Source organism: Delphinus delphis, chromosome 2, assembly GCF_949987515.2.
Source record: "Delphinus delphis chromosome 2, mDelDel1.2, whole genome shotgun sequence".
Lineage (NCBI taxonomy): Eukaryota > Metazoa > Chordata > Mammalia > Artiodactyla > Delphinidae > Delphinus > Delphinus delphis.
In genome coordinates, this window is record NC_082684.1 from 14,215,059 (window position 1) to 14,678,989 (window position 463,931).

Below are 463,931 nucleotides of genomic sequence, written 5' to 3' on the forward strand. Positions count from 1 at the left end.
TTAAGGGTGTGGGCCCCCACTTCAGGTCTCCTTTCTGGCCTTCTCACTAAGGAGCTGTGTGGTCTTAGTAAGCTGTTTAAGCCCTTTGTGCCTCAGTTTTGCCATCTGTGAAATAGGGGCCTTAAGAGTTCCTCCCACGATAAATTAGGAGCTTGGGATTAACATACACACACTGCTATATGTAAAATAGACAACAAACAAGGACCTACCGTATAGCGCAGGGAACTCTACTCAGTACTGTATAATAACCTATATGGGGAAAGAATCTGAAAAAGAATGAATATATGTATATGTATAACCGAATCACTATGCTTTACACCTGAAAGTAACACAACATTGTAAATCAACTATACTCCAATAAAATTAAAAAAAAAAAGTTCCTCCCACACAGAGTCCTTGTTTGAGGACTAAAGTGCCTAGAACTCTAAGCATCAGCTACAATTATTAGTAGTAGTATTTTTAATACACGAATTGCTCCTAGTTTCCTTGTTCTGTGCTGTATTAAATGGTCACATATCCTTCACAAAATTTATAACCTATCGGTACAGAGATCTTCAAACACGTTTGCCTACACGTGTCCTCAAAAATACTCTGCAGGGTTTCCCTGGTGGCGCAGTGGTTGACAGTCCGCCTGCCTAACACGGGTTCGTGCCCCGGTCTGGGAAGATCCCACATGCCGCACAGCGGCTGGGCCCTTGAGCCATGGCCGCTGAGTCTGCGCGTCCGGAGCCTGTGCTCCGCAGCGAGAGAGGCCACAACAGTGAGAGGCCCGCGTACCGCAAAACAAACAAACAAACAAACAAACAAAAACTCTGCACAACCACATATTGTGTGACACATTTCTAAGTTGGCATCTAAATTTCATCATAAGTTTTAAATAGCTGCAAGGAATCCATTCATCAGCACATTTGAAGTCTTGATATTTTCCTGTCTATCCAGTGGAATCTAACTAGCTTGATAGCTTGATATCTAACACCATCCATTTGAAAGTTATGTACACAGGTTCTTCTTTAGCACTGAAAAATTTTCTCCCCATGATATAGCCAAAAAGGGATTAATATTCAAAATATATAAAGAACTCATACAACTCAACGACAAAAAAATAAACAACCGATTAAACCGCAATGAGATATCACCTCACACCTGTCAGAATGGCTATTATCAGAAAGACAACTAAACACCAAGTGTTAGTGAGGATGGGGAGAAAAGGGAACCCTCATGCACTGTTGGTGGGAATGTAAATTGGTGCAGCCACCGGGGAAGACAGTATGGAGGTTCCTCAAAAAATTAAGACCAGAACTACCACGTGATCCAGCTTTCCCACCTCTCGGTATTTATCCAAAGAATATGAAAACACTAATCCAAAAAGATACCCCCATGTTCATGGCAGAATTATTTACAAAAGCCAAGATATGGAAACAATCTAAGTGCTCATCAACAGGTGAATGGATAAAGAAGATGTAATTGGTATACATGTGTATATGTATAACGGAATTCTACTCAGCCATAAAAAGAGATAAAAGCATGCGTTTGTGACAACGTGGACAGACCTTGAGGGTATTATGCTAAGTGAAATAAGTCAGATGGAGAAAGACAAATACCTTATGATTTCACTCATACGTGGAATATAAAAAGCTAATAAACAAAACAAAAGAAAGGAACAAACCAAACAAAACCAAACATATAAATACAGAGTAGTGGTTATGAGAGGGGAAGGGGCGGGGCAGGGGAAGGGTGAAATGGATAAAGGGGATCAACTGTATGGTGACAGATGGAAAATAAATTTTTGGTGGTGAGTATGTTGTAGGGTTAAAAATTTTTTTTCTCCTTGAATTCACATTTCCATCCCACATACTTTTATCCTAATGTCATGTATTTCTGTGCTTGAAAATATTTTATTGATCAATCTCCCAAACATCTCTGTAAACATTTTATACAAATTAGAATTTTACAATGTATTTTATTTTCTGTCTTTAAGGTGCCATGTGTTAAAAATGTTTTCTAGATTGAGTTATTACAAACTATAACTAGTACACACTTGATCAAAAGTATATATTATATTATAGTTTGTGATAAATTAATTTTTAGGAATTAAAAAGCAAAGGAAAGAATTTAGTAATTGAAATGTCACCCAATTCTTTAAATCCTTCTGTGTCGTATACCCCAAATCACATAGTGATCTATCAGCAAAATCTATTGTTAATGATAATTTGAATTGAGTCTTTCTTCCATGTGATGGCAAGGAACTAGAAAACATTGGGTGTACAAAAGAATTTACTACTCGGTCATCAAAGCCATTTACTCTCAGTTTCTGGGAAATGCACCCAAAAGGCTTTACCATGACACATCAAAAGATTAACTATTATCCTTATTACCTCTTCACTCAGAAACCCCTTATTTAAACTAATAGCCTCAAAGAAAGCTGGGAAACATTTTAACATCATTAATTTCATTACAGCTTTGGAAATATTGTAATATTTTTTATGAGATTTTTTTGTCACATAACTTCTTTAAATAGATCTTGTCAAAAACTGTGGTGCATCAGTGATTTGGAATATTCTATTTATGAAAAATGTCTAATTGGCAAATAATGGTCAACTTCAAGCTATTCAGCCACATCAGAGTCGGAAGGAAGTACTGCAGCCATGGTGCGGTGTTCTGAATTTATACATGGGGAAACAGGCAAAGTGGGAGTGATGACAAGTTTCGTTTGATGATCTGACCTCTATCATAAGATGCATCATTCTTTTATTTATTTCTTTTATTTATTTATTTTTGGCTGCACTGGGTCTTCTTTGCTGCACACGGGCTTTCTCTAGTTGCAGTGAGCGGGGGCTACTCTTCGTTGCGGTGCGCGGGCTTATCGCTGTGGCTTCTCTCGTTCCCGAGCACAGGTTCTAGGCGCACGGGCTTCAGTAGTTGTGGCACGCGGGCTCTAGGCGCGCAGGCTCAGTAGTTGTGGCGCACGGGCTTAGTTGCTCCGCGGCATGTGGGATCTTCCCGGACCAGGGCTTGAACCTGTGTCCCCTGCATTGGCAGGCGGATTCTTAACCACTGCACCACCGGGAAAGCCCTGATGCTTAACTTTTTTTTTTTTTTTTTTTTGCGGTACGCGGGCCTCTCACTCTTGTGGCCTCTCCTATTGCGGAGCACAGGCTCAGCGGCCATGGCTCATGGGCCCAGCCACTCCGCGGCACGTGGGATATTCCCGGACCGGGGCACGAACCTGTGTCCCCTGCATCGGCAAGCGGACTCTCAACCACTGCGCCACCAGGGAAGCCCAGGTGCCTTCCCTTCAGAGTTGCCTCCTCAGCTAAGTGGGCTGCTTGGAGTTGCCTGAGAACCCCTGTCTCAGTACCGGCTGCCTTTGTTCTTGCTGGTGTCAGTCTCCTTTAGGGGCTGTGGTGAAAGAATAGTCTGAAAATCCTAACCACTGGCTGTTTTGTGTCCCAGTTTCCAACATCGCCTTTTACCTTTTGCCCTCCCCCGTTCTGCCGGGCTCTCCTGGACCCATTGCTCCAGGTGAGGGATGGAGAGGTTGGCGCAGAGCAGAGAAAACGGAGCCCCTGCTTCCTAAGCCAGTGTCAGAAGCCAGCTTCAAGGGGGCAAGGAAAGATCTCAGGACCTAGAACATAGATTTGATAGAGTCCACGTGGATTAAGAATGAAGTTTCTCCAGGCTGGTGGGGAGGGTTGTAGGTGCAGCAGACAGGAAGGGAATCTGGGGGTAGGAGTGGGTGTTCAGAGCTGGGTTCCCAGGGACGGTGCCGCCTAATGGGACACTTGGGAAAGTTCTGGGGCAGCTTTTGGTCCTTGTGATGAGGAGGAATGTGACTGGTATTTGGCGGCAGGGTGGGCAGGGACACCCCACACAATGAAACATCCTGCATTCACCAGGACTCTCAATACCTTACCGCCAGGCATCTTTGTGGTTGAAAAACCTGTTTCTGAGGATCAGAGCCTGGAACCGGACCCTTTTTGCATCAACCATGAACTTTAACCATTAAAGTGACTAAGTTTTCTTCTCAAGGCTTGATTCCTGCTGTAAAGCAGAAGCCCTTGGGAAGGGTTTAAGCGTCATCTGGACCTTGGTGTGGAAGGAAGTTCTGCTATTTGGTGTAGAAGGTGAAGGGAAGCAGGCGGAGGAAGGGGTGGAATGTGGCAGTGCTGGCAGCTCAGCTGACCCAACGGGTGAGGCCACCGGCCCAAGGGACGGTATGGTGTAGCGGGAGGGGCACTGGCCAGGAGTCAGAGACTTGGGGTCAGGTTCTGGCCTTTTCTTTACCTTGTGTGTGAACTGGGGAGAGTCCCTTCCCTCCTTGGGCCTTACCTTAAAAAAAAGCACACATACATTTAAAAAAATAATAATGAGAACAGTCTGGAAGCTGCTCTGGAAGGTTAAACAGAGCTACCCTGTGACCCAGCAATTGCACTCCTGGGTGATGATGAGAGATGAACACATAATACATTCGCACAAAACCTGTGCATCAGCATTCATAGCAGCATTATTCTGAGGGAATAAAATTATTTTTAAGGCACGACAAGAAACTTTTTACCCATAAAATTCTCTCTGCCCGTCTGGGCCACTACCCCTCTTTGGTGTGCCCTGTGCATGTACATTATACATTAGCCAGATCCCCTTGGAAGACACAGGAATGCCTGCTCGACTGAAAAGAGCAGTTTTCTCCTGGTACCAGCAAGGTAACTCCTTAGGAGATAACATTCTTTTCCCAGTCCTGTCAAGGGTCATGATGACCCACTACCGGCCTTGTACGTGCAGATCTGGACCACGTGAACTGTCAGTATGTTACTTTGATGTATAACCCTTTGTCTCGAAATCAAGACTGTGCTTTGACCTCTAACGGGTGGAACAGTCCTCAGAGCTTTCTGAGAGACTGCCTCCAAAGTGATAATCCTCAAGTCGGCTGGAGTAAAATTCTCCATTTCTTTCTTCAATTGACTATTAATTAATTTCTCATCCACATTCATAATGACCAAAAAAGTGTAAACAACCCAAATGTCCACCAATGAATGGATAAACATGAGGTGGTGTATATCCACACAGTGGGATAGTACTCAGACATAAAAGAAATGAAGTCCTGATACACACGACATGAATGAACCTTGAAAAAATTATAAGGGAAAGAAGCCAGTCACAAAAGACCACATATACTTCCAATGTCCATAACAGGCAAATCAATAGAGACAGAAGGTATATAGATCCGTGGTTTCCTGGGAATGGATGAGGGGTATGGGGATTGACTGCTGGTGCGTAGTGGGTTTCTTTTGGGAGTGATGAAAAGGTTCCAAAATGTATCGCAGTGATGGTTGTACATATCTGTGAAGACATATAAAAACCACTGAATCGTACACTTTAAGTGGATAAGTTGTACGGTTGTGAATTATATCTCGATAAAGCTGTTTTATATATATATATTTTTATATATATGTATTTTATATATATATATAAAGGAGTGGGTGGTGTAGAGTAATGGTTAAGAGCAGAGACTCTAAAGCCAGGCTGCCTGGGTTTGACCCCCAGTGTGCCACTCACACAGCATGTCAGTGCGTGACCCCATGCATCAGTTTCCCTATCCGTAAAGTAGGTACACTAACCGACCCTACTCACAGAAGTACTTAAAATAACAAACTAGGTGACATTTGTAGTACATAAAACAGTGTGGTGAGCAGTTATGTTTGTTAAATTATCTTTTTTAATAAAGGGTTTGGGTTAAATGACTTGAAGTTTGATAACCTTCCAACAAGAAGAAACCCCAGAGTTAGCGCCCAGGCTTCTTGTTACTGTCGGTGTGTCTCCCAAGCCAGGGGACTGAAGGAGGAATGAACGGCGGCCAGTTTTCCGGGGGGGGTGGGGGTGGGCGCTGAGGGGTGCATGCAGTTCAGAGACTCACCAGCAGAGGGGGCCGCCCAACGAAATACTGCGCAGTGGTCGTGCTCGAAATGCCTCGTGGAGTGGGACTCTTGCTCCTCCAAGGCGCCCGAAAGGCGCCGGGCCGCTCTCCCTTGCTCTCCCACTCCTCCTCATTTCTGCTCCCCTTGGGCCCTTGACCCCACGGCATGAACTAACGCTAAAGACTTCGGAGTCCACATAACTCTCACCCAGTGCCCCCTGGCCACCTTCTTCGACCTGGGCTCACATGACTTCCCAACAGTGCTTTGAGTTTCATCTATTACCCCCAAATTGCAGATGAGAAACTGGAGCTCAGAGTCATTAAATGACCTGCTCTAGACCATATAGCTGATGGGCAGTCAGGTCTAACTTAGACATTCCGGCTCCCAACCTTTATTTTCATCGCCTTTTTTTTTTTTTTTTGCAGGAAAACCCAGAGGGTTTTAGGACTGGGATGCAGCCTCAAGTTCACATTCTACACTTCCCAGACAGTGGATCAGTGCCTCAGCCAGCCCTTGGGGGGCCCCGTGACCTCTGCTTGGGGACATCTCTGCCTGGCTTCCTCCTACTTAACTTGCAGATCTCAGCTTAGATACTTTGGGTAACCACTCAGAATCCCAGAGTTGGTAGGAAGATTATTATAAGCTGAAAACATTTGAGAGTCAACAGATGCGGAAAGAAGCCTAGGAGCTTCCCTTATCTGACTAAAAGCAGCAACTTTGGGGAAATGAGGCTGCCATGAATTTCCTCTTGGGGCAGTTTACTTCCAGGAGAGAGACCAAGAGTAAACCGGCCACAAATCCTCCCTCTGAGGGAGTTCTATGGCCCCGAAGAAGACAGAAAGCCAACTCAAACCTGCATAGACAAATATCATCACAACCTTTCTTATCTCCCATTTGTTCTCCTGAAATATGTTTGTCTTTCCTAAAGAAACCAATTTGTTCTTCCGTAGAAGCCTTTTCTCCCCCCTCCCTTTATGCTACTAAATTAGGTATATAAGCCTCTAACTTTAACCATTTATTGAGCTACTACTTCTTTTGTTACCTCTCATATGCATATGAATAAACCTTTTCTCCTGTTAATATGTCTCTTGTCAGTTTAATTTGCATGTACCCACTCACTTAACCTTAGAGGGTAGAGGAAGAGTTCTCCCATAACAGCATCCACCTCAGCACATTTCCCTGGCCGGCAGATCTGATCCCTACCCCAGCCATATCTTCTCATGCTTCTCTTCTCTGAGCACGAACCCCACAAGAGTTAGATGCTTGTCATTGGAAACAAAAGTTTACAATTCTCAGACACTGTCTTCTGGGTGCCACATCTACTGCTCACCCCTGCATCCCTGTATCACTGTATCCTGCCCCAGGCACTTGGTGGGGCCTCCTTAACCATTTACTGGTTGAAGGAAAGTACTGCTCAGCTGGGAGCAGTTCTGCTGCTCTGCAGTGGGTCTGACTAAATACAGAGGCATTTAAACGGAAACCACTTCTACTTTCCTCCAGGGTTTTCAAAGTTGGCTCCTTGGGCTTCTTCCCCACCTTGCCTTCAGACAGGTTCGGGATCATCATCACCTAGAAGACGCCTCAGCGGACTCGGCTGCCCTTCCTGTTTCTGTCTGATTTCTCTCCTTTTTTCAGCAGGACTGGTGGGACCGCTGCTCCATGCCCCTGCAGTTGATTTCTCCTCAACCTTCCATCTGCCGTGTGCTTTCCGTGACCTTCATTCTGCTCACCCTGCCCATAACATTTTTTTTTTCTAAATCTGGAAGTGCCGTATGTTCATTACAGAAAATGTTAAAAATAGAGAAAAAAGTTGAGAAAAACTGAGCGAATACAAGTCAGTTGCTGTTCTACCACTCAGATGTAACCCCATTAACATTTTGGTGTGTTTCCTTAAGCTGTTTTTTCTATGTATAATAAATAATTAAGCAAAATCGGGAACATACTATATATTTCATGTGACATATTTCCTTTTTACTTAAAATATTATCACAGTTGTTTATCATGAATATTTCCCTCATGTCATTAACTACTCTTTGAAAAATGATTTTTAATGACCTTTAATATTCTATTACATAGGCTTATTCCTTCACTTATTTTATGAATTTACCTTATGAACAAATATGAAATAAACTCATTTATTGAACATCTGCTATGTTCCAGGCACTGTTTCAGGCGTTGAGGAACAAGTCAGACAAACACCCCACACTCATGGAGCTGACCTTCTCACGGGAAAGAGATTTACGATAGAGTGATACTTTGGTTGTGGGATATACCATCATTTATACCAAGCTGGTATTTTTCAGCGTTTATGCTGCTTTCACATTTGAGAGTAGGGGCTCTGTGTCAGAAAGACCTGAGCTTTCCCTTGTATTATGTGCCTTTGTTAAGTTAATCTCTTTACGCCTCAGTATCCTCATCTATGAAATGGGTATAAAAATAGCATTTGCCTCATTGAGGTAAATAACACACGCAGAGCACTCAGCACCTGGTAATCACTTAACAAAAGTCCGCTGTCATTATTATTGCAATGAATATGCAGAAATCTGTGTGCCTCACTTAGTAATTTCTATAGGATAAATTCCTAGAAGTAGAGTGAGTGGGTCAAAGTTAGCATTTTTAAATATTTCGCCATTTTGCCATATTGCAAGTCTGCACCAGGCTGCCCTCCCAACAGTAGAGGATGAGGGTGTTGGCGGAATGTGCCCTGGAGATGTAAGGACCATACCCGGTTCTTAATTCTACGCTGCTCTGTGCACGCGACACCACTGACCTCCATGAGATTCTCTCCCCCTCACCTCCCTGACATGTACGTACACTGTCTAGGCTGGCCTCTCGCCCTTAACTCTCCCTCCTCCAGTTACAGCCATTCACTAGAGTCACCCTGGCCCATTGGCTGCTTTCCCTACAGCCTCCCCGAGGAGAGTCCAGGACTTCAGCCAGCCCCTCTGTGAAGACAGCTCCCACCTCCTTCCGTCTTCTCTCCTGCGTTGTTTATTTTACCTGGAGTTCATGGAAATTCTTGGATCTGTAAGTTGATCCTTTTCACCAACTTTGAGGTGTTATCAGCAATTTATTTTTCAAAAAATTTTTTCTGCCTTTTTTTTTTTTCCCCTTTCCTTCTGGGACTGCAATTACTTCTATGTTGTTACACTTGATATTGTCCTAAATCTCAGAGGCTCTGTTCAATTTTCTTCCCTTTTCTCCCTGTTTTCTGGAGGTTTAATTTCTATTCGTCTTTCTTTAAAGACACTCATTCTTTCTTCTGCCCATTGAACCCACCTAGTCAGCTTTTTGTTCAGACATTACACTTTTAAATTCTAGAAGTACTTTTTTTTTTACAGTTTGCATTTATCTGTCAATATTCTCTACTGTTGACTCATTATTAACACATTTCCCTTTAATTATTTGAATATATACTCGGGAATGCTCTGGAGTCTTGTTCTGCTAAATCCCATATTCCCACTCGGAAGTGATCGCTTTCCTCTGAGCATAGGTCACACCGTCCTGTTTCTTTGCAGGTCTAATAATTTTTTTATTGAAACTGAACATTGTGAACAATATGTGGTATCACTGTAACATTTCTGGCTTCTGTTTTGTTCTTCTGAGGGTTCTGGTGTTTTGTTTTTTTTCTTGTCTTTTTTTTTTTTTTAGGTAATTAACTCAAACTGCAAAATCTGTATCTCTTGGGATATGTAGCTGCTGATGTGTTTCCTCAAAGTTTTTGTTTTTTGTTTTTAGAGCCTCGCTCCCTAGGGGTCTCCCTTGCAGCTGCATATTTTAAGTGGTCAGTAGAGGTTCTGTTCAGACACTTCACTACCCTCTGCAGCCCAAGCTGTGTGGGGAACGGGAAAGGCATTCATAAGTGCAGAATTTCAGAAGTCTCTTCAGGCTTTGAATTTTCTCTGGGTTCTCTGGGGTCCCCCACCCGCATGTGTAGCTGGGCAGTCAGCCAGGGATTGTGGAGTTTGTTATTGTCTTCCTGGCTCTCTCACTTCACTATTGCTGTGTTAGCTTTATAGCTGCTCTGCCACCTGCCTGGTCCAGACACCTCCTCTGGCTGAGAAAACTGCAGGTTTTGCCACGTGAGCTGGGGAGGGGGTGGAACACCCCACTCAAGAATGCCTCAAACATGGAGAAAAGGGAACCCTCCCCTCCTTCACTGTTGTTGGGAATGTAATTTGGTGCAGTCACCATGGAAAACAGTATGGAGGTTCCTCAGAAAACTAAAATAGAACTACCATATGACCCAGAAATTCCACTCCTGGATATTTATCCAAAAAAACCAAAAACACTAATTGGAAAAGATATATGCACCCCTATGCTCATAGCAGCACTATTTACAATAGCCAAAACATGGAAGTAACCTGAGTGTCCATCAACACATAATGGATAAAGAAGATGTGGTGTATATATATACAATGGAATATTACTCCGTCAAATAAAAAAAGAATGAAATATCACCATTTGCAGCAACATGGATGTATTTAGAGGGTATTATGCTAAGGGAAATAAGTCAGACAGAGAAAGATAAATAGTGTATGATATCACTTACATGTGGAATCTAAAAAATAAACTGGTGAATATAACAAAAAAGAAGCAGATTCACAGATACAGAGAACAAACTAGGGGTTACCAATGGGGAGAGGGAAGCAGGGAGGGGCAATATAGGGATATGGGATTAAGAGGTACAAACTATTATGTATAAAATAAGCTACAAGGATATATTGTACAACATGGGGAATATAGCCAATATTTTACAATAACTATAAATGGAGTATAATCTTTAAAAATGGTGAATCACTATATTGTACACCTGTAACTAATATAATATTGTACAGCAACTAAACTTCAATTTAAAAAAAAAAAGAAAAAAAAAGAATGCCTTGAACTTGCCTTCCTTCTCCATGAAGGAGCTGTGCTTTCATGAGTAAGCACTTCTCAAGCTGTCTGCCTCTGATCATTTTCCAGGGCCCTGCGATGGTCGTTTTGATAACTTTGTCCAGTTTTTTGTTCGTTTGTTTGTTTTTTTGTTTTGTTTTTTTTGCGGTACGCGGGCCTCTCACTGCTGTGGCCTCTCCCGTTGCGAAGCACAGGCTCCGGACGCGCAGGCTCAGTGGCCATGGCTCACGGGCCCAGCCGCTCCGCGGCATGCAGGATCCTCCTGGATCGGGGCATGAACCCGTGTCCCCTGCATCGGCAGGCGGACTCTCAACCACTGTGCCACGAGGGAAGCCCACTTTGTCCAGTTTTATATGCGTTTCCTGAAGAAGGTACTCACCTCGTGCCACCACTTTCAGAAGGAGAATCTCTTTTGTCTCTTTTTCAGTTCTGAGATTTAGTCTTAAATCCCCAGCTGCCTCCTGGACATTTCGGTTTCTTCTGGACCTTCCCTCCCCACTTACTGCAGCATGTGCTTCTCAGCCCCTGGGCTTTTGAGTTATTCAGGCTTGGGTTCAAATCCTGATCCGTAACCCTTCCTAGCCACGTCCTCCTTAACCTCTCTGAACCTCCATTTCCTCCTAAAATAGGGATGATAATACCTCTTCCTCAGATCTTAGTGAGAATTAGATAAGACGTGCCACGTGCTTTCACACAGTAATTATTTAATCAATGGTAGCTACGTTTTTTAAAAAAATTAAACTCTAGGGCTTCCCCGGTGGCGCAGTGGTTGAGAGTCCGCCTGCCGATGCAGGAGACACGAGTTTGTGCCCCGGTCCGGGAAGATCCCACATACCGCGGAGGGGCTGGGCCCGTGAGCCATGGCTGCTGAGCCTGTGCGTCTGGAGCCTGTGCTCCGCAACGGGAGAGACCACAACAGTGAGAGGCCCATGTAGGGCAAAAAAAAAAAAGAAAAAAAAAATTAAACTCTAAATTTTTAGATAATTATGGATTCACATGTAATTATTAGGAATAATACAGAGAGACCCTGCATACCCTTTACCCAGATTCCTCCAGTGCTGACACCTTGCACTACTGTACTACAAGGTCACAGCCAGGATCTCGAGAGGGACACAGTTAGGATGCAGAACATCCCGGTTGGGATCCCTGTACAGCCACACCCATTTTGCTCTCACCCCCGCCCCCTCCTTAACACCTAGCAACCACCCATCTGTTCTCATTTCTGTAATTTTGCCATTTCAAGAATGTTAAATAAATGTAACCTTTGGGGATATTTTTACTCAGCATAGGTGTTAGTTTTCTAGTACTGCTCTGGCAACAAGGTATCACAAACTGGGTGGCTTAAAATAACAGAAATGTATTGTCTCCGAGTTCTGGAGGCTGAAAGTCCAAAATCCAGGTGTCGGAAGGGCCATGCTTTCCCGACGGCTCTAGGGGAGAACCTGTCCTAGGTCCCTCAGCATCTGGCGCTGTCACCAATCCTTGGTGTCCCTCGGCTTTCAGCTGCGTGACTTCTGCCTCCATTATCCCGTGGCTTGCCCTCTGTATCTGTGTCTTCACCTGGCCGTCTTTTTATAAGGACGGCAGTCCTAGTGGACTAGGGCCCCCCCTCCTCCAGCGTGACCTCATCTTAACTATTACATCTGCAATGATTCTATTTCCAAAGAAGGCCACATTCTGAGGTCATGGGGGTTAAGACTCAAATATATCTTTTTGGGAGGTGGACACAATTCAATCTATAAAAACACAATTTCCTAGAGATTCACTATTAGTGTTTATTAAAATCCCCTTATATAGTAATTATCTGTTCATGTATCTCTTTCTCCTAATAGATTGTGAGCTGTAAGGTCTTTTCCATCTCTGTGTCCCCAGCAGCACTTCTGGTATACAGTAGGCACTCAGGGAATATGTGTGGATAAAGGTATGGCCAAGGCCTCCCCAGACGCATGGTATCTGTGCCACACCCACCAAGCCCAGTAAGGCCCTCACCAGCTGCCATTCTCAACGTCACGGCTTCCGGTTCCTTTGTTCCTCTTCCAAGCCATCTCCTAAACTCTTTCCATTCCCCCTTTGAGTTCTCCCTAGCCTCAGTCTTTCTCTCTTTCCCCATCCTATCAGGCTCTTAAAGCAAGGATTGAAATGGAATAGAAAGTAGAGAGGAAAAAAAACATGGCTGAAACTCAGTTATGAAAAATAGAACTCATAATTAGGAAAATAATATATAAGGACATTTAGGGTGTAATGGCATCCCACATACATTCTAAAAGTGAACCAAGAATGAATCAGACGTTGCTTGCTTGGAGGTGGCTTCTTAGAGTGATTCCTGCAGCACAAGCGTAAATGACAGTGCGATACTAAATCCTTCCTGTCCCAGTTGACTTTCATGGCACAGTCAGAAAGGTCATTCTAGCAAAAGTGTTTGACGGCCTCCTGGACTCTCAAAATTCAATCACTCTCTTTCTACGTGTCACCACCCGCTTGTTGAAGCTCTTGTCCTGGGGTGTTAACTGGCCTGTCCTCACCACATCCTCCCTGGACCAGACCTTTGCTTGAGACACAAGCAGCTCTCCAGCATCACTGTCCCAAAGTCCAGCATCGTTGTCAAGATTCAAGGTTCTGCTCTTGCATCTGGATGGCAACATCTGACAATCAGACACGAGCAAGAGACTGAGGACAAAGCTGTGGACCCCGTGTGCTGGGAAGCGGGGGTGGTGACTGGGTGGCACTGGTTTTATAACGGCTGAACTCATTAGTAAAATGGCAGCGTTGCTTCCTGTAGCCTGGGACTGTTGCTTGCTGGGATAACAAACACCCCCATAATGAAGACCCCTCTGATCCCCTCCACAGGGTTTTGTGGTCCAAGCTGCCAGCAGGATGGACCCGCCCAGAGGTTAACCTTAATCACAGCAGGAGTTCAGAGCCTGGCTTTCCCCAGCCCACCTTGGTTCACAGCTTAGCTCCTCAACCTCCACCCAGCTGGGTGACCTTGGGCAAGTCACCTGACCTCTTTGCTCCTCAGTTTCCTTCTCTGTAAAATTAGGTTTTAAATGAGATAATGCACGGGAAGCCCATAGTGTGGAGCTTAGCACATAATAAACACTTATTGTACATATTCTGGGGTTCCAGCTGACTCATTTTTTCTCATCTGCTCTGTATACAATCTGGCTTCCAGGCTCAGAGACCTACCTACATTCCGCAAAGGACTGTGCTTATTCATTCATTTGTAAGGGGAGGTGGAAGGTGACAGAAGTTAGGAGAAACCCTAAAACTGAGAACAGCAGACAACGAGTCCTTCCACCTGCTAAGAGAGGTACCAGATACACCCTTGCAGGGCTTGGTCCTATCAACTCCCATCAGCCACCATGACGGCACCTATAAAGGAACTGGAGAGAGAAGGTCACACCTGGAAGCAGAAAGTACTTTGGATTTTCTCTTCCCCCTCCCAAACCAAGTGAGCAAACCCAAGCAGAATCACCCCTAGAGATGTGGGACTCCCCGTCAGGAAGGGGATGAGTGCAGGTTCCCTGGCTGCAGGTTTGCTAAGTTGCAGACATATGGGGGTACCAGGCTGCAGCACGTGAGAGTAATTTTGGTGGGAACTTGACATGTATGCCTGTAGTTGGGGGGCCCGTGTGGGAGGGTGCCTGGACCAGCTTGCTGTGGCCATTGGAAGAGGGGGCAGCCTGATTGTTGCTCATCATGGAACAAGAGGATGCCACAGAAAATAGCTGGCTTGAACCTTCAGTGGATCCCAACCAAGAGGCGTCTGCCAGCATGTAGGAACCCCAGCAGGGGGAGTCTGTGTGGCATACCCCCAGGGGCAGGAGGGGGGGTGTTCATGAGAGGTCAGCTGGAGAATTTGAAGCCAAAGTCAGGGAACAGAGCAGTGTGGAGGTCCTCATGGGGAGCCTCCACAGAATCCCAATGTGCTTCATGAAAGTATTGATATTTTGACCAGTCTGTGTCAGACAAAAGAGCATGGCAAATAGCCCCAGGTAAGACTCAGTTCTTAAAATAAGATAATATCACTTCCTTGGGGAGCATTTGTAAGCATGAGGAGGTATTTTTTGTTGGCATAGTGATTGGGGGGAGGGGTTGTCCTGGCATTTAGTGGGCCAGAAAGCTGGACATCTCATGATGCCTGAAACAGTCGATCACAATGAAATGGCCCTTCAGAAATGCAACACACTCCAGAATCACAAAAGACACTAAATAGCCAAAGCAATCTTGAAAAAGAACAAAACTGGAACTATCATGCTTCCTGATCACAAACTATATTACAAAGCCATAGTATTCAAAACAGCACAGTATTGGCATAAAAACAGACACACATATCAATGGAATAGAATAGACAGCCCAGAAATAAAGCCATACATATACGGTCAAATAATTTATGGCAAAGGAGCCAAGAATATATCGAGTTGGCCAAAAAGTTCATTCGGGTTTTCCCATAACAACTTACAAGACAATGGACAAAGGACATCTTCTTCAATAAATGTTGCTGGAATCCCTATCAAATTACCAATGGCATTTTTTATGGAACTAGAACAAAAAATCTTAAAATTTGTATGGAGACACAAAAGACGCTGAATAGCCAAAGCAGTCTTGAGGGAAAAAAACAGAGCTGGAGGAATCAGACTCCCTGACTTCAGACTATACCACAAAGCTACAGTAATCAAGACAATATGGTACTGGCACAAAAACAGAAACATAGATCAATGGAACAAGATAGAAAGCCAAGAGATAAACCCACGCACCTATGGTCAACTAATCTATGACAAAGGAGGCAAGGATATACAATGGAGAAAAGACAGCCTCTTCAATAAGTGGTGTTGGGAAAACTGGACAGCTACATGTAAAAGAATGAAATTAGAATACTCCCTAACACCATACGCAAAAATAAACTCAAAATGGATTTGAGACCTAAATGCAAGACTGGACAGTATAAAACTCTTAGAGGAAAACATAGGAAGAACACTCTTTGACATAAATCACAGCAAGATCTTTTTTGATCCACCACCTAGAGTAATGGAAATAAAAACAAAAATAAACAAATGGGACCTAATGACACTTCAAAGTTTTTGCACAGCAAAGGAAACCATAAACAAGATGAAAAGACAACCCTCAGAATGGGAGAAAATACTTGCAAACAAATCAACGGACAAAGGATTAATCTCAAAATATATAAATAGCTCATGCAGCTCAATATTAAAAAAACAAACAACTGGGCTTCCCTGGTGGCGCAGTGGTTGAGAGTCCGCCTGCCGATGCAGGGGACATGGGTTCGTGCCCCGGTCTGGGAAGATCCCACATGCCGTGGAGCGGCTGGGCCCATGAGCCATGGCCGCTGAGTCTGCGCGTCTGGAGCCTGTGCTCTGCAGCAGGAGAGGCCACAGCGGTGAGAGGCCCGCATACCGCAAAAACAAAACAAAAACAAACCAACCCAATCCAAAAATGGGCAGAAGACCTAAATAGACATTTCTCCAAAGAAGACATACAGATGGCCAAGAAGCACATGAAAAGCTGTTCAACATCACTAATTATTAGAGAAATGCAAATCAAAACTACAATGAGGTATCACTTCACACCAGTTAGAATGGGCATCATCAGAAAATCTACAAACAACAAATGCTGGAGAGGGTGTGGAGAAAAGGGAATCCTCTTGCACTGTTGGTGCGAATGTAAATTGATACAGCCACTATGGAGAACAGTATGGACGTTCCTTAAAAAACTAGAAATAGAATTACCATATGATCCAGCAATCCCACTACTGGGCATATACCTAGAGAAAACCATAATTCAAAAAGACACATGCACCCCAATGTTCACTGCAGCACTATTTACAATAGCCAGGTCATGGAAGCAACCTAAATGCCCATCGACAGACGAATGGATAAAGAAGCTGTGGTACATATATACAATGGAATATTACTCAGCCATAAAAAGGAACGAAATTGGGCCATTTGTTGAGATGTGGATGGATCTAGAGACTGTCATACAGAGTGAAGTAAGTCAGAAAGAGAAAAACAAATATCGTATGTTAACGCATATATGTGGAACCTAGAAAAATGGTACAGATGAACCAGTTTGCAGGGCAGAAATTGAGACACAGAAGTAGAGAACAAACGTATGGACACGAAGGGGGGAAAGCCACGGGGGGGTGGTGGTGGTGGTGTGATGAATTGGGCGACTGGGATTGACATGTATACACTGATGTGTATAAAACTGATGATAATGAGAACCTGCTGTGTAAAAAAATAAAATAAAATAAAATTGAAAAATTCAAAAATAAATAAATAAATGGTGCCGGGAAACCTGTACAGCTACAGGCAAATGAATGAACTTGACCACTGTCTTACACCATACACAAACATTAACTCAAAATGGATTAAAGATTTGAATGTAAGACCTGAGACCTAAAACTCCTAGAAGAAATCATAAGCAGTAAGCTCCTTGACATTGGTTCTGGTGATGATTTTTTGGATTTGACACCAAAAGCAAAGGCAACGGGCTTCCCTGGTGGCACAGTGGTTGAGAATCCACCTGCCGATGCAGGGGACGCGGGTTCGTGCCCCGGTCTGGGAGGATCCTGCATGCCGCGGAGCGGCTGGGCCCGTGGGCCATTGCCGCTGGGCCTGTGCGTCCGGAGCCTGTGCTCCGCAACGGGAGAGGCCACAACAGTGAGAGACCGGCATACAGCAAGAAAAAAAAAAAAAAAAAAGCAAAGGCAACAACAAAAAAATAAACAAGTAAAAGGACTACATTTTCTATGAGCAGGGCCAGCTCATCACCCGCTCTGTTCGTCCCCTTTTGTGTCTTCCTCACCCCTCACTGGTCCCCAGATGACGCCGTGATACATGCTGGGAATTATTCAGGGATGACGCCAGAGCGCAGTGCCTGACTTAAGGACTCACGATGAAGGGAAGGAAATGAGGTGCAAATGCAGAGCACAGGTGCTGCCCTGTGACTGAGCGCTTCCCAGCGCCAGGCCCTGGGCTAAGCAATTTGTCTGCTCCATCTCACTGAATCCTCCCACAGCCCTGAGAGATGTGGCTGCCACCATACCTGCTTTTACAGGCAAGGAAACTGAGGCTCTGTGCAAAGCTGCCCAGAGGAGTGGGGGGGGGCGGGGAGTCGCGAGGGGGTCACTTCCGGTTAAGGGTGATGGTGAGTGGGGCTGGGAGGACCTCAGGAGAGAGAACATCAAGGAAGAGAGAGTTAGGAGGAGAGAGAGAAATAGAGATAGAGAGAGACAGACAAAGAGACAGAGAGAGAGACCACGCCGGTGACCCAGGAGCTCCTGACAGCCAGGGAAAGCAGAATGACACACGGATGATTCTCAGAGGCCACAGCCCCAAACGAGCTTTGCATCTAGAGGGGGATTTTGTAACTGAGACAGGAAAAGCTGTCTTTATGCTGTTCAGCAAAAAAAGAGATTCCTTTGGCCTATAGTAATAATTGTAGCTGTTTATGAAGTGCATTTTATTATCAAAAATAATAATAACAGTAGTAACAACAGCTGCCACCTCTGTCCAGGGCGTCCTCTGTGTTGGGTCTAATGCTCACAACAATTTAGAAGGTAGGTCCTCTCCCCACTATTTACAAATGAGGAAACTGAGGCACAGATGGTTGTGTAACTGGCTTACGAGACACAGCCGTGAGTGGCAGAACCGGGACTTGAATTCGGGTCTCCTGATACTTAGGAAAGGGTAACAAAGGATGGTCAGAGTTTGAGCAGTGGAGAGGCCCCACTTCCACTCCCCCCACCATCCCTCCTTGGGGACCCAGGCCAGGCTCCCATCACTGCTGTCTGGGTGGGGTTCCAGGCTCCCTAGGGCCAGTGGCTGGGGGCTGGCAAGGATCCCCTTGAAGGTCCAGCTGACCTTGCACCTGTGTGCGGGGGCTGGGGTGCATTCCACCTACGCCCACCCACCTGCAATGGCACCCATCTGCCTTCTTCCTGCTTTATTCTCACAGGGCCACTGCTGGAAACGTTTCTGGAGCTTTAACTGCATGTGGAGCTGAGTCGCAGTCACTCTCCTGCTCTGAGTCCTCCCTGTAATAGGCTTTGTGCTCTTTCCAAACCAAGCAACCAATTATCCATCCAATCATCCAAACATCCAACCACCCACCCGTCCATGACCCAACTACCCATCCAACCATCCATGACCCAACTACCCATCCATCCATCCATCTGTGACCCAACTACCCATCTATCCATGACCCAACTACCTACCCATCCATCCATCCATCCATCCATCTGCCCACCCATCCATCCACCCACCCACCCACCTTACATATGTTTTTGGAGCACATACTACATGCCAGGCACGATGCTGGATACTGGGCTCTCAGCATTGAATAAGACCATGAGCTCACCCTCATGGGAGGGCATGTTCTAGTGGGGAGATACAACAAAGAGGTAAACCCATCAATAAATACTGTCAAGGGAGATGGAGGGCCAGATATAGGCTGTTGGTTCTTAGCTCCATTCTCTCACTTCCTTTTTCCCAATGATGACAAAAAGAACGATGATGACAACAGAAATAATAGGTGCCCTGTGCTGACTGGTCACTCTGTACTGGGCATTTTACCTGCATTAACTCATTGCATCGTCACAACAGCCCTTTGAGGTTGTGCTACTATTATCCACATCTTCTGGTTGCAGAGAAACTAATTAGCCCAGGATCACACAGCTTGTAAGTCAAGGACTGGAAGAAATGAAAACCCAGGCTCCCTGGGCTCCAACAGCCTTCCAACATACCCTCTCCCCAGCCTCTGTGTGACTCATCCCTCCGACACACCTTTATACACACCCTCATCATCTGATGCACCTTCTCCTTTTGGTAGCTCCTATTTACAAAAAAGCCTACTAAGTGCCAGGCAGCACCTAGATACTATATGTACATTATTGTTTTTAATCTTCCCAAGAACTCTTCTTAGTAGGTATACTATAGATAGGGGAACTGAGTCTCAGAGAGGCTAAATAACTTGTCTCTGGTCATATGAACAGTAAAGAATGGAGCTGGGATTGGAATCTTGGACTGCTTGATTCCAACGCCTGTGATTTTTATCATCTAACATTGATCCTTCGTCTGGTGAACTCTTACACATCTGTCAAGACCCAGTCTAAATTAACCTCTTCCTAAAGTCATCCTTGACGTTGAGGCATAGATTTTCCTCTTCTGCTCTCCCATTGTCCCTTCAATGTGTTATTACTTTGTGATTTTTTGTTTACTTCTTCGTCCTTCTCCTTAGGTAGTGAGCTCCCTGAAGCTGAGGCATGTCCGGCTTCCTGGTAATCTTGCCTCTTCCTCCAGAGACTGGGGCTCTGTGCCTTTAACTTCATTTCTGGTTGTAAACTAATTTAAATTGTTAGCCTATTTGTCCATTTATTTCTGCCATTTACCACTAATCAATTAGTGTGGAATGGGGACTCCGCCCAGTGGAGCTCAAGGAACTAGTGTTCTCAAGGACAAGTCCAGCCCTTAGCAATACTGTGGACTCTGCTTCAACCAATACTTCCCCCTCCACTGTGGGCACCAAAGGCTCTCTGGCTGTATCTTTCCCCTCTTACTGGGGACACTGGCTGATAAACATTCACCCCAAGTTAAGCTTCATGGAACCCTGTTCCTCAGGGACCTGCATTCAATTAAGAAATAAATAAGATTGCCAGCACTTGGAGCAAGGCTGTGGTGTAACTTTTGTGGTCCCTTTCCTCTTTAAAAAAACCTATTAAAATTATATTTGATGATTGCATTGGTTCAAAGACAAATACAATCCAGGGTGGATTATATTCAGGTTCTTTCTTTCTAGTACGTTTTCCTTCTTTCCTCTCTCCTTCCCTCCCTCCCACCCTTCCTTCTTTCCCTCTTTCCTTCCTTCTTAGACAGGAAATACAGCTTTATTGTGGAAAAGCAGACTTGGAAAAAATAAGAAACAGCAACAGGATGCTTAACCCATCTATTTACAACACACAGGGGTGAGGGTTTCCCATGCGCAGCTGTACTGTTCTCCCTCCTTCAGCCTCGGATGTATTTACCCCCTTCATCAACAACCGTTGCCTTTCTCTAGCTCTGACCTTCCAGTGACCACAAAATCCACACAGCTCTTCAGGGTGATGTCCCATCATGGAATTCCAAGGCAGTGTCTCCTAGTCACTCCGGCTCCCTTCCCAGCCTACAGCTCCCACAGAGCACTCTGGGGGCCCCTGCTCAGTGGAGGGGGCTTCAGTGGGCATTGTGGGGGGACTTCCAGCATTGACTCTCCCTCCAAACACATAACCCCAGTCTAATTGTGAGAAAGCACCAAACTAACCCAAACTGGGGGACATTCTGCAAAACACCTGACCAGTACTCCTCAAACCTGTCAAGGTCTTGAAAAGGAAAGCAAGCAATGGCTGAGAAGCTGTCATAGACCAGAGGAGACCGAGGAGACACGATGACTAATTTGCAGTGTGGGACCCTGGATGGGATTCTGGGGCAGAAAGAGCGCATCAGTGGGAAGACTAGTTTAGTTAATCATAATGTATCAGTACTACTCTCTAGTTTTGACAATTGTGCCATGGTTACGTAAGCTGTTAACGTTCAGGGAACCTGGGTGAGGGGTATATGGGAACTTTGTACTATATTTGCAACTTTTCTGTAAATCTAAAATAATCCTAAAATAGAAAATTTATTTTATTTTTTATTTTTTGCCCACGCCTCGTGGCATGTGGGATCTTAGTTCCCCGACCAAGGATTGAACCCTCGCCCCCTGCAGTGGAAGCTCCGAGTCCTAACTACTGGACTGCCAGGGAAGTCCTGTAAATTTATTTTAAAAATAAGGTATTAAATAAAAAACCTCCATTGGCAGGACATTTTTTATGACCTTAGATTTTATCCTTTCCAAATGGAGTGTTGTGAACCAAAAGTTCATCTTATAATCTGTTGAATGTCGGGTTCTTTTGACGACTCTGGGCAGCTTCTAGCGTTTGAAGGCAGAAAGGAGCTGTGCGCCCCTCTGCGCCCCCATGGCCACCACCAGGAGGTGAGTGACAGTGAGAGCAAGTCCCCTCCAGATTCTGCCAAACACACAGACATTTATTAGTAAACAGCCTGGATAGTCTCACTAGCGGTTGGAATTTCAGGAAAGGTGTCTCTCTCCATCTCAGGGACTCACATCTACCCCATGCATGAAAGCTTTGAGTGACAACATGGCTCACAGGTAAGGGCTGTGGTCAAACTAGACTTCCAGAGGTTTCCCCATCATAAGGGCTCACCAGTGTTCATACTTAATCACACGGTGGGTCCCGATACTTCACCTGTAATTCCACCAACCAAAGGATGCTCTGTCATCCCTTATGCTCATTAGGCACGTCTGCGGAGGTGTTACGGGTTTGGATTATCTTGCGGGCGCAGCCTTCCCCACTACACTTCTCATACTGAAGTATTGACAAATATAACAGGGAGAGAAACGTCTGCAAAGAGAGTATCCCTTACACAGGCTGAAACTTGCTTTGCCTTTTTCTCTACCACCAGCAGGACAAGTGAGTGACATCAGTAGAGCTCTAAGCAGTGTTCCACAGGGTGGGAGTAAAAGGCACGTGGGTGGGTGAGTGTAAACCCTGGAGGATGTTCACAGGATGCACAAGGAAGAAGAGCCCTGGAGGAGGGGTGCCCAGAGAAGTAGGACAAAACTGTCAGCCAGGCTAGCAAGGACACAATTTCAGGGAGGCCGTGGACCACAGAGCCAAATACGCCAGGAGACAGCGTAAGGTCTGCGCCCAGGTATCCATTGCCCCTGGCAACATGGATGCTGTTGGTGACCATATCTCGTGGGTGCTGGAGGCACAGCCTGTGCTGCAGCGGGACAGAGGCGGGTAGAGAAGAGGAAATGGCAACTTCAACTCTTGCTTGGGGAAGCGTGGCTCTGAAGGGAAGACGAGAGCCCAGGTGGCAGATCAAAGGAATTTTTTTGTTTCCTGTTTCTTGTTTACTTTATTTATTTGTTTCTCTGGGAGTGACTCAAGCACAGTGCAGTGGTTAAATGCAGTATGTGGTTAAGTGGTTAAAGTTTTGGCACCAGCCAGACCTCCCTCTTTATTCCTCTAACTTTGGGCACCTTTAATTCCTGTAACCTAGGACAAGTCACTTCTCCAAGCTCCACTTTCTTAGTTGTAAAACGGGGCTTCTAATACTTCCTAGGTCATGTGGTTATTATGGGGACTGCATAAAATAACATCTACAAGGCGCTCAGCACAGTGCCTGGCACACAGCGAGAACTCAGTAAGTGTTGGCTCTTCTGTTGGCGGAGGGAGCTAATAGAAGAGATCAGCTGTGCAGAAGGGAAGGGGTGATGACTGAACCCAGTCCCTCAGCCAAGTCTCCAAGTGTCCCTTGTCTAACGCAGAACTTAGAGATCTGTTTTGATGCTGGCTACTGGTCCTTCTGCCTTGATGAATGTTCTATGTGGAGTGTGGTCAGAGGGTGTAGAAGGACAGGGGCTGGGACTCCGTCAAGCTCACGGAACAGGCTGTAGGAACTGGTTTGGGACCGACATGCTGATAAATAATTATTTAATAAACGTCTATATGTAGGGTGGAATTTGGTCTAAGACTTCCTTTCATTATTTCCTGGCAGCAAGGTTTGGTGGGGTACTTAACTCTTTTTCCTCTCAGAGCTTTTGGTGGTCTCCAGCATCCAGCACAGAAAACATAAGAATTGTAAATGACCAAACTGGCCCAGGTCAGGCCATGGGGAGGCACCAGAAATGGGCTTTTGAAGTGAGGACCAGGAAATTAAGAGAATGGGAGAAGTGGGGGATCACAGGGGCTAAGTTGAGATAAGACAATGGCGAGTCCAGGGTGGAAAAGTTGTAACATCTGCAGGTCAATCTCTTCATCTAGTTAGAAGTGACAGCCAAAGATGGCTCAGTGGCTGAAATGCAACCAAGTGTCTGGACCAAAAGGGACCCCTGGAACTGCCCTGCGATAGGCCTGTCACTACAACGTAGACTCAGAAACTTATCAAGTAACTTAATTACGACTGTCTGGGAGTGGCATCCATTATACTGAAGGTTCTAATTAAGGATCCCTTTAGGTAAGCCTTTGAAAATGGAACTGATTGGAGGAATGTTTCTTAAATTTTTCTGAGAGCCTCTGAGTAAAGAGGCCATTTCTGGAGATGAAGAACAACTGTACTTGCACTCTCAGCCCAGTGAACAGATCCTTGAAACATTCAACAGGAAGCTATCTGTTGGCCTCACACATGGGGCTTCAAACCATGTTATGATTCAATCCTCCAGCCCCCATCACTAATCTGAGAAAAAAGTAAAACAAATGAAGCAGGAAATATTTTGGATCAAAAACAATTAGACGATTGTAACTGGTTATTCCCACCCCCAACCACTTCATATTAGAGAAAGATCTTTCCCTATAGTATATAATGGCATTCTTCTCAGCAATAATTTAAAATAATTCTTCTCCTTTGTGATGCTAATTAGAGATATTTATTAGATTCAACTATAGGCCCTTTTCACATTGAAGGGGCATAATTCAAAAGAGGAGGACAATGAAGAGAAGGAAATATTGTAATTCTTCATAAATGATGAGAAGAACCGGTAGTTCCCCAGAATAATCCAGGAGAAGATGAGAAGGTGAGGCAGGAAGGTGCATTAGTTGGGGTGTTCTAGAGAAACAGGACCAATAAGAGATAGATAGATGATAGATAGATAGATAGATAGTGATATGAGGATATAGAGATATAGATACAGATAAAGAGATTTATTATGAGATATTGCCTCATGGGATTATGGAGGCTGAGAAGTCCCACAATTTGCTGTCTGCAAGTTGGACACCCAGGAAAGCTGGTGGTGTAGTTCAAAGGCCTGATAACCAGGAGCTCTGAGGGCAGGAGAAGATCAATTCCCCAGTTCAAGCAGTTAGGCAGAGAGCAAATCCAACCTTCCTCAACCTTTCTGTGCTACTGGGGCTCTTGACAGATAGGATGGTGCCCCCCACATTGGAGAGGGCCATCTGCGTTGCTCAGTCTATGAATTCAAATGTTAATCTCTTCTAGAAACACCCTCACAGACAGACCCAGAAATAATGTTTGACCAGATATCTGGGCATCTGGCGGCCCAGTCAAGTTGACCCATGAATTTAATCATCACAAAGGAGAAGAGAGGGAGAGAAGCCAGAAGAATGGTGCCTGTGTGCTTGTGGGAGCACCCACAACAGGAACCACACATGTGTTCACCCAGGAAAGCATTTAAGGACCTATTTCAAAAAAACACCAGTTTAGACTGTTAAGAATCTCAGAGCCAGAAATGACCACAAAAGCAATGGCTCCCCTAGAATTCATAGCAGTCTTGGGAGTAGGGAGGGGAGGGCTTTGAACTTATCTTTTTTTTTTTAATGTGCTTTTTTTCAAACTTATTTTTATTTTTTTGCTGTGCTGCACGTCTTGTGGGATTTTAGTTCCTGAACCAGGGATCAAACCCGGGCCCTTGGCAGTGAGAGCACGGAGTCCTAACCACTGGACCGCCAGGGTATTCCCTGAACTGATCTAGCTCTTCGGGGACAGAAAAATCCACCTTAACACCCATCTAAGCACAGACACCAGTTTTTTGACAAGTTCCACATTATGGAATAAAGGCTGAAGTCTGTGGATCTCCTAAGTCTGGACTGTGCCTTATTCATCTTTCTACCTCTAATGCCCAGCATAGCAGATGCCCAGATGGCAGATGGTAGATGCTCAATCTATATTTGCTAAATGAATGGTTGATTGAATGAACATAGCAGCACACAGATTTGGCCCTAAAATGCCATAAACCCTACAGTAAAGCCAGTCACTCTTGCTTAGACTCTCTTTCAGCTTTAGTAACTCATATTTAATCAATAATTTAAAATTCATTTAAGGGTCTATTTTAGAAGCGTTAACTAGGAGAGACAGTGCAGAGTGGCTGGTCCAAAAGTCAGAGTGGTAGCTGAAAAAGAGACAGCTGCCAGGATGACCCTAAAAGAGGAGGGAGACAGTAACATGTCAAGAACAGAGTCAAAGTTAGTTCCTGTAAGAGCTTACTCTGAGCCAGGAACTTCTGGTCATTTTGCAGACATTAAATCTTTTCAGCTGTGCAACTCTGCTGTAAGGTGAGTATAATTATTCTGTTTCACTGATGGGGAAGCTGAAAGTCAGAGAAATTAACAAAGTTGCCAATACACAAATAGAAATCTGTCTGATTTTTCCCACTACATATTACTGAACTCATTTTATTTTGCATTTTTATTTTAATTCTTGAATATTTAAAAACAATAGATAACTACAAAGAAGCAATTAAGAGTCAGCCATACGAAAACTCAGAATTAATTATTGTTAGCATCTTAAGTATATTTATTTCCAGGTTTATGCCTGAACAAAATTTCAGACATCTTTTTAGGCATCAGAATATGGATAAATAAATAGATGGGTAAATGGATGAATAGACAGCTGTAGAAAGAAATGCTATTGCAAAAATGGGATGAATCTATATATGACATTTAGAAGACTAATTACGTTTAATCTTACTTGAACTTTATAGAAGTAACTGACAAGAAATAGAAGAAATCATTAAACTTCAAATAAATGTTTCTTCTTTTCAAGAGATATTTCTGAAACGATCCATGTAAAGTAATGAAAAATATTGAGGTTGAAATAATTGCCTTCCTTCCATCCCTCCCTCTCTCCCTCCCTTCCTTCCTCCCCTCCCCCCATCCCCTTCTCTTTCCTCTTTCTTTTTTAACTAGATGTTTCTCTCATAGATTCTTTGTCTTGTCTGATTGCTCTGGCTACTGCTTCCAATATTATGTTGAATAGAAGTGGCTGAAGTGGGCATTCTTGTCTTGTTCTTGATTTTAGAGGAAAAGCATTTAGTCTTTCATCATTGAGAATGATACTAGCTGTGGGTTTTTCATATTTGGTCTTTATTAGGTTGAGCTAGTTTCCTTCTATTCCTAGTTTGTTGAATGTTTTTATTATGAAAGGGTGTTGAATTTTGTCAAATACTTTTTCTGCATCAATTGAGATGATCATGTGTTTTTCATCCCTTCATTCTGTTGATGTGGTGTGTTACACTGATTGATTTTCATGTGTTGAATCATCCTTGCATTCCAGGAACAAATCCCACTTGGTCATGGTGTATAGCCCTTTCAATATGCTGTTGAATTCAGTTTGCTAGTATTTTTTTATTTTGAGGATTTTTGCATTAATGTTCATAAGGGATATCGTTCTATGGTTTTCTTGTCATGTTCTTGTTGGGCTTTGGTATCAGGGTAATGCAGCCTTGCAGAATGAATTAGAAAATGTTACCTCCCCTTCAACTTTTGGAATAGTTTGAGAAGAATTGGCATTATTTTAAAATGTTTAGTAGATTCCACCAGTGGAGTCATCTGGTCCAGGGCTTTTCTTTGTTGGGAGGTTTTTGATTATGGATTCAATCTCTATTCAGGTTTTTTATTTCTTTGTGATTCAGTCTTGGTAGAGTGTATGTTTATAGATATTTCTTCATTTCACCTAGGTTATCCAATTTGTTGCTATACAAGTGCTCACAGTATTCTCTTATAATCTTTTTATTTCTGTAAAATCAGTACTAATGTTCCCAATTTCATTTTTTTATTGTAGTCATTTGAGTCTTTGCTCATTTTTCCTTAGTCAATCTAGCTAAATGTCTGTCAATTTTGTTGATGTTTTTGAAGAACCAGTTCTTGGTTTTTTTTTTTTTTCTTTCTATTGTCGTATTGTCTATTTTATTTACCTCTACTTTCTTATTCCCTTCCTCTGCTAGCTTTGGGTTTACTTTGTTCATTTTCTAATTCCTTAAGGTGTAAAGTTTGGTCATGAATTTGAGATCTTGCTTCTTTTTAATGTAATCACTTATAGCTATAAATTTTCCTCTTAACTCTGCTTCTGCTGCATTCCATAAGTTTTGGTATGTTGTGTTTTCATTTTCGTTTGTCTCAAGATATTTTCTAATTTCCCTTGTGATTTCTTCTCTGACTTATTGGTTGCATAAGAGTTACTTAATTTACACATATTTGTGAATTCTTCTTCTGCTATTGATTTCTAGTTTCTGCTATTTCCTTCTGCTATTGATTTCTAGTTTCATTCTGTTGTGATTGGAAAAGATACTCTGTATGATTTTAATTTAAATAGTCTTTCTGTTAAGACTTGTTTTGTGGCCTGACATATGGGGTATCTTGGAGACTGTTCCATGTGCCCTTGAAACAAATGTGTGTTCTGCTGTTATTTGGTCGAGTGTTCTGTATAAATCTGTTAGCTTAACCCACGTTGTACCTAATTTAGCAATTTTATTCCAGCATCTTTTCTTTCACTGTGTGTGTGTACATACATATGAATTATGTATCTCCTATCATCCTTTGAATGATTTGTCATCTCTCATTTTTTCTTTCCTTTTTGTTCCCTCATTGAGTTAAAGATATCTTCTATTAAAAAAATCTTCTATTTTTGTTCACTGTATATTTGCATGAGAATTATGATTTTAATTTTTTGAAAATTATGTTTTGACACGTGGATCCAACAAAGAAGAGCATGTTTTGTGGCCTCCCTGCAGGAGGCAAGGCATGGATGTCGAATCTGACTTTCCTACTCATGCTCTTCTCCTGAGGCTGAGTGAGGACCAAACCACCTCTCTCCTGAGGCAGGATAAAAATTTCAAAACAAATCTTACAAAATATAGCTCAGGGAAAATTAAAAAATACATAGAAACACAGAATTTATATAGCAATTTATACAGCATAAATTGAGTCCTTCATGCAGTTCTCTCTTGTAACAACTATGGAAGCAACTAAATAATACTCATGATTGAGCATCGTCCCAGACCAACTGAGCCAGAATTCCTGGAGATGGGAATGGGGCATCATATATTTTTTAAAGCTCTCAAATGATTCAAGTGTACAGTGAGAGAAGAGGATGCCCTGTTGAAGGAAAAAGGCTAGAGGAGACACTACAGACAGCAGCTTTCACTTTCAGCAGAGGATAGAATTTTCTGTTCTCTCCCTTCTTCAGTCTCCCAGCTGAATTAGGGAAGGGAAGGATCACAGGTGCTCTCCTCAGGGCTCTCCCTCTGATTTAATCAGAGTCCATTTGGAGATGGAAACCACACCAACAATCTGAACAGGGAAAATTTAACAGAAGGAATGGTTACCTGGTGAAAGGTGTTAACCACTCAGAGGGGGAAGGAGGATCGTAAGATGCAGCAACTGCAAAAAGCAACTACCGCCCCTATAGCAGAGGGAGAGTAGCTGAGGGGGACCTTGGACACTTAGAGGAGTGCTCACCCCTCCCTCAGAGCTGAGGTCCAGACCCCTGAGGCGAGAGTGTGCCATTTTGGGCATTCTCTCTGAAGCTTAACTGGAGGGGATTTCAGGGCTTAGGATAGTTTCTAATTTTTTTCTGCTTTAGGCTCTGAGGTGTTTAATAGATGTGATGATGGTTGGTTTTATGACAACTTGGCTTGGGCAAGGTACCCAAATATTTGGTCCAACACCAGTCTGGATGTTGCTGTGGAGCTATTTTAAGAAGAGATGAACCTTTATATTGGTAGATTTGAGTAGAGCAGATGACTGTACAAAACGTGGGTGGGCCTCATCCAATCAGTTGAAGACCTCAAGAGAAAAAGACTGAGGTCCCCGGAGGAAGAGGGAGTTCTGCCTCTGTACTGTCTTTGATCTTGAGCTGCAACATCAACTCTTCCCTGGGTCTCCAGACTGTTGGCCGGCCCTGCAGATTTTGGACTTGCCGGCCCCCACATGTGCATGAGCCAATCCCTTAAAAGAAATGTCTATGCATCTACACAACCTATGGGTTCCGTGTCTCTGCAGAACGCTGGCTAATACAACAGGCTGTGGCCTGCCCATCTTCCCCAGGCGGTGCCTCTCAGCTCATCACTCTCCTCTGTCCCACGTCTCTTCTCCAGGAGCACGAGGTGGTGACGCTGGTACCTTCCATTCCCACTAGATCGAGCTTAAGCGACTCATGGAGAGTTTAAAGGGTCCTTGCGGTTAGTGTAAAATCCCGGAGGACCCAGGGTGACCAAGAAGGAGAGAGATTCTAGTAAAGGAAAGAGAAGAGTCAGGGCAGACTCTCCTTAGAGGAGGGAGAAAAAGAATTCCGGAAGAAGATGAGCAAGCAGCTGCCTTCAGCTCTAGACTTGTTCTCACCCCTGACTTCCCTTGCGCATGGGAGGTGCTCTTAAATACTCAATGTTGGCTGCAGGACACAGTCTCTTTCCTTGCAGTCATGATCTTCCTTCTCCCTTTCTCACCTACCTACGCCTTCAGCAGAGAGCTCTTTACTGCTCGTATCCATTCTCCCGGTCCTAGCTCCCAGCCCACCTCTTCCATGCGATCTCCCTGACTTGCTAAGTCCCCACGGACCCTCACCCCTTCCTGGTCACCCTGGAAATGTTTCAGAGACTTTGTCTTCAACCCTTAGTGATATAAAGTGTGTTGAGTGTGTCCCTAAAGTCAGGGACTGACTGCCTGAGATTCGCTCTGCACCTTCAAAGCAGCTCACACAGGGCAGGTCTTGATACTTACTAAATATGGAACTGACTTACAAGAGCCCGCGAGAAAGCAGAGATGAACATTTCCATTGTACATGGAGAAGCGGATGGGGTGGTGCCCAGGTTCCCACACGGGCCAGAGAAAGTCAGGAATAAATCATGGGAACAGGTGCACCACGCAGGTTTCTGATCGTCTCAGTGGCCATCAGCCCAACCAAGCTGAATGCACAAATCTCTGCTGCAATTTACAATCTCAGGTGTCCACGAATCTTTCTCAGCAAACCCGAGGCAGATCCTGCACCTTCTTTGAGACGATGTCCTTTCTTCCTCCCACCTAACCCCACAAAGCAGTGGTTCTCGAACGTTAATGTGCTGAAGGACTGATTTTTACGGGGATGGTGGGTGCATATTAAAATAAAAAATGCAGATTCCTTGGTCCCACCCATAGAGGTTCTGATGGAGAAGGTCTGGGTAAAGTCCTGAAAATCTGCATTAAAAACAATCTCCCCAGGGGATTATGGCGATTTTTGAGGAAGGTAGGACATACTGGACGCATGGCTCCCACTGACAGGGAATTCTGTAATAACTTAAATTCCAAGGCCAGCTGTTGGGAAGACTAAACAAAATTCACTCATCAAATGCCCTAGGAATACAAAGAAATCTACCCGAGGACAACTATGAGATGATATTTTTTTAAAAATCCCTTGCAAACAAAAAAGCACCATCTTCTGCCTAAATCCAGAATCATTACCTTCATCTAATAACCTGCAGGGAGCAGAGTTTCCAGAGTAGTTATTTTAGTGTCTGGGAAATTCAAAATGATTAGAAATGGCTCTGAGATACAGAAGAAATTAATTTCTGGGAGCCACTGGCATCTGGCAACAGTGGAACAGCCTGATGGGGATGCAGGCTGGGTCCCAGGGAGGGTCTCTTTCCCATCCTTTATAGCTCATGCTCAGGAAAGCACTCTTTACTGGAAAAGATTGCCTGAAAAACTGGTTAAAATACAGACTGCTGGGCCCTACCCTCAGAGTTTCTGATCCTTTAAGTCAGGTTTGGGGCCTCAGATAGTTGCACTTCAAACTTCCCAGGTGCTGCTGTTAAGGCTGCCGATCTGAGGACCACACTCTTAGAACCACAGCTTTACAGCGATGGCCAAGACCTGCTCAGGATGTGAGAACTGAACTGGAATCACGGGTGTATTACGCTCAAGTCACAGCCCACGCTGAGCTGTGACTGGCTGTGTGCAAACTCGAGAAATTCTTGGGTTTTTTTCTTCCTAACTTTCTGAGATAATTTTAGACTTACAGTCAAGTTGTAAAAATAGTGCAGAGAGTTTCTATATACCTTTTATCCAGCTTCTTATTTAACATCTTACATAACCATAGAACAATCATCAAAACGAAGACTGTAACCTTGGTATAATACTATTAAGTAGACTACAGAATTTATTGGCTGTCACCCCGGCTTGTCCACTGAAGTCTGTTTTCTATTTCAGAATTCAAGGCGGGATCCCACACGCATTTAGCTGTCATGCCTCTTTAGTCTTGCCTTTCACTGGCTTGAGATTGTTGAAGACTACTTGTCAGTTATTTTGTAGAATGTCCCTCAGTTTGGGTCTGATGCTTTCTCATGATTAGATTGAAGTTATTGCAAAGGATGCTTTAGTTGCTGCTCCCGTCTCGACGCATCATTTTAGGTGGCTCATGATATCTGTGACATCATGGTGTCACTGGTGACGTTAACTCCGCTCAATGGATTAATGTGGTGTCTGCCAGAACTGTCCACTGTTAAGTGACTAGTTTTCTTTTTGTAATGACTAAATATTTTGGTGGTGGGTGGAGATCCTTTGAGACCGTAAATATCCTGGTTCTTCTTCAAGTTTTACACCACTAATTTTAGCATCCATCTGTGGGTCTCCCCTGCAGCAATTATTACTTTGGTGTTCTAATGGTAATTCTCTATTTCCCTAATTTCCTCTCCATTTACTAATTAGAATTCTTCTGTTTGGAAAAGTTGTTCCTTCTCTCCCATTGTTTTAAAATGTTAAAGAACTTTAAAAAACATTTCTTGAAGGGTAGGTTTGCTGGCAATGAATTCTCTAAGTTTTAGTTTGAGAAAGTATTTATTTCTCCTCCCCTTTTGAAAGATTTTTGATGGATATAGAATTCTGGATTGACAGGGGTTCTTTAAAAAATTTCAGCATTTTAAAGATGTCATACTATTGTCTTATGACAGCCATGGTTTATGATGAGAGGTCTGTTGTAATTTTTATCTTGTTCTTGTGAATGTAATGTTCTTTTTTTTCCTAACTGCTTTCAAGATTTTTTGTTTTCTGCAATTTGAATATGATACGCCTAGGTGTATGTGGTGTGCGTTTGTGTATTATGTATGTGTGTGTGTGTGTTTATACCTAAAACTTGCTAGGTGTACTATGAGCTTCTTGGATCTTGGCTTCTGTCATTAATTTTGGAAAATTCTCAGCTATTATTTCTTCAAATATATCTTCTGCTCTGTTCTCATTGTTTTCTCCTGGGATTCCAATTATTCATGTGCTAGCCCATTTGATATTGTCCCAAAGCTCTTGGATGTCATTTTTTTTTTTTTTTCATTCTTTCATCTCTTTGTGGTTTAGTTTGAGCAATTTCTATTGGCCTGTCTTCAAGTTCGTGGATTCTCTTCTTGGCTGTGTCAGTCGACTGACGAGCCTGTCAAGGGCACTGTTTATCTCTGTTGCTATGTTTTTTATTTCTAGCATTTCTACTTGATTCTTATAGTTTCCATCTCCCTACTGAAATTATCCATCCTATGTTGCCTGATGTCCACTTTTTCCTCTTAATTCTTTAACATACTAATGATAGTTATTTTAAATTCCCTGCCAGATATTTTCTAACATCTGTTTCAAATCTGAGTCTGGTTCTTACGATTGCTTTGTCTCTGGGGGAAGTTTTCTTTTTTTGATGTTTCTGCCTGCCTTATAATTTTTTTCTTGAAAGCTGGGCATCTTGTGTATGTCAGCAGAGACTGAGGCAGAGTTTTTACGCCTAGACACGAGCATGCCTTTCCTATTGATAAATGCTTAGTGTGGATGTTTGATTTAATCCAGTTAGGAGTTGGCCTGGACTTGAGGTTGGTGGTTGCTATGGTTACCCTCAGCGCTCCTCAGGCCTCACATTCCTGTAGCAATGCCTTGTGTTTAGAATGAAACTTGATTTGCCAGAGCGAGGTTTGTTTGATCTTGAATGTTAGGTCTTCTCCCTGCACCCTTCTGAGAGGGGGTCTCTTTGCACGCTCTCATCTTCCTGCCACTGATACCTGTCATCTCTTTGCACACTCTCATCTTCCTAGCAGTATGCCACTGATACCTGTCATCGGAAGCTCCTGAGCTCGATGGGGAGGATGCTGGGAGTGTTTGTGTTGTTCACATTCAGCCTTTGTTTCCGAGAGGTGCCATGTCCTTGGGCATCAGGGACATGTTCGTCCCAGTCCTCCTGCTTGTCCCCTGCCTGTGCCTTTTGGTGCAGCACATATTCCTGCCTCTCTCCCCGAAGCAGAGATACTTTTTCTGTCCCCTTGCCCCACTGCAGTGAGTTTTCACTCTGCCCTAAGGAGAGCAGATTTTGTTGCCCCACCTCCACTCCACATTAAGGCTTTTGTCCCATAGGGGAGACAGGAGAGAGAGGGTCCTGGTGGAGTTTCTCTCCCCACGTGGCAGCCACTCCCCTCCCCTGGGTTTGCGCCACGATGGACACTTTCTTGGAGCTCTTTTTGGTCTCTTCTGTGAGTGCTCAGTGGGGTTCATGGAGAAAAGATCTGCAAGAGGCTGTGGGCTCCTCCAGTTTCTGTGGCCCTTGGGGCTTCACACATCCCGCGAGGCTAGAATCACCATTCACCAGTTCATCAATTATTCTGGCTAAATGCTTCTACCCCAGCTAAGTGAGCACTTGCGTTTCCTCTTCTTCGGCAGATTATCTGTTTCTCCTCCTATTTTGGGCCAGTTGCTCTACGACCTCAGCTCTCCAGTGATTTCCCACAAAGTGGAGAATTTGAAGCTCATCTGGCTCTTTTTCATTGTTTGGCTGGAGTGATGTTCCTTCCAGCTCTCCACATCTAGGGGTAGAGGCCGGAAATTTTATCAAGTCCTTACATTTTTCTGAGGCTCAGTTTCCTCATCAGAAAAGTGGGAACGGTTATGCCTTCTTCACAGGACTGTCATCAGGATCAAGTGGCACATGGAACACATGGAAGCTCTTCGAAAACTATAAAGATTACGCCAGGTAAGGTACTGTGCTTGTTAGATCATCCTTACTAATTAGATACAGTAATTTCCGGAACCCAAGATAACAAGCTCCTCCTCAACAGGGGCTCTCAACCTGACTGCACATCAGAAGCACCAATGAAAATTGTGCAAAATATATTTCTGAGGTTCCAGCATCAGAGAATATTTTGCAGTAGGTGAGGAATGGAACCCGATAATCTGTTATGTTAAAAAAAGTCCCTAAAGGATGCTGATGCACAGCAGGGATGAGGATTCCCATCTCATCTGGTACTTTCCATCCCACCTGATTAGCACACCACTGTATATCCAGGAAGCAGTAGCTAAATTTTTAAATGAGACGACAAGACAGTCTATCAAACCACTAGACTACCTTTTTTCCATACCAGAAGATTGAATCTTCTAGTACATTTTTTTGTTTAAATAAGGGGTGGGAATTTCCTCATTGCTCCCCATGTGGTACATGGCTATAGATAACCCCATTCCTCTGGAGGCACAGAGAGTATGACATTGAGAATTTTTTCACGTACCTGTTGGCCGTTTGTTTGTCTTCTTTGGAAAAATGTTTATTCAGGTCCTCTGCCCATTTTAAAATCAGATTGTTTGATTTTTTTGCTGTTGAGTTGCATGAATTCCTTATACATTTTAGATATTATCCTCTTATCAGATAGATGGTTTGCAAATAATTTCTCCCATTCTGTAAGGTGCCTTTTCATTTTGTTGATTATTTCTTTTGCTATGCAGAGCTTTTAAGTTTGATGTAGTCCCTCTTGTGTATTTGCACCTTTATTGCTTGTCCTTTTGGTGTCATATCTAAAAAAATCATTGCCAAGACCAATGTCAAGGAGCTTTCCCCCTATGTTTTCTTCTAGGAGTTTTATGGTTTCAGTATTTATGTATTTAATCCATTTTGAGTTAATTTTTGTGAGTGGTGTAAGATAAGGGTCTAGTTTTATTCTTTTGCTTGTGAATGTCCAATTTTCCCAGAACCATTTATTGAAGAGGCTGTCTTTTCTCTATTGAGTATTCTTGGCTCCCTAATCAAATATTAGTTGACTGCATATGCTTGGGTTTATTTCTGGGCTTTTGATTCTGTTCCATTGGTCCATGTGTTTGGTTTTATGCCAGTACCACACTGTTTTGATTACTATAGCCTTGTAATATAGTTTGAAGTCAGAAAGCGTGATGCCTCCAGCTTTGTTCTTCTAAGGACTGCTTTGGCTATTTGGAGTCTTTTGTGGTTTCATACAAATTGTAGGGTTGTTGTTCTATTTCTGTGAAAAATGCCATTGGAATTTTGATAGAGATTGCATTGAATTTATAGATGGTTTGGGGTAGTATGGCAATTTTTCCAATATTAATTTTTCTGACTCATTAACATGGGATATCTTTTGTCTTTAATTTCTTTAATCAAAGTCTTATAGTTTTCAGTGTACAGATCTTTCAACTTCTTGGTTAAATTTATTCCTAAATATTTTGTTGTTTTTGATGCTAATATAAATGGGGTTCTTTTCTTTATTTATTTTTCAGATATTTCATTGTTAGTGTATAGAAACACAGCTGATTTTGTATCCTGCAACTTTACTGATTTCACTGATTAATTCTAACAACATTTTTTGCGGAGTCTTTTGGATTTTCCATATGTAAGATCATATCATCTGCAGAGAGAATTTTTACTTCTTCCTTTCTGATTTAGATGCCTTTTATTTTTTTTCTTGCCTGATTTCTCTGGCTAGGATTTCCAGTACTATGTTGAATAGGAATGATGAGAGTGGGCATCCTTGTCTTGTTCCTGACCTTAAAAGATTTCAGCCTTTAACTGTTGAGTATGATGTTAGCTGTGGGCTTGTCATCTACTGCCTTTATTACGTTGTGGTACATTCCTTCTATACCCAATTTGTTGAGAGTTTTTGTTTTATCATGAAAGGATGTTGTATTTTGTCAAATTCTTTTTCTACATCTATTGAGATGACTCTATGATTTTTATCTTCAGCCTATTGGTTGTGTATCACATTTATTGATTTGTGAATGTTAAACTGTCCTTGCATCCTAGGGATAAATCCCACTTGGTCATAAAAGAATATATTACATTATGTCATATAGGAAGGAGGAAACTTCCTTTCTTTCCAAATCTTGGAATAAAATGGGCTCTTCTAGAAGCTGGTCTTGTTTTTCCTTTGGCTTCTGAAATGCTGTGACTTATCATCCTTCACTTCCAAGGGCTTAGGGACCATAGTCTTGATGATGAGAGCCTAGACCCAGATCACTTCATTTACCTGGTTCAGTGATGCCGCAATGTGGATACAACTGTTCCCACATTAACAATGAGGAAACTAGGCTTTAAAACATTAAGTAATTTTCCCATATTCATATAACCAGAATGTGACAAAGCCAAACTTCAAACCCAGTCTGTATATATATATATTTTTTGTGTGGTATGCGGGCCTCTCACTGTTGTGGCCTCTCCCATTGTGGAGCACAGGCTCTGGACGCGCAGGCCCAGTGGCCATGGCTCACAGGCCTAGCCACTCCGCGGCATCCCACCACTCCATGGGATCTTCCCGGACTGGGGCACGAACCCATGTCCCCTGCATCGGCAGGCGGACTCTCAACCACTGCACCACCAGGGAAGCCCTGTATAATTTTAACTTACTTATTCTCTAACCTACTTCAATCTGAACCCCAGTTAATTTTTATGTGAAGTGTGATTATTTCTCTCTCTTATTTCAGAAAAGCTTAAAGGCAGTTTGAAGATAAGTACCCTACCTACTTCGCAATGTGGTTATGAAAGTTAAAATATTACAACTGTGAATGGATAAGCCTTAAAAGCTATAAAATTCTAGGAAAATCCAAGATATTACAGCTCTCCCAGAACATTTTACTGTGTCAAATCATTCAATTGGCTCAGCTAATACTAAAATAAAAGGACTCAGTGGAACAGAAATAAAGACATTGTGGTCTTTTGGTTTAGTATAAAACCCTCACCAAGAGTGACACCATTTAATAAATGAGAACAGTTAATGAAGTGCAGTGTGGCAAGTGCTGGGTGGAAGGTGCGAGAACAAAATCCTTCCCTGTTGGATGTAACGTCCCCCCACCGCCACAGCACATGGACCACCAGCACCCACTGCATTTGCAGCTCCTCAGAGGCCACAAAGCCCTGCCCTGTGCATCTCCTCATTTGATCTGGTGTTGCTACTGTTTCCACATCACAGGTACAGAGGGAATGGGACACAGTGAGGTTGAGAGAGCTGCCCACTGTCTCTCACATTACAACTACCGGGCCTGGTGTTCAAATCTGAGAACTGTTCTTTACCATGTGGGGGGCATGACCTCAGAAACTGTGCTGTACTTTGTTACTTTTATGTAGCACCCCAATGTGGGATGTGCACCAATGATTTGGGTGGAACATAAGATGATTTTAGGGGCCCTCAGGCTTGGAATGAATTAACACTGAACCGTACGGTCAGAAAGTTACTCCCTTCCCAGTTCTCTTCCAGTCCTTTCATTACTTCATGAAGAGAGACTCTGTTCGGTGCTAATGAGTTTTTATAACAACTCCCCACATTTGCCAATCTCAGTTTTTAACCAAGAGAGAAAAGATCTTGGGATTAAAGCCTTTACTAGGATATGGGATCTTGTTAGAATTTAATAACATAGTTTTATCTTCATTATATTGATTTTTGTAATGACTCTATTTTCTGTTTATGGCAAGTGATATGAGTCTTCTGTTTAGGTAGTGAGACAAAGTTTCTTTTTAAACAAAACTAATTAAAACTGAGTTGATTAAAATGTTAAGAAGATACTATTTCAGGTAGGATGGAGATATAACAAAACTTGTGCAAGTGTGTGGGATGATGGTCACTTGAGAAACTTGATGGTCACTTGGGTCTTGCCTTTGAGGTCCCTGCATTCAAGGCCAGTTCACATTTATAGCGTCACAGAGAGCTCAAGATGGCCAGCTGTGAGCCCAGCCGTGGATGAAGCCTGACCACCTCATGATGCTGAGTCAATAGGTCCTTTATCACTCTGGGGAGTCTCTGGGTTCCTAAACAGAAGAACCTGGGCCAGCCTAAAGGTCACACAGGGACAGTTCAGAGAGAACAGAATAGAGAGAACTGGTCAGGAGGGCCAGAGACATGCTGAGTGGGGACAAAGGTAACAAGAGAAAATAGCAGTAAACGTTCTTACTCTAGTGAAGATGTGAGGACCCCTTTGGAAACATGATGAAAACCATGAAGGCTGTTACCTAGGAAATTGCACATGTGTGTTTCCGCTCACGTTCGTGTACACATACATAACAATATTAGGGGGTCTGTGGGCTTCAGGTTTTGAACTCCAGCTTTGATATTACTATCTAGAAATTCTCTTATTGACCAACTCACGCCTAAGGGTAAGTATAAAGAGGTTTATCTAAACAAAGATTCCTAGTTTTATAATTTTTTTGGCATGTTACTCCCATCCATCTATCCATCCATCCTAAATGCATTGCACTTTTCTCTCCTTACACTGGTTCTCAAATGTTTCCACCAGGGAACTCCCAACCTAGAGGAGAACAAACTCATCCTCTGAGACTCTGAGAAGACTTAGAAAGCTCATCATAAGATCACAAATGTTTTTCATGTTTAGCTTAAATGTTTACGCCAATTTCGGGACCTACTTAAATAGATGTGTTTTGACATAACATTTCTCTGCAAAAATCATTTCGTAAAACTGACCCTCCAGGAAGATGAGCCTTGCTTATACTGATGCTCCTTGGCCTCTTGGTACACCTGCGAGATCTCTAGGGACCCAGGTTAGAAAGCAAGGCCTTGCTTCGTGCCAGTCCCTGTACCAGGAATGTGGAGATCAAGAAATCCCCTACGGGCAGGGACCCAGATGCTCTCCCCATCCCCACAGTGCCTCGTGCAGGGCAGAGCCCCCAGGGAGCTCAGTTTATGATCAGAAGTTCCTAACAAGGGTTTTGCAGTAGCTCCAGGCTGCTGCCCTGTAAGAGTGATACAAGGTAATGGTTGAGGATCTCTGACTTTGGAGCTTCACAGCCCTAAGTTCAAAGCCCAGCGCTGCTGCTTATCGCACTTTGGTTCTAGGGCACTCCTGGTACCGTAAAGAAAGTATCTGGGTTTGCCAGCTGGAAGAAAAAGCAACTCAGCCTGGAGAGGGAGCTGTTGGGGGTGTTCCGAGGCTGGGTAGAGTATGGGTGGAGAGCCCAGACTTCAGCAGAGACCTGGGCGCTTCTCCTAGCGGCGTCCCATCAGCCCTGAGCATTCAGACAAGGAGCAATCCCCGCGTGCCTCTGTTTCCTTGTGTCAAACACAAGGGGGTTGAATGGGATGGTCCCTAAGGGTCCTCCCAGCCTGATGCTTTCTGCTCAACAGCTCAGTTTCATTGGGCAGAGCTTTTCTGCTTTGTCTTCTTTATGGCGCCCATCTTTCTTCCTCATTTCTGAAAGTGCCTTTTGGACACCATTCTTATCTTATAAAAAGTGCAGCTATCTCTTATGAACTCTGCTCTCATCCCCCCAAATCTTCTCTCCTGCGCAGACGTAGAAGATCAACAGCTCTTGTTCCTAGCATGGACCGCTTTAACAACATGGGAGGTTATGTAATTAGACTTGTTACGATACCACAAGGCAGAACTGAAACGGATTAGACAAGAGAAGCCAAGTTTCATTATCTGGTCTAGAATGTTTCTCCAGCCAAGAATCCAAGATGATGTCCGCATTCCTAGAAGTGAACTTCCTGTTTCCTTTTTCTCTGAGCGCAGTACGTGCCTGTTTAATTAGGCAGCCTCCCCGCAATGCCCTTAATGAGCACTCATGTAATCTTCGTTAATAAAAGGAGGATTTATTAAACTTTCGATTCTAATAAATAGTCAGCCATTATCTTTGCAATGGGCCCCAAACCCTGGTAAAAATGAAGCGGGCTCTGGGACCATTCAAAGGGTCCATTCAACAGAGCTTAACGTGTTAAGAATAGAGCTTAACGTGTTAAGAACAGAGCTTAACGTGTTAAGAATAGAGCTTAACACGTTAAGCTCTATTCTTTAGTGACGAGAGTGAGTCTTCCCACCACCATGCCTCAGTTTAAAGGCCTGAAGCTGAATTTCCTCTTCTTACCACACTGAGGTCCCACAGACACCTTAGTCAAGCGTTAAGAGCTTAAAAACAAAAGAAAAGAAAAACAAAAATTGAGAAGCAGGTATAAAGAGGAACAGAGGCTTTCCCTAGCCATGGCCCCATGGATGAATCTGCCCAGAAGGAAGCCCAGCAAAAAGAAAGCCCAGTCACATTCTCAAACGGTTCCCACCCTCCCTTTGTTGACGGGACTAAGAGAGGCAGTGAATTCAGCTGTTCAGAGTTCCAGGGGAAAGTCAGGATCTTCAGGATTTTTACTTCCAAATGAAGGATAGAGCAGCAGGAGATCAAGGCTGAAGGAAGCCCTCCCTCTCTTAGGCAGTTAAAGCCCTGGAGCAAGGTGGGTAAAGAAGACAATATGATGTCTTAGACTGCTTTTGTGGCTCATTTTTAAAAGACTGAATTCAGACTTAAAGAATAAAGATAAGGAGAAAGGCATCGAGGCTGCAGGTTCCCGCAGCCCTGGGAAGTGGCTGTTTGCTGGAGACAAGAAGATGAGATTTCTCAAGCTGGGCTCCAGGCTAGAAGGAACAGAATGAACCCAGCCAGGGCACAGAGCTGAGCTGGTTGACAGTACCCTCGTTGTCCATTCTCTCCTTGCCCCTACCTGTCCCCACTGGTCTCTGCCAGCCTGTTGTTCATTACTGCAAAGGCTCCTATCCCCCCTGAGAATTCATCGTCCAACGACAGAGTGCTGGTCTGGTGGGGGCAGCCATTGGCCGTTTCGGACAGCTGCTTCTGGAGGATGGCTAGTGAGACCTTGTTGGCCGCCAAGAAGTCCTTCATGGAGATCATCTCACCCGAGAGACGCCGCCCGTCCATGTCACTCTCTATGACTCCATCCGTTTCTATGGAGATGTCGCACCGGTTCTGGACAGTGCCTGGCATCACCACGTTCCTCCGGGACTGCAAGAGACTTCTCTGGCATTGTTGGCAGCACCCGCCATCCATCTTCCTCAGGATCCAGTTCACGGACTGTTTAATGAGGATGGAGATGACATTGAACAAGGAATAGATGCAGCAGACGCCCATGAGGATGAAGACGAAGTTGGCGAAGCGGTAGAGGCCCTGGCTAGCATACCGGGCATTCTGGCTGCTGACAAGGTCCCCAAAGCCGATGGTGCTGAAAGCCACAAAGCAGAAGTAGAGCGCGTCGAAGTAGCTCCAGCCTTCCACGGAGGTGTACATGGCAGACGCGCAGCAGGAGATGAGGAGGGAGGCCATGCACAGGATCAGCATGACGTAGTACACGGAGGGCTTCCAGCCAGCCGCGCTGTCCGCCTCACCCTTCCCCGGGTTCTTCAGGCTCTGCTGGGGCAAGGCCCCCCGCCTCTGGAGCTGCCGCTGGTGGCATGATTTCATGATGCAGGCGATGACGGTGATCAGGCGCTCCAGGAAGAGGTTGAAGAACAAGATGGTGCTGGAGCACCCGAGGAGGCCATAAAAGATCAGAAAGAGTTTTCCTTCTACTGTTGCCGGAGTCGTCATCCCAAACCCTGCAGGAGAGAAAAATCAGAGGAGAGTGAGGGAGATCTCGGCCGTGAACGGGGTCAGTCTTGGCTTTGATGGCTGGCAAAGGACCTGAATAAACAGTTTCGTAAAAGCACTCTGTCCTAGCCTTTCTAGGAAGGAGAGGGAGAATTCTGACTTGCTTTTGAAGACACTAAGTGTTGTTCAGAGCTGGGCTGCTCAAAGTCCATATGGTGCCACAGTGCAAATCAGAACAAGGTACCTCTTCCTCTGAGTGGATACCACCAGTGACAGTGGCTCGGTGATGAGAATGTGGGCTGGATTTCAGCCTCCCCTCCCGATTCTGCTGTAGATGTCCTCATACAGTAGATGACCTGAACGACCATACTCAACAGACATTGTTCAGAGAGATAAACAAAGGCTCATACAAAGTAAAGTCTTACAGAATTCACTTATTCTATAAACACTTATTGGCTGCCATTCCAGGAATGGGGGATAGAACTGTGGAGAAAGATAGATCTGGTCTCTGCCTTTATGGAGCTCTAATGTAGTGAAGTGATTACTATGTTGTGTGATCAGTGTTGTGATAAGCATGGTGCTGGAGAATGTTCAGGGTCTTATGGGAGCTATTAAGAGGGAAACCCATCTCAGACTTGGAGTCTAGGAAGACTAAACAGGGAGAACCTAAAGCTAAGGAGGAGTTAGGCAAGGCAAGGAGGGTGCATGCGTGTGTGTGTGTGTGTGCGTGTGTATGTGTGTGTGTGTGTGTGTATATGTGTGTGCGTGTGTATATGTGTGTGCGCACGTGTGCGTGTGTGTGTGTGCGTGTGTGTGTGTGTGGTGGTGGTGATGTTTCAGGCAGAGAAACAGCACATGCCAGCATATACGGAAATGAACAATTTGCTCAAGATTTTCCCATCTTTAAACAAAACTCTCATGCTTTGGGAGTGGTAACTGACGTGTCAGTTGTTATAGTTTGATAACATATAAAAAGTCTCTCTTGCCTTTGTCTCTTACTGTTCACAGTTTTGACTTTCTTGACCTTTCTACCCCTACACACAGATATGATAGTAAGGATACCAAGGATACCAACTGTAGGACAGTGGACATCACTAAGAAAAAGGAGAAACGGAAGAAAAATACACTCAGTATTTCTCACTCAGGGGCACTAATCTTCAGCTCACCGTGAGGGACACGAAATTCTTCCAAGCAAATGATTCAGTAAACATGAGGAGTCTGATTTGTTTGAGGGGATGGGCATCAAAGTCCTTCTGATAATAAACACCATCTGAAAAATAAGTATTCATCATGCCACCCTGGGTTCAGATTTTTTATTCAAGTCAAACCTCCTTCTTTGTATTTTTCCTTTATTATCAAGCTCAGTTTCCTAACCGAGGCCGCATCATTGGGATCTCTAGGTTTCACCCATTATCCTCTTTCCTGATAACACCCTGCTATCATCAAGCCAACACTTTTCTTTGCTGCCACAGCTCAGCCCGTGGCTGCCTCCCAGTGCATCCTGGGACGTGGTCAGATCAGACCTCACGATTTGTGAACTTCTGGGATTATGACTTCCTGCTTCCTCATGTGGAGCCAATGGGCCACCTTTCCCAAACACCTAGGTGTGCATACTGCGTTACCATTTAGTTTTCCAAGTAAATTCAATTTTCCTTTCTCAGCATACAAGGGTCTATCTAGGGTAGGAAATTAACAATATATAGCCAAGAGCCTGCAGGAAGATATTGATTGCTTTTTAGCTGGTTGGCGTGGAGTGGAATGGGTGATCAGGTAAGGAAGGAGCGAGGGGCAGGGAATAATTCCACTGGGAGTTACAGTCCTGGCCCTTTAATGGTAGAGAGAAAGTCAGACCATCATCTCTTCTCTGGGAACTCTTGTTTTGAAAATTAAAGGCCTTTAGTGACTCTTGACAGTGTAGGTTTCATTTGTTAGGTATCTTCATTATGATGTAAGGAAATTCTCTCTTTGCTGTCTTTTCTCTTGTTAGTAACTGTAATTCTTATCCCCAAGCTTGAGTTGCAATGAGGCGGTTGAAGTAGTAGAGAATTAAGAAAAAACTTACTGAGTTTAAGGACTGAGCTGAGAGCAGTGTCTTTTTCTACCCAGTCTGAAGAACATGGAGGAGTGACCAAGGTGTGGAGTGATTAGTTCCTGATCACTTAGGGCTGCGGGGGGGGACCTCCTCTGGCTCAGTGAATTCCTGAAACCAGTAAGCTTGTGAATGCTTCTGCACTAAGAAGATATAAAAATGAAAGCTGGAGCCCTTGCCCCAAAGCTGTAAGGCTAGCAGAGTATTGCGGCTGTCTTCATTGAAACAGAACCGAGGCAACACGCAGGAAAAAGAAGAAACGTTTATCTGCGGCCATTTATTGACCCAACAACATTCCAAAAAAAGGATAAAGTTATTGAAAATAGGGAAGGCCCAATATACCCTGAGAAAACCATAATTCAAAAAGACACATGCACCCCAATGTTCACTGCAGCACTATTTACAGTAGTCAGGACATGGAAGCAACCTAAATGTCCATCAACAGAGGAATGGATAAAGAAGATGTGGTACATATATACAATGGAATATTACTCGGCCATAAAAAGGAACGAAATTGGGTCATTTGTAGAGACGTGGATGGACTTGGAGTCTGTCATACAGAGTGAAGTAAGTCAGAAAGAGAAAAACAAATACTGTATATTAACGCATATATGTGGAATCTAGAAAAATGGTACATATGAACCTATTTGCAGGACAGAAATAGAGACACAGATGTAGAGAATGAACATGTGGATACGGTGGGGAAGAGGGGATGGGATGAATTCGGAGACTGAGATTGACATATATACACTACCATGAGTGAAACAGATAGCTAGTGGGAACCTGCTATATAGCACAGGGAGCTCAGCTGGGTGCTCTGCAGTGACCTAGTTGGGTGGCATGGGGGGTGGGGTGGGAGGGAGGTCCAAGAGGGAGGGGATATATGTATACATACAGCTGATTCACTTTGTTGTGCAGTGGAAACTAACACAACATTGTAAAGCAACTATATCCCAATAAAAAACAACAATAACAAAAAACAATTCAACAGGGCAACTCATTTTTTGAGCTGTATTTGTTAAATTAAAAAATATATTAAAAATAAGGGAAGGCCCAGAGGTAACAACAGGTGTATATGTGGAGGAGTGAGGGGAGGCATTTGCCAACAATCAGAGAGCTTTCTTGTGTAACGCAAGACGCAAGTGGGCAAATGTTTTCTTTTACAAAATCTTCCTCTGATCCCAGAAGGAACTTAATGATTTTCCTCTTGGAGAGCAGAGAAGCAGGAGTAATGAGTAGCTCTCAGTCAAAGGTAAGAACAATTATTTATTGAGCATCTGTTAAGGTCAGGGGCAGCACTAGGTGTCTGGGCCACACAATGATGGCCTGGACAAGGTCCTCGGCCTCCAGGAGCCCATCATCCAGGCTGCGACAGATAAACTGCTGTCTGCAAAACAAGGCAGAGTGAGTCAAGGGCCAAAGTAAAGTCACAGTGGTGCTATCCTGGCTTCAGGGTCCCAAATGCAGCCTCACTCGGGATGAATGACTGAGATCCATGTAGACGTGTTGCTGAAGCCAGCTGACAAGCTTGACAAGCTGATTTTTTTCCAATGACTGAGACGTCTAGTGACTTTGCAACACGTTCCAGGGATTTAAAATCTCTATATTCTATCTTGTTTGGTTGGTTTTAAAACATTCAATTTTATGAAAGAAAGGATAACCTGTGACTTTTTTTTAACATCTTTATTGAGGTATAATTGCTTTACAATGGTGTGTTAGTTTCTGCTTTATAACAAAGTGAATCAGTTATACATATACATATGTTCCCATATCTCTTCCCTCTTGCGACTCCCTCCCTCCCACCCTCCCTAAACCTGTGACTTTCGATTACCTGCACTATTTGCTTGATCACTACCATCTTTTCAATCAGCAAAAATGACAGAAGATGGCACAAGCGGTGTTATTCATAGAAGCAACGGGAGACAGCTTCCTAATATTTGCAGTTAGAGCTGTTGCCATGGCTTTACTACTCTCAGAGCTTAACAGTGTGTCAGCTAATAATGCAGGCTTTTTCATAGAAAGTCTCCCACTTTTTTGAGTCCCATAATACTGAGCATTACGGATCCCTTGAATTGGGAATAATAAGCCCCAGGGTCCTCCTTAGTGGAGGAAAAGGACACAGGTATTATCAAAGGCCTGCCCTCTGCCAGGTATCACTGACTCCTAATACCCAGGCCCGCTCCCGGGTGTACAGATGTAAAGTAAAGCCAGAGTTAGAACCTAGATTTATCTCGTCTCCCAGGCTTGTGATCTTTCTACCTGCCTACGCTAAGTGAGTGAAAGCACTGTCAGGTGTACACACTGTAAGCAGAACTGAGAGGGAAATTAACCAAGCGTCTAATGCTTTACATAGACACCCAGACTGCAGCAGCTGCCAGATCTGGTACCAAAATCAGGGGATCGGCTGAATCAGAAGCTGAAACCCTACAGTCTTCACTTACGTTTCTGAACGTACGTGTGCCTCTCCCAACGAGTGATGCCATTACATCGGTTTAAAAAACTTGTTACACCCCATGCATTCGGTCTCTTTGTATTTCATAGGCACACAAATGAATCTGACTGTCACAGGTGGTGCTTTCCAATATACAGTTTCTTTCCTGTGCTTCAAGCCTGCAGTCTCCTGATTTGTGTCCAGCCCCTGAGTCTGGGAGCAGATGAGGTAGCTGATTGGGGATCAAGGGCACCTAGGCTTGGTTTGGAGGCCAAGGGAGCTCGCCTGGCAGTCTACTTCGGCTGAGCTCCCTTGGCCATTTCAGATCTGTTTTAATGTGCTCCTGGGACCAAACCGGGCTCCCTGGTGTCCTTGGGGCCAGGAATGAAGCAATTAGGCACTGCCAGCGTCCCAGTCAACCCCAAAAGAGCCCTTCACTTAGACCATGAAGAGAGGAGAATAGGTCTGCCGTCTCCCACCCTTTTATGCGTATAGTGTCAACTACATATTCTTTCAAAATTAGTCAAGATGAAAAATCAAAAAGCTTTGCATTATATTTTTCAAATATACACAGAGGTAGAGAGACTGCTATAATAAGCCCTCATTTCCCAGTTTCAGCAATTGTTCAGATCTTGCCAATCATGTTTCTCCTATTCCACCCTACCCCCTTTATTTGCTGGAATTTTTTAAAGTAAATCCCAGACAGCATGCCATTTCATCCATTAATAATGATGCATCTGTAACTGACAAGGACTTTATTTTCCCAGTATAACCACTATGTCGTTATCACACCTAACAAAATTAACACTAACTCTTTTTTTTTATTTTTTTTTTTTGCGGTACGCGGGCCTCTCACTGTTGTGGTCTCTCCCGTTGCGGAGCACAGGCTCCGGACGTGCAGGCTCAGCGGCCATGGCTCACGGGCCCAGCCGCTCTGCGGCACGTGGGATCTTCCCGGACCGGGCATGAACCCGTGTCCCCTGCATCGGCATGCCGACTCTCAACCACTGCGCCGCCAGGGAAGCCCAACACTCACTCTTTAACACCAATACCCAGTCCATATTTCAGTCTCTCAAAAATATATTTTTACAGACCATCTGTATGAATCAGGATCCTAACAAGGTCCATGCATTATATCTTTTAAGTCACTTTCATTTGTTAACAGTCTCCATTTCCATTTTTTTTATGCCATTGACTTGTTGGGCAAATGTGTCCTGTAGACTTAAATCATAATTTTTTCCAGAAACATTTGGGGAAAAATGTATATTATGAGAGTGACTTCAGATGAAGTAGCAAATTTCAAACATTGCATGGGGACATACTAATTGGCATAAACTGTCTAGAAAGCAATTTGGGAATATGCATCAGACATCTTAAAAATATTTATATCTTTCTCTCTGTTTTTTTTATTTTTAGGAATATATCCCCCAAAGTATTAGAAATGTGACTAATTACATACAGTGATGTCACCCTGGCTTTACTTTTAATAATGAAAATCTTTAGCAACCTAAGTGTCAGATAACAGGGCAAGGACTAAATAAAAGTAGCCATTAAAATGAAGTCATTAAAATTACACATAGGGCTTCCCTGGTGGCTCAGTGGTTGAGAGTCCGCCTGCCGATGCAGGGGACACGGGTTCGTACCCCGGTCTGGGAAGATCCCACATGCCGCGGAGCGGCTGGGCCCGTGAGCCATGGCCACTGAGCCTGCGCGTCCAGAGCCCGTGCTCTGCAACGGGAGAGGCCACAACAGTGAGAGGCCCGCGTACCGCAAAAAACAGCAACAACAACAAAAAATTACACATACATAACAGAACTAAAACAAACAATCCTAGAATCTATATGGAATCATAAAAGACCCAGAATTGCCAAAGCAATCCTGAGGGAAAAAAGAACAAAGCAGGAGGCAAAACCCTCCCAGACTTCAGACAATACCACAAAGCTACAGTAATCAAACAGCGTGGTACTGGCACAAAAACAGACATAGGGATCAATGGAACAGAATAGAGAGCCCAGAAATAAACTCACATACCTACAGTCAATTAATCTTTGGCAAAGGAGGAAATAATATACAATGGGGAAAAGACAGTCTCTTCAGCAAGTGGTGTCGGGAAAGTTGGAAAGTCACATGTAAATCAATGAAGTTAGAACACACTCTCACACTCTACACAAAAATAAACTCAAAATGGCTTAAAGATTTAAATATAAGACATGACACCATAAAACTCCTAGAGGAGAACACAGGCAAAATATTCTCTGACATAAATCATACCAATGTTTTCTTAGGTCAGTCTCCCAAGGCAATAAAAATAAAAGCAAAAATAAACAAACGGGACCTAATCAAACTCATAAGCTTTTGCACAGCAATGGTAAACAAAATGAAAAGACAACCTACGGACTGGGAGAAAATATTGCAAATCATGCGACCAATAACGGCTTAATTTCCAAAATGTAACAGCTCATACTACTCAGGAATAAAAAAACAAACAACCCAGTCGAAAAAATGGGAAGGAGACCTAAATAGACATTTCTCCAAAGAAGACATACAGATCGCCAATAGACACGTGAAAAGATGCTCATCGTTGCTAATTATTAGAGAAATGCAAATCAAAACTACAATGAGGTACCACCTCACACCGGTCAGAATGGCCATCATTAAAAGTCTACAAATAACAAAGTGAGAGAGTGGCATGGACATATATACACTACGAAACATAAAATAGATAGCTAGTGGGAAGCAGCCGCATAGCACAGGGAGACCAGCTGGGTGCTTTGTGACCGCCTAGAGGGGTGGGATAGGGAGGGTGGGAGGGAGGGAGACGCAAGAGGGAAGAGATATGGGAACATATGTATATGTATAACTGATGCACTTTGTTATAAAGCAGAAACTAACACACCACTGTAAAGCAATTATACTCCAATAAAGATGTTAAAAAAAAAGTCTACAAATAATAAGTGCTGGAGAGGGCGTGAAGAAAAAGGAACCCTCCTACACTGTTGGTGGGAATGTAAACTGGTGCAACCACTACAGAAAACAATATGGAGGTTCCTCAGAAAACTACAAATAGAATTGCCGTATGATCCAGCAATCCCACTCCTGGGCATACATCTGGACAAAACTGTAATTCGAAAAGATACCTGCATCCCTATGTTCATAGCAGCACTATTTACAGTAGCCAAGACATGGAAACAACCTGTGTGCACTGACAGACGAATGGATAAAGAAGATGTGGTCCATATAAATAATGGAAAACTACTCAGCCATCAGAAAGAATGAAATAATGCCACTTGCAGCAACATGGATGGACCTAGAGATTATCAAACTAAGTGAAGTAAGTCAGAAAGAGAAAGACAAATACCATATGATATCATTTATATGTGAAACCTAAAATATGACACAAATGCATTTATCTGCAAAACAGAAACAGACTCACAGATAATAGAGAACAGACTTGTGGTTGCCAAGGGGGAGGGGGATGTGGGAGGGATGGAGTGGGAGTTTGGGATTAGCAGATGTAAGCTTTTATATATAAAATGTATAAACAACAATGACCTACTGTATAGCACAGGTAACTATATTCAATACCCTGTAATAAACCATAATGGAAAAGAATATGAAATAGAATATATACCTATACATATATATGCATAACTGAATCACTTTGCTGTACAGTGGAAATTAAAACATTGTAAATCAACTATACTTCAATAAAATAAATTTTTAAAAATTCTGTATACGTAAGATATATATATTATGTACAAAATAAGCTATAAGGACATATAAACAGGGAATATAGCTAATATTCTATAATAACTATAAATGGAGAACCTTTAAAAATTGTGAATCACTATATTATACACCTGTAACTTATATAATATTGTACATCAACTATGTTTCAATTTAAAAATTACATGTACAAATAATTTTTAATGACTAGAGAAAATGTTAAGTGGAAAAAAGCAGAGCCAAAGTGTGTCTGCGGAATGACTCAAGCCTGGGACATCCTCATTAAATATTTGTTGGATGAAAGAATAAACTTTACAAAATATATGTATACAGCTATATATATTGTAGCACTTAGGGTGTTTTTGGATGCCAGTAGCAGCAAATCATAAGTAGGGGTAGCTTAAACATGAAGGGGATATATTATCTCATAGAACATGAAATTTGGAGATAGGGCAGCTCCAGGAACGGTTCATTAGGTGGCTTTCTAACATTTCACCTTTCTGGCTCTGGCTCCATCAACATGCCGTCTAGTCCCCCCTCCACGCCAAAAGCTTCAGCAGTTACCTCCTCACACATCAGTGTCCAGAGTCAGAACATATTGTGTTCCTGCCTTGTTTACGTCTTTATCGGAGGAGAGGATCCTTTCCAGAAACCCCCTAGCAAAATTCCCATTGTATACCATTAAGCAGCACCAAGTCACACACCCACTTCTCAAACCAGTTATCTACAGGAGGAATGGATTTCCTCTTAGACTGGTCAGGGTTTACCAGCGCCCCTGAGGAAGAGAGGGACCTCAAAACAGGCAATGTCTGCCACAAACATACACAGAAAAAAACAAAATAAAGGGAAAGACACAAAAGTTTTAATCGGTTATCTCAGGGTGGTGATAATTCTTTCTTAATGATTTATATCATTTATTACCTTTAAACTGAGAAAAATATGTTATAATATTCTGGAATGTTTCCTCAGATTGCAGGTAAACACCTGCCCAGAAGAAGCATTCCTCTTGATTCATCTCGTTAATACACCGAGAAATCAAACTTTGACTTGAATAAATGTTTTCATAATCTTTTTAAAAATTTTTTATTAAAAATTTTTTAATAAAAAAATTTTATTTTTAGAATTTTTGGGGGGGTTCTTAAAATTATTATTTATTTATTTATTTTTGGCTGCATTGGGTCTCTTGCTGCGTGCGGGCTTTCTCTAGTTGCAGCGAGTGGGGGCTACTCTTCGTTGCGGTGCACGGGCTTCTCATCGCAATGGCTTCTCTTGTTGCGGAGCACGGACTCTAGGCGCTCAGGCTTCAGCAGTTGTGGCTCACGGGCTCTAGAGCGCAGGCTCAGTAGTTGTGATGCACAACTTAGCTGCTCCGCGGCATCTGGGATCTTCCTGGACCAGGGCTCGAACCCGTGTCCCCTGCATTGGCAGGCGGTTCTTAACCACTGCGCCACCAGTAAAGTTCTTTTTTTTGGTTTTTGATTCAGAAATGTTAAGCCTCTTTGTGTGGGATGAAAGAGGTTTCATAGGGGTTTGTGGGTGTTTTTTTCAAAAGACCCTCCAATTTCAACTGGGAAGGAAAAAGGGGGCAAGAGCAGACCCCGTGGATTATTCTTGGGGGGGAGGTTGGGGGGTGGGGAGTGGTTTCCAATGATGGAAGAGTCAAGGGTCTCACCAGGCACACTATCTCTATACAGGCTTCACGTCCAAGTTTTTGTGTTACAGGTGAGAAAACTGAGGCACCAGTAAGCCAGGTAACCTTCATGAGTGGTGGAGGCTTGGCTTGAACCCAGGTTCTCCATCCAGACTGCCCTCCTTTACTCTTGTTGCCTGTGGTCAACTGTTTCCAGAGATGATTTTGAGCTAACTGCTCCCATCCCTGTAAGCATTTATTGGTCCTCCCATCAACAGGTGAAGCCTACTTCGCTTCCCCTTGAATCCTGGGTGACCTTGAGACTTGCTCTGATCACCAGAATGTGGTAGAAGTGAGGCTGCACCAGTTCCAGGCTTAAATGGTAAGAAGCCCAGCAATTTTGTCTTTTTCTCTCTGGATCCATGAGTTGCCGTGTAAGAAGCGCGACCCCTCAGCTGCAGAAAGAGGCTCGGCTCTCCCCAGCCATTCCAGCCTCCCCAGATATTAAGTAAAGCCATCTTGGACATTCCAGCCCCAGTCAAGCTCCAAGTTAAATGCAGTTGTATGAGTTATACCAGATGATACCTGATGGAACCAAAGAACCACCAGCTGAGCCCAACAGATCCACAGAATTATGAGAAATGTCCAGGGTTGTTGTTTAAGCCACTACTTTGGAGCAGTTTGCTACATAGCAAGCGATGGATAATGAAATGACTTCTCTCTGGGACTTGCAGTTTGTTCACCAGGCATCTTCTCTATTTCCCTGCCCTTCCAGCTCCTCCCTCCATTTTTTATTTTGGCCCCACTGTGCGGCCTGGCTCCTAATAGGCCATGGACCGGTACCCCTCCTTGGCCCGGGGGTTGGGGACCCCAGCCCTATGGCATAGATTTTCATAACAATATTCATAGTGCTAAACAGCCACCTCTTTTTAAAAATTTATTTAATTAATTTATTTATCTAGTTTTTGGTCACGTCGCGTCTTAGTTGCAGCACGCAGGGTCTTCGTTGAGGCATATGGGATCTTTTGTTGCAGTGTGGGCTCTTCATTGTAGGGCTTCTCCCTAGTTACGGTGCACGGGCTTTTCTCTAGTTGTGGCGTATGGGTTTCCTCTCTCTAGTTGTGGCGCGCAGGCTCCAGGGTGCGTGGGCTCTGTAGTTTGCAGCACGCAGCGCGCGAGCTCAGTAGTTGTGGCGCTCAGGCTTAATTGCCCCGCAGCATGTGGGATCTAGTTCCCGGACCAGGGATTGAAGCCGTGTCCCCTGCATTGGCAGGCGGATTCTTTACCCCTGGACCACCAGGGAAGTCCCAACAGCCACATCTTGAGAATGGATTCCAGAAGAGATGCTTCCATTGATGGCTAACTGCTGCTAGGGTATAAACTGAAGTTAACGTACACAACACACACTTACCTGTTTATAGTGAAGTTTTTAATGGTAAATGACCCCTCAAACAACACAATAACACCAGAAACTGCTTGTGTTAACACCCTGTCAGGATTTTTCTATGACAAGCCAGGGTTTGAACGCTCTAATGGAAAGCTGTGGTTGTGTACCAATGCTGACACGCCCTACAGGAGAGAAACAACTTCCACTCACCTCACACTTGAGGCACCCCTGTACTAAGGCAAAGGAACAAGAGGATGACTCATCGTTCTTGAAGACCTTCTAAAACTTTTAAAAAGTCTCTCCTTTCCCATCCTGAACACTCTGTTAGTGCTGCCGATAAACAAAACATCCCTTTGGCTTGATGGGATTTCACATGACACCATGTTTGTGGTCACCCTAATCTTCCTTATACAAACTAAAAAGACAGTCCTTACTAATTAGTAACATCAGGCTAAGAATGTCTCGCCTTTGACACGGTTCTTTCTCCACAACCAAACACTGGAAAATTACCAAGAAGGAACGATGGGACGCGAAATTGGCTTTCTCTGGCCTCTTTCAGTTTTCCTTCCTGGTCCAGCATTGTGCCCTGTGGCTACGGTCACAAATTAAGCCCTTTCTTAATTTTTAAATAGTGAAACTACTCCTTAAAAACAAGCACCTAGGGACTTCCCTGGTGGCGCAGTGGTTAAGAATCTGCCTGCCAATTCAGGGGACACCGGTTTGAGCCCTGGTCGGGGAAGATCCCACATGCTGCAGACCAACTAAGCCCGTGTGCCACAACTACTGAGCCTGCACTCTAGAGCCCACGAGCCACAACTACTGAGCCCACGAGCCACAACTACTGAAGCCTGTGTGCCTAGAGCCCACGTTCCGCAACAAGAGAAGCCACTGCACTGAGAAGCCCGCGCACTGCAACAAAGAGTAGACCCCGCTCACTGCAACTAGAAAAAGCCCATGCACAGCAACGAAGACCCAACACAGCCAAAAATAAATGAATAAATAAATAAATTTATTTATTTAAAAAAAAGCACCTGTAATTATGTTCTCTCTTGAACAAAACTGCCCTCCCCAAGACTACAAAGAAATGGTTCAATTAAGTAGAATGTTAGCACAACACAGGTGGCAACTGATGAAAGGTGCCTTTTCTTCCACATGAGTGAGAGGATCTGGCTGCAAGACACTATGAAATTGATACCTTTATTTTAAAGGATATCCAGATACAGCACAAGCAAATGCACCTGCCTTTTTGAATTTCGTGCTGCTGCTGAGAGGGATGTAAGGTTCTCCTGGAGTGGTGGGAGCTGGTGTACACAACAGTGATGCCCACCTGTTCTGCTTGACCTGGGATGGCTCCCAGCCCACCTTCTCAACACCTCGCTTCTCCCACAGCAGCAGCCTTTTAGCTCCTTCGTGGGACCCTAGTGCTTCTAGAAATCTGGTGTGAAAGTCAAAGACCTACAGAATACTGATGTTTCTCTAGCTTTTAGGGTTTTACTTAGATGATCTAACAAGGATGAAAGAAGTATGGCCCAGGCAAGCTAAATGACAGAATCATATAAGACTGAAGAAATCAATGTGTTATTTATACTATCATAATGTATGTTCCTCCCCAGTCTGTACTGCTTCCCTAGAAACTCATGAAATTTCCTACATGTTACAGACTGAACGTTTGTGTCCTCCCCAAATTTATATGTTGAAACCCTACCCCCTCAACGTGATGCATTAGGAGGTGGAACCTTTGGGAAGTAAACAGGATTAGATGAGGTCATGAGGGTGGAGCTGTCATGATGGATTAGTGCCCTTATAAGATTCACCAGAGGGAGCTAGTTTCTTCTTCTCTGCTCTCGACCACGTGAGGATACAAGGCGAAGATAGCAGTCTGAAACACCTAAGGGAGCTGTCACCCAAGAACCTAACCAAGCTGGCACCCTGATCTTGGAATTCCAGCCTCCAGAACTGAGAGAAAGAAATCTCTGTGGTTTATTAGTCAGCCAGTCTACGGTATTCGTTATAGCAGCCTGAGCTAAGACAGTACGTTACTACTGGACCCATACCTACCCTGCATTACCTACAATTTCCTAGAAACATTTGGCAAACATCCTCATGTTTGCAAAGAAAACTAGGCTCTAGGAAATCAAAGCTCCCTGCAGCAAATCAAGTTTTTCTTTCCTTTTTTTCCCTTCCTTCCTTTGCTTCTAGTCTCCTACCCTCCATTTCTTTGAAAAAGTCTTTAGAAACTCAAACCTCATTCTTGGTAGAGGCACCTTCTGGGCTGTATCTAAATGAGTCACTGCTCTGTAATAAACTGTGCTTTGAGGGGCTCGGTTGGGGCCTTTTCTTAAAAACATTTAATTTTGATATTATTAGTTCCAGAAAGCAATTATAACTTTCTTTTGCCCAAAGCCAGTCGAGAACCCATTTCAGAAAGCACCATGACACCTGTGGCACAAATGGAATTGGTATAACAACTGCCGGCGGAGCTGTTTGAAAATAGTATAACAAAATGGTATTTTAGCTAGTCGTGGGGAAAGAAAGGGCTAGTTCATTAGGACTGATTTTTCCACTGAGGGAAAAAACACTGAAGACAAACACTTCCTGTGAACTTAGGCTATTAACCCAAATGCGAGGGTCTCTGCTAAGTTACTTCCGAAAAAGGAAATGTGAACTTAAAAGTTGGAGAACAAGTCTGAGGTGCCCAGTGCAAACCAGAATTCAGGTGCACCCTGAATCTGATGTGCATCTCGTCAGTCACACTGTTTATGTTGAGCGGCATCAGATTTGATGGCAAAATCATGGGGCTGGAAAAGGGCAAAGTCACTCATTACCCACTGGGGGATGGGAAGAAGCGTGAGCGGCTGCATATTCAGACAATAGGCCTTGAAAAGAATGGTTTAAACCCTAAACTTTATCTCAGGGACTCTCCTATCTGAGTGTACTTTCACTGGAGGCTTTCTGGAGTTGACACAAAGGGATTTTCTTCTGATGACATCATTTCTGATTTAACTGGCAAAACAGGCTCTATGATCAAAGTCCACCTAATTTGCCCATTTCTCCCTTAAAATTATGCTACACTTCTACCTTTCTCTTCTCTCCCATGTGCATCTGCAAGTATTCCTTCTCCTTGACAAGTAACCTGTGTTCTCTCTGCTTACTCATCCCTGCAACAAACATTTATTGAGCATGTGCTATGTTTCAGACGCTGAGCTAACTCAGGTATCAGTAATCAGGTATCAGTAAATAAGATATCACCTCTCAGCTTCCTTCAACTATATTTCTTCCATAATTTATACTTTCTTTCTCTACCAATTTCTGCTTCATTGCCTACATTTTTCATGTTCATTGGCCTTCTGTTTCTCTTCTTTTGTGAATTCCTATTCATGTCTAGTCCATTTTCCAATTAGGGTATCTACTGTTTTTCTTATTGATTTGTGAGAGCACTTCATAGATTTTTAAGAAATTAACTTGTCATCTTTTACATATGTTGAAATAGTTTTCCCAATTTATGTCTGTCGTTTATTTTTACATGTTTTGTTGCTATGCCGAACTTTAACTTTTTTTTTTTTTTTTTTTTTTGCGGTACGAGGGCCTCTCACTGTTGCGGCCTCTCCCGTTGCGGAGCACAGGCTCCAGACGCGCAGGCTCTGGACGCGCAGGCTCAGCGGCCATGGCTCACGGGCCCAGCCGCTCCGCGGCATGTGGGATCTTCCCGGACCGGGGCACAAACCCGTGTCTCCTGCATCGGCAGGCGGACTCTCAACCACTGCGCCACCAGGGAAGCCCTGAACTTTAACTTTTATGTAGGAAAATCTATCAGTTTCCATCAATCTTCTTTTGTGGCGTTTGGCTTTAGGAGTCATGGAGAGAAAAGTCCTTCCTTACCCCAAGAATATACTGGTATTCACTTACAGTTTGAATTTTAAAACTTGATAATCATTCCTGTTTAACTGTAGGGATCTAACATTTTGAAAATACTAGTTTGTTTTTCTCAGTACTATTTTTAGTTAAAATTTTTATTGAGATAATTGCAAACTGATAAGCAATCATAAGAAATAATAGTGTGTTTACACTTTACCCAGTTTTTTGCTAATACTTTGCAAAACTACAGTATAATATCATGACCAGGATATTAACATTGCTATAACCTACCATCTTATATTTACATGTTGCCTTTTTTACTCGTACTCATGTGTGTGTGTATTTAGTTCTACACAACTTTGTCACATGTGTAGGCTCTTCAGCATCATTTTTAAATAGTCCATTCTTTTTCCACTCTCTTGAAATGTCATTTTTATCAGAGGCACCTTTCTTTTTTTTTTTTTTGCGGTACACAGGCCTCTCACTGTTGTGGCCTTTCCCGGTGCGGAGCACTGGCTCCGGACGCGCAGGCCCGGCGGCCATGGCTCACGGGCCCAGCCGCTCCGCGGCATGTGGGATCCTCCCAGACCGGGGCACGAACCCGCGTCCCCTGCATTGGCAGGTGGACTCTCAACCACTGCGCCACCAGGGAAGCCCGGCACCTTTCTTAAATTTGTTTCTGGATTATGTATTTTGTTCCATTGATCTGTCTATGCTGGGACTGGTACCCAAAACCCAAGCAGTTCTCCTTTTTTAATATCCGTGAAGACTCTTCCCTCTTCCTTGTCCCCTCTTCTCTTCCTCCTTTTTCTTTTCAAAAATGTCCAGCTTATTTCATGTCCAATTTCCCTGATGAGCTAGAATTATTTGGTTAAGTTCCAGAAAAGGTATTTGGATTTCTGATTAGAGTTGCCTTATGTTTAGAGATTCATTTGTAGAGAAATGACGTCCTTACTAAATTGAGTTTTCCCACCAGGAAAACATTGTATCTCTATCCATTCACAGAAATCTTTAAAAAATAAGCCTTAGTAGAATTTTGTAATTTCCTCATATAAATCCATCACAAATCTTGTCGCACCGAATTCTGTTTCTTAGCTTTTGTAGGTGGTGTGAACAGAGTCTTTCCCTCTACCATATATATTTGTTTGGTTGTCTGTTTTCTTATTGGCTGTTTTATTGATGCATAGTTGATTTACAATATTATATTAGTTTCAGGTATACAACTTACTGATTCAATACTTATTATAAAAATTATACTCCATTTAAAGTTATTATAAAATATTGGCTGTATTCCCTGTGTTGTACAATATATCCCTGTAGCTTATTTATTTTATACATATTAGTTTGTACCTCTTAATCCCCTACTCCTATCTTCCCCCTCCCCCCCACCCTTCCGACTGGTAACCACTAGTCTGCTCTCTATATCTGTGAGTCTTTATTTTTGTGATATTCACTAGTTTGCTTTATTTTTTAGATTCCACATATAAGTGCTATTATACAGTATTTGTCTTTCTCTGACTTATGTCACTAACCATAAGACCCTCCAAGTCCATCCATGTCACTACAAATAACTCGATTTCGTTCCTTTTTATGGCTGAGTAATATTCCATTGTATACATGTGCCACATCTCCTTTATCCATTCATCTGTTGATGGACACTTTGGTTGCTTCCATATCTTGGCTATTGTAAATAGTGCTGCTATGAACAGTGGGATGTGTGCATCTTTTCAAATTAGCATTTTCATTTCTTTGGATATGTACCCAGGAGTGGAACTGCTGGATCATATGGTAGTTCTATTTCTAGATTTTTTTATGAGCCTCCCCCTCCCCTCCACAAGAAAAACCCCCAAACAAAACCAGAACATATGTCCTCATCCTTCGAGGCCCTTGGCAACTGCCTTTCCTGCTTCTCTCAGGCCCTGACCTCACCGCGCTAGTTATTGACGAACGCTTGCCCATTCCTAGACTGTGAGCTCAGCACATACCAGATACTCAAAGCTTTAAAGTTTAATTTGTAATAAAAAAGTCAGCTCTCTCTTTGTGCTTTTGAATCTTCTGGATGAGCTTCTCTACGAAGGCAAAAGAGAGTGGTTGGTGTAGGTTCAACAGAGAGATTCCTTCAACCTGGCCGAAGTGACTTGAGGCCCAAAAGGCAGCAGAATTTATCTGAAGGGGCAATTTGTCCCATCCATGTCCAGATATTTGTGGTTTCCTGACAGCTCCCTTGGAATATACTTCTCTTCTGCTCTCCGCACAAACAACTTCTCTCTTTCTTCTTTTTTTTTTTTTTTTTCTTTTGGCTGCACTGCACAGCTTGTGGGATCTTAGTTCCCGGCCCAGGGATCAAACCCAGGCCTTGGCAATGAAAGCACCGAGCCCTAACCACTGCACCTCCAGGGAACTCCCACAATTTCTCTTGCTCATCTGGGTGTTCTTATTTTGCTGTGGCCTGAAGGCCTGGACTGAGTTCCGGATCAGCACTTCTTTGTACTCTGTTAGACTTTAAGTTCCTTAAAAGCAGAGTCTTTTCCTTCAGCCTTCCCCCTCCCGGGGCCACCCCGCCACACACACACACACAATGGTTAAGAACACCAAGCCTGAAGTCGGTCTGTCTGGGCTCACATCTGAGCCCCATCACTTTCCCAAGGACACTCAGCTAGAAAGGGATGCAGAGAGGGTTTGATCATTATCTTAACCTTGAGCAAATTATTTAAACTATGCCTTGGTTCCTTCATCTGCAAAACCAGGTAGTAACACCTTCCTCATAGGGTTTTTGTGGGGATTAAATGACCTAATACAGGCAAAATGCTAGAGTGGTGCCTTCAAGTTTGAAGTCAGCCCTTTAAAGGGGCCGCTGTTACTGACATATGGGGCCAAGCATCGTGCCTTGCACAGCGTTTGCTAAGTGATGCTTTCTGTAAACTTGAGTGTTCATCGTGCGCCTTGGGAAAACTCCTTACATAATCACAATGGCCCAATCACACGGTACACTTGACACCCACCATCCTGCCCTCACCATGGCACCTGGAATAGCATTTCCATTCATATCTGACTGGAGCCAGCCATCAGTAACAGACAGCGTACAGTGGCCGCACTGTCCACTGACTGGCCGTGCACGTGGCCCTGAGAGCAGCGGGCACCTGGAAGGAGAGGAGGGCCAGATGCTGAGTCTGTGGGCCCCATTTCTGATTTCTAACCTGCGCAGAAAGGCTGTAGCTGTCTTCTCTGGATACTTACAGTAGCCTCTTGACTGGTCTCCCTGCTGCTGTCCTTGAAACATCCTACAGCAGCCAGAGGTACCCTTCTGAAATATGTCAGATCACACACTCCTTGGTCCCAAACCCTCCAGTGACCCCCATTCACCGAAGTCCTTACAAGAACCTACAAAGTGGACCCAATCTGCCCCCTCCCTAATTCACCTCCGACTTCTCCAGCCCCTCTACTCTTCCAGCCCCAATGGCCTCCTTGCTTCTTCTACATCCCAGGCCCACCCATGCACCTTTTACTCTCTCTGCTTTTCCCCTGGATAGCTGCAAGATTCGCCCCTTCACCTCTTTTCAGGTCTTTATTCAAATGGGTAGGGGAGCAGGCACTGTGGGTAGGAGAACACAGCACTGTGGTAGGAAAGCCCATTGCAGGGTTGGTAGAGATCACTCAGGATTGTTGGCAAGGGCAGAAAATTCCAGTGCTTTCAGGTCAAACCAAAGAGAACATGAGCTACCTAATTATAGCCAGGTAGAACAAAGTACAAGAATCCTGACAGAGGTCAAGGCATAGGGACATATCAGAGACGAGGGACCAGGTAGAGGTCAGAATCCAAATGGAACTAACCACATGAGGTGGCAGGTCCATGCCAGGACCCGCTCACCGTCACCTGCAGCCCCCAGGACAGAGGCTGTTTGCCCTTGCTCTAAGCACCTTTCTTGGTGGGTACATAAAGCCTGCCAGGTGTCACTGCTCTTGGGAGAAAAGCTGGGAGCACAGGGCACGTGGCTGCAGCTGCCGCACCTGAAGAGGGCTCCCTGCCTCGGGATCTTCTTCACAGCTCAGGGGCTGCAGGTTGCAGCCCGTGTTTCCTCCCAGGTCCCCTTCCAGTTCTCGTGACATCAGGTGGAGGACCTTGAGCAAACAGGAAATTTATTCATACCACAATATTCACTGACTACCCACTGCATGCCGGGCTATGGCTGTGCCCTGAGACCATGAAGAAAGAGTAAATCCAGTTCCCCCCTGCAAGTGCAGCGGTGAAGACAGAAACATACCAAGTATAAGTGAATGATAATAATCATAATAGCAACAGTTTACTGGGTGCCGGGCTCTGTGCTCTGAGCTTTACACGGATTACTTACTTTAGGAGCCCATGAGGTAGGTACTACTGGTATTATTATTCCCATTTTACACATGAGACTTATGGGGGGTACAATAAATTGCCCAGAGTCACATAGCCGAGAAGACGCAGAACCAGTAAGAGAAATACAGTCTTTTGGACTCCAAAGCTGTTTCCTAATCAGTAAACCCTGCTGACTTTTGGGGTGCTAGGTGATACTGTGGGGAGACCCCTAACTCTGACTGGGTTTAGGGAAAGGCCAGGGGAGGAGTGCCAGGGACATCAGAGAAGGCTTCCCCTGGGAGGTAGATGGAGGATGCCTGAGCTGAGCAGTCTAGGTAAAGAATGATGGGAACAATGTTCCAGGCTAGGGAACTTCCAGTGCCTAGGAAGGGGCTCGAAAAGAGCATGGTGTGCCCAGGACAGTGCCAGCAGGATGGGGATGGAGACAGAATGTCAAGGTCCAGATCAGGCCCTTACTATGATGTAGTCCAGCAAGGCCATGAGCTACAGATTTCTCAAGCCTCAGAAATCTCCAGAATGAAGCCCCCTGAACAGGAGTCCCCATGTCGGTTAAAATGGGTTACCTATGAGGTCTGTTAGCCATAGGCTTCCTTAAAGAAGTTTCCTTAGCATGTACACTTGAAAGTGGAAATCTGCTTCCTTGTACATGAGACAGACCTTCCCTGAAGTAGCTAGCTCCAAATACTTTTCTGGACTTTGTGGGTTGGAGTGTCTCGTTCATGAAGGCTTTTGAGGGCTGGATTGGGGATCCCACCTTTAACAGGAGATCAGAGTAGTTAAGCCTGTGGACTCTACGGCCAGACTCCCTGGGTTCAAAACCTGGTTCTGCTACGTGTTAGCTGTGGAAACTTGGGCAAGCTACTTAACCTCTGTTCCTCAACGTTCCCATGGAAGAGCCACAAAAGTTCCGTCTATCAACCTGCCTATTGTACCCAGAACAGCCGGTGACGAGTGCAGACTAGCCCCTGACAAGCCCCGCCCCCAACAAGCCGTGCCCCTGACAAGCTCCGCCTCCAGCCCGAGCTCCAAATCACACTAGATGAACGAACATCTGCTCCAAGGAGCCACACCACCTGCCTGGAGAGAATGGCAGGACCACAGGGGAAAAAAACCCTTACCCTGAACTGCCCTTAGATGAATTTCTTTTACCTCTTTCCATTTACCACTCAATCTTTTTAAAGTTTAGGAGTTGTCTACACTTGCTGTCTCCAGATGACTTTCCTAATAGTTCTGTCAATTTGACTCCTGCCTCACTGTTCTTGGGTTTGCCTAATCCAGCAGTTCATTGTAGTCCTCACTTGTTCTGCTATGTTGATCCGCTTCCTCCTTATTGAAACTCTCCCCTTGGCTTCAGGGAACCGCTTGGTTCTTCCCGTTTCTCCGGTCATCCCTTCAATGGTTTTTCCTTCTCCATCCACCCCATGGGATTGGTGCTCCCCAAGGAATGCCAACACTTCGCTCTTTTGTTTGTCTTCTCATCTTTGTGTGAATTCAACTACCCAGACACCTCCCAGAGAAAATAGAAGCCATTAGCACAGAACTTCTCAAGAAACCTACACACATCCCTGCTTCCCCACGCTTCTAGCTTTCTCTTCTGCACCGCGGATGAGGTGGCCCTTCCCCAACTAAGGTTAATCCTGCCATGTGTGCCTGTCTCCCACCTGTCTCCCAAGGGGTCCTGCTCCATCACTTACCTCCTCTTTCTCCTATATCTTTCATTCTCCTTCTCTAGACCCATCCTATCAGCATTTACACTTTTCAGGTCTCTCCCGTTTCCTCCTATGGTCACTACCTCTCTTCCTTCTCCTCTACTTCCCTGCCAAATGTCCTCAAACAGCTGAGAGAATCAGTTGTTTCCATTCCGTATCTCCAGTTCACTCCTCTGGAACCTTTGGAATATGGGCTTAATTTCCCATCTCCAGAAAACCGTTCTCAGACAAGTCACTGAAACTTCTTTTCAGGAAGGCCAATGGATATGTTTTACTCCTCTTCTTCCGTGGTCTCTCTGCAGCATTTGACACAACTGACCCCTCTTTTGTTGGAACTCCCTGTAGCTTTAGTTTCCATGACACCACACTCCTTTGCTTTTCCACAGGCCTCTGGTAGGTCCTTCTTGTTCTCCTGAGTGGTCTCTTGTTGCACTCCCCTTCAATGTCGGTTTTCCTCACCACTCTCTGTGTTCTGTCCTTTTCCCATTTTCAACACACTCTGACAGCGCTAACACATTCTCTGAGCTTTCACTACTATCTATATCCTGATGTCATTAAAGTTATATCTCAACCCAGATCTCTCCAGTGAGCCAGACATCTGCATTTACATGTCCCATAGACACTTCAAACTCAACCTGCTCCAAACTGAAGTCATCATCCTTAAGCCCCAAATCCTTCCCTCCCTTTTGGGTGAAGAGTATCACCATTACCCCAACGCAGAACCCTTGGGGTTAGCTTGACTGCCCTACATCTTTTATCTGGTTAAACTTCATGTCCCATTGATTCCAGCCCTGGAATAGTTATCTCATCCATCACTGCCATATCCCTGGTCCAGGCCATCATCTCTCTTGCCTGGGTACCACCAGTCTTGTCCCACTCCTACCCATTCTTCATTCTGCAACTAGAACTTCAGTTAAAATGCAAAATTGACATTCCTGCTTCAAACCCTGTAGTAGTCCTTGGAATAAAGTCCAAATTCCTCAGATACGCTGGCCTCTCTCTGCTTCTCCAATCTCATCTCTTGCTATACCCCTCTCATACTACACCACTGTCACGTTCTCCCCAACTTCTGGACCTAAGCCTAGAACTCTCTTTTATTATCCACTCACCTCTTTGGCTGGATAATTTCTACAGTGTATCTCAAGTTTTGGATTAGACATCCTGAGTCCACCAAATCTTTGAGGACTGACCAGGTTGTGTGTCCCTTCTGTGAGCTCCTATGTACACTCCTGTGAGCAACATTACATATCCCTATGGTAGGCCTAACTTAGTGCTGTAACTGCTGGTTGGTTTGTCTGTTTCATCTTCTAGATTCCAAGCAGTTGGAGGGCTGGGAATTACCTGATTGCTGTTACGTCACCAGTGCCTAGCACAAAGCCTGGCACACAGGAGCTGCTCTGTACGCATCTGTGAATACAGTTAGGAACCTCAATCATCCTTTGTCCTCTTCCATCTCCCTGAATCCAACATGTACCTAAGTTCTTTTTCAGAAAAGCCTCCTGAATCCCTTCCATCACCATGGTCCTCATGGTCTTAGTTTAGGCCTTCCTCTAGTCTCACCAGGCCTATTCTGATCTCCTTATTGCTTTTCCTCCTGCTGAGCAATAAACCCTGCAAAACCTTTCCTGACCTCGTCTCTCAGTGGGGCACAGCTGTAACACATCGCTATTACAGTTTTTACAGTGTATTCACAATTCAATGCAAAGCGTGGTCTTCTCCCAGAGAGCAAGGACTGTGTGTTGTTACTTGTTCATTCCTGCATCGCCAGCATCTTTCACTGAGTGATGGCAACTAAAGCAAGTATGATTTATGGATTGCTCCCTTCTGAAAAAACCTCTATGAGCTTCCTGTTGCTCACAGGAGAAAATATAAATTCCTTAGCAGGACCCCAGAATCTGGCCTCCTGAAGCTTCTCCTGCCACGTCCTGCTCCTCCGGCACATGGCACCAGGCCGCTCTGCACCTCTGGAATGCTACCTGTACGTGTCCTTGGCCTGCTGTGCCCCTTTTCTTGCCATTCAAGACCTAGTTCAAAGGCCCCCTTTTTGGGAAGATTTGCTCAGCTTCCCTGACAGAGTTTCTTTTCCTTTCTTGCCGTTGGCAGCATTTGTTATCTGTGTGAAATGATCTGTTTACAGGTTATTCCTCCCTCCCCGGACATGATGGGTCTTAAGGCCCTGGGATGAAGGGAGAGGATCTCATTCATGGCCTCATGGCTTGGGTAGTGCCTATGATGGATCAGGTGTCCTAGACTTATTTGTGTTTTATGGATTAGTAGCATGGTACTAGGGCAGGAATGGGTAGGCACACTAAACAGCCAACAGGTGATGAACTAGGAGACAGCCAATAACAGGATGTTGGTGAAGAGTTTTTCATTACTTAAGAAAATGTCTTTCTTCCCCTTAAATTGTAAGACTATATATAGGTTCAATTGTGTGAGAATGTAAAAACAAAAAAGGTAAGGGAAATATGGTAAAATATTAATAGAGGTTATTTCTAGGTGATAATCTTATGGGTAATATTTTCTTTTTAGTACAGTCTGACATTTTCTAAAATTTCTGTAATGAACAGAGATGAAAAACTTTTACTTAAAAATTAAAAAGATGTGGCTAAAAAACTCTTAGGATTTCTCTTCTGAATATGATGGAATAACGAGCTAAATCTACCCTCTTGCCTTAAATGACTAAAACTATTGGACAAAATACATGAAATGACAGTTTTCAGACACTGAACAGCAGGCAGCACATACGTTGAAGTAAAATGTATGACAACAATAGAACAAAGGCTGGGAGAGGAGAAATGGAAATACACTATTTTAAGGTACTTATACTATATGTGAAGAGGCATAATAATGCTCGAACATAGACTGGCTTAAATATGGATATTATAAACCTTTAGCAACCATTAAAATAACACATCAGAGAGTTTTAGCTAATGAGCCAGCAGGGAAGATAAAATGGAATAATAAAAAATACTTAGTTACTCCAAAAGAAGGCAGAAAATGAAAAAAAAAAAAAAGAGAGAGTGAGAACAAAAATAGATGGAACAAACAGAAAAAATAGTAAAATAGTAGATTTAAACCCAATCATACTCATCATCAAATCACATTAACTGTAAATGTTTAAACACCTAATTAGCCAGCACTGATTTTCAGATTGGGGGAAGAAAAAGCAAGGTCCAACTATATGCTGTCTACAGGAGACCCACTTTAAATATAAAAGCACAGAGAGCTTAGAAGTGAAGGGATGGGAAAGATATTCCACACTAACACTAAGCAAAAGAAGGTGGAGTGTTTATATTCATTAAAGATAAAGCATAGGTTAGAGCAAGGAACACTGCTGGAGGAAAGAGGATCATTTCTAAGGGGATCTCCTTAGATCTCCTTAGAAGGGACCAATTCATCCAGAGGACAAAAAAACCCTAAATGTTTAAGCAACTAATAACAGAGCTTTGAAATATATGAAGCAAAAACTGCTAGAACGGTAAGTAGAAATAAAACCATGATAACCACTGAAGAACCACTGAAGATTTCAACACGTGTCTCACAATAAATGACAGAACGAGCAGATAGAAAATCAGTAAGGATATGGAAGACTCGAACAAAAGTGTTGACCAACCAGACCTCATTAATACTTGTAGAAAACTCCACCCACCAAGAGCAGAACACACATTCTTCTCAAGTGCAGTGGAACCTTTACCAAAATAGATAATATTCTCGGCCATAAGACAAAACTCAATAAATCTCAAAGCATTCAAATAATAAGTACGTGGAGGACCACAATGGGCCTAAGTTAGAAAATAATAAGAAAAGGATTGGCACAAAATCCCCAATTACTTGAAAATTAAACAACACACTTAAATAACCCATGAGTCAAAGAAGAAATAAATAGAAACTGGAAAGTATTTTGAAAGGAATGAAAATCAAAATATGAAAGATTAAAGATGCATTTAAAACAGTTCTTAGAAGGAAAGAAAGAAGTCTTCATTTACAGGAGACATGATTGTCTATATAAAAAAATCCAACTGAATCTCAAAAAAATTAAGAACTAACATACATTTAGCAAAATTGCAGGACACAAATACAATTGTATTTCTACATACTAGCAGTATATACGACAATAAAAAATTGAACTAAAATATTTACAATAGCATCAAAACTGTAAAATACTTGGGAGAAAATATTTGCAAAAGAAGCAACTGACAAAGGATTAATCTCCAAAATAGACAAGCAGCTCATGAAGCTCAATATCAAAAAAAAACAAACAACCCAATCCAACAATGGGCAGAAGACCTAAATAGACATTTCTCCAAAGAAGGTATACAGATGGCCAACAAACACATGAAAGGATGCTCAACATCACTAATCATTAGAGAAATGCTAATCAAAACTACAATGAGCTATCACCTCACACATGTCAGAGTGGCCATCATCAAAAAATCTACAAACAATAAATGCTGGAGAGGGTGTAGAGAACAGGGAAGCCTCCTGCACTGTTGGTGGGAATGTAAATTGATAGAACTACTATGGAGAACAGTATGGAGGTTCCTTAAAAAACTAGAAATAGAACTACCATGTGACCCAGCAATCCCACTACTGGGCATATACCCTGAGAAAACCATAATTCAAAAAGAGTCACATACCACAATGTTCACTGCAGCACTATTTACAATAGACAGGACATGGAAGCAACCTAAGTGTCCATGGACAGATGAAAGGATAAAGAAGATGTGGCACATGTAAACAATGGAATATTACTCAGCCATAAAAAGAAACAAAATTGAGTTATTTGTAGTGAGGTGGATGGACCTAGAATCTGTCATACAGAGTGAAGTAAGTCAGAAAGAGAAAAACAAATACCGTATGCTAACATGTGTATATGGAATCAAAAAAAAAAAAGGTTCTGAAGAACCTAGGGGCAGGACAGGAATAAAGATGCAGATGTAGAGAATGGACCTAAGGACACGGAGAGGGGGAAGGGCAAGCTGGGACGAAGTGAGAGAGTGGCATTGACATATATACTCTACCAAATGTAAAATAGGTAGTGGGAAGCAGCCGCATAGCACAGGGAGCTCAGCTTGGTGCTTTGGGACCACGTAGAGGGGTGGGATAGGAGGGTGGGAGGGAGACACAAGAGGGAGATATGGGGATATATGTATACATATAGCTGATTCACTTTGTTATACAGCAGAAACTAACACACCATTGTAAAGCAATTATACTCCAATAAAGGTGTTTAGAAAAAAAAGGAAAATATTTAAGGAAAATTTGACAAAAGATGTGCAAGACCTGTACACTGAAAACTATAAAACATTACTGAGAAAAATGAAACACCTAAATAAATGGAGAGAGATGCCATGTTTATGGATCAGAAGACTTCATATTGGTTTTTTTGTTTGTTTGTTTTAAATTAATTTTTATTGGGGTATAGTTGCTTTACAGTGTTGTGTTGGTTTCTACTGTACAGCAAAATGAATAGAAGACTTCATATTGTTAAGATGTCAATTCTCCCCAAATTGGTCTATACACTCAAGGCAATCCTAATCAAAATCCCACAGCATTTTTTTTTGGTAGCAAACGACAAGTTAATTTTAAAATTTATACAGAAGTGCAAAGGACCTGAAATAGCCAAAGCAACTTGAAAAAGCAACTTGAAGTGCAAAGGACCTGAAATAGCCAAAGCAACTTGAAAAAGCACAATGCTAGAGACTTATACTACCTGATTTCAAGGCTATTATATAGTTAAAACAATCTAGACAATGAGGTATTAGTGTAAAGATAGACACACAGATCTATGAAACTCAATAGAGAGTCTAGAAATAGACCCACATCACACACACACAGTCAATTGATTTTTTAGAAAGGTACCTAGGCAATTCAACTGAGAATTGAAAATGTTTTTAACATCAAAACAAACGATGCTAGAAATAATGGACATCCAATAACAAGGAACGAATTATTGATACATGCAACAAGATGGATAAATCTCAGAATGATTACGCTAAGTGAAAGAAGCCAGTTTAAAACCTGTATAATCCCAATTACACACAAATTCTAGAAAATGCAAACAATTCATAGTGACAGAGTAGTAGTGGTTACCTGGCAATGGGGAAGGGAGGGATGGATTATAACAGGGCGCAAGGAAACTCTTGGAAATGATGGGGATGTTCATTATCTTAATTCTTTAGTTGGCTTCCTGGAGGCATGCATATGTCAAAACTCATCAAACTGTATACCTTAAATAGGTGCAGATTATTGTATGTCAATTATATTTCAATCAAGTTGTAAAAGACAAAATCTATGGTTTAAAGCAAACAGCTCTCTGGTTACGCTATTAAGCCTTGAAGTGGTGCCACATCCTTGTTTGTGTTTGCACTGGGGAAAATGCTCCTTGAAATGTGGTCAATTTTAGAGTCTCTTCCTGGAGAAGAGCCAAGAACTGGGAAGGAGGGTCCTGGCTGGGCTGCCAGCAGGGGGCCAGCTCTCTTGGTTTTGACCTGGAGAAGCTAAGATGTGCAGGAGGACCCCCATCTCTGGGGGAGGGGATGGTGGGTGGTGGAGAGAAGTCTTTCCTCTCATTCACTCTTGGTAAGAGCGTAAATTGGTCTGATGAGAAAAGTATGACTTCCCCTAACGGAAGAGGTAGGTGGCTGAGGCTCGAGCCCCCTCCACCACATGCTGCTTTTAAGTTGCCATTATTTACTCACTTATTCCCCAGGATATGTGAGAGCTCGGCCAGAAGTGGCTGGAGGAATGAGCATAATAAATTCACTGCCCCGGGGAGAGAATGAACCTTTGATTTATTTCTCACCACGGAACCTAAAACCTACAAAAGGCACTGACACATTTATCTTCAGCTCCTTTCCACTACCCTTAACCCTCAAACTCTACTGGACATAATTCACCTTCCTCAGATAATTCAGAGGGTACACTGGGATCTTACAGGGGATCCTGTGGGATTTTCAAAGCAGGAGCATTAACATGAAGTGGGTTTCAAATTATTTCTGTGCTTGTCCAGCTTTAGTACCAGATTTATTTCTTTGGAGAGAGGGCGCTGGGATGGAAGGGGCGATGACTCATGATCTCAGCCCTGCATCAATGTTTAACAATTAATAGCACCATTCCTCGTCTCCATTTCCCCAGATCGAAATGACTGCTTTGTCGTACGGTATGTTTAAAATGTTTAAGTTCATTGCTTCTTAATGGGCCTTCAAGAACCAGAATGTTCTTAATGAGGGGGAGGTCTTCGAGAACCAGAAGAAAGGAACACATTTCTCAAGTCTTTTATCCTGTAGTTGAGACCAGGCACTGGGAGAATCTAACCCTTATTCAGGAGCCTACATGATGGCTCAGAGGCTCTGGGGTGTGGTTTCCTACTGGTTATTATAACCACCCTCTAACCTCACACCCCAAAGTCAGGGGGCCTGTCTCAACCTTTACTATCCTAGTGGCTCTCATGATAGCCATCCTGGCTCCCCTGAGACCGTGGTTCCTGCATCCCTGACATCGCGAACCTGACCATTCCCCATCTGCATGGCCACCCACAGCCGAAGACCTCACTGCTCGCCTGGACCACTGCAGATGCTCCTAAAGGACGTTTCTGCTTCCTCTCCTGCTCACCTACAACACCGGTTCCTCCCAGCACGCAAAGTTCATCATTAAGTTAATTTTTCATTCTGAGAACGATTGTTTGAAAATATAACTCTGATCTTGTCACTCTCGTGCTTAAAATCCTTCAGTGGCCTCCCACTGCAGGAAAGTACACAGCGCCAGCTTCTCACCATGGCTTCCAGGGCCCCGCATGCTCTAAATCACACCTCGTCTCCAATCTCATTTAGTTATTTTGTCCCCCTAGCTCACCGTGCTTTGGCCATGCTGGCCTGCCACAGGGTCTTGGTACCTGCTATGCTGTCTGCCTGGAATGCTCCTCTCCAGCTCTTCATTCACACTGCTGACTTCACATCTCAGCTTCAGTATCCCCAGGCCCTTGGCCACCTAAAGAACAGCCTGGCCCTCTGCCCAGATGCACACTATAATCTCAGTCTGCTTTATTTTTCTTTACGGCACTTGCCCCTATCTCAAATCACCTCCTTATGTACTTGTTATAACAGAATGAAAGCTCCATGAGACGGTGGACCTCATCGTCTTACTCTGCTGTCTCTCCAGGGCCAAGCAGATGCCTGGACCACACTGGCTCCCATGTGGTTTTCTCCTTCCAGAGTCCCCTGAGCCACACTCTGTGTGATTAATGGAATCAATCCTTTTTACCTTGTTGGGCCTTGTCTGGAGCCCCACTATTGCCTTCTAAGCACCACTTGCGTGGATGTGCAGGGTAGGCCCTCCCTACCTCCTTCCCCTGCTTCTGGGGCATGTCTGGAATCCAGAAGCCTTGGTCCTCCAAGCATATCACCAGATGCCTGTGCAAGTCCATCTTGCAAATGTTGCCCGGTGCACTCTGGGAGGCCTGCTGGAGTTAGCAGCATCCCATTTAGGGGAGCTCAATATTCCAGACCAACCTCTTCAGGGTGATGCTGTGCTATGTCTTAGGATGTAATAGAAAATTACCCCATAAGAAGCAACCTCTTACTAGTAGTCAAGGGGGTGCCACTTAGCTGGTGTGGGAATTTGTGTGAAAATCAGAAAGAGGCTTCCCTCTGGGCAGATGTAGCCCCCTGGGTGCAGAGCGTGGAGTGCATGCAGGCTGGGTTTGAGCTCTCCGCTCGACTCCTCTTGTGCAGTGCACACATCACCCAGCTGTAGGCGCATCTTTGAGGGGTCACCTCAGAGATACCAGGTCAAGCCCCATAGGCTAGATTTTTAGCTTCCTCACTGTAAGCCTCAGTTCTCTGGTATTTTATATGAACTCTCAATTATCCATGGTAAATAGAGAATGAAGATCTGAAAGCCAAAGGGAACCCCCAAACCTTACTTTCGTAAATCTCACTACTTACCAAGTCCTAACTATGTGCCAGGTGCTGGGCTAGACACTTGAAGCACATTGTCACGTTTTATCAACCACATGACATTAGCACTTTTTAAAACGAAAAAATAAGTTACAGAATGCAGTAGATACATGATCGCATTAGAAAATCAAAATGAATTATTTAAGTATGGATAGACAGGACGGTAGATAGTAGTAGTTATTTGGGGGAGTAGGATTTACAATGGGACTTTATAGTTGATATATTTCTGAATGGTCTAATTTTTTTAAATGAGCTTATCATTACTTTTATAAACAGAAAATAATAATATTGCTGTTTTGGAAAAAATAGCATGAACTAAAAAACTGTAAATAAAAAGTAAAATTAATTGCTTTGAATTTCAGTTTCTTTCATAAATAAAAAAGTAAATATCAATAAAATTTAAAAATTTTCAGAAAGATACATGCACCCCAATGTTCACCGCAGCACTATTTACAATTGTCAAGACGTGCAAACAACCCAAGTGAATATCAACAGATTATTGGCTTAAGAATATGTGGTATATATATATATACAAACGAATATTAGTCATAAAAAAGAATGAAGGCTTCCCTGGTGGCGCAGTGGTTGAGAGTCCGCCTGCCGATGCAGGGGACACGGGTTCGTGCCCCGGTCGGGGAAGATCCCACATGCCGCGGAGCGGCTGGGCCCGTGAGCCATGGCCGCTGAGCCTGCGCGTCCGGAGCCTGTGCTCCGCAACGGGAGAGGCCACAAGAGTGAGAGGCCCGTGTACCGCAAAAATCAAACAAACAAACAAAAAGAATGAAATATGGCCATTTGCAGCCACATGGATGAACCTAGAGAATATCACACTTAATGAAGTAAGTCAGACAGAGAAAGACAAATATTATATATCACTCATATGTGGAATCTAAAAAATAATAATCTATATACAAAACAGAAACAGACTCACGGACATAGAAAACAAACTTATGGTTACCAAAGGGGAGAGGGAGGGCAGGAAGGATAAATTAGGAGTATGGGATTAACAGATACACACTCCTATACATAAAGTAGATAAGCAACAAGGATTTACTGTATAGCAAAGGGAACTATATTCAGTATCTTGTAATAACCTATAATGGAAAATAATATGAAAGAAATATACATGTGTATAACTATCACTTTACTGTACACCTGAAACTAACACAATATTGTAAATCAGCTACCCTTCAATTTAAAATTTTTTTATTTTATTTCCTGTTATGGGTGCTGGTAAGCAGGAAAATGACCCCAAATGACTCGGGTCAGAGGAGGAGATTCTGCCCAAGGGCTGACTAATCAGGCAGGGGACATCGCCCCACTCCACACGATGACAGCAATTCCTCAGAGGCGGAACAATCCTGCCTTCACACTAACAGTTAAACCGCCTGCCAGGCTAACAGTGAAATCAATTTCTAATTATAAGAAACTACAGGCTTTTTAAACACACAATCGTGTGTGCAAGCCACTCATTACCATTGTGTCAAGCCACTGGGTGGGAAAATGAATTCTGGTACTTGCAGTTGTAACACGGTAAACACTCAGCCGAGAGTCAATTACACGGCTCACATTTTTACAGCTCATTTACTTCCTCCATTTTTAGGAATAACTTCACAATTAATAGTCTTCTTTCATTTGTTCCTGATGTGTCCTTTTAAAACAAGAACAGGATCCCTGGCCACAAAGCAGCAAAGTGGGGGGTGGGGGATAGTCACACCGTTGAGTGTATACCTTATTACGGGCAGGAAAATGCAAGTGGAATTAAGTAGCCAGCAACCCCAGTGCAGCAAGGAGAAAGGAAACCAAAGGTCGAGAAGTCAGAAGGAGGTTGGCCACGTTTTTGTGTGTTTACTTTGGCTCTTTTTATTTATTTTTTTAAATCTGCACTCCCATGTTTATTGCAGCATTATTCACAGTAGTCAACATATGGAAACAACCTAAGTGTCCATGAATGGACGAATGGATAAAGAAGGTATGGTATAAATGTATACACACACACACAATGGACTATTACTCAGTCACGAGAAAGAAGAAAATCCTGCCATTGTGATAACCTGGATGGAATTTGAGAGTATTATGCTACATGAGAGAAGTCAGACAAGAGAAAGACAAATACTGTACGATATCACTTATATGTGGAATCTGAGAAAGCTGAACTCGGAGAAACAGAGCGTTGAATGGCGGCTACCAGGGGCTTGGTGTGAGGGAATTGGGAAGATGTTGTTCAAGGGGCACAAAGCTGAATAAATTCTGGAAATCTAATGCATAGTATTGTGATTACAGCTAATCATACTGTATTATGTACTTCAAAGTTGCTAAGAGATTAGATCTTAAATGTCCTCACCATAAAAAAGGAATGATAACTATACGACATGATGGAGGTGTTAGCTAACACTGTGATGGTGATCATATTGTAATATAAATGTATCAGATCAATGTCTTGTATACCGTAAACTTTCACAATGTTATACGTCAGTTATGTGTCAATTTAAAAATAAGATATACTTTTGGGTGATGCTGAAAGATGCTGAAGGAAGATGATAAATTTCACTCATGTGGATTAATCTTAGCGGTCTAAAAACAACGATGTCCACAGTGAATTTTCTGGACACGCCTCACAAGAGCTGATTCTACTCAAGAAAATAACAATAGCTTCAAAGGACATAAGCTCATGAGAAGGGAAATGTTTAACAGCCTGTGCTGGTTATTCTTCGTAATAATGAAAGCACATGGCGTCGGAACAGAGCTTGACACTTCTCAAACTGCTAGCACAGCCACTGACCCACTTGATCCTCACAACAGCCAAATGAGAGTGGTCAGGGAAGTGACATTATCACCTCCCTAAAAATGAGGAAACTGAGGCTCTAAAGATTTAAGAGATTTCCCCAAGTTCACAGCAGTATCTTCCTGGGAACTCCAAGTTCAGTGTTCTTCCTACTACTCCATACTTGCATACTTCCTCTGAACATGAAAGGGAATGGAACTATTTATGCTGAATTGTACAGACTAATTAACTTAAAAAAACGATGTAGAGGATGTACAGTGGCAGGAAATATCAGAACTGATTTCCGTGCCTGTTTAGAGGAGCCTGCTTTGTAGTATACAGGTTTAGCAAGCTCATGTGTAAACAAGTGTTTTAACCAACAGAATACAATCCAATAGTTAATAACTTGTCTGCATTCCCACACAGGGGATTTTGGTTGGAGAGGAGAGTGAGGTGACAGAGGGTGGGAATTCTATAGTTTTCTTTTTTTTTTTTTAACATCTTTATTGGAGTATAATTGCTTTACATTGTTGTGTTAGTTTCTGCTGTATAACACGGTGAATCAGCCATACATATACTTATATCTCCATATCCCCTCCCTCTTGTGTCTCACTCTCACCCTCCCTATCCCACCCCTCTAGGTGGTCACAAAGCACCGAGCTGATCTCCCTGTGCTATGCGGCTGCTTCCCACTACCTATTTTACATTTGGTAGTGTATATACGTCCATGCCACTCTCTCACTTCGTCCCAGCTACCCTTCCCCCTCTCCGTGTCCTTAGGTCCATTCTCTACATCTGCATCTTTATTCCTGTCCTGTCCCTAGGTTCTTCAGAACCGTTTTTTTTTTTTTTTTGATTCCATATATACATGTTAGCATATGGTATTTATTTTTCTCTTTCTGACTTACTTCACTCTGTATGACAGATTCTAGGTCCATCCACCCACTACAAATAACTCACTTTCGTTTCTTTTCATGGCTGAGTAATATGCCATTGTATATATGTGCCACATCTTCTTTATCCATTCACCTGTCGATAGACAGTTACGTTGCTTCCACGTCCTGTCTACTGTAAATAGTGCTGCAATGAACATTGTGGTACATGACTCTTTTTGAGTTACGGTTTTCCCAGGGTATATAGTCAGTAGTGGGATTGCTGGGTCATATGGTAGTTCTATTTTTAGTTTTTTAAGGAAACTGCATACTGTTCTCCATAGTGGCTGTATCAATTTACATTCCCAATAACAGTGTAGGAGGGTTCCCTTTTCTCCACACCCTCTCCAGAATTTATTGTTTGTACATTTTTTGATCATGGCCATTCTGACTGGTGTGAGGTGATAACTCACTGTAATTTTGATTTGCATTTCTCTGATGATTAATGATGTTGAGCATCCTTTCATGTGTTTGTTGGCAATCTGTGTATCTTCTTTGGAGAAATGTCTATTTAGGTCTTCTGCCCATTTTTGGATTGGGTTGTTTGTTTTTCTGATATTGAGCTGCTTGTAAATTTTGGAGATCAATCCTTTGTCAGTTGCTTCATTTGCAAATATTTTCTCCCATTCTGAGGGTTGTCTTTTCGTCTTGTTTATGGTTTCCTTTGCTGTGCAAAACCTTTTACGTTTCATTAGGTCCCATTTGTTTATTTTTGATTTATTTCCCTTTCTCTAGGAGGTGGGTCAAAAAGGATCTTGCTGTGATTTATCATAGAGTGTTCTGCCTATATTTTCCTCTAAGAGTTTGATAGTGTCTGACCTTACATTTAGGTCTTTAATCCATTTTGACTTTATTTTTGTGTATGGTGTTAGGGAATGTTCTAATTTCATTCTTTTACATACAGCTGTCCAGTTTTCCCAGCACCACTTACTGAAGAGGTTGTCTTTTCTCCATTGTATACTCTTGCCTCCTTTATCAAAGATAAGGTGACCATATGTGCATGGTTTTATCTCTGGCCTTTCTATCCTGTTCCATTGATCTATATTTCTGTTTTTGTGCCAGTACCATACTGTCTTGATTACTGTAGCTTTGCAGTATAATCTGAAGTCAGTGAGCCTGATTCCTCCAGCTCCATTTTTTTCTCAAGATTGCTGTAGCTATTTGGGGTCTTTTGTGTTTCCACACAAATTGTGAAATTTTTCGTTCTCGCTCTGTGAAAAATGCCATTGGTAGTTTGATTGGGATTGCATTGAATCTGTAGATTTCTTTGTGTAGTATAGTCATTTTCACAGTGTTGATTCTTCCAATCCAAGAACATGGTGTATCTCTCCATTTGTTTGTATCATCTTTAATTTCTTTCATCAGTGTCTTATAGTTTGCTGCACACAGATCTTTTGTCTCCTCAGGTAGGTTTATTCCTAGGTATTTTATTCTTTTTGTTGCAATGGTAAATGGGAGTGTTTCCTTAATTTCTCTTTCAGATTTTTTATCATTAGTGTATAGGAATGCAAGACATTTCTGTGCATTAATTTTGTATCCTGCTACTTTACCAAATTCATTGATTAGCTCTAGTAGTTTTCTGGTAGCATCTTTAGGATTCTCTATGTATAGTATCATGTCATCTGCAAACAGTGACAATTCTACTTCTTCTTTTCCAATTTGGAGTCCTTTTATTTCTTTTTCTTTTCTGATTGCTGTAGCTAAAACTTCCAAAACTATGTTGAGTAACAGTGGTGAGACTGGGCAACCTTGTCTTCTTCCTGATCTTAGTGAAAATGGTTTCAGTTTTTCACCATTAAGAATGATGTTGGCTGTGGGTTTGTCATATATGGCCTTTATTATGTTGAGGTAAGTTCCCTCTATGCCTACCTTCTGGAGCATTTTTATCATAAATTGGTGTTGAATTTTGTTGAAAGCTTCTTCTGCATCTATTGAGATGATCATATGGTTTTTATCCTTCAATTTGTTAATATGGTGTATCACACTGATTGATTTGCGTATATTGAAGAACCTTGCATTCCTTGGATAAACCCCACTGATCATGGTGTATGATCCTTTTAGTGTGCTGTTGGATTCTGTTTGCTAGTATTTTGTTGAGGGTTTTTGCATCTATGTTCATCAGTGATACTGGCCTGTAGTTTTCTTTTTCTGTGACATCTTTGTCTGGTTTTGGCATCAGGGTGAGGGTGGCCTCGTAGAATGAGTTTGGGAGTGTTCCTCTCTATGCTATATTTTGGGAGAGTTTGAGAAGGATAGGTGTTAGCTCTTCTGTAAATGTTTGATAGAATTCTTTGGCTCTTTTTAAATGAGCACAAACAGAAAAGGAAGAAATACGAATCAGAAAAACTCACTGAGCTGCCCTTTGACCTGTGGGTAATTAATTGGTCCTAGAAACTACTTTCCCTGCCCGGTTTGCTATTTTGTGACCATTTCTTTGTTTCTGTTCAATTCTCTTTCATTGTCTGTTTTAGCCAGAGTAATACATGTAGAGCTACTCATGAAAGTAGGCTTGTGATTTAAAAAATCTACCTGGTGGTAGACTTTCACCACCCCAAGTGGTATGTAAAAGAAGACCCGGTCTGTAGTCACCCTTGGTTCAGCCTGGAATGAGGGGCGGGGAGACTGGAGGACCTTCCCTCTCTCTCCAGTCTTTCCCCCCAGACCATCCTTGAGCCTTCATTCAACATCCATTCTGGCTAGACTCTGAGGATGGAGGTGGAAGACTCCCACCCTCAAATAGCTCAAAAAACTTAACTGGAGAGATGGAGAGTAAGGGGCCATTTCATTACAGAACGCTAGGTACTGTTTTTATTATAATGATGACTATTAGTATCAGCTATTTTATTTTCAGTAAAACCTGAGAGAATTCAGGTGTTACTAAAATTAAAAACAAACCCTATATTCAGTTAGTTAGCTTGTGTCCCTGCACTAAGGGAGAGGCTTACGTTATGCTTTCTGTGGGGTCCTTGTTAAAGAATACCCCCTTCTGGGTTCAGGACTTACTTGGTAAGAAGTCTCCGGATTCCTTGTCCCCAGATGCCCCACTTCAATCAGCAGCCACCTATGCCCAGCTTCCTGTTCCCACTTAGAAGTGACTCTTGCATGGGAACCACAAGAACAGAAGCAAAGCTCTGTGATGGGCAAACAGGAGGCCTGCAAAATAGATCAGGGACCATCGGTCCATCTACTTTGTTTTGCAGGAAAGGAGGAGCCGTTCAGACCAGAGATATAGAGAGTACACACCCAGCAGGCACCGACTTCCTTGACCTTCAGCCATCTGCCCCGTCCCATCGCATCAGCTCTCACTCACGTTCTGGTCACTGTTCATGACCCTCAGACCAGCCTCCCTCTTCAGTAACATGTTTCAATTTCCTGATACCATTTGGCCTGTCGGCCCATACCACCGCTGCCCTGGCCATGGCTTACTCAGGCCAGGTGTGCGTGTCCTGCAGGTGGCGTGGGTGGCAGTGGTGGGCCTGCAGCACCTGGGGAATGGTTCCCTTCCGGTCAGGTGAGTGGTGACAGCTGGAAGCCTCTCCTTATTTCTCCTGGGGGAAGAAAGTGGCTCATCCGCATCTCCCGCTGTCCCAGTGAATGTGGACCCTTCCTTCTGATAAGTCCTTTCAGGCAATTTGGGAAACTTCTTTAAAACTCTGTGAGCAGCTCATGCCCCTAAACTCAATTATAAGACCTCAACACTTGGCCATGGGGACAGGCGGTATCTTAGTTCCCCCACCACGGATAGAACCCACGCCCCCTGCAGTGGAAGCACGGAGTCTGAACCACTAGACCGCCAGGGAAGTCCCAAAGCTTCCTTTTCTTGAAGAGGCCATCTGCACGATCTAGAGCTGAAAGGCAAGCCAAGTGCCCTCCAACCTTCCTCACCAGGCCAGATGCTTCTCACGCCCACCCGTGACGCGGGAGCCACATCAGGCAGAAATCACCCCCCAACGGCAATGAAGGCAGGAAAGGTCTTCCCAGACCTGACACCAGGCACTGGTCACCAAACAGAAAACAATGGAACCTCAACATCTTTATGTTTTGACAATCTGAAAAATCACGTATCAGCCTGGAAACAGTGCGAGCCATCGGTGAACCTCAGCACCTCCCTTCCCTTGGCTCTCGGTGAGATAAATGTTGACCACACGCTGTGGCAGGCGAGACAGGCCCGGGGCGGCCAAGGAGATGCTGGCCGGCAGCACACTTCCCGTCCGCCTTTGCCAAGAAGTCATCAAGCACATGGTCGGTTTTCTTTCATGAAATCCACTTTATCCTTATCTTTGTTTTCTTTTTGAATGAGTCCCAGTTGAAGGATTACGCACAGATGTGTGTGTTTTTCTTAGAAGACCTGGGTCACCGGCAGCGTGGAGGTGAAAGTCCCTCAGATGAGCCACTGAGCACAATTCCTCTGCGACTTCACAATGCGAAATGTCAGGCATTCACACATGACTTTAAAAGTAAGCTGGCATGCTTTAGTAAGCCTTGCAGCCAGGACAGAAACTCTCGAGTCAGTCCTGTGCATGATTAATAGGCCAGCTTGACCCCCACCAGCCCCACGGCGGGGCAGCCCATCATCTGGGAAAGCGTTTTCTCCTCAGCGGTTGCTGCATTCTTTGTTTTTTTGTTGTTTTTTTTTTTTTTTTTGCGGTACGCGGGCCTCTCACTCTTGTGGCCTCTCCCATTGCGGAGCACAGGCTCCGGACGCGCAGGCTCAGCGGCCGTGGCTCACGGACCCAGCCGCTCCACGGCGTGTGGGATCTTCCCGGACCGGGGCACGAACCCGTGTCCCCTGCGTCGGCAGGTGGACTCTCAACTACTGCGCCACCAGGGAAGACCTGGTTTGTTTTTAACGACATTTTGTTTGTAATAACATTTCATATGTGTTATTCCTAATGACACATGTTCGCTGTAGAACATTCAGAACACGCAGAAAACCAGAGAAAAGCAATTAAAAACCCCTCACAATCCTGCTGTCCAGAAAAAGGCGGTTAACACAGCTCTCCGCAGTTCAGATTTCCCAACGGCCAAACAGGGACAAATAATAGTTCAAGAGTAGGAGGATTTAAGTGAGTTTATAGTGTAAAGAACTCAGCACAACACGAGATAATTAATGTGAGCTGCTTTACTGATAACATCTTAATGTATTTCCTTGCAGTCTGTGTGTGTGTGTGTGTGTGTGTGTGTGTGTGTATGTACAAACATCAACATTTCACACATCTTGGATCTTACGGAGGAATTTAATTTTTCTTAAAATCCCTTTCCATTTCAGCTGGGTTCTGACTAATCTTCCAAGGCTATGCTCTAAAAACTATCATTAGGAGGAAAGATGGAGGGTCAAAAACTAAGAAGTGTCAGCTCTGTGTATAAGGAATAGCGTTCATTCCCACCACTTGGACATGAACTTGCAAATATTTTTCCAGAGGCAATAGTGTATTTTTCCCCAATGATACGCAGTCATTTCTAGTATCCGATCTTATCAACTGCACGGGCTTTACAAGAAGGCTGTCTGGGGTGAGGGTCCAAATTGCAATCACAGAAAAGAAAGCAATGCTCAGTGACCTGCACGGAGATTAGACTGGCCACTTGGGCCTCATCAGTGTGAAGAAGGCATCAGTCGACCTTATCATACCCAACTGGGTCCATAAATGTATCTCACATGGGGTCGTTTCGCTCAGGAGTCTTCTTTGATGCTGGTGCCGAAGGACGCTTTGTGGAAGGGTCCCCATTATTTCAGCCACAGTGCCAGGACTGAACACATGAAATTGGTGCCGGACACTAGCTAGGCCCTGGATTTATATAGCCCTGGATTTACATGCTTTCTAGAAGCGTACATGGTTATACCGAGGAAGCAAACAAGCAGCTCACCTTACAGGACACTGTGGAAAGTGCTCTACAGAGGAGGTTTTCTTGGGACAATAAGGGCCCCGGAGAGGGAGCACGGAGGCTGCCTGGAAATGCAGGAAACCTTTCGGAAGAGGAAGAATTGAGCTGAATCTTGAAGGACCAGCTGGAGCTTGTCAGGCAGACAAATGGGGAGAGAGGAACCCAGAAGCCTCAAGTGTGGCCTCTGAACTCACTCTGCCTGCTACTTACTAGCGCTTATAATCTTGGTCAAGTTCCCTAACTGCTCAGAGCCTGTTTTGTTTTAAATAAGACTCTAAAAAAATCAGCTTTACTGAGATATAACTCACACCCCATAAAACTCCCCCATTTAAAGAGTACAATTCATTTACAATGTAGGATATTCACAGAGTTGTGCAACTACCTGCACATCAATTTTGGAACACTTTCATCATCCTATAAAGAAACGCCATACCCACTAACAGTCATTCCCCATTTCCCTCCGATCCCCCCCTTAGCTCCTGGCAACCACTGACCTACTCTCTGCCTTGATAGATCTGCCTTTTCTGGACATTTCAGGTAAATTAAATCACACAATATGTGGTCTTCTGTGACTGGCTTCTTTCACTTAGCAAAATATTTTTGCGGTCTGTGGCTAGTTAGTCATGTATCAAATGAAAGTAATAATTGAATCTACCTCAGATGTTTTATGAGGTTTAGATGAGAAGCCCGCCAAATGTCTGGTGCAGAGGAAGTACTCAGAGTTAGGTCTCCTCATGCTGATGTATCTTTGCAGAGCCAAGGAGGGGATCAGGTTAGACACCTGTCCAGTCCGTAATGATCTCGTCATCCATACGCTGAGAGTGAGGAACCATGGCGCATGCGCACCGCTCTTCAAAGTTCAAAACGGTGCGCGGAGAGCAAGGAGTGACGTTAATTACAGAGGTGACCGCCTCAGAGGTGAGGCAGGTGAGGTGAATGAGCACGTAATGAGGATGATGGAAATAGCATCCTCTTGGGCGCTATGAGAATTAGATATGGGAAAGGGCTTTGCAAACAGTGAGCTAATGTAAAAATGGCAATACTTACTGTACTTATAAACCTGTTCCAAAGGAAAAGAAGACATGGAATGCTTATTGGGTGTCCTACCATGTGCCAGGCGCTGTGTGTGTTATTTCATGTAAACCTCTGCAACACGGGACTGATTCCAATTCACAGAAGAGGAAACTGAGGCTCAGGACAGAGCAAGCAATTGGGACCAGTTCTCACACCAGAGCTTGGCTAGAGGAGCTAAAATTCAAGCTGAAGGCTGGCAGATGAAAGCTGATACTCTTTCTACCATGTTCTGTTTTGCCACCTTGTGGGCAAGTTAATCCTTCCATGTCCTGCACAGGGCAGTCTCCTCTCTCCTCTTATTTATTTTAAATACCCATCTCTTCTCTTCTTCCAGTTCTGGCATGTGATACATCAGTCCTAGATCATCTTATCTGTCACAATATCAAAAAAATTTCAAACACATCCCTCCTGAGTCTTCATCTTCTCAAAAAGAAGTGCCTTTTGATTAACCAGCATTGTACTCTGATGGGAGAACAGACAAAAATGTCTGTAATCGTTTCAGCTAGTGTGTGAGGACCTTCTCCAGTTTTGTTATTGCTACTTGGAAAGAACCTAAATGTCTAAACCATCCAGCTGCCCCGACACTGGTAAATGATGTCCTTTTAAAGTTATATCAATTGTTCACTATTTAATTCCCTTGGCAAACCTGTTAGAGTCCATTCTTTTGCTTGTTAAGCCCAAAGAAACACACTCAAATAGTGTAAAGATCTCTGTCTTTTTAAAAAGGGTAAAATGCAGTAGCCAAGACATGAAAGCAACCTAAGTGTCCATCAAAAGATGAATGGATAGGGCTTCCTTGGTGGCACAGTGCAGGGGACACGGGTTCGTGCCCCGGTCCAGGAATATCCCACATGCCGTGGAGCGGCTGGGCCCGTGAACCATGGTCGCTGAGTCTGTGCGTCCGGAGCCCGTGCTCCGCAACGGGAGAGGCCACAACAGTGAGAGGCCCTCGTACCGCAAAAAAAAAAAAAAAAAAAAAAAAGATGAATGTATAAAGAAGATGTGGTATATATACACAATGGAATATTACTCAGCCATAAAAAAGAATGAAATAATGCCATTTGCAGCAACATGGGTGGACCTAGAGAACATCAGACTTAGTGAAGTAAACCAGACAGAGAAAGACAAATATTGTATGATATCACTCACATGTGGAATCTAAAATATAATACAAATAAATTTATTTACAAAACAGAAACAGACTCACAGACAAAGAAAACAAACTTATGGTTACCAAAGAAGAAAAGTGAGGGGGAAGGGATAAATTAGGAGTATGGGATTAAGAGATACAGACTACTATGCGTAAAATAGATAAGCAACAAAGAACACAGGGAATAATATTCAATATCTTGTAATAGTCGATAATGGAAAATAATCTGAAAAAATATAAATATATAACTGAATCACTTTGCTATACACCTGAAACTAACACAATATTGTAAATCAATTATATTTCAATTTTAAAAAGTGTAAAACATACTTGTCTCAGTATATAAATCCTTTCCCTTCCTACAGTGTCAGTCACATTGAATGTAGAGAAAGAACACGAATAAAACCAAGGATTTGTGAAAATATGGCTCAATGGAAATTTTCTATACTGTCATGAGAAAATAAGATGATACAACAACTGGAAAACGACTGGGTATTACCTTATAACAGGTACATCCCCTGCAACCCAGCCATCCAACTCTGAGGTGTTTCCTCTAGGACAGCGGTCCCCAAAGTGCGGTCCCAGACTAGCAGCAAAAGCAGCATCACCTGCACACTTATTAGAAATGCAAAATCTCTGGGACCCACTGAATCAGAAACTCTGGGCATAGGATCCAGCAATCTGTGTTTCAACAAGTCCTCTGGAGACTTCTGATGCATGCTCACCTCTGAGAACTACTACACTAATGAATGCGCATATGAAAATGCACCAGGAGACGTCCACCAAGAATGTTCCCTGGGCCCTCAATCATAACGGCACAAAACCTGGAAAAAGCTCAGATGCCCCAAGTCAGGAGAATGGAGAAGTAAACTGGCATATTCATATTACAGCATACTATACAGACCCCAAAGTAAATGAACTACAGTTAAGAGCTCCACATAATATATATGAATCTTAGGAACATAATTTTGAGGCTGAGGAGAACATTGCAGTTGACTACATTCAGTGTGGTGCATCTTTTGTAAACCTCAAGCCAAAAATGAAACAGTATATTCCTTAGGGCTATATACTTATGTAATGAAAGTATAAATTTTTAAAAACTGGGGAAATGATAACCACATAGTTTGAGGTAATGGTCACTTCTGGGGGTGGGGAGGTGGGAACAGGTCGGGAGACGCAGCAGTGTAGGTAACACTCCCAGTTCTTAGAGCAGGTGGTGGGTTCCCCTTATTAGGAAGATTTGTAAGTTACATTTGTGTTCCACACATTCTTCTGTGTGTATCAAATATTAAGTTAAAAAAGGGGGGGAAGGGGATGAATTCTGACAAGTACCACACTATTCTTGTTTGATTAGGAGAACAATGCTCAGGAAAAGTACTCTGTAAGAGAAAGGATGAGAAAAGCCTCCAAAGGGGAACGAGACTGGAAGGACTGCCGCCCTCAGAGGAGCCTGCAGAGGATGAAGGAAGTAGACACACACAGAGAATCCCTCTCCCTCCTCCTTGTCAACCTCCATCTCTAGGACAGTAACAGTGCTGTGTGTTGGCTCTTTTTCTGCCACCAGCCTTGTCTGGGTTATTCATTCACTGAACACTTGAGCCGCCAGTGTGCCAAGCAGTGAGAAGTCAGTGGCAAGGGATGAGCTGTAAGGCAGTGAGGAGAGGAATCACGAGGAACAGCTGGCCGAGGAGGCCCAGGCCTCCTGAAATGTCAACAATACATACAGGCACTCTTACTACACACACACACACACACACACACACACACACACACACACACACACACACACACACACACACACACACACACACACACACACACACACACACACACACACACACACACACACACACACACACATTTTTTCCTACCACCGGTTGAATCTTCCCTGGGACTGGAAATAAAGTGCTGCTTGAAAAATTGTCAATCTTTTCCTGAATGAGTAAATTAGCTTCATTTGAAGATAGAGAACTTAACCACCTCTCAAAGTACTTAAATGTGTGCGCCATCAAGTCCACTGTTTAAGATGAGATACACGATTCCTATGCTCCCTCTGATGGACTAGAGGGTAATGCACCCATTTTTATTTCCATGTGCAGATGGATTGACAATTAGAGTGGAAAGCTCTCCTAAATGGCACGGGCTAGAGCTGGGCTCCCAGATGCCCAGGGTCAAACCAGGTTTGCCTTCAACTCAGGCAAGTACCAAAGCTCCGTCTGTTTTCCATGATGCATATTTTTTCCTTATTTCCCAAAAGTATACTCAAAATGGTCACGGATTATACTTTGTTAAATGAAACATACTCTTGGAACATCAAATAGCTTTAATGTAGGATGATGAGTGAGTCGTATGTGAGACAGAGAAAGTGGTGTACAAAAAAAATAATAAAGTATGGTGAGTGCTTCTACTTTTAAACTACTTGAAAAATAAATGCCCCTGCCTCTTAACCGCTCTGGGGGCCGTGTCCAAATCCACACACGCAGTGCTCCTTTCCCCCTTCAGAAAATATAGAAAGATTATTCTTACTCTACGGAACATATGTGGTCCATGGAAGAAACATTTGTAAGGTGCATATGCTTTTCTTTTTTACTTAAAAAATTACGTTTTATTTTAGAATAGTTTTAGAGTCACAGAAAAACAGTCAAAGAGTTCCCATATACCTTACACCCAGTGTCCCCTATAGTAACAGCTTTTATGAGTATGGTATATTTGTTACCATTAATGAACCAATATTGATGCATTATTATTAAAGTCCATTCTTTATTCAGATTCCCTTTGTTTTATCTAATGTATTTTTACTGTTGCAGGATTCCATCCAGGAGACCATGTTACATTGAGTCATCATGTCTCCGTAGATGGCACTAGTCTGTGACACTTTCTCAGACTTTCCGTGTTTTGGGTGACCTTGAGAGTTTTGAGGAGTACTGGTGAGGGATTTTGTAGACTGTCCCTCAACTGGGACTTGTCCGATGCTTTCTCCTGATTAGACTGGGTGATATGTCTAATATCACATCCTTGGGGAGGAAGACCACAGAGGGGAAGTGCTCTTCTCATCACATCATGTCAAGGAAACTTACTATCCACATGCCTTATCACAGATGATGCTAAAACCTTGATCACCTGGCTAAGGGAGAGTCCGACAGGTTTCTCCACTATACAGTTATCTGTGTCCCCACCTAGCCTTCTCTGCCCTGTGCTCTTCGAGGAGGTCACTGGGCACACACACGTAAGGGGTGGGGAGCTGTGCTCCATTCACCTCCTTGAGGGTGGAGCACCTACATAAATGATTTGGAATTCTTCTTCACGGGAGGTTTGTTTCTGCTTCCCCACTTATTTACTGAATCATTTACTTATATTAGCATGGGCTCATGGATATTTACTTTATATTTGGGTTATTATCCAATACTACTTTATTTTATTCCTCAAATTGTTTCAGCTTTGGCCACTTGGAGTTCTTTCAGTTGGCTCCTATGTTCCTTTGACATACGCCCATCGTTGTGGAATTTTCTTCTTTTTCTTTTTTAATTTTGAGCATTTCCTTACTAGATGCATACGATTTTTACCATAAGCTTTCATAATAAAATTAAGAAGATTTGGGGGCTGAGGGTAGGAGAGGATAGGTATTCCTCTGAAGTCTGAGAAGCTATTATTACTTAATTTTCTTTATATAAAGTCTACCCTTTCTGTATGATCAGTCCTTCCTATATTTAGCTACAAAAATTTCCTTTTTCCATCAATCTGCAGTAACAGGGTCCTCATTCTCCTTTTACCAGAAACCTCCCACAAAAGTGCAGAATTTGGGAGAGTGCCCGAGATGGCAGAGTAGGAAGACCCTGAGCTCACCTCCTCCCATGGGCACACCAAGATTACAACTATTTACACAGCAGCTGTCAATGAGGATGACCCAAAGACTAGAAGAAAAGATCTTCTAAAACTAATGATATAAAGAAGGAACCACAATGAGACAGGTAGGAGGGGTGGAGGCACAGTATAGTCAAGACCCATACTCCTGGGTGGGTGACCCACAAACAGGAGAATAATTATAATTGCAGATGTTCTCCCCAAGGAGCAAGGGGTACAAGCCCTACATTGGGTTCCCCAGCCTGGAGGTCCTGTCCCAGGAAGATGAGCCCCCAGAACGTTTGGCTTTGAAGGCCAGTGCAGCTTACTCCTGGGAGAGGCAGAGGGCTGTAGGAAATAGAGACTCCACACAAAATCTTACACACTATGAGACTCAGGCCAGAAGCAGTAACTTGAAAGGAGCCTGAGTCAGAGTCTCTTTCTGATCTTGGAGCGCCTTCTGGACAGGCAGAAGGCAACTGGGATTCATCCTAGGGTCACACATGATGGTGGCAGCCATTTTTAGGAGTTCATTATACCATGAGGACACTAGTGCTTGCAGGTGCCATTTTGTAATCCTCCCTCTAGCTTATTAGTGCTGGGACCTGCCCCACCCACCAGCCAATTGGTACCCGTCCTGGGATGCCCCAGGCCAAGCAGCTAGCTGGGTAGGGATACAGCCTCACTCACTAGCAGGCTAGCTGCCACAGGACCCTGAGCCCCTAGCTACCCCAGGATTCAGCCCCACCCAACAGATGGCCCAGGACATAGTCACACTCACCAGTGGGCTGACACCAGCCCCAGGACCCCCTGGACCTGAGCTCCACACACCAGCATGCCAACACTAGTACTCCAGGACCCCCAGTCCGGCAGCCAGCCACCCCAGGACTCAGCTCCTCCCATCAGTGGGCCAACACTAGCCCTGTGACCCACCCCAGGACTCCATAGCCAGTCACAGCATAATCCAACCCCACCCAGCAGTGAGCCAGCACCAGGACTGAAACTCCCCAGGCCTTGCAACCAGCTGTGACAGGACCCAGCCCCACCTACCAGCATCCAACAGCATCTGCACTAGGCAGGGCCTGGCAACTAACCAGACCGGGGCCAGCCACACCTGCTAGATGACCACAGTAGTCAGCAAACCACAACAGAAGGGCCCATGCAGTCCACATAGTGTGCAGGCTAGAGCATATGGCTCTGGTGAACAGAGGGGAGCATGCTGGTGGGCCCCGTAGGACGTCTCCTACACGAGGCCACTTCTCCAAGATTAGTAACTATAACCAACCTATCAAATACATGGAAATAAAAACAGAGAATAGGCAAAATGAGGCAACAGAGGAATACGTTCCAAAGGAAAGAACAAGATAAAATCCCAGAAGAACTAAGTAAAGTAGACATAAGCAACCTACCCAATAAATAGTTCAAGGTAATAGTCATAAAGATGCTCAGAGAACTTGGGAGAAGAATGATGAACACAGTAAGAAGATGAAAATTTCTAACAAAGAGTTAGAAAATATAAAGAAGAACTGAACAGAGCTGAAGAATACAATAACGGAAATAAAAAAATACACTCAGAAGAATCAATTGTAGATTAGATGATATAGAGGAATGCATCAGTGAACTAGAAGACAGAGAAGTGGAAATCACTCAAGCTGAACAGAAATAAAGAAAAAAGAATTTTAAAAAATTAGGACAGTTTAAGAGACATCTGGGACAACATCAAGCACAATAACACTCACATTATAGGGGTCCCAGAAGGATAGTAGAGAAAGGGGCAGAGAATATATTTGAAGACATAATAGCTAAAAACTTCCCCAATCTGGGAAGGGAAACAGACATCCAGATCCAGGAAGCACAGAGAGCTCCAAACAGGACCAACCCAAAGAAGATCACACCAAGACACACTGTAATTAACATGGCAAAAATTAAAGATAAAGAGAGAATATTAAAAGCAGCAAGGGAAAAGCAACAAGTTACATAAGGCTATCAGCTGACTTTTCACCAGAAACTCTGCAGGCCAGAAGGGAGTGGCAAAATATATTCAAAGTTCAAAGTGATGAAAGAGAAAAACCTGCAACCAAGAATACTCTACCCATAAAGGCTATCATTCAGATTTCAAGAAGAGATAAAGATTTTTACAGACAAGCAAAAGCTAAGAGTTAAGCACCATGAAACCAGCTTTACCAGAAATGCTAAAGGGAATTCTCTAAGTGGAAAAGGAAAGGCAACAACTGGAAGCATTAAAATTACAAAGGGAAAAATCTCATTGGTAAAGACAAATATACAGTAAAGGCACTAGTTCAACCACTTATAAAGCTAGGAGAAAAGTTAAACAATAAAAGTAGTAAAAATCATCTATAACCACAATGAGTAGTTAAGGGATACACAAAGCAAAAATGTTATATATGACTTAAGAAATGTTAAATGATGAGGGGCAGAGAGTAAAAGTGCAGGGTTGTTAAAAATGTGTTTAAACAGATACACACACAAAAAAGAGAAAGGAATCCAAACATAAGACTAAAGACAGTCAGCAAATCACAAGGAAAGAGAACAAAACAAGAAGGAACAGAAAAGAACTACAAAAACAATCCTAAAACAATTAACAAAATGGCAATAAGTACATAGCTATCAATAATTACTTTAAATGTAAATGGACTAAATGTTCCAATCAAAATACATAGAGTGGCTGAATGGATAAAAAAAAATTCCCATGTATATGATGCCAATAAGAGACTTGCTTCAGACAAGTCTTCTAAAGACACACAAGACCAAAAGAGAGGGGATGGGAAAAGGTATTTCATGCCAATGGAAATCAAAAGAAAACTGGGATAGCAATACTTATATTAGGCAAAATAGACTTTAAAGCAAAGACGGTAACAAGAGACAAAGAAGCACATTATGTAATGGTAAAGGGATCAATCCAAGAAGAAGACATAACAATTGTAAATACATATTCATGCAACATAGGACCACCTAAATACTTAAAACAAATATCAACAGACGTAAAGGGAGAAACTGACAGTAACACAATAAGAATAGGGGACTTTAACACCCCATTTACATCAATAAACAGATCATCCAGATGGAAAATCAATAAGAAAACACTGGGCTTAAATGACACATTACACCCAATGGACTTAATATGTATAGAACATTTCATCTGAAAGCAGAATACACATTCTTCTCAAGCTCATATGGAACATTCTCCAGGATAGATCACATACTAGGTCACAAAACAAGTCTCAGTAAATTTAAGAAGACTGAAATCATATCAACCATCTATTCCTACCACAACACTATGAGGCTAGAAATCAATTACAAGAAAAGAAATTTCAAAAACACAAACACATGGAGGCTAAACAACATGCTACTATACAGTCAATGTGTCACTGAAGAAATCAAAGAGGAAATCAAAAAATACCTGGAGACAAATGAAAATGAAAACACAATGATCCAAAATGTATGGGATGCAGCAAAAGCAGTTCTAAGAGGGAAGTTTACAGCGATACAAGCTTACCTCAGGAAACAAGAAAAATCTCAAATAAACAACTTAACCTTATACCCAAAGTGACTAGAGAAAGAAGAACAAACAAACCCAAAGTTAGTAGAAGGAAAGAAATCATAAAGATAAGAGTAGAAATAAACGAAATAGAGACTAAAGAAGCAATAGAAAATCAATGAAATTAAGAGCTTGTTTTTTGAAAAGATAAACAAAATTGATAAACATTTAGCCAGGCTCATCAAGAAAAAAACAGAGGGCCCAAATCAATAAAATCAGAAACGAAAAAGAAGTTACAACTGACACTACAGAAATACAAGGGACCACAGATTACTACAAACAATTATATGCCAATAAAATGAAAAACCTAGAAGAAATGGACAAATTCCTAGAAATGTACAATCTCCCAAGACTGGACCAGAAAGAAATAGAATATATGAACAGACCAATTACCAGTAATGAAATTGAATCAGTAATTAAAAGAAAAAAACTCTAAGCAAACAAAGTCCAGGACCAGACAGCTTCCCAGTGAATTCTACCAAATATTTAAAGAATTAAAAATATATTCTTTTCATGGTACTGATGAACCTAGTTGCAGGGCAGGAATAAAGAGACAGACATAGAAAATGGACTTGAGGACATGGGGTGGGAGGGTGAAGCTGGGGCGAAGTGAGAGTAGCAGCAACATACATACATTACCGAATTTAAAATAGTTGGCTGGTGGGAAGCAGCAGCAGAGCACAGGGAGATCAGCTTTGCGAAGACCTAGAGGGGTGGGATAGGGAGGATGGGAGGGAGGCTCAAGTGGGAGGAGATATGGGGACATGTGTATACATATGGCTGATTCGCTTTGTTGTGCAACAGAAACTAACAGAGTATTGTGAAGTAATTATACTCCAATAAAGATCTATTAAAAGTTTTTTTTAAAAAACCTATTCTTTTCAAACTATTCCAAAAATTCAGAGGAAGGAATACTTTCAAAACTCATTTTACAAGGCAAGCATTACCCTGATCCCAAAACCAGACAAAGATATCACACACAAAAAAGAAAATTACAGCCTGATATCACTGATGGACATGGTTGCAAAAACCCTCAACAAAATATTAGCAAACCAAATTCAATAATACATTAAAAGATCATACAACATGATCAAGTGGGACTTATCCCAGGGATGCAAGGATGGTTCAATATACACAAATCAATCAATGTGGTATACCACATCAACAAATTGAAGAATAAAAACCATATGATCATCTCAATAGATACAGAAAAAGCTTTTGACAAAATTCAACATCCCCTTATGATAAAAAAAAAACTCTCTACAAAGTAGGTATAGAGGGAGCATACCTCAACATAATAAAGGCCATCTATGACAAACCCACAGCTAACATCATACTCAATGGTGAAAAAAACTGAAAAATTTCCTCTAAAATCAGGAACAAGTCAAGGATGCCCGCTCTTGCCTCTTTTATTCAACATGGTATCGGAAGTCCTAGTCACAACAATCAGACAAGAAAAAGAAATAAAAGGCATTCTAAGTGGAAGAGAAAATGTAAAACTGTCACTCTTTGCAGATGACATTATGCTATATATAGAAGACCCTAAAGTCTCCACCAAAAACCTATTAGAACTAATAAATGAATTCAGTGTAGTTGTAAGATTAATATCCAGAAATATGTTGCTTTTCTATACACTAATAATGAACTATCAGAAAGAGAAAGCAAGAAAACAATCCTGTTTACAATCACATCAAAAAGAGAAAAATGCCTAGGAATAAAATTAACCAAGGAGGTGAAAGATCTATACTCTGAAAACAATAAAATATTGATGAAGGAAATTGAAAATGATACAAAAAAATGGAAAGACATATTGTGCTCATGGATTAGAAGAAGTAGTATTGTAAAAATGAACATACTATCTACAAGTATCTAAGGCAATCTATGGATTCAATGCAATCCCTATTAAAATACCAATGGCTTTTTTCACAAAATCAGAACAAATAATTCTAAAATTTGTATGGAAACATAAAAGATCCTGAACAGCCAAAAGAATCTTGAGAAACAGTACAATTGGAAGTATCACACTCCCTGATTTCAAACTACACTACAAAGCTACAGTAATCAAAACAGCATGGTACTTGTACAAAAACCAGACACATAGATCAATGGAACAGAATAGAGAGCCCAGAAGTGAACCCACACTTATACAGTCAACTAATCTATGACAAAGGAGGTAAGAATATACAACATTCTGAAAAAACAGCCTCATCAATAAATGGTGTTGGGAAAACTGGCAGCTAGATGCAAAAGAATCAAACTGGACTACTTTCTCACACTGCATACTAAAATCAACTCAAGATGGATTAAAAATTTAAATGTAAGACCTGAACCCATAAACCTTCTAGAAGAAAACACAGGCAGTATGCTCTTTGACATTAGTCTTAGCTATATATATATATATATTTTGTTGTTGTTGTTGTTATGTCTCCTCAGGCAAGGGAAACCAAAGCAAAAATAAACTAATGGGACAACATCAAACTAAAAAGCTTTTGCACAGTGAAGGAAACTATTAACAAAATGAAAAGGCCACCTACTGAATGAGAGAAGATATTTGCAAACAATATGTCTGATAAGGGGTTAATATCCAAATAGACAAAGAATTCCTACAACTCGATATCAAAAAAAAAAACCCAAACAACTGATTAAAAAATAGGTAGAGGACCTACTGAAATGAATAGACATTTTTCCATAGAAGAAATACAGATGGCCAATAGGCACATGAAAATGTGCTCAACATTCGTAATCATCAGGGAAATGAAAATCAAAAACATAATAAGATATCACCTCACACCTGTGAGAATGGCTATTATCAAAAAGACAAGAGATGACAAGTGCTGGCGAGGATGTGGAGAAAAGGGAACCCTTGTGCACTGTTGGTGGGAATACATATTGGTGTAGCCACTATGGAAAACAGTATGGAGGTTCCTCAAAAACCTAAAAATAGAACTACCATATGATCCAGCAATTCCTCTCCTGGGTATATATGCAAAGAAAATCAAAACATTAATTTGAAAAAATGTATGCACCCCTATGTTCACCACAGCATTATTTACAATGGCCAAGATGTGGAAGCAACCCAAGTGTCCACTGATGGATGAATGGATAAATAAAATGTATATGTATGTATATATATGGTTTCCCAGTGCATATAAGAGTTATGTTTACACTTTTAAAAAGTGCATAATTTGGGCCTCACACACCACCTAACACCCAGGGCCCTTGAATTCAAAAACTTCTTGAGCCTAAGACTTGAGTTGAAACTTGATTTGTTTCTCCTTTTATAAATTTTGCAAATTTAAGTTGCTAAGCTCCACGACAGCAGGGAGAATGTGTTATTATTTTATTTTTCACTTTTAAGCTGTATTAGTTTCCTATTGCTGCTGTAACGAGTTACCACAAATTTAGTGGCTTAGAACAACACAAATTTATAATCTCACAGTTTCAGAGGTCAGAAGTCTGACTTGGGTCTCACCATGCTAAAACCAAGCGTCTGCAGGGCCGCACTCCTTACATCCCTTTCTGGAGCTGTTAGGGGAGAATGCTTCCCTTGCTCGTTCAGGTTGTTGACAGATTCAATGACGTGAGGTTATAGAACTGAGGGCCCACTTCCTTGCTGGTTGAGAGCTGAAGGCCGTTCCCGGCTGCCCAGTTTCCTAGGTTACCGAGGCTGCCTGCATTCCCTGGCTACTGTCCCCTATTTTCCATCTTCAAAGGCAGCAGTGGTGGATGAAGTCCCTCTCATGCTTCAAAATTCTCCTGCTCTTCTTGGGTCATATTTCTCTGACATTTGCTAGGAAAGGTTCTCTGTTTTTAAGAGCAGTATGATTAAATTGAGCCCATGCAGATAATCCAGAATAATCTCCGTATTCAAGGTTCCAAGGATTAGGGCATGAACATCTGTGGGGGTCATTATTCAGCTTCTCACATCAGCATAGTGTCTGGTGTACCACAGGCCTTCAACGAACGGCTATCTCCTTTAATGACTGAGAGAGAAAGCTGAGTGTGCATGAAGTGGAGACTCAAAACTGAGCGGCTGCTCTGATACTTTGCTGATGCTGAGGTATTCTATGCATACAGCTAAGTGTTGGCCGGACAGAAAGCAGGACAGTTTCAGACAACAAAACCAGCTCAGGTGTCTCTTTGGTATTTCAATGCAACAAGGCTCCCAGTCCTGGGTACGCATTCAAATCACCAAGGAGCTTTTAAAAAACACCTTTGTCAGGTGCTCCACAGACCAGTCAAGTGTGACTCGGGGGGTCCACAGCTATTTGTTAAAAGAACTCCGTAGGTGATTCTTTTTTTTTTTTTTTTTGGCAGCACGCAGGCCTCTCACTGTTGTGTCCTCTCCCGTTACGGAACACAGGTTCCGGACATGCAGGCTCAGTGGCCATGGCTCACGGGCCCAGCCGCTCCGCGGCATGTGGGATCTTCCCGGACCGGGGCACGAACCTGTGTGCCCTGCATCGGCAGGCAGACTCTCAACCACTGCGCCACCAGGGAAGCCCATCCCCAGGTGATTCTAAAGTGCAGCTGAGGCTGAGAGGCACTGGCTTAGAATTAGCCAAATTTCATAACTGAGGACTCACAACGTTTTGGACACTATGACCTTTTGTTATGGGCTGAATTGTGTCCCCCAAATCCATATGTTGAAGTCCTAACCCCCAGGATCTCAGAAGGCGATTATATTTGGAGACAGAGTCTTTAAAAAGTTACCTTATTAATTACTTAAGCTAAAGTGAGGTCATTAGGATGGGGCCCTAATCTAGTATGACTGGTATCCTTTTAAGAAGAGATCAGGACACAGACACGCACAGAGAGATGACCATGTAAGGACACAGGGGGAACACAGCCATCCTCAAGCCAGGAAAAGAGGTCCCAGAAGAAACCAACCCTGCCAACACCTTGATCTTGGACTTCAAGCTTCCAGAACTATAAGAAAATAAAGTCCTGTTGTTTAAGCCTCCAGGTCTGTGGTACTTTGTTATGGCAGCCCGAGCAGACGAACATACCCTTTTAAGCATATCTGATCTCCCTTAATAAGTGCAAGCTCTTAGGTTGGGCCTGGCCTTCTCACCTGTTTCTCATTATGCTTATCATGCTGTTTTGAATATAGCGGTAGCTCAATAAATCCAATCAAAGCAGCCACAAGCCTGGGTTTATGTCCCACCACTAGTTGGCTATGTGATCTTGGTTGGCTAAGTCATTAATCTTCATATCTTCATCTGTAAAATGCCATTACCTCACGTTGACTGCTGAGATAACGCGTGATGGAAAAATCTGTGTGACGGGAAATCTACTAGGATCCTTCCTCAGCCTGTGTGATTTTGATTTTGATTTTGATGGGAGGGCTTACTGGGTATGTATTGAAAGAATGAACAGAGTGTCACAAAGCAAATCCATGCAAACTTTTTCTTCTATCAGCTCAGCTGCAATTTTAAAAATTAGTTCTAATGTTGGTCTCACCCAGTTGCAGCTTCTCCTTTATTCTGCTGTTTACTGAACGCCTTGGGCCAGTTGGTAAATATCACATTCTAAATAAGACCCAACATTTTCACATAGGATCCTTAAAATATAAATATTTTGCAAAAGTAATGTCAAATTATGAGTGAAAAGCCATTAAAATATTCATATCCTATTATCCAGAAATTTCACTTCTGTTACTTCTGAGGAACAGAGGCTAAATACAGAAATAACTCGGTTAGTACTGACAGCATTATAGGTAACTGAAAAATCAGAGACAATCTAAATGCCCAAATAAAATATAAAATAGTACATGCTCAACACAGACTATTGTAAAACTAGTGAATTTATGAAAAATACTTATATTATGGTGTTTACTTAAGAAAAAGATGCAGAATACGTAAGTTAAAAATGCAGAGCTTCCCTGGTGGCGCAGTGGTTGAGAGTCTGCCTGCCGATGCAGGGGACACGGGTTCGTGCCCTGGTCCGGGAAGATCCCACGTGCCGCGGAGCGGCTGGGCCCGTGAGCCACGGCCGCTGAGCCTGCGCGTCCGGAGCCTGTGCTCCGCAACGGGAGAGGCCACAGCAGGGAGAGGCCCGCATACCGCAAAAAAAAAGAAATAATAATGCATAGAGATAAGGTTGAAAGGAAATCCAACAAGGTGCTAATAAAGGGGGACCTTAGCTGGTGGGATTATGTGTCATCTTCCTCCTTCCTTCTACTTCTCTGAAGTTTCTGACTTTTATTTTTGTATAGATACATGCTTTATTTTCTATTGTGAAAATATCTAGAAGTGGAATACTGGATCATATGGTAGGTGTATACTTCACTATTTTTTCTTTAATGCCAAACTATTTCAAAGTGGCTGTATTATTTGAAATTTCCATCAAAAATGTGTGAGAATGCCAGTTTCTCTACATCCTCACCAATGATTAGGATCATGTCCTGTTTAATTTTAGCTACTCTACTAAAAATGTATTATTATTTTATTATGTTTTTTTAAAATTAATTTTTATTTGAGTATAGGTGCTTTACAATGTGGTGCTAGCTTCCACCGCACAGCAAAGTGAATCAGCCGTACAGACACATACATCCCCTCCCTCTTGGATTTCCCTCCCATTTAGGACACTACAGTGCATTAAGTAGAGTTCCCTGTGCTGTACAGTATGTTCCCCTCAGTTGTCCATTTTACACATAGTATCAATAGTGTATATGCCTCAACCCCCACCTCCCAATTCCTCCCACCCCACCCCTCTCCCCCTTGGTATCCATACATTTGTTCTCTACCTCTGACTTTCTTCTAAAAGGAGAGTAGACTACATTTATCATAAGGGAAAATAAAAATAGAGCTAATATAAGACAGCCAACAACAATCAACAGAAAACAGGACCCAGGTGATCCATTTTGTCGGGGATTCAGCTGTCTCATTACAATGCATACAAATGATGCAGTGCCATTTAGCTAATGACATGGCTCTGGCATGATGATGTCCCCGCCAGAACATTTTCCTGGTGTGGGTGTAAAACGTATCCTAAGGAAGTCACAGTGCTTAAAGAGAGGCGAGGGCAGGAAGTTGCCAAGTGCTGCTTCAGCAACTTCTCTTCTATCCCTTTAACAAAACATTCTCCTTAATTAAGTTAACAGAAACCTGTCGATGAGAGTCAATATTTACACAAACCTGCAGTTCTGATAAGGCACGTATATTATTCCTACACTTTGTAGCACGCTCTACACAGTGGTCCCAACCTCTGCTGCGCGCGACACAGCCAGCCACTCAGTTAAGGCAGAAATCCAGGCACTGAGTCACTGCCTCCCTACCCCTCTCGCTGCACCAACCCTTCAGGTCCTGTTGCGGAAGGACTCCAAATCCCTCATCATCCACTTCTCCATATGGCTAATGCCACCACCGTCTCTCCCTCAACAACTCTAAGCCAGACACTACTTTCCTTCTAAATTCATCCTCCCCTTCTTCTATAGTAATAGAACCTTCCTAAAAGAGCTGGCACGTGGCCACTTAGGAAAAAACTACAGTTCCCTGTTTCCTTTAATTAGGTGAGATCACGTGACTGATGGGGCAACTTCTGGATTATGTGCATCCTCTTCTTCCCCTGCCACTTCCCATGGGCTGGAATGAAGACACGGTGGTCACGGTTTCCAATTCTTTACTTACTAAGGGGATGTAACTGAACTGTCGGTTGATAACATATTAGATTCCTTCAGCTGCTATTACAACTCAGCACAAACATAGTGACTTAAAACAACACAAATTTATTCTCTTATGGTTCTGGAGGTCAGAAGTCTGAAAATGGTTTCACCGAGCTAACGTGAAGGTATGGGCAGGGCTGGTTCCTTCTGAAGGATCTGGAGGATCCAGGATCTGAGGGGAGAAAACGTTTCCTTGTCTTTTTCGGCCTCTAGCGCTGCATGCCTTACATTCCCTGGCTCGTGGCCCCTGCCTTCAGAGGCAGCAGCGCAGCATCTTTGAAACTCTTTCTCCTTCTGTCTTCGTATCACCACCTTCTCCTCACAGAACTCTGCCTGTGTCCCTCTTTTCCGGATGTTTGTGATTACATCAGCCCCACGTGGATAATCCAGGCTTATTCTCCCATTTCAAGATCCTTAACTTGATCATGTCTGCACAGCCTCGTTTGCCATACAAAGTAATATTCCTAGGTTCCAGAGATTAGGATGTGGAGATACTAGCAGGGCGGGCGGTGGCGGAGCGGGGCATCATTTAGCTTACCACAGTCATTAAATATAATTTTTGATGAAAATGCATGTATGATTTTGGGCATGTAACTCAGAAGACATTCAGAAAATTGAGTGGCATTGCTAAACAAAATTTCCTTCCATTCTTATTTGCCTGTTTATATAAACAAGGCAGCTTGCACGCTTACATTCAATTGAAAGATCGGAATAGAATTCCTAATTCTAAGCCAAATTCTTTCTAGCAATAAGTAACATTCATTCAATGATGTTAATTGGAAAAAATTATAAAGCTCCATTCATCTCATTTAGAAATGTATTTTCAGTAAAATTTTACTTTTTATGTGTTTCTTGTTTATCCAAATTTGTTACATATTCATGTGGTTTTGATCAATAATATACTTCTAATAATTGAAGGATAACTCAATCACGAAGAAATTTAAAAAAATTTTAAGTCTTATGATCACAGGAAATTCAAAAACTTAAATTTAAACTTATATGTACATATTTTTGTTGTAGGAGAAAGGTGATCAAAGAAAGATTTATGTGTAAAATGCATTAGTATAAATTTCTGTGGGGGAAGTGGAATGGATACACAGGTTCCAGAAGAAAATGAAACAATATGAAATTTCTGACAGGTAAAGAAAATCTTGTTTTTATGTTTTTTAAATGGGTGGTGGTTGGTGGGTATCAAATTGCTATGGCATTTAGATTCCATTGGGTACATTTAAAAGAAAGATAGGACAGTTTTGTTTTAAATATCAATATTTACAGTATATCTAAAAAGCCATCTTTACTATCTGCATTTATGATGAAATTCTAGATGCTGACTTAAAAATGTATGTTTTCCAAAATTCTTTTAGGAAGCATACGAACAAAAAGTTTGAAGACAACTACTGATGGGCCCGCTTGTCAGGAGAACAGCACCCCGTCCAGCCCCTGGCAAGGGGGTTTTGCTTGAACCACAGTGATGAGAAGTTTCCTTGGGCTCTTGGACTACTAAAGTATCTCTATGGCTCTTCCCAGCTCCGTCAAAATAACAACAAGGAAAACTACCCAGACGCTTCTATTCACCAGCTCACTCTTTCCCTTCCTACACTGCCCAGCCAGAGGTACTTCTCTGCAGTTCATCAGGCCAGAGAACCTCACACTCTGGTTGCCAACACAGAGTGCTTGGTGGCAAGAAGAGGCCTCTTAATGGATCCAAATGTAAAGTTCTGACTAGAAGGTGCCACCGGGCTAGATACAGATATTGCCAACTCCCCCATCAGAAAAACAAAAGCAAGACTCCAGGGACCCATATTCAGAGCTTGTTATGAGACTACTTTTTTTTTTTTTTTTGCGGTACGCGGGCCTCTCACTGTTGTGGCCTCTCTGGTTGCGGAGCACAGGCTCCGGACGCGCAGGCTCAGCGGCCATGGCTCACGGGCCCAGCCGCTCCGCGGCATGTGGGATCTTCCTGGACCGGGGCACAAACCCGTGTCCCCTGCGTTGCCAGGTGGACTCTCAACCACTGCGCCACCAGGGAAGCCCATGAGACTCCTTTTATGAGCGTATATATATATGGTGATTATTTTGGGTAAACGGGAGTAGATAAATAAAATTCAAAGTAAACTCTTGGAGGGGATTAGTTGGCTATCTTCACTGGAATGGCATGAGCACACATACAGCACACACACAGCATAGCACGACACAACACACACATCCACTTGAAGAGTAAGCAGAATGGAAACCAAGGATCAAAGTGTCCGCAGCAAGGGGCTCTGAGCACACAGTGGTAACACAATGAATACTTGGTTGACTCAAAAAACATATACCAACACTTAACTAAAGAAAACCAGAAGGAATAAAACGGAATGAAGCAAGAAGATGGGCCATTGCCAGGCAAAGGGAGACTTCATCACTTGTTTGGGCAGCTGTAAAAAGGGCATGGGCACTAAGCCATTCTGTTTAGGCCTGTATCTCAGCTCTATCATTTATGAGCTCTGTGACCTTGGACATGAAAACCTAATATCCTCATGCCTCAGTTTCTCCAAATGTAAAATAGGAACGCCATTGCATAAGGCTATTGTGAGGATTGAATGAACTAGTACTTAAGTCAGTGTTAATGGTTATTATTAGCTATTCTTAAAAATGAACATTTAGGGCTTCCCTGGTGGCACAGTGGTTGAGAGTCTGCCTGCCGATGCAGGGGACACGGGTTCGTGCCCCAGTCCGGGAAGATCCCACGTGCCGCGGAGTGGCTGGGTTCGTGAGCCATGGCCGCTGAGCCTGCGCGTGCGGAGCCTGTGCTCTGCAACGGGAGAGGCCACAACAGTGAGAGGCCCACGTACCGCAAAAAAAAAAAAAAAAAAAAAGAACATTTATTGAACACTTTACTCTCATCAATGTCTAGGCCTTGGGATATAGAAACAAAGGACTGTGCCACTTCCTAGTTCAAGGTTGACCACCCAGCCCAGATGGGCACGTTCCAAAGGGCTTTCCTGGAGAATCCTCAGATATCCCAGCCGTGGAAGCACAGCAGGGGTAGGGCCCCACTGCAGAGGGACACAGAAAACACTCATTAAGGGGTGTCTTGGGGTGACCAAACCCACCTCGCCAGGTCAGAAGGGCATCTGGGGTAGACAGTTCAGATGTCCTGTAAAGCATCTTGCCCAAAGACAGGAGTTCAAGTCTGGCATTGAGCTGGAAAGGGGAGTTTGTTGAGGGATTATTTTTGCTGCCTCTCCAACATCAGTTATGAGCCAGTTGCTGTTACTGATTTTATGAAAACTTAGGAGAACAGAAGACCACCACTGTACATCACCACATTGCTCAGGACTCAATCACTTGTAAGAAATAAACTCCCAGTTTATGCTAGTTTAAGCCGAAAAGGAAGATTGGATCATATAACCAGATTAAGAGAAAGCAGTCTTTCACTCTGGGACAGCTGGCTGCAGCCCCTAAACTGGTATGAAGATTCTTTTTTCAGCTCTGTCTCTCATCTCAGTCTTTGCATGTTGACCTATTTGGAGATAATTCTAGTGTTTCTGCATATATTCTGAGCAAAGCTGAGTATTAGCAGCTATGTTCAAGGATGTTTCCAAAACCGCTCTAAGGCACGGAGCAGACTTTTTAAAAATATATATTTATGTATGTATTTACTTATTTATTTTTGGGTGCATCGGGTCTTAGTTGCAGTGCATGGGCTCTTTGTTGCAGCATGAAGGCTTCTCTCTAGTTATGATGCGGGGGCTCCAGACTGCATGGGTTCAGTAGTTGCAGCACGTGGGTTTAGTTGCACTGCAGCATCTGGGATCTGCATGTTCCCTGACCAGGGATTGAACCCGTGTCCCCTGCATTGGAAGGTGGATTCTTAACCACTGGACCACCAGGGAAGTCCCCGCATGGAGTAGATTAGCTTACATTCTAGGATCTGGTAATGGTGTCTTAGGTATGACACAAGAATCATAAGAAAAAAATAGGTATATTGAACTCCATCAGAATTTGAAACTTTGGTGCGTCAGAGGACATTATCAAAGGACAATCTGCAAAGTGGGAGAAAATATTTGCAAATCATATATCTGATAAGGGTCTAGTGATAAGGGTCTTGTATCCAGAATACATGAAGAACCCTACAAGTCAATAACAAAAAGACAAACAACACAATTTAAAAAGTGAATAAAAGAGTTGAATAGATATTTCCACAAAGAAGATATACAAGAGGCCAATAAGTACATGAAAAGACATGCAACCTCATTAGTTATTAGGAAAACGCAAATTAAAACTGCAGTGAGATATCCACTAGGATGGCAATAATAAAATGGAAAATGACAAGTGTTGGTGAGGATATGGAGAAACTAGAACCCAGGTACTTTTCTGGTGGGATATAAAATGTTACAGCTGCTGTGGAAAACAGCATGGAGGTTCTTCAAAAAGTTCAACATAGAATTATCACATGACCCAGCAATTCCACTCCTCAATTTATACCCCAAAAATTGAAAACAAGTACTCAAATACTTATATATGAAAGTTTACAGCAGCACTATGTATAACAGCCAAAAGGTAGAAACAACCCAGAAGTCCATCAACTATGAAGCACTGATATATACCACAATATGGATGGACCTCAAAAACATTATGTTAAATGAAAGCAGCCATAGCCCGAAGGTCACAATATTGTATGACGGCCTTTACATGAACTACCCTAAACAGATTCATCCACAGAGGCAGCAAGCGGGTTGGTGGCTGCCAGGGGCTGAGGGGAGGGGCTGATTGGGGGTGACAATGGGATGGAGTTGTTTCTTAGGGTGATGAAAATGTTTCAGGACTAGGTACAGGTGCTGGTGGCACAACGCTGTGAGTGTATTAAAGGCCACTGAACTGTACGTTTGAAAAAGGCAAATTTTATGCTATGTGAATTTCATCACAATTAAAAAAAATAATAAAGCTAATGTCTCTCTGTGGGAAGAACGTTGAGCACATTTGTTTGCAGTCCCTGACAAGACCAGGGGATCCTGTGCTCAGGTTCCTCAGCTGGAACACAGGCCCATGGGGGGAGCAGCGTTCACCTGGGCCTGCTGTACACGGCTTCCCTGGGATGCCATGAGGGGCAAGGGGACCACGCGAAGATGAAGCTCATGCTGCCTGCTGTGCTGAAATGAGCTGTCTACTCGGGCTTGTTGTTACCTTCCCAGCAGAATCCATGGAAGCGTGGTGAGCTCACTAGCCCAGGCCTGCTTGAAAGCCCTCCCTGTTCCCTGAGGATCATGGGCCAATGGGGCCTGCAGAGCTTGCCTTCCAAGGGCGCCGTGTGCCACAGCAACGAAATGTATAGTGGAAGATGCCAGGCACACCCTATGCTTGCTTTCACCCCTGTAATGCCAAGATCTGTGGGCAAAGCAAGCGCCAAATACTCGGTGACTTAGTGACACCTATTCCGAGAGAACATGGATTTCAAGGCAGGCTTCAAAAAAGCATCCGGAGGCTACTGACTGGGAAGGGGAACAGGGCTTCTCTGAGTGTCTTATACTTTGATCTGAGTGGTGGTTACATGGCTATAATATATGTGAAGAAGGATACAATCAATAAATGTTTTTACATTCATCAAGCTGTACACTTAAGATCGGTACACTTGACGGCATATATGTCATATCTCATTAAAAAACTGTGGTCCAGGGAGAGGCAGGCATAGAACAGTATGCCTGGAATACTTCCATTTAAATAAATTTTAAAAATCAAGCAAACATACAAAGAAAGAAAAAATCTTCTGCAGCAGACTAACCATCGTGTCAGCGCAAGACTTTTAGAATGAGGTGTGCAATCATAGTATACTACAGCTGTGGGTCTTAATCCCGGCTGATTGAAAGCTCACCTGAAGAGGTTTTCATAAATACCCACGTCTGGGCACCCCCAATGGAGAATCTGATTTAATTGGCCCTGGGGGGACAAGATGATTTTGTAGCTCCCCAGGTGGTTCTATCAGGGGTGGACAAACTACGACCCGAGAGCTACATCAGCCTGCTGACTGTTTTTACAGATGAAGTGTTACTAGAACACAGCCACGCGCATGCGCATGCGTTTACATAACGTCCCTGGCTGCTTCCACACCACAATGGCAAAGTTGAGCAGTTGTACCAGAGACCATGTAGACTAAAATATTTATTCACTGGCCCTTTACAGAAAAAGTCTGCTGATGCCGGCATCAGATCAGGACTGCACATCTGAATCACCTGGGGAGTTTACAAACCACTCAGATGTTCACGACCACTTGTAACTTTCCACAGCCAACTCTTCGGGGCTAGGGCTTGGGCCTGACGTCTTTGTAAATTCCAGGAGGTTTTCACGAGGAACCCTGAGTTCCGAACCAGTCCCTTGATGCTTTGGTTTGATACAGTTCCCAGTGGAGCCCAAAACCAGCAGTAGTGGGCTGGCTCCCCCAGCATCATCTGAGGAACTTAGGAAGACTCAGATTCCCAGCTGTCACCCTTCAGACTCTGAATTCTGAATCAGAAGGTCTAGGGTAGAGTCCATCAACTGCTATTAAAAAATCAAGGGCTTCCCTGGTGGCGCAGTGGTTGAGAGTCTGCCTGCCGATGCAGGGGACACGGGTTCGGGCCCCAGTCCGGGAAGATCCCACATGCCGTAGAGCGGCTGGGCCCGTGAGCCATGGCCGCTAAGCCTGCGCGTCCGGAGCCTGTGCTCCGCAGCGGGAGAGGCCACAACAGTGAGAGGCCCGCGTACCGCAAAAAAAAAAAAAAAAAAAAATCAAGAAGCAAACAAAAAAATCCCCCAACTCCTCTCTGTGTTTGGGAATACTGACATTCAGAGGCTGAAACGAGACCAGATCCCAGCCCAGATCCAATATTTCAAAGGCATAATTCCACCTGGACACTGGAATTGATACTGACCAGGGTTCTTGGCCTTCCACAATCAATAGAAATTGACTAGAAGCCAGACAAGAAATTCAGGAAGGCTTTATTGGGGCCCCTGTGGCCGCAGGAGGGAGCGAAACAAGTAACATGTTCCCTTGCTCTCTCCCTGAGAGGGGGCTGCCGGGTTCCTTACAGGTGAGGGTAGGGCTGTGTCCAGGGGCTGGGCTGGAGCGGTAGCTTAGGTGTTTTGCCCACCCCTCTGGCGGTGTTGAGTGCAGGGGGCATGTGCACTACCCTGCTTTTGCTCTGGACACCCTGTTTTTGCTCCCAGCTCTTCAGAAGAGGCAGTTGGGAGTTTTTTTGGTCTTTTTGTATCTTTTGTCCAGAATTTGCCCACAAATTATTTTTAGTCCCTTATAACTTCTCTGTAATTTGTAGCTCTAGGAGATGTTTGTCCAGGTGCAAGCATTGCAGCACTGCAGCAAAGGGTCCCAGGTCCCAAACTCTCTCAGAATGTGCAATGAATCAGTGGGAGTCAAGTGATTTCGATCTGACTTTGGCTTTAAGTGCAAACAAGACAGTAGGTTCTGCCCAGGCCACGCTCGGAGGGCACCCGAGAGTCTCTGCTCTGCAAAGGAAGTGATCAGAGAAGGACCAGCAACTGCATCAGGGATAAGGGCCACCCGCAGAAGAGGAAACAGGCACTGTGGGCTGCTACACGGTGAGGCCGGTGCTTACCTAACAATGAAGTCCCTCAGGACAGTCAAGGTCATCTGCTTCCAGAAGAGAAACGAGCGATTTATTCCTCACTCCCGGGATGACTCACAAGAACATCCTGAGAATCAGGAGCACGAACCTCCTGGTGGTAGAGATGTAAAAAAATACGCAACAAAACTGCCCACAGGGTGCTAACTAACATATATGAAAGCAGAGTGGGCACAATGTACATATGCAACCATCTATGGTGGAAGGAGCATGTGTAACCTCCACGGTCCAGAGGACAGGGAAGGGCTGCTGTAATTAAGTCAGGGCTTCACTAGGCTTTTCAAGGATTTGGTGAGGTGATGCCAAGGGTTCTCAAACTTGGCTGCAATTAGAATCACCTGGGGAGGTTTTCTGTTTTTTAATAAATTTATTTATATTTTTATTTGTTTTGGGCTGCACTGGGTCTTTGTTGCTGCACACGGGCTTTCTCCAGTTGCCGCGAGCGGGAGCTACTCTTCATTGTGGTGCATGGGCTTCTCATTGCAGTGGCTTCTCTTGTTGCAGAGCATGGGCTCTAGCCTCCTGGGCTTCAGGTGCGCGGGCTTCAGTAGTTGTGTCACACTGGCTCAGTAGTTGTGGCTCGCGGGCTCTAGAGCACAGGCTCATTAGTTGTGGCACACGGCTTTGTTGCTCTGCAGCATGTGGGATCTTCCCCGACCAGGGCTTAAACCCATGTCCCCTGCATTGGCAGGTGGATTCTTAACTACTGTGCCACCAGGGAAGCCCCTGGGGAGGTTTTTTAAATCCAGAGGCCAAGGCCATTCTCCAGACCACTTAAATCAGAATATTTGGGTGTGGCAACCAGGCACCAGAAATTGTTAAACTTCTCAGATGATTGCAATATTTGGCCAAGTTGGAGCGCTAGGTCTACACACTAGGAGACCCAAGGGAGCTGGTTCCAGGATGAGCAGTAGAAGGCTGTCTGGAACCGGAGGAAAGCACTGTGGGGAGAGGCCAGAGGCTGGCCATGAGCTCACGGGTGCTGAGGGCAGGCGTGGCATTAGGTACAAGTCCCTAGAAAGAAATCAATGCAGCACAACCATAGGGCTCCACCGGGAAGTGAGCCGCGAGGCTCATGGGAGAGCTGCAGTGGGAAGCTTGGGTTGTTTTTTCCTCTGGTCCAGGCCATTTTGAGCCCACCATATTTGGGGAGCAATTTTAGACTTACAGAAAAGTTGCAGAGATAATACAGAAAGTTCCTGTATGCTCTTCACCTAGTTTTTCCTAATATAAATATCTGATATTACTATGATACATTTCCCATACCTAAAAAACCAACATTGGTACGTTACTATTCAGTGAACTCCAGACTTCATTTGGATTTCACCAATTTTTCCACCACCATCCTTTTTTTTTCTGTCCCAGGATCCAATCTAAAATGGCATTTAGTCATCTAGTCATCATGTCCCATTTGTCCCCACCCACCATTTTTGAAGACTCTATTTGACCCACTTGGTGCTTTGCCCTTAAAAACATTTTTTTTGTTCTGTCTTTAAGAATATGTAGATTTTAATCTGAATTTTACCAACACTGAAGAAATTTCATTGAGAAACTATACTTTCCTCAGTGAATTCCATCATAAACCACTTTAATCCCTCAACAATTTTTCCATTCTGTGCAGTTAAACTATTACCATGTTGTTCCGATTTAAAATTTTTTCAACAGGAGTTTTTCCCTGCTGAAATATTACTAAAAATACATGGTTCTTCAATTACTTTTGTCTATATGAATGCTGTCCATCATGGCTTCTGACAATCTGAGTTTGCTTTGATGACCGCATTTCAACCAACAGCAATTTCCTGGGTCAAAATCTGCATATCCAGATTGTGCCAAGATTGATTCCTCTGATTAAAAAACTCAATTTTTATTTTTTGAATTGAGGTATAATTGACATACATTGTATTACTTCCAGGTGTACAACATAATGGTTCAGTATTTGTATAATATTATATATAATTTTATATTATATATATTTTATATATATATATATATATATATATATATATATATATATATATATAAAATCAAGATTGCTTTGGCTATTCAGGGCCTTTTGTAGTTCCATATAGATTTTAGGATTGTTTGTTCTATTTCCGTGAAAAATGCCACTGAGGGGGAAACAATCAATTTTCAATGTGCATGCATGTTTCCTTCTGCTGCTTTTATTTTGTGTAGGTGTTTCCTATTATACCTGTTTTTTCCCACTTCAATTGTTTTGTACTTTTCAAACTTACCAACAAGTTTACAATCATGAGTTTCTCATTTGTAACATCTTGTTATGTTCAGTGTTAACTGTTGCCAGTTTCATTGTGCATTGGATATTTCTACTAATAACATTTACCGATAACTTGGATAAAAACAGATAATTTGTACTCTTTTGGGTAAGCCATGGAAGAACTGAGCAGCTCTTCTCAGATATTCCACGAATGCCCAACTGTCCAGAAGGAATCCATCGTGTTGTCCATCCAGTTTTTCTGGACGCTTGAGCTCACTTCACATGCATGGTCCGGCAGAGTAAGAACAAATGGGGTCAAATGAGTCAAATGACCTGCCTTATTTAAAAAAAAAAAAAAAGGCAGGGGGCTTTGATTTTTTGATGCCGGTACCCCAGCAGCGCTGCCTTGCCCACGGGGCACAGTGTAAATGGCACTCTTGGAGTTGTATGGGATGGCAGCCGGCTGTGCAGCCAGCCGTAGAAGATCGACGAAAGACAAGGCACAAGAGCGAAGCAGAACAAGCAGAATAGGATTTGGGGCAGAGACACGGGCACCAGAAATGGGCCGAGGCAGAGGCGTGGCCAAAGGGAAGAAGTCCTAGCTCTTGGAACCAGGGTACAAGGTCAGGGTGGGCCAGCCCCAAGCTGCTGAACTTTTGGCCTCCCCGCTTTAGACCCCTACCGGAGGAGTGGAGTCTATTGCAGCATCTGTAACATGACACAGCGACCCACCTACGAGGGCTGCACCAACGGGGTGCAACAGGAAATCACCAGAGAGGGTAATTCATCTGAGGAGATCAGAGGCCTTATTTAGGTAAACGTGTTCTCAGAAGGTTTAGCTGTAACACTCTCGTGGTAACCACCTGCCAGTACAGAGGGAAAGTGGCTTTATCGTGGCTGAGCCATGCAGGGCAGAGATGCTGCATTGAGGGAGAGGAGGGACGTTCTATATCCAGAAAGAGGAAGACTCGACCCCTTCTCCAGATGCCCCCAGATGCCTTTTCCAATAGAGCAGGTCAACAGCTCTCTGCTTGGTCTCAGGACAACAAAAGGAAGTATTTCACTGTGTCTCCCACGCTGCCCTCTCCCACCAGTAGCTTAGAATAAGTGAAACCAACAGAAAAAGAGCACAGCTGGGAAATAAAGGATAACTGGGCTTGAATAGTAAATACCAATTCCCCTCCTGCTTTCCCTGGGCTAAACGACCACATCTATTAAAGCCACCGAGGAGAGGTCTTCCCGGTATGTGAAATGTGGCATACATTCAGAAAAAAGTGAATAAGTGCACAAAAGCCTTGAGCATCTGTGTAACCACCACCCAGTCAAGAAATAGAAGATTTCTAGAACTTCAGAGGAGTGGTTGACTCTCCAACTGCTATCTGATGAACCAGAACAGTTTTGTTTTTTTTAAATTTTTATTTCATATTGGAGTATAGTTGATTTACAATGTTGTGTTAGTTTCAGGTGTACAGCAAAGTGATTTGAGTTATACATATATCTATTCTTTTTCAGATTCCTTTTCCATATAGGTTATTACAGAGTATTGAGAAAAGTTCCCTATGCTATACAGTAGGTCCTTGTTGATTATCCATTTTATACATAGTAGTGTGTATATGTTAATCCCAATCTCCTAACTAATTCCCCCCGACCATGTTTCCCCTTTGGTAACCGTAAGTTTGTTTTCTAAGCCTGTGAGTCTGTTTCTGTCAGTAAGTTCATCTGTATCATTTTTTACCTTCTGCATATAAGTGATATCATATGATATTTTAGGAGTTTTTTGATTTGCGCCACATCTGAGATTTTGTTGGAGAAGCAGGGCTTTTTCCACAAAGATCCTCACGATCCAGAGATGTCAAGATACGTACTTGGGGGTTTTCAACGTCAGCGATTTTAAGGCCACACTCGGGGAATTAATTATTAAGATGCAGAAGCAGGGAATTCCTGATTCAAGACGTCCAGGTGAGGCTCTGGAACGTACTTTTTTTTTTTTTTTTTTGCGGTACACGGGCCTCTCACTGTTGTGGCCTTTCCCGTTGCGGAGCACAGACTCCGGACGCACAGGCTCAGCGGCCATGGCTCACGGGCCCAGCCGCTCCGCGGCATGTGGGATCCTCCCGGACCGGGGCACGAACCCGTGTCCCCTGCATCGGCAGGCGGACCCTCAACCACCATGCCACCAGGGAAGCCCACGGATGTACATTTTTTAAAGCACCCCAGGAGATTTGATAGCAGTGGTTCTCAAAGACACCCCACTTTGGAGAGCCACGTACTGAATCTACAGAAGCTTAGTGCAAGAAGCTTAGTGCCGTGTGAGTCCCGTAGGTCCTTGTTACTCAAAGTGTGGCCCCAGTCCAGCAGCAGCAGTGGCACCTGGAAGCCTGATGGGAATGCAGAATCCTGGGCCCAACCCAGAGCAGATGAATCATATGTACGAAATGAGATCCTCCAGGTAACGTGTGCACATCCAAGTTTTAGCAGCATATCCTGGGTTCATGGAAGACAGAGTCTCAACAGGGCAGTGCTGCCCCCGCAGAGCATTTAGGAAATAGGTGGTTTGGCTGTGAACAGAAATGCTTGATATCCTGCAATGTACAGGACGGTCAACACATTAAAGAAGCATCCTGCATCCTGCAGACATTCAGACACCCTGCTGGATATTCAGAGGCCTCTTCCGTTGCGGAGCACAGGCTCCGGACGCGCAGGCTCAGCGGCCATGGCTCACGGGCCCAGCCGCTCCACGGCATGTGGGATCTTCCCGGACCGGGGCACGAACCCGCACCCCCTGCATCGGCAGGCAGATTCTCAACCACTGCGCCACCAGGGAAGCCCAGAACCTAATTCTTGTTTACCCTTTTGAGGGGAACCATTTTTACATACACTTTAATTTCCAGGAATGCAACCGCTGTATAAATTGAGGGAAGAGTCAACATTGATTTTAAGTATTACTATGAGTTGTTCACCATAAGTGATGGTTCATTTTATGTGCCAACTTGACTAGGGGAAGGGATGCCCAGAGAGCTGGTAAAACAGTATTTTTCAGTGTGTTTATGAACATGTGTCTGGAAGAGATTAGCACTTGAATCAGTAGACTGAGTAAAGATCACCCTCACCAAAGCAGTGGGCATCACCTAATCCGCTGAGGGCCTGAACAGAACAAAAAGGCTGACAAAGGAGAATCTGTTCCCTCTGCTGGAGCTGCGACACCCATTGTCTCCTGCCCTTGGACATCAGGGCTCCTGGTTCTCAGGCTTTGGACCAAGATCGGGACTTAACCCCTCAGCCCCCCCCCGCCGCCCCCCCATCTCAAGTCTTTGGACTCCGACTGAGTTAAACCACCAGCTTTCCTGGTTCTCCAGCTTGCAGACAGCAGAATGTGGGACTTCTTGGTCTCATAACCACATGAGCGATTCCTATAATAAATCTCCTCTTATTTCTGTCTCTCTCCCCCATTGGTTTCGTTTCCCTGGAGAACTCTAACACACCATCTCAGATATCCCACTGCGGAAGGTAGTGCAGTTGTGTGTAGTACAACACACCTGTTAGTCTACCTGTAGGTGTAGCACCAGACTATTTCATTAGAGTCAGACCCTAGAATGGATTTATTAATGCACATATTATTTTACTATATTTTCCTTTGTTTTCTTCTTCATGTTAAAATTAAGTCAATATACTGTCTTTTTTGAAATTATGTGTACAGACAGCTTATTTTGTTTATACAATCTCATTTCAGGATAGTAAAGGAATATCTTATTTGTTAAAATTTCATTTTAGTACCATAGGAAAACTTTTGACATAAAAAGGAAGTTATTGGGTATGACAGACCTAAGAAAAAATACCCTGATTGAACTGCCTCATTTTTTAGATAAAGGATTGAAACCCAGGGAGGTAGAGTGGCCAAGGTCATGGGGTAACTTGCATCAGTAGGACCAGATACCCAAGAATCCAGCCCCTACCAGGACTGGCTTTCTGCCCCCCAGCACCGCCCACTCAGCCTGCCCAGCCATCTGAAGATCTCGTCTCCACTGAAAACCTCCTTCTCTGCTCCTGCTCTTACCAAGGCCCTGGGTAATAATTTGTAACATCATGCAGCTTCACAAGGAAGCACAAAACCTTTGCTGGATTCTCAATTATGATTTTTTTTTACCCAGGGTCTTTTCCTTGGAGACAAAGAAATTACAAATGACAAAATAAATGGAGCCCTTTTTCCTGGCTCTCTCGGGACACAAATTACTGCCTGTCCTTGTCTGTTTGCGATTAGATTCAAGGGACTTCAAGAAAATTGACAAGAAAAGAACAATAACTTCCTTGATTCTGGAAGGCAATGGATTTTGTACCTAAAGACCTAATGCCTGAGATGCTAAGCCCATTAATACACTATCACCCTCAGCGACAACGATCCAGGACCACAGGGTGGGTGGTGCCTAATCTGTCCCCACAGGGTGTCCCCACAAAAGTATAGGGACTTGAGTTGCTCAAATGTTGGTTGTTCTGCCACTTGCTTTATCCTGCATGTGAAAATCAAGTGACAGCTTTGCCTCTAACATCCATCATTTCAGGTAAGGGCTAGAGAGGAGGTAAATGAGGGGAGGGCTACTTCCCAGAGCGGGTAATAGAAGGTAGCATGTCCTCAGGTGAGGCTGAAGGACGCTGACCCATTTCATATAGAGCTGAGAGAAGGAAAGGTGAGTCCAAAGGGGCCGGAAGCAGAAAGGAGCGTGGAAGACTGGAAAACCAGAAAGGAGACCCGCGTGGGTAAGGGACAGCATTACTGAAGGTCGTAGGAGTACGGCTGAACGCAACCCCACCACCCTACTATTTGTTAATAGCAAGATGGAGTTGGAAAGTAGTCAATCCCCAAGTTTAAGATGGCAATGCCTCATAAAGGAAGGGATTCCCTGGGACTCTCCCACCTTCCTGGCCAAACTTGAGTAGCGCAGAGTCTTCTTTTGGGCTTAACCTGGTCATCCCATGAGGACACACTGCCTGGGAGAGAAACAGAATGGATATCACCCTCACGAGACAATTCTGGCAGAATTCGTCAGATGATCACACAAAAGCTTCAAAGAAATTTTTTAAAAGATAAAGTTATCAAGCAAGTCACAGAGTCCCCAAACATGGGCACACATGTTGCAACGAGGGCAGTGTGACTTGTTGCCGGCGGGCTGCTTCTGCTGTGTCAAGAGAGAGAACAGGCTTCTGACAATCTGTGTTTTCAGAAACTCATCAAAGAAAGGCCTGTAGAATAATGGATTTGAGATAGTCTCTATAGAAAGTAAGGTTACTGCTTTCAGGGAGGAAAGGGTCCAGAGAGAAAGCCCCAAAATGACTCAGTTCCTGACACCCAAAGAGAAGGCGGGGAGGGGGCCAAACAGCATGAAAAGGAGCAGGGGCGGGGGGTTGAGCAAAGCTCTCATTCCTCCCGTCCTAGAGGAGAAGCGAGACTAGGAGGTTCTGACAGGAAGCGGAAAACTGATGTTGAAGGAAAACTGGGCACAGGAGCAAAGTAAGGGGGTTGTCAGAAGAAAGGCGAAAGATCAGCAGAGAAAGAATGGAGGATGACAAGCGGACAAAAGGGCTGACTCCTGGCTGCCAGAAATGTGCAGAGGTAAAGACGGGGTAGCTTTCAAGGAAGCTGAGAGGCTGATCTCAAGCATCTGGACAAGATCCATGCTTCATTTAGCCTAGGGAGAACGGAAGAAGAAAAGAGAAGTCTTCAGAGGGGCACGATGCGCTTACAGGTCTCTCTGGCCCAAGGGAGGGAAAAAGACACCTTTTTCTCCTTGGTGTGGAGAGGGTGCTCTAACTTCCCATGTATTTTTCAGTCTCCAAAAATACCTGCATTATTTTTCATGGGAAAAGCTCCTGGATAAAATCACCCAAGTTGCCATTAAAATTCCCAGAGTGTTAACGAACACAAAATTCCTCCAACTCTAATGTTCTAACACGGTAGATTAAAGCTTTCCAATTCGACTAGATATCCAGAAAACAGCAACCAGCAGAGAGATGGAAACTCAGTGTGAACATCTGAGAAAACACACCATACTGATTTAGAAGCGCCAAGAAAGGCTCCAGTTCCCAAGGGCTATATATAGACAAGGGAAGGAATTTCACAGGGGTTGGGGGAGGGACCCAGGAGAGAAGATACTGTTCATGTAATTGATTCTGATAACCAGGAACGGGGCAGGAGAGAAGACAGCGTCTGAGAGTGGCTGTGTGCAGCCAGGGTTGATTATGACTCCTGGAATCCGATCATCCAGAAGGAGTCCTGCCTTTGTCACGAGGCATTTGAGAACTTGCAGGATATTTACTTAACCCCTGGAAGCCTCGGTTTTCTCTCATCCACAGGTGAATGTATTCCAGTAAGTGCAAGAGCTATGTGCTGAGTCTGGTGTCCAATGAGCTTTCTCTGCGATGGTGGTTACAGTCACCTGTACCACCCCACAGGTGTACGTCTCCACCTTCAACCAGAATTAATGGAGCACCCCCATGGTTGCAGAGGAGTTCACTCCAATGGGCCATTCCTGAAGATGAGACCCCGCTCCCTTGTCTCAGTACTGGTTTTGCCATGCAAAGGACAAGACACCCTCACTGGGATCACTGATCCAGGACAAGCTATCAGAGTAGAGACAGGCTGGGACTTATGATGAAGATTTCAGCAAGAGTCCCCTGCCCATTTGGTACTGAGAGTGACTTCAGTGAAAAAGCATGGTTCTAAACGCCATGCCCATGTCATTCCTTCATTCCTCAGCACAGCTCCGTGAGCTGTGATTATTATCACCCCCTGTTACTGATGGAGAAACGAAGATACAGAGGAGCGAAGCATCTTGCAAGGGGTAAATCCACAGATAAGCTGCAGCCCACTTAGTTGTAAGCATGTAGGGCATCTGCAGGAGTCAGACAGCTACCCTAAGATGCAAATACAACTTTATAAGTAGCAGATCTTCAGAATAGTTTTCAAAATCATTCCACTGTTTCACGTGTACAAATCAAAGCTACAAAAATAACCACTACTAATTGGATAAAATTATTGTTTTCATTTGTTCAGTCCTCTGCCTCACACTTAAGATGCCTGCCTAATAACCTTGGGGCTGATTAGGCCTTGTCTTCTATGAGGTAGGCAGTTTTCTTGCCAGGAAACAGAAGAGCCTTATGTCCTGGAGGTCACAGGTACCAGCCAGAAAGCGTTTATTTACTTATTTTTAATTGTTTGGCCACGCTGCACGGCTTGCAGTGCCCTAGTTCCCCGACCAGGGATTGTACCTGGAGCCTCGGCAGTGAAAGCGCGGAGTCCTAACCATCGGACCACGAGGGAATTCCCCGGAAAGCGGTTTATTAAGTGTAATTTCATTACGCAGTATCTGCTTCGAGTTCAGACTCGATGAGGGTCAAACATCACTGAGCTTTGAGAATGGGCCAATGACAAAAAATTAAGCCACAGAAATGCACCCATGGCAACTATTCTGGAGTTTTAAGAATGTAAAGTGCATTCACACTTCCTTGCATCAGGGTTCCTAAATCAAGCGCTTTTTAGTTTTGCTTTTTTGACTGTGGCCAGTCCCTATTTATCCAGGTGTAGATTATCTACACTATTTACACCAAAGTGGGATTAATGCCCAAGAAACTTTATCTAAGCCCTTAGGTACTTCCTAACATAGAAAAAGCAAATTAATTTTAATATTGAGTTGCAAAGGGAAAGGCAGAAGAAAACCAAGACTTGGGGAATGTGCTAATAGAACAGGAGCTCGAGAAAATTCGAGAGCTGCATCATTAGTCAGGTGTATATATATCTAGCAGAGAAGGAAATTTGCTGGGGGGTGGGGGGGTGGGCAGGAAGAAACCATTCTGTATGTCAAAGCCAAATACATGCCATTTGGAAACTGTTTGCACTACTCGCTTCCCCTGGAAGGAAAAATTATGTTTGCTTGGTAGGAGAAAGAATGTGGTTCTGGGACTTTCTCCCTTAAGCAGATGTTCCAAACCCTTCTGAATAATTCTGTGAACATCATGCCCACCCCAATTTCCACTTTTCTGCTGTATGGTCAGGTTCTCACAGATGTTGACTTACTGCTCTGATCACACAGGGTTTCACTTTGCTCTGTGGTAGCAATGCCTTTCATCTAGAGCCCTCAAAACTTGCCTAAACAATCAGCACTTTTTCCCCACTTGCCTCAAACAGAAAACTTGATGAGACATTCAAAGCCAATTGTTGAGTCAGAAACAATCTAATAACTCATATAGATAAATCAACGATCAATTGCCTGAAACCCAACTAATGGACATTATATTTTTCTTGGGATTTCCCCTATACATAACTTTCAGGAAAAGGAGGCCATTAACAAGAAACAAGGTGTATCAGAGATTATTGAGGACGTTTACAAAGTCACCAAGGGAGTGACTTGAATAAGGGTGGAGAGAGGTCCATTTTTGATACTGCCTGTAATTGCAGTTGTTCATAGCAGTTCATAACAGTATTGGAAGCCATGCAGAATCCCAAACAAAAACTCTACCTACTGATACAACAGAGTGGGTTAACATATTTTAGAAATATTTCATCTCAACTCTGTGAAAACCATACACACAGTGTTTGGAAAGAAACACACCAAAGTGGAAGCCCTAACTCTGGTTAGTGAGATAATAGGTGATTTTCATTCTTTAGTTTCAAAGATGGATATAAAATTATTTTTTTAAAGATTCGGAATAGGATCCTAGTATTTCTTGATGACAAGAGAAGCCCATTAATGTGACGAGTTCCATTCCCAAGGAAATCTGGGTGAGGCTCTTAGGGTCTCCAGAAGCTCTCTCCATGATGTGGCCATGTCGACTTTTAGCTTGAGTGGTCATGGACCTGATACTGTTATATAAATTGCAGCACTTGGAAATGCTAACTAAACTTCCTCCTAAACAAAGAGAGCAAGAATCACAGAGGGTTTTTTGTGTGTGTGTGTGTGTGTGTGTGTGTGTGTGTGCGCGCGCGCGCGTGCGTGTGTGTGTGCGCGCGTTGTTTAAATAAATAAAAATTGGAGTAAATAAATGTCAATTAAATACCCATTTAAAAATATAGTGTTTTCCATGTACCACCTAAAATTATATGTAGCCCCAGTGGTACTTAAAGAACCCTGCAGTAGGAATTTCTAGTTCCTCTGAATTCATATTTTAGAGCCTATGAAGAGTGCCCAGGTTAGGGCCTGGGAGAGACAGAAGTAGAGAGAGAAACGTGACGCAGCTACAGGAGGCCCAGAGAGAGACTGAGAGTCATCCCCCCAGGTCTGCCCTGAGATTTTGAGAGTGAGCTGGATCCTTGTGATGGACTCTCTCTGTTTGCTTAAGTTAGTGTGTGTGGGTTTTGATACCTGTGTTTGAAGGAGCTGGGTTCACTTTTCTCTCTCCGGCCCTCGGGATGCTGTATACACTCTACACCAATGGGTGATAACTGGACATGATGCCATGGTGATTCCTATGCCCCATTCCTTTTTCTAAAGGGGAATTTATGTTGTAGGTGATGTAACCTGATTGCTTAGTCCACAAATGGCAGCTGGTAGGTGGTCACACCTGGGAACCAGGATCCTCTCTCCACTGCAGCTCACAGGACTCTGAATATTCTCCCATCAAGGATGCGGAACACAATTTGTGGCTGTTGATAACATGGCTGGTTATACTGGGCCATGTCTCAAGGTGTACAGGGGAGCTCATGTTAAGAGGTAAAATAAGATAAAATGAAGGAGGTTTGGGGTTTCCCTCCACCTATTTCCTCCCTGGGGATTTTGCCTTTGCAGTCATGTTTATCCTGCCTGATCCAACCCCCTAAGATTCAAGGGATTGATTGGACAAGGGATAAACACCTGACGTACATATGGACAAGGGATAAACACCTGACGTACATATGGACAATCAGATTCTCTAAGGAATGCAGAGGCGGGACTAAGAAACAGCAGGCAGTCATTGCTGGTTGTTTCAACTCAGGAGATAAAAACTCAGGGGATGAGGGGTGGCCATCAGCCTCCAAGAGTGGGGAGAGGCAGGAAGCAGAGGTCAAAAACAAGAGATTGAGAAAATGCCATTTCCTGCTGGTTTTCTACCTCATAGTTTAGGGCTCTTGGGAGGGCGGGCTGTGCTTCCTGCCCCACAGGTCCAGAAACTACCTCTCTATCCTTATAATACATTCTGCATTTTGCCTTGAGCTAATCCAAGTGAGTTCTAATACTTGTAAGAAAATGAGGCAGTACAGAAAACATGGTCATACTTACTGCTAACAAAATTGTCCGTAGTTTTTATAAGAGAATTAAATGTCACAATGTTTCACTGTAGTCTGCAAGGACGACTAAGACGATGAGGTATCTCATCATCTGAACAAGTTTGAGAATGACTGCTCTAATGTGTTGGCAGCAGGAAGAAGCCTTTCTTGGGTCCTCACACAAATAACCTGAAAAAAGTTAAGGCAGCTGATAGCAGCAGCAGAAGACATGTTGACTATAACACTGGCTCTCAAAGAAGATAAAAAGGAAGCTCTGGAGTTTGTTTTATATGGAGCTTCCAAGGTCCTACCTCAGACCTACTGAATCAAAAACTCCAGTCAAGCGGTCAAGGCAGTTACACATTTTTTACAGTGGAGAAAGGACAGTGTCTTCAATAAGTGGTGCTGGGAAAACTGGACAGGTACATGTAAAAGTATGAGATTACATCACTCCCTAACACCATACACAAAAATAAGCTCAAAATGGATTAAAGCCTTAAATGTAAGGCCAGAAACTATCAAACTCTTAGAGGAAAACATAGGCAGAACACTCTATGACATAAATCACAGCAAGATTCTTTCGGACCCACCTCCTAGAGAAATGGAAATAAAACCAAAAATAAACAAATGGGACCTAATGAAACCTCAAAGCTTTTGCACAGCAAAGGAAACCATAAACAAGACCAAAAGACAACTCTCAGCATGGGAGAAAATATTTGCAAATGAAGCAACTGACAAAGGATTAATCTCTAAAATTTACAAGCAGCTCATGCAGCTTAATAATAAAAAAACAAACAACCCAATCCAAAAATGGGCAGAAGACCTAAATAGACATTTCTCCAAAGAAGATATACAGACTGCCAACAAACACATGAAAGAATGCTGAACATCACTAATCATTAGAGAAATGCAAATCAAAACTACAATGAGATATCACCTCACACCAGTCAGAATAGCCATCATCAAAAAATCTACAAACAATAAATGCTGGAGAGGGTGTGGAGAAAAGGGAACCCTCTTGCACTGTTGGTGGGAATGTAAATTGATACAGCCACTGTGGAGAACAGTACGGAGGTTCCTTAAAAAACTACACATAGAACTACCATAAGACCCAGCAATCCCACTACTGGGCATATACCCAGAGAAAACCGTAATTCAAAAAGAGTCATGTACCAAAATGTTCATTGCAGCTCTATTTACAATAGCCCGGAGATGGAAACAACTTAAGTGTCCATCATCAGATGAATGGATAAAGAAGATGTGGTACATATATACAATGGAATATTACTCAGCCATAAGAAGAAACGAAATTGAGCTATTTGTAATGAGGTGGATAGACCTAGAGTCTGTCATACAGAGTGAAGTAAGTCAGAAAGAGACAAATACCGTATGCTAACACATATGTATGGAATTTAAGAAAAAAAAAATGTCATGAAGAACCTAGGGGTAAGACAGGAATAAAGACACAGACCTACTAGAGAATGGACTTGAGGATATGGGGAGGGGGAAGGGTAAGCTGTGACAAAGCGAGAGAGAGGCATGGACATATATACACTACCAAACGTAAAACAGATAGCTAGTGGGAAGCAGCCGCATAGCACAGGGAGATCAGCTCGGTGCTTTGTGATTGCCTGGAGGGGTGGGATAGGGAGGGAGGGAGACGCAAGAGGGAAGAGATATGGGAACATACGTATATATATAACTGATTCATTTTGTTGTAAAGCAGAAACTAACACACCATTGTAAAGCAATTATACTCCAATAAAGATGTAAAAAAAAAGTTTCCTAGGAGATTTTGATGTGCACTCCTATTAGGAAGAGCCACTTGATCCCAGGACAAAGGGACATCTGAGCAAAGGAAGGTTCTAGCGGTCACAGGTTATTGTAAAGACAAATAATGCTAACCACGGTGGTTCCTTGATGGCATTGGTAGAATTCCTTCCTAGCTCAGAAACACGGTGATTTTCTTGCCCATGATGATAAGCTTCAAACATCCAAAGTGGCTTAAATTATGTTCAATATATACTTCTTGAGGAGGTAGGATCACATGTAATCCATTTCTTAAAAAAAACCAGGGGTTGAGTTTGCAATGTCCATAAAATTTTAAAGTAACTTCTTCATTGTAGAAATTGGAAAATAAAGATAAGCATCAAAACAAATTATATCCTAGAATCACGTCACCCACTGTTTTGTGATTTATATCACACTGTTGGGTTTCTGTCTTTCTCTCTTTATGTTATCAGGTTATGTATATATTTTTTCCTTATATAAATAGGATATTGTTTTATGACATATTTTCTATTTTATATATTATGATCATGTTCTGTGTAAAAAATATACTTCTTATAGCTTCATTGCATTCCAGTTATGGATGAATTTGTGAGGGTGGGATGAGACAACCATGTGAGGTGCATAGTAGGTACTCAATAAATGGTAGCAGTTACTACTGTTACTATAATGTGCTTAATCATTTCCCTACTGATGGAATATTAGGTTGTTCCCAGGGGTGCGGGTATTCATGTTTTCTCTATTGTATATATAACAGACATTAACTCTTTTCATTAGCTAGAAACATTTTTTGTAGTTGATTGTTTTATCTTTTGTTTTAGGTGTTAAGTACACAGAAGTTTTGTGTTTTCACCCAAATCCGCTCAGTCTTATCCTTTGTGATTTCTAGGCTTAGAAAGCTAAATTCTCACTATGATACTGGGTTGGCTAAAAAGTTCGGGTTTTCCATAAGATGTTACGGGAAAACCCAAACGAACTTTTGGGCCAACCCAATACTATAATAAATCTTGATACATGATAAATATCAGTATACAAACATTTAATTCATTAAAATGCTTCTAACAAAATGATTAACTTAGAAACAAGTTTAGGACAAATGCATTTCTAGAGAAAACTTTAATTCTAGAGAAAAATCCTTGATAATGTAGCACATCATCCCGTAGGTGCCCAATAAACCTGATGATGCTGTGCTGCACGTGCAATGGGGACCAGTCCTCCTTCTAGGTGACCAGGGATAGGACTTGATCTCATTAGGACAGAGGAAAAGGAAGCAAGTAAAGCAAGAACTCCACACTCTGGTATTTCCTCTCACAGAATCAGTTATTTTTTTATCGTGTTAACTTTTTTTTTTTTTTTTGCGGTACACGGGCCTCTCACTGTTGTGGCCTCTCCCGTTGCGGAGCACAGGCTCCGGACACGCAGGCTCAGCGGCCATGGCTCACGGGCCCAGCCGCTCCGCGGCATGTGGGATCCTCCTGGACCGGGGCACGAACCCGTGTGCCCTGCATCGGCAGGCGGACTCTCAACCACTGCGCCACCAGGGAAGCCCCTATCGTGTTAACTTTTTTTTTACGCATTTTATTTTAAACATAACAGCATGTACATGTCAATCCCAAACGCCCAATCTATCCCCCCACCCACCCTTCCCCACTGGTAACCATAAGTTCATTCTGTAAGTCTGTGAGTCTGTTTCTGTTTTGCTTTATTATCATTATTATTATTTATTTATTTATTTTTTGAGGTACGCGGGCCTCTCACTGTTGTGGCCTCTTCCATTGCGGAGCACAGGCTCCGGACGCGCAGGCTCAGCGGCCATGGCTCACGGGCCCAGCCACTCCACAGCATGTGGGATCTTTCCGGACCGGGACACGAACCCGCGTCCCCTGCATCGGCAGACGGACTCTCAACCACTGCACCACCAGGGAAGCCCTGTTTTGCTTTATTAAACATTAAGATAAGTCACTTCACACTTGTCTCACCTCTGATAATTCTTTTGAGCAACCCCGGTTCGGGGCTTTGCGCTGGATCACTGTCTTCTCTGGCTATCAGAAGAAACAGTCATTTTGGGAGATCATATGAATGCCGGGTTCTCATCCAGTGGCGACAAAGGAAGGGCACAAGGACATCACAGTCAAAACGCACGGAAAGTAGTTCCATTTATTCATCCACTCAACAAACATTTACTGAGGGCCTGTGGTGTGCCAGGCACTGGGTGCTAGCTGCAGACACACAGAAGTAAATGAGACAGACAGGGGATTCATGGTTCCATGTGGACAGCAAGACCTAAAGGTACTGGGAGACTCCCCACCCTTCCCCATGGAGTGAATGCTGAAGCAGAAGCGATGAGATATGATGTAATGAGACAAAGGAGCCAGAGCGGGAAAGTGGCACCCACCAGGGACTTCCCTGGTGGCGCAGTGGTTAAGAATCTGCCTGCCAATGCAGCGGACATGGGTTCGATCCCTGGTCCGGGAAGATCCCACATGCCACGGAGCAACTAAGTCCGTGTGCCACAACTACTGAGCCTGCACTTAGAGCCCATGAGCCACAACTACTGAGCCTGTGTGCCATTACTACTGAAGCCCGTGCGCCTAGAGCCCGTGCTCTGCAACAATAGAAGCGACTGCAACACAATGAAGAGTAGCCCCCGCTTGCTGCAACTAAAGAAAGCCCGCACATGGCAACGAAGACCCAATGCAGCCAAAATAAATAAAAAGAAAAGAAAAGAAAGGAAAAGGAAAGAAGGGAGGGAAAGAGGGAAAGAGGGAGGGAGGGAGGGAGGGAGGGAGGGAGGAAGAGGCACCCACCAAACCCCATTAAACAAATCCCAATACAGCCAAGCCAATTATGTGATAAATCAGCATTTCCAAATGCCAGGCACTAATTCAGCTACAGAATAAGACCATTTAAGTTATCGAGAAAGATTTAGGACTGTATTCCAGAGTTCCATGAATGAGGATTTGATTTAAGTCTCCACCCATGCATGGTCAAGGAGAACTTCGTGTCTTCTGCGAGGGACTCACCCTAGAGAACTGAGACAGCTCATCATGTTCTCTGCAAGTGACTGGGATAGAGAATCCTCAGACAAGCCCAGTACTGTCTGCTCTCCTTGGGTCCTTCAGCCCTTTAGCAATATTCACACCACGTCTAATTGAGGCTGCGCACACTGGCAGGATTAGGATTCCTTGGAATACAGCATCAGAAGCAGCCACCATTCTCCCTGACTCACTCTGGATTTGTTGAAAATGCAGAGGTGGCAAAGAGTAATCAGGGCAATGGTAAGAGCTTTTATTAAAAAAAAATACTATCAAGGAAGAATAAAATCAGGTGGAAGTGGAGCTGACTCCATCTTCACTGATATTTTGAATTAATTTTTTTCGTCAGTGCTGGGAGAACAGCAGCAATTCTACATCATGTTTCTGGGGAGCATTATGCTCAACGAATTAATTAGTTCACAATACAATCTGATGCTTGTGAAGGTGACAGCAGTCTGGAAAAAGTGTGGGCTTTGAAGCCAGATGGACCTGCTCCTCCTTCTGCCAGCTGTGGGATGAGAAGCAAGTTTCCTAAGGCTCAGTTTGCTCATCTCTGAAATGGTGACATCATCACCTACCTCAGAGTGTTGTTCTGAGGATCAAACAGGATGATTATTACATAAATCATCACTTAGTACAGTGCCTGGCATACTGAAGGGCTCAACAATTTAATTATTATAATCTGGGCACCTACTGGGAGTGTCTGCCCAGTGCCCAGAGGAGATTTAGCATCTGGTGCAAAATGGGTACCAGTGGTGGCTGTTTGGTCTCCCTGCCCTTTCAGAGCATCATGATGCTTCTCTAAAGACAAAGAAATGAAGATGCTGATGTCTGAAAAGCTTGTTTTCTGTATCTTACATCCTACCCATCTTCTTTCCTCACTGGTGGGTTTTCCTTCTACTTCAAAATGCTCCCTCTCGGGCTTCCCTGGTGGTGCAGTGGTTGAGCGTCCGCCTGCCGATGCAGGGGACACGGGTTCGTGCCCCAGTCCGGGAAGATCCCACGTGCAGCGGAGCGGCTGGGCCCATGAGCCATGGCCGCTGAGCCTGCGTGTCCGGAGCCTGTGCTCCACAACGGGAGACACCACAACAGTGAGAGGCTGGCGTACCGCAAAAATAAATAAATAAATAAAAATTAAAAAAATAATAATAAAATGCTCCCTCTGACGTCTATCTTCCATGTTTCCTTACCTTCTGCCTGCAAACCTCAGTATTTTTCTTTGTTTTTAACTGTGGCTTTACTGCATCTGTGTTTAATAAACTCAGTCCATCAGTTAAAAACCCTTTCCTCTCTTGATTTTTCACAAATTGTTGGAAAGAAGAACCTGAAGGGAAGGATGACTTAGCACTGGGTCCTATCTCCTCTCAAACAAACATGAGATCATGAGAATGTAGAGGGTTTTTACAAAGGAGTCATGAAAAACGTCTCACTGGGTTAAGGTTCAAAAAGAAGTGTCTTTAAAAATGGAGCTCCGAGAGGAACCGAGATGGCGGAGCAGAAGGACGTGCTCTCACTCCCTCTTGCGAGAACACCAGAATCACAACTAGCTGCTGGACAATCATTGACAGGAAGACACTGGAACTCACCAAAAAAGATACCCCACATCCAAAGACAAAGGAGAAGCCGCAATGAGACGGTAGGAGGGGCACAATCACAGTAAAATCAAATCCCATAACTGCTGGGTGGGTGACTCATAGACTGGAGAACACTTATACCACAGAAGTCCACCCATTGGAGTGAAGGTTCTGAGCCCCACGTCAGGCTTCCCAACCTGGGGGTCCAGCAACGGGAGGAAGAATTCCTAGAGAATCAGACTTTGAAGTCTAGTGGGAATTGTTGCAGGACTTCGACAGGACTGGGGGAAACACAGACTCCATTCTTGGAGGGCACAGACAAAGTAGTGTGTGCATCGGAACCCAGGGGAAGGAGCAGTGACCCCAGGGGAGAATGAACCAGACCCACCTGCTAGTGTTGGAGGGTCTCCTGCAGAGGCTGGGGGGGGTGCTGTGGCTCACCGTGGGGACTAGGACGCTGATAGCAGAAGTTCTGGGAAGTACTCCTTGGTGTGAGCCCTCCCAGAGTCTGTCATTAGCCCCACCAAAGAGCCCAGGTAGTCTCCAGTGTTGGGTTGCCTCAGGCCAAACAACCGAAAGGGAGGGAACCCAGCCCCACCCAACAACAGTCAAGTGGATTAAAGTTTTACTGAGCTCTGCCCACCAGAGCAACAGTCAGCTCTACCCACCACCACTCCCTCCCATCAAGCCTCTTACACAGCCTCATCCACCAGAGGGCAGACAGCAGAAGCAAGAAGAACTACAATCCTGCAGCCTGCGGAACAAAAACCACATTCACAGAAAGACAGACAAGATGAAAAGGCAAAGAACTATGTACCAGATGAAGGAACAAGATAAAACCCCAGGAAAACAACTAAATGAAGTGGAGATAGGCAACCTTCCAGAAAAAGAATTCAGAATAATGATAGTGAAGATGATCCAGGACTTTGGAAAAAGAATGGAGGCAAAGATCGAGGAGATTCGAGAAATGTTTAACAAAGACCTAGAAGAAAGAACAAACAGAGATGAACGATATAATAACTGAAATGAAAACTACACTAGAAGTAATCAATAGCAGAATAACTGAGGCAGAAGAACGGATAAGTGACCTGGAAGACGGGTCATGGTGGAATTCACTGCTGCGCAACAGAATAAAGAAAAAAGAATGAAAAGAAATGAAGACAGCCTAAGAGACCTCTGGGACAACATTAAACGCAAGAACATTCGCATTATAGGGGTCCCAGAAGGAGAAGAGAGAGAGAAAGGACCAGAGAAAATATTTGAAGAGATTATAGTCGAAAACTTCCCTAACATGGGAAAGGAAATAGCCACCCAAGTCCAGGAAGTGCATCAAGCCCCACACAGGATAAACCCAAGGAGAAACACGCTGAGACACACACTAATCAAATTGACAAAAATTAAAGACAAAGAAAAATTATTGAAAGCAGCAAGGGAAAAATGAAAAATAACATACAAGGGAACTCCCATAAGGTTAACAGCTGATTTCTCAGCAGAAACTCTACAAGCCAGAAGGGAGCAGCATGATATACTTAAAGTGATGAAAGGGAAGAACCTACAACCAAGATTACTCTACCCTGCAAGGATCTCATTCAGATTCGATGGAGAGATCAAAAGCTTTACAGAGAAGCAAAGGCTAAGAGAATTCAGCACCACCAAAACAGTTCTACAACAAATGCTAAAGGAACTTCTCTAAGTGGGAAACACAAGAGAAAAAAAGAACCTACAAAAACAAACACAAAACAATTAAGAAAATGATAATAGGAAGATACATATTGATAATTACCTTAAATGTGAATGGATTAAATGCTCCAACCAAAAGACACAGGCTTGCTGAATGGATACAAAAACAAGATCCATACATATGCTGTCTACAAGAGACCCACTTCAGACCCAGGGACACATACAGACTGAAAGTGAGGGGATGGAAAAAGATATTCCATGCAAATGGAAATCAAAAGAAAGCTGGAGTAGCGATACTCATATCAGATAAAATAGACTTTAAAATAAAGAATGTTACAAGAGACAAGGAAGGACACTACATAATGATCAAGGGATCAATCCAAGAAGAAGATATAACAATTATAAATACATATGCACCCAACATAGGAGCACCTCAATACATAAGGCAACTGCTAACAGCTATAAAAGAGGAAATCAACAGTAACACAATAATAGTGGGGCACTTTAACACCTCACTTACACCAATGGACAGATCATCCAAAATGAAAATAAATAAGGAAACAGACGCTTTAAATGACACAATAGACCAGATGGATTTAATTGATATTTATAGGATATTCCATCCAAAAACAGCAGATTACACTCTCTTCTCAAGTGCGCACAGAACATTCTCCAGGATAGATCACATCCTGGGTCACAAATCAAGCCATGGTAAATTTAAGAAAATTGAAATCATATCAAGCATCTTTTCTGACCACAACGCTGTGAGATTAGAAATGAATTACAGGGAAAAAAACGTAAAAAACAAAAACACATGGAGGCTAAACAATACGTTACTAAATAAGCAAGAGATCACTGAAGAAATCAAAGAGGAAATAAAAAAAACCTAGAGACAAATGACAATGAAAACACGACGATCCAAAACCTGTGGGATGCAGCAAAAGCAGTTCTAAGAGGGAAGTATATAGCTATACAAGCCTACCTCAAGAAACAAGAAAAATCTCAAGTAAACAATCTAACCTTACACCTAAAGGAACTAGAGAAAGAAGAACAAACAAAACCCAGAGTTAGCAGAAGGAAAGAAATCATAAAGATCAGAGCAGAAAGAAATGAAATAGAAACAAAGAAAACAATAGCAAAGATCAATAAAACTAAAAGCTGGTTCTTTGAGAAGATAAACAAAATTGATAAACCATTAGCCAGATTCATCAAGAAAGAGAGGGAGAGGATTCAAATCAATAAAATTAGAAATGAAAAAGGAGAAGTTAAAACAGACACGCAGAAATACAAAGCATCCTAAGAGACTACTACAAGCAACTCTATGCCAATAAAATGGACAATCTGGAAGAAATGGACAAATTCTTAGAAAGGTATAACCTTCCAAGACTGAACCAGGAAGAAACAGAAAATATGAACAGACCAATCACAAGTAATGAAATTGAAACTGTGATTAAAAATCTTCCAACAAACAAAAGTCCAGGACCAGATGGCTTCACAGGTGAATTCTATCAAACATTTAGAGAACAGCTAACATCCATCCTTCTCAAACTCTTCCATAAAATTGCGGAAGAAGGAACACTCCCAAACTCTTTCTATGAGGCCACCATCACCCTGATAACAAAACCAGACAAAGATACTACAAAAAAAGAAAATTACAGACCAATATCACTGATTAATATAGATGCAAAAATCCTCAACAAAATACTAGCAAACAGAATCCAACAGCACATTAAAAGGATCATACACCATGATCAAGTGGGATTTATCCCAGGGATGCAAGGATTCTTCAGTATATGCAAATCAATCAATGTGATACACCATATTAACAAACTGAAGAATAAAAACCATATGATCATCTCAATAGATGCAGAAAACGCTTTTGACAAAATTCAACACCCATTTATGATAAAAACTCTCCAGAAAGTGGGCATATAGGAAAACTACCTCAACATAATAAAGGCCATATTTGACAAACCCACAGCAAACATCATTCTCAATGGTGAAAAACTGAAAGCATTTCCTCTAAGATCAGGAACAAGACAAGGATGTCCACTCTCACCACTATTATTCAACATAGTTTTGGAAGTCCTAGCCACGGCAATCAGAGAAGAAAAAAAATGAAAGGAATACAAATTGGAAAAGAAGAAGTAAAACTGTCACTGTTTGCAGATGACATGATACTATACATAGAGAATCCTAAAAGTGCCACCAGAAAACTACTAGAGCTAATCAATGAATTTGGTAAAGTTGCAGGATACAAAATTAATGCCCAGAAATCTCTTGCATTCCTATACACTAATGATGAAAAATCTGTAAGAGAAATTATGGAAACACTCCCATTTACCATTGCAACAAAAAGAATAAAATACCTAGGAATAAACCTACCTAGGGAAACAAAAGACCTGTAGGCAGAAAACTATAAGACACTGATGAAAGAAATTAAAGATGATACCAACAGATGGAGAGATATACCATGTTCTTGGATTGGAAGAATCAATATTGTGAAAATGACTATACTACCCAAAGCAATCTACAGATTCAATGCAATCCCTATCAAATTACCAATGGCATTTTTTATGGAACTAGAACAAATCACCTCAAAATCTGCATGGAGACACAAAAGACCCCGAACAGCCAAAGCAGTCTTGAGGGAAAAAAATGGAGCTGGAGGAATCAGACTCCCTGACTTCAGACTATACCACAAAGCTACAGTAATCAAGACAATATGGTACTGGCACAAAAACAGAAATACAGATCAATGGAACAAGATAGAAAGCCCACAGATAAACCCACGCACCTATGGTCAACTAATCTATGACAAAGGAGGCAAAGATATACAGTGGAGAAAAGACAATCTCTTCAATAACTGGTGCTGGGAAAACTGGACAGCTACATATAAAAGAATGAAATTAGAACACTCCCTAACACCATACACAAAAATAAACTCAAAATGGATTTGAGACCTAAATGTAAGACCGGACAGTATAAAACTCTTAGAGGAAAACATAGGAAGAACACTCTTTGACATAAATCACAGCAAGATCTTTTTTGATCCTCCTCCTAGAGTAGTGGAAATAAAACCAAAAATAAACAAATGGGACCTAATGAAACTTCAAAGCTTTTGCACAGCAAAGGAAAACATAAACAAGACGAAAAGACAATCCTCAGAATGGGAGAAAATATTCACAAATGAATCAAAGGATTAATCTCCAAAATATATAAACAGTTCATGCAGATCAATATTAAAGAAAAAAACAACCCAATCCAAAAATGGGCAGAAGATCTAAATAGACATGTCTCCAAAGAAGACATACAGATGGTCAAGAAGCACATGAAAAGCTGCTCAACATCACTAATTATTAGAGAAATGCGAATCAAAACTACAATGAGGTATCACTTCACACCAGTTAGAATGGGCATCATCAGAAAATCTACAAACAACAAATGCTGGAGAGGGTGTGGAGAAAAGGGAACCCTCTTGCACTGTTGGTGGGAATGTAAATTGATACAGCCACTTTGGAGAACAGTATGCAGGTTCCTTAAAAAACTAAAAATAGAATTACCATATGATCCAGCAATCACATTACTGGGCATATACCCAGAGAAAACCATAATTCAAAAAGACACATGCACCTCAATGTTCATTGCAGCACTATTTACAATAGCCAGGTCATGGAAGCAACCTAAATGTCCACCGACAGACGAATGGATAAAGAAGTTGTGGTACATATATACAATGGAATATTACTCAGCCATAAAAAGGAATGAAACTGAGTCATTTGTTGAGACATGGATGGATCTCGAGACTGTCATACAGAGTGAAGTAAGTCAGAAAGAGAAAAACAAATATCGTATATTAACGCATGTATGTGGGACCTAGAAAAATGGTACAGATGAACTGGTTTGCATGGTAGAAGTTGAGACACAGTTGTAGAGAACAAATGTATGGACACCAAGGGGGGAAATCCACGGTGGGGTGGGGATGGTGGTGTGCTGAATTGGGCAATTGGGATTGACATATATACACTGATGTGTATAAAATTGATGACTAATAAGAGCCTGCAGTATAAAAAAACAAAGAAAACAACTAATACTAAACTTTCTTTGGGTTATTTGTATGGAAATATGTTAATATAAATGTTTCAGACATTACATGAAATTTCTAAAAATCTTACATGTTCTGGTATAACGTTGTAAGTCATAATTCTAGTTATTACTTTAAAATGTATATCTCAGGACTTCCCTGGTGGCGCAGTGGTTGAGAGTCCGCCTGCCAATGCAGGGGACACAGGTTCGTGCCCCGGTCCGGGAAGATCCCACATGCCGCAGAGCGGCTGGTCCCGTGAGCCATGGCCGCTGAGCCTGCGCGTGCGGAGCCTGTGCTCCGCAACGGGAGAGGCCACGACAGTGAGAGGCCCGCGTACCGCCAAAAAAAAAAAAAATGTATATCTCAGAAAAAACTAAATTTTCTTGTCAATTGCATTATTATGAACTTTCATCAAGTCTTTAATCGTGGTCATTTTTAAGTGTTTTGTCATTTACAGACAGTTCTGGGTGTACTCTGACGCTTTTGCAAAAATGTTCCTATAAAAGCGTTTCATCTTCAAGGAATTCGTGGAAAAGACTCTGACAAGTACAGGTTTCTGATAACTGACTATACTGCTGAACTGAATGAATAAGCATTTTCAGAACTCTAATGGAAAACTGATGAATTCATAAAAGTGCTAACAAAAGATCAAGATAAAAAAAATTAATTACATGGGACTGAGTGAAATGTTGAGGATGATTATAATTTTTGTGACTTTCTGTTTGAATAAAAAAAATGGAGCTCCCTTTCCCACAATGAAATTGACTTTATTCTTAAATAACACTCTTGCCAATGTTTAAGTAAGTACATATATAATGCAATTCCTAACATCACTGCTTTTCTGACTGACTTTCCCTCATCCCTCAGCATTGGAAACTCCAAGACTCTCCCTTAGCCCTTTTCTAAACCTCGAATTCCTAAATCATCTGCAGAAGCACTCCACCTCACCCAAGAACACGGTATTAAAGTGTCTAATACCCTTTCTGGGTCCCTTAATACCCATAAATAATGAGGTATTTACAGTACAATCACTCTGGCGGGGTTGGCGTCCCAGGTTTAAGAATGATCCTTCCCCCAGACACTTGGGCATTATCCAAAATCAACATGGCCGGTATCCAAGGAGACCTCAGAGATGCTCTTTTCCTTTCACTGTGCTGTGTCTATTGCCTACTGTACAGGGCTTGATACATTTTTAATTACTCCACTGAGTTTCCTTTGAACTTGTTACTTTTTGTCATTTCCAGTTAGTGGGTCTTAATTTCCCATAGGAAAACCTTTAGCCTGTCATAAAGTTCATGCTTTTCTAGTTCAACCTCATTTATTACATAGCTTAAGAAGAAAAGCTCTTTTGCCTACTGATCTGGGATGATCAGAGAGAAATCAACAAGAGTGGAATAAAATCTCCATGCATCCCATCAGGGGAAAATTGACTGTCCCATGATCAAACTGGAAGCAATTTCTAAAAAGTATTTTCATACAGGACACAGCTCTGCAACTCCTTCTTGATTTTTTGATAAAGAGCCAGGTGACGAGATCACTCGGTTCTTATATCTCAAAGAGGTAGGAAGAACCTCAGTGCTTAAGCCAGGTGACAGGAAGGAAGTCAAACACACTGATGAATGGCAGGTAACACTCAACCTAGATGGGGTGGGACCAGGGAACCAGTGGGCTCCCCAAAGGGAGCACCCATAGCTCTTCTTCATCCAGTGGTTGGCATGCAGGAATGTGGGCCCAGCATAGCCAGGTTTCCCATTTTCCAAGAGAAATCAGAAATCTAGACTTTGACTGGAAATCTCATTTTTAAAAGTTAACAGCTGATTTGAATTTTCTCCAACACCCTGCAGCCCACAGTCATGTCCTGGAGCTGGCTGCTATAGGCTCACAAGAGGATATTTTCTCTACTCTTGCCTTCAGTGACTTCATGTTCATAGCTTGAAATCAGCCATTTGGGGAATATTTACATCACAGAAACAGGCAGATGCTACAAATAGGGTTGTTTGTTTTTTAAGCTGATTGTCAAACATTTACCAGCATCTGTGGGTCAAATAAAGCATGTCACCTTTGGCCAAAGTTGCATCTTCTAATTTAAATACTAAACTAGAAGTAATGTTAAATAACCACGAAGAAGTAGTATATATTCCCAAACCTGTATTTACAACAAAGAGTACATGTGACACTGTAACCACAGGAGAGGCGGTGGGCTAAGAGTCAGAGGGACACCATCGTCAGCTGAGAACACAAAGGTAAGGACACAGTGAGGCAGCTCTGAACCGAGCCTGTGACCCTAGGAAAAGTACACCCTATAAATACGACATTTCTAAACACTTACTGCTTCCGCACTGCTCCGAGGGAGTGTGGTGTTTTATGCTCCAACCATGACCCTCAAGACACTGCAATGGGGGTTTCTCTGGTGGCGCAGTGGTTAAGACTCCCCCTGCCAATGCAGGGGACATGGGTTCAAGTCCTGGTCCAGGAAGATCCCACATGCCGTGGAGCAACTAAGCCCATGCACCACAACTACTGAGCCTGTGCTCTAGAGCCCACGAACCACAACTACTGAGCCCACGTGCTGCAACTACTGAAGCCTGCGCACCTAGAGCCCGTGCTCCACAACAAGAGAAGCCACCACAGTGAGAAGTCCACATACTGGGACGAAGAGCAGCCCCTACTCGACACAACTAGAGAAAGCCCGCGCTCAGCAACGAAGACGCAACACAGCCAAAAATAAATAAATAAAATTACAAAAAAAAAAAAGACATTGCAACATCCTGAAATGTCTTCTGAATCATCAGGAAAAGATGAGATTATGCATAGTGATTGAGCAATAAGTCTTTCAAGTCAGTTTTCAAACAACTGCAAGTGGATTAAAGCTCTTTGCCAGCCATGCAAGGAGAAGCAATAACAACAGTTACAATTTCCCCTTCTGTCTTCATTCAGAATCAGCCTAACCTCAGTCTGGTTCTCACTTCCTGTTTTCTGTGACATAGAGCCTTTGGCAATCTCGGGAAGCCTGCGGGTTCCATCTATGAATGCTTTTTTTAAATGAATGAAATAAAATGCATAGAATTACAAAAGCAACTATATTAAAACAAAGTTATTAAACTAGGAAACAAATGTGTGATATAGTATATGAGCAACTTTATTATATCATTAAATAACAAGAACAGGCCTAACAACTACCATAATTTTGAAGTATGTTGAGGGGGGATGACCATGGTGGGATCTGCCACATTCTTAAATAAAAGGAACACATTTGTGATTTCTACTGGTGACAAAGCTACAGGTGCCACTCATTCTGCCTCTGAGTTGTTGCCTATACTCTCTATTGAAGGAAACGCTAGAGGCTGCTTAGTTCGAGGTTAGTAGACATAAAGACGGAATTCTTTTCCCATCCAAATTTCTACGCCTCCTGAATGCTATGCATGGACCCAGGTTATCAGGCTGGACACATAGTAGGGATTCAATAAATTCTGACTGAACCAAACTAAATTTTCTGCTTGATATAAGATGGGTGCTGAGTGTGGTTCTAAGACAATAAGAAGGGAGAAAAGACTGTTCAAACCCAGTGAGGGACATCTAGATGTCTTCCTTATTATACAGCCTGGGAGCCCAGGTTCTTCAAAACGATAACTTGCAAATAATATTCATCACTAACATCAAATCCATTGATGGCAAAAATAGAACTGGAGTCATAGGTTTTATTTCAGTTTTCACTAGAATACTATCTCAGAGACTTAACTTCCTCTCCAAAATTTAAATCATGGCTAAACAAAGTTTGAACTAAAGTTCCAACACTTACTACTTGTATCACTTTGGGAAAGCTATTTATCCCTCTGTGCTTCAGTTTTCTCACCAATAGAATGAGGAAAACAATAATCCTACATCACAGGATGAAAAATTGTGTATCTAGAGCATTTAGCATAATACCAAGGAAGAAGAAGAATACAATATGCTTTAGCTGTGAGGATAACAAAATTCTTACAAATTGGTTAAGAAAATTTTAAAATTTAAAATACTCAAAAATTTAGCAGTACCTACAAATACTTACAATTGAAAGTTTAAATATTAAAATTTAAAATATGCTTTATAGAGCTGATGTACTAGCAAATAATTAGAAACAAACCACATGTCCCACAATAGAAGGAACAAATTATTGAACATTCATACCACCGTTGTATACGCTGGGCAACCTCAGAAAGTTATATAAGAACCATAGGTGAATACTTCCCAACTTATTCCATAGGCCAGTATTATCCTGACACCAAAGCAAGACAGAGATATCACAAGAAAGGAAAAAAAAAAGACAAATATATCTTTTGAATATAGATGCAAAAATCCTCAACAAAATACTAGCAAACCAAATGCAGCAATATATGAAAAGGATTATAAACCATGACCAAGTGGAATTTATCCTAGGAATCCATGGTTGGTTTAATATCTAAAATTAATTAATGCAGTACCCTAGCATCAGTAGCAGAAAGGATGAAACCACATGATCGTCTCAGATGCAGAAAAATAATCTGACAAAAATCCAACACCTCTCTGTGATAAAAACACCCAACAAAGTAGGAATAGAAGGGAACTTTCTCAACCCAATAAAGGCCATCTACCAAAACAAACCAGAACTAACATCACACTTCATGGTGAAAGACCGAAACTTTCCCCCCAAGATCAGGAATAAAGCAAGAATGTCCACTCTCACCACTTCTATTCAACACTGTACTGGAGGCATGAAATAAAAGAAACAAAAGGCATCCAGATTGGAAGGAAAGAATGAAAACTATCTCTATTCATAGATGATATTATCACATAATATTTATATAGAAAATCCTAAGGAATCCACTAAAAAACTGTTAGAATATATGAGTGCAGCAAGATCACAGGATACAAGATCTATATATAAAAATCAATTGTACTCCCTATACTTGAATAAACAATTCAAAATAAAATTAAGAAGACAATTTAATTTACAATGGCACTAAAAAGAATAATATATTTAGGAATAAATTTAACAAAAGAAGTGCCAAACTTATATTCAATACCTTGAAAACTACAAAGCATTGGAAAGAAATGAAAGGATCCAAATAAATGAAAAGACATCCCATGTTCATGGATTATAACATTTAATACTTTTAAGATCACAACATTCCCCAAGATGATCTACAGATTCAACAGAAGTCTTCTTTGCAGAAACTGACAAGCTGATTTTAAAATTCACATGGAAGTTCAAGGGACCCATAATAGCCAAAACAATCTTGATAAAGAAGAACAATGTTGGAGGATCCACACTTCCTGATTTCAGAATTTACTACAAAGCTACAGTAATCAAGGCAGTGTGGTACTAGCATAAGGATACACATATACATCAGTGGAATAGAACTGAGAGTTCAGAAATCAACCCTCACATTTATGGTCAATTGATTTTTGACAAGGGTGTCAAAACTATTCAGTGGGCGAAAGAATAGTCTTTCCAACAAATGGTGCTGGAACTGGATACCACATAGAAAAATAAAGCTGCACCCACGTCTCATACCATATACAAAAATTGCCTCAAAATGGATCAACAGCCTAAATGTAAGAGCAGAGCTATAAAACTCTCAGAAGAAAACACAGGTACAAATCTTTGTGACTTTGGATTAGGCGATGGTTTCTTAGATATAGTACTGAAAACATAAGCAACAACAATGACAAAATAGGTAAATTAGACTTCACCAAAATTTAAAATGTTTGTGCTTCAAAGGATACCATGAAGAAAGTGAAATGACAACCCACAGAAGGGGAGAAAATGTTTGCAAATTATGTATCTGATAAGGGACTTGAATCTAAAATATATGAAGAACAATTATAACTCAATTACTAAAAAAACAATTTAAAAATGGGCAAAGGATTTGAATAGACATTTCTTTCAAGAGGATATATAAATGACTAAAAAAAAAAAAACACATGAGAATACGCTCAACATCATTTGTCATTACAGAAATGCAAATCAAAACCACAATAAGATACCACTTCACATCCACAGGATGGATGTAACCAAAGAGACAGGTTATTGAAAGTCTTGGCAAGGATGTGAAGAAATAGGAACCCTCACACACTGTTGGGAATATAAAATGATACACCTACTTGGAAAGAGTCTGACAATTCTTCCAAAGGTTGAGAATAGAGTTTCCATATGACCCGACAATTCCAAATCTACCCAAGATAAATAAAAACATATGTCTACACAAAAACTTGTACACTTATTCATCATTGTACATCATTATTCATAATAGCTAAAAAGTGAAAACAACTCAAATGTCCATCACCTGATTAACTGATAGATAAAATATGGTACATCCATATAATAGAATATTATTCAGTAATAAAATGGAGTGAAGTATTGATATGTATTACAAGATGGATGACTTGAAAACATTATGCTAAGTCAAAGAAGCCAGGCACAAAAGGCTGTGTACTATATGATTCCATTTATATGAAATGTCCAGAATAAGCAAATCTACAGAATCAGACAGTAGATTATTGGTTACCTAGGGCTGGAGGGGATGGGAGGGGATTGCTAAAGGGGATGGGGTTTCTTTGGGAGATGATGAAATGTCATCAAATTGATTGTGTTGATGGTTGCAAAACCCTGTGAATACACTAAAAACCACTGAATTGTACACTTCAAATATGTGAAATTTATGGTATATGAGTTATAGCTCAATAAAGCTATTACCAAAAAAAGAAAAGAGAACCCCAGTATGTGTAAAAAAACAATGGTTACCTCTGGGGAGTAGGATGAGAAAGTAAAGGGAGACTTTGATTTTTCACTTTAAACACTTTTGAATTATTTGAAAATCTATTCAAATGTGCATATATTAGTTTAGGAATTTTTTTAATGGAAAAAAATATTTTTTAAAAGAAAAGAACAAAGCCACTTTACAGTTAACAATTCAAGTTAAAGGTGAGGTGTCGGGGTGTGGGTGAGGCATGGACAGAGGCAAACACTCCAAACCCTGTGTTTCAAAATTTTCTCTTTAGTCCAGAGACACTGCTAGACGTCCTATAATGCACAGGACAACCCTACAACAAAGGATTACCCCGCCCTTTTTAATGTGATTTTTTCCCCCCAGAAACAGCAAAGTGCCTCGTTCTTCCCACCCCAGCCAGAGCCAGTGAGTGTCTGGTGTGGGCGTCTAAAAGCCCAGTTCCTCTGCCCCAAGGTGGGACAAACCGCAAGGTGTAATTTATGCTGCAGAGCTCCATAAGATAACCTCCTACTTGGCTTCTTCCCTTTTCCCATCCTCACACCCCTCACTCTCCTACTAGTCTCTTCCGGAGTACTTCCTTGATAAATCACTTCCACCCAAACATTTAGCCCAGAGTCTGCTTCTTAGAGAAAATGACCTCAGACCTTGAAAGACTCTCCCTTTCCTACTACTGCTACTTATGGTGTAGATATGATGGCCAGAGCTCCAGCAACCACACTGAGCCCTGAGGACGAGGGCAACATCCTAGGGATAGCAGAGCTGAAGACACCTGACTCCCTGTTGACATTATGCAGTCACCACACTTGCCCTGAATTGTCTATATGCAGTGCAGACCTCTTTTCTGGAATAGAGTAAAATTTTGTCTGCTTCAACCACTACTCTTTGGGTCTGGTAACTTGACGCTGATATACTCCCTTAACAGCTGTGTGTACTTGGGAAATTTACTGACTCTCTCTGAGCCTTACTTTCCAGAACTCAAAGAACTGTTGAAAGAATAAGCAGGTCATCAACTCTTCCCAAACAGCCCCTAGACTTCATATCCTCCAGGAAATTTGTCTTAATTAACTGAAGAGAGAGTGATAGTTGTTGTTTCAAGTTATAAGCTCCCAGATGGATGGTCTCCATCCATCATTCCATGAAACGGAACACCAGTAAATCCCTGTGTGGTCAGAGCATGCCTTCTACACATTTGTTTGTACAGATGTTGGTATTAAGTCACAGGCTGTTAAATAAAAGAAACTAAGTCTAAAAATACAGTAGGTCAAGAAATAGTATATATAGCAGGCCTCCACACCAAATACCAAAAATATAACATCTGAAGCAGAAAACATCAACAGCCAGAATTAATTTAAAAAGCCCTTAGTGGGGAAAATGCTAACTGTAGCATAAATTCAGGTTTCAAATTTTAAGTCCCAAAGAAAGATCTCAAGATTCTGGTGGGAATGGAAGTGGCTTATAGGAAGTAGCAGGAAACTAAGAAAGAAGGAAGCCCACAGATGAGTAAGATTGAATGAACATCTACTTTAAGAGAGAAAAGAGAGATAGAAACTATAAACCACCAAAAGCAAAGGCAACAAAAGCAAAAATAAACAAGAAGGACTACACCAAACCGAAAAGCTTCTGCACAGCAAAGGAAACCATCAACAAAATGAAAAGGCAACCTACTGAAAGGGAGAAAATATTTGCAGATCATATTTATCTGATAAGGGGTTAATATCCAAAATATATAGGGACTTTCCTGGTGGTCCAGTGGCTAAGACTCCACGCTTCCAATGCAGGGGGCCCAGGTTCGATCCCTGGTCGGGGAACTTGATCCCGCATGCCACAACTAAGAGTTCGAATGTCACAGCTAAAAGATCACGCAGGCCACAACGAAGATCGAAGATCCCGAGTGCCGCAACTAAGACTTGGTGCAGCCAAATAAATAAATAAATATTTTATTTATATATATATATATATATATATATATATATATATATATATATATATATATATAAATGTAAAACTCAGACAACTCAATAGCAAAACAACCCCAAACAATCCAATTTAAAAACGGGCAGAGCAATTATACTCCAATAACGATGTTAAAAAAAAATGGACAGAGGATTTTTTTTTTTTTGCGGTACGCGGGCCTCTCACTGTTGTGGCCTCTCCCGCTGCGGAGCACAGGCTCCGGACGCGCAGGCTCAACGGCCATGGCTCACGGGCCCAGCAGCTCCGCGGCATGTGGGATCTTCCCGGACCGGGGCACGAACCCGTGTCCCCTGCATCGGCAGGCGGACTCTCAACCACTGCGCCACCAGGGAAGCCCCTGGACAGAGGATTTGAATAGACATTTTTCCAAAGCAGAAATACAGTTGCTCAACATCACTAATCATCAAGGAAATGCAAATCAAGACCACAATGAGATATCACCTCACACCTGTTAGAATGGCTGTTATCAAAGAGGTAACAAGTGTTGGTGAGGGTGTGTGGAAAACAGAACCCTTGGGCACTGTTGGTGGGAATGTAAATTGGTACAGCTTCTGTGGAAAACAGTATGAAGTTCCCTCAAAGAATTAAAAATAGAACTACCATACGATCCAGCAATTCTACTTCTGGGTATTTACCCAAAGGAAATGAAAACACTAACTTGAAAAGATATCTGCAATCCCATGTTCATTGTAGCATTATTTACAGTAGCCAAGACTTGGAAATAACCTAAGTGTCCATCAATGGATGAATGGATAAAGAAGTCATGGTAGGGCCTTCCCTGGTGGCGCAGTGGTTAAGAATCCACCTGCCGGATAGACCTAGAGTCTGTCATACAGAGTGAAGTAAGTCAGAAAGAGAGAGACAAATACCATATGCTAACACATATATATGGAATTTAAGAAAAAAAAATGTCATGAAAAACCTAGGGGTGAAACAGGAATAAAGACACAGACTCACTAGAGAATGGACTTGACCTATGGGGAGGGGGAAGGGTAAACGGTGACAAAGCGATAAAGAGGCATGGACATATATACACTACCAAACGTAAGGTAGATAGCTAGTGGGAAGCAGCCGCATAGCACAGGGAGATCAGCTCGGTGCTTTGTGACCGCCTGGAGGGGTGGGATAGGGAGGGTGGGAGGGAGGGAGACGCAAGCGGGAAGAGATACGGGAACATATGTATATATATAACTGATTCATTTTGTTGTGAAGCTGAAACTAACATACCATTGTAAAACAATTATACTCCAATAAAGATGTTAAAAAAAAAAAAAAAAAAAAAAGAATCCACCTGCCAATGCAGGGCACACGGGTTCCAGCCCCGGTCCAGGAAGATCCCACATGCCACGGGGCAACTGAGCCTGTGCGCCACAACTACTGAGCCTGTGCTCTAGAGCCCGCGAGCCGCAACTACTGAGCCCATGTGCCACAACTACTGAAGCCCGCGCACCTAGAGCCCGTGCTCCGCGACAAGAGAAGCCACCTCAACGAGAAGCCTGCGCACTGCAACGAGAAGCCTGCGCACCACAACAAAGAGTAGCCCCCGATCGCCGCAATTAGAGAAAGCCTGTGCGCAACAACGAAGGCCCAATGCAGCCAAAAATAAAAAAATAAAAATTTTTAAACCGGGAAATTAAAAAAATTAGGTGGTTTACTTTAAAAATTAAAACTAGAGAGATGATCCAAAAGTCAGCAAGTCTCTGCTAATATAATGCAGGAATTTAATCAAATGTAAGTTTAAAAATAGTTAGCATAGAAAGCATAAAGAAGTAAACAAAAGTATTATTAATAAAATTTAAAGTTACACAAGTGATGAAATCAATAACACTGAATTTATATGTCCCCAAACACACAAATGTTATTTTGGGTGTGTTTACTAGGCTTGGAGTGTGGTTGGGGATTATGTTCCCTCCTGCTCCAAAATTCTGTAAGGTAAGAAAAAATCCAACTGAAATATATACAGATACCAGGATACACAGAAACACTCAAATAAAAAAGAGAACTCTGGAAAATGCACATTCTCAAACCATTATGTGATAATTTTAGAAATAAATCAAAGCATAATTATATAGCCAGCCATAAAAAAGCATTTATAAAACAGTCTTTTTGAAAAACATTGAGATGAGTTAGAACTAAACAGAGAATGGGTAAGAATATTTATCTCAACCACAGAGAGGACCTAAATTTATGAAAAAATATAGGAAAAAATGCCAGTGAAAATGAGTGTATTTGGGTATATAAAAATCTTTTCTACATTCCAAACAATAGTCAATAAAAAGGTAGCAAAATAGGATAACTATTTGGGACATATATAAATAAATACATACAACAAAGATAAGAACTTGATGTGTCCCCCTTGGCTCTCAAGACAGCACTTATATACCACAAAGAATCCCAGGGGTCCTTGGAGCATAGTTTGAAAACCACTTGCCTGGTTGGTCTCTAAGATCGATGTTGGTCTCTAAGATTGGTCTCTAAGGTCAATCTGATCTTCATCAGATGCTTAATACTAGGGAAGACCCAAGACACAGCTTTGGTGCCAGTATTCCAAGAGTTCATGGGCAGAGTCAGGAAGTGACTTCTGGGATCAAATATGTCCAAACTGGAGAGTAAAATTCTGGGGGCAGGCACATTAGTTGTCATGGTGATGGGAGGACGCTTGCAACTTTGAGAGGACATCAAATATTCCAATGGGAAGTACAGGCTCTGATTATGTGGACTCCTGGGAGGCAGGCAGAACACCACCCAAACCTTTTACCATCCTGACATTCTGCTACCCAGGCTATCTCTGTCTTCTTCTATTACCCCAGGTTGCCTAAGGACCATCACCACTGAAAAAAGAGGTTGTGATCTCTTTAACTGGCAATTCTACCCACAAGGACCCCAAAGGAAGAAATGGCAAAGAAGTGGTGGTTCACAGTATAAGCTCTAAAGGGATGCCCCACACTACTTCCACTGGGTAACTTCAGACACTGCCTGGAAGCTCTCTGGGCCTCGGATCCTGGTCTGTAATGTGAGAATATTAACAGTACCTACCCTTATGGAGTTGTTATAAGAATTAAACATATGTAAAGATTGCACTGGGTTTAACCTATGGTAAAGCACTCAATAAATTTCATAATTTTTAATTAAACACAAGAGTAAAAAAAAAAATCACATATAACCCCCAAATCCAATAATTTAAGGACCGTTAAATAAACTATTCTACATTAATTGAACACATGGAATTCTTGAGAAAGTGTATAGGAAATAACATAAAAGGAAAGGAACAAACCCAGAATAGTAGGTACTTATGGATTACAATACAATATGTTTAGTCATGAGTATCAGAAGAGTTAAGAGAATATATTGATAACTACCCCCAGCTCCTTTTAGAGATTAGTGGGTGTACAAGGTGACAGCGAATATGTTAGATTTCCCCTCTGTGATGATCAAGTGTCCTGCACAAACAGGTACTTAAGTGAACTGCAAAGATCAAGATGCTGCTACTGATGAAGAAGAGTTCAGAGCTTCTTATCCTTCTCGCTCCCAAAGGGAAAGCAGCCTGGAGCTCACGGATGATCAAAGCTTTAACTGAGGGACTCACACTCTGGAGTCGAGCTGTCCTCAGACCTGTCTGGCCAGGACAATGTTGTTTTGCAATTAGAATCTGAATGCCTGTGGTGGGGCTGCTCTTTCCAGGGCACATGCTCCACTGCTCCCTAATGTCCCACATCTCTAAGTCCCACTCAGTTGCATTCCTGGTCTGACCCCTGGGCTCACTGACCACAGGATTTCCCTTCCAAGAAGAGGTGATCAATAGCAGAGATGCTGGGGGGTTGATCAGAGAATGGGAACAATAAATCCTGAGCATTTCATGACGCTTCTATGACGGCTCTCCGGCCAAAGGAAGATGCGGTGGGTGTGCTAAACGTGCAGCCTTTCAGAAAAGTGCTATAATGTCCAGCAATCAGATAAGCTGAAGAGAAGGAGGCAGAAGGTTGGAGGGCGAAGGGAGAGCAGCACGACGATGGAGATGTGTCCTGATGAGGTGTGTCTCCCCACTGTCCTCAGCAGGACCGTGGGCTTCTGGATCCAAACACAGGAATGTGTTCCTCTACAGGGTGGGAGTGTCCCCGCGTATAAAGTCACTGATGGGCTGGTGATAGGAACCATCCCCTGTCCTCCTCTCTTTCCTCCTCAGGGGAAAGGACTGCTGCTTGTGGGGTCCGCTCTTGGGGCTATGCTTTACTATGAACACTAGGCTGAATGAGGGGAAGCTAAAAGAAGTCGGAGAGGTTAAGTCAACCATGATAATACAGAGCAGAGAGAGATGGGGGAGAAGAGACAAGGAAGGACAGAAAGACTGAGAGGGCTGCCCGTTGGGGAGGATTTGGGGAGGGGTTTCGGGATAAAAGGCTCCAGAATTCCTTTGAGGAATGAGAGACTGGGAGATGGGGAGAGAGGAAGCTTTCCTTTGTGTTATAAGTTGGAGACTAAGATTCTTTAGAGATACACAAGCAAAAATTGAATTTATTTTTCCATTACTTTGGGCTAATGGAACATGCTTGTTTGTAGGGAACACTATACCCTAAGAACCCTAAGGAGCCCCAGAATTATTTGGGTTACATTCATACCAAAGCCATCTCTCCTTCACAGAGAAAGGTATGAAGGGGAAGAGAGAACAGGAGGGAATTTAGGGTAAAAGAAGAGGAAATCGCTGTTTTATAACATAAACGAGAATTTCTAGTGAAACAAGCTGAAATTAACACGTGTGTGTATGAGAATGCTGGGCAGTGGCGAGTAAGAGCTATGGCCTGCAAAGTCTCTAATTCCAAGATAGGTACTGAAGTTTCCTAAGTAGGAAACAAATAATTAAACAAATCCAGCGTTCTCAGAATGGACAGTCTGAGAGCTTCCCCGTGAAAATTTGGTAGTAGATCCCAAGAGAGATGACCCTACCTGGAATGAATGCATGCAAATTCCTACCAGCCACGCTTTCTGCTCCCTCATTCCCCATGAGCAGCACTGCTCCTTGGCTACAGTCTTAAAATGTACCCATCATTGTTCACATGAAACAATAGGTTAAAGTGTTTTAACAACTATTGCTATGACTAAAAGTGCAGAGCAGCTGAAAAAATACTGAACAAAAACTGGCATCCTGGCTATTATCAAAAAGGCAAGAAATAACAAGTGTTGGCAAGGATGTGGAGAAAAGAGAACCCTCCAACACTGTTGGTGGGAATGTAAATTGGCGCAGCCACTGTGGAAAACAGTATGGAGGTTCCTCAAAAAGTTAAGAATACAACTACCATATGACCCAGCTATTCCACTTCTTTACCCAAAGAATATGAGAACATTAATTTGAAAAGATATATGTACCCTAATGTTCACTGCAGTATTATTTACAATAGCCAAGATATGGAAACAACCTAAGCGCACGTCAACAGATGAATGAAGAAAATGTGATACACACACACATATATACATGCAGTGGAACACTACTCAGCCATAAAAAGATGAAATCTTACCATTTGTGACAACATCGATGGGCCTTGAGGGTATTATGCTAAGTGAGATAAATCAGACTGAGAAAGACAACTACCATATGATTTAATTCATATGTGGAATATAAAAAACAAAAAATAAATGAACAGGGCTTCCCTGGTGGCGCAGTGGTTGAGAGTCCGCCTGTCGATGCAGGGGACACAGGTTCGTGCCCCGGTCCGGGAAGATCCCACATGCCGCGGAGTGGCTGGGCCCGTGAGCCATGGCCGCTGAGCCTGCGCGTCCGGAGCCTGTGCTCCGCAACGGGAGAGGCCACAACAGTGAGAGGCCCGCGTACCGCAAAAAAAAATTTTTTTTAATATAAATAAATAAATGAACAAACTAAATCAAACAAAAACAAACACGTAAATACAGAGAACAGAGTGGCGGTTCTCAGAAGGGAAGAGGCAGGGTGAGGGCAAAATGGGTAAAGGGGATCAACTGTATGGCTACAAATGAAAACTAAATTTCTGGTGGCGAGCACATTGCAGTGTATACAGAAGTAGAAATATAACGCTGTACACATGAAACTTACATAATATTGTAAACCAATGTTACCTCAATTAAAAAAAAAAAACCAATAGGGCTTCCCTGGTGGCGCAGCGGTTGAGAGTCTGCCTGCCGATGCAGGGGACACGGGTTTGTGCCCCGGTCCAGGAGGATCCCACATGCCGCGGAGCGGCTAGGCCCGTGAGCCATGGTCGCTGGGCCTGTGCGTCCGGAGCCTGTGCTCTGCAATGGGAGGGACCACAACAGTGAGAGGCCCGCGTACCACAAAAACAAAACAAAACAAAAAAAACCAATAAGCATTCTTACAGACGGGAAAAGATTTTCTAAGCACAAAAGCAATGGAAGAAATCAGAAGGAAAAACTAAAATATGAAATGGTACATAAATTAAAAATGTTTCTATATCTAAATAAACATTAAACAGGAAACGACAGATGGAAAGTAACAGATGGAAAGTAAGATACAAACATGGCAAACAGCTAAAATCCTCAAAATATAAAGCACAACCATACAATGATTAACACAATATCTCTTGCTCCCAAAAGAAAAATGGGGGAGTAGCTAGTTGATTCAGAGATGAACTGTATTTTTAATAAATATTTAAAATTAAGCAACTTTAATATAAATCAAAGAAATTCTAACTATAATGAGATTCATTTTTACCTAATTACATCCGTTGTTATACGCTCATTTTATACAAGAGTTGTTATAAGCTCATGTTACAATGGTTATATGGAAAACAGATACAAAATATATTTCAGTGATTTTAAGATATTTTTCCCAATATTTTAATATCTCGGAAATCAGGATAATCTCACAATTGCTAGCATGTCAAGATCTAACCGGCAGCATTATTTGCTCTCTTAATGGTACATAAGATAATGATGCATATTAGATTCAGTAAAATCTTTAGTACTTTAGGTCCAATATAATATGATAAACCAAAATATTAACAGTGGTTCTTGTTGGATGGTAGAATTATGGGTGATTTTTAGTTTCTTTTTTATACTTTCCCATATATTTCCACTCTTCTAAAAGGAATATGTATTTCTTTTATCAACAGACAACAAACAAAATGAAATCCGGTTCTAATCTTGACTTTGCTGGTTTATAGCCACGTGGTCATAAAATACTTATGTTATCTGTACCTCGGTTTCCTTATCTGCAAAATGGAATTGATAGTAACTTCTCTGCCCATCTCCTAAGATTTGTGTGCAAATGCTTTGTAAAATGTAAAGTGCCAATTCAATGTGTCAGTTAAATCTTGACACACGTATGACATCTGCTAACATGTGACATTTATTAATGTATTCAGGAGATGTTTTTACTCTTTCGCAATGCCTGTTCATCATCTTTGATGTTCGGTTATAGCTTTAGACTATAAGATGGTGATTCCCAGTATTTTATTTTTTGGATCTAATATAATTTGATTCAAAAGCTCTTTCCATGTAGGAAAAAAAAAAAAAACGATTCTGAAAACAACATCCAGTCCAGCACCCCATAGGTGTGCACACTGGCCAGGCCAAATCACACACCTGTCTGCCCGGCTCCTGAACCCCATGAGAGCCCTGTAGAATACCGCTGCACAGGTGCTAATCATGAACCACACCCAGGTCCAAAAAGGGGCGCCACTATGATCATCTCTGTTTAGTTAAAATAGATAAAACTGTGTTGAAGATCTGGTCGTCTACTTTGAGTGGTCCACCACTGAGGCGGGGCTGGTCATCTCTGAGTCTGAGCTTCCCAGACCCATAAAAGCCAGAGTCACTGTCTCAGCTCAGACGCAGCACATCCCTGCATCTGATAAGTGTTGTTCTAGATTTTTCTTTTTCAAGAGTTTTTCCTTATCTCATTTGTTTTCATTTGTGCCTTTTTTTCCCTTTTTTGTTTTTATTTGGCCTCGACACGCAGCATGTGGGATCTTAGTTCCCCGACCAGGGATCAAACCTGTGGCCCTCTGCAGTGGCAGCGTGGAATCCTAACCACTGGACCGCCAGGGAAGTCCCAGTGTTGTTCTAAATTAATGTTCCCCTCGCCTCCTTAACCACCAGCAGGTGAGGAGGTCCACCAAGGCAAAAGACAAGCACATCTCACCCCTCTCCATTCTAGCCCTGCCACCGGCTTGCCTAAGTTTCAAAGCTCAGGGAGGGGCCTTCCCTGGTCAGCAACATCACAACATCACATAACAGCCTCCTAGACTCGAGTTCTCAAACTTTAACGTGGCTACAATTCACCAGGTGGTTTGTTGAAGAGCAGCTTCTAATTCAGGTAGTCCGAGGTTGGCCTGAGACTCTGCATTTCTAACAAGGTCCAAGGTGATGCTGGTCCTGCTGATTCACGGATCACTGTTTGAGTAGCGAGAATCCTTGGGGGTGGTCTCAATTTTCAACCCTAGGCCAACTCCTATCACACATGCCTCAAGTGTGCTCCCTGTTCTGCCTCTATCAGAGCCATCTGGGGAAGTTTCTTAAAATGCATCAGGAGCTCTGAAAGGCGGATGCAGACACCTGCATTTTAAGAAGCACCACACTCCCCTCAGGTGAGTACTTATGGACAGTGAACCTTGGGAACCGCCAGTAGAGAATTCTAGACGTTCTTACTGGACCATACAATTGGAAGCTGGACACCGCCCTGCATGACCTTGGACTTAGGCAGAGGGGCTTTTATGGAACTGCACCTTGTACTGAGGGATGCTATGCCGTGCAGGAGCACAGGGGTTGTCTTTCACAGCTGAGATGCAGTGGAGAAGAATACTCATCACATTGTCTTGTCCCTTTCATGACAATCTATAGGAGAAATTTTTATTCACATCTAAAAAAGCTGGGTGTCTTCCAAGCAGCCAGCCTGGATAAAAAGAACCATTTAATGGTTGCCCTTGCCTCTTTCTTTCAACAACTGGAAAACTCACAGCCAAATCTGGCAATTACGTGGGTCCTTTTGACATATATCTCTGTGTATTAACAATGTGTGGCTTCACTGTCCTATCCTACTCATGTTTTCTCATCTCCCCAATGTCTTAAATCCATTAGTATCCATTTCTAGTGCATATATGTGCGGTAGGCATCCGTGCTGTTCACCGAGATCAACTCTTATCCACTTCTGGACTTACAGGAGGAGTGTGGTTCTTTACATCCTTGAAGTTGGGTGTAGCCATGGGACTTGATTTGGCCAACGAAACGCGTGTGGAGGTGACTTCTTGTCACCTCCAGGTGGTGGCCGTTTAATTGCAGGTGGCTGCACTCTTCAACCCTTTCTGTCCCTTCCTGGGCAGTACTGGAGGCATGAGCTGATGAAGAGCAGCCACAAGATAAAAGAATCCTGGAGGGCTCCCCTCATGGCGCAGTGGTTGAGAATCTGCCTGCCAATGCAGGGGACACGGGTTCGAGCCCTGGTCTGGGAAGATCCCACATGCCGCGGAGCGACTGGGCCCGTGAGCCACAGCTACTGAGCCTGCGCGTCTGGAGCCTGTGCTCCGCAACAAGAGAGGCCGCGACAGTGAGAGGCCCGCGCACTGCGATGAAGAGTAGCCCCCGCTCTCTGCATCTAGAGAAAGCCCTCGCACAGAAATGAAGACCCAACACAGTAAAAATAAATAAATTAATTAATTAAAAAAAAAAAAAGAATCCTGGAACACTGGGCCAACCCAGGAGACAACTGTCCTGGTAAAGCACCTCGCCCGCAATGGGCTTTGGGTGAGTAAGAAGTAAACTCTTGTTGTGTTAAGCTACTGAGATGACGGGGTAGCCCAAGGCTTAAGGCTACCCTGACCATATCAATATGCAAATGATCTCATATCCTTTGTGGACAGAAGCTGAGCTATAAATACACCGGCAAACACAAAAACAAATGCCTAACAAATGCCTATTTGAGAGAAAAAGATATTTACGGAAGATCACTTACAGAGTATAACGTCAATCTACTTCTCCAAGTGCTTCAAATTCATTCTTGTTTCAAGTCTGATCACCAGCCTCTTTGAGAATCAACTCCCTGAGTTGTGTTTTAACATTCTGCTCTTTCTATGCTGTGGTAAAATATACATAATATTTGTCGTGTCAACCATTCATAAGTGTACTATTTGATGGCATTAAATACCTTCACATTGTTGTATAACCATCGCCACTCTCTATATCCAAAACTTTTCTATCATCCCCAACAAAAATGCCATTAAAGAAGGCTTCCCTTCTTCCCTCAGTCCCTGGTACCCTCTATTCTACTCTCCATCCCTATGAAATCTGCCTATCCTAAACACCTCATCTAAGTCGAATTGTATCTGTCCTTCTGTGTCTGGCTTATTTCACCAAGTATCATATTTTCAAGGTCCATCTGCGTTGTCCATACATTCCGTTGTATGTATGCACATTTTGTTTATCCATTCATCTGCTGATAGACACTTGGGTTGCTTCCACCTTTTGGCTCCTGTGAATGATGCTGCAATGAACACTGGTGTACAAACACAGGCATACCTCTTTTTATTGTGCTTTGCTTTGCTGTGCTTCACGGCTATTGTGTTTTTTACAAACTGAAGGTTTGTGGCAACCCTGTGACGAGGAAGTCTATTGATGCCATTTTTCCAACAGCATTTGCTCACTTCGTGTCTCTGTGTTACATTTTGGTAAGTCCTGCAATATTTCAAACTTTTTCATTATTGTTATATTTGTTATGGTGGGCTGTGATCAGTGATCTTTGATGTTACTGTTGCAAAAAGATTATGACTCACTGAAGGCTCAGATGGTGGTTAGCATTTTTTAGCAATGAAGTATTTTTAAATTAAGGTATATACATTTTTTAGACATAATGCTATTGCACACTTAACAGATTACAGCACAGTGAAAACATAATTTTCATATGCACTGGGAAACCAAAAAAAATTCATGTGGCTCGCTTTACTGTGATATTCGCTTTATTGCAGTGGTCTGGAACCGGATTCACAGCATCTCTGAGGTGTTCCTGTATCTGTTTGAGTCTCTGCTTTCAATTCTTTTGGATATATATTCCCTAGGAGTGGAATTTCTGGGTTACATGTAGTTCTATGTTTAAACTGCTGAGAAACTGGCCACAGTGTTTTTTACTCTGCTCTGACTTTTAAATTAAACAACAGTTGCATGAAATCCTCAGTTGCATTTTCCAGGAAACTGTTGTTTATGAGCATCACCCACCGTCCTATGCAATGTTCCCCATATAAGATCCCAAGAGGAAAGTATTTTTGAGAATTGCATATTGGGAAAAGGTGTATGCTTCCTTTTGTCTACTAAGAATTCCAGTGTGGGGACATCCCTGGTGATGCAGTGGTTAAGAATCAGCCTGCCAATGCAGGGGACACGGGTTCAATCCCTGGTCCGGGAAGATCCCACATGTCACGGAGCAACTAAGCCCATGTGCCACAACTACTGAGCCTGCGCTCTAGAGCCCACGAGCCACAACTACTGAGCCTGCACACCACAACTACTCAAGCCCGCATTTCCTAGAGCCCGCATGCCACAATTACTGAAGCCCACATGCCCTAGAGCCCACGTGCCGCCAACTACTGAGCCCGCAGGTCACAGTTACTGAAGCCCGTGCTCTAGGGCCCGCGTGCCGCAACTACTGAGCCCATGTGCTGCAACTACTGAAGCCCGCATGCCTAGAGCCCGTGCTCCGCCACAAGAGAAGCCACAGTAATGAGAAGCCTGTGCACCACAACGAAGGGTAGCCCCCACTCGTTGCAACTAGAGAAAGCCCGCGTGCAGCAACGAAGACCCAACACAGCCAAAAAAAATAATTCCAGTGTGGGTCATGACTCCGCCATGGAGCCTGCAGCCAAATCTGAAGCTTGAATAGTCACTGGTGGTACTCAGTCCTCACCCCCTGGCATCTCCTTTATCATTTCTGGATACACTGGCCTGACTTCAAATGGCCAGTGCCTATATCTTATCAGAAGGCTACTCTTGGGCCGTCCATGAAAAATCAGGACAAAAGTACCTGGAAATTATATTTTTGTGCTTCCCCCACCCTCCAAGCAGCTTTTAACCACTTTCTGACTAGTGTGGGTGTATAACTACCCCAGCTCCCTTGCCTGGGGTAAGTCCGGTTAATGAGCTTTGCACTGTTCTCAAGCTTCCACTTGAGATTAAGGATCAGTTGCCCACTATGCTTTCTGCCTAATACCATACCCTATACTGACTGACTTCCCTCTCTTGTATCACTTCCTCCTTCACCTCCCTGTCTCCCTTGAATCTGCCAATAAACTGCTTGCACTCAAATTCTTGGCTCAGAAGCTGCTTCTGAGGGAACTTCAGCTAAGACAAAGCTCCTCTCTACCGATTTCCTAGATCCAACTGCTTTCCATATTTCTGTTCTTCTTTTTTTCCTAGTTCTGAGGTTTTATTTACATTTTATGATTATTCTACTGTATGCTTTCTTGTTATCTGTTACCTCAACACCTTTGCAGAATAAAACAGAGTGGAACTAATTTTTAGAAGAAAAAACCATCATGTAATACTACGATTCAAATACAAGATGTAAAGGGTTTATAGAATATGATCCAAATTTAGAAAAATACATATGTACATATGTGTGTCTATAGGGAAAAAGAATAGAAAGAAATGCACCAACCAACAAGGTCCTATTGTATAGTACAGGGAACTATACTCAGTATTTTGTAATAACCTATAAGGGAGAAGAATCTGAAAAAAACTGATATATATGTATGTATAACTGAATCACTCTGCTGTACACCTGAAATTAACACAACATTGTAAATCAACTAACCTTCAATTTAAAAAAATGACCAAAATGTCAACCATGGTCAACTTTAGGTGATGTCATTACAGATGGTTTTTTTTCTTCTTCTTCTTTATTTTACAAAGAACATGAAGCTTCAGTTTCCTCATCTATATACAGGGATAATCACACTTCACACATATGAATCACATATCACATATATGAATTGTGTTGATTGAAATTGTGGTTAATCGATGAAATTAGCTGCATCACATATTCACATAATAATCACAGTATGTGCCTAATTATGTACCCCAATAAAGGGTTGCAAGTGCTGTTATTACATCAGCGATTAATGAAACAATTTAAGGACATGTGAGAAATGAGAAAGTAAAAAAAGCCCATACTTACATAGTGCTTTGTCCTTTTTAAAGAACATTCACTTATATGAGCTCATTATCCCTGGCAAGAACCCTGCGAGAGGGGCAGGCTTAGGGGCAGGTGTGGGAAGGAGACAGGACTAATATTTACTCAACAGCTACAATGTGCCAGACACCAAGGTGGGCACTTGTAGGTATCTCAGAAGAGAAGGATGGGGCTCAGAATGTTAAGGAACCGGCCCAACGTACAGGCAGGGTCAGTAGCTCCAAGTCCAGACTCTCGGTCCAGGTTTCTTTCTGTTCCATTAGGCTTCATTATTCTATTTGTGCCCCCGGATGACTGTGTGCTTATATGCCCACCCATCCACGACATCCGCGGTTCCTCTGGCATTGGTGTTCACCAGTCTTTACACACACTCTGCTCCTTCCTACGTCCACGGCCATGGGAAGTACAAACGGGGGGGCCTGTGGAGGGCGTGGGGAGGACTTAGCTCCCCAATCTCCCACCAAAACCACCCCCAAATGAATAATCTAAATCAAAACCCTGTACCAGCTACACAGACATAGCAGATTCAAGGAAAGTTCCACAGCAACCCTTCCCAATCAGTTTGCTCACCCCAAGTCCTCCCTACATAGAAGTTCTGGAACTGTCTTTTGAGAAATGGGAGGACTTAGGCAATTCTGCTAGGAGAGTCCAGTGGAGAACGTGGGCTGGGGGAGAGAGCTGTGGAGGGTATTCCTCTGTCTCCATCCCCGTCAGGGCCCGTGTTCTGGTCATCGTGGAGAATGCTATGAAAGTCTTTCTTACCAGATACCCAGTTACTGTGGTGTCATAACGGCCCACGGATGGGCAGGGCCGCCTGAAATAAGACAGGGTTGCGGTGGCGAGCTGGGCAGTTCAGCACAAAGCACTTCAGACGCAGCCCGTGTATCTGGAATCAGGCCAGTCCTCTCCACCTTGCCTCCTACTCACCACCTGAAGCCCTGGGCTTCTAGACTAACCCTGGGAAGTCTTTCTTGACTAATCAGGCCTGAGGCTGATCCCTGTTGTACCTTGTGTTTCTTCTCCTGAAAGAACGTCTACCAAAGACAACCTTGTGTGGGAGCTTCAAAGAAGTCCTCCTTGTCACCGCCTCACTGACAGCTCTCCCGGCAGCACAGGGGCTACGGCAGCCAAGCCCCTGCACAGCCCCCTGCCGGCCCTGCTGCGGCTCCGGTGCTCCAGCAGCCAGCTGGGAGCCGCTCCCCTTCTGCGCAGCCTTTCAAAGCCCCCTCCTCCGCTCCAGCTCTCTGCTTTCTTCAGAATTTCTACAGCATCTTTCCCAACCCCCTTATCACTCAAGTATGCTTTACGCATGAACAGTCCTTAGGAGTGTGGTGCAAAGACTCCCAATCTTTTTCCTTCTGCTAGTAATAAAGGCATAACTGACGGCAGCCGTGAGACACGCTTGCTCAAAAACTCTCAATAGCTTCCAATTGCCTCTAGATAAGCTCTAGCTCCTGAGTCTGTCACTAGAGTTCCCCCCTCCATCCCATTAGCCAGGAGACTCCCCTAGCTTTCCTTCCACTATTCCCTACAGATCAGGGAGCTCACTGGACCCTGAACGCAATTCTCTCCTCCTCCGCAGTGTAAAGCACTTTTAGTTTCCAGAGCCCAATCAGGCCAACACTTAGCGGTTCAGCCCATAGGTCCCTTCTCCCCACCCCCACCTGCTTCCTCCTGGCAGAAAACAGTTTCCATCCTCATTAGCACTTTTGCCTCCTTACTTCCAATCTTGTTTTCGATCTATTTTTTCTCTCTATTAAGTTTTAAGTCATGGACAGTCTTTTTAAAATTTGTTTCTCCCCCTCAGACCAGTGCCTCACGCATCGTACTAACTCAATTCATGTTTATAGGCTTGTTTTCGATCTATTTTTTCTCTCTATTAAGTTCTTGTTTTCGATCTATTTTTTCCAATCTTGTTTTCGATCTATTTTTTCTCTCTATTAAGTTTTAAGTCATGGACAGTCTTTTTAAAATTTGTTTCTCCCCCTCAGACCAGTGCCTCACGCATCGTACTAACTCAATTCATGTTTATAGGCTCCTGTCCCGATCTGTAAGCTTTCTCCCTAATGTTCCATGAATTCAAGCTCAGTCTCCTTAACTAGGAACACTCCCAGAGCAGAACGTCTCCAATTTAAGGCTCACTCAAATTCGCTAGAGATTTTAACACGCAGATTCTGACTCAAGTGGTCTGGGGAGGCGCTGAGACTGCATTTATAACAAGCTCCCAAGTGATGCTGACGCAGCTGGTCCGTGGACCTCACTTAAAGAAGCAAGGAGGCAATACCACCTGTGGATCAGGCAACAGCTCACATCGGTGCCACCTGGCCGAGCGCGGAGGTGGATGAATGCAGGGCTGGGAAGCGCGGTCCCGCCCTTCGAAGCGCCGGGCCAGAAAAACGCCTGCGAGGATGGTCGCCCCTCCGCCCTACCGCAGGGCCCACTTACCTATGGTGGACACGACGGTGCCCACGAAGTAGAAGGCGCCGGTGAAGTCCCAGCGCAGGCGAACATTGTCCACGCGGATGCCGGCCTCGGTGGCCTCCTCGTAGTGGCGAAGGAAGCCGCGCAGCTCGTCGCGGCTCAGGTTGTGGCGGCGGCTGAAGTTGGCCAGGCGCTCCTCCCAGCGCTGCTTGGCCTGGCGTTCGTGCGCCAGCTCCAGCGCCGAGAAGACGGCGGCGCCGCCCAGCAGGTAGAGCACGATGAGCGCGGCGAGCAGCAGGAAGCGCGCGTTGTCCTCGTTCAGGTGGCCCGGGCCGCAGCTGCAGCCGCAACCCCGGCCGGCCATGGCCAAACCCCCGGGGCAGCCCCAAGCCGGGCGGCCGTGTCCGCCGGCTGACTTTGTCACCCGGGCGCCCCGGGAGGTGGGGTCTCGGCCCGACGCTCAGTCCGCCCCTGGCCGCGCGACAGCCAGCTCGCCCATGACCGCCGGACGCTCCTCCAGGCCACGCGGTTCCCGGGGCCGCCGCGTCGACCGCTCCTGCAGCGCCAGCCCCCCACGTCCGCCTCGACTCCCGGTTTCAAATCCGCATTTTCGCCGCCGTCCCCGCCCCCCTAGGAGTTCTCCTAAAAGCTGAAGAGCTGAGTGACCCGGCACGGAGTCCGCTTCTGCTTGGCACGAGGATGCAGCCGCTGCTTCCCCCTGGTGTCCTGCCCGGCTCAGATTGGGGAGGGGGCGTGGCGCATCTTCAAGGCAAACTCGGGTGGGCTTGACCTTCCCCCAAAGCAAGGGGCCTCGGGCGCTGACGGGTGAGCGGAGCCCCGCGGTCTCTGTCTCCTTGACCGTCGCTTCTCAAGCCGCTGACGTCTAGGACGCGGGCTCTCAGTCCGCTAGTGCTGTAAGTGCCTCCTCAGATACAGCCTCAGTGCTGTGTCCCAGGCTCGGCGTCGCGCGGAGCCTCGGGCCTCTCGGGTCACCGGCCCGGCTGCCGGCGCTTAGAGGCTGGAGCAGGTCCCGGGCGGGCGCACGGACAGAGGGATTGCGCAGAGCGCGGTTCACGGGTTCCGACCTCCCGCCCGCCCCCGACGCTGCGCGGCGTCCGGCGGGCCGACTTGCTGGAGGAGGAGACCAGAAAGGGAGGTTGGAGTGACGGAGCGAAGGAAGTTAGGGGCCTCTCCCCCAGGCAGCCTTCCTAGCCTTGCCCGACCAGACGCCCTTGGCTTCTGGATCCCGCGCGGGGGCGTTTTCCACCCCCACGTGTCGGATCCGCCCGCTCGAAGCGCGCGCCGCGAGCCAGCCCCAGCTCCTGGGGAGGCTGCCAAGGACCGGGGACTGGAGGAGCACGCAGGCAGGAGGCAGTGACCCCGGAGAATTCCATCTCCTGCACCCTGGCTTGGCTGCCTCGGTGGGCTCCAGAGATCCTGCGCCGACAGGGCTCCGCTGAGAGGGCTTTACCCCACCCTAGCCACAGGCTCGCTAGCAAACCGCCGGGGCCCCTCCCCGAGACCCCGCCTTTCAAGGGGCGCTGGCGCCGCGCTCGAGTCTCACTCACCGGGGAGTGCACCCTCCGCGCCGCTCTGTCAGCACTGTCCTCCGGGTCCCTCTGCGGGGGGAGCAGAGGTCCACGCCGCGGTCTGCCTTGCCTGGTCCGCGCGCTCCGACGCTGCAACAGGTGGAGCCGCTCGGCTGGCAGCAGCGGTGGCGACTCCACCCCGTCCTCCGCCTCCCGGCCGCGCGGAGCCGCCCCCAGCACTAGTCTCCGCCTGCTGATGCCCGGCTCCCTGCTGGGCCACCCGGGGGCTGCGGCGCTCCCATCCCGGACGCACAGATCCCGGGAGTGGGTGCTCAAGAGGAGGGTCAGGTCAGGTGCTTAGCGGGCCTGTGTGGGCCCCTCCAGGGCCAGAAGAGGGCGCTCCGTCCCCTTCAGACACATCTCGCCCCCACCTGCGTACCCAGCCACACACTGCCCCTTCGGAATCACCAGCCCCTAGCATTTGGGAGTGAATATGAATACAAGAAGGAAAGATGAATGGGCATCTTCGAACTAAGGAGAATTTCCTCGCCTCCCAAGAGAGCGACCCCAGGCTCAGAGGCCACCCACCTATACTCCCCAAGAGCAGAGAATAAAAAAAACACACTTCCGGGTTCCAATACATCTGCCATAAGAAGCCCTGATGCTGCTAGGATTCCTCTCCCACTCCTCCCCGTTATCCACCCCCAGATACCCCTCTTTTATCTAGCCTATCGAGGGCAAGAGTTTTAGGTGGCAGCACTTACAGGAGGAGCATGTGTATACACACTGGCTGAGTCCTGCAATTACTCCCCCATCCCATTTTATTGTGAAAAATTTCAAACATAAAGTTGAAAGAATTTTACAGTGAATAGCCTTATTCTCAACGAACATTTTACTATACTTGCTTTATTACGTATCTATCCATCCCTCTTTCCATCCATCAACCCATCTTGTTTGGATTCATTTCGAAGTAAGTTGTAGACATCACTACACGCCCCCTCCTCACCCCACCCGCCAAGTTCTCCCTGCATATTAGTACCTAGAGTTCAACACAACCCTATTTACTTCCAGATTTTTGGGGGGAGGATAAAATTTACATACTATGAAATGCACACATCTTAAGTGTACCATTAAATGAGGTCTCACAAATGCATACACTCTTGCAAATTAAACACCTACCTATGCAGCCTCTCAACCAAATATTGTATGTCCCTTCCCAGCAAATCCCTACCCACATTCCTACAGAGGAAATCACTGTTCTGGATTTTTCCACCATCAACTTGTTTTCACTTTGTAGAACTTAGTCTTGCTTAGTTCTAGATCTTCATATAAATGGAATCATACAGTTATGTATTCTTTTGTGTAAAGCACTGTATTTCTGAGATCTATCCATGTTATATGCCTTAGTAATCTGTTCTTTTATTGCTACTTTTTAATTGTTTGAATATTCATTCTCTTCTTATTGATAGAAACCAGGGCTGTTAAAAATGTTTGCCATCATAAATAATAAAACTGTTAGGAACATTCTCGCACAAGTATTTGCGGATATATGTTTTCATACCTCTTGGGTAAATACCTAGGTGTGGAATCGCTGGGTCATAGGGGTGGTGTGTATTTAATTTTATAAGAAACTGCCTAACATTTTTCCAAAGTAGCTGTACCAACCAACAAGATACAAGTCTTGGATGTCCCACATCCTTGTGAACATTTGGCAGTATCAGTCATTTTAATGTTAAACATACTGGTGGATGTGTTGTCGTATCTCATTGTAGTTTAATTTGCATTTCCCTGATGACTAATGTGCTTGTTGGCCATTCGTATATCTGCTTTTTTATCTTTTGAAATATTGTAAAATCTGTTGAATATCAATTAAAAGATTTGTTTCTCTTTTTTACTACTGAACTGTAGGGATTCTTTATATAGATCCAGGATACTAGTCCTTTCTCAGATATGTATCTTGGAAATATTTTCGACAAGTCTCTGGAGTGCCTAATTCTCAAAGATGTTTTCTGATGTTTATGTTTTTAATTTTGGTGAAGCCCAATTTATCAATCATTTCATTTATGTTTGGCTCTCTTTGTGTAATAAGAAATCATCACCTCCCTTAAGGTTGCTTAAGTTTTACAGGTTTTTTTCCTGTAGAAATCTTATAGTTTTAGCTTTTGTACATGGGTCAATGATTTATCTTAAGTCTGTTTCTGTATGGCGTGAGGTGAAAGAGTCGAGGTATATTTTGTCCGTGTGGCTATACAGTTATTTGAGTGTCATTTGCTGAAAAGAAAAAAGTGAATTTATTATAGGAATCTGTATCCTGCTCATTATTTGTCTATCCTTATAAGAATGCCACAGTATTTAGATTACTTGTAGCTTTATAATCGGTCTTGAATTCAGGAAGTGTGAGTCCTCCAACTTCGCTCTTCTTTATCAAGATTTTCTTTGGGTATTATAGCATCTTACCATTTCCATCAAAATTGTAGAATCAGCCTGTTAATTTCATCAGAAAAAACCTTGTGAGATCTTGATTAGGATTGTGTCAGATCTATTTTAGGGAGAATTGACATCTTAATTCATGAATGAGGTATAGCCCTCAGTTTATTTCAGACTTAGCAAATTTTCATGTAGAGATCTTGCACATCTTTGTAAATTCATTCTAAAGTATTTTGGTTTTTTGATGAAATTGTAAATGAAATATCAAGATCCTATTTTCCAAGTGTTTGCTGTAGTATGTAAAAATGCAAATGATTTTTACAAATTAACTTGGTTCCTGCAACCTTGCTAAATTCACTCACTAGCTGAAGTAGTTGATTCCTTTAGGATTTTCTTTTATTTATTTATTTATGGCTGTGTTGGGTCTTCATTGCTGTGCGTGGGCTTTCTCTGGTTGCGGTGAGCGGGGGCTGCTCTTATGTTGCGGTGCGTGGGCTTCTCATTGAGGTGGCTTCTCTCGTTGTGGAGCACCAGCTCTAGGCGCGCAGGCTTCAGTAGTTGCAGCACTTGGGCTCAGTAGTGGTGGCTCGTGGGCTCTGGAGCACAGGCTCAGCAGTTGTGGTGCATGGGCTTAGTTGCTCCCCAGCATATGGGATCTTCCTGGACCAGGGATTGAACCCGTGTCCTCTGCATTGGGAGGTGGATTGTTAAAAACTGTGCCACCCGGGAAGTCCCCCTTTAGGATTTTCTATGTAAATAACCATGGCATCTGAAATAGTGTTTTGCTTCTTCTTTTCTGATGTTTACCTTTTTTTTTCTTGTCATGCTGCAATGGTTAGGACCTCAGTATAATACTGACGAGAAGTGGTGGAAGCAGACATTCTTGTCTTGTTCATGATCCTACGGGAAAGCCTTTAGTTCTTCCACCATTAACTACAGTGTGGGTTTTTCATAGATACCCTTTATCAGGTTGAGGAAGTTTCCTTTTACTTTTGTTTCTGAGAGTTTTTTTTTAAACATGAATGAGTGCTGAATTTTATCAAATGCTTCTCCTGCATTTAGTGTAACGATCATATAATTTTCTCCTTTATTCTGTTAATATCTTGAATTTCATTTATTGTTTTCTAATGTCAAGCCAACCTTGCATTTCTGGGATAAATTCCACTTGGGATTTCTACTCATATTTCATTCTTCTAATTCCTTTTGGGTTTACTTCTTTTTACAACTTCTTACAGTGGATGGTAAGGTCACAAATTTTAGATCTTCTTTTCCAATGTTCACATTTTTCAGCTATAAATCTCTGTTAGCCCTGGGCTAGCTGCATCCTAGAAATTTTGGTATGCTGTATTTCTACATCATTTTGTTGAATATATTTTCCAATTTTTTCTTCTTTGACCCACAAATTATTTAGCTATGTTAATTTTTTAAGTCTGTTTTTAAAGACAAATTATAACATTTTCAATGTGGTCAAGTGAAAAAAAAGGCACATCCTGAAAGTTAAGAATTATGTTTTGTCGGACTTTCTGAGGATTTCAAGCCCAGGACACAGCTTCTCACGTAGTTCTGAGGGACTGCTCTGAAGAGGGAGGGGAGGATCCAGGGTATATAGGAGTTTTCCGACAAAAACCAGGTAGCTGGAACACCAAAAGAAAGAAAAGAAAGAAAACTGGGTATCTCAAATTAATGTATTTAGCACTTTCCGGGGTATGGGAAGATGCAACGTCTGGGCTCATTGAAATCATTCCTTTGATATGCACCTGAGCCATCCAGGGCCAGTATCCTGTGCTTTCCCATCCTGAGTGCCCTCAGGGTGCACCACTGGGAGTGGCTGCAGGGGCTTGATGGCTGCCACATCTTTTGTTTACTGATAAGGCAGGCAGTGTTTTTCATTCACAGGTCAGAGGACCATATTTGGTATGTTTCAGTATTCCTAAATGTATTGAGACTTGTTTTATGGTCCAGAATATGGTCTTAGTGAATGTACCATATGCATTTGAAAAGAATATGTATTCTGCAGTTGCTGGGCGTAGTGTTCTATAAATGCCAATTACGTCAAGGTTGTTGATAGTGTTTTTCAGATCTTCTGTCTTTCGTGACATTTGTTCTAGTTATTCTAACAGTTATTGAGAGTATTAAAATCACCAACTATGACTGTCAAATTGTCTATTTCTCCCTTTACTTATGTCAATTTGTGTTTCACATACTTTGAAGCTGTTCTTTAATATAAGCATTTATGATTATTATATCTTCTTGATGTAGTGACCCTTTTATTTTTATGAAGTGTCTGTCTTTATCTCTGGTAATACTCTTTGCCTTGAAGTTTATTTTGTCTGATATCAATCTGGTTACCACAGGCTTCATTTACTTAACACTTGCATGGTATCTTTTCCATTTACTTTTAACCTATCTCTGTCTTTATATATATCTAAGGTGGATTTGTTATGGACAGCATATAGCAGTTCAGTCTTCTTTCTTTCCATTTTTCTGGTCAGTTCTGACAATCTCCACATTTTAATTGATCAGATAAACACTGTCCATCACTTCCGTGATGAGGGAAATATCCCATATCTATGATGTTCTATAAAGTGGTCCATCGTGGTGCTACTGAGCACTTGAAATGTGACTAGTGCAAGTGAGGAACTGAATTTTTAACTTTATTTGATGTTAACATATTTAAATATCACATGTGGCTAGTGACTGCTGTATATAATTTATGATGGAGAAATTCTGGATTCTGTTCCTCTAAAAACAATACTTCTTAAACCTGCAGTAAACTTGGCTGAACTCAACTGCAATATTATCTCTACAGCGGGAAGTATCTCAAATTCTAGTTCAGTTCTTTTAGCCTTAGCCACGCACAGACGGTTCCGCGGTCAGCCAGAGATTTGAGGAGAGTTTACAAACACATTGGGAATCCCCTCTGGCTCTTTCTTCTGTCATTTCCCTCTTCACTCTCAGAGGCTGTGGATGCTCCAAACCCTGTACTCTGGATCTCCAAGCCAAGAAGACTGTAGCTTTCCCACTGGTGGTGGTTTACCTGCCATGCGTAAACCTGACCTCAGACTAAAACCTGACCTCAGGCCCAAAGTGGTGAAAAGACAGGAAACTCACCCAGTGGAGTGCTTTTCTTTCCGCCGTCGACTCTCTGCTTTTCTGCCTGCTTTTGGTCGCTTTCAGTGGCTGGTATAAGCTCCACCCCAGAGCGTATAACTTTTATTTGTGAAAGAATTGGTTCAATAGGAGCCATTTGGCGCTGCCAGAAACCGGAAGTTACGTGGTTTCCCCACAACGTTTGATAGTGAAATTTTCAAACACACACCAAAGTCGAAAGAATTTTAGAGTCGCAATCTAGATTGTACAATTAAATTTTTCTATACTTTATCATGTATCTACTCGTCCTTTAATACACCTTATTTTAAAGCATTTCAAAATAAACTGCAGACATCAATACACTTGCCCCTAAATACTTCAGTATATATATAACTAGAGTTCAGCTCCTGATCTTTTCTTATGTAGAATTTACATACAATGCACATATCTGAGCTTCACTCAACATTCTTTGAGTTTTTAAAAAGCAGCTTTATGGAGCTATAATTCACATTCAATAAAAATGACCAATTTGGTGTATAATGCAAGGGGTTTTGTAAAGTGTAACCAATGCCACCATCATGCTAGGAACATTTCCATCACCCCTAAAAGTTCCCTCATGCATTCAATCCCCTCTCCCCACAGCTGCACTTATTTTTAAGGCCACCCAGCTCTGCTTTGGGCAGGGGATGGGTGCCACACCAAGAGCAGGAACTAGAGACCCAGGGGAGACGTCATACACGGCCAAGTGTGTCCTGGAATGCCAGAGAAGAATGGAATGGAAGGGCAGAACCAGGGCTAGGCTGGGCTCTTCCTAAGTGCTTCCTCCCAGGTTGTTCCTATAGAGGTAAGTGGCTGAGATCACACAGTTCATTCCTCTCTCTTAGGGAAGATTCTGCCAATCCAAGCACAAGTAAAGATGCCCATTTCTTGAGGCTGTTGTGGTATCAGAGGCGTTCAGGAAGCAGGACCTCCCTCTGTCTTCAAGAAGGCAACTGTAGGCAGTTCACAGATCTCTTTGCATCTCAGTTTCTTCATTTGTAAAATGGACTTCCTCCCAGGGCCGAAGGGTCAACTCACACGTGGGGTTCACATGAACATGGACTCCCAACCCCACCCTCAGTCCCAACTCAGCCTCCACGAGGACCCCTCTTTCCCAGAGGCAGGAGGCAACATGGATCCGTGCTTTCAGGGCAGGAAGTATGTGGGTCAGCTCTGCAGTTGTTCAGGGCGCGTTTGAGAGCCTGGGCCCCCGGACAAAGACTCCCTTGAAAATAGAGCCCCCGCCTCTGGAATCCAGAGGCCTACTAGCCACCCTGCTGCATCCAGGACTCTTCAATCTACCCCCGTCTGTCAGAAAAACCTGCCTTTAGTAGTGGGTGAAGGAGCAATATTTGTGGCAAGTAGCTAATTTTTCAGAAGGCATGGGTTTTATTTTTTACACTTGAGTTAACCATTCTCTAAATGCCCCAGGGAGAGACTGCCAGTTTGGTACTTACCAAGAATCGTTCCAATTTACATTGAGGGAGTTCTTACCAGTGCTTAGGAGCTCCATTTCATTTGATTCTTACAACAATCCCACAAGGCAGGAAGGATAGCTATTAGCCCCACATAACAGATGAGAAAATGAAGACTCAGAGGCATCACATGACTTGCCTAAGGTCTCATGGCGGGAGGGAGCAGAGCTGGGGCTAGACAATTCTAATGAAGAGTGAGTCACTGCTCAGGCTTTGGTAAAACCTCAAGTCAGCACCCAGGTGACCATCTGTCTTCATTCAGAGTGGGTGAACTAGCAAACCTGGGAAAGAATGCGTTTTAGATTGTAACCCTGAACCCACTCACACAAATTGAAACAAAAATAACCTTACTTGGGGCTTCTCTGGTGGGGCAATGGTTGAGAGTCCGCCTGCCGATGCAGGGGACACGGGTTCGTGCACCGGTCCGGGAAGATCCCACATGCCGCGGAGCGGCCGGGCCCGTGAGCCATGGCCTCTGGGCCTGCGCGTCCGCAGCCTGTGCTCCGCAACGGGAGAGGCCACAACGGTGAGAGGCCCGCGTACCAAAAAGAAAAAGAAAGAAAGAAAAAAATAATAACCTTACTTTGTGCTACACACAGATAATTTCTACTATCTTTCATTTAAAAGTGCTGGTCATGACACCCTAAACTGATTCATGATTCACTAAAGGGTTGTGACCCGAAGTTTGAAAAATCACTGCTTTAGAACACTCAAGTTACAAGGGTTCACTTATATAACCAGCTTTTGAGAAACTTGGATTTTAAAATTTCCTTCTTGGTTTCCTTTTGCTTTTATTTATTTATTTATTTTAAGATTGAAGTATAGTTGATTTACAATGTTAATTACTGCTATACAGCAAAGTGATTCAGTTACACATATATATTTTTAAAATATTCTTTTCCATTATGGTTTATCATAGGATACTGAATATAGTTCTCTGTGCTATACAGTAGGACCTTGTTGTTTACCCATCCTATATATACTAGCTTACATCTGCTGACCCCAACCTCCCAATCCATTCCTCCCCCAACCCCCTCCCCCTTGGCAACCACTAGTCTGTTCTCTATGTCCGTGATTCTGTTTCTGTTTCACAGATAGGTTCATTTGTGTCATATTTTAGATTCCACATATAAGTGATATCATATGGTATTTGTCTTTCTCTTTCTGACTGATTTCACTTAGTATGATAATCTCTAGTTGCATCTTTTACTTTTAAACAAAATCTGCATGCTTGCACACATTATTTAAGAACAAGGTATAAAGAAGGTTCCTCTGGCACAATATTAATACTTCACCTAGAGATACTTCTTGTTCTGGATTGGCCCTCAGGCATCTTCCACTTGTCTTTGGTGAACTCTGCACCTGCCCCCTCCTCAGCAGGGGCAGGCTCTGATCTGGAGTGCTTGCATCATGGATGGACACATGACTCAACCTGACCAATCGGACGTGTCAGGGGACTTTGGCCAGCGCAGTTGGGAAAGAAGTATTTTGTTTTCTCTGAAATGACTAGCCGGATATAATATGGGATCCTGGAGCGTGCGGTGGTGGTGAGGGAGTGGGAATTTCAGCCTCCAGGTGGAGAGCGCTTGATTGAGAATGATGTCCAGATTCTGGAAAGCAGAGCTGAGACTTGAAGGTAGACTGGGTTACATTATGATCCTCTGACATTTGCTAGACTCGTGTTAGAAGTCTCTTTCATTGCTTAAGCCTAACTAATCTGGTTTCTGTAACTATAAAAGCATCCTGACTAATGTAGTCTTTCGTAAAAATATTAATAAAGTATTATTAAATAACAAATATTTACAGAGGCTTTTAAATTTTAGTAATGTCAATTATCTGAAGAAAACAAAATCAGCATTCAGCTGTCATAATGTTAATTTCTAAAGAACCTATGAACACAGAGCCACCCAGATCACGCACAGTGGCATCACCTGTGTCCTTGGGGCCACAAAGGGACACACACTAGTTCTGTGACCTTGAACCTTACTTTTTCCCTCTTATAAAATGAGGTATAACCTGCCCTACGTGTGATGATGTATATAAAGTTACCTACTATCATAACCCATAATAAGTTCCCTACGGATGCAATTTCTCTTTTGCCTTTCCCTTCTGAGAGTCTCTTTGTGCGTATTAAGAAAACTGGCCATTGCAATGGGGCTCTCTGAAAACCTTGCTACAAAGGGAACAGGAGAAACTGAGCCAAGTGCCTTCGACCGATTAACATTAATCAGACTGCAGTTTCAGTAGAGCTTCTGGTAGACCTAGAGAGAATAAAGTGTAACTTATACACAGCAGTTGGATTCTGCGCTGAGAGACCTGCTTGGAACTCTGTTGTAAAAACTGGGCTACTAATCGTACCCAGACTTGCAATGCTTTGGCTCTGTGACTACTCGTCACCCCTCCTTAAATATATGAGGTGCCCTCATTTCAACACATCCCTGCTCCCCACTTCCTGGGCTGCCTCTTGCCCTCCCCCCTCCGGCATCCTCTACGCCGCCAGTTTTCTGTGCTTTAGATCTACTGAGTCAGTGGAAACGCCAGGTTTCAGAGAACTGAAGAGAACACACTCAACAAGGCAAAGTTTTCAGCCATCGATGTTCTCTCTTGAAAGGAACCGGCTCCACTGCCGGGTTCTGGCTTTAACACTGCAGTGGCTCAGCCTTGCACGCTAAGGCGGCATTTAGTGGCTGATTTTGTGCACTGCCAGCGGGTTCTGTCCCACCAACCGTGCACTGTTACAGTGTCTGAAAGTGCACCTGTTTTTGTAGCTACAGCTACAAATCATGAATGGGAGCCCTGCTCCTTGACTGGAGCATTGGCCACACCTGCTGCCCGGCTCCTCCCAGCAGTCCTGCCTGGGTTCAAATCCCAGGTTTGCCCCTTGCCAGCTGTGTGACTCTCTCTGGACAAATCATCTTAGTTTCCCCATGTGTAACATGGGGATAATAATAATGCCTCCTTGATCAGGTTCTTATGAAGATTCAGTTAGTTAATATGCATAAGTCACAGAACAGCAGCCGGGACACAGCAAGTACTCAGTACTTGTGGGTCAGTGTTACTCCTCAGGGATCGGTGGACAGAGACGAGGCTCAGAGGTGGTCCCTGCCTCTACGCTGCTCTGTTGGCATCTCCCAGGAGCCCCTTTTCTGGCCTCATCTTTTGTTTCTGTCTGTGAATCCTACTATGTAAGCAACGGCCACTTAAGACATATAACTTACTAGTTGATAGAAATTCAGTAAGAAATTGTACAGTTTTGTTTGTAGTACTTTTGTCCTGCATATTGCTTGAAATAAGTGGGCTACTAAACTTAGCAAACTCGGCAAAGATTTAATCATAATGGGATGTGACCTGTGCATAACACGTGTTAGCACATAATCAAAAGAATTTTAGATTTAATTCCATACAATTGTTAAGCTAATTTATTTCTGCCAGTCACTGAGTTCCTGTACAGACTTCTGTCATTATACTTTATCATTAAAATTAGTATCATTCAGGCATCAACACAATTGCTACATTTTACGAATGTAAAAAAAGAATGCCTACCTAACCTTTTTCTTTGACATATTCAGTCAAAAGCAAGTATTCTCAAGGAATTCTCGAGGATGGGGTTAGTTAAAGCTCTAACTCTACAGTAAGGCGGGGGGGACTCAAAATGTCTTAAGATTTGAATCAAACACTTAGATCACCCAAAAGTGGTTTCACAATGGATCAAATGATGTTAGACATTGTTTCTTAGAAAGTGAATTTTTACTCTCAGGTGGGAAAAAAAGTCCCAACAAGGGCTTCCCTGGTGGCGCAGTGGTTGAGAGTCCGCCTGCCGATGCAGGGGACACGGGTTTGTGCCCCGGTCCGGGAGGATCCCACGTGCTGCGGAGCTGCTGGGCCCGTGAGCCATGGCCGCTGAGCCTGCACGTCCAGAGCCTGTGCTCCGCAACGGGAGAAGCCACAGCAGTGTGAGGCCCGTGTACCGCAAAAAAAAAAAAAAAAAGTTGCAACAAAATCAAATCTAAGATCCTCATTTTAAGCATACTGAATCTGATGCAGAAACCATGTTCATTTGAAAAGTCATGTGATATTAATAATTTCTATTAAGGACAACTGTATAACTTCCACACAAGAAAACTTCCATACCAGGAAAGTGAGGCTTGGTGCTGCTGCTCACTGTGGGATCTTATGGATGTTATTTAAGAGAAGATGGGGAGGAAGTGGAGAAAAGGGAACCCTCCTGCACTGCTGGTGGGAATGTAACTTGATACAGCCACTACAGAGAAGAGTATGGAGGGTCCTTAAAAAACTAAAAATAGAGCTACCATATGACCCAGCAATCCCACTACTGGGCATATACCCTGAGAAAACCGTAACTCAAAAAGAGTCTTGTACCACAATGTTCATTGCAGCTCTATTTACAATAGACAGGACATGGAAGCAACCTAAATGTTCATCAGCAGATGAATGGATAAAGAAGGTGTGGCACATATATACAATGCAATGTTACTCAGCCATAAAAAGGAATGAAATTGAGTGATTTGTAGTGAGGTGGATGGACCTAGAGTCTGTCATACAGAGTGAAGTAAGTCAGAAAGAGAAAAGTACCATATGCTAACGGACGTGTATGGAATCTAAAAAAGAGGTACTGATGAACCTAGTGGCAGGGCAGGAATAAAGACTCAGATGTAGAGAACGGACTTGAGGACACAGGGCAGGGGGAAGGGGAAGCTGGGACGAAGTGAGAGAGTGGCATGGACATATATACACTACCAAATGTAAAATGGTTGGCTAGTGGGAAGCAGCCGCATAGCACAGGGAGATCAACTCGATGCTTTGTGATGACCTAGAAGGGTGAGGCAGGGAGGGGATACAGGGATATATGTATACGTATAGCTGATTCACTTTGTTGCACAGCAGAAACTAACACAACATTGTAAAACAATTATATTCCAATAAAGATAAAAAAAAAGAGAGAAGGCTGATGTGAGGATTAAACAAGCACTTAAGTACAGGAGTTGAAACATAGGAAGAAGTCAGGGAACATCAGCTATTACATTATGTAGAAAAATAGTCTCCAAATCAGTGAACTTCTAAGGCTGATTTTTATCAACTATGGTTAAAACTAGGCCTCCTTTCCCAGGAGTATGAGGATAAAACATAATTTAAAAATCCCATCTCCCTCCCTCCCCCAAGAAAGAAGCTGGTGGCAGATCATTCCTCTCTTCACCAGAGAGTACCAGAGAAGTGAGGGGACATGGAATCCTCCTGCCTAAATGCCAAGTGACTTCCTTTAAGTCACCAAGTGTCAGGGATGACAATTTCCTGCCTCCAAAAGTTTGGGGAGGGTCTCTTAAATGCTTAAGCATTTAGAATACTGTTGAAATTCATTGTCCAATATGAAAATCTCATTTAGATTTTTGGCTACATGTCCATCTCTGTAAAAGGATGCTAGGTAAGATTTCAAAAGAACAAGATAAAACTTTTTAAGAAAAAGAGGCAGAGGTTCCTTTCGTCCACATGCAGAGAAACTCCTTACTCAGCAGATGAGTCTCCTGTATCGGGCAGCTTGCGAAGAAGAGGGTGGATTCTTTTATACGGAAGTTTGCCCTCAGCAGGTATAAAGTCACTGGATAAGTGATTCCATGAGATCTGAAAGGAAGGAAGGAGGTGGGGAAAAAGGATAAAAAGTGGCACGCAGCTACGGCAGACAGAGGGAGGCGAGGGTTTCCTGAGTTGGGGAGAAATAACTGTTGAACCCCAACCTGAGAATAACAGAAGTGGTTTCCTCAAACATTAACAAGTGTTTGGACTTCCCTGGTGGTCCAGTGGCTAAGACTCCGGGCTCCCAATGCAGGCGGCCCGGATTTGATCCCTGATCAGGGAACTAGATCCCTCATGCTGCAATGAAGATCCCCTGTGCCGCAACTAAGACCCAGCGCAGCCAAATAACTAAACAAATATTAAAAAAAAAATTAACAGGCGTTGATGATGCTTTTTTGTAGCACTTTGGGTAATTTAGCCAGTCACATTAATAAAAGGACCAGATGGGGTTGAACCTCTTGTTTTGCTGAACCTCATGGGATTTAATCAATCCCATGTTGATTACTCTTGAGGCATTACTTTATTTTCCACATGTGCTATCAACTGTGCCCAGAGAGCTCGTGGTACTGACCTGCTACTACGCTGGCCTGGCCTAGCCCTGCCTCGCTGAGCCCATGCTGACCAGGGCAAGGGCCACAGGAGGCAGCTCTCCGGGGTTGGGCCTGCACACCCACTGGGTACATGCCCCTTGACCTTGGACCTCCCCTAACTGTACCTTGATGTACCTAACCAGCCCATCCTACAGAGATTGTCTCAGCTTCCAGAAGGGCACTCTGGGTCCCTGCTGGGTCTAGGGTGCCGCTCCAAGTGTGGCTGTGGACCAGGCCAGCCTGTGATGAGTACAGAAAGTAAAAGTGAGCATTTAGAAACTTTCTGAGCAATCTGACAGTGCTGTGACATCCAAGCACCTGATCCTGTATCCTATAAAAGTATCTGTCCACAGTGGATTGGGGGAAAATGGTCCATCTCCTCGGCTACTGTCCACCACACTGCCCGGGAGCCTGGGCCCCCTGGAAGTACAGAACAGGCTCTGGATGCTGCCGGACCTGGGTTCAAACACTGGTGAGAGCACCTTCTAGAAGTGTGACCTTGGACAAGCACTTCACCTGTCTGAGTCCAGGTTTCCTTATCAGGAAAATGAGGATAAGCCTAATGACTCAAGGGTGTCCCCTGTACAGTCCCCACTCTGTGCAGGTACTTTCATGTCCTAACTCACTGGACAGTCTCAATGAGCCTCTGCAACGGGAATGATTATTACCCCACCCCTATCTTACAGGTGAGGGGACCAAGGCACAGAGAAGTGGTGGCAGAACTGGGATTCAAAGCCCAGCAGCCTGACTCCAGTTCTGGGCTCCGACCCACTTTGCAGTCATGTGGATCAGATGAGCCACATACCCGAGTCTGCTATCCTTTGACTGGCTGGGCCTGGGCCCCGAGCAGCCCAGGCTTCCTGGGTCCCACCCAGAGCTGGCCGAATACTTGCGGCGGTTGTGATGCTCCCCTGCTGCCTGGAGGCTGGCACTCCCCCCATGCCCACCCAGGACGGACCTCTGTGCTGGTGGGAATCACAGGTCTTTGATGGCAGTCCCCTGGACACCCAGCTCAGACTCCTGGGCTCCCGCTCTGGGCCGGCCCCACCGCTACTACCAGTCCAGGGCACCTTCCCTGTTGCCTTCCAAGGCAGCTGGGCTCATGTGATACAGGGTTTGAATGCCCCTGAAGTAGAAGGCAGGGTGTGAAAAGGATTAAGCCTAACTTTTCTTACCAGTGGAAGAAACTGGTTAAACGAATTCAGTGGCTTTTCAACTTTATGTTTTTTTTTTTTAAATATATGCACATGTATTTTATTTACTTATTATTATTTTTTTTTTGCGGTACGCGGACCTCTCACTGTTGTGGCATCTCCCGTTGCGGAGCACAGGCTCCGGACGCGCAGGCTCAGTGGCCATGGCTCACGGGCCCAGCCGCTCCGCGGCATGTGGGATCTTCCCAGACCAGGGCGCGAACCCATGTCCCCTGTATTGGCAGGCGGACTCTCAACCACTGCACCACCAGGGAAGCCCCAACTTTATGTTTTTAAGCAGAATGCAAAACAAAAAACCACCCAGATAGTATCCTTTAGAGAACCCAATATATAAAAGTGGTGAAGGAAGGCTCCTCTGATCAGGGAAGGAGAAGGGAGGAGCCCCCGTCCCTAACCCACCCCAGCAGCTTTCTGATGTGAACATCCTCGGCCTCTGAGGAACAGTCTGGAAAACTAGTATCTTAAAAAAATCTTTCAAAATTAACATTGGGGCTTCCCTGGTGGCGCAGTGGTTGAGAGTCCGCCTGCCGATGCAGCGGACATGGGTTCATGCCCCGGTCCGGGAAGATCCCACGTGCCGCGGAGCAGCTGGGCCCATGAGCCATGGCCGCTGGGCCTGCGCGTCCAGAGCCTGTGCTCCGCAACGGGAGAGGCCACAACAGTGAGAGGCCCGCGTACTGCAAAAAAAACAAAAGAAAAAAAAACCCCAAACAAAACAAAATTAACATTGAACTCTATTTTAAATTCTACGATGAAGGAGCTGATGACAACCTGGAAATGAGCCTCACGCAGAAGAAAAAACGAGAAGGCTCTAAGTCATCTGAGGAGAGCGCGATCCTGCGTGTGAAGGGCACAGACACAAAGCAGGAAGATGCTCGTTGCTCTGACCCAGGCAGCTGGGGTCTGGGGGACGTCCTGAACCTTTCTGGGCCTCAGTTCCCTCACTTGTGAATTAAAGGCACCCAATCAGTTCACCTTTCAGGGGCTCTTCTGAGTGAAATACTTGTGTGCTTTTTTATGATCCTGCGAGCTGTCTTTTGTGGACATTTCTGGGGATGGAGGAGACACCGTGCACTGTGGAGAATGGGTGAGGGGAGGGCAGGTGGTCCTTGAGTGGGAGGGAAGCCAGCACGGCCGGGGGCAGGGGGCATGAAACGTCGTCTAAAGCTGCAGGGTGACGACGGTCAACGGGGCCCATGGCGTCAGGGTAGCCGCACCAGCCGACACACCCCAGACTCCCTCCAGCAACCCCGAGACACACTAAGAAAGCTGAGAGAGGGCTGGGTGAGAGGTCACGTTCCTGCTCTGAGCAGTTCCAGCTGAATCCAGAGCACCTCTCCTGACAGAGCACAACTGACACAAGTCAACCTTCAATTCACAAGCGCCGACACCGCCGCGAAAAGTCCTCATCATTAGGAAGATCATTTTACACCTATATATTCTTTTAACGTGGTGAAGTTTAATAGCTTTCATTCCAAAGCATAGAAAAGGGAATTAAGAAAATATATAATTTTTTAAAGTGAGAATGTTAACAATGGCCATTAAAAGGGTAACCAACATCTGTGTCTGAAATCTCGACTTTTGCAAAGAGTTTTGTAGGGGGGCAGATAAAACATTAAGAAAAGTGAACACCCAGTGCAAACAAGAACATCCAATGATTGGGGTTCAATGCGTTACACGTCAACTTCACAGTACTTTACTGCTCTCAGGAGGGAACCCACATGTTCCCGTGTGTATCTGGTGCTTTGACATAAGGAATGTTCCAAATCCAAGGCCGATCTGGGGGAAAAAAAATTACATAAGTATAATACTGATTTAAATAGGATTACAGAAAATTCACCCACCTGGCAGGATAAAACTACTCATGGGCCGGAGTCTACAAATCATGAAGAGCCTTTTCTGAATCAAGCCCCGACGAGAGCCCTTACAGGTAAGAGCTTGTAGTAAAGGTTCATGTTAAGACACGGGTGAGTGAATATGGGAGCAGGCTGAAGCCCGGGGTGAGTGCTGGCTTGCCACTTACGTTGACAAGTCACTTCACCTCTCTGAGCCTCAGTTTCCTTATGTGTATCTAAGTCGTGGAGCTGTCAGGAGGATTAAATGAAATAAACCCGTGTAGTGCACAAGACGCAGTGTTGCACACAGAGAGAATGTAACAAATGAGGGCAGCTCATTTTCTTCTTTTAAGAACCTGGAGAAACCAACAGTGACAATGGGTACAGTCAAAGGCCATTTTTCTGCTCTGAGCAGCTGGTCACGGTCGCACTGAACCAAGTGGCCCAGCGTCACATCCCTGAAATGGTTTTGTTCTGTAACTTAAGGCTAGTGATTGATAAGGCAGAAAGGTCTCTGTATAATGACCGTAGACCCATGTTGAGAAAAGCAACAAGCCTTGGAATGGTACAACGGAAAGGTGACCTAGGCTCAAATCCTGCCTTCATCCTTCTCTGCAGCCTGAGGAAGGCATGTGGATTTTGGCCTCAGGTTCCCTGTCTCTGAAATGGGAAGTAATGACATTAGCAACCTCCCAGGATTATTGTGAAGCATGAATGAGAGAACATCTGTGAAAGTTCCTGGCATGTTGTAGGTGCTCAATGTGTGAACTTTTCTTCCTTTTAACTGATGTTTCACAAATTGAAAAACTTGGAACAAATCTCTTTTACCACACATGGCTGCCAGAGTCAAACCGTTTCAAAAAGAACCATCATAATATGGGTAGGGTGTAGGGACTTCCCTGGTGGCGCAGTGGTTAACAATCCACCTGTCAATGCAGGGGACACGGGTTCAAGCCCTGGTCCGGGAAGATCCCACATGCCGCGGAGCAACAAAGCCCGTGTGCCACAACTACTGAGCCTGCGCTCTAGAGCCCGTGAGCCACAACTACTGAGCCAGTGCACCACAACTACTGAAGCCCGAGCACCTAGAGCCCCTGCTCTGAGAAGCCACCGCAATGAGATGCCCAAGCACCACAACGAAGAGTAGCTCCTGCTCTCAACAACTAGAGAAAGCCCACGGGCAGCAACGGAGACCGAATGCAGCCAAAAATAAATTATTTAATTAAAAAAATATATGGGTAGGGTATAAATACACTGCAAGGATTAAAAATAACCCCCCATACTATTGTTCTGAGAAATACAGAAAGATGGAAGGGCTGCATGCTTATAGTAAGCTGGCCACTTGGCAGGTCAGCTGAGATGGACCATCCCACTGCAGCAGCTGCTCGCCGGCACCGCCCGAAGCCCTGGGGGAGGGTTTCTCCTTTTCTTGAACAGAGGCAGATGGTACCTTGGAGGCCGACCCGGCAAACAATGGTATCTGTTGCTCCTTCCACCCAGCCTCGCTGTTTGTTTTGAATAATCACAGGGCAAGTATGCAAATGGCAGCTCCCAGCAGGAAGTGCAGGAAAAGAATGCCAAAGATGGCAACAAGTTATCAGAACCCTGTTCTCTCCCCTTTGGCCTTGAGATGGTTTGAAAGCATGAAACCACACTTTCTGGTAATTAAGTTTCTTAAGAGGTAAGGGACTAGCAGGGCTGGCAACTTGACTCCGCGGCTACTCACTGGCCTTAAGAAAGCACCCACTCTCTTCCATTGGAAACACCATCTTCTGTGGCTGGACTTCCCCTTATTTACCTCTTTCCCTGCAAACTGCTCTGTTGGGCAATGTCTGCTCTGCTTCATCCCCCAGGCAGAAGACCCCCAATCCTTGCTATATGAATAGCCATTAGAGAGATTCTTCACCAGTGCAGATCTGTGACACAGACATTTGCCAGTGAGGCTGTAACTTAAAGACCACCACTGCATTTACAGTGGACCCTTGAACAACTTGGGTTTGAACAGTGAGGGTCCACTTATATGCGATTTTTTTCAATAAATACACACTAGACGATCAGTGGTTGGTTGAATCTGGGGATGTGGAACTGCAGATACGGATGGCTCACCATGGGGCTTGAGTATCTGTGGATTCTGGGATCCAAGGTGGGACCTTGACCAATCCCTGGCAGATACCAAGGGATGACTATTCCTTTCCCTCAAATTTAGCCAACGATGACCAAGCGAGGATCTGGAAACCACGCTCCTGGCAAATCCCCGAGGCTCTGCTTTATAAATGAGCAAATGTCTGCACCTCCCGGGCAGAGCCTCTCCACGCCAGCTGCAAGGCCTTCCACTACCGTGGGGGAAGGCCACAGAAAGGCCAAGAGGAAGGCGAAAAGAGGGGGGTTATGATTCTGTTGTGCCTTTTTACCCATTACTACTGGAAATCAGCCATTACCACTCACTGGCTCAGATGAAGGCCTGTTTTAGGCAATCCTCCTAAACTGTCCCGTGAGAGAACAACTTGCCTCACATGATACAGTCACATGTGTATGTGAAATACTTGGTAGTGCTGGTTAGATGCCTGGTACTCCGCTAGCCAAACATGAAGGCCTCTCAAGTTTACGGTCCAGGGGGCAGCAGACAAGCAGGCACGCCCTGCTGCTGGGACGCTGAACCCCACTGTGTCTGTGCAGCAGCTCCCTGACTGGGCTGATGTGGGAATTGCTGGCATGTTTTTCTGGGACCCACCCCTGGAGAGCTCGTTTCAGTAGGTCTGGGCTGGGGCCTGGCAATGTGCACCTTTGTCAAGTTCTAAAGGTGATTTTCACAGAATCTGTTTGGGATCTGAGGCCAAAGGGGATGAAAATCGCCTTTTTTTTTTCTTTTCTCTGGAATACGATGAAAGGATTTAAAACAGGAGAGGGAACGATCAGAGGAGTCTGGCAGCGGCGTGGAAGATGGCATCCAGGGGGAGGAGTGCAGAACCAGGGAAATAAAGAGCAGCACAGTCCGGGTGAGAGTCCGGGTGAGGCCTGTGTTAGGGCCACGGTGGGGGAGGACGAAGGACAACCTGGGGGGCATGGTTCCCTTTGTGTGTCCCTGTGGTCAGGGACTGCATGCTACAGTATGTGATTTACAATGTTAGTGATTTTGCTTTGTAAAAGTTTTCTTTTAAAAACACAGTTCCTGTTGTAAAATGGGTTTGAGTACGTGTAACTTTTCATGGGAGGAGTAATATAAACTCAAGGAGGGCAAGGATTTGTGTCTGTCTTGTTCACTGATCTATTCCAACCACCTCGCTGGTATCTGTGCACAGCAGGTTCTCAATGATACACCTGTGGGGAGAGAGGATAAGCAGCAAGCATAAAGCAGGTACCCCTGCAGCTGAGTCTTTGTTTTTGTTTAATTTGATCAGTTTCTTGGTGTCAGGATGTCTGGTGGTCTCTTGTATCCAACCGTGATTTGTTCACATTAGTATATTTCTCTGCTAAGCTTTTCTTATAGTCTCCTGACTTAAAAAATACTGAAAAAGATCTTATATATGTTGAAGTGGCTTGAAAATCACTTATTCAAATGCAGTGCTTTTTTTTTTTTTAATTTATTTATCTTCGGCTGCGTTGGGTCTTCGTTGCTGTGTGCGGGCTTTCTCTAGTTGCGCTGAGTGGGGGCTACTCTTCCTTGCGGTGCACGGGCTTCTCATTTTCTCTTGTTGCAGAGCACGGGCTCTAGGCGCCCTGGCTTCAGGAGTTGTGGCTCACAGGCTCTGGAGCGCAGGCTCAGTAGTTGTGGCGCACGGGCTTAGCTGCTCCGCAGCATGTGGGATCTTCCCGGACCAGGGCTTGAACCCGTGTCCTCTGCACTGGCAGGCGGATTCTTAACCACTGCACCAACAGGCAAGTCCCAAATACAGGGTTTTTGAAATGTTCTTAACCACTCAACTTTTCCAAGCACTGGTAAGATGCCCTTTTTTTTTTTTTTTTAACATTTATGTATTTTTGGCTGTGTTGGGTCTTTGTTGCTGTGCCCGGGCTTTCTCTAGTTGTAGTGAGTGGGGGCTACTCTTTGTTGCGGAGCGTGGGCTTCTCACTGCAGTTGCTTCTCTTGTTGCAGAGCACGGGCTCTAGGCATGCGTGCTTCAGTAGTTATGGCTTGCGGGCTCTAGAGCACAAGCTCAGTAGTTGTGGCGCACGGGCTTAGTTGCTCCGCGGCATGTGGGATCTTCCCGGACCAGGGATTGAACCTGTGTCCCCTTCATTGGCAGGCGGATTCTTAACCACTGCACCACCAGGGAAGCCCAAGATGCCTTTTTTAAGGTGCACATGACTCCCCCGAATGTTGGCTTTACAGGAAATGGTGATATCTGAATCCCTGGCATTATTCTACATGCTAGTAAAGCAGTGTGGAAGGTAAAATAGCACTGATAAAAAAAACTAAAATGTTCCAGTCTCTCTCGCATATGTCTTTCAAAGGAAATGCGTAAAAAATAGAAAACTCACTTAAACAATGGAAAACTTCTGCCTGCTGGTCAAATAAAAGGATTACCATTTTGATTACATGGTCTAAGACACTACCTAGTTGTAAACTTTTAAGTTCTTGGGAATGCTTTTTCTAGTGGAACTGAGGGAACCTCAGGATATTTTTAAGGCTCCTCTACCTCTTCCATTCTTGCTTTTACAGTCCTCTGGAGATTAGTATTAAAAGGAGGGGGTGAAATTCCAGCCAAGGTTCCTGGCTGCGGGTGGGAGGTACAATGCCTGAGGCCAGACTGCAGGAGGCTAAGCCTAAATAAGGCTGTCACAGTTAGTCCTTCCCACCTCCAACCTGTTTATTCAGGAGCACTCAGGTTGGGGGTAGGGGTGAGGGACATGAAGAGCAGAGAAAGGGAGAGAAGACAGAGGTGCAGCGCAAAGCCAGAAGGGGGGAAGGTCACTCACTGGGTCATGTCCTGGGTTAGGGACTGTCCTGCACAAGCCTCAGGCTCTTCTGAATGTCAGCTCTTCTGAATGTCAGCTCTTCAGGAGGAGGGGGAGGGATGGCCATCAATCCACTGTTATAACTGAACTGGACATTTTAAATAACAGAAACAATGGCTAACAGAAATCAGCTGCTAACTCTGAGCTGGACGCTGGGTTAGACGCTTTCTAGACCATATCTCGGTCACTCTTCAACAGTGAGCTATGCACTCTCATGTTCTCATTTTGCAAACAGAGACACTAAGCCCTAGAGAATACAAGCCACTGCCCAAGGTCACTTCATAAGTTGTCTGGCACATAAACACGGCCTGGATCTAAAGCATCTGTGGGTTGGAGGGTGGGGAGGAGTGGTCACGGATTTCTTGAAATTCTGGTAAAACCTCTTGCTAGTGAAAAGTGAACGTGTGTGAACTTACAACACACTTAGAGGACTCAGAAAACCGCACACGGCTTGGAAGGAAGGGAACAAGAATACCTTCCGAAACAGCATCCACACGACTGATCAGAGAGAGATGAAGTCACCTGGGCGAGGCAGGATGCACTCTGCCAGGTGTGCCAACACAATCTGAGAAATGGGTCCATCAGAAGGGCAGGTTTGGTTCACCACAAAAGCCAAAAGGGCGAGTGAGGGCGGGGGGGGGTAGCTAGAACCCAACCAGCATCGCTCAGGGAAGGAAGGGACCCACTGGGGCAAGGCTGACTCCGTTAGGGAATCCGAGAGTTTGGAATATTAATGGGGTGGCATCATCAAAACTTACCAAATCAAAAACCAAATCCCCTGTTCACATTCAGCCTTCTCTCAAAAACCACAGATTACAATCTGGCTACCTGTGTAGGCCTCTACCGTCCAGGGGAAAATACGCCAGCCACAGTGATATAAGAATCTGCCATTTTAAATTAATAAGCTTGTCCCGATTACGCATCTCCTCCGGGGTGAGCTTGGTGAAGTGTGAACTCACCCCAAAGACAGATTTTCTGGGGCTGAGCAGAGCAGCCCTGCGGCCGGCGGGGCTGGGTCAGAGCTGGGATGAGGTGGTGTCCGCATCCCAGCCAGCCTTCCTCCCAAAAGCGCTGGCGACCTGGACCAATACCCCACTGGCTTTCTCTTGTGAAAAATACCTGGTCGCTGCCCTTGAAGTCCTCACCTAGCGCAGCAGTTCTCAGAGTGTGTGGCCTGGGGACCTACTTTTTAAGGGGGTTGGGGAGGGGGAAATACCTGTAAAGTCAAAATTACTGTCAACATAGCATTAAGCCATTATTTGTCACTTTCACGTGAGTGTACAGACGCTACACAACCTGTGTGATAACACAACAGAGCAGCCGTGAGAATCCGGCTGTTAACCCAGATGATAAAGGGGTCTGCAAAAAAGGTAAACGATGCCATCTTCCAAACTAACTTGTTTTGGAGAATAGTCATTTTATGTATCTTTAAATATACAAATGGGTTTATTAGTATCTTTAAATAAGTTAATAAATATTTAAAAATTTATTGGTTTTAATTGCTGATACGATACATATCAATAGCTATAAAAGCCCACGTAAACAAAAGCCCTTTGTGGTCCTGAGTAATAAAATGTAGAGGGGTTCTGAGACCAACCAGTTTGAGAACTGCGGCTCCAGTGGCCACACACAGGGCAGCAAGGGAGACTCTGCAAAAACCTGCGCTTCCAGGGCCACCCACGAGCCGGGCTCCCAGGGAGAGCCCAACCCAATGGTTTTCCCTGGGCTCTGTCTGTTTCTGCTCTGGTACACACACCCAAGGTTTTCTTTCACCAGTGTCTCACCTTTACTTCCATACAGTTCTGGAGGCAGGTCATACGGCACAGGAAAGGAGGCTGTTGGCTCCTGGCTCCCTGAGAAGAATTTCTGTTTCACTCTGAAACTGTCCAGGCCCTGCAGACACAGAGAATCTATAATTGCATCTCATTTTCTGGAAAAAGATAGCAAGAAGCAATTATATTTTTATGATACAACAAAATTCAGAGCTATTTTTGTTATTTCAGTGCTATTTTTGATATTCAGTGGGTCAAATATATTTACAACACTCCCCCAAATATTCTTTCCTAAAAAATAAGAGGTCCAAATGTCAGAAAATAAATTATAGCAAAGTTTGCAAAAGTCTAATAAAGGATAAAAAGACATAAGAGAAAAACAATTTTGGATGTTACAGCCGATTTCTACTAACCTCTGTGTACAGCAGCAAGGAGTGTGTAGAAGACACTGTGTAAAAATACCTCTGAATACTTTCGATATTGCTATCTATAGAAATGGACTGCTCACTCTGGTGAAGAATGAAAGTTGCTTTCATGTATCATGAAAGTGTCCAATACGAAGGGATAGGAATATAAAAGTGAGAACTCTTCAAGACCCGTCAAAATGGAAGGTTTATCCCAGGAACTCGAGAATAGCCTACTATTAACTCTGGATCTGAATCAGGGTGCAACTATAGGTGCCACACCCAGGCTGACGTACACACTGCACTGCCTCCTCACACAGGGCCTGCCCGGTAGTGGGGGTGCCTACTACGTCGGCTTTGCCCTCCCCAGGCCTCCACGCATCGATCGTCTCCTGGCCCCCTTCCCGGATGATCCTGGCATTCTGTTTTTGCCTCATTCCTCTGGCCACCCATCCACGCACAGATCCACCCTTCTCACCCTAAATACCCACACATCAAACAGTGCTAACGTCTACGAACCCACATAAAGAGCTACAACTACAGTTCTTCGGAAGATGAGGTCAGTGTCAGGGCTGTGTGGGCCTGGGCTTTGGGCAACCTGAGTTGAGTCTCTATCCTGGTATTTACGGGCTGTGTGAATGGCTCACATTTGCATTCATTCATCCCACACGCTATTCCTTGAGTCCCTCTTTTGTGTCAGGCATGGGTGCTGGGCACTGAGTGCACAGGAGTCCGAACAATTATCACAATCCCTGTTCTCGTGGCACGTACAGTCTAGTAGTGAGACATTAAACAAATGCATTTATAGAAGTAAAATAAATAACTACAATTTTTTATAAGCGCTAGAGAAAAACAGAGGAGTCCTAGAAGACAGAATAGTAGGCCTGTTTTAGATATGGGGGCGAGGGGGTGCTCAGCGGAAGCCTCCCTAAAAAAGTGACATTTTAATTAAACTCTGAAAAGTTAATAGTGTTTGGTCAGTTGAGAGTGGAAACAACGTTCCAGGGACTTCCCTGGTGGTCCAGCGGGTAAGACTCCACACTCCCAATGCAGGGGGCCCGGGTTTGATCCCTGGTCTGGGAACTAGATCCCGCATGCCTCAAGTAAGAGTTTGCATGCTGCAACTAAGAAGTCCACATGCTGCAACGAAGATCCTGCATGCTGCAATGAAGACCTGGTGCAGTCAAATTAAAAAAAAAAAAAGTTCCAGGAGGAGGGAACAGCATCTGCAATGGCCCAGAGGTGGCAAAGAGCTTGCGTGTGCTAGGAACTAAAAAAGATGGTCAGTGGGACACTTGGCCACTTATTCACTAGGCCTCAATTTCCTCATTTGTAAAATTGGAATAATAACTTTCTGGATGTTACCATATTAACATTTCTTACTTCAACACCTAGCACAAGTCTTGGTGCATAGCTGGTCAAGCAATATTGAGCTGCAAAAATGGGATTAAAGTACCTTCCCTGCTTACTTTATAGGCGTCTGCATAGAAGCAAATGCAACAAGATGCACAAAAGTGCTTTGTGCCAGTGAAGACCTACAGGAAGGTAGGGGTGACAGCACCAACCAAGATGGTGGTTAGTAACTCCGTGAAAGGCAACACGTGACAGATGCCGGGCACAAACTCTAGGCAGAAAGGGAAGAAATGGCCTCCTGCCAGTGGCAGGTTAAGAAAAGGGTCTGTAGAAAATATTTTTGCTGGGCCTTGAAAAATTGATGTAATTTTGATAGACAGAGAGCTGGTAGGGAAGAGCATCAGAGGGAGACCGGCATGACCAAAGGCGGAGCTGGAAAAGCAAAGAGCTGGCATTTCAGGGGGACAGCGAGTGAAGCAATGCCCAGGAGGAGAGCCTGGGACACCAGAGAAGAAATGCAGAGACAGGCTGCAGAGGGTTTTGAAGGAAGACTCCACGCTTCCACTGCAGGGAGCATGGCTTCGATCTCTGCTTGGGGAACTAAGATGTTGTATGCTGCATGGAGTGGCCAAAAAAAAAAAAAAAAAAAGAATTCGTGCCTGGGCAGATGGGATCGGATGGGGATGGGCGAGTGGCAGCAGTGGAATGCCAGGACGTGGCTCTATTCGCTGAGTCAGAGAACATGAGAAGTTACAAAGAAACACCACCTGAAACAGTGTTGCCCAGCTGTGAGCCCTGGGAAACGCTGAGAGCCCTGAACCCATGTGCTGGACCCGAGGCAGGCTGTCAGAGGCGGTGCAGGGAGCACGAGGGGGGGTTAATGTGGCAGCTCTTGTCACTTGTATTAGTTCTTCCAGCCAGAGCCATCTTTGGCAACAGAGGGACAATAAAATAGTTTAACCAGAATGGAGAAAAGAGAAAGTAAAGCCTTGAAGACTGAAAGTTCTTGGGGATTTAGTGGCAGCATTTTTGACTCCGACTGTAGGAAAGAGAGCCCGCCATCTGGGGAGCAAATGAACCTGGGGCTGAGCAGGGCCTGAGCTGGCTCTCAGCCCTGGGACAAGGGCAGGGATGCTCAGGGTACCTTCCTCTGGAGGAAGGAGTTCAGGACATCGATCCATGATTCTGAGATGGTCTGTGCATTATTCCCAGAGGTAGGAGGCGTTCTAGACACAAAGTGCTGGGCAGCCTAGTCGGCGCCTGACAAAGTACGTACTCAGTAAACACCAAAATGCACCGAGTTCAAAGAGAGAAAATTTCTATCTCCCTGAAATACAGATGCCTGAGGGTTTGGAATACAGCTGCTGGTCTTTGAAATCATTAGATGATCTTTCCTATATTGAGATTTTTCTGAACCTAAATGCATTAGTCTAATCTAAAAGTTAAATACACTTAAAGGGACAACTCAAAAAGCATAATAAAACTGATAAATTGATGTTAGACATTAAAAGAATCAAGTCTTCAATTAAACATTTATTAAGCACCTACTATGTAGCAACAACAGCCAAGTGCTGGGTACACAGTCAAATGTACCTTGACATTAAGCCCCAAAGCCCTTGCAAGTGTTCCTAATCACAGGGAAAGCTACTGACTCCATGCTCTATGGCAAGTCAGGTTAATTTCGTAATGATGTGTTTATTGATTCATTCATTTAAAAGCAGCAGAAAAAAATGGGAAAAAATCAATACTCGGTTACCAGGGACTTATCAGCTTCCAGATCAATCCCAGAAGTTTCAAATGGCATCTTAATTATGAATGGGAAGTGCTGGCTCTCCGCCCACTGCAGTTTGTAGGCCACACAGCGTGTCCCTTCACACGGCCATTGGTTCCTGAGTGACAGGCCTGTATGACGGCTGCAGGAAAGGGGAGCTGCCGGGTTTCTTCTGGCCGACCACCTCTGCAGCGTTTGAGACTGTGCCGTTCTGGGCACAAAACCTGACCGTTTGCAACGCTGGCCTCAAGTCAGCGTTCAGGAGCACAGAGATCAGGATGGCCCACTGGTGAAGGACAGAAGTGGCAATTCTGGCTGCTGCTAACTCAGAAACGTGGGCCTTTCGGACATGCAGTTCTGCCTAAGGGCCACAAAGGTGGGCTGATCTCAAGAAACTGGATTTTGGATGCTGTCCAGTCAGAAGAACGACTACAAAACTGGGTGCTAAGTAACTCTTTGGCAAATGTGTAACTAAAGGTATGAAAAGACGTTATCTTGATAGTACTGAAGGGAGAAAAGAAAGGAATCACACTGGGCTTCATTTCACAACAAACTGCCTTACTGTCAGTAACTCTTTTAAGATTATGGCCAATACCGAAATTTTTAAGACATTAAATGAATATATAAGGATTGGCATTCGTAGTTAAGGCAATAGACTTCTGTGAGTGAGAGCGAACGTGAGCCTGTGTGTACGTTTTAGTTTGCACAGAACAGCTACAGGTGAGCTATCCCACGCTGCAAGTTGCTCACGATGAGATTCATGAGCACACTTAAGCACCTACTGCACCCGACGCCCCTCGGACTAAATCCACGTTGCCTCTGCAGCCACTGTTTTGCACACGTGTTCTCCTCACAGAAAGGCGAGAGGGTACTCCGGGAACCTCAAGGGAGCAACACCGACAGACTTCACTAAGAGCCTCCTGTGTGCCGGCCCTCCGTGAGAGCAGCTCCCAGCCCAGTCAAGGAGACACATGAGTCATTGATGACAACACAGGGGACATAGGAAAAGCCCCGGTTCTTGAGGGCTGTGGGGCACAAAGGAGGGACCCCTGGAGCAGATGTGAGGGGCTGGTGGGGTTAGGGGCCTCAGGGGGTCGTTCCTGCTATGGATTAAGGCTGCTGAGAAGGGTGGTATGGTGGCTCATTCTACATGTCAACGTGACTGGGCCATGGGATACCCAGGTAACCAGTAAACATCACTCTGGGCATCTCTGAGGGTGTTTCTGCATGGGGTTAATATTTGAATCAGTGGACTGAGTAAAGATGATCCCCACCAACGATGCACCATCCAGCCAGTAGGGGGACTGAGTGGAACAAAAAGGCCGAGGAAGGGCTGCTTGGCTGGGACATCTGTCTTCTCCTAAACTCAGACTGGGACGGAAAGCATGGGGTCCTGGTCCTCAGGCCTTCAGACTCGGGCTGGCCCACACCACCAGCCCTCCTGGTCTCCAGCTCACAGACGGCAGAGCTTGGGACTCCTTGCGCTCCAAAATCGTGTGGGCCGATTCCTCACAGTAAGTCTCTTTCTATGTGGATCTATATATCCTATTGGTTCTGTTTCTCCAGAGAAGGCTAAGGGGCCTGGTCCAGAATGAGACGCAGTCGCTCTGTGTGGCTGGAACACGAAAGGCCAGGATCGAGAGGGAAGAGGTCAGACCCGAGTAGTCAGGAGTCAGGCCACAAAGGGGAAAGCAGGCCATGCTAAGGGTCATAGGTTTTGAAGCAGGTGGGAGACATGACCAGATTCATGGTCTGGAGACGTTCTGGCAGCAGTGGGCTGAGCAAATTGGAGGTGGCCTAGGAAGTGGGCCGGGAGGCAGGTCTGGCCGCGGTGGCAGCAGGGATGGCCAGAAGTGACAGATTTAAGGGAGCATTAGGAGTGGGGATGACAAGCCTAGGTGATTAAACATGTGGGGGGAGAACGAGGAGTGGGGGATGACTTCCTACACCCTGAGGTGGGACAGTGGGTGAAGGCAAAGAGCGATTCATCCAGAATCAGAATTTTATAACAGTGTGGTGTAGGTGATTAAGATATGATTTTGACGGCATCTGCAAGGCCCTTCCCCTCAAGTACCTCGCATAATATAAATTACACTATAATCCTAAGGGGAGATAAACTTTACAGATTCAAATTCTCTGAAAACTGGCCTGATGAGACCACTAACCCTGCTTAAAAAACTGATGGCTTGGGCTTCCCTGGTGGCGCAATGGTTGAGAATCTGCCTGCTAATGCAGGAGACACGGGTTCGAGCCCTGGTCTGGGAGGATCCCACATGCCATGGAGCAACTGGGCCCGTGAGCCACAACTACTGAGCCTGCGCGTCTGGAGCCTGTGCTCCGCAACAAGAGAGGCCGCGACGGTGAGAGGCCCGCGCACTGCGATGAAGAGTGGCCCCCGCTTGCCACAACTAGAGAAAGCCCTCGCACAGAAACGAAGACCCAACACAGCAAAAATAAATAAATTAATAAACTCCTACCCCCAACATAAAAAAAAAAACCAAAACTGATGGCTTTCCACTATTCGCGTGGGACAAAGTCCACTCCAGCACGTCCTGCTTGCCACCTTCCTTCAGAACAGGACTCCAACCGCATAGCCCAGGCCACCCCCGGCCCCTTCCAGGCACGTGGAGCTGGTTGCTATTTCTCAAATATAACGTGCACTGTTCCCTCTGGCCGGGAGCCTCATCTCCCCTGATGGTGGGTTGAACCCACATTCATTTTTCAAGACCCAGGTCAAACGTCATCTAAATGAAGCCTTCCCCAAGCCCCGCAGGCAGACTGCTCACTCCCTCTTCTCAGTCCTTATATTCTGGACACCCCATAGCTCTCATCACCTACTGTGATAACTTGGGTCTGCTTCCTTTACTTATCCACAAGCTTCCTGAGAACAAAGAGTCCATCTCTTCCTCCCTGTGTTCCCAGGAGGAGCCAAAGAGGACACAGGAGGTGCTTATGGAGCTGACTGCACAAGAGGTCATCTCAGGCAGCCAGATGTCCGGTGACGAGCCTGGCGTGCACTCTGAGGACGGACAGCCACTCCTTCACAAGCTAAGTCTCATTCTGTGCTCCTATAGCCTCAGCAAGATGACTAATTACCTCCTGTCATAGACCTTTAGGTTGCCGTCAAAGTGAAAACCATAAATGTTAATTCTGTGAGGGCAAACAAAGGTCTACTACTTTCCCAGAAGCTCCACGTAACAGTAAATGAAGCAGATGAGTTAGAGTGGCTTAAGGACAAAGTCTCCTATGTTGCAAGATCCCCTTTAACTGCTTTCTGCAGATAAAACACACATCAACCCACTTACAGGTGAAACCCTCTGGCAGTAAGTTCCTACCTCTTGAGTGGCTTCCTAGCTCACAACAAACCCCCTTTTCTGGAAACAGGCCCCAACTGGGGGACGGGGTTGGGAAGGAGAGAGGCGTGCGGGGCAGACCCAAGCTTGCGCAGTGACTGTAAATGCAGAACCCCTGGTCACAGGGCTGAGAAGCCATGTGGTGGAGTCACAGCAGGGGCAGCAGCCCAGAGAGCCCGCCTGCTGCCTGGGCCCTAGAGCTGGCCGGCCCGTCCCCCCCACGTCTCGGCTGTTCCCCCTTTCCTTTGATTCCATGACACTCCCCCTTCTATGGGCCTATGTCAGCTCAAGTTCGTGTCTATAAAATGCACCTAAAAGAACTTGGACACCTACTTTGAGCCCTCTGGGTTCTGCATGCTCAGGCCAGGTGCCCTCCTCACATGTCTGAGCACCCAAGCTCACACCTGGGACGTCTCTCAAACAAGGCGTCTGCTTCACTTCTATGACCTTCTTGCTCAACTCGACCCTTAGCTCCTTAGGAGGCGAGGTCAAATACCTGTGTACTGTCCACACGTCTCATCTCAGCGCTTTGCTCAAGTCACTTATGATTTGCTAAAGGACACGACGATCCGCCCAGATGGGAAAAAGTCTGATAGCAGGACAGCGGCAGTGTGTGGGTCCTCGTTAATGCTGGAACCGCCTGCTGGAGAAGCCACTGTCTCAGTATGTCAACTACACGGGTCCCCCTGCTGGGGGCCTCGCTCTTGAATCTGCTGGCACAGGACAGGGTGGGGGTGGGGGAGTCCATTTTTTAATATTCTTGCCTGATGGTCTTTATAAATAACTAAATCTCTACTTTACCTAGAATGCACTCTAGTGGGACTCGCTCTTATTCCAAAAGTATAGGAATAATGGTCTAGTCTAGAGTCCATTTGGGGATTCTAAATGATTATGCCCATTCTTTCTCTAATGTACAAACAGAAACAATATTAGAGGTAAAAATTAGTAGCTTAGAAGGGTTGAGTGGTCCTGGAAGTGCAGTATACTTTCCTAGCATCATTTTTATGATGAGGGATAAGGTCAGAACAGGTAGAAATGACTAGAATTTTGCAAATGCTGACATGAAAAGCCAAACAAGAGCGACGCGGAATTTACTCCTTTACCTAGGTGATTACTGGGAGCTAATTCTAGCCTGAGTTCGAAGCTACAGCCACTGTAATCACACCACATGACTGTGTATTATTACCCTGGTGCTGAGAATCTCCTACCTCCCTGTAATACAGCTGAGAGATCACAGGAGGATCAGTTAGAGACGGAGGCTTGAGAGCTAGATCCACTCAGCGGTGGAACCTTAGGGAAGTCACCTCCTTGTCTATGGAAACCATCTACCGATGGGGCTGCAGAGGTGGTGATCTTTAGCTGAAAGCAGCATCAGGATCTGCTGTTTGACTCTATGGGAAAGAAACAAAAAGTGCTAGAATCTGCTGTCAGGAGAGGCCTGTGGGACAGTTCAGTAGTGAAACCCTCTGAGACAGAGAAAAGGATGGATAAAGAGTGGTGAGGGGAGAAGAAAGGGAGAGGGGAGCTCTTCCCCAGAGCATGCGTGAGAAAAGGAACAGTGGGGAGGCCTGTCAGGCTGGGCAGGAGGGCAATCTCAGCTCGCCTTGAGACGATACCCACACAGCACAGGGCCTGGATATAAGTCTCGGGACAAGCACACAGCACTCCCCTGGCTAAGTCTTCTGGTCCAGTCCAAGTGGTTTGCCATGGGGCCGCATCATGTGTGTGTTTAGCTCAACTAGAGCAAGTGGCAAAAAAAAGAAAAAAAAAAAGCATTACACATCACATGGTGTGGGCAGTTCCAACTGCATCCACCAATGAGTGTGTGCCCAGAGTGGAGTTGGGGGTGAGAGGGGGTACTGGGGACCCTGTGTGCCTCTTAAAGAGGGAACAGCTCTCTGAGCCAAGAGGAATTCTAGTGTTGAGAGAAACATACGGCTTGTAAAACCCAGTCCCTACACAAAAACTAGCTACTCTGCTGGGTGTTCAGCTGCAGAAACTGAGTGCTGTTCCAAAGTCAGGATGCAAGCTGGCTGTTCCGGTGCCCTTCTGGGGGGCTTTCCAGTGAGCCTGGTAACATGTCCTCTGTGACCCCCGGGACTCTGTCTCTAGCAGATGCTGTGAGCTTCCCTGCCTCCCTCCCGGCTTGTGCTCAGGCCATTCCTCCCACGACGCTGCCCTTCCCGCTCCTCTCCGCCGACCGAGAATCCTCAGCATCCTTCGTTGCCCCCAGGCCGACCAGCTTCTGAAGGCGGTCTCCAGTCACCTAGTACAAGCCACGCACTTGGCTGACTCATCCCTTTGGTGACTTGTCACTTACTACCTTACAGTAAATTTTCACATGCTGGTTCACAATCTTCATTTAAAGGTTGTTATTAACTTTACCCAAAGCAATGCCTTTGATCACTAATCTGGAACACACCTCGAGAGCAGCGATCCCCCCACACCCAGAACAGTGATCGGTGAATAAATTCATCGGCTCGAGCCTGCGGCTAGGAGCACAGGCTCCGGGTCAGTGCACAGGCTTGCGACCTCCTGACCTCGGGCAGGTCATCGAGACTCAAGAAGAGAACACAAACCCCATTCGCTTCACTCATGACCAATCATCTATCCAGTGTGCACTTACAAATGCTGATGGAAGGAAAAGGACGCCGAGCTCATAGGAGCGGATCATCAACTGGGCACCGTTCTTCTCTAACGCTCCCCAGGCGGCCTTGGACAGATTGGCGCTGCGGGGACAAGGACAGGGAGAGGATTGACTCAGTGAGGCGTTTTAGCGCGGGTCAAACTCCCACAGCTGCGAGAGTGACGGTCAACGCCCGAGAGCCGCAATCATGTCCATTCAGCTTCTAGCAGAGTCCTGCATTTTGGGAAATGGAATGTAAATCCTGCTGTGCTATAATTCTCAAGATTTGTCCAACTGATTGGTGAGAATGTAAATTGATACAGCCACTATGGAGAACAGTATGGAGGTTCCTTAAAAAACTAAAAATAGAACTACCATACGACCCAGCAATCCCACTACTGGGCATATACTCTGAGAAAGCCATAATTCAAAAAGAGTCATGTACCACAATGTTCACTGCAGCTCTATTTACAATAGCCAGGACATGGAAGCAACCTAAGTGTCCATCAACAGGTGAATGGATAAAGAAGATGTGGCACATATATACAATGGAATATTACTCAGCCGTAAAAGGGAACGAAACTGAGTTATTTGTAGTGAGGTGGATGGACCTAGAGACTGTCATACAGAGTGAAGTAAGTCAGAAAGAGAAAAACAAATACTGTATGCTAATACATATATATGGAAGCTAAAAAAAAAAATATATATATATATATATATATATATATATATATATATATATATATGGTTCTGAAGAACTTAAGGGCAGAACAGGAATAAAGATGCAGACATAGGGAATGGACTTGACACGGAGAGGGGGAAGGAAAAGCTGAGATGAAGTGAGATAGTGGCATGGACATATATACACTACCAAATGTAAAACAGATAGCTAGTGGGAAGCAGCTGTATAGCACAGGGAGATTAGCTTGGTACTTTGTGACCACCTAGAGGGGTGGGATAGGGAGGGTGGGAGGGAGACACAAGAGGGAGGGGATATGGGGATATATGTATACTTATAGCTGATTCACGTTGTTATACAGCAGCAACTAACACAATTATACTCCCATAAAGATGTTAAAAAAAAAAGATTTATCCAACTGCTAATTAGAGATAGCTTCACCCTGACCTGCGTTTTCCCCTGAGGGCAGCTATTAAAATAATTATCATTCCTTAGAAAGACCCCCACCCCAAAACCCCTTTCCTTTTCACGACCCTGATGTAGCCCTAGACAGGAGATCTCATTTTGTTGTATATAAAAGTAGCACTTAAGAAAAAAAACTATGTGAAGGAAATGCAAATCAAAACCACAATGAGCTACCACCTCACACCTGTCAATGGCTATCATTAAAAAGACCACAAACAAATGTAGGCGAGGATGTGGAGAAAAGGGAACCCTGGTGCAGAGTTAGTGGGAATGTAAACTGATGCAGGCACTATGGAAACAATATGGAGGTTCCTCAAATAACTAGAAATAGAACTACCATGTGATCCAGCAATCCCACTCTGGGGTATATATTCTAAGAAAACAAAAACACTAATTTGAAAAGATACATGCACTCCCATGTTCACAGTAGCATTATTTACAATAGTCAAGATATGGAAGCAACCTAAGTGCCCATCACAGATGAATGGATAAAGAAGATGTGGTATATATTAGCGGTCCCCAACCTTTTTGGCACCAGGGACCAGTTTCGTGGAAGACAATTTTTCCATGGACCAGGGGTGGGGTGTGGGGGGGTTGATTTCAGGATGATTCAAGTGCGTTACATTTATTGTGTGCTTTATTTCTATTATTATTACATTGTAATATCTAATGAAATAATTACACAACTCACTATAATGCTGACAGGAGGCAGAGCTCAGGCGGTAACGCGAGCAGTGCGGAGCGGCAACTGTGAATACAGATGAAGCTTCGCTCGCTTGCCCGCCACTCGCCTCCTGCTGTGCGGCCGGGTTCCTAACAGGCCACAGACTGGTACCAGTCCACGGCCCGGGGGTTGGGGACCCCTCATATAACACACACACACACACACACACACACACACACACACACACACACACAAGAATATTACTCAGTCATGAAAAATTGCCATCTGTAACAACATGGATGGACATGGAGGGTATTATGCTTATGAAGTCAGACAGAAAAATACTGTATGTTACCACTTATACATGGAAGCTAAAAGATAAACAACTATAAATATAACAAAACAGAAAGAGACTCACAGATACAGAGAACAAACTAGTGGTTACAGTGCGGAGAGGGAAGTGGGGGGCAAGACAGAAGTGGGGGATTAAGAGGTACCACCTACTGTGTACAAAATACCCAGGTCACAAGGATATATTGTATAACACAGGGAATAGAGTCAATATTTTATAAAAACTATAAATGGAGTATAATCTATAAAAATACTGAATCACTATATTGTATACCTGAAATTAATATTATAAATAAACTATACTTTAATTTAAAAAAACCTCTGTCAATATAATCTTACAGAGTAGTATCTTAAGCTTCACATTCCCTTTTCTGCCTTTGGTTTTGGCCAGGGAGTGCTAATTTCTACTTTCAATCAAAAGAAAACAGCTCCAAGGGCACTAGATTGGTATTTGTATCCAGAAAGAAACAGTGCCTTTAGATTCATGTTTTATGTGGACAAAGAGTTGTAGATACGGCTGAAAATCACACGATGCAGTGGGAGGAAGAGGCTTGGACCTGACCGGAGGCACCAAGATGCGAGCAGGATGCCCAGGAGCAGAGATGAAACAGCTCCGAGGCATCTTTAGAAACTCTCTCCTGCAGCAACTCAGGCCGAGAGCTCTCATCCATCCATTAATCAGCGTAAACTCACTGGGACCATTTGTTTCAATTAGGCTCACCCAAATTCTATCTCATTTTTAGAATGGAGAGTAAAACCTCAGCTATTTAGACCCTTAAAGCCTGACTCTGTGGATAACAGAAAGATTCATTAAAGATTCATTCACTGGGGCATCAACCACTCTCCTGAGCCAAGGGCTGGGACTGCTGTCCTGGGGATCGAAGTCAAGGAGAAACAGGCATCAGTGAGGTGAAAAGAACGATCTCTGCTCAGCATTCTATGGGAACAGACAAGGAGTATGCAAATCAGAGCTAAGGAAGCTCTTAAAGCAATTAAGCTACAACTTCAAAAAAAAAAAAAATAAGGGTATTCACAGACCTCCCTACCTTCTTAAATGGACCACACTGAGGACAGGGGACCTTTCTTTGATGCCCAAGAGCCACAATCATGAACATCACTATCAGTGATGTGTCACAAAGACATACAATGCAGAGGAAGTGGGAAGTTGACAATAAAGTGATATTACGACTCTAGAAAAACAGCCTGCTTTTATTTCTCTCGCCTGTTAGTAACATAAAGTGACTGCCTGGGCCGAGACACAGGTTTAATGGCAAAACCAATCAGTGAGCGTGAGGTGGAAGCCGTCTTCCTATGAATAATTTTTCCAGCTTTCTAGATTATCGCCTTCCCGGTAACTCCCTCAACTTGTCGGCAGAACATTATAGGCAAGAGGCACTTTCCGGAAGGCTTATTCTCACTCTTCCCTCACTAGTCACGTTTTCCTCAACATCCCAAGATCTGAGGGCTTATTCCAAGGTAAAGATCAATGAAGATCATGAGAACATCTCCTCAGACGGTTTCCTGCAACTCTCCTTTGTATTTGGCTTCTAAGAGAATTCTAAGCATCTGGAACCTTAAACTCTATCCTGAATAATGAGACTAAAAGTCTCTTGTAGGCTGTCTAGGTGATAAATTTTTATTCCTTGAAATAGCATCTTTGATACTTCTTTACACTCTGAATACACTTTGGATCACTGGTGCGCAGGGCGGCCAGCACGTGGGGTATATATTTGCAGGCTCTGACCCGCCTGCTGTGTGTGTGGATGGGCATCCGCCAGTGTCTGGCAGAGGCACGGTGGCACCACAGGGCTGTTTATGACAAGCTTGTTTACTCCTGAAACGCCAAAGGAGTTCCAGCTTCTCGTCTTCTCCATCCAGGAGCCACATCTACTGCCTGTCCTGGCTTCTTGCTGTGGCCACTACCACCCCTCAAGCTCAGTTCTCCATGACTTCTATCCCCTGCTGGCCTGAGCTGCTTCTCCCCCCAGTGCTGCACTTTCATTCTGGGTACTGGATGTGCTTCATCACCTAAGAGCGCTGGGGTCTGAACTGACTTTGCATTCTCTGGGGTATCGAACATTTGTAAGTTGGAGAACTTCAGAGGGTGATTCTGGATGTCCCGTGTTGTACTGTCCATCAGAAACTCTGCCCAAGCCTTTAAGAAAGTAATGGTGAATAAAACAGTGGCTTCTGGGGGATGGAGGTGTGTATTAGTCACGGTTCAACCAGAGAAGCAGAACCATTCTGCCTGTGTGTGAAATATACAATGTATGTAATTTACAAGAATTTGACATCAGGAAAGTAGCTGTGAGAGCCAGTAAAGCCAGTTGCTGTCTTTGCCCTAGAGCTGCAGCTTGAGGTCTGCAGGGTGGACAGAAGCCAGAGGATGCATACACAGTGGAGGACAAGCCAGAACCACAGGCAACGAGATGAAGCCACATATACAGGCTCAAACCGTGTCTTTTCGTGCTGCCTCTGGCATTGAGGGTAGGGTGTCCTGCAGAAGCCGGGCCCTCACCAGAGCTAAACGCACATACCTGGCGAGGTCCAGGGTTAGAGAAGTTGCAGCAGGACCAGGAGAAAACGCGGCAATGCAGGGCCAGCTGCCACCTCATGCCAAGAAGGTGAGCCAGCCCAAGGTGACAATGTGTGGGTTATCGACAGTGCCCTTCGCATCTGCCCTCTAATCCCCACAAGAATCTCCTTTGGGGCCCATCCTAACCAGAAACATACAAGAAAACTAACCGGAAACGTAGGAGAAAAGGGACTCTGCAAAATGTGGTTCAGCCCTGGTCCAGCCCAGAAAAGGGACTCTGCAAAATGTGTAAAACTGACACGTTACAAAGCCTCCACAGGGTGGGATGTTTTTTTCCTGAGCCCCTGCTAAGCTGACCAACGGTCAGTTATTCAACTGGGCAGTTTATGGGCCCCTTAATGACCAGGAGCTCGGCTGTGGTCAGTTCTCTGCCATGGCCTGCAGAGCATGGCTGTAACTAGAGATCTGACCTCAGCCCACACTATGGGAATTTTGTCCCACAGTTTAAAGTTTTAAGGGTAAATTCAAACTAATAATGTATAACAGAGAATTCCTGAAAGAAAGCTCAGTAAAGCACAGGAATGCCACATAAGGGACACGGTGAAGAAAGGAAGGCCAATGCTGAGAACAGCTCCCTGGACCCCAAATCAGGAAAGAGGGTATCGCCCATAAAGACACCCAAAGGCACTCCTCTTCCTCCCAGGCCTTAGCTTCTCGTCTCTAGAATGAGGGATTTCAGCCGATGAGGCCAAAATTCCCTTTCTAGACAACAGTCTACAATGACTAGAGATGTCCACACTCGCCTCTAACTAACTCAGTCCCTCCACCTACACACTCCAACCGTGAAGATAAAATCCACGATAACGTGTTGGGAAAACAGCCACGCAAGAAAGGAGAAGGGAGCAAGGAAGGTGATCTCTGGGCCGACCCTGCAACGGCATCTGAAAGCTTAACATGTCATAGCAGCAGCAGCAGGAGCCATTACCTCCAACCCCAGCCTGAGCACTGGAGCGGCTGACGGAGTTTACTTCTAAGATTCTGTTGCAAGATGTCTGAATCCCTGAGGATGACTGCTGCTTCGGGAAATGCGTCCTTTGATACAGCACTTCTTTCACGGTTGGTACCTGATGTTGGCAGTGGCTGCCCAGAGCGCAGAGATGCCTAACAGACCGAGCTTTTAGCCACGCATCCTGGAGGACGGGGGTGGAGGAGCAGATGCTCTCACAGACAGATGCAATAAACAGAACGTTGACAGTGGACGTGAGAGAGGATGGAGATGGAGCAGCTGGGGCGACGAGGAGGGAAAACGATCAACTCGAGCTCGTGCTGCTGTCACCCTGTCCTCAAACCCCACAGCTGCGTGCCTGTCTCACACACACACACACACACACACACACACACACACACACACACACACACACACACACACACACACACTGACACTGTGAGTCACCTTCCCCTTTGCATTTGCTGTAGGTTTTCCTGTATTGTGCTTGGGCTCTGTTGCTTTTTATGTACTGAAAAACTATTTTTGAGGAAGACAGAAGATGTTCTCACTGCAAAGGATGTGAGTTGTATCTAGGTACATGCAAGGAAAGAATCTTTAATTTTGATGGATTCTGCCAAATTTCTCTCTAAAACTATGTCTTAATTCTGCCAATTATCCACTTTTAAATTGTCACTTGTCTTTTTTATTGATATACAGTGCGCATTAGTTTCCCACTGCTCTTACAAATTGCCACAAATTTACTGGCTTGGAACAACACAAATCTTTGGTCTTACACTTCTGGAGGTCAGAGTCTGGAATGGGTCTTGCTGGGCTAAAACAAGGTGTTGGCAGCTTCCCTTTCTTCCCCTCCAAACCTGTTGTCTGCCTTCCGCTCAAATAATATTCTTCACTGCCAAACCTCATGGGCTTCTAGACCAGTGGTTCTCAACTGGGGGTGATTTTGCCCCTCGGGGACATTTAGCAATGTCTGGGGACATTTTCTAGAGGCCAGGGACGCAGCGAGATACCCAACAATGCACAGGACGGCCCCGTAACAAAGAACGACCCGGCCCCAGATGTTCAGGAGTGCCGCGGCTGAGCTACCGCTGTAGACCTCTCTGCTGTGCTGATGTGGCTGTCTCCTCCTCCCCTGCCTCTGGTTTCCTTGGCTTTCCCTCCACTTGACTATTCTGGTTCTCTCCCAGCTCTCTGACTCAGCTTCTCTCAGATGTGCTGCTCTTTCCACCCCGAACCGTACCCTCTAAATTTCTGCTCTGCCCTTGGTTCCTCTCTCTTCCCTCCCACAGGGACTTTCCCACTCACCAGCTGCAACCGTTACTTTAACAAGAGAACGCTCAGACTTGTCCAACTTTGATCATCAAATTTCCAAATGGGCATCTGCAACCACAAGCTGGATTTCTCCACTGGGATATCACATGGGTACCCCAAATCCAACACTCCAAAAACCGAAAACTATCAGCATGCCTTCCCCTCTGAAAACCAGCTTTCTTTTGAATTCGATTCTGTCCACAATCTCAGTCAGGCTCAGAAATCTCAGGGACTTTGGTCTTGCCGGCTCCACTGGCAGCTGTGTACAGTCAGATATCAAGCTTTTTTAACCTCTTGTAACATTCTCTTTCTCTTTCCAAGAAGATCTCCCTAGTTCAGTCCTTCCCACCCCAGACTTTAGATCCAAACAGATTTCCCTGTCTCTGGTTTCTCATTCTATGTCTTCCTCCAGTGGCTCTCCAAGTATCAATGCATCCTTTCTCCTGAAGCATATATAAAGCAAATGTATAGCCTGCCATTTAGGAAGCTCCACAGTCTGACCAAGTTTATGCCCTTCAATCTTCTTTCTTTCTTTTTTTTAAAATAAATTTATTTATTTATTTTTGGCTGCATTGGGTCTTCGTTGCTGTGCGCGGGCTTTCTCTAGTTGTGGCAAGCGGGGGCTACTCTTCGTCACGGTGCGCGGGCTTCTCATTGAGATGGCTTCTCTTGTTGCGGAGCACCAGCCCTAGGTGCGCGGGCTCAGTAGTCGTCGTGCACAGGCTCAGTTGCTCTGCGGCATGTGGGATCTTCCCAGACTAGGGCTCGAACCCGTGTCCCCTGCACTGGCAGGCGGATTCTCAACCACTGCGCCTCCAGGGAAGCCCCCCTTCAGCCTTATTCCGCAGCATGTCTTTTCTTGACTCCCCTAACCTTAACTAAATTGATTTACTGACTGCCTCCACATCTTCACAAACACCATTTCCTTGTCCATGATGCCTTCCACTACCCACTCCTGGGGATAACTGAGCCCTTTCTCCTCCAGCTCTTTCAAGAAGCTGTTGATGGCTATTCCAGCCCACAGATGTCTCCCAGGACTGAATCCTGCAGATGTTAGGTGGGCAGGAAATATCTAATTAATTTGAGAAAAGAGACTAATACACAAAGGCTTAGAAGATACAATTTATCAAGACTATTTTGTTCATTGTGGTTAGAGAATTAAAAACTTTTAAACTACAAAATCTAGGGAAAAAGTCTTAACTGACAAGTAAGCAGGAGAGGCACAGTAGGCCAGTGGGTGAGAGCAGAATCTGAGCTCACATACTTTTCAATCACAATTACAGCCAACACTGCTCATCTTCAAGTTCTGTACCTGTAAGGTCTGGTAATGCAGCTGCCTCATAAAAGTGATGTGTAGATTATATCAGAGAAGGTGTGTAAAGCCCCAGGCACATACATGTTGCTTAACAGATACTACCTATTACCATCATTGAATACTTGGCTAAATTTATGGGAGGCTGACTCTGGTCCTTCTCTCTGGTGTGACTCACCAAGCAATGGAATTCTCCAGAAGGCAGGTCCATTTGGGCCTCCTAATCCTAGGTTATAGTGGTAGATGGGTCCAAAAACCATTCATCAGATTGCTTCACTGATTCAATAACCCTATCACAGGGCTTTCCTGGTGGTGCAGTGGTTGAGAGTCTGCCTGCCGATGTAGGGGACATGGGTTCGTGCCCCGGTCCGGGAGGATCCCACATGCTGCGGAGCGGCTGGGCCCGTGAGCCATGGCCACTGAGCCTGCGCGTCCGGAGCCTGTGCTCCGCAACGGGAGAGGCCACAACAGTGTGAGGCCCGCGTACCGCAAAAAAAAAAAAAAATCCTATCACAAGTTCCCGAGGCAGAGATACAGTGAGCTTCTATTTTATTTTGTAAAGGATGTCCAAAGGATTTTGGTCTCCTTGATACAGACATATGCCCCCCAATTTTCAATACAGATATGAGTGATAATGTGCCAGGAACTTAAAAGCATGGTTAAAATTAAACCAATCATGCAGATGTCCAACAATCTTGTCAGATTAAGTGCCAAAAAGGACACATCACATCAGCTGTGTTTTGGGGGCTGGTATCTGATTTATAGATACAATGTATCAACAAAGAAATGCCAGCAGAAAAAGAAAAACAAAAATGATTATGACCCATGTTTTTCCAAAGATAAGCAAGAGCAGAGTCTAGAAGAGATAAGATACGTGGGTGTGTGCTTTTGCAAGTTACGATTCTGACAGATCACCAAACAGACTGAGAAATCCACTTGCAACCTCACTTTGTTTCTCAGTCACAGGCATGTTACGACCCCCTTTTGAATCTGGATTTGGAAGCCTAGCTTTCAATCCACGGCACAGTCCAGCCTAGCGGTCAACTTAGTCTGTAAAAGAATCCATCTCTCTTTGATCCCACAAATCGAATCACACGGGCTTAAAAAGTGCTTAGGAAATTGTAAAGCATGGCACAAAGGAAACATTTGTAAAGTATTAATACTTTGAACAGATCCATGAAATTTTGTTAGAATAGGCTCTGGGAGGCTATCTACCGTAATATATTTTTAACTTTGTTTTTTTTAACCTGGAGAGTCCTTTGTTCAAAGCAAACATTTAAAGCAGGACAGTGAGCTCTGAAAGTGGTTTCCAGGACCCTTAGGGGTCCAGGGACCACGGCCCCAAACCACTGATCTAGTCCGGCCCCTGGTTTCCCACGTGAGGAAACAGCTTAGAAAACGGAAGGAGCTGTGGAGAGCAAGGGTGTGGCTGCAGGCAGTGGACTGTTTATAATCCAGGTAGCACTGAAAGGTCTGATGAATAGCCAGTATTTGGTCAATTCCCTTAGAGACCTCGAAAGGTTTCTGAAGCAGATCCCTCCCTGAGCCCCCAAACAAAGTCTGTGACATTGCTCAAGCACCTCGCCTTTGCTTCCCTGGGTCCCGCAGGGGGTTAGCCTCTGGGAACCTCACAGCCAATAGCACCAAGTACTGATGCTGCAGAGCCAACAAGTGGTTTCCACAAAAACCTTCCGAGACGGCATGAGGGGCAGCCTCCTTGGGGTGAGCGACCAGCTCCACGAACTCTGCCTGCATCTGTAACTTTCCCAGAGAGTTCCGTTCACAACCTTGCAGGTAACCCAATTCTTCCAGCTTCCTCCCGCCCTGCTCTCATCAGCCTGTTCCTCTGGATTCTTCTGTAAGGTTTCTATTGCGAACGCCCCTCTGCTTTTCCCTTCTGTGGCCAACTTTATAGTCTGTGTCTGGAACTCTGCACCAGTCTCTCAGTAGTTATCTCTGCCCCCATGCTTTATTTCCTCTATTCTATCCCATAAACCAATTCCAGAAAGAGTCATGAATTATTAGAAAGAGCCGTTCAAGTGCTGGTTCGACCATGTCCTCGATGAGCAGCCTCAGCTCTGCACCTGTTTCTACATTCATAACATACCTGCTCCACTTAGATCTCAGAGGGCATGGGGATGGCCTTATCATGGGAACAGTACATCAGTTATAAAGCCTTGAACAAGGACAGACACTATCAGTAACATTAGCAAAACACTGTTGGCGATCTCACTCCCTTGTTCAAAGGCATTCAGTGCTCCCCACCTGCGAAGCCTCAAGTCCTCTGCCCGTCAGGCCAACGCCACAAGCCCTGACCCATCCACTGGTCAGGCTGCCCTCCCACTCCACAGCTCTCCGTGCCAGCCCAGACCACCGACCCCTCTGGCAGCGCCCCCTGCCTCAGGACTTCAAGTACATGATTTCTTCTACCTAATGTTCCACCTCGGCCTATCAAACACAAAACATGCCACGTCCCAAAGCTTCATCTAGTTATTTTATGCAGAAGTGATCTCTCTCTTCTCTGAACCACCACCCCTGCATTACTGCCACCCTGGATGCCCTGAACTGCCACAGGGTAAACTGTGAGTTCCCCTGAACACACACACGTGTGCACACCCACCTACATCCCGATCAACCTCTCGGTAGATGGGCAGATCTAGTGATCAATATCCCAAGCTCGGGGACGTCTGCAGGCCCATAGGCCCACCATGGTATCAAGAATAGGTACTGAATGTGCATCTGCAAAGGAAGAGCAGATGAGCAAAAGACTGAATGATAAGGGACTTCAAAGCAATGTGGGACGACAGGTACATCCAGAAGATCCAGGCTCTAGGCGGCATGAACCACTATGCGGGTGGTTGAGTTTGGTATGAACAGTGTAGATGGGCAGAAGCCAGAGGACTCAGGCGCTCGAGAAATCTGTCAGGTGCCCGGATGTTGACTAGCAAGTGGGAACTGATGACCAGGATGAAGAAGTGTTTTAGGAGAACCTGGAAGGTTTAAGCACTGGACCCTACCAAAGCCTGGCACAGACCGGATACTCAAAAGACTAACAGAGGCAGGACACACAAAGGCTAGGAAAAAGCAGCATCAGGCCTCTCACGGCCAGCCACACTGTCATCTGAGCTTGCGCAGCAGGGGCCACAAATGACAGCTATGGCAGAAACCACAACCTTCACTGACTTGGGGGTGGAGGGTGGGGAAGCTATGGCAAAGCGATGGGTAGGAAGTCAGAACATTTTCATCGAAGGGCCAGGAGAGAAGAGTCGGGGAAAGGCCTGGTTCCGCAGTGCTGGAGGCTGTTAGCGGGGAGGAAGCACGATCTGACAAGTTGCTCTTAGGAAAGGGGGCTGCGGTGAGTTTTTGAGCTGCGTGTTCTCGCCAGAGACTTAGCCAGCAGTGCTGATCCTGAAGCAGAAGGCAACAGGGCTACACCAGCTAGAACACAAGCTCCTTGTGGGCAGGGACCACGCCTGTCTTGTTCATCATCCATCACCAAAGCACAGAGCAGTGTCTGGCACACAGGCAAGAAATATTCACGCTAGACTCTCTGGGTGTGAATCCTAGCTCTACCACCTTGCCTACTGGGCCACGTTATTCAAGGTCTCTATGCTTTAGTTTTCGTATCTCTAAAATGAGGATTATAGTACCTAGATCTCAACTGGGAGGATTAGATGAGTCAGCATTAAATGAGTCAGCATATAGTAAGCACCACACAAGTATCTGTTATCATTTGTGAGGCGTCTTCTCTGGAGGCCAGTTCCTGGTGCAGAGCTCCCAGACCGTACCTCGTCATCTCTAGCCACAGGCACAACTTGTCACTAGCAATGCCAGCGTACGAAGGGTCTAGAGGCCCTAGGTTGGGGGTCTCAAGCTTTCTCCCATCAGGGATAGTGCTTCAGGAGACTTGCTCCCACGAGCATGAAAAGCGGCATGTACTGACCTTGGTCTACTTGTACCAGAATGCAAGAAAGTGAGGGACCTTGAATCATCTCTAACATATAAAGGAAGTCATTTGCAGACTTTCATATATAATAATAATAATAATAATAATAATAACCATTATTTGTAACCAAGTACTTGAGACATACCAACTTGGAGCTGTAGCCCCAGGCAACCAAGTCTACTCCAATGACATCCATGAATATTTTTCTGTGTGATCCAATCTGATTTTTACCAAAAAGCTCAGACAAAGGAGGAAAAAGACTATTTGTTTCAGAATCAAAGGAACAGACATAAGAGAAACATTGCACAGCTATGTGGAAAAGCAGAGGGGGGGAGAGTCTCCTTTATGTTTCCTCAAAAAGCCACAGTCGTTTTCTAGTCAAGCACTTGTCTTGTTTTCCCCTAAAGTGGCAGCACTAACATTTCTACTCATCCCGACCATCCTGCAATGCCTGTCGGTTGCTAGGCAACTGTAACAGGGATCACTGCTCTCTGCCCACCCACAATGCACAGCTTTCATAATTGTTCTCACTGGGTTTGCCAATTACTCCTAGCCACTATCTTCTCAGCCAAGGTTGCTTCTTCAAGCTCATCTTCTTGCCTGCTTGGTCCTGTGGTAAAATTTAAACACTGTATTTGTCATTATGTTCCAGTAGTTCCATAACAGGCTGCCCATCAAACATAGGATGATTTCACAGTAGCATGGAGAACTATAAATAGCTTTCCATAACAGCAACCAGACAAAAGCCAGCCAATAAAACATTCTAATAAGTTCAAGCTAAAGTGCTAGTTTTAAGTTTCTTTGAACATATTCTTCTGGCTGAATATACTTGCCTTGATTATATAGAATAATTATGACCAGTTTTTAACTTAACCACATTGAGTTGAGAAAAGCCTATACCTATGGAAAATCTTTAGGTCACATACTACACATCCATATGTCATATAAACAAAACAGATAAAGTTTTGATAAGCTTTCTTGACTCCCTAGAGGCCTAATGAACATGACCTTAATAATAACACGTGGTTGTCAGTAGCCAGTAAAAACCAAGTAGTTGACTAACATCGTCATACATCATACCGTTTAATGGGTAACCTTCACACTTACCTCCTATCTTCCTTCTCTGAGCATTCCATAAGTGAGAAAAGGCTCAGATTAGAAATGACTTTCCCGGGGGTGGTGGTGGTGCTGTGATGAACTGGGAGACTGGGATTGACATGTATACACTAATATGTATAAAATGGATAACTAATAAGAACGTGCTGTATAAAAAAATTAATTAAATAAAATTCAAAAAAAAAAAAGAAATGACTTCCCCAAAATTTGAGAGGCAAGGCTAGTAAGCGGCAATCCCGAATTAGGACATGGATCTTTGGACTCTACCTCAGGGCCATCTCCTCCACAGTATGATGGCTGATTGGATAAAATCATCATCTGAGGTACCTGAGTTTGAAAGGGCTGATGAGGTTGAAGCTAAGAAACTAGCAGTAGTGGTTTGGGGTTGAGCAGAACGGCTGGGGAACAGGAGTGGGATGACAAACCTGCTCTGCACACCCTTGTTCTATGATGTGTGGATATAATTTATTTGAACAGAAGTTCTGAAAAGGGCACTGATTCAAATACGTACTGGTCCCTAACCATACGCTGGGCACAGTGTTAGATGCTGAGGATAAAGGTGAGTAAGACCTGGCACCCACTCTCAAGCAGCTCATAATAAATTGAGGCCAATGGATGCCCAAAGACCAACAAGGGAGATGTAAAAGGACCAGGCAAGAGGTGCTTGAAAACACAAAGGAAAAACAATGAATCATGTCTGCTGAGCTAGAAGAAGTTGCAAAGGAGAAGATTTGAGACCAACCTCAAGAATAAGCTTAAGTTAAAAAAAAAAAAAAAGGATAAGCTTAAGTGTTCTGGACAGTACAGAAAGGAAAACATACTTAAACCTGAGAAGCGGTCAGAAAATGAACGGTACTGTAGTTAGATTAAGAGGGATACCACACATTCATTCAAAATTTCCTGAGCCACTGCAGACCAGGTACTGTACTAGGTGCTATACTTAGTGGTCTGAAAGAAAACAGACATTGCACAAAATTACCAAGTGTCAGGAAGAGCATTTTCGTAGGAAAAAAACTACGGGAATTATGAATTCAGTTTCTCTTAGAGTAGAACAAAAACTAACATATTCAAGTCCAATCACGCGGAAACGTCATTAAAAATGGTTTTAGTGCAGATTTGGGTGATGTGGCAGCTCTATACTAAAACACTACCCAGGATCTATAAAAAAGGTTTTCAGTCAGAATCCCAATCACAACACATCATGAAAGAGAGGAAATGAAAACTTTGTGATTTTTGTGTATTTAAAAGGATAAATAAAACAGAAGATGAAAACTATATTAAGGCTAGCATTTTTATAAGATTTCAGTCCCTGATCTTCAAGCCAGTTTCCACATTTGTGAAATGTCAACTGGGTAAAACCAAGTCCCTATGACCAGGAAGCCAACATCCTCTACTTACGATGGGTACAGAAATGACCAGTGATCATTATGCACACACTATAGGAAATATGAGAAGTACACTTCTAAAGTGATGAGGTTTTTTGTGTTTTTTTGGAAATGAGATCTTTTAGGATCCTACTTATCTTTTTTAAGACTTACTTTCATTATTTTTTAACAACTCTACACATCCTAGTGAATGTGGTTATCCAAAGCCATCATGCGGCAGGGTTATTACCTCACTCCAATAAAGCTGCCTTCTTTGGCTCCAAATAATGCTAGAACTTCACTTCTTAAACAGCCTCTAGAGCCTGAGGTTCAGTCTTTTGAGTATATTCAAGGGGCATTTCCCTTAACTATGGAAAATAAACCTCAAGTTTAAAAACAGTAAGAAATTATTTCAAGTCAAGACTGGAGAATAAGATGGATGAAGCAAGCTGGGTAATGAATATCAATGAGGCCGGTGGAGGGCAGAACTGGAAGACAGCCCCCAAGATTTCTGCCCCTGCCCCCCGGTGTACGTATCCAGTATAATCCCCTCCCCTGGAGTGTGAGCAAAAATTGTGAATATGATGGGATTTCATTCCCATGATTAGGTCACTAATCCCTTGACTTTTAAATTAATCAAAAGGTTTGGGATAATCCTGAGTTGGCCTGACCTAATCAGGTGAAACCTAAAAGGAGGGACTAGGTCCTTCCTGAGGAGAGATTCTCCTGTTGATTTTGAAGAAGCAAACAGCTATGCTTTGCCATAAGCAACTAAATTCTGCCAACAACCAGTGAGTTTGGAAGAAGACCCTGAGCCTCAGAGGAGATCACAGCCCTCCCTGGTCAACACTTTGATCCTGGGCAGCTAACCCATGTCCAGACTCCTGACCCACAGAAACTGCAGGATACTAAATCTGCATTGCTTTCAGTCACTCAGTTTGTGGTAACTTATTACAAAGCAACAATAACCTTATACAAGGCCTAGAACAGAAGCATGTCTATTAAGAAACAGTACTCGTTACTGTGCCATGTAAACTCATTTTGAAGGAAATTCCAAAGAGTGGCAAAAGGATTTGAGCAGTGGCAGTATTCTTCATAAAATATCTAGTTTCAAAATGTGACCACCTTGAAGGGCAACACTTCTTTGGACATGCAAATCTGGCTTATTAGAAAAAAGAAGTCTCATTTTTAGGTTAGAGTCAAAATTCACATTGCTTATCATCCAGCTTGCTTATTACTGTTATAATTTTTTTCTGGGAAATCTGTTTTAGTAAAAGGTATTTATTCATCCCAAACGTGAACACTAACATGGAGGGGTAATAGATCAAAGTAGTAAAGTGTCAAAAAAAAAAGGGAGTTAAATGCATGCAGCTTTTGATGCATTTATCTTTCACTAAAATCCCCATTCTTAAAACATAATACGTCTGCCACTCTGTAGATGGATTGCAAGGTTTGCTGGCATTATCGTTTCATTTAGACTAGAATCCATGGTTCTCTCTACAACCCCACCTCATCACTCTAAAGTAGGAAAATGCATTAAATGAAAGAACAGCAGCACTCATAAATCAGTTGTTCACAGAGTTCTGAATTTATTCTCAAAGACGACAATACCATTCACCAGGAGAGACAATCTAGGGGATATTTAGAAAGGCATGGGGCATCTGGATGGCTTTCAGCGTGACATGGCGGCTCGTATGTGAGGCCCAGGTTACTAAACACCCCATAACGCACAGGACAATCCTGCACAACGAAGGATTATCTTGACCAAAGTGCCAGTTACTGCTCTGACCTCCCCGGCCCTCCAATCCCACTCACTCCAGCAATACCCACTTGGTTTCTCCATCACAAACCAGAATATCCCCAACTCCGCCTCTCTGCCCAGAACGCTTTCCCCCAGCTCTCCACCCACACGGCTCCCTCGCTTCTTTCAGGTCTCTGCTTAAATGTCACCACGTCAGTGAGGTGTTCCCTGACCATCCTATTCGTGAGCAGCCTCCCTTCCTGACACAGGGATCGCATAGTGCCTGAGGATGTTACTGGGCTCCTGGGCGCTTGTTGACCCTCTCTGTGCTCCAGTTCTCCCATCTGTAAAGGGGACTAACAGCTCTGTCGTAGGGCTGTTATGAGGATTACATGAGCATATGTGTGTGTATGGACTATGCTTTTAGAAGAATGCCTGGAACTTAGCGTAAGCACTACGTTAGCTCTGAAAATCTAAAACAACCGAAACCAACTTGGAAATTAAGCTATTACCTAACTTATCATATTAATGGCAAAACTGAATTTTGTTAACTCATTAGGTGACAGAAGTTGACCTAAGCTAACATGAGGCTACTTGTAACACTACTAAGGATGTTAATAGATGGTATATGTACCATATTATGTTTCCATGCTCCAAATACATCTTGTCTCAAGGACTTTGAGTAAAGGACTGTGCACCTCAATTATTCTTCTACTTTATTTTTTCTCTAGAGCAATTGTCACCATTTGGATACATATAAACTTGGTTTTTGTGTAATTCTCACCATCATAAAGTCAAGGATCACATTTTATTATTGCACTCCCTGCACCTGGCAAAGTACCTGCTACATAGCAGGTGCTCAATAAATACGTGTTGAAATGAATGGTTAAATTTTATGATGCCCCAAATACAACACAGAACATTTCTTAGGTAGAAGGAAGATTATTTCATGGAAGATGGTGACCAGTTAGTTGTTCTTTAACTCAGGAGGGAAGGCTTGGATCCAATTCACCTGTGTGGCAGTGGAACCCTGGGTTAATGTGATGTTTAGTCCCTGTATGTTCCTCCCCTCCCAGGCACCAACCTCGTGCTCCACTCTTCCCTGACCATCCACAAAGGCTCAGGGTGTCCATGATCAGTTCCAAAGAGAACTCCAAAATATACCACGTGTACACCGGCCTTCTGAGTGCAACATCGCCAATAGACAATTCCACTTGACCGTCCCACTATAATAAATCAGTCTAATCGAGTTGACCATTCTCCCACTGAAACCAGTTTCATTTCCTGACTTCTCTATTGATGATGGTGACCATCCCCCATCTCCCTACCAGCCACACCCCAAGCCCAGGACTTGCCTTTGAAGCATCTCCCACAGTCAATTACGCACAAAGTCTAGGCAGTGCTTTCACTGGTACAGCCTCCATCCTGGCCTTCGTTCGATTCCTCGTTAACAAATCTGTGCTGAGCGCCCCTCCATGCCAGGCACCGGAGGGCACTGAACAAGACAGAAATGGACTTGGCTCAGAGGTGAGAGGGGAAGCCAGTGATCACACAAGCAACCACACTGAAAGGGAAACAACATAGGCCATGCAAGAAGCCCAGGGCATATGGACACCCTGCCTGCAACAGAGTAGTGTCTGGAAAGAGCAATGGCTAAAATAAGTAATATGTGTGCCATGAGTTGTTGGACAGATGGACACCAGGAGGCTGAGGAAGCAAGGAGAGTTTCAGTGACGTTTAAGCTGAGAGCTGAAAGTCAGTGTAGGCCTTGCTGGGTGAAAATCTACTTATGCAGAATGGTCAGAATTACACTGCAATTACATAACACATATACAACCAGCTGTTTGACAGAACCTCTTTGGTCCTAATGTAAATCCCATGAGAGCATGAACCTCTCATTCTAACGGTGGAGTAGGTACCACGGAGGGGCCACACGCATTGGACTATCACTAGTGACCCGTGTGTCAAGATTGTGCTCTTCCACTCCCAGTTCTTTCATTATACTTTATCAGTGAATTTACCGCTCTGAACTTAAAGTTGAACTCTTCTGCCTGTGGGTCAAATCACCAAGCGTGGCACCTCACACCCTCGTGGCTGCTGTGCAGATGAGGCGTCTGAGGCTCAGAGAGGTTAAGAAACTTGTTCATGGCAAAAGACTCGTTCAGGAGTAGACAGATCATCTCGTCCAGGACCGTCTGATGATGTAAAGCTCATACTCTCTCTTCTCTACAAGATGAGACAGAACAGTGAGCTCCCAAGCACACACACAAGTGCTCTTAAGGATGTGCAGGAGGCAGAGACCAGTAGCGGCTGGCAAAGCCTCCTTGAGAAGAGGCCAGCCCTGAGCACAATACTGACGAGATGAGCAGCAGCTGGAGAGGCAGAGGAAAAGGACCAAGGCATCTGGAAAGGGGACTCCATGGGCTGCTGGCAGGATGACTTCAGGGGCAAAGGAGGCCAGCCCGGCGGCTGCTGGCAGTTCCTGCCAGGAAGTACAGGAGAAGCAAGGTGGAAATGGGGTGGCCAGGGTCTGAATGCCAATGGAGGACTCCAGACTTCAGCTTACAGGAAACGGGCGAGGATTCTGAACATGGGACGGTGAGGAAGACCCGTGTCTCTGAAAGATGAATGGTCATGGACAACAAGGACAGGTGGCCTGGGAAGAGGACGACCTGTGTGATGGGACAGCAGACAGGCAATCATTTCAGAAGTCCAGGGATTAGAAAAGGAAACTTGTAGACATCTGAAGGACGAGTAAGCTTTGTTAGCTATTTCGAAAGCGTCCACGTGCCCACGTCAAGAATACAGTTGATCTCTTTCTATTGAAATCATTTCTGTGTCTGGCTTCTGACATCTCTGAGATTCTGAGCATCTCAAAGGCACTACGTACATCTTCTTATTGTTTTATCCCGAGTGCCCAGCATCCACAGGAGGAAGGACCTCGGTAAACACTCCAAGGAAGGAAGAGCACAAGAGGACAGCTGGGCTTCAAGCCTGATGAGAGCGGGCAGGTGCCTCTGGGGCAAAGAGGGATGACGAGAAAGGAACCTCCTTCTAGATAGATGAACTCGGTTTGGAAGATAAGGTTGGAAACAAAAACAAAAAAGAAAGGAGTTACTAGTAGATGTCACTTATACTTGGGATCTGTACCTTCCCTTGTTATGAAAGGGCTGGAGAGCGGGCTCTAAGTATGTTCTAAATTGTTATAGAAGTTACATTTCTCAGGTATCCTTTCATAAAACTGGAGTGCTATGGGGGCTTTTTCTCCTTTACATAACAAAGTAAAATGTGCTGCAGTTTCTTTTGATCTAACTGGTCTTCACAGAAAACAGGAGCACTAAAACCGTATCTTAATTAAGAGGCATTAGAAGGTAGAGCTGAAGAGTGCCAGTCGTGGAGCCAAAGGCCCGGGGTTCAAATCCTGCTTCTACCACTTACTACCGTGTGACCACGGGCAGCCTTTTCAACCACTCATTTCTCCAAGTCCTCATGGAGCTGTTGAGCATTAAATGAATAAACGTACATAAAGCATTTAGAACAGCGTCTGGCGTGTTGAAATCCCTGAATGAATGTTACTTGTTATCCTTTAAACATCTTGGCAAGTATAGTTTTTGGTCTAGGTGCTCCAGAATAAAATTAGAAGCCACAGATTCACAAAGACAAATTTCAAATTCTTCAATTAACTTGCAAGTTATAATTAAGCCAGTCAGTACTACAGCAGACATTCACAGTACAAAACCGCCACCAAATATTAAATGAATCAACTGACAGTAGATGCTTTCTGGACTTAAGTGCAAGAACACAGGTGCACTTGTCTGAGAAGATCTGTTCTGAAGGTATCTGGATCTGTTTTTATTCATCTAGCTGCATGGACTCACTCAGATTCTCCCTGAAAGCCCCATGGGCTTTCTCAGCTCTGTGCCCTTCGTCCCCTAGCTCCTCGGCTCAGATTCCCCTCCCAATCCACCTGGTTTACGTCCAGGCCTACCTTGAGACCTACATGAAATACCACTTTCTTATCTTTAGCTGGTGGTCTCTCACACAACCAGACCCTGCTCCCGCCAGAAAATGTTTCCAACACTGGTCCTTACACAGCGGAACGACGAGGGGCCAGCATCGTCTCTCCCGGCAGCCCCTGCACGGCAGGAGCACGCCTCACTCTTTTTCCCAGTCGTGCTCCCAGGGCTGAGCACACACTGTCGTTAAACTATGAAACTCAGCCCGTAGAAAAGGATTACTCACGGGGTTAACTTAATCTCAACCTCCCTTAGTGCCCTTAAATCATAATCAGTAAATCTCATGCAACTTCTGTGAAGCACATCTATCCTTTTCACTCCACTTTGAGGAAAAACAATCCCCAAATTGTCTTTTCCAGGGAAAGTAAAGAGAGGCTCAAGACTGCAACACAGGACCGGAGACTTGAGACTCCAGGCTGCGGGCTGGCCCTATGGATTCCGGACTTTGAAGCTCCCACAATCGCGAGTCAATTCCTTAAAATAAAAATACCTCTCTGTGTATCTCATCTACTGGTTCCGTTTCTCTGGAGAACCCTGACTAACACGGCAGCGTGAGAGGAATCCTCCCTCCCTTCCCAGGACCCAACGTTTCCATTTCTATCCTACAGGCCAGCCCTCCAAACAGCCTCTCCTCTCCTTTATCCCTGGGTCCCCGGCACCAGGATTTCCATCTCTAGTAACCCTCAAAGACCCACAGCAAGCACTCTTACATAGAAGACTTCGACACTAACATCTTGGAGGAAAAGTCTACCTAATGGCAGGAGGGGAGTAAAAGAGATCACTTCTGATCACTCTGTGGATAAAAGGTGAGCTGCACGCTTTTCAATGCTTAATTTCTTGGGGCACCTGTTTTCTCAGCCAAAAAACCCATGATGCTAGACGAGACCACTTTTCCCCAATGACTGATATGTTTCTTTATATTGCTCTGACCCTCTCACCCTATTTTGAGAAAAAACATTCTGCTAATAGTTAAGAGGATTTTAACCAAAGTTGGAAGAATAGCCTTCAGATTCAATTCAACACTGCTGCAAAGTGGTACGATTTCAGTAAGAGCCTTGATGAGTATAAGAACATAATATAATGGGTAGAGAATCAGATCTGATTGAGGGAAATGTCTGTCACATCATTTCAGGTACTCAACACAGAGCAAAACAACAAGCTTTGTAATAACGTAGCCCTTGGGATGTATGATGGCCTACCACTCCGTAATGCTTCCAACGGTAGCGTTGTAGAATCAGAAGCAAGTAGATAATTTCATTGAGTCCTACTGACTCATCAGCATATACAAGGAAGCAAAGGTCACACACAGCATCACGATGTGACAGAACCAGTATTAAAAGCCAGGTTTTTCTCCTTGCAACTTAGTAAGCTGGTTTAACAGACAGTTACTGAGCACATAGGTGAGCTGACACTGAAATGTGGTCTCTGAGTATCCAGGTCACTTGGGAGGCTGTTCAAGGATCCACGTTAGGCCCCAATTCATGTTTTTGTTGGTTAACTTCACAGAAGACTGGGTAGTAATATAACTTAATTTCTCATCACTTGAATTCAGGAATACTGGTAATAATCTAGCTTTCTCAAGTGTGTTTTATTTAAAATACACTTGGGGGAGGAAGTAACAATCTCCCACTCACCAAGGCCCAAACTCCTCGCCCACAGAGGGGCCACACGGCCTCCATGCCTCTGCTCTCCCTGGCATTTCCTATCTGTCTCAGGCAATGACTTCTCCACCCAGGGGATCTACAGTTCAGGTCTCATACTCAGGTAACCTACTCTTTACAGGCAGAAGTTTCTCTTTTTATAGGCACACAGCAAAGAGAAGGGCACTAATTCCCCTGGCCATCCTTCACAGCCTTGAGGGCAGAGCTTGAACAAGTGTAACGACAGCTCTCATGTCATGGGCTGATATGTCTCCAGCACTGGGCTCTGTCATTTAACTCTCACAATAACCCCCAAAGGCAGCCATCACCTTTCCCATTTTATACAACAGGAAAGAGCCTCAGGTTAAATAAATTTCCCAAGTTCACGGAGCTAGTAAATAACAGAAGAGTCCGATCTTCAGGACTCAGGAGTGTGCTTTCCCATTGTGCTATGGCTCCTCAGAAACGCCTGGGAAGCCCTCTCTCACATCTAACCTCCACCACTAACACTGTTTAGTCTCGGACCCGTATCCGGAGCCAGGGGCAAAGGTTAGTCACTAATTTCCATAAACTAGGAAAGTAACTTGGTTGCTTCTAAGTGGTTCTTTGGTTGAAAAGTGTGTTCATGAAAGCTTTTAAACTTCTGTTTAAAAGTTTGTTCATCATTAAAGAAATAATTTTACTCTGTGATACCTTAATTAGTTGCTATTGGCATCAACTGTGTTATTAAATTAAGAGATGCCTAACGGTCTCTGTAGATTAGAAGCCAGGAACTAAAGTTCTAGTCCAGCTCTATTTTATAGCTTGTTATAAAAACAGACACAAAAATGCTAATAGGTAGGGACTTTCTTATAGGGGGTGACAAAAATAATCTAAAATTGGATTACTGTGATGGTTTCATAATTCTGTGAATATACTAAATCATTAAATTGTAGACTTCAAATTGGTAAACTTTATAGTATGTTAATTATATCTTAATAAAGATGTTTAAAAAAAACACAAAGAGATTTGATTGCTCAAGTTTCACTTATCTAAGAAGAAAATAATTAAGGAATATTAATTTCACCAAGTTATTCTTCTTCTGTATTTACTCCAAATGTCAATTTGCTTAATTCCTATTTCTGGAGTATTAAATACAGAAGTAAACACAAACTTTATGCAAACCGTGTAAACATCTACACTTATAAGTAAAATCAGGCAATGATCCCTCTACCAAGGGATTCATGTCAAGGGCCTACTTTAAATAAGGCTCATATAAGACACACACATACACAAAGAAAACTAACAACAATCCACAAAGTCACTTTTTGGAACCCTATTCAGCACTCTTAGCAGGAGTTACAAATACACTTGTAACAACTCCTCCCATCAGGAATGTAAGAACTACGTACCTTGTGACAAGGAACCACGCAAGTTGACTGAAGTCTGGAGAGGGTCTCATATATGTCTTAATATGTGGCATGGCATTGCTGCGGCCTGACGTGTCAGCTGACCATTTGCTAGTGACGGGAAAGACACACATCACTAATTAGAAAATATAAATTGGTCATAGTCCTAGTATGAGGAAACTGTCTCAAAAGCAAACTCCTATCATCTAAAAAACAGTGAGTACATTGTTCTCTGTGATATGACCTGTGATATCTCCTTAAACTGTACTCAGCTAACAGCATAACACATGTTCATTTTAGAATGTAGGTACGCAGAAGAAAAATTTACCACCACCTACAAAAAGCACTGTAACCTTCCGTATGGCCTTCCCATCTTGTTAAGAATACACATACATATTATTTCTATTGTGCTTTTAACCGCATGTATGCACATCTGGTCTCCTTGAAAGCAGGAACTGTGCTCCCGGAGCATGTTACTGAGTACAAGAGGCTCACCAAATGCTTATTGAAAGAATAAAATACAAAATGGGAAAAATACAAACAGTATGAATATCAAAATGGAATGCTGAAAGGCAGGGGGACAATTCAGAAATATTCCAGTCAAATGCTGATATTCATATATCTGAGTTTGGTTTCTAAGTTTCCAACATTTTTAGGACTACAGTTCCATGGGAAAAAAAATGACCTATATTACGAGGCAACAATCCTTACTTATGAATATAAGAGGATGGTCCCTCAAGAAAACAGATTGTCTGCAAGACTTATGAATATAAGAGGATGGTCCCTCAAGAAAACAGATTGTCTGCAAGAGTAAAATCAGGATTAGGTAGATTCGTTATTAGATTGTATGAGGACAATACTGAAAGGAGTTCAATTTTTAAAAATGTCCTCTGCAAAACCAAACATCTCCAAAGAAAACATTAAAGAAAGGCTCCAGGATGAATGGCGTACTGAATTAGACTGAAAGCTTTTTTTTTTTTTTGGCCTTGCTGCACTGCACGTGGGATCTTAGTTCCCCGACCAGGGACTGAATCCGGGCCCTTGGCAGTGAAAGCGTGGAGTCCTAACCACTGGACCGCCAGGGAACTCCCAGACTGAAAGCTAGAGAAATGTAATCTGCCCTCGTTTCTGGCGTCCAGCATAATGAATGCTTGTTGAAGCAAGTATGAAACTAGAACTGGCCTAGAACACGCAGGACGTGCAGCCACTGCAGCCAGAAGAGGACGCAGGACACCCCGCTCACCTGAACACTCGGCCACTTGCTGACTGTTACAACAAGCCAAAGGCACCCCGTGCCCTGGAGAGAGTGGCGTGGATTCTTCCCTCGGTAAGCCTGTGGTTTCACAGCGTATGAATGTGTAGACGGAAGGATGACATATTTTGGAAATATGGACGAAAATGCTTCTTATGTAAATTCGAAACTTCCCAACATGTTCTTTTATTTACCTTTTTCTCTGTATGCCAATATTTGACTCTTTGGTATTAAAAAACATTTCCAAGAAATGTTCAGAACCTTGTTTTAAATGATTTCTATCACTAACATATGCAGATAAAAAATATAGCCATATTATATAAGGTCCTTTTTTTAAAAAAAAAAAAATCATACTGACAAATAACATTCTTATTTTACCCTAAAGAAGCAAAGGCAGCATTCTAAACCTATTACTTACTGAAAATAGGAATGGAGCCAATTCTGTTTCTCCGCCGTCTGGATGCTATAGGGAAGAGAGCCCCCGGCTTTTAAAATAAGAAAAATAAAAAAATGAAAATTACTGACTATAATTTGAGGATCCTTTGTTAAGAAGAAAATCTACAGCAAACAGTTGGAAGGTAAAAGAAAACCACTACTTACTTCATCTTATGGAATAGTTCTTTGAAAGAAAATGGCTAAACAAACCTGCTTTGGGTTTGCTCTCAATGGGGTTTCCTTTCTTAGATATGCATGTCAAATAGTAAATGTTTACTATCTGAATAGAAAAGGTATTTAATCACTGGGGTGGTAGTGGTGGTGGAAATTTAACATCTATAACAGCACAGATCTGAAATGTTAGGAAAGACCAGAGAATGAATCTCTGCCCATCCTGCTGTCCTCATGCAGGTGAGACACCCTTAGCCACATTTTGCAAGATGAGGTTTGGTGCACCTGTTTTTTGCCCAAGACCAGGACACTCGGGGGAAGGCACACTAGGATAAAAACTTGGTTCTCCTGCCTCCTTCACCTTCTACACTGATATCTCCAAATAGACTTTGTCCTAGCTACACAGATTCTTACAAATGAAATAAAAGGATCACTAAATTAAAATGTTCAGTAAACAGGTACATTTTTAAAAAGGAATTCTAAAAGCCATAGTCCTACAAAGAGAACGAAGATACAGTTCCAAGTGAAAACACAATTAGAAGCCATTTTTGTTCCTCTTTGAAAGGAAGAAAGTTCCCTGTAGATTCATCAGTGACTTTCCAAACACGTTAGAACTTCTCCATAGTAATCTATATCCAAAGAGGGCTTTAAATTCCTGACATATCGAATAAGGCATGTTGTATCTCCCACTACAAATTAACTAAGAACATAGCTGAGGTTTCAAGGACCAGTTACCCAATAGCTTTGTTGAAACTACCAAGTTCTTCCCTACTGAAAAACATGCTTTGCATGGACCTAGCCTATTAGAAGTACAGAAAGGAGGAGAAAAAAAAAAAAAAAGCAGCCAAACCAACCAGAAAATCACCATGTCCCTGAGTCTCAGTGAAGTAATTTTAGCTTGCCATTAAAAAGCAACAAATGGGGCTTCCCTGGTGGTGCAGTGGTTGAGAGTCCGCCTGCCGATGCAGGGCACACGGGTTCGTGCCCCGGTCCGGGAAGATCCCACATGCTGCAGAGCGGCTGGGCCTGTGAGCCATGGCCGCTGAGCTTGCGCGTCCGGAGCCTGTGCTCCGCAACGGGAGAGGCCACAACAGTGAGAGGCCCGCGTACCGCAAAAAAAAAAAAAAAAAAAAAAGCAACAAATGGGCTAATACACTCCAAACTCTACTGAGATTTTCCTGGCGGGGTCACATGTAGTTTGATAAGCAATGAATGGACTAAGCTGGTCTAATTCAGAGCACTCTGCTTCCAGCCATAAGCAAATGCCAATCAGACTTCCCCTTTTCCCAAGGCATTACCCTGTTTGGGTTTCTGGTTAATACCTCCTGAATGCACTATCTGGGGGGGGGCTGCTGAATTCTAAATAAGTTTAGTGCCCAGCACTGACATAAGGGAAATAGAGGACAAGACTGAAAGATGTCTACAAAACAGTCCTAGGATTTACAGATGAAGCTCTTGCAAGACAAGATGTATCAACTGGGTTATACCAAAGGTTTCATCTCAGTATTAAGCATAAGTTCCGGACCTTCAATATTATCTGTAACTGGAATTCAAATCTGGAAGAACCACACAGTACTTCAGGCAGGGGGGGATGTGGGGAGAGAGAGGTCAGAGAAAGGTATGACACACAGCTGTAGGGGAAGCTGGTTTTATCCGGACGTCTTGTCTGGACAACCAATATGCTGGTGGCAGAAGTGAGAACAATCTTATTGGTAAAAATATCAATCACTCAGAGCATTATTGTGAGGATTAAATAACACACAAATTGCCCAACTGCATGGCATCATCTTTGGAACACAGCACTGCTCAATATTACCTACTGTCATGATCCTTATCTAGTTAAGAGAGAATCATCTCTAAATTTCTAACCAACACTTTTCTGGTCTCAAGCAGGAAGGCATTTTTATTACTTGTTTTAAAAAGTTTACCAGGGCCATGTATAACTGAATCACTTTGCTGTACACCTGAAACTAACACAACATTGCAAATCAGCTATATCCCAATAAAATTTAAAAAGAAAATGTTTACCAGGGCATTTATGAAATATACACAAACACAAAATACAATCGGGACAGTTTCCCCAACAATTACCTGGATATCCTTCTAAGCTGGTCCGCACGTTTTCCACTGAAGGATAGATCTAAAAAAAAAAACAAAACACTTGGAATTTACCACATGGAAGAACTATTTGTTAAAAGGAATGAAGATTCGTTTTTAAGAAAATGAAAATCTCAATTAGAAATACCTAAAGACTTAGAAAACGTGCTTTAAATTTTAAACAAGTTCCCATCTCACTGAAAAAAATTAAACTTCTAGTAATTAAACTACAGAAAGCATTTATAGTCAATGAAAGAAAATTACATTTCCATTTGAGTATTTTTTTCCCTCTGAAATGACAAATTAACACTGAATTGAATGCAAAATTATTAATTCAAAGGTCTCTAAACTAATAATGCTTGTAATTCTGCTGGCAATGTTTTATCAAGTATTTTTTCCCTTGGCTTGACGACCTCAAGGAAGGAATGGAGAATTCGCAGGCTAGTCTGTGGCTGAGATGGAGCTCTGAGCAAACCAGCAAGCTCCCAGCACCAAATGATATTAGGGCCACTTGATTACAAACGACTATGCTGAGGGCCTGCTGCTTCCATCCCCAAACCACGGAATGAAACATCTCTCTATGACAACGAGGACTGATTTGATTCTTCCCCTGGACTAGAGGATAAGAACAGTGACCTCGAGGAGGGGGACACTCACCAGATGAAGAGGAACAGCCCTTCCTAGGGCCCTGCTTTCTTTGCCCAGTGTCACCAAGCTCTCTTTAAACTCAGAACACAACCATTTTGATTCATCGGCCCCCATGGAGCCAACGCTTGAGAACTGACCTACTACAGGCCAGGACTCCGCTTTAGGTGTGGACGAGGTGTGCTCTTTCAGAATCTGTGAGAGAATAAAAACGAATGCTACCGTTACTCCAAACACGTGAACAGAAATGCTGTGACAACTCAGAACATGGTTTTCTGCCCTTGGAATGCCTCGTTCACAAGGAAAGGCTGAAAATATTAGCAACCAAGTTCATACCCATGTGTAGTTTTTTTTCCTTCTTTGGGAAATATTTTTAAACACTGAAGATATTTTATTTTAATTGAGTAAGTGGACACAAGTATTCTTCTTCCAAAATTCTTTGATTTGTACTAAAAGCAAAAACAGATTAAAAAAAATAAAAAGAAGACCCATTTTAGTAGCAATGTCAGATAAAGCACCAACCTGGCATAGGAAATTAGATTTTTGCCTTCAAGTTGCGATGGTTTAACATACCTAAACAATACTAGGAAGTCAAGCTATTGTATATTTTGACTCGTATCATTTGAAAGAGGTTTAACCCTTGGGGCCTAGGCAGCTGTGATGCTCTGGAAATAAAAGGGAATATATTTACATATAGATACATACTACCATAAGCACTGCAGAAGACTGACCTGCATTTCCTGCTTTGTCTGATATTTATGCAAAGCTGCAGAAACAATTCAGAAAATACTGGGAAATTTTATCCATTTAAACACATACTGAGGGTCTTTCCTAGAGGCTGGAGATGGCAACAACAAAAAAAAGCCGCAGTTCCTGCCCCAGTGGAGATCATATTCTGACGGATGTATTGTTTAGTTTATATGTATTATTTTCCATTAATATTTATAAACACACTTCCCCAAAGAGCCCAAATAGTTCTCAACTTCCACCCTGGGTGCAGCATGGCAAAGGAAACAGGACTGAGCCAACAAGACTCAGCTTCTATTTGGGGCTATTCTGGGCTCGGTCCTTGATCAGGTACACGACCCTAGCCAAGTCCCTGGGCTTCTCTTTACACCTCAGTGGAACATACGTCTGATAACCCATCTTCCCTGGAGTGCAGCTATGATGCACCACGAGTTCCTGACAGTGGAAAGTGGTCGCAAACTCCAAGATGCTCCTCAGCTTTCAATAAGATTGGGATGCTGCACAGTACGTGCGATCACCTGGCCGTTCTGAAACACTGGCCCACAGGCTAGTACACACTAGTGCTTACCGAACACGCAACACATGTCTTGCATTCATTTCCTCATTTAATCCTTACGTAATTCTGTGAGGGAAGTACTATTATTATGCCCATTTTATGGATGTCAAGAGGGGTTAAGGAGCAAGGCAAGATCACATGGCTCGTAACCAGGTCAGGATTTGGCCCTGGGTGTGGGTATCCGCCCACAAAGTTGTGCACTTAGCCAGTACGTGGGACCTTCTCCGCCCCAGGTCAAGATAGAAAGATGGTGGCTTCAAGACCTTGCCCACTTTCAGCTGTGGTGTCACAAAAGGAAATTAAAGTGAAAAGTTGTCACTGGCTGGGCGGAATTCTCACACAACATAATTTATGGAAAAAGAGGGGCTTTTAAGAAAGCCCTTTGAGGAATTTACCAAGGTCGATAAACTGACTCTAGAGAGAGGTGGAGAAAACTTTAAGCTTTAACTTGCTGGTTGTTTTACTTTGTTAAAGATCTTTCTTGGCTTATTTTCATACCAGCATCAAATGTCATTGCCATAATTACAGTTCTCAGGGCAATGGTTTAGCAAACAAAACACATCATAGCTCAGCTGTAGTCTTCACTCAACACTATTTTCTGTTCTTTGTTGAATTTGTGTTAAAAATCCTTGATGTGCTGATGAAAAGCTATAATACTTATATGAATAAAAAATCTCTTTATTACAAGAAATAAAAAAAACTAAAAATCCTCCATATATTTTTGCCATTTAGAATTGTTACCTCTACACCTATAAATGAGGCAAAATGTTAAAATGCAAGTAATTACTGGAAACTATAATTAGACAATCAATTATCAAGTGCCTACTATTTGCCCAGAATTGTGCTAGAGATACTACGAAGCTGCCTTCAAAATATACCAATTATAAATGAAAAAGGACAGAACATACATTACTTTTAAAAAAAAATGGTAAAATAGTAAAAATTCTGTTACCTTCCTAAGCCTAAAATGTCCCCAATTATCTTTTTGATTTCCTTGAAAGCGTCCCGGGGTTGAGCCAATAAGGTAAACACTAAAAAGATATAAAGCACAAGTTATAGAACATAGTGATATGTGGACTCCCCAAATCACAAAATATTCATGAAAAGTAACATTAAGCAAGAAATATTCTACGAGCCAACCCACTTTCTTGAGATGCCTCTTCAGACTGACACTTAAAATCATTTTTGAGCACATCAAGTAATGGTGGGACACCCACGGAGTGTGAGGTACCAGGCACAGAGCTCAGCAATTTTAAGAGAAAGCTCTCCAGCTGGGATGGGAGGGGGTGGGGTGATGGCACTCAGGTGAGGGGCAAGATCTCCCAGCCTCCACTTCAGTGCCCGAGGACCAGGAGGTGCAGACAGGGACAGGCCTGCTCTCATCACGTCCCGAAGGACAGCTATCTCCTGCCAGGCCCCCGTGTCCCAGACCTCACATGACGCTCAAGGTAAGCACCCCGTTGCTAAGACGCCACGTACTTTGTTTCTGAGAGGTCGTGCTCCTGGATGGTATCTATCCACTCCTTGAGGGGAGAGGCGTTATAAGCCATCAGGTAGCTGATGAGGTCAGCTTTAAAGTGTGTGGTTGATTCTCCAGATCTGTGGGTCTCATGGACTATTCGTGGGTACAAGGGGCTCAACCACATTCTGGAATGGAAAAAAATATATATAACCTTTAACAGTCAGAAGCACAGCTGATCACAGTGGTACCTCTGTATTGATTAGGCACTCACCCTAAGGAAGAGGTGAATTCTCACTACCTCTCTCCATGGTAGGTAAGGTCATCCTTATAAACATGAAACAAATCTGATGTCACCACTCCAATGGTTCCCGTCACATTCACAATTATTTCTGAAAACCTCACTGTGAATTTAAGACCCAGTAAGACCTGGCCTCTGTCCGCCTCTCCCGACTCAGTCTCTCCATGCTCCCTCCTTCACTCACGTACCTTCCCCCTCGCACCTCTACATCATTTTAAAAGACTTGATGACAACAGTTAAGTGTTCTACTCCTAACTGCTATAGCAACTCCACCACCAGCAGTAACCCCAGCAAGGTTCTGCCCATGCCTACGTCAGTGTAGCTCTTTAGCCAAGTGGAAAATAAAAGTTATCTAAGAAAAAAATGTATGTGCAAATGTTTTCAATAAACAAACTCATTTTCATATACAACATATGGGATATATATATCCCACATCTGGTGTCTGGAATGAGTATAGACCACATTTAGTCATGTTACATTAACACTAACCTCAGACTTTCAAATAATTCAGTAAAAAAACTTTAAAGACATCTTTCATCAATTCTTTGTCAGCGTACTTTGCCAAAACTTCCATATCATACCCACAAATGGCAAACAAGCACAGCGAAACCCAGTCCTTCTGTGAAGTGGTCCCTCATAGATTACAAAGAAGTATGGCTTCAAACTTCTTGTGCTGTTTCTTCAACAGCAAAATCAGGTTAACAGCCCTGCCTCACCAAGGCGCCCACGAGGTAATGAACAGGTCTAACTTAAAGCAGCCTCAGCAAGTACGAGCTGTGTCTGCCTTTTTCCCCTTCTTGGGTTATTTCCACACTTCTACCCAACAAGCCAAAAGAGAAACTGCTCAATTCCTCTTTCATTCAGCGGCCCTCCAAGGAGACTAGTAAGAGGCAGCTGTCAGGGCAGGAAGGATCCAGGCCCACGAGGATCCCGGCTGTGCGTCTTGTGAACTCCGTACACGTTTCTAGCAGTGGCAAGTCACACCTTCCCTTCCCACCTCGAGGTGACCCCTCGCATGAGGGGTTATACTTGTGACCAGGACGGGAGTCCAGGCTCTGGACCTGGATCTGCTTCTACCTGGTTGTGTCATTCTGGGCAAGCTCGTTGACCTCTCTGGGCCTCCCTCTGACCCTGTGTGCGTAACGCGACCATGTCGGGCTGGCTGGCTGAGGTCTCTCCTCCCAGTAGCAACTCGGAGCCCACAGGGTGAGTGGGGCTCCTCCTGGATTAGAGGTTCACTCGTGAGAGTTCTGAATGAGGAACATGACAGATGACGACTTTCTGAACGAGGATACCAAGATGTGAGGCGTTTTTAACAGTTCACAAAATAAGAGAAATCACCCTGGGCCAAATAATTTTAAAATGGAGAAATTAACAGGTGGACCAAGAAGCAGGTGAAAAGGATGGCTGGAACACATGTGGAGAAGGCAAGAATCAGCAGAGCCATGATAGGATGACCAGGAAATGAGATTACACAAAAGAACTACTTTTAAATATTGGGCTGGCCAAGAAGTTCATTTGGGTTTTTCCATAAGGTCTTACGGAAAAATCCGAACGAACCTTTTGGCCAAGCCAATATTTTAAAAAGTTACAACCCACGACATGAAAGTATCAGAGAGAGTAGAATCTAGACTAACCGTGAGATAACAGCACCTCCTATTCTGGGGTGGCCGGCAGAGGAAAGTTGGAGGGAGATTTCATACCCTTGGTACTTTTGAGTTTTGAACCGCGTGAAGTTTTTTTAAATAAAGGAGAAAAATGAACACTGGGGCCATTTACCCTTAATCCCTTCCCCATAGTAGCCAACCCAGAGATGCCTAAGGAAACAGGCCTGGCTGCCTATAAACTCAAGCTCCAGAGGCGCTAGAGGCTGTGGGTGGGATTCTTTGAGCCACGGGAGAGCCAATTCGATAAATCCCTTTAGCTGTATTATTGTTCCCTTAAGAACAAGTTATGTTAATATCACTTCCTTTTTTTAGATGGTGCTACATATGAGTCATGAGTCCCAGAATGCAAGCTAGCCGCTAGAAGCTCCTGGGGCAGCAAAGACCTTGTTAACCGGAAACTCGGTGGATGAAGAGCACTGCGAATACTTTCTCCCATTCTGAGGGTTGTCTTTCGGTCTTGTTTATGGTTTCCTTTGCTGTGCAAAAGCTTTCAAGTTTCATTAGGTCCCATTTGTTTATTTTTGTTTTTATTTCCATTTCTCTAGAAGGTGGGTCAAAAAGGATCTTGCTGTGATTTATGTCATAGAGTGTTCTGCCTATGTTTTCCTCTAAGAGTTTGATAGTGTCTGGCCTTACATTTAGGTCTTTAATCCACTTTTTTTTTTTGCAGTACGCAGGCCTCTCACTGTTGTGGCCTCTCCCGTTACGGAGCACAGGTCTAACTTGGGCTCAGTCAGAGCCCCAGAATAGGGCTCTAGCCCAGGCTGGGCAATGGTATGAGCGAGGGAATGAGGAGGAAGATGCAGGGGAAGATACTCGAACCTTGAAAGGGTGAGTTCCTTCTAACACAGGAAAGCAGAGACGTGCAGACTAGCTTAAGTGAAAGAAAGCGAAATTAAGGCTGGTCATAATGAAGCCTTATTGGGAAGGAGAACAAAGGGTGAAACGATTTGAACAAGTCCCTAAAATCCCTAAAAATAAACCTAAACTTCTCTTAGGAGATCAAAACCTAGATCTGGCATATATGCACCAAGGACAAAGGGTTGGTAATTAAAAAAATAAAATAAAATAGAGCCATGAAAAACCTTCATGTTCAATTCTTTTGGAGATTCACAACCATGTTACAGGCTCTAAAAAGACAGCCGTTTAGATTTGCTTTATGGGAAACTAAACTGACTGGGGGTGAGGGGATATTTTTAGCGTACAATCAACCCCCAAGTTTTCTTTTGATACCTGTTGGGAAGTGGCAAGTACAAGTGGATGCAGGAATAAGTGAGGACCAAGAAAGTTATCAGGAGGGTCTTAATGGAAAAATAATAGGTTCAGGTCTTTCATTTTTCATCCTCTTTCCTGCCTCAGGAAAGAGGCAGCATCTACTTGGATCTACTTGGCTGTAGAGTGTATGTATGATGCCATTTTGTAAAAACTAGAAAAAAGCTACAGTGTATAAATATGTATGTTTACAGGTATAAAGGCAGTTATGGATGATTATGTGTTATGATTATGATTATGATTATGTGTTAAACGGTTAACACCGGCTACCTCAAGAGAGGAACTTGGGGGAGGTAGTAAAAGAATACTATCACTTTTTTTTGCATGTGTCTCTTTTCTATGCCATAATTCTGTTTTTTTTTCACAATTAAAAAACAGGAGAAAAAGAATAAATCGAATGTTCTCGCTTTTGACCTTTCTCAGCACACACAGTGACTACCAAGAAATGAACGGAACCTACAAACCCTTGTGTTTTCTGGTGCCAGTCGGCGTGGATGAGGTTGGAGGTGTGTATGACAACCCGGAGGCCCTCTTCGTATAGCAGTAGCATCATTTTCCTTTAAAAACAGAAAAAGGACCAAAAGGCATTAACAGTACTCTCATGATACCTTTCTAACGCAAATGCAATCGCTAAAGGAATTCTTTAAACTCTTATTACATTATCCCAACTTTGAACATTTAGTCTTCTTTTCTTCCATACATCATTGTTATCAAAGTCTGCTCAAGTGACAAGTGGAAAACCACCTTCCAAAATGCTGAGTATTTGGTGGTAAATGAACTTTTGCTCCATCCCGTCCACGTGGCCAGCCCTGGCACTTTAAACCCCTCCCCACACTGTAGTCTGGCTCCTTATTATCTATTCAGCATCACCCATTACTACCAGGGACAACAGGAATCTTCTTGTCCAGTGTTTTCAGAGTATGGTCACAACCTCTTGCTACGCTGTGGCTACCTCGCATTAAAAAAAAACTGCAACAGAATAAATTAGAAACTCAAGATTATATTGCATATATTCAAGTGTTGGTTCGTGAAACTCTGGTTTCAGCACTTATCAGTACAGACACTTGCAGCAGACTGAAATGACAAACGCATTTCCTACTGTGGGTTGCAGTTTAAGTTTGAAAGATGCTTCCCTTTCAAGAGACTGATCTTTCTTCATACTCTATAGACGCCAGACTTGTCACCAGCGTGTACCCGGGCTTGAGGTAAGTCTTCCCTTTTCTTCTCCCTTTACTCAAATCAGCCCTAGAGATTCCCTTCTTTCCCATGGGGCTTCCCCAGTCATCAGATTATTTCCCTTAGTTTAATTCCAGTGAGAGGGAGGGAACAGGACAGACAAGAGCTTTCCATCCGAAGCTGGAAGACCTAAGTACCAGTGTTCATCAGTTAGAAGCCCTAGGACCCTACATAAGTCATTTAATATCTCTGAGTCGTTCCATGTCCCCTGAGCCTCGGCTTCTCACTTGTGGCATAAAGGATCAACCCCGTGTTCACTTCATAGGTCTGATGTGAGAATGAAACGCAGTACATGTTTTGTTAAATGTAAAACACTCCAGGTGTACATTCCCTCTACTGCTTCCATGCCTTGCTTTACTTTGCCATCTACTTTCAGATGGTTCTTGGCCTCCCGATGGTTTTCTAATTATTTCAGGAACCTAAATTCTCTCTCCCCCAACTAGAGATTCACTCAAGGCAGTAACTCTACCTTATTTCTATGGAGGCCAAAATGCTACTTAACATTTACTGATGGAAGTCAGTTTACACGTGGGAAAAAAATGAACCACTGGTTCTCTCAAATAAGCAACATCCCAAATACTATCTCAACCGAATGGGGTTATTAGCATTAAAAAGTACAGAAAAGACTATACAGAGAATGAGATTTAGCTCTTGCCAGAACGAGAATTTAACCCAAGCTGGCAAATGGTAAATTAATGCAAAGCTGGAGAAATGACAGCTGTTGAGCCAATCTTCTCTCCATGTATGAGATGTGCTCCCTGAAATCTGGGCAAATTTACATACACAGTTGCCACATTAGTAGCTGACTGTAATTAAGAATAAGCCAGTTACGAATTCATGATTTAACTTTAACAAGTATTTCCATTAGTTATCAATTAACAGGAAAATCATGCACTAATGTCAGTGAATCCTATCAAATAGCATTGAGAACTAATCTAAGGGGAGTCATATTAATCTTTTCATAGACAAAATGGCATGTCCCAATAAGGTCAGAGTTAAAAATGGATCAAACATATAAAGAAATGAGGTCTTCCCTGAAGAATACTGACCTGCATATTATCTGTTAAGCTATGGGGGTGGCAGAAGGGACATTTCCCCTATTTGAAGCTGTCCCTGCACAGGGGGAGGCAAGCTAATGTCCGCGGAGCATTCATGCACCAGGCACTGCTTTAGAAGCCGCACAGAATGCTAGCACACTAAATGCCACCCAATCCAGAGGAGGCGCTATCATTCCCATTTTACAACTGCAGAATCCGTGGCTAGGAGAGCTCATGGGGACTACCCAGCTCCCCACGTGAACCGGAAGCAGCGCTTATTTGGATCACACGTGTTGGATCCTCCTCTCGCTGTGCACGGCTTCCCTTGGGCTGGACAGGGCCGCAGCTACTTCATGCTACTGGGGCAGGAGTGGGTCACACGGAGGGGAGCCCTGCTACAGCCCGAAGAGGAGAGAGACTCATCCTGCAGTCTGCTCCAGGCTGCACAGCCAGATCTGACGCTTCCCTCCCCCTGTGGATTCTCAGGGCCGTGGGAGGTGCCTTTGCTTCCGGCTCTGGAGGCCACCAAAGAGCTTCAGCATTCTAAAGCACTATGAGATAAGCCCCGGGACTGCACAGCATCCTGGAAGCAGGGATGGAGCACGTTCACTGTCTCTAAGAGGACCATGAGCTCCTGGGGGATGGGGCCGCAAGTAGTACGTGGTCAGCACCCGCCAGCTGACGCAAGTGTGACCCCGGAGACTCCTGCAGAGTTACTGTGGCAGCTCCACTCTGTTGGGGGAGGCGGGGGACGTGTTCACACCTGTCACCAGGAGCTGGAAGGCTTTCCTTCTTTCCTAGCTCATGTGTTTGTCTTGCCTCTCTCACCCAAAGACTAAAAGCTGGAAGGACAAAAGGACAAAAAGATATAGTGATATCTTAAAACACTTTACATTCCCTTGAGCTGTGCTTCAAGAATATAATAGATATTTAATGAATAACTCTTAAAATATTTTAAAATGAACAACTGAAAGTAATTTCAAGGCATGAGTTCAATCTCCTACAAAATACTGGCATTTTAACAAAATGTAAACTACACACATACTACAGAGTGGGGAAAGGGTCTATCAGTACTTCCCTAGGCACTTTCAACTCTGAATGAGGAACTCTGCTGGGTTTAACCTGCAAAATGCATGTGCTGGAGGCGAAGGAAGAATGGGCTTGCAAAGTGCGCGCGCGCGCCAAAGGAAACAGGTTTAATTTTAGCAGTGAGGAAACAACAAAAGTAAATTAAGAACTTAAGCAAAAATAAACAGTTCTAGTCCTGTCTCCCAACACTGGCTGGAGGAAAGTTGCCTACCTACTTGGGGCCTCTAGTCTATAAAATGAAGACAAAGGACCAAGTAATTTTTGGAATAGCATTAAAAAAAAAAAAAAAGGAGGATAGCTCCATCCCCCTCAAATGCCACTGTGTCAGATCTGGGCCAGCCCAGCACTCAGTCCCTCCCCTGACCCAGGCTCTCCTATGACTCGCTAGCATATTAAGTGCAGTGTGAAAGTGCCCAAGAAACGCTGGCTGCAGGCACAGAACATGTGCCCTGCACAGGAACCCCGCACTGCAGGTCTAGCAAATCATGTCCAGGATCCAAAACGGGGCTTGCTGAATGTACTCTGGAATCAGTAAGGTATTTAGGCTAGGGTTCCAGCTAAGGGCGGGGGACAAGGACGCTTTACTGGCAGAATCTCTCCCAGGACGGCTGACTACTACTACTGCCGCCCATCAGCGTCTCCCACTGTGGTGCAGCTATAGGAGCCTAAGATTCTGACTCAGCCTATTCAGTGCTATTTTGTATCCTTTGCTGAAATTAGCATTCTGTGAGCTCTGTGCCTGATATTCCAGCTAGGTAGGTGCTTGAGGTCACTCTCAACAACCCTCCATTACACTAAAGTTACCAATTAGGGGTGGTTGGTAAACGCAGCAACATTTACACAAGAGCACCTAAGACCAGATAATGTATGCTTGATAGGTATCCTTTCACAAAGTGGCTCAGTGCTTTCTGCTCTGGTTCCTTTCTGGAGACAGACTGGCAAAATATAGCTTTAAGCTTACAAAGGGAATGATGAACATATGCCCTCGTTTTTGGCGTAGTAGCAGGAAAACAGTGGTCACTGAAAGACTCGGGGCAAACACTTCCTCCCATGAGATTCCTTGTTGCCTTAGGGACAGACACCCAAAGGGACATGCCTGAAGCAGGAGGCTACCTGTTTCCACTGCTGGTCTAGAAGAAAGATAAGGCTTTATCACTCTTTTTTTTTTTTTGCCGTACGGCGGGCCTCTCACTGCTGTGGCCTCTCCCGTTGCGGAGCACAGGCTCCAGACACGCAGGTTCAGCGGCCATGGTTCATGGGCCCAGCCGCTCCGCGGCATGTGGGATCTTCCCCGACCGGGGCACGAACCCGTGTCCCCTGCATCGGCAGGCGGACTCTCAACCACTGCGCCACCAGGGAAGCCCTTTGTCACTCTTTTGAGTGTGACATATTTCTAGAGAAATATGGTTTACAAAAATACTGAAATCGAGGCAACCATGTCTTATTCTTTTCTCAGCTAGAGAACAATTATGTAAAACGGCTCTATTAAACAGTAAGACTCAAATAAAACGGGAGTCAAGCTGATATGTATCAAGTAGGAAGTAAGAGAAAAGTTTCTCCTGTCTGTTGTTTGCAATGTCTCAGAAATTATCCTAAGAGAATTTTCTGAGATGTCTTGAAGCAGGGACAGGTACCAGCCTCTCAAGATGACAATTTCTTGTAAAACAATTTTTCTTTCAATCACAGCACAGTTGACCCAACAATATTCTATTTGATGCAACTCAGAATCTTATGAAATTCACAAGACCCTCTTTAAAGTGGTGGAATCCATAGGCATGTGACTACCGCACGTACAGTCATGCGTAACCGCGGACCACAATCTATCCCCCTCAGTTGGCTATAATGAACGCCCTCAAGAGAAAGCAGAAACCACATCACAGATTCAGACTTTCATGTCCAGAGCCAGAATCCTGGTACTTGGTCTTAAGGCTGTTCAGAAACAACTCCTTTTCCTCTGCTTCCTAAGTGATAGCTTTTCCCCCAGCAAAATCATCACATGTGAGTCCCTCTAAGGGCGATTTCTGAAGAGCATCCTCTGATCTATTAAACTCATATCCTCCCCTCCCCATTTCATAAAAATTGCTTACGTGTGGTGTGTTCCAAATGCAATATCCAACTTTGCCTAGGATAAAAAAGAGGTCAAGTTACTTGTTTTTTTAAAAACTCAATAATATCCCTATCTATTGAAAATTAAATTAGAAAAGATTCAGGTCAACTTTTTTTTGTTTTTAAAGTTGTTACTGCCCTCTAGTGGACAAGCCCTTGATCGCCAAAGCAGCTTTTATTTTTTAATCTTTTTTTAACATTTTTATTGGAGTATAATTGCTTTACAGTGGTGTGTTAGTTTCTGCTTTATAACAAAGTGAATCAGTTATACATATACATATATCCCCATATCTCTTCCCTCTTGTGTCTCCCTCCCTCCCTATCCCACCCTTCTAGCTGGTCACAAACCACTGAGCTGATCTCCCTGTGCTATGCAGCTGCTTCCCACTAGCTATCTACTTTACATTTGGTAGTGTATATATGTCCATGCCACTCTCTCACTTTGTCCCAGCTTACCCTTCCCCCTCCCTGTGTCTTCAAGTCCATTCTCTAGTAGGTCTGCGTCTTTATTCCCATCTTGCCTCTAGGTTCTTCATGACTTTTTTTTTTTTAGATTCCATATATATGTGTTAGCATATGGATTTGTTTTTCTCTTTCTGACTTACTTCACTCTGTATAACAGACTCTGGGTACATCCACCTCACTACAAATAACTCAGTTTTGTTTCTTTTTAGGGCTGAGTAATATTCCATTGTATATATGTGCCACATCATCTTTATCCATTCATCTGTCGATGGACACTTAGGTTGCTTCCGTGTCCTGGCTATTGTAAATAGAGCCGCAATGAACATTTTGGTACATGACTCTTTTTGAATTATGGTTTTCTCAGGGTATATGCCCAGTAGTGGGATTGCTGGGTCGTATGGTAGTTCTATTTTTAGTTTTTTAAGGAACCTCCATACTGTTCTCCATAGTGGCTGTATCAATTTACATTCCCACCAACAGTGTATGAGGGTTCCCTTTCCTCTACACCCTCTCCAGCATTTATTGTTTGTAGATTCAAAACAGCTTTTAGAATAGCATCCAGTGAGGTTCATTTTTTAAAAAACTTCTTTTTCATTACCCAGAATGATTCAACACATATTGCATTTTTAATTACACTAATTAGAAGTGAGAAGCCTAATTTCCTTAGAAGCCAGAAAACTAGTAAAAACAAATGAGACTCTATGCAACGTTTTAAAATTAGATATTTGGCTTATACAGAAATACACACACAAAGTTTTCAAAGCACACTTAAAAGAAACATTGAAAGTGGTGGCAGTATTGAGACATTATGATATTAAAAGTTTTCTTACATTTATAACACAGAAGATGCTGAAAATAAATATATTAAATCCATTTTTCATGTTTTAAAATGATATCTTTACAAACAAATGGGGGGGTGTAGGTGGGGAAGTAAAACATTTTATCTAAAATCCGGTATAGCAAGACCTTGGTTAGGCCTCAAGATGAAAAAGTTAAAATAAATAGAGATGTCAAGAATAGTTTACCAGCTAGGAAGTCTGTGTATGGACACAAATCCTGTCTTCACAACTATGTAGGACTTTGGAAAATACTTGAATCTCTATGCCTCATCTTTCTACTCTTTGAAATGAGGGTACTGTTAGGAGATTCAGGGAGTTGTTAGGAATAAATGAGAGAAGTACACATAAAACGCTTAGGAAAAGGAGCTGCACGGGGTAAGCACTCTACAAATGGAAGCAAGTGCTATTAAAATCAAAGCGTCCCCCTGTCCACTCTCCACAGGTGGGCCTGTCTGCTGGGGGCAGCGACGGGCAACTGGAATACACAGGTGAGAATGACATAGCCCGTCTTGGGGATGCTCACGGACAGATGACCAGGTTCACTACTCTTGTAAACTCAGTGTTCGGGCTGCTCACAGACTGGCACACGTTTGTGTGGACTGGCCACAGAAGAGTGAGCAGGAAAGTACATTTCATGTCTTTCTTTTAAAAAAAAATTAACACAATGTTGTGTTAGTTTCAGGTGTACAGCAAAGTGATTCAGTTATATTGATACGTATATATCTCTATTCTTTTTCAGGTTCTTTTCCCTTATAGGTTACTACAAAATACTGAGTATAGTTCCCTGTGCCATACAGTAGCTCCTTGTTGGTTATCTATTTTATATATAGTAGTGTGTATATGCTAATCCCAGTATTTCACGTCTTTAAATTACAAAATTAGAACAAAGGCCGCCACTCTGTAAATTGATATTTAGCTCAGGAAAAGCAATGGTCAAAATACTTGGCTTCTGAGTTTAGTTTTGTGATTTGTTGTGGGCTTTTGGGCAAGTCTAAGCACAAAAGCAAGGATGATAATAATTTCAACAGATAATATTTAACGGGTGCTTCTTTTTGGCAAATGCATCAAATTCTTTGCCCAATAACCCTATGAGATACAGTATTAGTAATTCATTTTAAAGATGAAGAAATGAGGCTTTAAGTGGTTAAGTGATGGGCCCAGAATGACACAGCTAGCGGGCAGAGAGCTGGGACAGAACCCAGGAAGTCTGAACCTGGACCACCAGGTGTGCAAAATGGGAAAAGTGTCAGCATCCACTTATTCTTTGACTTAACGTGACCCAGCTTAGTCATGACACTACGTTGCTAAAAAAAATTCAAAAATTCATTTTATAGACAAGATATACAGGTATTTCAATAAGTCAGGATGGGGCAATCACCATGTCCCTCAGACTAGAGCTGGGAGCTTACGGAGGCTCTGCACACAAGGTTTGGAAGACAGGGCTCGTTACACCCTCTAGTGGCTGGCCTGGAGCACGCCACTAGGCATGCCACCTAAACTTTTCAGTACATTTGAAAAACACTTTGTATTTCCATTGATTTTATCTCTGTTTTTCAGGATTCCCGTGTTATTTTATTTTCTGCCCACTATTAGTCTGATAAGTACTATCCTACTGCAGTTTAACCTCTTCTGTTTTTGGAAACAAATGCAAAACAAGGGGATTTTAGGCAACTGCTAAGCAAAGGCATATCTTGTGTAGAAGGTAAGCTGCAAACAGGATGGATAAAGAGATGGAATAATTTAAAACTCTACATAAAGTACAGTGAGTTACATCACAGGAAAAATGTTGTGAGACAGGTTTAAAATTGATCAGGTTGAGATTTCTCACTGTTTTAATCTTTAAAAAAATACACATACACACATAGATAATATTCTATAGCTAGAAGAAGTGATAAAACGTGAGTTGGAATTCTTTTACCTTGTATGGATGGAGGAAAAAGGACGTTAGAAGGAAAATGGAAAAGAAAAATAATTAGGTTCTATGTAATTCACTCTTGCCTCTGTACTCCAAGAGCAGAAATCCTGAGCCAATTTCATCTAAGCTATTGGCCAGGAGAGAAAAGGGCCATGAAAGACTATTCATCAAGCTGCTCATGAATGGACTGACCAACTTGCTCAAACAGGAAAAGGTGAATATTACACCAGCCACTTCAGAACCACCACAGGAAGGAAATGATAAATGTTAACATTTTCTGAATTCCATGCTACCCCCTTGCCTCCCCTCCCCGCCCAGTGTGCCTGCTTCTTACACAAAATGTCACACATGAAAAGATCCTTTCAGACGTGGAGGCTAAAACAAGGAGTCCTAAGGAAACTCCAAGACTCACTGGTCACACTGTATTTCCATGAACTGACTGGAAAGTATCAGGACAAAATTATGGGAATATATAAAGAAACAGCCTTCTCGCCCCTTCTCTGCTTTGGTCCCAGCAAACCAAGCCTGTTCTGAGACCACTTAACGCCCCTCATCGGACTAGGATCACACGCAGCATACAACTCGCAAGGTAGTTTTCTAACAGGTCTGCTTCTGATCGATCTATGGGTCTCTCCAGTATTGAGTGATTCTTGGGAAAAAGAACTAAGGGCTATGGGTGAAATGTCAATGGCAGCTAATGTCACAATAAAAACTACCAGTTTTAAGCTGCCTTCAGAGAAAGAAACTGCCACTGAATTGAATCCAAAAAACCTGCTCAATAATGCTGAAACCTCCGTTTCCACAGGGACATGGACAAAATAGATATAACCAGAGGGCTGGCAGGTTGGGGAAAGACAGGGAACCCTTGATATACCAGTTACAACTGAAGAAAGTGAACGCTTGAACCTGAACGAGAAAACTAGGTGGACAAAATAGATGACTTCAAATACGAGAATCACTGACATGTGCAAGGAGATTTAGTCTATGTGGCTCCAGAGCGGGAAAATTAGGACCAATGTAGAAGGCAGAGGAAGAAGACTGTGTGTGTCAACCTGGCTAGGCCACAGCACCCAGATTTTGGTCAGATGTTGCCATGAAGGTATTTTTTGAGGAGATTAACGTTTCAATCAGTGGACTTTGTGTAAAGGAGATTACCCTCCAGAATGTTTGTGAGCCTCAGTCAGTCTGTTGAAAAGTGGAAAGGAAATTAAAAGAAGACTGATTTCCTGCAGGAAAAGGGAATGAGTCTCCAGTCGGTCTTTGGCCTCAAAATGCAACATCAGTGCTTCTTGGGGTCTCCAGCCTGCCCTGCAGATTTTGGACTTGCCACCCTCCACAATCACGTGAGCCAGTTCTTTGAAAATAAATCTCTCTCTACACACACACACACACACACACACACACACACACACACCACACACACACACCACACACACACACACACACACACACACACACACACACACACACACACACACACACACACACACACACACACACCCTTATTGGTTCTGTCTTTCAACCATGAGGGCTACCCACAAATGGGATGAGCTACCTCAGGAAGCGTTTAAGCCAAGGCTGGAGAGATGTCTGTTGGTGATGCTGGAGAGAGGATTCCTGCATTAGGTGGGTGGATAGACTCAAGGTCTCAATTTCCTTCCAACTCTCAGACTAAGCATGATCTCGAAGGGCAATGAGTACCTTACCTGGCAGAGGGCAATGTTTTCATAAGGCTTTGCCTGGGCATGTAGGTGAGCCTTTGCTTCGCGTTTGTCGCCATGCACGAGCAGGATTGGTTTCTTCCTGAAAAAGAGATCAGGCGTATTTAAAATCCATCATTCATGAAGCTGAACTGGCACCCAGTTAAGGGTCGTTGACCACCGACATCTGTTTCTGGCCTGTGTGGTGACTGAGTAGGGGGCCGGCACAGGACATTGACCAGCTAACCTTCGGTAACTGGTTATGTTTATAATGGAGCCCTGTGGCCTGAGCCTGAAGCTCTGCTGTGACCTGGAGGGGTTGTGACTCAAGAAAGTCCTCGAGTAATTATCTTCTTTCGTCCAAAAGGGCACATCATCAGCTCTGTGTTAATATATTTAAATTCAGATAGACTAAAAGATATACAATCATTGTTGTCTAGTATGATGCTCTTTTCTTTCCCTTCTCTTGGCCCAAACAATAGACCACTTCCTCACTAGCCATATGTTAAACCCCTACTGTGAGCAAGGTCCTGCACCAGATGCCAGAATACAAGTGAAGGGGCCCAGGCCCACAGCATGTAGTTTCACTAATAGCTGGTGATATTTCAATGCAACAGAGCCCAATGCACATTGAAAATGCCCTATTTTTAAATTCAAAAGGACAATATAAAAACATTCTGCAGGAATAGATTAAAAGGGCTTTTAAAGGAACCATGATCTACTCTGGTTAATTCAAAGCGAGATAAGCCTTAGAAATCAATATACCTTTATAAGCTCTCCCAACAAAACAAAAATTGGATTTTTCTCCAACAAGCAATCAAGCAAGATGAACAACTTCCACAATTATCAACCACATGCAGAACGATTCTCTGCCACACGGGAAGGGACAACACTCAACTAAAAAGAAACAGGACAGGGGCTTCCCTGGTGGCGCAGTGGTTGAGAGTCCGCTTGCCGATGCAGGGGACACGGGTTCGTGCCCCGGTCCGGGAAGATCCCACATGCCACGGAGCGGCTGGGCCCGTGAGCCATGGCCGCTGAGCCTGCGCATCCGGAGCCTGTGTTCCGCAACGGGAGAGGCCGCAACAGTGAGAGGCCCGTGTGCCGCAAAAAAAAAACCAAACCAAAAAAAAAAAAACAGGACAGAAAACGCACATCCAGGACTGATTCCTAACCCCTAAACCTGATAGCTTTATTCTAATATGTCAGGTAAAATAAAACTAAGAAACACACCTTCCCGGTCTGTTTCTATTTGGAAAAAATTTTCTATTTTACAACTAGAAACACAGTACAGAGAATAATGTAAGAGATAATCATGCATGTGTTACCTAGAAATGATTCCTGTTATCAGATTATCAGGTCTTTTTAAAAAATAAAAGATTAAACATTATTGACAGAAGCTGAAGTCCTCATTAATTACTTCAGATTTACTGGTGTTCTAAAAACTATCACAAAAAGGCAGTGTGATGGGTAATTTTGTGTGTCAACTTGATTGGGCCAAGGGTGTCCAGATAAAACATTATTTCTGGGGCTTCCCTGGTGGCACAGTGGTTGGAAGTCCACCTGCCGATGCAGGGGACACGGGTTCGTGCCCCGGTCCGGGAAGATCCCAAATGCCGCGGAGCGGCTGGGCCCGTGAGCCATGGCCGCTGAGCCTGCGCGTCCAGAGCCTGTGCTCCGCAACGGGAGAGGCCACAACAGTGAGAGGCCCGCGTACCGCCAAAAAAAAACCCAAAACACATTATTTCTGGGTGTGTCTGTGAGGGTGCTTGCGGAGGAGATGACCATTTGAATCGGTGGCTCAGCAAAGCAGATCGCCCTCCCTAATGTGGGTGGGCATCATCCAATACTTTGAATAGGTTGGTGAAATTATTTTCTCTCCTGTTTAAGCCACTGTTATTTCTACTTTTCTGTTACATGCAGCTGAAACTAATCTTACGTGTTACAGGTCAAATATGAGCCCTTGAGTGCCAAAGCTGCTTGGGAAATTTCAACAGTATTTTATCTATTAGTATTATTTTTGGCTGTGCCTCGTGGCTTGCAGGATCTTAGTTCCCCAACCAGGGAATGAACCTGGGCCACAGCAATGAAAGCACCGAGTACTAACCACTGGACTGCCAGGGAACGCCCAGCATTTTATCTATTAGTAATAATGAAGCTTCCCACAATCTGACGTGCTAAATGCACCATGGACTTTGAGGACCCTGACAACCATTCTCCTGCATGTGTATTCCTCCACCTTACCTGCTGTTATGGGATTCTGCCACGTCCATGTGTTAGACATGGGACAGATGGCATGTCACCATGGGATGCCATATTTATTTGGTTTGCACTGCCTAACATGAGGCAGACAGACTGAAAACCCATCACTTCCATAATCTGGGTAAGGGAAGGCCCTATGACCCCTGCATTAACTCCTAAGCTACGTGAAAAATCACTTGTGAAACAAGAGAGTCTCAAAAAAAGAACAGCACTGATGTGCCCAGTGAAGCATGGCATGCTTGTAGGTCGAGAACGCAGGTGGCAGTGACCTTTTCCTTCATATTAACATTGGACCTAAAATTCTTTTATTTGGGCTGAAATTTGTCCTAATCTACTTCTGGACAGAACAGAAGGACACGCTAAAATCTGTATTAGGAAGGCTTGTGATTAGTTAGAATATATCAAAAAATGCTGTTTTCCCAGTATAACTTAACGTTTTTATGATTTCAATAGTTCCAAAAGAAATATTCAAAGAAGATGCACGGCAGCTGCCTGAGAAACACAAATCTTGTGTTTTAAGGCTGCATTACAGTTATGACGTCATCCGTCACTCTGTGGAACTCACCTGAACTCTGGTGGATACTGTTTTATGAGCCAGTCCACATCAAAGCAGTAGTTAAACTGGATGGGGGGAAGAAAAGAAGTCACGGGCAATTCAGAAAAGCAGTCTATAAGGAGAAGTGTTTGGTTATTGAATTCAAAGAAACTCTAATGATGAACCACATATATTATGTATAAACATGGACAATTTGCTACAATACTCATAAACAAAGCTAAAATACATCTTGAAGGGAATACACCATTCAAAGGTTCTGAATCAGTGCGGGAGTGCCTGAGAAAACAGAAAATTACCTCTGCATGCTTTGGCAGCATTTATATTTGTAAACTGAGTCTTTTTACAATATTTCTAAGAGTCCTCTGATTAATGGGGCTTATAAATTTATCCCTTTTCCCCTAGATGACTATAAAAAGCACTTTTGGAAAAGAACATTTCCTTTCAGCCTAACTTATGAGCTAGCTTTGTAAACAGGCATCTGCGACTGGACATTCACTAGGCTTATGACGATTACACCTTGATTACAGGTTCTGGACTAGACTTACCCACGGGGGTCCTCCCCAGGCCTGGGTAATCCCTGGACCTCCTCCTGGACATACTGACTCAATCTAGCCAGGAGAACACACACAAATTCACCCCACGTTCCATCTGGAGACCAGGATTCCCATCGCCAAGCAGAACATGGAGCACACAGAAAGCTTTGCCTTCTTTAGGGACAAGACCTTGTTCTATTTGCTGGAGAGCCTGGCACGTGAAGGTGATTTATCAACGCAAAGGGACCAGCTCTGTCAGGCAGGAGAGCTGCCAATCAAACACGTCAATCAAACATGCAGACGTACCCACATCCATAACTTCTACTCACTTCTCTTTGGAGGGTGTAGGAAATTTCTCATTTACTTCTCTAAATCAAATCAAACTTGACATGGCCTTCACCTCTCTACCCACACTCCCAGGGAGTTGCACCAGAGTCCTGTGAGATTATTAGTGTCCCAGAGAGAAGTCCCTCAGGTTGGAATTTCCAGAGTGACTTCCCGGCCAGTCCTTAGGGCCCAATCGAGAGTCAGAAGCCCCAGTGATCGTGCATCCACGTTCTAGGCTGATGGATCCCACAACCGCGGCGTCTGGCGCCAGCCTCCAGGTAAGTGCGATCTCAGGGACCCTGCACAGGACTGGCCCACAGGTCCCGCCGCTCACTTTCTTACAGAGTTATTTGCCCCTTCCGTCCAAAGAAACAACTGTAAACTCACCTGAGCTGAAGAAACAAGTGTCCCAAATAGAGGAGATAAAATATCTGGGGAGACAAAACATTTATATCTAATTTCATATTTTTGATAAAGACTACCTAGTAATAATAATCACAACTGACTTATTAAACAGTCACCGACGAGAATTTGGCTTAGAAAATGATGCACTGAAAAGGTACTACAAGACTAGACTTTAATGTTCCATAAAATTCAAGAGAAAATTTCCCTGGGCTATTTAATAATATTTATTAATGTATCAGTATTATTTAACCACACATAATGGAAAATCAAGATCTACAACTTTAGTACTGGATGACTGGGCAATTTCACAAACTGCCAAGAAGGACAATAACGATGAGCGTCCTTCCTCTTTCCAGATCTCTTAATTTTTTACCTCCTTCAAGTACTCACTGAAGTCTCTCGCCAGGAAACCTCCCCAGTCTGGGACTAGCAAGACAGCTCTCTGGAGCCTGAGGGCTCTTGCTTCCCGTGGAGGTAGGACAGAGGCCCCCGCAGCTCCAAGCTCATATTTCTAGCACCCAGGTCATCTCTAAGGAGGGCCCACCTTGCACCCACTCAGGCTTTACTTCAGAGAAAACAGAAAGCCATGTCTACGCCCTGAGAGGAAGCACAAAACCCTCATCGCCACCACCGATTATAACAGCCTCACTTGGACAGGACCCATCGGGTGCCAGGTTCTGTTCCTGGTACTTTCCACGTGTTAACTCTCACTCCTCGCAGCCATTTTCTGTCCGTGGGGGTCTGTCGTTCCCATGTTGTAGATGGAGAGTCTCTCCTTAGGGGGCCGCCCGTGGCCACACAGCTGGGGTCAGGCAGGGTCGGGACTTGAACACAGACAGTCTGGCTCCAGCGCTTCCGCTCTAGCCACCAATCCAACCCTGAGGGTTCAGACTGGGCTCGTTCACTTATTTGTCCCATATTTATTGAGTGCCTCCAGACATGGAGATAAATGCCAGGGCACAAAGATTTTAAAAGAACGAAGAAGTCCTCTAAGGAAGCTTAAAGGGAGAGTTGCACAATCAAGAGAGAAACTGCAACGTGGGGGCCCCATTTTGCCCCCACTGCCACTCCTCTTTCTACCTTTCTAAATTTTATCCCTTTTTCAAGGCCCATCTGAGGTCCCTCTTCCTCCATGAGATCTTCTGAACAACCTACAATTATGGCCTTTGCTGGAGTGGTACACCAAACGCTTAAGAGCACGCACTGTGATGCTGGAACGCCTGGATTCAAATCCCAGTTCTGCCATCTGCCAGCTCTATGACCTTGGGCAGGTTATTTAACTTCTCTGCAGATCGGTCACCTATCCGAGGAGGACAACTGTAACATCTACTCATAAGGCTGTTTCGAGGATTAAAGGAGATAATCTATATAAAAGCTCCTATCATGTTACCTCTCCTTCTTCCGTATCTTGGTGCTAATAGCCAGTCTTTATCACTTTATTATATACAGCAAAACCTTGCATAGTTCTCTATTTCCTGTTTCAATCTCTCTCAAATAAAATGAAACACTGAGATCTATCTTATATATTTCTGCAAAGCACCTAGACATTTGCAAAAAGGAAAAATAAACACCTTGTAGAACCAAACTCTTTATAGTATGGAATTAAATATACCAACATTTATACATCACATAAGATGTAATTATACATTGGGTATATAATTAAAACACTATTAACAGTGAACACAATCTATTCTTGAATGCGGGCAAGAAAGGTAATGTGAAATACGGGTGACAACGTTTATTTTGTGTATCTGCCACGTGAATATACTGTGCCGGGCACTTCATGTGTTATCTCCCTTTTTTCTGAATCCCCAGTTTAAAGGTGAGTGAACTGAAATTGTGAAGAATGTTAGGTCCTTTGTTAATTACCAACACAGCAAGCAGGTGGTGAGGCCCTGTGTCTGGGATTCTAGGGGCCCTGCCGTTCTCTCAAAGGAAACCCTTGTTTCCTCTCTGCACGCAAAGCTTTTGACACCAAGTGTAGCAGGAGGGAGGGGGGCTTCCCACACAGACCAATCCTCCACGGACACCAGCTGCGCGTCCTACAACTGAATTCAATTCTGACACCATCCACCCGGAGGTGGCATCAGACCCCACAGGACTGCCCCCACCTCAGATGCCAGTCACAAGTCCGGACCCCCTGTGCTTCTGACCGACCGGCTATAAATTGGGGGTTGCCACCATCCCCTCCGCGGGCTCGATAATTTGCTGCAAGGCCTCACAGAACTCAGAAAAGCAATTTCCTCGCTAGATTACCAGCTTATTATAAAAGGACACAACTCAGGAACAGCCAGATGAAGAGATGCACAGGGCGAGGTATGGGGGATGGGGCGCGGCCATGCCCTCTGCAGGTGCGCCACGGCCCAGCACCTCCTCGTCGGCACCAACCTGGAGGCTCTGTGAACCCTTCCAGTGAGGGGTCTTTTACAGAGGCTTCATTACACAAGCAAGACTGACTAAATCAGTGGCCCTTAGCAGTGAACTCAATCTCCAGCCCCTCTGCCCTCCCCGGAGGTGGAGGTTAGGGCTGAAAGTTCCAGCTTTAATCACCAGGCTGGTTCCCCAGGCAACCAGCACCCCCCTTCCTAGGGGCTTTCCGAAAGTCATCGCATTAACATACACTCCACTCCGGTGTGGCTGAAAGGGGCTTGTTAGGAATAACAAAAGATGCTCCTTTCACCCTTCATCACCTTGGAGCTATTTCAGGAACCTGGGACAAAAACCAAAACCAAACCCCAACTATAACCAGAGTGAAGACCAAATATCTGTATACATCACAATATCACACAGATACTCCCTGGGGACTAACCACAGCAACCAAAAATCAGGGCACTTCTTGTTTTGCTTCTGCGCCAGGAACCAAAACCAGGCTTTCAAGCAACGGTTCTCAAACTTGATTGGGCTCGTTAAAGGAGATTGCAGGGCCAGGCTCCCAGAGTCTGGTGCTGGGAATCTGAAGAGGAGGCCGAGAATTTGCATTTTCAACAAGCTCCGGGTGGTGCTGACACTGCTGGTCCAGGGACCAGAGAGAACTATTGCTGTCAAGGGCTGACTACTTGGTTAATAAAGTGTCAGCGACCGAGTTTAACCTTTAAATTACAAGTTAAGTAATTCTAAGCACTGTGCAAGGGGTGCCAGCAGGGTGGCCTGCAGGGCTCTGGGAGACACCCGCTGGCTTCCCGTTTGCTGTCAGACGAATGCATCTGCTTGTCAAAAAGGGTTCTTTTCCCCCTGAGAGAAGTTCAGAGGGTTCTTAAGAGATCCCTTCTAGGCTTCCCTCTTGTTTTTCGAGGGGGAGCCCCACACGTGCAGCTCCCAGACCCCCGGCTTCACTCACCCCTGATGTGGAGGGCTCCCGAGTTATACTTTGGCTTAATTCCGGAGACTCTAGTGAGGTAAAATTGGAAGGGGTTCCCTTTACCCAGCATGTCCCAGATGTCCTGGCCTCCCCCTGACGTTTCAAGCCCGTGGCCAGCTGAGGGGCTGTGATGCTCAGCTCCCGGGACAGCACCATCTCTGGGAGAAGGGAGGCCTTTCTCCTCTTTGACCCCCGTGTCCTCAGCCTGCTTCTGCTGCGTCTCTGGTGGCAGCTCATCCTCACTGCTGGAGAGACACCAGCCCAGGTCTTCCTGGGAACCGCCCTTCTGCCTTTTGGGAGGTGAAGCTTCTGAAACGGAATCTGTGCTGCTGAATTTCACGGGTGCGACCTTCCTCCTGTGGGCAGCTTTCCGAGCCTCGGAACAGGTGTACTTTGGCTCACTGGCTGCTCCCTGCTCAGCGTGCGGGAGAAAAGAGGTAGATGGCTCGTCCGGTCTTGGCTTTTCCTCCTCACTTTCATCACTACTGGATATCGTCCACCTCCCATAATTGCCTTCCTGAGACATTACACTTCCTCTGGAAATGAAAGGTGGAAATTTCGTTATTTCCCATCCATCAGGCCACCGGCACACTCATGCTCTTGCTCTCAAATTCCGTGTCCTGAGCTTCTAGGACACATACAGCACACCTGACACTTACCAGATGCCAAGACGTGTCACTAACATCAGCGGCTCTGTAGGTGTTCACGGCACATCACCACAATCTGCCGTGAGAACTTGGCAAATAAAGTGATGGCGAAAATCCTGCTCACCTTCTGCTTCTCTCCCTTTGTCTTTCCACCTAGACCTTGTTCTTAAATGCCTGAGGAAATGGAGTTGAGCCAAAGTCCAAAACAAAAATGTCCACTCTTAGCCCTGAAGCTTCCAACAGGTGTTTGGGGTTAAGGTCAGTTTAAGGAATTTCAGGAGTAATTCTGACTATGCTCATATTTTTAAGGTCAAATTGGAATTTATCACCTATTCCTCACCCAGGTATGGGAGCCCAAAGGACTTCAGGGACTACTTCTTACTCCCCCAAGATAAGCTACTTACCATAGAGCTTAACGAAATCCTCCAGACAGTATCAAATGATCAATTCTATATATACATTATCTAGGGATGCTTCCATGAGGACCCAACTGACTCAATGATTATCTAATCCTAAATCAAACCATGAAAACCTGCAGAGAAAGAACTTGTACTAAAGCAAAACGTTACTTGTTTTCTAAACCACACAGTTTAACTTCTACTTTCTTGCTCTCAAAAGAGGAAAACACATGAAACTTTTGCTTTTCTTACCTACAAAATGTCACCAATTCAAGAGTAAAGGGCTATCTAAGTAGATTTCCCAAATAACTAAAGAAGAGCTCCTTAGTGTGATTTAAAAAAAAAAACACTTTAGTACAAGACCCAGAGGAAAATTACACAACTCAAGAGTCTGTGCTCAGATCGTGGACAGAGTGTCTACATGTTTGCTCTACAGCGTAAGCAGGACCTGCTATGAGTGCAGATATAGGACAGACTGCAGCATAACCCCCACTCCTTAAAAAAGGCTAAATTCTGCACTGAAAGACTTGCTAATGAATATACTTTCATATTTCAAGCTAAAAAGTATATATTTTTTAAGGTATCTATCACTTTGTACAACTTCTCACCTTTTTCAATTTATGACCAAGTCAGATAAGGTTTCTCCTGTAAATTACACATTTCAAGGAGCTTTTAAGCAGAGCGCATCTAGACAATAATTTGACTCGTTCTTCATGGCCCAGGGTCACTATTAAGCCCACCTGGCATGGACAGTGTTTTGCAGCCACAACTGTAGGGACCACAGATGGATGCAGACACTTGCTCCTGTAATAGGGGCCCTAGACTCTGTCTAGGTATTCTTTTCTAAAAGTTCTCTGTCCTTTCCCCCTGTGTTCAGTCCACTTCTAGGGGCTGTTTGAACTCTGAGTAGGTTTTTCCCCCTAAATTGTTTCTAATCTGATAAGGGTTAAGACACCAGATAATCAAGCTTGTTGGAACTGTATTGTTACAGTTAACAGGATCTGAGAACCAGGTTTTCCCATGAAAGGGGTTAAGACAGACTTACTATTTAACACCTACTTAAACAGCTCAGTTTTTTGTTTGTTTTGACTGTTTTTTTAAAACTTAAGTTCCCTTAGCGTTCTAGACTCTGGAGACTGCTATCACAATTCACTTTGAAGGAGCCATTTTGTCAGTTAGTTTGTAATTGAAAAATGATTTAAGAACAAAAGAACCATCTCTGGAAAAACTACTGTGCTGTAAGCTCTAGCTTCCATTGAATTCTAAACCAGCTCTAAAGCTAGGCAATGAGTAATAGAATCTTCAACTGAGATTCCTCAGCCTGTTCTCCCTAGATTCCTGCCCCATCCTAAAGCAAAGAGAGGCTCTCAGAGTTTTTAGGTGAAAAAAGGGTTCAGCTCCCAGCCTGAGAAAAGGAGCTGTATGCAGACCTTAGAGATCACCACCACCCCTCTTCCCAGATCAATTACGTATAAATAAAATGGAATTAAAAAATCCTGAGAACTCTAAAAGGAAAATATTTATTCGTCTTTAGTGACTGTGTGAGCTATTTAGGAGATTTCTAAATTTTTCAGTTTTATCATTATCTACACTTTCTAGAACCACATGTGGGGTGGGGGAGGGGAGGACAGAGAATTCCTTCCAAAAAAGGACAAGTGGGTAAAAAATAAAGCTTTGAAAAAGACATTTCCTAGAGAAAAAAAAAAAAAAGGTTTTTGTCTGCTCTATACATGGTTTAAATTTTGGATCTACTCACAATCCAAAATGTGCCTGAGATTATTTACCAATTAAAGGCAAAAAAACCTTTGCAATATGCTAATAAAACTGTAACAAATCATTAAGCCTAGCTGGTTACCAGCCTCTCTATGCAGTCAAGGCACTTAGGCTGTTGAAGAGGAGCTGTTGGTAAACACCAAGCTTAACCAGCAACTGATTCTACTTTGGAGGACTGGATCTGGTCTCAGGATCAGAATTTCATTTCTCTGTCACACAGGCCCAGATTCTCTGCATTCTCAGACAGCTTTTATACTCAAGTCATAGAGCTTTACAAGGATAGAACCTAAGTGTTTTCCTTCAATTGTTTGTTCACGGTTTGTCTTCCCTGGGCAGTGTCTCGCACAGCACAGGTCTAACACCACACTCTGGGTAAGTGGTGACACCAGGATCAGAATTACCACACAGGTGGGCTGACTCTGAGAGCTGACATTCAGTGGGTCAGCAAAGTGCAGTATTTCCCAAAGCAGAGGTGACTGGGACCTGACATTAACTAACATTACGTTATGAAAGTACCTCCCTTTCCTATTCCAATCCAATGTCTCAGTTTAATCAAGGAGAAAGCTGTTTGTAGAAATGTCTCTATTCCTGCTTTTGAACAAATAACGGATTTTGGGCTCTTCTGCAGGCAGTAACACTTTGGTTTAACATCAACAGAAGGGATCTTATGGCTCCATTACATTTACAATAACTGAAGTCTACTTCTAAAAGATAGTGTTTATGTAAAAGTGGGTTCAAATGAAAATATTACACAAATAGTAATACAGATGTTGATAGTGAGACAAAACTGGGGAGGAAGCAACCGACCACATTACTGAAATTTGGCAAACACTGTGTTAAGCTACAATGCCAAGGAGGGTAAAAATCTAAAGAAATTCTACCACCAGATGCCAACTCATAACATTAGAGTGTCTATTAGATACTAAAAAAAAATGTGTGGATGCAAATGGATACTCCTCTTAAAGCTGCTGGCTCCTCCTCTCCCCCTACCATCCCAGACCCAGCTGGGCTACTTCTTTTACACTTCCAGCTGACCCTACTTACAGAGCTTGCAGACCATCAGGAGGGCATGGGAGTCAATCTCAACTGAGGCCAGGTGTGGCCAGTAGTTGGCAAATATGACTCCAATTTCAAATCCAGTCATTACTAGGTGGTAAATGTGCACTTAGGCAAGTTACTTAACTGCTGAGCCTCAACTTCCTCCTCTGTAAAATGGGTGTCATACCTACCTCCCAGAGTATGTTCATTCGAAAAATATTTATTGAGCAGCTACTATGTGCCAAGCCCTGGGAATAAGAAATTAACAACATAGAAACAATTTGTCCTAGAAAAGCTTCTATTTCAAAGAGGAAGGAACAGACTGACACAAACAAAAATAACCAAAAAAAGCCAAGATATCTTTATAGATATTCATTATATTTTACAGGTATGAGAGAGTAACAGGGATGCCCTTACCTTCGACTATCCTGAATTTAACATCTAAGTGAGCTCTGAAGGGTGAAAAGGAATCAGCCAAATAAAAGTGTGGGAGGGAAAGAAGAGTATTCCAAGTGAGGGAACCCAACCTGCAACGACCAGAACAAGGGTGTAGTAACTCCAAAAACACACAAAAAGACTTGGGTAAGGAAGACAGGTAGGTGGTCCAGGATGAAGGGGGTGGGCAGGAGTAAGTTAAAGATCCTGGATTTTATTGTAAGAACCGTAGGCCCCACTGAAGGGGAGTACCTTGGTCCGATCTACTTTTTTAAAATATTACGTTCCCTGCAACTCTGTATGGAGAATGGTTTGGAGGGAGACAAAAGTCGAAGTGAGGCGGCTCCTGGAGGGACTCTGGTAGCTCATGAAGGCAGTCGGGATGGAGTGAAGTGGGCTGATTCCGGGGTACACTGTTTTCTGTGCGCTCACCTTTACGGAGCATACACTCATTTCACGCTCACAACTGTTTCCATTTATGGGGAGACTAAACACAGAGGTTAAGTGCCTGGCACAGAGTAAGCGCCCAACATGCTAGCTATCACTAACTCTCCAGACCATCTGCCTACTACGTGGAGGAGCCAGAATAAGAATCCGCGGAGAGGGGCCCTTCCAGCAGGACTCTGGTCTCCTCAAGCAGCAGCTGCTCGCGCCAAAGAGGTACTATTACTGGAGGAAGCCGAGGCCCAGAAGGGGACCCTACCTAGTGTCTTTACAAGATGCTACGCTTCCCTCCGCATCCACCTCCAGCCCCGCGGGACACTCAAGAATTCGCCGGACGCCGGCTGCCCGCGCTCCAGGCCGGAAGGAGCAAAAGCGCGGGCAGCTGCCGAACGCGTACCGGAGGCCCCGGAACCCGCGGCCTCCACTCACCTGAAGCCCCCAGAACGCGCAGCCACCTAGGATCCCGCCGCTCCGCCGCCACTCGCGCCTGCGCGCGCTTCAAATCCTCCAGCCGGCAGCGCGCGCAGAGTGACCCTGCCCCTTCCCCTTCCGGGACGCCCGCAGCTGGGTCCTAAAGCCCTCCGGCTCATGAGGGGCTGAGGGGGCGCTCCCGCAGGAAGGGGCGGAGAGAAGACCTGGCCGCCTCCAGCTCCCTTCTCATCTCCTGGGCGCGTCTCCTAAAAGGGGGAGAGAGGAAAAGAAATTTCCCTCACTTCTCCCGTAGTTAATTAGCAAAACTCATCCGCTTTGCAGAGGTTCTCATAGCTTCAGACTCCCGGAGCTCGAGGTGTGTGTGTGGCGGGGGTGGGGGGTGTGGGGAGGGTGGGAGGGGGTGGGTATTTTAAAGGCAGAGACAGGATCACCTGAGAGGTTCGAGGAAGCTGAGGGCTGAGACCGGTGTCCCGGGAGGAGTGGGTTCTCCGGGGGGAGCGGACTGTAAAACCTGCTGTAAAATAAAAGGTTAAACGAGCTCCCTTAGACTCAACCTCGAATGCCCGTTTCTTCGTTGAAACAGGCGCGTGTGCCTGTGTGTGTGTGTGTTGCCTTTTTAATCTTACTGATTTGTCAGAAGAGAGAGGTCTGAGATAAACTACTTTGCAAAGCGGAACCCTCGCCATATTCCTTGCCTTTAATAAGATGTTTGCTGTGGAATTTGGGTTCAGTGCTGTTGATATTATTCTCAGAGTTTCCTTCACACCAGGCACCTCTCCTAGAGGACTGAATGAAATAACTTGGGATAAACGTCCTAAGGGCTCACTTGGTTCGTTTATTGAAAGTCTGTTTTGTGCCAGGTACCGTGCTCAGTGCTAGGCTTATAGGGAGGACGGAACAGACACAGTAGCCACCCTGGAGGGCTCGATTCCAATGACTTGCTGATCTGCACGGGAGCCCCGGTCTTGTTTTGATTGGTTCCTTTTATGCTTTGTTCACACTCTTTTTGTGTCTCCTATAATGTTTAGCATAGTGCCATTGATCAAAATTATCAAAAGTAATTTACTACAAGGTGTGGGGGCAGAAAATGAGAAGAATCATGCAGGACACGTTGAAACAGCACCTGGATGTGCGGGATCCATAGCCGCGCGCCAGGAGTTTAAGGGGCGAGAGGGGCGGAGCCAAGGCTGGGGGCGGGCCTGGAAGCCCCTCCGCCATAGGCTGTTCCAAGGAAACGTTATTAAACAAAGTCTCTGGCCAATAGAGCTGCGGGGTCAACGCCAGTGGCTCGCAGGCCGTCCAATGGGAGAAGACGTTGGAGGTACCCGGCCAAGTTCAGCCTCCCGAACTGCGGGGAGCTTGGCGGGCTGTCGCTGCAAGCCGGGAGTAGGCCGCAGAGGTCGCGAGTTCAGGCGTCCCGACTGCCGTGTGGCTGTCGCGATGTTTTTCTCCCAGGCCGGGGCCCGGCCGCGGACGTGGGAAGCCAGCCAGTCGGAACACAAGAAGTGGGTGGAAGTAAGTGCCCGGAGGGCTGTCTCGGACTTAAACTTGACCCGGGACTTTCACTTCCGTCACCCCGCCTGGCTCTCACTCAGCTTTGTTGCACAGATAGGGGCTGGACTGTCCTTCCGAAGTGTCATGGTTAATGACCGAGGCTAGGGCTGCAAGGCTTCTGGATCCCTGTCCAGTGTTCTACTTCCAACTCCTTCTTTTCTCCGCGACATAGTCTGTGTATAACAAGCTGTAATCTCCATCTCTCCTCCCGCCTTTCAAAGCCAGCCTTTTGCCTCACCTTCCCAATTCTAGGATTGAATTTTCGGTAGAACTTATTCGAATGGTTTAAAGGAATTAACCCAGCGATTAAGTCGTTTGCACTTTTGGGGGGAGTAAATTTTAGCACATTAAGATTTCTTTTTCTTTTTGGCCCTGGGGGCATCATTCGGGATCTTAGTTCCCCGACCAGGGGTAGAACCCGTGCCCCCTGAAGTGGAAGCTAGGAGTCTTAACCACTGGTTCTCCAGGGAAGTCCCAGCAGATTAAGATTTCTTGAGGATTAAAATTAGGATAATGAAATTCCATTTCCCAGCCCTACTCTTGGCTAAGTTTTAGGTTTGGGAGGTCTAAACTTAATATAAGTTAGTAATAATAGAACAAACAGTTTCTGTCTTATTAACTAAAGATATTTGCTGTTCTTTAGGTATTTAAAGCATGCGATGAAGAAAACAAAGGCTATCTAAGCAGAGAGGACTTTAAAGTTGCTGTTGTAATGCTGTTTGGATACAAGCCCTCCAAGGTAGAACTTTCTTTTGTATTTGGGGACTGGGCTGACAATACAATAGTGGATGGATTCTAAATAAAGTGCAGAGGGCTAGCTTAGGATGTTTATGAAGCAAACCGCTGCCTTTTGAGCAATTTCAGAGATGTGTCCAGTGCTGAATTTTACTTTTGTCTTAAGAATCCAACTCAGGAATGAATTAGAATCCATCAAGACTAAGTCACCAGGCTGCTAATAATATTAAGTATGAGATGCTAGTGAGGTTCCAAGAGGGAAGCCTGGGAGTGGGATGTTGGTAACAGAAGGAATTCACAGAGGAAGTGACATGCAGGATTTTTTTTTCTTAAATTAAAAAAAAAATTTTGCTCCATTTAAATTATGAAAATAATGCATTTACATAGTCAAATAATTAAAATGGTCCAGAAAAGTATAAAGTTGGGTATAAAATCCCCTCCCTCCCTACCAAAGGGTCCCACTCCTCAGGAGTTACCATTAGTAACAGTTTATTGTGTATCATCCCAAAATTTCCTATGTATTGACAAACACGCCTAGCATTGTATTGAAAAGTGGGTGCATAGTATGCCTATTTTATTTTAACTTGCTTTTTTCACTTCACAATAGAAGAACATAAAAGCACACACCCCACATTAAAAAAATAGTTGCTTAGTATTCTCTTTAGCTAGTTTCCTTGTTTTGGTCATTTCAGTTGTTTCTATTATTTTTCATTCCTACAAATATTGCTGCCATGAGCATTCTCTTATAACTATATCTCTGCTTGTGGATATATCTCTGTGGAATAAATTCCTAGAGATACAAGTGCTAGGTACATTTGAAATTTTGTTGGGCATTGCTCTCCAGGAAAGGTTGCACTAATTAAGGAGAGTTGAGCTGAACTTCAGTGAATCTCCCATTTTAGTAGGACAGGTTTCCTATGCCTCCTGTCCTTGTGCTGCTCCTCTTGTCTGTTACATCCATTCTAGTGATGGATCCCTCTTGTTAAGCTGCTGAACTGGAATTAATCAGGGGCAAGATCTTGGCCAGGTTTAAGAAATTCAGTTGCAGGCATCAAACAGAGGGAGCACTCAGGGCTCTGCCTGGAATGTCATCCCTCCTGCTGTTGTTAGACAAAGTGGCTGGGCAACTACTTTGGCCCAATTGTTCCCTATGAGTGGGCTCTACCTGTCTGTCAGATTGCGGGCCCTGTAAAGCCAGGGATCACGTGATGTCCCACTTCTCTGTTCTTCATTATGCTTAAATGTATTACAACTTCACTGTTAATATGTTCTGTTGATATAAATATGTCCCATGAACCACCCAGGTAGGTTCAACTGCTAGGGGTTGCTTAGTTACTGAGATGTTGATTATGGAGCTTCAGGGCTGGCTCCCAGAAATTGCAGCTCTCCTGTTAACCTGCAGTCATTTCAGCTGGAATTCCAGAGCAGGTCAGCTAAGTGGACTCAGCTTTTGAAGCATTGAATTTAACCCAGGTCCAGCTGGAAAGATATCTGGTCTCATTCTACCTTTATCACCTTTGGATCTACTTACTTGATTTTAATTTTAGAACATGTAAGTGAGGAATTTAATGACAAGTACAGAGATATGGTAACATACATACATACACACCATCAAATTTAACAGATTTTTACTTTTGGTTGAGGTTTTGGATTTTATTTTTTAATCAAAGGAAATGCTTGTTTACTGCAGATCGCTAAACAGTGAAATACTGATATAGCAAATCACCTATACACTTAACGATCATTTGTAACAATCATGAAGTTTTATTAAGTGACACTTAATGTATTCCCTCTGAAATTTAACAGATTTTTCCTCTTATAATAGGTTGAGGTTTGGGGTTTTGTTTTGTTTTTTTTTGGTGTACATTGAACATTTATTACAACGAATTGGTGATGTGATAAGATGTGCTCACGTGGCCTGAATATTGGTCACAATCACAACAAAGCTTAATCCAGCCCAGCAGATACAAATGAAAGTGTAAACTGTGAAGATATGTTTACATACGTAGAAGTATGTATAAAAGTGACATTGAAACAACTGTATATCCTTAAAAAACGTAGAGCCCACTAGTGCCATTTTACCTCATTCAACTTGGGGTTTTATTTTTAAACATTGCTTTTCAGCAAACGAAATATTTACTGAATGCAGGTCATGAAGCAGTAAGGCACTAAAATAATAAATCACTTCTGCATTCATGAAAATGTTTACAGAATGAAATTTATTGTGTTCCCATTTAATAAAAGGAGCACTTGCTAGTTGCTAGAAATATAAAGGTGAATAAACATAGACCCTACTTTGAAATAGTTCACAGTTTAGTGTAGAGAGACTTATAAAACTCTGATAAATACTAAGATAGAGAAGAGATTAAGAACAGAAAGGGAGGAGGGCAACGAGAAGGGTCTAATTCTGTGGTAACTTTAATAGGAATCTGGGCATCATCTAGAGCAGCGGAGGTAGACTCTGATATGAAGTGTCTGGGAGCGCTTTGTGGCGGTGGGAGAAGTTATGCCTTGGTGATTCATGGTTGCATGTGGTGGCCGTATCAGAGTGATGTGACAACAGGACTAAATAAGAAAATAAGAAAATTCAGAAGGAGTAGGTTTGGGGGAAAGGCAGTGAGTTCAGATTGGGGCATATTAAGTTCGAGGAGTCTAGAAGCACCCCAAGTGCATTCCTTTTTTAGTGCTGTGCTGGGTGTTGAGGTGATGGTGGTAAAGATCTGCTCTCAGATTGTGCCACCTCCCTTAGATGTAGGAATCTGAAGTTGGGTGGAGAGGTGAGGGCTGGAGATAGATTTGGGATTCCTCACAGGTGGTAGCTCAAAGCATGAGACCGAGGTGGCATTGCCCAAAAGGAGTATGTGGAGTGTGAAGGGCAGTGTCCTGAGGGGAGAACATGGGGGGCGTACCCACATTTAAGGGTCGGTGGGGACTCCATGAAGAAGATGCACTGGGAACTGGTTGTCTGGGAGGGACGGGAGGAACCAGGGAAGTGCGGGGCATGGAATCCAAGGTGGAGAAGCTACATCAGATGTTGCCATGGTTCTAATTCCATGATGTTTATAAAGTTCTCTTAACAATGTGGGAAAACACTTATGTTTTAATATTCAGTGAAGGCAGGTCCCCGAACTTAATATATAGTGTATTCTCAAATATGTTTAAAAATGCATGGAGGGGGAAAAAAAAAAGCTGTACTAGGCCTAAATGTTAACAATGGTTTTCACTGGATGGCTGGTTTTTTAGATGTTTTTCTTCATAATTAAAAAATATTTTTCATGTTTTCTACATCATGTTACTATTACAGTCAGGAAAAAAATTTTAAACCCATAGAGCCCATTGTAACAATTGCTTGTATTTGTCTAAAACAGGAATGTTACCTTTTAGGTTATTCTGTATATGTGACAGTCAAGTTGATTTTATATGATAAACTGTTTTGGTCAATGCAGTAAAGTTTTGGGGGCCATCAGAGTCTGTAGTAGATCAGCATCTGGTATCTTATTAATAGAAGAGAAAAATGACTATTATAGCTGTCCTGTGATGTTACTTGTCTGCTGGATTCAACAAAGTTGGTTTCTCATAAAATACATTCCTTCCCCGCACCCCAGGAATTAAGAACTTGTACTGTGAAAACATTTGATGAAATTGTATATCCTATGCTTTTTTCTTTTCTAGATAGAAGCTGATTCTGTGATGTCCTCAGTAGATCCAAACACTTCCGGTAATGTGAAAGTTCATTTTTAGTACTCTTATTTAGACATTCATGAAACTACAACTAAGAACAAATATAGAGGCTATAAAGCATTATGTTTAAGCAAATCTTTGTTTTGTTTCTGATTACACAAAAAGAACGAGGCTTGGTTCTTTTAATTTTAGTTAATTAATGTATTCACAAGCGTATGTTTATTGTAGGAAAATTTTAAACCACTGAAAAGCATAAAGAAAAAATGTTGCTGATAATTTCAACATCCCGCAGATGATCTAGGTTTTCTGACTTGAGCAGCTGAGTGAGTGGAAGTGGCACTTCCTGAAATGGGAAGACTGGGGGAGAAGATTTAGGGTTTGGGGAGTGCAAGAGTTCAGTTTTGAATATGTTGAGTTTGAGAGGTTTTGGTCGATGATGTCAAGGCAATTGAGCTGTATGAGTATGGAATTCAGAGGAAAGATCTGGGCCACAGAAATAAGTTTGAGAGTCATCAGCGTTTGGATGGTTTTGAAGCCATGGGAGTGGATGAGACCCCTTGAGGGAGAGTGTAGACTGAGACCCGTAGGAACTATAAACATTAAAAGTCAGGTAGGGGATGAAGAGGTGGCAAAGGAGACTTAGGAGGAGCAGAGGGGCCAGAGGAAAATCAAGAGTATTTAATCAAAAGCCAAGAGGAGTGACTATTCCAGGGAAGAGGTATGGTCAACAGTGTCCAATGCTGTTGAAAGGTTAAGTAGCAAAAGAACTGAAGAGGATCCGTGGAGCTGGCAACCTGGGGGTGTTGGGTGATTTTAGGAAGAGCAGTGTCACCACGTCATGGGGGCAGAGGCCAGGCTGCAGTGGTTTGAAGATAAAGGGAAAGTGGCAAAGTGACAATGTGAGTAGATAAGTCTTTCAGTGGGTCCAGTAGCTGTGGATCAAGAGCTGTTTGCTTTGCTTTTGTTTGCCTTTTTTTGGAACATGAAGAAGATGTTTCTAAGCTTAGCAGAATGATCTAGTGAGGAGAGGAAAGGCAAATGAGACAGAGAGATAACTACCTATTGTTGGAGGAGATAGGATCCAGAGCATGCTGAATTGGCTTTTCAAAAATTCCTTTTTGGGGGAATGTAATTTGAGGCTTACGGAAAGTTGCAAGATAAAAATAGTACAGAGAATAGCTGTATACCCTTTAGCCAGATTCACTTACTGTTCATATTTTACCCCATCTACCTTCTCTTCTGCACTTTCTGCCTCTTCTCCATCCTTTCGCTGAGCTGTCCGTAACCACAGCACACCCATCATAAGTTTATATTGATACTTGTCTTTATCTGCTTTACCGTCTATATTGCAATGTTGTCACTTGATCTAATTATGTCCTTATTAGCATCTTTCCTCATTTAATACAGGAATTAGTCCTTGGTATCATGTCTCTTTAGGCTCCTTTAATCTGGGATATTTCTAGAGACTTTTTTTTTTTTTTAAAGAAGATGTTGGGGGTAGGAGTTTATTTATTTATTTATTTATTTTTGCTGTGTTGGGTCTTCATTTCTATGCGAGGGCTTTCTCTGGTTGTGGCAAGTGGGGGCCATTCTTCATCACGGTGCGCGGGCCTCTCACTATCGCGGCCTCTCTTGTTGGGGAGCACAGGCTCCAGATGCGCAGGCTCAGTAGTTGTGGCTCACGGGCCTAGTTGCTCCGCGGCATGTGGGATCCTCCCAGACCAGGGCTCGAACCCGTGTCCCCTGCATTAGGAGGCAGATTCTCAACCACTGCGCCACCAGGGGAGCCCTTTTTTTTTTTTTTTTGCCTTTTTACAACATTGATATTGTTGAGGAAATAGCTCACCCCTCACGGTTTCCTTTTTTTAGGAACAGCCCTCATCTTGTGTTTGCATGACGTTTCTCTGTAAGTAGGTTGAGGTTAAGCACCCTCAGCCAGAATCCTATTTGGGTGATATGTCCCTCTCAGGGCGCCACATCTGGAGGCACACAATGTCTGTCTGTCTCCTGTAGATACTAATTTTATCACCGGTCATGACGTTGTCGGATTTCTCCATTGTATTATTTCTCTTTATATTTTCTTCCCTTGCAACTAATCAGCAGCCTGTGGAGAGACACGTTCGATGTTGCAGATATTCTGCTTCTCATCAAAATTTCCGCCTGGATTTGGTATCCATTTATGATTCTTGTCTGATCCAGTTTTTGCCATATGATTGCAAAGTAATCATTTTATAATCCCAGTGCTTCTTTCAGTTAGCCCTTGGCATTTTTACTATAAGCAGGAGACTTCCCATCTTCTTGATTGATCAATCTATTTCTCTTTTATCAGTATGGACTCATAAATTTGTATGTTTTTAATGATTTATAATTCATTACTTTACTTAATTATTTTAGTGCTCCACTTACCACAGATTTGGCCATTGAGTGCCTCCTTGAGCTGGCTCCTGTGTCCTTTAGACTGGCTTGACTTTTTTCTTTTTAAAAATCTTTTTATTTATAAATTTTGGATTTACAGAAGAGTTTACTAGATTATTTTTTGGATACAGGCTTGGCATCACATATTAAACATGACTTTTCGAACAATATTATTGCTAGGAGAAGTTGTTTTTGACATACTCCCTAACTTGATAGAATTTCCCCAGGCTTTAAATTTCATGTTAAAAATTTTCACGCTTTCAAAGTATTCAAATGTTGTTTCTTTGCTGTTCAGTTTAGGTTGTAACTTCTTGGTGAAGCCTTCCTTACATATTTTCTCTGGGTTTCTATGTGAATATTCCAGTCTATAAAGATTTCTGTCTTCTGGCAGAAGGATTTCCTGCATTTTTTGCATTGTTAGGGTTTCTCTCCTTTAGGAGTCCCCTGAGAGTCAGTGAGTGATTCTGTCTGGATGCATGTCTTACGCTGCTCTTGCTTATGTAGTGTTTCTACATAAATACATGTAGTTTGCCAAAAGCACTCTCACATTCATTATTCCCGGAGATTTTCTCCCTTATGTGTGTTCTTTGGTTCTGAATTAGGGATTTGACTTCACACGGAAGGTTTTCTTTCCTTAATCAGTTCTTTGATGTACAGACAGGTGTTATTCTGGAAGAAAGGTTACCCATGTTCTTTACAGGTGTAGTGAGTTCTCTGATAAAGAGGTTGACTTCTGAAAAAACCTTCCACATTCAGTATCCTGAGTTTTCCCCCCATGTGTATTAGCTCACATTTAGTAAGATATGACTTATACGCTTGTGTTACATTCATATGGTTTCTCTGTGGGTAATTTGATGTACATTGAAGGGTAAATTCTGGCAGAAGGTTTTCTTTCCCACCTTCATTACATTCTAAAGGTTTCTCTTGAGTGTGAGTGCTCTGATATAAAATGAGGACTGGTCTGTGGCAAAAGAATCTTCCAAGTATGCGGTTGTTAGTTTCCTCCCCTGCCTTTTCTTTTTTTCTGATGTTTGAGAGAGGATTGACTTGAGGCTGGAGATATTTTGTAAATTTCATGAACCTTTCCTCTCCTTCCTGAGTTCTCTAATGCTTGGATTTGGACTTCCTGCAGAAACAGTTCTCACATTTTTGCAGTCATGGAGCTTCCTTTTAATATTAGTTCTGATGTACATTAAAGCTTTAAGTTTTGAATGAGGTTCTCTACATTCCCTTCATGTGGCCTATCCCACACCTGAGTTCTCTTATGTATAATGAAGACTGCCTTAGTATGGGACATTTCCTCAAATTCATAATAGTCTAAGGATTGCTTCAGAACTGGAGTTTTTGATGCTGAAAGTAGGCTTCCCTATGAGGGCTTTCCGACTTTGGTGATGTGCTCTGGGACCTGCTCCCGTATCACATCCCTTGCATTTAATATCAGGGATATTATAGGTACTCTCACATCCACTTCCCCATCAGATCATTAGGATGCTTCCTGTCACAGCATCTTTTCCTAATAATTAATTTTTAAGTATATTTCAAAAGGTTACAAAGTAAATTAGTCATCTGACAAATTCAAGGGAAGATTGGGTTGGAGGAACGAGGTCAAAGTGTAGGTGCTTAGTACCTTGCTCCAGAATTACTGTGGAAGGGGTTTCCTTAGTCTACAAGCTTCCAGGCTTTTCCCTTCCTCTTCTGGCCCTGATATCAACAGCAGATTAATTTTCTCAAAGCATCACTTTCTTCATGATTAAAGGAGTAGACTTACCTTCAGTTCATGTCCCCTTGAAAGGGGAGACTCAAGACCACAGACATCCCAGGGAAAGAGTAAAATAGCCATCTTAGCAGGAAGTCACTGCTGAACTCTGAATGCTGCTAACATAAAATTTTTTCATTAGGACTGTTAGTAGTGAACCAATTTCAGACCAGCTCCTTCTTTTCTCCCTTTCAGTGACATGAGTCACATTTACATGTTATTTTTCTTACAGGAAGAGAGTTTATATACAGATTATTTTACCAAATATATTATCGAAGAGAGTTTATACACAGATTATTCTACCAAATATATTATCTCTCTCCTTAATGTTTTGATCTTGAAGAACTGAAAGGTTGGCCTTGGCTTTCTGGGAGCTATTAATTCAGGTAATCAACTTCCCAGAGTTCTTCTGAGTAGCTGTGACTTGGGAATTCTCCCACTAGGTGTAGCTCTTCTTACATCCAGACAAGGTTGTACCATATCCCCAGCTTGCAACCCCAAAGGACCCTCCACACAGAGCCCATTTGCTGCCCAGCTTCCTGGGGGAAGGTCCAGACTCACATCCTGGATTGAGTCTGACTGGGCAGAGCCCTGACGATGCACACATTTCATACAGTACCTAAACCTGGATGCCCAGGCCCTGCTTCCCAAGGTCTCTCTAAAAGGTGGGTCGTTTCTGTAGAGGTTCCTTGTGAAAATTAAAAAGAGTGAAAAGTTAAGACAAAGCCATTAGAAGAGTAGGATGTCTCAAGGGAAGTCACACTGGGAGAATTTGAGGGCAGCCAGAATGAGTAGCAAAAAGGTGTTAATGACATTTTTAATGCCTATAACTTAACAAGCACGTGAGTATCAGCAAAAACTGTTTAGGCACCAGGAACAAGGACTTATATTAATAGGGGGAAAAAAAATCAAGCCACTTGTTTAAGGAAGCAGCAGATCAGTGTTGGGATTGGTTCCAATACACACTATTGCTACCTAATTTTAGAGGGTTTTATTTCTGTTCTCTAAGGGTATAGAACATTTCATATCTCCTCTAACTATAGAAAATGAAAGAAGTTTGCAACTAGAAGGGCCTAGAAAACAGTCATATATTTCCTTTTTTAAAATGAGGAAACTGAGCTCCAGAGAGGAATAAAAGATCTTAATCCTGGCATTTGATGGTTCTTTATTGGTTTATAAGATACGTTTACATGTGTTACAGTATTTATTATTATTATAGATAATAATTATAGCTTTGATTCCTTGAGTGTTTACCATGTGCAGACTCTGTGATGAGTATTATGCATGGATTGTTAAATTTAATACAACTCTATGTTAGGATTATCCCATTTTATAAGTTAAAACAATCCTGAAGCTTAGAGAGGTTAAGTAATCTGTGCAGGGTGGCAGACCACAGTAGTGTAATCTCCAAGCTTACCCTCTCAACCATTTGATAAACCCTTCCCTTGAGGTTAATAGTGTCATGGATCATATTGATGGAGCTGAGGCCAGTCTTCATTGTCCTGGGAACTTAATGAATGAATGAGTCGAAATCAGGAGTGGGTCAGTACACAAAACACAAATCACAAGGTTCTGTGCAGCCGCTAGAGGCTGATGTCAAATTTGGTTCCGAGCTACTGAGTGTCCAGATCAAACAGGGAATCACAACCAAGTGCAGAAGTCAGCATCCACACCACAGAAACTCCTTTTCTAGAGAGACATAGTTTTCCCTGATGTGGGATATTTCCCCCACGATGTCTCGTGGAGGAGAGACTAATAAGTGGACACTGATGTCCACAAACTGTTCAATAAACACAACAGTGAAGTCTGTAAGGCCGTTTCTTGAACTTTCTTCAGCATAGACCAGTGGTTTAATGCCAAACTTGTCTGGGCAGTTCTTTGAAGGGCAAGACCATGTGTCATCTCAGATGGTTTGACTTCATTGTGGGATAAATCGTAGAGCATTTTATATGAATAACAACAGCTAAGATGTATAAGACTTTTGCTTAATCTGCCCAATGCACATCGCCCCACTGCATTCTCACACAGCTCTCTGTGTGTTTTTATCCCAGGTCTATATAAAATATGCTTGAGGGAAAAAACCAGAACAAAATATCAGAATTTTGTTTCCACTGGGTGATTAGATCATGCTTTTTTCTCCCCTTTCTTTCTGTTTTTTTATATTGTTGCCCTTTCAATACAGTGAACATATTTTACTTTCATACTTAGAAATAAAAAAGCTTTCCAGGAGCTTACTTTTAACCTGCAACTTTAAAAAATGGAAAAATCAAAGAGATTGATTCATTACAATGGTGATGATGGACTGTTTGACTCAGTCATGCTATCCAGGGTCAGTTTAATTGAAAAATAATTTGTGGATGATGAGGTTAATGGCTTTTATTTATTGCTATCTTGGCTGAGTTGTTTTGAGCCAGATAGTTGACTATAAAAGTATTCTTTTCCTAAATTTAAATGTCTGTTTTCTAGTCTTCTAAGTTACATTGTAAACACATTTTTTTGTATTTGTTTTGTGTATATTTTGTTGTTTTGGGCCCCTATCTAAGGAACTGAGGCCACAGTATAGCAGGTGTAGCAGGCTGTTGTTTGACTTCAGATTTCAGTTGACTTCTTTGTTCATTTCTATCATCAGGAAACACATACACATTATACTTATCTTATCTTGAAATCATAGGACCATTTTGTGGTATCGCCCACAGATATTCCCCTCTCAATTAATGTATTTAATTCCCCATTTAAAGATGATGAGTAAGTTTCCTTGTAGGGGTAAAAAAGAATTAGGAGACACTGACCTAAAGACACTCTTTAAAAATATCATATTTGATAGGGAAGATTAAAGAAGTATTGTCACTTCTGTGATGGCCAGATGTCACACGAACACAATAGACAAGAAGACCTGTAAGGGTTTCGAAGGGAGTGGCACTCCCTTCCTGCCCGAGGTGTGGGCCAGAGCCGGATGTGGAAGGCTGGGTGGGGTTTGCAAAAGGTGGAGAAGCAAAGAGGAGAACAGGGAGAATGAATAAAGGCAGATGCCAGCTGCGAGCTTGTCCTCCAGCTCCTGGTGCTGCCTGTGCTCTGCTGGTGCCAGCGTGGATGAAGAACTCCGTGCAAATTTAGACTTCCCTGCACAGTCCACACCCATGCAAATGTTGCCTGTCATGTCCTGGAGACTTTGCCGAGGTGTCTGTTAATGGTCCAGAGGAGGGGCTTTATCACTCACCACTCGCCCTCCATCACAGGTCCCTCCATCACTTTCTTCTCCGCAGGGTCTCTTCCTGCATGCTCGCCCTGTGGGGTTTCTCCTACAGACCCCCTACCCCCAAGCGTCTCACCCTCTTCTCTCAGATCCCTGCCCCCCGTTTTACAGCGCACCCTTTTGCCGGTCCCCCCTCAAATTTGCAGGCCCAAAGTGCTCCTCAGCTGTCCCTGTGTTGGTATCAAGTCCTGCCGGAAACGGAAGCCCCCGCCCCCGTGGAGTCCTGCTTTCTTGTGCTGCCGCGGGGAGTGCGGTGCGAGCCGCAAGCCAGCTGCACCCCAGCGAGCAGCCCTGATGGAAGCTGAGAGCTGGAGAGGGGAAGATATAAGGACCAGTTTACCTAGAAGGAAGAGTGAAGCTTTAAATTCCAGAATAAGGGATCGGGGCTTTGCACTGATATCGCTGAGGAACCTTTGAAGGGTTATGAGCAGGAGATGTGCATAATAAAAAAAGATGACGATTCCTGTCCACGTTTGGTAGGAATAAGGTTTCGTTGGTTCAGAATGCTCTATTCCACTGTAACCTGTTTTTACTCTTCCTCATTTCCCTCCCAACGATAGAGTAAAACTTGCTTTCTTCCATTAAGGTGGATTCTTTTCTCTTCATGCCCCTACTCTTATGCGTGTAGCTGGAAGAAAATATTAGTCCTCTGAATTTACTTACCCATCTTACTGTGACAACTCACTGCTCTTGATGCCACGAAAGCCCTTCTGTCCTTACAATCTTTTTATGCAAACACATTCTATCCTTTTTTTTTTTTCCTGCATGACCTCCAAAAGTCATAATCTGAATTTTATTTCTCAAACTAGAAAAGGCTTGTATTATACCTTTTAAAAGGCCACTTAATCCTTTTAAGCCCTCATTTTTAGGCATTTTCAATCCCTGGAAAAATTAATAGATGGCCCAATGACTGTGAGCCCTCTCTTTTCTACTAAATCCAGGACCAGACTTACAGTCTAAAACACTTGGCATTTTTATTATTTTCTCTTTCATTCTCCCAGGTTTATTGCAGTTTCTAATTTAAGCTCGCTGTGATAGCCAGAAACTAGATGACTGCATTTTCAAGAGGATTTCTCTGTACACACTGACCCTGAAGCTTAGAACTGTGAGCCACAAAAAAAAGAAAAAAAACAACTTTCGAGGGAAAATTTATATAGTTTTATTGGACTTTTTGAATATATCCACCCCTGTGGTGAAAGATGATTACCTTCCTAGGAAATTGCTTAAAAACAAAAAAGGGGGAAAAGATAACACTTCTGTATATGATATATCTATATCACATGTATTAAGTAGATTGGAAAGTAAAAAATACATATATTCATTATAGAACACGAAGAGTCCATTTCGCCAAGAGTAGTTTATAAAATGGAAGGGAGTGCTTTCAGTGATACGGAAAATGCACAGACTTGCAGAGTCTGGAAGGATTCGTAAAGATCATTGGTCCCAGTGGCCTTTGAGGCATGATCCTCAGTCTTGTGTCCTGTGGGGGGCACTTGCAGAGGCACTGCTGGAGAGGGAACAGTGAGGAGCCCACCTCACTGCAAACCGAATAGCTTTGCCTTCATCTCTACATACTGGGCGTTCCTGTTTTAGAAAGAAGAACCTTTCCTACAGCTAAAACAAAGTCAGAGAACTACTGGTAGAGTCCAGCTACCCGGGCAACTTCTAAACACCTTCTGCAGATTAATAATGAACACAGATAAACATATAGGTCTACGTGGTTCCTGTTGTGATCCCAACGTCTAGCTACAGCAAAGTGTGTTTAGGTAACTTTTATTGCTGGGACAGTTTACAGAGAAGACCCAACCTCGTATTTGGAATTAGAATGTTCTGAACATACTTTCACTCCAGGGGTGGAAACAGGTAATGCATTTCTCATTGTGTATGAAATGTGGTGGCAGTAGAATTATGGAAAGTCTTTGTGAAGTGGTAATTTTAGGTTTGAATGTTGTGACAGCAGGTGGAGCTAGTAGTAGGAACTCTATTTCTAGGCCATTTAAACAGCAGTAAAACATATAAAACTTACATTAATGTGTTTGCATTACAGAGCTGTAGGAATAGCAAAACTTTTATGCCTTGGCTTTGGAAAGTGATCATACTACTACAACATGAGAGCTCAGCTGAATGGAAACTTCTCTATCCTTTTTAGAAAAGGGACTTGCATGGTACTGAATGCATTTGTATGTGTTGCCATCGAAGATTAAGACAAGGGGATGGGGATGGGGCAGTGAGATATGTTTACGTCGTTTAATATTGACTTTAAAAAATAAGGTATCCGAGCCTGTGGGAAAATAGTGTGAATGAACTTGATTATGTAAATAGAGTTATTTGCATTATTAGATGGTTTCTTCCTTTTAAATGGTAATAAACATATAGTTGAAATCCACATATATTTTCTCCTAGGGAACACTAAAGAACATGTGCTTTTTATCCCCCAAGATATGAAATAAAGACCTGACTACTGGGCTTCCCTGGTGGCGCAGTGGTTGAGAGTCCGCCTGCCGATGCAGGGGACGCGGGTTCGTGTCCTGGTCTGGGAGGATCCCACATGCCGCGGAGCGGCTGGGCCCGTGAGCCATGGCCGCTGAGCTTGCGCTCCGCAACGGGAGAGGCCACAACAGTGAGAGGCCTGCGTACCGCAAAAAAAAAAAAAAAAAAGACCTGACTACTTTATAGCCCCAAATACGGATGAGTTTTCTGAATATGTGGTTTAAAATATATCATTCACCACTCATGCACTTTTTTTTTTCTTGTGAATCTCAATCACACATTGAACCATGGAACTGTGCTGTTTTTCTTACCATTTCCCGAAATCAGATGCAATTAAACGAAGAACAAATATTATGTATTCATTTCCTTTTCCTCTGAATTTTGTTTTTTTACTGTGTCATAGGTATTAAGAAATTGGGGTTTCTAAAATGACGATTTTGCTGGATATGTGAATAAATAGAGACCTACTTTTTGGCATTAATTTACAGTTATAAGAGCATTTAAAACACATTTTAACGCTTTTTGCTGAAAACTAGAAATAACGTCTTCCTATGATTTTATTTACTTATTCAACAAACATGTGAGGAATGCCTCCTACAAGCAGGTATCTGCTTGGAATTAGAATGTTCTGAACATACTTTCACTCCAGGGGTGGACACAGGTAATGCATTTCTCATTGCGTATGAAATGTGGTGGCAGTAGAATTATGGAAAGTCTTTGTGAAGTGGTAATTTTAGGTTTGAATATTGTGTGGATAAATTTTGACAACAGGCAGTCCTTTCCCTCAGTGTGTCTCAGGCAGACGTGTGGCCAAATAGTTACCATGGGACCCAATGAGAATGGAGCTGCATCACTGCACATCCTCCACTGCCATGGGGGAAGAAACGCTAATTCCATACAATGTGTATTTATCAAGCACATGCCAAGCACTCTGGTAGGTGCCAGGAGATACGCCTGCTGCTGCTTTCTTGACTCTTGCTCTTGGTTTTCTCCGAAGCCTCAAACAGCTTACATCTCCAAATTGCAACTCCATCTCAGCACCACCCCCATCCTGCTTCCCCCCGTCTTTCTTATCTCTTTAAATGACTCCTCAAACCACCTAGTCCTCAAGCCAGAACCTAGGGCTTATTCTTGACATCTTCTTTCTCTTGCACTACGTCTGACCCTCCATCTTTTCTGCAGTATGTCTGGAACCTTCCACTGCCCTCCGTTCCCGCTGCCCGCACCCTCGTGACCACATCTCTTGCCAGTAGGATCCTAACGAGTCTCCTTTTTTATATTTTGCTATCTCCCCAGTCCTTTTTCAAAACAATAGCCAGAGAGATCTTTCCAAAATCTAAATCAGATCATGTCACTTCTCAGTTCAAACTTTATTGACTTCCTATCGCAACTGAAATAAAAATCAGATTATTTCCCGGGGCCCATGAGGGGCTATGCGTTCGGGCCCCTGCCCACCTCACCAGCGCCATCTTCACCGCATTCGAGCCACTGTGGCCTGTTTTCACTTCTCCCACTCCCCACCCCATGGCCTTGGCACGTGCTCTTTCCACGGCCTGGAATGCTCTTCTTCCCACCTTCTCATCATTTAGGTCTTAGCCTATCTATTACCTCCTCTGTGAGATCTCTCCTTCCTCAGAGTCTGCTCTACGGGAGGATTTCTGTGACGCGTTTTATACCCTCCTGTTTTCCCCTCGTTGCGCACGCCACAGTTTGTAATTATGTGTACGTTTGTCATTGAATCTGTATCATCACCGTCTGTGTCACTAGACCAGTGACCCTTGGCACTGGAATCGTGTGTGTTCTCTTTTCCCCTCTATTCCCAGAGCTTAATGCAGTGCCTGGCACCCAGTGGGTCCTAAAGAGTTGTAAGAGAATCATTTATAAACACATAAAGATAGATGGACTTTTTAAATTTCTGAATCTTTAACTACAAGTAAGAAAAATGTGGAAAATTAAGAAAACTATTTTCTACTTTTTAAAAAAACCATCGGAACTATTTCAGGAAATGTGTATAGTTCAGTATTCCTCACCAAAATATTCCCTTTTGGAAAGGGTGCAAGTTCTTAAAAATTAGCACGTGGTTATTGTGTGATTTGGGGCTATTTTTAAAACAGTGATACATTTTTAAATGGAAATTCTGACTTGTAAAAACGAACTGCTCTTTTTAGATATTTAGGACTCAGTTCACTAGAATGTTTAAATTCTTGGCTGCATTCTTTAAACCTACTACAAAGATCACATTAGAATTCTTTTTTTTTGCGGTACGCGGGCCTCTCACTGCTGTGGCCTCTCCCGTTGCGGAGCACAGGCTCCGGATGCTCAGGCTCAGCGGCCATGGCTCACGGGCCCAGCCGCTCCGCGGCATGTGGGATCTTCCCGGACCGGGGCATGAACCCATGTCCCCTGCATCGGCAGGCGGACTCTCAACCACTGCACCACCAGGGAAGCCCTAGAATTCATTTTAATAGACATTGTAAGCACAGTATCCAATCTCATATGATCATGCTGAGCTCTTTTATTATGAGAATCACAGGAAGCAGAGCCTGAGGCTACAGAACAGTCATGGGAGGTAGCTAAGGCTGGGGACAGTGCCAACGCTATTGTTTATGGAATGTTCTCTCCACCTTTATCTGCGGTATGCAGTTGGTATTGACTTTTGAGAAACTACTCCTTCGCCCCGATCTCCCAGCTGGAAAAAAACCTGTCGTAATGACATATGGCTAGGAAAAAAGGGATCAAAGATGCATAAGGAAAGAAAATTATGAGACCTTATTTTATAAGTAGTTTCGGGCCTGTCTGTTAGATCTGTCAGAGGGAAGAGTGTCATACTTTCTCGAGGTCATCATCTTTTATCTCCGGGAAGAGCTCAGTGAGCTCCGAAAGTGTCTATCCTTTTTGCCATCGATTGCTAATGTGGAGTCTACTTAGCTTTTAAGGAAATGTCTTTTCAACTTTAGAGATCTTTATGAATAAATACTACTCACCAAAAATTAAGATAACATTTGTTTGTGGTGGTATCACTTTCCGTTTATGTTTTGTTTCCTTCTTAAAGAGGAAGAAAGTAAATTGTTTTTTTCCAACTTTTAGGGATATTACTTAAGGAGTTTTTAGACATTGTAAGGAAAAAGAAGGAAGCTCAACTATATCGGAATGAAATAAGACACATCTTCACAGCTTTTGACAGGCACTGTAAGTATCTTTAAAGTGTTTTGATATAAAAAATGGCTGTTAAGGAACTGTGAATGGGAACATACTCAGTAACTAAAATAATATACTTGGAAGGTTATTTTACTGTATTCGTTAGCTATTACCTTAGATGTTGGTGTACATTTTTTTTTCTCCATCACAATCTTAAATTCTTGACATTTACGATGGGTGAAATAATATCTACAGTTATATAATTATACAATACTTATGATTTGCCTGCAGTGTAATGGGGGCAACAGAAGGGCTGGCCGTGCGGGGATATAGGTGAAGAGCTACTTATGGAAGTTTGTGAGAACATGAGGCCTTTTTTTCCGACTCCTCCTTTGACCCACACATAATTGGAGGAATTGTTTTCCCACGCTGGGGTGGCCCAGAGGGGTAGCTTCAGACCCCCTCCCCACAGAACACAGGGTTGAAAGACTTGTGGAGTCCAGGTTCAGTATTTTGGCTTCTGTAATGGTTTTCCTCTAAATAATAATATAGTTCTAATACCAAGCAAGAAAAAAATGTGAATTTTGAAGAATGAATTATTTTGGCAATTCACAAAGACTTGAAGCCTAATGCCATTGTTGCAGTGTCTGTCCCTTAGTCCTTTACCTGGGACTCAGGGAATCAGCAAATCATGGGGCTGGAAGAAACCTGCAGGAGCATCTGGGGCTGTACTGAGGGAGAGTATTACTAGATTCTCAAATTCTTCCAACAAGACAATCTCAGATTACCTTATATGTAAAATCAACTATAATTTACTGCTTTTCTCCTACTAATAGATTAAAGTCTCATGCATATGTTATGGCTGAAATAGCAGTTCATGGGGCTGATAGAAGTGTGTGAATATTATGTATTCTGTTTTCAAATAGATCATGGATATTTAACTCTGGAAGATTTCAAGAAAGCATTTAAGCAGGTGGCTCCCAAGTTATCGGAAAGGATTATTCTCGAGGTATTCAGGTAAGGTGCCAAAATCTTTATGTATAACCCACCCCTTGATTTACCATTTGCTTTTACAAGTTTTCAGTTTTATGGAGAACACTCATTTATGCTTATTTTTCGCTAGTAAACATTTTCATCTCACAGCATATTGTCATGATCCAGGAGAGAATTTTTTTTTTTTTTTTTTTTTGCGGTACGCGGGCCTCTCGCTGTTGTGGCCTCTCCCGTTGCGGAGCACAGGCTCCAGACGTGCAGGCTCAGCGGCCATGGCTCCCGGGCCCAGCTGCTCCGCGGCATGTGGGATCTTCCCGGACCGGGGCACGAACCCGTGTCCCCTGCATCGGCAGGCGGACTCTCAACCACTGTGCCACCAGGGAAGCCCCAGGAGAGAATTTTATAGTTAGCTATTAGTCTATCTACACCTTGACAGTGGGCTTTAAAGTGGGTGGAGTGCTTGTATACTAGGAAGGTGCAAAAATCATTTGTTAGTAGGGGTGGAGAGGAGCAGAAAGGAAGTAGAACTTCTTTGTATATTTATGTATTGACCAACCTCCCCCCCCGAAGCTTTATTAATATTTAATATGGATGCTGGTGTTCTCCCATGGTCTGTATTCCATCAGACATGGGTTACAAATGGTCCTTGAGTCGTCTGGAGAGTAGAGTTGGGTTGATCAGTGGTGGCCCCTCCTTCGTTTGTTTTCAAAGTTATAGACCTATGTTGCAGTTCACACACACCTGATAAAGTAGATTTAAAGACTATATTATGTTTTCTTTATAAACTAATTCTGACAAAATGGCAAGTGGCTTAAAAGCAGTTTCCGTTAGGAAACTGCAGATTGAAAGTAGTAAGAATAGTGTAAGCACATGCTTGCAGAGAAAATTGCAGAGTTGCCTCTTCTCTGACTGCTAACATGAGTTCCTCATCAACCCTGTTACCAGGTGTGTTAATTAGGGTTTCATACAGCAGTAAGAGCCAGAAAACCCAGAACAACAAAGCTCAAAAAAGAGAGCAGTAAACACAGGAGAGTCCAGGGCTGATTTGATGGCAGCACAGCTGTGAAGGACCCAGATTCCTCCCCTCTTGTTGTTCGGCTGCCTCAGCATCTGGCTTCTCCCTCTTGCTTCAAGATGGCTCCCGAGGTTTCAGCCATCACACCTGAATTCCAGCTAGGTAGGCCAAAAGGGAGCAGAAGATATGCCCCTCCTTTTAAGGCTATCCATTATTTCTTCCTACATCGCAGTGACCAAAACTTAGTTCCAAGGCCACGAATAGCTACAAGGGGGAGGTGGGTCTGGAAAATGTAGTCCCTGCTTTGGGCAGTCATGTGCACTCAAATGGAGTTTCTGATACTGAGGAAGAAGGAGAGAACAGATACTGGGGGACATCTGGCAGGTGTTCCCATGTGGATAAAGTAATTTCGTGAAATCTGACCGGAAGCCAGCCCTGCTCAGTAGGAATTATCAAGCAGGTTATTTGAAATAAAGATCTGCACTCACTGTCATTAACAGTGACATATATGAAATTCTTTTGCTGCATCATTTGCAAGCAGATTATTGAGCAAGCTATTGAAGAGCAAAGGAGTTCAAGCCAGGCACAGACAAAGTGCCTGAGGCCAGTATTACTTAGGTGTTTCCAGAACATCAAGACCTTTAAAATATAGTAGCATCTTTGTGCACATTTTGTGATGAGAAGAGTAATCAAAGTCAATGTATTTCTACCACATGCTGGTGGTTTTTTCACAAAAAGAATTACTTCATTTTACTTTTACAAAAAGACGTGTGTCGGTCTTCCCTGGTGGCGCAGTGGTTAAGAATCCTTCTGCCAATGTGGGGGACACGGGTTCGAGCCCTGATCCGGGAAGATCCCACATGCTGCGGAGCAACTAAGCCCGTGCACCACAACTACTGAGCCTGTGCTGTAGAGCCCACGAGCCACAACTACTGAGCCCGCGCACCACAACTACTGAAGCTGGCGTGCTTAGAGCCCGTGCTCCACAACAGGAGAAGCCACCGCAGTGAGAAGCCCGTGCACTGCAACGAAGAGTAGCCCCCGCTCGCCGCAACTAGAGAAAGCCCGTGCACAGCAATGAAGACCTAATGCAGCCAAAAATAAATAAATAAAATTTAAAAAGACAAGTGTCCAAATTTGCTGACCTTTTTGTGTTAAATGGTTTCAGGAGGTGCCCCCTTGTACCACATGTATAATTTTGAAAAATCCACTTAAATATAGCCATTCAAGATAGAACCAGTCTTTTAACAGTGAGTGGGAAGGTAACTGCTTCTCAAAAGAAATCTACGTTATTGGGAGAGCATTTTTGAAAATAGACATTTGGCAATGTGATTCTGTTTTAAAAAATGTGTACGCCTATTGAAACCTTCATACCTGCATGTTTAATAAGTTAAAAATGGAATGTTCTAATCTGGTGAAAAAAGTCGTACAAAGTTTCAGTGGTTTAAGAAAAAAAAAAGTCATGAAGAACCTAGGAGCAAGACGGGAATAAAGACACAGACCTACTAGAGAATGGACTTGAGGATATGGGGAGGGGGAAGGGTAAGCTGTGACAAAGTGAGAGAGTGGCATGGACATATATATACTACCAAACGTAAAATAGATAGCTAGTGGGAAGCAGCCGCATAGCACAGGGAGATCAGCTCAGGGGTTTGTGACCACCTAGAGGGGTGGGATAGGGAGGGTGGGAGGGAGGGAGACGCAAGAGGGAAGAGATATGGGAACATATGTATATGTATAACTGATTCACTTTGTTATAAAGTAGAAACTAACACACCATTGGAAAGCAATTATACTCCAATAAAGATGTTTAAAAAAATGTAAAATATTTAAAGTAAACTCATAAGAGCTTATTTTTATTATAAAGTAAATGAAACTCTTAGAACAGTTTCTGGTAAACAGTAGGAACTCAATAAATGTAAACTATTTTATTTTTAATCACATAACTGCCCAGATAATCCATAAAATTTATTAATCATCCTCTAAAAGTAATAATAATAATAATAAATAAATAAATAAAATAAAAATTCAAAAGAAAAGTTTCAGTGGTTTGAGAGCACAGTTTTTAAAAGTATAAAAATTCAGTAGCTTTGATAAGTTTTCAAGAGCAACTAATTGGTATCAGGAGTGATGGATATTTATTAGCTGAATTTCAATTAACAATACCAACAAACTAATTAAAAAAAAAAACCCTTAAGCTTTTTCATTATCAGAGGATGGAATTAAAAACAGGGATTCGGTGTCATGATACCCTTTTCCCATTTAGATCTACATACCTTTGTGAGGTCTCTCTGACAGCCGTTAAGACCAAATAGTAAAACAAACTGAACTTCAAATTGCTCAATCACAAAGGATTCAACCGAGATGTTCAGAAATAATAAAGTATGTGAAATCACATTGTTCTTGTTAGATGTTATTAATAATTTCAAGTGATGGCAAAAAGTCATTTGCCATTAATGAATAAAATGTTTTTACCTTTAATTACTTAGAAATTTCTGTATTACATTTTATAATGAACATAACATATTAATATTGTGGCACATGTCCGTATAATCTATACATAAATATATTCATATGCCCACAAATCTTGTACTTCCCAGGATTGCGATCAAAACCGTTTAGAGACTACTACAGTAAACAGCCAAACAAGGCATTTTAGCTAACTGAACATGCCCTACTTAAAGTCTCATTTGTATTATTATTTATAGCACCACAATCCCTAAGCCAGAATAAATGATGCATGGTAAGAATTAAATGAAGTTGTGACACCAAAAGAGAGAAAAATATTTCCTCTGAGTGTAAATTGAAGTTGGCCAGAGAAACAGAGATGTCTAACTTCCACATGTCTCTGTTTCAGTGGTACAAATAATTTTCAAGAATAAGGAAAAGAAGGATTTCCCTGGTGGTCTAGTGGTTAAGACTCTGCGTTTCCACTGCAGGGGGCATGGGTTCGATCCCTGGTCGGGGAACTAAGATCCTGCATGCTGTGCGGCGTGGCCAAAAAAAAAAAAAAGAAAGAATAAGGAAAAGAAGAGCAGCTGCTGGGGCCGTTAGTGATGATGCAAATTACATAATGTTTCTAAGGTTAGACACCGTGTGAGAAGCTTGAATAGCTTTGACTTAATTCACATTTAAGTGTGAATGGAGTTCATTCCCAGGTTCACAGTTACTCAGAAGAAAGCTGATATATGAAGACCACTATAAAAAGGCATCCAGAGAGGGAGACTTCCAATACGACCAGAGTCAGCTGTGGTTTGAATGATGAAAGAAGTTTTCACAATCTTCAATTCTTAGATTGCCGGATTCTTCCCAAAGAAACTTCTAGGACCAAGAGTAGTCTCTTTCCAGAAGGCTTGTGATACTTGCTCATATCACACCTTCATTTTATAAGACAAACCAACCAACCACAACAATAAAACCAACTAAACACCCAAAACAAACCTTCCAGAAAGACAGACTTGAAGCATAAGACATCAAAGAATCATTTCATCTTGTAACTTGATGGAAACACTGGAGTATCATTCATTAAATCTGAGGGCTTTACAAGAAGTAAATGAGATATGTTTATAAAGTTTGTGAATTGTTGGCTAACTACTCTGGTGGTGTTTACTTATAGCGATTATTTCATGAATAAAAGCAACGTGGTTTTTAAAAAATATGTATATTGTCAGTATTCGTAATATTCATAACCTGTTCTGCTATCATAACCTTTTAAAAAAAATCTTAGTTCTATAGTTAAATGGATTCAAAGCTCACCTCCAGGCTTTGTGCTATAGTTTCTGCTAAGCTGAAGTCTATCCTCTAGGTAGGGTTCATAAGAACTATATTCCCTGGTGTCTTCCATGTTCAACAATGTTTATCTGAGCCATTGTCCTTGAATAAAAACATATAATAGATTGAACATTAACATTTTTAAAAAATTAATTAATTTAGGGGCTAGCCTGGTGACGCAGTGGTTAGGAATCCGCCTGCCAATGGAGGGGACACGGGTTCGAGCCCTGGTCTGGGAAGATCCCACATGCCGCAAAGAAACTAAGCCCACGAGCCACGACTGCTGAACCCCACACGCCTAGAGCCCGTGCTCCGCAACAAGCGAAGCCACTGGAAGGAGAAGCCGGCGCACCACAACAAGGAGTAGCCCCTGCTCACCGCAACTACAGAAAGCCCGTGCCCGGCAACGAAGACCCAACGTAGCCAAAGATAAATTATTTTTTATTTGTGGTGTGTGGGCTCAGTAGTTGGGGCTCGCGGGCTTAGTTGCTCCGCGGCATGTGGGATCTTCCCAGACCAGGGCTCGAACTTGTGTCCCCTGCATTGGCAGTAGGTTTCTTAACCACTGCGCCACCAGGGAAGTCCAAACATTAACATTTTTGAATCACATTCTTTTTCTTTGAAAATGCTGCTGTGCTTATGTTGGAAGTCCTTTTAAATTGTTTAATTTCTATTTCTTTTGCTCAAATTGTTCACCATGTTTCTCAGTATATTTTCAGCAGTGTCTGTTCTCCTTTGTGCTGTGTCCAATGTGGCTTTTTTTTGTTGCTATGGGTTTTTTTTAATATCTTTTTTGGAGTATAATTGCTTTACAATGTTGTGTTAGTTTCTGCTGTATAACCAAGTGAATCAGCTATACGTATATATGTATTCCCATATCCCCTCCCTCTTGCGTCTCCCTCCCACCCTCCCTATCCCACCCCTCTAGGTGGTCACAAAGCACCGAGCTGATCTCCCTGTGCAATGCAGCTGCTTCCCACTAGCTATTTTACAGTTGGTAGTGTATATATGTCCATGCCACTCTCTCACTTCGTCCCAGCTTACCCTTCCCCCTCCCTGTGTCCTCAACCCATTCTGTACGTCTGCATCTTTATTTCTGTCCTGCCCCTATGTTCATCAGAACCATTTTTTTTTTTTTAGATTTCATATATATGTGTTTGCATACAATATTTGTTTTTCTCTTTCTGACTTACTTTACTCTGTATGACAGACTCTAGGTCCATCCACCTCACTACAAATAACTCAGTTTTGTTTCTTTTTATGGCTGAGTAATATTCCATTGTATATATATGCCACATCTTCTTTATCCATTCATCTGTCGATGGACACTTAGGTTGCTTCCGTGTCCTGGCTATTGTAAATAGTGCTACAGTGAACATTGTGGTACATGTCTCTTTTTGAATTATGGTTTTCTCATGGTATATGCCCAGTAGTAGGATTACTGGGCCCTACGGTAGTTCTATTTTTAGTTTTCTAAGGAACCTCCATACTATTCTCCATAGTGACTGTATCAATTTACATTCCCACCAACAGTGCAGGAGGGTTCCCTTTTCTCCACACCGTCTCCAGCATTTATTGTTTGTAGATTTTGTGATGATGGCCATTCTGACCGGTGTGAGGTGATACCTCATTGTAGTTTTGATTTGCATGTCTCTAATGATTAGTGATGTTGAGCATCCTTTCATGTGTTTGTTGGCAATCTGTATATCTCCTTTGGAGAAATGTCTATTTAGGTCTTCTGCCGATTTTTGGATTGGGTTGTTTGTTATTTTGATATTGAGCTGCATGAGTTGCTTATATGTTTTGGAGATGAATCCTTTGTCAGTTGCTTCATTTGCAAAAATTTTCTTCCATTCTGAGGGTTGTCTTTTGGTCTTGTTTCTGGTTTCCTTTGCTGTGCAAAAGCTTTTAAGTTTCATTATGTCCCATTTGTTTATTTTTGGTTTTGTTTCCGTTTTTCTAGGAGGTGGGTCAAAAAGGATCTTGCTGTGATTTATGTCTAAGAGTGTTCTTCCTATGTTTTCCTCTGAGAGTTTTATTGTGTCTGGTCTTATATATTTAGGTCTTTAATGCATTTTGAGCTTATTTTTGTGTATGGTGTTAGGAAGTGTTCTAATATCATTCTTTTACATGTAGCTGTCCAGTTTTCCCAGCACCACTTATTGAAGAGGCTGTCTTTTCTCCATTGTATATTTTTGCCTCCTTTATCAAAGATAAGGTGACCGTATGTGTGTGGGTTTATCTCTGGGCTTTCCATCCTGTTCCATTGATCTATATTTCTGTTTTTTTGCCAGTACCATATTGTCTTGATTACTGTAGATTTGTAGTATAGTGTGAAGTCAGGGAGCCTGATTCCTCCAGCTCCATTTTTCTTTCTCAAGATTGCTTTGGCTATTCGGGGTCTTTTGTGTTTCCATACAAATTGTGAAATTTTTTGTTCTAGTTCTGTGAAAAATGCCATTGGTAGTCTAATAGGGATTACATTGAATCTGTAGATTGCTTTGGGTAGTATAGTCATTTTCACAATGTTGATTCTCCCGATCCAAGACCATGGTATCTCTCTCCATTTGTTTGTATCATCTTTAATTTCTTTCGTCAGTGTCTTATAGTTTACTGCATCCAGGTCTTTTGTCTCCTTAGGTAGGTTTATTCCTAGGTATTTTATTCTTTTTGTTGAAATGGTAAATGGGAGTGTATCCTTAATTTCTCTTTCAGATATTTCATCATTGGTGTATAGGAATGCAAGACATTTCTGTGCATTAATTTTGTATCCTGCTACTTTACCAAATTCATTGATTAGCTCTAGTAGTTTTCTGGTGGCATCTTTAGGATTCTCTATGTATAATATCATGTCATCTACAGCTTACTTCTTCTTTTCCAATGTGGATTCCTTTTATTTCTTTTTCTTCTCTGATTCCTGTGGCTAAAACTTCCAAAACTATGTTGAGTGACAGTGGTGAGAGTGAGCAACCTTGTCTTCTTCCTGATCTTAGTGGAAATTGTTTCAGTTTTTCACCACTGAGAATGATGTTGGCTGTGGGTTTGTCATATATGGCCTTTATTATGTTGAGGTAAATTCCCTCTATGCCTACTTTCTGGAGCGTTTTTATCATAAATGGGTGTTGAATTTTGTTGAAAGCTTTTTCTGCATCTATTGAGATGATCATATGGTTTTTATCCTTCAGTTTGTTAATATGGTGTATCACATTATTGATTCGTGTATATTGAAGAATCCTTGCATTCCTTGGATAAACCCCACTTGATCATGGTGTATGATCCTTTTAATGTGCTGTTGGATTCTGTTCACTAGTATTTTGTTGAGGATTTTTGCATCTATGTTCATCAGTGATATTGGCCTGTAGTTTTCTTTCTTTGTGACATCTTTGTCTGGTTTTGGTATCAGGGTGATAGTGGCCTCATAGAATGAGTTTGGGTGTGTTCCTCCCTCTGCTATCTTTTGGAAGAGATTGAGAAGAATAGGTGTTAGCTCTTCTCTAAATGTTTGGTAGAGTTAGCCTGTGAGGCCATCTGGTCCTGGGCTTTTGTTTGTTGGAAGATTTCCCCCCCCCCCCCCCCCCCCCCCGGTATGCAGGCCTCTCACTGTTGTGGCCTCTCCCATTGCGGGATGCACAGGCTCAGCGGCCATGGCTCACAGGCCTAGCCGCTCTGTGGCGTGTGGGATCTTCCCGGACCGGGGCACGAACCCGTGTCCCCTGCATCGGCAGGCAGACTCTTAACCACTGCGCCACTAGGGAAGCCCCCTGTTGGAAGATTTTTAATCACAGTTTCAATTTCAGTGTTTGTGATTGATCTGTTTATATTTTCTATTTCTTTCTGGTTCAGTCTTGGAAGGTTGTGCTTTTCTAAGAATTTGTCCATTTCTTCCAGGTTGTCCATTTTATTGGCATATGGTTGCTTGTAGTAATCTCTCATGATCCTTTGTATTTCTGCAGTGTCAGTTGTTACTTCTCCCTTTTCATTTCTAATTCTGTTGATTTGAGTCTTCTCCCTTTTTTTCTTGATGAGTCTGGCTAATGGTTTATCAATTTTGTTTATCTTCTCAAAGAACCAGCTTTTAGTTTTATTGATCTTTGCTATCCTTTCCTTCATTTCTTTTTCATTTATTTCTGATCTGATCTTTATGATTTCTTTCCTTCTGCTAACTTTGGGGGTTTTTGGTTCTTCTCTCTCTAATTGCTTTAGGTGTAAGGTTAGGTTGTTTATTTGAGATGTTTCTTGTTTCTTGAGGTAGGATTGTATTGCTATAAACTTCCCTCTTAGAACTGCTTTTGCTGAATTCCATAGGTTTTGGGTCATCATGTTTTCATTGTCATTTGTTTCTAGGTATTTTTTGATTTCCTCTTTGATTTCTTCAGTAATCTCTTGGTTATTTAGTAGCGTATTGTTTAGCCTCCATGTGTTTGTAGTTTTTACAGATATTTTTCTGTAATTGATATCTAGTCTCATAGTGTTGTGGTTGGAAAAGATAGTTGATATGATTTCAGTTTTCTTAAATTTACCAAGGCTTGATTTGTGTCCCAAGTTATGATCTGTCCTGGAGCATGTTCCATGAGCACTTGAGAAGAAAGTGTATTCTGTTGTTTTTGGATGGAATGTTGTATAAATATCAATTAAGTCCATCTTGTTTAATGTGTCATTTAAAGCTTGTGTTTCATTATTGATTTTCATTTTGGATGATCTGTCCATTCGTGTAAGTGGGGTGATAAAGTCCCCAACCATTATTGTGTATCTGTCGAGTTCCCCTTTTATGGCTGTTAGCATTTGCCTTATGTTTTGAGGCAAATGCTCCTATGTTGGGTGTGTAAATATTTCCAATTGTTATATCTTCTTGGTTTGATCCCTTGATCATTATGTAGTGTCCTTCTTTGTCTCTTGTAATAGTCTTTATTTTAAAGTCTGTTTTGTCTGATATGAGAATTGCTACTCCAGCTTTCTTTTGATTTCCATTTGCATGGAATATCTTTTTCCATCCCGTCACTTTCAGTCTGTATGTGTCCCTAGGTCTGAGGTGGGTCTCTTGTAGACAGCATATTTATGGGTCTTGTTTTTGTTTGCATTCAGCCAGGCTATGTCCTTTGGTTGGAGCATTTAATCCATTTACATTTAAGGTAATTATCAATATATATGTTCCTATTACCATTTTCTTAATTGTTTTGGGTTTGTTATTGTAGGTCTTTTCCTTCTCCTGTGTTTCCTGCCTAGAGAAGTTCCTTTAGCATTTGTTGGAAAGCTGGTTTGGTGGTGCTGAATTCTCTTAGCTTTTGCTTGTCTATAAAGGGTTTAATTTCTCTGTTGAATCTCAGTGAGATCCTTGCTGAGCAGAGTAATCTTGGTTGTAGGTTTTTCCCTTTCATCACTTTAAACATGTCCTGCCACTCCCTTCTGGGTTGTAGAGTTTCTGCTGAAAGATCAGCTGTTAACTTTATGCAGTTCCATTGTATGTTATTTGTTGCTTTTCCCTTGATGCTTTTAATATTTTTCTTTGTATTTAATTTTTGATAGTTTGATTAATATGTGTCTTGGAGTGTTTCTCCTTGGATTTATCCTGTATGGGATTCTCTGTGCTTCCTGGAGTTGATTGACTATTTCCTTTCCCATGTTAGGGAAGTTTTCAACTATAATCTCTTCAAATATTTTCTCAGACCCTTTCTTTATCTCTTCTTCTTCCGGGACTCGTATAATTCGAATGTTGGTGCGTTTAATGTTGTCCCGGAGATCTCTGAGACTGTCTTTAATTGTTTTCATTCTTTTTTCTTTATTCTGCTCTGTGGTAGTTATTTTCAATATTTTATCTTCCAGGTCACTTATCTGTTCTTCTGCCTCATTTATTCTGCTATTGATTCCTTCTAGAGAATTTTTAATTTCATTTATTGTGTTGTTCATCATTGTTTGTTTGCTCTTTAGTTCTTCTGGGTCCTTGTTAAATGTTTCTTGTAGTTTCTCCATTCTGTTTCCAAGATTTTGGATCATCTTTACTGTCATTACTCTGGATTCTTTTTCAGCTGGCTGCCTGTTTGCACTTCATTTGTCTGGTCTGGTGGGTTTTTGCCTTGCTTCTTCATCTGCTGTGTGTTTCTCTGTGTTCTCATTTTGCTTAACTTACTGTGTTTGGGGTCTCCTTTTTGCAGGCTACAGGTTCGTAGTTCCCATTGTTTTTGGTGTCTGCCCCCAGTGGGTAAGGTTGGTTCAGGGGCTTGTGTAGGCTTCCTGGGGAAGGGGACTGGTGCCTGTGTTCTGGTGGGTGGGGCTGGATCTTTCTGGTGGGCACGGCTGCATCCGGTGGTGTGTTTTGGGGTCTCTGTGAACTTAGTATGACTTTAAGCAGCCTCTCTGCTAATGGGTGGGGTTGTGTTCCTGTCTTGCTAGTTGTTTGGCATGGGGTGTCCAGCACTGTAGCTTGCTGGCTGTTGAGTGGAGCTGGGTCTTAGCGTTGAGACAGAGATCTCTGGGCGAGCTCTCGCTGATTGATATTATGTGGGGCCTGGAGGTGTCTGGTGGTCCAGTGTCCTGAACTCGGCTCTCCCACCTCAGAGGCTCAGGCCTCACACCAGGCAGGAGCACCAAGACCTATTTTGGAAGTCTGAGGTCTTCTGCTAGCGTTCAATAGGTGTTCTGTAGGAGTTGTTCCACATGTAGATGTATTTTTGATGTATTTGTGGGGAGGAAGGTGATCTCCACGTCTTACTCCTCCGCCATCTTGAAGCACTCCCTCTGTTATGGTTTTATTTTCTCCTTATGTTTCTTTCTTGAGCTATATCTACTGATGTTTCATTTTGTTATTTTGCTGTATCTTGTTATTTTATAGTATCTCCCCTAAGCCTTTCTGTATCTACTTTCATCTCTCGTTTTATGGAGGTGTTTGCTTTATTGGGGAAAGTAGTTTTTGAGGTTTTATTTTTAATGGTTGATTGCTTGGGGGTTGCTAATTATAGCATTTTTCATGTAAATTAAGAAATCAAGTTTTTTAACGAGGGATGGGTTTTGAGGAATGTTTCTTTCTTAAAGCAAGAGGTGATATCTTATGTAAAAAACAAAAATTGGTGCTACTTTATATTACCTCTGAAAGTATTTTTAAAAAGGCTTAATGTTTTTAAATTTTGAGATTCCTTTCAGTGTTTAAAACTTACAACATTGCTTTCCACTTAGAGCTGATAATCATTACTTGTGTACCTGTGCACTGAAATAACTAAAGCTAATAAATATCTTGGATGACGTTTCATTATTATTAAGAAATTCTCAGGAAATTCTCTTGAAGAACTTTCTTTTCTTTTGTCTTACCCACTACAAATGGCAGAAGTTTAAGAGGTGCGAGAACTGAGTAGTGCTCTTTGTCCAGTGGAATGAATCTGAGCTAACAGGCTGTTTCTAGCACTGAAAGTTTAAAACAAAAAACATCTTTTCTTCTTTAAGACTAATAGAACATTATAAAAACTTTGTAGTACTTTTTTTTTTTCTTAAACATTCAAAAATCTTTAGTGAATCTAAAAAGTAGTTAAAACTATTTAACCTGGCTCTCCAACATCTGGTCCCCTTCCCAAACTCATCTTTCATTCATCATCCCAAATTCCTGTATTTCCCTTTGCCTAATGCTTGTTCCTTTGAATATGTGATGTGTATTTATCCTGCATTCTGTTGCTCTTGCCAGCAATGCCTTTCTCTACTTCTTACCTGTCCAAATTAGACCTATCTTCCAAGACCCTGCTCAACAAATACCCACAAAAAAGTCTTTTTTTCTTTACATTGAACAGCCTTTTCTCCTTTCTCTGAATTTTGATAGTACTGTGGTTGTGTAATTGTTTCAGTTGTCTACTCAATAAACAAAACTACAGTGTTTACGATTATCTCCATAAAATACTACAAGCTCTTTGAGTTTACAAGTTTATCTGTAACTTCCACTGTTCTCAGCATGTTGCCTTATGCATTCTAGTTACTTAATAATTGTTGGTCCATTGTCACTTACTCCAAATACCCAGTAACAGTAAAATCCTCACTTATAATTTTCTTATGGTTTTAATTTCTTATAATCTAAGCAAGAATCCTTTAAAATGCAATCAGGAGCTTTCTAACCACATGTGGCTTTGCCTTCTATTTTTCTCGTTCTACATGTGATTTTTATGAATTAATCTCTGATGGCCTCTCTGTTTTTTTTTTTTTTAGAGACATTTTCAGTTCATGATTTAGCCCCAGCTGTTGTCAGGGAGCTGGCTTAATGTGCTCTCTTGACTTTGCCCACCATCAGCACCCTGTGATATTTCTGGCCGGTGTTTTTCTCTGTGTGGGTATGTTTGCGTCTCCATGCCTAGGAGCCTTCTCCATCTCATTGTAAGTGCTGAGATTTGCACTTTCTTACCGCCTGTCAGTTGACAAAAAGCTCTGGGTAGCTTCTTCTGCTTTCCAGCCATATGAAATGAAACATGGGTGTGCAGAAGGCCCGCCAGTATCCAAGACTGTGAGTGCAGGTGGATTGCCAGATAGTAATGTAATGCAGAAATACTGACGTACCAAAATGCTCTCCAGTCACAACTGGAGACATTTAAAGTGATATATAATATTTTTGGTCTAAGAATCTCATTCTTCGTATTACATGGGGATGGTCAAAAACATAGAATATCTCACTCTTCTTTTGGGAGTATTAAAAATTGGTTGAGAATAAGAGCATCTTGACTTGTTGGATAGTATATTTTCATTGCCAGAGTGTTAGTGGGGTAGGGGCTTAAGAATGCAATTTTAAAAGGGAATGATGGGTACCCTCTTGATAGAAAGATCACATATGCCTTTTATCACAGCTCTTGTGGGGGAAAGGGGCCTCATGAGCTTGGGTCACGTGAATTAACATGTTAATGGAAGAGTCTTTTAGAACCAAGGAGCCCAAAGGAAAGTGATATAAGATAGAATGTATTTTTTCAAATCATTTGCATCTCTTTTGAAGTGTTATTCTTCACTGTGCTCTTTAGCTTCTTGTAATTCCTTTCTGCTGGCAACCAACTTGTTGCATATCATTTTCCTGGACAGTCTCTAACTGGAGAAAGTTTCCCAGTCATTATTCTGTGCGTCAGAATGGTCATCTTATAAATGCAGTCAGGTGACCTCACCAAGATCGCAGTTATTATAGTGAGTACCTACTTTGGGGAATATGATTGTTGATCTGTAAGTATCTACATGCTTCTGTGTATAGAAAAGTATAAAAGAGACTAGAAATTGTTTCTGATTCTTTGTAACTATAGGTAGATAGCTGTTACCAGCTGTACCTAGTGTGTGAGTGTAGTGACCAAATAGGTAGACTTCTTGAGTTTCCAATTTTTATTTCGTGAATTTTTGTATCTTCCCTGCAATGATAATGCCTTGGTTTTTATTTCAGTGTTTTGTTTCACAATTTTATTGTCAGAGATTCCCATTTCTGTTTATTTTCTTGCATGTGATCACTGAATGGGGAATATGAATATATGTAAGCTTTTCAAACTGACCTCAGAATTTCTCCTCTCTGGGGACTTTCACATGTAATATGTTAAATACAACTGTACTTTAAAAATCCACCTATAGAAATAATTATATGCTAATCATTTTAAGAAAATATCAGTTTTTCAGAGGGTTCTTGACTGATTTTGCTCCATGAACAAAAATTATATCCTTGCATTTGAGGATGGTCTTTTTTTACCGGTATAAATTTTAGAATTGGTGATGCAGGAATTGAAGCTCAGAAACTGGACCAGAAAACAAGTAGAGAAGAATAATGACTTCATTACAGAGATTTTCAAACAGAATGTGTTATTTTGGTTTCTTCAGTTAAGCTAATTAGTTCCCGTTAACAAGGATGTACTATTTGTTTGGAAGAAGTATTTAATCTCTTTCACATTCCAGATGTCCAGATTTTGTAGTCTTTTCTGAGGTTAAACCCATCCAGATGCAAATTCTACTCCTCCTTCAAGGCCCAGCTTTTAACAAAATATTTCTTATCTTGAAAGCTGGCCCTACCCTACACCCTACCCAACCCCTCTCTACCCCAAAAAGGAACTTGTCTCCTCCTTCAGCTTGAAACTCGTAATCTGTCATAAATATCTTTCTTCTGTATGCTCATACATAGGTATTTGCATGCATCAATTATTTCTAGTTTTAGAACGTGAGCTTAATATAAACAGGCACAAGTGGGATATTTATGGGAGTACAGAACTCCCGTAGCACAGTTTTATACGTGTCAAGTAAGTGACTGAATTTTATGTAAATGAATGGCTTACGTAGCGAACAGGCTTTCACCAAAACCTCTCAGGCCTGCACTCTCCTCATCTCAGACATGAGGGGGTTGTGCTTCTTCTTGTTCCAGAACCGACTGGTGGGGTTATCTATCATGGAGGGTGGCATGGCGTCTCCTTGATTTTCTCTGCGTATCCCACATAATATTTCAGAATCCACCACCATGTGAATACAGATGTGACAAAGACTGCTCTCAAGAGAAAATTACTGGGCTGACAGCTCTCCAACCCTGGGTTTAGTTTTTGAGATGTCACTATAACAAGTGTTATGGTCAACGTTTCCAATTCCTCATCTACATATATGGTAAAATACACTGTTCTTGCTGTAATAGCATGAGGACTATTTTTCTTTTAATCCAACTGTCACATAAGAAACTGCTGCCATGGTTTCTTTCTTATGGCCAAATGTTGCTAACGCTTTCAGTCATCCTTGAAGTTAGTGATAGGCACACATCACGCATGTATTCATGCCATTTTCCTTTATAGAAGGAGGAATCTTTCTTACGTTTTTCTTTTGTAGTAGATAGCTAACTTCTGAGTGAAAATTTTGATAATACTGTGTGTTGTATTTATAAAATAAGAAAAACTTGCATTTAATAAAAGAAATTTTTATTTTATAGGAGATAATTAAATTAACATTGTTTTAAGATGTCACCAAAAAAAAAAAAAATAGGCTCAGCATTAAGAGTTTCACTACAAAGTTTCAGTTGTCCCCCTTAGACATAGCTTAAAAAATCAAATCCAAAGGCTTCTAATGCTATGTTTTTATGTGTGGCATACCGACCTATGAGTTTGCCACCTCACGTCTAGCCATCTTGTCTACCATCCTCCTACCCATGCATTCTTTTCCATCAGGCTACCTTGAAGAGATACATCCTTGTCATTCAAAGCTCCAGAGACCAGCAGTATCAGCATTAGGGAACGTGTTAGCAATGATTAGCAATGCCTAATCTCAGGCCTCACTCCAAACATACTGAATCAGATGTGTTTTGTGTGATCCCTGGGTGATCCATATGCACTTATTACAGTTTGAAAATCACTGGTCCACCCTCCTCGTTCAATTTTGGATAATGAGAGTAAATTAGCATTACTTTTTAATGTTACCTCTTGACTTCAGTAACCTTTCATCCCCTGCCAGATGACACCCAGACTCCTTAGCCTGACATACAAGGCCCCTCCACACACAGACCTGGCCTGCCCAGATCAAAGATTCTAATCCACTATTCTGATTTACTTGCTGTGTTCTGATCCTATCTCATTTCTCTTCCACTGCCCTCTCTTCTCCTCTCCTGACTTCCCCATCCACATATCTACTGGTATCCATTCCTTTGAACTTAGCTGAACTCTCTCTTCTAGGGAGCCTTCCCTGATCACTCCAGCTCACAAAATTTCCTTTTTCTTCCTTAGAAATTCTGTAGCACTTGCGAGAGTACTGCATCTAATAATAGTAACCACAGTAACCCTGGCAACTGACATTTGCTGAATATTTACTATGTACCGGACCCTGGTCTGAAGGAATCTTCTTAGGAACCTCCTGGGTTAGGCTCTGTCTGTCCCCATTTTACAGATGAGGACAAAGCTTGGAGAGGTCAGAGGACTTGCTTGATGCTGCTGCCTGCTGAGTAACAGAACGAAGATTTGCTTGTGCTCTTAATCACTGTAATATTACCTTCTCACTTCTTCTAACAGTATGGACGTCCTGAGAGTAGGAACCAGGCATGCTTTTGCATCCCCACAATGCCTGCCATAAAGCTGGCTAAGTAAGGCATGTTCGCTCTGCCTGGAAGTGTTCTTGGTAAACCAGTTGCACAATTATATAGCTTTTCCCTCTTCATATGAATTGGTTTGGTTTAGATTGTTACATTTGAGATTTCATTTGATTTTCTGCACATAAATGAAAGGAACTATTTACAAAAATGTGCAAAAGGAAACTGATGCAGCGTTTTATTACATGAGACGGTAGCAGGAATTCCAGATCACGTCGCTTTGATAGGAACCCTTGTGTTTTGTGTGTTGCCTTTGGAATTATATCACAATAGCGAAAGATTTTGCCAAATCAGCTGGAAAAGCAAAAGACGTTTAAAATTGACAAATGAGGTTTCATCACTTTAGCCGGGGTGGGAGTGCTAGGCTGAATTTACGATTGTCTTCTTTACAAGGCGGGATTATACATTGATTCACTTGTAAGACACTTTTGATCAGTTGTTGTGAGTTTAGCATCATCTTTTACCATTTCCAGCTTGTCAGTATTGTCTGCTCATCTTCCCTCCTTGGTTGCAACCTGCTGCTGGAGAAGATCAGGGCAAAGTAGGAATTCAGTGCGCTACGGGCTTCGAGCGGCATCTCTTTCTTCCTACGCTTTCCCTCCCCCTGCCTTTCCCTGTTCCTAAGCTGACCCCAGGAGAGGCGGAACAGGCACTAATACTGTTAACCATAACTTTCCCGTCCCTCCCTCCTGCCTGTCACTCACCTTTCCCTTCCCTCCCCGCAAAAGGACCAAGAATGGTACAATCTCAGGACTGCTTCCTAGTGGCTAAACATGGCTGCTGGACCCTCATGTGGCCCCATCTTTCTTCTTCCTCCCCTGCTGTATCTTCCACATCTCCTACCTCTGTCCTCTTCAGCTGCGACTAAGCCCCAAGAATGCTGACACCGCTTTCCCCTCCTTACCTTCACTTCTAACCCAAGCCTTGGGCTGAGCCTCCATCCGAGGCCCCCGCCTTGGTGCTGACCTTCCCGCAGTCCTGTACTGCAGGCTCTTGAGCGTGCGCTAGTCCTTGGAGCTGCTCCTCGCCAATCTGAGGCCTGGAGCGAGCTTTCCCTTTGTCTTCTTTCTGTGGTGCATCTACCTTCTCCTCCAAACACACCACACTCAATACTCTCCCTCTCCGTCTCCCAGCAAGTGTCATGTCTGAAAGATCTCAGAGTTCTGTGTCCACCTTCCTGGATCCTTTTGCTTTGATCCCAGATGCCTGCCTTGATTCTCCCAGCTGCCTGTCCCGGAATGGAACCAAGTTCTCAGATCAGGCAGATGCTGTGCCTACTTGACCAAAGTGTTTAGACCACCCAAACCCATCTTCTGTACACAGTTCCCCAGCCCTGGTCCTATGTCATTCCAGAATGCTTTCCTTTTCGTGCTGAAATCATCCAGGAGAATTTAGCTCATCTGTTTTCAGTTCCCTTTTTCAGGGATGGCAGATCGTTGGCATGTGTGCTACCACCGTCACCTCCTTATACCTGTGGCCTACACTCTTCTGATGAGACTCAGAATTCTTCTTGGTATAACACCCCAAGCCAGTTCACTAGCATGTCACACACCATGAGACTGACTTGCTCTCTGTCACATTTGTACCAGACCTTTCCTACTGCTGTGCATTGCAGGTGACCTTGCCTTCTGCTTCACGGACAGGGTCATGGCCTCTGCCTGGGTTTCCTCTTCACCTCCAGAGTTCTGTTTTCCTTCAATTCTGTTTCTAGTTTTTTTCTTTTTTCTAGTTCCTCCCGTTTGTTCTTGTCTCATCCCCTTCCCTTCTTCTTAGACCTTTCTCCATCAGTCACTCCCTCTCCTGTTTATAACTAACCTCCCTGCCTGCAGATAAACTTCAGTCTCCGCAGCCTAGAAAGCTACTCCTCGTGCCTAAGTTCCTCTAGGCCGCCTCCCTGTCCTTTTTCTAAGTGTTTATTCTTGCCAGCTACTCAAGGCACTCAGCACTCTGCCTGGGACCCTGCCCTTGATGCTCGCTCCTTCCCAGCTTTTGTGACACCGTGCCAACCCAGTGCCAGTGACGGCAGTTCCCATTCATTAAACACCTGCTAGTATTACCTTGCTGAATTGATGCAGTGATCTACACATCAGCTGTTATGCATACCTATTCTACAGGTAAAGCTGAGCACCTTTATTGCTAATCTCAAGCCAAACTGGACTTAGACTTCTCAATCATTTTATCTTTTGGTTAAAGAAGAAAAGTCGTAGGAAATTGACAAGTAATCAACTTTTTTTTTTTTTTAATTTGATGGCAGTCACGTTGCTGGTACTTGTTAATGGACAGATGTTTCTGCTACATCTCAAAATTGTATTTTTTGATTTGAGAATACTGCTGTCTAATAATAATAGTAGAGTAGACAAAATTTACAGTTAAAATGTCTAAACACACTTAGCTTTAAGTATCATTCAAGAGTCATGTTAAAGAACATGTATAGCAACAACAATAAAAGTTATAAAATGCTTTTCTTAACCCAAGTCTTCTTACTGTTAAGGTTCCTGGTAATCCATTCATGATTTCAAATGGAAATCTTCTGTGCCTTGGAGACGGCATATCAAGGCTGGCCTCCAAGGAGAGGAGGGGACAGTAGAAGAGTCTTATTCTTGTTTCCCTTTTTGCAGAAATTTAACTGTCTTTGCTGGAGAGAGAATATTCAATGGATGTATGAGTGAAAGAATGAATGAGTAAATAAATGAGCAGAGGAATAGAATGAAGATCAAAGTACACATGTTGAAATTGTGTGTTAAATGGGGTAGGGCAGCCGCTGGTCCTTAAATTTTATCTGGGTCTGTTGCAAATTATCTTCTTTACTGGATTTTCAATTGCAGATTTAGAGTCAGGCTTTTAAAAATATGAACTTGACTACCCATTTGTGTAGAGATTTAAACTGCTATCATCGTGAAATTATTACAGCGGTTTTTAAACTGTGAGCAGAAAGCTTTTAACAGAACTCTGCTATCAGAGTCAAATTTAATAAATTGGATGGAAGCTTCTTTTTCTTTCCCTTTTGTACATTGTCTAGTAGAGAAGTTTCTGTTGGTGACCAAATTTGTTATAGTGTGGTGCTATTTATTCTGCCCGTTACAAACGTGTCATGACAACAAGTGGCTGGATGTACTTTTCAAAGACAACTTGTATCCACAAATTGGTTGTTTTGGGGGAAAAAATTGGACTTAGTTCTTCAGGAATACATAGTTTCACAAATTGATTCATTGTACAGAAATCAGATTTGAACCGCAATCTGTACACCATCCATTGCTAGGTGTGGTTCAATTAAACAGGAGGGAAAGATAAATGGCAGTAAATATTCATGTGTCACATGGCAGCATTCATCTCTAAGTCAGGAATCTTGATAGAAAAAGCTCAAATTTTTAAAAATGTGAAATTACCTCCTCAATCATTTTTATTTTCAATTAAATTAATGTCTTGTATAGACACTGTAGACTCACATAGTATTCAATACCATTTAGTTTGCTATCGCTCTCTTAGTTTCTAATTTTCATTGTAGTTCTTAGTCTTTGCTTTTTGAGTATGAGTTTATGGTAGAGTAAATCAGATTAGCTTTAGTGGGTAGATTTAGTTTTCTTTAATGACTTACTAAGCAAAATGTACCTTCTTTTTAAGTGAAAAAGCCAAAGTGGATTATTTTTTATTTGACTAACAAGGAAAGGCATTTCTAATTTTATTTAGTGACTGAAATAAATTACTTTAACATAAATTAAATGTGAAATATATGTATGATCCTCTTTTAATGAACAAAGCAGATTGAGAGCCAAGCAGATTTGTAGTTGATCTCTTTAACCAGTTGGTGGTGCTAAAAACTCTGATAAGAAACTAATTGGAAGGCGAGGAGGTTAACCTGGAGGCTTTCTTAATAAATGTTACTTTATTAATTTTTGAAAAATCAGTGCCAAAAATGTGTGCCCAAATTACTGCATCTTCTAAGCTTAGGAACCAAACCAAGTGTCTCTGACGGCAGAATACATTTCTAATAAACTTCTGTAAAGATGTCATTGGCTCCCATAAGGTTCACGTATCGGAAATTGCATGGTTGTATAACACTTGGCTCCATCCTGGAAATAGCCGTTAACCTGCTGACTGGGGAATGGAAGTGCGGGACATAACGTGGGCTAGCACAGTAGATTTAAGAAATATTGTTTTATATTATTACTACTTTTTTTTTTTTTTTAACTATTACTGGGCTTTTTAGGGGCTAGGTGTGTTTGTTTAACTTTGTTTTTTAGTGCCCAAGAAGTCCAGTAGAGCAACAGTCTGTTGCTTCAATGTGTCCTGAGTTGCAGTCAGAAGAGCACAGAGGTCTTGGAGTCAGGAACTCAAAGGTCTGAATCTATCAGTCAGATCTAACCAAAGTTGTTACTTGTTCTATTCTTGCTTGCGGGATCTTAATTCCCGACCAGGGATTGAGCCCGGGTTCCAGAGGTGAAAGCACCGAGTCCTAACCACTGGACCACCAGGGAAATCCCCTACTTGTGCTATTCTTAAAAATATATACTTTACACAATTATACTTCTAAATTCTGTACTGGCTAAAGCACCTCATTAATAGTGTTTTAGGGTTTTATCATCACACTGAAGCTTTCTTCTAATTTGTTTACATCTTCCAAACATAGAATATGCTGTGGAAAACTTAATGAAACTATCAGTCTTAAAAAGTAAAAAAAAAAAAGCAAAAACCCCAATAAAACGAACAAACAAACAAAAACCCATTTTAAACAAATGATCCTAGAACTGATTTTTATAACATAAAGAATATTTAAATTTAAATAATCTTCCTGTTACCTAGATAAGGGCTGCCTATCAATTCAGGAAGTCAGGTTTTGAATATCCCTACATTTTTCATAACTGTCACTTATATCAGTTCTCTATAGCTCAGTTTTCCCAACTTGTAAAGCGGGGATAATGACGTCTTTTCCCCAGAGGTGGTGTAAGCTTTAGATAAGGTACCGGGTGCTTTTGGGTGTTGTTTTCCCTCCCATGAGACAGGGACTGTGACTCCGTTACTTCTGAGCCCCCATGGTACTCCTGGACTCAGCCAGGGCCTTAGCACAGGAGGTCCTCTCTGTGTCTGATCACGCCTGGTGCTCCACTAATGAAGAGCTGTTTCTAGTTTATAAAGTTTCACAAGGGTTTTGTAGACTCACAGACTCACAAAACAGATACTCATCTAGTTATACCTGGTTTTCAGATATTTGCCTGTCTATCCTGGGGATATTTATGTGTTGGTCTGAATCTGCCTAAACATGTAAGATCGGGGAAGGGGATATAAGATTTCTGAAAGGTGTAGCAAAGGTGTTACTAAGAGTTTGTTCATCCATCCATTTATTTGTTCCACAAAATTTACTGAGCATGACTCTTCCAAAGATGAGGTCCAGGAAAGCTTCACCATGTCTCTGAGAGCTGCAAACTTCAAGGAGCAGGACGCAGGGCTTCCCTGGTGGCGCAGTGGTTAAGAATCCGCCTGCCAATGCAGGGGACACGGGTTCGAGCCTTGGTCCGGGAAGATCCCACATGCCGCGGAGCAACTAAGCCTGTGTGCCACGACTACTGAGCCTGTGCTCCAGAGCCTGCGAGCCACAACTACTGAGCCCGCACGCTACAACTGCTGAAGCCTGTGTGCCTAGAGCCTGTGCTCCGCAACAAGAGAAGCCACCTTAATGAGAAGCCCGTGCACCGCAACGAAGAGTAGCCCCCGCTCGCCGCAACTAGAGAAAGCCCGCGTGCAGCAATGAAGACCCAACACAGCCAAAAATAAATAAATAAATAATAAAAAATAAATTAATTATACGAAAAAAAGAAGCGGGACGCTTCCCATTTGGTAGGAATTGATAGGCAGCCCTTATCTAGGTAACAGGAAGATTATTTAAATTTAAATATTGTTTATATTATATCATAAAAATCAGTTCTAGGATCATCTGTAACAATTTTTTTTTTTTTTTTTGCATTTAAAACTCTGATGGTTGGGCTTCCCTGGTGGCGCAGTGGTTGAGAGTCCGCCTGCCAATGCAGGGGATGCAGGTTCGTGCCCCGGTCCGGGAAGATCCCACATGCCGCGGAGCAGCTGGGCCCGTGAGCCATGGCCGCAGAGCCTGCGCGTCCGGAGCCTGTGCTCCGCAACGGGAGAGGCCGCAACAGTGAGAGGCCTGCGTACCGCAAAAAAAAAAAAAACAAAAAACAAAAAAACTCTGATGGTTTCATTAAGTTTTCCAGAGCATATACTGTGTTTGAAAAATTGAAACAAATCAGAAGAAAGCTTCAATGCAATGGTAATCATAAAACACTATGACTTAGGCACTTTAGCCAGTATAGAATTTAAAAGTATAACTGTGTAAGGTATATCTATATATATATATATATATTTTTTTAGGGATAGCACAACTAATATCTTTGGTTAGATCTGATTGATTCAGACCTTTGGGTTTTCAAGATACAGAATCATGGAAGCAGATGGCGGCAGAGACTTTAAAAATCACATCCACCGTCTCTCGTAACATAGCTAAGAAAATGGAAGCTACCTGAACTTCATGGCTTACCCAAGGTTACATAGACCAGAGTCAAGACTTGGGCCTTCTGACTCCCAATTCAATGCCAAAGCATTAATTTTCCATCCTGACTTCTACAAGACGAGCCATTTGGGGTGTAAATAAAAACAAGTGCATGCTTGTTCAGCCTCAGTAAACTTTCATACGAAACATGGTGTATCATTTCTGCCCAGTTTATCAGAATGAAACCTTGCAGTTTCATTCGGGAGGCAGTTAACTAAGGTGCCCCTACATACGTTTCAGAGCAGAGCAGCGGGAGGGAGCCCACGCCAGGTACGCAACATGCAGTTCTCAGCCAGAGCAGATGAGTGCCAGGACCATACCTGACAGAGGCAGGCAGGGTTTCCATTCGCTGTCTGCTTTGCCTGCGTCTGGTTTCCTCCGAGACGAATGGCATTCTATGCCTCAGGTGTATTAGTAATTTCTGAGTTTGTTCCCCACTCAAGATGACCTCATTGTTCTGTGCTGCTTTTCCATAATTATACGGTAACAGGAAAATAAACCGGCTCTGCATACAGCCCACAGCAGAAATCTTGTGCTCTTTATGTAAGTTTGATTTATAGACGTGTACCGCAGAGCGGAGTGACTATGAAACATTCATCTTCCCATTGCTAGTTGCCATGGAAATCGAGTACACAGAGCAGTGTCATTCCAGTCCTGGTGATGCCTGCAGTAGTTTATTCCTTTGTTGTTCTCGTTTCTTAAGCAACTGCCCAGTATTCTTTCATCATGACAATTAATCATGCACACACGTTTTTATCTTTCATCTCAAAAAGAAAGTACTAAAAATGTATGATAAGATTTGGGAGAATTTAAATATTCTATGGGTTTAAATATGCATTTGTGATTTTTCCCCCTCAGTCCCATTGGAAAAATAGGTCATATTTTTTAAAAAGCACATATTAATGTACAGAGATCTCGATAAAGACAGCAATACAGAAATTTGAGGAGAAAGCATTACTATGCTAAGGAAATCTTAAGGAACTTCAGATTCGCAGGGCTCCCGGTATTTGGCGCTAAGTCTGCATTTTGGGTAATGCCAATCCCAAAAAAGCCACTGAGCTAGATGTTATCGACTCTCCTTTTGGTTTGTTTTGTTAGTTTCTGTAGGGGTTTGAGCAACCTACGTACTTATTGGAGCCTTGTGGTAGATATTAGAGTAGGGACCCTTTTTTCTTTGAAGGCTAATAAAGTTCAAGAATTTTTTTACAGATTAAGTAAAAGGAATTCTAGTTAGTCTTCCTCTTTTTTTTTTAAAAGAAACCATTTTACCCATTTTAACCTAGCAGAGTTCATAGTACACACCATGCCCACCATTAATAAGTGCTTGTTGATTATCCACCTTCTTTTACTGGGTTTTATTTTTATTGGTTAAGAGAGCTTGTCTGGGAATAACTGTGTGGATCTAAATCCCTGCTCCCTTGCTTGTTGGCTGTGAGACCTTTGAAAAGTATCAGTATTTTAACTTGCCTTGGTTTCCTTATCTGTAGAGTGAACAGCTATAAAATTAAGAAAATAAGGGCTGAGCGGGGGGCTTCACAGGGATAATCCATGCAAAGGGCCTAGTTCTGTGCCTGCCAAGGGATAAATACTCAGGCAGGGGGGACTGTTCTGGTGGTGGTGACGGTTATCACTGCGAGGGTTACAGTACTGCTCTTAGGACTCTTCCACACAGAGCCCGGGGCTCTGTCCCCAGCATCCAAGTTCACAGATAATTGCCAATGCCTCGTTTGACTTGGGCTGCAGGGACTGGGTTCATCTCAACCCTTTGGATACTAGCATGGTAGCCTAGGGGTGTTTACAGTGGTCTTTTGATCTGCAAATGGAGAAGAGAAGGCCGCTGCCCTTGTTGCCAATTTCTCATCTAAAACGTGGGCTTGTTTCTCATAACTGGGTGTGTGTGGGGTACATGGGAGGGCATGGAGAGGGAGTGAGCTGCCTGTTCATGGCTTGCTAGGGGAAGGTTCCAGCATTTGTCTACCGAGCCTGCCTCCCCGCCCCACACTCCCCAGTGTCATTCAGCAATGGCTGCAGCCTCCCTCCCACCTTCCTGGAACTGAAGTTTTCCAGACTGGTAGCAGAAGCATTCTTTGTTGAAATTCACTCTCCTTGGCAGTCCTCCAGGGCACACGGCAATGCCTATTTATATGATTCAGCTTTTGTTTGGTTAGCCTTGTATTTTGTCCGATTTGCTTTGTGCAGTTCTTTCTCCCCACCCCCCAAATTTTTCATCTTTAAATCCCTTGGACTTCATTTCTATTTATTTTACTAGCTGGCTTCATAATGTTGCTAAAAGTTGTTTGCGTTAAGCTATCACAAAATGAATAGCCTTAGATTAATTTGTCTTTCCCCCGCCGCCCCAAGCCTGATCCATAGCATGTGAACTAGGTGCACTTTTCTTAATGATTAAAACAAAATGGTCTTTATGGTTTCCCCTTTGCCACATTCAGATATTATACCACAGCGTTCCCGGTTCTCTTTATTTACCTCTTTGTTTTTCCCTGGCTGCTTATTAGCAGGCTCATGCCAGTTCCAAAGAGATAACAGTTTAACTTTTCTGAATATTGTGTTTTCCCCTTCACTGTCATTCTTCCTGCTTCTCCCCACGTGATAAAAACTCTGGAGTCAGACTCTCATGTCTTCTGTGAGAAGCTGTCAACACCCAAGGTGACCTAGGCACTCAAGGGACCCCTGTATTTCTATGACTGCATTGGACACACTGTGTATAGCTTTCAAATCAGTGACTGAAATTTAGACCCTCCCTACATATTTGATAACGTTTCCAAATCCTCCCTGGGCCCCTGCTTGGCTGCATGGTTCTCACCTCACACTTAATGAGCACCACACACTCTTGTGTTCTCTTTGCACCCTGATCTCTAGAGGAGGTGTCTCTGTCCTGTGCTCTTTCTTTGTTTTGGAAACAAATATTTGTTGGTATCTACTGCATTGCAGGCACTGGGAATATATAAAAGTAAACAAGACAGACACCGCCCTGCCTTCTAGGAGCTTATTGTCTAGCTGGGGAGATAGGTGGTCAGAATCCAAGATGGTCAATCCTGAAAGGTGACTACAGAGCACTGTGGGAATATACAGGAAGGCTGCTGACTGCAGGCTGGGGAAGGGGCACGGAGGCTGACTTCAGAGGGAGTGGTGGCTAATGGGAGACCTGAAGGGTGGAAATAGCCAGGCAGAGGAAGAGAGAGCATGTTCTAGGCAGAGTGTATCCGCAGAGGTCAGCAGGGGAGACTGGCCCTTTGAATAACTAAGGGTTGTTAACTAGAGCTAGTCTGCTGTTGAATATACTCATTTTTGTTTGCCTGGGTGGGTGGGGCCAGAAGGGTAAATGCAGACTGATGAGACTGGAAAGGCACACAGGGCCTGGGTCACGAATGGCCTTGGAAGTTGCTGAGAAGTTTGAACTTGATCCTAAGGACAGCAGGAAGCCATTGAAATGTTTTAAGTAGGGAAGCCACAGGATCGGATTTGTGGTTTACCTGGTGTCTCCTATTACAGTGTGAAGAATAACCTCTATCTGGGTTGATCCCAGCGACCCCCGGCTCAAACTCACCTTCTTAACCCCACAGTGTGAGTCCAGCTCAGCACATCCAGCTTCCTACATTTTCCTGATTAACACAAAGGCTTGTCCCAGACTCTCGCTTCCCTTTTCTAGCTTCCTGTCTTGATGATCAGGACTCCACCTTCTCCCAGCTCCTGGCTGATTCTTGCTCTGAAATGACTGTGTCACCTGGAATGTCTGCTGGTGTCCCTATATTACCATTGCCCAGAGAGTCCATTGCTTTGCCTACCAGTGTGGATTCCCCCAGGATTTGGGGATCTAGCCTGAGTTCATTGGGTTCCTTTGACCCCTGAAAGTCATTGCAGTTTGTAAGATTGGCACTTCCTGCCCGGCCCTTAGCAGACCAGACCTGACCTGCCCCTGAAGAATCCTTCTAGCCCTTTTTCCCACCAGCAATTGAATATTCCAGATATTCCACACTGATCCCCTTCCCACTCTCATATAGGACAATAAATGTGGGGAGATGGACTGAAGTAAGATGAGTTGAAGTAGCGAGTAAACTTTGGGAAAGTTATTTAATGTCTCTGTGCCTCAGTTTCCTGATATTAAGATATTAAGAGAACCAACACCATAGAGTTGTTTGAAGGATCAAATGAGCGGATGCATGAAAAACACTCTGCTTGTCCCATAGTAGGCACTCACTGTTTATTAATGATTTTATGAAGGTGTCTAGACTGTCGGGAGAGAAAGAAGCAGAGAACATAAAAGGATTTTGACTTCAGGGATAATTTGCCCCAGGCAGATGAGATTGATCTTGAAAGGGCCACGCCTCTTCACAGTGGGTAATCGAGAGATGATAGTAATAATACTACGCCCTTCCCAGTCCGGGTAGTGACCAATCTGGCTTCCTTTCAAACCTGAGGTTTTATTCTCCATTGATTTTGTTCCAGAAATTCTCTGAATTTTCATGAAATTAAATTAGCTTTGCATTTCATAAATTATGCTTTATTCCAAAAGACAGTCATGATGTTTGCCTCAGCTTTGCATCAGTAGTTTGGGCCTCCTAGGACCTGCCTTTCCTCCTTAATAATAGTGATAATAACAGCTACCAGTTGATAAGGCAGGAGAAGACTACTCTCCCTATATATTGGTTTATTCCACAAGTACTTGCTGAATGCCATGTGCAAGACACTGAGAAGGGTACTTTCAGGGCTACAGGAACAAATCAGACAGGGACAGTCTTTCACAGAGTGACTGTAAGTAGAAAATGGTACCTACTATAGAAGAACAGAGAGGCGAGAGGATTTAATTCCAGCCAGGGTAATCGAGGAACTTAGCAACTGAGTTAGGATTTGAAGAATCCCTGGAAGGAAAGCATCCAGGAGAGAGAAGAGCATAGACAAAGAGTGGGCGGAAGAGAGTAGGAGATGGAACAGGAAAGGTGAGTAGACCTGAGGGTGTGATCTAAAGAGCTAACACACAGAGTGCTTACTGTACACCAAGCCCCATTCTAAATGCTTTGCTTGTCTTAACTGTGACCCTCACAGCAACCCCACGAGGTGGCTACTGTTATTACCCCAGTTTTACAGATGAGGAAATTGAGGCACAGAGCGGCCAAGTAACTTGGCTAAGATCACAGTAACTGATAGAATTTGGTTTTGACCCAGACATTCTGACTCCAGATTGGAAACACAAATAGGCATACACATGGAGAATCTTTGCCTTTCTTTCCCTTTTACATCTCTCCCCATGTGCTTTTGAATCTCTTTCTCAGTCAGATCTACTACAATTTATAATTTTGAAGGAATTTCAGTTAAGGGCCTTTTCCAGTTCAATTTCAGTAGAATAAAGATCTGGACAGCATGTAAATTTTTGCAGTCAAAAATAGAGCTATATAATCTATGGCTATAAGCGGTTTCATGGACCTAAGACTGTGGATATATGAAAACACTTAAGCTAAATTGTAACACCCTTTTTATAAAATTCCCTGATTTCTGACAATTTGGTCATAAAATCTTTTGATAAAAATATCAAAAACCTCATGGGATTTCCCTGGAGGCGCAGTGGTCAAGAATCCACCTGCCAGTGCAAGGGACACGGGTTCAAGCCCTGGTCCGGGAAGATTCCACATGCTGCGGAGCAACTAAGCCCATCTGCCACAACTACTGAACCTGTGCTCTAGAGCCCGTGAGTCACAACTACTGAGTCCGCGTACCACAACTACTGAAGCCCGTGCGCCTAGAGCCCGTGCTCCGCAACAAGAGAAGCCACCGCAATGAGAAGCCTGCGCACCGCAACGAAGAGTAGCCCCTGCTCGCCACAGCTAGATAAAGCCCGTACACAGCAACGAAGACCCCAACGCAGCCAAAAATAAACAAATAACTAAATTTATTTTTTAAAAAATCAAAAACCTCCTACTTCAATACTATAAAATGTGGGTGCATTAATGGCAAAAAAAAAAAAATCTGTATTTTAGCCTGTCATGATCTGTTTAAACATCATAATGAGAAACATTTATGGCTTAAATAATTGAAGTCGCTGTTTCTCAGAATCCATATACTCATCTCACCCCTTTGTTAGATCTTCAAACCAATCACAGAACTGACTGGCTTGAGCTTCTCCGTAACTCTTTTCTTCTCCATCGTGGGGTGGCGGGATGTGCGCAGGGCTGTCGGTTAGTTGTTCAGGCTCGGATCTCATGTTATGGGGAATTGACTTAAGCAAGTCTGTTAACCTCCCTGGACCTCAGTGTCTTCTCCTAAAGGACTTCTAGCTTTAAATACCTTGATTCTCTGTTTCCATACCTTTTGTTTACTTACTCTTTAAAGAAAATTATGATTAATAGCACAGTGAACTAATCGCCAGAAATGAAGGAAAGGGCAAGCAAATCATTTGCTCATCAGTTTCACTGATATCATCAATCTCATCATCAGTTTCATCAATCACCATCATCACTTTCACTCAGCATTATTTAACAAATATTTATTAAGTACCTACCATGTACATGATAAATATTTGTGTTTCACTGCCCAGCATTACTAATAATTACAATGTTAAATTCTCAGATTTACTTGGAAGTTACCTTCTCTCAGTTTCCCCATTGCTAATGTACCCTTCATGGCTACATTATTACTCTAGAATCTTATTCTCTTTAATCTTATTTTCTTATACCCCAAACAAAGCAAAACAGAAAACTTTCATCTCAAAGGGATCCTTAATATGTTGCAAATTATTATTAAATCATGTACAGAATTTTTCTTTCCATGTTTTCAATGTAAAGAAGCCCCATAAACCTACTGCTTCATAGGGAGAACCGTAGCCATCAGATGTTCACATGTAATCCAGCTGGATCAGCTGACATACTAGGTTTAATGGTTTGCCGTGATGAGTTTGTCATAGACTTGGAGCCTTCTGCAGGTTGTAAATTGCTCAGTCTCTAATGCTGTGGAAAATTTACAAGGACTGCAATTAGAATAGTGTTTTGACTTATCTCAGTTGCGTTGGGGAAAAAAACAAAAAACAAAAAAACCCTAATAAGAGGTGTATCAGTCATAAGTTCATGTGACAAAAAAAGAGTTATTGGGCAATTTGTCAAATATAAGATGAATAATAATGATGGCCAAAATATCTGTCATTTTTCGAGTGCTTTAGTGAGTGCTGGGCATTGCCATTATTTCACTCAATCCTCACAGTCATCTATGATTATTCCTATTTTACAGATGAGAAAACTGAGCTTAGAGAGGTTAAATAATGTTCGCAAAGTCACACAGCGCATAGCTGAAAATGTTTCAAGTTGCTTGTTACCGCCTTCAGTTCATCATATTTAAATCAAAAGTCATTATCCTTGTCCTCAGGTCAGCTCTTTCTATTTCTGTCAGTGATACCACGATTTTCTCAGATTCATTCTCACAGCCATTGATTTTTCCTTTTCTGTCCTTGCTCTAAATCAAGTCACTTTGCTTGTTCAGTGTCTTTGTGCTGTCAGCCCTCTTCCCATTACCCTAGTCCAGGGGTCTAGGCCTTACATCTAAGTGTAGAGGCTAAAAGCCAGAATTTCTTTTTTTATTGAAGTATAGTTGATTTACAATATTATATAAGTTTCAGGTGTACAGCATAGTGATTCAGTATTTTTGCAGATCATACTCCATTGTAAATTATTACAAGATAATTGCTATAATTCCTTGTGCTATGCAACATATCCTTACTGCTTTCCTATTTTATACATAGTAGTTTGTATCTATTAATCCCATACCCCAAGGTACACCTCTCCTTTTCCCCCTCCCGTATGGTAACCACAAATTTATTTTCTATATCTGTAAGCCTGTTTCTGTTTTGCATATATATTCAGTTGTATTATTTTTTATATTCTACACATAAGTGATATCCTACAGGATTTGTCTTTCTCTTTCTGACTTATTTCACTAAGCATAATATTCCCTAGGTCCATCCATGTTACTACAAATGGCCAAATTTCATTCTTTTTTTTTTTTGTGACCGAGTAATATTCCATTGTATATATATACCACATCTTCTTTATCCATTCATCTGTTGATGGACACTTAGGTTGCTTCCATGTCTTGGCTGTTGTAAATAGCACTGCTATGAACATCAGGTTACGTGTATCTTTTTGAATTAGTTTTTTCATTTTATCCAGGTATATACCCAGGAGTGGAATTGTTGGATCTTACGGTAATTCTATTTTTAGTTTTTTGAGGCACCTCCATACTGTTTTCCACAGGGGCTACATAATTCACATTCCCACCAGCAGTGCACTAGGGTTCTCTTTTCTCCACACCCTCACCAGCATTTGTAAGAACAAACTCTTAACTCAGTATTCACATAGGCTGGCTACCCTCTGGCTCCTACTTTCTTCTGTTCTCACTTCCTTCGCGATGAACTAGTTACCTAAACACATCTTGCTGTTTTTCCGCGTGGCCCCCGTTGTGCATGATAGCTCCTTTCTGGGATGTCCCCTCCCGTGCTCCCTGCTCTGTGAGCCCTGCTCCTCCCTCAGGTTGAGGTCGGGTTCCTCCTCTATCGTGTTCTGGTCAGTCCATTCCTCAGTGAGTATCCCCCTCTTCCCAGCGCTTGTTACGGTAGCTTCCCAACCTCTCATTTTGCTCTGAGTGCATGCTACCTGCCTTATATTGCTCTTCCTGTGTGTGATCTGTCTCTCACAGGTGCTCAGGGGTGGAGGGAGATTAGACCCCTCACAATCTTCAGAACATTGCTGTACACCCCAAGGTGCAAGTTTCCATGTCCCTTATGCATGCATGAGGATAGCAATTTTTATGGTCATTATAGCACATCTCTCACATCGAACTCAGTAAGTTAACAGATCTCACATTAATCCACCAAAGCCGTATTATTCAGAGACACGGTTCACTGTAAAATGGCCACGTGCATTCACAGATTGCTGTGGTCGATTGTTTGCAAAAATGGCCACAACCAGTCCCCTCCCCGCCCACTGTTGGTGCTGGCCTTTGCAAAGCGGCTTGACTCTCCTGCCATCAAGAGGCATTTATTTCTCTTTCTCCAAATACTTTGACCCAAGGACAGAGGAAAAAATAGCAAATCATCAAACTTGAGGGTGATCTTGGGAGCCCCCGCCCCCGAAAGGACTCCATCGCAAGCCATACCTTTTGCCCTATTAGCCCCTGAGTTTTTGTCCTACTGTGTGCAAATAGGAGATGTGGTTTGAGATGCTTCTTTAACCACAGTCTTACTGCCTTTTAAAGTTCTGCACTTCAGTAGAAAGGGATCTTAAAAGTAGATAATAAATTGTGATTATTTACATGCTCTAATACCGTACTTCTGTTTTGTCTCTCCTAATTTCCTGAACATAATCTTGGAGTCTCCCCTCCCCTTCTCTCCTACCCATTATATGGAAACAAGCTCTGTATTTGCCAAATAGCAAACCAGCTTTTCTTTTTTTTTTTTTTTTTTTTGCGGTATGCGGGCCTTTCACTGTTGTGGCCTCTCCAGTTGCAGAGCACAGTCATCCAGACGCGCAGGCTCAGCGGCCATGGCTCACGGGCCCAGCCGCTCCGCGGCATATGGGATCTTCCCAGACCGGGGCACGAACCCGCGTCCCCTGCGTCGGCAGGCGGAATCCCAACCACTGCGCCACCAGGGAAGCCCCAGCTTTTCTTTGACAGTGTATATTTCACTTCTGTGCTGCTGCTGTGTCCCAGTAACATTTTCTTTCATGGAAAACGCCCATTGCTTCCAGGAGTATATGATTTTTTTTTCAAATGCATGATGTTTTAAAAGTGAAACTTCATTTCAGATAGAACGATCTTTGGTTTTATAAAATGGAATCTTTTTTATGGTTCTGTGGCTGTTCATCATTTTAAAACCTATTAGTTGTAACAGGCCAGCTTGAAAAATGAGGAGTTTTAAATTTCACTTGGAATACCTCACGATAGATTCCGAAACCGTGCCAGTAAAGTTATGTTTGAGTGAGTCTAGAATTTTTTTTCTAAGGGATGGCTTTCTCCTTTAAATGTGTATTCAGTAAAACACAATTATTCAGATTCTAGTAGACATGTAAGAGAGCCGGATTCATGCATAACACAGATGCATTCATTGTTCGTGGGCTTTTACTCTCCTAATGATTGACCTAATGTGTTGTATCTCCTTTTTCTGGCTGAGAGAAGGAATGACATTTTATAAGCATTTTATACAGTAATATGTTCATATTGTGTTTCACCTCTCACTGTTTCTCAGACTACAAGAATACCTGCGACATATTGAGATAGCTCATATCATTGCTAGAAAAGTACAATGCAATTTGGATAGAAAATGTAATAGCTGTAGTAACAGAATATAATTAAATATAAATTAAATATTAAATATAAATTAAATATAATTAAATTAGTGGAAGCATTTATTTTTGGTTTTTAATGGATCGGATCAGTGTGATTAAAAATATGTAAAATGATAGCATTCACTTTGCAGTGGGATCAGCTCTCTAATATTCATCCTATTCCATTTTTTTCTTCCCGCCCCCATTTTTAAGTAAACCCAATATTCAGGATTTTGAATTTGGTAAAATAGGGAATGCATTTGTTACATTCTTTGAAAAAGCCTTGAAATTGAGGGATTTTAAATTGAGCAGGCATATTTTTGTTAATTCATTAAATGGTTACTGAGGACCTACTGTGTGCCTGGTCCCTTTCTGGGTCCCAGGGCCAGAGCCATGAACAAAGCACACAAGGTCCCTGCGCTCAAGGAGTTCACAGGTTAGTAGTAAGAAGGTAGGCAATAACCACATAAGCAAACAAGTTAACTTCAGGTAGGGATAGTGTGCTATAGGGAAAGTAAAACAGAATAAATGAAAGAATGACTGACAAGGGGGTGGTTTTGATGGGGAGGTAAGGGAAGGCGTTTTGGGAGGGTCACCTTGGAATAAGACCTAAATGATGAAAAGCTGATTGCCGTTTGGGAGAAGAGCTGCCCAGAAAGAGGAAAAGCAGTTAAAAAGGCTCTGATGTGGGGATAAGCTTGGCAGGATTGAGAAACTGAAAGAAAACCAGAGTGGCTGGACTGCAGTGGGCAAGAGGCAAGATCTGCAGTGAAATTTGAAAGGTAGAGGGGGGCAAGATAATGGATTATTCATGGGTGCTGCCCCATATGGTGCTGTATTATTTTATTCTCTATGCTGTGTTGTATCATACCATATCTCAGCATATTGTATAAATATTATATATTTATGTTTCTATACCTTGTAAACAGGGAGATGAAGGGTTAAAGAAAGATGTTCGAGTCCTCAAGATGTGTAGGTTTTCTGAGCATTCCCAGTACACAAAGTCATGCTTGTGGGCTGTAGTATCCTCTCCTGGATCCTCACCGTCTTCCCATGTTTCTTTCTAATTATCAGTGAATCAGTTCAGTAGATATTTTCTGAGTCCATGCTGGGCACAAGAAACTGATGAGTCTACCGGGCAGTTATAGACTGATGCAGCAGAAAATGTGATAGGCTTTCGTTGGAAAGCAACTTTCCTGCACTCTATCTATTATTTCAGTCGGTGGTCAGCTACCTTTTCTAACATCTTATTTACCCCTAGGTTGCAAATCATAACGTGTACTAAGGACCGAATATCTAGTCTAAATGTCAGTGATTTGTAACGTTAACATAGTCTTCATTTGTTCCTCTTCATTGGAGATACAAGACAAGAAAAAAATATGGTATTTTGAGGCCTGCGTGTGCATCAGGCTAAAAAGAATTTATCATTTAAATACCTTTCTTCTGGAAGAAATAAGTTGTTAAAAATTAACAATTTAATAAAATATATATGAAAGTTTAAAATATATATGTTCTTTTAAATGAAGCAACACAGATTTGCAGACTTTGTTCTATTATTATGGTGATGATTCAGAGTGTCTGATTAGCCTAGGGAATCAGTAAATAATACAGATTATCTCCTTTCTGTGCATCTTCAGACCATATGTAGTCATAATATACTGACTGAAAATTTCCACTGAATTAAACTTTCTAGTGATTTATAAGACATTGAGATGCATTACTAAGAGCAGTTATTGAATCTTCCTTTAGAGATAATTAATAAAAAGATTTTTTTAAAAGGCAATAGTTTAGGTTTCATTCTAGCAAAAGTAAGTTCTAGAAGCCTTTCAATGGTTTGCTGCTAGTAATTCCACTCCTTGGATTCTTGTTTTGCTTTATCCTTTCTAACTGTCACTGATTCTGTGGTTTAATAGATTTTCCTCCTGTTTAGAATAACACTGTAGAAGCCAGGACTACATTTAGCATCCATCTCCAGGCATGGACAATCCCTCCTCCCACTGGCTTGGTTCCAGGGGGTCTGGAAAAGAGCTGGCCAGGCCTGACTAACAGGGCAGGCCACTTCAGGCAGTTCTTGTAGCTTCTCCAGCTCTGCTGCTTATTCTCTTGTAGATGTACATGTGGTATGTAAGTGTGTGCGTGCGTGTGTGTGTGTGTGTGTGTGTGTGTGTGTGTGTGTGTTTGTATTTGAAATATTTGAGGCTGAAAAAAATATGTATGTTCCTCCCAGATTGAGAAACAAAACATTCCATTCCAAACATGATGGAGAAGCCCACTGGGTAACCCTGCCTAGTTGCATTTCCCTTCCTCTGCCCCAGAGATAACCACTATCCTGAATTTTTAAAATCATTCATGTATGTCTTTATATTTTATGATACAGATTTATGTATTTTAAATAATACATAGTATTGTTTTATCTTTCAAGCTTACATAAATGCACATTGCCTTTTCTCTTACTATGGTTTAAAGACTTAGCCCCCTTGATACGGGTATCTTTCAATTATTTTCCCTGCTGTATAGTATTCTGTTGAAGCCTGAGGAGGTACAATAACTAGCACCCTCTCTTGCCATCTAGAATAAATTGAGAAATAGATGCAAGTGTTAGAGAGTGGTAGATAAAAATATCAGCTTTATTTGTGAGATAGCTCCATTGGAGGGACAGGCTTGCTAGTATGCAGCCAGGATTAAATAGAAGGTTTACCCTTCTAATCACAGGCTGTGCAGTGAGCCTGGGACTCCCCACCTGAGCTCTGCCCCCATAGCACTGGGGAGCAGAGCACTGTGTATGCCCCACACGGTCAGGTGCCTCTTACAGAGAAAAGAAGAAGTGGACACCAATTATTTCTCTAGGAGGAATGAGTGGGGAGGTGGAGAGAGGCTGGGAATGTTACTCCAAAAGAGGTCCCTCTGCATGGAAATAGACAGGGAGAAGGAAGTTTTCCCCAGAACATTTTTTACTATTATATAAGTGTCCCATAATTTATATATCCATTCTCTTGTTGATAGACTCATTTGTTATTATCGCAGATGTGCTACAGTGTCTCCTTGTCCACATGTGGGAGCTATCCTGTAGAGCACATATACATAGGAGTGGAATGGCAGGGTCAGAGCCATGCTGATCTGTAACCCGACTTGCTCCCTAAGTGGTCTTTCACGTTCTCTCTTATCAGTGCATCAGAATTCCTTTCTATCCATATCCTCATCAACACTTGTTATCAAACTCTGTAGTTTTTGCCAAGCTGATGAGTGTGAAATGGCATTTTATTATCATTTTAATTTCCCTGATTACTAGTAAAGTTCAGCATCATGTCTGCTAGCCATTTGAGTTTCCTGTTCTGTCAATTGCCTATTTATATTATTGGCCCACATATTAATATTGAGTTGTCTCTTTTATGTTAATCTATAGGGGTTCTTTATATATTCTCAGTACTAATCCTTTTTCATTTATGAGTCATAAAAAATTTTACCTGTTTGTGGCTTATATTTTCATTTTTTTATGAGGGTATCTTTTGACATATACCTGGGATATCAGAGGACTTTCTCTTTTATAGACTTTGACATGTCCAAAGTCTAAAATTATATAGAAAATGTGGGTAGTATCACTTGAGCATACTAATAGGATCTTATGTTTTCTGCCTGTTGAAAGTATTTAGATTGTCTTTGAACAACTGCTAATCTTTCCTATTTTATATTAAGCTCTTTGAACACTGTTTCTGCAAGATTTATGTTACTCTTCAGATTCTTTGACATTATAGAATTTAATGCTTCATGTTTAAATCTTAATACTTAAATTATGATTTTTTTTCCCTCAGTGTAGTTAATAGGCTATACCATAAAACACCTCTGATCTACCAAAAAGCAAATTCATCTACCACTTGGAAACTCTATGTGTGGAAAACAACTTTTTCTTTTAACTAATCCTATAGTAATGCTGTATTAATGCTTCATTCTCTCCTCAGAGCTTGTGGACATTGTTATTATCCAAAGGCACTTGAGTCTGGATTAAATATCATGCTACTTATATAAGGAAATTACATCACGATTTTACTAATTCTTGATAAAAAGTTTCTTATAGGGTTATAGACACCAATAAAAAGATTCTTAAAGAACACTTGGTACAGTCTCTTATTTTACACATCCGAGTTTAAATAATCCACCCAAGGTTGCACACCGAGATGGGCGTAAAATCAAGGTTAAGAACAAGGTCTCTCAGCCACAGCGTAATGTGCTCTCCATTGCAGTGGTGTCTTGGTCCATTTGGGCTACTGTAGTAGAAGACCATAGACTGGGTGGCTTAAACAACAGAAATTTATTTCTCATAGTTCAGGAGGCTGGGCAGTCCAAGCTCTAGGTGCTGGCAGATTCGTGTCCGGTGAGGGCCTGCTTCCTAGTTCACAGACAGCTGTCTTCTCATTGTGTCCTGACATGGTGGAAGAGGCAAGGGAGCTCTCTGGGGTCCCATTTATAAGGACACTAATCCCAATCATGAGGGTTCCACCCTCATGACCTAATCATCTCCCAAAGTCCCCACCTCCTAATACCACCACCTTGCAGGTTAGGTTTCAACATAAGAATTTTGGGAGAATACAAACATTCTGTCTGTAGTATATATGTTATAGAATCATGGCTTTACTGTCTATTTTTATATGAAGTTGGTGTGTATTTTTACAGCTTGATTTCCTTGACTGATAGGTTTCCATGCATTTGGCTTTTTTGTTGCTGGCATATTTTTAGTTACTTAGCATCAAAAGAACTGTTTATCATACTTCCTTAAATTAGTTTTATGGAAGTAATGTACACTGTTTTCCTTCCTTATTTATCTAGTGTTTACATGCTAGTCTTTCCAGCAGGTTGTATAAATAAGCTAAGTGTTACGGTAAATTATTCCAAAGTGGCATATTTACTTAGTGCCAAAATATTATAATACCAAATGATATTTCCAAATCATTTGTATTAATTTACACTCCAGTCATCAGTATGTGAGAGAGTCTGTTGACCTGTATCTTCTTCAAGACTTGGTATTGTCAGACTTCTTAATCTTTTTTAGTGGAGTGGGCATAATAACTCATCATGGGCCTGATTTGTATTCCCTGATTAATAATGATTCATCTATCATATCTCTTCATGTTTGTTATATATCTGTATATTGTCTGTCTGTAAATTGTAAATATGTCTGTCATTTTTACCCATTTTTTTGCTGCTGCATTTTCTGTTGATTTGAACCTGTTCTTTATATATGTTCTTGGGGCAAATATTTTGTCAGTTAACAAATGTCTTCTCCCAGTTTGTTGCTCATCTTTTCACTTTCTTCAGGTATCTTTTTTGAAATATAAATCAAATTTAATTTGTTTGAATTTATAAATTTTTTTGTAGTAGAGTGATTGTATCTTATTTAAGAAACCCCTTCTTATCTCAAGGTCAGAGAAATACTCATATTTTCTTCATAATTTTTAAAGTTTTGCTCTTGTAAATTAAGTCCTTAATTCTTCTGGAGTTGATTTATTAGTATGGCATAGTGTGTGTGTGTGGGAACCTAATTTCACTTTTTTTCCATATGGATAACCAATATTTGCAGCTCTTTTTATTGACTGCCCTCTTTTCTCTACAGCTCTGCCATTCTGCCTTTGTTTATGAATTTTCTATTCTGTTCCTTTGGTCACTTAACCTATCCCTGCACCAATGCCACATTGTTCTCATAAAATCTTAATATCTGTAGGGCTACTCTCCCTCTTTACTTCTCTTCTGCAGCAGTGTATTGGTTGTATGGAGTCTTTTGTTTTAAATTCCAAAACTGGCTTATTGAGAGGCAAAAACCCTGTTCACATTTTAATTAACATTGCATTGAGTCTGCAGATTTTCTGGAGAATTGACATCTTAATGATATTGCCTACCTATCCATGATTATGGTATATTTTCCATTTAATTAAGTATTCTTTAAAGCCTTTCAGAAAAATTTTATAATATTCTACACCATCACACTACCAGTATCATCATCATAATGATTACGGTTGTCACTTTCTAAAGCACTCTTAAGGGTTTCCTGTGTGCCAGGCCTCATTCTGTTACTTTGTATTCAGTCTTCCTAACAACCTTATGAGGTAATCCTAGTAATATGGGATATTTCACACAGGAAACTGAGGCACCTAGAGGTTAATTGACTTGCCCAAGATCCTACAACTAGTAAATGTCAGAGGCAGGTTTCTAAACCAAGGTGCCTGTGTATAGAGTTTGTGCTTTTAATCACTACTCTATATTGCAAATAGGTTTTTCTCTTTTTGTGTTGGATTTATTCCTACATATTTTATAGTTTTTTATTAAGATGTAATTGACATATAATGTTGTATAAGTTGTACAACGTGTTGATTTGATGCATTTATATCTTGCAATATGATCACTGCCTTAGTGTTAGCTAACACCTCTCTCAGGTAACATAATGATCATTTCTTTTTTGTGGTGAAAACAATTAAGATTTAATCTCTTAGCAATTTTGGAGTTTATAATATGGTATTTTATAGTTTTGTTGGTATTAAAATGGTAGCTTTTAAAATTGTTTTTTAATTACTTACAGAAACAAATAGAAATGTAATTTATTTTTGTATATCAATCTTATATCTAGTAACCTTGTTAAATTTATCTGTAGATTTTTAAAGGTGTTTCTAAGAAGATTATGATACCAGTAGAAAATAGTAACATCTTCTTTCTTCTTTTCCAATCCTATGCCTTTAATTTCTTTTTCTGGACTTAACTACACTGGCTAGTACTTCCAGTGTTGATAATATCTTGTTCCCAGACTCAGGGAGAAAGACTTCAACATTTTATCACTTACTTTGATCATAGCTATAGATGTTTTATAATTAGATACTGTGTCAGATTAAAGAAGTTCCTCCCTAGTCTAGCACAAAAGTTTCTGTCAAGAATGGGCATTAAATTTTATTACATGCTTTTTCTCTATCGAGGAGATGATATTGTTTTTTTACTTTAATCTGTTAATGTGCTGAATGGCTTATACATATGTGTGTGTATATGTAATTTGGTCATGCTATTTTTTTTTTATACACGGTTGGATTCAGTTTGCTAATATTTTACTTAAGATATTTGTGTGTGTGTGTGTGTGTGTGTGTGTGTGTGTGTGTGTGTGTGTACTATCAGTACAAGACCATGTTAAAACAAGTTCACAGGTTGAAATTGTTGTACCCACTCAAGGTTTGCTCAGATTCAGGGTACCAGTCTACATGAGGGCAATCAATTAGCCATAACCTTTCAGAGATAGCTTATCATTTTTTCTTTTATTTTTCGTTTACTTCTTTGCTCAAGGCAACTTCCATCTTACCCTTTGGGTATCAGCTTAACGTGGGAAAGTTATCCTATGAGATGATCCATGTTGGGCAAGCCCTGGATCTTGACTCCTGGCCTCTTCTCCCATGAAGCCATGAAACCAAAGCTCAAGTTCAGATATGGGCCGACACCCCAAGGCAAAAGTGGCCTTGGGATGCCGAGTTTCCACTAACCTCTTTGGATTCAAGCTGCCTCAAGAATATGGCCTGGCCCCACTATCTTTTTAACTCAGTGCCTTTAAGGTAGTTTTGTTTTAGTATCTTATTTACCATTTTCATTTTTTTCAGTGGGGGAATTGGTCTGATTATCCAAAAATAGAAACTCACATGAATTATTAAATACTTTTTCTCTCAGGCTTTTCTTTCTAAATTCTCTTTTCCAGATATTGATTTTTTAGACAGAACATTTAGATTTATTGGGCAGAACATTGGATTTATTAAGTTTTGGGGAAGACTAACCACTTACTTGTAAGAGATGATGAAAATATATAAAATTAGTGGTGCATTCCTACAGTTTAGTGATGCTGGCATTTTAGTTATGCTGTATCTTCTATTGTTATTTGAAGGATGTACCCAAGTATTTTTGACCACTTATTGTTCTTGTCTTGAATGTCATTTAGAAAGGTGTAACAGCTAAATATTTATTTTCATGTTACATAAAAGCATATTATCAGGAAATAGCGGTATAAATGAATGAACATGCCATTGAATCTCAACTTGTTTTTTTCATCCATTATTTATGAAAAGAAACAATACAATGTTTTCTATTTTCATCAAGATGTTATATCTAAAAGTCTCTTTTCTTGAACTTGACTTCCAGATTTATTAAAATGCCTTTTTTACTATACTTATACCTAGTGTAAAATAATTGCTAATAATAATCTATGTCTGAGTGTGTTGATGGGGCCCCAGGACCACCACCAGCTTTGATGATTCGCTGGAAGGACTCAGCATGTAACTGTACTTTTGGCTATGATTTGTTACAGTGAAAGGATATGAAGCAAAATTAGCAAAGGGAAAGGCACACGGGGCTCAGTCTTGGGGAAACCAGGGGCAAGCTTCCGAGGGTCTGCTCTCGGTGAAGTCACACGGGATGTGCTTAATTCCTCCAACAAGTTGTGACATCATGTGTGAAATGTTGCCAACCAAGGAAGCTCATTAGAGACTCAGCACCCAGAATTTTTATTGTGGGATGATCACGTAGGCATTCTCTGCCTGGCATGTACCAAAATTCCAGACTCCCAGAAGGAAAGCAGGGGTTCAGCACAAACCATATTGTTGCACAAAGAGTTTTCAGCACAGTGATCCGCTCTTATGACTTAATGTTGGTGGGAGGCCAGCCAAGGGCCATCCTTGTAAGCAGTATGGCCATCAGGACAGCTATGTTAACTCTTTTCTGCACATGGAGTCATGACTAAAGTTTTTAAAGCATTTGCTATGTGTCAAACACTGTTCTTTATTCATTTCATCCTCACAACAACCATTTCTTAGATGAGGAACTGAGACACAGAGAGGTTAAGAAACTTGTCCAATGTTGCACAGCTAATAAGTAGAAAGTCAGGATTCAAACGCAGGCTTCAGAATCCATGATTTATCAAACACTTTATTGATTTTTAAAAATTATTTTCATTTTGTTCCACCTCATGGATAAGATGTTTTATACATTTCCATACAGCTATGATTCAAAGAAATTGTCCCCATATGACCTCTTTTAATCTTCAGTGTTGTTTCATGGCTCTTAATTTTCAGATTTGGAAAATCATTCTAATTATCATATGCAAACCTTTCCTGATCTCATAGGCTTTCCTCAGCCTTTCTGTTTCTGGATTAGAGGATCTGAATTCTTCTTGTTTTTCCATCTTCCTACAGAAGGCTTGTCTGGTTCTTGACCACTAATTTTAGTTCCACTGTTCTTTCTATACCTCCTTTTGGCATCTTCTGAGATGTAGCAATTAGAACTGCAAACAGGGAAGGTATCACTGCATCATGGTTTATGAACAAAGACAGGACAGCATTTTCTGTTTTATTTCCTTCCTTGTAATTCTCATTGTATTAACCACATTGTCTACCTCAGTATATTAGACAATGACTTAGGTAGTGGTCTTTAAATACCCCTAGATGGCCATCTGGGATATAGCTGATAACTAATATAGCTGATAGAGCTTGCCTGTCTGTAAGTCTACTTTAGATTATTTTTTTCTGATTGAAGTGAAGAGATCCACTGTTCACTATATCCATTCCCAAGAAAATACATTATAGCTTCAAGAAAAGTTTGAGTGTTAACACATGTGCTGAAATATGATACAGATGTTTAATGTCTTACTGTAATATTATTTTACTGTTCATTGTCACCTGCTTTTTTGATCCCTGCCTTAGCTTGCTTGCTTTATTCCATAACATCTGTTCCCAAGAATATATTTACAGTCTGTTATCTTTTCTAAATGGTCGGTACATATGTTAGAAAAAGGTTGATTTTTACTGGTGTCATTCAGAAAGTACCTTGAGGATTCCTTGTTATTTTATTCTGTGTTATTTTATTTCAGTATAATACCAAAGTACTATTTTTACTGAAATACCAGATAAGAAGTCAAGCTAGATGACTGAGGTGTGATACTTAAAGTGCTCCTGGATAGGAAACAAGGTATTTCTAGTTTTAACTGCTTTAAAAAAATTGTAAAACTTTTAAACTACTACCTGAGGATAAATATCCTTGTATTTCTATAGGCTTGGTAAAGCTTACGTCTATTTTGTTATGCTTATGCGGTCCCACGCATCTGGTTGTTCAAGACATTTGCTACCTTCTATTCTGGGTCTTTGCACTATGGTTCCCTGTTTAAACATTGCATCATCAGAGAGGCCTGTTGTATCCGAAGTGGCTTCACCTTATCCCTCCTTCCCCCCAACAATAAATCTCTACTACCCAGTTTTATATCATTTATGGCACTTAAACAATCTCTGAGACGATCTTCTTTCTTTGTTTGATCACTGTCTGTTTCTTACACTTGGCTATAAAGTTCCATGACAGCAGCGATGCGTCTGTTTTGTCTTGATTCCTCTGGATATTCAAGTTAGCACAGAGCACATGGTCATTCAGTTCTTGTCAGATGAATCAGTGAATTCATTTATTAAAGACTACAGAAAAGTAAGTTATTTATGTTAGATATAATTTTCGATCTTTACCAATTCAAGTGCATCAGATTTTCTTTAAGTTTCTTAGAACTTGAGGAGGATGTCCAGACTGGCCTTGGGTCTAGTTTCCTCTAATTAGCTAACTAGAAAATTAATAACGTGTATATTTAATCTCTAGGCTTGATCAAGTTTTCTGATTCTTCAGACTCTGAAGATTTTGTATGTGTTATAAATCACGACATCTACAATAAACCAGAACTCCTGCCAAATTTTAGGATACCAAATACATACTTCATTTTTGTGTGTGTCCATTGGAAATATTTTAAACACAGAACAGCATAGATAGTAATATAATGTAACACTTGCATTTCAGCTACTTAACTTTCTTCAGTATTAACATTTGCCATATTTATTTCAGATTTTTTAAGAAATAAAATGTTACACAAAGAGTTGAAAACCCCTATGCATCCTTCCCTGATTTCTTACCCTTTCTCTCTGGAGAGAACCATATGATCTATATTTTGGTATTTATCAATCTTGTGCATGTTTTAGTATGACTGCGTAGATATTTATTCACAAACAATCCATTATCTTGTTTTGCATGTTTTCAAATGTTTTGTACATGGTGTCATACTGTATGTAATCATGACCTTGATGTTTTTCATTCAACATTAAATTTTTGAGATTCATCATAATGATACATAGAGCTCTTGTAGCTCATTCATTGTCACTGCTACGTAAAATCTCACTGAAAGGTAATTCTGCATTTTATTTATCCATTTGCTTGTGGATGGACATTTAAGTTGTTCAGTTATTCAGTATTTCAGTTAACTGTGCAGTAGGTTTTCTTGTATCTTTCCATCTGTACTCATGTGCAAGAATTTCTCTAGGACAGTGTCTTACAATCTCTTTCACCTTATTGCATTCAGAGACAATGAGAGTATTAATAAAAGCACATTAGGTAAACAGACAAGTTGCTTTTAGCTCAAGGCAAACAGCCTGCCTGCCCAAGAGACTTTGGAGCTCAGTATCCCACCACACCTGCAAACCATCTGTGGCAGAGTTTGGGGGAAGGCTATCTTCTAGAGCAGGAGTCTTTGTATTTCTCTAAAAGGATTCTTAAAAACTATGCATTTCCTTGTGCATTTTTAGAATGATAGCTAAAACTTTTCAAAGTAAGTTTAATGGTTGCAAAGCATATAATTTCCAGTGTATTATAAACACTGACATTTAAAAATAAAGCTGTTATGTCACTGTTAAGTGTATCAGGTGGAACTTACATACCACAGTGATTTGACAGTCGTTATTTTTCTTTCAAAAATGAGTGAACAGGGCTTCCCTGGTGGCTCAGTGGTTGAGAGTCCGCCTGCCGATGCAGGGGACATGGGTTCGTGCCCCGGTCCGGGAAGATCCCACATGCCGCGGAGCGGCTGGGCCCGTGAGCCATGGCCGCTGAGCCTGCGCGTCCGGAGCCTCTGCATCCGGAGCCTGCGCGTCCGGAGCCTGTGCTCCGCAACGGGAGAGGCCACAACAGTGAGAGGTCCGCGTACCGCAAAAAAAAAAAAAAAGTGTGAACAAGCATTTAAAATTATGTGCAAAAGTTCTTTACCAATTTGAAATTTTACATCCTTTCTTTTAGAACTCGTATTTCAATTTTTCTTCCCCCACTAAGTTTCATCCTAATGTGATTTTTTTTCATCTTTTTGGCTTTCACTGCCAATATTGTAAAGTCAGGTTTATTAAGGTATAGTTTACAGACTGTAGAATTGTCCATTAATAGTTGTATCATAGTCATGTGGGTTTTGACACATGTATACAGTTGTGTAACCAGCACCATAATCGACATATAAAATATTTATTTCCCTCTCAGTTCCCTCCCTATACTCCCAGTCTCTGGCACTACTGACGATGACGATGATGATGATGATGATAATTTGCCCCTATGTTATTGCCTTTTCCAGAATGCCATGTAAATGGAATCATACAGTTTGTAATTTTTTGTCTCAGGCTTCTTTCCCTTTACATAATGCATATGAAATTCATCCATGCCATTGCACATATCAGGGGTTAATTCCTTTTAAATGCTGAGTCACATTCTGTTGTACAGATGTACCAGTTTATCTGTTCACCAGCTAATGGACACTGGGTTGTTTCCAGTTGGAGTGATTATGCATGACACTGCTATATAAACATTTGTGTTCAGGTTTTTGTTTGGATATTTATCCTCATTTCTTTTGAGTTAATAAGTGTGATTTCTGAGCCACATGGTAGGTATATGTTTTAATTTTATAAAGAAACTGGGAAACTTTTTCTGAATCGACTTTACTGTTTTGCATTCCCGCTAGCAGAATATGAGACTGCCATTTGCTGTCCATTGTTACTAGCACTGGGTATTATTAATTTTTTGTTTTGTTTTTACCCATTTCTAATAGGTGTATAGTGGTATCTCATTGTGATTTTAATCTGTACTTCCCTAATGACTAATGACTTAAACAATTGTTTTGTGTTCTGTTCGCCATCCACACCTTTGTAATGAAGGGTATGTTAAAATCTTTTGCTTATATTTAAATTTTTTTTTTTAAACTACTGAGTTGTAAGAGAATTCTGTATATTCCAGATACAGGTCCCAGTCTGTGACTTTCATTTTCATTTTCTTAACATTTGCTTTTAAAGACAGAAGTTCTTTATTTTGATGAAGTCCAATTTATCAGTTTTTTTATGATTCATGCTTTTTTTGGTCTTATCTTATTCTTTGCCTATGCAAGTGTGATGGTTAGTTTTATGTGTGGCCCTGGCTAGTCTGTGGTATCCAGTTTTTCATCAGACACCAGTCTAGATGTTGCTGTGAAGATGTTTTTAAGATGTGATTAACATTTAAATCAGTAGACTTTGAGTAAAGCAGAGGACCCTTCCTAATGTGGGTGGGCCTCATCTAATCAGTTAAAGGCCATTAAAAAAAAAGAGAGAGACTGAGATTCCCTGAGGAGGAAGGAATTCTGCCTCTAGACTGACTTCAGACTTGAGAGACTGTAGTATCAACTCTATGTTATTTTGCCGTGATCTATTTGTCTATCCTTGTGCCAATACCACACTCTCTTAATTATATGGCTTTATAATAAGTCTTGATATCTAGTAGTATAAGTCCTAGAGCTTTGTAATTTCTTCAGAATTACCTTGACTGTCCTTAACTCGGTGCATTTCCTTCTAAATTTTCAAGCTTACCTTCTTAGCCACTATGTTCTGCTGCTCCATAAGTTTTATTCGCTTTCATTTTAATGAAATAGTCCAGAGAACCAAGCTGATTGACTCCAAAACCTATACTCTTAACAACTACACTAGCTGCCTCTCAATAAGCCATAGAGTTTATAGACAGACATAGCTGGCATGTTTTTATCATTTAAGTGATTAACATTTTTTTCCGGTTTATTATTTAGTTTCCACTGTTATTTTTCAGCTTATTATAAACCACCTTCAACAGAAAATAAAGTGGAAGCCAATTCTCAGTTTAGGATCGATTTGAAATATGGTAAGAACCTTTGACTATGAGGTCAATTAATTTGAGCCCTCTCATCTGACTGTGCAGTCCAGTATTCAAGAGACAGGAGTCATACAAATAAATATTAAGAAGGGTATACTTGCAAAGTTTAGATTAAATAGAACTCGAAAAGTATTAATAGGCCAGATGTGAAAGAGGATATACTAATATTAACATGTGTACCCATACACATCTCTGACATTTCTGATAGAACAGCTTTGTTCCAGAGAGTTTATCCATACTGAATCTTGCTTAAACTTATTCTGTAACTCTGTAACATCCCTGTGTTACAGTAGGCGAAGAATCATCACTTTTTTCTTTTTACAATTAGAAAAGCAAGACCTTATAAGGTTATGACCAGAGTAAGTCAAGCTGAATATCAGGTAGCCCGTGTCATAAACCCGTCCACACTCTACTTAGAAATCATTGTTTTCAAGAATAATAATAGGAACGAGAATCTATATGAGCCCAGCAGTACAAGTTAGGCTACAAGTTAGCTTGGTTTGGTAAAGGTAAAGTGTGCTCGTTGTGTTCTTCAAAAATATTTATTCAGACACATATGTAAAAGAAAATTATGGTATATGTAAGTAATTGACGTGCTTGGTGTTTTGTTTTGTTTCTTGGTTTTCTGGGGGAACTTTTTGTTTTGGGCAGCTTCCCATAGCTAAATAAATTAAATGCATCGTAGGTCATTGAAAAATAGAACAAATTTAAGTTGGGTAAGTGAAGTGGCTTCATAGGATTATACCATAGTCAGTATTATAATCACTACAGTAAGATGAGGAAGAGAGCAGAACAGGTGCTGTGGTCCTGAAAAAACCAACATCTGGAAGAGCAAAAGTCATAAAAGGAAAATAATAGGAAGTGACCTAAATTTCATAAGAGATGTCTTTCTAATGTCTTTAAATACAAAAGAAAGAAGTAAGGCAGAGTAGACTAAGAAGAAAAATAGCCATATGCTATGAGCCTGTCCACCAGAGCCTAACAAAAACAATGGAGAACAGAAAAACATGGGGCTAAATATTGAATACAATAGCTATTGAGTAGTGATCAAAGGACAGGAAGATGGGGGAACATGTTTTGACAGAAAGAAATGTCAAAAGAAAGCAGAAAGTACAGTTTAGGTCAATTCAAATGAGGTAAAGGAATAGAGGAAAATAATACCAAGTAGACAGTGTTCTAGAATAATGAATGTGTATCCTAATGTTATGCACATTGCTTAACAACAAGCAATTTTGTAAAGAATGAAAAAGGAGGTACAAAAAGCAATTAAAGGAAGAAAGAGACATATGCCTTGTAAAGTAATCAGGGACAAGGTGAAAATGAGAAAAGCCAAGATGAAAAGTGAATTTAGATCTTAAAGAAGGTTAAGGTAAATATTCACATTTTTAGATTGTCTCTTAGGTCAATTTTAAAACACAGACACTGGGTTGTAATAATCATTAAATAAAATAACTGCCCAAAGTAGACCTATTGATTGCTCTAAAAATTGTTCTCCATACTCTTTGTATAAAACATTGAAAATAGATTTAGATATTCACATGGTTTAATATTTTAAGAAAGTATATTTTAATTCAGTATGATAAAAACAAATCTGTGAAAATGATTCTTTTAAAATATGATTTAGGAAGGCGTTTGGCAATGATTTCCATCTTTCATTTTCTTATTTTGGATATAGGTTGTTGCTTTGTACATATCTAACCTTATTTAAAATATGTAGACAGTAGGTAGCATCCAACATGTTTGTAAAGTTCAGAACTACCTTTATGTAAATAATAGCTTCTAAAGGCCAGAAGACGCATTTAAAAATAAGCAAATAAATTGAGGCAGCCCGTATTCAGCAGTGAAAATAGAACACATTTCCAGTATATGAATTTAGATTTGACCTTGTAAACACTGAAAGCATTACCAACCCCCAGTAATACCACAGTTACCACAGGGTTCATCTGGTGAAAGACGACTGTCTCAAAATATTCTTCAGAGTTTTTCCCGACTGCAAGCTAGAATTTTCCTCCTATCTTTTGAAATAGAGTCTCAAGTCTTTTTCCTCTGACCCATGTAGTAAGTCATCAACATTCCACAGTGTTGGAGAGAAGGCACAGACTTAATTACAAATATAGAACCAATTGAACAGAAAATGGTCATAATCAGCCTCTTTTTATTCCTGAGATTTGGGTCCTGAATGTTGTTACTCACGATGCAGCGTAACAGAGCTTTCTGTGAGTTAGAGTTCTTCCTGCTCACTGTTTTGGGAGTGATCAACTAAAGTGCACAGTTGGGCTCTCAAAATAGTTACTCAGTGACTTAATATGTGAAGAGGTGCCTTTTGAGATACTCTTTTGTTGAGGTAGAACTTAGAGTTTACCCATCGCTAAAGCTGAGTACTTTTATTTATTTATTTATTTATTTTACGTCTTTATTGGAGTATAATTGCTTTACAATGGTGTGTTAGTTTCTGCTTTATAACAAAGTGAATCAGTTATACATATACATATGTCCCCATATGTCTTCCCTTTTGCGTCTCCCTCCCTCTCACCCTCCCTATCCCACCCCTCTAGGTGTTCACAAAGCACCGAGCTGATCTCCCTGTGCTATGCGGCTGTTTCCCACTAGCTATCTGTTTTATGTTTGGTAGTGTATATATGTCCGTGCCACTCTCTCACTTTGTCACATAAGCTGAGTACTTTAACGCAGCAGATCAAAACAACTGCCGTAGCCTTTCATAGAGTAAAATACCACATCATGAAGTTTAAGACACCATTGATTCTCGGGCACCCTCATATCATGTACCACTAATGAAAAAACATTCTGCCCATTAAGCTATGACAGTGCTAAGATACCAGTTATTGTAAGATGCACCACAATTTTAAAGATTCTAAATTGTGGGGAAAGGTGTCCTGATTATAAATGAAATAAGATAATGTGCACCTTAAACCCTTAACAAACATTTCATAGCCACCTGGTTCTGAATTGTTTTCAGACTTCCTATGTTAAATGTTATCCCCATCCAGTTTGCTTTATTCTGCCTTTTAAAACCCTCTTCTTGGCCTCATTCCCCTATTTCCCTAGATGTAACCTTGATTTCACTCAGAAAGAATTTGGGATCTACCCGGAGAGGTGGTCTCTCACCGTCTCAGTTACACATCCCTCCCTGACCTATCCTAGTCTTGTGAGAGGATGTAGACATCCAGGTGTGGATACTCACTGGGCTCATTTCTTGCCTTGTGGGCAGGACTGGGCATCAGGGCATGAAGACCTAGCTCTAGGGCCATGATCTCTACATGGTAGGGCCATGGTAGAGCTCTCATTCTGAATTGATTGGGCTCCTTCTAGGTGCCTGGCACTGTGTGGGTGCTCTAGGTAACTTACTGCTGCAGGCAGGGAACTTGCAGTCCGGTGGGAGAGTAAATGCATAGCAAGGGACTCGAATTCACCTAGCTTCAGCCATGACAGGTGTTGCCAGGGGATAAAGTTCCTCTTCACCTGCTTCTTGATTTCCTGTCCCCCTCTTATTTTTCCCCTGACCCAACTTACCCCTTCATGATATCAAATGAATATAATCTATCTCACCTTGCAGAGAAATCTATGAGGGATTCTCCACCAATGGGCTGCCTGCACCCATGACCATATTTTGAACAGCAAATTACTCTAATCCAAATCAGCCACCCCAAATGGGAGTTAGAACAACTCATTGTAAAGATGATGTTTGATTTCATCTTGAAGAAATAACATGTCAGAGAGGCAGGCCCAGCACCCTCTGACCTTAGGATGTGACCACCTACCTGCTCAGTAGTACTATTCCCCCCGCCCCTCCTCCTCCACCACTGCCAGTACCACCGCTACTGATGATGATGATGATGATGATGAGAAAACCCACCCTGAGCCCTGCATCACCTCCAGCTCCAACTTAGCCAAGCTTCTTGCAAGAGTGATCTGTGCTTGCCGTTTTCATTTACCCCCAATCTCTTTACTTGCCAACTCAGTGCAGCATGGCTTTCACCTCTGACAGCTCTACTGAATAATTTTGCTGAGGTCACCAATAAGCTCCTAATTGACAGATTCAATGGATAATCTTAAGTCTCTGACCTCTTTTCAACATTCAACCCTGATGACCACTCCCTCTTTGAACACCCTTTTCCACTGATGTCTGTGACAGTCGTCATTCCTGGGTCCGGTCCTACCTATGCATCCCTTTCTATCTCCTTCACTGGATGCATCCTCCTTCCAATATTCTCCTTTACACCAGTGTACTTCCTCTGGCAGATTTCATTCACAGCCTCCACTTCCACGTGGAGGACTTCCAGTTCCCTGCCTTGATCTCAGTCCTGTTTTCTGAATTCCAGACCCATGTCTTCACATCCTACTGAACTCCACATGTTGTGAATGCTTGAGGTTGTCTTTTACCTCAGAACTGCCGATCTTTCTCTTTTCTTGTATTACTTTTCTTGGTCCATGATATGGCCATCTACCCAGTTACCCATACCAGGATCCTCTAAATCAACTTCTTTCTTGACCACTTATACCAGCTGGTCACCAGAGTTTGGGTATTCTACCACCCGAGTCTGTCTCAGGTTTCTTCCTGCTCACCATCCTTGATCCAGGCTGTCATAGTCTGGCGTAACAAATGCCACAGATGGGATGGCTTCAACAACAGAAATTTATTGTCCCACAATTCTGGGGCTAGAAGTCTGAGATCAAGGTGTCAGCAGGGTTGGTTTCTTCTGAGACCAGTGGCTGTCTCTTAAGACCCTGTCTCCAAATAGAATCACATTCTGAAGTACTAGGAGCTAGGACATCAGCATAGGAATTTTAGGGGGATGCAATTCAGCCCATAACACATGCCCTTGTCACCTCCTTACTAGCTAATTGTGTACTCTCCTGATCTGTTTTCCTGCCTCCGGTGTCATCTCCATTCTAACGTGGCCTCCATTCCACCATCCGAGAGATTATTCTGATTTCAAATATGAGCACGTTACTCTCGCTTAAAACTCTTCGGTGGCTCCCGATTCTATAGATTGTCTAGATTCCTTCAGATGGCACATCCTCATTATCTGCGCCAGGCACCTTCCTACTCAGTCTGTGCTCCAGCCACTCTGAAATAGCTGAAGTTCCCGAAAGGTTGTGGGCCTGCACCTCTGTGCCTTTGCGCATGCGGTGTCCTGTATCTGGAATTTTCTTTCTCTTAACCCTACCTCCCTTTGTTTTACCGACTCTAATTCATTTCAGACTCCACATAGGTAGCACATTCTGCAGGAAGTCTCACTTCAGAGTGACCGGGAGGAAATATGGCAAATAGCAAGAGTACAAACTGAGGGAAACTTGTTAACATGTCAAAAAGCCTCTCTTTTATTTGAACTCAATGAAAAAGCATGTGTTAAATGTAAGTTAAGTTAGTTGTGATAGACTTTTCTCGTCCTATGGAGCCCCTGAAATTTTCTTAAAGGACAGATGATAAAATGTATATCTTCCTGGGCTTCCCTGGTGGCGCAGTGGTTAAGAATCCACCTGCCAATGCAGTGGACACGGGTTCGAACCCTGGTGCGGGAGGATCCCACGTGCCACAGAGCAACTAAGTCCATGTGCCACAACTACTGAGCCCGTGCACCACAACTACTAAAGCCCACATGCCTAGAGCCCGTGCTCTGCAACAAGAGAAGCCACCGCAATGAGACGCCCGCACACCGCAATGAAGAGTAGCCCCCGCTCGCCGCAACTAGAGAAAGCCCGCGCGCAGCAACGAAGACCCAACGCAACCAAAAATAAATAAATAAAATAAATAAATTTAAAAATATAAAATAAAATAAAATAAAATGTACATCTTCCTTTTCATCATCTATTGATACTTAGTCAACAACTTAGGATCCAGCTCATCATCTTTCATCACTTCGTAACATCGCCGTCCTAAGTCAGGAGCCCTGTCCACAGGCCTGTAGTGAAGCACGCATGCTCAGCAGTCTCTGGTCTTCAGCCCTAGACACACAGTAACAAGGCAGCTTTCCTCCAGCTTTTCTGAAAAATGAGTACAAATTGCAAGAAATGCAGTACAAATTGTGAGCTGTCAGTACATTAGTAGTGACATTAGGAAATCTGATGGAGTCAGAAGGAAAAGGTGTAAATTGCAGGATAATATAAAGGGGAGGTCAGTCTGTTAGTAATGCAGGGAATGTGATGGACTTAAAGAAAAGGCATAAATTACAGGGTAATATAAAGAAGAGGTCAGTACATCAGTAGCATGAGAAAACTGGCAGATTTGGGAAGAAAAGGTGCAAATTGTAGGATAATGTAAAGTAGGGGCTTCACTGTAAAGATGAGCTTACATCATATCAAGGAAGCTTGCTGGCCATGCAGACCGTGGCTAGAACTTTCAGTATTCTTATAGTTCTATCTCACAGCAGATCTTTATGTCTTTTAGAATTATTAATTAAATTCTAAGCTAATATTACAGAGGAAAATTACTGTTCTTGCTTAGTTGAGAAAAAAAAAAAAAAAACAGGAGTCAGAAAGGTGCCCTCAAAGCCTCTGAAGTCCTGAACCTGTAAAGTACATATTTGTCAGCTGTAATGAACAAGTATCTTTTGGGGGACCCTTTCCTGCACATCGTCACACATTCCTCCACGAGGCTCTGTAAATATGATTGTCACTTCTAGATTCAAGATAGAATTTAAAACAATCATACCATTAAAAACGTTTTAAATAAAAATTTTAATTGACGTATAACAGATATGGTTGACTATGGGAACTCTATGGACCTCTCTTGTTTCTACACATCTTATGAGTAAGGCACTGACTGCTTTTTGTTCCACAGTCTCTTTTCAAGGATATTTGTATAGTGAACATCCTTGGAAGATGGAGTTAGTGTCTCCTTCCGGAACAAAAGGCAGGCATGCTGGGCACCATAAGCTCAAGGTCCCTCTTCTGTGATGCAGCCCTCTGTGTGCACAGGCATCTATCTGAGCCCATCCACACTACACCGTAGAATCTGGGGGTACAGGAAACTGATGCAAATGTGTGATGCTCGTGCCGCTCTCTGTGCCGTGAGTAGTGAAGTCCTTTGTCTCTGAACCAATAGACCTGGATCTTCTGCCAGCATCCGTGAAACTGTGGCAAGCTACCTTGGTAGCTTGCAAGGAGGCTGAATTCTCAGGCCCTTCGCAGTTCTTAACAGTTTTATCAACAAGGATGTGATGCTGACAGTGACGTGCCCCCGCCCCTCATATTGGGTGGGTAGAAAGTTCTACCCATTTCAGACAGCAGCTGTGTAGACAGACACCTATTCTGAGAATGCAGGAAATTTTGTGACTGCTGTGGGCACAAACCGAGAGAATCCTTAGAACTTCTGTTGACTCTCTTGGGAGATGAGGGGCCGGGCACATAATGCCTATTAAGGAAGAATGGCAACAGCTGAGACATCCTAGGCTCTGTGGCGCCAACTTCAGATCCATTTGGAGATAAAGGTCTCCAAGTTTTTGCAGTGTTAGCCAAAGTCAGTAATACACACTTGAAGATCCATCTTTGCAAAAAAATATTTTGAAGAGCAAGGGAATGATAAATTCAAAGTTTAAGAAAGCGATTACTTCTGCAGGCCAGCCACGGGGCTGAGATCGGGAAGGAGCGCGCAGGTAGGTACACTAATATTGGAAATTTTCTAGTTCTTAAGCTGGGGTTGGGCTCACAGGTTTTGGTTTTATTACCAAGCTTCATAATGTAGCTATTTGTTAACATATATTCATTCTTTTGTGTGTATCAACTATTACATAATAAATTTTTATGACCAGCTTAGGGAAATTTAGTTTATAATTAAAATTATTGGATTGCTATGAATGGCATAGCATGTTAGATTTCTATATGGATTTTGGTAGAGGATAATGTCTTCCCTTGAGAGCCCTACCACATGCAACCGGAAAATGGTCCATCTCTATACCTTTGTGCAAGAAATACTGGAGAGGTTCAGTGTTTAACCTTTCTTGGAGAGAGGCTACATCATGAAATTTTTGCAAATTAAGGCTCTCATATTTGCCTAAACTAAGACCAATTAAGAGTATTTTTAGCTTGATGTCTAATTCTAGATACTGTTCTTTTTAATTATTCCTAAAAACAGACTGTAAACACTTTGTATATTTATAGTACTAAGAGGGCATTACCCATGCATTTGGGAAATTTGGGGAAATATTATATGTACTCTACCAACTTCTCTGTCCAAGGGGAATGGAGAAGTCTTATTTCCTTTCCTAACTCTATCTTCTATCTAGTCGAGAGAGAGAGAGAGGGAGAGGGAGAGGGAGAGGGAGAGGGAGGGCAAGAGAAAAGCAAGGGCCCTTCAAGCCTTTCTCAGGTGGCAAAACTCTAAGGAGAATTTTGTCCTTCTGTGTCCCTCAAGAATGACTGCAGCTCCTTGCTGACAACCCCACACAAGACCTCTGGGAGCTCTCCAACCCTTCTCTAGCTGACCTTGAGAGTTAAGACAGTAGATTCTTTGTGAGGTCACCCTTAGGTTGTCATCATACTACCGCTAAATATTTTTATCACCTACTGGAGACTAAACGCTTTTCATACTTTGTTTCATTTACTCTTTTCAGCAGCCCCAGGGTGGCTGTTATCATCACCCCCATTTTGTTTATTGAAGCAGGGCTTAGAGAGAAGTGCAGTAACTTCATGTTCTCCCAGCCAGAATGCAGTCTGTTTGTGGATACTACAGCCCATGCTTTTAGCAATGTGACAGCCTTGTCATCTCATCCATTAATTCTAACACTGTCATGTGAGCATACAGAATGTTTTTATCTGATGGATATCAGAATGCCACAGGGTTGTGGCGATAGGAAGTTACGTAGTAGGGACAAGTGGGCAAGCTCTGTGGCCTGCAGGCAGGAGGGAGACTACGTTGCCGAGATCCCGTTACCCCTCTTTTTTAGTGAATCTTATACTTTTTCTTCTTATCAAAACCCTGTTGTTGGTATCTGGGTGGTTGATATTTTTGGAAAAGCTGGAGGTAACATTCCTAAAGTATGAGGAGGAGGGACAAGCACCTTAGAGAGATTTTTATTTTGCTAAACATGGTGATAGTTCTTTCACGTGAGGGAAGGAGACCGGGCATGCACACCTTTGTTTCTAGGAGAAAGTAAGCTGGGTGCGAATCGTGTTGCAGTCTCTGGTATTCTGGTGAAAGCTCTGAATGCTGTTTTCCCCCTGATCTATAACTGGTCCCTAGGAGGGAAGTCAATTACTTGCCATGCAGTGGGCTTCAAAGGCAGAGTTTGAAGTGTCCTTTTTTATCCTTAGCTTGCAGGTTTATTTTTAGTCGGCTACTGAAAAAATTAACAAATACTTTAATCTGACTTACAGAGTACTTAAAACAAGGAACTGCAGCAGAAAGATAGCAGGAGGACCCTGCGCCGGAGGGTGCCTCAGGCTGGCAGCGCCTGGAAGGCGAGTGCTGGGTGTTTATGACTCAGGGAGAGAACCCCCAGCTGTAGTGTTTCCAGGAAAGCATTTGACAGGAGAGGTTCACTCCTTAGCTCTGTGGGGTACTTTTATCTCGATATGTACTTACACGTGCCTTCTTTTGGTGGAGCTTGATGCAAAATCAGAATCCTTGTAGTAGGAATATCTCATATCATAAACTTCCTGAGGACCACACAATCTCATGCGCAGAGATGGTTGAAATATAATGCATAATTCGAAACGCAGGCCACTCTCACAAACTACGTGCAGGTCTCGGAAGATGATCAAAAAGAAACCTTTCCTTTTGTTTAGTCCTGAGTTTCTCCCCAGGGATCAGGTTCTTTGAGGCAGTGATCAGATCGTACACTGTTGATCCATCAGTTAAATGGGTGTTTATTGCACACTTACTATGGGCTTAGTACACAGTTTTCCCTTTTGGAAGTGACAGAGTATAGTCCCCAGCTAAGAACCGATTGGTTTCTAAAGTTTGGGAAAGTTGAATCTGGAGCTTGGAGTGTAGTGCCCCAACAATGTAGTAAACTGCTGCTTAGTTTCCCAGGCTAGCCCACCAGCATCTTTAATCCCTAGAGCAGGTGACCCCCGCCCTAATGCCTGTGGGCCTGTTAGTGTTAAAATGCCGAGAGTGAAGGAGGGGGAGCTTTTCCTCTGCCTTTCTGGGCTCTGGGCTCACCCTTTCTTTCGTGTCCTCCTCCCTCAGGGGTCCCCAGAGCCCTCTGATCGCACTGCTCCAGAATCACCTGCTGCTTCCTCTCCCTTCACCCACCCCACCCCAACTCTCATTTCCTCAGTGTAGCTGATCTCAGTCGGCTCTCAGATTACACAGTGAGTTTTGTCTCTGACACGCCTTTGCTGTTGGCATTTGAACCTGGGAGTCTGAAGTTTACATAGGCTAAGTGTAGGGGGTGTGGTAGGTGGAATTCAAAAAAGGGGTGGCTTCTTTTTGGTTAGGACAATTATGCTTTTTTTTTTTTTTTTTTTTTTTTGCGGTACGCAGGCCTCTCACTGTTGTGGCCTCTCCCGTTGCGGAGCGCAGGCTCAGGGGCCATGTCTCACGGGCCCAGCTGCTCCGTGGCACGTGGAATCTTCCCGGACCAGGGCACGAACCCGTGTCCCCTGCATTGGCAGGCGGACTCTCAACCACTGCGCCACCAGGGAAGCCGTGCATTATTTTTTTTTTAACATCTTTATTGGAGTATAATTGCTTTACAATGGTGTGTTAGTTTCTGCTTTATAACAAAGTGAATCAGCTATACATCTACATATATCCCCATATAATTATGCATTATTTAAAACTGTTATTAAAATTTTTTTAAACAGTGTTCCTCACTGATATATTAGAATGACTTTATAAACTGGAGTTTGGCAGAGGGGAAGGACAAATAAGGGTTACTGGTTAGGGAAAGGTTTGATAACCTTTTGTTCTCTGTATATTTTATCGAAGTTTAGAGATTTCAAAATTCAGAATAAATGAATTTTCACTTTTTTAATGAGAATTGTTTTATTACCATTTTTACTTGGCTAAATAATACAAAGCTCTACTGACTGCTTCAGAAATCTTGCCAAATAAGGCAAAATATATAATATTAGAAGATTTTAACCCCAGGTCCTTTCTTCAAAATAGTAACCAACTAGATTTTGTTAATATTCACATGAGCATTAAAAATGAGCATATGCATCCTCATCAACAAACATTTATCCTGTGCAGGGTGCTTCCCAGTTGCTGGGGATACGGAGAAATAGAAGGCATACTTCCTGTCCTCAGGAAACAGCATATGATCTATTTGGGGGGAAAAGGCGAAAACATGGAAAATAAATAGTAGCAGGTTATTCACTGTCTGGTTCCACTGGGTAAGATGAAATAAGCAGTTTAGAAGAGGGAGCAGTTTCTGGGGTGACGGGTGGTCCTGCAGAGGATGGGAGAGGCTCAGATACAGCAGGGAAGGGGAGAGCTCCCCAGGCCACCAGGTAACTTTGCTTTTGCAGTTGCCTTTTATTCCAGTTTCCCTAAAATTATTATTGAGCATATTGTTTGATTCCAAGATTTTCTTTGTTGTATCACAGTTTCCTGTAGAATTGTTAGGATTTGGTTATATGGATCACTTCCGACCGTTTGTTATTTTCCAAAATTTCTGTAATGATTCCCTGTTGTTCTTTTAGAATTGTTTTATGATGATATATAATTCTAAATTTCTTTTATAGTGATAAACTATTGCCAGAAGCAAGCTAGAAGATAAAAGTATCAACAGTTATATTTCTTGTGAAATAAATGTAGGAACCATTTCTTATCTGTAGGTGCTAAAGCCTGTTCTACCTACACAGTCACTATTTTTCAGCATCTTTAAGTGTTCCAGACTGTTCCTCACTGCTGTCTTGGCTTGACACATTCACATATGAGAATTTCAGAAAACTGAATCTGACTGTGATCAAGTTGGCAGAGTTCTTCACTGGCTTTATTTGACATTGATTTGTTGGATTATTCTTTAATTAGTAAATTAGGAGTAAACATAAAATTTTCCATTTAAGTGTTACTTCTTCCGTTTTAGTTATTTCCTGTTCTTTACTCTCCATTTCTTTCCACTGAGCCTGTGAGTGCCCCTCTTTGGCCTGTGAGTTCATTTTGGGTAGGAATCATTGAATCCCTGGAGCTTTGGACAGTGCTCAATAAATGTTCAGTGAATGAATGAAAACAACATTTCACATATGATTAGAAAGAAATAATAGAGAAGAGAGTAGGTATAAATACATGTGTATGATTTTAATTTTCACATTTTTTTTTAAACAATCTATCATATTAAAGCAGCTTCCTGCTAGTTTTACCTAGTCAGGAGCTAATCTTGATTTGCAGGAGGTAAGATTTATGGGCCTCACAAAGAACTTTCGAACATAGGTTGTTTTGTGAGACAGACCTGTTATCTGTGAACGTATCAATGTGTTTGACGATGTGGATGATCACATTTTAAAAGATCTTTGGCTTCCTCTTCTGCATAATTAAGTTCTTTTCAGAACAACTTCTACATGGTAGATTCCACATGTGTATTTCTGACCAGTCAACACAACTACAATTTGATCATGATTACTAGCTTTTCAAAGCCTTCCTTCATTTCCCAGCAGGCAGCTTCCTGTCAGAATTCATTTCCCATTTGGAAAATCTCTCTCTGACCCACAGCCTTCTGGATACAATTCATCCTTCACGTACTTGAGTCTACCGATTCATTGTCATCCATCCTTAGCTCTTCAGATGCCAAAAGACCGTCTTGTAATTGGAGTGATAAGATCACCTAAAATGTCAGGGGAGAGAAAACTAAGAAAAATATATAAAGATTTTTGTTCCATTGATTTTCCTAATTAAAAAAATGCTTTTAGTGTGTATCTAATTATCTAATTCTGTTATTATACTTTAAGAAATTGAAGTAATAACTGTTATGGTTGAAGCAAGATCTGCTTTCTACATTCCTTCAATCTTTATATAGTTTAAATTGAATTTTGGCAGAGCTGCAGTAAATTCAGTTCAATTTAGCAAACATGCAGATGCTTTTGCTGCCCACCCCCCATTATGGTGGTCTCTACAAGAACTGCCCTTTAGTTGCAGTAAAGCGAGTGTGAGAGAGAGTGATCCAGATATGATTGCTGAGGAAATTAAAATTCACCGTGGAAGAGGATTAGGTTGGTATCATCCGAGAAGGAATTTCATGTTGGATCTTGCAGAAAGCAGAATATTTGGCTTACAAAGGGGAAAGTCATTCCAGGTATGGGGCACTGAGGTTGGATTCAGCAAGGCATGTACTGATCCTTGGACAGGGAAGGGGCATGATGAAAAGGATCTTCATGTGGCCTCAGGCTGCAGGATGTACAGAGAATGACTGAGCTGGCCCACAGGAAGCCATGGTAACTGACTAGGGCTTAATCGATGAGGTTCCAGAGTAAAGGAAATGGACATATGAAGGGAAGGTCAAGTCTTAGGGATGTTACACAGAAAGAATCTGATAGCCTCAAAAGCTGATTGGATATTGGGAAGCAATGCCAAAGCAATGCCAGTTAGCTCCTGGGGCTGGGGAGCCTGTGTGAGTGGGAGAATCATGGTCGCATGTTAGCATAAATGCAGGATTAGAAAGAGAAGCAGACCAGACAAAACCTTGAGAGGATGCCCATGATTAGGAGGGAAGCCAGGCAAGGAGAGGTCAGAGGAGAGCCAGGAACCTACAGTTTCATGGGAACAAAGGGAAGACAATGTTTCAGGAAGACAGGGTGAGCAGAGAAATCAAAAAATAAGAGGTCTGAGTTTGATTTTGTACCAGAGAAGGACAAAATGTTGACCCTTGAGTAACCTCAGGAAAGTGGCAGGAGTAGATGCCAGATGGCAAAGACCCAGAATAGGGAGAAGATTTTTTTATTATTGGTGAGATTGTAAGACAAGATCCTTCCTTCAGTTATTTCCAGTGATAAACCCCTTTGAAGGAAATCTACTCCTTAGCTGACTAGTGTTATGTCACAAAATTCCAGTATATCATTAATACCTGTAGCTCTAAAATGTACCTATTTCCAACTGTAACCCCAAAACATTATTTTTACAAACCATTTAGAGATAACAGTTTTATTTTCTTTGATTCTACTCTTTCAAAATTTTCTTATCCCTCTTAGAGATTTATTTCTAGGTCATTGATTCAGATTCCAAAACCAGTGTTTTCTGTAAGCTTATTTTATGCCTACTAGAGTTGAAAGTCAAACATTTTCCGGCAGTAGCTACTGAAATAGCTTCAAAGACATTTTTCACATCCACCTTGTTTTTTTCTTCACTGATTGCATCTTTTCAAAAACGCCCCAGATTGATAGCTCCTAAGATATAGTATGCCTATAGTAACAACACAAGCTTTTTAGAATTGAGAAATATTCTTTGTTCTTGTTCTGGTCCTTGAAGATGTGCTTTACTCCTGAGAGGAACCCATCAAGAAAACAGTACGTAAGAACCGGAGTCACAGGACCTAGATTCAGTTCCCTTCTTTGCTGCGTGATGTTGGGTCAATTAGGTCTCTTTCGAATAAAAAAAATCTCAGAATCCGTGAATATACTTTATCATTTAACTTAGTCACCAAGCCTACCGTACGGTGTGATTCCACATTTGGAGGTGCTCTGCTAATGGTGGAACATCATCTGTTCCTTCATTTGACTGACTGTCTTATCCTAACTTCATGTTGTGTATTTTCTGGTATACAGCCTCACCCACCCCCCACCCCCCAGCAGCCAGCACCCACGGTATAGATCAGGTGCTCAGTAAATATTTGATGATCGAGTAAATGGGCTGTACTGTATTATCATCCATCCTGGTGGTGGGGAACCATCGGACCAAGCATCAGAAGCAATTATGAGTGTAAAACCATGGAGATCTCCAGGTCCCACTCCCCTGCCTTCAATATTTGAGTTTCTAGAAATCGGCCTTTGCATCCATATTTAAAAATAGGTCAGGCTCATATGAGAAGCAGTGGTCTACCCTCTGTGAGTTCCTGGAGGTCACAGATTATAGTTTCTATCAGTTCATTCCCAAACCGTAGGGGAATTTCTGGAAGAAATTAGGTGTACAGTAAATGTGTGTGAATAAATGAATCTTAATTTTGAGATCAATAATAAGTGAGAATAAAATGCCCTTTCTTTTGGCTACAGATATAACACCTCGAAACTTTAAATACTAATTTATACTACCCATAATAAATTATATTTTTAAAGAAATGAAATAGATTGAGGGCCCAAATCATCAGTTCTGATAAATTCAAAACTCATAGTTTGTTACCTAATAATTGTGGCTAGAACTATGGTGCTTTATTTGCTTAATTCTTACAATCTAGTGATAAGTCATTTGCTTTCATTATTACTTGCCTTGCCATATACCTTGTTTTAAATTGTCTTTAAGAAGTCACAACACATCATTCTCTTTTAGTTATATAATTCTGGTATTTTAAACTATAGTTTCCTTTGGAGGGTGGTGATGTGAGGCAAGGAAAGAAGTAGAACCAGCATTAACTCCTCATTGCCTCACAACGTACCATCGTGTGTATCATATTTCTGTGCTCCAGAGAAAAGAAATGGAATTGGTTTTTAACTAAGAAAATTATGCTGTCCTGAATCCAAAAACCTTATCACTGATACCCTATTGACCTGTGTCTTAGTTATGAATTTTTGAGTAACAAATTACCCTGATACTTAGCAGATTAGAGGAATAAATATTAATATTTAGTGCCTCACATAATACCTGTGGGTCAGGAATCTGGGAATGGCTTAGCAGGTGGTTCTGACTCCTGTCCTCCCATGAGGTTACACTCAAGATGTTGACCAGGACCGCAGTCATCTGAAGGTTTGACTGGGGCTGGAGGATTCACTTCCCAGGTAGCTCCTTCAGGCACCTGGCAATTTATTGTCTTTTGTTTGCATGAGGCCCTCTTGTCAGGGCTCTTTGAGTGTCTTCACAATAGAGTGACCATCAGGTGTTTTGTGTGTGGGTGGTTTTTCTTGTGTGTGTGTGGTACGCGGGCCTCTCACTGTCGCGGCCTCTCCCACCGTGGAGCACAGGCTCCGGACGCGCAGGCTCAGTGGCCATGGCTCACGGGCCCAGCCGCTCCGTGGCATGTGGGATCCTCCCGGTCTGGGGCACGAACCCGTGTCCCTTGCATCGACAGGCAGACTCCCAACTACTGCCCCACCAGGGAAGCCCGACCATCAGGTGTTTTGTTGGTGACGTTATATATGAACTTCCAGGAAGACAAGAAAAAGGTTACATCAGTAACAGTTGTAAGCTTAAATGTGGGTTTAAAAAAAAAAATCTCCCTCTTGTGTCTCCCTCCCACCCTCCCTATCCCACCCCTCTAGGTGGGAGATGCAAGAGGGAGGAGATATGGGGGTATATGTATAGCTGATTCACTTTGTTATACAGCAGAAACTAACACACCATTGTAAAACACTTGTACTCCAATAAGGATGTTAAAAAAAACCCTGATATTAAAAAATAATAATAATAATTTAAAAATTAATTAATTAACTTTAAAAACAACCAAGAAGCATTTTTTAAGTGAGCCAGGTATCAGGTGTTTACATAATTATCCCCTTTCAAATAAGTTCTCTTTCAGTTCTCCTCCATCATCCCCAGCCTTCCCTCTTCATGGAACTTGCTCACATCTTGATTCCAGCACTCACATATGTTGTCACACTTGTTGGTCCCTATCTGTCTGTCCCACTAGACTGGAAGTGCAAGGGGCAGAGCTGTGACTTTCATCTTTGAATCTCAGGTGCTCAAGGCAATGCCTGGCCCTTAGCTGATCTTCTGTTTGTTGTTAAACTTAACAAGCCTTATATACAGCTAAGTACCATTGTCTTCTTTTTCTCTGTAAGATTGTGTAACTTGATTGAAGCCCTGCAGTTAGTAAGTGGCAGAGTTTGTGTTTCAAAGTCAGGTCTATGTTTTGTTCATCAGCATAGATGGTGTTGGGAAGACTCTAGGAGGTACCTGTGTTGGGAGGCCCAAGTAGCACCCTTACAGATTTCACCTGGGAGAAATTCCTTAGGCGGTATCTCTGTGTTTACCCAGAATGAATCACTGTGATTTAAGAGAGATTGCTAGAAGGAGACAGTTTGTTGATTGAATAAAAGGCTATTGAAAATAAACTGGCCTATTATATTTGGGCTACAAATGAATTTTTGGTGTTAACCTGATGTTCTTTCATCTCTAAGTGGGATGCAAAAAGTTTCTCACACCTAAAGTGCTAAGGGAAAATCTCCTTTCTCTTTTCCCATTTTTTCCAGGGATTCTACCCTGGTTGATTCAAAGGAATCAAACGTGGTATTTAGATATGAAGTTGGAGCTCAGTAAATGAGGAGATTGTCTATCTGACCCCCTGACCAAACTGATCACTACTAAGAAGGCTTCTTGCAAGAGTCTAGGTCCTAAACTAAGGGAGTAGTGGAAGAGCACATGCATTCAAGTGATGTTTTACATGTAAATCACCATGGCGACAGGATATAGAAGGTGGAGGAGTTGAGGATGGGCCCGAGGCCCTGTCCTGGGAATCTGAGCGAATGGTGGCTCCATTCAGTGTGACAGGGGACACAGGAGGAGGAGCAGGTGTGGGGTTTATGATGATGTCAACTTGGGATGTTTCTGTGGGACAACCAGGGAAGATGTTCTGTCTAGAAATGGGCATCAATGTCAGATGACCCCATGAGAGAGGAGTTGTCAGGGTAGCTGGGAGAGAGCCTAGGTCTTAGAGGCGTGTCTCTTGATGGTTCATGGATTGTTGGTGTAGAAAAGAGCCCAGTGGCACAGGCAGCCTTTCTTGGCTGTGCTGTTCTGTTGGGAATCTCTATAGCTGTCATTATATCTCAGCATCCTGGATGGACTGGGGAGTAATGAGTGACCTCTTGCTTGTAGACGTAGAAGGGAGCTGCCACATTGTCCTGGCCGACGAGGGCTCATCTCTCTGCCAGGTCTCCCAGAGGCTGCTAAGTGGAGCTTGCTTGTGCTCATGATTTGGCAATCTTAAATACCTCCCTTTTTTTTTTTTTTTTTTTTTTTTGGTTAGCTTTCAGTGTTGTCTGTATCTGTTTTGAATTGTCATTCATTTTTCTTTTTAAAAGACAACCACAAATTCATGCTTTATTTTCTTGGGAAAATGCTTCTAATAAAACTGTAGCTTGGGAAAAAAAAAAAAAGGGAATGACCTGTGGTCCAGTGGTTAGGGCTCCACGCTTCCACTGCAGGGAGCATGGGTTCAATCCCTGGTCGGGGAACTAAGATCCTGCATGCCGTGCAGTGTGGCCAAAAAAACTATAGCTTGGTTTTTCCATGTGGGTGTTGATATAGATGGTTGTAATGAGAGCTCTTTGATTAGTCACTTATTATCTGATTCTATGAATTATTTTAGATGTGCTCTCTCTCTCTTGATCCAAAGAGTTATCTTGAGACATAACATACTTAGCTTTTATTATATTCTATAAACTTTTCAGCTTATTCTCTTTTTTGTGCTAATCTGATAGCATAATTAAAATGTCTGACTTCAGCTCTTTCCTTGCAAATACTGCCTAACTCTTCTGTCTCTGATTAACTGAAATCATTCCTATATAAACAAATAACAATTGCAGATTGTGTTACCTACAGTCCTGTCTTACGAGAATTTAAGTGCATCCCGTTTGTTAAATTATAGTCTTAAAAAAACTACCTGTGACATATTTCGTCATTTTGTGTGATGCCAATAGAAAACAAAGGCTCGCTTTTGTGGTTTTATTCTTGTTACACCTTTTATTTAATATTCATTTGAAGAGCCAGTGTGGCAGGTAGAGTGGGGACAGGTTTTGGATTCACACCAACTTGAAAATCTCAGCTCTGCCACTTCTTAGTGGTGCAACTCTGGATAAATTGCTTGAGTACTTCTCTGTGCCTCAGTTTCCTATAGGTATTATAAAATGAAGATGATAATATTTGCCTCACGGATTATGGACATTAAGTGACACAATGCAAGTTACATGCTTAGCACAGTGCCTGGAACATAATAGGTGCTCAATAAATGCTATCAATATCTATTTTTATACAGTAGAAGCAGCTCTCTTAACCAGTTCAGCAGCTTAAAGGAAGCTTCCAGTCCCTATGCAGAGCCCTCTAGTGGATGCCCACAGCATGTTGAACACTTGTAATCGGAGCCTTCTCTCTAGCGCCCTCATGTACTTCTCCAACTGTCTGAGTTGTGTTTGTCCCCAGACCTGTTCTATGTTGTTTGTTCTCAAACCTATTTATGCCAGTTGAACTTATAATTGTAATTAGGTGATTTAATTAAACATTAAGCAAACAGGATGTAAGTGCAATCCAAAAAGACAGTGCTTTTTTTTATTAACTTGTATGCATGTACATTTGTATACATGTATTTAGTTTTTTGGCCGTGTGGCACGTGGGATCTTAGTTCCTTGACCAGGGATTGAACCCGTGCTCCCTGCAGTGTAAGCGCAGAGGCCTAACCGCTGGACTGCCAGGGAAGACCCACAGCTGCATTTTCTATACAGAATAAATTTTGGAAAGACTTAATAAAGGTAACTCAATAAATTAAAGAAAAACTTCCAAGGTACCTCAAATAGTTATTTTCATGGAGACATAAAGTAGAATAGTGGTTGCCAGGGACTGAGGAGAAAGGGGGAATGGAGAGTTATTACTTAATGGGGACAGAGTTTCAGGTTTGCAAGATGAAATGAGTTCTGGAGCTGGATGGTGGTGATGGCTGTGAAACAATACGAATGTACCACTTAATACGACTGAATGAAGATGGTAAATTTTATATGTAGTTTATTAAATTAAAAAGTTGTTTTAATCTGTCACATTAACTGTGGATGAGATACCTGTTAAGGATTGGTGGAATTTAAAAAGCTAGAGGAATTCCACATCTAGGTTGTTTTCTACTGGTCTTTAAGTTTTTTTACTTTCAGGAAACCAAAATCGGAAATAATAGGTAATTCTAAAATTTTAGGTGTAGTTTATGCAAGACAGAGAACAAAGCATGCTGATCCATGGACCGGTTCTCGAAGATGAAGGCTTTGGCAGAGATCAAAATATCAGAGAATGAATGCATGTTTTGTGTGTGTGTGTGTGTGTGTGTGTGTTTGCGGTACGCGGGCCTCTCACTGCTGTGGCCTCTCCCACCGTGGAGCACAGGCTCCAGATGCGCAGGCCCAGCGGCCATGGCTCACGGGCCCAGCCGCTCCGCGGCACGTGGGATCCTCCTGGACCGGGGCACGAACCGGTGTCCCCTGCATCGGCAGGCGGACGCTCAACTACTGCGTCGCCAGGGAAGCCCTGAAAGCATGTTTATATTTAAAATTTAAAATTAACCATTTAAGTTATGTGTGTGTCTTAGATTGGGCTCCGGGGAAACAGGCTCTGAGATGGAGATTGCATGCAGGAAGCTTGCTGGGGAGTGCGCGCTCTTGGAACCAGGCCTGGATGGGAGTGAGAGAGGCAGGACTAATAGAAGGAGAATTGAAGCTCAGGCCTCAGCCAATGGCGTGGGGATGCTAGTGCCGACCGCTCTTCAGAGATGTGGCAGAGTGAGGCAGTTCGTACTGTCCTCCTGCATTGACCAGACATCAGGTGTGGGCTACCCCCCAGTGGAGGTGGGCATCACCTTGAGCAAGGCGACTTCCTTTGGCTGGAAGTGAAGCTCAAGAGGTTCTCACCTGTCTCCTCTCAGCAGGTGACACTTCCAGTTGGGGGATGTGATGATCCTCAGCATCCACAACTGGCTGTGTCCATTTTTTGCATGTTTCCCCTTTTCAACAGATTTTTTTAAATTGGCTGATTGACTTTTGGTCCAGATGGCTTCAGATAAGAGCGTCTTCACTGCTTACGCATGATCTTCTGAAGGTCTCACTGTGTTTGATCTTTACATACGCCAGTTGTACCATTTGTGATATATTTGGGCTGGCCAAAAAGTGCGTTCGGGTTTTTGTGCGATGTGGGAAAAACCCGAACGCACTTTTTGGCCAACCCAATAGCAAGCCTGCGAGGCTTAATCACAGTGGATACGTGTGTGATGTGTTTGAAGCTCAAATGATGTTTGAGACTCCATCGACTTCTAAATACTTTCCAGTATATATTGGGTTGGCCAAAAAGTCCGTTTGGTTTCTTCTGTTAAAAACTCAAATGGTCTTTTTGGCCAACCCAATTTTGCAATTCATGAAACCTCCAATTTTTGCTTCTTAAATTTTCCAGACTTTTTTTTTTTTGGCATTTGATGATTTTTTTTCCTCCTTTGGTCCAACTCTCCATGTTTGTGCCAAAGGTCGCCTTCCTCTCACGTCCTATGACCTGTAGTTCTTTATCTGCAGATTCTTCAGTTACTCTTCCATCTGCCACAAGTAACCGTGGACTCCTGCTCCCCTTACTTTATATTTTCCATTTAGACCTGCCTGTTTACCCTGATCCTCAGGCTCTTGACATAAATGATGGCCAATCTCCAGGATACCTCACTTCATTTTTAAATATACTCTTCCAATCCTTAAAACAGAAGTCCTGTATATGTGGTTGTATTTATTTATTTATTTTATTTTTACCATTTTTAAGTGTATAGTACCATAACATTAGCTATATTCATATTGTTGTACAACCAGTTTCTATAACTTTCTCATTTTGCAAAACAAACTCCCATTTCCCCTCCCTCCAGTCCCTGGCAACCACCGTTCTCCTTTCTGTTTCTGTGAGTTAGACTACTCGAGGTACTTCATATCAGTAATATCATACAGTATTTCTCATTTTTGACTGGCTTATTTCACTTAGCATCGTGTCCTCAAGGGCCATCCACACTTAAAAGGGATTTCCTTTCTTTAAAAGGCTGAATACTATTCCATCGTATGTATATAACACATTATCTATTCATCTGTTGATGGACACTTGGGTTGTTTCCACCTTTTGGTTATTGTGAATAATACTGCTATGAATGTGGGTGTGCAAGTTTTTATTTTTAAGTACACGTATACATATATATATTTTTTAACATCTTTATTGGAGTATAATTGCTTAAATACAGGTGTATATTTTTGTTTCTATCAGCTTGCTGTGCCCCAAATTGTAAATGTTAAAGAGGAAGTCTGAGTCCCTTTGCAAGTGTGGCCATAAATATAGCACAAGGATACTATGATTACCCCATGGTGTCTCATTTTCCTTTCGAGTTTTGGCACGTGCTAACCTTTTAGTAAGAATACTATTCAGTCTCGTTTCTACTTAGCCCTTCATTTAGCCATGTTTTGTTGTTTCCTTGGTTTCAAATTTTATCTCTTTTATGCGAACTGGGAACTGAAGCCTTTCATTTGACTTGTGATCTTGTACATTCTGGAAGCTCATACATGTAATTGTGCAACAAATAAAGCAGCTGGAAGAAATCTTTCCTGAACAAAACCCAAGTGGGGCATTTGGGTGCCAGCCAAGATTTCAGCAGCTACAGAGGGAGATGTAAAAAGGCTGCCTATATTACAACAACAACAAATCACTTCTGGCCCCATAGGAATGTCCTTTAGGTAATGATCAAATAGAGGGTAGGGACCTTTACACATTTAATTACCTGACCACAAAACAAAGTATTTACTGTAACCTGAGGTCTCTATACCAAGTTAATTACCGTGATATACCTGAAGGTAGAACAACATTGTGACTCAGTACACTCAGCCATAGGGGGAAATTCCACGGCTGCTCAGTCTGAACCTGGCCTCCCATTAAATTACTGTGTGGTCCTAGGCAAGACACTGTGAGTTTACCTTCCTGGGGTTCTATTCCTGCAACCAAAATTCAGAACTGTAATGCAAATGTAGCTACTGAACAACTAACAAATAATAAATGAAGCCCTGTGTTAACTGCCTGTTTATAGAGAAGAAAGTTTAATGTCCTACAGTGATCCAATGAGTCAGATTTCACTGGACATCTTGGAAAGATTGGTTATTTATTTTATTTATGTATATACATATACCTCGGTCCAGGTTGACACATATAAAAGCAAAAGCTTGGACTGGAGGTATGTTTTTAAAAATGTAAAGGAGCATCACAGGTTTTTAACCATTTATCAGTTCATTCAACAAGCATTAAGGAGGACCTGGGTCAGTGCTTCTGAAACTTTCGGTGCATGAGAATCACCGGGAGGACTTTTTAAACACGCCTCCTGGACCCCATCCTCAGAGTTGCCCATTCAGTAGGTATTGTGGCAGGGCCTGAAAATGTGCATATCTAGTAGCCACAGTCCCAAGTAATACCGATACTGCTGGTATACAGAGCACGCTTTGGGTACCTGAGTCCCAGAGACACTCAGAATGCCAAGGTGAGGAAGGCACAATCATGTCCATAGGGCAGATAGGATTATTACTGATAGTCTATGATGTGATCATGTTAATCACATTGTGTCACACTGTGTGTGCACGTATGTGTTTTAAAGGCATTTCAGAGCACATAGCACATGCAGAGGCATGGAGAACTGAAGCCACATGACATGTTCAGGGACATGGAGTTTGTGTTACTGGGGCAAAGGGCACATGGCTGGCCGGGGGGATTACAGTTGCGGCTGGGAAATAGGGCTGCTAATCAGCTAACAAGATAAAATTAGTCTGGCTGATCCAGGTGAACCCAGTGTAATCCCAAGGGTTCTTAAATGGGGAAGATGGAGGCAGGAGAGTCAGAATTAGGGAGACTGCAGTGTGAGAAGGACTCACGCCAACATTGCTGGCTCGGAAGTTAGAGGAAGGGGGCCATGGGCCAAGGAATGCAGGCAGCTTCTAGAACCTGAAACAGGCAAGTGAATGGATTCTCCTGTAGAGCCACAGAAAGGAATGCAGCCCTGCTGACACCTTGATTATATCCCAGTGAGACTCATTTCGGACTTCTGACCTCCAGAACTGTAACATAATAAATGTGTCATTTTAAACCACATGCACACACAATTACCTGTTTTCCATTATTTTCCAGGTTCTTTTTCTATTGAGTGAATAGTCAGCCACTCATCCTTGTCCAAAATGGTCTATCATTGTGAAAAATTGGAATACAAAGACATTAACAATAAAAGGGCTTTATAGAAATAGGTTTTCTTATTACAAAAACAGTGCATGCTTATTACGGAAACTATAGCCAATAAAAAAAATGCACGGAATCCCACCCATTATTTAGAAAAATCACTGCTAAAACCCCTAGAGACTAGCTTCTCAGATCCTTCTCTGTGTCTATGTGCATTTTTCCCTACTGAAATAGGGTCATGCCATGTGTGTTTGAAAACTAGCATAATTTGTTTAAGCAGTCTTCCAGTTGTCTCACATTTGCACTATTCCAACTTAACTCCCATTGTTTGACATTTACTCTGTTCCCGGTAATCCCCTGTGGCTGATGCCTAAACTGAAAGGTGAGAACAGGAGGCAGCCAGGGAAAGATGGCAGGCCGGAGGGATAGACGTTCCAGGCCAAGGGCACTGCAGGTGCGGAGACCACGGTGCCTGGCAGGAGTGGAGAGCTGTCCAGTCAGGCTGGAGTGTGGAGGGGGAAGGCTGAGGGGTGTGGAGGCTGGAGAGATTAGCAAATAAAAAGAGAAAAAGTCTGCAGCCTGTCACCAAACGGTATACTTTGTTGTTTTCAGCAACCTGATTTTGACTAAGTTGTTTTTGGAAAATTGCTGTCAGTCAAGTTATCTAGATCTGAATTAACAGGATTTGGGGCCTTGCGGATCCGGTAGTCTGCTGGAGCCGCTGGTGCAGGCCCTCAAGCCAGCTCTGCCCTGATGTCACCTTGGTAGCTTGAAATCAGCAAACGCTGCAAATCAGGAAATTTTTCTTTTTTGCATGAGAGCCAGTTCCCCAGCACATTGCTAGATGTGGCTAAGACGGAAGAAGTGCAGAATAAATGCCCTGGGTTTTGGTGTGGGACTCGAACACTGAAGTCAGATACCAGGGCCAGGAAGCATTCACTTTGGAGTCAGAAGGACCAGGGTCTGAATCCTAACCATCACTTTCCTGCCACCTCCAGCAGAGTAATTAACTTCTCTAAGCCTCAGTTTCCTTATATGTGAAATGGGGTCGCTAATATTTAACTTGCAGATTAGTGATAAAAATTAAAACTTGAAAGACAGAAGCTATTATGATTATTACTACAATGAAGGAGGAGCATGAGGGCATTAAGTTCATGGGGGTTTTTTTGTTTGTTTTTTTTGCTGCACCTTGTGTCATACGGGATCTTTGTTCCCCGACCAGGGATCGAACCCATGCCCCCTGCAGAGGGGTTGCAGAGTCTTAACCACTGGACCGCCAGGGAAGTCCCAAGTTAATTTTTTTTATTACATGAAGTTTGAGTTGCTTTGGAGGCTTTTAGATTAAAAAAATCCTTTAATAACAACAACGGTAGCTAACATTGTTGAGCATTATTAAGTATGTGCTTTTACATGTATTATTTCAAAAGAAACAATTTACATGTGCTAATGCTCAAAAGAACTCTAGCATAGATACCAGTGATATGATTACTCCCATTCTGTAGCTGAGGAGACTGAGGTTTAAGTAAGATAACTTTCTGATGGCCAGAGAGCTGCTAAGTGCAGAGACAGGACTTGGATGCGAGTTTGTCTGAATTCAGAGTCTACATTTTTAAACTGCATATGGGGTCTCCATTCATCAGCGACATCTCAGCTAGATGGTACCTGTTTATTAGTCTTGGGAGTAGTTGCCGTCCTGGGTTTGAGTGGGTTACACCCGAAGGGTCTATAGAGTGAGAAGAGGAGAGGGCAAGGATGCAGCCCCAGGCAACACTGGTTTTTAAAAGGCAAGCTGAGAGTTTAGAGCAGGAAGGAAGGATCAACCATTTCAGATGCCACAGGGCAGAGTCATAAAAGGTAAGAATTAGAAAGGATTCCTTGGACTGGGCAAGATGAACAACATTGATAATCTTAACAAACGCAGTTTGGATAAGGTAGTGGCAGCAGAAGCCAGGTTGCTTTGGTTGAGGAGTGAATTGATGGCGAGCGAGTAGAGAGAAGTGGTGGAAACGACTTTTGAAGAATCAGCTGCTAGAGAAGTAACTGGGAATCTAGGGAGATATTTAACAACATATATGTGTTGGGAAGAAATAGTAAGTATTGATAGAAGTGAAGGTGTAGGAACACGATTGAAGGAGCCAAGTGCCTTAGGAGGTGGTTGGTGGGATCCAAAGCCTGGCCGAAGGGCTTCCCTGGTGGCTCAGTGGTTGAGAGTCCGCCTGCCGATGCAGGGGACATGGGTTCGTGCCCCGGTCCGGGAAGATCCCACATGCCGCGGAGCGGCTGGGCCCGTGAGCCATAGCCACTGAGCCTGCGCGTCCGGAGCCCGTGCTCCACAATGGGAGAGGCCGCAACAGTGAGAGACCTGCGTACCGCAAAAAAAAAACAAAAACAAAAACAAAGCCTGGCCGGAGAATTATAACTGGACCGATCTTGAGTTTAGGTCATGTGGGCTGGGTGTGTTAGGAGGAATGAGGAGGCAGAGAATTGAGGATACTGGTCAGTATAAGTACAGGCTGGCCTGTGGGCTCTAGGCTAGGGAGAGGACAAGTAAACCTGGATGGCCATTCACAGACCGAGAGAACGTTAAGCGGTCAGGGTCCTAGGAGTCTCAGAAGATGTTGAAAGGAAGTTGGGAATAAATGAGCAGTAGAGTCGTAAGAATGGCGAGTTATCCACAGTGAATGGGATCTTGACACTCAACAGTTCATATGCAGAGAAGTTCTGGATAGTTGGCAAGGCCCCTGGTCTTGCCATTAAGTTCAGTTTTTGAAACAGAGTAGAGGTGAAGGTCATCAGAATTGAGGAGATCAAGGGACTCAAGGCCTAGAATTGTGGTTGAGACCTCACACTGGTATCCTTCATCTGATAAGAGTGCATCTTTTTATAATTCTTTGTTATTAACCCAAATGTTTATGTCTAGAGAGGTCCCCCCCTTTGGGATTAGCAGATGCAAACTTTTTTTTTTTGGCTGTGTTGGGTCTTTGTTGCTGCTCGCGGGCTCTCTCTAGTTGCAATGAGTGGGAGCTTTGTTGCGGCGCGTGGGCTTCTCATTGCGGTGGCTTCTCTTGTTGCAGAGCATGGGCTCTAGGTGCGCGGGCTTCAGTAGTTGTGGCGTGCGGGCTCGGTTGTTGTGGCTCGGGGGCTCTAGAGCACAGGCTCAGTAGTTGTGGCGTGGGGGCTTAGTTGCTCCGCGGCATGTGGGATCTTCCCAGACCAGGGCTCAAACCCGTGTCCCCTGCATTGGCAGGCAGATTCTTAACCACTGAGCCACCAGGGAAGCCCGATGCAAACTATTATGTATAGAATGGATAAACAACAAGGACCTACTGTATAACACAGAGTGTATAACACAGAGAACTGTATTCAATATCCTGAGATAAACCATAATGGAAAAGAATATGAAAAAGAACGTATATATGTGTATAACTGAATCACTTTGCTGTACAGTAGAAATTAACACAACATTGTAAATCAACTATACTTCAGTAAAATAAATAAATAATAAAAAATAAAGATGTCCCTCCCAGTTAGGGTATAAACACTCCTCTTGGGGAGTGACATATTCTTTACCTGGTGGCCGGGAGATCTGATAGAATCTTCAACTTTTTCTTAGGAACCTCTTCCTGGGATTGGTAGGGGAACAATATAAAAGTCCTAGATTCATTTTTTCTCCTTTTGGGAAATGTACAGCTTACACTTTCTGAAGAAGAGTGTTAATAATAATAATAATAGCAGCTGTCATTTGTTAAGCATTTGCCACATGCCAGCTGCTGGGCCAGGCACTTTACGTAGATGATTCTTTACAGCCTTATAACAAGATGGGTACACGTTCTCTAGCTGTTTCACAGTTAAGCGCTCTGAAGATTAGAGAAGTCCCTTGCCCAAGGTCAGTCAGCTTGTAAGTGACGGAGCCGGCACTCAAACCCAGGCCTTCTCCCTTCAGAACTCAAGATCCTAGCTTCTCAATGGCGGAGGATACCTAGGCCAGCCTCGTGTTGGACTTCAGCATATTCCTGTTTGTGAAGGAAGAGGAAGGTAGTCACGCTCAAGATCCCTTGTCCCAGAGATGCACCACTGGAACTAGGCCTCCTGGGTGGCCTCCATCTCCCCAGTGCCCACCCACCTTCAGCCTGCTTCTCCTCAGAGCACAGACTCTATGCCTTTGAGCATCCATCACCCCATGCAGCGCTGCTTTCTCACCACAGTGCCCCTCACTGCCAGGGCAGCATGAGAAGGCTTCCCAAATTCCCCCCAGAAGTTAAACCTCTGGCCTCTTCTTGCAAGAGAGCTGAGGAATGGCAGGAAAAGCATTTCATTCTATCACCAACTCTTGGAAAATAGTAAAGGGTTGTTTCATACAGACACATTACTATGATGGGAGCTTGACTGTTCAAAACACAAGGAGGGGGCTTCCCTGCTGGCGCAGTGGTTGAGAGTCCGCCTGCCGATGCAGGGGACACGGGTTCGTGCCCCGGTCCGGGAAGATCCCACATGCCGCGGAGCGGCTGGGCCCGTGAGCCATGGCCGCTGAGCCTGCGCGTCTGGAGCCTGTGCTCCGCAACGGGAGAGGCCACAGCAGTGAGAGGCCCGCGTACCACAAAAACAAAACAAAGCAGAACAAAACACAAGGAGGTAGTTATGCTGATATGGAAACTTTAGTTCAAGAATTACTCAGCAAAGTATAACCACTGTGGAGAACAATATGGAAGGTTCCTTAAAAAACTAAATATAGGGCTTCCCTGGTGGCGCAGTGGTTGAGAATCCGCCTGCCGATGCGGGGGACACGGGTTCGTGCCCTGGACCAGGAAGATCCCACGTGCCACGGAGCAGCTGGGCCCGTGAGCCATGCCCGCTGGGCCTGAGCGTCCGGAGCCTGTGCTCCTTAAAAGAAGAGGCCACAGCAGTGAGAGGCCCGTGTACCACAAAAAAAAAAAAAAACTAAATATAGAACTACCATATGATCCAGCAATACCACTCCTGGGCATATATCCAGAGAAAACCATAATTCGAAAAGATATATGGGGCTTCCCTGGCGGCACAGTGGTTAAGAATCTGCCTGCCGATGCAGGGGACACGGGTTTGAGCCCTGGTCTGGGAAGATCCCACATGCTGCGGAGCAACTAAGCCCGTGCGCCACAGCTGCTGAGCCTGTGCTCCACAACTGCTGAGACTGTGCTCTAGAGCCCGTGAGCCACAACTACTGAGGCTGCGTGCCACAACTACTGAAGCCCACGTGCCTAGAGCCTGTGATCTGCAACAAAGAGAAGCCACTGCAATGAGAAGCCTGCGCACCACAACGAAGAGTTGCCCCCGCTCGCTGCAACTAGAGGAAGCCCCCGTGCATCAACAAAGACCCAATGCAGCCAAAAATAAATTTAAAAAATAAATAAATTTCTTTAAAAAAAAAAAAGAAAGGATACATGCATCCCAGTGTTCGTTGCAGCACTACTTACAATAGCCGAGATAGGGGAGCATCCACTGACAGAGAAATGGATAAAGAAGATGTGTACATATATACAATGGAATATTCATTACTCAGCCATAAAAGAGAACAAAATAATGCCATTTGCAGCAACATGGATGGACCTAGAGATTATCATACTAAGTGAAGAAAATCAGACAGTGAAAGACAAACATCATATGATATCACGTATATGTGGGATCTCATAAAGAAAACAATACAAATGAACTTATTTACAAAACAGAAACAGACTCACAGATCTCAAAATCAAACTTACGGTGACCAAAGGGGAAACGTAAGGGGAAGTGATAAATTAGGAGATTGGGGTTAACATCTACACACTACTATATATAAAATAGATAACTAACAAGGACATACTGTATAACACAGGGAACTCTACTCAATATTCTGTAATAACCTATATGGGAAAGAATCTGAAAAAGAATGGAGATATATATATATATAAAACCGATTCACTTTGCTGTACACCGGAAACTAACACAACATTGTAAATCAAATATACTCCAATAAAAATTTAGAAAAAAAAAGAATTACTCAGAAAAGTAATATAAGAAGTATGTAAGGAGAAGAAAGCACTCCTTGTGTAACGATAAAAATGAGTTACTCAATAGGAAGGACCACCTTGAAAATTATACTAATTTGCTACTAAATTAATTTGCTATTTGCTGAAAGCTATTTTCAGGAAATGATACCTTGTTCTGTGCAGGCCCAACTCCAACTTTCACATTTAAAAGATGCATTTACCAAGGTCTCATACTTGGATGAACTCCTGATACGTATTCAGAAGGTACTGATGGGAGAGAAATGGATGAGCACACATCTTTAAAACTGTAATATGTTGGTCATTTCTTTCAACTTATATTCACTGACCAGATGAAGGTTTTTATTTGACCCCTATCTGCAAGAGTATAAGAATAGTTCACCTTGTCTTACAAGAAGTAAAACAGCAAAACAGTTTTGTTTTACGTTCAAAGTTAGGTACATCCCTAAACAATATCAATTTGTACCAAATCCCTAACCCTGTACTTCCCCTCCCCCACTGCCTTCTCCAACACACACAGTGCAATACACAGAGCTAGCAAGAGGTAAACCCGGCCAGTACCCCCCAGAATGGTCCAGAAAATACTCCTCATCATGGGGCCTAAGGCCAGAGGGCTGATACCCAAAGCCGTGTCCCAGAAATAAGAAAAATGAAACCAGGAGATCAGGTTCCAACCAGAACTTCCTTAAGGCGCAGGTGTCAACACCTAAGGGTTGGATGGGAGGAAGCAACCAGAAGCCCAAGAGTAAAGAGCAGAGGGGTGAGCCATGCAGGAGGTGCTCAGGCTGGATTTCCAGTTGGGAGGGCCAGTGCTGGGCAGTAGTGTCACCAGCACCCAAGCTGGCTTGCGGTCTCCTTCCTTGTATTCATTCATCTGGCCCAGCAGTTCTGTAGTATGATCCCCGGCCCCAAGGGGTCTGTGAGGTCCAAACTATTTTCATAATGCTAAGGCACTGTGTGCCTTGTCTCACTCTCTTGACATTTGCATTGATGATGCAAAATCTGTGGTAGGTAGCACTGCATGAATCGTTTCACCTGTTTTTAGCATAAATCAAGGCAGTAACACTAAATTGTACTGATAGTCATTGTATTCTTCGCCACTTTGCCCTCACAGCTAAAAAAAAAGTCAGTTTCACTTGAGTATCCTTGATGAAGCAATAAAAACTTGTTTTATTAGATCTCAGTTCTCAAGTGCACATCTTTTTAACATTCTGGGAAGTACCCATACTGCATTTCTGTCACACGTGGAGGCATGATGATTGTCTCCAGGAAAAGCTCTTGCCCAGTTGTTTAAGTTGAGATGTAGACTGGCCATTGGTTTAATGGAACACTATTTTTATTTGAAAGAATGACTGACAGACAAACTACGGTTATTTAGACTTGAGTACTTGGTCGACATTTTCTTAAAAATGAACGAAGTGAGCCTGTCATTTCGAGGAAAACAACTGTGACAGTATTTGTTGCCAAGGCTAAAATTCAAGCTTCCAAGTGAAAATTAAAATTTGGGAAACTTATATCTGCCACTGTGAGCTTGACAGTTTCTCAATACTTAAAGACTTTTATGATAAATTCAGTGGTGATATTAACAAATGTAGTTTTTAAAATATTGTATAATGAAATGTGTTAACATTTAGAAGATAACCAATGCATGATGTTACAAAATCATGGTTGGGTAAAAGATCCATTGAAAATACAAAATACACCAAAGGATTTTAATGTAGCAAAGTATGAAAAGTTAATTGATATGATTTCAAATTATACATTGCAGCTAGCCTGTAAGAAATTACCACTTACTGAGTTATGGTATAATATCAAAAGGAATATCTACAGTTATATGAAAAGACTATTAAAATACTCCTCCCTTTTCAACTACATATCTGTGTGAGGCTGTATTTTTCTTTATGTACCACAATCAGAATGCCACAGAGGGATTTCAGAAGCAGATAGGAGAATCCAGCTATAATGTATAAGAATTTTAAAGACGTGCAAAAGTGTAAAATAATTCTCTTACCACAATTTTTTAGTTTGTTTTGGAAAGTTTACTTAGTTTTCATTTTAAAAATTTATGTTAAAACGTAATTAACTTATTTTTAAATGAGTTAATCTTTTAAATTTTTCTCAGTTTTAATTTCTAGTATGGTAACAATTGATAGATTTAACGCACATAAACAGAAGCCTTTGGAGTTCTCAGTTTTTAAGAGTTTAAAGGAATCCTGAAGGCAAAAAGTTTGAGAACCACTGGTTTAGTACATATAGAATACTTACCATGTACTGGGCCTGCGCTGGTACAGGGATAGTATGGTGCACTGGACAGACACGGGCCCTGCCCTCAGAGCTAGCGGTCACCTACAATTAAACAGATAGTTCCCATAGAGTGGGAAGTGTCATGATAGGAGAAGCACAAAGTGATATGGTAGCACCTGGCCCTTTTTAGGGAAGACTTCCAGGAGGAATTAATGTCTCTGGTGATGCTTGAAGGATGAGTAGGAGTTAGCCAGGCAAAGAGAGCTTGATTGCTTTGGGTATATGGAAAAGCATGTGCAGAGGTCCCCACGTGAGAGATCATGACTTCTCTGCAGAAGTAAAAGAAGTCGCGTGTAACAGGAGCACAGAGTGGAGGGATGGTGAGATGTGAAGCTGGACTAGAAGACAGTAGCCAGGTCGTGAAGGGCTTTGTGAGTGTGTGAGGTGTGAGGACCTCCCCCTAGGGGAATGGAGGATCCCGGGGGAGGGGGTTAAGTCAGGAGAGTGACTTCAGATTGCATTTTAGACAGATCTCTCTGGTTGTAGAGAATGGAGGTCTAGAGGCAGGGAGACCGGTTAGGGGTCACCATGGCAACCAAATCGAGATGATGGAACCTGGGCTAGGGTACGGCCCAGGTGTTGGAGAGATGTGGACAGATTTAAGGGAGATTTGTGTGAAGTTTACAGATCTAGGTAAATAGATTGGGTGTGGTTAAGGAGGGAAGGGTAGGCATCAGGACTGAATTTAGTTCATTTGTATCATTTTTTTAGATTGCACATATAAGAGATGAATAAATGAACTTATTTACAAAACAGAAATAGACTCACAGACATAGAAAGCAAACTTGGGGTTACCAAAGGGGAAAGTGGGGGAGAGGGTTAAATTAGGAGTTTGGAATTAACAGATACACAGATACATGCTACTATTTATAAAATAGATAAACAGCAAGGACCTACTGTATAACACAGGGGACTATATTCAATATCTTGTTATAACCTATAATGGAAAAGAATCTGAAAAAAGATTATATATATATATATCTGATTCAAGTATATATATATCTATATCTGAATCTGTTTGTTGTACGCTTGAAAACAACACAACATTGTAAATCAACTATACTTCAATTAAAAATTTTTTTTTTACAAGACTGAATTTAGGTTCCAGGTTTAGCACCTGGGAGTAATGCTAATGCTCACTGACAGAGGGAAAACAGAAGGTACAGGTTGTAAAAGAGGGAGGATGTATTCCATTTGAGCCATCTCCAAGCTATCCAAGAGGAGATGCCCAGGTCAGCATTTGGATATGTGGTTCTGAAGCTGAGGAGGAAGAACTGGACAAGAGACATAGATTTGAAGAGTGTGCAAAGTTGGCTGGGAAAAGTGCCCAGAGAATTAAGAGAATCCAGAGACTATGTGGTCACTGAGACCAAGGAGAGAGAGGAAGAAGGAGGGGTCAGTGATGACCAGTGTTGTCAAGAAGTCAGTGAAATGATTAAGAGAGTCTTCCAGACTGAGCAACAAGAAAGTAGTTGTTGAGTCATTGACTGTATCCAGAACAATGTCAATGGAGCGGTAGGCTCCAAGAGCTGGAAGAGTGAGGAAGAGGAGAGAGGAGGGGGTTGGTGGAGGACAGGAGGGGAAAGATAGAAAAAGGTGTGGTGGGTGAGTGGGAAGAGAGAGAGAGAGATGTTGAGATTTGAGTTATTATAATTCTATGGGAAGGAGCCCATAGAGAGAAGGTTGAAGATACAAGAGGCAAGGGGAAATCAATGGTGAGGTTCCAGAAGACTAAGGAGGGAAGGGGATTTAGAGAACAGGTGGAGGGAAGCTATGTCTCCAACAGAGAACCAAGTTTCAATTAAGGCATAGGGTACAGTGAGCATTAGCTGAAGAAGATGTAGGATAGTTTAATTTGAAACAGAAGTTCCGTGGTGCCCATTGGAAAGGTTTAGGAGGAGAGTAGTGGGAGTTTGGATCAAAGGAGAAAAAAGGCAGAGCAGCGTGAGGAAGAAGACAGGGGAGACAAAGGCTGGAGGGGCTCACCAGCGTGGCCAGGTAGAACAGTTATGTGAGGAGACAGGCAGGATACACAGCTGGATCTTATTTTAGATATTGGTAATTTAATTACAGATGTTGGTAATTTAATCTTTTCTTTTTGCACAATGATGCATTTGTATCACAACCTAAAAATTACCCTCTATAATAGTGACTCTTTTTTTTTTTTTTTAACCAAAACATTTTCTGGCCAATTCAAATTATTCCTGTGTGTTCTGTTGTTTAATTTTATGTGCACCGGGTTAAATCTTCAGCTACGCTCCTGACATTGAGTTCCCCATGTAGAAAAATCTATTCATTATGAACACATTTATTGCTCTATTGAGTTGTCTATTTAAAACGCAGAGAACCGAAAATTCAATGTAGTGCGTTTCTACTTTGGAAAAAAAGTGGATGAATGGGTACTATTTTCTTGAATACACCGTGTTTGTCTTAGATAATTAACAGTCCAGATTCATAGGCTAACAGATGCCAATCCTTGCTTGTTTTGATACTTGTTCCTTATTGAAAGGGATGCTTCCTAAGACTTGTACATGCCATGTCTGCATCAGGGGAACTGATATGACAGATGTAATGGAGACAGTTGCTTTTGGGGCACAGCTAAGCTAAGTGATCAACAGAGACGTTGATCTCCAAAATCTATTTCTCTGAGGTTAATTATGCAAAGTATGAAACAGTTTCTTTGTTGAAATTGTAAAATAAAATATCTCAAGTAGCTTCAGTATAAGATTAAGCCATTAAATACTTATAGATTCCAAGTTTACAGCCCTCTACTAAATATTTATCGTATTTAAGACTGGTGTTTGTCCCAGATACATTCTTTGATGACATATCCTAATTTCTCTAGATTTCTAATATTAGTAAATGAGAATATCCCTGTGTTGTGTACATGTAAGTGTGGACTACAGTACAGTACAAGGGCACTGTCAAATGAGAAATCTGCAGTTAATACTTAGTGGATCTGACCAGGAGGTCAGAGTTTATTTTTTTATTTCTTCCCAGTGTAACCCCCAAGAGGCCATCTGTTCCATTTCTTAACATGTATAGTGGATTCTCCTGTCAACATCCAGGCTGGGGCAGACTAATGGAGAGAGCTTTGTCTTCCATGCCACCTAATCCCATCCGGCTCCCAGCCCCACCATCTCTGTTATAAACAGAAGCCCCTCCACTCTCTCTGGGTGTCTCATGCCTATTCTACTTGTATCTTCATTTGTTCTGACTTGGCCTCCACTCTTCCCCTCACTCAGGCTTTCCAAGGACATCCTTGGAATCTTTCTTTCACTGTAAGTGAACTTTCCTGCATCCTTAACTGAGTGGTAGAACATTGCATCTTCCTTCTTGCCTTAGCTGACATTCAGCTCTTCTTCAAGAGCTTTGCCCAGTTGGTCTTTTGAGGGAACACTACTTCAGAAGCACAATGCTCTTTGGAGACCAACATTTCCCACCCTACGGTGGACCCTCCCTTTTTGATCATCCCGAATCTGATTGATTTGCTTTCTGTGTCCATGGCACTGTCATCCATCAAGCTCCAGATCACCTGCATCACATACAGCCTCTTTGCAAACTCAAAGCCCTGACATCATCCTGGGTGCTACCCAGTACTTTAGATTTTCAGTTCCTTCGCCCTCTCAGTTCCAGTGACCTTCATCTCCATTACTTCAACTGACTGCTCACTTAGCAGGACCCTTGTTTGGTCCTGGTAATGTCTGGACCATTACCAGGAAGTGCACCATTTCTAAAGTCTCACATTCAAATAACTCTTTTCTGTGAGTCAGGACCTCTGATACAGTATTGAGTGGTAGGGTTGGTAGTGGGCATCCATGTTGTATTTCTGGCGTTTTATGCAAATGCTTCTAAGTCTTCATATCACTATTTAGTATGATATTGCTATAGGGTTTTGGTGGAAGGAAAAAAATCCTTTATATTCCAAATCTGCTCAGTGTTTTCATTTGTCAGTAGATGTTGGGCTTCTGTGAATTTTTTTTTCCTACACATGTGAAGTTCTCATATTGTTTTTCTCCCTTAATCTGATATTTACAGCATTAAATTTTTTTTCTCCTCCATTTTTCCTCTCCTTTTGAAATTCTTTAATGTCAGAGCTTTCCCTTACATCTTCTCCTTAATTTTTCCCCCTTACATCTGTCTCTTTAATTTTCCTTTCAGTTTTTTCCCCCTATCTTTTTTTCTCTCTCTCTACTGCATCCTGGGAGATTTTCTTAGTTTTGCCTTCCAGTTCATTAAATCTCTCTTAAGCTGTATGAAACTTGCTACTTATATTTTTTCATTACAAGATCTTCTGTTGGTTTCTTTTCATTTCTACCTCTTTTTCTTTCACACCCTTCTGATTTCACAGTCTTGTTTGATAGCTGTTAGTCCCTCCATTATGATGGCTTTGAGGATTTTAAAAGTCTTTTTCAGAGTGTTCTATTATAGCTACTTCCTCAGATGTGAATTGTCTCTTTTGTCAGAGTGCATTTAATCATGCTGCATATCCTTGCATATTTTGTAGTTTTCTTTTCTTTTCTTGAGAGCTTACCTCCCCTGTGGATCTGCTCTACAAGGGTTCTCTCTGAAGGGTGGTTTTGAGATTTCCTCAATCGCAGACCCATGGATTTCTTAGCTCTGAAACAAGTCATAAATTAAGCATGGCTTGGGAATCCTACTACAGGGACGTAAAAATTTCTGTGCCCACGTGTGATTCAGACTCAGTTGCTAGTGAGATACATGCATCTTATCTTCATTTCTAGTCACAGGTAATGTGGGGTCTTGATCCTAACCGAAAATAAATGGAACTCTTCTCACCCCACCGCACCCCTGATACCTGTGAGGCATATTCAGCCCCTTCCCCTTTGCAGATGTAGAAGCCTCAGACCCCTCTAGTCTTTCTGGCACCTGCCCCCACCCCATCCTCACAATGGCCGCAGAGTCTTAGTCATCACTTAGCACCGCGGGCTTATGATCCTTTTCTATTCAGAAACTTTCCTGCCTTGTTTTTGAAAATGGTTTCAATCGGTAAAAGTCCCAGCAGAAAATAGAGCATCACTCAGATACTTAAATTCAAGAGATTTTAATGAAGAAACTATTTTCAGAAGTATGCACAGGAGTAAAGAATCCAACAAGGTCATTTGAGGTGCCAGGGACTAGGAAGCTGTCACCACTCCCAGTCTGAAGGGACAAGGGAGAGAATGTTATTATTGGAGGCCAGGGACAGCTGGAGCTATGGAGGAGGGTAGAAGCTGGGTTTGGAGGGACGTCGCCACTACCAGAAGGAAGACCTGAGGCAGGGAGGGAGCAGGAAAGAAATACCCCATCCTCTCTCCCTCTCTTCTCCTACCTCTTGCTGGTAACTTCTGTTGGCCAAACCCAGATGGAAGGTACCAGCAAGGAAGCCCAGGTAATAGGGCCCAGAGGGGCCCAGAGCAAGGCAGGGAATGGATTGGAGGGATATGAAAGTAGAGAATAAATAAATAATACAAGGCTTATGTGATTTTTTGGTTAAAAAATTTCATTTGTTATTTCTATATGTTGCAGCAGACTGAGAATTTTCAGCAAGCATTTACCCTGCCATGTTGACTCAGAAGTCTAATAATCCCTACTCCAACCTCTTACTCAGCTGAATCTCTCATTTGGGCACACCCCTAACGTTTGCAGGGCCTGGGGCAAGGTACAAACAGAAGCCCACATGCTATATGTCTATAGATATGAAAATTATAAATCAAGGTAAACTATTAGGCAAAATATGTTTTATCTTCCTACCTTGACAAATATACTTTAATAATGACTCGAAGGCAAAGCTGTGTTTTGGAACTCATCGGTTCCTGGGAGATCCACGTGGGGCACTCATGGCATGGGGGAGAGCTGGCCTCTGTCCCTGGCTCTGCTCCAGGTGGTCAGGAGCCTCACATGCGCTTGTGTGGACACTCAGCCCTCACATCCCACCTTAATCCACATGACCTACAAACAGCCACCCTTTGGGTGGACCCTCAGGAAGAGGCCTGCACAGGCACTGAAAGCGTGCTTAGGGCTGCTTGGGTAGGGAATCCTAGGGTCCCAGGTACCTGGAATGGGGTCTGAAAGGTGGAGGATGGAGGATGTAGGGGTGGGCACATCTTGTTCGTCTTGCAGACTCCTTTTGTGGAGAGGGGTGCAGCCAGAGAAGGGCCAGAGCAGAGCCCTCTACAGTTCAGGGCAGGGTCCCCTCTGGCCTGGGTTTAGTGCTGGTCCCATTGCACCTGATCTTCATCTTCATCAAAACCTCCAGTCCCTTCTCTTCTCTATGTTTTTCTCAGACTGTGAGCCTCCCTGCCTGGTCTGGGTCCTCTGGTCCATCACGCTCTCAGCAAGGCCCTCAACTTCCTAGCCCCCTTGTCCTTCCATCGTTCGTACCCGGCAGCCCGAGTCTCCATCTGCCTGCTTCACGCTCGGCTTGGTGAGGGCCTGCCTTGTGAACAGTATAAGCAGTATACACATCCCAGTTGGACCTCTGGACCACCAGCTTTTTCCTGGTTCCCCCAAAACATTTTCAAAACGTCACCACCCTTCTCAGGCTCCTGCCCCCCCTCTTCTCTGTCACTCTCATCAAATGGCCTCGCTTCCCATTTCTCTAAGAAAAAAGAAGTCACCAAAGCCACAGTGTCTTTTACTTCCTGCCCCCTCTGCAGTTTTACTGGACACTGCTGACAATGATGGTGAGGATAAAGATGGAAGATAATGGCTAACTTTGTCCACCCCTAAGCCCCACCTGCCGCCATGGCGCCTTCCTCCTGTCACAGAGGTGAAGGGGCTGCTTCCCCGCCCCCCAGCCTCTGGCAGATCCTTCCACCATGACTTTGGATTCTGCCCCTTCCTGCTTACTGGGGACCTAACTGCATCAGTGATCTCCTCTGTCTAACACTCTGCCTTTAAGCTGCAGTCACTCCTCTGCCTCTCATTTCCAAATCCCCTCCAGTCCACGGTGGTCTCATTTCTGCCCCAGTAACTCCACTGAAACCTCTCCGATCAGGTCCAACAGTCACCTCTACTGGCTAAAGCCAATGGGTACTTTAGTGCTTCTGCACAGTATTTGACACAAGTGAGCTGGCCTTCTAAACATGCTCTTTGCCCTTGACATCCATGTTCTTCCTGCTTTAACGGGCAGCTTTCTGAGTCTCCTTCCCTTCATTGTTGTCTTTTTCAGAGCTCTGCCCTCAGCTGCTTCTCTTCTGATTCATTAAACTCTCAGCACTGACCTGTGGGTATTCAATCAATCTCAGATTATGTATGCAAATCAGGCAGTGGTTTCAAATTCAAGCAGGGAACTCAAGTCTTTAAAAGTTTAAGCAAGAAGGAGCAAACTTTTTTTTGGAGGGATACACATTTCCAGTCATGAATGATGTATTACTTATTGGAACTGGAGTCCACTGAGGGGGAAAAAATCATAATAGCTTATTTCAGAACTAACACAGCTATACGTTAGCAACCGAAATGATGTCGCTATCTTATTAGAAATACAACAAAGAGATAACTTAGCAGCTGTCTCCTGCACTGTCATTTCATTTTGCTCTGTAGTTCTTGGCAGAGAATCTAGAAAAGAAAAAAAAATAATTAAGCCACACTGTGTTCTCCTAGACTAAATGAGTTCTGCTGTTCTGAGAAACAAATCTTAAAAGGCAATGTATGTTCCATGATTATTAGAAATAGAACATTTTCAAAATTGTTTTTTTTTCCCTAGAGACATGTGATTAAACATTATGGCCTTTTCCCTTCCAGCTAAGAGAAACGTCGTAAAGTTTCTCTTAGCTCCACATTCCAAACCCAAAACTCCAGGGCCAAACATCAGCCTAGGGGCCATAATTAGATCTTGGAACACACTTTGAAAAAAGAATTCCACAGAGAACTATTTAGGGCTCTCTTTTCATTGAGATAAAGAGATGCCACATGTAGAGCATTTATTTGTTTATTCATTCATCATTCATTCCACAAATAATTATGTTAATAGCCACTTAAAGTCATCTTAGAATGGATATTGTTTAATGTGCAGAAAGATGCTTGGCAAAAAGAGACGCTGAGTTTATTTTTACTTTATTTGGCCTTTACCTGCCAAGGTTTCTTTTCCCCACCTTCAGAATGTGTTTGCCAGCAGGACCTACTTTGCGTGTGCGTCATATTATTATATTCCATCTTTCCCTGTTGCAGTCATTTTAATAGTGATTTGGGTTGTGGTATCTTTGTGCTACTCTATACTTAAGCAGAGGGAAACTCTTACCAGTCCAGGGAAAGAAGGAATTGTCAAAATTAAATCAGAAGTCAGGGTTCCATTGCCTGCTGATTTGTACAGTTCACGTTTTTACAACGTAAGTATGAACTGAAACAGTAATACTATGGCCACTTTAATTTTTATCGACATGTCTAAGAAAATGAACATGGCTAAAAGGGAGATAGATGAGACGTGCAGATTTCGTGGGAAACATTATTAATGCTATTAATCTTCTGGCATTACCTAGGGGCCCAAGAGAACACAAGGCAGAATTGAATACAGTCCCAGCCCAGAATAAGAGCCCAATGCATGTTAGCCTAGGAGTGGAAAAGCCATTGCCTGCAGTGGTAACATAAATGTATGACTTAGGCTGGGTGGGAGATTACAGGCAGTGGTGGGGCTTTGGCAACCTGGAGAGCTCCTAAGTTGCCTAAAGGCATCCATGTTTAACAAATTGAAAAACACTGTGCTCGCCAAACAAAAACATGTCTAGAGATTGAGTACTGTCCCAGCCAAAGTGTTAGATCTCTGAAGTATGCCTATCCCTTACTTTATGTCCTCCATTCCCCTTTCCACATACCCTCTTTCACTCTTTTACTTCCCACCACCATCCACCCTGTATCTCGGACTGCTCGCCACTTCAGCCGAGAGCTGCAATCACAAAGTTTCTACCTCATTTCAAAGAATATCTAATGTCCATCGACAGATGAATGGATAAAGAAGATGTGGTGTGTATACGTACATGCACAATGGAATATTACCCAGCCATCAAAAAGAATGAAATAGTGCCATTTGCAGCAACAGGGATAGACCTAGAGATTATCATACTAAGCAAAGTAAGTCAGAAAGAGAAAGACAAATACCATATGATATCACTTGGAATCTAAAATTTGACACAGATCAACATATCTACGAAATAAAAACAGACTCACAGATATAGAGAACAGACTTGTGGTTGCCAAGGGAGGGGGGTGTGGGAGTAGAGGAGGGAAGGAACGGGAGTTTGAGATTAGCTGAGGCAAACGATTATATATAGAATGGATAAACAACAAGGTCCTACTGCATAGCACGGGGAACTATATTTAATATCCTATGATAAACCATAATGGAAAAGAATATATAACTGAGTCACTTTGCTGTACAGAGGAAATTAACACAACATTGTAAATCAACTATACTTCAATAAAATCTAAAAAAGTAATAATAACTAATGAAATGTGCCTGGGTTTGCGAGTGTTTGTGTACACATTAACCAAGCATCATTTAAAACACTTTAAAACTTCTCAATCTTTGTTAGCTTTTATATTATATATATAATACATGTTCTTCATTTGAAAAGTTCCAACAGTATAGAAACTAAAGTAAAATGAGTTTCTTCCTTTTTCCCCTCTGCCAATCCTATTCCCTGGATAAATATTATTAGCTGTTTGGTGTATATTCATCCACATTTTTTCTGAACATATAAACTAACATATATATGCACATACCTACACACATAGATTATACATAAATATAATATTAAAATACTGCATACCATTCTTCAACTTGCTTTTTCATATAATACATCACAAATTTTCATAATAGTATGATTATATCACATTCTTTGTAACAGCTATTTATCAATATATAATAGTTTACTTAATCAGTCCCTATTAGTGACGTTTAAATTGCTTCTAGCTTTTCTATTTTTCTGCATCCAACTCTCTACAAGGATGTGTGATAGCCATCTCCACGTTCAAAGCCAAACTCCTGATCTTCTCCCCCATACCTGCTTCTCTTAAAGTTTTCCATCTTTCTTTTTTTTTTTTGCGGTATGCAGGCCTCTCACTGTTGTGGCCTCTCCCACTGCGAAGCACAGGCTACGGACACGCAGGCCCAGCGGCCATGGCCCACAGGCCCAGCCGCTCTGCGGCATGTGGGACCCTCCCGGACCGGGGCACGAACCCGCGTCCCCTGCATCGGCAGGCGGACTCCCAACCACTGCGCCACCAGGGAAGCCCAAAGTTTTCCATCATAATTCACGGAACTCCATCCTTTGCGTTGCTTATGCCAAAACCCTTGGAATCATCTCAGGCTCCTTTCTCTTTCTCCACATCCATTATATCAGCACCGGCTCAGCCTCCCAAGTCAGCTCCATGCTTCTGCCTTTACCCGACAGTCTGTTCTCAACCTGAGGGATCCTTTTCAAATGTGCGGCAGGTCAGGCCATGCTTCTGTGGATTCTTGTCTCACTTGCATAAAAGCCAAGGTCCTTATACTGGTGGACAAGGCCTTAAATGATCACCCCCACCACCGCCACCCCCTCCACCATTGTCTCCCCCGCCCATACTCACCTATAGCTCTCCCGCTTTGCTCATGCTTCCCCAGCTATACTCGCCTTCTCACTTTTCTTCAAACGTGCCAGGTATGCTCCTGTCTCGGGGCCTTTGCACATGCTCTGCCTTCTGTCAGCAGTGCTCTTCCCCCAGATATACACCAACCTTCTTCCTAACACTTTCAAGTGTTCAGTAGTCTCCTTCTCAGTGAGGTCTTCCTTGCCCAGGGTATTTATAAAGAACATTTCCCAGCCTTCTCTAGCCCTCTTCTCTGTAGTACTTATCACCATCTAAGGTACTTTACAATAGGGGTTACTTTTTTGTTTTCTTTATTGTCATTCTCTACCCCTGGAAGATAAGGAGGGCAGGAAATGTGTCTGTTTGGTTTTCTGTGGAATCCTCAGCATCTGGAAGACTGCCTGCCCCACAGGAGGCTGACAGTAGCTACTTGTTGAATGAACAGATGCTATGAACATGTCAGCTGTGAACGTCCACATACATATTTATTTGCTCGCATGTGGGGCTATCTCTTCAAGGTGAATTATTAGAAGTGGAATTGCTGAGCCAATGGGCATGCTTATTATTATTTTTTTTTTTTAAGGAGAAAAGCTGTGGTTTTCTTTTTTGTTTTTTGAAGATGTTGGGGGTAGGAGTTTATTAATTTATTTATTTTTGCTGTGTTGGGTCTTCGTTTCTGTGCAAGGGCTTTCTCTAGTTGTGGCAAGCGGGGGCCACTCTTCATCGCAGTGCGCGGGCCTATCACTATCGCGGCCTCTCTTGTTGGGGAGCACAGGCTCCAGACGCGCAGGCTCAGTAGTTGTGGCGCACGGGCCTAGTTGCTCCGCGGCATGTGGGATCCTCCCAGACCAGGGCTCGAACCCATGTCCCCTGCATTAGCAGGCAGATTCTCAGCCACTGCACCACCAGGGAAGCCCAAGGCATGCTTATTTTAAATGTAATATGTATTGTAAATTGCTTTCCATAAAGGTTGTACATTTGGTATACTATATGATTCTTCCTGTAAAAAAAAAAAAAGATGTATTTTAAAATAGAACTTAACCTGGATGTAGTGGTGAGGTTACAAGTGAAAGGGACCTTTTAATTCAGGGATCCTTCATCTGGAGTCCATGAACGTAAACTTTATTCAGCATCTTTTTAAAGATATTCAGCATCTTTTTAAACTGGAAATGTTGCCAGAAAAGCACAGTCATTTTAACAGTATCTGTGACTTTGTCACTAACAGAAGACACAGATATTTTTGTATCATAGTATAAATGTTGTGGCTGTCTTGAATATGTTCACCCTCTTCACTGCTTTGGAATCCAGTGAGTCCTCCTTCCCTTGAATCCTCCCTTTCCTTTACCCACCACTAGTTATTTGTCTTGCCACTAGATCTTGTTATTTAATGTGTTAATAAAGAAGCACCTATAATACCTTATTGCTAATTTGTTTTTTTAATACTCATATCTATTTCAGTATAATTGGTTTCATTTTATGCATTTAAAATTAGAGTCTTTATCAAACTGCCACAAGGGTTCATGGTACAAAAACAGTTAAGAGCTCTGTTCGTTGAAGGGGCTGCTGTTCATTTGAAGGAGTAAGTTAGTCATACAGTTAATCATTAGGCATTTTATAAAATTAAAGTGCCACAGAATTTCAGTACCAGAATAGAAGATACACTAATATTCATGGCTATCATGTCTTTCATTCATTCATCCAGTGCTTATTTATTAAGTGCTTCTATAGGCAGTGCTCTGTGTCAAGAGTTCTGCAAATCAAAGGTGAAGATCTGCTCCTTGCCTGTGCTCACTGGGGAACTTTGAAAAGACTAATCGGTGATGCACATCAGAACCGTCTACCCAGAGCCTTTCCATCCTTGACTCACTCCCCTCCTCTACCTACCTCTGCATGTTGGAGAGCTCGGGCCTTGTTCCTGGTTTTCTTCTCTATCCACGTTTTTCCCCTACGTGATCTTATGCAGAGTTACAACACCTAAATGCTGGTGCTTTCCAAAGTTACACCTTCGGACCAGATCTTGCCCTAAGATCCAGGCTCATCCATACTTACCGTCTCTACTTGGGTGACTCATGGCATCCCAGACTTCACATAAGCAAACATATTTCTCCCTCCTATTTCAGTAAGTGGCATCACTATCCGTCCATTGACTCAAGCTAAAAATTGCCCAAGGGTCTTCCTTGAATCCTACCTTCCGTTTACTTGCCTCCCCTTATCCCACATCCCTAATGCAATTCATCAGCAAATAATATTGGTTCTCTATTCATAATACCTTCTTACAGTGCTATTCAAAGTGTGGTCAGCAGATCAGTGCTGGTCCATGATGAGTTAGGTATAGACATTGAGAGTAAGCATTAAAAGCTTTTACAGCAGTTTGAAATTGTCATGATGCCACATTCACAATGGCAGACTCATCTCATTGAACAGGGTATAGACAGCTTTAGTTCTGGCAAGCTCAAATGGTGAGTCATATGTGGCGCAAGTTGTGTAATAAATAATCCCGTGCAATAGGACCATATTACAGTGTGTGATACTTTATGATTGGTTTATCAGCTGTATTCTCAAAGTGTATAAAAACCTGTGAAGATGAAAGCATTTCTTTTTATAACTTATATTTACAAGTTTTCATTTTTAATCAAAAATTTTCATTTTATTATTTAACATTATTAGTTAATTAAGGAAATAAAATTTATGTTGATTATTTTCACCCTCAAGTTGCAGAAGGTAAAGCAAGCCTCACTGGAGTTTTTTGTTAGCTTGTTGGCAAGGAAACACGTGTCTTTTCTGAATGTGGCAAGAGTATAAACCAAATGGTGAAGGTGGAAGTGATTCTGAAGAAACAAAGGCCCAAGAGTACATATTTGTTTTCCTCAAAACTGTGATCCCTCACATACTGAGTTCAGTTTATAGCTGTCATTGATGTTGACATCCTAAAAGCATAATGTTTAGTGATTTGTAGAGACATACTGGCTATGAAGCAATGGAACCATCAAAACACATAGGGTAGGGCTTCCCTGGTGGCACAGTGGTTGAGAATCTGCCTGCCGATGCAAGGGACATGGGTTCGTGCCCCGGTCCGGGAGGATCCCACATGCCGCGGAGCAGCTGGGTCCTTGAGCCATGGCCGCTGAGCCTGCGCGTCCGGAGCCTGTGCTCCGCAACGGGAGAGGCCGCGGCTGTGAGAGGCCCGCGTACCGCAAAAAAATAAAAAATAAAAAAATAAACATATAGGGTAGTAGAATCCACAATGACACACAAAAAAAGTATTCTTTAATGGCATCCAAAAAAAAAAATTAAGTTCAAAGCCACGAGAATTTTTTGAAAGGAAGAATAGAGGATTAAAAAGCTGATTCAAACAGATGTTCAGTATTTCACTTATAAACATGAGGGTTCTACAGGCTTCTTAGTAAGTAATGGTTCAGCTCGCCAAGACTGAAATCCGTATACAGTTGGTGAGACATTGGTGAAGGATTGTATCAAAGGTATTTGCTCAGAAATGTTGGGTGAATCCGCGCACAGAAGGTAGCTCAAGTATACTTCCCCCCGCAGCTCAGCCTGTTCTGGAACCGGCTGATGGTGTGGAGGACTAATGCATAGAGCAGCTGAAGCCAGCAACATGTTTTTTCATTGTAGTGTGATAATTTCACTCATATTCCTATTTATGTGCAATTTGAACATGTTGGTGATACGAAGGAAGAATTTCTTTTTTCAGTTTCGTCGCTGACAAACAACTAAGTCTGAACTGTGTAGATGAAGGATTCGTTGTCAACAAACATGGACTGGAGTTTACATTTTGTGTAGGAGCGTGTTCCGATGGTGCAGAAAACATCCTGAAGACATCGCCCTGATTTAGGGGCTGCACCAGAATGTAAATCAGTGGGCTGTCTCTCTCATGAGGAAGTCCTGCTATGAAAAGAAATGTTGGTGGAACTAAACTGTGGGCTTAGTGCCGTCCTAAAAATCATGAATTAGATAAAGGCTGGTGTGTTCAATTCTGGATTATTCTCTTGTGTTGCATGATACTGTGTAGGCAGATCATGAACAGCTATTACTACATGCTGAGGTGTGATGATAATCAAGAGGACAAGTGTTTGAGAATGTTCAATTTATAGAACAACTCTAAACGTTTCTGTAAAATCAGAAGACAGTTTGGTCCCGGCTTGTTGAAGATATGAATTGGACAAGCAGGACTGCGTATGTATCTAACACCTTCAGCATTTTTAATGATCTCAATATTTCCATGCAAGGAAGAAATGCAACATGTTTTTCAGTGGCTGATAAAAAAAGGAAAGGAGCTTGGAAGAACAGAATTTCTACAGCTTATTACGACACACGTTGCATAAATTAACAATTATCAATGATGCAGGTGATGATCTTTATACTGCATATCTGTGAAAAGCTATCACAAAACACCTTAAAATTTGATAAGGCATTTTGAATTTTATTTTCCATCAAAAGAAGATCTACGCCTAAAAAATTCATGGATCCAGAATCCATTTCTTTCATCAAAAGATAAATTTAACCATAACTTACAAGATACATTACTGGAACTGACTTCTTTTGAAGGATTTAAAGGACTCTGAAAACGTAGTAGCACTTTTTCCATTTTAGATAAAATTTTAAAATGAACAAAACGAGCTTGCTGAAATTGCTCTAAAACCTCTTCTATTCCATTCTGCGAGACTGGTTTCTTTCCTCTTATTATTATTAACATAAAACATAGAAATAGATTAGATGTACCTTATCAACTACAAGTAGCCTTGTTGGCGAAAGCACCTAGATTAGATAAATTATCAATCAAGAAGCAAGTCAGTTTGTCACATTAAAATTTTTAAACATTTATATACACTGTGTTCATTCAAAGTGTGCCTATAGACATTTAATATGGGGATTCATTTTTTTTCCCTCAAAATGAAAAAAAAAGTTGCAAGTGTAATAGTGAGCCTATACTGCATATTAGTTGCCTACATACATACTTTCAGTGAACAAACAACATGTACAATTTTCATACTTTTTTCCTTATGCATACTTTGGTAATATTTATTGCAATATAATTTCCTGTTGGTTGAACTAGTAATACAGAATTGCAGCTTTTAACTTCTAAGTCTTTTTATTTCATTTTTCTAGCAATTTGTATTAAGTTTTACAAAGTAGCAGTTTGCAACAGACTGGAAAAATTTTTCAAGTGGTCCTTTACCAAAGAGAATTTAAGCAGCACTGCCTTAGGGGACTTAATAGAAAATGAGGCTTTTCTTCAAAACATACCCTCTGAAAAGAATTAGTTCTCTTACGAAGTCTTTCAAACTATCAGACATGTTCTCAGTTACTTTATTTTGAACAAGAAAAGAGTGTTGAGCCTGAAGCAGCCTCAGTCAGTGTGGGTTTTTGATGCTTACAGAGGTTACCTGATGAAATTGGCAAATAAAGGAGGAAGGAAATGTCACACAGATCCAGTTCTTCTGCCTGATGTTATAAACTCATAACTGCAAATATTGGCTGTCATTGTAAACAAGCCTTTAAAGATACTTTAAAAGCAATCCAGTAAGTGGTTACATATTAGAGATCACAAATATACATCTCAGATTGAATGAAAAAGAAACCCAAAACATACATTTTATAATGTTACGCAAATAGCTACCAAGTGGCTTTAGGTAAAAATTTCTAGTGTCAGTACCAAGCATGGAATTTACAAAGTCCTGTATTCCAGACAGCTTTAACAGATGTGAAAGTGACATGCCCTGGAAAATAGAGTTAATGTCTGTAAAAGTGGCTCTGGTGATGATGAAAACATTGATATGAAGCCGCATGTCAAGAATGAATAAAATTGTTTCATGAAACATGATCATGGAAAAAGCAGCGTGTGTTGGTTATTAGGCTCTTGTCTCTCAGCCCCAAACCCACCCTTCTCTACTCTGCATGGTGAGGCTGGGACTAAGACTCTGAAAGCCGCATTTCTCCTTTACCAGCTGCCTCTCAGCAGGTTCCATCTTCCCAACGTGCAGAGGATGCCTGACGGCTGGAGAAGGGAGCAGCAGTGGCTCTTTCCTCCCTGTCTCCTCTCGGTTCCCAGAAGGGTCACTTCATTCCAGCACCTGCTGTTGGTTCTAGTTTCCTGCTGTTGGTTCCAGTTTCCCACTGTTTCTCACCCTGGACCCCTCAGAGACATCAACCACAGCTCCCAGAGGGTGGGCTCCAGCTTCCCAGGACGCTCCACCAGCCTTCTAGGTCTACCTCAGCCTCTTCCCTCTGTTTCTTCAGCCCTGACGATGGTAGAGGCTTCATATACTCATAGTTACAACTTTTTTTTTTCTTTTTAATAACTGCTGTGTTTCCCTTTTGCCTTGTAGTCCTCCAATACCTGTCTAACTATTTCTTAGGTTAAAATCTCCCTTTTAAAATAACTGTCGTATTTCTGGACTGGATTTCCTGACTTGGATCCCAGCTGATGTACTAGCAGTGGCCCCAGCTGGTCTGGCAGTGGTTTGGTTGTGTCCGGCCCTGAATGCAGTGCCGAGCAGCTTGCCAGTGGGAAGTGGTAGTAATCCATGTCATGCAGTGGCATCGTGATTAATCAGATCACCCCCAGGGGTTGATGGTAATGGAGTGCCCACTGAAGAAAGAAACTTGAGGCTGCTGCGTGTACCCATCATTGCAGTAATGATGACGACTAAGAGTGGGGAATGCGGTGGCTATTTCTGCCTGGATGTGTATTCGTAGAAAAAAAAAAAGACAAGCTCACGTCTTTAAACACTGAGGTCGTCATAGATGGCAAATCTCAAATGATCCCACCTCTCTCCATCTGCACTGCACCATCCTACCTCACACCATCCTCATTTCTCCCCTGAAGTTTGCAATAGCTTCCGGCTTCCAGTCCTTCTTTCTGACAACCCATTTTCTATATGATGACCCAAGTGCCTTAAAACCAGCTCCTCTGCTTAAAACCTCCAGTGACATCCTATTGCACTTAAAATCTAACCTCTTCAACCTCATCTCAAACCGCTTTCTTCTTCTCAGTTGTTCTAGTCTTTCTAGCTCTTTCCAGCTGTGGTACTCCCACCTTTACAGTTCTCTGTCATTGGAATTCACTTCCCCAAGCTCTCGTATGTGACTGCTTCCCTTCAACCCTTTCCCCTTGTAAATATGTCATCACGGGTTCATTTCTTTCATAGCACTTACCGCAATCTTTGTAGATCTTTTTTACTTCCTTGTTCATCTCCCCCCTACCAAACTGCACTCCATTAGGGCAGAGACCTGTCTGTCTGATTGGCTACTGTATTCCCAGGACGCTGCTCCAATGCCTACCACATAGTAGGTGATCAATACATATTTGTTGATTGAATGATTCTGAGAAATAATTTTTCCTCAGTTAATTTATAATTTTAGTTATGAAGCATTTCAAGCATGCAGAAGATATCGTAACAAACACCCAGGTACCTACCAACCAAATTTAACAGATTTTGACATTTTGCCATATTTGCTTCTGATTGTGTTTTCTTCTCTCTCGTTCTCTTTTTTAAAAGAAATGTTAAATGTAAAAGAAATGTGTCCATTTCATCTAAGTTCAAAATTATTAGCACAAATTTTGCATGGTATTCTCTTAACAATATTTTTAATGGCTGTAAAATCTGCCTCACCTTCAATCCAGATATAGGTAATTTGTGGGGTTTTTTTCCTTTCATCAGTCTAGCTAGAGGTTTATTAATTTTACTGATCTTTTTAAAGAACCGTCTTTGGTGTCATTTATTTTCTGTATTATTCTTCCATTTTCTAGTTCATTGATTTTTGCTGCTGTTATATTATTATTCCCTTCTACTTATTTTGGTTTACTTGATCTTTTTATGGCTTCTTCAAGTAGATGTTTCCATCGTTGATTTTAGTCTTTTTTTCTTTTCCAACGTAAACATTTAAAACTTTATGTTTCCATCTAAGCACTGCGTTAACTGCATTCCACAAATTTTGTGTTTTCATTATCATCCAGTTCAAAATAGTTTCTAATTCTCTTTGTGTTTTCTTCTGTGAACCATGGGTTATTAAGAAATATGTTGCTTAATTTCCAAATATTTAGATATTTTCCAGATTTTTTGGTTACTGACTTTTTATTTAATTCTGTTCCCTTCAACTCCTTTAAATTTATTGTAAGTTTTTTTATGGCTCAGCATCTGTCTTGGTGAATGTTCCATTAGAGATGGAGTGGAATGAATATCTTTTAGATGTTGATATTTACTACCAGAGGAGTATTAAAATAACCAGCTATAATAATAGATTTGTCTGTTTCTTCTTTGAGTTCTCTCAGTTTTTTGCTTCATGTGTTTTTAAGCTCTTTTATTAGGTATATATACATTTAGGATTATGTCTTCTTGATTAATTGATTGACTCTTATTATTATGAAACACCTCTTTTTCTCTGATAGTATTCTTTGTTCTGAAGTGATATTGGTATAGCCATTCCTCTTTTGTTATCTTTTTTTATTCTTTTACTATTAATTTATCTATGTCTTTATGATTAAAGTGGATTTCCTAAGGATGGCATACAGTTGAGTTGCTTTTTTATTCATTCTGATAATCTCTTCCTTTTAATTAGAGTGTTTATCCTATTTACAGTTAATGTAATTATCCATAGGATGGGGTTTAAGCCTGCCATCTTCATATTTATTTTCTGTTTCTTCTATTTGTCCTTTTTTTCCCCTTCCTTTCTTACCTTTATTTCCAGGACTCTTCTTTCCTTTGCATAGATCCAATTTTCCATTCTTTATAATTTTTTTATAAGCCTAAAGAACTTCCTTAAAATTTCTAGTCTACTGGTGACAAATTTTCTCAGTTTCTGTTTGTCTGAAAACGTTCTATTTTACTTTCATTTTTGAAGGATATTTTCTTTCAGCACTTTAAAGTTGTCATTCTAACTGGTTTCCATTATTTCTGATGACAAGTCAGTGGTAATTTTTATATATTTTTTTCTCTGAACATATGTGTCGTTTTCTCTGGCAGCTTTTAAGATTTTGTTTTGTTTGTTTTCAGCAATTTGATTATGATGTTCCTTTTTATAGTGTTCTTTATTTATCCTGCTTAGAGTTTGTTGAGTTTGGATCAGGGGTATTCTAATGTTGACCAAATTTGGACAGTGTTTGGCCATCATTCCTTCAAATGTCTCTTCTTCTTCCCTGATATTCTGGTACTCCAATTACATGTAACTTAGACCACTTTGTATTACCGCACAAGTCACTGATGTTCTTTCCATTTCACTCTCAGCCTTTTTTTTCTCAGATTCAATTTGGGAAGTTTCTATTTCCATTTCTTTAAATTCACAATTTTTTTCTGTAATGTCTAATATGATGTTGATCTCATCCCATGAATTATTTGCTTCAGATATTATACTTTTAGTCTCTAGAAGTTCCACTTGGTTCTCTTTTATATTTTCCATTTCTCTCTTCATTAGTTTATCTTTTCTTTAATCCTGGAGCATACTTATAATTAAAAGTCCTTGTCTACCAATTCTGTCATCTTTGTTGTTTTTGATTCTCTTTCTTTTGACTGCTTTTTCTCCTGTTTATGGGTCACATTTTCTTACTTCTTAGCATGTATAATAATGTTTTTATTGGATCCTAGACTTTATTTTATTAATCTTCTATTGCTCTGTGACAGATTATCAGAAACTTAACAGCTTACAGCAGCCTCTGTTTTCATCTCACAGTTCTGCAGGTTATAAGTCAGATGTGCTCACTTGAGTTCTATGCCTAGGGTCAAGGTATTGGCTGGGCTGAGTTTTTTTTTTTTTTTTAATTTATTTGGTTGCACCAGGTCTTAGTTGTGGCTGGCAGGCTCCTTAGTTGTGGCTCACTGGCTCCTTAGTTGCGGCGCACCAGCTCCTTGATTGTGGCATGCAAACTCTGGGCTGAGCTCTTATGTGGAAGTTCATGGGAAGAATCTGCTTTCAAGCCCATCTGGGTTTTTGGAAGCTTCCTTGTGGCTGTGGGTCAGAGGCCCTCGTTTTCTTGCCGGCTGTCAGCCAGTCTACTCTGCGCTCTTAGAAGATGCCTGCGTTCCTTCTCATGTGGTCCTCTCCGTCTTCAAAGCAGCAGTGGTGTGTCACATCCTTCTTAACTCTTTGAGTCTCTCTGATCTCTTTCGCTTCCAACTGGAGAAAGTTTTCTGCTTTTAAGGGCTCATGGGATTGGATTACGCCCGCCTGGATTATTTTACCTGGTTTATTTAACAATCGTGGAAATGATCTCTCGTAACATTCACAGGTTCTGAGGACTCGGGTATGGAATCTTGGGAGCCATTCCTAGAACTTCTGCCTACCACAATTATGAATGTTACAATGTTGAGAGTTGAGATTTTGATGTCTTCTTTTGGGTATTGAGATTAGTTCTGCCAGGTTTTAAATTTACTTGGAAATAGGCTTGATTTTTAAGGCTTGTTTATAAGCTTTGTTTGTACAGTTGACTCTTGAACAATGCAGAGGTTAAGGGCACCGATCCCCTTGTAGTCAAAAATCCATGTACTGCTATCTCTGCCTCGAAAAACAAAGGAATTGAAAGATGACTCACCCAAGGTCAGGAAGCTAAAACTGTTTGGATGGAATCAGGTCTCACACCCTAGTTCTTTTGATGCCACATATTGTGATCTCTAAGCAAACACAAACTTTTCCCCACACTTGATTAAAGATCTGTGAAATGAAAATACAGGTATTATATTTATTGAAAACAATCCATGTATAAGCGGACCCATGCAGTTCAAACCCGTGTTGTTCAAGGGTGAGCTGTGTAGTTTTAGAGTACCCTTTACAGCTAATTTAGCCCCACTCCGGAGGTTTGGCCTTCCCGGTGTCTACTCAATAGCCAAGGTGTGCAGTGCTGTCTCTCCAGTCTCACTAGTGGGAACCTCAACAGGTACAAGCCCTGTGTGAGGTCAGCGGTTGTTCAGCTGGCTCATCCCTGGCAGTTCCTTCCCCAGGTTTTTGATTCTCACCCCTGCGTGTCCCCAGGGAATCCCATGCAGATTTCTGGAGCTCTTTCTCTGCATGGCTCCTTCCCCATGGCACTCCACACTGCAAATTCCAGACCCTCAGCCACTCCCAACCCAGGTACCGCAAAGGTTAGGGTGAGGGAGCAGTCCAACGCAGGTGCTGGGAATTTGGAGGTATGTAGTTGGAAGAGAATTTTAAAATAATTATAAAAATGACTAAAAGTCTGTCTTGTATTTATCATCATGTCTCTACAACTCTGACTAATCAGGTGATAAAATACTTGGGATGGGGTGGGAAACGGGACTTTTGTTGGCCTACATTCTAAACAATTGCTGAGGTTACTTTTGAGTTTTAATAATACATGTATAAACTTTAAATTGCACCTTATTATGTATTTCTTTTATTAAACAGCTAAATGTGCTTATTTTGAGAGTACATTTCTAGCAGTAGCAGTTCAGAATCATTTGGACTGGCTTCAAATATAGTTTGTGTTTCCATCTCCTGTAGTATAAGAAACTCCCATGTTTAAAGAATAGATTTGGTATAAACAGTGATAGCACAGTTGTTGTGAAGATAAAGAAATAATGTGAGTTATTGAAGTCTGTCATTGTATGTGACCACTTAAGAGTTTTACTTTGTGTTTACAATGTAAAATAGTGAAACCAAGTGGGAAATGTGGGGCATCATATTTATGTTTGTTAAGTGTAAGGTTTAGTTTACACCTCAACTATTTTACAGATTTCAATATAATTTTGTAAAATGATGTTTATTCTCCTTTTTGCATCGTTAATGGTTTGTTTTAAAACCAGAGAATAACTCAAGAACGTAATGATTATTGCTGATTATTACATGATTATTGCTGAAAATAATTTTGTCATACAGAGAAGAGAGGTGTTTAAGAAATGATAGGCTCCTGGTGTCAAATATGTTAGGTGCTCTGTGCCCCAGACTCTGACCTCTGTCTCCTCAGCTCAGTAAGACCGCCATCCCCTGCTTGAGTTTCCCTTCCCTTTACCTCAGTTCGGATGGTGCCTCTAGGCAGAAAGCCAGGATAATTATAGGGCTCTCTTCACTTGTTTTTCTTCTCAGGAATCATAAGCCCTGCTCTCTGCTGTCCAATCTCTGAAAGCCACTTTAAAAAATATATCTTTCGGGATTTCCCTGGCAGTCCAGCGGTTAAGACTTTGCCTTCCATTGCAGGGAGTGCAGGTTTGATCCCTGGTCGAGGAGCTAAGATCCCACATGCCTCTTGGCCAAAAAGCCAAAACATAAAACAGAAGCAATATTGTAACAAATTCATTAAAGACTTAAAAAATGGTCCACATCAAAAAACAAATTTTAAAAAAAATATCTATATATATCTTTCATTGTTTATGGCAGAAGGGCTACTCTGGTACTCTCCAAGTTTGATTGAATTATTTGTGTATATTTCTATTTCCTGGGTTAGCCTACGAGTTCCATAAGTGTAGGAGCCATATGGTATTAGAGTTCTCCAGAGAAACAGAAACAATAGGACATATCTGGAGAGAGATTTATTTTAAGGAATTTGGCTTACACAGTTGTGAGCCGGCAAGTCTGAAGTCCACAGGTAAGGCTGCAGACGGCAGACTCAGCCGAGGTTTCTTTTCTTTTTCTTTTTAATTTTATTTATTTATTTATTTTGGGGGCCACACCACACGGCATGTGGGATCGCAGTTCCTTGACCAGGGATAGACCCCACACCCGCTGCAGTGGAAGCTCAGAGTCTTAACCACTGGAGCGCCAGGGAAGTCCCTCAGCCAAGGCTTCTATACTGCATTCTGGAGACAGAATCACTTCTTCTTTGGGAAGCATCACTCTTTGCTTGTAAGACCTTGAACGGATTGGATGAGGCCCACCCATGTGGAGGGTTATCTGCCAGACTCAAAAGTCTACTGATTTAAAGGTTAATCACATCTAAAAAATTAACCTTCCCAGCAACATCTAGACTGGTGTTTGACCAAACAAGTAGGCGCCATAGCCTACCCAAGGTGACACAAAAAATTAACCACCACACAAATACTGTTCATTTTTATACCCCCAGAGCCTAGGGTGGTACCTAGGAATTAAGGACTAACAAATAAGAGTCTGGGAATAAGGAACTAATTTTGGAAATAAGGCTGGAAGTACAGGTTGCAGTAGCTCATGAGAGACTTATGTTAAGGAGCTAACCATAGTACGTGGGCAGAGTGGGAGTCTTCTGTTTTTATGAGGGAAATTGGTGATGTAGTCTGTCTTGATGGCAGCATAGAAACTGAGGTTTAATGTGCAGAATCGTGATGATAGCTGGGGGAGGAATGGCAAGGACTTGAGGAAAGCAGTGTCCTGGCGATGGAAAGATCATGGCAGTAGTGGGACCAGTGGGAATGGAGCAGAGTGCCTGTAAAGAGCGAGGAAAGAGGCAAATAATTATTTTGTTGGAGAATCAGCATTGAAATTTCACTTAGTTTCTCTGTCTCCTTAGCACAGAACTTCCTGAATACTTTAGAGGGAGCTTTAGAAAGATGTTAACAAAACTCTAAAATACAAACATACTATTCTTTTTTAAAAAAGAAAGAAACTTATTTCAACAACTCTACATTTATACGTATAATGTATTACTCTGCAATAACAGCTGTTAGGTTTCTCTATGGCCTCTTTTAGTCTTCAGCCATATGTAATCACAGGGTTTTGTATAGTTGTAGTAATGTGTATATCATTTCATATTCTACTATGAGAAAATATTAGTTTATATCTACATGGCATCACATATATTATTTAATAACAGAAAAGCTTTATGGTACATTGATGAGCTGTACTTTACTGAGCTATATTCCTTTTGTAGGACACTTGGATTTCCTACTGGGTTTTTGCCATTGTAAAAGATGATGGTATAGATGATTTTCTACCTAAAGCATTTTTCAACATCTGTACTGCAATATAATTGACATGCAATAAACCGCACATATTTAAAGTATACAGTGTAATAGTTTTTGAGATGTATATACTCTTGAATTATCACCACAGTCAAGATAATGAAGATATTTATCACCATCTAAAGTTTCCTTGTGGGCTTCCCTGGTGGCGCAGTGGTTGAGAGTCCGCCTGCCGATGCAGGGGACACGGGTTTGTGCCCTGGTCTGGGAAGATCCCATGTGCCGCGGAGCGGCTGGGCCCGTGAGCCATGGCCGCTGAGCCTGCGCGTCCGGAGCCTGTGCTCCACAACGGGAGAGGCCGCAACAGTGAGAGGCCCGCTTACCGCAAAAAAAAAAAAAAAAAAAAAAGAATGTATTTCTTTTTGGTTACCTTCCATTTTGCTTCACAAATTTTTCATCTTTTGCCCTGAATTTTGAGAGGCTTTAGCATTCATTCATCTTGTCGCTCAGCCTCCTGTAGACTTCACATTCTCTCTGGTCTCAGCTCTGTCTCTAACCTGTTCATTCAACTTTCCCCTTGATTTTTATTTTTCCAGTTAGATGCTCTATCAAATCAGTCAAAACTCTAATTTCATGATGCTCCAGGAGCACTCACTGTCCTCTAATAGTTTATCTCCTCACCATTGCCCAAAACTCAAGTTTACAGCTCTCTATGTAGCATTAATTAAAAAGTATTTTATAATGAAATTCCTCTAATCTTGATGCCAGTGCTTCTCTTAAACTCAAAGTTTGCTAAGGGCTCTTAAGTACAACCCAGCATCTGTGGGAGAAAAACCTAATTAAGAACTTTAATGGAAAATTTTCAAATGTACACTCACTGCATAATTCTGAAGCACTAACATTTTGAAATGTTTTTGTGCTTTCTTTTCCCAGCCCTGAATTAGTGGAATGTTCTCTGTGCTGTTCTGTGGCGCTCTGGGGAGGACACTCAATGTGATGTCATGGTCTAGGGCATTCCAGGTCCAGGTCTTATTCAGCCCGTAACTCTGCATGGCTGTGAAAAGCTTGGCTGATTGTACAACAGAGTCATCCTAATCCCAGAGTTTATCCCATATTCCCACATACAGTGAGAACAGTCTAGGAGTTGGAAATGAGTCCCAGAGTCTTGCTTCTAGTACTACATGCAGTGTGTATGTAGCTTTGAGCTGTTTGTATTCTACAACTTGGCTTTTCTTTCTGTGTAAAATAGGATCCACGTGGATTTCTGACAAAGGTCTTTATGATCTCAGAAAGCACAGAATTATTATTAGCTGGGCATGGGACTGTGCTATGAATCAAGAGACCTGGTTTTCTGGCCTAATTTTGTTGCTAGCTGGATAGGTAACTTTAGCAAAGTTGCTTTATGCTTCTGAGCCTCAATTTCCTCATCCATAAAATGGCAAGAGTGGGTTGGGGAAAAAAAAAAAAAAAGAATGGGTTGGGTGATTTCTAAAGTCTCTAAAAGGAAAAAATGCCTGCATGCTCTTATTCTGGGGAGGGGGTGGGAATTTGGAAGCATGATGGGCAGGTTAGACCCCGCCTCCATCCCAGGGTCCCAGAGCCCGTGGGGCTGACAGGCGGCAGATCTGAAGCCCTCATCGCAGCAGCCCACTTCACTGGGCGGGGCGGGGGGCAGGGGTAGGGGTGCAGAGAAGCGACAGGGAAGAAAAGAAGACATGAAGCGTTCCCACCTCAGGGTGTTTGTTCTGTACGGTCCTCCAGAGATGAGAATACCAAGCGCGAAGTTCAGACTCGTTTTATCCCTGCGGTTTGATTCAAACTAAGAAAAGGGTTCTGTTTGTTTTCTCTCCCCGCTGGTAGCTGTTTTCAGTAAAACTTCCATACGCGGGATGTATTTATTGCTAAAGAGTGTCAAGTGTGCCGAATAGTCAGACCATGCAGTCACAGAAAGAAAACTGCCGCGGAGGAATGTGCGCCCAGACGGCGGCACCCGGGACCCTCCTTCGAACACACTTGTTTAACGGTTCTGTCCATAACATCTTTCCTTTCATTCCTTTCTTATAAACTCAAATAAGCCCTCGAAGTGCTAAATGTTTTTCCTTTGTTGGCCATCACTCGCAGCATGATTTTATCAAACATGAATTTTCCCTTAGCTCTCAGTTGCATACAGGGGGAAGCTGGCAAAATAGTGAAGAGGTGGTTGTGGGGTGGGGGGGCGGGGGGGTGGCGCTTGTGCATGTGTGTGGCGGGGAAGAGATCTGGCTACAAAAGTAACAAATGCTCCTTGTACAATATTTTGGAAATAGAGAAAGGTAAGAAAAAGAGAATAAAAACCAACCACATCCCTAGCAAATCAAAGGTAACTGTTGTTAATATTTTGGTATTTAGTCTTTCTTGTTTCTCTCCATGTTTTTGTTAAGTGAATTTTAGATCCCATGCTTTTCAATCATTTTGCCGTTTTCACTTTATAAATAACCCTACAATCAACGTATCTGTTCACACTTTTAAGTTTTTTCCTTAGGAGAGGTTCCTAGATGTGGGAAGACCATACTGGGTAGTATGAACTTATTTTTTCATTTTTAGGGCTCCTGATTCTTCTTACCAAATTGCCTAATTAACAAATGTGACTGCCTCTTGCAGCATCTGCCCCTCTGTGCTCTCACTGATGACTGAATGTTATTTATTTTTCAAATCTTTGATAATCTAATAGGTGGAAAACAGTATATCTCATGTTTGGTTCTGTTTCCCTGCTTGCTAGTAATATTGAACATTTTCACATTTGATTAGCTCTTCCTGTTCCCTCTTCTGTGAATTATCTATCCATGTCATTTACCTCTTTTCTATGATGAGAATATTGACCTGTTTCTATTTTTATCACAACTATTATTCCCAGTGTGCTGTTTTCCTTTTATTTTATGATGATTTTTTGATCTGCAAAGTTTTAAGTTTTCATATATTCAAACCTGTGATCTTTTCCTTTGCAATTTTTTCCCACTGCTTTTATACTGAGAAAGTTTTCCTCATCTAGAGGCCAGGTTAATATCCACTTCCATTTTCTTGGTTGCTTTGAGTTTTAAGATTGTTTAGTGCTTTGGAATTTAGTTGGGTATTTAGCATGGGGTGATGATCTAAACATTTTTGTTTCCAAATTGCAAGCCAGTTTTCCCCATATCATTTGCTAGATAACCCGTATTTATATATAATGTCTTTTTTTTTTTTTTTTTTTTTTTTTTTGCGGTATGCAGGCCTCTCACTGTTGCGGCCTCTCCTGTTGTGGAGCACAGGCTCCGGACGCGCAGGCTCAGCGGCCATGGCTCACGAGCCCAGCCGCTCCGCGGCATGTGGGATCTTCCCGGACCGGGGCACGAACCCATGTCCCCTGCATCGGCAGGCGGACTCTCAACCATTGCACCACCAGGGATGCCCTATATATAATGTCTTGATTATTATATTCTGTATTGAGTTCTTTTACATCCTAGGGGACCTTTCCAGGCTGTGATCTACTCTCTTCCCTTATTCTTACACCAAGGACACACTTTTTCCCCCAGTTCTTATAATATGTTCTAAAACCTGGTATTTCTTGTTTTCAAATTGTTCTCAGCTCTTCCTGCCTGTTTATTTTCCAGATGGATGGTAGAATCATTTTTGCGGAGTTCCAAAAACCTCCCTGTGGGGTTCCGATGAAAATTGCGTTCAACTTATAAATTAATTGGGAAGAATTTGGCATGTTTACAACGTTCAGTCTTCCCATCCAGGAACACACATATGGACATTTTAAAATATCCTTTTGTAGGTCTCCATGGAATTTTGTAGTTTTCTTTATGTAAATTCAACACATTTCTTATTAAGGTATTTAAAGATAATTTTATATATGGGGTGCGTTTTTTAATGGAATCTTTTCCCCCTTTAGTTTAGATCCACTATTTTTAATATCACTTTTTCCCGAATGACTGCCAAGTACTGACAGGAATCTAAGGGAAAAGCATATTTGTTTCTTTTCAAGCTTATAAACTCAGAGATTTAGAAGTAGAACCGACCTTAAATAAAACTTGTTTTTATATATGATAAAACTGGGGTCGTGAAAAGTCAAATTTCTTTACAGATCATGTAACTTATTAGAAAAGTAGCTAAATAGATGAATACTTCCAAATGTCCCTATTCTTTGTGTTGAGGACATGTGAAACTCAACTATCCAAAACAGAACCCACGATCTGTCCCCTTGTATTAATTTCCTACGGCTGCTGTAACGAATTACCCCAGACTTAGTGACTTAACACACATTTGTTAGCTTTCCATACTAGAGGTTAGGGATCCAAAACGGGCCTCCCTGGGCCAAAATCAAGATGTCAGCTGGGCTGCATTACAGCTAGAGGCTCTAGGGGAAAATCCACTTCCTCTCCTTTTCCAGCTTCTGGAGGCCACCTGCATTCCTTGGCTCAGGGCACCTTCCTCCGTTTTCAAAGCCAGCAGCTTAGCATCTTCCAATCTCTCTCTGACTCATTCCTGAGTCTTCTACTTACTTCCCTCTTCCTCCTTTAAAGATCATTGAGATTACATTGGGCCCACCTGGATCATCTAGGATACTCTTCCGTTTTAAGGTCAGCGGCCTTAATTCCATCTACAACTCTATCCCCCTTTTCCCATGGAACACAACCATACGCTCCAGGGATTAGAACATGGACATCTTTGGAGGGCCATCATTCTGCCTACCTCAGCAAGGATGAACTTTCAAAATGTACATTTAAGCACATTAGCCCTCTCCTTGAAGCACTTTGGCAGCTTCCCATAGCTCTTTGGATTATAACCAGAATCCTTAAGTGGCCCACCAGGTCCTGAGCAGTTTCATTCCATTCATCCTCAGCCTCATTGGGCTCCATGCTCATCCCCGCTCTGTACTCTGGCCACATTGCTTCTTCCAGTTCCTTGAATGTACTTGCTGTCTCTTGCCGTGAGGCCCTTGTGCATGCTGTCCCCTCTGCCGGGCAATTCGTCCCTGCCCTGTACTTCACCACCTTCTGTTTCTCCTGCAGGGCACTTAGCACACTGGTGCTTCTACTTTCTTGTAGAATTATTTAATTCTCTCGCTGGCTGAACTAAAAGCTGCAAGGGGCTCTATTTCTTTTCTGCTCACCCCTACATCTTCAGAACCTAATGCACTTGGTCCATAGTGGCTTTTAGTGTGTGTCTGATGAATAAGTAAATGAACTCAAGAATCTGTTTCTCAGAAAAAGCATTTTTAGTGAATGTGTTCATTGACACAGCTATAAAAGCAAAAAGACTGGGGCATCTCAAAAGTCCAACAAATAGGGGCCTCCCTGGTGGCGCAGTGGTTGAGAGTCCGCCTGCCGATGCAGGAGACACGGGTTCGTGCCCCGATACAGAAGAATCCCACATGCCGCGGAGCGGCTGGACCCGTGAGCCATGGCTGCTGAGCCTGCGCATCCGGAGCCTGTGCTCCGCGGCAGGAGAGGCCACAACAGTGAGAGGCCCGCATACCGAAAAAAAAACAAATCCAACAAATAAGTAAATTATTATAATTCCATTTGATAAAATCATATACAGCCATTAAAAATGGAAATAATAAAGACTATAACAATGGGGGAAATGTTTATAGCACATTTAAAAGAGCAGAATACAGAAGTTCTTACCCTAATCAGAAAGAAAAGTGCCACAATGATCATAGCAACTGGTTTAAGATCATGGGATGGTAAGTGACATTTCTTTTCTCCCATTTCCAAACTTTCCTATTCACATGTTCATATATACAGCACATGTTTCTTGAATGCCAGTGTGGGTGTCAGGCACTGCATCAAGTCTCAGAACAGCACAGTGAACTTGTATGTGGTCTCTGCCTACTGCAAGTTTACAGTCAAGTGAGGAAGAAAACTAGTAATAATATCACACAGGTGGTCCAGCATTCACGGACTATCACTGTATTTGAGAAAACATGGACTCCTTTACCACATGTGCGCCGTAGGCTAAAGAAAGTATTTGTAGTTTGGGTTCATCATCATCATGGCACTAAGAATTTTAATTGAGGGGGAAAACTGTAGGAATAGACCCATTTCGTTTAGGCTTTGAAGATTTCCTAAATTGTCTTTCCAGCCCTTAATCACCACTTTCCAAGATGTAGACTGTACACCCCACAAGGAAGACATCTGGGGAGGTGATGAACTTTTCCTGGTTACCTTAGTTCAACCACAGCAAAAAGATGTGTGCAGGTGATCACGAGGTCACCACTGATGCCTGCTCAACGCAAACTCGTTCCCAAACAGTCAGTGCGTCCTCTGCACCCAATTCGAGGAAACCGGAAAAACAGTTTTCCCAACGTGAATTTTCTTGTTTTCATCTTCTCATATTTATGTACTCTATGACTGTGCCTCTTTGCTTGAGCATAATGTAAATACTTAATTGGTTTAATAAATATCCTGAAATAGCCTCGTTGAGTTCTAACTAGAAGGGCACAAACATTTTACCTCACTTAGCCAGCATAGATCAACACTTTGTATCTTTAATGATGATCGGGATCTTTTTTAGCGGCTGAAATACTCCGTAATCAGTGATGTGGCCCTGCCTGTGGGCAGGAGAGACTAGATAATGGATAGAAAACGTCACGCTGGTTGGGACCAGTAATTTGAACCCCTGAAATCAGTATTGCTGTGGCCGTTTATGGGAGAGTCCATTTTCTTCCCAAGGCTAAGAAGGGCCCCACCCCTACCCCCCAACACACTCCTAATGTCCCTTGGTGATTTACGCAGTACTGAAACCCTCCTTGAGCCAGCTTCTGTTCTCAGCCTGAGACCTCCGGAGACTCTCTCCAGCCCTCCCACCCGCTCAGAAGGCAAATGTCATGCCAGCTTCTGGCACTGTGGTCACCCCGCTGGAGAGTGATTCTCAGTGCTGAACGGGAGGGGAGAGGCCCGTGAGGATCGGAACAGGGGGGTGTCGTGTACTTTGTGAGACCTCATTAAGCGGGGTACATCCCCTCTTCTTCCCCCATCCCCATACCAACCTTGGGAATTATTAGTTCAGGGATAGAAAAGGAGTCCTGTTTTCTAGGTGTTGTGTGAAGAAGCCCTTCCAGGTTCTAGTCCTAAAATATCCCCTCTGCAGTTGCACTTGGAGTCCCTTGGTCTTAGCCTAGGATTTGATTAATTTGGCCATGTTCATTCTCTTTGCATTTCATGATTTTCTAAACACTTGCCATATGCCCTCTGAACTTTCATCTCCTTCCACTGGAGTTCGATTTCGACTGCAATTCTAAAAAAGCCCTTGTGGTTATTCCACTTGGTGTGACTTTGTGATTATAGGTGGGCTTTATTAATAGGCTACTTCTGATCATCTGAGGGAATTGTTTCATTATGAAGTGTTATTCATTTTTTATATTGCTTATTATTGTCCACAGACCCAGAGGTTTTAAATGCTGAGAGTATGCTGTAAACAAAAACATAAATAATTTATTGCAATTATGAAGTAAGGCCAGATTTTCTATTGGCTCAGTGATGCATATCATTGAGAACTGGCCTGAGATATAAAATCTTATTTTCCCTAGTGGATTATTTAAAACTACAGTGTAAGCAGTTAAAAATCTTAATTTTTATAAATTCCTGTACTCTCATTTAATGAAAAAAAAAAAAAAAACACCCTGACTTGATAGAATTTTAAAATATTGTTCCTCTACCAAGCTATATAGAGTTAATCCCTTGGATTACTATGAGTCTCTGCTAACACAGTATGAGAATATCTTTCAGGATCTGGCTGTGCCAGAGTCCCTGGGGTGACTGTCAGGTCCTGTACACTCCTTTGAAATGTGAATGCTTTTAATTAGATGGAGCAATGGATATTCTTTGTTTCTATATTATTATATTATTATCCTTCTGTTGCCAGAACTCCCAGTCCCGTCTAATTGCAAGGGAGGCTGGAAAATGTGGTTTAGCTACGTTCTCAGGAAGAGAAGGAAATAAGTTTTGTTGAACACATAGCAGGCTCTGCCATGGAAACAGACTCCAGCCGTTCCCAAATGGATAAATGGATAGGCAGTGATCCCAGCTCCTTTTCCTACCAACCTGTTTATCCCCACCAATTTGAAATAAGCAAACAAAAAATTCCACAGTCCCCCACCATATATTATTAAAAGTATATTCTTCTCGAAAACCTAATACTACTAGGGAAAATAAGCATTATCTGACAATTGGTGTTTCTGACTCCGAGGAAGTGTGCTTTTTAAAAAAGCACGCTTCCTATCTGACAGTGGCTAACAGCATGATTAGCAGGGCATTTATACATGGCTCAATGTTTATAGTTCAGATTTCAACTTCAACTCTATTTGTTGCATTAGCAAAATGAAGCTTATTAAGCTTTATTCTTTTAGTCCGTCTCTCCAAGCATCTGAACCCCCTAACACTCAGCTTTCTTGTCTGGAAGTATGTAATCTTTCCTACATTACACTTGAAAGTTCAGCTCATTCCTAGACCTCCAATCAAGGATATGAACTTGTTGCTTTCAGAGAGGCCCCATCTGTTCATGGAGCCATTATGCCATCAGTTAAAGTGGTCAGAGTTCATTTTATTGCCTCCTTTGTGGAAGAACTTGTAGTGTAAAAGCCTGTGTTATTGAAAACATAATTTTCCTCATCATTATGCTTTCTTTCTAGCCAGATCATAACCTGCTAGAAATCTATTGAGCATAGAGTGAAAAGCTCTTCAAAATAGCTGTTCTTAAGAGATTAAATGATTGCCATCTCTGTCCCATTTCTGTTATCTCATAATCAAGTTCAAGATGATACTAGATATCTCAGCTGAGGTGATTATATATTTGAAATAGAAATGGCTTTATCTCCATTCATATTTCATACTATTGAAGGCAGGATCATTTTTTTCCCATTTACATGTATATATGTTTATGGTTCCTTACAACTGTCTGTGGGTTAAAGACTCAAACTACTTTTTTTTTTTTTTTTTTTTTTTTCCGGTACGCGGGCCTCTCACTGTCGTGGCCTCTCCCGTTGCGGAGCACAGGCTCCGGACGCGCAGGCTCAGCGGCATGTGGGCTCTTCCCAGACTGGGGCACGAACCCGTGTCCCCTGCATCGGCAGGCGGACTCTCAACCACTGCGCCACCAGGGAAGCCCTCAAACTACTTTTTAAAGGCTAAAAATGGCTAACGGGGGTCGGCTTGCCTTTTTGGACTTTCGGTACAAAGACACTAGTTGTAGATTAAGATCCAGCATAGATTCATCAAAATGTACGGCTGTATCAAATCTTAGCAACCATAGTCGAGCAGCTTGACCAGTGAGAAGCTTGAGATTCACAGCTGCTGAGACACTTGCCCAGGGTCACCTAGCCTCACTAAGATGAAAGGTCACTCCTAGGCCTTTTCTGGTGGATCACACTGCCTCCCTGCTGCATTCAGAGTAAGCCTCTTACACAGATATGGCCTGGAGAGAGAACGGAGGACCTAGTGACCCAAAAGTACAGGAACCAGATTTTTTATGCTTAGTCCAAAGAGGCTCACTTTTGTTTTTGTTCTTTATCCTTAAAGCTGTCTGATCCATGCTATTTTCTTCCATCACAATTTCTCTTCCAGAGATTCAAACTGAGAAAAAAAGATCATCTCACTATTTATTAGCAGTTCTGCTAAAACACTTGATAGAGAAGGAATATGAAACTCTTTGCCAGAAATGAGACTTTGGGCTGTATGTTGATTGCATTTATCCACATGCACACAAGTAGTCAATAATCAGGCATACTGAAAGTACATTCTTTTCTCCTTTTAAAATATCTCTAGCTTTACATAAGACTCCTTGTTTTAAAAACCTAGTAAATAGGAAAAAGTGAGTCATTATTTATGGTTAATCACTTTTGCCAGCTGTGACTGCATTTCACATCCATTTTCCTTTCTTCTTTCTTTTTCTTGGACTGGAGAATCTATCCTGTCACTCTTTAGGGAAAAACCATATCGGTCCCATCAATACCTTCTTTCAGCACATAATCACAGTTAAGCCACTGTAAACAAAGATTTTTGTTGGATTACAGCAAGGAAGTAACTTCTTTAGAAGGCAGAACTGCGGAGAATAATCCAGAATCTTGAGATGGCACCTAAAGAGAAAAATCTGAGTTATCTTAGGGTTTCTTTCAAAATGGAATAATTATTTCAAAAATATTGAATTTATGAGTGTCTACTCTATGTATACCAAGTTCCAGATATTATAAGGTTTAGAAAAGATTTCAGATGGGATACCTGGCATGTCAGGACACTTTTATTTGCAAGTACCAGGAAATCCATTTCATACTTCCTTTAACAACCCAGGGAATTTATTGGATCAGGTGACTAAGAGTTTTGAAATTGGGCATGCTTCAGGCCTGGTTGATTAGGCTCCAGTTCACTCTAATTTTTCTGATTCTTCCCTTCACTGTGTATAGCTCCATTTGCAGGCTGATAATTGACAATGAAAAGCAGGTGCAAAAATTTTTGGATCAATGGCTCATAGAACTGTTGTGGACTTCGTACTCTTGTGGTAGGAAAAGGACCATTGTAATATCGTGTCACCTCTGCATCCCAGCTGAAAGAGCTTCTCCTTTCTCAGCTCGCAAACAAAATTTCCAGGCTTCATTATGGTTGACCCAACTCTTTGCCCATCGGCAGTGGTCAGGGGAGGAATGCCACGTACTAATCAACCAGCGAATCCTTAAACCAGTCACCACACTAAGGAGAGTGGGATTAAATTGGTTGGCTTATTAGGCCAGAGGGATCCCGCTTCTGGAGTTTGGAGTGGGAACCCATCCACCCAAATCACACAGCTGCTGAGTAGCACAGGGGATGGGGGCATAGATGCTGGGGAAGTAGCTGACAGCATCCACTGTGTCTTTCATCTAGTAGGCTGAGCCTGATCCTAATGAGGCCAAAGTTTTGCCTGGCTTGTGTCATTCTTTGTTCCTGGCCATCCTTTTATCCTCCACAGTTCATCCTCAATGGCCAATTCCACCACCTGGCCACAGCCAGTCCATAGCTGTACCTCTGCATCCAAGTGGCAGAAGAAGTCTCTTATACTGAGGAATATATTGTCCTCACCTAAAGTCTAATAATACCATTTATTGTTGGCAGGCTAGATAGTAAGTAAGACATGCATATGATACAACGAAGAGAATGCTGCTCTCTTTTTCTGGTTGACTTTGGCATTTCAACTGCCTGGAACTTCAACCTTCAGAGCTCTTCTTAAAGGGAATATTTAATTTGCTCTAAAAATCATTTTGCACATAGAAGAAACTGATCTGTTTCAATAGTGAGTCCCCTTTTACTTGAATGAGAATCTGATGTGACATATGCTGTTGATGACGGCAATTTAAATGCCCCGTGAGAACTTCATCTCTCAAAATAAACTTTTCACTGTGTCAGCCTGGGATCTCTCTGAAAGCAGAGCTTCGGATGAGGGCTTGCATTGCAGGTTGCTTGCTTGGGGCACAACCTTGGTGTGCAAGAGCAGAACAGGTAATGAAAGCAAACTGGCGCAAGGACCTCTTACCGCGGTTGTTACATCTGTGAGCGACTCAGTCCCACCAGAACCTCCCATGAGCCGAGAGAACCTCAGAGGGACCGAGGGAAAGTGGTTATCCGTTGACGCCTGTCCCCTCATTGGTCAAGGGTCACCTATGGGGCGTTAACTCCTTTTTTCATACTTCAGGGCTGTAAGGGTTAGGCCCCGCCCAGGTGATTCCAGGCAATCCCAGGTGAACAGGGGGAGGTACCTGGTAACGCGAGGCACCCCCAGCAAAGGCTGGAGCAAAAGATGGGTGGCGAGTGTGAGGCGGGGCACGAAGGGGGTGCAACACACACTAAAGGGAAGGCATCTGCCAGAGCCATGTAGGAACCTGCAAAGGACCGGAAACCATCTACGTGGCTCTTCTGTCTTTCCTGGGTGTCTGAATGGCTTTTCTTTCTTTCTTTCTTTCTTTCTTTTTAACATCTTTATTGGAGTATAATTTCTTTACAATGGTGTGTTCGTTTCTGCTTTATAACAACACGTCTCTAAAAAGGTAAAATTAATAAACACATCACCGACTGAATTGCTGTCGAGCCCTGCAGGACTCTCATCAACAAAGAGGCAAGCACGCCAGTGAGGAGAACCGGCAGGGTCCTCAGAAGAGAAGGCTGCTTGCGGGAGGAGCTGTCAGCATCGCATCTTCAATTGGCGGGTCCTCTCATGCCCAGCAGGGGCTCCTTGCTTGGAGGGTAATTTTTACTCTCACTGTTCAGTCAGTATGATGGCTTTGTCCTTAATATAATGGTAGTTCTGACTTTCCTTTAAATTATTCCATAAAGAATCAGAAAGAAGGCCTCTCTCCCTTTTCCCTGCCCCAAAAATTCCACTCAGAAAACTTTTCTCATTTACATCTTTGCCTCCACATTAAATTTCTCATTCATGTTTCAGGTGAATCAAATGCAGCGTCAACTTTCAACACCCCGTGTAACTATCACAGTGACTCAAAATAATTGCCGACTGTCAGTGTATGTGCTGCGAACACAGATATGCCCGCCACTGGCTCTGTTATCACCAGAAGAAGGCAAAGCTTGCGTTCTTCTCTGGGCTCCATTCAAAACCTTAGTGTCGGCGAGGCAGAGTGTTGAGGCAATTATCTGCTTAATCTGTCCAAGAAACATATGCCTCCTCTGCCCTGAAATCACTTGTTTAGAAGAAAAAGTCTTTAAAGCAATTTTCTAGTAAGTATAGATTTAGCTGGAATGTTCCAGAGAATTGCCTCCGACTTTGGCTCCTCTAGCTCAGTGGTTTTCAATCAGGGATGGTTTTGTCCCCCCAGAAGACACTTGGCAATAAGGGGAGACATTTTATTTTTCTCCCGTTGCGGAGCACAGGCTCCGGACGCGCAGGCTCAGCGGCCATGGCTCACGGGCCCAGCCGCTCCGCAGCATGTGGGATCTTCCCAGACTGGGGCACGAACCCGTGTCCCCTGAATCGGCAGGCAGATTCAAAACCACTGCTCCACCAGGGAAGCCCGGGGAGACATTTTTGACCGTTATAGCCTGGGAGGGCTGGGGGAGAGTCCTACTGGCATCTAGTGGGTAGAGACCAAGGATGCTGCTAAACATCCTACAGTGTGCAGGACAGCTCCCACAGCAAAGAATGATCCAGCCCAAAATGTCAGCAGCACCGACACAGAAATCCTGCTCTAGCTGTTGAGGATTTATACATAAATAAGGTCACTTGTTTAGAAAATTCAGACCAAAAAGAAAAAAAATTCCTTCCTTCAATTGAAAAAGAGATGAATATTAAAGACTATTTTAAGCCAAAATAACCCATAAGACAAGTTTGTGTTTAGCCTATAATCTTCAACTTCTGCCCAAATGAATATACGTGTTTATAAGATTGCAGTTATATATAGTTTGTATTCTTGTTTCTACTTAAAAATGTCACTTCTATAGTCTTTACATCATTTTAATAGAGAATATTCCATTGTTTCAATTCCTTTCTCTTCGTTCCTTTCTTTCCTTCCTTCCTTCCTTCTTCTTTTTTTTTTTAAAAGTAACTTGAGCAAAAGCACGCACTCCAATTTGAAATCTGGCTTTGGAGACCTGGCCATGGGGCACTCTTGAATGATTATTTTATTTTTAAAAATTTTATTTATTTATGTTTGGCTGCTTTGGGTCTTCGTTGCTGCACACGGGCTTTCTCTAGTGTGCAGTGAGTGGGAGCTACTCTTTGTTGCGGTGCACGGGCTACTCCTTGTGGTGGCTTCTCTTGTTGCAGAGCACGGGCTCTAGGCACTCAGGCTTCAGTAGTTGTGGCTCACGGGGTCCACAGTGCAGGCTCAGTAGTTGTGGTGCACAGGCTTAGTTACTCTGCAGCACGTGGGATCTTCCCAGACCAGGGCTTGAACCCGTTTCCCCTGCATTGGCAGGAGGATTCTTAGCGACTGTGACACCAGGGAAGCCCATCTTGAATTATTTACAACAAAAATTATTTTCAAAACATTATAAGAAATTGGTATGATGTAAATTTACTACTTGTGAGAAACATTTGCTATTTATGTATTTTTAAAATTTAAAAACAACCTATGTTTTTCTTTAGAATGTAATATTAGAGCAGCACTGGTGCTGAGCTTAATAAAAAAATTCACAGCGTGAAACCCTGGCTCCTTCAAGGTGGGGGCCACTTAGCCTCTAGTTCACAGGAACATATCTAGTCTGGGCTAAGTCCACACTGCATCACAAAAGGAAAGAGTATCTCTGGGCTTTCTATCCTGTTCCATTGATCTATATTTCTGTTTTTGTGCCAGTACCATATTGTCTTGATTACTGTAGCTTTGTAGTGTAGTCTGAAGTCAGGGAGCCTGATTCCTCCAGCTCCGTTTTTCGTTCTCAAGATTGCTTTGGCTTTTCGGAGTCTTGTGTGTTTCCATACAAACTGTGAATTTTTTTGGCCTAGTACTGTGAAAAATGCCAGTGGTAGTTTGATACGGATTGCATTGAATCTGTAGATTGCTTTGGGTACTATAGTCATTTTCACAATGTTGATTCTTCCAATCCAAGAACATAGTATATCTCTCCATCTATTTGTATCATCTTTAATTTCTTTCATCAGTGTCTTATAATTTTCTGCATACAGGTCTTTTGTCTCCTTAGGTTTATTCCTAGATATTTTATTCTTTTTGTTGCAATGGTAAATGGGAGTGTTCTTAATTTCACTTTCAGATTTTTCATCATTAGTTTATAGGAATGCAAGAGATTTCTGTGCATTAATTTTCTATCCTGCTACTTTACCAAATTCGTTGATAAGCTCTAGTAGTTTTCTGGTAGCATCTTTAGGATTCTCTATGTATAGAATCATGTCATCTGCAAACAGTGACAGCTTTACTTCTTTTCCGATTTGGATTCCTTTTATTTCCTTTGCTTCTCTGATTGCTATGGCTAAAACTTCCAAAACTATGTTGAATAAGAGTGGTGAGAGTGGGCAACCTTGTTTTGTTCCTGATCTTAGTGGAAATTGTTTCAGTTCTTCACCATTGAGGACGATGTTGGCTGTGGGTTTGTCATATATGGCCTTTATGATGTTGAGCAAAGTTCCCTCTATGCCTACTTTCTGGAGGGTTTTTATCAAAAATTGGTGTTGAATTTTGTCGAAAGCTTTCTCTGCATCTATTGAGATGATCATATGGTTTTTCTCCTTCAGTTTGTTAATGTGATGTATCACATTGATTGATTTGTGTATATTGAAGAATCCTTGCATTCCTGGGATAAACCCCACTTGATCATAGTGTATGATCCTTTTAATGTTCTGTTGGATTCTGTTTGCTAGTATTTTGTTGAGGATTTTTGCATCTGTGTTCATCGGTGATATTGGCGTGTAGTTTTCTTTCTTTGTAACACCTTTGTCTGATTTTGGTATCAGGGTGACCGTGGCCTTGTAGAATGAGTTTGGGAGTGGTCCTCCCTCTGTTATATTTTGGAAAAGTTTGAGAAGGATAGGTGTTAGTCCTTCTCTAAATGTTTGATAGAATTCGCCTGTGAAGCCATCTGGTCCTGGGCTCTTGTTTGTTGGAAGATTTTTAATCACAGTTTCAATTTCAGTGCTTGTGATCTTTGATAAAGGAGGCAAAAATATACAATGGAGAAAAGACAGCCTCTTCAATAAGTGGTGCTGGGAAAACTGGACAGGTACACGTAAAAGAATGAAATTAGAACACTCCCAACACCATACACAAAAATAAACTCAAAATGGATTAAAGACCTAAATGTAAGGCCAGACACTATCAAACTCTTAGAGGAAAACATAGGCAGAACACTCTATGACATAAATCACAGCAAGATCCTTTTTGACCCACCTCCTAGGGAAATGGAAATAAAAACAAAAATAAACAAATGGGACCTAATGAAACTTCAAAGCTTTTGCACAGCAAAGGAAACCATAAACAAGACGAAAAGACAACTCTCAGAATGGGAGAAAATATTTGCAAATGAAGCAACTGACAAAAGATTAATCTCCAAAATTTACAAGCAGCTCATGCAGCTCAATATCAAAAAAACAACCCAATCCAAAAATAGGCAGAAGACCTAAATAGACATTTCTCCAAAGAAGATGTACAGGTTGCCAACAAACACATGAAAGAATGCTCAACATCACTAATCATTAGAGAAATGCAAATCAAAACTACAATGCGACATCATCTCACACCGGTCAGAATGGCCATCATCAAAAAATCTACAAACAATAAATGCTGGAGACGGTGTGGAGAAAAGGGAACCCTCTTGCACAGTTGGTGGGAATGTAAATTGATACAGCCACTATGGAGAACAGTACGGAGGTTCCTTAAAAAATTAAAATTAGAACTACCATACGACCCCACAATCCCACTAGTGGGCATATACCCTGAGAAAACCATAATTCAAAAAGAGTCATGTACCAAAATGTTCATTGAAGCTCTATTTCCAGTAGCCAGGACATGGAAGCAACCTAAGTGTCCATCAACAGATGAATGGGTAAAGAAGGGATGGCACATGTATACAATGGAATTTTACTCAGCCATAAAAAGAAATGAAATTGAGTTATTTATAGTGAGGTGGATGGACCTAGATTCTGTCATACAGAGTGAAGTAAGTCAGAAAGAGAAAAACAAATACCGTATGCTAACACATATATATGGAATCTAAAAAGAAAAAAAATGGCCATGAAGAACCTAGGGACAAGACAGGAATAAAGACACAGACCTACTCGAGAATGGACTTGAGGATATAGGGAGGGGGAAGGGTAAGCTGTGACAAAGTGAGAGAGTAGCATGGACATATATACACTACCAAACGTAAGGCAGATAGCTAGTGGGAAGCAGCCGCATAGCACAGGAAGATCAGCTCGGTGCTTTGTGACCACCTAGAGGGGTGAAATAGGGAGGGTGGGAGGGAGGGAGACGCAAGAGGGAAGAGATATGGGGACATACGTATATGTATAACTGATTCACTTTGTTATAAAGCAGAAACTAACACACCATTTTAAAGCAATTATACTCCAATAACGATGTTTAAAAAAAAAAAAAGGAAAGAGCAGAATCTTGCTTAACAAATCAGGATGTAAAGAGACAAATGCTAAAGCTCATGGTGATAAAAGTAATTATAACCACTTATCTGATGAGTCAAAAATGTTTGTATTTTAACAGATATGAAAACTATTGGGATTCAGCTGAATGGACAGAGTCTAGTCCTGCCTGAAATTCTCAATGTATCCCATTGTCACCCTGGGTCTTCTGCCCTTCGAAGTCCAGATAGTATTGCCTGGGACTCCCATTAAATATCCTATGGAATTTTAAAGCACTTCCTAGGTTTTTGCAAATTTCTGGAAGGCCTGTGGCTCTGAGTTCTCGTCTCTCTGAGTTAATTCAGTTGATGGTCATCTTACCATACCCCCCTTTTGTTGCTCCCTACTGCACCTGCTCAGACAGAACTCATCTCCAGTGCCGAACTCAGCACACACTCCCCAAACACACCATCCCCCCTTAGACTGTGTGCCTGTCAAGCCCTTGGTGAAGATAAAGGAGAGGTTATAACATGCAACACGAACAACTTCGGTGCACACAGTAAACGTAGCAGTTAATTAAAGGACCCTTTGATCACTGGGGCCTTTTTCTTGGGCCAATTCCCATCGTATAGCATCCCAGCCTCCTCCCTACCCCTCAGTAGCCCTTCTCCCTGCATCCTGTCTTATCTTGCTCATCATCTCCTTCCTCCCAGATGGTCCTATATTGTTCATACTAAGTTACACAGAGCAGTTCAGCTCTCTTGAGTCTGTACTCCCCACATCAATTCCAGCTCTCCCTTTGCATCTCAAAACCAAGCAAACCAAAAAGCCTTTAATTTAACAGGATTTACATGTCTAGAAAGCAGTTATTGTTGTTCATAGCAATTTATTTTCCTCTCATCCATCTGTATAAACTTTGTTCATTCCTTTAAAAAGACAGTTGTGAAATATAAGCCTGTATGTATGTGTGTATATATGCATGTATCTATATCTATGTCTATAGCCACATGTCCAGTAAAAGAGAAGTTAGTTAAGTGGCTTCAAGTGCTTGGACTTCAGCTACAGGGCAGGTTAGACGCGGATGTGTCCAGTGCTCTGCCTTGGTTTCCAGTTTCCAGCTCTTTATCTCTAAATTGTTCAGCCTGACACTCAAGGGGTTCCTTCCATCCATTGCTCTACTGAGCAACCTCATCTTTCAGAGTCCATGTCTTACTTGGTCTCTCTCTACCTGGTCTGTATTTACAAAATGTGGTGGGGCATGGAGACCACAATTGACCGTTCCTTATTGGTCCCTGAGTGATGGCTCCTAGGTGCCTTCTTCGGTGTGTTATTATTTCTCTGGCTAGTATTTCAGACTCTACAAAAACAGTGATGATATACTTTCTTTACTCCCCCCAAACCTCCTGGGAGGCAGTAGATATTCCAAAGTGTTGTCCACTGTTTCCCCAGATTCATTTACTCCACAAATTCATTCACTCTGCAAACATTCATTACCCGCTATGGGCTAAGAGGTGGGGACACAGCAGCAAACAAGAGAAAGTTCTTGCCTTCCCAGAGTTTATTTCTAGTTGGAGTGACGGTGGTGGAATATCTCAGTGCTGAATGTATGTTGGTGACACCAAGACAGCCCACTCTAGTTTCATAAGGAGAGTATACTCCTTTTAGGGTTAAACACTGTAAACAGAAACAATGAAACGTTTTACCTAATGACGTTTTCTTCATCTCCTCAGCATACCACTAATTCTACCCACCTGCCACATCTGCTCGTCCATCACATGGTGACTTGAGTGTGGGTGCTGTGAAACTTTCCTTCTTGGGAATAATTCCGTCTGCAATGAAAAACAGTATTTTAGCTTTTAAAATTATAGCTCTGAAATGTGAATTTCCTTTTCATTCTCCTTGAGACGACCATATATATATGTGATGAGGAAGAAAATTTGAAGACAGTATTTTACCATGTCTCATTCTAAATATAAACATGATGTTCCTCCATTCATTATAAAAACGCCACTCCAAGCCTTATGAATAAACTTTTCCATTTTAATACCTCTTGGTTATACTGTGCCCATTTTATGATGGGAAGCTTTGGCAAAGGCAGCAAGAAAAATAAGTTAATGGAATTACAATAAAGTTATTTACTGAGAAAATCAGGCAAAAGGATTTCCTTTTCTACAAGCATTCAGCATCTCAATAAGTGAATGAACACACACACACACACACACACACACACACACACACACACACACATACATATATATATCAGAAACAGTTTACTCTAAATATTACTTTTCTAGGTTATCCACTTAACTCACCCTATGAGATTTATAGTTCAATCATATCAGTTCAGAGTGGGAAGAAAAAAGGCCATTTATCTAATCCAATTCCTTGAGAAAAAATACATAGGCAATATTAAGAATCTTCAATTATCTAATTTAATAGGAGGGATGATTTATACTCTGTAATCAGTAACATGTGATACTGATTATTTCTAATCCCTTAGAAGAGATCCGACATTCTGCTTTTGGTCCTGTATAGCATGAAATCATCATGTATATTTTACCGAAAGAAGTAACAAGAATAATGGCCCCTACAGTCTGCAATCATTTTATACTAACATACTGCAACATGGTTTTGCCCTGGGGCAGAGAAGTAGGGATTTTCTCTACTTCAAAAGAATGAAAAATTATTATCACTCTATCCAGTACCATTATAGACTTCAGAGACTTTGGCATGAAATATTCAGAAAGTTTATTTTAGAATTCAATATTTTAAAAGCCTGCTTTAAAACTATTACAGTGATTAGTGGCTTTGTTACTCGGGCCAGTCCTTGCTTGAAAAAGCCCTATGTCATGGTTAATACCATTTGCCGTTTCAACAAAATATAATTTGCACCAACCCAATAAGGCAAATAAGGCACGTAATGCATTGTTTTAGAGTGCCCCCCAAAGAGGAATTGGGACCACAACTCATCAGTTAGCTTTCAAACACACTCTTGAACACTGCTTCCACTGGTAGCAGCTGAACGTATTGCTTATGCCATGATTTTGTCCGTCTGCCATGTGTTATCTTAACCAGGTGGAATGGGTGCCATTCCTCTGCTCCCTGTTCAAGGAGCAATGCCCCTGTCTCAGTGTCTGTAGCGACACACACGGACAACCCAGCTGAGGCCGCCCACACCCTCCGCTGACCAGCCAGAGGCTCACATCTTCACCTCTCTCCATAGGAGTCAGAAAAGCTTATCAGGTGTTTGTGAGGAATTAACCAAGCTTCCGAGGCCATGAATGAAGCCAGTGAAAACTTCCGGAGCTTGAGTTAGCTGCATGGGAATTGCAACACAACCGCTTCTCTCTGGACCATCCTATTTACATAGGGAGACATGTGGAATAGAGTATAGAGCCCTGGTTTGGGAATTTAACAATCATGATTTGAATTTCAAATCTGGTTACTTAACCAGCACCATGATCCTTCAGAAACCACTGAACCCGTTTAGGCTCCATGTCTGTAGAATGGACCCGTCCTGGCATCTGTGCACAGATTTGATGAGACAGGTGATATAAAGACAGTGCGAGGCAGGGTGTCAGTCACTGTTCCCATCGTTATTATTTACTCCCCAAATGTTTTTCTTATCTCTTAATTCTTTATTCCACATTTCTGTTGTGTAATGTGTGAAAGGAAAATCAAAATGGAGTTGGTGTTGCTAAGAGAGTTCTCTAAAATGGAGCCAGGAGACCATTAAGGAAGTGTGACTTCTGCACATCAAAATCTTTTGTCCTGGTGACGTCATCCAGAACACCTTCCAGAAACGCAAAATATTTACTGGACCCTTACCTTAAAACAACGTGTGACTCCTCAAGGGCAAATCTTTTCTAACTTGAGTCAGAGTCAGTCACAAATTTCACCAAGCAGCTTTTAACAACCCCGTGGCTTTTCGTCTCTTCCTTTGAACACTCTTTCGGGGTTACCCAAATTTGTATCTCCCAAACTGCAATTCTTCAGACCCTAAATAAACTCTTTTCTTCTTTGCAGCCTCCTGCATTGTGTTTTTGGTTGACAAATGCATGTATATTTATTGACATATCACAGAAAGAATTTGCAGGATGACTAGAAAAATCATCACTCCTGCCTTTTTTAATATAACCTGTGCACTTGATGACATTCCTTTAAATTTATTGAATGTATTATTTCTGTAGGTTTTAATAAATAACTTTTCCTTTCCTTCACACCTTAGGTATTATCAAGGAAAAAAAACGAAAGATAAACATCAACCTCAGCATTCAAGTAGATAAAATACGTGCCTCTCACGTAGACATGAAAAGAAATGAAGGTTCTGATGTGCTCTTGATGCATAAGGTGAGACGAAACTAACCTGTGAATAACTTTCTGTTTCATTTTCCAGGGAAGTAGATCAAGACTCAGATGGTCACGTCAGCTTTAAAGACTTCGAATATGCCATGAACTACGGACAAAAGTAAGCCTAACTATTGTGTGCTGCTTTGGGCAACCTGTGGGGAGACCGAAATAGATTGTGATATATTTAGATGTCGAATCCCACTCTACCAATGATGTCATGCTGCATACCTTCCGTTAAACTCTTCATCATGGTTCTCAGATGCTCACAGTTGCTTGCACTGCCACTGGGATGGCCCCCAACCCCCCTCCTCTTTACTCTCAACCCCCGACTCCCCCCCCACCAATGCTGCCAGCCAGGATGCTCCACTCAGTTACTGGTCCTTGCCACCCTACCCACAGCCTCCCTGATCCTCAGCAGTTCCTAGTGTCAGGAACTGCCAGTGGTACCAGTTTCCTTCCTGCATTCAGCTTTGGTTGAACAAATAATAGCATGTACATGCAACTGAGTGTTGACTGTGTTCCAAGCAATGAGCAAGGCTTTTGGAAAACAAAGTTAAGACTTCTCTAAGACAATGTGTCCTTAGTAGTCATCAAAAATCATCATCGCAAAAATGGCCCTAGGGCGCTGGTTGTGCAAGATGGAAAAACCAGATTGAGCTGACATTAGTATAAGTCTTCTCCAGCTGCATACAGAGGAAGGACAGGGTGCAGTAAGGATATCGGAGGCAAAAGACTTACCTGCAGAACCCATTAGAATGGCCTGGGCCTGCGGTTCCTGCAGCAGAACAACAAGCCCTGGGCTGCCTGGCTGCCCTGTGCTGTACCCTCCCTGGTTCTGGGCGGCTCTGCCCTGCCACAAGAGCCTTAGCCATCTGTGTTCCCATCCTCTGTTTTCTGCCCATCCATACCTGGGATCCGGGGACTGCTGTCCTAGAACAAAAACTGTGACCCTGGACATTCAGCACTTATTTTAAATAAATACTCATATCAGTACTAATATTTTGTCTGTAAATGTTCAGAATGCTAAACATTAACAACACTGTGAAAACATCTAATATAATTCAAATTTTAAAAGTATTAAAGGCCAAGGAAATACGTACATTTGTCAAAGAGAAACATTAAATAAGCATCCTTCTGACACAAAGTATTAGCAGATAAACTTAATAAACTGTCATAAATCAGAGGAGCCTACAGAGACATAACAGCTAAATGTAATTTGGTGTTCTGGAGGGGATCCTGGAATAGAAGAAAGGACGTTAGGGAAACACTAGTAAGGTATGCACTTTAGTTCATAATGCTATATCAATATTGGTTCATTAATTGTGACAAATGTACCATACTCATAGAAAATATTCATCATAGGGGAAAGTGAGTGAGTACATGGGAACTCTCTATTCTATCTTCACAATCTTTCTATAAACCTAAAACTATTCCAAAATTAAAAGGTTGTTAAAAAATAAAGTCTTATTCCAAAATTAGCATACTAAGCACTATCTAAAATGAAGAAAACTTTGAAAATCATTAAGAAGTACACATGAAATATTATTTCAAGAACAAAGTGGATCCATGGTATCCTTGAGCATCACGTGCATTTTAGGACAGATTGTTCTGGCTGATGAAAAGCCCTTTCTGACTTCGGGTAGAGTTTTATTCAGCAAGTATTTTCATCATAAATTGAATAGTTGAGTCATTGGTCCTCATCTCAGTACATAAGTGGTACTGCTTTTAGATTTTTAAAATATAAAAATTAGAGTAATCTACCAACAAAATGCTTGTATTTCAGTAATTGCCAGAATACCAAAACCTTGTATTGCAATCACTAGTTGGACCTTATTTCTTCCTGTAATCATGACAAGAGAGAGGGAGAGGTCATGTCCTCCCGTTGAGTGGCAGGCAGGAGGCCAGGGTGGGAAGAGCTATTGGGCAACTGCCTTGATCCGGGATTAGTCCAGGCTCTCTTCGGTCTCAGTGAGGTCTCAATGACAGAAACCTACCCAGACTAGCTTAGACAGAAAAGGAATTTACTAGAAAATACTGGGCTAGCTTATATAATCCAACATAGGAAGGGCAGTGGTGCAGCTGGGTTTCCAGGAAAATGAGAACGAGTAACACAAGCACCTCCGGACTCTGCCCGTGTCCCCTGGTCACTGCAGCCTCACACCATTCTAAAAAGGAATTGGCCCGTCATCTGTGCAAGTGCAAAGACCCTAGAAAGAGGCTTCAGTTGGCCCCTGGATCAGTCAACTCTGATTCATCTTGGTCTAGGCTTGGTCCCTAGACACTCAGCCAGGTGTGCTCAGGGCTGGTCACAGGAGGGGAAGTTGATAAGAGCTGGGCGGCCATCCCCTGTTCTTTTTTTAGAAGAAAGCAATATGACCTGGACCTTCTCTAGGAGGGAGAGCGCCTCGAGGATTTGATGCTTAGGAGGGCCCAGGCTCTCAGGGCAGAGCACAGACCAAAAGAAGGGGCCATGAGAAGCTGCTCATGTCACCTTCCCTCCTTACCACTCCCTCTACACTCCATCCAAATCCTTGTCTTGTAAGCTTTGCCCCAGCTTCTCACTTCCAGGCCCCTGCCCCACCCTCGTCCCCAAACCACATGATGCTGTCTGCAGTGTGACCCTGTTGGTCTCCCTTCAGTTGCATGGCCCAAGGATGGGCGTTTATGCAAGCTGATCAGCTCGGTCTCTCCCCGTGGAAGACCTCAGGAGTGAGAGTGAGGGAGGCGGAACAGCGCTCCTCCGGCCGAATGAGTGGTTATGACTCAGGGGCGAGGGGCAGACGTGTTTGCCACCATGTGGCCTGGAAAACCAAGGCAGCTGGTTTGCAGTGAGAGCAGAAAATGAAACAGACACGAAGAGGGGAACAAGAGAGGAACTAGAGAAACCCATGATACTGGATTTCTGATTAAAGCTTATACACAAGGCCCAGTCATAACCCTTTGGGTCCTATGAGGTAACTCTGTATCCTTCCAATAAATCTTTCTGCTCAAGCCAGCTGGAGTTGCTTTCTGTTATCTGAAACCAAGAGAACCCTAACTGTTACAAGCATAGAGCCAAGGACAGATACTAGGTAACATCAACATTTACTGGGGCAGCAGAGAAAAGAGTCTTCTAAATAGACTAAGAAGAAGCAGCCAAGATGGAAGAGGATGCTGTCGCCAGATCTCTCTCGCTGATACCTCTGCCTCCAGCGGATCTTTCACTATGACCAGCTCCAGTCTTCCCCTGTGGCAACAGCTGTCTCTCAGAGATCACCAGTGATTTCCAGTGGCCAAACGCACGAGCCCCTCTCGGACCCCATCACACTTGTCCTTTCTCTTGGGTCCTTCCCTCTTTAGCCTCCTTAGCACTGCTCTCTCGTGGTATTTCTGTGCCCATTCTTCCCATTCTACTCTCTTTTCCTGTATCTTCAACTATCTTGTAAGTGTTAGTATTCTCCAGGGTACTCTAATTGGCCGCTCTTTTTTTTTTTTTTTTTTTTACTAAATTTATTTATTTATTTTTGGTTGCGTTGGGTCTTCGTTGCTGCGTGTGGGCTTTCTCTAGGAGCGGCGAGCGAGGGCTACTCTTCATTGCGATGTGCAGGCTTCTCGTTGCGGTGGCTTCTCTTGTTGCAGAGCACGGGCTCTAGGTGCGCAAGCTTCAGTAGTTGTGGCATGCGGGCTTCAGTAGTTGTGGCACATGGGCTTAGTTGCTCCGCAGCATGTGGGATCTTCCTGGACGAGGGCTTGAACCCATGCCCCCTACATTGGAAGGCAGATTCTTAACCACTGTGCCACCAGGGGAGTCCTTGGCCACTCTTCTTGATCAACACATTCTCCAAGGATGATTTCATTCTCTCCCAAGACTTCAGCTATCATTACGGGTGTGACTCCACCAACCAAACTTTATCTTTCGTCTTGATCTCTGCTGCACCCAGACCTGTGTTTTCATTTGCCGGTTGGACGTTTTCACCTCAACCCAAGCTCACTGAACTAAAATCAGACTCATTGTTTTCTCTGATTTCCAAAATTGGCTTCTCATTCTGTGTTTTCTATTTCTGTTAATGGCATCCATCCCATCCCCCACCCCAAGCTCTCATCTGAACCAGACACCTAGGAGTTTCTTTCAAATCTCCCCCATCTTCCTTCACTGTGATATCCAGTCAGTCACTGCATCCTTTGAGTCTGCATCTGCAAAAACTTTCATGACATTTCCTTCCATGCATCATGATCTCTCGGCCCATGTTCTTATTCCCACTCCCATCCGTCCATTGGGGCATATGTTCTTCTATTCATTGCTATAAAGATGAGTAAAGGGTGTGGTGACAAGTCAAGAACTAGACCCCACTATCATGAAATTTAGTCCAGCATGTCAGTTATCTTCTCAAAGCACAAATAGAATTGTTTTTGTTTTTTTTTTCTTCTCTGCTCAGAAGCTTTAATAGCCATCTTTTCATTTGGGTCATGTCTAACCCTTAACGTGCCATTCAAAGCCCTCTACAGTCTTGTCTCCACTTGTCTGTTCAGCTTCATCTTTCACAACTACCTCTACCATACCATCCCACAACCAGGCAACTCACACACACACATACAAGTCCCTTAGCCTAAAAACACCAAAATAACAACTAGATCTTTGCCCCAAATAGAAAATTAACAAATAACCTTGGAATTCATATCTGATGAGGTAATAGGAAAATACACCATAAGATAAAATTCCATTTAAAAAACACTGGGCCACCTTCATCCTAGTGGATTTGTTTTTTAATTTTTATTGGAGTGTAGTTGCTTTACAATGTTGTGTTAGTTTCTGCTGTACAGCAAAGTGAATCAGGCTATACGTATACATATATCCCCTCTTTTCTGGATTTCCTTCCCATTTAGGTCACCACAGAGGATTGAGTAGAGTTCCCTGTGCTATACAGTAGGTTCTCATTAGTTATCTATTTTAGGTATATCAGTGTCCTAATGAATATTTTTCCTTCCCCATTGTCACCTTCAGGGGGGGAAAGGGGGGGCTAATTTTGCTGGGTATTTTGTATTATTTTATTTTATTCTTGAAAATTGATGAGACAGACATTAGCATCCTCTCTTATAAATGAGGAAACCACCTCAGAGAGCCTAAGTAACGCGGCTCGGGCCAGGTGGTGGCGATGGGTGGAGTGTCAGGGTGGAGAGCCAAACCTGCCAGCCTGATTAAGCATAAATAACTGCTATTCTGCTACATCACCTCCAGTGGGAAAATCATCTATGACACTGGTCCGTATTCTTTGGTCTCACTTTGGTTTTGATCCAGAATGAGTTTATCCAGATTCATTGGCCATCCCAGGTCAAGCTTCTATCACATGGTAGGTATTAAATACTAATTCCCATCTTACACATCACCAAGCTTAATCCAAATTACATTGGGTTATTAATCAAATCCACTTTCAAGAGACAAAGATTTGCCACCAGAGACAATATCTTTTAAAATGTGCTGCCAGCTCTAAAGGTGGTTTTCAAAGGGGATTTCTAGAAATGCTCTGAACAATGGAAGCATTTTTGAAATAGATGTGCATCCTCATTGGGCAACACTCATGTGTATAAACGTAGTTTTCAACAGTCACGGTACTTGGGGTTCACGCTTCACTTACAGAATTGTAATTTAGGGTTAATAAAAACGGTTGCTTTCCTTTTTCTTGTAACTTTTGAGAAATCTGTTTAGAACTGTGGAATTAGACAGTTAAAACCCACACAAATGGAAATGTAATGGCATTAGGGATAGCAGCTCACAGAGTGACCTTTCTTACAAAACAAATTTAAATTGGCTTGGCCACGTGGATTCAAAAGTGGCTGAAAACAATTTAACATAATAAAATATGGAGTGTTCAATCTAAATTTCTCTTCGATTGCTAAATCGGTAAAATGCTCAGAAGTGTGAATCAAAAAGAGCATCACTCTAACTTCACAGAAAATGCAGATTAATTTATATGAAAACATAAACTGAAATCCAAATATACTCCTTATTTTATGTTTTACTGATCCTTGGCGGGGGAAAAAACTTCAAAGGAGAACAAAGCAGTTAGGTTTGCTGTAGTATATTCATTAGGAAGAACAATTTCAATAATACTAAATTTTTACAAAAAAATTGACCAAGGGTCTGGAAGTACATCGCAAGTATTATAATAATAGTCACTGTAAAGTAGAAGCCAGGTTGGTCATCTTCTTTGGTTTAAAGAAGGAAGCCAACCTTGACTTTAAATGATGTTTCTAAGGTTAAACATGGCAGAAATAGTGCTGAGTCAACTTCTCTACCAAGCATTCTCTACTGCTACTTATATTGGACTGCTTGTGGGATGAGGTTTATTCATTGTCTTTCTTTTTTTTTTTTTTTTTTTTGCGGTACGCGGGCCTCTCACTGTTGTGGCCTCTCCCATTGCCGAGCACAGGCTCTGGACGCGCAGTCTCAGTGGCCATGGCTCACGGGCCCAGCTGCTCTGCGGCATGTGGGATCTTCCCAGAACAGGGCATGAACCCGCGTCCCCTGCATCCGCAGGTGGACTCTCAACCACTGCGCCACCAGGGAAACCCATTGTCTTTCTTTTCTCCCCCTTTTTCCCTACCCTCCCTTCCTCCCTCCTTCCTTCCTTACTTTCTTCCTTCCTTTCCTCCCTCCCTCCCGCCCTTCCTGCCTTTGTTTCTGCTATTCCTATCACATCCATAGATAGAATTACATACACTGAGCCATCCAGGGTTCTATCTGACCTGCTTTTTAACTGATGTCCTTGTGTCAACAGATTCCACCCCCCCACTACAAATAGAAACCAAAATTCCAACATACTTCATGTATTTTATCAAATATGAAAACCTCTTGGCCATTATCTCTTCAAACACTTCTTTTCTGACATCCTTGAAGAGAATGTCCTCTCAGAATCCAGTTACACGTATGTTATGCCGCCGATGTGACCTGACGTCTCTCATTCTCTGTTCTCCTCCTCCCCCTCTCTTCCTCCCTCAGTTTAACTTTCAGTTCAGTAATTTCTACTCACTCACTGCTGGTGGGAATGCAAAATGGCACAGCCACTTCCGAAGACAGTGTGACAGTTTCTTACAAAGCTAAGCATAGTCTTACCAAACGAGCCAGCAGTCATGAACCTACATATTTACTCAACTGATTTGAAAACTTCTCTCCACAAAAAAATTTGCCCAAGATTATTAATAGCAGCTTTATTCATCATCACCCAAAGCTGGAAGCAGCCAAGATGTCCTTCAGGAGATGACTGTATAAACAAAATGTGATACAACCGTACAATGGAATTATTATCCAGTGATTAAAAGAAATGAGCTGTTGACCCACAAAAACACATGGGTGAATCTTAAATGCATATTTCTAAGTGAAAGAAGCCAGTGTGAAAAGGCTACATTCTGTATGGTACCAATATGACGTTCTGGAAAAGGCAAAACTATAGTGATGACTAAAAGACCAGTGATTATCAAGGGTTTTTTGTGGTGGAGGAGGGTTGAATAGGTAAAGCACAGGGAATTTTTTTTTTTTTTTAGTGTGGTAAAATATGCAAGATGAGCCAGAAAGTGAGGAAGTGCTCAAAAAGCAAAACAAAACAAAATTAAAAAAAAAACAACTTACATTGGTAGGGGTGTATCAAAGGGACACAAGAACCAATAGAAAGAGCTCCAAGTGGCCAAAGCTGGAACAGTTTGAGTAACAAAGTAAAGTGGTATTGGATTGTAACTCAAAGTATAAAATAAATATCCATGAGTCCACACTGATTCAAATAAACGATTGAATAAATAAATGGCAGAGTCGAGACACATCTCCTTTGCAGAAGAATTCCAAATGATTTACGTAGGTACTCTGCCTTCAAAGAGGTGTAGCATAACTCTCCATTCCGTAAGTGTGGACTGCATAGAGTGACCTTCCTCCAACGAGTACTGTATGGAAGGGAGACATAGAGTAACAGTGGTGAAACCTGACAAACACTACTTGAGCCAGGTGATCAAGGTCAGTATCAACAGTGATAAATCTTGTTGATACTATGTACCCTTATGTATGTGATGAAAATGACCCTTAACCTCTCTGGCTTTCCTCCTCAAACCCCACAATCTCAGTCCCATCATGAGAAAAACAACAGACAAATCCTAATTCAGAGACATTCTACAAAATACCTGACCAGCACTTCTCAAAACTGTCAAGGTCAAAAACAAGGAATGCCTGAGAAATGTCACAGCCAAGAGGAGCCTAAGGAGACATGACAGCTAAATGTAATGTCATAGCTGGGATGGGATCCTGGAAAAGGAAAAATACGTTAGATAAAAACCCTGGACAACTGAATAAAGCATGGGCTTTGGTTAATAGTAATGTCAAAATTGTTTCATTAATTATAAGAAATATATGATACTAATGTAAAATGTTAATAATAGGTGAAACTGGGTGTGAGGTGTAGGGGAAATCTGTACTATCTTCACGATTTTTTTTTTGTAAATCTAAAACTGTTCTATTTTGGGTTTTGGTGGGTTTTTTTGTGGTACTTGGGCCTCTCACTGTTGTGGCCTCTCCCGTTGCAGAGCACAGGCTCCGGACGTGCAGGCTCAGCGGCCATGGCTCACGGGCCCAGCCGCTCCACAGCATGTGGGATCTTCCCGGACCGGGCACGAACCCGTGTCCCCTGCATCGGCAGGCGGACTCTCAACCACTGCGCCACCAGGGAAGCCCCTAAAACTGTTCTAAAATAAAAGTTTATTTTAAAATTTTCAGGTATTACTGTATGATGGAAATTATATCCCTTGCCACTTTAAATGTGTAATACAAGTCTAGATGTCAATTAAAAATATATAAAGGGGTTATATATAGCCTTTCAAAATAATGTTATAGGAAACATAAGCAAAAAATGGAAAACCACCACTTAATGGCAACTTTATAGGACTCTGAACTCTCAACAGTGTCCCAGTGGAGTCAGGCTTTTGCCATAGGGAAGTACGCTCACAACCTGTTATATGGGTTGGTTTCTGACAAAGAAGAGACCTCATATATCTGCTTTTGAATTGCATTTGGAGAACCTCAAAAAAACAAACAAACGAAATATATATAGCTTTCCTATAATACTGCTTGCAATATACGTTTCAAAGGAGGAAATCCCTTGGCCTTGGACCTATCGAAATGAAAGCACTTTGCATGTCTTTTGAACTTCATAATTCCTACAGCACTGAGAAAACCCACAGGTATGGTTCCTAGATTCTCCCTGTGGCCAGTCTCAGAAGGCCTGTAAATATGTTAATATAGCCAAACATGGAAACAACCTAAGTGTCCATCGATGGATGAGTGGATAAAGAAAATATGAAATATATCTGTATCTGTACCCATACAATGGAATATTATTCAGCCATAAAAAAAGAAGAAAAGCTGCCACTTGTGACGATATAGATGGATCTTGAGGGCACTATGCTAAGTGAAATAAATCTTACAGAGAAAGACAAATACTGTACTGATTTTCAGCCTTTTTTCTTTTCTAATACTTATATTTAAGACTGTAAGTGTCATCTAAGCCCTGCTTTAGCTGCATCTCACAAGTTTTGGTATGTCTTGTCTTCATTAATATTTTGTTCAAAATATTTTCTAATTTCTGTTGTACTTTCTTCTTTGACACATGGGCTGTACAGAAATCCGTTGTTAAATTTTCAAAGGATGTGGCATTTCTAGTTTTCGTTATTGATTTCTAGCTAATTCCACTGGTCAGAGGACTTATTTTTAATGTTTTCAAATCCTTGAATCAATTCTCTTTTAAGCCCTTCAGTTCTCCAGTGAACAAATACATCTTCCCATGTATTTAAATAAATTTTAAGTATAATTAAGTAGACTCTATAATCTGATGTCTTAAGTCTCTTGAATGTTTCAATAGTATTTGTAAACTCGAATTTCAACTCAAAATCGTAAGTCTAAACCAACTTGTATTTTAAAAAAAAATATTTATTTATTAATTTTGGCTGTGTTGGGTCTTAGTTGCTGCATGTGGGATCTTTCGTTGCGGTGTGCGGGCTCTTTGTTGAGGCACACAGGCTTCTCTCCAGTTGTGGCGTGCAGGCTCTGGAGTGTGCGGGCTCAGTATTTGCGGTGCTCAGGCTCTCTAGTTGTGGCATGCGGGCTTAGTTGCCCCGCAGCATGTGGTATCTTAGTTCCCTGACCAGGGCTCGAACCCGTGTTCCCTGCATTGGAAGGCAGATTCTTAACCACTGGACCACCAGGGAAGTCCCCCAACTTGTATTTTAAATTGGAATCACAAAGTGAATCTGTTAATCAGTCTAAAGCTGTGCTATCTAAAGTCACCAGCACATGTGACTACTTAAATTTAATTTTAACTAATCAAAATTAAATAAAGTTAAAAATTCAGGGCTTCTCTGGTGGTGCAGTGGTTGAGAGTCCGCCTGCCGATGCAGGGGACACAGGTTCGTGCCCTGGTCCGGGAAGATCCCACATGCCGCAGAGCGGCTGGGCCCGTGAGCCATGGCCGCTGGGCCTGCGCGTCCGGAGCCTGTGCTCTGCAACAGGAGAGGCCACAACAGTGAGAGGCCCGCGTACTGCAAAAAATTTTTTAAAAAATTCAGTTCCTCACTGGATAGCCATATCCAGTAGCCATATTTCAAGTGTTCGATAACTACCTATGATTGGTGGCCGCCACGTTGAACCACGCCAAAGAGAACATTTCCATCATTGCACAGGGTTCTGTTGGACAGCACTCCCTAGACACTCCTTTTGGCTGCCCTGGGGCCCTGATCCTGGTCCAGTCAGGTGACAGAATCCTGTGGTGATTTATGCGAACATCATCCCACACAAGGGAGCTACTATGGGGACTCCTTAGAAAGGGATTAAGGGAGATAAAAACATTCTGAGGCAAACTCCTGCTCACCCTTCAAGGCCCCGTGCCAACCTCACGTCCTGTGTGACAACTAACTCCTAACCCCTTAGGAGATGAGTCATACTTTCTTCTGGACCCACTCCCACAGCAGTCACTTCTGAGCTCTCCTCACATGGTAGTGTGGTCGGTACACTTCCAGTTCCGCCTCCAGCTTTGGACTGTGAGCTTCCTGAAGCCAGGACCTTTTCTTTTTTTTAAGAAGATGTTGGGGGTAGGAGTCTATTAATTAATTAATTTATTTTTGCTGTGTTGGGTCTTCGTTTCTGTGCGAGGGCTTTCTCTAGTTGTGGCAAGTGGGGGCCACTCTTCATCGCGGTGCGCGGGCCTCTCACCATCGCGGCCTCTCGTTGCGGAGAAGAGGCTCCAGACACGCAGGCTCAGTAGTTGTGGCTCACGGGCCTAGTTGCTCCGCAGCATGTGGGATCCTCCCAGACCAGGGCTTGAACCCGTGTCCCCTGCATTGGCAGGCAGATTCTCAACCACTGCGCCACCAGGGAAGCCCCCAGGACCATTTTTTATCTTTGCGTCTTTAGTGTCTGGCACCGTGCCTGCGCATGACAGGTTTGCATACGTTGATGAATGAGAGGGAAGTTTCTCTGAGAGGCAGAGCTAAGAATCCGAAGGTGTGAATTCCCCTCTCCACTCAGTGTTTGAATTATGCTCCTTGGCAAGTCAAACACTTTCCTTGGGCCTCAGTTTCCTCTTCCTCATCAATTTCAAGGAGGAGGTTGACTTAGATAAGATTGCTCATTGCCTGTTAGACGTAAATAAGTGTTATATGAACAAAGGGTGCCGTGCCCAGGGAAGCTGGGGAAATACTTGGTCAAAGATGACAAATGGGTGTTTTCTTACTGTAGGAGTTCACAGAAACTTTAAAATGCGGAAGTCCGTTATGGCACTCCAAGGAATGGGTACAATGCAGAGATTCTCAGACTTATTTGATGGACCATGTAATTCTGTGTTTGTGTATGTGTGTGTGTGTGTGTGTGTGTGTGTGTGTTTATGTGCATGTGAGGATATAGAGAGAGCCGTCTTAAAGAACTAATGTTCCATGGATTATACTTTGGGAAATGATTGATTAGCTGTCTCTAAGCGATCTTCCAGTTCGATGTTTTTATGTCTTATGAACCTGCTGCCATCTTACCGTCCCTGGTACCTAACTTGACTAGTGGTGTGACTGTAAACTCATAAGCCACACACTTAACCTTCCACTCCCTCTGCCCCTGCTTCCTCATCTCCCCTTGCATCCCTGCCCCACCCAAGTGAAGACACTGAGCAAGTCGACTTGGAACACCCGGAAGGAAAGGCCTGGGTGCACCCACTTAACTTCAGACCTCAGATAGTGAGGTCACGTCAGAGCTGATCTAAGAGCAGCTGCCTTGAAAACTGAAGCATAAGACAGAATGATTTTATTTTAATTTAAATTGATTTTCTCAGCTCTATCATGTTTCTTTCATGGTATCATGGAGGTAACTTTAATATATCTAATCTTAGCCATAACTTAATATACCAGGCTTTCATGCCCAGGAATTGTGAAAGCAGCTACAGATTATTAATGTTATGTTAATAAGAAAGCAATAATGAAATATTATACAGAGTTCCTATTCCATATATTAGTAATGAAGACCTTTTGTGTTTTTATGGACCTGATACTTTACACTGTGGTTGCCAAAAAGATTAGAAAATGTTTTTGCCTTCTCAGCAAAAAGGCCCCAGATTAGGCTACGTGACTAGAAAATATTTGCAACAGGTAACAAAAATGGCCATGGGCATTGTGAGACAGGAGGCAATGAATTTATTTTAATCTGAGGTGCCAGGAATAGGAGTGCTTGTTGCTCAGGAGTGAAACAAACAGTTTATCAGCTGCCTTGGAAATACAAAGTAGAAAACAACAGTGTTACCACAAAGCTCAGCCCTGTGATAAATTGCCACACGGACTGGAATTTACCAGCATCGATGGTAGAAACCAGTGTTTAGTATGTGCCTGCCATTGGCTGACACTGCTGTCAGCACTTCACACGCACTATCACAGATAATTCTTGTGGCAACTCTAAGACAGAGGCATTATCCTTATTGTCAAGATGGGGAATAAGCACAGAGGAGTGAAGGTCAGTGGCAGACCTGGGATTTGAACCTGCACAGCCTGTCTTCTGAGCCCGCCCTTATAACCACAACGCTGAGAATGGAGACCCCTGGCCTTTCAGGTCTGAGCTCCGGGTTAGGGGAGGCACTGCAGGCCTCTGGCCTATCCAGAAGAGCTTCACGTATTTCCACTAACGCACTCATTTGCCTGCACCTCCAAGGTTACCTCGGGTCTCACAGTGACCCCCTGGGCAGACTGTGATTTGGTATGGGCGTAGCAGGCCAGACAGATCTCCTATCACTCTGCGACTCTCCAATGGAGGTGACCACAGTCACACGCTCATCAGAAAGTCCACCTGGTTCTTCGTGGAGCCAGTATCACCTGAGGATTGGTGACTTGTAAACACGTACACACACACACCCCCGACCTCTCCTTCTTCCCCACACCCACACACGTCCTCCAGCCCAGCGGTCAGCCCTGCACTGCCCTCAGTCGTGTGGTTCTCTCTGCACTCCCAACAATTTCTTGAAGGAGACAGGCCTCCTCTGTGCTCTGTTGGCCTTTGTTCCAAGAACATGGGCTGCGTGTTCATCCCCTCCTGTGCCCAGTCTTATACTCAGGTGGGTGAGATGCACCTGGGTGTGAGGCCCCCTCACATCATGAGGAGGAAGAGGTTGTGTAACCTGTGGATTCCAAGACCCCAAACTTCATGTCGCCATCTTGGCTTCTTCCTCCACCATCGTTGGGCTTTGGCCAGACACATAGAAATTCTGAAAAGCAAAATGCCGTTTTCTTCAATCACGTGATTTTTGAAAATGGGAGAAATAATACGACGTTGACTTAGTCAATGCCCTTTCTGTGCAGATACGAGGTTCATTGTAACTGTGATTTAAATACTAATTATATGCCAGTTTTAGTTTAAAGTTTTTTGTGTTTGTTCTTTTGCAGAAGCAGTCAGGGGAGTGACTAAAAGCTTATTCATTCCCAGGGTTTTTATTTTGGAAATGAACATGCTGGCACAATTTTAATTGGGTTTTAGTTGTTGTTGTTTTAATTCTCACAGTGATGGCTTGGCTATGTCTTTTGGGACTGCAGAGGGAAACTGGCATCTGGTGTTTGAGGATTCCAGGGATTTGCACCATATTTATGTGTAATAACTCTACAGTAAATAAACAGAATGAATAATTAAGTGAATAATGAGTTTCTCAGAAAAGAAGACTCCTCTTAAAACTGCAGCAGAAATTCTCACATGTGTCCCACCCTCCCTCCTGTGTGGTGATTCCACGGTGCTCTCACTGTGTCATTGTCCCGTGGAAACCATCAAGGACATTTTCCAAGCGGAAATCAAGCATGCCGTTTGTATCATGGTTTGATACAAACAAGATATTTTCTTCCAATTGCAAGGATGCTGGATTTATGTCTCTTAGAATTATCTTTTTTTTTACCCTAGAGTTATTTGCCTCTTTAAAAATAAAATCCATGAGATTAAATTTCACTGAACAGTGTTGCTCTGAGGGAGTAAAAACTTGAAATTCCAGGAATTTGCTGTATCTAGTGAAATTACATAAATTCATGTTAATACTCATATTAGCCAGGACAAGGTGCCCTTGCTTCCAGACACAGCCCAGGCCCAAAGTGAATCTTTCCAAAGGTAAAACCACTGTGTAATAACTGTTTCTTCTCCATGTGTGTTCATCCACTCACTCATATGTTTTTACTTGTCTGTTCATTCATTCATGCCCCAAGTATTTACTGAGCACCTACTATATGCCAGGCACTGTGCCAGGCTCTGGCGATACCATGGTGGGCAAAACCAGACCCAGTTCCTGTCCTTACAGAGCTTGCATTCTTATCAGAGAGATAGCAATCAAATAATGAAATGAAAGTTAAGTTGCAACTAATTTTGACAACTAACTTTAACTATGACAGTTTCTATGAAAGAAAGGGTTAGTCTGCTCAGGCTGCCATAACAAAATACTGCAAACCGGGTGGCTTAAAAAGCAGGGATTTATTGCCTCACAATTCCGGAGACTAGAAGTCCAAGATCAAGGTTTTAGCAGATTTAGTTTCATCTGAGGCCTCTGTCCTTGGCTTGCAGATGGCAGACTTCTCATCATGTCCTCACATGGTCTTTCCTCTGTGTGCGTGCATGTCTGTGTCCAAATCTCCTCTTCTTACAAGGACAGCAGTCAGATTGGATTAGGGTCTACCGTAACAGCCTCATTTTAACTTAATCACCTCTTTAAAGGCCCTATCTCCAAACAGTCACATTCTGAGTACTGGGAGTTAGAGCTTCAACATATGAATTTTGGGGGACACGATTCAGCCATAACAGAGAGTAATCTGGTTCAGATGGAGATGTTAATGGGGAAGGGTCAGATATTAATGGGTACCCAAGCAGGGACATAGGGTGGGCTTGCTGAGGATTAAATGGGAATCTAAAGGATGATTAAGAGCTAACTAAACACAGTGGAGGGGAAGGGCATTCCAGGAAGAGGGAAGGGCACTGCCAAGCCTCCCGGTGGGAGGGGCGTGGCAGGAAGCAGAGACCAAGGGGGAGGCAACCATGGTGGCTGAGGAGCTGTGAGACACGGCATGGGGCTAGGATGACACTGACATTGTCAGTGGGGACAGCCAGGCCATGCAGGGCCCTCTAAACCAGGGCAGGGAATTTTGTCTTTTTCTCGAGAGCAATGGGAGACCATCGGAGGTTTCTAGTGAGGGCAGAGGAGGAATGACCAGATTTGCCTTTGGAAATTATCAGTCTGGCTGCAGGTGGACAACGGATGTGAGGGGTTCTGGAGTGCTTTCTGGAAGAGTGTTGGATACAGGAGAATGCTGCAGACATCCAAGTAATAAATGAAAGTGGCTTGTATTCAGGAGGTGGGGTGGGATCAGAAAGAAACAAGTGGATCTGATAGATCCATGGGGACAGTGGGTTAAATTTGGTGGCACTGGATGGCAAGAGTGGATATGCTGGGCACTGGGTGAGGGAGAAGGTGACAAGGCTGTCTCCTTAACTAGAGATGTCTGCCTTCTATAACTGGGTTACTTAGGTTGCAAGTCAGTGGGATGGAGAGCATCAGAAGAGGCTCATGTTAGAATTGACCTTTGATCATATTGACATCAGTAGACACCAAAGGCCCCATGGGTCCCCAGCACAGACACCTCTTTCCCCTGCACATGCTGTTCTGCCTTGAACACTCTTTCCTGCTTATGCCTCACCACCTACCCACCCTTCATGGCTCAACCCAAGGGTCAACTTCCTCAGCAGCAAGGCCTTCCTGAATTCCTCAGACTGGGCTACATGTCCCTTTTATATACTCTTGTAACGCCTGTACTTTTTCTTCGAAGCAGTTGTTAATGGTTAAAATTACATAATTATGTGTTTAAATTCTGTTTCTCCCACTAGAACATAAAGCTTGTGAAGGTCAAGAGCATTTCTGCCTGATTAGTGCAGCAAAGTGGTAGCTCTAGAGCCAGACCCTCTGGGTTCACATCTCGTCTCCCCTACTTCCTAGTGACGTGATCTTGGACAGGGTGTTTCATCTCGCTGCACCTGAGTTGCTTTGAATGTTAAGTGTGGAATATGATGGTACATCCTTCATAGAAGCGGATGATGGATGATTAAATGAGTTAATTAGCATAAAGTGTTAATAACAGTGTTTGACATAGAGTAAGTACTCAGTAAATGTTAGCTCTTATTATTGTTCATCACTGTATCCCTAAGTATTTGATGGACAGATGATCAGATAGATGGCTATAGACTGATGCATGGATGGATTGAAGAATGGAAGGATAGGTAAGGTGGAAAAGCAAGGAAGCTCAAATGGGTATTGTGGAAAGAGGGACTGGCCCATACTTCAAGACATAGTTAAATTCCAAGATATTGGGTCCCACTAAGTTAAACTTCTCCTATATGGTTACTTTCAGGCAGGGCCTTAAAGAATCTCCATCAATATCTAAATAGACATTTCTCCAAAGAAGACATACAAATGGTCAATAGGCACATGAAAAGATGCTCAACATCGCTAATTATTAGAAAAATGCAAATCAAATCTACAAGGTACCACCTCACACTGGTCAGAATAGCCATCATTTAGAAGTCTACAGGGGCGCTTCCCTGGTGGTGCAGTGGTTGAGAGTCTGCCTGCCGATGCAGGGGACACGGGTTCATGCCCTGGTCCGGGAAGATCCCACATGCCGCGGAGCGGCTGGGCCTGTGAGCCATGGCCGCTGAGCCTGCGCGTCCGGAGCCTGTGCTCTGCAGCGGGAGAGGCCACAACAGTGAGCGGCCTGCGTACCGCAAAAAAAAAAAAGTCTACAAATAACAAATGCTGGAGAGGGTGTGGAGGAAAGGGAACCCTCCTACACTATTGGTGGGAATGTAAACTGGTGCAGCCACTATGGAAAACAGTATGGAGATTCCTCAAAAAACTAAAAATAGAGTTGCCATATGATCCAGCAATTTCACTCCTGGGCATATATCCAGACCAAACTACATCTCAAAAAGATACATGCACCCCAATGTTCATAGCAGCACTATTCACAATAGCCAAGACATGGAAACAACCCAAGTGCCCATCAACAGATGAATGGATAAAGAAGATGTGGTACATATATACAATGGAATACTACTCAGCCATAAAAAAGAATGGAATAATGCCATTTGCAGCAACATGGATGGACGTAGAGATTATCATACTAAGTGAAGTAAGTCAGAAAAAGAACAAATACCATATGATATCACATATGTGGAGTCTAAAATATGAAATTATCTACAAAACAGAAAGAGACTCACAGACGTAGAGAACAGACTTGTGGTTGCCAAGGAAGGGTGAGGGGGGGATGGAGTGGGAGTTTGGGATTAGCAGATGTAAACTATTATATATATGTATAACTGAATCACTTTGCTGTATACCAGAAACTAACACAACACTGTAAATCAACTATCCTTTAATAAAATACATTAAAAAATTAAATTAAAAAAAAGAATCTCCATCAAGCCTTATTCAGTGACAAACCTAAGTATTTGTTTCTTGGTTTCAACAGAGGAAAAAAAAAATCACCACAACCCAACTGTCCCCTCCTTAATTAACCTAACAGTACATTTCCTAACTTAACTGTAAAATTTTTTTAAGGTGTAATAACTAAGTTTAATGTGATTTTAATGCTAAATTGATTCATTGATTTATTCATTCTTATGTTCCTCCCTCAGACACATATGGGATTCCTACCACGTGTCAGATGCTGTGATAGGTACGGGTGGTTACCAAGTCACATAAGCTATTGTCCCTATTCTCAAGGAGCCTAAGACTCCTAATAAACTTTATAAAGAGATTTCAAATAAATATTTATACTCAATATACCTGATCAAAACAAAGCAAATACAGCAGCAGAAGCTGTTTTATAAACTGGGGGCCACAGATGATGAAGGATCATCTTCAGTATATTGTTCACCCCAGCTCAGCTCTGGCTTCAGTAATGAAGCCTCCAGCAGAGGCTGCTCAGTCCCAGCTGGAAGGTATTTGCATTGCTGTCACTCTATTTATGACAGCAACTCATGTCTGGTATTTTTCTTTTTGCCCAGAGGATTCTCTTTCTGTAATTTATTACAGAATTCAAGGCCATTTCATTAGGAGGAAATGTGCCATATCATTATTATAACAACTCTCCCTATTTTTGTTCAATTTTGAAACTGACAATCTAAAGACTATTTTTAGCTCAGTCATGTGTGATTATTTGTTTCCTTATTATGAGAACTTTTTTCCGTCAGACTAGTTAACATGAATTTTATGCTCACATATTATGTCACATGCTCCAATTCAATTTATTTTAAAGCAGATTCTTTGGGGGAAAACTGTAAAACTAATTTGAATTGATTCTTTAGAGATTCCATTTTAAATGAAGTGCTATAAAATTGGCAGACAAAGTGAAAAATGGAATTGAATTCTCTTCTTCAGCTACTTATTGGATTCAGAAATCTTTTTGACAGTGCCAAGGGTTTTGATATAATGTTTTACGCAATTTTCCTAACATTTATCTCAAACTCCACTGCCTTTATTTTGGTTGTTCGACTCAAAATGATTTCCTGATATTTCCATAGATAAAAGCAGAGTTCTTGCTAAAGGAAATATTTGGTGCTCTGATACAAACTTCTTACCATCTACAGTGGTGCCCGTCTATAAAACATCTGCTGTAAAGCGGGTATTTTAATTCCAGAGTGAATACTGAACATTTGTGGACAAACTTTCTGAGAGACGTGTGGAATAAAACTGCATCTCCAACTTCCTCCAATTTGGCCCCAATTTATATTTCTGCCTTTCATATTTGATGGATTTACAGCTTGAGGATAGCGTGAGAATAATGGGCAAGATGCCTGATGGCTTAATTTCCTGTCCTCCACGGCCCGAGAGGAGACCATTGTTCGTCAGGGCAGGGGGCTCTGTGCTAATCAGAAACAGCCGTCACTGGTGGGGGAAAGGGACCCCAGGATTGGTCCATCTGATTGCACTAGATGATTTATATCCGATTATTAACAATCTAATGGAAAATACATAGCAAACACATGTCTACAATTTCACCTTGAGACACACGTGTTTTCCTTGATGTGCTTTTAAAAGGGAGTTCTATTTCACACTCATCTTTTGCCCCGAATTCCCTAAATCGCATCCGTCACTTCTATTGGTCCAGTTAGTGGGCTAAGAGGCAGACTCATGGAGGGCCCTCGCCCAATTTTGCTCTGCTCCCATTGACTGCAGCCTCAAGTACTTGGAGTTCCTCCCCTAAAGTCAGGCTGGTCTTGAAAGAAGCAAATCACTGCTGCATGTGTTTTTGTTCTGATTACAAAGAAGATAATTGTGGGAAGTGAGAGCACCTGTTAGGCTCCAGGGGAAGAAGCAGGCCCAGGGCCAACTCCTCTATCAAAGACACAATGCTTAGGGCTCCCCCTTCCTTGCAGGGGCCCACAAAAGCTCTAATTTTAGTTAAAATGAGTATAAAAATGAATATCTAATAATAAATCCAGCCTACATAGTATTTGTTTTTATACCAAAATAGCCTTTGCATATCATCTTTTATTTTTTTATAGAGGAAGGGGCACATGAACGTCATAATGCAGCCCTGAGCGGAACAGCCCTGAGGAACACAAGATAAGGGACTGACTGTGGGGTTAGACTGTGACCGTGGGAGCTGGCGGCGAGGTCTCAAGGAGTCTCTGAGTCATACGCCTCTGCGTGTGAAAGTGGGCCTGAAGTTGCTGTAGGTCACAAGGCCGGAAATTGGGAAGGAAACATGGATATGACGACAGTGGTCTCAACCCGGGGTGATCTGCCCCCCAGGAGACATTCAGCAAAGCCTAGAGACAGTTTGGGTTCCCACAACTGCCATGAGTGTCGCTACCAGCATCTAGCGGGCAGAGGCCAGGGATGCTGCTGAACACCCCACAATGCACAGGACAGCCCCACACAACAAAGAATCATCTGGCTTAAAACAGCATCAGTGCTGAGGCTGAGAAACCTCAAGGTTAAGGTAAAGAAAGGCTGGGACCTGCGAGGCCGGCTGGAGCCCATGTTTGTCTCCCACAGTGTCCAAGCTCCATGCAGGGTGACCCACGGAAGCTGCTGGCGTCCTGTGCTGTGCAGCAACGCTTGTACTTGGCCGAGGACTTGGAAAATCTGAAAGAGGAGGTTGGGCATTGGCTGAGAGGCTGCAGGCCGCTGCCCCCTGCAACAGGTGAGCAGCAGAAGAGCTGCGGCCCGCGAGCTGCGGCAATGCGGGGTGCCCTGCACCGACCTTCAGAGTGTAACGGCTGCTGCTTCACCGCCACCTTCTGGACCTCATGCTCACTTCTCTCGTGGCCAAGCCCGGCGCGGAGCCACATGGGGAGCGGCACGCTAGGAAATGTGGTTCCCGCTTAGCGCAGTTGCCCTGGTAACACACCTCCGCGGTGGACCACGTGGAGCTCCGCTCACCAGCACTTTTTACTTAGGATGTGGCTTTTCCCCACCTCACTCCCAACCTTGAATGCACTTCAAGGAGACTTGGCATTTCAACTGTTTTAATCTGCAAGCAGCTGGTGTGCTTTAGACGGAGAGTTGTGCATCCACATCTGTTCTTTCCTTCAGGAATAGAGTCATGGCTGGACACACAGCTGCCTGGATGGACTACACGTCCCAGAGGCCCCTGCAGGTGTAGCTGTGACATTAAGTACTGACCATAGGGCTCTGAGGGAGGCAGTTGTGCCAGCTCCCGAGCCGGGCCTTCAGACACTGGCTGTGCACTCCTCCGTGTGCTCTACCCATTTCCAGCTGGAACCCAGAGGTGGGGGCAGTCAGCTTCAGCCGCGTAAGGACAAGAGCAGAGCAGCAAGACGGAAAGATTCTGGAGGCTTTGTGGTCCAGAGAATCTTTAAGCATCCTTTTTCTTGAGTTCTGAGTGAACAGATTAGTCACTTAGCTTGCAGATGATAAGAGTCAACTCAAATCCACTGAAGCAGCAAAACGAGTATATTTGCTCACGTAATTGGGAAGTCTGGGGTAAGAATTGCAGGCATAGCTGGATCTAGGGGTTCAAACGATGTCATTAGGGCTCTCCATCTCTCAGTCTGGGCTTTCTGCAGAAGTCCAGGGAAGATGGCCTTCAGAAATTCCAGGCTTAAAATCTCCTTATAGCTCATGACCCAGCACAAGACAGGAGCTTCTGTCTTCCAACATATATTTTTAATTACGCAGAACAAGTGCTGGATGGTCCTGCTGGGATCACAGGCTCACCCCTGAACTCATTGCTCTGAAACCCAGAAGGAGATTGGAATGAATCTGTAAAATCACTACCTGCAACAGTCTACTTGAGAAGTTAACCACCATTACCAGGAGCGAAGACAGTGCCGAAGAGGGGGTAAAGTCAGGAAATATAAGTTGGGGTTCAGAAGATGGAAAATCATGCTCACTGGGGGGAATTTGGAAAGGCTTCACAGCAGAGGTGGGATTTGAACTGGGCCTTGAAAGACTTAGAGCTTAAAAATGCATAAAGAAGAAAATACTGTACTTTCTTTTCTGGCCATTTTCAAAGGCTCAGGCAAGCTCAGTAGCACTGTGGGATGGAAAGGACCCTGTTGTTTTTCTCTCCTCTGCCATTGGTTCGGGATGAGAAGTGCTTCCCTCTGAGCACTGAATCCTTCCAGAGGCTGACAAACATGGGGAAGAGTTTGGTTGCCAGGACACACATCTCCAGCCCAGGCACTCTCATGTAAAGCAAGAAGAAACGTCGTGCTTCTCTGTAACCTGAAGAAAGGATGGTGAGTGTAATTGGCAGTTCCCTTAATCAGTCCAGAAAGACTTGTTATATAAATAAATGATTCAGATATGAAGTGACTTACCATAGGAAACAGGCATTTCTCCTTTTCATTTCTCATATTTCTGGAACGCCGCCTTTTGCGTTTGCAGTGGAACAGGCTTGTGATTTTACTGCACACTTATTATTTCCGAAACCATCTAGTGTTAGGATTTTACAGATACATTTTTATGCAGTTTCAAATAGCTTAGTGATTTTCCAATTAATCAGGCAACCAGAGCCTGTGGCTCATTTCTTTAGGACAGGGGTCAGTTATCTGGGATGGAGATGCCCCTTTGGCCAACTGGGGTGCTATTGGCTGGCTTCAGGAGTGTGGCAGCTGACTGGACCTTAAAAGGTGGTGATTGTGGCAGTGATGATGGTGATGATGATGATGATAGAACCATTGATCATACAGGTGATGCAGCCAGGATACGAATACCACTCTCCCCTGTTCTGAGGAGACTGCCAGACTGTCTTTCCTAGAGAATCGAGGTACCTTTAGTTTGTTTGATGGCTGCAAGGGCATCCAGGGATTTCTCATTTCCTAGTTGTTTGATGATGAAATGATTTCTTTAGGTACAAAGCTCTTTTCATTGATTGTACCTTCATGCAGGGAGTGGAGATGTAGCCATATTTGCTTTAAGCTTAGCCCCTCTGGATCAGTTTGTCCTTAGAGCACCTTGGAAGCAGTTCAGAAGCTCAGCGTCTGTTATCTGTCCCCTTAGGGGGCAGGGGCCACAGCACTCCTGTGGGACTTCAATGAGTCCTAATGGATTCCTGACTTCAGGTGGGTGGAGCCACATAACCAGTTTAACTTAACTGGATTGATTTGACTGGTGGGGTGGATCGTATTAGTCCTCAATCATTTGCTCACCCTTTCAATCCCCGCCCATTGCCATGTGACTTGCAGTGTCTCTTATGGTTGGAGCATACTTCTCCACCCCCTTGATATTGGGCTTGGTGCCATGACTTGCTTTGTCATGGGCAAAATGAAATGCGAGCAGGAGAGATTGAGTGACAGGTAAGGGTAGAGGTTATAGCAGACTTCACTCTTACTCTTGATCATTTATTCCTCTCTGTCTGCCATTAGACAGGCATAACCCCAATAGGCACTGCTCTTTCAGCCCAAGTTCTCACATGGAATGAGAGTGAGAAATACATATTTGTTGTTGTAAGCCCCTGAAATGTTAGGGTTGTTTGTTACAACAACATAACCAAATGAAAACTGACTGATACAAATGGTCATTTATTGTCCTACACAGTTCAATGAAAAATTGTCCAACTAGATATATGTGTATCTATATAGTTGAACTATTTTATATAGTATCGGTAGATACATGGATATAGACTGAGGTTGTGACAGGCCTATCCAAGAAAAATTAAGTCTAAGAAAACTAATGAACTACAGTCAGATTAAACCAACTATAATAAGAAGCATATGAAACTTGTAAGAGCTATAAATATAATGGTATTGGAGAGAGAGCACTGCAATCAGGCGTTCGTGGACATTGTTAACTGGGGTATAAATTAGTATAACAGTGCTGGAGACGCATTCAGACGTAGTACTGGTCATAATAATAGAGGACATTTATAGAAGGCTTTTATGTGCGAGGCACTACTATTTGAAGTCTTACTAACCTTACTTTAATTAATGAAATTGGTTTACATGTACTAGCTCGCTTAATCCTCATAACAACCTTGTCAGGAGAGGTATTATTATTAAACAATATATTTTAAAAGGCTTAAAAATTTGAGCACAGATGTGTGCTCTTTGACCCACATGTGGGAATTTATCCTAAGGAAATAATTAAAGATGGGGTATAACGTTTTAATGTAAGAATGTTGATGGCAGCATGGTTTATAATTATGAAACTAGGAAGCAATATAAATATCCAAAAGATGGGGATCTTTTAAATAAATTGAGCCATTTAAAAGTGATATAAAAATGTAGCGTGGACAAGAAAGGACCTTTATATTAAGTAAACGCTGTAGCTTGTAATAGTGCAGTCCTGTGTTGTCTGGTACAGTCGCCGAGAGCCACATAAGCACTTGAAATGTGACTAGTCTGAATTGAGATGTGCTGTAAGTAAAGGCTTAGTATGGAAAAAAAGGATATAGAATATCTCATTAACAATTTTTACATTGACTGCAATGTTGAAATGATAATATTTTGGACATGCTATTCAAATTTATTTCACCTGCCTCTTCGTACATTTTAAATATTTATTTACTTTTATTTTTAAAAAGAACAATTGTATATGTTTAAGGTATACAACATAATGTTTTGACACATAAACAGAGTGAAACGATTACTACAGTCAAGCTAATTAACGTATCCATCTCCTCACATAATTTCTTTGTGTGATGAAAATACAAATCTATTCTCTTGACAAATTTCCAGTACACAGTACAGCATTATTAACTATAGTCATCATACTGTACATTAGATCTCTAACTTCATTCATCCTACACAACTGCAACTTTGTACCCGCTCACCGACATCTCCCCATTTCCCCCATCTCCCCACCCTTGGTAACTACCGTTGTACTCCCTGCATCTATGTATTCGACTTCTTTTAGATTCTGCATATAAATAAGTTTGTGCAGTATTTTTCTTTTGGGGTCTGGATTATTTCACTTAGCAAAATGTCTTCCAGGTTCATCCATGTTGTTGTAAATGGCAAGGTCTCATTTTTTTAAGGCTGGATAATAGTCCATTACCTATATATACTACAATTTCTTTATCCATTCATCTGTCAATGGACATTTGGATTGCTTCCATATTTTAGCTATCGTGAATAATGCTGCAATGAATGTGAGAGCACAGATATCTCCTTGAAGTACCAATGGTTTCATTTCCTATTATATAAGTTTAGAAGAGGGATTGCTGGATCATATGGTAGTTCTATTTTTAACTTTTTGAGGAACCTCCGTACTGTTTTCCATAGTGGCTGCATCAATTTCATGCCCACTAACAGGGCACAAGTTTCCCTTTTCTCCATACCCTCACCAACACTTACGTTTTCTTTTTCATTATAGTTATCCTAACAGGTGTGAGGTGATACCTCATTGTGGTTTTGATTTGCATTTCCCTGGTGGTTAACGTTGAGCACATTTTCATGTCCCTGTTGGTCATTTTTATGTCTTCTTTGGAAAACTGTCTATTCAGATCCTTGGTCCATTTTTTAGTCGGGTTGTTTCTTTTGCTATTGAGTTGTCTTTGTACTTTAAAAAACTCTGGATACCAGAAAAACTTAAAATTTCATGTGTGGTTCACATCTATTTTAGGCTTTGCAGTCCACACAGTCCCTGTAACAACTACGCAGCTGCTGTTTAAGGCAAAAGCCTCCAGAGAAAACATGTAAATGGATGGACGTCTTGTGTTCCAATAAAAGTTTATTTATAAAATCAGGCAGCTAACCAGCAGGGGCTTTAATCTGCCAAACCCTGGTCCAGACCAGTGTCCCTTAACCTTGGCCCTCTTGACCTTTGGGGCTAGACAGTCAGTTGCTGTGGGGCTGTCCTGTGCGTTGTAGGATGTGTAGCGGCATCCTTGGCCTCTACCCTAGATGCCAGTAGCACCACTTGCCTCAGTTTTGACAACGGAAATGTCTCCAGACGTTGCCAAATGTCCTCTGAGAGGAGGACAAAAATCTCCCTGATGGAGAACAATTGGTCTAGCCTATATGATTTTATTTTCATGGAAACAAAAATTGTATGCATGTCTGGGTGTTCTGGAAGGATACACACCCAAGGTGGTGGGATTACACTTTGCCCCATCTCTTTGCTTTTCTGTGTTTTCTAAATTAAGCATATGTTACTTATTTAATATGTAAACACACACACATGCACACGCGCGCGCACACACACACACACACACACACACACTTGTGTAGAAAAAGAAAACAAAGATGACAAAGAGAAAATAAGATGACAGAAAGAAATCCACGTGTAGGAAAGAAAGAGCAGGTAGAGGGAGAATGAAAACTTGTCCCCAAAGGACAAGTTCTCCACCTGGTCAGGCCTTCGAGTACCACCCAAGATGTGACATCCACGCCACGGATGTGTGTGGGCTGATAGACCAATCTCCGAGTTGACGGTTTGGAAAGATGAATCTGCCACATGGAGTAGGCAGGCATTTGCGTGGGGCAGTGTAAGTATTTACCAAAGAGAAACAGACTTGATTTTGATTTACACGTGACACCTCCTCGGATTTAAGGCATACTGGGACCTCCACAGCTGGAACCTCGAAGGGGAAGGAGAAACAAGGGATTAGACAACATATCAGAACAAAACAGAAAGCTGACTCTGTACAGCTACTTCTCGCAAAGGCCCGGGTAGTAGCATTTTAGCAACTAAAAATCAGTGCCAATCTACTGATATTTAAAATTCAGTAATCATAATCACAATCATAGGTAATATTTACTTTGTGCTTACCATGTGCTAGGCAGTGTGCCAGCAGATCTGCGTGGTTGTCTCATTTAATTTTCCATAAAATCTTTCCAAGCTCCGCGCGGTACCTGCTGTTCTTATGACAGTTTTACAGATGTGGAAACTGAGGGTCAGAGACAGTAAGTTATTGGCCCAAGTCACCCAGCTGGCAAGAGGCGGGACAGAGACTGTGGTGCGTGTTCTCTGAGCTGAGAGGCCCCTCCCCTCTCAAAGCTGGTGATCTAAGCTCCAAGGCTGCACGTTTTCCCTTGGGATTCAAGTTCTCATTTTGAATGAAAAAAATATGGATTCCCTCAGAATTTCGTTTTTACCAGATCAGTCTTTGTGGGGAGGAGAAGATTTTGTTCACCCTCATCATTGGTGGGAAGCTGAGAAGCAGGTCAAGTTCAAGTACAATTTGAACAATTTAATGGGGAGGTGGGGGGAGGTGAGGCAATGGTCCAGGCAGGAAGTGATACTGAAAATCCCATCCATGGCCTGGTACTGGGATGTGCGTATATCTTTTCCATCCAAAGAGGACCCTGATGGGATCTAATGGGGGATCTCTTTCATCCAAAGAGGGCCCTGGCCTATGTCTGGAGAGATGGAGGGCACGGCAGAGAGAGGGACCAGACTCCTGAGGGAGGGCATTGGCAGTATCTAGACAGGGCACCATCATGGGGGAGGAGTTCAGGTCCACGCCCATCCCATATCCCCACCCCCACTCCGCCTCCGGTCAGGGTCTCTAGGTACAGGTATAATAGGAGGAAGAACTGAAGTTAGAGATAGAGTGCTCTTCTCCTCAAGCAAATTCAGAGTCACAACCATCATTACCACGTCCTCAACTTGCTCCCCCATTCCAATCCCTTTAAACATCTTCAGCACCTGACTGTCCTCCCTTCCTGTCTCTGATGAAGCTTAGTTCCTGTTCCCATCCCTTGATGTCCTGGATCCCAGCCCCTCCTGGCTCTCCTGAAACTGAATCCCACCCCTCATCCCATCTCCTGCCTAGAAAACAACCCCCTCCCACAATAACCCAATATCCCCATAAGAAATTAACCTTCTTGTTTGTTTGTTTATATTTGTTGTTTATTATATTATTGTTTGTTTATGTATGAGAGAAAAGTAGGATTGTAGGTTCAGTTCCTCAGAAAACAGACTTTGAGACAGATATTTATTGGGGAGCACTTGTGGGAACAACACCTGTAGGAGAGTGAAGGAAGGATTGGACAGTAAAAGAAGTTGAAGTTCAAAGCAGTTGCAAAAGAGGCCTCAGCCCATCCCATGGGGAACTCTGAACGTGGGACGGCCCTTCAGAGATGTCTTGAATTGAGGCAAGGGGCGGAGTGCCTTAGTCCTTTGGACGTCTTGGCAACACATCACAGCATCCACTACAAGTGCACTGAAGGATTTTGGCTGATTGTGGTGTGACTCTTGGGGTGGCTGAGTGACTACCTTCAGATACTTAATCTCTGAGACCCAGAACCTGAATTTTCTTTATGTGTCCATAGATAATTGGCATCTCCGTGACAAGGTCACACTAACTAAATTCAGACAAGACTAATGAATACACAGCAAATTGATTTGTTTACAATGAGACCATCCTTTTGCAGTGATCAAAATATTTGTGTTCTTTATCTCTAACACCCCTTTTCCCAGGTTCAAGTTGAAGCAGGAAGTAATTGGGCTCCAAGAAATCTCTCTGTAAGAAGAAAAATTGAAGGCATTCAATTATTCTTCTTCCAGAGATGGGATGAGTAAGATGCCAGAAATGTTTGTGACATGACGAAGACAGAATATGTTTCTTTTCTCAACAAGAAAAAAGAGAAGTCTAGGAAAAGAGATACAAGAAAAGCATGATCCAAAAAGAGGCAAACTAAAATGAACCATGATTTTGAGTCATTGATGGAGTGTAATAAAAGAGAATCAGAACAAGCAACTGGGAACACTCTCCCTAAGTCACCCAAGAGTTGTGGCATTGGACCCAAAAAGAAGAAATGTGGTGCTGACACAGTCCTTGGCTCTCCAGGGAACAGCATCTACCTACTCAAAATAATTTTGTTTTTTAATTTATTTTTGGCTGCATTGGGTCTTTGTTGCTGCACGCGGGCTTTCTCTAGTTGCGGCGAGCGGGGGCTACTCTTCGTTGCGCTGCGTGGGCTTCTCATTGCGGTGGCTTCTCTTGTTGTGGAGCATGGGCTCTAGGCACGCGGGCTTCAGTAGTTGTGCAACGTGGGCTCAGTAGCTGTGGCTCGCGGGCTCTAGAGTGCAGGCTCAGTAGTTGTGGCACATGGGCTTAGTTGCTCCATGGCACGTGGGATCTTCCCAAACCAGGGCTTGAACCCGTGTCCCCTGCAGGCGGATTCTTAACCACTGCGCCACCAGGGAAGCCCTACTCAAAATAATTCAAATGCAGTTTTTTGGTTTTCAACTCAGAATTAACCGGCAGACCAAGCAGAGAGGACTTATGGTTACAGAACAGAATGTAATGCTGTCAATCAGAACAATGGAAATGCATAGATCAAACTGACAGAAGTTGAAAGAGGAAAGCGGGGGAGCTGATATCTTCATCTCACACTGTGTGGAGTTAAGAAATACTGTGTCAAGTTCATGGAATGAGAAATAGAATTTTAAATACACTAAAGTATACTTTTATGAAAGTAACCCAAAGAAGAATTAAAAATAATACTGAGACTACCAAACTTTGGAAGGGAGAAGGGGCAGTAAAAGCAGAGTAAGTAAACTCTCATCTTCTGTTATTGATAGGTAAGGTAGAGTGTTGATAAATTAGGAAAGAGAGAGGTAAGCATGTTATTTACAGTTATGGGGTAGCCACCAGACACATAGACAGAAATGGCCCAGTGGTTGGCTTTGGGCTGTAGCTGTGGATAGAGATGATCTGAGGGGAAAGAATGTTACTGCTGTAGTATCTTTTTATCCTTATATACGCATTCCTTTCAAATTTTGAAAAATACGTGTAATCTTTAAATTACCAGGTAAAGCTTAATTATTAACCAGAAAGACGTTTGGTGGGTATAAACTGGGCCTGATTTGGGGACAGATCTCTTACATTCTGGGAAAGCCAGCAAAATTCCCTTCACCAGCAATGGAGGATTCATCTATGGTATTCCCCCAATTTCAGGACCTGTCCCTACCAAAAAGACATGGGTCCACACAGATGCATTGTAATTGGCTGGACTCCATTTCCTGTGCATCCCAACAACACAGATCAACGTGCAGGTCACCTGACCTCTCCCAGAGGAGCCCGTTTCAATCCTCCGTGGCTCAAATAGGGCGTAACTGGAACAGTGGTTCCCAACTGTGGCCACACACTAGGCTCTCTTGCGGAGCTTTAAAAATGTATTCTGGCCCAGGCTCCACCTCAGACCAATGAAATCTATGACCCAGGATTTATTATTTAAAAAAAAGTCCCCAGGTGTTCCTACTGTGTGGTTAGAGTCGCTAATCCTCCACCCGGTCGTTCTGTGTGTGGCTCCCCAGAATCATAGAGCACGTTCACCTCAAGGCAGCTCACGCTTCTCTCATCATCACAATTCTTTCATTTCTTCTTCTCAACACAGCATTTGAACCTCCTCATAAATCCTCCTTATCTCAAAACTTTCTCCCTTGTTTCTTTGAACCCCACTCTCCCTGATTCTCTTCCTCTGTGCTGAGCCATCTCAGTCTACTTCCTAGGGTCCTCTTCCCTTGCCTTCTTGGGACTCTACTCTCTGTACTCTTTCCAGTCTCGCAAGGATTTTAACCACCTTCTTGACCTACCATTATCGTCGTGCTCAGGGTGGCTCCCAAGTTGTCCCCTCCATCCCAGATGTCTCCTCTGAACTTCAGGACTGGATATCTGGTTGCCTACTGGGCATCTCCACTTTGATATCTCACAGGTACTTCAAACAAGACCCGCCCCCATTGGAACTCATCATCCTTTCTCCCATCTCTCTTGCTGTGTTGAATGGCACTGGTTGTCCAACCCATTTCGGTTATACAAACACAAACTCCAGGAATCCTCTAGGCACTTCTGTTTTCCTCCTCTGTACAACATCCAACTCATCTTTTCTTAGTCAGCCCCCTTCTGTTTCATCTCTGTAACTCGGCTTCAGGTCAGTCCAACAGCATCTCTTCACTGGATATCTGCAACGATCTCCTACCCAGTCTCCCTGCCTTAATCACGTGCCCTTTCAATGCTCACTTGGGCCAGAGTGATCCTTCCAAAGCACAAATATGACTGTGTCAATCTCCTGCTTAAAACCCTTCAATCGCTTCCTCGTGGCCTTCCAAGTCCAAACTTAGAAAGGTCCGCCAGGCACATAGTAACTCAGTCCTCCCTGCCTCTCCAGTTTCAGCACCTGCCACCACCAACAAATGCCCTGTGCATCTCCCCACGCTGTGCCGCCCCGCCACGCCTCTAATCTGCCAGCCTGCTTCCTTGCTGCTTTCCCCTGCAGTCTCCTGGGGCTGGCATGCCCTCCCTGGCTTTCAGCTGTCTCCTCCTCACACTTCAAATTTTTTCTCAGGCCTCACCATCTCCATGCCACCTCCTCTTCCTGGGTGCCTATCCCAGGGCCTGGAAAACAGTAGATGTACTCAAGAAATGTTTACAGAATTACGAACACATAACACTGTGAATTTTAGAGACGAAATAGAATTACTACACGAAGAAAGTGAAAAAGAGAATTATATAACTTATCTCTAATTCTCAAATGCCTTGACTTTAAAGGAGGCTTTTCAGTGTACTCTAAAGAGCCCTGGTGGGGGGGGCCCACAGAGCCCCCTCAAAGACCCTCAGTGGGGATCCTCATTTTAAACAAGACTGCTTTATTTTCATCAATTTTATATATTGGTCTTCTGAGAAAGGTCTAGTTGGCTTTTTTTTGTTTTTGTTTGTTTTTGGCTGCGTTGGGTCTTCGTTGTGGCACGCGAGCTTCTCTCTAGCTGTGGTGCGTGGGCTCTCTAAAGAGCCCTGGGGGGGGGGCGGCCCACAGAGCCCCCTCAAAGACCCTCAGTGGGGATCCTCATTTTAAACAAGACTGCTTTATTTTCATCAATTTTATATATTGGTCTTCTGAGAAAGGTCTAGTTGGCTTTTTTTTGTTTTTGTTTGTTTTTGGCTGCGTTGGGTCTTCGTTGTGGCACGCGAGCTTCTCTCTAGCTGTGGTGCGTGGGCTCTGTAGTTGTGGCACACGGGCTCTCTAGTTGTGGCACACAGGCTTAGTTGCCCCGCGGCATGTGGGATCTTAGTTCCCCAACCAGGGATCGAACCCGCATCCCCTGCACTGGAAGGCAGACTCTTAACCACTGGACCACCAAGGAAGTCCCGAGAAAGGTCTAGTTTGAACAAAGGTTTTTGTGGCTAAGAAATATCTGAAAACCAATGGTCTAAATTATTCAAATAATTAAGGTGAAGTGTAATTTCTATTTGAATTACTTCTCTCCAAAATTCTCATCAATCTATGTTTCTTTTTTTTAGACAGAATAGCACAGGGATGTTTTCTCTTGGTTTTACTTAGTGTCTTAGTGACATATTGCCTTTTTTTCTTTTTTAGCTTTAAAAAGAAATTCTTATTTTGAGTGGGTAATACATGCATATGGTCCAAAAGAAAAAGGCGGGAATTCAGTCAAAAAATCAGCCTCCCCACAAACACGCATCCCCCATCTCCAGAGACAATACTGTAGCTGGCTTCAGCATGTCCTTCCAGAGATTTCCATGCAGGGGTCACTGTTCTGGTGGGCAGGAGGCACATCCCCTTGCCAGGGACAATGGAAGGACAAGCCTTCTAAATGCCACTGATGGTTTAATCATTGCACACTCGGAATGGCCTCGGAGAGACACCTGGTCCCACTATCCAGTGACTGTCAGGAAGAAGGGCTTGACATCAACCCTTCCAACATCAAAACCATTTTTGGCAGACAACTTCTAGCATTTGCTTGGCTCATATCCAAATACCCATTTAGGTCAGCTTATTTACTTACCTAGGGGCACGTTTTCCTCCTAATACATTTTGGAGGAGTTATCAGAAAATTACGCTACTTAAAATGAGACGGTCTGTGGGTGCTTTACTGAGATTTTTTTTTTTAGAGTAAGTATCTGCTGTTTCAGTAGATGGTGTTGGGACAGTTGACTCTCAAAGGGGAAATAATTAGAAAGTCCTACCTATCCCAATCACAGAAATAAAGATGTACTGAAGATCTAAACATGGTGAAAATGCTCTAGAACTATTAGAAGAAAACATAAGAAAAAACCAGAATTGTGAGAAAATAAATTATGAATTTTGGAGAGGAAAGGTTTGTTTGTTTTTTTTAGATGACACAGAAAAGACAAAGTATAAATAGGTACACCTGATTACACCTAATTAGAAAACTTTTGCCAAAATAACACCATGGGGGGCTTCCCTGGTGGTGCAGTGGTTGACTGTCCGCCTGCCGATGCAGGGGACACGGGTTCGTGCCCCGGTCCGGGAAGATCCCACATGCCACGGAGCAGCTAGGCCCGTGAGCCATGGCCGCTGAGCCTGCGCGTCCGGAGCCTGTGCTCCGCAACGGGAGAGGCCGCAACAGTGAGAGGCCCGCGTACCGCAAAATATAAATAAATAAATAATAACACCATGAACAAGATTAAAAGACAAGTGGTAGCCTGGGAGAAGGATTTATAAAACAGCTAGCAGACAGAGGATTATTATCTAAAATGTATATAATTCCCACAAGTCAGGTAGAAAAAGACATAGAACCCAAAGTGAAAACATGCAAAGGATATGAGCTGAGAATTTATAGAAGAAGAAATAAGAATGGGCAATGCATGTATGAAAAGATAGTCAACTTCATATATAATTAGGGAAGTGCAATTAAGAAAACACTTTTTTTGCCAATCACATTGGCACAAAATTTTTAAGTCTGAGGATACTAAATGTTGGCTAAGATGTGAGGGAATTAACTGGTCCTCTCATTCACTGTCAGTGCGAGTGTAAATTGACACATGCTTCAGAGAGCAATTTGACAGCATCTTGAAAGTTTGCAAATGTGCCTCCTGTATAACCCAGCAATTTCCTTTCTAGGTATTACTCTAGAGATACTCCTGCACAAGGAGCCATGTTCAAGGATGCATACTTATGCTTTTCCATCTAAATGTCCACCAGCGGGGGAATGGCTAAAAACACTGTAGGCTGTGTATTCTGTGCAATACTTCGCTGCCTGTATTAGTTTGCTCGGGCTGCCATGACAAAGTACCACAGATCAGGTGGCTTAAGCAGAAAGCAGAAATCTATTTTCTCACAACTCTGGAGCCTAGAAGTCTGAGACCCAGGTGTCAGCAGGGTTGGTTTCTTCTGAGACCTCTCTTCTTGGCTTACAAATGGCTGTATTCACTGTGTTCTCACATGGTCTTCTTTCTGTGTGTCTGTGTCCTAATCTCCTCTTCCATAAGGGCTAATCATATTAGATCAGGGCCCACCCTAATGGCCCCATTTTAACCTAATTACCTCTTTAAAGACCCTATGTCCAAATAGTCACATTCTGAGGCACTGAGGGTTAGGACTTTAACATACGAGTTTTGGGGGCACACAATACATCCCATAAAACAGCCCCCATGAGGAATGGGTGAGATACACATCTAACACTGCAGCTGCAACTCAGAAAACAATGTGGAGTTGAAAAATAGTTGCAAAATCTTTGTTGATTAGCAAAATAGTATGTACCATGCTACCACTCACCACTACGGGCATGAAACACACACACAGACCTACACAAATAACTTTTGTATATGTATAAACATTTCAGTGTTCTGGAAGGATCAATTCAAAGGCACTGGAGGTTGCCTCCATATCAGTTGGTTAAACGTGACTTTAGCCATATCAGTTGGTTAAACATGACTTCTTTAAAAAATATTGGAAGTGGACATAGAGAGCAAATGTATGGACACCAAGGGGGGAAAAGGGGGTGGGATGAACTGGGAGATAGGGATTGCCATATGTACACTAATATGTATAAAATAGATAGCTAATGAGAACCTGCTGTATAGCACAGGGAACTGTATTCCGTGCTCTGTGGGGACCTAAATGGGAAGGAAATCCAAAAAGGAGGGGATATATATATACATGTAGCTGATTCACTTTGCTGTACAGCACAAACTAACACAACATTGTAAAGCAACTCTATCCCGATTAAAAAAAAATTAAAAATATTGGAAGCAAATATGGTGAGATGTGAATGGTTTCTAATTCTAGGTAGTATAATATGGGAGTTTGGTTGTTATAGTCTTTGTAGTTTTTATATATTTAAATTTTAAAGAGGTTAAAAAAGCAAAAGGGAAGACCAACTCATCCATTCCTAAAGATACTTTACATTTATTTTGGGGTGAAGTCCAACCATAAAGGAGCTGCAAAGCAAGACTTCATTTCACCTCTACCTTCCTAGCAAAGCATTACTCCTTCCCACTGCATTTTGAGGTCATGCAACTACAGGATGCTTTAAGGATCAGCCCTCTGAACTTCCTTCTGAGTTCATTATAAAAATGTGGTCCATGGCCTTGTCTACCACCCCATACTATTTTTCCCTTATGAAGGCTAATTTATCCTGGAGATATTTTCCTGAAGTGATAAATTCCTTTTAGAGTGAAGAGGGGCATAAATAAATAAAACAAGTATAATATCAATGAAATGCAATAAACGTTTCTCTGCTGGTAGATAACAGGCTCATGCTTTTTTTTTGCGGTACACGGGCCTCTTACTGTTGTGGCCTCTCCCGTTGCGGAGCACAGGCTCTAGACGCGCAGGCTCAGCGGCCATGGCTCACGGGCCCAGCCACTCCACGGCATGTGGGATCTTCCCGGACCGCAGCACGAACCTGTGTCCCCTGCATCGGCAGGTGGACCCTCAACCACTGCGCCACCAGGGAAGCTGGGCTCATGCTTTTAGAAGGAGGAAAGCAACCTTCACGGAACTCATACCATGTACCAGGAACTCTGCTAAGAAGCCTTAAATAATTGTCACTTGAATTTTTATTTTCATAACTTTGTGAAGCAGGTTATGAGGATCAGTAAGTTTCAGTACTTATCCAAAGTCACATAGTGAGTGATTAAACCAGACTAAATTCAAACCTTAATAGGATATTTTGACGAAAAAAATATTTGGGAAGCCATAGTATTTTATGACTGTATAGGGAATGGAAGAGGGGAAAGAGACAAGTTCGTGTTAATTTGTTGAAAATCTAGGAGACTTCCCTGGTGGCACAGTGGTTAAGAATCCACCTGCCAATGCAGGGGACATGGGTTCGAGCCCTGGTCCGGGAAGATCCCACATGCCGTGGAGCAACTGAGCCTGTGAGCCACAACTACTGAGCCTACACGCCACAACTACTGAAGCCCGCATGCCTAGAACCCATGCTCTGCAACAAGAGAAGCCACCACAATGAGAAACCCACGCACTGCAACGAAGGGTAGCCCCCGCTCACTGCAACTAGAGAATACCTGCACACAGCAACAAAGCCCCAATGCAGCCAAAAATAAATAAATAAATGTATAAAGAAAAAAAAAAAAGAAAATCTACTTCCAGAGCAATAATTTGAGACTTTCCCTCCCAGTTTTGAAATGAGGGGACTCAACCTCAGAGAAGTAAAATAAATTTTGTTTTTGTTGTTGCTCATGATGACAGAACAAACAAGTCTATGAGGTAGGTCTATTAGAATGAGAGAAAAGGTTCAGGGTAAGGCTCTTCCATGGAAAATACATCGTATCCTTGGCCCTACTTCTTTTGTCCCATTGTACTGGTCAGCTCAGGCTGCCATAACAAAGTACCACGGTCTGGGGAGGCTTAAACAACAGAAATGTATTTTCTCACAACTCTGGAGACTAGAAGTCTGAAGTCAGGGTGTCGGCAGGGTTGGTTTCCTCTGAGGCCTCTCTCCTTGGCTTGTAGATGGCCACCTTCTCCCTGTGTCTTCACATGGTCATCCCTATGTGTGTGTCTGTGTCCAAATTTCCTCTTCTTATAAGGAAACCAGTCATATATTGGATTACAGCCCACCCTGATGACCTCATTTTAGTTAATTACCTCTTTAAAGACCCTGTCTTCAGGTACAGTCCTGTTCTGAGGTACTGGGAGTTAGGACTTTAACATAGGAATTGTGGGAGGATGAAATTCAGCCCATAACACCCGTTACTCAGGGTGAGGGTCACTCCACACTCAGCCCATACTACTGAGGAACAGATTGTTTGGAAGATACGATGACCTGGAGAGCTGGTAGTCCAAAAAAAAAAAAAGAAAGAAAAAGAAGAGAGAGAGAGAAAACAAGAGAGCCCTAAGTCATAGATCTCTAGAGGGATGATTAGGGCAAAAGCTGCCATTTTCGTAATGAATAATTCCTTATGAACTAGTCTCCATTCCATTTGACTCATGTTTCATTTCCTTTAGTTATGCTACTGTTACAGTGTTCAGACAGAGCTAGGAAAAGAGAAACTATTTCTTCATTGCATGAATGAAATCACCTAACACCCAGATAAAGCAACTTGTGTTTCCTGCCCAAATATAATACTGAACTTGAAAAGGACAAGCAAATGTCAGCTTGAATTGGTGATTCTCATTGTTATTATTTACCAAAATGATCTATTTGGGGGGAGAGAGTGGTCTTCCTTAAACTAAATGAAGTAACTTATTTCCTTGGAATGTAAATCTTACAGGAAAACTCCTCTACTTTATCAAGTGATTGAGTGACTCTCTGCAAGTAGATGAGCGTCTTTCTCACGAGTGACCTGCATTTGTCTTGAGATCATTCAAGAGGAAAGAAAATCTTGTCCCCACTACCTTATTTTTTAAAAAGTCTCCATTTCAGAAGTACCACGTAGCTTGGGACACTGTTTTCCTCATTTGTATTAACTTTCTCTGTTGGCGCACATCGCGCCTCACAGCTTTAATTATCACTTATATACAGATGATATTCAAATTTGCACTTCATTTCCAGCCCTTTCAGATGATGTCACCCTTCGCCTCGCCCCAAATTTGGCTCATATCTTGTCTTGGATGAGCCACAATTTTCTCTGATTGAATATGGATGAGATGGCGGCTTTGCAGTTTAGTTGTAAATAAACTCTAAATGCCCTGGAGTTAATTTACCTCATTGATATCCTGCCCCTCCAGTTAAGAGCAAGAGTGTTCTGTGACTGACTCTGAATTATTCTCCTTCGTTCATCAGAGACGACCCAGCCAAGGGATTAATCTCCACAAAATATCCAAAGATATGTGACGGTTTCCATCACTCCCAATTTTGGCCAGAATTCTGGTTATCGCACAGCTGAAATTCTGCCATGATCTTTGGAAAGGCTTCCGATCAATCCCCTGTTTACGATCTACTTGGAATATGGCTGCCCTTTGGCCTTGCTCTGTGTACACTATCCCAGGACACATTTTCCTTCAGGCAGCTGTGCTAGTTTCTTGTGCACTGAATAAAATGTAATTTGTCAAGATCTTGGCCAGATTCTCTGCCTTCATATAAACTAGCTTTTGAAATGTCTTAAAATTATGGTCTCTCCTTTTCAAGAGTTGCTTGCTGTTTTGTTTCATCATGTGGTTGGAGAGGTACCCTGAGTAGCACCTTGATACTCACAGAACGTGCTGTCTTAAACAAAAATGTGTATTTGAAAACACCAGGAATATTTCATCATAAGCGTTAACCTATGAGAGCCTGACACATAATAAGCAGTATGCACTCAATATGTACTTGTTGGAAGAAAGACTTGAGTAAATGAATTTGTGATCCTTTGACCCATTTGTGGGTTTTGCTGCTGTAGTTATTTATAACATTTTTATCTACCTGTTAGGTTATTATGTAACTGTGCTGTGTAATTATTATTTCAACTAGAACATATTAGAACTCTCCATTAACATAACTGAAGGGTATAAAATAGAATGTTTGGAGTTGTCAATTAGCCGATTTGTCTTGTGTTGCTTTTCTTCATTATTTCAGTGTAGCTAACGGTTCATTCAGCACATTTTAATTAAAAACAAACATATGTGGGTCTGCTAAGAACTCTAGTATCTGGTAGTGCAGTTAGACAAAGATGGCAAATATTTCTAGCAGTGACCATATGATATCTTCCATTCATCTCAGCATAATCCTCCGAATCTAATTATTGGGAGGATGGCAGCTGCACTCAGTTAGGCTTTTCTTTATTTTTACAGAGATGTGTTTTTTTCAGCCCGTTGTATGGTAGAGAATCAGCTGCTGCTGGAGTCCTTCCCAAGGCTGAAGGCCCAGCATCTACAGGACTTTCCCCCAGTTGCTTCCATTGCAACATTAGCTGTTTGTTCCTGCCCACGTGCCATCTGGCCTGAAGATGTTCCAAGGAAATGTATGGTCTTCTGACAAGCTATCTTCCTCTGTTTATACAAATATATTAGGTATATAGTTATGACCTGAAGGTATCAGCAAGGAAGCCTCATTGATGGGTGTGGCATTACCTGCATGAAGTTACCATGTCCTGTCCTGGGGGCTGGTCTTCAACTTTGCAGACTCAGAAGCATGATTCTGTCAGCTTAGTTTCTGACTAACTGAGGATGCACAGGAGAATGTATTCATTTAAAAAGAGGATTATGACAGCTGAAAATATGCACTCACACCACATGTCCCTCTAGTATGATAATTGAGAATGGGGACTCTGGAATCAGACCACCGGGGGTCAAATCCTATGTGTGGGGCTTACTAGCTATGTGATTTGGAACACACTGCTTAATTTCATTACATGTGGCAGACAGCCTTTAGGGGGACCCCATGATCCCTCCCTCCTGGTATTCATACCTTTGTGTCACTCCCCTCCCCACAAGTGTGGGCGGAGCTTGTGACAAGCTCCTAATCAATGGAAGGTGGCAAAGGCAATAAGACGTACATGATTATGTGCATGGGATTCTGTAAGAGCATAGCACCCATCTTGCTACAGTTTCTCTCTGTTTCTGTCTCTGTCTCTCTCTCCTTGAACCCATGCTTTTGGAGTGCTGAGCTGCCATGTAAAAGTCCAGCTACACTGAGGCCACCATACTAGAATGACCACGTGGAGAAACCAAATAGAAATAGAGATGCCCAAGGAGCTGCCTATCTTCCAGCCCTAACTCCCAGATCTTTTGGGTTTTCCCAGTCCAAGCCCCAGATATGTGTGTGAAGAGGTCTTTGAGATGATTTCAGCTCCACTCACAGGCTAATTGCAGCTGTGGAGCCACCCCAAGTGAGAATCACCCAGCTGAGCTCAGTCAGTCCCAGAACTGAGTGGGTGAAGAAATGATGGTTATTGTTTCAAGCCACTGTTTGAGGTAGCTTGTTATGTAGCAATGAAGAACTTGAAAATACACACATGCCCACACTCACGTTTGTATGCAAATGTATTCATACAGACACATATCCAGTTTGACACACACACAGTCACATAGCTTGGTAACTAGTGGTATCAATGCTATTGTCACATTTGCTATTATATCCTAGATACTTACCATCTCTAGAGTCAGCACACGTGGTTTTGATTATTTGTAAATCCCAGATCCATGAGGTACGGTCACGTATAATTTTGCTGAGCCATGAATTTGAGTCCCAGGCTCGTGGGTGGGAGTGAGTTTCTCAGCTAGTGAGTGATCCTAGCTGACTACCAGCACAAATAGGATTTTGTTCTCTACTGGTCATTCCTTATGCAATAAATTTTTGATGTAATTTTTTTTTAAATGCTTTGCTCCCCCAAAAAAGTGCTAAAAAAATATCAGCTGACTGCTAGTCTTAGTGATAGAAGTGAAAGGAAAATAAAGAGGCCTGAGAAATAGAGATTCCCCACCTAACAATAGACATTTCAAAGAAGAGAATGCCAAATGTGACGGCAGCTTGGCTTTATGATGTGAAAACAGTTAAAGGATGCAATCCCCGAGCCAGGGAGCATAATTGGGTAAGTCATTTTGGTGAGAGCCCCAACCGGAACGTGGTAGTTTATAAAGTCATCAGAAGCCTCAAGACATCATTCATATTTTTCAGTTAGAATATATTGCATTTTGGGAGAAAATTAGATGCATAGTTACATTCACCAATTTGTGGGATATTTGAAGGTGCAGGGACATCTCTTGAATTTCAACAGAATGTAGTCCTTAACTTCACATATGAGATGCTCTGCTAGGCTTGTGCAGCATTAATAAGAGTGTAAGTCACGGTCCTGCCCTTGAGATGCATACAGTTTATCCAGGCAATGGGTGTGGAGGGAGGAGAGGCAATGAGAAACAAACAAATGATGAGGTAAATATTATCACACTCAAGTGTGGTGGTGAACCTCACCTATGATTAGTTAGTGTAGAGAATAAGGGCTGTTAGTTCAGAGGAGAAAGAGCAAGAATTTGAGATCTCTCAAAGGAAAAGGTCCAAGCCGCCTAGCCTGGCATTCAAGGCCCTCCATAATCTTGTCCCAACTTTACCTCCAACCTTCTCTCATAATATCCTCTATATAAACAACCCTTCTAGTCAATTTGGTTGATTCATTAAGAAATGCGCCTACCTCTCATTTTACACCCTGTTAACTTAAGGAGTTTGAAATAAAATGAGCAACTTTAAAATGTGCTTTTAAATGTCATCTTAAAGAATTACATTCTTTAAAATGAACAATAAAAAAAAAAAAGAAAAAAAGAAAATGGGGCTTCCCTGGTGGCACAGTGGTTGAGGGTCCGCCTGCCGATGCAGGGGACATGGGTTCATGTCCCGGTCCGGGAAGATCCCACATGCCGCGGAGTGGCTGGGCCCGTGAGCCATGGCCACTAAGCCTGCGCGTCCGGAGCCTATGCTCCGCAACGGGAGAGGCCACAACAGTGAGAGGCCCGCGTACCGCAAAAAAAAAAAAAAAAAAAGAAAAAGAACAATGAATGAGCAACACACATGCACATAAAATAATTTCAGAATAACACAATTTAAACTGCTTGCCAAATTGTTTTAACAAAAAATTCCTTAGCGATAGTGATTATAAAAATTCTCATGCATGATCTACCATGTTCCTTTCCCCTTCTGGCTAGCTGGAGTGGAGTCAAGCCCCAGGGTGACCTTGGACCCTACCTGCTGAAGATGGCAGAGCCTCAAGCCGCTGGGTCCCTTGAATGAGTGTGTGAAGGAAGGTCACCTAGCAACCAGGATGGCCCCTGTCAAATGGCTACAGGTAGATGTAAGAAGCAAATGTATATTGTGGTTGGCCTCTGAAATTTGGAGTTTGTTTATTATGGCAGCTAGCTTCTTAGGCAATTTGCATTATCTTAACCAATATGGTCATTTAATTTGAAGAAGTGGGGAAAAAGCAACTAACATAAGAATAGAGGTTACCAGGTGCACTGACAAGGGCTAACAGGACAGTTCCCATCAAGACTATGGATTTCGGCACCAGACTGCAGGATTGAAAGCCAGTTCTGCCATTTACTGGGTATATAACTTTAGGCAAGTGTATTAGTTGGGGTTCTCCAGAGAAACAGAACCAGTAGGATGTGATACATATGTAGAAAGAGATTTATTTTAAGCAATTGACTTATGTGATTGTGGAGGGTTGGCAAGTCCAGAATCTGATGGGGGAGGCCAACAGGCTGGAGACACAGGAAAGAGTTGCACTTCAAATCCAAAGGCAGTCTGTTAGTGAACCAGGAAGGGCCAGTGCTGCAGATGGAGTCCACAGGCAGTCTGCTGGTAGAATTTCTTCTTGCTTAGAGAGAGGTTAGCTTTTCGTTCTTTTCAGGCCTTCAGCTGATTGGATGAGGCCCGCCCAGCATTATTGAGGGCAATCTGCTTGGCTCAAAGTCCACTGCTTTAAATGTAAATCTCATCCAAAAACACTCTCATAGAAACATCCAGAATAATGTTTGACCAAATATCTGGGCACCATGGCCCAGCCAAGTTGACACATAAAAGCAACCATCATAGGAAGTTAATCTCCCAGTGCCTCAGTGTTCTCATCTGTAAAATGGAGATAATAAAAGAACCTATCCTAGTGGGTGAACATGAAGGCTAAATGAATCAATGCATGTGTTTAGAATAGTGTCTGCACATAGTGCTCAGTGAGTGTTTGCTCTTGACTATTATTATTATTAATTAGTATTGTCATAGGCTTTGGCTGTATGCTTCTCTCTGATGAAAACGCTAAGAAAAAATGTAAGCAGGGCCACCAAGAGTAACAGCATTGTTTGGCTGGGAACGCCAGTAATGTGATGAGAGACTTCACACATTAAAATTCTCATAATGTAGAAAATGGAGACTTGCATACTCACATTTGCAGGCTATATTGGCCAGTTCTTCATTAGTCAGTGGCTATTTTTTTCTTGTTATTCCATGAATAAATTTTAATATATTCAACTTTCCCCATAAACTGCTTATTTACTGTTCATATTAATGCAATATAGCAAAAACATTTACATGACTGGAATCTTTTGCAGTCTACTAGAGCATTTCTCTTGCATTTCTTTCCCTTCATTTCTGGTGAGAAAATTCATTTTTGCTCTACATGTTTTTGAATTAACTGTCACTCCTCAGGAATGCAATATCAGCATAAATCAAGAAGCTGATGTAGAGTGGAATGATTAAGAATCTGGCTTGTGGTTGGGCAAAATTGGGCGTGAGCCTTTCCAAGCCCTGGCTTCTTCACAGAGTGTTGTTGTGAGGACGGAATGGTGAGTCTCAGCACAGTGCCTGGCCCTCAGGAAGCACTCGATGAATGGGAACTGTGATGATTCCTTTCATTAGGAATTCTCTGTATTGTTGTTACAATGTTCCGCCTTGCACTGGGGAGACCTAGCATCCTGGGTCCCTGAATGACTGTGTGGAGGAAGCAACCAGGATCACCACTGTCAAACTGTTACACATGCAAGGAGTAAACTATTGTGGTTAAACTTTTAAATTTGAGGTTTGCTTAGAATTCCAAAGGATGCATGCACCTATTTACAATAGCCAGGACATGGAAGCAGCCTAAATGTCCATTGACAGAGGAATGGATAAAGAAGATGTGGTAATATATACAGTGGAATATTACTCAGCTATAAAAAGGGACAAAATAGTGCTATTTGCAGAGATGTGGATGGACCTAGAGATTGTCATACAGGGTGAAGTAAGTCAGAAAGAGAAAAACAAATATCATATAACATCGCTTATATGTGGAATCTAGAAAAATGGTACAGATGAACTTATTTGCAAAGCAGAAATAGAGTCACAGATGTAGAGAAAAAACTTACAGTTACAAAGGGGGGAAGGGGAGGTGGGATGAATTGGGAGATTGGGATTGACATATATACACTACTATGTATAAAATAGATAACTAAGGAGAACATACTGTATAGCACAGGGAACTCTACTCAGTGCTCTGTGGTGACCTAAATGGGAAGGAAATGTAAAAAAGAGTGGATATATGTATAGGTATAACTGATTCACTTTGCTGCACAGAAGAAACTAACACAACATTTTAAAGCAACTATACTCCAATAAAAATTAATGAAAAATAAATAAATTTGGGGTTTGCTTATTATAGTACCCAGCTTGTTAGGCACAGTGCCTCACCTTAACCCAGTGGTCCCCAACCTTTTTGGCACCAGGGACCGGTTTTGTGGAAAACAGTTTTTCCACAGATGGGGAGTGGATGGTTCAGGCAGTAATGTGATAGATGGGGAGCAATGGGGAGCAGCAGCTGCCACTCATTTCCTGCTGTGCGGCCTGATTCCTAACAGGCCGAGGACCACTATGGGTCCACAGCCCGGGGATTGGGGACCCCTGCCTTAACCAGAATGGTCAGTTAATATTCAAGAAGGTCACTGGCCATTCGTGATATCCTCTCCACCTCCACAGGCTTCAAAGGCCTTGAGCTGCTATAGAAAGTGTCTGCTACACAGCTTGTTTACTCTCTGTATCTACTAGCCAGTGTCAATGCTTCTCTTCTTATGGAAATGTCTTCCTTTCCCAAATAGACAATATCATAGGTATTGATTTCAGGTACAAGAAATGTGACTTTCTTTATTCAATTCCTTTCTTGAGTTTCCATGCTTCTGACTTAGCAGAAAAGGAATTCTAGTTCATTGGGGGTTTTCCTAATTTCTTTTGGAGTTGCATCTAAGTTTTAGGTTGTGGGGATGGGCATCTGGTCTTCAATATCATCATTGGATGCAGGCATTCTCGTTTCTGTTTGGAATTTCATTGTCAGTTAACTGGGGATTTTTCACTCATTCTTGACTGTAGGGCTTCCCTCCATTGGTCCAAGACTCAGCATTTTCATGCTGCTTATAGGTATGTGAGGATAAAGAAGCTTATGTGAGAGTCCAGGGTGTATACAAATTTGTTTGTGGGTCAGTCGGTAGAAGAAAGTACTAAGGACAAAAAAAAAAAAATCAGTTAATATTTTAATATTTCCAAAGTATAATTCCACCACAAGCAGAGAGCCCCTTGAGGGAAGGAATTGTATCTTGACCATATTCTGGTACCCTGTCCAGCAAATCAAGTTGACCTCATTAAATATTCCCGCTGCCATTAACTAATAAAGAACAGTCAATGGGCCATAGAAACAGAGGAAGAAAAGATTTCCAGTCTTTTTGGAAACAGTAACTTTAAGCATGGGAAAGCACTGTTACGTGTTGGACGTGGCCACCTCCTCCCAAATTCATATGTGGAAGCCCCAACCCCCAGGACCTCAAAATGTGACTATATTTGGAGATAGGGTCTTTAAAGAGGTGACTAAAAGTTAAAATGAGGTTACTAAGGTGGACACCAATCCAATATAACTCGTGTTCTTAAAGAAGAGGTTAGATTACAGGCACACACAAAGGGAAGACCATGTGAAGACATACAAAGTTCATCTTGTCATCAGCAGTGGCTGCCAAGACCAAAAGAAGGCCGTGCTTTAATTTGACCATAAGACTGAGCTGGGTCTTCAGTTCTACACTTAAGGAGGTTTTTTTTAAAAAAGTCATGTTATGGAAGCAACCTAAGTGTCCATCGACAGATGAATGGATAAAGAAGATATAGCACATATATACAATGGAATATTACTCAGCCATAAAATGAAACGATGCTGAGTTATCTGTAGTCAGCTGGCTGGACCTAGAATCTGTCATATAGAGTGAAGTAAGTCAGAAAGAGAAAAACAAATACTGTATGCTAACACATATATATGGAATCCAAAAACAAAAAAAGGTTCTGAAGAACCTAGGGTCAGGACAGGAATAAAGACGCAGAGCTAGAGAATGGACTTGAGGACACGGGAAGGGGGAAGGGTAAGCTGGGATGAAGTAAGAGAGTGACATGGACATATATACACTAGAGGGGTGGAATAGGGAGGGTGGGAGGGAGGGAGACGCAAGAGGGAAGAGATATGGGAACATATGTATATGTATAGCTGATTCACTTTGTTATAAAGCAGGAACTAACATACCATTGTAAAGCAATTATACTCCAATAAAGATGTTAAAAAAAAAAGTCATGCTATATAATTTTGTTTCTCAATATGCAAAGTTGCACACATTATATTCTGCCTCTAGCCATGTTGGAATAACCAGTACTATTTGTTCCCTTCCTGCCATAAACAACTAGACAACTGGATAAAATATATGATACAATTATTTTCAGATGTTGGACAGCAGGACTATAATCCCTGAGGGAAGGGAAACAAAACAAGGTGAAAGAAGCACGAGGGAGCCATAAACAGAAACGTTCTCAGCATTCACAGTTATCTGGAAGACAGTTGAGTTCCACCCAGTCAGCGTGGAGAAATCTCACTGACCACTGCCTTGGTTTTCTGCGGCTGCTGTAACAAATTACTCTCAGTGTAGTGGTTTAAAACAACACAAATGTATTAACTTACAGTTCTGTAGACCAGAAGTCTGACACGGATCTCACTGGGGTAAGACCCAAATGCGGGTATAATGCATTCCTTTCTGGAGGATCTGGGGAAGAATCGGTTTCTTTGCATTTTTTCCCTCCTAGGAACCACCCACTGTTTTTTGACTCATGGCCTCTTTCCTCTGTCTTCAAAGTCAACAACATTGAACTGCGTCCTTCTCACACTCTGTCTCTCTGGTTCTCTCTTCTGCCTCCCTCTTCAGCTTTTAAAGACCCTTGAGCCCACCTAGATAACCCAGGATAATCTCCCTAATTTAAAGTCAGCTGATTAGCAAAACTTAATTCTTAAACCCTATTTCCCCTTTGTCATTTAACTTAATTATTCCCAGGTTCCAGGAATTAGGATGTGGACATTTGGGGAGGCCATTATTTTGCTTATTACAACCACTGAGGCATTTACTAGAGACCTCAGAACAGTTAGGCCATAGTAGTAGAGATAAATTAGCCCTAAAACAATGGATGTTCTAGATTCGACCTAACAAAGCTTGAAAATAAAAAAAATTAAGCTAGTCCATAAGTAAATTAATGCTTGTCAAAATGAACATCAATACTCTAAAGAAAGACAACAAAAGCCAGACACAAAACAATGTGAAATTTAAAATCACATCAAGGGGCTTCCCTGGTGGTGCAGTGGTTAAGAATCTACCTGCCAATGCAGGGGACACGGGTTCAAGCCCTGGTCCAGGAAGATCCCACATGCCGCGAAGCAACGAAGCCCCTGAGCCACAACTACTGAGCCTGCACTCTAGACCCCTCGAGCCACAACTACTGAAGCCTGTGCCTAGAGCCCATGCTCCCCAACAAGAGAAGCCACTGCAATGAGGAGCCCGTGGACTGCAACAAAGAGTAGCCCCTGCTCGCTGCAACTAGAGAAAGCCTGTGTGCTGTAGTGAAGACCCAACGCAGCCAAAAATAAATAAATTAATTAATTAATTAAAAAAATTTTAAATCACAGTCAAAAGTTACTAAACATTCAAAGAAGCAAGATGGTATGATTCATAATCAGGAGAAAAATTAATCATAAGAAACAGACCCAGAAATGATAGCAATAATGGAATCATCAAACAAAAACTTTAAAATAGCTCATATTAATATGTTTAAGAAATCAAAGGAAAACATGATCATACTGAGGAAAGAAATACAAACTATAAAAAAAGAAATGAATGGAATTTCAATGGAACCAAATGAAGTGAAGAATTCACTGGACAAGTTTTACAAGAGATTGGACACTATAGAAAAAAAAAGATCAGTGAACTTGAAGAAATCACAAAGGAAACTATCTAGGCTGAAACACAGAGAAGAAAAAGAGTCTGAAAAAAATGAAAAGAGCTTTAGTGACCTGTGGAACAAGATTAAGTGGTCTAACATATATAAAATGGGAGTACCAGAAAAGGGGGGACAGAAATGCTATTTGAAGAAATAATGGCCAAAATTTTCCCAAGTTTAAGGAAAACTATAAATGTATAGATTCAAGAGGCTCAATGAATCCCAAGCAGAAAATATACAAATAAAAACACATCACAAGTTACTGAAAACCAGTGATAAAAGAGTTACTAAAAGGAGCCAGAAAGAGAGACATATTACATATACGGAGCAAAGACGAGAATGCTCACAGACTTCTTGTCAGGAACAATGCAAGCTAGAAGACAAGGAAAATGTGTTCTTATAGAGATAGAAGGGGAAAAAAAAAGGTTAAAGTAGAATTCTATATCTAGAAAAAATAATCTTCAAAATGGAAGCAAAACAAGGCTTTTTATCCGGGAGACCTACACCATAAGAAATGTTAAAGGAAACGTTTCAGGCTGAAGGAAAAATGATACCAGTTGGAAGCTTGGCTCTACAGGAAGGGAAGAACACTGAAGTGGTGAATGTGTGTATAAATACAAAATAAGTGTCTCCCTAATTTAAAATTTTCTTTTAAAAAGAATTGACCATTTAAGGAAAAAAATAATAGCAATGTATTGTGGGGGTTATTATATATGTAGAAGTAAAATGAATGACAACAATTGTTTAAATGACCCCAAGGGAGAAATGGAAGTACAGCTATTGTGTGGTTCTTAGGGTACATATTAGTGGTATATTACGATTTGAGAGTAGACCGTGATGTTAAAGGTGCTTATTGTGAACTCTATACTCCATCAAAAAAATAAGGCAAGTAGATACTGATAATAAGCCAATAGAGAGAAAATAGAATCTAAAAATAATCTAAAAGATAGCATGAAAAGAGGAAAAAAATACAAATAACCAAGTAGAAAATAAAATAGTAAGGTTGGACTTACCTCCAACCATATTACAAACTACATTAAATAAAAATACTTTAATTAAAAGTCAAACTGGATAAGAGAGTAAAACCCAATGGAACATTGCCTACAAGAGATCTAATTTAAATATAAAGGAATGGAAAAAGATATACTATACAAACATTAATAATAAGAAAGCTGAGTGTCTATATTAATATCAGACAAGGTGAACTTCAGGATAAAGAATATAACCAGAGAAAAAGAGGAACAATTCACAATGATAAAGGATCATTCATTAAAAAACATAACAGTTCTACATGAGTATACACCTATTCACAGAGCTTCACATACACAAAGCAAACACTAAAAGAACTGAGAAAAGATTTTACACCTCACAGTTAGGAGTGTTTTCAAAACTAAACATTGTGGGTTGTTTTTTTTTTCCACAAATGGTGACAGGAAAACTGGATATTCACATGCCAAAAAATGAAGTTGGACCTTACACCATATACAAAAATTAACTCAAAATGGATCAGAAACCTAAACATGAGTCAAAGGTATAAAACTCTTCAAAGAAAACATAAAGAAAAAAGTTCATGACGTTGGATTTGGTGATGATTTTGTGGATATGACACCTAAAGCATAGGTAACAAAAGAAAAAACAGATAAATTGGTCTACGTCAAAATTTAAAACTTCTGTGCATGAAAGGACATTATCAACAGAGTGAAAAGCCAACCCAGGAAACAGGATAAAATATTTGTGAATCGTATATCTAATAAGGGATTCATATTCAAAATATATAAAGAACTCTTACAACTCAACAATACCAAATAACTCAATTAAAAAATGAGCAAAGGACTTGAATATATAGACATTCCATCAAAGAAGATATACAAAAAGTCACTAAACACATGAAAAGATGCTCAACATCACTGATCACTAGGGAAATTCAAATCAAAACCATAATGAGATACCACTTCACACCCATTAATACGGCCATTATTTTTTTAAAAAAGAAAAACAGAAAATAACAAATACTGGTGAAGAAGTGGAGAAATTGAACCATGGTGCATAGCTAGTGGGAATAGAAAACAGTATAACTGCTAAGGAAAACAGTATGATGGTTCCTCAAATAATTAAACGTAGATTTACCCCATGATCTAGCAATTCCACTTCTGGGCATATAGCCAAAGGAATTGAAATCAGGTACTGGAACATGTATATTTGTACACCCATGTTCATAGGAGCATTATTCACAAGAGTCAAAAGGTGCAAGCAACGTAAGTGTCCGTAAACAGATAAATAGATAAACAAAATGTGGTACATACAATGGAACATTATCCAGTCTTAAAAAAAGAAGGAAATTCAGGCTCATGCCACAACATGAACATTGAAAACATTAAGCTAGGTGAAATAATCCAGTTACAAAACTACAGATACAGTGTGATTCCACTCATATCAGAGACCTAGAGCAGTCAAATTCATAGAAACAGAAAGTAGAATAGTGGATACCAGAGGCTAGGGGGAGGGGAAATGGAGAGCTGGTGTTTAATGTCGACAGAGTTTCAGGGTGGGATGATGAGAAAGTTCTGGAGATGCATGATGCGGACGGTTGCACAATGTGAAAGTACTCAGTGCCACTGAACGGCACACTTTAACATTATGGATATGGTATATGTTACCACAGTTTTTAACATATATGTATACATATATGTATAACATATATGTATATGTTACCACAGTTTTTCTTAAAAAGAGGAGGCGGAGGAGAAGGAGGAAAAAGAGACTGAGAAGAAAGATAAAGGATTTGGGAAGAAAACCTCAGTACATTTTTTTTTTAATTTATTTTTTGCGGTACGCGGGCCTGTCACTGTCGTGGCCTCTCCCGTTGCAGAGCACAGGCTCCGGACGCGCAGGCTCAGCGGCCATGGCTCACGGGCCCAGCCACTTCACGGCATGTGGAATCTTCCCGCACCGGGGCACGAACCCGTGTCCCCTGCATCGGCAGGCGGACTCTCAAACACTGCGTCACCAGGGAAGCCCAACCTCAGTACATTTTTGACTGAGATGACTGAAGTTCATTTTCTTTTTTCTTTTTTTCCCGCAGTGGAGGGAAGTTCTGCTATTGCAGTCTGGCCCAGTTCCCCAGTTCTCCTCTAAGACAACTCCCGTGTGCTAGAAATCTGTAGCCAAGTGGGCCTGTGGGTCTGTATGCTGGCATGTGAACTAGTCTTTTCTTACTTCCCAGTTTAATTTAGGGGAAGGCACTTCACCAAAGTGCTTAAACAGGAAGGAGAAATTACCAACACTGTTATTCTCTCTTACAGCAGCCTCAGATTCAAGCTAAAGCTACCATTATCCTTTTCCCTCCGTTCCCTTAAAAATACTTGTTTCCCTCCTGGATTCCACAGAGAAGGGAAGTTTGCCTGATTCCACAGGCGCAGATGGAGCCACAGGCTCTTGTAGTGATAAGGACCCTGTCCTCCAGGGGTCTCCTATTTGTCCACGGGTGCTCCCTGTGGATTCAGGAGTCAGGCCAGATCCCAGACTTGGATGTGGATTTCCTTTTTTGGGGAGCCCAGCAGCATGTGGGATCTTAGTTCCCCGACCAGGAATTGAACTCCCTCCGCCTACACTGGAAGTGCATCTTAACCACTGGACTGCCAGGGAAGTTCCTTTGTAATTCTTTCTTTCTTTTTTGTTTTTGGCTGGGATTTCCTTTCTGAATGATTGAATAAATGCCCAATGTATCCAATAATAGACCCTATGGGTAGTTAATTCAACTTGGTAACAATTCAAATATGACTCCAGAGTAGAGCCTTCACATAGGGCAATAGAACTCTAGCATTGATATAATCATTTTTACAACGGAAATAACAATAATAGTAGCAATAACTAATAATAACTAATAATCGTACCAACATTTGGGATACTTTCATATAACACTTTTCTTATTGACTTATTTAATCACAATAATGCCACGAGGGAGGTTTCATTATCATCCCCATTTCACAGATGCAGAAACTTGGGCACAGAGGGGGGAGGTAACTTTCCCAGTTCCATGCTTGTCCATAAATTTGTAGTCCTTTTTCTTTTGTCTTTTTTCAAGTTTCAGACTATTTATTAATCAGTGTAAACCCCAGCACAATACACCAACATGATTTCGTGCATTTAGAGGGGAAATATTTCCTGGTTAAGTGGAAAATTGTGCAGGTGGCTTCTGGAAGAACTTCATTCTAAGCAGTTTTATAGTGAAACATTTCATTTAGAAGTCTGGACCTTCTCTCTTCAGTTTGCTGTAATCTACATTCACTGAATAGAACTTGTACTGATCATTGGGACCCAGTTTGTTCCAGGGTTCTGGGTTATCCTTTCTGTTCCAACTGACATCTGGATTGAACAACACCAGGTGCGAGACATACAGCGCTGCTCCAGTACCTCCCACTCCAGTAAATATGAAGATAGGGATCAAGCTAGGATGCCTCTTGGCCTGAATGATGATCTGGAGAAACATGGTTGCGACAGAAGCCTCGAGTCCAGATGGAGAGAACAACAAACTTTCAAGGCCTGGGACTAAACAGTCTACTGTATTCCTTTTTCTTGACAACTGCTTTCACCGTGGGATGTTCCACTGAGAAGCAGACTAGTTTGAGGCTTGCTCTGTGTTGTTGTATTATTCAAGTTATTTTGCTAGCGAGCCCGGGAAACCAACTCAAATTTGCTGAAGCACTATGGGAATTTATCGGTGGTGTGTATCCAGTTTCAGGCACAGCTGTATCCAAGTGACTAAATGGTGGCTTGCGTGCTCTCTCACGCGCTCTCTCTCTCTTTCTCCTCTCCCCCCACCATGCCCAAGCATGTGAACACCCAGGCATGAGCGCGCGCGTGCGTGTACACACACACACACACACACACACACACACACACACACACACATTTTCTCCACCTCTAGAGTTGCCTACCTCTCTGCTAACATGGTTAAACTGACTAGCATCAGACCTACATCTAAAAGTCTAGAATTTGGGACTTCCCTGGTGGCGCAGTGGTTAAGAATCCGCCTGCCAGTGCAGGGGACACGGGTTCGAGTCCTGGTCCGGGAAGATCTCACATGCCGCAGAGCAACTAAGCCTGTGCGCCACAGCTACTGAAGCCCGCGTGCCTAGAGCCCACGCTCCGCAGCAAGAGAAGCCACAGCATTGAGAAGCCCGCACACCACAATGAAGAGTAGCCCCCTCTCGCCGCAACTTGAGAAAGTGGCGCACAGAAACGAAGATAAATAAATAAAGTCTAGAGTTTGGTAAAAAGACAAGGCTTTTCCCTCTGAAGTCCCAGCATGAATCTGGCCTTGAGTCTTGTGGACCTGTCTTGAGTCACCTAATATCCCTAAACCCATCACTGTGGTCAAGTGGAAGGCAACCTTGGCTTGGCCTGACCTGAGCCAATTGCCCATCTTCGCTGGGTGGGGAGAGGGTTTCGCTCCACCTAAACTGTGTGAATCAAGGCTGAGAAAGGCAGATTGAGATGTCGGTATTCAAAGAAGGAGGGAGTCCATGCAGGACAGACCAAAATAACAGACATTCGTTGCCGCTGCCAGCAAAGCAGTCAGTGGTAGACACTGGATGATATTTGACCACGAGGTTGAGTGTAGGGAATCTTTGTCTTTGGATTGGATGTCCAGTAGCCTGCTTTTTCCCTACAAAGCTTGCTGACCAAAGTCCTTTTAAAGATTCTAACAGTTTTGAATTCATGACTCATGGGTCACTCAAGAAACTGAGCCACTGCCGTAGTTTTACTTCTATTTTGATATTCATTTATTCATTCAACAAATATTATTGCAGCCCTAGCTAGGTGTAAGGATCTTGAAATACAGAGGTGAATCGGTGTCATGGCCTTGGCTTACATTCCAGCAAGGGACTTAATATCCATTTAATGTAGGTTTGCTTGACTACATAAATCACGTGAAGCTTTTGAATATAATGTTGGATTTTCCTATGACACCATGGATAGAATTTCAAATAGTAGCAGGTAGTCAATACATGTTTGCTGATTGATTATATGATGGTAAAGATTCATCCTTGTGGATCATTATTTTTTCTCTATTGTTTATCTGTTCCTAGACCAATCAGATCATGAGTGATGGAGACCAGCTATGTTTCTGAGAACATTGATGGAATGCTATTTCTTACAGGTGGTGGAAATGGAAATTATTTGCTATGGGAACCCCACGTCTACTAATTATTAGCGTGGTGGTAAACGTGTGTGGGAATGGGAGGTCTTACAACTGTCTTTCTTCCCTTTCTGTATTTTTGCTACCTTTGCTCTGGAATTTTAATCTTATTGGGTTAAATTATTTCTGGTGAGGTGTTCAAAGACTTTCAAGTATCTCTGCCTTTTAGAACATTAGCTTCTTTGTTGTGTGTTTTTTCCTAACTATTCCAAATATAGTATAATGACCAGAAAGCAGAAAGAAAAACCGTTTATGTTCTTGACTTTGATATCATATTCACAGCTACCACTTAGTAACTTTCTAGTTCTTAGTTTCATTTCAGTGTCATTTCCGAGGTGCCTGCCAGGATTATAATCATTTCAATCCAAGTTTCTATACATTTAGGGAATAAGTTGCTTCATTTGATTTAAACATAAGACCTTAATATCTGTATTCATACACGGCTCAGAGCTCCTAGTAGAGTTATTGTAGAGCTAGACTACTGTGCATTATTTAATATATTTATTAATTCATTAAGCAAATATTTACTGAACACCTACCACGTGTGAAGGTGGTCAAAAGGTACAAACTTCCAGTTATAAAAATAATTAAGTCCTGGGGATGTAACATACTGCACGGTGACTGTAGTTAGTAATACTGTATTGTACATCTGAAAGTTGCTAAGAAAGTAAATAGACCTTAAAAGTTCTCAGCACAAGAAAAAAATTGTAACTATGTGCAATGGTGAATGTTAACTAGACTTGTTGTGGTGGCCATTTCACAGTATATATATATATATATATATATATATACATATATATATATATATATCAAATCATTACATTGTACACCTGAAACTGATATAATGTTATCTGTCAATTAAATCTCAATTTTAAAAAGTATCAACAACAAGGTCCTACTGTATAGCACAGGGAACTATATTCAATACCTTGTGATAAACCATAATGGAAAAGAAAAAAATGAAATGAAATAAATAAATAAGTTCGTACTCTCAAGGGCTAGGAAGAGATGTAAACCACAGAATGGGGGAGAGTAGTCAGGGAAGGGCCCTTAGATTGGGGGAGTGTATTACCTTGGTGGCCGTAACACAATATCACAGATAGAGCGGCTTAAACAACAGAAATGTGTTTTCTCACAGTTCTAGAGGTTAGAAGTCCAAGGTCAAGGTGCCAGCAGTTTTGGTTTCTTCTGAGGCCTCTCTCCTTGGCTTACAGATGGCCATCTTCTCACTGTGTGTTCACTTGGTCATCTCTGTGTGTCTTTGTCTGTGCTAATCTCTTATTCTTATTAGGACACCAGTCATATCGAATTAGGGCTACCCTTACAAACCCTTTTTAACTTAATCACCTCTTTAAAGGCCTTATTGATGAATATAGTCACATTCTGAGATGCTGAGGGCTAGGGCTTCAATATGAATTCTGGGAGGACACAATTCAGCCCATAACGGGGGTTCAGGGAGGTCCTCTCTGAGGAGGGGAGACATCTGAGCAGAGACCAAATGAGGGAACGAGTCACAGGTGTAGGGTGAGTCATCTGGGGGAAGAGCACTTCTGGCAGGGGGACAGTGGGTGCACAGGCTCGAGGCTGGAGGCTGGAATATCAAGGAGGCCATGGTGAACAGAACCCATGAGGGAGGGCAAGGATGCCAGAGATTCAAGCAGAGGCCAGCCATGAGGAAACCTGGAGGCATGGTGAAGACTGAATTTTCTTCCGAATGTCATGGGAAGTCAGGGGAGTGTTTTTTGTTTTTGTTTTTGTTTTTGTTTTTTTTTTTTGCGGTACGCAGGCCTCTCACAGCCGCGGCCTCTCCCGTTGCAGAGCACAGGCTCCGGACGCGCAGGCTCAGCGGCCATGGCTCACGGGCCCAGCCGCTCCGCGGCATGTGGGATCTTCCCGGACCGGGGCACGAACCCGTGTCCCCTGCATCGGCAGGCGGACTCTCAACCACTGTGCCACCAGGGAAGCCCTCAGGGGAGTGTTTTGAGCAAGGCAGGGACATAATTTCACATATGTTTGTAAAGGATTATTTTTAAATTTGCAAAGATTTTTCTGTAGACTCCCAAGAATTCACTTGGAAAGATCATACTGATCATGAAACCCAGAAAAGTTGAGATGCAGACCTCAGCGGTTACTCTCCACTCATTTCCTAGGAATTCCTTCCCTCAAAGATGAAGGTATCAGCTAAGAATTCTTTGGAATACTGGATTACTACTGATGTTTCTCCTGCCACATACAATGATGCTGAGTTTCTGACAAGAGAAATATCTGGCTCAATTTGCATATATGGAAAAATACCCTTTTCTTGAAGAGAAACTTTGGTTCTGATGATTGGGTCTGTAGTAATTTATTTATAAGGAGTGATGTTGAATTGACATCACTTGGGACAACTTGAGTCAGGGCAAAACTCTGAGGTGTCTTTTCCATCTTTGACAAATGTCATCTCTAGAATAGATGAAGTAACAAGAGAGAATACCAATTACTTTGGAAGTCTTGAGCAACCTGTTGCCAAAAAATAAGGGATCTCCACAAAGCAAGTCACATACCTAGACCCTGTTCTGAAATAACCAGAGACTGGGCATTCTAAAGCCCCATGTACGGGAAGCCTGCACGACACTGGATTATAACCCCAACCATCAACACATTTTAAGTCCCTTAAAACGGCCATATCAAAAAAAAAAAAAAAAAAAAAAAAAAAAACGGCCATATCCATCTGTACAGGGTATTCGTGTTGCACTCAGATTCAGGCACTATACTCAGTAGAAACATATTTGTTGGATAGATTGGTAGTCGTCTTCGTGGGAACTTGTGAACATGAGCCGTCAACTTTTCCCTCTTGTATCTCCATTAAGCTTTGTTACTGAAGGCTGTCTTCTGGAATCTGTAAAAAACTTCCTCATATAGAAGAGTATAACGATTTTGGACACACACACACACACACACACACACACACACAGAGAAACTTTCAACTGTAATCTCCTGGTTAGAGACAGTAGAATTTTAGGTGAGATCAGTTAGATTTCAAAAATAACAATAGGTCACTTTTTCAGTCTCTCTTCTTTTGGAAACACACTCTCTGTTTTATGAATGGCAAGAAGGTAAATAGAAAACAAATTTATCTAGTATACGCCATGGAAATCGTTTAGATAACTGGAAACAACTTCAATATGAATATGAAAGCTTCCCTCACCCCCAAAGGGAGAGAAAATGTACTAAGCTACTCTGGCCAAATAATTAGAATTATATATGTGTGAATTTCCATATCTAAATCCAAACATTCCTTGTTTAGAACATTCCTCTAAAGATTGTCTTCTGGCACCTGAAGACACGAAATGGCCCAGGATCACAATACATTTTCACAGAGTCTTGGTACTGAAGGATAGAATTCAAGGCATTAGGCAGAATATCTCAGTCAAGTTCTCCAGCATTTTGAAGCTATCCTTGAAGGCTGCATTAAAAGGATAGCACAGCGGTAAAGTAATGTCTCATTTGCTTCAATAAGCAAAGTTGGAGATTATTTATGATAACACAGTCATCAGAAGAATGTGTTCCTGTGCATTCTGAAGACATGAAGCCTCACTTTGAGTCTTACTATTAAGTCCTTGCTGTGAAGGGGTGGTAAGTGTGATTAAGCTGTTAGATTAGCAAGGTTCTACTGCATTTTCGCTTTAAGCCAGAGTGCTTTCACAGCTGAGCTGTAATGCTCTGAAAATGCCTGCATAACAAGATCCAGACGTGGAGTTGAATCCCAAATGGTAAACGGCAACGGCATTTATCCACTATTACATTGCCGAAGCCATAAAGAGTCAGCACGTCTGAAAAGACACTGTGTCTAAGTCCCAAAGCGTAGAGGAAGCCAGCGCAGGAAATAGGTGGCTCTTTCAATAATAACATACCGCTACAGGGTGGGAAGGGAGCTGCATTTTCTAGAGACTACCAGCGTGAACTCCAATCCCTTCTTAGAAGTCAAGTAGAAAGAATGAACCTAAATTATCCTGTTGATGACTAAATGTTACATTTAGCTCCCTGGAGTCCATGCTTGGAAGAAAATTTCAAGGAATCACATTTAGCTTGCTGGCCAAGTGGGACTTGCCACATACTTGAGTAAACACAGGTTTCCTAATAAACTGCCTTCCTTAGAAATCTGAAGTACTGAAATCCTTGAGTTCAGGAGGACGTAAATATCTCAGGGAGGCAGGAAAATGGATCAAGTTGTAGAACGATAGAGCTAGAAAGAAAACCAAGTGCACCTTACAGCAGATAGCTAAAGGAGTGTGAGAAATTACACTGTAGAAAAGTACATTGCCGCTGCCAAGTTGAGGCTCTAACTTGCAAAGTCGCCTGGACCCATGAATAGGTTGAATCTTGTACAGACCCTATTTGCCTGGCTTGATAGACTTTCATTTCCCATGAGACTGATACGTTTGGCAGGTGTGACTCTGGACCCGTGCCGAGCAAAACAGGGGAAGACAGAACTACAAGGCTTGGCCTTGGGCTTGGAGAGGTAGGAAGTGAACATGCACACCTGCAACAAAGGTGACAGCATGCTGGTGGGGTTTTAGCGATAGATTTTAATGAAGTTAGGAAGAGTTTAGTGATTGTGACCAAGAACAGAAAGGTAAATGTTTCCTTTGCTTCATTGGTAGCTTATCAGAAGAGTTTAGGGCAGGGCCAGGGGTGCTGAAACACAATGTGCTGAGTCACAGTATCAGGACCACTGGATCTAGAAAAGTGAATGAAATCTATCAGTGACTCCATTGACAGCGTCCAAAGCCACAGAGGGCGAAGGTATTACTGTTTTCTAGGAGGATGAAAGATGACAGTTAATTGGTTATCTTTGCAAACTTTGGGATATAAATATGAAACGAAACCTTTACCCAGGATCGAAAGTAACCGTCATTGTCTTAATTATATATACAAGCTCCTTGACTCCTTTTGGTCCTAATGGTTCCTCTCTTTCACAGACAAAACATTTTAGTACATTGATGTCCTTAAATGTATTCCATAGAAATTATTTTGAATGGGGAAAGTCCAAGAAGAAAAAATAAGATACATTTTATCTTCTAAATGGAATAAGTAAAAATAGGTTTCTGACTGCGTATCTGCTATCACATCACTTAGGAGTGACTGGGTGGATTTTTACTGGGTTGGAGGGCACGTTTGCAATGATGTAAGGTGAAATATGGACTCTGTGGTGAACCTTACTCGGAGTTGGGTCCTGCAGGGCTACTTCAAAGAGAATGACAATCATCACTCAAAGACGTGGACCTGGCAGGGTGGGGTGAGGCGTATGACTGCCAGTGACCAAAGGAAAAACACACCATATGTATTATCTTAGGTCAGGTTCTCCCAGAAACAGACAAGGAATTTTTAAAGGAGTTGCTCCCTGGGGAAAATCAGAGGGGATGGGGTGGGAGTAGGAGGCCAGACAGGCAGGACAGAGAACACAAAGAAGCCAAGCCAGGGAGCCATTGCAGGCAAGTCCGAGCCTCAGCCTGACCCTGGGAGGGCCGTGGAGTGTAAGTTACACCTCAGACTTGATCCCCACTCTGGGCAGAGAGCTGAGCTTTCATGTTGGGTACCAGCCAGTCATCGACCAACGGCCCCCCAGGAGAATCTAAATTCCAGTCTTCTGAAGAGAGTCACTGGTGCTGGCCATGGGATGCAAACATAGAAGCCAAGGGTAAGGCATCCAGAAATGGAAAAAGAATTTTGAGGGGATCACAGAGACACGCAGTAGTTCATCACATGTATTAAAACCTGTGTACAGGACAAGGAATAGGTATTTCAGATGAGTCCAAAATTCTAAAGGCAGACACTTCAAATTGCAGAAGCTGGTTTTCAGTTGAGCTGCTTCCCTCACGGGTGGGCACCCCGTTGCAGCTGGCAGCAGCGGAGGTGTGTATACTTGGTCATACTTTTGAACAATGGCTGGTGATTCCCCTTCGTAGCTGCTGTATAATCTTAGGTGCCTGCTGAGCTCTTCTCCTGCTGCCCTCGTTGCAGTGGCTGCAGGACTGCTCTGGGGGTACGTCTGACCCAAAACACCTGACAAGCCTCTTTCTTATTCAACCTGTGTCTGGAGGAACCCTTTTTTTCTTTCTCTCCAGACTGAGGGAAGGAGAGGCTGAGACAGTTCTCTTTAAGAAGACTACATAGTCAAGGGCTAGATTCTGTGATACAAATACTGTAAGAGTGTCATGAAAATGCAAGTTAATTAGGATTGGAGGAATCATGGAAGGATTCTTGGAGGAGATGGGGCTTCATCTTGGCCTTGTAAATCAGTGGAATTCAGAGAGGTGGAAGACAGAAGGAAGGGCATCCTGGCCGAGGGAAACAAACTGGGTGGAGGCACAGAAGCGAGACCCAATATGAGCTTTAATGGCACAAGCTGAAGACTGGCTTAGCCCAAGTAAAGAATCACGGCACAAAAGGCTAACTGTTGGGACTTCTCTGGTGGCACAGCGGTTAAGAATCTGCCTGCCAGGGCTTCCCTGGTGGCGCAGTGGTTGAGAGTCCGCCTGACGGTGCAGGGGACATGGGTTCGTGCCCCGGTCCGGGAAGATCCCACATGCCGCGGAGCAACGAAGCCCGTGCGCCACAACTACTGAGCCCGCGTGCCACAACTACTGAAGCCCGTGTTCCTAGAGCCTGTGCGCCACAACAAGAGAAACCACAGTGAGAAGCCTGAGCACCGCAATGAAGAGTAGCCCCCGCTCACCGCAACTAGAGAAAGCCCGTGCGCAGCCACGAAGACCCAACGCAGCCAAAAATAAATTTATTTTAAAAAAGGGGAAAAAAAGGCCGACCGTTGGTCGCCCTGGGCCTGAAAATTGGGTCATGGTCTTAAGCCGTCTCCCACTCCTGCTTGCTTCCGCTTATTTCTGATTCTCTGCCTAGTTCCCCACTCAGGCTTGCTTTCCATCAAGCTGCGACGTGCGCTGGACCATCCTCCTAATTAATACGTGCCAGGTTCCATGAGCTGACAAGCTTTCAATACAGAGGAACAAATGATACAAGCCAGGACGAAAAGCAGAACAAATAAAGACAGCAGGGGGGGCTTCGAGTGAACAGCATCAGGGAACAGGCAAATTTCTGAGACTTTTTGGAAAAGGGGAAACCTGATGTGTTAATTAGGTGTCTGTGTCAGTAATAAGCCTGCTCAGAGGAAGGTAATGAAAGAAACAAAAGGGGCAGCGGAGGGGGCTGTTCAGGCAGAATGGAAGTTATAGTGTAAGGAGAGGGGGGAGAGTTTATTATTCTTCTCTGTTATTTTATGTACGTCTGTGGTCTGTTGGCTCCGTGAGACAGGACTCGGCCTTCTGTGTTTTATAAAGCCCCACGAATAAAGAGCTTTGGGTATAAATGACATTGCAGTTTCTGCCCCCAGGACCCATTTCAACAGGAAGTACTGCAGCCTAACCAGCTCCAACTGGTGGCGGATTTGGGCTTTTCTGAGCATATCTGACTCAGAGGAACTGTCTGCTGCTGAGATGGGCCAATAGAAGGGTTCAAAGCAAGAGGAAGCACAGCAGGGCCATGAGGCACCAGAACACCCACAATGAGGGAAGAGGGCTGTGGAGCCTAAGCCTTCATCCAGCTTCAGTCCACTTGGCCGAGGGGATATGAACTCAGGCACTGGAATCAGATAGATGTGGTTCTAACCCCAGCTCTGCCCCTTGCTGGCTCTGTGGTCAGATCTTCCAGCTGGTACTACTGAGCCGAGAAAAGACAGTCTCTCTTCTACGCTGCTGCCAGATTCATTTTCCAGAAGTGCAGCTTCAGATATATCTTTCTGCTGTTCAGCACCGGCTCCCAACTACTTAGCGGGGTGGGTCCCTGCAGGCTTTGGGGACTGAGCGAGTTACTTACTCCTCCTACACCTCACTCTCTTCTTCTGTGAAGTAAGGATAATAGTCACTGCATTGTTGCACTGCTGTAGAAATTAAAGATAATCCTTCTAAAGCACTTGGGACATACCAAGTGCTCAGTTAACATTCATTTTCATTATCTGTTAAGGGACTGCTTGAGTACAAAGCCCAGCTCTCCACTTGCTAGCTCTGTGATCTTGGGCAAATTTCTTAATTTCTCTATGCCTCAGTTTCTTACCTGTAAAACAGAGTTGTTGCGGGGATTAGATGAGTTAATGCCTCTTAAGCATCTTGAGCAGTACTTGGGTGTTCAGTGAGCTTTAGTTTTCTGTCACTGTCATTAGCAGCGCCATCACCATCATCATTTAGATATGGGAGAAAAAAGAAGGACATTGGGAATATGTGTATTGAAAACTGTCCCTGAGATTGCCTGGGTAGGGGAAACAGTGGAAGGAGCGACTGGACACTCTCCACACTCCTCACCAGGGATTCAGGCAGGTCCCTGGGTCACTGGGACATTTATGATGAGGGAGGGGCTTCCGGATACGGTGGCCTGTGGCCTCTGGCTCTTCTCTCCTGGCCTGTCTGGCTCTAATGCTGGGCCTCCTCCCATCCCAAGCCAGCTGGAAATGGGGGGTAAATCTTCCCAGATAAGCCTGTGGTGATCATGGGGGTTAAGTGGAGAACTCGTGTTCTCTCTGCTGTCATGAGTGTTCCTCAGGGAAAGTTTGTTATGTGGACCAAGGTGGATAGTCATCACTTCCCTTTCTAAAGGTAATGGGTAACATTACACCAATTTTGTGTCATGTCCCTGAGGCTGTCAAACATGTCCCCACCTCTTTGCCAAAGGGATGGCTATGCAACCCAAACAGGGTAAATCAAAATCATTATGGGGGTTTGTGTGAGAGCTGGGGGTGAGGGTGGGGTAGGGGTGAGTTTCTTTCTCTTGCCCTGAGATCAAGAGAGGTAGGATAGGAACCTAGATATGCCAAGGCATTCTTGCTGCCACATTGGAGAGATTCTATCTGAGAGAAGTCAAACCAAGTCAAAAGATAAACAGACAAACTCTTCATGTCATTGCTTGAGCCACTTGATACAGCCATGCCTGGAGGCAGCATCCCCAGACATCCCAGGTACCTGAGCCAATTCATTCCCTAAAACTGATTGAATTGGGGTTCAGTCGCTTGTGCTGACTAATACGGTGCCTTTTTTTGCAACCATGAAAATTTTGCTTCATATACGTGAAACTCATTTCTGTTAAGAATAATCAGGTGAAAAAAATAGTTGTTGGGAGTCAGCTAAGAGTGAGGAATAGAAAACTGAGGTACAGCAGAAGGCAGAGAAGAAGCACTGAAGCCTTGGGAAAGATCAAGGAAGCTGAGGGGAAGTAAACAAAGGCTGGAGACCAACCAGCTGGCTGAGTTTGAGAGGAGGCAGAGAACAGGGTCACATCTAAGAGGAACAGACAGCACAGGCCAGGCCGTGAGGTTATCATGGACACGGACAAGGTGTTGAATGACCTTACGTGTGGTGGCACAAACTCGGCAAGTCACTGCTCAGCTAGGCTGAGCTAATTAAATAAAAATTATCCGAATCATCTAAATCACAGAAGTCAGTGTGGGCTTAGATCCACATAGCCTTGGGTTCAGGGCCAGCTTTGGGACATTCAAGTTGAAGGATATTAGGGAAGTTATCGGACATCTCTGAACCTCAGTTTCCATTTCCGTACCATAGGGATAATAACACCTTTCTCACGTAATACGTAATGAGGCTACTATTTTATTCAAGTTATTCCATACCCCTGGGACCACAATAGGACATGAGAGAGAAGCCCCACAAGTCCATGCCAAAAAGTGCCAAACACACTGAATATGTGGATGAAGGATCCAACATAGAAGAAAAAACTTTTTAGCATGCCTATTATCTGCAAAAAAGTGTTGATTTACAAGCAAATCATTGTGAAGCCATAGGGAAGGCAAATCTGAAAAGTGTCCAGACAGTAAAATATGGAAAATGGAAAAGTATGCAAGAGTCTTTATGAGTACTTTTAAATCTATAAATTATTATTAATGCTATTTTTATTTATTTTCCTATTTTCATAGTTTTATTTTAGTAAAAGAAAATGTTTTAAGAAGTTTTAGAAGTCTTTCTTGCATTAGGCATTACATCCCTTTGTCATATTAGTTGATTCAAGCAAGCTTGACACAGAGTCGAGGAGGGTGGCATCCATCCTCCCATTTCTGTCCCAGGACAAAGAGGCAGGGTCTGGGGGTGGCTGTGAAGTAGCAGCACAGTTAGTCACTAGAGTAGCAAGGAGATAGGGTTCTCTGGGCTTGTGCTAGCGTTGGTTCTCCTCCTGTGTGAGTTAGAGAGAACAGAATCAATAGGAACGATCTAGATATCTATCTATCTATCTATAATGATAAAAGGAGGTTATCTATCTATCTATCCACAGAGTAGGGGGAAGAGAGAGAGAGATTGAGAGGTTGAGAGAAAGAGAGAGACAGAGCAAAAACAGAGAGACAGACACAGAGAATTTGAAGGTATTGGCTTACATGATTACAAAGACTGGTAAGTCCAAAACCTGCAGGGTAGGCCAACAGGCTGGAGACCCAGGGAAGAGTTGTAGTTTGAGTCCAAAGTCCAAGCCTGCCGGCAGAATTCCCTCACCTTCCAGGAGGTCAGTCTTTTTCTTTTTCTATTAAGGCCTTCAACTGAGTGACTATGGAGGGTAATCTGCTTTATTTAAAATGTTAATCTTATTTAAAAATATCTTCACAGAAACATCTAGAATAGTATTTGACCGAATATCTGACCTAACCAAATTGACACATGAAATTAACCATCATATCTCCTCAAATGGTTTTTGGACCATTGACTTCCCAAATGAGGTCCTGGGGGTGGGTGGGGAACATGTCTGTGAGAGACTACCAGCAAAACCCTAACCCTCATGTCCCCGTCTTGAGACTCCCTAAAATAACCGAGGTGAGGGCGATAAATGCCCAGGAGAGCAACTTGGGACTCAGTCATGGAGAGTTGGGCCTTTCTATTAAAAGGTCTTTAAATTTAAATGTCTAGCTAGGCCTGGGGACATTTAGTAAGTAGATCCTGAAGACTTCCATCTTTATACCCAGTGACCAGAATATGTTGGGACAGGGTACAGGTATTCAGTGATTGTTCGATGGATAAGGCTTCACAAATGTTGGCATAGACAAGTGGCTTATTCATTGGAAGCTGAACCGGAAATAAATGCTATGACTTGTGTTAGTCCAGTGGTCCATGTACAAGACCTTGATAGCAGTCTCCTGCAGTAATAGAAGAAGCCCCGCCTCCGGGTCTCAGCTCTCCCTCTGTCCATGAGCCTTAGGAGATTGTGCCACCCTCTCTAGGGTTCTCTTTTTTCTCATGATGATCTGTATGGCTTCTTCCAGTTTTCATGTCTACAATTCAGTAAGATTATCCAGATAGTGACCAAACAGCAGGATATGCTATGTGGAATTCATACCAATGAAAGGAGATTCAGAGAAAGATGCCAACTGACCCCTGTTCCACCTTCTCTACTTGATTTCAGAGCAATTGCTTCTTTGAACAACCAGACCAAGTGAATGATTCTTTACCATCCTGGGATCTCATTCTCTTTTAATAAACTATTGGTTCAAATGTTTAAGGAGACATTTTAAAATTACCTAAAATTATAAAATATAAATACACATAAAGAAGAAATTTAAGATCCCATAATCACTGAACCCAGTGATTACCTCTGTCAACTTTTTGGTATCCATCCTTCCAGACATTTTCTATGAACATATATGCAATTTTATGTGTCAAAAATAGGGGCCAGAGAAGCAAGAAGAACTACAATCCTGCAGCCTGTGGAACAAAAACCACATTCACAGAAAGATAGACAAGATGAAAAGGCAGAGGCTATGTACCACATGAAGGAACAAGATAAAACCCCAGAAAAACAACTAAATGAAGCGGAGATAGGCAACCTTCCAGAAAAAGAATTCAGAATAATGATAGTGAAGATGATCCAGGACCTCAGAAAAAGAATGGAGGCACAGATCGAGAAGATGCAAGAAATGTTTAACAAAGACCTAGAAGAATTAAAGAACAAACAAACAGAGATGAACAATACAATAACTGAAATGAAAGGAATCAATAGCAGAATAACTGAGGCAGAAGAACGGGTAAGTGACCTGGAAGACAGAATGGTGGAATTCACTGCTGCGGAACAGAATGAAGAAAAAAGAATGAAAAGAAATGAAGACAGCCTAAGAGACCTCTGGGACAACATTAAACGCAACAACATTCGCATTATAGGGGTCCCAGAAGGAGAAGAGAGAGAGAAAGGACCAGAGAAAATATTTGAAAAGATTATAGTCGAAAACTTCCCTAATATGGGAAAGGAAATAGCCACCCAAGTCCAGGAAGCACAGAGAGTCCCATACAGGATAAACCCAAGGTGAAACACGCCGAGACACAGAGTAATCAAATTGGCAAAAATTAAAGACAAAGAAAAATTATTGAAAGCAGCAAGGGAAAAACGAAAAATAACATACAAGGGAACTCCCATAAGGTTAACAGCTGATTTCTCAGCAGAAATTCTACAAGCCAGAAGGGAGTGGCATGAAATACTTAAAGTGAAGAAAGGGAAGAACCTACAACCAAGATTACTCTACCCGGCAAGGATCTCATTCAGATTTGATGGAGAAATCAAAAGCTTTACAGACAAGCAAAAGCTAAGAGAATTCAGCACCACCAAACCAGCTCTACAACAAATGCTAAAGGAACTTCTCTAAGTGGGAAACACAAGAGAAAAAAAGGACCTACAAAAACAAACCCAAAACAATTAAGAAAATGGTCATAGGGACATACATATCAATAATTACCTTAAACGCGAATGGATTAAATGCTCCAACCAAAAGACACAGGCTTGCTGAATGGATACAAAAACAAGACCCATATATATGCTGTCTACAAGAGACCCACTTCAGACCTAGGGACACATAGAGACTGAAAGTGAGCAAATGGAAAAAGGTATTCCATGCAAATGGAAATCAAAAGAAAGCTGGAGTAGCAGCTATACTCATATCAGATAAAATAGACTTTAAAATAAAGAATGTTACAAGAGACAAGGAAAGACACTGCATAATGATCAAGGGATCAATCCAAGAAGAAGATATAACAATTATAAATATATATGCACCCAACATAGGAGCACCTCAATACATAAGGCAACTGCTAACAGCTATAAAAGAGGAAATCGACAGATTTAAATTTAAACAGATTTATGGTTTACAGATTTTATGGTTTACACATAATATGGTTTACAGATTTTATGGTTTACAAATAATAGTGGGGCACAATAATAGTGGGGCACTTTAATACCTCACTTACACCAATGGACAGATCATCCAAAATGAAAATAAATAAGGAAACAGAAGCTTTAGATGACACAATAGACCAGATAGATTTAATTGATATTTATAGGACATTCCATCCAAAGACAGCAGATTATACTTTCTTCTCAAGTTCACACAGAACATTCTCCAGGATAGATCACATCTTGGGTCACAAATCAAGACTCAGTAAATTTAAGAAAATTGAAATCATATCAAGCATCTTTTCTGACCACAACGCTACAAGATTAGAAATCAATTACAGGGAAAAAAAACGTAAAAAACACAAACACATGGAGCTAAACAATACGCTACTAAATAAGCAAGAGATCACTGAAGAAATCAAAGAGGAAATCAAAAAATACCTAGAGACAAATGACAATGAAAACACGACAATCCAAAACCTATGGGATGCAGCAAAAGCAGTTCTAAGAGGGAACTTTATAGCTATACAAGCCTACCTCAAGAAACAAGAAAAATCTCAAATAAACAATCTAACCTTACACCTAAAGGAACTAGAGAAAGAAGAACAAACAAAACCCAAAGTTAGCAGATGGAAAGAAATCATAAAGATCAGAGCAGAAAGAAATGAAATAGAAACAAGAAAAATCTCAAATAAACAATCTAACCTTACAAAAGAAAAAAAAAAGAGGGGCCGTGTTATACATCACTAGTTCTAAAGTTCCATCTTTTAGGATTCTAGGACCAGTCTTCCTCCTTGTTTGTTTCTTGGTTATTTTTCTCTTTTTCAGTCTTCAAGAGCTCCTCACAATAGTATCTCAGATTCTGGTTTTATTGTAAATAGTGCAGACAAGAGGCAGGGATTTGTCTCAGTGGCTGGAGGAGAAAGTTGAGAAGGTCAAAATGTAGAGAGCTCTTGGGAGGGTCAAAGCACGAAGGGTTTTTACGCAGGTGAACTCTCCCTTGGTAGTGGGTTGAATTACATCCCCCCAAAAGATATGTCCAAGTCCTAACCCAGTACCTGTGAATGTGACCTTATTCGGAAATAGGATCCTTGAAGACGTTAAAGATCTTAAGGTCAACCTGGATAAGGTATTTGCTTATCTGCAGAAGTGCAGGCCCTAGATCCAGCAGCTGGAGTCCTTATAAGAGAAAGGAGATTTGAGACACAGACACAGACACACAGAAGAGAAGGCCATGTAAAGATGGAGCAGAGATCAGAGTGATGCGTCTACAAGCCAGCAAACGCCCAGGATTGCCCACACCACCAGAAGCTAAGAAGAGGTATGGAATGCATTCTCCCTCAGAGCCTCCTGAAGGAACCAATCCTGCTGACACCTCAATGTTGGACTCGCGGCCTCCAGAACTGTGAGAGAATAGATTTCTATTGCTGCCAAGTTTGTGGTAATTTCTAATGGCAGCCCCAGGAAGCTAATACACCCTCTATATCTTATGCTTTCTTCTTTCATTTTATTCTTGTTTCCCGACTTGCCTGGTGAGCCACTGAATGCCTTTTCAGCAGACCTGGGAAGTCAGTCCTGGTAAGTGGGGTCAGGCCTACTTCAGTTTCCTGAACAAAATGTTCAGAAAACATTGGAGTTTTTCCCAGAATAACAACATAATGTACAAATTGGGCCCCCTGGCTCTAAAAATTCAAACTGATAAAGGCAGTTTAAGACTCTGAGCAAAACTACAGTAGTGATTTATGGTTTACAAAGTATTTAGAGCAAAGTCCACTAGAACTTCCAAAATCATAACAAAGTCCCAACTCCCAGTACTTGTTTTAAAGTCACCTCCATTCTAGAGAGCGCTGGGGTCCGATTAGGAATGCCCAAATGATCAAGTCTCATCTCTTTGACTAAACTGTTATTGCTGCTGCTAATAGCTGAGGAGGTATCAAAGCAAGAGTGTGCCTGCACAGAGAGAATTCCCTTCTAAATAAAAATCAATTTTGCTAATAAACACTATCTTTTAGAAGCATTTTTTTAGATCTTCTTAGCTGTTTTTCTGTTCTGTACTAGCACTACATGAAGCACATCTTACTGTCTTTACCCTTCCTTTCATTATTATGCCAGCAGAAAAAAATGCATGTCACACTTTCTAAGAAAAGTTGCGGAGGGAGGGTGAGAGGCAGCGTCGTCTATGGGGGCTTATTCCCATAGAATGATGGGTGTCTGTAAGAAATGAAAATAGATGGATTTGGAAGTAGTTCTGGGGTCTAACATTTGAGAACTGGTTTCCAATTTTGCACTTTACATTATAGCAATGAATTTCATGTGGTTAAAATTTCAAAAGTTAATTTTGTTTTCAGGAAGATTTTCTATTGTGCTAACAGTTTTTATTTTAAGTAAACTGTCATTCATTTGGATTGAAATGTATAAACTGGACCAATTACAATTTAGATCTGCTCAAAGTAGAGAAACAAAGGTTACAGGAGAGTAATGAGAAATACATTCAACCGATTTTTATTTTAGTGTTTTTAGTTTCTTGCGTGAATCAGGCCCCTGTGCTGGGTGTAGAGACACCCCGCCTAGGAGTTCAGAGTCCAGCAGGGGAATCAGACAACGCTAACGCAGTGGGGCTGTGCCGGGAGCCATAGCAGCCTTGAGGAGGGCACCGAGCCTCAGCGGAGGGAATGCTTCCCAGGCGGTGACATCTTAGCGGGGACCTGTGGAGGCCGGCCGGGCTCGGGGGCGGGTAGGAAAGGAAGGGGAACAAGATGGAGGGAACCACAAATGCAAAGGCCTAGGGCTTTGGAGATCATAAAAAATTTGAGAAAACAAAAATAAAACAGAAGGGTGGGAATAGGGAGGCCGGAAGGTGGGGAAAACCTCTGAAAGATGAAGTCAGTCAGAGGAGTAAGGACTGGATGACGGAGGCCTTGGATATCAGGCCAAGAAGTGTGCCCTGTCTTGAGGGGACTGGGAGAGTCAGTACAAAGTTTTAACCAAGGTGTGATGTGACCAGGTTTGTGTGGCTCAGTCAGGATGGCACTAAAAGAGAGGAAGAAGGCCAAAAAAGGCCCAGGAAATTAAGCTCAGTCATTCACATCTTATTAGGGAGCAAATCCCACTGCCTAAAATGTCAGAGTCCACTTTTTTTTTTTTTTTTTTTTTTTAATGCGGTGCGCGGGCCTCTCACTGTTGTGGCCTCTCCCGTTGCGGAGCACAGGCTCCGGACGCGCAGGCTCAGCAGCTATGGCTCACGGGCCCAGCCGCTCCGCGGCATGTGGGATCTTCCCGGACCGGGGCACGAACCCGTGTCCCCTGCATCAGCAGGCGGACTCTCAACCACTGCGCCACCAGGGAAGCCCAGAGTCCACTTTTATTAAGCAAAGGATGACTGTATAGTCAAACTCTCCCATATGTTTTTGTCTGTATCAAGAAACCAAAGCAACTTAATCATAAAAACTGTTAACTATTATTCTGATTCTAGTACCTGAAAACAATGAAATATGAGACAAGACTTGAGCGTCTTTCCTTCTTCGGACAAATTGTGTGGCTAAGCGACCATCTTTCACTTCATGTGCTTGGAGTAGGCAGGCCTAATAAAGGGTGATGTTTGAACATTTCAAACCAAATTCCCTCAGTGGCGGGTGTTAAACAACTTGTTATTTTAAGCAATTTAGACAGATATTTGCATATACAAACAAGCACATTCTTTGAACCAGCCCATTATATAACCTCGCTTATCCCTGCAGGTAATAAGCTGCTATAAAGGCAGAATTAGATCTAATCCTGGGTTTTCTGTGTGTGCACGCGCAGTGAGACCAGTAAGAAATGAACACACTTGTTAGGGACAATAGCCGCCTTCCACTTCACTTACCTCTTATGAATTATTTTCTGCTCTCAATTCCAAATCAAGAAAAACACATCCTATTTCCTAAGTCATGCTGTCAGATAAGCACCGGAAGAGGTA

At 42.6% G+C, this 463,931-nt stretch overlaps 3 protein-coding genes across 14 annotated transcripts; 1 reads left to right on the top strand and 2 right to left on the bottom strand.

Moving 5' to 3' along the window:
- Window positions 1-41,365: 41,365 nt before the first annotated feature.
- On the bottom strand, window positions 41,366-156,152 carry KCNK13 (potassium two pore domain channel subfamily K member 13). The gene is made up of 2 exons (XM_060003351.1): window positions 155,813-156,152; window positions 41,366-42,258 (listed from the first exon to the last, which is right to left on the bottom strand). The coding sequence occupies exons 1-2, from the start codon at window positions 156,150-156,152 to the stop codon at window positions 41,366-41,368; spliced, it is 1,233 nt and encodes a 410-aa protein (XP_059859334.1).
- A 17,047-nt stretch (window positions 156,153-173,199) lies between these two features.
- Window positions 173,200-247,027, bottom strand: TDP1 (tyrosyl-DNA phosphodiesterase 1). Its single transcript, XM_060003352.1, has 16 exons — window positions 246,941-247,027; window positions 241,756-242,312; window positions 238,401-238,444; window positions 237,163-237,218; window positions 234,342-234,438; window positions 229,398-229,432; window positions 224,413-224,505; window positions 220,729-220,896; window positions 220,202-220,280; window positions 217,959-218,141; window positions 217,296-217,344; window positions 215,017-215,083; window positions 213,350-213,457; window positions 189,812-189,914; window positions 180,317-180,425; window positions 173,200-173,520 (listed from the first exon to the last, which is right to left on the bottom strand). Exons 2-16 carry the CDS (start codon window positions 242,300-242,302, stop codon window positions 173,447-173,449), a joined length of 1,812 nt encoding a protein of 603 aa, XP_059859335.1. The 5' UTR covers window positions 242,303-242,312; window positions 246,941-247,027; the 3' UTR covers window positions 173,200-173,446.
- Window positions 247,028-247,190: 163 nt separating this feature from the next.
- EFCAB11 (EF-hand calcium binding domain 11) lies at window positions 247,191-434,570 on the top strand. Of its 12 annotated transcripts, none has more exons than XM_060004062.1 (7): window positions 247,191-247,298; window positions 249,141-249,236; window positions 252,905-252,950; window positions 265,915-266,016; window positions 266,892-266,982; window positions 392,766-392,837; window positions 401,261-402,539. In XM_060004062.1, the coding sequence occupies exons 2-7, from the start codon at window positions 249,210-249,212 to the stop codon at window positions 401,421-401,423; spliced, it is 501 nt and encodes a 166-aa protein (XP_059860045.1). In that variant the 5' UTR covers window positions 247,191-247,298; window positions 249,141-249,209; the 3' UTR covers window positions 401,424-402,539. The 12 variants fall into 12 exon arrangements, with proteins under 12 accessions (XP_059860045.1, XP_059860041.1, XP_059860042.1 ...); XM_060004058.1 differs by lacking the exon at window positions 247,191-247,298 and adding an exon at window positions 248,279-248,458; XM_060004059.1 differs by lacking the exons at window positions 247,191-247,298; window positions 401,261-402,539 and adding exons at window positions 248,294-248,458; window positions 434,475-434,570.
- Window positions 434,571-463,931: the final 29,361 nt, after the last annotated feature.

What these genes read in the sequence shown, in the direction of transcription:
- KCNK13 (XM_060003351.1), bottom strand. Translation starts at nt 156,152, where the DNA reads ATGGCCGGCCGGGGTTGCGGCTGCAGCTGCGGCCCGGGCCACCTGAAC. An exon ending in CACCGTCGTGTCCACCATAG is followed by an intron (nt 42,259 to 155,812) that starts GTAAGTGGGCCC and finishes TCTCTCCTGCAG; the next exon opens with GGTTTGGGATGACGACTCCG.
- TDP1 (XM_060003352.1), bottom strand. Translation starts at nt 242,302, where the DNA reads ATGTCTCAGGAAGGCAATTATGGGAGGTGGACGATATCCAGTAGTGAT. An exon ending in CACGACCTCTCAGAAACAAA is followed by an intron (nt 220,281 to 220,728) that starts GTACGTGGCGTC and finishes ATATCTTTTTAG; the next exon opens with TGTTTACCTTATTGGCTCAA. An exon ending in GGGCTGTTCCTCTTCATCTG is followed by an intron (nt 217,345 to 217,958) that starts GTGAGTGTCCCC and finishes TTTTTTTTTTAG; the next exon opens with ATCTATCCTTCAGTGGAAAA.
- EFCAB11 (XM_060004058.1), top strand. Translation starts at nt 248,384, where the DNA reads ATGTTTTTCTCCCAGGCCGGGGCCCGGCCGCGGACGTGGGAAGCCAGC. An exon ending in TTGGATACAAGCCCTCCAAG is followed by an intron (nt 249,237 to 252,904) that starts GTAGAACTTTCT and finishes TTTCTTTTCTAG; the next exon opens with ATAGAAGCTGATTCTGTGAT. An exon ending in GCCATGAACTACGGACAAAA is followed by an intron (nt 392,838 to 401,260) that starts GTAAGCCTAACT and finishes CTCCCGTTGCAG; the next exon opens with AGCACAGGCTCCGGACGTGC.